Here is a 432572-nt window from a genome sequence, read left to right as displayed (position 1 = left end):
TCCTCATTAGTAGGTGTTTGTGAGGGTACAGAGGATGTCATGGAGAGATATGGGATGCTTCCCTAAGTCTTTCATAAACTTTCTCCATTCACCCCTAGGACAATGCCACACTCCTAGCTAGCTAACCATTTGCAGCAACAGGGGAGAATGAAGGCAAACCAAAACATAGAGGTAGGTCTAGATTGTACCTGAGGACGTCTGTCTCCTTTCTTAGAAAAGGCTGCAGCTCTCTAACATCCTAGAGACTTGTGCACCCACCTCATTCATAGTTTAATATTTAAAAGCGATCCAAAGTGGAAAGAGATTGTAACAGGGTTCTAAACACCTATTGTACTTGTTTCTAAATGGCAATACTAAGTGTGGGTATAATCTTTTGGGGGAGATGGAGGCTTACTGGATTTGGAGAGTTTTTGCTCTTCCTTAGAAGATTTCCTTGCTAGATTAGTAGTGGTAGTCACAAAGTGGATAGGGTAATTAGCAAATATAGAACCCAATTCAAAGTCTGACCCCAACCAAAGATATGGACAGCAAAGTTCCTACACACACACACACACACACACACACACACACACACATACCTACGCACAATAATCCTTTTAGGCAAACTAGCCTTAATCTGACCTTGCAGGGCCAGTGCCCATCAAACCACAAGACAGAGCTAAAGAAGCCAGAACTCCCTCTGGCACTCCTGTGTCCAGAGGTAGGTTCGTATCCAATTTTGACCCATAAAGCCCAATATTTGAGCTTTCATTGAGATTTGAAAAGTGTGTTGCCATTCACTCATTCTTTCATTCAACCAACACTTGAGAATTTACCATGTCCTTGCCCTAGACAGGAATGCGGATATGAACAAAACCAAGTCCCTGCTCTCATAGAGCTTAGATATCTGTATCTTTGTAAATCACTTTAAATCAATCCATGGAGAAAGGATAGAATATGAATACGCTATCACAACCAAACCCAAGAAATAAAATATTTGATGAAGCCTCTGTGCATATTCTTGCTTCCTCTTTCCCAAGTCACATGTGCCTCTGCCCTCTGTCTTTCCCACATAACCCAGGCTTAAAAGCCAATGTCTTCAGCATAAAGGAGTTTCATTCTCATAGTATTTATGAATGATTTTTATTTCATATTTCATAGTATTTATAAATGATTTTTATTTCATATTATAAATATGAATATTTATAAACATTTCTCATAGTATTTATAAACTAAAGCAACCTTTGGGGCTAAAGTCCTCTACCCAAAACAAACTTTTGTGCAAATGGGCTGAGCCAGAGACATCAGGGATGACAACAGGGAAAGGAAGCATGGAGCTCGGAAGAGTGGGGGAAAATGGCTGCCATGTCTTGGATGACTCTTCCAAATGGAGGGCAGAATTCTCATCCCTGGACTGGCCCAACAGGCAAGGAACTGTAGTCTTCTGAGAGAAGGAAGAAGGGAAAGTCCTGGTAAGATTCAGTGGCAAGGAAATTTATTGTTTGAAAGCCACCGATGCCTCTATTTTGTATTTTTTTTTCCCTCAAGGAACTCAACCTTGAAGTTCATCCATAGATCAGCAAAAACTACTGAGTATCTACTTTGCAACATGAACTATTCTGAGCACTAGGAATATACATCAGGGAACAAAATGGGCAAAAATCCCTGCTATCCCCGGGGCTTACATTCTAGGAAGAGGACGGAAAACAAAAACAGCACAGAGCTTAGAAGGGTAGAGAAATGGTTGTCTATCAGCAAATGATACGTACTACAAGTAATATAATATATACTTCATATATTATATATAAATATAAAAAGAGGCCAGGGGGAAAGAAAGCTATGTGGGGTGTGCATCATTAAAATTATGATCAGTCAAGTGGAACTAGGTTAGAAATCATGAAAATAATTTTACAACACCCAATGGCTTGGAAGGTAGGTATTATGCTTTTAAATAAATCTAAGGTCCAAAAAGAAATGGTGGTGGAAACAAGAAAATATTTTGAAGTGTTCCATGTGCTGGGTGTCCCTAGCCCCATTTTGACACCCCACCCCCACCCCGCTCTGTTCTCAGCATTGTAGCGGTCCGAGGTTCTTCTGGGCAGCATTTGCCTTCGCTGGTGGAGCAACTTTTAGGGTCATTAGGCTGCAGCCACTCTGTTCTACTTCCCACCTTTGACCCTGCCCTGTGTCCTGCACACCCCATTTTCTTCCCATCCTTGGCTCTGTCCTGCACCCAGGGCACTGTCTTATCTTCCCATCCTTGGCCCTGCTCAGCACCCAGCACTCCTCTCCCTACCCATCCACACCTCCCCTCCCCCTATGTTTTTCTAACCCACACGTCCAAGTTCCATCTCATCCCTGAAAACAACCTCCTTTTGGCCAGACTTTGGACCCAGAGCTGCACATACCTACAGCACAGCCTACATCTGAGACAGCAGACTTAACACCAAGACTCATCTATTCCCTGGATGTGAAGGCAGGCCAGGAACACACTCCAGGCGGGGGAACTTTGGGCCATATGGACTCTGTGCCATGGGAAGGAGTATAGGCGTAAGTGGGTCACAGCACGGCCCAGGAAAGGGCTCCTCTTGTCTCTGCATAAGGAAGAGACCCAGGGTGCACAATCTTGAGCTAATACTGTTACTGTTACTGTAGTGTCGCCACCACCACCAATCATCACCATCAAGAGATACAACGTCTGCCAGTGTACCTAGGCAGCCTTTGATTATTTCCCTGTCACCGAAGTGGTACTCCTTAAACCACAAAAACCAAATACCTACCCCATGCCATATTTTCGTAGTGTTTTGCCTTTGAACAAACATTGTTAATGACATACTCTTGAACTGGTTTATTTTTATTTTATTTAATTGATCCCATAGCCTAATTAATTATGGACTATGCTTTGTCACCTATTACCTCTTAAAACAAGGTAACTTTTCCACTGTAAACAAGGGAAAAAGAAAGAAACAAACAATTGCTAAGATTAAGAAATAATCCCCAGGGGCACCTGGTGGCTTAGCAGGTTAAACCCTCTGCCTTCAGTTCAGGTCATGATCCCAGGGTCCTGGGATCAAGCCCCATATCGGGCTCTCTGCTCAGTGGGGAGCCTGCTTCCCTCTCTCTCTCTCTGCCTGCCTCTCTGTCTACTTGTGATCTCTCTCTCTCTGTCAAATAAATAAATTAAAAAAAAAAGAAAGAAAGAAAGAAAGAATCCCCAATCTACTGGCATTGTGTGTGAAGCAAGTGGTGTTTGAGGGTTACTGAAAGACTTAACCAAAGCAAGTAGGAATTACCCTGAGGCTCACTGCTTTTGAAGAAAAATGTATATGGAATGAAAAGGAAAAGGCCCCCACTTACTCTCCACACCCATTTCTGTTCCCATGGGAGACCACTATCCAACATTTTGTGTCCTTCCCAAAAGTTTTCTCTGCTTATACAGACACATTCATACTCTATGAAGATTCCCTTTTTACAGGCAAGGAGAGTACCACAACTTGGATTATATTAATCTGCAATTTGCTTTTTTGCCCTTAATAATACATCATGGGCATCTTTTCAGGTGAGGACATAGAGAGAACAACCACATTTTCCTTACTAGATGCTTAGTATTAATGGATATCCCCATTTATGATCACTGAAATCATTTCTATTATTTGTATTTCTATAAATAGTACTACAATGTGTGTGTGTGTATGTATGTGTATATATTCATACGTATTTCTGAATTTGTAGAAGAGAGCCCAAGAAATGGAGCTGGTATAGGTCATACAGTACACAACTATCTTCCCAAAGTGCTGGGATCTTTTATATAACCACCAACAGCATGCCTTTTCTCCCTCACTTACATCAGTTAAACATATATCAGTTGCATCTTTTGAATTTTTGTCAATCCAATAGGTAAAAAACTTTATTAATTTGCATTTCTTCAATTATTAGTTCAATTAGTATACATTTATATGTCCCTTATAATTCATTCCTCAGTGAAATGCTTGTGTAAATCCTTTGCTCATTTTTATTGTTTCTTTTCTTTTTCTTATTGATTTTTAAGAACTCATTTATTTTAGGGTTCTTAATCTTCGTCCAGAATACTTGTGATAAATATTGTCTCCCACTCGTTACTGATGTTTGCACTTGTTTTTATTTTTTTTAATTATTTATTTATTTATTTATTTTGCTGGAAAGGTTTTTAATTTTTGACTCAGAACTGTCCCTTATTTCTGTATGGTTTCTGGGTCTCCCATCTTACTTAGGAAGTTCTGTCTTACCTCTTGAATATATTCTACTTTTTTTTTTTTCTTTTCGATGTATACCTGTCTTCTTTTAATTCTACAAATAATATAGAAATTCATACTCAAATAATTCAAATAACACAGATGAATAAACAGTAAAAGTTATTTTCTCTCTTGAGGCACCTGGGCGGCCCAGTCAGTTAAGCATCTGACTCTTGGTTCCAGCTCAGGTCATGATTTCAGAGTGGTGAGACTGAGGCCCCACACCTGGCTCCATGCTCAGCAGGGAGTCTGCTCGGGATTCTCCTCCTCTGCCCCTCCCCCACACTTGCTCTATGTCTCCCTCCCTCTCTCTGTCTCAAATAAAATAAATAAAACTTAAAAAAAATTTTTTTTAAGATTATTTATTTATTTATTTGGTAGAAGAGACACAATGAGAAAGGGAACACAAGCAGGTGGAGTGGGAGAGGGAGACGCAGGCTTCCCGCTGAGCAGAGAGCCGGATATGGGGCTCCATCCCAGGACCTTGGGATCATGACCTGAGTTGAAGGCAGGCATCTATTGACTGAGCCACCCAGGCACCCCCAATAAACCTTTAAAAAAAAAAAAAAGTTGTTTTCATTCTTTACTCTTGCTACTCTCACTTATTTCCCTGGAAGTCACCACCATTGACTTAAAAGACATCTTTGCTTTGTCACATTGATTGCTATTTCATCTCATTTCTAAATGGGCTCAAGACTGTTTCCAAGGATATAAACAACACAGAATAAATTTATTCTAAGTTTCCCGGGAACTAACATTATAAAATGGAAAACATCCAGGTTTCTGAGATAAAAATAAGCCACGTGCTCATGAAAAGCACAATTTCTGATCCTGAGATCTGAGAACATTGTCTTACTGGGAGATGCTGGTAATACAATAAGCGAGATCCCCACCATCACACTCCGTGCTTTCAGTCAGCTTTCTTTACCACAGCATTCGAGGTCAATGGCTTCATGCCATCTGATCAATTTAAGATAAGCCAATCTCAAGCCCTACAGGTTAGCACCTCTCTGATAGAGTAAATTGTGGATGAAAGGATTTATGACACGATCTCAATTTCTTGAAGACAGTGATCAGAGAAGGGAACAAAAAGTAAAAACACTGCAAATCTTCGCGTTTCATAAAAAGTGAGCCAATGTCTGTTTTTATTGTAATTTTGATATTGAGACAACCTTGTGAGAACAATTACGAATTGCTGTGTAGTAAGTAAAGCCAGGCGAATCTACGGAGGATGCGGAGCAATGGGCTAAGAAGCCTCAACGAGGAGGAAGGAGGGCCCCTTCTGGCTCAGGGGCGCCAGGCAGGGGTGCAGGGGATTGGAAAGAGGACAACAGGGAAGCCATGACTCAGGCGAGATGCATATGTTGTCCAGGGCAAGAAGCTGAGAACATTCAGGAATGAGGTAGAGAGTATAGGGGGCTGGCTAATGCCCAAGGGCTCGTGTAAGGGTTTCAGGACTTCGGCGAGGCATCGTTGCCACGGACAGAACGAGGAAGCTGTGATACCTGTGTGGAGATTAGGAGGGCTGGAGAGGAGGAGTGACTTGGTGTCTGGGGGCTTCGAAGAGTGAACAGAGCTAAAGGCATAATGAGGTGAGTCCTGATAGATTCAAGAGAGACTGGTGCAGAGGCTGCCAGTGGTTTTATTATTAGCAGTTAAATCATCTCCTTTTAGTTTGTTAGTTTTCTTCATGTGTTTTGGGATTTTGTTGGCGGCTTTTGTTTTCCTTTCTTTGCTTTTGTTGTGGGGGGTGTGTGTGTTGGCGGGCTGAAGGGTTTGCTTTGTCCTTTCTTCCCAAGCTCACTCCCCGCCGACCCTTCCGGCCCTTTCTGCCCTTTCCCTGTTGCCCGCGTGCAGGCTGCTGCGGTGGGCCACGTTAGCCCCTGGTGTTTCCCGGATCCTCCTTCAACAGAGACGAAGGGACAGTGAAGTGGCACCAGACAGTTTGCAGTTGGTTCTGTACTTGCTGCTCTATGCCGTATCCCGCCCGTGTGAATGGGCACCTTCATTCCAGTTGCAGCCCCATGCGGACTCCGGCTCTGTTAGACTTGTTTCACACTACGGGGACGCCCCCTCTCTGCCCCAGGCCTCTCCTCTCCCAGCCGGGAAGACGAATGCTGCAAGGCACCCTGGGAAATGTAGTTCCGGCGCTACCACACACCTTTCTCCGACTGCAACAAATTTCAGCCGGATCAAAGATGTAAAGGTAAGAAGAGAATCTAATTTTTAAAAAATAATCAGAGCTGGGGAACGTTTTTAGAAGAAGATTGTTTTGTAAATCAAAAGATAAATGATGGAAACGTCTAGGTAGCTCAGTTGGTTAAGCGTCTGACTCTTGGTTTGGGCTCAGATCATGGTCTTAGGGTGCTGAGATAGAGTCCGTCTGCTCGAGGAGCCTGCTTAAGAGTCTCTCCTCTCCCTCTGCCCCTTCATCCCTCTTTAAAAATAAAGAAAAAAGATAAATGATCATATAGTGAATTAAGAGCTCTTACAAATCAGTTTTTTATTAAGATATAATTGATACGTAACATGATATTAGTTTCAGGTGTACAACATAATGATTCACATTATGTTGCAGAATTTGTGTATGTGTGTGTGTTTGTGTATGTTGCAGAATGACCACAAAAAGTCTAGTTAGCATCTATCACCCTGCATAGTTACAAATGTATTTTTCTTGTGATGAGAACTTTAAAGATCCACTCTCTCAGCAACTTTTAAATACACAATATACTATTATTATCATAGTCGGCATGCTCTACATGATCTCCCCAGGACTTATTTCTGTTTATAACTGAAATTTTTCCCCTCTCGACCCTTTCACCAATTTTACCCACCCCCTCCTCCTGTTTTCTGTATGAGTTTGGTTGTTTTGCTTCCTTAAATTTCATATGTAAGTGAGATCGTACAGTATTTACCCTTGTCTGACTTATTTCACTTAGTATAATGCCCTTGAATGAGCAAATGGCAAGATTTCCTTCTTTTTTTTTTATTTCCTTCTTTTTTAAGGCAGAATAATATTTTGCTGTACACATATGCCACATTTTCTTTATCCACTCATCCATTGATAGACACTTCACTTACTTCCATATCTTGGCTATTGTAAAGCTTCAATTAACATGATGGAGGCAGGTATAGTTTCAAGTTAGTTTTTTCATTTTCTTACAAATTATTTTTTAAGTAACCAACACCCAATCCAAAAATCAACAAATACAGGCAGTTCACAGGAAAAAACCCACAAATATATATTTTTAATATGTAAAGAATCTAAAAACATCTCTTTGAAAGAGAAGCAAATTAAAGCTATGTTAAATATTATTTTCACTTGTCTGTCTCCCAAGATAGGCTCTCAGCTACTCTATCTTTGCATGGTGCTGACCTACCACAAATGTAGATGGGTCACATAAATGCTTAACATATATTTGGTGGGTTTCCTATCCCTCTGCATTTAAACATGCTGTTCCTTCCTCAAAGAATGTTCTTTGACCATTTGTCATATAGATTTACATCTAACTCCAGCTCATCCAACAAAACTCAGCTCATCTCACCTTCTCCAGGAAGCCTTCCTTAGTTTACCATCATGACCATCCCAGTCCTATTAATCTCTCTTCTGGCTTACTGTGTAATTTTTTTTTTAATTTGATCATATCCTTGTCTCATTGATTTCAGTCATTGATTTACTTGTTCCTTTTCCCAACTACTCTGCGAGAGCGCCAACTCTAATTTGATTTTGCGTTCCCAAGGCCTAGCTCATTGGAAGCACTCAAAGATTCTTTGTTGGACGTATGAATGAAGAACTTGTTACTTTCCTAGATTATACATAGCTGGTTTAGCGATGCTAGGTTATGTGCTAAGTACTCTCCACTGGGAGGCAGTGTTGTGCAGTGAAAAGCTCTTAGCTTTACAAGCCAGAAAACCCGGGTTCCCACACCGTTCTGCCCCCTTCTACCTGCCTTTCCCTGGGCCCTGCACAATCTTAAGTCACTGGCAAGACGGGAAGAATGAGCAGAAGAATATTTTCCTTACAGAATTATTGTGCAGAATGTAGATAATTTAGATAGATCACTTAGGTCAAGTATCCGGCATATTATAGATGCATTTCTCATAAGCTAGCTCTTGATTACTTGCTTATATAATAGTCAGCACAATTGCAGGGGAAGGCCTAGATCCAAGAAGTGTTCTTCACAGTCGTGCTGCAAATGGTCCTCACTCTCGAAGCTAGCAGCCTACTTCTCACCCCGTCAGAGGGCTCAGGCTTAGAAGCCCAGGGCACAGAGGATTTGGGGGCTCCGTAGGACTAGGAGTTCCACTGGGGCTTAAGCAAGTCAAGGGCTTGAGGGACTATTATTGCCAGGCCCTGGTTCAGCTGCATGTGCATTAAATAGATTTTTGTGCACTGGCCTGGGAAACAAGCCACCATCTATAATTCTGTTTCTATGGGGAAAGGCTTTCTGTGTTCCAAACAACCAACTTACTAATGAACTCCTGGAACACAACCTATTTGTCGACGGGGACCGGCTGACTGGGTTTACATGGCTGAGCCAGCCGCCCGAGCGACTGCACAGTGTTGATCTAATTATAAGGAATTCTCTACGGTGACTAATCTAGCTGTGGTCGCCACAATTGAAGAGGAATTTTGAAAAATTGGAGAGTGTTCCACAAAGAACCACAAAGATGATTAAAGGACTGAAGGAAAATCTAGTCTGGTCTCTACAGTTTTAAGAGGACTGCAGAAACTACTCATGTAATAATCCCTCTCAAATGAAAAAACTATTGGATTCTATACTGTGTCAAGTGCATTGGTCGTTTGCTAATTGACAATGAATTCATTCATACAGAAGGGAACCGGTGTTTGTTGAACCCTCTCGGGGTATCAGACACTTCACGGGCCTTTCATATACAGTATTTGAATTTGTTCTCATCACTTACCCTGTCAGAGAGACACCATTATGTCTATTTCACAGATGAGGAAACTGATTTTCAGGGAGATTTCCTTTGTCAAAAACCTGAGAGCTAATAATGCAGAACATAGATTCAAATCCAGATTAATTTCAAAGCCCTTCTAATCAATGTTCTGCCCTCTAGCCAGAATGACCTTTCTGAAGTATAAACTCGATGATGTCCTTTTCCTGCTTCAAACAGCTCTGTGCCCCCACTCTGCTCCCAGGATGAAACTCAAGCCTCTTTACGCAGCCAATGGGACCCCAAGAGTCTAGCCTCCTGCACCCTACCCTCATCTCCTGCCATCACCCGTTCCCCTCGGGCTGTGTCCAAATATCTTCCCATTTGTCTATTTCTTCCTCTGCTTCCAGCCTCCTAGCCTTCACACACACGGTTCTCTCTGCTTTCCTGCTTTTCCTCTTCTGTTGATCAACTTTCTTCTCTTCTGTGGATCTCCACTTGTACATACCTTCTTTTGGAGGCCTTCTGCATGCCTCCAAGTACAGACTAATCGGTCCTTCCCCACCATCTCCCAGTGTATCACATTTCCCATTACCATAGCATTATCACACCAGATTGTAACCGTGTGTTAATTTAGCCTTAAACATGCCCCCCACCTCCACCACCCCACACACCCCTCAATAATGATTTGTTCAACGAATGTTGAATGACCATATCACAGGTTATTTTTACAATAGTCAAAGTATTGATATCTACAAAACATTTACCTTTTTTTTTTTTAAGAGGATTTGAGGTTATTCTGATCATAATATGGCTCTTCCTTGTTTTCTGGTCTGTTTTCTTGAGAGGAAGGAAAGAAATACAGCTGCCAGTAGGATGCTGGGTGTTGCGTAAAATGTTCGCATGCCCATGGGAGTGTGTCCCCGGTGCACATTATCCATCATCTGGGTTGTGGCGGAAAAGAGATTGAGAACCTTCCAACCTTTTCTAGCTTCAGGAAGGACCCACTGAATCCATTACATTCGAAAGAACATTGATCCTTGTAACTTCCTCCAGAGAGAAATCTCCAACCCTATCTGATGTCAGGCAACCCTTGGGGGAGGGAATTCTTCCTTTTGTTTAACTCTAATAAGTCCGTTTGTGTGTGTGCTCTTGGCAACAGAGTAAAAGCAGCCATCCCCCTCCATGCAGTGGTTCCTCTGAAGTTCATGTCCATTGTTGATGCTTCTTAAGTCATCCCAAAGCATTTCCTCTCTAGGCTGCATCATCCCAGGTCCTCTAGCCCTTCTTGGCTGGTCACTGAATGACAATTTGGCTTTTGCTGTGAACTCTCTTCAGGTTCTCTCAATCCCATCGAGCTACGGAGACCAGAGCCAGCCCCAGTTCTCCGTTACAGCTCAGATCAGTGCAGAGCCATGTAGCAATTACCTCATGATACAGACATGCTTTTCATTTGCCACAGTTCTCTGCTTGCATTTTTTTTAATCATCAGAACTGCAGGGTTGTGACAATTCCTCCCGGTCAACAGGCCATCCACTAAAGCTATACTTTCAATTTTCCAGCCAACTGCTTTTGAGTGGCTGGCACCTTGCCTTTGAATATGTTCACTTTTCAGATCCAAGTGCATAACCCTGAATTTCTCTCTGCTGAACTCCATCCGGCCTGTGTCCCATTATTCCGGCTGACCAGCATTGCCTTCTCTGACTACTCTAGCCTGCAGAAATCTTTTCCTTTTGTGGCACCTCTGGGTTTGAGTTATCAGCTGCTTACTTCCTGTGGGTATTTCCTCTAGATCAGTGCATTAGTCAGATTAAGCTAAATTGTGCTGTTGTAAACCGATCACCCCCGAAATCTCAGTGGCTTAAAACAATGGTTTGGGCTTTTCTTTTCTTATTTGTGCTTCATCGCCCACCCTGACCAGCAGTGGGGCTCTGATCATCATGGCCATTCCGCGGTCCAGATTCACAGAAGTTCTACCATCTTGGGACACCATCACCTCAGTGTGAACTTTTGGGGTTTGCTGGGAGCAGGGGCACAAAGCGTGGGGGTCAGAAAGTTTCACATGTTTCCTCTGTCTAGAGGGGATACACATTCCTTATGCTACAGTCTCTTTGGTTAAAGCAAGTCACATGATTGTGACTGATTCCAAGGGGATGCATGTTCCAAAGGAGAGAAGAACTGAAGAGAAATCTTGGTATTCATTAGTATGGTCTCCCACAACCCATGAGATTCTAAGTTTCCTAAACACGGTGATTTGTTTTGTTTTGTTGTTGTTTCTATATCATCCATAAATTCTTGAAAGAAGACTTGTGGATCCTGGGCCCATTTTTCTCCTACTGAGCATCTCTTAAAATATAGAGGCATTTTTCTTTTTTTTTTTTTTTAAAGATTTTGTTTATTTATTTGACAGAGAGAAATCACAAGTAGATGGAGAGGCAGGCAGAGAGAGAGAGAGGGAAGCAGGCTCCCTGCTGAGCAGAGAGCCCGACGCAGGACTCGATCCCAGGACCCTGAGATCATGACCTGAGCCGAAGGCAGCAGCTTAACCCACTGAGCCACCCAGGTGCCCTAGAGGCATTTTTCTAATCCATGAGCCAGATTATATAGGAAGATGTTAGGTTAAAGACCAGATTCCACAAAAAGCCGCTAGCAGCTTTTTAAGATTGAGCCCCTAACATCCACTTTTCCTCTACTGATAAGTGTGCTCTGCAAGATAGGATTGTTAGGAAACCAGTGGCATGAACTTGTGAGAGATCTCTCTCTCCATCTAGCAGATCCACTGCTTGGACAGATATGCCCTTGTAACTGACATGCAGGTTGCAAATGCAAGAGGAAGAGCTGACCATCCCCAGGGGGGGTTATTTTATTATTATTAATTTTTAAAGGTTTTATTTATTTATTTGACACACAGAGAGAGAGAGAGAGAGCACACAAACAGGGGGAGCAGCAGACAGAGGGAGAAGCAGACTCCCCTCTGAGCAAGGAGTCCAACATGGGGTTCAATCCCAGGACCCTGGGATCATGACCTCGGCTAAAGGCAGACACATAACCAACTGAACCACCAACTGATGCCCCATCCCCAGTGTTTTAAAATTTAAATAAGACAAAGGGATCTGGTAGAGACCTTGAGCACCACAGAAGATAAAGGATAGTGGATTACAAAGCAGAGCCTCAATCAGCCTCAAGGAAATCTATGATCTTGGGAAAGTCATCCCACACCAGGAGACCTTGTCTCCTGCTCTGTCTTGGAATAGGGTGGGACTTGACCTACGCTTCTTAGCTCTAGCTGCTGATCAGAATCCCCTGCGAAACTTTTTAAAAACAGAACCTCAGACTCTCACCTAGACCTTATAAATCATCTAGCTGAAGGAGCTAGAATATTCAGAGTTGAGGAGATCATCTCTAATGATATCTTTAAATGTGGACCACCCCACAACTCCAACCTCGTTCTTCTCTCAAACTTCTCTCACTCTGGTGCCATCCATTTTCCCAGGACTCTGTGTCTTCAGTTCAAACCTGAGAAGCACAAAATCAAATTCGTCATTTTCTTCAGGCCCTAAACCACTCTGTAAATATCCAGATTTCCGGTCGATGAACGGTACAACCATCCATCCAATTAATCAAGCCAGGGAAAACTGGATTCATTTTAGATTCCTCCATCTCCCCACCCAGTTAATCCTTCAGTCCCGAATATCTCTCTCCTTTATGCGCAGAGTCACACCGCCCCAGCTCAGGCCATCATCCACTGCCTGGTTTATTACACTAGTGTCTTTCTACCTTTCCCTGACTTGGATCTCCCTGATTCCTCCTCCTCCCCCAACCAGATCCCTTGATTTCAGAGTGACCATTTCTAACATAAAGAATCTGTTAAAACGTCTTCATTGATTTTCCCTCTGCCGCTAGTTTAAACTCTAAATACCCCTGCATGGCATTCAAGCTCCTTCAAGCTGGTCTCCTGGCATTTCAGGGCCATTGACTGTGGCTTCCTGGTTCGCAGTATACCCTACAGCAACATTGGCCACCAGCGGTTCCTGAATTTGGTTCTCTCCAACAGAAATCCTCTTCCTACACCTGCTTTCTGGATATGACCTGCCCACCGCTAGCTGTGGGAAGATTTCACAGTCTGCTCCCGGAAAACTGACCAACCTCTCCTATGCATCCACTGAACTCTGCTCACACTTCCATTATAGAATTGGATTGGATTATAATGGCTTCTCTGCACATCCCCGACCTCCTAACCGGCCCCAGATAGAAGCTACTAAGGGCCTGGAACACTGCCTGACAAAAAAACCACAAACATATGACGAATATATGAATGAATGAGTGAATGAATTACCCTGTCAGTTCTAAACGTCCTGTAAATCTATGTATGCTTCAGTGCAAAATATGAAGTAGAAGATCCAATTCCATGGTGAAATGAACACCTGGGCAATGATTTGCAGCAAGGTGGGTATGAACAGAGGTCTGAGCAGAAGAGAAGGAGGGCGCCTGGGTGGCTCAGTGGGTTAAGCCGCTGCCTTCAGCTCAGGTCATAATCTCAGGGTCCTGGGATCGAGTCCTGCATCGGGCTTTCTGCTCAGCAGGGAGCCTGCTTCCTCCTCTTTCTCTCTCTGCCTGCCTCTCTGCCTACTTGTGATGTCTCTCTGTCAAATAAATTAAAAAAAAAAAAAAAAGAAGAGAAGGAAATAGGGAGTGAGCGGCCCAGAGCAGGGAAAGGAAGACTGAGAAAGTCATGGGGTTGCAGCCCAGGAAAATAACATCTTGACCCCACCTCTGCTCACTGTGATCCTTAATGCTGAAGTTGTGTGGGGAGACTGAACTAAGTGAAGTGGCTAGAAAATTAAGATCTACTTGATTGAAAGTCAATGAATAGTATGATTTCACAGAATAATGGTCTGAGTTCTTAAAGCAAATTATTTTCACTTCCAGCCACTTTTCTCTGACCTTCTCCTCAAGGATTGACATGTGCTAAGCCTTAAAAAAAAAAAAAAAAAAAGCAGAACTATCCTTAGAAAAACTAAAAAATGCACAACTCTCAAAGTCAAGAAACCTTCCAATTGGTGTTTCCTTGGAGGAAGCTTCATTGATGGGCCCCTTAATGCTCTTGCAAGGACCAGGACTCAAATATGTGACTTCTGTGGCCCAAGCCATCATCACCATAAGAAATGTCTCTCTTTTAATATGTTTCTTGTTTAAACAAACCTTAGAGGACTGTTTGGTGCCAGATTCTTAGAACTGGCCGTACAATGAATTTTTTTTCTTGAATGTTTATGCTGCCCAGCCTGTAGAATTTAACTTAACAAAGAAGGTTTAGTGTAAGGTGGCCATGTGGATGAATAGTTTTTTGTGTGCTTGCTAAAAATGGGGGCTCCAAAGAACAAATCGAAAACCCATTAGGAATAATTCTGCTTTACCCAGTGATGGGCAGAAATCATGCAGGGAAAGGGAGGAAATTATAAAAGACGTTATTCTAAGGAAGCAACAGAGTCAAATGTCATCAAAGAACTGGGAAACCAAAACCAGACCAGCCAACAGCCAACAGCTCAGCTATAGGAACGAGACGCCACAACCAGCCCTCTGTCTCTCCTTCTGTGTTTCTGTCTCTCCCATACACACACACACACACACACACTTCACAAATGGAATTCGCTTCATCAGAACTGTGTCAGGGCAGAGAACTTCTTTTGGCTTGATACTTAAACTTGGCGATAATTGCTGGTATGAAATTCTCAGGCAGCAAAGAACAGCAAGCAGTGTTACTATGATCCGCCATGTCCTAAGTGTTTCACTCTAAAAAGCAGCAGGAAAGATGCTAACATGGGCTATGTGGTGGTTTTAGGCCATCTCTCCTTTGGACAACCACCACCGCCACCACCACCACTGCCGCCACTTTTGCTCTATATCCACCACAGCACAGATCCACAACCAAGAAGAAGAAACCCCAAAGCCAAATAACAAGATCATGGAAATTCTTTCTGCCCATGAACCTCAGTCTGCAGCCTCTGCTAGTGGAAGGGACTGGGCAACAGGAGGAAAAATCTCCTCTGACCTCAACCTTTTTCACTCTGGTTCCTCACAGACTTTGGATGAGGTATGGAGTCCTGTCCTGGGTGTGGCCCCAGACACAGAGCAGTCCCCTAATCGGGACAGTGGAATATGTGGATTCAGTAGTAGTTGATGCTCCTGCATTCCCTTACTTTACTATGAACTTGCAACTTTTTTCAAGGTTGCTTATTATGCTAAAATATAGGTTCTTTGGAAAGGTTGACGATTACTCTGTGAACTTCAGTTAGGCCAGTAACAGCAGAATTGTATCTGACTTGTCTGAAGTACATCCTTCTAAGGAGATGCTCATGTTCTACCAGCCAATGCCTCTTCCCAACAGAGCTGTCCTTTGTCATCCACACTGTCACCCCCATCTTCTCTCTATCACTCAGCCTCACACCCACCCTGGTAATCTATTCTGGCTGCCATAACAAGATACCATACCTTGGGAGGGGCGGGGCTATAAACAACAGATACTGATTTCTCACAGTTCTGGAGGCTGGGAAGTCCAAGATCAAAGTGCTGGCAAGGGACCTCCCAAGGTATGTTCTGAGGCCTCCCCTCTTGGACTTTGTGTGGTTGTCTTCCCCCTGTGAGCTCACACAACCTCTTCTTTGTACTCAAGTTGGGTGTGTGTTAGATGGGAGTTGTGGGAAAGAGAATGAGAATACGAAAAAGAAAGCAGAAACTCTCTAGGGTTTCCTCCTCCATTTATAAGGACCTGGATCAGGGCCTGAACTTTAGGACTTTAATTACCTCCAGAAAAGCCCTGTGTCCAAATAAGTCATCTTTAGGAGTTAGAGCTTCAAAATATGAATCTGAAGAAGACACAGTTCAGTCTATAGCATCACCCTGACTTCCTCCCTCCCACCTTGCTTCCTACTTACCTTTGGCTCTAGCAACTTAGTGGTGGTAACAGGAGGAGATATGAGAGGAAATGATATGAGATATGAGAGGAAAAGAACTAGGGAAGTGGTTTCTGCTATCTCTACAGCACAGAAAGGCATGTAGAAGCAGGAAATGGATTAACTAAAGTGAATGGTACCACCATTTGTTTAATTTTGCAGGCTTAAAACCCAAGACTGGAGCTTTAACTCTGGACCCCTATGGTATCAGTTAGCTATTGCTGAGTGACAGACAGCTCCCAATTTAAATATTTAAAACAGCATTCATTTATTATCACTCACATATCTAGAGCTTACTTGGATTTTGCCTAGACCAGGCTGGGCTCATTGGGCCACTCCTTCTAGCTTGTAGCCTCCAGGATGCTCTGCTTCTTGATGTAGATCTGGGGGGTGGAGCTACTCCACATTGTCTCTCATCTTTCTCAGACAAGTAGGCCCATGTGGGTATGTTCCTTTTATGATGGTGGCTGAGACTCAGAAGCAAAGCAGAAACATACAATGTCGCTTAAATCCCAGACTTGGAACAGCACACTGGCATTTCTGTTTATGTCATTGGCTAAAGCAGGCCACATACTCAAGTCCAAAGTCAACAGTGTAGATGCAGGAAGGGGTGAAAGATTCAATATACCACAGCTTCCTCTTCTTTACTTCTCATAGCTGACCCTTTACATGGGTTTGCTATCCCCTTCATCTCCTGAATAGGTCTACTTCTTACCCTCTCTTCCATCTCCATCCCGGTCGAGCTGTCATGTTCTACCTGTACTCAGCAATAGCCTCCTAACTGGCTACTGAGTAACCAATCTTGGACCTAACCCCCAAAATTATTTTTTTCAAATTTGCCAATCTGCTCATTTCACTTCCTATGACTCCTCTTGGTTCTAAAGATTTCTTATATCAGCTAAGGCCTAATGTAATCTGACAGCCATCAACTTTTCCACCTCACCTCAGAACCCACTTCCTCTCATTCTCCATGTTTCAGCTCAGTGCCTTTCTTCTAGCTCTTTGTTAAGTGCCAGGCTTTCTGTTTCTGTAACTTCTGTAACTTCCGGGCCTTTCGAATGCTGTTTCTGTGCCTTGAACCCTAGTCTCTACCCCTGCCCTCTTAATTCTTCTTTTTTTTTTTTTTTTTAAGATTTTATTTATTTATTTGACAGAGAGAGAGAGCAATCACAAGCAGGCAGAGAGGCAGACAGAGGGTGAGAGGGAAGCAGGCTCCCTGCTGAACAGAGAACCTGATGAGGGGCTTGATCCTAGGACCCTGAGAGCATGACCTGAGCCTAAGGCAGAGGCTTTAACCCCACTGAGCCACCCAGGCGCCCCTGCCCTCTTAATTCTGATTTATCCTTCAGATCGCAACTTGAACATCCCTTCTTCAAGAAGGACTTCCTCAATACCTTTGACCACATCAACGTATTATTTTAGAAAGTCTCATATCATCATGAACCTTTACTTCACATCACTTTTTACATTTTGTCATGATGCATTTCTTTGTGAGATCATTTAATTTATGTCTCATCTCCCCAACCACCAGGGGTACTCCATGAACCTAGACACCATTTCTATTTTTGGTAATCATTATATCTCCGTGCCTAATATGGTGCTTGGTATATGGGGAGAACGCAAGGCATTCATGCTAAATGAATGAATGAACAAACTGGTCCAAACAATCAAAGAAACAAAACTCTTTTCAGGGTGCCTAGGTGGCTCAGTTCATTAAGCATCTGATGCTTGATTTTGGCACAGGTCATGATCTCAGGGTCGTGAGCTTGAGCCCTGCATTGGGTTCTGCACTGGGTATGCAGCTGCTTAAGATTCTTTCTCTCCGGGGCGCCTGGGTGGCTCAGTGGGTTAAAGCCTCTGCCTTCAGCTCAGGTCATGATCCCAGGGTCCTGGGATCGAGCCCCGCATCAGGCTCTCTGCTTGGTGGGGAGCCTGCTTCCTCCTCTCTCTCTCTGCCTACTCGTGATTTGTCTGTCAAACAAATAAAACAACGGTCATTTAAAAAAAAAAAAAAAAAGAAGAATCTTTCTTTCCCTCTGCCCTTGCCTGCCCTCTAACCACCCCCCCCAAAAAACCCCAAAACAAACCTAACTCTTTTCATTTTCTTTCTCAAGAACCTGAGAACACTCATATACTTTTTATTAAGATTTAACACAGACCTAGTTCAGAGAAAAATGTAATCCAGGACAAATTACAATTTCACAGAACATTCAAGAAATTTTTAGCCACAGCCTCTTTCTCTCTGTATCCCTTCCTATACTTAATCCAGGTTTAGTCTGACAGAAAACAAAATATCCCAACATCTAGGGACCCTTTTCTATGCTTCACTTCATGTGTGTGTCTATGACTGCCGAGTAGACCTATCATAGAGCATGAATTCCTCTAAAAACAAAACAAAACAATGATTGATTACGTGTTAAAGGAAGACAGTATTATTCATACTTTTTTGTTGAAAATTACCTTTACTATTCTCAATTCCAACCAACAATTCTGTATTATTAGCATGATGGTAGACTGTTTCATTGAGAGCTGCTGTTAGTGGTCTCCCTTTAACCATGCTCTTTGCAATGTGACTTTGTGGTTCACCAAGAGATGGAGTCTGTTTTCCCACCCCTTGAATCTGGGCTGGCCTTCTTACTTACTTTGGCTAATAGAATGCAATGGAAATGATATTGAGTCAGTTATGATGAACACGTGTCTCAAGAAACCTTGCATGCTTCTGTTCTTGGACTTCTACTATTCCATAAAAATGAGCCCAGGATAACCTGTTGGAGGATGAGAGGCCATGTGGAGCAATGTCAAGTTGTCACAACCAAGGCATTTCTTGACCCGCCCCCTGCCAACCTCCAAGCAGAGAACAGCCAAGATTGCCTTGGATCACAGAACTCTGCTCAGCCAACTTACAGATTCCCAAGTTAGATAAGTGCTTCTTGTTTTAATTTGGCATGGTTTTTATGTGGCAATAACTAACTGAGACAGTGTTTAAAGCAATATAACTAGGTTTCTGAGAGAAATTACTACTACCTCACACTTTCTGCTCCTGCTTCCAAATCATAGACTATTCAGAAGGACATATCTGGGTTTAAATCTTCTCTAAAGCATTTATTAACCAGATGGCTTTGGGTAAGTTAATTAAATAGTTCTAAGCTTCACATTCCTTACTTATAAAATAGAGTTAATAATATTGTGGCAGAGAAGGGATCTATTATCCTTTAATATCTTCTGTTCCTTGCTCTGAGTTTCAGGTCCCCAAATTTTTAGCTGGGCACATAGCTCCTCTCTAGGTGATTTTATGTGACTAAGTTCTGGCCAATGAGCTCTAAATGAAATATGATGTAGTAGAAATCTTCCTAAGGAAGCTGGTACAGTTACTTTGCCCCCTTTTCCTTCATCTTTTTCTCTCTGATGACATCATAACTACGAGCCGATGATAAGGGAGAAAGCTATAGTCCCAGAGGACTTTGTAAAGCAGAACTGTGAAACCAACACTTCAGTGCCTACCTCTGTATTTTTATGCAAGAGAAACAAAATTCTCCCTTGTTTAAGACATTGCCATTTCAGGGGCACCTGGGTGGCTCCGTCGTTAGCATCAGCCTTCACTTCAGGTCATGATCCCAGTGTCCTGGGACCAAGTCCCACATCAGGCTCCCTGTTCAGCAGGAAGCCTGCTTCTCCCTCTCCCACTCTCTCGCTGTGTCTCTCTCTCTGTCAAATAAATAAATAAAATCTTAAAAAAAAAAAAAAAAAAGACATTGCCATGTTAGGAGGCACCTGGCTGGCTCAGTCCATGGAGCATGTAACTCTTGATCGATCTTAGGGTTATGGGTTTGAGCCCCATGTTGGGTGGAGAGATTACTTAAAAACAAAAATTTTTTAAAGATTTTATTTATTTATTTGACAGAGATCACACGTAGGCAGAGAGGCAGGCAGAGAGAGAGAGGAGGAAGCAGGCTCCCTGCCGAGCATAGAGCCCCAATGTGGGGTTTGATCCCAGAATCCTGAGATCATGACCTGAGCCAAAGGCAGACGCTTAACCCACTGAACCACCCAGGTGCTCCCTGCTTTGTCATAGTTTTAACTCACTAATGTAGTAAGCCTAACAGAGATGGCAAAACAGAAAAGGGTTTCAAGCAGGCTCTATATAGTTCTCTTTTCCTTATAAACATTCCAGAAGTCTATTAAAATGCAATCTTCATATGAACTTGAAAAACAATGTTATACATAAAATATTATATTCACTAAGATAATATAGCTTATTACTAAATTATACATCAGCTTTAAAATACTAAACAACTTTATTTTAGATATTGGAAGAAAAAATACTTTTTAGAAAACTATTACCATTGTAACTCTGCCATTAGCTCCTTTGGTATTCCCTACTGTGAAGATCATTATTTTGAGACTTGGAAAGTCAGCAAAAAGGCATGCAGAACCTCCCCCAGCACTGAATCAATTTTTTAAGACAAATTTTCTTCAGAAATATGGTGAAACACAGAGAAGTCATTCATAATGAGTTCCTCAAGCAAAAATTCTTTTTAATTATTCTGACATTGGAAAAAGAACTCACAGAGAAATACTGTTCATAGTGGATTCCATATAGCATTTGATAGTTATGTGTCATTACCAAAGTAACTAACAGGTCCCTATTTAACTGGAATGGGGCTTATCCCATTAAGGTGCCTTTTTAAATTAATCAATTACAGAAGCCTATTGTGAAGACTTTTAAGTAGGTAAGATTCCCTCTGGAAATTGATAGAGATTTTTGAAATGCCTATTAAGGAAAGTTGGCTAGAAAATTGCACAAAAGCCTAAACTAATTAGACAGTAAAGTCAAGAAATGGTTTCAAGGTATAAGTAGACTTGAGATGTCTTAAGAAAGGATGACAGTCTGACTAGTGAGAAATAAGAGTACATGAGGAACATAAGTTAAGGCAGGAAGTAGGGTAGCCTGTGGACAAGTTGCCTCTCAGTAGTGGCCAGTGGGATATTAGCTGGAAATAGTAGAACCTAAGACTGGGAATGCAGACTGTGACATTGTGGACAGCATGGTACCAGATGTTGTATCTAGAATAGCAATTCACTCATAATTGGTAATCATTAAAGTGTTTTTAACAGAACGATAAAAAGATATCAATGCTGAGTTCACTGGGTGAATTCTACCAAATATTTATGGAAAAGCTAATCCAATTATTTATAAATTCATCTAAAAATTTGTGAGTGAAAGTGTACTTCCCAACTCATTCTATGAGATCATTATAGAGGTATTACTTACTTTAATACCAAAACCAGGAAAAGGCATCACAAGAAAAGAAAATTATAGACCGATATCCCTTGTGATTATAAATGCAAAAATCTTTAAGAGAACACGAGGAAATCAAATCTAGCATCCTATAAAAGGATTATCTTCCATGACCAAAAGGGATTTATCCCAGGAATGCAAGGTTAGTCGAACACTAAAAAAAAAAAAAAAAAAATCAAGTGATGTTGCCATAACGATAGAATAGCAAACAGTAACAATAGCCACATACTTTTTTTTTTTTTTTAAAGATTTCTTTTCTTTACTTGACAGACAGAGATCACAAGTAGACAGAGAAGCAGGCAGAGAGAGAGAGGAAGGGAAGCAGGCTTCCTGCTGAACAAAGAGCCTGATGTGGGGCTTGATTCCAGGACCCTGAGATCATGATCTGAGCCAAAGACAGAGGCTTTAACCCGCTGAGCCATCCAGGCGCCCCAATAGCCACATATCTTAATAAATGCAAAATAAGTATTTGAAAAAACAAACCCTCACGATAAGAAAAAAAAAATCCACAAACTAGGAAGAGCAGCTAATTTCTTCAACCTGATAAAAGCCATTTAGAAAAACCCATGGCTAGGGGTGCCTGGGTGGCTCAGTGGGTTAAGCCTCTGCCTTCAGCTCAGGTCATGATCCCAGGGTCCTGGGATCGAGCCCCACATCGGGCTCTCTGCTCAGCGGGGAGCCTGCTTCCTCCCCTCTCTCTGTCTGCCTCTCTGCCTACTCGTAATCTCTCTCCTTCTGTCAAATAAATAAATAAATAAAATCTTTAAAAAAAAAAAAAAAAGAAAGAAAAACCCATGGCTAACATCATGGTTACTGGTAAAAGACTGGATGCTTTCCCCCTAAGATCAGGGAGAAAGTGAGGCTCTCACCAGTTCTATTCAGCATTGTAACTGAAGTTCTAGCCAGGGCATTTAAGCAAGAAAAAGAAATAAAAGGCATGCCAGGTGAAAAATAAGTAAAACTATTTGCAAGTGACATGATCTTGTATGCTGAAATATTAAGGAATACACACAGACATATCCCATTAAAACTAAAAAATTCAGCAAGATTGTAGGATATAGGATCAATATGCAAAATCAATTTTATTTTTATACAATGAGAAATCCAAATATGAAATTTAAAAAAGCATTCTACTTAAGAAAGCATCAAAAGGAATTAAACACTTAGGAATAAATTTAACAAAAGAAGTGTAAAATGTATACTCTGAATACTGCAAAAATTGTGGCAAGAGGTTAAGAATGATCTAAGTAAATGGAAAGCCATCTCATGTTCATCAATTAGAAGACAATATTGCGAAGACAGTAATATTTACCAAATTAACCTACAAATTTAATGCTATAGTTACCAGAACCCCAGCTGTCATTTTTGTAGAAATTAACAAACTGATCCTAAAATTCATATGAAAACTCAAAGGACTTAGAATAGCCAAAACAATCTTGAAAAAGAAGAACAAAGTTGAAGGGCTCACATTTTTCAATTTTAAAACTTAATTTTTTAAATTAAGACTGTGTTGTTGTGGCATAATAATGCACACACACACACACGTGCACACACATAAAGTAAAATTGAGGATCCAACAAAAATCCTCACATTTATGGTCAATTGCTTTTTAAGAAGGTTATCAGAACAATTCAATAGATAGTCTTTTCAACAAATAGTACTGGGACAACTGGATATCTACATGCGAAAGAATGAAGTTGGACCCCTTCTTTATACCATATATAAAAACTAACTAAACATGGATTAAAGACATCAATGTAAGAGCTAAAAGATAAGCTCTTAGAAGGAAACAAAGGCTAAATCTTATCTTGGCTTTGGCAGTGGTTCCTTAGATATGACACCAAAAGCACAATCAATCAAAGGAAAAAAAAATAGGTAAATTGGACTTGCTCAGAATTAAAAACTTTTATTCATTAAAGTACACCATCAGGAAATTGAATAGACAAAGCACAGAATAGCAGAAAGTATATGCAGATCATATATGTGATAAGAGACTTGTATATAAAATACATAATATTCTAGTCAATAGCAACAAATAATCCAATTTAAAAAATAGGCAAAGGATACGAATAGACATCTCTCCAAAGAAAATATACAGATGGCTGATAAGCACATGAAAAAATGCTCAGCATCATTAGTCCTAAGGGAAATGCAAATCAAAACCACGAGGGCTCTTTACACACACTAGTTTGGCTAGGATAGAAAACACAGGTAATAATAAATGTTGACAACAATGTGCAGAAATTGGTGTCCCCTTATACTGCTGGAAGGAAGTAAGATAGTACAGCCTTTTTGAAAAACAGTGTGGCAGTTCCTCAGAAAATTAAGCATAGTTACCCTACATTCTAGCAATTCCTCTCCTAAGTATACCCAAGAAAAATGAAAATATGTGCCCACACAAAAACTTGTAAATGAATGGGCATACAGTTAATATCCATAATGGTCAAAAGGTGGAAGCAATCCAAATGTTCGCCACCTGATCAGTGGATAAACAGAATGTGGTATGTCTACATTCTACACCATGGATGGACCTCAGAACAATATGGTAAGGGACAGAAGCCAGTCACAAAAGACCACAGTGTCTGACTCCATTTATATGAAAAGCCCAGACTCGGGAACTCTATAGAGACAGAAAGCAGATGAGTGATTTCTAGTGCTGGATGAAGAGATGAGAGGATTGGGTGGTGAGATTGAAGGGGCACGGCTTCTCTTCGGGATGATAAAAATGGTCTAAAATTGATTGTGGTGATGACTGCACAACTCTGTGGGCATACTAAAAAAACCACTAAATTGTTTTTAAAAAAAACAGCTCTGTGGGGACGCCTGGGTGGCTCAGTCGGTTAAGCGGCTGCCTTCGGCTCAGGTCATGATCCCGGCGTCCTGGGATCGAGTCTCACATCGGGCTCCTTGCTCGGCGGGGAGCCTGCTTCTCCCTCTGCCTCTGCCTGCCACTCTGTCTGCCTGTGCTTGCTCTCGCTTCTCTCTCTATGACAAATAAATAAAATAAAATCTTTTAAAAAAACACACAGGGCGCCTGGGTGGCTCAGTGGGTTAAGCCGCTGCCTTCGGCTCAGGTCATGATCTCAGGGTCCTGGGATCGAGTCCCACGTCGGGCTCTCTGCTCAGCGGGGAGCCTGCTTCCTCCTCTCTCTCTGCCTGCCTGCCTCTCTGCCTACTTGTGATCTCTCTCTGTCAAATAAATAAATAAAATCTTAAACACACACACACACACACACACACACACACGCACACAAAACAGCTCTGTGTTTGAGGGAGATCACTCTGATGCGAGGGGAGAGAAACAGAGCCCACTCTTGTAAGCTAGACCCTAGAAGACTGCTCATCTTCAGGCCTTCTCTCTCTTCACTCTCCATGCCATCCCCTTAAAACATAATTACAATACACTTAGTCTCAAATCTATGCTTGATAAATTGATGAATATGCTAGAGGGCGAGGCTTAGGAAAAGGAGATTATAAAAGGAGCTAAACTCTAAATGATAAAAGTGATCACTATTATTTAAGTCACCAAGGGAAAAGACCCATTTCTCAATGGTTTCCTTAAAGATGAAGAATTTTTTTTTTTGTTTTAAGATTTTTTTTTTTTTTTTTAATTTGACAGAGAGAGAGAGGGATGACAAGTAGGCAGAGAGGCAGGCAGAGAGACAGAGGGGAAAGCAGGCTCCCTGCTTCCGAGCAGAGAGCCCCATGCGGGACTCGATCCCAGGACCCTGAGATCATGACCTGATCTGAAGGCAGAGGCTTAACCCACTGAGCCACTCAGGCGTCCCTGCAGCAATGTTTTTAAAGATAAATTAAATGCATGAATTTTAAGAATAAAAATAGACTTTATGATAAGTGTTATATAAACATGGCCAAGAAAAACATTGTGAAATGAGAAAATGACACATAATCTTAAATTGGAGATGGAGAAAAAATTAAGAATGAAGAGGAAGGAGTATTCAACCATTTAACAAGGTAGCAGGCCTCTGAGTTACCTCATGAGTTTCTTCCATCCTTTTTAAAGAAAACAATTAGAAAGAAAAATAAACAATAGGTTGTAAAGTTATATAAAGGAGTAAGAATACTACACTTTAAGAATCCAAATGAGAGGGGCACCTGGGTGGCTCAGTGGGTTAAGCCTCTGCTTTCTGCTCAGGTCATGATCTCAGGGTCCTGGGATCGAGCCCTGCATCGGGCTCTCCACTCAGCAGGGAGCCTGCTTCCCCCTCTCTCTCTGCCTGTCTCTCTGCCTACGTGTGATCTTTCTCTGTCAAATAAATAAATAAAATCTTTAAAAAAAAAAAAGAATCCAAATGAGATAAAAACCAATTAATGTAATCCATCACACCAACAGTTTAAAGAAGGAAATTCATATAATCATTATCTATAGATGCAGAAAAAGCATTTGCCCAGGTCCAATACCCATTCATGACAGAAGCTCTCTCAGCAAACTAGAAATAGAGGGAAATTTCCTCAGCTTGGGAAAGAATAAAAAAGGAAATTATACAACCCAGAAACCAAAGACTTTTATGGATGCAGAGAGAAAAAAAGAAGTTGTTTCTCATGCAAAAATTTACCAAGGTAAAAAGTGCAATAGAGGTAAAAGAGATTAAGTACATGAATGAAGAAGCAAAAACAAACAAAAAAAAATAAAATAAAAAGGAAAATAAAGAAAAACAAGAATAAGAATCTGTCTTCAATATCCAAAATAAAAAACAACAGTCATCAGAAACACCACCCTGGGACAGGCATGGTCTCCCCACAGCCAGTTCCAGCCAGAAAGATCTGGTTTCTCACATCTAGAGAGCTCCTGTTCTTTGTTCTAGGGAGTAATTAGGAAATTGGGAAGAAATAAGCCCAAGATTCGGGGATTACTAACGGCCATCTCACAGGAATGATGATTAAAATATTGTGATGAAGAATCAAGGACTTTTAGCCCCTCTGACTGCTGATTACAAAGTGATTAGTAGGGATTACTGTGAGATTAACAATGTTTGCAAGGAAGATGATTTGATTCATTCCAGGCGTTAGGGACAGAGGTGACAGATGGTTTAGTTACACCAAGAGAAACTGTAAAACACACAGTAAAAGGCAGTTGGAGTCTTATTCTCTTTTATTTGAAGAAGAAAAAATAGCTCTTGATGGGTGAGGACATGTTGTTTAAAGTTATATAAGGCTTACATCATACCTTTCCAATTTGTCAGGAGTGCAAAAACGATGCGATTAGTTTCTGTCTGGGAGGAATGGAGAGATCCAGATAATGACAACATTAAGGCAAGGGTGCCTGTTTTGTCCTTTCTGTATTAATTAAAAGTCTTTGACGAGATTTATGATGTGAGCTAACTTGCTTGATTTACTATTTAGACAGGTGTGGAAGGAAATAGAGTAGTTTAGAGGTTTAAACTAGTACTTGCATATGCAGATGACATGTTAACGATTTTATCAACGGATGAGTCCATAAAAACCATCCCTTGAATTTTTGAAACATATGTCTAAAGCAGCTGGTTCTAAAATAAGGTTAAGAGCAACTATTTGCTTGATAGGGCTGACAAATAGGAACAGGTGATTGTCTTGGAAGAGGCTGCTGTTTAAAAATGAACCAATTGGGAGTTGAGGAGCACTTGGGGAGAGTCAAAACAATGAAAAATCAAACAGCAAATAGATGTAGCAGATAAGTTAGTATCTCTCTAGCAGAGTTGGAAGTTATTTTATTGTACTGAATGTGTTGTTAATCAAAAAAAATTTCTCATTGCCCTGAGCCATATGGAAGTGATTTGCCATGTTTTTCTTGCTGTCCATTTGCAATGTTATGTTTGAGCGAGCTGGCAAAGTGCCTTTTAAAAAAATACTATCCTTACAAAGGTACCTTAATGAGCTGATTGAAGACAAGATTCTTTGCCCAGCAACCATGAGTGAAGCGGTTGTCTTAACTTGAAGGAGAGTCTGTATAAAAAAAGAACTTGACCATGTTTATTTAAAAAAAAAAAAAAAAAAAAAGACAAATAAATAAATAAATAAATAAATAAAATGGGGGGGAAAAAAAGAACTTGACCAAAAAATTCTTTCCCAAATAATTCTGTTATTTTGAGACGTACTTAGGAAACATGTACACTAAATATACTGACTATTTAGAATTATCTCTACAAGAGCCTTTCCAGTTTGTGCAGTTGGTAAGCATTATTTTATAACCTTTTGGAAACCTTTAATATGATGAAGGGACTTACTGATGGTCACTGAATCTTCTCTTGTGGCAAAATAAGTGGATGGAGTCACCGGGTGTAATTTTAAATGTAAGAGCTGAGAAGGTTTTCATTGAGAAGTGACAGAGCTCTGGCTTTGTCTCAGGGAACAGTGTTCCAGAGGAGGAGGATGGCTAGTGAAAAGGTCCCAAGGCAAAGGGAATGTCTGGCACATTCTAGAAAGAGAAAAGAGTCAGGGAAGCTGGCCAGAAGCAAGCAAGAGAATTAGAGAAGGAGGAGATGCAGTTAGAGAGAGAGAGATTCTGGATCATACTGTGCCTTAAAGAGTAGGTTTTTCGAGTTTTGCTAGAACAAACCCATTTCTGTACTTCGGAGAGCACATGTACAGAAAAGATTTGGGCAATACATATCTACTTGTTTAAAAATGTCCATATCCCAGGGTGCCTGGGTGGCTCAGTGGGTTAAGCCGCTGCCTTCGGCTCAGGTCATGATCTCAGGGTCCTGGGATCGAGTCCCGCATTGGGCTCTCTGCTTGGCAGGAAGCCTGCTTCCCTCTCTCTCTCTCTGCCTGTCTCTCCGTCTACTTGTGATTTCTCTCTGTCAAATAAATAAATAAAATCTTTAAAAAAAAAAATGTCCATATCCCAGGTCTCAGAGTCCTTGGAGCGAATTGCCTTTGGACAACTTCAGATTTGGTCAATAAACAATCCAGATTCTTCTTACAAGCAGAGATAGCCAGAAGCAAAATACTTTTAGCCACGGGTTGGAATTTCTCTGGGGAGAAATCAAAGTTTTTGGCTTTTTGAAAATTGCAAATTGCCAGGGACCTGAGGCAAAAGAGTTTAGAGCTTGCTTTCATCAATACCTGTGATACAATTACATACCTTCCTACCCACCCCCCCCCCTTTCTTATCAGAAGTCTCCTGTTAACAAAAAGGGCACAAGTAGAAGCCCAAATTCTTTGAAGTAGACACTTGCCTTATCAGGAACACATCTGTGATGTCAGCTTCTCGAAGACGTAAAAACCCAACCTACCACGTTGGAGGCCAAATAGAATTTCTCCAAGTCTCATTTACCTTTCTGTGTCATCCAGCTGTTGTAAAGAATATGACTGTCCATTAACCACTCATCTGTGATGACACAAACCAAGAACAAAAGATATCTACCATTGTATTCTGCATTTTGAAGACAGCGTGGCCTCATGAATATGTGTTTTTCAAACTGGGCTCACCTAACATCCTAAAGTCCGTGTCATCCAAAGAGTAAGCATTTCATTGCCTTCTCAGAGACCCTGATTTGTAGAAAACATTATGTATTGATGTATATTAAATGTGGCATAAACACTCTAAGAAATTCACGTTGTATGCCAAACTTGGAGTCAAAGCACTCAGAGGGGAAAAGACTTTACCACATATGATCAACCTTGAAAACAAGGACGGGAATCACTCTTGGTTCTGTATCTGCTTCAGGACAGAAGTAAACCATCCCAGGGCGCCTGGGTGGCTCAATGGGTTTAAGCCTCTGCCTTTGGCTCATGTTGTGGTCTTGGGGTCCTGGGATCAAGTCCCGCATTTGGCTCTCTCTTGGCGGAGAGCCTGCTTCCTTCTCTCTCTCTGCCTGCCTCTCTGACTACTTGTGATCTCTATCAGATAAATGGATAAAATCTTAAAAAAAAAAAAAAAAAGTAAACCATCCCTGTGTAAAGGATTTTTTGCACAGCCCATATGCCATTCCCACACCTCATTTTGAAATAAAAAATGACATGTGAATTATCTGTCTTCCAACTACCGTATTTCATTGATTTAAAATCATATATTTTCCCATTTTCTCTCTCTGAAGTTGGAACATAGCTCACAGTTGGTGGCATCTTACAATTATAATTGTCAGCGTTTTAAATTTTTTAGTGGTACATAAAATAATAATGCATCTTACAATTATTCGTGCCTTAGAATCAATCAAGTATGGTACATATAAATAGAATTATTCCCTCAAAAGCCAGATAATTCTTCATGAAGCAGTTATTTAAATATTTCTTGTGACAGAAACTTTATAGATCAAAAAGGATTTAAAGATGTACCAGCCACATTTGACATGTGAATCTTGTTTGAATCCTGATTTGAACAAATGACTCTAAAGGACATTTTGGGAGCAATCAGAAAAATTTAAATACTAATTGCGTATTAGATGATACTAGGAAATTACGGTTAACTTTTTCCAAGTCTCATAATGAGCTTGTGACTTGAGAAAAAGTTTCCTTATCTTTTAGAGAAATGTAGTGAAATGTTGTAGATGAAATCATTTAATGTCTGGGATTTACTTTAAAATAATCCAAGGAAGGGGTGGGGAGAGTCCAGGGTAGGGAAAAAAGAGCGACCATATAGTGATCCTTGCTAATGTGGGGTGACGGGGGCTGTACATTCTTCGCTCTACTGCTGTATGTTTGAACCTTTTCACAATGAAAAATTTAAAAAATCATGTCCTAACTTTGTAAGAAAGCTAATGTATTGATGTACGTTCAGTGTGGTGGAAACACTCAAAGAAATTCAGGCTCTATACCAAAGAATCACTTAAGTGACTAGGCTTTAATTTATTAATATTTCCATAAAGACACCATTCTTTACTTTGAAAAGAATTCCAGTTCCCTTCAGTGATCCTCCAAATCTACATGAAAATAAATTTCCTAGACATATAGGCGGCTCAGTAGGTTAAGCGCCTCCTTTTGGCTCAGGTCCTGATCCCAGGGTCCTAGGATCGAGTCCTGCAGCCGACTCCCTGCTCAGCGAGAGGCCTGCTTCTCCCTCTGCCCCTCACCCTGTTTGTGTTCTTTCTCTCAAATAAAGGGAAAAAGTCTTTTAAAAAAAATGAAAGAGAGAAAGAAAATAAATTTCCTCCTCAAAATATGTTTACAACTTAGATAACATGTATGTATTGACTGCTCCCATATTCCACAAATATTTGGAAGTATTTAAAATTTTAAAACCCGAACATATACAACTTTCTTTCTAGAAAGTACACATTCTGGAAGAGAAATGCTCATGAAACAGGGGCCGCGCTGCATGGCTGGAGACTCGGCAGGCAGAGGCAGGCCCCAGGCGGTGGGAATTCTAGTCCCACCACGGACAAGCCGTGAGATCTGGAGCAAATTGATCCAATCCTCCCGGGTTCAGTTTCATCTCCTACTGAATTGGGATAATATTAGCGGCTCTACCTGTGGCACAGAGTGGAGCGTCACATCAATAGCAAATATAACAGCCCCTTAAATGGTTAAAAAAAATTTTTTTTAAGTGTGCTCTTTGCAGCAAGGGTTCAAAAAAATGTACCATCAGATTAGAATCTGTGTCAACACAGCAGTTGGGAGGGAAAAAAAAAAAAAATCAGTCATCTCACCGATTGTTTTGCCATGTGACACCAAACTACCAGTTTGGCTGAGTTTCTCACTGACGTGTTCAAACAGTACGGATGTCGCGGTCAGTCCTGGGCCACACTCGAAATCAGGTGCTGGGCTGCCCCTACCCCCCCACCCTCCCACCCCTCAGCTTCATGCTGTGCTGCTCTGCAAGGCTCCAGCTGGCTCTGTGCTAACAAGGGGAAAGGAAGGGATTGGGGTAGCAGGTGGGTAGACAGGTTGAGCACAAAGCCGGTCGGGATTCACAGAACCCCGTTTGAGACCCTAAGAGACAAGCAGCGTGAACTTGTACCAATAGCAAGCAAAGGAAGCTCCTCCCTTGCCTGGGTCCTACGCATGTGTTAGTGTAGTTCCAGATAGTTTTAAAAGTTGGCGACTCTCTAAAATATATAGCCTCGAAGCCTCTTGTCTTTGTTCTGTGTTTCTTTCATCCCTATTGGCAATGCATTGAGTCCATTCTTGGCAGGAAGGCATCCCTGGTGTGTACTGGGGAAAACTGTCCAAGGAGCCGAAACTCTGCTTTTTCAGAATTTCAGCTCCACACATATAAAGTGAGATGGTTGGAACCGAAAGATATGGGAAAATCGAGCCAAATAATTTTTTAATCCCTCAAAGAGGATAATAATACCTTTCATTTATTAAAATGCTTATATCATTTTTTAAGACAACATGAGAGAGTGCAGGAGGGGTAGGGGGAAGGGAGAGGGAGAACCTTAAGCAGACTCCAGGTCCAGTAAAGGGGCCCACATGAGGTACGATCTCATGCCCCTGAGATCATGACGTGAGCTGAAAGCTAGACTCCCTCACTTAACCAACTGAGCCAGCCACCCAGGTGCCCCATAAAATGCTGACATCATTTCTTTGTGAAACTTCCACTGTTTCAGAAACAAATCTTGGTTCTCTTTTCCAGTATATTTTGCCAAGTGAGGTTCAACTAAAAAATAACTGTTCTTATAATTCTTTATGCTCAAAAATATTTCTGACATGCATTTTGATTCATTTAGTAAATTCAGATATAACACTAGCAGATTAAACCTGACAGAATATTGAAACTAACATATATCAAATCCAAGTAAAATTTATTCTAGGAATGAGGGGTGGTTTGAGATTGATAAGTGTATTAATATAATTCAGCATCAGGAAGGCTAAAGAGAAAGAAGATATGAATAAATTGATTGGTAAAAAGATATTTTATGAAATTCATACATTTAAAAATTCTTACTTCTAAACTAGCACACAAGGGAATCTTTAGTAATATGGTAAAAAAAATTATCTTAAGTCAGTAGCCAACCACACACTTAATGGAATTCACAAAAACTTTCTATGTGGTCCATAGTCCTTGAAACTTCTAAAACTATCAACAAATTTTGCATGTATGTGCATTTTTCTAGACTTAGCTATTATCACATTCTCAGAGGGATAGGGACAGAGCATACCAAAAATGCTCTAGAGGTATTACTATCGTTATCAGGAACAAGAAAAGAATTCTTGCTATCACCACTATTATTTAATAATATTTTGGAATTTCTAGCTAATGCCATATGAAAAGAAACAGAACCAAGAGACATGCATAACCATTAGGGATGAGAAAGTTTAGGTTATCATTAGTTGAGGATAATATTGTATTAAGTTCTTCTTGTTGCAAACCTTGGAAGCATGCTCAGCTTGAATTAGTTGTATCAATTGACTATGAAAATACACCAGAAGTCAAGAGGAAAGGAATCAGCCACACGGAGTGGGACTTTGCTTAGGACAAAGGAATAGGGCTAATTGTCTGATGGCAGGTGTCCCTAGTTCTTTACTCCTGTAGTACCCCCTGAGGATGATTGATCTCTTATTTCTGCTGGAAATCACTCGACAGGATCTACAGGTCCCTCCTTTGTAAACAAACTTGCTCTTCCCAAGTTCCTGCCTATCAGGCCAAACAGAAGTGTCTAAAAGCCCTGATCTAGGCCAATGCTTTTTTTCGTATGAGGGTAAGTTGAAGGAGCCATCCTCATCCTCATTGGTGTTCAAGGATACCCACACGGGTGTTCAGGATCCATAAAGCTGAAATTTCTGGAATGTGATGTAATACTGAATGCAGCTATCTATGAACCAGACCTACGTGTATTCATTCTCGGTCAATACCTCATTGGGAAAAACCAGGCCGGCCATTGGCTCTGATCTAGGGAGGGAGAGTGGTTAAATTAGATGAAGTCAAACTGTACGTTCAGACAGCTTCCTTGTGAAACTGATTTGGCCCAGAGGCTCGCATAAGCCTGGTCTCATACATATCAAATAATCATTATGATGAGGATAACAACAGCTATTATCAGGAATGGGAAATAACACAGTGGTTAACAATATGACCTCTGGAGCCAGACGGTCAGGATTTGAATCCCAGCTTCATTATTTACCAGCCGTTTAATATTGGGCAAGATATATAGCCTCTCTGTGCCTCAGTTTTGTGTATAAAATGAGGGTGATAGAGTTGTATTGAGGACTCAAAGAGTTATGACCTATAAAGCACTTAGATTATTCAGTTAATGCCATATAAATGTTTGTTAAATAAATACCTCCTAATGTTTATTGAGGACTTATGATGTGCCTGACACCATGCTAAGTATTTTACATGCATTTTTTCCCACTTAAACCCCATAACAGGGGCACCTGGGTAGCTCAGTTGGTTAAGCGTCTGCCTTCTGCTTTGGTCATGATCCCAGAGTCCCAGGACAGAGCCCCACACTGGGCTCCGTGCTCAGGAGGGAGTCTGCTTCTCCCTGTCTTGCTACCCTTGCTCATGCTCTCTCACTCTCTCTCTCAAATAAATAGAGAAAATCTTTAAAAAACAAAGCAAAACAAACCTATAACAACACTATGAAGATGACACTAATAGTATAACAAGATGCTTAAAAGAGACTCTTTCCAGTCCTGCATTCCAGCTGAGAAAAAATATTAGCAAGAATGCCCATATTCAAGAGTGAGATGCTAACCGGCTTCCACAGGACATGCAAAGAAGCAGCTAAGAACCATTTTGACCCTACAGTAACAGAGGCAAGGAGGGGGAAGACATCTTTGGAAAAGGACACTGTAAATGGGAAGAGAATAGGAGTATTTTCCTGACCCCAAATGGGAAGAGAATAGGAGTATTTTCCTGAGAAGGGCATTAAGGAGAGCTTGCGCAGTGTCTCTTGGAGTTTGGGGTCAAAGGGGTATGGCACCATTTCTGAAAAATCTAAAGGGCTGGGACTGTCTTTTTTTTTTAAGATTTTATTTATTTAGGGCGCCTGGGTGGCTCAGTGGGTTAAGCCTCTGCCTTTGGCTCAGGTCATGATCTCAGGGTCCACATCGGGCTCTCTGCTCAGCAGGGATCTGTTTCCCCCTCTCTCTCTGCCTGCCTCTCTGCCTACTTGTGATCTCTCTGTCAAATAAATACATAAAATCTTTTTTTAAATTTTTAAAGATTATTTATTTATTTATTTATTTGACACCCAGAGAGAGAGACAGCAAAAGAGAGAACACAAGCAGGGGGAGTAGAGAGGGAAAAGCAGACTTCCCACCAAGCAGGGAGGCTGATGTGAGGCTCAATCCCAAGACCCTGGGATAGGGCCTGAGCCGAAGGCAGACGCTTGATGCCTGAGCCACCCAGGCATCCCAGGCTGGGACTTTGAACGTGTGGGTAGAGCAAAGAGAGTTAGCTTCATTAGGAGCAAGCTGACATGCCAGGGATGGCAGATGAGAGGTATGTGATTTCCATGGATAAGATGATCAAATAGGAGAGGCAGGCATGGGAGTCATTTTAGAAAGGCCTGCACCAGGGACACTGGACTATAAGCAGAAAGTGGGAGGTCATCAGGGCCTACAATGACCAGTCCCAAGAGAGACCTTGCCCAGACTGGTGTCAGGGGCACTGCTAGTATGTTCCCAAACAGGGTCTCCAAGAAACCTGCAGCAACATTCCATGAGAGAAATAGTCATATTAAGCATCTGTTATCTCCAGAGAACTCTTAAAACCGGTGATAGTCAAGGAAGATCACAGAGGGCTCAGCTCCTCTGGTGGTAAGGGTGGGATAGGGAGGTGGGGAGTCAGGGTGCAGAGGTGGGCAAGCCTAGGTTGGAAAGAGAGAGAAAACCAGTCAAAGCCCACCCAACACTTATCCCTTTGTGGACTCACCTAATGAATGAGGACGGACATCAGGGAAAGGGGAAATGAATTTCAAGTGTAGATTTTTGCACAGAACTGGACATTGCAATTGCTAAAATGTGACTGTTCTGTGACTATATGTGACAGAGAACTTTATTGTGCCCAAGAGTGACTGGAGGTATCCTAGGACCTACTTTAGATTTCATCCAAGGGACAGGGAAATATTAGCCATCCAGAGTGGGTTTGAGTGGGCAGTAGGGGAAAGAAAGTTATATCCTTTTTTTTAAAGTTTAAATTCAATTTAATTAACATAGAGTGTATTATTAGTTTCAGAGGTACAATTTAGCGGTTCATTAGTTGCGTACAACATCCAGTGCCCATTACCTCAGGTGTTCTCTTTAAAGCCCATCACCCAGTGACCCCACCTCTCCCTCAATAATGTTATTTTCTGTTTGCCCCCTATGGAATCCTGCTCTTTAAACAAAATGGTGACAGTAATAATGATAATAACAATGAACAACCCTACCATTCATTGAGGACTTACTATATGGCAGTTCGTGTTTAAAGTACATGAAATGTCCTTGCTCATTTAATCCTCACAACAACCCGAGGAGGTAAACCTAAGGGTTTTGTAAAACCCACTTTACAAAAAGGGAAACTGAAGCTTAGGGAAACCAAGTAGCTGCCTGTGGTAGCACAGCCAGTAAATGACCCATCTGGAACCCGTGAGATGTCAGCACACAAATATGAACGCCGGCAAATCATCCCTCTCCCCGCCATAAGCAATTTAGAAGTCCTGGAGCAAGTCAGGAACTCCCTCCTGTGAACGAGAGAATGGTTGCAGAGGGCACGGACTCACTCCAGCATCTCCAGGATCATCCATGCAGATTTTTATGGGTTCCACTAGTGTCCTGATCTCCAGAGCCCTCTCTGAACTCGTGTGGCTAGTGGGAAACATTCCTGGGTAGGTCTCTTTAAGGGAAGACAAGGAAGAAGATTCATGACATACATTTGTGGTTTTATAGCAATAAATAGTTACCTTCCTTAAAGGTAACCCCTTTTGTTAAGAGTGCCTTGCATTTTTTTTTTTTTTTTTTAAATGAACTCAAGTCTGGGACTTGCCTGAGGGCCCAGGACTCCTTGCTCTGTTGAGTTTGAATTGGGTACAGGATCCTGTTGGTCAGGTCTGGATTTTTAACTCTGATACAATCAAACAGTCCTTTGCATTACCTGACAACTTTGTTCCTGTGTCCCCATAAATGGTAAGCGTGGGGTATTAGGCCTCTTACCTGGCAGCTTGCTATCCAGGCTTGGAGGTTTCAGCTGTCTGAATGACCTTCCATGTGGCTTTTAACTCGACCCTACTGTTTCGGCTCGCCTCATGCCTGCTATAATCAGCAAGCTGACTTTGGTTTCAAGCTCTTGAGGTGAACTGTGAGATGAGAAAGATAAACTGGGTGTTAAGAGTTAAGGTAATGCTCAGAGTTTGAAAGATGATCAAAACTAGCTGAGCATTCAATGGCTTAAGTTTAGGAATTCTCAAACTAGTATAAATGTCCAAAAAGGTTCTCACTGTGAAAATGGTTGTGTCCTGGGGCATCAGGGTGGCTCAATCCATTAAGCATTTGCCTTTCGCTCAGGTCATGATCCCACAGTCTTGGGATCCAGCCCTGCCCAGCTCCCTGCACGGTGGGGAGCCTGCTTCTCCCTCTTCCTCTGCCCTCCACCCCTGCCCGTGTGCTCTCTCTCTCTTTCTCTGTCAAATAAATAAATAAAATCTTTAAAAGAAAATAGTTGTATCCTAACACCCTGTACCTTTGTTACTACACTAAAGGATTAGAAATAAACCACATTTATAGTTAGAAGGAGATATTGATAAATACACAAAATAAAACAGTAAACGAAAAGCATATATTAAAACATTATGAGCAGTTTGCTACTGGTAGATGAAGGCATGAAGATAAATGGAAAAGAATTAAGACTCCTGAAATAGTTCTAAATGTGAACGTTTAGTATAAGACAAAGGTGATAAATCTATCTGGAGAGGAAAGAAATGTTGTTGGGACACTTGGCTGGCCATATGGAAAAAAATAAAGCTTGGATTCCCACCGCAACCCATATTCAATAATAAAATCCAGATAGCCCAAAGATTTAAAGATGAATAGTAGAACCGTAATAATACCAGAAGAAAACATAAAATAATTTTTTTCATTTTAACCTCAAAGTAAGGGAAGACTTCCAAAGCATAAGACAAAAGTCATAGAGGGGCGCCTGGTGGCTCAGTCAGTTGAGCTTCTGACTCTTGATTTTGGCTCATGTCTCGATTACAGAGTCATGAGATTGAGCCCTGCATTGGGCTCCACAATCAGCATGGAATTGGCCTGAGCCTCTCTCTCTCCCTCTGCCCCTCCCCCTGCTCTCTTGTGCTCTCTAAAAATAAGTAAGTAAATAAATAAAATTTTAAAAATACAGAAGTCATAGAGAAAATGAATACAATTGACTGCCTATATTAACTATTCCTATGTGAAAAGTTACCATAGAGAAAGTTGAAAAGCAAAAACAAACTCAGAAAAAAATATTTGCAGCAGACATGATCAAATAAAAGGTAAATTTCTGAGAGTCCTTAGAGAGGAAAGAGAAAGAGACCAAGACAGGAAAATAATGGAAGAAAGGGAAAAGGAAGAAGAGGGAAGAAGAAGAAACAGACTTGCCAAGACATGAAAAAGTTGTTTGCAGACATATATGTTTGTTTAATCATAGGAAAATATATTCATATTCAATTGCAATTGAAGGCATGCAAAATTTAAAAACAATATTCTTAATGTACAGAAAGTCTTATATTATCTAGCTGAGATCTCGGGAAACGATCACTTTTTACAGTGTGAGAAGATAAATTGGTATAGCCTGTATAGGAAATAATTTGTTAGTATTGAAGACAAAGGGGTTGCTCAATCAGTTAAGTGCCTTGACTCTGGCTCAGGTCATGATCTCAGGGTTCTGGGATCAAGCCTTGCGTCAGGCTCCAAAGTCAGTGGAGAGTCTGCTTGTTCCTCTGCTCCTCCCCACTCGTGCTCTCTCTCTCTCTCAAATAAATAAATACAAATCGTAAAAAAAAAAAGTTTAAATGCTAATATCTTTGACCCAGCAGCTTGGTTTCTAAGAATTTATGTTAAGAGTCACAAAGACTTAAAAAAAAAGTCACAAAGACTATATGAATATGGATGTTCATTACAGTATTTTTAACAACAGAACACTAGAAACAACTTACATGTTTATCATTAGGTGCTAATTAAATAGATCATGGTACATTCATTCAATGGAATACTATACAACTATTTAAAAAAACAAATTACAGTGTTATGGACTGATATAGAATAGTCTCCATAATATACTGTTAAGAAAAAAATTGCAATCTATAGGAAAACGTGTAGAATATGCTCTAATTTGATATCATTAAAAAGAGAGGGCCATTCCTTCATATATGTGTAGGTATGTGCATATGTGGTTGTTTAGGAAAACTCTTAATATCATTTTGGAAGTAAAAATGGAAGAAACCATCTAAAGAGAAAATAAAAACCCACTTCGATTATTTTTATAGTGGCAGCAGAATCAATCTGATCAATTACACATGATTAAGGACGTCCTTGACTCATTACTCCTAACCCAGCTCTCATCCTAAAGGTTTCATTTTTTTTAGATAATGAGTTTCAAGTATAAACATGCCTCTTCCAATTTCCTGTTTTCTTCCCAAAAAGATAAAATAAAGAATGTTCAGTTTTTTACATAGTACCTTCCAGTGCATCATGGTTTACGACTTAAGTTTGCTCCAGCACTTAAAAGCAGAGAGGCAGGATGGAATCTTCCCAGCAAGTAAACAAAAAATATCCCAGCATCCTCTGGGTTACCTTCACTTTTGACAGTTTCCTGTCTGGGGCAGAGGAAGATGATCAAAGATGGGTCACCTCTCCAGGACCTTGTGCCAGCAGGCCAGGAAGAGGCATCAGGAAACCAGAGTCCCCAACTTTCTTTCTGGGAGCTGTGGTGGCCTTGAAGACTGAAACACCCTAAATTACATTTGTTGCAAAGAAGGCTTAAGTGAATAAATGTATTTAGAAGTTAGCCTAGGCTCTCACTTCCCTGAGTAAGTGATGCCCATGTCAGATTTGAGCCCTTTTCCTGGATTATGTCTCAGACACTGTTATGACTGGCAAATGGAAATGAGAGTAAACCCAGCCTCTAGACATGTTAATTTGATAGTTTCGTCACAATACATTTAGCAGCAATCAAAATAAAAGGAAAATATTTAAGTTGGTTCTCTATCAACCTTAATTTTTCCATTTGCAGCTTAGTAGCTTATTAAACTTTAAAAATACTTGATGAAATTACTTCAGTCTGAGGCAGTGGTTCTTAGTTGGGGTGTGGGGATATTGACGCCCAGGAGACTTTTGACAAAGGCCAGACACCATTTTTGGTTGTCATAACCGGAGGGCTGCTCCTGGCATCTAGGAGGTAGAGACAAGGGATGTTGCTAGACATTTGACCATACACAGCACAACTCCCCGCAGCAGAGTAATCCAGGGTAAAACGTCTGTAGGAGACAAGATGGGAGACCTTGGTCTCTTGTTGCCAGTATAGCAGGGGAAGTGCCCCCGTTTGCACTCGAGTTCATGACAAAAATCTAGCCTCTATTTGTTGTACAATCACCAGCTTGTTGTGAATATAATGCAGTTCTAAAAACTATCAGCTAGCTTGTAAAGTACATATTCTTTAAAAAAAATTTTTTTTTTATAAACATATATTTTTATTATTATCCCCAGGGGTACAGGTCTGTGAATCGCCAGGTTTACACACTTCGCAGCACTCACCAAAGCACATACCCTCCCCAATGTCCATAATCCCACTCCCTTCTCCCAACACCCCTCCCCATAAAGTACATATTCTTAGTATTTCCTCCTCTCTATCTCTTCATCTCTCCTTTCTCTCTCCCACTTTCAGGTTGAGTTACATATTCTTCGGGGCTCTTCCCCAAATACTCCATACCTCTGCTACCTTCTTCATAAGAGCAAGGGCTCTGTGTGCTCTGCCCCGTCCACGCTGGGCGACCACTCTCCGGGGAAGGTGTTAGTTTCCCTTCTCCCCTCGCCCAACTTCAGAGTGCACCTGCGCTTAGACTGCACCTTCCCTATCACACCAGCCTGTGATCTCTGATTGTCACGTCGGCCTCCCCTCCTCTGGTGGGGTCTTTTTCATTTCCCTATCTCCAGAGCATCTCAGACCAAGCTTCACTAAGATAAATGACTGATGGATGAACGCATAGATAAATGGTTATATAGATATGTCCTGTTAAATTTGAAATCCTGTCACATTTATCATACCCACGTAGAGATTCTCCACCAGGTAAAGCAGACAATCTATTTCAGTTTTTTTGTATGCCAAAAAAAGGATTGAAAAATATTATAGTATCCAGAGGCTTCTATGAAAATATTCAGCTAAAAATGTAGGTTTTCATCTTGAGTCCATGTCTCAGTGTCTTAATTCAATTCCCAGTGAACTAAGAAAAGCAACATTATTCCAAAAGTATTCTATTGGAAACATTTCCTAGGAACAGTTTATTTGGTTGATCTTTCAAATACTTTGTCACATGTAATGATATCTGAAGTAAGTGTTAAAATGGCTTTACAGTTTCTGTGCAGGATGATCTGTTGTCTGGTATAATCTGTCTGTAGTGTTTTCACAGGGATGTGTAACCCTATTGTGTCTGTACAGAGAGAGCTACATAACCACATTTGGCTTGGGCTTTTAAAATGGACTTTGCCCTTTCCCTTCACCCCACCACCACGGAGTAGCTCTTTGGCACGTGGAAAAGATATCCAAGTGTGTAAGAACGTAGTGGGTTATCTGGGTGGCTTGGTCATTAAGCATCTGTCTTTGGCTTGGGTCATGATTCCGGGGTCCTGGTATCCAGCCCCACATCAGGCTCCCTGCTCAGTGGAAAGCCTGCTTCTCCTCTCTCCCACTCCCCCTGCTTGTGTTCCTTCTCTCATTCTGTATCTCACTGTTAAATAAATAAAGTCTTTTAAAAAAAAAAGAAGAGAAAATAGCAGGTGGCTCGTCCTTTCTTACTCAGAGCATAAGGTATACAGAGGATTTTGTTTCTGTTTTTTCCCGTTGTTTGTTTCTTTGAATTATGAATGTATATTTATTTATTCATCCATACTGTAAAAGTGCAAATACATCACAATGGTTCCATTAAAACAACAACAACAACAACAACTTTCCAACTCCTCATTCTCCACTGCCAATTCCTCCCCTCTTAGGTAAACATGTTTTTATTAGTATTTTAATTTGGGTGTGGATCATCAATACAGGTGCAAACATCAAAAACTATGAAAAAGTGGAACCTCCCGCCCATTTCCCTTTACTCCAAAGCAGGTGACTACTGCCATTAGTTTTGTTTGCCCTTCCAGAATGAATACAGAGTTTTATAACATTGAGAAAAGAACACTTCCATCAGAGTTCACACTCTAAGCTAACTATTTCTGACATATAATTCACTAGACAATATATTAACATTTGTGGTCGTTCCCCCCATACCCTCTTTTCGAGGTGTCTTTAGAACAAGAGAAAGAAAAGGCACACAGGATATCCTCATGAAAATCTGAGTCAACTACATAAATTTGTTTTTCTCAGAAGAAGGTAGCTCATTGTTTAGATTTGCTGACTTATTAGAGAGGTAGAAGAGGAATCTTGCAAAACCTGGAAAACATTTTTCTAAGGTAGAGGTAGGAAAATGCCTCACATTCTAGATCTGGCCCCTGGTTGTACTGAGCAAAAGTCATATATTGGCTTCAGATCCTACATTGCTTATAAATCCGAACCACAAACATCTCCGTGTGATGCAATTGTCCCAGGCAAAGGCCAGTGGTTTTCCAGGAAATGTCCTCAGTATTGTATGTGATCAGGAAATGTGCTCTCAGCGTTTTCCTAAAATGAAATCGCACTATTTCTCCATGTGAGAAATGCACTTGCCGGGGTGGACATTTCAGTCACCCCATAAAATGTGCACTTCCAAATCTAGAGGGCCGTTTAAATTATGGGTCAGAGTATGGGTCCGAGGCTTAACATAACAGGCAACTTCCATTTTCAGGCTTGCTTGTTCTTATTATCTTACTTTGCCTCCATTTTTCCTCCATATTTGTGTAGAAAGGAAAAATAAATTGTCAAATAAATACAACACTCAAGCAAACAATAAGTATACGATATGAACTGTACAGATCTTTCTCAAAACAATACCTTCTATTTAATAGTGACCTGAAAACTCTCAAAATCTCAGACTGCTCTAAAGGCTTCCAAAAGACATTTTCTTCCTATTTTAAATCTCATTAACTTGCTATTTTATCCTCACACTGCCCATACACTGAAAGTAGAGAGAACAGAGCATTATTACCTGTCTATGCATGAGAAAGCTGAGGTCACAGAAATAGCCTGATTGCTCGGGGACACACACACACAAATCAGAGATAAAAATCTAGAAGAGATTTCTGGGCTCCCTTATCATCACTGGCTCTGCCGAGAATACCGTGTTTGCCACATTCTTTCCTTTGCCTTTAACTAAGCAGCTCCCCTGCCGGCAACATCACACTGTTCATTTTGTCAATTGGAAACCAATGAGCAGCGAGGATGAGCGCCTCCCCGCGTGACCTGGAACCAAATACAGGAGCTAAAAATAGCAGGTGCAATTGCCAGGCCCTAATCCCTCACTCAGCTCCTTTAACCTCACGTTTGGGGTCCCAATATTAGAAGATATTAGAAGTCCGCGGGTCTCCTGGAATGACGGCTTCTCTCCTGCCATGGAGCTTATTGCTTCCACTATCCAAGCCAGGGCCCTGGCTTTGCCTTTGACCAAGGGCAGGAGGGAGGGATCCTGGGGCTCCAACTTTGGAATATGCAAAATGCAGAATTATAGGACAATTCAGGACAAGATAGCGTTTGTCTGGAAAAAAACAAATAGGCCAGGAAAGAACAGTTTGAAGGCCTTGGAAAACTGTCTCAATTTCCAGCTTTCTTTGCTCATGTACATATCCCCCTAAAATTGGGCACTTTCACAGAGTAACTGTGTGTCACTACGTGTCTGCGTAAGGAGGTTACGTTGAATTAGTTCCCCTGGAAATTGACCCCCCTCAGACATCCTGAAGCTGAAAATCCATTAAAGTCAGATTGAGAGAACATCATAGTCATCTCAAGAACATTTCCATGAAAGAACAGTTCCCTTGAGCCGTGAATTTTTCATTTTATCTGTTTTTAACTTTAAGGCCCGGTTAGCCTCCAGTGGCCTCCACAAGTTGCTCACCGTGATTTTCCCAGACAGGAGAAGTTCTCTAATTGAGAAGGGATAGAAAGGAAAAAAGTTGGAAAGAGTGAGAAAATAAGATTGTACAATTAATTAGAATGAAAACGGATGCCAATTTCTACACAAATGAGTGGACTAGCACACAGAACAAGCACTACATTTTTTGGCTATAGTAAACTCTTTTTATTATAGAAGTAAGTTTTTCTCATTATAGGAAAATTAGAAATTGCCTGTGAACAAAAAAGAAAAATCCACAATCACATCACCAGAAATTACTATATAATTTATTGAATTTCTATCATGTTTTCTTTCAGCTCTTTTTCCTTAAATACGTGTATCTATGCATATTCATGCAAAACAGACATGATACACATCATTTGGTAAACTACTTATACCGCTTAACTATATAGCATAAATATATTTTATGGGAATAAATATTTACCTACATAATTAATTTTAATGGCTCTGCAACATTTAATTGTATGAATGTACCTAAGTTTATTTAAAAACATTATTACTGGTACCAATTTTTCAATATGACCAACAATTCTAGAATAAGCAGCCTTATACAAATGTCCTCACATACCTGTTTAATTATTCCCTTATAAAAATTCCTGGAAGCAGAATTTCTGGGTCAAAGAAATGCACATTTTTGGACTATTGACTCATTCAGACCATTTAAAAATAGCAAGCAAAGAAGGCCAGAATACTCTCTTTTAAAAGCAACCTGAGCAACAGAACATTATATTAGAGGAATAAATGAAAAACTGTATCAGAAAATAGAAAGTATTTTTTTAAATAATTAATAGCTGGCAACTTTTGCAACTCTAATTTTAGCTCTAAATCTTGGTGGTTCTTGTGTGAGAAGAGAAAGGAAATGCAGACGGGATGAAGGGATAGACAACAAAAATCGATATTAAAGAAATCAAGGGAAAGAGAAAGGGGGATACAGAGAGAGAAACCCTACCATTTGCTTTAGTCCTTCTATCCACTCCACACCATTCCCCCTTTGGCAAAAAGTCTGATATCTCTAAATGAACTCAGCCCTTAGTGTCTGGACCCAAAACTAATGAACAAACACATACCCACCCACCAACATTCCCAGCAAAGGACACAGGTTAGGCAACTCCAACTATCTCCCAGTGACATCAGGATAGGGACCTTTTTTACTTAGTCTCAAAATTTTTAGCATAATTTTATTGGTTGACCTTTCTACTTCACTTTCTTTTCTTTTCTTTTCTTTCTTTTTTTTTTTTTAAGATTTATTTATTTGAGAGAGAGAGAGATTGCATGCACTAGGGGGGAGCGGCAGAGGAAGAGAATCTTCTAGCAGACTCCCTGCTAGGCTCAGAGCCTGCAGAGGGACTCAGTCTCACAATCCTGAGATCATGACCTCAGCGGAAACCAAGAGTCAGATGCTTAACCGACTGAGTCACCCAGGCACCCTGCTAATTTCACTTTCAAAGATGTAGGAGAAACGAAAATATTTTCTAAAGTTTCTTAGAATTATCAGAAGTAGTGTCAAAACTGTGATAAATTATGATTATTTTTAAAAGAAGTAATTGCTTAGAATTCTAAGAAATGGAGAGCTGCAGAAAAGCTCCAGCAAATGAGTCCAAAATGTCGTTTGAATACTCCAGAAGAATAAATACCTTTCATAATGGTCTTTAAGTTTGGCTAACTTTTGAATAATCAGTTCCCTATTATGTCCTCCTTAGTGCTTTTTGCCACAGGTAGAAAAATTAAATACAGGGTCAAACAGCTTAGCTGTTTTCTACCTTAAATATGATACCTGTGGCACATTGACATTCATTGGACAAATATGTACTTGGAATCTTTAACTTACATTCATCACAATACTATAAGAAAAAATAAACTGGATCATGGGAGAGAGCAACTTTTGATGAAGGGTTAGGAAGCAGCACTGGGCACAGCTGGTGAGAAAGAAGCCAGCCAGCAAGGAAGAACATTCCAGGCAAAGGACACAGGTTAGGCAACCCAGACAACAATATCAAGGTGGGTATGGCTCATTTGCAAACATGGATGCTAGAAATAAGAAGAAATGATCTCTACTCAAAGTGGAGCCATATTTAGCACTTGTCTTAGTCCTTTCAGTCTGCTATAGCATAATACCATAAGCTAGGTGGCTAATAAGCAACTAAAATTTATGTCTCAAGTTCTGAAGTCTGGGAAGTCCAAGATCAAGGCAACAGTGGATTTGGTGTCTAAGACAAGCCAACTCCTTGGTTCATAAATGGTCGTCTTCTCACTGAATCTTCACATAACAGCAGGAGTGAGGGAGTTCTCTCAGATGCTAGATCTCAACGTACACATTCAGGGCCATGGGGGCAGGGTGTGGGTTGTGGTCAGAAACATTCACTCTATAGCAAGGTCTTTATAATTGTAGACAAGCAGGCATAAACAAACCTCTGACCAAGTAAAAACTATTTGATTAGTTTTTCTCTGTTTTTAACATATCACACTCAAATTAGCACTCAATCCATTAACAGCTATTATTTTCTTGTCATAATGGAGTAAACAATAGCTTGTTCCCTGAACAAGCTTAAATCTGCTTGAAAAAAGAAAATGAATACCAGAAGAATCAAAATGCATTGAAATGTTGAATGTAAGGCATTAGTGGAAAGTTCAGTGGGAGTTCATAGATCATTTCAGAGAAAAGGGAGTGGTTTAAAGTTGGAGGTGGGACTTCGTCCGTTTCATCAGCAAAGAGTTGCAACATACTTATACTTAGGTTAGATCCGGGGGAAGACATAGACCCTGGACAACTAAAATACACTGTTGTCCTTGAATGGCTCATTGTCTAATGGAGAGAGCCTGCAAATGAAAGAAATAATTACAAAATTAATATCATAATATAGATATGTATAAATTGTAAAGGGTACAGAAGGTCTTTATGGGAGCAAAGAGGAAGACTGACCCCACATCAGAGGAAATGAGAAGAAATGACATCACGCTAAGGCTTACAGAATGACTCAGGTCCTGGGGCTGGGGGGATGGGCAAAATGGGTGAAGGGGAGTGGGAGGTACAGGCTTCCAGTTGTGGAGTAAATAAGTCACAGGCACAGTGTAGGGAATATTGTCAATAGTACTGTGAGCGTCATACGGTGATGGATGACCTGGATGGCTCAGTCAGAAGAGCATTTGACTCTTGATCTCAGGGCTGAGTGTAGAGATTACTTAAATAAGTAAATAAATCTTAAAATATGTATATATAAGGTCTAGACTTGCTGAATCACTATGTTATGCACCTGAAACTAATGTAACATTGTGTGTCAACTATACTTTCAAAAGAAAAAAAAAAGTATAATCACCCCTTCCCTCCAAAAAAGAATGAATCAGGTCCTATTTAGAGTTCTAAATGCTGATATTTAAAGTGGACCCTTTAGGAGCACATGGCTGGTTCATTCGGTAGAGCATGCAAGCCTTCCTCTTGAGCCCCATGTTTGGTATAGAGATCAATTAAAAATAAACTCCTAGGGACACCTGAGTGGCTCAGTTGGTTAAGCATCTCCCTAGGCTCAGGTCGTGATCCCAGAGTCCTGGGATGGAGCCCCTCATCAGGCTCCCTGATCAGCGGGGAGTCTGCTTCTCCCTCTCCCTCAGCCCCTCCATCCCACTCGTGCTCTCTATCACTGTCTCCCTCTGGCAAATAAATAAATAAAAATCTTTTTAAAAATTAAAAATAATAAAACCCTAAATAAATAAATAAAAATAAAGTGAACCATTCAAATCACCCATAAGGCACTATCTACATATATATATATTATATAGATATCTAGTGTCTAGTCAGCCCAACACAGCCAGATTTGCCTCCACTTCAGGAACAGATTGTTAGTTCTTCTTTGAGTACCAGATGAAGAGTTGGCTTGTGTTTATTGGCTCTGTTGTATGAAAAACACTTATCTTTAAACACTGGGATTACACCCTCTGTGGTGAGATACTCACACTAACATATGAGCGGCACAGGGGATCGGAGCAGACTGAAGAAACAGTAGACTCAAGCCTCCCATCTCATGCTCATTCAGAAGCATAAAGTCATCCAGGAGAATGAGCTGGTATCATTGTTCCATTTCTCCGTATCTCCTTGTAGAGCATACAGTCGAATTCTTAAAAATTAAACTCCTCTCTTATGTAGCTCCTCACCTTGTGAAATAAAGGGAGAAGGGTGCTGTAGGCAGGGGGACAAGATGGGGAAAGCCAGGCAACAGGAGAGGATCTTGGCCTGCTCAGAGAAAACTAAGCCATCCAGGATGGCTAATCACTGGGAAGGGCGCAAAGAGTTTGGCAAACGATGGTTGGATGCTCATCATATCATAGAAGACTTTGGATTTGATGGTGTAGGCAATGAGGAGCCATCCGATATTTTTAAATCAGGAGGTGAGGAGATGGGCTTTATTTTTGGAAAGCCCATTTTCATAGCCTGTTGAGGATGAGGTCAGCACATTTTTTCTGTAAAGGGTCAGATCATAAGTATTTTAGGCTTTGTAGGTCATCCGTTATACATCACGTGTCTTGATCACAAGGACTTCTATCTGCCTTGTAGCACGAAAGCAGTCATAGACAGTTGTAAACGAATGGGGATGGTTGTATTCCAGTGAAATTTTATTGTCAAAAACAAGGTGTGGGCCAGATTTGGCCTGAGAAGTCAAGTGCGTTGACCCCTGGATTAGAAGATGGTGAGGTTACAAGTAGAGAGAGAATAAGTAAACTAAGTGATAGTCTGGGTCAGTGGGTTTCAAAGTGAGGTCCCCGACCAACAGCATCAACATCACCTGGGAACTCTGGGTGGGGGCGTCCCAGCGACCTGGGTTGGAACAAGCCTTCCTGGTGATTCCAACGCTTGCTAATGTCTGAAAACCACTGATCAAGGACAGATGGCAGAGAAAGCATTTCCACATTCAGGAGGAGGCAGTCAGAAAGAATAGGACGGGACAGATTTAAGATGTTCTAGCAAGATCAGATCTCACCTTCTAACATACTGAGGTATAGGAGACAGAAATTTGGTGGTTATGTGGTTGAAAGGTAGGGGAGATGGAAAACGGTAGTTAAATTCCCTTCATTGGTTCTGATCGCTTCTTGATCTCAGTATCTAGAAACAACACCAGGCGTAAAGTTCTCATAAAGTAACTTTTGAACGGATCCATGAGTGCTTATTTCAGGGTTTGCAGTTTAGGTGACTGAATGGATGAGAAATGGCATTCACGGGATGAGAACACCTTTTATTATCTTCGAACAGTTAGGAGGAAAGAGGACAAAGGGACATTTAGGAGTGCCAGCTTTGCCCATGACGTGCCAGCTCTTTTGTTACTATATTATCTCATTTGTTCTTCCAAACAGTATTTAAACAGCTACTATCATCACCATTTCCCAAATGAAAACAATTGAGGTTCTGACACATCAATAACGTGGTGCGCGTCTAGCACGGACAGTGAGTCGTAACAAAACCCAGGCTCATGCCGCCTTGCAAAACAGAGTTCTGTTTTGAATTCTGGCCAGACTTTACAGAATAGGAAACTCTAACGAGAAAACACCATGGAACTTTACTGCTTACCCAGCAGTTTCATTGATTACTTCTCTTGAAGGAAATCTCTTTGTGTGGCAGGAAAAAAACATAAAGTTGTAGGTTCGAGCCTTGTCACACTCCTGCTGGCCCGGAGGTAGCCATGTGCTCATCCAAAAAGTGGAGGTAATGACTCTAATTAATTGGGCTGCTCTGCAAGTCAAATGAGGTATGTGAAACACCTGGTATGAGATGAGAGCCCAATAAGCGGTGGATATTATTATTTTATAATCCTTAATACAGTTCAATGTCAAAGCTCTCTGTAATGAGGATGAGGGGCTACTCTGCCCACCTCCCCCTCCAAGAAGTCACCTGAGAGAGGTCCTCTCAGTTCAAATCTCACAAGTACCTCTTCATGGGTTCCACTGTTTTGCTAAAAGAACTTATCTCCTTGTTCAAGGTGTGTTGACATTTGAACAGGTTTTGAATTTGGTGAGACGCATTCCATTTAAAGGCGGGCTTTAGCTCGCCATCGTTGCTCTTGGTGGCCCCAGTGGTGGTCCACTGCCAGGTCTTAACGCTCCTTTCATACCGGTATTCATTCTTTGGATGCTTTTGTTTACTTCCTTTTCAAATCTGCAGCTTCTCCATGATTTTCCTGTGTCCATTCCCCAACTGGTCAAGTCAAACAAAGGCTGGGTTTGGGGATGGGAGGGAGAGAGAATCGTCCTTGAAAGACATACTTCCTTGTTTCGAAGGAATTCACTCACTGAGATGAAGAGAAAAAAGATACAGTGTGAAGAGAGCTGGATTTGTTAAAGAAGCAAAACTCATCACCAATTTTTGCTTCATTTATTCTTTTTTTTTTTTTTTTAGTACTTAGAAGAACCTAATGGAGAGGGTGGCTATCCTCCTTTACAAAACCTGAGAAAGTCACTTCTACCTCCTGAAAGACAAGTTCTGAACAACACTAATGCCTTTATCCCAGAGAAGTTGATTTGTGACGATGTGCTTACCAGCTCTGAGAAGAGAACCTTCCTGCTTTCGACTGTGTTTTAGGTGATTTTAGAAAACAAGACTACCACTTTGCAACGCGCTAGGTAAACAGCAGTTTCCATTTCAAGGGGAAATCATACTTGACCATCCTGCCTCCTTGATTCCACTAGATAAGGAAACAAGCAGAGATAAACACAGCTTGGTCGAGTTGGTTGTGCACCAAGGGAAAGAATAACTGGGCCTTTTAAGATAAATGGAACTGACAAAGAGTGCGTTCTGTGAAAAATAAACACACCTATAGGAAAGTTATTTTCAACACTGATATCCACAAATGGTAGTTGAATAACTTTGATGCGAGGGTCTTTTTCTCAAGATTTAAAATAAAATCTTTCCCCTGCCCCCCCACCATTTAACTAAGCTTTTAGTCATCTGATAAAAATCATGTTGTCAGAAATGACAGAACTAATTTGTGACTTTTTCCCAAATCAATTTTGATGTAATACAAGATTAAATGAATAGTTTCCCTTTTCTTCCCCCTCCATGAATTAGAACAAATTGTACTGTTCACTGTGTCCTGTCACACAGACTGGCTTGACAGAAACCTCAGGATTTTATTGCAAGATTTGGAGAATAGTTATTAGAGATCCATTTTCCCTCAACATTTATTGGATTCACAAAATATAACCGAAGATTTCTCATTGTGGGATGAACACATCTAACGTAATGACGTTTGGGATGACTGTAAGTCCTAGTCTAGATCTCTCAGACCTTCTCAGAGTCCTCCCATTTTTGTTTTGAATTTATTAACCGGGATGATAAGAACCAACGTCTCCCCACTGGTGTCCCTTCCACTTAGTGGTAAATTGGAGAGGGGGAAATCACACAAGCTATGCTTCTGGGCTTTTCTACTCACAGCAATTCACACGTACAGCCCTCTGCCAATGACACCCGTGTTTTAACTTCTGACACTCACACAGGCAGTTTCTCACATGAACATATGTTGTTCTCCCCTTTCGAGGAAATGAATCCCAACCTCTTGCACACTAGCAGGCCATGATTAGTTCTAATTCCAAGGTTTTATGACAGGAAAATTGACTGTAAGAAAACGAGGGAAACTGACCAAGAGAACACGGAGTTCGTTTTTCTGTCTTCCAAAATGGCGTCAGATCACTGCCCCAAACTCTCCTTCAATATGCTTGTCAAAGTGTCCTCAAGGAAATCATTTCGAAATCCATAAAACTAATAAACCTGCTCCTTAGAGTTGTTTTGCTTTGGTACAATATTTGGCAGGAAAATGTGGTCAAAGAGAGTGCATCATATTAAATGGATTTTATGTTTATTGACTCCTTGTAACTCCACTTAATTGATTTATGTGTGCTTTAGAAAGCTTTATGCTCTGAAACATAAAATATATCATTTATAGTTTATTAAGTCCTGCATTTGGTAAAAGTTGGCTTAAGGCCCGACCTAGGTCAGGAACTTTACCCTTTGCTTACAGCACTGTTTCTATGAGAAAATAATATTTGATGCACTTTATTCCCACCTATAGTAAGTTTCCTGGTAATATAATCCACACATACAGGCTGCTGGTACTCCCCAAGTGCTACCCACTGTCATATTCCCACTGTGTTTGAAGGAGATTTTTCTGTGTTCTTTTGTGACTGTGAGTTGAAATAACAAATGAGAGAAAATAGTAAAAAATAAAGTGTGACTTAGGACCTAAGGTTTTATTCTACTGGTTTTTAGAACTGGGAAGAGTGGCCTAAGACCAAATGGAAAGACTAATATAGTAGCACTAGGATTTTGAAAACTATCTTATGATAACTATAGCTGTATCTACATAGTATATACATTAAAATAGTAAAGTAATAATAATATGATTGCTACATGGGTGGAGTGGATAGGTGCCAATATTAAGAACTCAATTCTGGGGGCGCCTGGGTGGCTCAGTGGGTTAAAGCCTCTGCCTTTGGCTCAGGTCATGATCTCAGGGTCCTGGGATCGAGTCCCTCATTGGGCTCTCTGCTTGGCAGGGAGCCTGCTTCCTCCTCTCTCTCTGCCTGCTTCTCTCTTGTGATCTCTGTCTGTCAAATAAATAAATAAAATTTTAAAAAAAAGAAGAAGAAGAAGAACTCGATTCTGGTCTTATGTCGCCAAGGTGCCACATAAAGGGAGACCTGTGAGTTCTGGACCCATTGTCCTAGCCCATTCCTGCTACCTCATTCTATCCTTCTGACTGCCAGTTTTCTCTTCTCAGCATTCCCTCTAGAATAAGCTTAGTGGGTGTTTTTAACTCCTGCTTCCCCAAAACCACCAGGGCAATCTACTGAATTCACCCCCATTTGGTAAGAAGGAACCAACATATACGTAATATGAGAACTAAAAATCAGCACTTTGCTCTGAAGATACAGGGAAACCTGAAAGCAGAGGTGGTGCACTATATAGGAATTTCTTTGAATTGTCATAGCCAGTATCATTTACTTCTCTTTTGAAATATGTCATGGGTGGTAACTATGACATGTTATGTTTTGTTTGTATTCTAAGCACTAACCAACATTCAGTTAATAGCATCAGCGGAAGAGACCAGTGCCTGCGAGTGAGGTAAAATGGCGGTTGATGGAAACAGCACTGAGATTTGGCTTTGAAATGTGCTTCTGTTCAGACACACTTACATCTGGGCAGATCTGACTTCAAAATGCAAACAAAAACAAATGGAGGCACGAGTCAAGAGAGTCTTGCCTCCTTATCCCAATGTCTAGTCCCCAGCCCTCTGCCTTCGCATACAGCCTGGCAGACTGCTCATGTTCCCCACAGATTAACTCACCAGCCAGAACCTCTGCCTTCCCATCTTTCTTGACTTGGGGACCTTGTTTTGTTTGTTTGTTTTGTTTTGTTTTGTTTGTTTGCTTGTTTGGGATTGGGTCAAAGTGTTTCCTTTGCTCACTGGTAAATTTGATGTAAAAAAATCATTGCAAATGTGGAAAACTAAAAAGTCAGGGGCGCCTGGGTGGCTCAGTGGGTTAAAGCCTCTGCTTTCAGCTCAGGTCATGATCCCAGGATCCTGGGATCGAGCCCCACATTGGGCTCTCTGCTCAGCAGGGAGCCTGCTTCCTCCTCTCTCTCTGCCTGCCTCTCTGCCTACTTGTGATCTCTGTCTGTCAAATAAATAAATAAAAATCTTTAGAAAACTAAAAAGTCAAAGTCAGTAATTATTGGGAACAGTGGAAGTGCTCTTTAAATTAAAAGTGAGATTTGCTGCAGGTGATCACCCTGGACGGATAGTCGGTGGCACCTTTCATGCACCTTGCAGGTTTTTCCACAGGAGGGTTAATGGTCCACTTTGTGGATTACCGTACAGTGTCTTCCTTCTTCAACCTAGCCTCTCTCACATGCTTTCTTTAGGGCAGCTCCCAGTGTTATGATGGAGCCAGAGAGACCAGTGGTCTTCAGTTTCCGGGAGTCGTGTACCATAGGAGCTATGGAAGTTTGGGTACTTGATTAACCTTCGTGAGCCTCACACCTCTTTGAGTGAGAGAGTTACCAATTCTGTGTGCATTACCAATTCTCTGATGCACCTCCTTCTATCATTCTGCATTGATTTACAGAGCGACATAATATTCTGATTATTTTCTTTAGCACTAAGTTTTGTCTTTTTAAGAGCAAATAGTATTATTCTTTTGGATTTGGGGAGTGGAGAAAAATTTTTTGACTCAGCATAGGTATTTCCTCCATTTTGAGTGTGAGCCACCCTTCTTGCTTAATTGTGTATAAGTTTGAACCACTTTCTTGAGTAGCTTCCTGATATAGACGACTTAAGTAATAATATCTTGTTGTAAACCTGAGGGATGCATTTATCTGGGAAGGTACTTAGATTGGAAAACATTTTGATTGTGTTAGCCAAATTGATGCTGAGTCATTGCCAGTTGAGTGAATTTATTGTGCCTGTGGTAGTGGTCCTCATCCTTGAAGCTTAGGTCCTGTGTCCCCTTCCCTATGAAGCTTTCCATGATAGCCTGATGGGAAGCTCTCTCTTTTTTCTCTGATGTCCCATTCTGTTTTACTTACATATTCTTATATTAGTACCAAATTCAACTTTTTTTAATGTTAATTTTTTAACCTTCCTACTCAATTTCAAAATCTTTGGGAGCATGAAATACATCTTACATTAATATAAACAATGATTCAGTGAGGAAGTCAGACAAAGCTTTCTATCAACTGTAGCCTTCTCTCTGGAACCTCCTCTGAAAGGTCGAGTCCAGTCCAAGCCTGCCCAGCCCTCAATTCCTATCATCTCTATTCCAACCAAGCAGTTTGCCTTTAACTATATTCTTCCACATTAGTCTCTAATTATTTTATACTTTTAAAGCCACAAATAGATTATAAACTTCTTGAAAGTGGGGACTGTCAATGAAATAAATAAGAATAAGTGAGGGTGCCTGGCTGGCTCAGTTAGCAGAGCGTGTGACTCTTGGTCTTGGGTTGTGAGTTCAAGCCCACGTTGATGGTAGGGTTGACTCAGTAATAATGATGATAAAGAATATCTGTGAAAGCTCCAAAAGAGTGTGATTCAAACGAAAGGGCTGTTGTGTTTTTGCTTTTTCATAGTGCTCACTGAAAAATCTGACACTTGGAAAGAATTCAACATGTACTTGTTATGGGACTAACCACAAGTATTCATACAAGGGGAAGTTTCTGTTCAGGTAGCTGGGACTTTCAGATCAACTCTTGTCTTTTTTATTTTTAATAATATGAGAAAATAATGTTCTTAACAACATAGGAAACGACCAGTGCATGGGAATATTCAATGATTTGTGAGGTGAGTCAAGATGAGAAAGAAAACTGACCCTAACAACACACAGAGTGAGTGTGTATGTCCCATTCCCCACATGGCCTGGGAGGACGGCACATCTAACCCCAATCCCGCTGTAAGCCAACAGGACCCAAGTCTGGGTTGCTGTCAGAAATTATCCCCAGAGCTGAAAACACAAATCAGGTAATTGGTCAACTCACAATGATCTGACTCAACTATCTCCACATACTTTCTAGACTTCTTCAGGTTGACTGTCCAGGAAACGTTTTTTGCTGATAATCATGCCTCAAGAAACATGATAATTTTACAAACTCAGAGCTGGGTCATAGAATGATATAAATCTAGAGAACCAGCATCCAAAGTCAACCTAAGTCATTTCTTCAGTGGAAAGATATTTACTAAGTGTGTACTAAGTAAGAGACCAACTTGGGTGCCACGGTATGTCAATGCATAAGACAAACCAAATTTCATCTCTCAGGAAGATGATATGCTGGTACCTGAGAGAAATAACAAAGCATAAACTGAAGTAGAGCTAATATAAATTCAGATAGTGAAGAGCACCATGGAGAAAGGTAAAACATGTTAAGGGTTTTGAGAATGACAAGGGGCCGGCAATCTAATTTTTTTTTTTAAGATTTTATTTATTTATTTGACAGACAGAGATCACAAGTAGGCAGAGAGGCAGGCAGAGAGAGAGAGGAGGAAGCAGGCTCCCCACTGAGCAGAGAGCCCGATGCAGGGCTCAATCCCAGGACCTTGGGATCATTACCTGAGCCGAAGGCAGGGGCTTTAACCCCTGAGAACCCAGGCTCCCCCAGCAACCTAATTTAGAGAACACAGCACTCGAAGGTCTCTGTGGGGGCAACATGCTTCTACAAGGCAAGACACTTCCACATGGACAATGCAGTGAGCCCAGAAGCCCCGGGACACGAGCTGCCTTCATGTACGCAAGGAACAGTAAGAGGCCTGTGTAACTAGAGACAGGAAGAGTGAGAAGCGAGATCTAGATAATGCAAGGGCTTATACGTCAGCTTGTATTTGGAAAATTTTGGAAAGTTTTGAAGGCTTTGAAGCAGAAAATTAACATGATCCAGACTACAGTTTTAAAAGATCATTCTGGCATTGGTGGAGGGAAGAGATTCTATGGGACACAATACTGGAAAGATGGAAACCAGGCCACAGACTATAGCTATAGTCCTAGCTAGTGATGACAAGAGCCTAGGTCAAGGTGGAAGTCCTAGACATGGGGAGAAGTGGTTAGATTCAGAATATATTTTGAAGGTAGTGTCACAGGACTTGCTAATGGGTTGGATGGGGGATGTGAGAGAAACAGAGGAGTCTGACCTTTCTCATCAATGGTAGATATCAGAAAATAGTCACTATTTTCTTTCAGCTGCATAGGAATATGTGTGTCCAGATACACACCTACACCGATAATAAGAAATAAGAGTTGAAGTCTGTCAAACAACTACTTCACCTTAAAGCATCCAATTAGCGACTGGGTTTAATCATCAATTGCCAAGTAAATGCTTGAACTGAAACTCCAGTTTCTTTCAATGATTTTTGTATGTATGGCCACATGTGTATCTCTGCTTATTTATATATGCAGCCTATAAAGCCGGGTAGAAATCTACATCTGAAGGACGCTAGATCAGAACTCTAAGGGTATTGTTTTCACAGCCCAGCACCATAGTACTTTGGATGAAAAGAAGACAACCATCTAGAGATTCTCAGGTCTCTAGCTAAGTAACTATAAATTCTCATTTTTATCCAAAGATTTGCTGTCATATGAAACATAGCAATCATGTGAAGATATCATCCCAGAATAGCAGTGGCATATCACCTCATTAGCGACTGCTTTACTTAGACCTGTTCAGATCCCAGGAAAGCACCCAGAATACAAAATCAGAAGTAAATTGCAATTGGGCAAAAACACCAAGTCTATGATATTCAATACATCTGAAGAAAATATTCATGATAGCAAAACATACATAGACCCAGATACCAAAACTGAAAATGAGGCAATTACCCTCCTTGCAAGAAACAAAGAGTCAGTCCTCAAATGTGGGGTGGTTTAAGTTTTTGTTTTTAATAAAAAACGGGGGGCAGGGAGGCACCTGGCTGGCTCAGTGGGTTAAGTAAGCATCTGGCTCTTGATTTCGGCTCAGGTCATGATCTCATGGGGTCTTGAGATCAAGCCCTGCATCAGTCTCGGTGCTCAGTGGCAAGTATGCTTGAGATCCTCTCTCTGTCTCTCTCTTGCAAATAAATTAAATAAACCTTTAAAAAAATAATAAAAAACAAGATGCCTGGCTGGCTCAGTCAGATTCTTGGTCTTGGGGTTGTGAGTTTAAGCCACACGTGGGGTATAGAGATTACTTAAAAAAATAAAAAACCTAACCACCTGGTTTGTCGGTGCAATTCCTTCAGATAAATCAAGTTACTCAACAGTAGTAACACTTAATATTTATGATGTCAAAGAACCTTCACAAATTATTTCACAAAACATCCTAGCATGGGAATGTCTCATATTTTTATGGATGAAAGATGAAGAACGTGAGGCAAAGGCCCAGCTAATGGTTTGCCTATGGCTATTGAGCAAGTTGGCAGGAGGGCCAGGAGGAGAACATAGAGGACAAGCTGTGTGGCTGAGAGGCAAGATATGAACTTAGTTCCCATTACTAATTGACTCACGCATTGAATTATTCAGTACATAGCTCTTTTTGGCATAACTTGGATAGATTCTCTTTTTACCCCATTTCAGCAACTAGAAGTAGAAATGTTTTTACATTAATAGACAAGTAGTAGACATAATCATAATAATGCTAACAAAGAGAAAACCAGATAAGACAGAAATGAAAGACAACTACACTCGAAAATGTCAAGGAGTAGAAAAATACATTAAGGTTATAGTATCAAAGATAATTATAAATATGTTTTCAACTACATAATTTGACGTGACACAATTGTGGATAACACTGAACTTTGCTGAACGTTTATAAATGATGCCTTCGGGAATCAAGAAAGGGCAAATGTGTGAAAATGTAGAATACAGAACTAGAAGGAGAACTATGACCCAAGGAACAAGATAATTAGGAAATCATAAATCTCTCTTCTAGGAAAAAAATTCTCATGTATTTTAAGCCAATATCAGAGATATTGGCATGTTCACGTGACTTTTAAATATTCAGAGCAATCTGTTAATAAAATCAGCAGCCAGAATGAACTTTCTTAATTAGAGCAAAAAGATGAGACACACCCCCAAGTAGGGAACAAATCCTCAAGACCAAGACCGGGATGAAGCAACACAACTTTACCCTGAGTTCTTAGGGTGAACAAATAGTCAAATCGGCTGAGAAATGACTAAAAATGTAGTTAGCAGATTTTTACCAAAATAGATGCATGGTCCCTAAAATGTGTATATTCTTCAGGCTGCTGATGTGTTATGAAACCACAAAAAAGTTACCCATGCACACACGAGCTAAACTTGGAAAGCCTTTTGACCTAACACGTGTAATAAGTACTCTTTTCTGCCAAAAGGTCCAGTCAGTTCAGAGAGAGTTTGCCTCCAGAATGCCAGACATCTGTGCAAAAGCTGCAAATTTTGGTCAAGGATTTTAATGTTTCGTCGATATGATGCCAAACATCTGGGTATTTGAAAATATCTAGATAATTGACAGACTTTTGACTTTTCATCCAGATGTTTGGCGTCAGAATTAAATACCAACTTATTAGTTAAGTTTGTTTGTGAGGTGAAAGATCTCTCAGTAGCTCCTTAATAGAAAAAAAGGGAGACTTAAAGCCATGTATACAATGGGATCCCAGGCTTGAAAACAAAGGAATTCAGAGGGGAACATACTGAAACATTTAGAGCGAGTATTCCGTCTCTGGATGGCAGGATCATTGCCCATCTTGGTTTTACTTATAGTTTCTAAAAACGTTTTCTAATGTGCTTCGGTAAAACAGGCATGGCTCTTATAACCAGAGAACGTTTTAGTGGTGCGATTAGGCAGGATCAGTTAATTTGGAAACTAAGAAAGTTTAATTTATTGCTTGGCACAATGTATGTACAATTATAGCTATGAAGCTACCTCCTAGCAGGTTATGTTGGTTTTAGAAAAGCAAGTCAAAAGTAAGATAACAAAGGTTTGAAAGCTCTGGGAATCTGATAACTACTAGGCACACATGGCTGGAAATAGCAGACCTGACTGGATTTTTTTTCCCCCTGATTGATTCAACTAGAACTATTTTCTTTTCTTTTCTTTTTTTAAGATTTTATCTATTTGAAAGAGAGAGAGAGCAAGCACATGCTGGAGGGAGGAGCAGAGGGAGAGGGAGAAATAGGCTCCTGGCTGAGCAGGAAGCCCCAACACAGGGTTCGTGATCATGAGCTGAGGATCATGACCTGAGCCAAAGGCAGATGCTTACCCGACTGAGCCACAGGGGGCCCTTGACTGGAACTTTTGGTTCCACCTACATCCCAGTCTATGTCTGCCCACACATCCACAAACAAGCTCATATCACCTGAGCCATTCCCAGCAATATCCAGGCTTTGGCCAGAGCACTGAGAAGCCTGATCCCAGCCACGCCTACTCTTGAAGCCACCACTTCCATTGCCTTTCTACCTTCTGTCCCAGGCCCCTTCACTAGGGTTGACAAATTAAATTTAGCTCTTATTCATTTTCATGCTGTTGAAAAGTTCCTCCAAGTTTTGACAGGTAGAAGGTTAGTGTCCTCAGTATATCTAGTCCAGATCCCTTGTTGTATAGTTGGAGAAACTGAAGCCCAGGGAGCTTAGATGCCAGGCCTATGATGGTACATTCAAATCTGAAAAAAAAAAAAACAGGGTCTATTTCCAGTAAGGGCCTTTCTCGCTGCATGGCGCTACAGTGGCTGTTCTAATCCCTAAATTTTTTCATCTATAAAATAGACAAAATATTTGTATCCAAAATGCTTTGGGATATTTGAGATTGAAACTAAATATAAATATGGCACCTTTCTTACATATTTTGTGAAGTCTGCTATTCAGTAATGCTTACAAAAATTAGATATAATCTAGATAGATGCTCCCCATCCTAAAAAAAAAAAAAAAAAAGATACTCCCAAAGCATCAAAATCTTAATTGCTCTGAAGTTTTTGAGAAAGCCAATTATTATTGACGTGATCTAAACAGTTCCACATTAAATAAAGACCAAATGGTAAAGTTTCCCAGAAAGTTTTGAAATGGAAAATTTGAGATCCCTTTTTAAAAGCAATGAAAAGAAGGGGAGTCTGTTGGGTGCAGGGAAAAAACTCCCTTGTTTTTCAGCCTTTGTAGAGAGCAAAGCAATCATCATTCATGGATGAAGCCCAGACACTCTTCAGTTGTTGTTAATCCAAGAAGTTGTTCAAAAAACAACGCTTAAAGTAAAAAAGCAAAAACCGTACTCTTTATTTTAAAGTCCTTCCCATAGGAGGAAAACAAATAGAACTAACCTGAAAAAAAAAAACAAAACACCAGGTAAACAGATCTGAACTAAAATGGTTCCCTCTTTCTGAGCAAATTTAAAGCTATACAACTTAAGAAATATTACTTGGGAAAGTTTCTGTCCCTCCTGTTCCCTGTCCAACAGGAGAGAAGAAAGAATTAAAATAATCATTTCTAGACAGAGAGCCCTGCAGTTACAGGCAACCTACTTCACTTGGTTCTTCAGAGCCAGACCCAAGAAACACTTCCATGTTGTAAAGATCACAAAACACACATGCTTGGTGTGTTCTGGAAACACCCTTAACTGGAACACTTCCAGGTTTAAAAAAAAAAAATTTATTTATTTCCTCAAGACATGTAAAATATGAAGAAAAGCAAGAAGTGAATCTTTAAATACTTTGTCTCTTGTGTGCTTTTAAGCTTTATTTTCATGAACCAGGGCTTAGGGGCCATAAAGTTACTAGTATGCAGGCTCATTATTGCTCATATATATGTGGTATTTATGTTTTCAAAGTATTTCACCATCATTAACTTCATGTCAGCTAAGCAGGATATTGGCCTTGATGGAAAAACGATCTAATCCAGTATGGAAAATTCTGTTCCTAAAAAACCACACCTGAAACAGGAAAACTTCTCATTTTTTTGGTGCCAGAACATTCTCAGCATGGACATCTCATCAAGTATGTCCCTAAATCTTTGCAAAGTGAGGTTGGTCAGGGAATTTTGTTTCATGGAATGTTTTTGTTGTTATTGTTATTGGGGGTGGGGAGTGTTTGTTATTGGCAGAGATGGTGACATTTTTGGTAAATTTTGTTTTGTCATGGATTGGTTTGGTTTTTCAGAAGGGAAAGAAAAAAGCATGCTTCACTGAAGTCATTGTCAAGCTAAAAATTGGAGCCTGCTGAAATTCTGAGATAATTTAGCTGATGGTCTAGAACTACCTTTGAGATAGAACAAAAGGTTTTTAAGGGGGCGGGGGTGGGAGGATCAGGGACGCTAAGGACGCTTTCCCCAGAGAAAGGTCAAACAACCGAATAGTCCATTATAAGGAAAGTTTCCAGTCAAGTTTTGATGGAGGGAACAGCTCTGTTCTTTGCACAATTGCTAGTTTTGCAACCTGTCACTCACTCTCTTCTCAAGAACAGTTCAGAGCTGCTGAGCTGTCATGAACATGACTTGATTCCCATGAATTGACTGTGTTCCAAAACCTCATTATTGGAAAACTTTTCCATTTGATGCTAAATATAGGGTATTATATAAACACGAAGTATTATAGGTCAAATCCTGCTACCACAAATGCTAAGAGGCTATCCAATTTGGAGTGAGGAAGGAAAATTGTATTAGCATTTTACAGTACACATCAAATCTGATCACAATTGTATGAAACAAAACTATTTCAAACCCTAGTCAATGGGCAACATATTTCAATTGTCAGTGTAAAATCCTTAAGATTTCTTCAAAATGAAAATTACTTTCATTTTTTAAAGATTTTATTTATTTGAGAGTCAGAGAGGACACAAGCAGGGGGAGGGGGCACAGGGAGAGGGAGAAACAGACTCTTCGCTGAGCAGGGAGCCTGACGAGGGGCTTGATCCCAGGACTCCAGAATCATGACCTAAGCTGAAGGCAAATGCTTAACCAACCGAGCCAACCGGACACCCTGAGAGTTTCTTTAAACAAAACACAAACGATTCTCAATCTTTTTTATCCCGTGGTGATCTCATCCTCCTAAACTCATAGTACTTATTTCTAAGCCACTCATTTAGAATTTCATCATCTATTACTTGATGACATGCTCATGTGTTATTTAAAGCATAACATTATTTAGCATTTTCTGTGTGTTTCATTTGTCTCTTCAACTTGATTGTAATGTATTGGACGACAAATACCCAGGTTTATGCCTGTCTGCTCTTCATATGACTAAGTCTAGAGAAAGTCCTTGATGAAAGTCCGGGGAGAAGAGACTATAAGGAAGAGGCAAGACCATGGTATGGCCAACTGAGGCAGAGGAGAGGCCCAACTGAGAGGGTTTCTTGGAGATTCCAGACATTTTATTTAATGAGGAAACCTCTCATACAACACCTGAGTTAAAATAAGGACAGTAGATTCCATACAGCTTTCTACTTACAGACAGTTCAGACTTATAAACTCGTAGTTCTCAAAAGCATTTCCCAGAAATGGGAATGTGAGTTCATCTCTTCAGCTCTAGAAGCAGGTTAACACCCATTCTATCAGTCCTCTCTGTGCAGAATGAGTTAGTTTCAGCTCCATGGCCCATGTGTAGACGGAGGCATCTCCTGTCCCGGATGTCCCTGCAAGGGCAGCATGTAAGACCATCCTTGCCGCATGCCTGCCGCTGACTCTGGCCCTGAGCTCATCAGAACGTGCCCTAAGACACAGGCTGTTAGTAAGGGCTGGATACAAAAGTTTCAACAGCAGCACTTGGGCTCTGCTTGGCCTTGAAAGTCCCAAGTGCCTAGCACTCTGCTGAATTAACCCGAGGCTAATAAGCCTCTGGTTTTGCCCCTCTATCTGAAAATTCTAGGTTAAAAGCCTCTTAGGTAGGTGACCTTCTGTACTAAAGAGTATTAACCCTTCCCCTTTAAGAGAATCTTTAAAATTTCAGTCTGACCTTGATCCTGAATAATAACAGGTTGAAAATACAAAAACCAAACCTTTGTACCTGTAACACAGACTATCTCCGAGAGAGTTGGATCTAGGAAAAAGACCTTCCTTCTAGTCTTCAGCTCCCAGGTCCCTGCAATCTTCGTAATCTTTATTTTGTTCCATTTACTCCCCAGTAATTGCCCTACGAATAGGGTGATCGTCTAATTGTCTAAACCAGGACACTTGGGATTTTGTTTTATTACAGATTTTTTTGTGTGTGATTTCTAAAATTGAGATTTAATTCACATAACATGAAATTCGCTATTTTAAACTGTACAATTCAGTGGTTCTTGATATCTTCGGAGTTCTGCAACCATCACCTCCATCTTGTCCTGGCATGTTTTCATCTTCCCTAAAGAGCACCCCGTACACAGTCAGTAGTCCCTCTGCATTCCTCTCGCCTCCAAACCTGAGCACCCCCTCCTCTACTTTTGGTCTCTATGGATTTGCCTGTTCCGGACATTTCATCTAAATAGAATCACCTGATCTTTGACCTTTTGACTTCAGTCACTTCACTTAATATTTTCAAGGTTCATCCGTGTGAGAGCATGCCTCGGTACTTCCTTTCTTTCCGTGACAGAATACTATTCCATCGTACGGCTGTACCACATTTGTCTATCCATTCATTAGATGATGGGCATTTGGTGTGGCCCTATCTTTCAATTATAATGAATTAAAACAGCTACAAACATCCACTTACAAGTTTTTTTGTGGGTATCTGTTTATATTTCTCTTGATTATATAACCAGGATAGGACTTTCTGGTCCTGGCTCTTATGAGAATTTATATGCAAGTTTTGGAGGAACCAGAACCCTGTTTTCCACAGCGACAGCACCATTTTACATTCCACAAGCAATTTATGAGGGTACCAATTTCTCCATATCCTCATCACACTTATTATTTTTCCTTTTTTTTTGGATAATAGCCTTCCTTGTGGATGGGACATGATATCTCATTGTTGGTTTTTTAATTTATATTTCCCTAATGATGAGTTGCGTTGAGCAAATTTTCATGTGCTAATTGGTTATTTGGGGATCCTCTTTGAAGAAAAGTCTAGTCGAGTCTTTTGCCCATGTTTAAACTGTGTTATTTGTCTTTTTGTGTTGAGTTGTAAGAGTTTTTTATGTATTGCAGATACTAGACCCTTACCTGGCAAATAACTTACAAATATTTTCTTCAAGATACATTTATAAATGAAGGGAGAGAGCTCTTAGTACTTCTTCAGATAATACAGGCATATTCTGACCCTGTTCCAGGCACAGCAGGATATATGATCAAGCCGCCTGTTGAGGATCTTGACCCCACAGGTTGAAGAATAAATGTGATGTTAATTTTAATGAGACAACTTATCTATCCAAATAATCAAATAAAATTAATTAAACTACATACCCTCCCTGCACTACCTATAGTGCTAGATACTGTAGAAAGGAATCTGGAGAAATATTTAAAAATTCATCAGTCTTGTAAGGTCGAGGTGAGAGCATAGAAGAAATGTATGCATAAACAAATAACTAATAAAGTAAGGGAAATTAGTATTTAGGTACTAAGAGAACTTCCAGCCGTGAAGGATGGGGAGCACTGAGATCCAGACAAAGAGCATTTTTAAAAGGAATTACTAAGGGAACATAGATATGTATAAGATATGTGCTAGAGGGTCAAAATGCATAGGGCAACCTCGTATGCTCCTATGGTAAGAGAAAGAATTAAAAAAAGGGTACGTGTGGGCATCTGGGTGGTTCATCGGTTAAGCGTCTCCCTTTGGCTCAGGTCATGAGCGATCGAGTTCCAGGTTGGGCTCCCTGCTCAGCAGGGAGTCTGCTTCTCCCTCTCCCTCTGCTGCTCTTTCTCCCTGTCAAATAAATAAAATCTGAAGGAAAGAAAGAAAGAAAGAAAGAAAGAAAGAAAGAAAGAAAGAAAGAAAGAAAGAGAAATGAAGAAAGAGGGGCGCCTGGGTGGCTCAGTGGGTTAAGCCGCTGCCTTCGGCTCAGGTCATGATCCCAGAGTCCTGGGATCGAGTCCCACATCGGGCTCTCTGCTCAGCAGGGAGCCTGCTTCCCTCTCTCTCTCTCTCTGCCAGCCTCTCTACCTACCTGTGATCTCTCTCTGTCAAATAAATAAAATCTTAAAAAAAAAAAAAAAAAAGAAATGAAGAAAGAAAGAAAAGAAAATAGTGTGTGTTTCATGTGGTGGTTCTGTTCTCCCTTTTCCAGCTTCTTACATTATCACCCCATACACAACAAGGTCTCCAAAAATGATAAACATATATATTATTCTACAGTCCTACTTACGATTCTATTAAAAGGCGATTCTTGAAGAAATATAACAGCTGTTCAAAGTACATTGACGTGTTGTTGCTACCCATTGCATTTCATACTGCTCCCACTGGACATTAGCCCTGGCTTTGTACTCGTGTAATAGCACTTAAAGCTCTCATTGCTGCATGTGAACATAGCCACCTTCTGGTAAGGCCGGAAACTCTCTGAGGACAGGCGCTTTCGTATTCTCGTGTCTGCTCTGGTGCCAGCGTCTTCCATCCACCCATCCACATCTCCCTTCCACGCTGCTCCCCTCAGCTCTGGCCTCCTGGTGGCTTCCTGTCGGGTAGAGTCTGCTGAGTTAGTCCCTGGGGAGCCCTGGATGGAGACTGGAGGGAGAAAGGAGCATGAGATCAGGATACCTGGGCCCCTCTCCCTCCTCACCCCTGCTCCTTTCTGTGAGGTCCTCTGCTCCTTGCAACTCTCTGGCGGGGCTCCTTCACCCGCCTTTCACCTTGTCCCTTCAATACCTGGGGGTAGTAACTGTTGTGCTGATGTTGGCCTTAGGTCCCTGCACAGTCCCTCTCCACCCAAACCTTTGCAATTAAGTAAGCCCTCTCGTAAATAAATACCTTCAGATTATCCTCATTTAAATGCGCCATCTGGGGACACCTGGGTGGCTCAGTTGGTTGGACGACTGCCTTCGGCTCAGGTCATGATCCCGGAGTCCCGGGATCGAGTCCCGCATCGGGCTCCCAGCTCCGTGGGGAGTCTGCTTCTCCCTCTGACCTTCTCCTTGCTCATGCTCTCTCCCACTGTCTCTCTCTCAAATAAATAAATAAAATCTTTAAAAAAAAAATAATAAAAAAAAATAAAATAAATGCGCCATCTGTTTCATCTTAGGACCCTAACCGATATAGTCCCTCATAGTATCCCATATTTTACAAGGTGCTTAGCAAATATTTGTTAAATAATTAATAAGTGAAAAAAATTAATAAATAAATAAATAGGGAATATGTGCTTCCATTTCAACTTGTTTCCCCTGACAATTACTCAGGTAGTGGTGAGATTTTTTTTGTTTTTTTAGATTTTTTTTTTTTTAATTTATTTGAGAGAGAGTGAGAGAGTGAGCATGAGTGGGGGTGGGGGGTTGGAGGAAGAAGCAGATTCCTTGCTTACCAGGGCCCCCAAAATGAGGCTGGATCCCAGGACCCCGGGATCATGACCTGAGCTGAAGGCAGGCTCCCAACCCACTGAGCCACCCAGGGGCCCTTGGAGGTGAGGTTTTTGATAATGGCCATGGTCTTGATAAATTCTCAGTTTGCACTCAATATATAAATTGATTTTGGGGGGAAATCTATTTTTTATTTTAAAATGTCGAGTAACATAGCTCATTGTATGATAAATCTGCTTTATTGTATCACCACAGTAATTAAGTATATTGTTTTCTGTATGGCCGGCAAAAGCACGGAAAGGTAGAAACAAGGGATATTCTTATTTTATTATTTTTTCTAAATTATACAATGTAAGTGGTGTGTGTGTGTGTGTGTGTGTGACACTGTGAGTTTAATATCGAAGGAAAAGAGAAAAGGGTAGTTTTTATCTCATTTCAAAAACTTCCTATACTTTTTCTTGCAATTTCTTTCTTCTTCATTATTCCAATTTCTGTCTTTGACAGTTGTTACACTGACAGCTTTAATCACAGGGCAAAACAAACAAACAAATAAACAAAAAAGGTGAGTGTAGTACAATAAATTTTAGCTTTAGTCTTCTTACCTCTTTCAGTTTTGCCTTCACATTGTTCACTCTGATTTTCTCGTTTTGATTGTTTATGGGGTGTGTGTGTGAGTGTGTGTGTGTGTGTGTGTGTGTGTTCAGCATAGACATGCTAAAGAAGGAGGAATTTTCGACTTCCAAACATACTTATCTAAAAACATTTTTTTTTAAGACATATATATTTGAAGGGGAAGGGGCAGGGGGAGAGAGAGAGAGATTGAATCTCAAACAGACTCTGCACTAAGGGCAGAGCCCTACACGGGGCTCCATCAATGACCCCAAGTTCATCACCCGAACCAAAACCAAGAGTCCAATGCTCAACCGACTGAGCCACCCCGGTGGCCCAAAAGACATTCTTTTCAGACTACCAGCTTTCTCACAGAAGCAAAAACTCCATAGCTACCTTCCCTACACAGACCAATAAAACTTGTTTTGCTTTCATAAATGAGCCCCTCTGTCCTCTCATTTTCTTGAGGGCAAGGAGAAAGAGCTGTAGCATTAGCTTTCATTTTATCCCTTTGTAGCAGAGTTTCTACAAATGTGAAGAAAAAATGTCTATCAGAAATAACACATATGCCTGTGCAGATTCTTTTTAACCAAGTGATGTGATTAGAATGAGAATAAGAAAGATTATCGAAATCAGTAATACTGAATTAATACACCAAACATGGTGACCGTTTCTGCAAGCGGTGAGAAGAAAAATGACAGTGAGAATACAGAGTCGCTCTCAACTTGGGATTAGAAGATTAAAAACTTCAGCCTCAAAGAAAACATTTGTGCAACATCTTTTTGGTGGATTCCAAGTGAGTCACACCATAAATCTCTTGGATAGTTATCTGACTGGGCACAATGGGTGTGGCCACCATTATTTGACTGGACACGATCCCTACTGCTTTCTAAATTAAGAGCTTGGTACATGACCTTTTGGAAAAGTTTCTCTCAAATTATTGCCTAGGCTTGTCATGGCTTGTCCCAAAGCAGTCAAACCACTGTCTTCAATGTGTTTTTTTTTTTGCTCCAATCCAACTGTTCTGAGCCTGAGCCTCAACTAATCTAGTTGAGATCATGAGGAGAAATGGCAGTTTGAATACCTTTAACCAGAACATCCTGTTTTGATGACAATATGTTTGTTAGATTGTTTACTTCAAATAAATATGCCATTTTTAGTTATATATTTTTTCAAAAAATAATTCTCAGGGATGTTTGTGTGGCTCAGTGGGTTAAGCATCTGCCTTGCCCTCAGGTCACGATCCCAGGGTCCTGGGATGGAGGCCCACATCAGGCTCCTTGGTCAGCGGAGAGCCTGCTTCTCCCTCTTCCTGCTGCTCCCCCTGCTTGTGCTTTTAATCACTCTCTGTGACAAATAAATAAATGAAATCTTCAAAAAATAATAATAATTCTCAAAGATGGCTAAAGAGAAGTTCAATCAGAATTATGGTTGTATTAATTTTCTTGTGGAGCCTATAAACCAGACATGAATTGCCATCACTATAGTGTGTTCGAACGTCCAATATGGCCCTGGTTTCAAGCCAGTTAAGCTGAATTTTTGATTGGGCCAATTCACTGGCATAAAATTTCAGGAAGCTCAGCAGTCTTAGAGTTATATTCAGTTGGCAGAACAATAACGAATGTTCCATTGCATTTTAGGCATAATTTAGGGTGTACATCAAACCTTGAAGATCCCAGAGGGGCAGAGGTTATATTAAATGGCATATTTTTTCATCCTTTTATTTCTTTTTACCCTGTCTCAAAAAGCTTGCAGAAAAAAAGAATCATTTCTTTCAGAAAAATCCATTTCAAGGGACTTTCCCTTCAGATGGAAAAACCAAGTGAATTAGAGGAACAAGTTCAGTTCATTAGAACACTCCCAGGGACCCTCTAGGGAAAGACAGGGAGGAAAATAAAAACAAAACAAAACAAAATAAAACCAAACAAAAAATGGAGATGTACCGTATGTTTAGGGAAACAGACAAACAAGCAAAGCAAACCTCATCCCAAATCATTCTGTAATGATGACCCAGGAGTGAGAGCAATGATATTTTTTTTTTTTGAGAGCAATGACATTTATAGTCCAGAGCTATACCAAAACTTCCCTACCGTGAAAATTGTCACCTTAAGGAAAATACCCAATGGTGAGAGCGGGAAGTTCTGCGTGTCCCTCTCGACCAAGAATCTATGAAGTTGTTGTAATCCTACACTCTTCCACAGCCCTCCAGAAGGCACCTCGGGGGTTAATGTCAGTGTGACAACGCTATCTGTGGAACAAATCAAATGTTAGGCACCCAGCCCTGAAGCAGGTAAAGGGGTTTGTTGGCGGTTCGATTGGGGTCCACAACTGCTTCTCTCAGTTCTACCAAGTGCCCTGTCCTCGGGTGGAAGTGCTGCTTTAGGACTGAGGAGCAGAAATAGCCATGTGGAGGGGTGGAGACCGCTTGCTCTGAAGGGCTTTTTGTCTGGCGATTCTGTGACTAAAGATAATATTTGTTTATCATGTATGTTTAACTTGTGTCTTGTAATCCAGAGCACTGGGAAAAAAAAATGTGGAATTACAAGTAAGTTAGTGAACAAACCCATACTATAGGGTATAATTTCTAGGCATGGGAAGGGCAGGAAGAACAAAATCAGCAGTTAGAACAGAATGTATTTTTTCTGCGCTCTCTCCAGCCCTTCCAGTAGGATAATTTTACAATTCAAGTGCTGATTGCGCAGCAGCATTTGATAGAAAGTTATGTTGCATTACTCGTGAAAGCAACTCGACTTGCAATCCTTTCTGACTTAGCACTCTCAATTCTTGCACAGTGAAGTGACTTTTAAAATAATAAAGTAGAACACAAAGTCTTCCAGAGGCGCTCAGAGGACGGAAAGCCTAAGGCTGCAGAAAACGGAGGATTTAAGACTTTCAAAATCATCCAGGGGGCGCCTACGTGGCTCAGTGGGTTAAAGCCTCTGCCTTCGGCTCAGGTCGTGATCCGAGGGTCCTGGAATCGAACCCCGCATCGGGCTCTCTGCTCAGCAGGAGCCTGTTTCCTCCTCTCTCTGCCTGCTTCTCTGCCTACTTGTGATCTCCGTCTGTCAAATAAATAAATAAAATCTTAAAAAAAAAAAAAATCATCCAGTCACCCAAACCTGAGTGAAGCAGCTCTGTGAAGACACCAGGTATTATTAGAGAGCCTTGGACAGCCGGGGTGTGTGTGTGTGTGTGTGTGTGTGTGTGTGTGTGTGTGTGGCATCTAAGGGCAACGCATGTAAGCTCTTTCAGGAGACAAGGCCCAGGCACATTCCAGAAGGAGAAACTATGTTCTGTCACTGCGGAGTACTCTCAGGGAGATCAGCTCCTCCTTTCTCTCTCTCTCTCTCTTGCTCTCGCTCTCGCTCGCTCTCTCTCTCTCTCTCTCTCTCGTTCCAGGCTCGGCTCAATACTATTGAAGTAAAGCCAACAGCAAGTTAGCAAACCAGCAGGGGAGCAAATTGATTATACAGTTAACTGTGGAAAAACTGAAATTCTTTATTAAGGGAAAATGAAATACAGTTAATTTATGCTTCAACAGAGGCTCTCCCCACGTGGCATTTACTCCACTGGCTCTTTGACTTCACTGCGGAGCTGTCATGCGGCCAAAAAATGACAGAAGCTTTACTGATTTAAAAATAAGGCAGGTTTTGAGCTACCCCCCTCCCTTGCATGATGATTTTTCCAGCTACAATTACTGTAACTCACTCATTATAGAGGATAACATAGCAGGCAAACAGGCAAGAAAAAAAAGTGTGGTAAAACAGTTGGCAGGATGTAAATTGAAAGCCTTTGCCATATAATTTTAAACAGTATTTATAGAGCGCCCATAATACGGCATTCAACGTCTCACACAAAATCTCTTAAGTAGTAGAAACATTTACTGAAGTTGTTAGCAAAACTAGTGGACACTAAGAAGTGAACGAAATTAATACAACTCGAAACCACAAATTTGAAAAGGTAGACTATGGAGATGAGGTCCACCAGGTGGGCGTGATTTTGAATGGGAAAGCCGAATGCGGAGGTTTCCTTTCAGAGACAAAAATAGCACTAATGATTTACACACATAGGGAAAGCTGTTTCAAGATCTGCATTATATATTTTGTCTTGTGAATTCCTAAACCAGCTCCAGGTTCAGAGAAATTGCTGTGTTTTTAAAAACTCTTTTATTTTGAGATCACTGGAGAGTCTCAGATCGCGATGAGAAATAATACAGAGTCTGCGTACCCATTGCCCAATTTTACTCCCGGGCAACTTCTTGCGTAATTATGGTACAACCTCACAACCAGGAAATTAACACTGATCCAAGCCAGCAGCCGTATTCAGTTTCACATGTGCTCGTGTGTGTGTGGGTGTGTATGCTCAGTTCTGTGCTATTTTGTCACATTAAGATCAGCGTGTTCACTACCATGATCAACATATATATTATTATTTTAACAGTAAAAATATTGTACTGTACATCTGAAGAACAACTTGCTTGACTGTTTACTAATAATTCAATATCTGCCCTTGGTTCAAATATTTATTAGCACCCATTACAGTGTTAACACTGTGCCAGACCCTCTGCCAGACAGAAGAACAGGGCAGAGCTATCCCACAAGTACAGTGAGTTGGGATAATTGCTCAGCATGGCTAAAAATTCTGCATAGTATAAAGACCCTCTGGGGCCAGGGTAGACTAACCCCCTTTCCCCAGTCTTGGGCTATAAGATGCACTTTTGTAACATCTTCTCTTCCTGTCAACTTCAGGCTACTCAGAGGACATATGTTGAGCCTTGTATCCCTTTAGAGGAGTTCATTCATTCATTCAAAACACCTATTAAACACCTACTATATACTAGGGCTTGTATTATGCCTTGGAAATCCATGGATGACTAGAACACTGGCTCTGTCCTTAGGGACTCAAAGCCCAGTGAGGGAATATGAGATTGATTCTGCCTTCAAAGAATATGCATTTTAGTTACATACTGGACACTGAATGATGCAAGCAACACAATAGGGACATGGATGGTAAGAATCACTCGCACATGGGGGAGACTTTAAAGAGACCTAGGCCCAAGCTGAACTTGGAGTGATGAGGATTTGCCTAACAGAGGGCTAGAGGGAAAGGCTCATTTGCAAGGGCAAAAACAAAAGCAAAATATCTCATTTTAAATTTAGGAAGCAAGGGATACCCATCTGGCTCAGCTGGTAGACTCTGCAACTCTTGATCTTGGGGTTGTGAGTTCAAGCCCCATGCTGGGTATAGGTTTCCTTAAAAAAAAGAAAGAAAGAAAGAAAGAAAGAAAGAAAGAAAGAAAGAAAGAAAGAAAGAAAGAAAAGAAAAGAAATGCAAAACTTAAGAAGCAGGAAAAATATTTTTATCAACTGGAACAGGAGTTTGTGTAGGGAATTAGTGAGTGGTGACACCAGATCGTGCCTTTGATCAGATGCTGTGACCTTCAATGTCAGGCCTACAACTGGCCTTTAGAGTTTGGGTAATTAAAAGACAAGGGAGCCTTTTGAATATGAGAATATGAATATGAGATTGAATATGAAATTGAATATAATAAAAACTTTGCTTCAGATTAATTGGTGTGGCAATGTGAAGTTTATGTTAAAGATAAGAGAGGAAGTGGTCCATATATACACTGGAGTATTACTCAGCCATCAGAAAGGATGAATACCCACCATTTGCATTGACATGGATGGAACTGGAGGGGATTCTGCTAAGCGAAGTAAGTCAAGCAGAGAAAGACAATTAAAATATATGGTTTCACTCATATATGGAACATAGGGAATAGAGTAGAGGACCATAGGGGAAGGGAGGGAAAACTGAATGGGAAGAAATCAGAGAGGGAGACAAAGCATAAGAGACTCTGGACTCTGACTGAGGGTTAAAGAAGGGAGGGAGGTGGGGACATGGGGTAACTGGGTGATGGGTATTAAGGAGGACATGTGTTGGGATGAGTACTGGGTGCTGTATGAAAATAATGAATCATTGAACACTACAACAAAAACTTGTGCTGTACTAACTGATGCTACCTAACTGAACATAGTTTTTTAAAAAGAGATAAGAAAGTAAACCAGAATTTTAGAAACTTAAGTTTTTAAAAATTTAGCCTTGTCCATAAAAGAATAACTGTTTGGTGGGAAAAAAAAGAGCTTTTAGGACCCTTACAGCAGATTTACCTCATCATCCTTCCTACAACATAGAAATGCAATTGAATAAATGATCAAGTTTATGCCTGAAGAAGTAACCCATTCACAAAACCATAATCTTGTAGGCTAAGAGCTAAATCAGTGGAAAGGTAGGGAAACCAGCAAAGGGATGAATTACCAAGAGTTCAGTTAATTGAGTAGGGATATCTTGAAGGTGTTCAGACTTGACCTAAACATTAAAAGAAGAACGTACAGATACAAAAATGGGGAGGTCAGGTGTTTGGCCCTCCAGGCAGGAGGAACTATAAACCAAAAGTACAGAGTAGACATGCGTAGGATAGATTCAAGGAACTATGAACAGAGCAATTTGCCTGAGGCAGAGTGTTCATGTCCTTGAAGAAGTTACAAAAATATATACAAGAAGTACAGAAAATCACTGCTGTCTAAAGATAGTGATTCCTTTAGATTACAGAATAAAGAGAATGTATTATGCCTATTATTATAATTCATTTCTATGTCTTTTTAAAATTTGACATTTACTATGTTTTTGCAAGTCAGAGGAATTTTTAAGCTTTTTTGTAGAATGGGTCACATAGGGTGCTCAGTCAGAAATGCCCCTTCTTAGCCAATAACACTTTTTATTTGGGGGCACTTTGAGGTAATAAAATGTGGTCCATTGGAATCCTGTCTCTGGTCACCCTACCATCTTTGTAACACTGTGCTGGGCATACCAGTGGCTCTGAAGAGGTCTGAGGAGAGCCATTCCTCCTGTGGGACAGATTGGAATTACTCTCCAGCAGATGGACTAGATAGAGCAATTATCAAATGCTTCAGGGGAAATGAAAATGTGGTCAGGAACACCACATGCTAGGACCCTTTGTGCAAAACAAAAGTCAGTAGCTGTTGGCAAAGTTATTACAAGAAAATAAATACGGCTTCGAGGAGAAACTTGACCCTATATTTCACCATTATGCATGTGTTATTTAAGTCAACAAAATTTTCTAACCCAAGGTATTTCCCTTTTTGTGCAAATTAAGCCAATTTCAAAATTAAGTTTTCAAATTAATTATAAGGTAAGGAAACCAAGCACTTAAAAACTATGTGGAAGGTTAACATACAAGATTAATGACTATTTCCATTTCCACTGAGATTAGAACAAAGGTTTCAAGTGTGTTGTTTGAGAGATTCATGTACATAAACATCCAAGGGAAGGCTAAGGTACCTAAGAAAGTTGGTAAATGTTCAGCCCTAGAAACAGACAACCGTCCACTTAGAATGGCCTGAATGAACTGTACTGAGGGTGTAAACTACCCAAGTGACCTTCAACACTAATGGGAATATTGATTACCTGGGGATCCTGTTAAATTTGTGCATCTGAGAAAGGGTCTGAGATGTTGCATGCCTGACAGGCTTCCAAAAGAGATGCTGCTGCTAGTTTGGAGACGGCAAGGAGCTACACAACTAAACAGTCTTCCATAGCTTGTCCAGGCTTTTGAGTCTTTGGCAAGATTGCTGTCTTGAAAGAAAAAAAAAGGGGAGATTGCTGTCTGTCTTAATTCCACAGAGCATGTGGGGACCCCCTGGGGCACCTGGTGTAGGTGGAGCCAGGGCAGGAGAATAACACAGCATAGGGTAGGCACTGGGAGCAGTAACCCTGACAACCAAATTATAGCATCAGCATCAACAGTCGACTCACACTGGACCCAGGAGGCTGTACCTTGGAGCAGGCCAGGAGGAGTCTCCAAATGGAGTGATGCCTTCAGTTAAGCTGGGCAAGGAATCTGGATGGAAGCCCTTCCTCTGAGCTCCAGATTTTTCTGCAAGCTCCCCTATTATTATGCTTACAGTATTGTATTGACATTATCTGCTTGTTGAGTCTTCCCTGTCCCGTTAGGACACTTCTTGAGGCAGAGCCATGCCTTCCATTCACAGCTCATAGAACTTTGCTCCGTAAATATTTGTTGAATCGTTGCATGAATGATGAGGTACCACATCTCTTATTTGTGCTGTTTCCTCTCCTGGAATGCCTTTCCCATCTGTCTGACTGATGAGATCCAAATTTCTTGTAAGACTCAGTTCAAGGGCCACCTCTTCCCTGAAGTTTCCCCTGATCCTCCTTTCCACTGGCTGGGTAGTACGGTCCCCTGTTCTTCTGGGATGTCCCCGCTACACCTGGTGCATGTCGCCATTACTTCATCATATGTCCATGAGCCCTTCAAGGGCAGGCGCTGTACTTAATTTCATTTTGACTCGCTGTCACTTAGCACAGTGCCATATAGGACTAAGTATAGCAAGAGCCATGCAACATTAGGAATTCAAACCACGGTAAAAGCAAAAGCAGTATTTTATATTGAATTAGTCCCTTTCATCAGAGGATATTAAAGGATATTAAATTATTTAACAAGTAACGCTTGTTAAACTTTGTTAACAAGGTAACTATTACACTACCTATATTACAGAAAGGTACCCTTGGAAAAGGAGGATAAGCCTTTAGAAGACGATTTAGGCGGGAGCCCAAATTTCTGGATGGAAATAGGGCAACATAGTAAGCTATTTAAAATTGAGGGCCCACATAATGCCCTCTATTCAGATCTGAAACATCTCAGTGACCGCATTTCCAACCCCTCACCCCAGTGTTTGGTGTCACATAGACTTAGTTCAAAGTGGAGACTTGAACCAAATTCAAATACTGGAGAAAAATCTAAACCTGGAAGAAACCCTTTGTCTTAGCTTCTGAGAGCCAGTGTTACTTACTCCTACATCAGGATCCTTATTGTAATGGATTTTTTTTTAAACAAATGTAACTTCATGGCAATAAGTCCTCAATATAAAACTCCCCAATCAGGCCAAGTCAATCTCTTTAAAATTTTCCCAACAGTCACAATTTATAAAACATGTAAGCCAAACCCAATAAATCAAGTAAATAGCATTGCATAATGGAGGCTTAAATATAGAACAAGACAAGCCAGAAAGGTTCAATTAAGTAAATGCTGTACATATGTCTAGCTTTGGTGAGGTCAGTATAATATATTGGGTTATTTTAGTATAAAGCCAAATAAAATAAGATAATTTAATGATTAAATAAAAGAGAGGAAGAAAAAAGAATAAAATGAATACTTTAGGAAAATAAAGTGGGCAAAAATTTTTTTGAACAAACTAGAGTTTTGAATTACAATATAGTCTTAACAGAAGCCCTTGAATAAGCAAATAGTCGGGAAAACTGGGAAACTTTCTCTCTCCCTATCTCTCTTTTCTTTTTCTTTCTTTCTCTCTTTCTTTTTTTTTAAGTAGGCTCCATGCCCAGTGTGGAGCCCAGTGAAGGGCCAGAACTCACAATACTGAGATCAAAACCTGAGCTGAGATCAAGAGTCAGATGCTTAACAAACTCAGCCACCCAGGTGCCCCGAAATTCTCTTAACAATACAAAAACAGAGTGAAATTCTCTGAACAAATAGAAAGTCATATCGTAATTGTGATCTGTAAGTCCCGAATTACTTCCAGATAATTAATACATAGCAAAAGCAAACTGTATGCACGTAAGGTAAAGTTACCATAGTGATATTAGTCTACCAAAAGAGTGTATAACTCTAAATCGTTTGGGTAGAAAATGAAAAAAAAAATACATCTAATTACCCAGATATTTTGTCTACACAGTTGCAAAACTGTAATATTCCAAATTATCTGGGGGATTTAATGAACTTATATTTTTCCTATGACTGTTCCATTCTAGACAACCTTTTCCATGTCTTTGCAGTAGAAAGTATATCATATCATTTAGGAACAAGTTAACTCATGAAACTGTAACTGTCACATGTATGCACAATACGATATCCATGAGCACATATCTATAATGATTATGCTGTTGAAAATTTAATCATTATTACCTTTTCTCTTCTAATATTATTTGCTGCACATTCATTTATTTTGTTCTTCACTATTGCTCTCTAGCAGCAAAAAAACAAACACCCTAACTGGCCTCAAATGTTTAAGAAATACGTATTAGAGAAAATTTTTAGTAAAAAAACTATTCACAAATATATTGTGCTTTTTTGTGCATTGAGAAAATACAGCCATTATTTAATTTTATCCCCCAAAAAACAAACAAACAAACAAACAACCTTCTGTACAACCTGCTCATCCTCGTGGTCTCAGAGCATAACATGGAGGATTACTGGGGTGCCTGGCTGGCATCACTCAGTAGAACTTGAGACTCTTGATCTCGAGGGTTAGAAATTCTAGACCTATGTTGGGTGGAGAGATCACTTAAAAAAAATAAAATTTTTAAAAAAGTAAATAACATTGAGGATTCCTTTTTCAGTCAAACCAGATTTTTCACCGGTTTCCAAACACCTTGTGCTTTTTCATCTGTTTTCCTTGTCTTGTATTAATTTATTTATTCATTTAACAACTTTAATCACCTGATAGCTACTGGACACCATGCTTGATGCAGGTAATAAAAGATATAACGCACACACACAGTTGGTGCCTTCATGGAGCTCATGATCCTCTGGGGCAGACAGATGTTTGCCAGGCCATTCTATGAACGACCTTTGAATTCTGTGAAGCTACAGAGCTTCTGTGGGAGAATGTGAAGGAGGTCAGGGAAGGCTTCCCTGAGATTGTGGTACTTGAGCTGGTGTCAGAAGGATAAGTAGGAGTCAACTAGGTGAACAGATGGTGGAAATGGTGTTCTAGGCCGAAGGAATGACTTACATAGAGATCATAGGGCAGGAGAGAGGGTATTTGGAATGGAGACTAGCCAGCATGTCTGACTAGACCAGAAAGAAGATAAGATTGCATTCAAGTGAGGCTCTGGAGACAAGGTAGAAGCCAGACTGTGTCCCTTGCAAGGGCCTTGCAAACCAAGTGAATATATTTCATCATATGCTAAAATGTTCCTCCCTACCCTACATTTTGAATATCTTCAAAATCCTACCTGGCCTTTCTCAAATGCTACGTCCTCCCAATGCTTTCCCCAATGTTGTTCCCTTCCTCTGTGCTCCAAAGCACTCTGATAAAACCTGTGTGGTCTCCTTGATCACTTTCTACCTGGTACTATGCTTACTCTGACACATACCCTTCTTCCTCGGGTGCCGCACAGTCTCAGGGATGGGAGCTTATTCACCTCTGTATTCCTCGCATACATAACAAGGGCTCAATCAATGTTCTGAATGGACTGGAGTCCATCCATACTTCTGGTTCTGATTCACGCAGTGTGTGCCCCTGCTTCATCACTATCAAAAGTGCAAGTAGTTCTAGGCTATGCTGAAAGGGTTTGAGAAGCTATCAGAAACTGGAGACATCACGTGTCTGGAGATACGACTCAGAGATGTGGGGCTCATGAAACAACTCGCAGCTCGGTGTCTACCTTCTCCCTTGTGTGGGGCTTAGCCTTTACCGCGTTGTGAAATTTTCTGGGAATGCTATGTGATCCCGAAGACAGGTGACCTCTAAAGGCCGGTGCTCACTTTATCCATGACCAGCTTCCACATACATAAGAAACAATGGCTACATAACATTAAACGTTTCTAGAAGAGTTGTAAATAATCAGTGTCCAAGCACTGGGCTAGAAGAGAAAAACAACAAGAGGCATGGAAATAAAATCGTTGTCTCTGAAGACTGGTACTTAGTTTTTGAGAAAAGAATGACTGCTTTTCTTCCTTTTATTTTTTTTTTTTAAGATTTTACTTTATTTATTTGACAGAGGTCACAAGTAGGCGGAGAGGCAGGCAGAGAGAAAGGAGGAAGCAGGTTCCCCGCTGAGCAGAGAGTCCAATGTGGGGCTCGATCCCAGGATCCTGGGATCATAACCTGAGCCAAAGACCACTGAGCCACCCAGGTGCCCCTTCTTCCTTTTAAAGTATGGCTTTATTAAACACCGTTCAAGGAAACGGTATGAATTGAAGTCGTCCTTATATGCCAAAGGAGGAAAAACTATCATGCATGCTATTAACGACAGAGTAGTCTCTGAATTATAAGCAGCACAACGTTTTTCGTTTTTTTTTTTAAGATTTTATTTATTTATTTGACAGACAGAGATCACTAAGCAGGCAGAGTGGCAGGCAGAGAGAGAGGGAAGCAGGCTCCCCGCTGAGCAGAGAGCCCGATGCGGGGCTCAATCCCATGACCCTGGGATTATGACCTGAGCTGTAGCCAGAGGCTTTAATCCACTGAGCCACCCAGGCGCCCCAAGCAGCACAACTTTTAAACGCAAAATGACCATTGACAAGAACCAATATAGCAAGATAAAATGAAAATAGACCAAGAAGACCGAAGAATGAGAGGAAGATGTAAATGAAGTAGAACAGACTAATAACCCAATGTTTCCATGCGAGACTTGCTAGGTCCTTCACTCGTACGATTGTGTCCTCACAGCACTCCTGTGTGGCCGGGTACTATTGTTATCTCCATCTCATAGGGAGAAAACTCAGGTACAGATGTGAAATAGTTTGCACAACATCACACAACACAGAAGTAGTATACCCAGGATTTGGGGCTTGGTAGTGTGGCTCTCCGGGGTTGCATTCTCAATAGGGGCAAAAAATTAGGTTTTTTGGGGTTGTTTTTTTTTTTTTTTTTAGATTTTATTTATTTATTTGACAGAGAGAGAGAGAGCACAAGTAGACAGAGAGGCAGGGGCAGAGGGAGAAGAAGGCTCTCCAATGAGCAGGGAGCCCCACATGGGGCTCTGTCCCAGGACCCTGAGATCATGACCCGAGTCAAAGGCAGACGCTTAACCAACTGAGCCACCCAGATGCCCCCAAAAATTAGTTCTTGGGGTTGGAGAAGTGAGACAGTCTTAGGTATTCCCATAGTCTGTGGTCTTCTGAGGCACCACGGTACATAAACAGACATATGGTAAGTCCATGGTAGTAGCATTTCATGGGACAGGTCGGGGAGTTGGGTAGGAGAAAGAGGTCTAAAAAGTCTCCTTGTGGGGGAGCAATAATAAAAATAAGGTTGAGGGGCGCCTGGGTGGCTCAAGTGGTTTAAAGCCTCTGCCTTCGTCTCAGGTCATGATCCCAGGGTCCTAGGATCGAGCCCCTCATCGGGCTCTCTGCTCAGTGGGGAGCCTACTTCCCCCCCCTCTGCCTGCCTTTCTGCCTACTTGTGATCTCTATCTGTCAAATTAATAAATAAAAATCTTTTTAAAAGTATAAATAAATAAATAAATAAATAAAACAAGGTTGAGAGACACTACTCTCGAGTTTGTGCTGTCAACTCCCATTTTACAATGCCTCTCAATCTTCATGTTATGTTTTTTTCTTCTCTCCGAGAACAAATTGACGGCGTAACACATTTCATTAATAATGAGGATTCATGGGCTGCATAACAATGTGGATTCACAATCTGCTAAAATGTGGCAGTTCTGAAATAGCTACTTCAGCTCTCACCAATTAATCCATTATGCATTTCTTAGCTAAAATGGAATTTACCGTATACACATTACTTCTGTTGGTATCTGTCTTAGTTATAGAACTCTAGGTTCCTATGACCGAAGAAAATTCTAGGGAAGTGTATGGAGTGGGTGCAGCTTATCCTGACCCTTTCCCTGTTACCTTGCAACTCATCATTCCCCCTCTTAGCTCCCTCTCTTTTCATCTCCCCCGCTGGTTCATTTATTCATTAGCCCCATAAACATTTATTGAGTACCCTGCACAATTTCATCCACGCCTATGATTTTAATGACAACATATATGCTAATGGGTCTCATTTATTTAATGAATCTGAAGCCTCAAATCCTAGCAAAGATTTCTCCCCTGAAGTTCCAAAGGACCAGACTGCTCAATGGACATTTTGTCTTCGAATCTCCCAAAACACTCCAAACCCAGCATATCCAAAAGGTAGTCATCTCTTCCATGTGTGCTTCTCCTCTTGGTGTCTGTTTTTGAGGGGTAACAGTTGTAGCCACCCCATCACCCAAGCCAGAAACCAGCCAACCGGTTATCACCTTCAGCCAGTGACCAAGACTTGACCATTATGCTTCTTTAGCATTTCTCAGATCTTCCTCTCTAGTCAGACTACTGTTCCTAAATTTGGAGTCTTATTGCCTCTGCCTGGAAAACTGCTCCCAGCTTTGAAGCTCTTTAGTAACTACCCATTGCTTAAGGGATATAGACCCTCTATGATCTGGCCTCTGCCTACTTGTTTGTATTGTGTGCATTTTGCACACCATCCCATTGCCACTCAAACCCTGAGCTTTGGAAACAGGTAACTTCTTTTAAGCATTGCTACTTTGAAAATGTTTAAATCCAGAAGCCCCGAATTCCACCAAAGTTACCTTTGATAGACAGATCAGAAAACATGGGGGAAAAAAGAAAAGAAAACATGGTCTTTTATTTGTTTTGCTTAAACATGGATTTCTATCTAAAGTGTACCCTTCTCTCTTGGGGTGCCTGGGTGGCTTAGTTGTTAAGCATCTGCCTTCAGCTCAGGACATGATCCCAGAGTTCTAGGATTGAGCCCTGCGTTGGGCTTCCTGCTCAACAGAAAGCCTGCTTCTCCCTCTCCCACTCCTCCTGCTTGTGTTCCCTCTCTCGCTGTGTCTCTCTGTGTCAAATAAATAAATATAATCTTTAAAAAATAAATAAATAAAGTGTACTTCTCTCTTTTTAAAGTGTGCTCTTCTTGAAAGCAAGGACATTAGACTAAACATATTTCTATCACTCCTGCAGTGTCCTGCGTACAGTAGATGCTCAATAAATATATTTTAACAATGTCACTATTGACTATTATTTTACAGACTTGCATGTTCTTTCTCTTGGAAATAAAATTAGGTTATGAGACCACAGTATTTCTTATTCATATAATTTGATGGGAGGAAAGACAAAATAAACTATAAATTCAATTTACAGACTTACTTATTGAGGAAATTGAGATATTACTAAGTAAAATATAGATATCCAGTCCAGCTCTTTCAAAAGACAAATACGTAAAAATATAGCTACTGCTAAAATCAGTTTGTGACATGCTTTCTCAATTTACTTAATGTAATTATAGCTTATAATCAATATATAAACAACAGAATTCCCAAGCAACACACAGATCTCTAAAAGAAATTGATTAGAATAAACTGTTTTTGCTAAAAACTTGGGACTTCAACCAAAACATATATTTTAATTTTAGAAGGAAAAAAAGTTCATTGAATCATAGGTACCCAGTAGCTACAAGCATATTTACCAAATCTAAATTCATTGCAGGAGATATAATGTGAAATTATCATTAAAAAGAATTTACGTTATAATTTAAGTTCTTGAGAGTCCAATATTTCTTTTGTTTTGTGAGTGAATCTCAGGATTTTCCAGTTCAAGAGCCCAGGGTTCTGGCCTAGCACTAGTGTGGAATGAAGACTCTATCTTATAAAATCCTGTAGAGCAAATACATCCTATCTGTGCTCTCTCTCATTCTCCCTCTCTCTTTTTTTAAAATCCAAGTCCCGTACTTCCCATTGGACTACATCCACAGAGATATTTCATTTGCGAAGCAAAACTATCCACTTTGATCTCAACAGTCAAGAAAATTCTTAGAAAATTTGAAACTGGTAATAAAATTGGACTTGCAGAATTCTTTCAGTCATCAGTATTAACAAGTAATGTAAATACAGTATCTGCACAGGACTTAGCCATATACCCATCCATACTTAGGTTTATTATCAACCACTAGTTTGTGTTTAATTCACCCCCAATTTCATAGGTTCACCTCAAGGGCACAATCCCCTTTGCCATTTACTATTTCGTCTGAACATACCTTTACTTCTAGCCTGGTGCTATGTTCAGAGTGCTCAAAAATTGTGTTTCCATGTGTGCATAAATCTGGGAATACCTCCATATCTTTAAATCAGAAATAATATGAATAAAAACATTTCAGTACATTGTAAAATCAGGCTGGTTACTATCTTTCAAAACTCTGTAAACAGTGGTTGGAACAAATAGACTGTTTGGAACATATTTTAATTAAAATTCACACGCAAAGCCATGCATAAATATATATTGGACCATGGATTTACATAGATTTATTGGTATTAAAATTATCTAAGCATTTTCAAGGATTGGAAGACATAGAGTCCAAGGAACTAATACTTCATTCATCATGAAAGACTAATTTGCTTAATGAGAGTGTGGAATAGGCACTCACCATGTGAAAACATTTTACTGTAACCACCTCTCACAAATACTGTACTTCAGTTCTTGCTCTGTGGCGGAAAAGCTGCAATAAGCAAACACAAACACCTTTGTGGTAATCAATAAGTAACATTAGTGCTACATATATTGCTACTCCCAGTAAGTTGGGTCTGTTTTGGTCTTATGTTCCAGTGTACAGCATTCTCATTTGGTGATGTCAAGAGAATAAAAAATGTGCTATTTATGAAATGAAGAACTGAGTTTGCTTTAAATATTGTTCTTACAAAAACACTCTCAAAACGTGGAAGCGTGCCTTCAAGTTTAACAGAATAATGTATATTGGAAAGGGATAGAAGCAAATTATTTATTAGACATATACTATAAAAATATTTATTTCATTAAAGACAAAAAAACCCCAAATATGTAATTCCACAAAACCACTGAAATTGAACTGCTTTAGCTTTTAAAGTTCTTAACCAGTCTTTACTTATATGCCAACCTAATTTTTCCATATGGTAATGATAGTTTAGAATGAACTATTTTGGTAAGCTAGAGTTTAGGTAGTGTTTTTGGTTTTGTTTTCTTTTTTTAAGATTTTATTTGTTTGACAGAGAGAGATCACAAGTAGGCAGAGCAGCAGGCAGAGAGAGAGGGGGAAGCAGGCTCCCCGCTGAGCAAAGCCCAATGTGGGGCTTGATCCCAAGACCCTGGGATCATGAGCTCAGTCCAAGGCAGAGGCTTTAACCCACTGAGCCACCCAGGCTCCCCAAGTTTAGGTAGTGTTTTAATGTCATTTGCAACAATGCACTTTATTATTGACCCAGAACTCCAACATACAGCTGCTTTTTTTTTTTTTTTTAAGATTCATATAGTTTATTTGAACAGCTATTATTTTTGGCCAGGTTCTGAAAATCCATTTATTAATTAGAAATAAGCTTACAGATGAGACAGGGAAAAAAAAAAACCCCTATTTATTAAAATCAACACACCTCCTCTTTTACTTCATTTCCTGGATTCTTGACTCTTTAATCCAATTAGCAGTAGGCTGTGGAATATGAAAGAGAATCTGCACAATCATTACTCAGTTAAGGGTGCTTTCTAATGACCTGGGTGTCACCCTTTCGCTCTAGCGGTGTTACTTTTTCTTCCAGTTAGGAAACAAAGCAAATCTTTTCTTTTTCTTAATTGTGTGAAAAGAATGATTTTCATTTAGTTATAGATTATCAAAAGTAGTGCTATACTAATGAGCCCTTGATGACAGCAGACGGACAGATCAGTTGTTGCCCTAAGGAAAGAGGGTGGCTAGGACGTAGCTGGGGGAGGAAGGAGCCACCCACCAAGGGCACAAGGAAGCTTGGGGAGGTGATGGATGCGTTCACTGTCTTTATCAATCTGGTTGTTTCAGGGATATGTACATATGTCAGAGCTTAACCAACTGTTTCTTTTTTTTTTTTTTTAAGATTTTTAAAATTTATTTGACAGAGAGAGACAACGAGAGAGGGAACACACGCAGGGGAGAGGGAGAACAGGCTTCCTGCTGAGCAGGGAGCCCAACGAGGGACTCTATCCCAGGAGGCTGGGATCATGACCTGAGCCGAAGGCAGCTGCTTAACTAACTGAGCCACCCAGGTGTCCCCCCCAACTGTACCTTTAAACATGATTTCTTATATGCCAATTATCCCTTAATAAAGCTGTTAAAAAAAAAAAAGTAGTTCTGTTATAAAAGTAAAGGTAATTATTAAAGTAAAAGTAATTATCAAGTGACTGATTTATACCATGTTCCTCAAGGGGTAAGAGGTTTTTCCCTCTACCTCATCTTATTTGTGATGTAAATTAGAATATTTAGGAAAGCTTACCTAAGGCGAGCATAACTTTGTATTTATCCTTCTGCTTGTTTTCTATTATGGTTCATAGTGGCAACATCATTAAAAAATGCCAAAGCAAAGGATTCTTAACCCAGAAATTTAGAAATGTACTAAAGTCCTCCATTGTTTTGAGTTCACAAATCATCTTTTGCTGATGTCTTTATGATCTTGGTCTTTGAGCCTTTTTGTTCTTCAGTTTGGTGATTAAAATTTAAAACCTCACATTTATTATTTTTTATACTCCCCACTTAAGATTAATTATGATTGTTTCATATTTCCATTATACATATTTAATAAGTTTAAGTCTTTCCCTGGATGAGAAGAGAGTGAGATGTCAAACAAGATTCTTCAGGATGACTTTACAACTGTCACAACTCTGGGAGAAATTGCCCCTCATTATGTATCAAGTGACTTTAGTCTAGAAAGGAGCATAAATTTGAAAATGAAAAAGGAAGAAAGAAAAGATGAAAGAGAGGGAAGAAAGGGAGTACTAAGAAAGATGGCTAATTTAAGCAGAATTGTAACACATGTACGGCACTCCTTTCTTCTAAGGACATATTCAAGTAGTTCTGCTGAATTGAAAGGCTTGTCACCTTCTGGGACAGCATCCCCCCCGGGGTGTGTGGGGCAGAGAGATAGCCTTCACTTGGGAGGAACAATCCAAGACAATGGTGCTCAGGCTCGTACCCCAACCACCACACACATATTTTTATCAGGCTTCAAATAATTTGAAAAATTAAGCCTATTATAGCATTGCAACCAAACATCTTAAAATTGTGCACTGATAATTCCTTAAGGTAAACTGACGCATATGGTACTCGGCCAGACACAGCCAAACATGCTTTAGCACAGGGCAGCAAAATTGCAAACTGGAATTTTGAAGTTTTAAGATTTTGAAATGCAGAGAATCCAAACAAATATTGACATCAACCACAATAAATTTTCTTCTTTTTTTTTTATTCTTCTTATATGAAACTGAAAATTGCAACGAAACACAGTTAGTAGTTTCCCACAGTAAGTGACTAAGTTATAGTGAAATCTTTATTCTAGGCCTTTTTTTTTTCTTAGCAAATTAGTTCAGCATGGCACAGGCTGGATTCCACACCGAGGGCATATTGCTTGCTGAGCAATTTGCCCTGCAGAGTAGTTGCTATGCTGCCTTGCTTCAGGCAAAATACTAAACTAAATTTCTGTCTCCCATGATCATTGACAGTAGAACAGCTGGGAATTAAAGATTTTGAGATACATGATAATTCTTTCCTTACAAAATAATTTTTATATATAAAGCAACAAAAGTATTTTTAAAAAGATTTATTTATTTCCTCTAGAGAGGAAATGAGCATGGGGGGTGGGGTAGGGTTTAGGGAAAAGGAGAAACTTAACCTGACTGCGCTGAGCTCAGAGCCTGAGATGGGGCTCCATCTCACAACCCTGAGATCAGGGCCCGAACATCATGACTCTGAGATCAGGACTTGAGCTGAAACCAAGAGTGGTGTTGTAAGGGACTGCACCACCCCAGCACCCTAACAGAAAAAGTATTCTTTTTTTTTTTTTTAAGATTTTATTTATTTATTTGACAGACAGAGATTACAAGTAGAAAGAGAGGCAGGCAGAGAGGAGGAAGCAGACTCCCTGCTGAGCAGAGAGCCCGATGCAGGGCTCTATCCCAGGACACTGGGATCATGACCTGAGCCAAAGGCAGAGGCTTTAACCCACTGAGCCACCCAGGCTCCCCTCAGCAAAAGTATTCTTGAGAAAACTTCAGAGGGAAAAATATATTATCAACTCTATATGAGAACTATCTCACTACTTTCCCATATTTTTATGTCACTTAACCTGCTATTAAGATATATTTTATTTAAAATATTGGGCACCTGAATGGCTCAGTCAGTTAAGTGTCTGCCTTTGGCTCAGGTCATGATCTCAGGGCCCTGGGATGGAGCCCCATATGGGGCTCCCTGCTCAGTGGTGAGTCTGCTACTCCCTCTCCCTCTGGCCCTCCCCCTGCTCATGTACTCTCTCTCTCCTTCTCTCAAATAAATAATAACAATCTTAAAAAATAAAAATACAAGTAATTTTAGGCTTTCCATTTACACTAAAAAAAGGCTTCATACACACAGGTTTCTGCAAATTGGCGCTTGTGGCATGTTTATGGTTTTGTCTATACCTAACTAAAATACCTCACTTAGCAAGCTGGAGAAGCTACAGTGCCTGATTGGAACCTGCCTGGTGTAACTTCCTACAGCATAAATGTAAACCAATGGTTTGGCATCATTTTGAAAGAGATTCACATGTGTGTCATGAAATTTGGGGTCACAGGCGGCTCTCATAGCATCTTCCTCCTACAACTGACTTTTGCTACAAATAGTTTGCTCCAGTAAGTTGAGAGAAATAGAACAGGGGCCTAGAACTCAGGGAAGCTATAGCTGTTTGTGCAAATTGTGGGAAATAATAACTCAACTTCTTCTTTTTTTTTTTTTTAAAGATTGATTTACTTATTTAAAAGAGAGCGAGAGCAAGAAAGAATGAGAGGGAGAGAGAGAGAAAGAGTGCATGTGAGCCTGAAGGGGGAGGAGCAGAGGGAGAGAATCTCCAAGCAGACTCCCTGCTGAGTGTAGAGCCCATCATGGGGCTCTATCACATGACCCATGAGATCATGACCTGAGTCAAAAGCAAGAGTTGGACACCCAACTGACTGAGCCACCCAGGCGCTCCACTACTCAACCTCTTATAACATTAAGACAGTTTACAAGGGCTTCAGAATATTCAAACAGTAGGTTATTGAACTATTTGCTTGTTGTTTAGTGCTAAAATATTTACATGACATGACACTATTTTGCTGACTAAGTATCTATACAAAAAGAAAATTAATCTGAGAAAAAATCAACTGCTTTTAAACAGAGATGTAAGATTAATAAATGAAAAGAAGTATTGTCCTTCATATATTTGATTTTAGTAAAGCATTCATATGAACACATCACTACTTACGTTCAGATACAATTCTGCACCTGATGATATTTTAATCTTCCTTTTTGAAGTAAAAGTGATATATTTAAAGATTCCTATCTCTTAGGTTAATTTTCATTATATTTCTAGTTTTACAAGTTTCTCTGTTTTAATAAAATGTTCTCCATTTTTCTGCCTGAAAACTAAGGGTATTTATTACTTTCAAGGGCACCTTTAAAAATATTAACATTGGGTCTACCATCCAATAATATGTCTGTAAACCCTAATTCTCAGCTGAGAAAACAAAGGTATCACATTAAATTGAGAATTTACTATTTAACCCAGTAGCCAATAACAATACTCAAGTAACTAGAATATATGACACACTTTCTATAAGTAACACTTTCTTCAGTGGTTTAAAAACCAAGTCAGAATTCTGTGGTGTTTCCTTCTTATCCCCATATTTAATCATCATTCATTCCAGCCATTGTTACTCAGGTTACAACTACATGCCAGGCACAACGCTAGGCACAAAAACGAAATGACAAGTGGCAAAACACATAGACCTGGACTCGGTTCTCTAGGAACTTGCATCAAGTAATATTGAATGGGTAGATAAAAGAGCTGCACACCAAAGCTTTGTAGTCAAGGGCATGCCCGGTATTAGAGAGTTTGCCGTGCATACCATTAACCTGAAGCAAGACCGTATTTTCTGCTAATTTGTTTTATTAACATACAATATATTATTTGTTTCAAGGGTACAGCTCTGTGATTCATCAGTCTTACACAATTCACAGTGCTCCCCATAGCACATACCCTCCCCAATGTCCATCACCCAGCCAGCCCATCCCTCCCACACCCCTCCTCTTTTAATCAGTTCTTAGTTTATTTGCTAGTGCCTATAACTTAGTCAATTTAAACTGATTTATTCAGTACAATTTCATGTAACCATATGAATGCCTTACAGAAGTCAAACTTATGACATGTAATAACTTCATCTATTAATCTTATAGTTCTGCTTAAAAAATGGCTCATTTTTTAAAAGATTTTATTTATTTATTTATTTGACAGAGAGAGACACAGTGAGAAAGGGAACACAAGCAGTGGAAGTGGGAGAGGGAGAAGCAGGCTACCTACCCAGCAGAGAGCCCAATGCAGGGCTCAATCCCAGGACCCTGGGATCATGACCTGAGCTGAAGGCAGATGCTTAGCGACTGAGCCACCTGGGCGCCTCCCATTTTTTTTTCTTAGATTTTTCTTAGCATGAATATTTTTATTGATCATCAAGGTAGTGTCATGTCATTTATATATTTTGCTTGCTCGGACATGTGTTCAGGACTTTTAATAGCATGTTAGTTCAGCTTATCAGTCGTAATGGATGAGAATCACTAGTCTGTTTCCCAAACCTGTTATTTCCCAGTAGGAAGTATGAGGTCATCTGTCTTCTTGACCCAGAAGGCACAAATTATCCAACTACAGAGAAAAGAGTTTTTGCTGTGTATCTGGTATCTAATTTTTTTTATCCACCCAGATTTAGTCCATGAAAATATACCTGATAGAGCTGACATATATGGAGACAGTGGTCCAAATAATTCTGGAAAGTCTAGCTTCATTTACATTCCCATCTCTGATTGTGCCTTATACATGATGCTAGGAAGACCAGACAAGTAGTGGATTTAGGATAAGACAGGCTGGAGAGCAGGCAGTCCTTAGAGAAATGTTCTCCACCAGAATCATGCACAGGGTTCCTAGCATGGAAGGCTCTACCAGGCCAGCTGGCTTTGGCAAAAGAGGCTACCCTCAAGGGCAGTGCAACCTGGGGGAGGGTGTGGGGTTTCATTCATCATCTTTTGCTACCCTCCACTTCTTTTTCATTGTTTTCTGAATTAAAGATACCACCTACTTGCTAAAAATCAGCTCCTGGGGGCATAAGCGAGGAAGACAGGTCAGGGCTTGACTTGAAGTTCAGGCAGCAGGAGGGGGAAAGTGAGGGTCTGATGTAGGTGAAGGAAAGAGACAGGTAATAGGGAAAATTGATTGCAGGCTCCACTGGCAAAGAAGGATGGTTGGAATTGAGGTAGTAAAAGAGTAAGAAAGCTGACAAATGGGGGTGGTGGCATGGGGTCCAGAGGGAAGCCGGTTTAAAGTTTAAGGCTACAATATGGCCACAGGAGGGAGTGGCTGACATAGTGCTGGGCAGTCTTTAAAGAGGAACAGCAAGGTGGAAATCAGCAAGATCTATCATCCTTAGTGCAAGGATGCCTTCCCGGAAATGAGAGTGCTAACTGAACAAGTTCTATGGAGGGAATTCATTATTGCCTAGCCTCCAGGAGATGCATTTCTGACATCACTTATCTGTCATCAACATAGGTTAATGTACAAAGAAGGATTTATTGGCTAAGATCTCTATTTTATCTACATCTTCTAGAATTTTCTTATTGGATCAAGTGGAACATGACCCCCATCGTCATTCACTCACCTAGAGCTGCAGACCACAACAACCTTACATTTGAACTCCCTGTCCATTTAGGGGTGAGGCTGGGGGTAAACTATGGTTCATGAGGGTTGTTTTTTTTTTTTTTTTAACTGCCTATGAGCTAGAAATGGTTTGTACATTTTTAATTTTTACTATTTTTTTTTAAGATTTTATTTATTTACTTGAGAGGGAGAGAGAGATAGAGCCTGAGCCCGGGAATGGGCAGAGAGGGAGAAGCAGGCTTCCCACTGAGCAGGGAACTTGATGTGGGGCTTGATCCCAAGACCCTGGGATCATGACCTGAGCCAAAAGCAGATACTTAAATGACTGAACCACACAGATGCCCAATGTACATTTTTAAATAGATGGAAAAAGTCAAAAGAAGAATAATATTTTGTGAGAAGTGGACATTGCATGAAATTCAAATTTCTGTGTCTCTAAATAAAGTTTTATTGGAACACAGCCACACCCATTTCTCAGTTACTGTGGTGGCTGCTCCCCTACTCCAAGGGCAGTGCTGAGTAGTTGAGACAGAGGGTGCACCTTCTGCCAAGGCTGGAGTGTTTACTATCTGGCCCTTTACAGATGAAGTTTACTGACTCCTGCAGGAAGCATTAAAATAATCCTTAATTTATTTATCCTTTGGAAAACAAAAGATTTGCTAGGCACCAAAGGACCCTCATCAGAAAGCAAGATGTTGGGCGCCTGGGTGGCTCAGTGGGTTAAGCCTCTGCCTTCAGCTCGGGTCTTGATCTCAGGGTCCTGAGATGGAGCCCTGCATTGGGCTCTCAGCTTGGCGGGGAGCCTGCCTCCTCCTCTCTCTCTGCCTGCCTCTCTGCCTACTTGTGATCTCTGTCTGTCAAATAAATAAAATATTTAAAAAAAAAAAAAAGAAAAAAGAAAGGAAGATGTTGATCATGGGAGAGACCACTGCCCTCCTAAGAAAAGAGATTGGCCAGAGGGATTCAGGCTGAGGGAAGGATAAGAGTGCCATGTGCTCCCTCTTCTGCTGCTGTGGGACCAAAGTGTGCTGAACAGGATGGCCTGCGACAGATCTCGGGGAGATCAGACCCCACTTAAACCTTTGTACTCCACATCATTAGGCAGTGTACCAGTTCTTTTGAGTCTCAGCTTATTATTCCGTGAAGTGGGATAGAATCATTACCTTACTGGGTGGATGACCTGTGATAACCTTTACACAGAGAGACCTTCAGTGAATGTTAGTTTCTTTCTTCCCTCCTTAGCCGTGGGATCTTAAAGAATGAAGTACAGCTTACGTCACCAAGAGACCGTTTAACACACTGCAGTAATAAGAGGAAAAAAATTATTTTCATCTTATAATCTTCACACTTCAGAGGATTCAATTAGAATCTATAAAGAAATCTCAGCCTTTACATGGAATCAAGCAAGGAAGAATGAAAGGAGTATGGTGGCAAAAACACACTGTGCTATACCATGACTATCCCAAATTAGGAGCTGGTTAAGACATTAGAGTATAGCCAGGTGACTGACTATTGCATAGCTATTAAGAGAAAAATAACTGTTTTTAAGGATACATGTAAAATGTAAAAAGATATAATACTCAGTGAACAAAGCAGAATATGAATTTTAAATAGAATATAAGCTCAAGTGTATTTAAAGGGAAACACACAAAAAGAAGAGTAAGGGATAAAGAGCCCATGAACTGTTTTTAAAAAATGGTTTAATTGAGGTGTCATTCATGTCCCAGGACATAAACTTTTAAGACAAAATAGGAGATTTTTAAAAGATTTGGACTTGGGGTACTTCAGGCTACTTCCACACGGAGCCTGTGGGGTGCATGTTCAGCCTGTTAGAGAAGCTTTGTGGGAAGCACCCATGTAGTTCCAGGTTTCAAGTCCTTCATTTTGGGACGCCTGGGTGGCTCAGCTGGTTAAGTCCTTCATTTTGTGGCCGAGGACGCTGAGCCCCAGAGAAGTGAAGAAACCAGCCTAAAAAAATGCCATGCACCTGGGTGGCTCAGTTGGTTGGCGGCTGCCTTTGGCTCAGATGATGATCCTGGAGTCCCAGGATCGAGTCTTGCATTGGGCTCCCTGATCCGAAAGAGTGTGTGTGTGGGGGGATTGGGGCGGGGCGGGGGGGAATAGTCAGGGACTGGGGTGGGGGCGGGGAATAGTCTGCGTCTTCCTCTGCTATTCCCCCCTCCCCCCCTTCTCTCTCTCTCGTGCGGTCTCTCTCTCTCTTTCTGAAATAAATGGATAAAATCTTAAAAAAAAAAAAAGTGCTTGGGGCGCCTGGGTGGCTCAGTGGGTTAAGCCTCTGCCTTCGTCTTGGGTCATGATGTCAGGGTCCTGGGATCGAGCCCCGCATCAGGCTCTCTGCTCAGTGGGGAGCCTGCTTCCCTCGCCTTCTCTGTCTGCCTCTCTCTGCCTACTTCTGATCTCTGTCTGTCAAATAAATAAATAAAATGTTTAAAAAAAAATGCTTAAAAAAAGTACCCCAAGTCGTGATCCCAGTATCCTGGGATCGAGCCCCGCATCGGACTCTCTGCTCGGTAAGGAGCCTGCTTCCTCCTCTCTCCCTGCCTGCCTCTCTGCCTACTTGTGATCTCTGTCTGTCAAATAAAAAAATAAAATCTTTAAAAAAAAAAAAGTACCCCAGACTAGAAGCAAAGCAGGAGCTAGAACTTTAGGCTTCAAGTCCGATACAACTGAAACATCCCAATCGTTTAAATCCTTTCTTGTTCTCACCCATACCCACATAGAGCTTTTATGGCAGTTCAATTACAGTATAGACGCCTGTCTAGGGACCACTAATTCTTTAAAACAGTTTTCCTTTGGTCAAGTTTCTCTGTGTCAACTTTTATTCACTTTATGCGTTTCTCTTAGTCTGTATACCCAATACATGTGCTATGTTTGCGAGCCTGTGGAATATTTTTGTAAAAAGCCCAAGAAACTCAAAGGGCCCTTTTATTAGCATTTGTTGGAATCTCTGACCTCATTTTTAAATTTAAATTTTAAATTCTTTCCTCTTCAAAGTTTGCCTTTTCAGAAAGTACTTAGAATCTTTCCTTTTAATTTTTCAAGACAATAGTTACTTTTAAAAATATGTATTTCCCTCCCCAGCCCTACTGAAGGAAGAGCGGGGCTTCTCTCAAACTTACAACCCCTTCTCCCCCAGTAGAGGATTCTCTACCTAGAATTTAAATAAAAACATGAAACATTAAAAAAAAAAAAAAAAGAAAAGAAAAGAAAAGAAAAGAAAGAGGGGGTGTCTGGGTGGCTCAGTGGCTTAAGTCTCTGCCTTCCACCCAGGTCATGATTCCAGGGTCCTGGGATCGAGCCCCCTATCGGGCTCCTGGCTCAGTGGGGAGTCTGCTTCTCTCTCTCCCTCTGCCTGCCACTCCCCCCTGTTTGTGCTTTCTCTTTCTCTCTCTCTCTCACAAATAAATAAACAAAATCTTAAAATAAAATAGAATAGAGTAATTAGAAATTATAGGAAAGTGGGATGTAGATAAACACCATAGTTATATCAATAGCAAATGGGGTTTGAAATTGAGGTCAAATTTGAGGGTGCCTTGAGATAACAAAAACTGGTTAAATATCAGTATAAATGATAGGAAAAAACCTCATTTTGATAGGTGATACTTAAATTATTCGGAATTATAAGAAAAGATAGTTGCAGAGTTAGATTAAAAGTAAATAAGCAAGAAAAATACAAGAGAAAAAGGGCCAATAGGACAGACTAAGAATAGAATAGAAATCATCTGTAAGGAAGAAAAAAACAAAATACGAGAGTATCTCATGAAGAAAGCATAATCATTCCAAAATAGAATTAAAATATAGTCAAGAACATCACAGTGCTATATTAAGGGGAAGAAAAAAATGACAAGTTTTAAAGAAAACAGATTGTATATAATAGCACAGTGGTTAAAAACAGATGTTATTACAGAAAAATCATTTACTATTTATTTAAAACATGCTATAGAAAATATACCATTTTAGTTCATTTAAAAAACATTATTTTAGGGGCACCTGGGTGGCTTAGATGGTTAAACAACTGCCTTCAGCTCAGATCATGACCTTCAGCTTGGGTTGGTCTCCCAGCTCAGCAGGGAGTCTATTTCTCCCTCTCCCTCTGCCTCTCCCCTTGGCATATGTTCTGTCTCTGTCTGTCTGTCTGTCTGTCTCTCAAATGAATAAATAAAATCTTAAAACAACAACAACAGAACATCATTTCAGGGGCACCAGTGTGGCTCAGTTTTTTGGGTGTCTTACTCTTGGCTTTAGCTAAGGCCATGATCTCAGGGTGGTGAGACAGAACCCTGAGCCACATGTGGAGCTCCATGCTCAGTATGGAGTCTGCTGGAGATTCTCTCTCTCCCTCTGCCTCTACCCCTATCCCCCATTGGGCTCTCTAAAATAAATAAATAAATAAATAAATAAAATCTTTTAAAAATACCATTATTGTCTGAGTGAGCAGACTGAAAATAGAAATTTCTTAAAGGGGTGCCTGACTAGCTCAGTCAGAAGAGCATGTGACATGGAGAGAACCTAGATGTCCAACAGATGAATGGATAAAGAAGATGTGGTATATATATACAATGGAGTACTATGCAGCCATCAAAAGAAATTAAATCTTGCCATTTGCGACAATGAGGATGGAACTAGAGGGTATCATGCTTAGTGAAATAAGTCAATTGGAGAAAGGCAACTATCATATGATCTCCCTGATATGAGGAAGTAGAGATGCAACGTGGGGGGTTTGGAGGATAGGAAAAGAATAAATGAAACAAGATGGGATCGGGAGGGAGACAAACCATAAGAGACTCTTAATGTCACAAAACAAACTGAGGTTGGACGGGGGAGTTGGGTAGGGAGAGGGTGGTGGGGTTATGGACATCGGGAGAGTATGTGCTATGGTGAGTGCTGTGAAGTGTGTAAACCTGGCGATTCATAGGCCTGTGCCCCTGGGGCTAATAATACATGATATGTTCATAAAAAATTTTTTTTTAATTATTAAAAAAAAAAGAAGAGCATGTGACTCGATCTCTTGGGGTCAGTGAGTTCAAGCTTCACACAGTGTATAGAGATTACTAAAATAAATAAAGCTTAAAGAAAAAACTTCTTAAAGAATTGCAAAAATGTTCGTACTTAAAATTTAACATATGAACAACCTAGTAAAAGTCAAGAGTCAGCAATGAAATCAAACCCAATGCACCAGAATTTGCTCAGTAAGGAATCTGGGTGTCTTGCTCTTTCTGAAATCCTCCAAAATTCCTAAAAAATTCTACAAAAATCTTACAAATTTCAACTATAAAAAAAAATCCTGAAATTATGCCTGAGGGCTCTAAAACTTTTCAGCATGGCACTGATAACCGATTATGGACACTGATGGACAGTATACTGAGTATAATACCCACTTTAGTGCTACAGATATACCACATTGCTGATAGTATGTTTATAACTAACAGTAATATATGAATAAGACTTTTTTGCATTTACAGCAAGTTTATTAAACTGCTATATTGCTAACAAAGTACTAGATTTTTGGTCACAAAAGAAAGTTGAGGTAGGCTGTTGTAACAACTGTTTCAGTGCTGGGTATATTTACAAAATATTATAAAGAGATAGTTCTCCTTGGCAAAGTAGTCCATGATGGTAGTTTTGGCAGAAGCTCTGTATGTAGGGAAGTTCCTCCATATCCAGAGTGTCTAGTCCATTAAGAACAAATGCTTCCCCTTCCATTATGGAAATGGTCAAATGTAATTAGCCTACCACCAGTTATCTGATTAATCAACCTGGAGAAGAGTGCCATAGAGGGGACTCAGTATTGGTCTGCAGTGCTGGCAGATTGGGAACTCAGTTGGGGCCATAGTCAGGTCGGCCTTGGTGAATTAAAGTCTATGTTGGCAAGATGGCCACATTGTTCATGAACCCACTGCGTGATGACAAAAGTCACTGGGGTGGGAGGTGGACTAGTAGCCACAGAATGGGTCACCCTATCCACTGTTATGGTATTCCACATAACATTGCTTCTGATCAAGAAACTCACTTCACGGTAAAAATTTTTAGCCTTACTATGTTCTTGCCATCTTGAAGCAGTTTGTTTGATAGTGGAATAGTGGAATGACTTTTTGAAGACCCAGTTATAGGGCTGCTGAAAGGTTCTCCAGGAGTCTGTTTATATTCTAAATTGGCAGCCAAAATACTGTGCTCTTTCTCCCACAATCAGGATTGATGGGTCTAAGAATCAAGAGATGAAAATTGGAATGGCAGCATTTAATACTAACCCAGTGATTGAGCAGCAAAACTTTTGCTTCCTGTTCATATGCCCTTATGCTCTGTTGGTCTAGAGGTCTTAATTCCAGGGGCACCTGGGGGCCTCAGTCGGTTGAGAGTCTGCCTTCTGCTCAGATCATGATCTCAGGGTCCTGAGATCAAGTATCTTATCGACTCCTTGTCCAAAGGGGATCCTGCTTCTCCTTCGCCTGCTTGTGTGCTCACTCTCTCCCTCTCTCTCTCAAACGTAAATAAATAAAATCATAAAAAAAAAAAGAGAGAGAGAGATCTTAGCTCCAAAGGGAGAACTGCTTCCATCAGAAGACACAGCAATGATTACAGTAACTGGAAGTTAAGACTGCCACCTGTCAACTTTGGTCTTCTCTTTCCTCTGAATTAACTGACAATGAAGGGAGTTGCTGTGCTGGCTAACTCATTGATCCTGATTGCCAAGGGCAAATTGGGTGGTTTACCACACAATGAAAGTAAGGAAGAGTATATCTGAAATTCAGGAGGTCCCTTAGGGCTTCACTTAGCACTACATCCTGGATTAAAGTCAATGGAAAACTACAATGATCTAATTCTGGCAGGACTGTTAATGGCCCAGATTCTTCATGAATGAAGGTTTTGGATGCCCTACTGGGTAAAGAACTATAACCAACCAAGGTGCTTGCTGAGGGCAAAAATATATGGAATGGGCAGGAGAGAAAGGTAGTTATCACTTATGACCACGTGACCAGCTACAGAATGAAGACCATAATCATTACAAATATTTCTTCCTTATTTTGTTATGAATATGCTTGTGTGTACGTGTGTATGTGTGCATGTATCTAAATATTTGTTTTCCTCCATCTCTATTCCCTTATCATATAAGATGTATATGATTTTTATCATAGTATTTAAGGATTTTTAACTTTACATTGTAGTATTTGTTACTAGATATAAGGGAAAGAGTGAACATGATCCAAGGACTTTGAACCTCTTCTAGGGAAAGAGTCAGCATATTTCAGTTGTAACAGGGATAGTTGTATCATGTTAGGTGGACATATGACTTTGTTATTGTCTTTATTTGGAAATTAAGTATGGTTTAAGGAGATGTGTACAAAAATTAAGTTGATAAGCAGTAGACTGTGATGATTAATTTTATGTGTCAGCTTGTCAAGGCCGTGGTGCCCAGTTGTTTGGTCAAACATCAGCCTAGATGTTGCTGTGAAAGTATTTTTTTAGAAGTGATTTAACTTTTACTTCAATGACTTTTAAGTCATTAAAAAAAAAAAGCAGATTACTCTCCATAATATGCATGCTCCACATCCAATCAGTTGAAGGCATTAGAAGACTGAGGTGTGGGGTGCCTGGGTGGCTCAGTGAGTTAAGCCTCTGCTTCGGCTCAGGTCATGATCTCAGGGTCCTGGGATCAAGCCTCGCATCAGGCTCTCTGCTCAGCAGGGAGCATGCTTCTTCCTCTCTTTCTCTCTGCCTGCCTCTCTGTGTACTTGTGATCTCTCTCTCTGTAAAATAAATAAATAAAATCTGGGGAAGAAAAAAAAAAAGAAAGAAAGAAAAGAAAAAAAAGAAGAAGACTGAGGTTTTCCACAAAGGAAGGAATTCTGTCTTTAGACTGCCTTCAGACTGCAATATCAACTCCTCCAGGATTTTCCAGCCTGCTGGTCCAACCTGCAGATTTTGGATTTGCTACCTCCCATAAATGAATGAGCCAATTCCTTCAAATAAATACCTCTAACGTCTCTCTCAGTCTCTCTCTCTCTCTTTCACTTCTCTCTCTCTCGCTCTCTAGATATGTAGATATTTCCATCTTACGGATTGCAATCATAGGTAATACTATAAAGAAAAAATACATTATGGATATCTATGAAGATGGGATTTAAAATGCCACCCAATTATTACAGAGTGAAACCTCTATTGTATTTCATAAAATTTTGTCCTTTGTTATAATGCTGCCATAAAATGACACTGAGTACTTTTAATTAAGATGATAAATCAAAATTATTTGTTGATAAAATAAACTTTGGTCTCAAAATTATAATTTGCAAAAAGTTACGGAGGTAGTGGTAGGATGGTCCTTGTCTCCTAACCAGTGTTCAGCAAAGTCAGGGCCATGTGCATTGTAGAGACACTAGTCTTCTGGTTCTGATCACCCAACACTTCTACCCAATACAGCTTCATTATAATAAGGAAATATTTTAACCTTGATTGCTAGAACAAATTCCCCTAATTTATGTTCAGCAACCCTTTGTTCACTGATTTCACTGAATTTTACAAAACATAAATATTTATCATAGTCTAATGGTTTTCTTGGCCACATTTAATCATTCATTCAACAAATATTTAAGTGCCTAGAATTTACATCCTCTGTAAAATTAAGATAGGGGTGTTTGCCTGTTTTGTTCAGTGCCATGTCTCCAAAGCTGAGAATAATGGTCTTGCACAGAATAGGAACTCAATAAATTTGTGTTGGATTCATAAATGGAAAGAAGCATATGCAACACCATTGGTAATAATTTGTGCATTATCTCCTACACTTCGTGTCCAAAGTTGTGAATATATGTGTCTTAGTTGTGAATATAGCAAGTTCTTAAATAACTATTAGCTGTGGCAAAAAAGCTTTTAGAGAAAACAGTGTTTTTGTGAGAGGGTTGAAGTCTTCCATGAAAAGGACAGGCAATCCTCAATGGACTTATTTCAGAAGTCTCCTTGTTCATTGGTTGGTTGTGAGATGGACTATGTTTTCCTCTAGCAACAAGGTTTTGCAAGGGGCTTGGATTCTCAGAGCTGCCTTCCTAAAACCTGTGACACCCCATGCAGTACTGCAGGGGTAATAGTGTGGAACCCTAATGGCGCATGAGCCTGGGGGAAATCAGAGCTTTGGCTGCTGCACTTGCATAGGAGTCTGCTAAGCATCTCTAGAGTAAGAAGGTGAATCTCTGAAATGGGAGTACACTTCTGTGAGTACTCAAACTCACCTGGGCCTGGCAATTCATCTTGGGGATGGCAACAGGGATTTGGAGCAAGGGGGGCAATCCGCTCTGGAGCAGAGTAGGTCTCAGATACGAAGAAATTGCGAGATTGTGAATGAAACCACTATTAAGAGGCGGAAAGAAACCACTGAGTGTGGGGCGCCTGGGTGGCTCAGTGGTTTAAGCCTTTGCCTCAGGTCGTGATCCCACCCTGGGATCGAGCCCCGCATCGGGCTCTCCGCTCAGCGGGGAGTCGGCTTCCCCCCTCTCTCTGCATGCCTCTCCACCTACTTGTGATCTCTCGCTGTCTATCAAATAAATAAATAAAAATCTTAAAAAATAAAAGAAAAGAAACCACTGAGTGGCCTATCAAAGGAACAGGGAAGAAGGAACAAGAGTGGGGAGAAGTCCAGGCAGAGGCAGAAAGAGAAGGAAGTTCCAGTCAAACCAGAGCCTTGCCAATCTTAGGTGGTTGGTTGGCCATGTATGAAATCAGGGGACTGAATTTACTAGAAAGTATTGAGCTTATTAGAAAATAATGGTTGTTTTTAAAACTTGGTCTAAAAGAAAAGCAAGATCTAAATATTAGCTTTTGTTATTTTGTGACAAAAGAATGTGCTTAAGTAAAATATTTATCAAAGGGGGAATTTTTATTTTTATTTTTATTTATTTTATTTTTTTAAAGATTTATTTATTTATTTATTTGACAGAGAGAGAGAGATCACAAGTAGGCATAGAGGCAGGCAGAGAGAGAGAGAGGAGGAAGCAGGCTCCCTGCCGAGCAGAGAGCCCGATGCGGGACTCGATCCGAGGACCCTGAGATCATGACCTGAGCCGAAGGCAGAGGCTTTAACCCACTGAGCCACCCAGGCGCCCCAAAGGGGTAATTTTTAAAACTTGTCTTTATTAAATACTGAATATACACAGAATATTTTTAACATGTGTGACAGATATTAAAAACAATAAATATATACATACCTACCACTCAGTTTAAAAGTCAGACATTCATCATCTCACAGGGCTTAGGATGGGGCAAGAGAACATTTGCAATCTTTCGGATAGTAGTGTGTTCAGAACCTTATAATCATCTTGGGGAAAAACTAAGAACAAAACAAGCCAAGAGCCTAGTCGCTTAATCAAGGATGTCAAAAACTGACATTCATAAATAATAGACTAATTAAAATATAACAGTCATTGACCCTGTAAATGTTTTGAATAAAAACAGAGTTTTATATTTTAAAGCCCAAGAAATATTGCTAGAAGGAGTCGTCTGTGGTAAGTAGGACTATTTGTCAAGTGGTCCATGTTTACAAAGGCCTATTTCAAAAGAAGCAAGAAGATGGCTCTTTTACTAAGAAAAAAGAGCCATTATTCAGATGTGCTCTTTTTTCTCGAAGACATTTTTTTGTCCTGGCTCTATAACTGAACACTAACATTCCCCCTCCAGACCTTTTGTAAGAATCTCACATTTTAACCAAAGGAGTCTTTTTTTCCTTTGAGTGTGCTTTTAGTTCCCTGATATAGTATTCTTGAACTGCGCAAGATCTTAAAAACGTTATGACTCGGGTAAGAAATAGAGTCCTAGACGCATTTAGTACCATGTCCAGACTATTTTCATGAAGAAGTTCTGGAGATGGGTAGTGGTGTGATTGCACAACAATGTGCATGTACCTAATGCCACTGAATTGTACACTTAAAAACGGTTAATTTGGGCGCGCCTGGGTGGCTCAATGGGTTAAGCCTCTGCCTTCTGCTCAGGTCATGATCTCAGAGTCCTGGGATGAGCCCTGCATCCGGCTCTCTCCTCAGCAGGGGGCCTGCTTCTCCCCCACCCACCTACCCACTGCCTGCCTGTCTACTTGTGATCGCTCTCTCTGTGTCTAATAAATAAATAAAATCCTAAAAAAAAACTTCTATTAAAAAAATGGTTAAATTGGCAATTTTTATGTTCTAGATATTTCACCATAATAAAAAGATGGCACCAATCAACCAACAAGAGGTGCAGGTCCAACTGGTTATGGGTTCAGATGCTAGTCTAGAACATGCTTCTCTTTTCCATGATCCTCATCAGTCTACCTGCATGGTCAGGTGAATTAAGGTCAACATGGTCAGTGAATTAAGGTCAACATCTGGTAGATCCACACACCAGCTCTTACTCACCCGAGCACACGAGTTGTGATTCTCATATTGCTCTTAATTTATTAGATTCTATTTTTAGTAGCTAACTTTACTTTGGAGTTATTCCAGATAAACATAAGAGGGAGGAAAATTATAGGAAAAATGTCAGTACTTCATAAATTGATTATATTTGTATGTATGTTGCTTTAATTTATTCTTTGTTTTTTTTTTTTTTTCTTTACCTTTTGTACTTACCCCAAACCAAATAAGCTTTATTGGCTCCTGTATCTACTTACATTATGTAAAGTAGTATTTTAGGAAGTCTCTGTGCTAAAACCTGTGAAGGATATTTAGAAATCTAAAAATGTGATCCCTGCCATCAAGGAGCGTGCAGTCTAGTTAGGGAGACATCAGTAAGTGCACCAATAATACTTGTAAAATTGAAGTGTAATATACATAGGTATATGTATGCCCATATCTTTTTTTTTTTTTTAAAGATTTTATTTATTTATTTGACAGAGAGAGAGAGAGAGATCACAAGTAGGCAGAGAGGCAGGCAGAGAGAGAGGGGGAAGCAGGCTCCCCGCTGAGCAGAAAGCCCGATTCGGGGCCTGATCCCAGGACCCAGAGACCATGACCTGAGCCAAAGGCAGCAGCTTAACCCACTGAGCCACCCAGGTGCCCCCACATGCCCATATCTTGAATGAGTTGTACATAAAATATTTCATGAAAGAACATACTTGTGTCATCTCCACTCAGATTAGAAGTAGGATATTCTCAGCATCCCCAAATCTCCTGCATGTGCTTTCCTAGGTGACACCTACCCCTCCACCCCCAAGAAGGTAGTGATAACTGCCTTGGTGTTTGCCACTATAGGTTAGTTTTGTCTGTCTTTGATCTTTTTGTAAATAACATCATACAGGGATGTTCTTTCATAGCAGATACATTTCACTCAAGATTATTTTTGTATATGATACACCTATGTCATTGTTCATTTTCATTTCAATATAGTATTCCACTGAGCAAAAACACTATAATTTTCTCATTCTTTTGTTGAGGAACTCAATTGGATATATAATTAGGAGTGGAATTACTGGGTCATAAAGCAGACATGCTCAGCATTAATGGACATTGCCAAACAACTTTTCAATTTACATTTCAAGTTGCATTTTCTAATTGTTTTTAATATATAGGAATACAATTAAATTTTATATATTGACCTTCCATTCCAGAGATATTAAATTTAATTCTAATGGTTTGTTGATTCTTTTTTATTTTCTACATAAACGTTCAAGCGATTTGCAAATAATGACAGTTTTACTTCTTCCTTAACAATAGTTATACTTTTTTCTTTCTTTATCACATTGGCTAGAACAACATGTAAAATATTGAGTATAGTAATAGTGGACATTCTCTCCCCAGTTCTCTTTCCCAATCTGAAGGAGAGGCTGTAGATGTTTCACCATTGAGTTTGACACGTCATTGGCTTTTTATACATGTACTTCATTATACTGGGGAAATTCTCTTATTCCATTTCTTTAGATGCCAGTGGTATTTTGTTTAGGCATAATTTACAGACTGCTAAATGAACAAATTGTAACCATACAACTCAGTATGGTTTGTCAGTAGTTTTTGACAAACCATTGTTAAAATGTAACCATCACCCTGATCAATATTCCCTTAGGTAAGTAAATACTTAGGAGAGAGTTGTTGGGTCATATGGTTAAGTGTATGCTAACTTTAAAAGGAAGTGCCACACTGTTCGTATAGTCCTGCCAAACTACAGAAAGTCTGAAAGAGAGTTCCAATTGTCCCACATTCTTAACAATATTAGAAATTGTTGTACTTTATAATTTTAGTCATTCTAGGGAGTAAGTGGTATCTCTTGTTGTTTTAATTTTAGTTCCCTGATGACTAAGGACTTTGAGCATCTTTTCATATGTTTATTGACCATTCACATGCTTTTGTAAAGTGCCTTTTCAGGGCTTTGCTCCATTTGTTACTGGAGTGTTTATTATTAATTCAGAGGTGTTCTTTACTTATTTTGGATACAGTTATTTTGCCTGATAGGTGTGTTGCAAATATGTTCTCCTAATCTGTGGACTGCTTTTTCTCTTCCTAGTGGCATTTTTGATAAGAAGTTTATAATTTTAATGAGCCTGTATTATGTTCTAGGAATTGTTATAGGTACTGAGGAAATAAAGGTGAAAACGATGTGTGTTCTAAGATAGTAAAGATATTCAGTTAAGTAGAATAAAATCTGAGCACAGCCTGTTAGCCATGCTGCAAAATCAGCTCCATGATCTTGCATAAATTAATTTCCCTGAATCTCAATTTTTCTCACATGTAAAACAGGGATAATAATATATATAATGCCTACTTTGACTAGAAATAGGGGTGCTTGGTTGGCTCAATCGGTAAAGCATCTGCCTTTGGCTCAGGTCATGATCCAAGGGTACTGGGATCCAGCCCACATTGGGCTCCCTGCTCAGCAGGGAGTCTACTTCTCCCTCTGCCCCACCCTCTGTACTTCCCTCTGCCCCTCCTCCTGCTTGTGCTCTTCTCAAATAAATAAAATCTTTAGAAAAAAGGAAAAAATGTATGTAATATGCTTGACCTATATTAGACACATTTATAGTAGCTATAATATTTAAAGGATTTGGAAAGAGCTAATAATAAGAATGAAATAGTTGGGTAAATAGTTGTTTTGTTTAATAATCATATTGTTAAATGTTTTAACCGATTCGCCCTCTGATAACTTTTTTTTTTTTAAAGATTTTATTTATTTATTTGACAGAGAGAGAGATCACAAGTAGGCAGAGAAGAAGGCAAAGAGAGAGGGGGAAGCAGGCTCCCTGCTGAGCAGAGAGCCTGATGTGGGACTTGATTCCTGAGATCAAGACCTGAGTGGAAGGCAGAGGCTTAACCCACTGAGCCACCCAGGCGCCCTAGCTGATAACTTTTTTTTTAAATAAAAAAAAACCCTTTTAAAAATAAAATTTTAGGGGCGCCTGGGTGGCTCAGTGGGTTAAGCTGCTGCCTTCGGCTCTGGTCATGATCTCAGGGTCCTGGAATCGAGTCCCGCATCGGGCTCTCTGCTCAGCAGGGAGCCTGCTTCCTCCTCTCTCTCTCTGCTTGCCTCTCTGCCTACTTGTAATCTCTCTGTCAAATAAATAAATAAAATCTTTAAAATAAATAAATAAACAAAATTTTAAATAAAATGAACTATAGATTTTTGCTTTTGCAATTTGAGAGTGCACCAAAACAGAGGTAAGTGTGCTATGCATGGATTTAGTCAACAAAATATTCCTTTATGTCTTTATAAAGAGCTTCATAGTTAAAGTACGATTAATTCACATCATTTTGAGTCTTGCAACAATAGTACAGATAAGAAACAGATATTTAGTGACTTGTCTAAGGTCATACAGTAAGTAGCAAAGTGCAATTTATATGTTTATTTGCCTATCTTCTATATATTTACCATACCGTGTTCCTTTTCATTATATCATGATGCATAATTGTAGTAGTAATAATATAAAAATGGTGTTGAACTTTCTATTTTTATGTAGTTTAACTATGAAGACAGTGAGTAGCTTGAAATTGAATGGGGAAGAAAGGCAGTCAAAATAGAAATTTCTTGCCCTGGAGCCCCTGAGTGGTTCAGTCAGTTAAGTAGTTCCGTCAGTTTAAGTGTCTGCCTTCGACTCAGGTCATAATCTCTGGGGCCTGGTATTGAGCCCCACTTTGCGGTCTCTGCTCTGCTGGGGAACTTGCTTCTCCCTCTCACTCTCCCTCTGTGCTCTTTCTCTCTCTCAAATAAATAAATAAAATATTTAAAAAAACAAATTTTCTTGCCGTATACCCAATAGTATTCGCATTCTCATTTTCTTAGGTATATTGTTAAATATATAAATTATCGTTTTTCTTTGCTATTTTATATTGCATTTATAATTTGGCTGACTTTTTTTTTTTTTTTTTTGGTTTGTCTGCTTGCCTCATCCATCCATGGTCTCTCAAGTTTCTGCTTCTACTAAATTTCAATAATTTCCTTCCCCTTTATGATTTCTACCCACAATTTTTTCCCTTATTGGGTTGTCCTCTATTGGTAATATGCCTAGTTCCTATATCTTTTTTTTCCTTTACATCACTAAGTCAATTTCTTTATTTGCTGCCTTTTCTTCCTTTCCATGTTACATTATCACAGTGATAATTCACTAATAGCTCATTTTTGTAACAATTATTCTGGCTATTCAGTGATAATTCACTAAAGGCTGATTTTTATAATAATTAATTATTCTGAGGTCTCACAGAAATCTAGTTCTATCAAAATACTGAGAACATTTTTTTTTTTTAAAGATTTTATTTATTTATTTGACAGACAGAGATCACAAGTAGGCAGAGAGGCAGGCAGAGAGAGAGGGAAGCAGGCTTCCTGCGGAGCAGGGAGCCTGATGCGGGGCTCTATCCCAGGACCCTGAGATCATGACCCGAGCCGAAGGCAGCAGCCCAAACCACTGAGCCACCCAGGCGCCCCCGAGAACATTTTTTATAAACAGATATTAAGAACAAAGTATTGGAGGGCGAGATGGGGAAGGGGACATGGAGATTGAATGAGATACTATACTACTGTTTATGTTTTACAGATTCAGTTAAACAAACAAACAAAAAAAGCATATGAGACCTTGTTAGGAGTATAATACAAACTAGAACAAGACATGGTTGAGAGCCCTGAGTAGCTTACAATGTAGTGAAAGAGGGAGGCTAATATATACACAGCTCCAGTACAACACAGTGTTATTGGAACAGCAGCATGAAGTGCCAAAGGAGCCCTGAGAACGGAGAGCAGAAGTTACAGGATTCCTCCAGGTTCCAGGCAATTGAGTAGCAGCTGAACATGGAACTTACTATGCTATGCTGTCAGATGTGTTTGTTTTATTTTGGTAGAAACAGTCGTGTATCTTGAGCACATAGTAAGTTTTATTGAGAAATATGGAAATGCAATGGGGAGTCATTTATTTGCACAGATATCATTGGTGGTTTTTGACAGTGTGAAATATACTGTTGCAGAGGACTGATGGACTCAGGACTTCTGCCAAAAAGAAAGCAAGAAAGAGAATCTGTTAACAACTCAGTGTTAGGGGTGAGGACAGGAAAGAAAATCTGAGTCCAGCAATGTGACAGACCTCAGGTGACTACTTCCTCATTGTAGGAATACTACGGACTAGTATTTGGTGAAAGAAGACAGTCCTTTAAAACCCTCCATTTCCTGTTTCTTCTCCCAGGTTTCTGCAGAGCTATGGGTTTTCAGGGAACATAATTGTTTGGCAGGTAATTAAAATAATCTTTTAAAATTTACTAAATTAGGGGCGCCTGGGTGGCTCAGTAGGTTAAAGCCTCTGCCTTCGGCTCAGGTCATGATCCCGGTGTCCTGGGATCGAGCCCCACATTGGGCTGTCTGCTCCGCAGAGGGCCTGCTTCCTCCTCTCTCTCTCTCTGCCTGCCTCTCTGCCTACTTGTGATCTCTGTCTGTCAAATAAATAAATAAAAATCTTAAAAAAAAATTACTAAATTAATACACAGTCAATGCAAACATTTTAAACACTAAAGTGTACAAAATAAAAGTGGAAGTACCCCATTACACACCCACTTATTATACTCCCCAGTGCTAACAATTTGTTGTAATAGCCTTCCATTTTCCATCTATAGTTAACACACACACACACACACACACACACACACACACACCCTACACACATTTTCTTTCCCAAAATAAAATTGGTGGTATTCCCACCAATTTGAGGTTGAAGATATTAAAAGTGTGGGCTTTGGAGCCCGCCAGGACTGGGCTCAAATCCTCTCCAGCTTCCTGGCTGTTTCTACAGGCAGAACTTATTTAAGTTCACATTTTTTTGTGAAAGGTAAAAACGGTAATTACCTTGTAAGTCTTGAGGATCAAAATCAATAGCGTATACAAATTGCTCAGGATAGTGCAAGGCACATAGTAAGTGTTCAATAAACACTATAATTATTGTCTATAGCCAAGTGACCTTTCTCATAAGACTAGAAGGAAATATGTTATGCAAATGTCGTTCATTTTTTCCAACTATATTTAAGTGGGGGAAGAGCCTGCTTTCCCAAAGCATGAAACTGATCTCAGTAATAGTCAAGTGAGAATTCTCCTCGAATTTTTGGTGCAACTTTCCTGCACATCCTCCACCCCAACATCACTTTCTGACGTCTAGGAAGTGGATTTTCCAATAAAAAACTTTTGTGATTCATGTCGGGACGAGAATGCTCAGCCATGTTAGGTTTTACACACTGTGGGCACTTTTGCTTTATCAGGCGACTGCTGGGTGGCACCCCTTGCAGCTAGCCTCCCGCAGCCGCGCCCCCTCCATCCCTCCTGGAGTTAGGGCTGCAACAGGAGAAGCCTATACTCGTACGAGCGGAAGGAGACCTGATGGACGAGGGGCACCTCTAGAACGCAGCTGGAGACGCGGGGTGTGTGAGGTGCGCCCTAGGGGTGCAGGCTGCTGGCGGAGGGGCCCGGTCCGAGCGCCGGCGGGAGGCTCTTCCCCGGGCGAATCTGGCACTTGGCTTTCACGGATCTTCGTCCGGGGCATCTTCCCCGCCGTCCGCAGCCCCAGGAACCCACTGCCTTCACTCTGCAGCCCCGGCCAGTCCCATCCTCTCGCTTTCTTTTTTGGCACTGCCCTTTGCCCTCCCCATGGAGTCATCTGTTTACTCTCCCTTCACTTGCCGTCACCCATAGGTCACCCTCCCTTTGCCAAAGTCACCCATTTTGTCCCCTTTCCCTTCTCCCCCCTACTCTTCACCTCTCCCCGGGTCGCCTTCTCGGAGAACGCTGCCGACGGAGATGCTGCGGACCCCGCGGCCAGGGTCTGCTCCCCGGAGAACCCTCCGTCCACCTTTGCCCCCTCCCCGGGGGCGCGGGAGGCAAGTTTCCGCCCCGTCCTTTCCCCAGTGACAGGACTTGGCGGCGGCCACGGCCAGGGAGGCGGAGGGAGGGACGGCCTGGCTCCCGAGCCCCCTCCCCTGCTCGCGAGCTCGCGCGGTCTGTGTCTCTCTCCGCAAGTGCGGAGACGCGGAGGAGGAGGAGGAGGAGGGAGTTGGGGGAGGATCTCCATTGAAATAAACAACCAGGCAGCAGTTATTAACACGGGAACATGGCGGCCGCAGCCTCAGCCACAGCTTCGGCGGCGAAGGTCAGCGCCGACGGCAGCCGGCACCTGACGGCGTGACCGACCCGAGCCGGTAACCGCGCCTTCCCTGGGGGCCGCGAGGGCGGGCGGGAGGCGGGCGGCGGGCGGGGGGCGCCGCGTCCCCACCCCCGGCCGCGACTGCCCTTCCTGCGCCGAGCCCGGCGGAGCCGTGCGCCGCGGAGAGGGCTGTTTTTGTGTGCGGGGAGCGCTGCCGGAGTGCGCGGAAAACGGGAGTTGCATCCCGGAGGCGCCGCGAAGCTGGGGAGTTGGGGCTTGGGGGGTGGGGAGGGCGGGAAGCGGCGGGGAGACGCGGAGTCCCTGGGAGAGAAAGGAGGCGCTCCAGCGCTTTGCGAGAGCTCTGGAGACGAGTCCCGGAGCGCGAGGCGGGCGGAGGCTGCAGCCCGCGGCGCCGGCGAGAGGTGAGAGCCGAGGCGCGGCGGGGAGGCCGGGGGCGCGGGCGCGGCCCCCGCCTGAGGAGCAAGGCGCCCGCCAGCCTGCCCGGTGCGGGGTCGGCGAGCAGCGAGGCTCCTGTCCCCTCGGGGGCAGAGAGGCTGAGACGGGAAGGTGAATCCTGAGAAGGTGCATTCTTTAATGGAAACGCGGAGCGACTGCAGCGGAGGGTGGGAGTCGAGCGAGGGGAGGCAGGACTCGGGAAGTGCTCGGGGGTGTGTGAAGGTGAAGCGCGATGTCAGGGGCGGCGGGCGGGCTGAGACGCCGGGAGGAGGGGATCGGCGGCCCGGGCCCGTGTCAGCGCCGGGGGCGGGGGGCGAGGGGCGCCGCGCGCCGCGGGCGGACGGGAAAGAGCTGCGGCGGGCGGGGCGGGCGGCGCGCTCCGGCCGAGCAGGCCGGGCGGCGGTGGGGGCGGGGAGCCGGGGGGCCGGACCGCGGCGGCGCGGAGCTGGGCTCGCCCCTGACTTAACTTTCTGGGTGCGGGCATGTGTGCAGGAGGCGCGCTGGGGCCGGGGCTGGGGGCGGGAGGCGGTCCGGGAGGTTCCGGGTTGGCTCGCCAGCGCCCCCTTTTCTCTCCCCCTTCTCCCCGCCCCTGAAGGGACAGGCCCTCAGGGCCCCAGGCGGGAAGCGGGAGGGGCCCTCCCGGCTGACTCGCGACGGTCACGCCCCGGGCCCGGGGACACTTCTCCCTCGGGCCTCTGGGGGCTGCTGAGAGAGGGGGCCGGGGTCGTCGCGGCGTGCTGGACCTCCCCGTCCCCCGCCCCTCCGGGGAGTCCCGGAGGCGCCTCTTCCGAGATCGGGGGTGGGTCGGTCCCTGGTTAGATGGTTCCTCCCTTTTCCCCCTCCCTCTGGTGGTTTCCGGGGCCTGCGGGACCGAGGGGGCGGGAATCGGGGACCCGAGCCCCTTGCACCGGCCCAGAACTGGACCGGGCCTTACGCCTTCTGGATCTGTCACTGGTAGGGGAAACTTTCCCAAACCGGGGACCAAACCTGAACACCTCCTCTGCCACCTCGTCCTCTAATCCCACTCCCACTCCACCTCCTCCAACGCCTTCCCCTCCCACCGACCCGAATCTCGCTGCGTGTGACTGATGGGGCATTGATCCAATCGAAGGCGGGGAGCTGACCTGCCGGGTGTCGGTAAGCCAATCGTAGGGACCGGAGGAAGGAAGGGGGCGGGGTTGCTTCCCGACCAGTTAGAGAAGAGTTGCACGCGGGGCGGGGGAGTCATGGAGACGCTGAGCTAGCCACTCTTGTCCATCCCTAGTCACCCGTTCCTTGGTCTGTGCGGTAGTGTCACTTAGAGGGTCTCTGACCCGGGGGGGCACGTAGTTTACGCGAGATACTGTATTTTTCTTGGTACCACTAGAGATGTCGTCTTAGGCACGACGAAGTCTAAAGCCACTTACTATGTGGCAGTAACTCTCCGAGGCCCGTTTCTAAAATGGCATATATATTGTAGTGATCGTGTTCTGGACCTCAGCGGCGGGTTTACGTGCAGAGGATCATCGGAGTTAGCAGTTTACACCTACCTCAGTTTCACTTAGCTCCTCCAGGTTGGGAACAGTGAAATTTGCAAGGGTGCTCTGAAAATGAAGGCATCGGGATAGCCTTACGTCAATTGATTATTGGGAGTGTAAAGCATCATTGTTTGTCATGGCTTCACTGGTTCCTTGTTTAGTTAGACCGCCAGCTCCCAAAGTGCGCTTGGAAGTTCGGCATTTGGGATGACATTAAAAAAAAAAAAAGTTGTCGTTTATGGTATGCGTTTTGTTTGTTTTGTTTTTTATTTTTCCTGAGTAAACAAAGTGAAGTTAGGAACCAAAGCATCAGTGTTTGAAACATAAAGCGTTAGTATTTAAGAAGCAAAGCTAGTCAAAGCATATTTGTCTACAGAAAAAAGTCTAAAGTGTAGTTTGCTGGATTCCTCCCACACAAAAGATTCTTAAAAAAAATAAATTAGTTTTGTTCTTAAACACTGCTGAATTGTACAGTGTGTGTGTACTTTTCTGTTTTTTGCAGGGTTAGGAGACATTTTTGGTTGTTTTATGCTGGTTGTTGGGTTCAGTCCAGTGACTTTATTAACTCCTGACTTTTAAGAATAGGGAGGATAGGTCTTTGGTTCTCAATAAAAAGCACAGGTTGCTCTTTAGGAATAAGCTGTCTTTAAAAAAGGCAGCAGCTGCTACAGTGCTTTTTTATGTGTGTGTATGTGTGCTCCTCTTCTTTGTTGGTGAGGTTTAGTGTACACTGACAGCAGCAAGGATCCTTTTCCCAACTGGAATTTGTAAAATCTTTGGGAGTTCAAAGAATGAATCATGTTAAACAGAATGAATTCATTCATTTCGTGTTAAGTATCCCTTGAATTGAACTGATCTTGAGAGGTTTTTTTTTTTTGGTGTGTGTGGGTAATCTTATGTGCGTGGTATTTATCATATCTACAGCTTTCTCAAGATTTTATTAATATTTGGTTACTATAAGAAAGAATTGAGGAACTGTAGTTTTAGGAAACAGTATTTACCGCACTCTATAAATGTGTTCTGTTGCAATACACCATTCTCAAATTTATAATGTGAATTCTTAATTCAGTATAATTTTGAGTGTTTACATAGACAAAAATTAAATTGCATTTTGCTGTAGCCCTTTGGGTGTTATTTTAGTGTTAAAATAACAAAAACTGTGGGGATATAACATTCAGCTGCCTGAAGTGGGGAATATCATAACATTCAAAATTTGACAACATTGAAAATCCCCCATCATTAGTTAATTTAGTTACTGATGGTCACTCTGACATGTGCCCTTCTCTCTTTTTTGTGTGTATAAGAGCAACACATTATTTTACTTTATTTTCTACAATAGTCCTTGAAAATGTTCTCAGATTCTTGGTGGCAGAGAGTAGCAAGTCCTCTAAAGCCTGGTTACAGGGAAAGAAAAAAAAAACAAAAACCCTCTCAAGCATATGGAGACATCTAGAAAAAGATGTGCATCGTCAGCTGTGATTCCATTGTGTGCTCTCAGTCTAGATCTGAGCCTTCTTCCTCCTGGGGATTTCGGTCTTAATAGAGGAGTTCTTTGATTTTTAGATGTCAGGTTACAGAAACAGGGTAGAAAAAAGCTCACCAATTATGAATTTTAATGTTTTTTAGATAGTTTGGCTCTGATTTTAACCTTTTATTGGCTAAATATAATTTATATGACTTTCATTCACCGTTAGAGGAACATTTCACTGGAAATGTAAAATGTAAGGGGACTTCGGCTGTGGTATGAGTGCATAAAGGGGTAATGCTCCTTGGTTGGCTTTATCTATAGCTATATCTTATTAAAGTTTTCTAAGCCTCACAATTGAGGACCTGTGGGCAATGCTTTCATTACACATCCTATATTTAAGGATTCAGTACCTTAGCTGTTTCAAATCACATCAGGTTTAAATGTGACCCTTAAGTTGACAGCTGAATTTCTTAGAAAAAAAAATGTTTGTGTTGTATTGGTTTTAAAAGTGATTCTTTTAAGCAGTTGTAGGATATTAGGTAGCAAAAAAGAAGTCTCTTTAAACAATTTTTCTAGACGTTCAGTTTTCTGAAATGCACAGTGTGTTCTTATTTGATGTTTTGATCACTATTATGTCATGGTTGAAATTATATTTAAAAGCCTAATTAATGCTTAGCTATTTTTATGACAGAGCTGCTGTTTAAGAAATTACTGGCTTTTCAGTATTCTGTGTTTATAGTTTTGTTGGGATTTTTGTTATTACATGCTCTCAATTTTAAGAGAATAGGAGGGGGAAAGAAAGTAAGTTATTGCTTTTAAGGTGTTGGTCTTTTACTGCAGTAAATCTTAAAATTGGTGGAAATTAGTATCTTTTCCCCTAATGAAATAATCATACTCTATTTACATACCAGTGATGAAAGGCAAAGGAAAAGAGAACAAAACCTTCAGTTTCTTATACTTTCATACCTGAAGCTCATTTTACCTCTATGACTTGCTTTCTAAACAACAAAAAAAATATTCTTAGCATTTATGTGTTTGTTTCCTTTTTTGTTTAAAGAGTTGTAGAAGGGTTTATGAATTGCAAACTGTAGAAGGAATGTTATGTCATGTTACTCCTTAGAGTCTATTAAAAGTAATGTCTGGAAAAGCTATAAAATACAGTTTTAGGTCATAGACCCTCAATTCAGACAGCATAAAGAAACTTTATGGATTCTAGGTACCTTATGGATTCTAGGTACTAATTTCTAAATAGAGGTGAGATTGTGACTTCTGTGAATATTTTAGAAACTGGTTTAGTTCTTCTAGCTGTTGTAAAACTGAGGCAAAACTGGTTATGAATAGGACTGGAAATCTTAAAGATAAACTTGTGTTTGATAGTAATTGAAATGAAAGAGCTAGATAGTCCGTAGGTAGATCACAATGCTCTTGGCGTTTAGGGCAAAGATTTTATGTCTGCCCTATGAAATGTTCATCAGTAACCACATTTCTGGCTTCTAGTGGCTATGATGACATAATGCAATTGTGGAAAAATTGATTCCAGGACAATTTTCAGTTGGTTCCCTAGTTGGAAATTTCTAGAGGAGAATTAAATAAGCAGGGAATCTACGAGGCTGTTTTATTTAGCTGCTTTTGAGGGTTAAGATGAGAATCTTTAAGAAAGAGAGGAGAACTGCTTATAGGTAGAAGTTATTGGCAACTTGTTAAAGGTTCTGAAAGAAAAAACAGTTTTTAATTTTACGTATCAGTTGATAAATACCTGGTAGGTTAAATCTGGTAGAATTTATGCCTCATAGGCAGCTAATTATGAACTGTTAAGGGTTCCCGATGAGTAACTTAAATCCCGCATTGGGCCTTTTAGATCTTGTCTTTGCATTCTTGCCTCATTTAACCATTGTTTCATTCATTTGTTCATTATTTATTTGATGAGTATCCCAGCATTTGGCGGTTTACATTGATAGCCGAAACCACCTATTACAAATCCTGTGACTTAAGAGGGAACACAGAGTGGGTGATTTTTTTCACAGTGGGGAGCACAGAGAAGTTGGAAAGATACATGTTCACCTTAATTTTCAATTTGCTTGGATACTAATGATCTGTTTTTTTGGTGTGTGTAATTTTAATTATATATTATCAAAAAAGTTTGATTTGGGTTTGAGCTTTACCCCCCTGAAAATAGGATTGTTTATAGTAAGTTGTTAAATGTCTCCTTAGCTGAGTAGCTTACAATCAAATAATTTTCCTTTAATGGAGGTATGAATATTATAATTAGTGTTGTTTTATACTGTTTGGAGTCATGTCGTGTGTGGTCAGCATGCCAGTCTTTAGTTGGTGGAAGGTATTAGGGCAATTAGTCAGGGACCTCCCAGTTCTGTGGAGAGAGTGTGCCTTGTTGCTCTAAAGCTACATATTCTGGGCCTTCACACCCTCAGTTTCTAAAGGATGGAAAACTCCCATGTGCAGCCTTACACAGGTGTTCTTCTGTGATTATGAGTTTTCTAGATTTAACTCATTCTTGCTCTTGACAGAAATGTCTGTAGTGGGAGAGTAACGACAATGCAATGTAAATGATAATAGCAGCTCTCCTTGAGAGCCAACAACCTGTTAGGGGCTTTTTGAGGCGTGTTTCATTCTTTCTTTTTTTGCCACAGCCCTGTAAAATAGAGGTTACCTCATTTTTCAGAAGATGAAGCTTAAGGGAGATTAAGTCCTTGTGCCTATGAGCAAAACTTCCGGGGGGTGGGGGGCGGATTACCCTTGACCAGCAAGGGCAAGGAAACAAATCATAAGGATGAGAGGGAATGGTGAGTGCGAGAATGTCTTCCTTTTAGGAATCTGATAAAGAACACGTTTGCAGGCCTTTTTATAAGGCCGTCAGTGGAGGCGTTTAGTCCATGAAAGGGATGGATAGATTTGAGTGGTTCCAGTCCTGCAGATCATGCCAGCAGGTGTCCAGCAAAGCCTTGCATCCAGGCAGGCCTGTATCTGGCCAGGTGTCACTTAAGATCTACAGACAGTTTCTGGCTTTTTAGTCACTAGCCCAGTGTTTTACGACTCTTAAATTGCAGGATTCTTGTTTTTTAATTTTCAAAAAATAAGAACTGTAATAGATGGAGTAAAAACAGGTAACGTTTATTGAGTGTTTACTAAAAACCCAAGCAGGGTTCGAATGCCTTTACTGTATACTGTGCGTGTTTCTCCCTGTAACACAGTGAGGTGGGAGCGCTTATTAGCATTCCTATTACCTGGTTCATGAAGTGAAGGCACAGAACTGTCAAGTATCTTGCCTAGGGTCACACAGCCAGACTACTGGAGAAGAATTTGAACCCAAGCAAACAACTGCCCCTCAGCTCTGTCCCCTTAATGGGTGTTCTGTTAGCTGGTGGGCTACACTTCTTTCAGCATAATGTGGTGGTGTCTTTTGGGTACTTTGTAGAGGTGACACATATGAGTAATTCTACCCTAGGGAAGTGGAAGGGGGTACGAGTATATTTTGAGAAAGTCCATCCAGGTTGCCTATTTCTCACCATAAAAAAAGCTAGGAAGGGGCGCCTGGGTGGCTCAGTGGGTTAAAGTCTCTGCCTTCGGCTCGGGTCATTGTCCCAGGGTCCTGGGATCGAGCCCCACATCGGGCTCTCTGCTTAGCGGGGAGCTTGCTTCCTCCTGTCTCTCTCTCTCTCTCTCTCTCTGCCTATCTGTGATCTCTATCTGTCAAACAAATAAATAAAAAAGAAAAAAAAAAAGCTAGGAAAATAAGCTCAAGAAAACTTGGGTGTGGGGACTAGGAAGAAAATAGAGTGAGAGCACTCTGTGCAGTATAGGTTTTAGAAAGGACAAAACACTGATACAGATATTTGGCTTCTTATATCTTTACAATATATTTAATTCTAGTATCTTTAACTGTTAGGTGGTGATTGTGTGATGCATGTTTTACAGATTTTGTGCAATCTCTGTGGCGTGGATGACTTGGTGTTGAGGTACTGGAGTCTTAAAAGAAGGCTGATAATGTATGCAGTCATCTGACTTGTGCTCTGCTATTTGTGGAATTCTTCTGCCTGCTCAATTGTTTGCAAGGAGTGAGGAGAGCTTTCAGGGAACTCTTTCACCTGTGCACGTGTGGGGAGCTGCACACACTGCTTCCAGCTCCCGGGGACTGAAGACCTGTTGTCATAGGTGAAAATATAATGCCTGGTATTCTCTGTTACTCATTTAATGTGTCTATGTGAAATGTGATCCCACATATTCCAAGGCTCAGCTTACGGAGTGTGAGTGAGCTCTGGAAGTTCCTGTTGTTGCTGACTGACCGTCTAAATGATGATTGTCTTTTCTAGCAGATTATTTCTGCTTATGAAATCAGCTTATTTACTTTTTTTTTTAAAGATTTTATTTATTTATTTGACAGACAGAGATTACAAGTAGGCTGAGAGGCAGGCAGAGAGAGAGAAGGAGGAAGCAGGCTCCCTGCCAAGCAGAGAGCCTGACGCGGGGCTCGATCCCAGGACCCTAGGATCACGACCTGAGCCGAAGTCAGAGGCTTTAACCCACTGAGCCACCCAGGTGCCCCTGAAATCAGCTTATTAATCAGACATGAAGTGACTTCCTTGCCTTTGGTGGTACAGTTGCATTTGTGAGAATATTTAATATTAACTTATCTTAGAATTTCTAATTCTATTGTTAATGTGCTTACTGGTGAAAAGCTTTCACTTATTGTCAAAATGGAGTTGCATATCGTAGAGGAACTTAGGTTGTTACTTGAGTCATTTCTAGAGTAAAACTAAAGGGGAAATTTAGATTGCTACATGGATAACAAACTTTCAGGGGCATCTGGCTGGCTTAGTCGCTAGAGCATGTGACTCGATCTTGGGGTCATGAGTTCGAGCCCCATGTTGGGTATAGAGATTACTTAAGACAAACTAAAAATATGTTTTTTAATGTGCCTGTATGTATTTTAAAACTAGAATTATTCATAAGTGTGTTTATTAGGTAATCACCTCTGGTTATTGTTGGAGCATAGGTGAATTCTTTCACATACATTTTTAGATTCCTTAATAAGGAATATGGAAATCTCTTGCTGAAATCTGAACGTCCGGAGTATGAATTTCTGTGAACATTGATAGCGTTTCCTGAAATTACAGAAGGTGGTTTTCTAGTTACGGAGACTGGCAGTAGGGGCTTGTGGGTGTTTGAGGGGATTGTGCTGTTCTGTCCCTGTCACCTTGTGCCTGCAGCCTTTGGTGGGGATCTCATTGGGTGTGCTGTGCACCCAGACTCAGCTTCTGTGCTGCCCAGTCCTTTGAAGTGAGGATGGGCAGTAAATAGCGGTACAGCTTTGGACTGCTTCACTTTGGGTATAAATCCTTGTAGACTTTTCTCCTCTGCCTCCTTTTCTCCTTCTTCCTTGGCTTTCTCAATTTTTTTTTTCTAAAGGATGGAAGATGGCTGGTAGTGAAGGGAACACAGTCAAGATTCTGGAGGAAGTCTGTTACTATCATTAGGTATTTCATGTATGATCATGATCTATGGTTTCCCTCTTTACCAAACACACTAGCTTTGCTAACAGCACTTAGGGAAGAAGCTAGCTATTTGTTAAGTAAGCCATTAGGTTGAAAACAGATCACTTAACAGGCGCAGTGCAGTAATTGGCTGATTTGTTGTTAGAAGTTAGTCGGTTGCTGGACAACATTGTGGTCCAGCAGACTGGGGGGTTGAGCTTCTGTTGTCCAATAGGACTGAGTATTACAGTCCCTAGTTTTTATGCATTTTATTTCTTGCCTGTTTAAGGATATTGTTACAAACTTTGTAGTGTTAGATGTCTTAAAACTGTTCATTAGATTCAAGTGGTCCAAATGATATAAGTTGGAAATAGACAATTTAAGATGGATGGAAATTGTAACCAGATACCTAAAGCTTTAGGCATACCTGCCTCTTTGGAGTTTCTGGTAGTGTATTGTATTTTCAATTTCTGGAATTCTGTTTTGAGGTTTATATGTAGTGTTCTTGTTGCTTTTTTAAGTAGTAATATCTTGATTCCTCAAGACTCCTCTGTAAAAGTGTGATGTAAAAAATTTATTCCATTTAAAATGTTATTTTAATATATTATAGTATGATTAGAATCTTTTCTAAATAAACACATGGTAAGTATAAATAGTGTAACCTAGTGAAGGAAGTGGAAGTCATGTAAAGCTCTTTGATTTTTGCTGTGCTACTTTTTATTTTAAGCAGGAGGTGTGTACAGTTAATTAAGGATTTTAATAAATGAAAAATTTTAAGCAGTTACACCAAAAAATGATGTGATATTCACTGTGAACTGAACATACTGACAGTGACATTTGATAGTGACAAAAGTCAACATTATGCCTGGATGTTGAAGGACATTAGAAAATAAAATTGGAGCATTACCCTTTTCTGGTTAAAGGATGCTCACATAACAGCATTCTTGTAATCATTGGTGATCTCATTGTAGTAGTAAATATTTTCACTTTGAGAAAAGGCATTAAGGAGAAAAGAGAGGAGATAAAGGGAACCCCAGATTTTCGACTCAAGGCGAGCAAAGCCTTGGGCAGGAAGGACCTGGGTCCGGATACCTCTGGCCTGGCCTTGCTTCCCTGTGGTAGGGCCAGTGAGCTGGGCCTCCTGTGGAGGTCAGAAGTCTCACTAGTAGAGCCCCCCTCCCCTTCCCACTATCACTGGGAGCAGCAGCTGACCCTGTAGTGAGGGGGGGGGGGGCGGAGGAAGAGCTTGTGGTAGACAGAGTGTGGGGTGAGTCCCAGGGAATTGAGGCCCCAGATGCTCACCTGCAGAATTGTTGTTTGCATCTGGGTTTCCCACCAAGAGTTGTCTGGCTCTGACATTATAATGTCTTCTGATCTGGATCCATAATTTGGGCAGTGCTGATGGCCTTTTCCCTTCAGGTACCACTGAGCCCCACAGCCCTTCTACCCCTGTGAGGTGAGAGCAGATAAAGACAGGGTAAGGCAAGGGAAGACCTTCAAGGACTTGTGATTTTCAGACTGAGCACCTTGCCTTTACCTGGCTTGGCCTCAGAGGAGTGAGGGAAGCCAGCATCTTCCCCACCAAAGGGATTGAGTTTTTCTGGCTATGGGTGCCCTTTTCCATTCCGTTCTTGAGAAATTTCCCATTGAGATTGAGGTGCCTCCGACAGGCTCATTGTAGTTTTTCTGAACCTGCATCAGTTGTTCAGAGTTGTTGACAGAGTTGTTCAGAGAGTTGTTGACAATCTTGGAGAAAGAGATCAACTGTATATGGGGGGTGAGAGGAGGAAGGAGACACATTCAGAAAGAAACTGGAGAGGCCTAGAGCGGAGTTGCTATGTTGAATCAAGGCTAAAAAGGTTAGCACCATGCAGATGGAAAATAGCAATGCAATAGAGTAGCCTGACTGAAATCTATAAATTAGTGAAGGTATATAGAAATAAAACCCAGGCTAGCAGATACATGCCCTTGCGGCTTTAAGGACCTGCTACTAGTTTATCAACTTAATCATACTGAGTAGTTAACTTACAGTACTTGTTATTTCAAGTGGAATAGGCCTTTTATACAAACTTTTTTTTGAAAGTTGAGTTAGATAAATCGTGGATTAGTTTCTAATAGCAGTGAAACAAATTCGATTTTTTTTTTTTTTTTTTAAATTTTGTTTGACAGAGAGCACAAGTAGCCAGAGCTGCAGGCAGAGGGAGAGGGAGAAGCAGATTCCCCGCTGATCAGGGACTCAATCCCAGGACCCCTGGGATCATGACCTGAGCTGAAGGCAGATGCTTAACCGACTGAGCCATCCAGGCGCCCCATCAGATTAGAATTTTTTATATAAATTCTTTGGAGTTTAATATCAAGGAGGAAAAACTAAACTAAAATGCTTTGAATAATCAAGCATTAAAATTTGCTGGTCTTTTTTGTTCAGTAAAGATGCTTAAAATGACAGTATGCATTGGCTTATCTGAATGAAGGGAAATTGTACTTGTTTTCTTATGGGTTTGCTAAAAATTGAGTAGTAAGGGGGTGCCTGGGTGGCTCAGTCAGTTAAATATGAGTCTTTGGCTCAGGTCATGATCCTGGAGTCCTGGGATCGAGCCCTGCATTGGGCTTGCTGCTAGGTGGGAAGCCTGCTTCTCCCTTTCCCACTTCCCCTGCTTGTGTTCCTTCTCTCGCTGTGTTTCTTTCTGTCAAGTAAATAAATAAAATCTTCTAAAAAAATAAACAACAAAATAAAATACATTAAAAAAATAAAAATTGATTAGTATGGGTAGAGTGTATATGTGTATATTTTTTATTTATTCATTCATTCTTTGTCCCGCTCCTTCAAAATAGTATTATAGGCAGCTTAAAGTCTTTCATTAAAAAAAAAAAAAAAAAAAAAAAAAAAGGCCTTCATTTTTAAACTGTATTTCGACTGATTTAACAAATTCTTCTTTGGCACTGTAAGTCATTAATAGACTGATCTTCCCCAAATATCCCTTTTATAATAATACAAGTCCCCACTCATCACAGAATAACATTCCCAAACACTTACTAGATAGGTCTATCACAAACCCATTTTTTTTTCCCGATTTCTACTCTTACTTGAGCCTTTGTACCCGATAGTCTGTTCTTCCTGGCCTTTGACCATATGAGTTCATGCTCTTTGATTTGCCTCAAGAAAACTAATGAGTTATTCTAAAATTTAGGAAACAACCCTTTGATATAAAACTCAATTTATTGGGAGTTTATATTACTGAACTTAGTTAATAGCAAAGTATATGATCAAAACAAGAAGAGTATACATAGAGTCCAACAGTATTCGGAGGTTATTAGTAAAGATGCTTATTACATTGGATACAGATTTTACAAAAAAATACAGAAGTCCACTTACCTTCAAAACAGAAGCAATAAAGACTTAAATTTTGGGCTTTCTTGCTTTCGTAAAACTGAACATTTTTCACACTGAGACTTACTCTCTTTTCCCCTGCAGAATATTTTGACACTATGGTGAGAAGAGGGATTAATAATCTCAGTTTATAGTGGAAAGAGGAGAAAAAAGGTAAAGAAAACCTTGGGGAAATTCAGTAGTTCTGGAAAGGTAATAAAACAAAACCAAACACACAGAAAAGTATACCATGGTTGGCACTTAAATACTTCCGTTGAAGAAGTGATAAAAAAGAGAATGGAAGCATCACTTGAAGGGCTGATGTCTCAATAGGTAAATAATGAAATTCTACAACTATCCAAAGAGCAAAGCCCTCACAGTCTGCACATTAGTACATACTTGTGACAACACCTATAAAGATATTCTCAACCTTCTTCCCAAATCTCTACTTAAACAATAATTTTCTGTTTTGTGGGATCATTTTATTTGCAGAGCAATTCAGAAAGCTATCTGTCTGTCTGTCTGTCTGTCAATCAGATATTTACATTCTGTCACCAGCCAATTAAAGTAGTAGAAACAGTATACAGCTCAGGTGGAAAAGCTGGGTGGTACTTTGGGGTCTGCAGTGTTGTATATAGATCTCTTTGTCTTAGCTCCTGTGATGCTGCGATAATGTGGTAGAACAGTGGCCAAATAAGAACTATTTCAGTGCTGTGTATGCTTCTTTCTCCCTCTTCCTGTGTGTGTGTTATATATGTATTTGTGTGTGTGCGTGTGTATGTATGTGCGTGCATTGGAGGAACTGTTTGAAAGTAAGTTACAAATGACCCTTTATCCATAAAGCACATTGTCTTAAAATAAAGGCATCATTTTATAGAACTGCATATAATATGAATGTGACTGTTAAGTCCAAGAAAACTGATGTCAAGTATCAGCTGTCTAATGAGTTTTCCCAGTTGTCCCCAAACTGTTAGGGTTTTAGGTTTCAAACCAGGAGCTAATCAGGTTCCCCCTTTGCATTTGGTTCTGTAGTCTCTTTTAATATGAAATGTTGCCCCTAGTTTTTGTTTGTTTGCTTTCTGTTTTTTAGGCTATTTCCTAGATTTTTTTTTTATTAAAAAAAGTTTTTAAAACATTTTTAATTAAAAAATTGAATTGTGGCAAAATACTTATACAGTTTATACCTTCTTTTTTAAATGTGTAGTTAAGTGCGTTAAGTGCATTCACGTTGTTGTGCAGCCAGACTTTTCTGTGTTAAATGTCAGGTTCTCTAGGGGCGCCTGGCTGGCTCTTTGGCTCAGTCTGAAGAGTGTGTGACTCTTGATCTCAGGGTTGTGAGTTTGAGCCCCATGTTGGGTGAGAAATCACTTACATAAACAAACAAACAAATATATAAACAATAAAAATACCTCAGTTTCTCCAGAAGTGTTAGGAAAATTAAATTGTTAGGGTGCCTGGCAGAGCCTGCGACTGAAGCCTGATCTCAAGGTTTAAGTTCTAACCACACCCATGTTGGGTGTAGAGTTTACTTAAAAAAAAAAAAAAAGTAATAAAATATATTAATTTGAAAACTATATATATATTAATTTGATGAGGGCTGAAGAGTAGCATAAGCTTTGAGAGCTTTATTGCTTGAGATTGTGGCATCTCAGGACATTTTGTGGGCATGCCCTCTGAGGCACCACATGTCTGGGCCTAGACATGGGTTCTAGGAGTGCCTCCCACGGAGATCCACGTCTGGCCGGGGGTGGGGGGGGTGGGGGGGGTGGGGGGGATGCAAACAGAGCTGGTGCAACCTCTGAGAATCTAAGAGAACGCTAGGAGTTGTTTTCCTCCTGGGAAGTAGTAGATTTCTCTTTTAGGCACAGGATGGGAGTGGAAAACTGAATTTTCTAGCACACTTGGCTAAATAGAAAGCTTTTATTCAGACACTTCTTGGAGTAACACCGTAGAGACAGAAATTTGCTGGGAGTTTAAGGAGTTTGGCAACTTGAGTTTCTTGAAAACGTGACTATTCCATAACTTGGAATTTGAAGGTTTCTGTTTCCTTTTTTCCCTTTTTTTTTGGTGCAGTGTCTTTATTTGTTCTCCCTTCTGACTTTTCCTGTCTGCCCCTGTGATTTCTACCTTTAGTTTCTATTTAATGTCCTATTCTCTTTTCTGCTTCAGAACCTTGTTGAAGTAGAGGACAGCCCTCCTGTCTTCCCTTGTGAATCAACAGTGGATATTTGGGATTCATTCTCAATTTAAGAAATAGAGTCTAAAAGTAAAAATCATTCACAGGTGTGCAGATCATACCAGCGAGTTACCTGGTTAATCTCACCAACCCAAGCCTGTAGAGAAGTAGTAGTTATTCTTAATGTAGATCTGGAAGCCTCAGTGGAAAAGTTGTGAGTGGGAAGAACACTAGCACTCAAAGAAAACAAGAAATAACACAAGAATTTAAGTAACTCCAGAATAGCTCTCAACTTGAAACTTTCAGGCTCCAGGAAAAAAACCCCCAAAAACCAAGGTTCTCTTCTCTTAAAGTTAATACTCTTGGAGGTGGAGCATCCTTAGGCTCTTGGCCATGAATGTTGCACTTGACAGAGCACAAGGTGGGGTAGGGGCAGGCAGAGGGAGAGGGAAAAGCAGGATGCTGTGGAGCAGGGAGCACAGTGTGGGGCTCGATCCCAAGACCCTGGGATCATGATCCCAGCAAAGGCAGATGCTTAACCGACTGAGCCACCCAGACATCCATTGTACTGTACTGCACATTTCTTAGAGGTAGCATCGCCCCCCTCCTTGCTGCATCAAAAAATGAAACAAAATATACTGCTCAGGAATAATGAGAATATTATTGAATTAATATTTATACTGGGAAATCATATACTTAAGAGATACATAAGCAAAATGAAGGATGGAAGGAAAATGGGATTGTACATAGGCCTTTTTATTTAACAGATCTGGGCAGACTGATTGATTTTACAGAAAGTGTGTCCACGTGCGCACAAGGCGTGGGAGGGGCAGGGAGAGGGAGAATGAGAATGAGAACCTCTTAAGCAGACTCTGAGCTGAGCACAGAGCCCTAAGCCCAGCTTGATCTCACCACCTAAGACCATGACCCCAGCCAAAACAAAGAGTCAGATAACTGACTGAGCCACCCAGGTGTCCCCAAATCCGGGCAATTTTAAAGTGCATAGAATTTAAAACAAGTAATTCAGAAATCCCATTTTCTGATTTTTTTTTTTTTTTTTGCAAAAATTTCCTGAAATGTCTTCCAGACATACTAAGAGGTAGTCTCTTTGTTCCTGTCATTTTATATATATTTTGCTGCTTCTAAAAAAATGTTGGCATATTAGAGAGGGCTGGACAAAAGTTGCAGCTGCATTTCTGAGTGGCTCTGTGCTGCGTTCCAAACAGATAGGTAGCAGGTAGCAGCGTGGGTCAGCAGGGAGAGAAGTCCTTCAGGAAATGTAACTGAAGCAGCAACATTATGGACAGATGGGGGAGGGTCACAGAACTAATAGAAAGTGCTATTATTGTGAAACAGTGGCTACACAAAACCTTCAGAACATTAGAGGTTTGTGTATCTAATTTTTCTGATTTCGTTTCTTTATTCCTTTGAGCACTTGTCATTTAGGAGAAAATACTTTTAAAGATTTTGTAAATTTATTTTTTAATTTAATTTAATTTTTTAAAGATTTTATTTATTTATTTGACAGAGAGAGATCACAAGTAGGCAGAGAGTCAGGCAGAGAGAGAGAGGAGGAAGCAGGCTCCCTGCCGAGCAGAGAGCCTGATGTGGGACTCGATCCCAGGACCCTGAGATCATGACCTGAGCCAAAGGCAGTGGCTTAACCCACTGAGCCACCCAGGCGCCCCTAAACATTTTTTTTTTAAAGTAATGCTTGCACCCAGTGTGGGACTTAAACTCAACAACCCCAAGATCACCAGTCTTCTATTCCACTGACTGAGCCAGCCAGACACCCTTAGAGGAAAATACTTTTCAAATGTGAAATATTTTCCTATTTTCTAAACTGATTTGAAATGTACCAACATTCACTTAGGCCTGTGCTCTCTGCTAAGGCACAGATCTGTTTGTCTCTCCACCATGTAACTGTAAACCGTAGATTCCATGCAACAGAATTCTAGGTAACTCCTGGACTTGCCCTTTTCTGTCTTTGTTCACTGGGTGTTGTGTGTGTGTGTGTGTGTTTGTAGTAGTAGTAGTAGTAGTATTTTAAAGACAGTGCCTTTTGTCTTTTCTGGTTTTCTGCATTGTATCTGCTCTGGGTTTAGAAACCAAAAGAAACCAGATAACCAGATTTGTTAATTCAGCAAAAATTTAATGAACACTTCCTATATACTGGACAGTGGGAACCCAAAAATTTAAAAAAGAAATGTCCCCTATCCTTGCAGATCTCACAGGGAAGGAAGGAGTCATGTGGGCAAGTAATGACAACATATGCATTAGAATAGGAAATTGTATTAGAGGGCTGGTCAGATATTTTATGGGGGCAAATGGTTCATTCTGTGAGGCAAAAAGCTTTACAGCCACTTGAGTATTTGATTTGTGCCTAAAGGGCTGATTGAGATTTCATCAGAGAAGAGAAAAGGCATTCAAAAGAGACAGATGCATAGGATGAAGATAGAAAATATTATAGTATGTTTCTATTTTATTTTTTATTTATTTTTAAAGATTTTATTTATTTATTTGATAGAGCATGCATGAGCTGGGGGAGGGGCAGAGGGAAAGGGAGAAGCAGACTCCCCACTGTGCAGGGTGTCTGATGTGGACTTGATCCCAGGACCCTGAGATTGTGACCTAAGCCAAAGGCAGGCACTTCTGACTGAGCTACCTAGGCGCCCCTCTATTTTATTTTTCATATGCACTTTTAATAAGATTTGCATGAGAATCTAAGAGACTCTTATCTGTAAAACCAGTGATCTTGGGACACCTGGGTGGCTCAGTCGGTTAAAGCTTCCCACTCTTGGTTTCTGCTTGCGTCATGTTCTTGGATTCACGGAACTGAGCCTTGCATCTGGCTCTGCACTGAGTTTGCTTGCCCCTCTCCTTTTGCTCCTTCCCCTGCTTGTGCACTCTGTCAAATTAAAAACAAAACAAAACTAGTGATATTTAGAGTGCAAAATTTGGGGTATTTATTTTGAATGTTTAGAAAGGAGTCTTTCCTTCCTTGTCTCCTTTTAAATTCCTGCTTGTGTTCTGCATTAGGGAGTTCTGTTTACTGTTGCTGTACAGTGTATGTTCCATGCTTGGTGGCATTATGCCACAAATGTTGTGGGCCAGGGTTGAGCCCTGATGGACATAGCTTCTCTGCTCCGTGATGTCTGGCATTCAGCTAGGATGAAGTCTCAAAGCCAGGGCTTGGCAGTGGAATCAAGTGAAGGCTTGTCCGCTTAACATGTCTGGTGTTTTTGATGTAGGTTGTTCGCCAGGCCCTCAGCTGAGTTCCCTCAAATAACTTTGTATGGCCTCTTTACCTAGTGGCTCAGGCTTCCTCACAGCATGACAACAGGGTGCAAGATGTCATAGTTCCAAGGAAGTGATCACCTTTAATGACTTAACTCATAAGTCACATAGGGCTACCTTTGTCTTCTCCAGATCCAGATTCAGAGCACTTGCTTGGGACCATGGCTCCCAGCTCTCCTTGGCAGGAATGTTGAAAGTTGAATTAGAAGAAGAGTATGTGGGATACGAGTTTGTGGTCATCTTGGGGAACCATCATCTGTTAACAGGCTAAGTTGGGGAAAGTTGCAAGTGTTACTGCCCTTTAAAAGAAGAGAAGAGAGGAAGGATTCGTTGTTTCTGGGATGTCCAAAGTGTTTCCATATGAGAAGTAATGAGCAGCTGTTCTCTAGTCCTAGGAAAGACAGTGTTCTTAAAGTATATCTAATGGGATTTTAGTTAGATGTTTAGAAGAACTTTCTGATAAAAAATGATGCACTTTTTTTTTTTAACTGGAGGAAATTTTTGTGATTTAAAAGTAAATTTAGTGGGACGCCTGGGTGGCTCAGTTGGTTGGACGACTGCCTTCGGCTCAGGTCATGATCCTGGAGTCCCGGGATCGAGTCCCGCATCGGACTCCCAGCTCCATGGGGAGTCTGCTTCTCTTTCTGACCTTCTCCTCGTTCATGCTCTCTCTCACTGTCTCTCTCTCAAGTAAATAAATAAAATCTTTAAAAAAAAAATAAAAGTAAATTTAGTACTGATTAAGTATATATTGCCTATGGGTGGATGTGTCGCCTTGAGCAAGTGATTTAATGTTCGAGTCCAATTTCCATTTTTGTTAAATGGGGATAATGACTGCTTGCCTCAGAGAGTGCTTGAGGATCAAATAGGTTTTATTATTAATGAAGCCAGAATGAATTAGATGATTTTAAAGAAATTTTTTGGTAACAGATTCTCTGTTTATCAGGGATTATTAACAGGAAGATTATAGGGCGTTAGTGAATCTTTCTGAAATTGTTCTTTTAAAGATTTATTTATTTATTTTAGAGAGAGGCCATGCACGCTAGAGCACAAGGTGGGGGGTGGCTGGAGGGGGGCAGAGGGAGAGAATCTCAGGCCTGAGATGAGCTAAGCCCAGAGCCTGACACTGGGCTCAGGCTCACGATGATGAGATCACAACCTGAGCCAAAGGAACCAGGAGTTGGACACCTAACCGACTGTGCCACCCAGGTGCCCCGGAAATTTTTCTTTAAAATCTAGAATTATTTTTTTTTCAGTACAGAAAAATGTGGCCCATTCTTTTTCTTTCCTATTTACTATGTAGAGCTCTCAAATGATAATGGCATGTATTTTTGGACTGTTTGTTTTAGCAGGAACATTTCTAGCCCTGAAGGCCACTCATGATATGAGTAATAATTAACATAGTCCCCCCTGAAAGCACCAGGAGGGTGCTGCTTCAGCAGATCGTTTTATAGAGTAAGGCAGCTTTTTGTTCAAAGGATGCTTTTTTCTTGTGCTGGGAGCATGGATGATAAGAGTTTTTATTCTGAGTCTCTAGTCCAAATTTTAGAATGCATAAATGATCTGCTTTGCTTGTCTAAACGGAAACTCCAGTGTCTCATCGAGTTTTAAAAAAGTGTGGGAGGGGTGGGGAGGGGGTGTCTCCGCTTTTTTAGAGACTCTTCAGATACTGTGGGGAGTCGGGCTTGAGAGTCCTCTGGTGGAGGTCCTCAGCCAGGGTTAGGTGTATGGGATTCTTCTTTCTACTAAGAATCCCAGCAGCCTGAGATGAACTACAGGGTTAGGGACCCTCAGTGTGCAGATTCCCACGCAAGACTATCTGTTGTGCGTCTTAGTGTACTATTGGAGCTCACAATTCCATAGTAAGACATTTCTCAGTAGAAGAAAGATCAGAAAACCATACAATGAAAAACAAAACAGAATAAAACCATACATTGAAGTAATTGACATTTTACATACATCAAGCACAGACTCGTCTGTGGGAAAGGCTTTTCACTTTTAAGGATAGAATGAAAGTAAAATCTTTCAAGATCTTGTCATTGGTTTTTCTTCTTAGTCACTCATGACATGATGTCACTTCAGGACAGAAAGATTATAAAATCTTTCTTAGAGAATTTACTAAAATCTTGAATGTTCGGGGCACCTGGGTGGCTCAGTGGATTAAGCCTCTGCCTTTGATCTCAGGGTCCTGGGATGGAGCCCCACATCACATCACACTGGCCCTCTGCTCAGCAGGGAGTCTGCTCTCCTACCACCCCCCCCAACCTACTTGTGATCTCTGTCAAATAAATAAAATCTTTTTTTTTTTTTTAAAGATTTTATTTATTTGACAGAGAGAGATCACAAGTAGATGGAGAGGCAGGCAGAGAGAGAGAGGGAGAGAGGGAAGCAGGCTCCCGGCCCAGCAGAGAGCCCGACGCGGAACTCGATCCCAGGACCCTGAGACCACGACCCAAGCCGAAGGCAGCGGCCTTAACCCACTGAGCCACCCAGGCACCCAAATAAATAAAATCTTAAAAAACTTGAATGTTCTGTTGGCAGATGTTAATACTACATTTCAACAAACCTTGGAGTTCTTTACATGCAGGAGTTTTTGGTTTTGAGTTTTGGTTGTAGTTCTTGGTTTTATTTTATTTTTTTTTTTAATTCTGTGATGTCAGTATGGAGTAACATTTAGGAGCCACATTGCTTGGGATGTGGGTCTGACTCCATTACTTGGGCAGGTATGACCTTGTGCCCCAGTTTCCTTAAATGTGCACTCTTGTTGTTATTATTTGTATCTCCTTCAGTGGTCTGAGTTTGAGACACAATTGATGTTCAATAGATCTTCCTTAGTTTTTTTGTGATTGCAATTCAGAGTAGACCATTTTAAATGCAAATTGAGGGGGATTCAAGGAGCTGTTTAGGAAGCTAATCCTGAAGACTAGAACTGCCTTTGTGTTCAAGATTATTTGTGGTCAAGTTTTTAAAAAATCACCTTTCTTTATCAATTAATGTGTGTTCCAGAAATGCAAGGGTTATGCAGTACTCTATATTATATGTAGAGTCTATAAGGATACATTATAAACTATTTTGTAATTATCAACTGTTTGAAGTAAATGTGCTTCCACTCTGATTATAGAATGATTATTACTATAGTCACATTAGCATTTTTGCACCTAGTAGGTCTAATTCAGTGGCTCTCAACAAGTGGGAGTGGGGAAGGAGGACAAAGATTATTTGATGTATTATTTGGCCTGTCAACATCCATATCCTTTTTTTTTTTTTTTTTAAGATTTTATTTGTTTATTTGACAGGCAGAGATCATAAGTAGTCAGAGAGGCAGGCAGAGAGAGAGAGGGAAGCAGGCTTCCTGCTGAGCAGAGAGCCCGATGCGGGGCTCGATCCCAGGACCCTGAGATCATGACCTGAGCCGAAGGCAGAGGCTTAACCCACTGAGCCACCCAGGTGCCCCCATCCATATCCTTTTTATGTCCATGTTGTTCCATGGTAGTTAAAGGCAAAAATGATAGTGCTATTTTGTGCAAAAGATGGAGAGGAGAGTGGTTAAATCAATACAGTTAAAGCTTTTTATGTTTTGGAAAAATTGGAGACATTATTTTTTTAAAAGATATATTTGGGAGAGCAAGCACGAGTTGGTGGGGGGAATGGCGGTGGGGGTGGGTTGTGGTGGGAAGCTGAGCTTGAGTGTGGAGCCCAGTATGGGGCTTAATTCCAGGATCCTGAGATTATGACCTGAAACAAAGTCAGATGCTTAACCTACTAAGCCACCCGGGTGCCCATTGGGGGGCTGCTTGGAGGTGGTAGAATGTTTCATTGATCATATTAAAGCTTTCATAAAAAGTGCATAAAATTTGCCTTTAATTAACCTGGGAGATTGAATGCTTATTTAACATACTGGTGGACAGTGGTATTCTCTACAGGAGATAAAATGAAGATTTCTCAAAGAAATGTCTAATGGGATGTCAACGTTGGAGTCATTTGACTATTGAGAAAGAAGCAGGTTTGCTGCTGAGTGCGCCCGATGCGGGGCTCTGTCTCACGACTCTGAGATCATGACATGAGCTGAAATCACGGGGAGAGATGAGATGGTTATAGTTACCAGTGAAGTACATTTAGAATGTTGGCTTATGAAGGTCAGAGGAATAAATGCATTTTCTTATTAGTAGAGTAGGAACAGAACACTTCTGAATAACATAAAGAAAATTTCTAGGTTGATTATAGTCCACATCTATATATAGAATGTAATCATTTAAAAATATTTTACTTAAAGGATTCCCAATTCAAATATGAATTATAAATCGTAGTAACACTGTTATACTTTAAACTGTTACCTACTACTTCACTTCTAGTCAGTCTTCTTTTTTAATTTTTAAATTTTTTTAAATTTTTTATAAACATGTAATGTATTTTTATTTCCAGGGATATTTTTATCTGCCAGGTTTATACACTTCACAGCACTCACCATAGCACATACCCTCCCCAGTGTCCATAACCTCACCTCCCTCTCCCAGACCCCCTCCCCCCAGCAACCCTCAGTTTGTTTTGTGAGATTAAGAGTCACTTATGGTTTGTCTCCTTCCCAGTCCCAACTTGTTTCATTCATTCTTCTCCTACACCCTCAACCCCCCATGTTGCATCTCCACTTCCTCATATCAGGGAGATCATATGATAGTTGTCTTTCTCCGATTGACTTATTTTGCTAAGCATGATACCCTCTAGTTCCATCCACGTCATCGCAAGTGGCAAGATTTCATTTCTTTTGATGGTTGCATAGTATTCCATTGTGTATATATACCACACCTTCTTTATCCATTCATCTGTTGATGGACATCTAGGTTATTTCCATAGTTTGGCTATTGTAGACATTGCTGCTATAAACATTTGGGTGCACGTGCCCCTTTGGATCACTACGTTTGTATCTTTAGGGTAAATAACTAGTAGTGCAATTGCTGGGTCGTAGGGTAGTTCTATTTTCAACATTTTGAGGAACCTCCATGCTGTTTTCCAGAGTGGTTGCACCAGCTTGCATTCCCACCAACAATGTAGGAGGGTTCCCCTTTCTCCGCATCCTCGCCAGCATCTGTCATTTCCTGACTTGTTAATTTTAGCCATTCTGACTGGTGTGAGGTGATATCTCATTGTGGTTTTGATTTGTATTTTCCTGATGCCGAGTGATGTGGAGCACTTTTTCATGTGTCCGTTGGCCATCTGGATGTCTTCTTTGCAGAAATGTCTGTTCATGTCTTCTGCCCATTTCTTGATTGGATTATTTGTTCTTTGGGTGTTGAGTTTGCTAAGTTCTTTATAGATTCTGGACACTAGTCCTTTATCTGAAATGTCGTTTGCAAATATCTTCTCCCATTCTGTCAGTTGTCTTTTGGTTTTGTTAACTGTTTCCTTTGCTGTGCAGAAGCTTTTGATCTTGATGAAATCCCAATAGTTCATTTTTGTCCTTGCTTCCCTTGCCTTTGGCGATGTTCCTAGGAAGATGTTGCTGCGGCTGAGGTCAAAGAGGTTGCTGCCTGTGTTCTCCTCAAGGATTTTGATGGATTCCTTTCTCACATTGAGGTCCTTTATCCATTTTGAGTCTATTTTCGTGTGTGGTATAAGGAAATGGTCTAGTTTGATTTTTCTGCATGTGGCTGTCCAATTTCCCCGACACCATGTATTGAAGAGGCTGTCTTTTTTCCATTGGACGTTCTTCCCTGCTTTGTCGAAGATTAGTTGACCATAGAGTTGAGGGTCTATTTCTGGGCTCTCTATTCTGTTCCATTGATCTATATGTCTGTTTTTGTGCCAGTACCGTGCTGTCTTGATGATGGCAGCTTTGTAATAGAGCTCGAAGTCCGGAATTGTGATGCCACCAACTTTGGCTTTCTTTTTCAATATTCCTTTGGCTATTTGAGGTCTTTTCCGGTTCCATACAAATTTTAGGATTGTTTGTTCCATTTCTTGGAAAAAAATGGATGGGATTTTGGTAGGGATTGCATTAAATGTGTAGATTGCTTTAGGTAGCATAGACATTTTCACAATATTTGTTCTTCCAATCCAGGAGCATGGAACATTTTTCCATTTCTTTGTGTCTTCCTCAGTTTCTTTCATGAATACTTTATAGTTCTCTGAGTATAGATTGTTTGCCTCTTTGGTAAGGTTTATTCCTCAGTATCTTATGGTTTGGGTGCAATTATAAATGGGACTGACTCCTTAATTTCTCTTTTTTCTGTCTTGTTGTTGGTGTAAGGAAATGCAACTGATTCCTCTGCATTGATTTTATATCCTGACACTTTACTGAATTTTTGTACAAGTTCTAGCAGTTTTGGAGTGGAGTCTTTTGGGTTTTCCACATGTAATATCATATCATCTGTGAAGAGTGATAGTTTGACTTCTTCTTTGCTGATTTGGTTGCATTTAATTTCTTTTTGTTGTCTGATTGCTGAGGCTAGGACTTTTAGTACTATGTTGAATAGCAGTGGTGATAATGGACATCCCTGCTGTGTTCCTGATATTAGTAGAAAAGCTCTCAGTTTTTCTCCATTGAGAATGATATTTGCGGTGGGTTTTTCATAGATGGCTTTGATATTATTGAGGTATGTGCCCTCTATCCCTACACTTTGAAGAGTTTTGATGAGGAAGGGATGCTGTACTTTGTCAAATGCTTTTTCAGCATCTATTGAGAGTATCATATGGTTCTTGTTCTTTCTTTTATTAATGTGTTGTATCACATTGATTGATTTGCAGATGTTGAACCAACCTTGCAGCCCTGGGATAAATCCCACTTGGTCGTGGTGAATAATCTTTTTAATGTACTGTTGAATCCTATTGGCTAGTATTTTGGTGAGAATTTTCTCATTTGTGTTCATCAGGGATATTGGTCTGTAGCTCCCTTTTTTGATGGGATCCTTGCCTGGTTTTGGAATCAAAGTGATGCTGGCCTCATAAAATGAGTTTGGAAGTTTTCCTTTCATTTCTATTTTTTGTAACAGTTTCAGGAGAATAGGAATTAGTTCTTCTTTAAACGTTTGGTAGAAATCCCCCGGGAAGCCTTCTGGTCCTGGGCTTTGGTTTGTTTGGAGATTTTTGATGACTCTTTCAATCTCCTTACTGGTTATGGGTCTGTTCAGGTTTTCTATTTCTTCCTGGTTCAGTTGTGGTAGTTTATATGTCTCTAGAAATGCATCCATTTCTTCCAGATTATCAAATTTGTTTTCGTAGAGTTGTTCAGAGTATGTTCTAATAATTGTCTGTATTTCTTTGGTGTTAGTTGTGATCTCTCCTCTTTCATTCATGATTTTATTTATTTTGGTCCTTTCTCTTTTCTTTTTGATAAGTCTGGCCAGGGGTTTATTAATCTTATTAATTCTTTCAAAGAACCAGCTCCTAGTTTTGTTGATTTGTTCTATTGTTTTTTTGGTTTCTATTTCATTGCTTTCTGCTCTGATCTTTATTATTTCTCTTCTCCTGCTCGGTTTAGGGTTTCTTTCTTTCTTTTTTTTTTTTTTTAAAGATTTTATTTATTTATTTGACAGACAGAGATCACAAGTAGGCAGAGAGGCAGGCAGAGAGAGAGAGAGAGAGAGAGAGGAGGAAACAGGCTCCCTGCAGAGCAGAGAGCCTGATGTGGGGCTCGATCCCAGGACCCTGGGATCATGACCTGAGCTGAAGGCAGAGGCTTTAACCCACTGAACCATCCAGGCGCCCCCCGGTTTAGGGTTTCTTTGTTGTTCTTTCTCCAGCTCCTTTTGGTGTAGGGTTAGGTTGTGTACTTGAGACCTTTCTTGTTTCTTGAGAAAGGCTTGTACCGCTATATATTTTCCTCTCAGGACTGCCTTTGCTGTGTTCCACAGATTTTGAACCATTGTGTTTTCATTATCATTTGTTTCCATGAATTTTCTCAATTCTTCTTTAATTTCCTGGTTGACCCATTCATTCTTTAGAAGGATGCTGTTTAGTCTCCATGTATTTGGGTTCTTTCCAAGTTTCTTCTTGTGATTGAGTTCTAGCTTCAGAGCATTGTGGTCTGAAAATATGTAGGGAATGATCTCAATCTTTTGATACTGGTTGAGACCTGATTTAGGACCCAGGATGTGATCTATTCTGGAGAATGTTCCATGTGCTCCAGAGAAGAATGTGTATTCTGTTGCTTTGGGATGAAATGTTCTGAATATATCTGTGATGTCCATCTGGTCCAGTGTGTCATTTCAGGCCTTTTTATCCTTGTTGATCTTTTGCTTGGATGATCTGTCCATTTCAGTGAGGGGAATGTTAAAGTCTCCTACTATTATCGTATTATTGTTGATGTGTTTCTTTGATTTTGTTATTAATTGGTTTATATAGTTGGCTGCTCCCATGTTAGGGGCATAGATATTTAAAATTGTTAGATCTTCTTGTTGGAGAGATCCTTTGAGTATGATATAGTGTCCTTCCTCATCTCTTATTATAGTCTTTGGCTTAAAATCTAATTGATCTGATATAAGGATCGCCACCCCTTCTTTCTTCTGATGTCCATTCGCATGGTAAATTGTTTTCCATCCCCTCACTTTAAATCTGGAGGTGTCTTCGGGTCTGAAATGAGTTTCTTGTAGGCAACATATAGGTGGGTTTTGTTTTTTTAATCCATTCTGATATCCTGTGTCTTTTGATTGGGGCATTTAGCCCATTAACATTCAGGGTAACTATTGAGAGAGATGAATTTAGTGCCATTGTATTGCCTGTAAGGTGACTGTTACTGTATATTGTCTCTGTTCCTTTTTGATCTACTACTTTTAGGCTCTCTATTTGCTTAGAGGACCCCTTTCAGTATTTCCTGTAGAGCTGGTTTGGTATTTGCAAATTCTTTCAGTTTTTGTTTGTCCTGGAAGCTTTTTATCTCTCCTTCTATTTTCAATGATAGCCTAGCTGGATATAGTATTCTTGGCTGCATGTTTTTCTCATTTAGTGCTCTGAATATATCATGCCAGTTCTTTCTGGCCTGCCAGGTCTCTGTGGATAAGTCTGCTGCCAATCTAACATTTTTACCATTGTATATTACAGACTTCTTGCCCCAGGCTGCTTTCAGCATTTTCTCTTTGTCGCTAAGACTTGTAAATTTTACTATTAGGTGATGGGGTGTAGACCTATTCTTGTTGATTTTGAGGGGGATTCTCTGAGCCTCCTGGATTTTATGCTTGTTCCCTTTGCCATATTAGGGAAATTCTCTCCAATAATTCTCTCCAGTATACCTTCTGCTTCCCTCACTCTCTCTTCTTCTTCTGGAATCCCAATTATTTTAATGTTGTTTCGTCTTATGGTGTCACTTATCTCTCGAATTCGCCCCTCGTGGTCCAGTAGCTGTTTGTCCCTCTTTTGCTCAGCTTCTTTATTCTCTGTCATTTGGTCTTCTGTATCACTAATTCTTTCTTCTGCTTCATTTATCCTAGCAGTGAGAGCCTCCGTTTTTGATTGCACCTCATTAATAGCTTTTTTGATTTCAACTTGGTTAGATTTTAGTTCTTTTATTTCTCCAGAAAGGGCTTTTACCTCTCCGGAGAGGGTTTCTCTAATATCTTCCATGCCTTTTTCGAGCCTGGCTAGAACCTTGAGAATTGTCATTCTGAACTCTAGATCTGACATATTTCCAATGTCTGTATTGATTAGGTCCCTAGCCTTTGGAACTGCCTCTTTTTTTTTTTTTTTTTTTTTTTTTTGTGGTGAATTTTTCCGCCTTGTCATTTTGTCCAGATAAGAGTATATGAAGGAGCAAGTAAAATACTAAAAGGATGGCAAAGACCCCAGGAAAATACGCTTTAACCAAATCAAAAGAGACCCCAAATTATTGGGGGGGAGAAAGGGGATAAAAAGAGGTTCAGGAAAAAAAAAAAGAGACAAAAAAAGAAAACGAATAAAGAAAAAATATAAAAAAGAAAAAAATATATATATTAGAGAGACTAGTTAAAAAACGTTAAAAAAGAAAAGGGTAAAAGTTAAAAAAATTTAGCAGAGGAAGGAAAAAAAATTGAAAAAGTAAATTAAATTAACTGCAAGACTAATGAATCATGGTGAGAAAGCCATGAGTTCAGTACTTTGCTTTCTCCTCCTCTGGAATTCCGCTGCTCTCTTTGGTATTGAACCTGCACTGCTTGGTAGGTGTACTTGGTCTTGGCTGGATTTCTTGTTGATCTTCTGGGGGAGGGGCCTGGTGTAGTGATTCTCAAGTGTCTTTGCCCCAGGCGGAATTGCACCGCCCTTACCAGGGGCAGGGCTGAGTAATCCGCTCGGGTTTGCTTTCGGGAGCTTTTGTTCCCTGAACCCTTTTCGTAGACTTCTGGACGGGAATGAAAATGGCGGCCTCCCAGTCTCTGGCCCAGAGGAGCCGATAGCTTGGGGCCCCACTTCTCAGTGCGCCCTCAGAGAATAGCGCCCAATAACTCCCTTCTCCCTGGCCTCCAGCCGTGCTCTGAGCTCACCCAGGCTGCGACCAGTTCAAGGTAACCCCGAGCTGAGAGCTCACTCCGTGGCTCTGTCTCTGTAGCCGGCTTCCCCGTTCTAATACCTGCAAGCTCTGCGACACTTTGACACTCCCGATCCTCTTGTGACCCTGCGGGACCTGGGGCCACGCTGACCCCACGTGGGCTTCACCCTGGTTTAGCCTCTGGAGTGATGTCCCTCAGCGGAACAGACTTTTAAAAGTCCCAATTTTGTGCTCCATTGCTCAGCTGCTTGCCAGAAGCCGGCCCCTCCCCCAGTGTTCTGTCTTCCCGTGCTTTGGATTCACTTCTCCACCAGTCCCACCTTTCAGAAAGTGGTTAATTTTCTGTTTCTAGAATTGCTGTTCTTCTTCTCTTAGATCTCCCCTTGGATTTGTAGGTGTTTGCAATGTTTAGATAAGCTATCTAGCTGATCTCCTGCCACCTGATGTAGCCTCAGCCTGCTACTTCTCCGCCATCTTGACTTCTCCAGTCTTCTTTTTTAAATTAATTTTTACATCATGTTAAGTTAGCCCCTGTGTAGTACATCATTATTTTTTGGTGTAGTGTCCAGTAATTTATTAGTTGTGTATAACACCCAGGGCTCCTCACAGCGCAGGCCCTTCTTAGTACCAATCACCCTGTACCTCTCCCCACACTAGTTTCGAACCACGTGTAATGAGTAATGACAGATTAAGGGAGTAAAACAGAAGGAGATGATGATTCCAGGTCTGTCTCCTCCTTGCTGAGAGTTTTTCGTTTAGGTCTGATTGTTGCACATTCACATGGGAAGTAGCATAACCTCTTTCACTTCCTAGCCCACCCCCCCCCCCCAGTCATTTTTAGGTAGTCTGGTGGCTCTGCAGGGCTTTTCTGGAACACACTAGCATCCAAAGGAACTCCGTTAGGCTCTGGGTGCTTTATTTCATTTCACATTTACCTTTCAGAGAGACGCCACTGAATTGGATATGAAAATTCACCGTCTTCTACCGTTTTCCTTAGTTTTTCATATTTGTTTTTAATCTTGAAATAGGAACATTTATTAGTAAGTCAAATGAGCTATTCAGTCAGAGCTGTGGAAACTGTGGGGTACCATCTGTGTAGTTTGTGATGTGCCATATCAACTCATTTGAGCTTTTAGCAGGAAAAGTGATATAAAATTGCAAAGTATTATTATTAACACAGTTGATTCTATAGTGGATCAGGGTGAAAAAATAAATCTCTGGGGGACAAACTGCTTTTCTGTATTAGTTGTGTTAACCCTTCTGGAGTGTGTGATATCACTGAGTAATTTACCAGTTGGTAGGTACCAATTTGCTATCTTGGTATGTTGCAAAGGAAACGTATCCATGTTTAACTTAGATCAGAATAATTTTTACAGAGAAACTGTCATTTTCATTTACAGTAGATATGTGCTAACTTCCCTCCCTGGTTGTTCTTCTGGAATTCCTGAGCAACAATATCTGATAGCTACATTTTGTATTCTAGGTATTGTTGGTGGGCTTGGAGAACAAATATTTAAGCTCTCCTGACAAGGAATATTAGTGTTTCCTGGTCTTATGTGACTTGATCACAGACCTTTTTATTCTTTTCTTCCTTGTTGAAACAAAGCAAAATATGTATTTAATTTTTTTCAGTAATATTGAGATGTAACTGACATATAATCTTGTTTTAGTTTAAAGTGTACAATATAGTGATTTCTGTCTTAAGAGCTTATGATTAAGCTGCAAAATGATTATCACCGTAAGTTAACTTGGCATCACGTAGTTACAGATGTTTTTCTTGCCATGAGAGCTTTTAAGATTACCCTCTTTTATCAGCTGTCAAATTTGCAATAAAGTATTGTTAATTTTAGTCACTGTACCGTATACATTACATCCCCAGAAATTATTTGCCTTAGAATTGGAATTTTTTACCTTTTGACCACCTTTATCCCTACCTCCCTTCCCCTACTTCTGGAAACCACCATTCTGTTTTTCTTTTCTATGATTTCGGGCTTTTTGAGGTTCTACATATAAGTGAAATCATGCAGTATTTGTCTTCCTCTGACTTCACTTAGTGCAATGTCTTCAAGATCCATCCATGTGATTGTAAATGGTAGATTTCCTTCCTCCTGACTTTCACCAGACCACATCTATGGCTATTGATAGCTTATCTCATGTTCAACGTTTTTTTCCTGTATATATGTGGGTTTTGTATCTTTTTTAGAAAAATAGTTCATTATTTATTTTAGAGAGAAAGTACATGGGTGAGTGGAGGGGCAAAGGAGGAGGGAGAGGGAGACTCTCAGGTAGACTCCTCGCTGAGCATAGAGCCTGCTACAGGTCTCCATCTCAAGACCCTGTGATCATGACCTGAGCCTGAAGCCTAACCAACTGGGCCACTGTGGGCACCCCTAGGTTTTGTATCTTTAATGAAATTATGATCTCCTACAGCCACAACTTGGGATAATGTTAAGTGAAAGGAATTTGGATTGGGGTGTTATAGGATCAGGTCTGGCTCCTTTACCCATGAGTTGAAGGCATAGGTGGATTCTTAACTTATAAAAATATTTTTATATAACTCATGTAACCTCAGGATTGCGTGAAGAGTAAATGAGAAAATACAGAAAAAGTGCTTTATAATGTGTCATTACAAATGCTATTTGTTATAGTTATGGGCATATTTAAATATTGCCATAAGATCTTAAACTATATGATACCTGGACTAGCTGTTGAATCTAAATGAGAGCTTCACAGATTACTGGGAAATGTCAAATAAAATGTGTTATTTTAAAAATCATCTAGAGGTGCCTGGGTGGCTCAGTTGGTTAGGTGTCCTACTCTTGATTTTGACTCGGATCATGGTCTCAGGGTCATGAGATGGATCCTCTTCTTGGGCTCTGTGCTGGGCTTGGAGCCTGATGGGATTCTCTCTGTCCCTCTGTACCCTCCTCTCTCCTCTTTAAAAAAAAAAAAAAATTGTATAGTTTTGATCCCTGTACCATATACTTCATTATCTCAGCTTCAATTTTGCATTTTTAAAAAAGACTTTACTTATCCATTTGAGAGAGTGTGAGAGAGAGCATGAGAGGAGAGAAGGTTAGAGGGAGAAGGAGACTCCGTGTAGAGCTGGGAGCCCGATGCAGGACTTGATCCTGGGACTCTGGGATCATGACTTGAGCCAAAGGCAGTCACTTAACCAACTGAGCCACCCAGGTGCCCTTCAGTTTTGCATTTCTGTCATCACCTCTATAACCTTGAATCATGTAAGGAATATTATTTACATTTGGTAATTGTATGGTGTTGCATTAACAACCCCATTTCACCTACTAGGCTGGAAAAGAAAATATGGAAGTACTTTTACATGGTTAGTGTTACTGTCTATAGCATTAAATTGTACCTTTGTAGGGCTTTGTATAACAGCTTTTATCACAGAGTCCTAGTGTATTTTCAGTGAGATAGGTTAGCATTACTACCTTCAGTTTAACAAAGAAAACAGGCAGTCTGAAACAATGGTGAAACTTGATATTTGTAATTGAATTGAGTTAAGATTAGGATTTAGGGTCCCATGGAGTGTTAAATAAAATTCATTGAAGTACTCTCTTGTTTTTTGTTCTTTCTGTGCAGCTTCCTGAAATTCCTGAAATTAATATTTTTGGTATTGGCTAAAAGTCTTTCACAGTTAAAAAAAAAAAGTTAGTATAGGAAAGTTTAAACCTACATAAAAGTAGACAGAAATAATACAAAGAAATTTGATGGAATTTCATACTTTACCGACCCACCCAACCCTCCAACTACTTTGAAGGAAATCTCAGATAAATCATTTCATCTTTTTAGCCAGTTTTATAAAGAGCTGAATTCATAGGTTGTACATAAATTAACAGATACTGGCTGAAGGAACAAAATCTTGGGCTGTCCAGTCTTTTAAAAATTTTGCCTCATGGTGGAGTAATTGTAGAATATTGCTGTTAGACTTAGAAAGTGAGCCCCTTGCTCCTAAAGGAATCTCAGTAGTGGACATTAGACTAAGAAATTTTAAGCTCTGAAGGGCAGGGATCTTGTCCTCTTTGCTGAGCACAGTGACTGGCACCTTGTAGAGTGAATGAAAAAAAAATAGTTTGAAAAGCACTTCTTGGCAAATGAGTCTTAGGTGTGTTCAGTGTTATTTGGAATTTAAAGTGGGGAAGGAGGGGAAATTGGGAGGGCAGAGAATGAATTAGAATTTGCTTTGCAGAAGAGAGAGGATTGATTTTGTCCAAACCTGATTCCTGAAACTTAGTAGGATTTCATTTTAAGAAGTTATATTCATGTGACTACTAAATGAAACAGAATAAGTTAATTTGAAAGCTTGTGCATATAATCAGTCTTCAGTGTGCAGATGATTTGTGGCATTACTGTTCCTTTCATTTTTTTCCCCCTCACAGTAATAACCTGCATGACACTTGTTTTCCTATCTTATTTATAGAAGGCATAAAAACTTTATGTTAAGTACTCATGTTTGCATATTCAAAGCATTTAGAACTATTCTGACTGCGTTTTGAGCCCTGGTGAGTTATTTATAAACTTTGTAATCATTGACATCTTTATATCATTTGATACAAAACTCACTGTGAGAAAATAGCATTTCGGTCTATAACTAGCAGTTGGTCATCTTATTCAAGCTTTCATTGATATGCAAGCTAATAAGTAAATCATTATAAGGAGATAGAGTAAAAAGTTGAGTTGCTCAGAGTTATATATAGAGGATACAGACCAGTCAGTTTGGTTGCTAATTTTAATATCTAACATTAAGATTTTTAGTTGCTAAAAGGAAGATATTTTCTCTTGGGGATATGCTATGTATAACCAATAAATGCAGTTCATTTTTCCCAGCAACTGTACCCAGTAAACTAAAATTATGGCAGAAACAGATAAAGTGACAGTGATAACATGAACTACTGATAAGAGGAGGATGGGCAGTCTGATGACTTCATCACACAATAATGCATTTGTCTAGACCCATTTAGAGAAAAGGATACTTCTGTTCAGCAGCTGTACCAGTTGAGAGAAGCACTTGATAAATCTTAGAGAATGTTGAGTCTCCCTTCTGTCATATGCTATACCTTTTTCTTTTCTTTTTCTTTTTTTTTTTTTTTAAGATTTTATGTATTTATTTGAAAGAGAGAGGGCGTGTGTGCATGAGTTGGGGGAAGGAGCTGAGGGAGAGGGACAAGCACACTCCCTGCTGAGCAGGGAGCCCTAGCAGCGCTCAGTTCTAGGACACGGAGATCTTGACCTGAGCCGAAGGCTCCACTGAGCCATTCAGGTGCCCCCATACCTTTTAAATAAGCATTTCCTTCCTTCCTTCTTCTTCTTCTTCTTCTTTTTTTTTTTTTTTAATATTTTATTTATTTGTTTGACAAGGATCACAAGTAGGCAGAGAGGCAGGCAGAGAGGAAAGGAAGCAGGCTCCCTGCTGAGCAGAGAGCCCTGATGCAGGGCTCCATGAGGGGCTTCATCCTAGAACTCCGGGATCATGACCTGAGCCGAAGGCAGAGGCTTTAACCCACTGAGCCACCCAGGTGCCCCTAAATAAGCATTTCTGAAACAAGATTTCTCTTATACTCATCAAAGTAAGTATTGCAGTGGAGGATGATAGAAGATTTCCTGATAGGAGACAAAGATAATACTTGGAGTTTTTATAAGTCTTTTAGGAACCTGGAAACTGTTCCTAAAACTATTTTTGATAACTTAGGCTTACATGGTGTTACATGTTAGCTTAAATTAGGAGGGAATACCATATAATATTATTTTCTAAAATACTTCTTGAGGCATCAAGCAATTTATCAGGAGATACTCTCTCCCACATTTCCTACCAGTATCCTGTAATTGCTGGTCCTTACGAGATGAAGATGGCTCACAGAGTGGTTATGAGCACACCAAGGAGACAGAACTGCCGGAGCTGGAAACCCTGTTCTGCCACTGGCATTGTGGGGATCATGATAGTGGTGTCTGCAATTTGGTTCTTTTGCTGGGAAGATGAAAGGAGGCACTGACAACAGGGCTTGAGATGTAGTCAGAGTGCTGTAAATGACTGTTAATATTACAGTGAGCATTGATGGGCTGCTTTAGCAAAGTTGAAAGAATAATAGTTTTGTAATTTTGTGTTCCAGTTTTTAGCATAGCAGCTAAAAGAGCTGGGACTTTGGAACTGACATAATGTGCATTCTCATTGCTATTTACTAATTGTTGAACCTTAATTTCTTCAGTTTTGAAGTCATAATATCTCATGGGATTATGGTAAGAAGTCAGTGAAGTTGTTTTTTGAGTTGCCAGATCCCTTTGAGATTCTGTTGAAAGCCGTGAACCGTTTCCCTTGAAAAAATGGACCTCGTTCACTTCACAGACCACCGCCCCCATTTCATTTCACGTACTACTTCAGCCATCTGTGTAGAGACATGTATGGATCTGCATATAATGGGGGTGGGTACCTGTTCAGAAGTATTGGTGTTCTCATTACTACACATGGTTCTGTTTCCTTCAGCCTAGAGCCAGGTTTCCCTGTCAAGCTTTAAACATTTTAACATATTTTATATAGTTTATAAAATCATTAAAATGATATTTTAAAATGTTTCATAATCACAAAAGTCTGTTTGAAAGTCTGCATATTTAATCATTGCTAAATAATTATTTGGATCGTCTTTAGAATCAACTTGTGGCTATTTTAGTCAAGACCGTGGATAGACACAGGGTGTAAGCACTATCTCTGTTAAGACTGTGTTACTGAGGGACGCCTGGGTGGCTCAGTTGGTTAAGCAGCTGCCTTTGGCTCAGGTCATGATCCCAGCGTCCTGGGATCGAGTCCCACATTGGGCTCCTTGCTCAGCGGGGAGCCTGCTTCTCCCTCTGCCTCTGCCTGCCATTCTGTCTGCCTGTGCTCGCTCTCTCCCCCTCTCTCTCTCTGATAAATAAATAAAATCTTAAAAAAAAAAAAAAAGACTGTGTTACTGACCCAAATCTTCCAGGAAACAGATAACCAGAGGGAATCCATTTAACATGATCTCTTGTGGTTCTAACTTGGGGGGAAATTTTTATGCCCAACTATGGCATTTTGAAACCCAAACTAAGATTTGGGCACTGATAACTAGGCCAATATGAGCCTATGAAAATCAGAGGCAGACTTATCATTGTTAGTTTAAAGATTGGCGGACTATCAGACTTGTCATTTCCTTGGAAAACAAGAATTAAAATTCTCTGCTTTTTTTTTTCGCATTTAATTTAGATTTATAAGCTCCAGTGGTAGCAGCTGTCTCGTTTTAGATTTTGTGCAAGAACTGTCACATTTTTGGTGCTCAATTAATGTGTTTTTACTTTCTATCTAAATTAATGATTCTGCCCATGAACTAATTTGCATATTTCCATTTGCAGTATTGCAGAAATGGGAAACATTCTTTTCAATTCAGTGCCTGGAATTCTAGACTAAAAATTCCAGTTCATCAGGCAATAGCACAAAAAACAGTTTTATTTGAAAATACAAGATAAAGCTTTTTTTTTTTTGAGCTTTTCAACCTGTTTTGCTTCAAAAGATAGTATAAAATTGCCAAACTGATTAAAGATATAGGAGATATTAAAAGATTTAATCATTTGTAATGGATACTTTGGCTACTACTAATAAATGTAACACACTAAGTATTACATTTTTACATTTTTATACCGAATCAGATTCACCATATGGCACTGTTTCTTTTTAAGATATTTCAAAGAAATATCAGTGTGTTGGGATTGTAGATTTCTAATTGATGGGAAATAAGATTTTCTTTGAAAGGTTGGGCTTACATTTTTTAAAAAAGTTTCCATGTCATCAGGACTTTAGGAATACATGTTACCTACTATGTAAGAACTACAGAAGTGCTCAATCATTTTTTGGTTATGTTTTAGTATGAATTTTGAGTCATTAGGGAGCTTGGTTGATTAATAGGTCTTAAAAATAAATACATAAAGCACTTTTTTCCCCCCTTTGGTTGATCATAGTCTTGGCGTATAGAAAAAAACATTGTATAAGCGCATTTACTGCAGAAAAGGCCATCATCATCATTTGTGGAAAATCAATATATGTTTTTCAAAATTTAGATTGATGCTCCTATGCCATCAGTGTTAGTTAAAGCTTAGGGGGTGCTTCAGGGGTCAAGAGCAGGCCAGCTGAGTTCTTACATCATCAGTGACTATGAGATTGACTTTCTGGGGCAACTCTTTCCAAGCATGGGCCCCAGAGTTCCCCTGACTGAAGATTAAAGATACACCTGAATAAGATTTTGACAGGGAATGGTATTAAGTGCTGCATTTATTTGTAACACTGCCACCTTGGGCTAAGACAAGTAAATTTTGCCTTGGTCTATGAACATTGACTTTCATTGGTCCTTTTTTTTTTTTTTAATAGAAGTTTAGTGTAAAGTAAACCATCCAACCACAGACCTTTAAAATTTTGTTGCAGTTGTACTCGTTTAATAAGCTAACAACTCAGAGATGTTAAGTCTTCTCATGTTCTACTCTCGTTCTTCTCTAATAGGGTTTTTCAAACTGTAGGTTATTCCCCATTAGTGGTTGATCATTTTTGAGAATTATGACCAGCTTAAAAACAAAGCTAGAGAATGTAATAGAAAAATTTCAGAGTATATCACACGAAGTATGGGCAGAGTATAACTGTAGATAGGTATGCACTGTGTATCCAGGCTCCTGTGTGGTATGTGTGTTGTGTATGTACGGGTCACTGTGTAAAACTACTTTCACTGCGAGTTCTGCTCAGAAAATCTGGAAAGATGTGATAATATCAGTTATTCTCCCTGAAGGAGACCAACTAATGGCTTATTTAAATTTTGAGGGTGCTTATCCCTAAAATAGGAAGTGATAGTGTACCTTCTGGTGAGGTATTGTAGAATTGTCGCTGCATTCTGTATTTGGAAATACTTACTCTACTCCTGCTTCACTACTGTGACGTTATGGAATAATAGCTCTCAGAAAACGTGCCTGTGGACTGAGGTATTTCATTACTAAAATTGGATGGAAGGGTGTTTTTCTAAAGTTAATGGATAGAATTTTCTCAGCAGAAATTTTCCTTTTCCGGGTTTTCTGACTCCTGAGCAAGTTTGAGACTGTGCTAGGTGTTTAAGAATCCCTAACAGGTTACCCTTGACTTCCTGATCAGTCCCTAAGTCTGAATCAGTATCATAAAACATGGGCAGAGTACCAGTAGCAATGGCACATTCACCTGGGATGTTGTTCATATTTAATAATACTATCACAAACAAATCAAATTACAGCCCTTTATCTTATAAATTTCATTATTTTTGCCTTCAGTGGTAATTTCTAGCTGTTTTAGGGGGTTATTGAAGCAGGGTATTCTAGTTGCTTTTGATTCCCTGCAACACAGGATGAATCCTTTTTGGATTTTCTGAAGCAGCTATCTAACCTGATGCCATAGGCAAATTCCTAGCCAAAAAAGCCTTTTCTTTAACTTAAAATTCAGATGATACAGAGTTGGGTAGCCTGCCTTTAGGACGATCTTTTCAACAGTGCTTCGTTTCAGCCAATATATATGTTTTATCTTTATTGATGATTATTTTAATTTTCTTTTTTTAAAACGATTTTATTTATTTATTTGTCAGAGAGCGAGAGAATGTATGCACATGCGCAAGCGGGAGCCACTGGCAGAGGGAGAAGCAGGCTCCCCTCTGAGCAAGGAGCCTGATGAGGGACTCGATTCCAAGACCCTGGGATCATGAGCTGAGCTGAAGGCAGATGCTTAACCGACTGAGCCACCCAGGCACCCCTATTTTGATTTTTCTTAAATTATGGAAAATATGGTCATTGTAACAATCAAACATTAGAGAAGTATGTAAGATAACAAGTGAGAGTCTTTCATTTTTCTCCCAACAGTCCTCTTGCCTGAGAAGAGTTAGTAATATATACTCATTTCATACCTTTCTTATTTTTTTGCATTTACAGATATTTCAGATTAAGAATGAAAAAATAAAATCACCAAGTATCACTTCTTAATTTTTCCTACTTGTTACTGTATAGACTTTATTAACTATATATAATTTTTCCTTATAAAGTTGTCCATTTTGGAAAATAAAGGTCAGCAAAAAGAAAGATCATCTTTATTTATTTATTTTTTTTTAAAAGATTTTATTTATTTATTTGACAGAGAGATCACAAGTAGGCAGAGAGGCAGGCAGAGAGAGAGGAAGAAGCAGGCTCCCCGCTGAGCAGAGAGCCCGATGTGGGGCTCGATCCCAGGACCCTGGGATCATGACCTGAGCCGAAGGCAGCGGCTTTAACCCACTGAGCCACCCAGGCGCCCCAAGAAAGATCATCTTTAAAAAAAAAAAAAGAAAGATCATCTTTTTGCAGTTTCACTCTTTAGAGAGAATTCTTTCACATATTGTTGTAGATGCTTTCAGTTTCTTTTACAGATGTACTTTTATGTATAGATTTGATTGAAACTAAATGGGATTATGTTTTTAATGTTTGCCAGGCTGCTTTTTTCCACTCAGTAGAGTGAAAAATGATATGAGTTGACAAGCTTGTGCTAAAATTCATATGGAAATGCATAGACCTAGCATAATCAAAATTTTTTTTTTTTTATTTATTTTTTTTTTTTAAAGATTTTATTTATTTATTTGACAGAGAGAGATCACAAGTAGGCAGAGAGACAGGCAGAGAGAGAGGAAGGGAAGCAGGCCCCCTGCTGAGCAGAGAGCCCGATGTGGGACTCGATCCCAGGACGCTGAGATCATGACCTGGGCCGAAGGCAGCGGCTTAACCCATTGAGCCACCCAGGCGCCCCGAGCATAATCAAAATTTAATTTGAAAATGAAGAGCAACCTTGAAGATCTTACACTATCTAACTTCAGGGCTTACTATAAAGGTTAAAGAATCAAGACAGTTGTATTAGCATAATAACAGTCATATAGATCATCGGAACAGAATAGAACTTACATATATATACGTACATATACGGTAGTTGCTTTTTTGATCAACAAATGGTGTTAAAACAATGGGGAATTAGTATAGGAAAGAAAATGAACCTGTCCTTGACCTTTTTCTCATAAAATACATAAAATTTCACTTGAAATGGCTCATAGTCCTAAATATAAAAGCTTTGCAAGAAAATACAAGACGAAGTCATACCAACCTTGGGATAGGCAAATATTCTTAGAAGACAAAAAGCACAAAAAATTGTGCAAAAATTCTTAGAAGACAAAAAGAAAAAAAATTGTTAAATTGGACTTCATCAAAATCTAAGCCATCTGCTCTTCTAAAGAAACTGTTAAGAAAATGAAAAGGCAAAAAAAAAAAAAAAAAAAAAAGGCAAGCCACAGACAGAAAATACAATATTAAAGACTTGTATTTAGAATATGTAAAGAGCTCAAGGTATTTATTATTTTTTTTAAAGATAGTAATTTTATGGGAGTTAGTTATACAGTTACATAGTATAAAAAGTCAGAAGATTACATGGGAAGAACTCAGGTTATAACCTAATATTAAGAAATCAAGCAAATTTTTTAGATGTTTGAAGGCTTTAGACTGATACTGCATAAAAAAAGATGCACATGGTCAATAAGCACATGAAAAGATGCTCAATATCAGAAACCATCAGGGAGATGCAAATTAAAACCACAATAAAATAGAACAGCCTAGGGGCGCCTGGGTGGCTCAGTGGGTTAAAGCCTCTGCCTTCGGCTCAGGTCATGATCTCAGAGTCGTGGGATCAAGCTCTCTGCTCAGTGGGGAGCCTGTTTCTCTCTCTCTCTCTCTCTCTCTCTCAAGAAAAAAAAAAAAAAAAAAAAAGCAGCCTAAATTAAGAAAAACTAATACGGTGTTAGGGAGAATGTGAAGCAAACTGTAACTTAATCCTGGCTGGTGGGACTGTCAACTGTACTTACTCATAGAAAAAGTTGAGCTGTTTCTTAGAAACTTCCTAGTGAAGTTTAACATACATTTACCATGTCACTCTCTGTTTATCTAAGAGGACTGTAAATAAGCACATGTCTGCAAAAAGACTTCTACCTAGGCTTTATTTGTAACAGCATCCTACTGGGAAAAAGCCAAATGTCCATCAACAGGGTAAATGGTTGAGTAAATTCTAATATTCTTACAATGGGATACTCTTGAGCAATAAAAAGGACAAACTAATGAATAACTAACAGTCATGTAGATGGATCTCAAAACTGTTAAGCTGAATAAAAGACATGTACTGTGTGTTCCATTTATATGAAGCTTTAGAACAGGCAAAACTAAGCTGTAGTGATAGAAATCAGACTAGTGGTTGACTGAGGTGGGGCTGGGATTGATATTAAATGAAGGAATGTTCTGGAATGATAGAAACATTCCATATATTAATTGCAGTAGTATACATTGTTACATGTCTGTTAAATGTTATCAGACTGTACACATTTGTTTTATACACATTTGTACATATGTTTCCTAAGGTCTAAACTTTGGTATAGATGTGCTTTCAGATGCTTTTTTTTTAAATGGTGGAAGGTAGTGCCTTTGAGAAGAGCATGAATTCTCCAATTCTGCTCCCCTCACCCCGCCCCACCACACAAATTTAGGATAGGCTAAATCATAAAATAATTTAAAATGGGCATTTGTGGCATTTCTGAGAGAATTTCAGGGAGGGGGATTCCTACTTAGGAGTTGTTCCTCTGCCCTTAGGACCAGAGTTCTATATAACCTCTAACCTTAAGCACTCCTGAACACATGTTAAAATATTAAATTCTAATTTCTGTATTAATTTTTTCCCCTTCTTTTCCAGTAACTGAGAGAATCTTAGTAGTGATTTTTGTATGGGGTGGATGACCTTCGAGCTCTTTGAGTTTTAGAACAGAATCTGGTTTCCAGAAATACTCTTTTAAATTCTCCTTGGAATTTTTTTTTTGGTCTGTAGGGTTTCAAAATGAATGTACCTTTCTGTCGTATTTTTTTTCTTGTTTTATTTTCCTTCTCTGTTAACTCAGTAGTCTGGCTGACTGATTTTTTTCATTTTTCTTTGGTTTAATGGATTCCAGTTAATACAATTTTAGCCTATAAAAATTTTTTCCCAGATACCTTAAAAAATTATGTGCATTACAGTATGCATTTGTGAAAATTTACTATTTTTTATTTTAATGTGTTTTATTTGTTAATTTAACATTAAAGAAGTCTGTTACCTCATAATGAATTTTTAAAAACCTGAACAGTTTTGGGAATAACTCTCTTAAGAGAGATTCTGTTATACTGGCCTGAAGTGATAGGGAATTTCCTTTTCAGGGTTTTGAGGAAACTGATGCAGTGAATGTATTTTAAAAGCCTCAGCAGTTCTTGTGTCCTCTTGGGACTGATGTGTTTCCCCAAGTGTAGTATATTTGTGTTTATATGGTTTAAAAAAACACACAGCAGAAATACCTACTTTACAGATTTATACTCATGGGATCAAAGTTTTCATTGATAGCATTGATAATAAAATGAATATACTTTTATCAGAATATCAGGACTATCTGTAAATCACTTACTACTTTTTAGTGTCTTTGTAAATGAAGTTCCTTGTTCATTTTTGTCCACAAAATCAAGCTATATATTTTAAATGAGAACTCCTAAACATTTGGTGACTCTTTTATTTTATTTATTTTTTCAAGATTTTATTTTTAGGGGCATCTGGGTGACTCAGTGGGTTAAGCCTCTGCCTTTGGCTCAGGTCATGATCTCAGGGTGCTGGGATCGAGCCCCTCATTGGGTTCTCTGCTCGGTGGGGAGCCCGCTTCCCCCTCTCTCTGCCTGTTGCTCTGCCTACTTGTGATCTGTCAAATAAGTAAATAAAATCCTAAAAAAATTTTTTATTTTAAAATAATCTCTACACTCAGCATGGGGCTCAAACCCACAACCCCAAAATCAAGAGTCTGGGACTCCACCCACTGAGCCAGCCAGGTGCCCTTGGTCACTCTCTTTCAAGTATTTAAGAATCCTAGATTGTTCTGTGCAAACCTTCCCTTTATTTTATGTATTTTTTACTGTGATAAAAAACACATATAAGATTTACCATCTTAACCAGCTCAGTGGGGAGCCTGCTTCTCCTCTCCCTCTGCTGTTCCCCCTTCACGCGCGATCTCTCGCAAATACATGAATAAAATCTTCTAAAAAAATTTAAATCCCTAGTCTAGAATTTAAAAAAAGTTGACCCTATACCGTTTATTCCTGGTCAGCTTTCTGCAGTCTTAGGACTATTATCTTGTATTTTCTTACCCTCATGAGCTTCTTTTTTTTTTTTTTTAAAGATTTTATTTATTTATTTGACAGGGAAAGAGAGAGAGAGATCACAAGTAGGCAGAGAGGCAGGGAAGCAGGCTCCCTGCTGAGCAGAGAGCACCAGGTGGGGCTCGATCCCAGGACCCTGAGATCATGACCTGAGCGGAAGGCAGAGGCTTTAACCCCCTGAGCCACCCAGGCGCCCCACCCTAATGAGCTTCTTATTGTAGCTTCTGTTCCTTTAGGGTACTTTCCCTGCTTTATCATTCTCATTTTTTCTTTTTTCTTTTCTTTTCTTTTTTTTTTTTTTTTTTGGCCTCTACAGTAGTATTTTTTTGAAAACGAAGAATAAGCCACACAAGTGGAGGAAGCAGATGTGCTTCACCTTAAATCCATTATTTTTCCTGTAAAACTTAAGTTTTTTTTTTCCCCATAAGAGTTGATCTTTATGCATACAAAACACATTCTCTCAAGATGTGCCCAGATGAAGTCACCATGGCTGAGAACCACAGTTATAATTAAATGATGGCATTTGGAAGATCATGGGCTAGGTATGACTTAGTGTGCCAGTTCTCCTACTGCCCGTTATTCTTTTAGCTGCCACAAATCTCTTGTGGAAATGATATAAACTGTCACGTATCACAAAAAAATAAGTTTCTTTTGAAGTGGAATATGTACTTATGGGAGGACAATAATTTTGTATTTCATAACTGCTATTATTTAAAATATAATTTCCTTGATTGGGAGATAATTTCTAGAGAGTTTGATGAGCGGAAACCTGAACTTTTCTGACATAATATCCTTCACTTGTCTGTCTGCTTTTTGTAGCTCTTACCTTTTCCTTGTGTGTGCATGTTTTAAAATATTTCGTTTAGGGGTGCCTGGGTGGTTCAGTGGGTTAAAGCCTCTGCCTTCCTCTCAGGTCATGATCCCAGGGTCCTGAGATCGAGCCCTGCACTGGGCTCTCTGCTCGGCGGGGAGCCTACTCCCCCCGCCTGCCTCTCTGTCTACTTGTGATCTCTGTCAAATAAATAAATGAAATCTTTAAAAAAAATTTTTGTTTATAATCTTGAAAAAAAGATGAATGAAACACTATTCTGCCTTACCACTTTGTAACTTCTTGTTTTACTTTTTAGGCAAACGTGGAAGGTATAATGGGCTGCAGGACAGAAAGGACCTACTATGTGTTTAGAATATTATTCAAGTTGGCTTGTTTAAGCTTCACAGTATTCCTAGGAGGTATGTCCTAGCAGCTGCTGGCCATCCCCCGCCTCCTACATGTATACTCTGCATGTGGAATGGTTGGTACTGTCTCAGACTCATCACTGGCAAAAGCAGAATTTAAATTGAAGGTTGATGATCAAGATTGTGTGCCTTCTACTCTTTTTTGCTGCCTCATATTGCTAGGGAGCAAGCATTGAAACTCGTGGATTAATTGGGTCCATGCTACTCAACATTATGTATTTACCAATCAAAAAATAAATTCCAATTTATCACATCTCTCTGATCTGTTATAATGGAAGTAATTTTAGTACCATGTTTATAAGCCAGTTTTTATAGCGCTAGCTAAGAATCACAAACTTGAATAAGATACAAAATCCCAATTTAATAAAGCAGATTACTCGGGCTGATACTCACTTTACATTGATGTATCCCAATTTTTTTTTTAAAGAATCAGTTGTACTAATGACATCCTTAAGTGGACAGTTTTCAAAGTACGTTTAAGCTGTTTGAGTTACAAAAATCGAATTTGTGTGGAAACTTTCAGAATACATCCTGTGTGAAGTGAACTGTGGATAAAAAATTACAAAGCATTTAAAATGTCTTCGAAATGTATTTTTTAGGCATAATGTTAAATATAGAGAAATTAGTAAATGTATAATGAAATAGTTAACAGAACAGACATGGAAAGTGTAAAGAACGTCATAAACTTTTTTGGGGGGACTAACGTCCTTTTTTATAGAGGATTTTACTATGTCAGCTCTACGCCCACTGTGGGGCTTGAACTCACAGTGAGATCAAGAGTTTCACGCTCTGCGGACTGAGCCAGTCAGGCACCGCCTGGCATTTTTGGAATGTTTAATTCTGTTTACTATTTTAGTTTAGTAGCCATGACATCAAAGATGCTAATTTTATGATGAACTTTCAGAGTACATAACAAACTAGACTTTCCTACCAGGAATGAGAAAGTAAATTGCTCAGTTTCAGGAGGGTTAAGTTGGATTGACTGACTAATAAATGAGATCTTCTAGTGCCCAAATGGTACCCTGTGGCCTAAGAGAATCAACAAAGCTTTGGAGCAGTATGTGGTTCCTCTTGAGAAAGGCTTAAAACCAATAATAACAGTTGTCTTAATTTTTCTAAACGTAGATTTTTACATAAGTGCAGCTTGTCCTGTGACACTTTAGAAATACAGTGCAGGGTTTTAATAAAATAAACCATCTCAACTATATTTAGTTTATTTTCTAAGAGAAATGAAGAGTTAATAAATTTCACTGATACAGTTAACCAGTTACTTTAGCCTCTAGCCTCTACTTTAGCCTCTAGAGGCCTCTAGCCTCTAGTAGATTTTTTTTTTTACTAAATAAATAAATATTTAACCTAAATAATGGCAGTATTTCCCTGCCTTAATTGATTATGTACTGTTTTACCTTTTTAGTTTTTCTTTCTTTTTTTTTTTTTAAGATTGTATTTATTTGAGAGAGAGCATGGGGGTGAGGTGCGGTGGGGTGGGGGTGAGGGGGTGGGTGGGGCAGAGGCAGAGGGAGAAGCAGACTCCACTTTTGAGCAGAGAGCCCAACACAGGGCTCGATCGCAGGACACTGAGATCATGATCTGAGTTGACGGCAGATGCTTAATTGACTGAGCCACCCAGCCACTCTACCTTTTTGGTTTTCCATCTAATCTACCCTCAATTCCCTTTGAGATTAAGCTTTCTAAAACTTTTCCTTTCATTTCTCCCTTAACTTTTCAGTGTCTTGTAATGGCTGATTGATTGGTTGAAGTACCAGCCCAGTGTGTTCTGTAGCCTCATGCCATGAACTCAGTCCTTGAACTTCGGCTGCTATTAACTGATCCTTGCTTGTGGCATTCTTAGTCTCTCTGCCCATCCAAATCCTGTGCGTGCTTTACAGCTTAGAAGATTAAAAGCTTCATTTAACTTTCCAGACCAAGCGAGCACACTTTTTTTTTTTTTTTTAAAGGCAGTTCCAATCTTTTTTTTTTTTTTTTTAAGATTTTATTTATTTATTTGACAGACAGAGATCACAAATAGGCAGAGGCAGACAGAGAGACAGAGGGGGAAGCAGGCTCTTCGAGGAGCAGAGAGCCCGATGTGGGCCTCGATCCCAGGACTCTGGGATCATGACCCGAGCGGAAGGCAGAGGCTTTAACCCACTGAGCCACCCAGGCGCGCGCGAGCACACTTTTGTTTCACATTTGATGAGAATGTTGCTGCTATTTCTATGCCTTCCGTTTGGTATGTAAGCTATCCTTCCTTACTGTAATTGTCTTATAACGTTATTAAACTCTTACATTGTTTGTCTCACTTCCTGGTCGTCATTTTGAAATCTTCCTGAGGGCAGTGTCCTGTGCTTTCTAGTTCTGAATTTATATTGAGTTCATTTCTGTAGCATCTACTTCAGTATTGTGCACATAAAGAACTATGCGAAACACATAGAATTTATAAAATTATAGATTTTTAGAGCTACAAATATTGGTCAAATGTTGTTATTTATAGTTGAGAGTCCTGAGTCATATAAATGTTGATTTGGGGGCATAGCATCTTCTTAAAAACATGGTATGGCTTGGGCACGTTTTATTATCTGTGTTATTTTTATTTCAGCAGTGTCTTCATAATTGTTTTTCACTTCCGTTGCTTTTTATAAGTAGCTTTTAAGAAATCCTAAACATTTAGATATGTGATTATTTTACAGAGAGATTTAGATATGTGATTATTTTACAGAGAGACTTTTCAAACATTTTGAATAGTACTACTTAATACATGGAAACTGATTATCAAACATTTAAATTGAAAATGTTTGTACCTGCGAACTGGTTTTTACTAAAAGCTGGAGTACTGTGATTATTGGTTCCTCTGTGCAGTAACTCCAAAATGTATGTTATACTCGCAGCAGTCCTATTTTATATATGTTATTGGTGTAACTATGACTCTGTTGGTAGTCTTTTCACTCTGTCTGGAAATGTAGTCCACCTCCTGAGGAAGAAAGGGCAAAAATAGTAGCATTTAATTCCATTATTCCCACAGAGCTTCAGAAATTGGCACAAAAGTTTTCATGTTAATCTCACAAAGCTGTTATTTTGAATTTATTTTATTTCAAAACAATATTCAGTGTCTTTTAATGAAATACAGGAGCTGAAACAAGGTCAGTGTTGTAGAAGGGAGAAATAAGAATGGTTTGGGGTTTGTATGAAAGGAATAGCAATGGTTGAAGGGAAAACTGGGCTACTAGTAGCTTGCATTTATTTCTAAAAAAGAGTCTTCCCAAGGAGTTGGTATGGTGTAAAGGTTCTACATTAAGTCAGACATGATTGGGTTGCTGTTACTTTCCTTTAGGACAACTATAGAAGGTTTCTGCTGTGCCGTATCAGTTATGGGCTGTTGTACGTAGATTTGGAGTATACTGGTTACTGTTACTCTGCATCATCTTTTGCCTTTGGGAAGTTTTAACACATTAAGGGAGTAAAGAATAATCATCTCAGGGTACTCTGGGTGGTTCAGTCAGTTAAGTGTCTGACTCTTTATCTTGGCTTAGGTCTTGATCTTGGGGTCCCAAGTTCAAGCCCCACATTGAGCTCCACTCTGGGTATGGAGCCTACTTAAAAACAAACAAATAAACAACAAAAAGCCCAGTATATCATTTCATAGTTACATGGGGTTGACTAGTATTTGACTAGTATTCTACCAGAATGTGTGAATTATAGCCATGGAATTCGCCTGGAATCCCATCTTTTCTAAAACCAAAATTCTAGGTAAGAACAGCAAGCATTTAATAAGTATACCAAGCTTGCAGGTAACTTTTTTCTTTCTTTTTTCAACCAATGGCTGTTTAATTTTACAGAGTGGTTTTTCTGGCTTATTTTCTGGATGTTATTTACAGGCATGTACTCATGCAGGCAGTGGAAATACAACTCTGAATTTTGAGTACTTAGGGAAAAAGCCAATGTGATAGAGAATTAAAGTCTCTTCAATAGAAAAAGCTCATTTGTAAATTTTAGGTTGACAGCTATCATTTTTTTTTAAAAAAAGATTTTATTTATTTATTTGACAGAGGGGGATCACAAGTAGGCAGAGAGGCAGGCAGAGAGAGGGGAAAGCAGGCTCCCTGCTGGGATGAGAGCCTGATGCAGGGTTCCATTCCAGGGTTCTGGGATCATGACCTGAGCTGAAGGCAGAGGCTTAACCCACTGAGCCACCCAGGCGCCCCGACAGCTATAATTTTTAAACACACATGTATATGCATATACCTACACACATGTATTTTTTTCTCACCAAAGTCTTTGATTATTGGACTCAACATTTTAGTCTTGAGCCTTTTCTTACTAAGTTGGACTAAGGCCATATTAGAGACAGTTCACCTGGAAACATTTAATATCCTTAATATTATTTGTTCTTTTTCATATTTTTTTATTATTATAATAAATAATATTTTTTATTTTCATAATTTGTGTTAGAAAATATGCAGATCCTGCTGTGGAAGCTCTGTGAACCCACACTCTAAATGTTTCCCCCATCCTTTGCACCGTTGAGTACCGTATTCTTTGGACCAGCTTATGTCCTCTCATACTTCCCTTTTTGGATACCCCCTCTTCTCCCTAAAATGTGGTCACAAGAGCATTGTGTTATGAGGGCTGTCCCCCAGGTTTGGAATCTGCTTAAATTCAACACGCAGGCCCTAAGCGAGTCTTGTGGCCTTGGAGGCAGGGTAGTGAAGAGAGTGCTCTGCTGGTAGGGAGGCATGTGGCTCGTGGCTTTAGTGGCTTTAGTGGCCATTGTTTAAAGCTCTTTTCCCTGACCAGGTGCAGACTTGGGTAATTCCATTCAGTGTTTGCTCGTTTCATTATTTCCTCCTGCCCCTTTCCTTCATTCTTTCATTAAAATGCACGGTGAATAAGGGCCCTTTCAGCTATTGATTTTCCTGGGGGGTATCTTTCTACACATTTTAATTTATCCTCTTCTTTTATTGTCATGTATTTGCCCATTTTACTCCTGGCTTTTTCCCCCTTATCATTTAAAAAAAAAAAAAAATTAGCCTGAGAGAGTTCCCCGAGGTGTGGGGGATGGAGAGGGGGAGAGGTGGAGGGAGGAAGAGGATCTCAAGCAGATTCCCGGCTGAGCTTGGAGCCTGGTGGTGGTGGAGGGCTCCATCCCGCGACCCAGAGATCATGACCTGAGCTGAAATCGAGAATCGAGTGGTAAACCAACTGAGCCACCTAGAGCCCCTCTCCTTACCAGTCTGAAAGACAAAATTAGGCAACTGTTTTCTCTTTTGTCACCACACTCCAGTGTGGAATGCTTGAAAGGCATTTTTTTTTTTTTTAAAGATTTTATTTATTCATTTGACACAGAGAGATCACAAGTAGGCAGAGAGGCAGGCAGATAGAGAGAGAGGAGGAAGCAGGCTCCCCGCGGAGCAGAGAACCCGATGCGGGACTCGATCCCAGGACCCTGAGATCATGACCCGAGCCGAAGGCAGCGGCTTAACCCACTGAGCCACCCAGGCGCCCTTGAAAGGCATTTTAAAGACATTTATGTTTGTATTTGGAAAAGGGCACTATGAGGGAGGACACCTGGGTGGCTCAGGCCATTAAATGTCTGCCTTTAGCTCAGGTCATGATCCCAGGGTCCAGTCCCACATCAGGCTCCTTGCTCCCCTGAGAGCCTGCTTCTCCCTCTACCTGCCACTCCCCCTGCTTGTGTGCACTCTCTCTTTCTCTCTCTGGCAAATAAATAAAATCTTAAAAAAAAAAAAAAAAAGTAAAGGGCACCATGGGAAAATAGGAGTTTTGATTGTTAACATTCTAAAAGTCCGTAAGATGAGGGTGTTTTTCTCTGAAAGAATACCATATGCCCCCCCCCCCAAAAGTATGCTATATAATCTGGTCCTGAATTAGATGATTTAGAAACTATATAAATGCTCAGAAAAGGAAAAAATAAAATTGGCTATATGTAGTGATTCCTTGTTTTCAGCTAGGACAGGATTTTATTCTTTGGGATTATTCCTTACAGCTTATTTTATAAAGTCCTCTGCGGTGTGAGTTGGTGTTCTGTAAGCATTCATTGGGTTGAAGTGAATATATTTTTCTGTTCCAATTGTCTGTCTGTACTAGATAACTATTTACCTCCAATGAGATAAATTACATTAAAATGGGAAATAAATAGAAAAATGTTAGGCCAGAGTAAGGTATTGCTAAATAACCACATCATTTAGCCATTGTACCGAAATGCTCCTAGATGTGCAGCAAACACTTGCCACTGCATCAGAGCACACAAACAGAGATGATCATTCCTACCGCAGAATTCCTGTGCTGATATGTACAGACTACAAAAACAAAACAAACCAGAAACAAACCCCAAATTCCACTTACTTTATAGACCCTTTTGGCAGTTACTGAGTATTGCTTCGCTCCTTAAGTTCATTGGTATAAAATTGTTTTTAAAGTATTGTTGAGCAATAAAATAGTAGTGGTCAAAAGAACTTAGGCTGTGGCATCAGGCAAATGGGGTATCAAGCTCTTCCATTTATGGCCCTGTGACAGTAATCATCTGTGGGATTAGCATCCTGGCTTGAACACCTTCGTGTTCATTGTTTATAGCTCAGGAAGAGTATAATTAAATAACAACTATTATTGGCATTTTTACACTGCACTCGTTTTGGGCTTCCGTGTGTATTACCTGATTTAGTTCTCCAGGGTCCTTTGACTCTGTTTTTTGCTGTTTCCCAGTTTGCCCCATTTTCTCTCCAAAAAAATTAGTTTCCTTAAAAAGTCAGAATTGCTGTTATCTTCAACTTAAAGTTGATTAAACGTTTCCCCATGTATTTTATGTTTTTAGCTTTTACTGTTTCTTCTTACCCTTCCCTCCTCTTTCTGCAGTACTGTATTGGAGGACTGAGTTTTTTTTTTTTTTTTTTGAAGATTTTATTTATTTATTTGACAGACAGAGATCACAAGTAGGCAGAGAGGCAGGCCGAGAGAGAGAGAGAGAGAGAGAGAGAGAAGCAGGCTCCCTGCTGAGCAGAGAGCCCGATGTGGGACTCTATCCCAGGACGCTGAGATCATGACCTGAGCCGAAGGCGTTGGCCTAACCCACTGAGTCACCCAGGCGCCCAGGAGAAACATAGTTTTATAACAAGATAAAGAATGGTTTTTTTCCCCCAGTACACTCCTGGTGATGGTCAGCACTCTCTTGACTTTACATTGAGCATTTTTTAAACTTAAAAATTATTTAAGAGTCAGTGTAATTCATTTTAAAAATGTATAATTCTGTGTATTTTGACAAATACATACAATCAAATGTATATAAATATATAGTCATGTAACCATATATGTAGAATAGTTACCCCAAATCTTTACTGTGCTTTTTTTTTAGTTTATTTATTGTTTTAGTATTCTCTATACCCATAGTAGGGCTTGAACTCACAACTCTGCAATTAAGAGTTGCCTGACTGAGCCAGCCAGGTATCCTACTGAGCTTTATTTCAATCTATCCCAACCATCATCCGTTAGTCCCTTACAAGCAGTGATCTGTTTCTGTACTTTTGCCTTTTTTAGAACGATATATAAATGGAATCATACAGCCTCACAGGTTTGGCTACTATGTGTATCAGTACTTCATTCCTTTTATTGCTGATAATATTCCTTAGTATGACTGTACCACAGTTTATCCATTCATCACTTAAAGGATGTTTGGGTTGTTTCCAGGTTCCAGCTATTATGAATAAAGCTGCTATAAACTTTTGCCTACAGATTGTGTGAACATAAAATTTCACTTCTCATAGATAAATATCCAGGAGTGGGGTAAGTTTAAACATGTTTACTTACAGACTTCATAAGAAACTGCCAAATAATTTTCTTTTTTAGGATTTTATTTATTTATTTTTAAAGATTTTGTTTATTTATTTGACAGAGAGTGCGCAAGAGAGGGAGCACAAGCAGGGGGAGTGGAAGAGGGAGAGGCAGGCTCCCCGCTGAGCAGGGAGTCTAATGTGGGGCTGGATCCCGGGATCCTGGGATCATGACCTGAGCCAAAGACAGACGTTTAACAACTGAGCCACCCAGGTGCCGCAAGATTTTATTTATTTATTTGACAGAGAGAGAGGGCCAGACAGCACAAGTGGAGGCAGAGTGGGGGGAGAAACAGAGGGAGAAGCATGGTCTCTGCTGAGCAGAGAGCCTGATACGGGGGCTCAGTCCCAGGACCCTGGGATCATGACCTGAGCTGAAGGTGGACAGTTAACTGACTGAGCCACCCAGACAAAAAATTTTCGTAAGTAGCTGTACCATTTTACATTCCCACCAGCAATGAAAGAGAATTCTGGTTGCTTTGTATCCTTATTAGTACTTCTTTTTTTTTTTTTTTTTTTTTTTTTTTAAGATTTTATTTATTTATTTGACAGACAGAGATCACAAGTAGGCAGAGAGGCAGGCAGAGAGAGAGAGAGAGAGAGAGGGGAGCAGGGAGCCCGATGCGGGGCTCGATCCCAGGACCCTGAGATCATGACCCGAGCCGAAGGCAGCAGCCCAAACCACTGAGCCACCCAGGCGCCCCTTTATTAGTACTTCTTACTGTAAAGTTTTTCCTTCTTGGAACCCTTCTAATGGTTGTGTAGTAGTGTATCTGGTTGCAGTCTGAGTTTGAATTTTCCTGATGACTAATGATGTTGAGCATGTTTTTGTGAATTTATTTACCATTTATATATATTCTTTGGTGAAGAGCCTGTTAAAGTCTTTTGCCCATTAAAAAAAAAATTGATTTGGGTGCCTGGATGTTTCAGTGGGTTAAGCCTCTGCCTTCGGCTCAGGTCATAATCTCAGGGTCCTGGGATCAAGCCCCGCATTGGGCTTTCTACTCAGCGGGGAGCCTGCGCCCCCCCCCCCCCCCGCCTGCCTCTCTGCCTACTTGTGATCTCTCTCTCTCTGTCAAATAAATAAATAAAATCTTTTAAATAAATTGGCCTTTTTTCTTACTGAGTTTTGAGAGTTTTTTATACATTCTGGTCAGAAATCTTTTATTAGGTTATGTTGATGTGTAAATATTTGTAAGTATTTTCATCCAGGGGTTGCCTTTTTTTTCATTTAGAATTTTTTTTGATGGATTATTCTGAGCATTGATTTTTTATACTATATAAACAAAAGCTTTTAACAAGAGCATCTAAGTATGCCTCTGTTCATTAATGTAGAGGTATGGTTTTGATTATCCTATTTTATTTTCCTTCTTTGACTTTGCCTTTGTTCCCTTCATTCCCCTCTCCCCATACACACACACACCCATATTTTATTTGTGAATTAGGTCTTTTAGGACAATACAGTAAATATCAATGCTCCAAAAAAATCAATCTTGTCACACTTATGTTTAATGGACTTTGAAACAATGCAGCTGTATAAGGGAAATGAATTCTGTTCTCTGTAAAAGGATTGCTTGTTTTAACAGCTATTGAAGATGGAAGCATTTATGCCACAGTCATATAGCTTGTCAAAACTGGATGTGTTCCTGTGTTTAAAATATTTGGGATTTTCCAAAAGTTGCCATTTCCTCTTGATCCTTTCTAAGGAGGGCTTGGTTTCTGATTACAGTTAACCCCTACTTCACTGTTCAGTTGCCTTTGAATAGCTTCAAGTATTTAGTTCATTTAGGAAAATGACTGAACTTCTTAAGTATTAGCATTCCATCTGCAAATGGTGGACATTTAGAAATGTTTTTATATATAATTGGATTATTCTGGATTTCTATAATAATGGAACAGGTTGGTTCTAAGGTCTGTAAAAATAGATTTTCAGGGAAACCTGAAGACAACAGCATATTCTATTCTTTTTGAATCAGTAGTAGGAGATAATATATGTCAAACGGTCCTCATTTTTCCTCATTAAAGAGCTAGAATTTATATATAAGAATCTAAAATGAATTAGAATTTCATAATCATAATTCTTTTCTACTCAGTCATTTCCGTTTACTAAGGTTTTCATTTTAAATACATGGTCTATAGAGACATAGTTTTGTTATGAAGAAGCTATTGTTAAAAGCTGATAAGATATAAGAATCAGGGTCATTTTACTTAACAATGCAAAGTTATTAGCAAGGGTGGCTTTGGGCATAGACTTAATTTTGTTTCTAAAATATTTTTAATTTGGCTTTTGTTAAAAAAGTAGTTTTTGCTATTTAAGTGATGTGTTTAGCTGAAGCTATATTAGAATTATTTTAAAAATAACATTTTTAATAGCAGAGGATTTCAGTCCTCTAATCATGGGGAAATGAATGGTTTTGTGTTAACCTTGGCTTTTAAACAGGTGTGTTGCAAGAAACCCTTTTGGTGGGATGAAATAACCATGAACATAAAATCTTCCAGTGACCTCTTTTAAAGGCTCATGTACTGTAATTAACTACCCTTTAAATATAAGGGTTCTGTTTGTACTGCTAATTAAATTCATAGTTAAGACTTGTAGGGCAGCATTTAATTTATGTGTTGTTTTGTCTTGGGACTTCAGTAATTTGAAAGGTGATATGAAGGTATAAATAGTGAATTTGCATCAAAATGTACCAAAGATACATGCTAAATTCTCAGATCATAACCTTTATAAAAACAAAACATAAGGGTGAGAGACAACTCAAAATTTTTTATTTCCATAGCTATTTACTTTTTTTTACTTTAGGCTCTATGATTTACCCATTGATACTGACTTGACTTCGGAATATAGTATGTACAAAAAATGTACTAAAATTTGCTTGGTTGTATCAGGTAGATTATTGAGTATATGATGTTGATATACTACAAATAAGGAATACATTACTAAATTTGTTTGGTTAATGCAGAGTAGGGATACCTTCAGCATACATGTCTTATACTAAAGTTTTTGTGTTCATTTCTCTCTCCTAAAAGACTCCAGTAAAATAAAGATGAGTTTAGGAAGAGAAACAGGCCTAACAAGAATGGAACTGGGAGGGAGAAGACTGTACAGTTACGCAAAATGAAGTGATCCACACAGAAAGGAATAGGGTAGGGTGTATGTATTTGAAATGCAGATAAAATGTAAAATGATAATCACAGTGTTGATTAGAAGAAAAGCATTTAGTACATTAACAGTGTTGTATAACTACCACCTATGCATAATTCTATGTGTAATCTACACCTATGTGTAATGTAAAATTCTAGAATTTGTCAAATGTAAAATTTGTAAAATCTAAATTTTGTAAAATCTAATATTTTTAAAATATAAAATTCTAAAATGTAAAATTCTAAAATTTGTAAAATGTAAAATTTGTAAAATGTAAAATTCTAAAGGATTTTTCTTACCCCAAAAGGAAACCCTGTGTTCATTAAACAGTTACTTCCCATTTCCTGTTCCCACAGCCCCTGCAAACCCCAGTTTGTGTTCTGTCTCTGTGAATTTACTTCTTATGGATATTTCATTGTAAAAGGAATCTTGCAGTATGTGACCGTTTTGTGTCTGGTTTCTTTTACTTATTTAGCAAAGTGTTTTCAAGGTTCTTCCACATTGTAGTGTGTATCAGTACTTTATTCCTTTTTATAACTAAATGATATTACATTAGATGAATATACCACAGTTCGCTTATCCAGTCTTCCATTAATGGAAATTTGGGCTGCTTCCATCTTTTGTGTGTTTTGAATTGTACTGCTTTGAACATATGTGTGCATCTACTTGCTCGAGTACCTATTTTTACTTCTTTTAGATATATACCTAGGAGTGGGATTATGAAGTCATATGGTAATTCTGTGTTTAATTTTTTGAAGGAAGTATCACACTCTTTTCCATAGCAGCTGCATCATTTTACATTCCCACTGGCAATGTACAAGGTTTCCTATTTCTCTGTAATCTCACTAACAGTTATTATTTTCTGTTTTTTAAAAAAATTATTATTATAGCCAACTTGGTGGGTATAAATGGCACCTCATTGCGGTTTTGAAATGCCCAGTGATATTGAATGGCTTTTCATGGGCTTCTTGGCCATTCATGTGGCTTCTTTGAAGAAAATATCTCTTCAAGTCCTTTGTTCATTTTTTAAATTGTGTTGTCTTCTTGTTGCTGAGCTATAATAGTTCTTTATGTTTGGGATACTAGACCCTTAGCAAATATGTGATTTGCAAATATTTTTCTCTAATTCTCTAGGTTGTCTTTTCATTTTCTTGGTAATATCCTTTGATGCACAACTGTTTTTAATTTTGATGAAGTCCAGTTTAACTGTTTTGTTGTTGTTGCTTTTGGTGCCAAATCCAAGGTTGTGAAGATTTACCACTATGTTTTCTTCTAAGAGTTTTATGGTTTTGATTCTTAGGTTTTGGTTGTTGATCCATTTTGAGTTAATTTTTCTTAAAGATTTATTTATTAGAGAGAGAGGATTTGGGGGGTAGGGCAGAAAGAGAGAAGACTCCCACTGTCTATGGGGCCCGACGAGGCACTCTATCCCATGACTCATGTGATCATGACCTGAGAGGAAACCAAGAGTCAGAGGCTTTTAAATGACTAAATCATCCAGGTGCCCCTTGAGTTAATTTTTGTGTATTTTATGTGACATGGGTATTCAGCTTCATTGTTTTTTGTGTGGATATCTTAATTGTCCCAGCACTATTGGTTGGATAGACCATTCTTTCTTTTGAAATTGGGAAGTGTGAGTCCTTAAACTTTGTTCATTTCCGGTATTGTTTTGGTTATTTGGAGCCCCTTGGAATTTCTTTTTTTTTTTTTTTTCCCTAAAGATTTTATTTATTTATTTGAGAGACAGAGATTACAAGTAGGCAGAGAGGCAGTCAGAGAGAGGAGAAAGCAGGCTCCCTGCTAAGCAGAGAGCTGGATGCGGGGCTCGATCCCAGGACCCTGGGATCATGACCTGAGCTGAAGGTAGAGGCTTTAACCCACTGAGCCACCCAGGCGCCCCAGCCCCTTGGAATTTCATATGAATTTGAGAATTGGTTTTCCAGTGTCAGAAAGAGCTATTGGAATTTGGTAAGTGTTGCATTGAATCATTCAATTACTTTGGGTAATATTGCCATTTTAATAATAGTAAGCCCCCAAGGTGTGAACATGAAATGTTTTTCCATTTATTTAGGTCTTCTTTAATTTCTTTTTTTTTAAGTTTTTATTTTAATTTCAATAAGTTAACATAGAATGTTATAATAGTTTCACATGTACAGTTTAGTGATTCACCAATTCCATATATCTAATTTTTTTAGGCAGTGTTTTGTACTTTTCATTGTATCAGTGTTTCATCTAACCTGCTAAATTTATTCCTATGTATTTTATTTTGGATGCTATTATAAGTGGAGTCATTTTCTTAATTTCCATTTTATTTTATTTTATTTCACTTGTTCTATTTTAAGTAGGCTCCATGTCCATCATTGAGTTCAATGCACGTCATGGACTCATGACTCTAAAATCAAGACCTGAGCTGATACCCAAGAGTCAGGTGCTTAACTGACTGAGCCACCCAGGCGCCCCTTCTTAATTTCTTTTATAGATTGTTTATTGCTGATATATAGAAACACAGCTGTTTTCTGTTTGTATGTTGATCTTGGACTGTGGCAGAAAATATACTTAAAATAAATTTTGAGGGGTGCCTGGCTGGCTCAGAAAATACACTTAAAATAAAATTTGAGGGGTGCCTGGCTGATCTTGGGGTCATGAGTTTAAGCCCCACATTGGGTAATTGGTGTGTGTGTGTATAGATATGTAAATAAGTAACTTAAAAATCCAAAGAGATTGCTAAAAATAAATTTAAAAAATAAAATAACTTTTAAAAATCCAAAGATTTAATATAAATTTTGAAGGATAGAATTTGGTAGCCAAAACAATGTGGGAGAAGTATATTTCAAGCACAGAGAACTCCTTGAACAAAGATTATTAAACTACATTTGCATTGGGATAGTGGGGAAAACAAAGAACTATACTGGGAGGAAAAAGCACACATAGTAACTCTAATAGAAAACAGATTTTGAGACAGTATAGGGAGAGGGCAAAGAAAAAAATGAATCTATATCTAATGATGTTTTCTGTTTCGTGAAAACAACAGGCCAAACATTTGATGGCTAAATGAAGTAATGAAGGTGAAAAGACATTAAAATCTAGCAAGGCATTATGGAAATGTAAGGTGAAGTGATTTCTCCTGTGCCCTTCAGTTTCCATATCAATTTGTGTAATAATCAACTAATAGGGAAACTAATTTGTTTTTAGGGAGTTTGGCTGGTTTTAAAGAGTTAATCAGCAGGAAATTGTGACCTACTTGCTTTTGGGAACAGAGCTGTTTACTTATAATTATTACACACTCCTTTAGTATTGAAATATATAGTATATGAAACTTTCCAGCCTTTATTCTTACCCCTTTCACGTTTTAAATCATTGGGACAGTAGTTTCTTTAACAGAATTTTCTATAATTCAATTTCTTAGGCGTACAACAACTAGTGCTGTATTACTGTCCCTGTGTTGCTGTAAGAATGATAAGTTTAATGTTTCTGTTTTGTGCTAGAGGGACATTAATTGGGAGGGAAAAAAGAAATCGACTTTTATAAACAGAGACAAGGGCTATAAAATCTCTTCATAGTCTTCTGAAATTTAAAAAAAAAAAAACTGGTAAATACTATTATTGTAATTGTGTGCTTGGTCAGAGAAGTGGGAAAATACTTTGCTCTTGTGTGGAAATAGTTTCATTTGAATATAGCATTCCTCTGCTTCTGTCGAAGTGGAGATAACCATTTAATCCCATTCGGAATCACAAAAGAGGTCAGCACACTTTGAAAAACTTCATATTATTAGATTAACTTTTGTATGATAAGTAAGTAGGACAGAAACAGGAAAAATAATTACTTAAAGTGGGGGTGGCAAATTTAAGTTCCCATTCTGTCTTTCACTGTTCATTGTATCCTTAACAGATACTACTAATAAACCATAGCTTTTCTGTTGAATTTGTTCTGGCCTTATAAATTTTCTCAATCTACGGGCAGTATGTAGGAGTTAGCATGTGACAGGAAACCTGTTTCTGTCCTCTGCTGAATGTAAGTTTCACAAGGGTAATTTTCTCCTTCATTTTATTCATTCCTTTATCCCCAGTACCTAGAATAGTGTTTGACACAAAGTAGAGACTCAGTAAATGTCAAAACAAATAAATGAAGAGATGAGTATCTGTTTCAGAAAGTGTTTGTGAGATAGGCAGGCTTGGAGACTTGAACTTTGATTCCTTTGTTTAAGCATCAGAATCTGTTCCCCTTTAGGTGGATGTTTGTGTGATTTTATTAGCTTAGGTCAGCACAGTCTTTATTCTGGTTTTGAATATTCTTGCATGTTTTTCATACTGAGCATGGCTGATCTGGCCGTGTGCCACACATATGGTTGACATCTTAGAGTAACAGAGATAGAAGTACATTTGATAGCTTGATCAGTATTCATTTCCCAATATATAATAGCTTAATTTTGTTGAATTTGCATTTAAAATATTATAGACAGTGTGCTAATTACTGCAATGTCAATGTGGATTAGACAGCTGACAAAGCAAACAGTCGAGGACCAACATCTGTGCCAAAACACCTTTAATTAAAGTAGGCTTTGATCGGCCTAATTTTTTCCATAAATAAATTCATTATATTGGAACTGTTCAAATCTCTGAGAATAATACGCCAACAACTTTTTTTTCCCCCCAAAATCTGTACTACACGAAAGAATAAATGTCTTTTTCCATTCTTGCTTAAGTAAAGTGCTGTTATTTTTTAAGATAGCTGTTAGGCAAACATATTTTTCATAAAATCCCCTATGTGAAGTAGATGCTTGTTTTAATTTTTATTAATATTAAACTTCTAATATTAGGTACCTAAGATATTTTAATATTTTTCTAGTAGATGCCATTGTCGAGTGATTTTGTCCTTGGGAAATTAGAGACATATTGTTACTTTTCATAAAAGATGGAGGGCAGGTGTCCTTGGTCTCTGAACTGTTGGATTAGGGTTGTGTGACAGTTTTTAATGTATTTTCAGACTGCTGTAAAGTACAGTTATTCTATGCTAATTTTGGAGAAAACGATTGTTACCACCTTCAAAGGACAGGGATGCACAGATCATCTCTGAATTTTCTGCTAGAATTACCTTTGGGAGCATCTGCATGAGAAAGCACAAGCTTCTAAGTGTTTTGTAGTTGAATATAAATGTTGTTCTTTCCAGTCTTAGAACTTAAACTAAAGCTGCATCAAAAAACATGAAAATAAACAGTTGTAAAGTGCAGTAAGATTTATGATTTAGTATTTGAAAATAGAACATGGTTATATGGTGATGACTTTTAAAAATAACTTTAAGATCATTTCTTATACAAAACAATGCCCTGACAATCTAAGATGAAAATGACGTATGTTTTCATATTGTTTATGACGCATTGCAGTGCGTTTAAAATAACAGCTGAAACCTTTGTCATACCCTTGGGAGAGGTAGATTGTGCAAAAAAAAGAGAGCAATTCCTTTTTTCAGAGAAGAAATGGGTTTTCTTTTGACGGTTACGGCAACATGATGGAATCCAGGGCTAAGGTCTTGGCAGGCATTATGTGCAATTAAGGAGATTAAATATGAAACTGACTTTCAAGTAGTTCTGTGGCTAAATTATATTTACCATACTTAACAGTTTATAAGGGTCAGTTTATTTGTAAAACATATTTAAAGACTTTATTGAGAAGTTAAAATGTAAACACAGAAATCCCTTAGAGGACAGTGCAAACAGTTACGTAATCAAGTATACTTGAAGTTGTGTAGGTCAAAGCATAATTACCTTAGAATTTTTTTTTTTAAACCTTAGAATTTTAGATAGGTAGATAGCATTGTTGGCTTGGGGTAGTGGGTTTTTTGGGGGAGGGAATCTAAGATTTTATTTATTTATTTGTTTGACTGAGAGAGCACAAGCCGGGGACTGGGAGAGGGAGAAGCAGGCTTCCCGGCTGAGCAGGGAGGGCCTGATGCAGGACTTGATCCCAGGACCAGGGATCATGACGTGAGCCAGTGGAGATGTTCAACTGACTGAGCTACCCAGGCACCTGGTGGTAGTGATTTTTGTAAGGTATGGACAAAGTGTAGCATGGTGGAAACAGACCACACTGATAGATAAAGCAACCAAGTTCTAGTCCAAGTTCTGGGCCATTAAGGACATTTTTGACTTGAGTCAAATTATTTAATTCTCTTTAATCCTTTTTTTAAATTCATTTTCGAAATGTGTGTATGATCATTTCTAAATGATGTTTTAATTTTCTTATTTCTAAACTCTTTTCATCTATTATGCTAAAAAAGATTTACCAGATGGAAAACAAAATTTTTTTTTTTAAAGGTTTTATTTATTTATTTGACAGAGAGAAATCACAAGTAGATGGAGAGGCAGGCAGAGAGAGAGGAAGCAGGCTCCCCACTGAGCAGAGAGCCAGATGCAGGGCTTGATCCCAGGACCCTGTGATCATGACCTGAGCCGAAGGCAGAGGCTTTAACCCACTGAGCCACCCAGGTGCCCCTGCTGCAGTTAATTTTTAAAAAAATATTCTCAAAGTAAAATTTTAGTTTGTGTTAGTAGTTTGGATAAAACCTAGTATTTTCAAATTAGGAAAAATTAGAAGCTCTCAAAAATAGTATAACATTAAATATAAAAACATTAAAATGTAGCGTGGTTTGAATGATCTGTTACAATACTACTAAGCATAGCAGCAAAATTAGCCCTTATGGGTTTTTTTTTTACTATAAAAGCTTTATTTATTACTATAAAAGCAGATTGAATTAGAAGCAGAAATGGGGCTTTCTTCTGGTCAGTCTTATTATACAGGAGAGTGTTTTGCAAATTGTGGCACATGACCTGTAAGTAGGTTGTAAAATTAATTTAGTGGGTCATGGCTAGCATTATGAAAAATATGATGTAGAGGTGCCTGGTGGTTCAGTTGGTTGGGCGGCCGACTCTTGACTTTTGGCTCCTATCATGATCTCTGGATTGTGGGATCCAGCCCTGCCTCGGGCTCCATGCTGAGCATGGGTCCTGCTTGGGATTCCTTCTCTCCCTCTCTCTCTCCCCTCTATTCACGCTCTTTCTCTAGGAAAAAAAAAGGAAAAATATGATATAGATGACAGTATATTACATGTAGTGATAGTAAACACTTTTTCATGCAACTTTGATTTCAGTTATTGTGTATGTTGGTAAAATGTATTTCTTCACTGACCTCCATCTTTAGTATGAGCACTTAGCACAGCACATAGTTTAATCAGGGTAAAAGGCAGTTAGTAAATGCTCAGCTGCACAAAATTTAATTTAGTAAATCTCTATGGGAGAGACCCCAAAATACATTCAGTAAAGTTTTCTAATACAAAATGGCATTAAGAAGATTGCTCTAGCGATGCCTGGGAGGCTCAGTTGGTTAAGCAGCTGCCTTCGGCTCAGGTCATGATCCCAGCGTCCTGGGATCGAGTCCCACAAGGGGCTCCTTGCTCTTCAGGGAGCCTGCTTCTCCTTCTGACTCTGCCTGCCACTCTGTCTGCCTGTGCTTGCTCTCTCTCTCTCTCTGACAAATAAATAAATAAACTCTTAAAAAAAAAAAAAGTTTTAAGAAGATTGCTCGAAGTTTTATGCTGTGTTGGGATGGTTTTGTTACATGCCAGTGGCCTTCCTGGTTATAGGGACTATGTCTCATTGAGTTCTGTGTCACTGTGCATGATGGGAAGGGACTGATTTTTAGAGTCAGAGATCTGGGTTCTAGTTTTGAGTCCTAACACATACAAACTTTGGAACATTTGGCAACTTTTTCTAGTACTCTTGAGCTTCCACTTCTTTATTTAAAAAGGAAAATAATAGTACTTCATGATTAAGAGAGATACCACTTGTAAAGACCAAGTATTTTGCCTGGACATAATAGGTGCTTAATAAACATTTTATTAAGTTAATTTAAAGGCTATAAAAATAATAGAATATTAGCGTTTATTTTAAAACACTGTTTTGAGTATCCTGGAAGAAGTTTGGAGTGTAAATTTAATTGGATCACATCCATGGGTAGAAATTCCCCATGACCTTTTGCAAAATAAAAAGAACCCATAATTATAGAAGATAGCGTTTTTTTTTTAAAAAAAAATCAAACATTTCGCAATTGAGAAAGTGTAATATGCAAGTTGTAAATTAGAAGTCAAGCAGGCCAAAATCAAATCAAAGAGTTACTTGTTAAGATTAAAATGAATTCAAGTAAACTCTCCTCAAGTCAAAAAGCCCAGGTAAAGAGTCATTAGTAATCCTTGGAACTGTTGATGTTCATGTGTAAATTATATACGCAGGGATGAAAAATAGGGGTATGTTTAGATGGAATCTTGATCTAAAATGTTGTTTAAAATTAGAAGCAGACAGGACTGTTGAAAGAATAGAATATTCTTGGCTTAATTAGCAAACAGATTCAGTCAATCACTTCATAAAGTGGTTCACTCTGTAGTTTTGAGAAAATTAATGGCTGGAGATAATGGAACTGTTGGCTGGATTTATGTAATATAAAGATAGGTTATCTATATAAATCCCATTATAAGAAAGTTTGTTGAGAAGTCACAGAAAATCGTGTGTCAACTAGTCTTGCTATGTGTTTTTTTTGAGATTTTATTTTTAAGTAATCTCTACACCCAGTGTGGGGCTTGAACTTACAACCCTGAGATCAGGGGTTGCATGCTCTACCAACTGAGCCGGCCAGATGCCTCAGTATTGCTGTACTTTAATATTTAGATATTGGAACAATAATTATTGAATCTGGTTTTACAAAAGAAAAGTCTCCTTCATTGGCAAACTGGAGTTATTTTAGAGGATTATTGGAGTATGTTGATGAGAGAGAAACAGTGAAGATTATTTATGTAAGCTTTATACAACCTTCCAAAGTTCAGATCCAAAAGGAATAAAAAAATTTTGTGTTACTGTAGAATGGAGGAAATACATTTATTCATGGAGCCACATTGGCTTAAAACTGGAAATAAATATTGGTTGTGAACTGTCATTTCTCTAGAGGAAAAAGTGTGTGTGGGTGTGTGTGTGCACGTGTGTTTGTGGGTCCCCAAGAAATTGGTACTAAGAATAATCTCATTCCGTATTTTTGTAAATGCTGTAAAGAAGGGTGTATACAGTCAACATTTAGTTCCTTTGGGTAGTGAATGCTGCAGGGAAAAAACCTTTAACTGCTGGTAATGTGTGAGGGAAAAAAAACTGAGTGAACTAGTGTGGTATAGTTTTCAGTGGTTTATTTAGGAAAAATCATATGAATTGTATTTATTAACTGAGGAGTCCTGAATTCAGTTGTAATCAGGATAAGAATCAAGAAGCTGTTGTAGATGGCTCTCTATAGCTACTGTGCTACGATCAGTAAGATGCTAGGCATTCTTTGGAAGAGTATGAGAACAGCATGTTATCTTGCCTTTGTACAAAACTATGCTTTAGACACATAAAAAAGAGAAGTGCTATATGTTCTTCTGTTAGATGAAAATAATGAACTAACTGGACACATGGCAGTGAACTACAAATACTTCTTAGAGCTGTTAATACCGAGAGGAGGACATAATTGAGGTTATTGAAATATGATCTTCGATAAATTTTTCAAAGTCTATCACACTAGAATTGACGGTGGGTTAAAAGTGCTTCTAGGAGTTTTATTATAAGAGTTAAGTTTTAGGATAAATTAAAGAGCTCTCCTATATGTTCAAGAGTAAACTTGTGGAAATTAGTACCGCCAGATAGGATATAGATTGAAAAAAAATTCATGAAAATTAGATTCACAGATGATCCTGCATAACAGAATATTAAAGAAAACTGGAGATAACCTAAAATGATGTTTTTTTCCATTTGGAAAATGACATGAAGGTTTTCCTCAGTGTCAGACAGAATTCAGAATTTGGTGGAATGCTGACCTGACTGCACATGCAGTCCCTTTTCATTTGAAAGCTTGGGGAGCAGAGTTGTGATGACTGGAGACCACCCAGGGTGTGTAGCGCCTCTTGGTGCCCTTGAGGCATCAAGGAAGTCCCCTTCTGTATTTAGTTTACTAATAGGTTTTTTTTTTTCCTTTCCAATTTGTATCTAACGATATGGTTGTATAGTTTGCTTATTTTGTCTGTTACGTAGGTGCTCTCAGGTAAAAATTTATTTTTCATGATTATCACAGGGTTCTAATTTATTTATTTATTTATTTTTTAAAGATTTTATTTATTTATTTGACAGAGAGAGAGAGAGATCTCTGGCAGGCAGAGAGGCAGGCAGAGAGAGAGAGAAGGAAGCAGGCTCCTGGCCGAGCAGAGAGCCCGATTTGGGGCTCGATCCCAGGACCCTGCGATCATGACCTGAGCCGAAGGCAGCGGCTCAACCCACTGAGCCACCCAGGCGCCCCAGTTCTAATTTATTCTTTTTTTTTTTTTTTTTAAAGATTTTATTTATTTATTCGACAGAGAGAGAGATCACAAGTAGGCAGAGAGAGAGAGGAGGAAGCAGGCTCCCTGCTGAGCAGAGAGCCCGATGTGGGACTCGATCCCAGGACCCTGAGATCATGACCTGAGCCGAAGGCAGCGGCTTAACCCACTGAGCCACCCAGGCGCCCCAGTTCTAATTTATTCTTGAGGAAACTTTTGATAATGTATATTTTTCTGGAATATTATGGATTCTATATTTTTTCAAATATTGACATAAAGTTGTTCATAGTATTCTTCTATGGGTATTAAAAGTCTCTGTTGGGGGTGCCTGGGTGGCTCAGTCAGTCGAGCACCTGCCTTTGGTTCAGGTCATGATTTCAGGGTCCTGGGAACCAGCCCCACATCAGGCTCCTTACTCAGCGGGGTGCCTGCTTCTCTTCTCTGCGCCCCCCCCCCCCCCCCACCCACCAGCTTGTGCTCTCTGGCTCTCTTTGTCAAATAAATAAAATCTTTTTAAAAAAAGGTCTCTGTTAGTAGCTATAATTATGTCTTCGTAAGTTCTTTTTGCCACCCCGTTTCTTTTTTCACTTATTTTTTTGACATCAGATTTATAAAGCAGGAACTTTACTATTTATTCATCATTTTACCCTAATATAATGCCCTCATATAACAGGCCCCCAGTTAACTTCTGTTGAACTGAGCTGAGCCTGACTTTAGTTCTTCTGTCTCCGGCCAGTAGTGTTTGTACATTGCTCATTTTTCTTTCCCATTTGCCTCCATCCCCGAAGGCAGGCGTTTTCAAACATTTTTTTCCCTCTCTTCTGTGCCAGTGTATTCTTTTTATTGGTGATCTTATCCTATCCAAGCTATTGCCATCGCCTTTATTTGGATTCCTCCCGAATTTATAACCCCAACCTGACCTCTCCTCTAAGCTCCAACTGCTTGCTTGACGTTTCTGTCTGCTCCACCTTCCGTGTAGCCCAACCAGAGTGAGACTCTTTCCTTCCCTCCACCCAAACCAGTTCTGCCTCCAGATTTCCTGTTTTCTGTTAATTGACGCTGCCACTCTCCCAGGAGCAAAACATCAGTCATTGCCTCTCCTCTCTTACCTTCTACGTGTCCTCCCCTGCCAGGTTCTCTGCAGCCCACCTTCACCGGGTCTCCATACGTAGGCATCCCGTTTGTCCCCTCTGTCCCCACGTGCATGCAGACCCTCCGTACTTTGCGACCCGGCTGTTGCAGCACCTCCTGCCTTTTTGGCCGAGCCTGTTCATCTTCTGGACTGAAGGACGATTTACCTTGCTACAGCACCATCATCAGCGCACATACTAGCCTCACTCAAGTTGCACAGCTCTCCCGCAGCCTTCTCCGATAGGTCCGACCCCCTGAGCTTTCCAGGTCTTCAGCAGTCATGCCCACTTCCCTGTTGGTGTGTCTCTCCCTTACTGCCCTGACCGTGCTTGTGTTCCAGCGTGAGCGTTTATCTCTGTTGCTTTCTTGTGTTGTCCAGCTGCCAACTCTTCAAGGAATACCCTTTCCTTCCCCCTGTCTGTTGAAAGGAAGCTTGTCAAGGGTAATCTCTTATATTCTTGGCTGCCTTTGGGAACCTGCAGAACATTTCTTGTTTTTTTGTTTGTTTGTTTGTTTTTTCCCTAGGGCACTTCCCTTGCTTTGTGATAGAGCCATTTGTGTACTTACTTCATACACTAGATCATAAACTCCTAGTGGGGAGGAATTGTTTCTTAGCTTTTTCTTTTTTTGTTGCCTCAGCAGGTTGTTGGCAGGAAATCTGATTGAAAAAAACTTCAAGGAAATTTCATACACTCTCTTCCTTAAGTCTTCCTAAAACATTTACCGTAATGTGAATTCACACTGTAGAAGAGCCATAAACTTGGCCTTTCTAGAGACTTAGCTGCAGGTGTACCCATCCTTCTCCTGGGGGACTGGTGTTACCTTTCTCACAGGTGCAGTCTTTATGTAAAGCTTCTGCTTGGAGGGAGTCTAGAGACATCACAACAGAAGATGAATTTCTGCTGTGGCGGGCCTCAGTTGTATTTGTGTTGTCTCTCTCTTTTTTTGTGTGGGTGGATGGGGCGTATTTCGTTTAAATGAAGGATTTCAAGAACTCATGATGGATATTTTAAAGTTTAAGGTGAGTTAATGTATGTGAAATGTGGATCCATAAGTGTAAGAGGTAAATCTCACTTTTGTCTCTTAATCTGTAGAATGAACATGATTAAAAATGAGAGATTAAATTTTATTTACAGTAAAGAAAGAAATTTTAGGCCAGTCTGTCAGTATGTTTTACATGGATCGTATTGGCAAATATTAAAATTATGCTTTGGAATTATGATTTGAAAAACCCTGATGAACCTGTCCATTAGCTTGTCAACAAATTAAACTTTTGAAATTCCATCATGATAAAAGATTGGGGAATGTTTGGGAATATGGTGAACAGATATACATAAGAATTGTATTAAGCATTAGTTTGCTACCATTTATGAAAGTTAGGTTTCTATTCTGCCCGACAGCTTTGAGTACAGAGATGGATGTGCTAACCCAGCCTTTGTTCTATGGCTTCCACTTCTCCCTCCCTCCTTGCCTGCCTTCCACAAGTGTTTTCTGAGTTCTTAGCATGATTAAGGTACTGGGCTAGAAATCAGCAATGCGGTGGTGAATAATGCAGATCCCGAAACTGCCTGCCGGGAGCTTCTAGGCCTGTGGGCCCCTTGGTTATAGATGCATAGGATAAAGTTCCTGATTTTGTAAGAGAAAATGATTTCTTACTGTTTATATTTTTATTTTATTTTTTAAATTTATTTATTTATTAGAAAGCACAAGCAGGGTGAGTGTCAGGGAGAGGGAGAAGCAGGCTCCCTGCTGAGCAGGGAGCCCAATGCTGGGCTCGATCCCAGGACCCAGAGATCATGATCTGAGCCAAAAGCAGACGCTTAACTGACTGAGCCTCCCAGGTGCCCAGTGTTCATCTTTTTAAAGGAGAGGCAGGTAGCTCAAGTTCAGCTTGATAGTCATTTCACCAGTACCAGAATTTTAAGGTTTAGAAGTATAAAAATACTGTTCTCAGGACAGGCACAGACTTTTTAATCTGAATCTTAGTATACTGATCTCTGTGAATAGGGATGTTACCAGGAGTTATTTGGCTTATCTCTGTAAATAGGGATGTTACGAGAAGTAATTAATGTTTAGCAAGCACTTTGATATTTACGCCCAGTGGCTGTAAACAGTTATTAAAAAGTCATTTTACAGGTCAGAATGGCAGGTGCAGTGGTGGGGCCACAGTGAGGGCCAGAAAAGCAGGGTCTTTACAGCTTTGAAGGAGACACATGTGAAAATGTTCTATTCCCGAGTAAACGTTTTACTATTAAACATTTTCAGTTAGGATTTCATCTGTACAGTACAGGATTTCTGTACGCTTCCCGGTGTCTGAAGAAACCATGTCAAGCTCTGTTTATGAACACACATAACTTGATTATTTCTTGATTAGAGTGGTGTATGTACAGTACCCCAGATTCTAACTCTTCATAGTGAGGGTAACTCCCTTAAAAGTGTCATTTCATGGGAAAACAGCAAGCACTGTATTCTTTGTATTTGGGCATGAGCAGTGGCAGGTGGGAGTTGCGGTTTGGTGTGGGGAGAAGATGGTGGACATGGAGCCTTGGTCCTAACCGCCTGCTCGCCGCCTCTTTGCTTCTGCTGGCTGGTCTGTGACCTTGAAGTTGTTTATTGCTGTCTCCTTTGACACTTAGGCAAAGCACCTGTATTCTTTTGTCTCAGACACTTAAAAAATTTTGAGAGTTTTAGAGTAGAACTTCTTCAGATCCTGGTGAATAATAATCATAATCATAAATCTGTGATTTGGAGAGCAGTCGCAGAAAATAGTAGGCAAAATAAGTTGGCGTTTATCATAGATTATTTGCGAGAGGGATTCAATACTTGCGTTACATTTAGAAGTTTACAGCTCCAACAAATCTAAATTATGAGTGATTCGTCATTTGAATAGGATTTTACAAGTTACTTGGACTGGGTGCAAGCATTATATGTATTTCTATAAGTAAAGGTTTAGTTGCTTTCAAACTGCTGCTAATTGTTTCTGTAAGCTCACTGGGTTCTGTGGTGCTTCCTTCACCCCCAAGTGAGGAGAGAAGATAGTGTTTGTGGGGGCAGTGGTTGAGTGCATGTGCTGTTAATCCTGTGGGAAAAAATTACACTAAGTATACTTCTTTAAAAAATGCTTTGAAATTTTATCTGGCTGAAAAATTACTGGAGACAACTCCTGAGCAGAGAAAAAAATTTATAAACCATGCATGGCACGTTTACAAATTCTTTGAAAAAACTTGTCTCTGAAGGTCTTTGGAGTGATTATTTATCCCTCTATTCCCATATGTCACACATTGCCTTTTTACCCCTGGGGAGTAACCATATTGCATTATTTGTGATCCTTTGGAGTTGTATGAAATGATAATTTAACTTCTCAGATGTGGTTAATCTACAGGCCCCGCTTCCTAACCATTAGCATACATGGCATGACAGGCTTAAATGTTTCCAGGTGTGATTAAAGAACTTGGACGGTAAATTACTCCTCGATTATCTTGGCCACTGTAATTTACTACAAAACTGCAGCTTTGGCATCAGCAGTCGAAAAGAGTATGTTAACAGTAACTCCACTTTGAGACACATTTTACATTAAATAAATTAACTGTCTTCTTGAGACAGTTAAGTGTTTCTTTTTTATACTATTCAGAATCATATTTTGTCTTTTAGATGGCTAAAGTTTTGCTAATAGGCAGCTCTGGATTTACATAATTGAATTGTTTTGTAAGACCTAGGCTAGTTTGGGAGTTCTCTCCCCACTGCTGTCGGAAGCTCCGCTCCCCTCGGCCCCGCTGTTTATCTCTGCCCTGGTCCACAGAGAAGCCGTCATCTTTCCTCCACTCCACAGCTTGTCCTACTTCAGGGAATGGAGTCTCGTTTTCCTCCAAAAAAAAAAAAAAGGCTCACCATTAATCAATGCATAAGAGAGCCCATTTAACACTCTGTTGTGTTGTTAGCAATAAAAAATCCTTGGAGATCTAGAGGATGTGTTGTTAATGGAGACATACGAGAGGCTGTGTTCTGTTTTGTAGCTGGCCAGAGGCAGAGTGAAAGTTGGGGCAAAGGTAGCAGGTGGGATGAGATGAGAGAGAGGCAGCAGGCTGGCCAGGGTGCTGGAAAGCATCCTCAGCTGAGCTCTGCTGGCACACACTGTTCTTACCATGGTCGTCTCTTCAGCTTAGCACCTGCCCTCAAATCTCCAGTCCCTGTCCTGGTCTTCAGCCCTCTTTAAACCGTCCCACCTTTTCCTGCCCATTACCTGTCCTGGAACATTTCCTGCATCCCAGGGCGCCTCCCCTCTGGCCCCACTCTGTGGGAGAGAGACACAGTGTTCTCTCACTCCCCAGCCGAGGGGAGGCAGGCACGTCCTCTATCCCACTGCTGGAGGGGAGGGAGATGCCCAAAACCCCTTGGAGTTTTCTTGCTGAAATGTTTTTACTCATGCTGTTAGCTTTTACAGAACTGTAAGCATTCTCAAGTGCTATATGAATAGAATATATGTATTAAAAAGGCTTTTGTTGCTGGTCTGAGGCAGTGTGATAACCATTTATATAACATTATCATTTTGAGAGTGTCCCAGGTTCCAAACAATTAACCTAAACCGGGTTTTTGAAACATATTTTTCTAGGAAGACCATTTTATCTAGTGGAATGGAACTCAAGTTCAGTATCTTTTTTCACTTTTCTTAACCTGGATTTATTTATTTATTTTATAAGTGAACTATACTCCCGACTTGGGGCTCAAACTCGCAACCTTGAGATTACTGACTGAACCAGCCAGGTGCCTCTTCTTAACCCTCTATTGTAATGAAAGCTTCATGTAAGACTCGGATTCTTAGTGAAAGAAGATAGGGATTTTCTTTCCTCGTAATTTTGCATTGGTTGCCTGGTTTTTTTTTTTTTTTTTCCTTTTTCAAAGATTTTATTTATTTGTTTGTTTGTTTTTTAAAGATTTTTATTTATTTGACAGATCACAAGTAGGCAGAGAGGCAGGCAGAGAGAGAGAGAAAGAGGGAAGCAGGCTCTCCACTGAGCAGAGAGCCCGATGCGGGGCTGGATCCCAGGACCCTGGACTCATGACCTGAGCCGAAGGCAGAGGCTTTAACCCACTGAGCCACCCAGATGCCCCAAGATTTTATTTATTTATTTGTCAAAGAGAGAGCGAGTGAGAGAAAGAACACAAGCAGGAGCAGCAGAGGGAGAGGGAGAAGCAGGATGCCTACTGATCGGGGAGCGTGATGGGGAACTTGATCCCAGGACCCTGGAATCATGACCTGAGCTGAAAGCAGATGCTTATCCAACTGAGCTACCCAGGGGTCCCGGTTTTAACATGCCAATGTAAATCGTTACCGATTACTTGGGTTTGGGGATCATCTTTGAAGTATTCATGGTATGGAAAGATTCATCCACTATTTTAGTTATTTTTGACATTCTAGTAAGGGTGTTAACATATGGCAGAATGAAACTTAATGGACCAGAAGGGGCATGAGGGCCTAAGTAGAAATTTTGCACTGATTTTATTCACAAAAACATAAATTTTAAAGGAATATTTGATCAGAGGCATTGAATAAACTTTAATCCTCCTAGTGACTCTGTCCCTTGAAAATTGTTTACTAACCTGTGGGGTTATAACTAGAGGCATTTGCTAATGTATTTGCAGTGACTGTTGAAATAATTCAAATTTATTGACCATAGGAGGATATTAAATATTTATCTTTTCTACTTAGTGCCTGTAGTGAAATAGAATATAAGTTAATGGTTAATGGCTTATAGGCTGTTATTTCTGAAATAGTACTTTCATGTACTTTATCCAGTGGTGTTACTCATATTTTATTAGTGTTAAAAAGCATATTTGGAATCAACCATACATAAATTTTCCTGCTTAGCAAAACAATATTCCAGAAGAGATTTTTAACTATGTACGGGTGTGTGTGTGTGTGTTTAACTGCAGAGGGAGAAAAGTATGTAAGTTGTGGGCTAAGGAGATTATCTATCTTTTTCTTTAAACAAACAAATAAACAAAGGGGCACCTGCGTGGCTCACTTGGTTAAGCATCTGTCCAACTCTTAATTTTGGCTCAGGTATGATCTCAGGGTTGTGAGATCGAGTGCAGCCTGCTTAAACTCTCTCTGCTTCTTTATCTGCCCCTCCCCCCTCTAAAAACGCAAAAATAAAAAGCCCAAATGGAATGGAATAATGATGTATTAATGTTATATACGGTGTGTTGTGGCACATATGTGATACCTAGTACAATCTAGAATTATAAGGTTGGTAGTAATTCAGCATATGAGAATCTGGCAATCTCATTAGATTAGTATTAAGATAACCAAACCAAAAAATGAGTTTGTAGATGTAGAATCAGAGGAAAAAAGCTTACTTATTTAGGTTTCCCTCAAAGTAATGATAATATCATATCAAACTAAAATATGAAATTTTATTTGAATTGGTATGAATGTTAAGAAGGACACAAAGCAGTATTTGTAAGTTTTAAACTTTAAGGAAAATAATTTATAGAATTATTTTGAATTTCCTGAAACCTAGATGTTCAGAATTGACTTACAAAAGATAGTAAGAGAAGTTTTGGTTTTTCTACAGCCCTGAGAGACTGTTTGAGGGTTTTTGTTTTGTTTTGCTTTCTATTACATTAATTTTCAAGATCCCAAAGTTGACAGCATTAATGTGGTTAAGTTTTTTTAAAAAAATTAGATATTTTAAATTTTGTCTATTATTGTTTTTTAAAGATTTTATTTATTTATTAGAGAGCGCGCGCGCATGCGCGAGTGAGCGCATGTGCGCACAGGTAGGCAGAGCAGCAGGCAGAGGAAGAGGGAAAGTCAGCGTAAGACTCTCCTATGAGCAGGGAGCCGGATGTGGGATGGACTTGATTCCAGGACCCTGGGATCATCACGTGAGCCGAAGGCAGCCGCTTAACTGAGCCAGCAAGGTGCCCCTGGATATTTTGTATTTTAAAACTACAAGGCACTTAATTTAAATGTCATTTGTTTGTCAAAACAAATTACTTAGATAACTACTTCTGTATGTGATACTGTTTCAGTGATATTGTATCATGTTAGGTTTATTACTGAAATCTATAGTAGTTGAGATAAGAACAGACTTTAAAAATACTAGGGTCATTCAAATCTTAGTGTCATTCCAAAAAAATCTTTAATTTCTTTAAGAGAAAAGAATCCTAGGAGTTTTTTTTTTTTTTTTTAAATTAACATATAATGTATTATTTGCCCCAGGGATAACACATTTGTGAATCGTCGTCAGGCTTACATACTACACAGCACTCACCATAGCACATATCCTCCCCAGGGTCCATAACCCAGCCACCCTCTTCATATCCTAGGAGCTTTTTTATTGGAAGTTACTGACCTAGAAAAAAGAGATTTGTACAGAATTAATTTTTTTTGTATAACTAAAATGTAACATTTGTCCAAAATACATTGAGGAGACAACATGGTATTGAACATGTATTATTAAATGAGTATTTGAGTATTTGAGTATTGGAAAATTTGGCCTCAGGTCCTTTCTGTATGTATCTGCCAGAGTTGTGAAAAGTCACGTAGCTTATTTCTCCTGCTCTGTTTTGCCAGAAGCTGGAATTGACTAATTAGAAAAATATAAACAAATATGAAGATATCAAGTAATATTTTAAGTACTAAATAGACATTGATGAGTAATATCTGTTTTCTTTGTTTAAAGAATATTCATTTGTAATTAACAGATCAATGAAGGTACTTTTTTTCTGGGCATGCATCATCATAGTACAGTTTTACTGACTTTTTTGTTACAAATAATTTAATTTGTGGCTATGCCCATGTATATTGAGGGATGTACACATTTAAAAATTGAAGTACCAGGACTTCATTGTGTCTTTGCAGTATGACTTGTTTTCACAGACCATGAACTGCCTGTTTATTTTACAAATACTTGTATCTGTAGTGCTCACCTTGGGACAAGCATTGCTCTAGGTGCTTCATTACTATTAACTCATTTACTTGGAACTTGAGAGCAACACTGTGAGGAGGGTATGGTTATTACTTCTGTTCTGCAGATGGCACACAGAGATTAGGTAACTTGCCTAAAGTCCCATAACTAGTTTATAGAGGGCCACTGTTTGAATCTCAGTGCTGCTTCCAGAGTGGTGCTCTGCTGCCTTATTCAGAAAGATCTTTCTTGGAAGGCTGAGTTCAGATTCTTTCCTATTGTCAGGCCCCTTCCTTCCATGCTTTTGCTGACCAGACAGGGGATCCTGGGAGGGATTTGTTGGCAGGAGTTCTTACCATCTTGCTCTTCTAGATATTTGCGAGGCAGGAAGTGTGACAGCTTCTCAGTGTGAGTGACCTGGATCCAGCTTTGGGTACAGTCATTCACAAATCCTCATTTTACAGCAGAAAGTTTCCTGGATCAAGAACGAATTCTACCCTCTTATCCTGGAAATTAAGGGCTAAGAATGTGAGCTATGTTCGAGTTCATGGGTGGAGCTAGCAATATGGACGAAGAGGAAAGAAGACAGTATTATGCCTAATGGAAAATATGAGCCTTGTATATAATAACACAAGTGCCAGCGTTAAAGGGGCTGCTTTTGTCCAGGAAGGCTTTTCTAATACGTTCCAGGAGCCATAGCAAGAGCTCATTTGTTTGAGTATAACTAGCGATTCTTCTCAGCAATGGAGGAGACGCTGTGTATGTGTGTACACATGTACACAGCTGTCATTCTTTTTTTTTTTTTTAAAGATTTTTTCTTTATTTATCTGACAGAGATCACAAGTAGGCAGAGAGGCAGGCAGAGAGAGAGGAGGAAGCAGGCTCCCTGCAGAGCAGAAAGCCTGATGTGGGGCTCGATCCCAGGACCCTGGGATCATGACCTGAGCCGAAGGCAGAGGCTTAACCCACTGAGCCACCCAGGTGCCCCCACAGCTGTCATTCTTTAAGTTGTCAATATTGGGTCTATACCATGTATTAAAAAATATTCATGTATTTACGTTAGCCGGTAAGCACTAATTTGTTTTGTAAGCAGCTCTTGGTCCTTGACATCTTTAGGTGTCTAAACCCATCTCCACCAGTATTGGGAGGGGCACTTGTCTTTCAGTTTCACCTGCTTTGTAAGATAATTGTCTTTGCCTTTGACGTAACTTTGTCCTCTCTCCCTGCAGCAACCCCCACCAAGAGTGATTTTGAGTTATCTTAAAACAAACCCTGAGTCGTACACAGCAGCATTATTCATGATTATTCATAATCGCCAAAAGGTGGAAGCGACTCAGTGACAGATGAAGAAATAAATGCAGTGTGGTATATGTGCACGATGGGATATTATTTAGCCTTAAAAAGGAAGGACATTCTGACAACATGGATGAACCTTGAAGATAGTATGCTCAGTGAAATAAGTCAGTCATAGAAAGACAAATACTGAATGAATCCATTCATGTGAGGTTTCTAGAGTGGTTAAATTCATAGAGACAGGAAATAAAATGGTGCTTGCCAGAGGCAGGAGGGAGTTGAGGGGTGGGGAAAAGGGAGTTATTATTTAATGGGTGTAGAATTTGAATTTCTCAAGGCAAAAAGATTTCTGGAGACTGGTCGGACAATAATGTGAATGCACATTCACATTCAGTACTATTGAACTACACCTGTAAAATGGTCATGATGATGTTTTATGCTTTGTATGTTTTACCAAAATTAAACAACAACAAGCCTTTCCAGTCTAGTGTAAAAATCTGTTCAGGTGTTTTAGTGTAGTGTTTTAATTGACAGACACTTATTAGTAGCAGTTGGCTCCAAGCTGGTCACAGGCAAGTGGCTGCTTTCTAGAGAACAGACATTGTGGTATAAGTGTGAGTGTGTTTTTATCATTCCAGAAAAAGCTTATTGTGGAAGTTGAAGAAAAGGGTAAGCAAGTGGCGGGGGGCAGTGTGAGCAGAGCTGGAACGTGTTAGGGTGGCTGAGAAAATGATCTTGGTTTATGTCGGAAGAGCAGAATGACTATATTCGGGCAAGGGCGTTAGCAGATTAAATCCAGATTTGTCATTTTGACTATTTTATCTCTCACCATATCTACCAGGTAGAGTATTTGATGACTTCTCCCAAGGATCCATTTATATATCCAATATAAATATAAAATGGAATATATATCCAGTATATTTCATTTATTGGTATTTAAGATAACTGGTATTTCAAGAACGGTTCTGTGCCATGAGTTATTAGGATTGAAGGAAAGATCAGGTCAGAATCCCCTGCCTGTAAGAGCTGTATGCTCTAAAAGAGAAGATAAGATGTGTGGACCAATAGAACTAAAATACAAGATAGTATCTGATAAGCAGTATAAAGAGAGTTTTGTGGAAGCACAGACTAGAGAGATCTGATTCTCAGAGGTGAGGTCAAGGAAGGATGAAGTAGGAGCAGAACCTTGAAAGCTGAGAAGGATGTTAATAGGTAGAGAGAAGGGGGTATGGATCCAAGGTGAGTGCTAGATCCAGAGAAGGCCAGGGTGATCCCTGCTAGGAAGGGCCAGAAGCTCAGTGTCCTATGGAGAACAGGATGCTTGTCAGTTGTAATAGAAGAAGTCAAGAAAGACAGTTTGGTGCCAGATCATGGAGTATTTTGACTGTCATCTTAAGGAGTTGGAACTTAATTTCATAAACAGTGTTGAGCTCTTGAGAGTTTTTTTTTTAAAGATTCTATTTATTTATTTGACAGAGAGACAGAGATCACAAGTAGGCAGAGAGGCAGGCAGAGAGAGGGGGGGAAGCAGGCTTCCTGCTGAACTGAGAGCCCAACTCGGGGTTCCATCCCAGGACCCTGAGATCATGACCTGAGCCGAAAGCAGAGGTTTAACTCACAGAGCCACCCAGGTGCCCCATCTTGAGAGTTTTTAATGTGGGAATGACATGTGTTGACACCATCAGAGGTCAAGCTGACAAATACAGTGTTAGGAAGCAGGAGGACTGACTTGGTCCTATTTGTGATTGTTTCATTAGGGAGGCTGATTTGGTTCTCTGGTGTCCATCCCAAGTAGGAATTAGATTGGATAAATAAATTGGGAGGGATACAGATTAGACCTTATAATTTAGAGAGAGGTGTTAAGAATTGTTTCGGATCACAACATAGAGATAAAAGCTATTTTAAAGATCGTTGGGAAGAGATTGTATAGATGAGAGAGATCAGTGAAAAAAGTTATTGAACAGTGAAATTATGAAGACCTGGACTAGGGCAGTAGCAGTAACAAAAGAGGAAAGGATTGATATGAAACAGGGAAAATGGTGAAAGGATGGAAGAAGTTAAATTCACAATTAATGAGCATATTTTCTGTGCGTAGCATTTGTTGCATGACAGTATAACTGACCAGTATTACCCACTCTTAGAAAATAGATATACTGTATTGGTCAGATGAGGGGCCCTAGGTAAAGAATTTTGGTTTGAGTCAGCTGGTGGAGGGCCCTGGGTGGCTTTTCTGACTGCTGAATTGACAAGTGCACATCATGGTCACCATCAGTGTACTGGGTTTGTTGACTGGGTCCACATGGGCATCCACACCAGTCGTTCTCAAACCTCCATGCCTTGGCACCCTGGTAAACAGCAGACCCTTCAGGAACCCTGTGAAATTTTGAAATTTTGGGTAAAGTTTTTGCATATGGTTGTTTACATTGTCTGGCAGCAAGTGAAAAAGAATCTAACTGACCAGATGATTCATTGTGATGCTGGAGAAGGGAAATGAATGCTGTTACTGAGCAAGAAGCTTAACCTCTCGGCCGGCCGTGCTGAGGACAGAGTAGTGTTTACAGTTCCCTGTTGCTCCGGGAAGGGTTCAGGAGATCCTACTAGGCCCCGAGCAGTGCAGAGCTGAAGGGGATCTGGGGTGATCTTACAGCCCCGGCACCCCGAGATACGTGTCCTTGTAATAGCAAACACTGCTGATTATTCTTGATTTTGTGCAGTTTGGTTCTGGGTCTTAGTTTCTTCCAGTCAGCTAACAACAACAAAAAAAAGTCCAGTCTTTGAACATGCCCTGCAAGCGGTCGGAGAAGACCAGTCCTGCCAGCTCTTTGACAAAGGCTATAGCCAAATATTGAGTTGGATAGAGATAGAAAATGGAATTTGGAGTATGAAATCTTAGGTTCAAATCTTGGCTTTGCCCATAGCAACAAGACTGGAGGGAGATTATTTAAACTCAATTTTACTCTGTTTCTTCGTTAAATGAAGCTAATATTTACCTTTCAATTCTGCTCAGTTGAGCTGAGATAGTTAGTAACTGTAAAATGTAGGCACTGTACTCTGTGAATAAAAATAATTTATTCCCTGTCTCCAACGGGATGATTACAGTGCTTTTTACTCTGTATTAAGCAACCATGTCCAGTTCTGTAAAGCATGAGTTTCCCTGAACAGCGGACTCCTGGAGTTTGATCTTTAACGATTAGCACCAAAACAAGCCTTGGTCAGGAGTGAGTTTTTTTTAAATGGGAAAAAATTAATTTGACATAAGCATCAATATTTGTTGTAAAATCTATTTAAATTGCAGTATATCTTGTATACCTTAACGTGTATTCTTTTCACCACCTGCTCCCCAAACACCAGCAACAACAATAAAACCTAACAACTAAAATAGTCAGAGGGGATTTTGGCAGAATTTTCTGTTAACTTCCACAGAAAAAGACTCATTTTAATACCTAGAACGAGGAATAAGTTGGGAAAAAGTTTTAGTCAGACCAGCATTCTTGAAATAGACTCAGAATCATATTGTAATATATTGTGGAGCATGTTCAAGGGTAGGTGGTTTTCTTTTAATTTATTGAGCATAGTTTTAAACCTGTAAGTTTTAAACCTTAGAAATCAAGCCATTTTAATTCACAGTAGGCTAAACTTGGCTCAGATACTCTCTGCTGAAACACGAGTGTAGTTGTGTTTTTTAACTGAAAAAGTTGACTAGCTTTTTTTTTAATTCCTAGAGATTTAAAAAAAATGGGAGTATTTACTTTGTCCAGTTTTAGCTACAAGCAATTCTGTTGGCTTCATCCCCAGCCCCTTATGAATTGCAGTTACTGTTTACTATATACTTGAGTTTTTAGTAAAATAGTTGATTTGCAGGTCTTAAGATGGCTTCCCTTATAGGGAGTACTTTTCATAAGTATTGTTTTTTTGAAACCTCAGTAAAAGAGTTCATGTAACTGGGAAGATAAAAGTAAAGCCTGTTGACCTTAAAGGGACTTTACAGTCTAACGTTTTCGAGCATCTCTATTCATGTCATGATGGAAGTCATAACTTATTGTTTAAAACTGTAATTTGTCTGTGTGTGAAAATGCATTTTTTCATACTGCCTTTCCTGGGACTATAACATCGTAATGATTTTGTTAACAATATATTTGATTGCTGCCTCACTGAATGAGATTTTGCTTTAGAAAATTTAAATGTAAGCACTTAAAGATAAAGCTTAAATGAAAATTAAAGCCTAGCTTAAAATGAATTTGGATAAGGTCTGATTTTTACTTTGGTTTCTCTGTTGGTATGCCATTGAATGCCAGAAAGAAAAAAATGTAGATATAAAAACAACATCAAAGTGTTTTGCTTTTTATAAGTCGACACAAATTAATACACAGCAGTAGTTTCAGACGTTTTAGCTTACGGTAGGAATATCTCAGTTACTTTGACCTACACATTATCATAGTGAACTGAAAAGAATTGTGAAAAGGAAAATATCTGTATACAATTTATATAGTTGTGGAGGTTTTAAAAGTAGTTTAAAATTTGTAGTAGCATTTTATATTTTGGCAAGGTAGAATTTTGAGTTAGAATAAATTCAAAGACCTGTAGAAGCTATAGTAAAAATTCACAGATTGAAATGACCGTGATTACTTCTGTGCTATACTCTATCCTGTTGGGTTATTTTAAGCTTTTTACTTTAGCATTGTGGCATCGCACTGGTCAGTAAAAGATTCTATTTTGGTTTGTTTAGTAACAAAACTTTATGCTGTTGTTTCTATACGCAGAATAGTTTGTAAGTGATAATAATGTTCCTTTTGACCATTTTTGTAAGAAAAAATCCAGGAGTTACTATGTTAAAAATGTAATATTTTGCGAAAGTTGTAATTGAAGTATGGAGTTTGCTTTTTATAATTAAATGCCCTCATGAACAATTTGGAATGAACTATTTCTCTCCTTGTTAGAACTCTCTTCTATGCTGACTCTTCTGAAGTGAATGAGAGCACGAGAGGCTTTAAAGTAAATTAACTTATTGGAAGTTTTTGTTTAAGAGAGAAGAAATGGCTGTATTAATTTCTTATCTATTTGCTTTGTATAACTCCCTTTTTCAGATGACTGAATAACCAACTTTAGATGTTAGAACTGCTTTATTTTATCTAACCACTTCAACTAGAAGTGTTTCCAGGTGTATTATATACATTCATAATCTTTAAGATTACATAAATACAATTTTTTTCCTTGGGACTGCATGTGAATTTTTGTTGTGTTCAACCTTCTGTTTTTATGCTGTATAACATTGGACTAGTACAGGTTTTCATTCAATGTGTCTCATTTTTTCTTCCGTAAGTGTCAGCTGGTGCTTTCTACTATTGACATTCATAAATCCTTTCACCATGTTCCTCCTTTGATGCAAATAAGAAACGAGATAATAACAGTTACGTTTTTTTCAGTGTTTTATAAAGTTAATATTAACCCTTTATCAAAGATATTGTGCCCATCCTAGAGAGGAAATATGTTAGATTTGGAGAGTTAAAAACTCACTGAGGGTTAGGAAGCCAGTAAGTGGCAAGACATACTATGACTCAGATGAGTTTTTACATATGTCTAAATATACATACATCTTTGTAAATCCTACCCAGATCAATACATAGAATCTTTCCAGAGCCCCATCTCCTTATTGTCCCTTCAGAGATAACTACTTTTCCGATCTTGATCCCCATAGATGGATCTCTGTCCCCTCTTAATTAGTTTTACCTGTTCTTGAACTTTATAACTGACTCCTGTAAATGTAGTTTTTGGTATTAGGCTGCTTCTTCTTCTTCTTCTTTTTTTTTTTTTTTAAAGATTTTATTTATTTATTTGACAGATAGAGATCACAAGTAGGCAGAGAGGCAAGCAGAAAGAGAGGAAGGGAAGCAGGCACCCTGCTGAGCAGAGAGCCCGATGGGGGGCTCCATCCCAGGACCCTGGGATCATGACCTGAGCCGAAGGCAGCGGCTTTAACCCACTGAGCCACCCAGGTGCCACGGTATTAGTCTTCTTTTGCCCAGTATTGCATCTGTGAGATTCATCCATGTTGTAGCGTTTGTGTTGGATTCTTTTTTCATTGCAGCTTAATGTTCCGTTAGGCAAAGATATTAAAATTCATGTATTCATCTTATTGATGAACATCTGGGTCATTTCCATTTTTTTGGCTATTATAAATTTGCTCTACACATTCTTGTCTGTTTTTAGGTGGGTTTTTGTTTGTTTGTTTGTTTTAAAGATTTTGTTTGAGAGTGAGAGAGCATACAAGCAAACCCAAGTGGGAGAAAGGGCAGATGGAGAGGGAGGAGTTAGGTTCCCAGTGGAACAGAGAGCCCGGGACCCTGAGATCATGACCTGAGCTGAAGTTAGACATTTAACCGACCAAGCCACCCTGGTGCTCCTGTGGTTTTAGTTTTATCTATGTTTTGTGCATTCACTTCTTTTAGGAAGAAAGTATGGTCACCTTTCGTAGGTACTGCCAATCAGTTTTTTTAAGCATTTGTACAGGTTTACCCTCCTACCAGCAATGTATAGGGGTTCTAGTTGCTTACCATATGTTGGTATTCTCAGTCTTACTAATTTTTTCCCTTTTTAATTTTACTTACTCTGGCAGGGTATCTAGTTTTATATCAGGGAGGTGCAAACTGAAAGTTATTTTTTTTTTAATTTTTTATTTTTTTATTAACATGTAATGTATTATTAGACCCAGGGGTACAAGTCTAAGAATCATCAGGCTTACACACTTAACAGCACTCACCATAGCACATACCTTCCCCAATGCCCATAACCCAACCACCCTCTCCCTACCCCCCTCCCCACCACAACCCTCTGTTTTGTAAGATTGAGTCTCTTATGGTTTGTCTCCCTTCTGATCCCATCTTGTTTCCTTTATTCCTTTCTTTTCCCCAAACCCCCCACGTTGCCTCTCAACTTCCTCATATCAGGGAGATCATATGATAATTGTCTCTGATTGACTTATGAAAGTTATATTGTAGAATGAAAAAATATTGAATGTAAATGTACATGCTTGTTCATATATAGATATTAATTGAATACTAATTAATTGAATATAATTGAATAGGTTTCTTTCCTAATCCTTGTCTTTATAAGCGAGCCTTGATTGCTTGTTTAATCACTGAAGTTAATAAAATTTTTCCTACAATAAGGACAAGTGCAATATTCTAGAAACTACTTGTTTCATTCAGAATTTTATTTAAGGGAATTTTCAAAGGAATTTAAGATGGTAAAGATCTTTATTCACAAATTTACAAATTATAGAAGAACTCAGTAATGACCTTTCTCACTGAAAAATCAAGGTCTTTTTTACCTCAAAATACAGCAGTGACATATGATCTCTAGGACTTGATCTAGGATTTTATTCATCGGTTGGTTTTCATGATCTTAATGTAAGTTATTCTACTAAAAATGACTTGACTTGATCAGTTCTTGTTTTTCCAAGTTTGTGCAAGTTCCACGTGTTTGGCTTTCCTGTATGAGTCTCAGGTACGCTGATTAGTCAGGCGGTCTCATCTGAAACTAATGTATAATAGTGCTGAGTTGTAGAACTTGCCATACCAGTTTCATAGTGTTTGTGTTTTGCTCAAGTAGATGAAAGGTTTATTTAAGTGTGGCCACACTGGTACTGCATTCCTGGTGATCTTGGTAAGTTAATGACAATCTTTGTCATAGAAATCAGGAAATGCGGGTTGAGCCTTCTGGGATGCATGTCGTTGGTTCATTAAAATGCAGGCTCCCAAAGGACTGAGAATTATTGGAAGCACTTGGTAGGTAATGCAGCTTTAAAAACCTATCTGTCTATCTGTCTGTCTTCATTCTGTTTTTTCACCTCTTTGAATACATCAGTGTTTAATCATATTATCTAATGTATGAATGCTTTCTCTAATGAGACTAAACAGGACTTTGGAAATCCACGTAGGTTTCCTTCCACAGTTTAGTAAGTTTGTTTTAGCTGGGATGTTTTGGTCCCTCGTGAACTCATACTGTCAGATTGTACTGCTGCTTTGTTGAACTGGTTGGCTTTTAACTGAATTAACTCTACTAGCCAGTGTGATTGGTCCACTGTTTTTTGGTTATTATTATTATAGAGAGTGGGTTGAAGAATTGTTTAGAATACTTATCTTTGAAATATAATCAGTTAAAGCAGGTTGGTACTTAGAAAGGTTTGAGGTATCCTTTGGACAGTATTTGAATGGATTGTAATGATTATGGATTTTATAAGAATTTTAGGATAAATGTAGGTGTACATCTATGAGGACAGGAGGCATACTGCAGTATTTCAGACACAGTGAACTTATTTTAGGTATATTCCTTACATAATACCATTATTCCAAATGTAAACGAATAGATGGCATGATTGTTGTTGATTTGAAGACTGGTCATATGTGCTTGGGTTGTAAGGAAAAAGATGACATGAAGCAGAATGTGTTAACCTCTCTGGGTGAACTTTAAGAATGTATTTAATTTTGTAATCGAGATTGAAAATTTTGAGGTTGGGCAAGGAAAGCTAAAGCAAAGGTATGGGATAGGACTGAGTGAGTTACTGATTGTCCTGTTGAGAGTGCCGTCTCTAGAGAAACCCAGTAAATAAGTTATTTATTAGAACCTCAGTGAGGTAGCTGAGGCCTTTTTTTTTTAATTTTTTTTTTTTTTAAAGATTTTATTTATTTATTTGACAGAGAGAGATCACAAGTAGGCAGAGAGGCAGGCAGAGAGAGAGAGGAGGAAGCAGGCTCCTGCTGAGGAGAAAGCCTGATGCGGGACTCGATCCCAGGACCCCGAGACCATGCCTGAGCCGAAGGCAGCGGCTTAACCCACTGAGCCACCCAGGCGCCCGGCCTTTTATTTTTTAAAGACCATTTCTGACTTTTGTAAATCAGTGTTGAGTTTATAGACTACCACCAAGAAATTTACTTGAAATTTTAAAATCACTGAAAGTTAAATTTCTTACCACCTCTCCTCTTCTACTGTTTACCCATCTAGAAGATCATGACGATTGGGAAAACAGCTTAGAGCTACCAGTGTGTCTAGGAGTGAGTTTACACGAGGGCACTTCACTAGCTTTGGGGCTTAACTCTTCAACGTTGGATATGTTTGGATATGGCCAGTAGTCTTCCTGATTCATCATATATAAGTAACATTAAATTAAAACTAAAAACTTGCTATCACTTTTCCTTGTGTGAACCTTCCATATTACAGATAATTTTTCAAAAGATGTGTCCTTCAATTACTTTAAGTTCTATGTATAATTGCAAGGATTACAACACTGTGCTTCTGTGTGCTCTATCTCTTCTTGTGTCTCTCTTTCTCACTCTCTCTGTATTTGAAGAACAGAAGGGTCAGTTTTCTGTGACTTTATATTAGTTTTATTGCTGTCACCATTTTGAACTAGTAACAGTGAAATACCTATATCCTTTTATGTGTTTGTGAGAAAACATACATAATAAGGGTAAGAGCATGTGTGCTTTCTGCATATATGTATGACTGCTGTGTATCGGGTAGGAACTTAATAAAGGTAAGAAGGTATGTAATTTATGTGCATACACACACACACACACACAGACTCAGCAGTTTGTGTTATAAGTACTATGCAACTTTGAAAATAGTAGTACATTGAAGTACATCATATAGGTACTAAGGGAAAATTGAGACAAATATTATTAAAAACAGTTGGAGTTTCTATGGAAAGCAAGACAAGCTAAATTTTTGGCGTGTCTTGCCAGTTAGTTATGGAAGAGGTAAAGAGTTGTGCATGCTGGTTTGCTGGTGGCTCCATTTGAGTTGTCTCTGTCACTAGTATGGTAGATATGTCTTGGGGAGAAGAGTCTGCTGCTTAGAATGTTGGTGGTAATGGCTTCCATTTATGAGGTGATGAGGTAGAGGTGACTAAGCTTTGGTCAGAAAGACCAGACTGCTGGACCAAGTTAATGGACCACCCACAGCAAAGATTGTGGGGCAAAGCTAAATTTCATTTTAGCATCTGTGAAAATTAGATTAGGTTCTTAAATTAAAAAATACAAGTGAAAACTATAGTAAGATGCCATTATCTACCTATCAAATTAGTAAAATGAATGAACGAACGAGTCTGCCCTTTGTTAACTAGGTTGCAGTTAAAGAACATATTCATGAACTACTAGTTTGTGGTGTAAATTGTATTTTCTGAAAATCACTTTGGCTTCAGAGGTCAGGAGCCTTGCCTTACAATCAGTCAGTCATATCCTTTGACCTAGGAATGCCACTCCTAATACTCTGTTTCAAGGAAGTAGTCGTATATCTAGATGAAGATTTATGTACAAAGATTTCCACCTTGCTATTTCTGTAAACAGTGAAACAGTACTGTTATATAGGGATGAACTGGTTCAAGTAAATGCTGATATATTCTTATGAAAGCAGCAGCAATAATAGTAAGGTAAAATAACATAGTAGTAAATGGTTATATAGACTTAAATCTAATCATGTAATAAAGATATGCATAGAAAAACACTGAAACAAATACACTAAATGGAAATAGAGCTGAACTATATTAACAAAAGGTGTTTTGGGGTGGAGGGATTGTAGTGAACATATTTTTCTCTCTCCTACTTTTCTCTGTTTTTCAAAATGAACATTTGTTTATTTTATAATCCTAAAAAGGAAAACTAAAAAGAACAGAGTAAATAATAATGTAATTAAAGGGAGAAAGGTAGAACTGACTTGACCTGAGGAACTGCTCCAGATCTGAGGCCAAGTTCCAGGGATGGCAAAATCTCCTTGGAATGACTAGAAAAGGGTATTAATTTTCTTTTAGAGATTGTTGGTTTGTGGAGTACATTCTGTAAGAGTAAGGACAATTTTAATACAACTTTTTTATACCCTCTGGCACCTGGTGCATGATAAATTTATAGGGAATAAAGGAATGAATTTTGTTCTAGATTTTGGACACAAATTGAGAAGATAAACGTCAGCATATCTTTTTGAAGTTAGATGCCATATATATTGAAAGGATGCGGATGATAGAGAAATTTGAAAATAATCACCAGCTTATTTGGTATATTTTGTCCTAAGAATGTGTATATCAGACATTTGAATGTCAGTCTTGAGAAATGGACTGCTCTATATTTAAGACAGATCGGGAGAGAGAGAAAAAAAAAGTAGTTGCAGAGCTCATTAGGATGTGTGGGACCAGTTGAAGGTCTGGGCCCAAGGAAGTGAGACCCTGAATACTCAGGGATGTTTGTTCATCCCTTCTGAGGATCAGGATTGCGTGGAAATACTTAACTTGCCATGTAATACTTGAACAGTTGTGTGTGTGTGTGTGTGTGTGTGTGTGTGTGTGTGTGTGTGTGTGTTTATGTTATTCTTTAAATTTTGGCCCTTTTTTGGATTTTATTTTTTCCTAGAAAATCTGGAAGTTACACTCATAGGCTCACACCAGATGACAGAAAGATTAAAGATAATTTGGTAGGCAGTATTTACCGAGTGAAAGAACGTACCTCTATAATTAGTAATTGGATTTACCCATTGTTTTATAGAAACTTGGTCTTAGTGATAAATTCAGTATCCTCAGGAAATTATTTCCCCCACCCCAGCTTGAATAAATAGCAAAGGAGTTAATGTACTCAATACTCATTTAAGATACTGTATTAAAATTTCAGGTTAGGCTGTTACCACTCTAAAATCAATAACTTTTAAAAGTTTGCTAAATGTTACTCTTTTCCTACCGCAGGAAAAGATTGTTTGCTTTTCACTGTGAAAATTACTTACGTTTCATCCTGCATTGATGTGCTTTCTTACTGTTGCTACATTCAGTGTCCAAATTGTAATTTATATTTATAACTGCTTCTCATCTATTAGTCATCCGTGATATTCTCTCCTGTTTTTAAAACATTAAAAAAAAAACTGACTCAAAGGAGCTTTTCTAGTGAACATTAGTTGTCCACCAACCACTCTGCATAACCATCTTCAGCCAACTGTTATACTAAAAATATTATGCTTTCCTGCATTTTTCTTTAATTCCTCGTTTATTTCCTATAGATGGTAAACTCTTTGAGGGTAGGGATTAGGTTGATCATTGATGTGTATGCCAAGTTTCCAGTACTAGGTTGTGTACACAGTAGACTCAATAAATATTCACTGACTAGCTGTTGAAAAATTTGATGAGCCTCCCAAAGTGTTTAACATAGTTTGAGTAGTTTATGAATTAGTTAAATCTGACTCAGTAATTGGCCATCCTTGGGTTTTAAGTAGTGATGGAATAGTGGCTTGCCTCTCACTAATGTCAAGAAAGTACCTAGTAGGGATGCCTGGGTGGCTCTGTTGGTTAAGCAGCTGCCTTCGGCTCAGGTCATGATCCCAGCATGCTGGGATCGAGTCCCACATCAGGCTCCTTGCTCGGCAGAGAGCCTGCTTCTCCCTCTGCCTCTGCCTGCCATTCTGTCTGCCTGTGCTCGCTCTCTCCCCCTCTCTCTCTCTGATAAATAAATAAAATCTTTAAAAAAAAAAAAGAAAGTACCTAGTAGAAGAGTCTTATGACAAAGCCTAATGACAGAGATGCTATGTGGCTTTGTACCACCTAGAAATACAAGGGTAAAAGCACTTTTAAAACAGATTCTTTGAGGGGCGCCTGGGTGGCTCAGTGGGTTAAAGCCTCTGCCTTCGACTCAGGTCATGATCCCAGGGTCCTGGGATCGAGCCCCACATCGGGCTCTCTGCTCAGCAGGGAGCCTGCTTCCTCCTCTCTCTCAGCCTGCCTCTCTGCCTACTTGTGATCTCTCTCTGTCAAATAAATAAAATTCTTTAAAAAAAAAAAAGTATCATAAATAAATAAATAAATAAATAAATAAAACAGATTCTTTGAAATCTTCCTGAAAGTCCTGAGCACTTCACTTTTGTAGCTATTTGGCTAGTTGGTTGATCTCTGCAACTTGAGTAAAGATCATAGTTATTGCTGTAATTACTAGGCACCAGCTGTGGGCCAGAGCCTTTCATACGTGGTTTTCACGTATGGAAGGCTCTTCTATTTTCTACTTCTCTTCTGTTTTCTTATACACTCAAAAACTCAACATGGTCCATATTATTCACATTTTACAGTTGGGTAAACTAAGGGGAAGAGAGGTTTTAAATTAGCTTGTTCAGGATTATACGTAATCGTAAATGGCTGTAGTCAGTATTTGAACATTGGTTTATTGGGGTCCAAAACTTATATAAATTAAATTATGTCTTAAAACCTCTCAGAGATGAGGATACTAAAGGGAAAAGCATGGATATAATAATGGAGCTAGCGACTAACATTTTGAATAATACTAGTAAATTTCCTATTGCTCTGATAGTATTGCCTGTAATCATAAATAGTTGGTGTCTTGCTTACTGAGGCCTGTGGTTTTCTGTACTTGGAATCATACTGCTTTCTAAGTGAAAAGGAAGCTCATAATTTTTTCTTTAAAGATTTATTTGTTTATTTTAGAGAGAGATCACGGGCCTGGGCAGAGGGAGAGGGAGAGAGAGTCTTAAGCAGTCTCAGTGCTAAGTGTGGAGCTGGACACAGGACTTAATCTCACCAGCCCAACCAAGATCAGCACCTGAGCCGAAACCAAGAGGCATATGCTTAACAGACTGCGCCACCCGGATGCCCCAGGAAGTTCATAACACTTATCTATGCCATTTGTGTTGTAATAATCACTACTGTTTATCTTAAATATCAAATCTTCATGATAGGAATGAACTCATATTAATAGTCTTGATTAAGATCTAGAGGCACAATAACATTGTTGAAGAAAGCAGATTTCAGTAAGAACCATTCCAAAAATATTGTGGTATGGGTTATCAGTGTATATTTGATGGAAAACATGATGATTTTCTTAGTGCTATATTTAGGTGATGTGATGAAGTAAGTAACTTATTGGCAGTTTATAGATAGGTTTATCTGCTTTGTCATTCTGCCTTCCTGTCAAAACTTTATTTTATAACTTAGAGGAAAGCATTATCTAGGAAGCCAATTTATGAGGTACACTCTAGCTTAAAAAAGAAATGGCATTCCTAGTACAATAGTAAGCTGTTTTACTTCCTTCCTGTTTGGTGAAGAATGTCCTAGTATCACTGCTTCCTCTGTGAGGAAGAAAATGGATGTCGCACAGCCAGCTCTTCAGGTAAACCAACTCAGATCTCTTTTGAGTGAGTAATTTCTTGAATGTTCGGAGAAGAAAACCAGAGTGCTGTTTTAGAGAGTTCTGTAGGGATTGAGATAAAGTGTTTGGGATTTGTGTGTGAAGGTGTCTAGCTTCTTGGAGTCGGTTGAGATAGTTTCATAGGCCATGCTCCCCAGGCTTGGTGAAGATGTGGTGTCTTTAAAACAGTGCAGTAAACAACCCTTGAGCCCTTGTAAACAGAGTTCAGGCTCCAAGTCTAGAGACTTTCTCTTCAACTTCAAGAGGAAACTAGACTCTTAATGGTTACACAAACATAGTTTACCAAGAGCAGGTTTCACGTGAAGCATACCTGTGTATTACTTCCCCACATGATGCCACTTCCGCCCTCTGTCATGCGTCGGGTGGGTATCTTTTTCTCCGTAGAAAGCATGCACGTACTTTTCAATACTTCAGACAGTTCACGATTAACTAAAAAGGCCCATTTCGAAGCAGTGTTTCTTTAGGCTTTTTCCGTGAAAGTTATAATCATCTATTTAGCTGAATTTCTGGCTGCCTTGATATTATAGCCCAGCAGGGCGGTGTTTCATCAGAATCAGATGAAGGCTTAGCTCAGTCCTGGGACCTACTGATTTCTTTTACTATCTTGGTTCCTATCTGGAAAGCTTTCAAGACCGCCAGCTGTGTGGCCTGTTTGAAAGCAGGAGGCTTGTGGCAGGAATGTGGGTTTGCCCTATTAGTGTTGCAAAATCACTTCTTATGTAGAGAGTCTTGCTTTTCTCTTGCCTCCTATAGTCTGGTTTTAGATTATTTTTCTTGTGGTTTTGGTTTGTGAGTGTGTTCTCACGGCTTTCATTTCCTTTATTCCTTTCCCTTCCTTCACAACAGACAATGAGAAGGGAATAACTTTGAGGTATTTTTGTATTTGTTTACATTGCCAAGTTATATAGGCAACTTCCCTTTTATCTTACAGAAAATAAACCCGGGATGATTAAAAATACTTGAAATCATCAGTTTTAACTTATGTTCTCAACAGTTCTTTCATTGTTTGGTCTAAATATAACTATTGGTAATACGGTTATATTTTGAAGGTGTGGACATTAAAGAATTTACCCACAATGGCACCATCCTTACACAACCACTTAGTATTTTAGTGTATTTTCTTTTAGGTCTCTACGAGATCATTCTGTTTGTTTTGTTTAAGTGCTTTTACTGGGGATGAAATTCATACATTGGAATTTTACCTAATTTTCTCAACCCTTTCTTTTCCTTGGAGGTGTTCAGTACCCAAAGGAATAGCCAAAATAAAAGAAGAAGAAATCACAGATGGAAGAACTTTCACATTAACAGCAAGTTGGATGATCAGTCCTTTATAATCAGGGTCAAGTGTCTTCCCTGATTTCTTTCTTTCTTTTTTTTTAGAAAAAGATTTATTTATTTATTTATTTGACAGAGAGAGAGAGAGAGATCACAAGTAGGCATAGAGGCAGGCAGAGAGAGAGAGAGGAGGAAGCAGGCTCCCTGCTGAGCAGAGAGCCCGATGCGGGACTCGATCCCAGGACCCTGAGATCATGACCTGAGCCGAAGGCAGCGGCTTAACCCACTGAGCCACCCAGGCGCCCCTCTTCCCTGATTTCTACTAGAAGTTATGATCAGGGAGTGATAACAAAGCACAGTGCATTATCTTCTTTAGCACTCCACACTTACCTACCAGTATTTTACTGAACATGTTGGAGTTTAGGCATTCAACTAAAAGGCTCTGGTGTGTAGGAGTGAGTAGTGTCAGTCCGCATGGGTTTATCATTTCTGCACTCATTTTGGTTAAAAGGAACGGTAACCTGAAGGCTGTGTCCTCTGGAGAGCATTGATTACTGACCCAGAGTTTTGTTTCTGTAATCTGTCTGAAGAGAGCTCATCAATGAGAAATGGTTCAATTCTCCGAGTTAGAAGACATATTATTGAAAATACAGTTGAGAAAGGCAGCAGTCTTCTTCACACACACAAATACAATTTTTATATTCTAAAAAAAAAGCTAACCTACTGATGAAAAATTTCAGGGTGCTTGAGTGTTAATCTTTTCCATTAGGCTTATTTTTTTAAGTTCTGTTTTACTCTTGGGAAATACATACAGCTTGCTTACATATTCAGAGAGCATTTCAAGGCCCTCACTTCCCAGTGTTATACTTGAAAATGAACTAGGGTGAATAAATGGTCCATTTTAGCAGCCTGCAGAGTGCAGATTTCTTCACTTATTTCCCTTATAGAAGCTAATTATGTCATGGAGTTTGGGTAGTTTCATTTTTTTGATGTGACCTTCCAAAAAAAATGCTGTTAGTTCTTATTTCTCTTTTCTTTGGGTGGGGGTGGATCATACGTTATATTTTATTTTTACAGCCTGCTTTTTACATCTGCCAATACACTGTAACCATCTTTCTGGGTCAATAAATGTTTATTCCTCTAGTTATTCTTTTCTTTAAAATTGTGTTTTAATGTTTATTATTTAATGTTAATAATCATAATAGCTGAACACATTTTTACTTTTCTATTTTATAAGTGAGTCTTGGTTTTTAGACTTGTTTATCTTCCCTAATCGGACACTTGGAGTCTAAACTCATTTGCACAAAGGTGGCTTTTACTCCACAGCTGAAAATAGGATAACTATAGGTTGGTGATGCATACTATACTTCGACAGATTTTGTGAGTCTTCTTGTGGTATTCTGTGCTTTATTTTAAAATATGACTTGTTCATGTATTTGTGGACAAGGAAGTGGCTTTTGAAATTTAGTCAGTATCTGAGAATTACCTTCCACATTCTAAAATGGATTTGAGAGAGAAGTGGGTAGGGGTGTGTGTGGGGGGACACTCGTGTAAACATTTAAGGATTAGGAAGAACAGAAATATCAGAATTTTTTAGGCAACACTGCTTCTATGCCTAAAAAAGATTTTTTTGATGTAACTTTAAAAATGAATACATAACTTATTCTGCTGTAGTTTCTTTCATTTTTAAACATATTTAATTTGTGAATTACATAAGCATTAAATTTCATATATATGAGGGGAAGAGTGAGGTTTGAGACTAGAAGCCACAATCTCTTATTTTCTCAAAATAGCTCTCTTCACTCTGCCATGTTACCGCTATTACCAGTGACAAGTCATACCTCTTTGCCTGAAGTGGTGAGTTCTACCACTTTTAAAATACCATTACTAAAAACAGCTCAAGTTCCTAAGCTGCCTTATATTTCCAAAAGCATTTGAAAGTATTTTTGGACCTGCTAAACATCATTAGATGGAAGTAAGAAGAAAGTGTATTTAGTTAATTTGTATTAGAGAATTCATAGTTGTCTGGAGGAAGAGTTATAAATGTCTCATTCCTTTGGGACTTAAATAAATTCATCAAGTGTTACAAAATCAGGAGTACAAGATACATTCAGATTAGCTAATTAGCCTTTGCCTCCGAGTTTGCTATTTTATAAATAGGGCAAAAAACCCACACTTACAATAGTTACTTCCATGTTAACTGTTAGGTTAACTGGGGCCCAGTGATTAAGTAATTTGACTCACCCTTTACTTGCAAATGTTTGCTCTCGATTTTAGACATGAATCCTTATAATATTTTAAGATTGGTTCAATTGCTGTAATGAATATTTTCGCCTAATTACATGTCTTTGCTAATACCTTTTCGAAGTGTATGCTTCTATCTGAATTGTGGTCTCTGCTAAAGTCCTTCAGTGTCAGTTTTGGGTAATTGTTGAGTATGACTGCTGAGGGTAATGTTTTCAGGTGATGTCATTTGTATCACCAAGAGCACACTTTATGATTTTGAGAAGGTTTTTGCAGTAGTTTCTCTACTCTAAGTTGCTGTTTATTGTGAAGTACAGTATTGGATTAGCAGCTTTCCAGGAAAAATAAAGAGAAACACTGTCACATTAAATGTACACTTTTAAGATACTTCACCTTTTCAGGAAATATATATATGCTGGGGAAGTAAGAGAAAACTATAGTTTTGTTTATTGTTTATTGTTTTTTGTTTTTTGCTTAGCAAATGATTTTCTTTTTTAAAAAATGTACAGAAATAGGGACGCCTGGGTGGCTCAGTGGGTTAAGCCGCTGCCTTCGGCTCAGGTCATGATCCCAGCGTCCTGGGATCGAGTCCCACATCGGGCTCCTTGCTTGGCAGGGAGCCTGCCTCTCCCTCTGCCTCTGTCTGCCATTCTGTCTGCCTGTGCTCGCTCTCTCTCCCTCTCTCTGACAAATAAATAAATAAAATATTTAAAAAAAAAAAAAATGTACAGAAATATTTTCAAAGATGGGTTCATTGGAATAAAAGTGCTTTAGAGTGTGAGTTGGTATTTTTTTAAAAGATTTTATTTATTTGACAGAGAGAGAGAGAGATCACAAGTAGGCAGAGAGGCAGGCAGAGAGAGAGGAGGGGTAAGCAGGCTCCCCGCCGAGCAGACAGCCCGATTCAGGGCTCCATCCCAGGACCCTGAGATCATGACCTGAGCCAAAGGCCAAGGCTTAACCCACTGAGCCACCCAGGCGCCCTGAGTTGGTATTTTTTAAAATGTTTGAAATGTATATTGATCAACACATTTGCAAAATAGTACATGAAACCGAAAAGCTTATGTACATTATTAATTTACATATATTTTCAAATTTATTTTACCACTAGCCCTTTTGGTCAAGGGATGTACATCAATTTAGGGAACCTTGATATATGGCAGAATTTTTATGACACATTTAAGCCTATGGCATTTTTTAAAAAATAATTTTGAGGCATAAAGGCCCCAAATTGTGTTATCTTAGGGGATTTAAGATCTAGGATATTAAGATTTAAAGAAACAATGTAGCCACTCAAAAATAGCACCATATTTTTTCTTTCTTACCGGTATATAATTTATTTTGTAGTTTAAAAGTTGCTTGCACTGGAAGTTTAAGCAAAGCCAGGAGTCAGAAGATCAGATATCTAGGCTTTTCTGGAGGGGTTGCTGAGTGACTTTAATCAAATCACATAATCCCAGCGAACCTCCTTTTTGACATTTGCCTAGTACATATAATTATTACATACTCAAAGTCCACCTCAGAGAATTGTTGTAAAGATAAAATAAGAGAAAAATAATCTCTAAGTGTTTGAAACTTGTTAAGTTTAATGTAAAATTAGGGAAATGGTTATGCCTTAATATTAAGCAAATAAAAGATGCAGGTGTCTTCAAACCCTATTTATTTTGACTAATGGCCCTTTATTTGAGGACAACAATATTATTTATTTATTTTTTTAAAAGATTTATTTATTTCTTTGACAGAGAGAGAGAAAAAGAGAGAGCAAGCGAGCACAAGCAGGGGAAGTGGCAGGCAGAGGGAGAAGGATAAGCAGGCTCTCTGCAGAGGTGGGGAAGCTGGATGTGGGATTCGATCCCCGGACCCTGTGATCTGAGCCAAAGGCGTCGCTTAACGGAGCCACCCAGGCGCCCCGAAGACAGTAGAATTTTTTAGAGCTAAAGTGGGATTTGGAGATAATTGTGCCACTCTTGTTTTTTTTACTGAGAAATTGAAGCCAAGAGATAGTAAGTGATTGGCCTTGAGTCTTGTAGGGAAGTCTAGGAGGACGGCCAGGTCTCCTGACGCAAGTTCTTATTCCATGCTAGCCTCCCAAGCAGTCTAGAAGAGGGAAACAATGAGCTACCTGTTGAGTCAGATATTCTTGAGTATCTTCCTCCCAGATAATTGTTACTTTTTATAATGAGATGTTAGTATTATCATTTTTAAAGTCCTAATTCTCATTCACTGCTCTGTTTTGACTTTATAGTATATTTTGGCTAAAATATTAAGGAATTGCTTTTTAGCAGTAGATTTTTTTTTCTTTTGTGTCATGTTTTAAAAAAGGAAATTTTGACAAATTCCTGTGTAACGTGCTAAAACTGAAATTATGAGAGAAGAGATAAACACGGGCCATTTATAATTTATTATTTGTCACACCTTTACTATTTTGACGTTTAGAGCACATAGAATTTATTAACAGACCCTCTCCACCATACCTCTTTCAGTGTTTTGAAGAGAAAATGAGAAGGTATGTTTCTTTGTGACCACTTTTGAAAATATTATCCTTTTTTTCTTTGCCTCAAATATTTACTGAGACAGAAAATAGCTTTGCTTATTTTTATTGGGCACACTTAAAAAATAACTGGGTATTGAATAAATGTGTTATCAGTCAATACATATTTGCCGAGTACCCTCTACAGAGGTGGTTTGTTAGGTGCCGATGATTTTAAGGCTTGCTATGGTCTTTGGGCCAAGAGGCCATGAACATATTTATTTACTGTTGCATTCTTTTACAACATGAGATCAAACATTTTTCTGTATTTAAAAATACCTAGTTTAAAAAAAAAACTTTTAAAATAATTTTCTCTGTGTTCTTTTTGACCTCGTGTGAAATTTGAATAAAGAAATACTGTAAATAGAAAAAGTGTGAATAATTTTAGAACCCTCAGAATAATATGAAAGGTTAAATTGTCTATGCTTTAATAAAAGAAGCAGTTAAAATTATTTTAGTCACTGGAATAGTAAGTTTGTTTGTTTAAACTGTAGCACACCTAGACAGAAATAAATCTTGTTAAAACAACAACTTACTGCTGACCTGCTTGCTTTGCCCATTCTGGGTCCCCGAATCTTGACTGCAGTAAGATAGAAAAAGTCTCCTCGGCACATTTGTTAATAATAGCTCTAAAAGGTTCTTTAACCTGATACTTTATGAAGGAAAAATAAAAAGGATTAGCTACGCATGCCTTGAATTTATAGTCTGAAATGAGAATCCAAACATTTTATTGTATACTATAGTTACCTAAGGCATGCTTAGATACTGCAAACTGCAAGTGACCTTTTGTGGGATTTTGATTCAATCTTCACTTCCATCTCATAGAGGAACCCCAAGTCACTCTTATGAGGTTGGTTTGCATGGCGGTTTGATCTGAATTGTTGATTATGTTATTTTTGTGGAAAACATTAAAAAGGTATACAAGAAGACACTGTTATACATAATACTTTCTAGTCTGTAAGTTCCTTGAAGTCAGAACTTTTTTTTTTTAAACATCTGCAGAGCCTGTGTATATCCCTATTGATAGGTCCTGGTATTTTAAATATTTGTTGGATAAGTGAATAAATGGATTTATATTATTTTATGTACCATAATCCTCTTTTGTATCTGATACCATTCTGGTTTCTAGCTAGTCTAACTGAGACATTTCCTTTTTTGCTTTAACGTCTTTATTACTATTTATGAAAAGCTGTTAGTTTTTATTCTAGTTATCTGTTGCTTAAACTATTATGTCTCCTAATTCTGGGGTTAGGAATTTGGACAGGGCCTGGCAGGGATGGCTTGTTTCTGTTCCATGATATGTGGAATCTCAGCTGATAAGACCAGGAACTGTTAGGAGCTGGGACGGCTGGGGGACTGGCTGAGCATATCTTTTTCTTATGGCCTCTTCACATGACTAGGTTGGGCTTCCTCATAGTATGGAGGTTTCAAGGTAATCAGACATATGTGGCAGCTCAGACTCTGAGATAAAGGGCTCCAAAGTCCTAGGCTGCAGGTTCAAAGCTCTGAAGTTCCAGAATATCACTTCTGCCATAGTGTGTTGGTCAGGCCAGTCACTATGGCAACCCCAGTGTCAGGAGGAGGACAGTTACTCTTCACTTCTCAGTGGGAGGAGTGGCAAAGAGTTTATTGCTGTCATGAGTCTTCCAGTTTCTAGTCTTTATGTATTACTTGCCATTGTTACTATTAACCTTATTAGGTTGTGTTTTTATTATAGGATGTTCAGCAAAACGTCTGCTGTTAAGTACTTAGGGACCTGATGGTAGCTCCTTTCTCCCAGTCTCCACACTGTGTGCCTGGAGTGCTCTTTGTCTTAGACCTGTGCTAGGGAGGAGTGTTAAAAATTTCTTTGGGTAGAAGCAAGAACTTTTTGGTTGGGAGTTCATGCTCAAAATGAATTTTACCCATGATGCCAGAAGGGATTACCTATATTTGTATTTCTGTGTGCGTGTGTGCATGTGAGCTTGTGCACACGTGTGTGTAGAAATACACCATTTCATACTAGATGGCAGTGGTACTTAGAGATCTTGATCTATGTGTTATTAAAAATTTCCCCCTAGGGCACCTGGGTGACTCAGTGGGTTAAAAGCCTCTGCCTTTGGCTCAGGTCATGATCTCAGGGTCTTAGGATCAAGCCCCTTATCGGGCTCTCTGCTCAGCAGGGAGTCTGCTTCCCTCTCTCTCTCTGCCTGCCCTTCTGCCTACTTGTGATCCCTCTCTCTCTCTCTCTCTCTCTGTCAAATAAATAAATAAATAAATAAATCTCCCTCCAAATCTAGGGAACTGATGACAGAATTGCCAAATTTTGAATTTTGTCAAGTTATTACATGAAAAAAAATGACAAGGAGCTACAACCACCATTTCAGAAAAAAAGAAGGAAAATTTAACCCCACAATATAATAAGCTCACAATCTAATAATAAAGGAGAATGCTAAAATTTAATAAAATTTACCTCTATAGAAAATAAACCTCTGCATTTTTTCCCCTCATTTAGGTTTAAACCTGGAAAAGCTTTGTTCTTGAGCTGTACACAGACATTTTAGGAACCACTCTGGTAGGGCCTTATTTTGATCTGTCAGCAGAATTAAAAAAAAAAAAAAAAAAAGTTGTACCTGAAGGATTTTTCAAAGTCTACATTTCATAGCCATATTTATTATGTAAACCATGGGGGAATTAACTGACGTAATGGTCCTCCTGAGAAACATCCATTTTAGTCTATGTTACTCGATTCCTTTTCAGTGCAGAAAGGTGTTAGTTTCATTAGGACCTATAAAACAAAATAAGATTTAAATTACCAGCGCCAGGCAGTGTTGTCTGGTTGTAACAGAGTTGCTGTTTGCAATCCGCTGAGCTCAGGTTCCATCCAGTTCAGCATATCCTATTATTCGTGTGAAGATACTTTCCTTAAACTAACAGGAAGCTTTGTTTCTCAAGACTCGGTATGAAAGACATTGAAATAATGCTAGTCTTAGTCTTACTCCACCTGTTAAGCATAAATGCGAGTACCGAAATGAAATGACAGAAAGTCATCAGTGATAATAATGGTTATCCATATGATTTAGCATATCTATATAAGTAATTTTAGATTGTCATTGGAACAAAAATATGATACTAGAAAATTTTGTGGACATTTGTTTATGCTCTTGGACTTTGAGGCTCCCAGATGGAGGAAAAATTCAGCCACCACGGGTTGTTTTCTTAGCTCTTCCACGTTAGATTTTAGAATTGCTTTCTTTTTTTTTTTTAAAATTCAATTCTTTGTGTGGGATAAAGTTCTCTTCTTGTCACAGCTCTTGAAAATTTTTCTTCACACCTGTCTTTTAGCCTGCAGTAGTAGTAGTTTCTTCTGTTTTCTTTGCTTATATAGGCATAACAGGCCGATAATTGAATAATCTTGTTAGTGACGCATTTTGGGGCAACTCAGTGGGTCGTACTGAGTGAATTTGTTGGGTGACTGATGCTTGTGGCTATTTTTGTAATAGCTGGATGTTAGAAAGCATCTCCTTGACACCAAATTGTTTTTTCTGTGTGGGGAGGAAGGTGGTGGGTAGGGCCAGAAGTGCAGAGGAGTGGAACCCGGGAGAAGAAACTGAGATGGAAACAACAGAGGAGAGTGGAGGGCTTGAATTCAGAAGAACAGAGATCCCACTACTAGTTCTTCCTCTTGGTTAACTTCAGCAAATCACTTAAGTTCTCTGACTTAGTTTCCTCACCTGCAAAATGGAATTGATAGATGCCATGTGAATGAAACCTGTTTGTGGGAAATAGTAAAAATAATGCTGCTAACAATTGTATCACAGCAGCTGATATCTGATACTTAACAAAAAGTAGTTCTCCTCCTTACCCTGTATATTTTGTATTGTTAGATTTTTTTTAAAAAGATTTTACTTATTTATTTGTTAGAGAGAGTGTGCACAAGCAGGCAGAGTGGCAGGCAGAGACAGCGAGAGAAGCAGGCTCCCTGCTGAGCAAGGAACCTGATGTGGGACTTGATCCCAGGACCCTAGGATCATGACCTGAGCTGAAGGCAGCAACTTAACCCACTGAGCCACTCAGGGGTCCCTGTTAGATGTTTTCTTACATGTTCTAGATTCACAACTAAGTTACCTGTCATACATTTTAGTCTATGTAATGCCCTTCTGTGATGTGAAGGTTGACACATAAATTTGATGATGATTTCTATAGTAGTTAAGATATGATGGGAAAACCAGTGTCTTTAAGGTAGTGTTTGTTTTGGGGTTCATAACTAACTGCTTTAGTAAGATGATGGGGTGAGGTACTGTTGTTGTCAGGTACTAGTGAAGTACTAATCTCTTTGAACTTTAGTTTCCCTCTTTAAAACGAGTAGTTAAAACAAGTTATTTTCAAGTTTCTTCCAGAGCTAAATTTTTATTCAGAATGGTGCTCATGCCACAGGATTCCCATTTTCTCCAATATTCTTCACTGTTTTTGTCAGAACCTAGATATGCAGCAAAATGAAAAACTGCATTTTACATTTTTTAACAGAATAGGAAACTATATAGACCCAGACAATAAAGCAAATTTCTGATGAAATATCTTTTTTGGTAATAATTCTTCTGAGTGACAGTTGGATCCATGGGTTGACTCAGTGAGATCATACAGACAGACAATAAACATTTGACTAGGTACTAACTGTCCTCCAGGGATAAGCTCTCCATTTTCCAACATAGTAAGTTGCATAGCTTTTTTCTTAGGAATCTGGTACTCATTTTTGGAATACCATATCCTTGCTGGAACTCTGTAAAATATTGCTACATTTAACTATCTTATATAAATTTATAATTTTACTTTTAAAAACTTACCTGTGACATAAGATCACAACCATGAACATGTATTATACATATGTGTAAACTGTTTTCAGCTTTTGAAAAGTACCATTTAGGGCTTGCTAGCTACTTTCCCCTCTGCTTTTATTTATTTTTTTTAAAGATTGGTGCTGCCTAGCAGGCGATCAGAGTGGTACAAACTTAATGCCGGGAGCCAGGTGGTCATGGGCTTGACACCAGCTCCATCACATGTCCTATAACTTTAGAGAAACTGTGTTACCTTTTCCTGATTATAAAATAGGTGTGACAGAACATCTTTTTAAGAAGACTCCTATCCTCCTTCTTACTCTGTGTGTGTGTGTGTGTATGTATGTAGGGGGAACTAATGAATATTGCTTTTATTGTGTTGAAATGATGATTAGCTTAATATGGTCATATGCTTTTGAAAGGCGTGCCCCCTCCCCCCCCGCCCCGCCCCTTTTAGGAGATGGGAACTGACTTTGACAATAATTTGGGGAAAGAGGCCTGTCCTGAGAGAGAAAAACAGAAACTCAGAGCGGGGACAGAAAGTTTGTGCTGGTCCTTGTGAGGCTGGTTTTTGAAATTACTGCTAGTGCTGGGGGTGAAGATGGTGTCCCTGCCCTGTGTAGGCAGATTGTGTAGTTTGTGTTGCTTTTGGTACAGTTACTTACCTCTTGTTGCTCCATGGTACTGAGGTACTGAAGTAAGTTTTACACAGGCTTGTGTGCATTGTCCTCAGGGGTATTAGGGAAGGGTTGTAGGCTTATTTTGTATCAGTCAGAGTGGTCATTGCAGCATTAATTAGGGAGGAAAACCTCAGGAGAAGGTAAGTTTATGAGAAGAGTTCACAGTCCTATTTTATTTTCTCTCCCTAAGTGGATTTCTTTCCTCTACTGTTGATATTTGCAGGATATACATTTTATTAGGGAAGGTAGACATTTTGTCTCAGACTGGTTTGTTGCGAAAAATAAACTGATAATATATGGAAATCCTCTACTATTCTGGTATATACAGTAAGCTTCAGGAGCTATTCTCATTTTAAGGAGAATGAAAGGAAACATCCCGGGCAAAGATTATCTGCATTATTTGGAGAAAAACAGTTAAAATTCTACTCGTTGCATGTTGGGGCCTTTTATTTTGGGAAGACTGGTTGTCAGATTGGCATGCTGTAGTCTTGGTTGGGAGTCATCTCTGAGCCTTTTATCTTTGTTTAAGAAAGATTAATTTCTGCTCAGTAACTTGTTTTTTCTATTCTTTCCCATAATTCCATTGAAGACTGTATTGTTGTGTGAATTTTGGGCCTAAGCTCCCTAATTAGAGCACCAGGACTTCTGTAGGAGCGTTGTTTAAAAATCACTAATCTAGCAGCAGGTTGTTTCCTTAACCAAAGGCGGGGGACGAAACCTTAGCCTTGCCCTCAAGAAGCCCACAGTCTAGAGGGGAAGATTAATTTTGCAGGATATACATGAGGTATATAATGATAGTAATCATATTACCTCAGCATGAGGTAATAATGATAGTAATCATTTGCACATGCTGTGCCAAAATCCTTGTATCCTATTCATTTGTCAATACTCTCAGTTTCTTCAGTCTGCTTTGTATCTTTGTCATTCCAGTGAAACTGTCTTAGGAAGGTCATCAGCACGTTCAGCTTGCCAGAGCAAGTAGAAACCATGGAATTCTGAGTAGCATGGAGAACTCTCTTCTTGGAACTGTCTCCTCTTGGACTCTGTAGGACCTGTCTTTGCTGGTCTTCTTTCTGCCTCTGTCTTCTCCCTAAGTAATGTTAATCATTTCTTTGGATGTAAATGCGATATTTATGGTAGTGACTCCACAATTTTTTTTTTTTTTTACCCGTGCGCCCCCAGTGACTCCAAATTAGTATCTTTAGTTCTCTTCCAGATGTGAGCCTTGTTCATTCAGCTACATGTATGACATTAATTTTTCCTGTAAGTCTGTCTCTGGACAAGAATACTATTCTTTGAAGAGTTACTGTTGTATGATAGTTGCTCTATTTTCTTTGGTTCGGACCATTGTGAGAGACAAAAAAGAAAGGAATGATCATATGAGATTTATGAATTTGATAGGTAGGCTGTTTTTCACTATATCATATACATCAATTATATATGTGCACCTGCCTGTAGCTTAGGAATTGTTTATTATTATTTATTTATTTAAATTTTGCTTAGGGATTTTTAAACTGATGATATATCCTTTCCTATATATTTGTTTCGAACTTTTTTTTACATTTAGTGTAGAAGTTATTCATTTATAAATCTAAGTCTCTACTTGTTTTAACTTAAAATTAACTGAACTGAAAGCATTTTATTAAACTGAATTAAAGTAACAAAAGAATATCTTAAGATGGGGCTTCAGTAATTTAGGCACGAGTTCTCAAAAACAGAAGATTTCTCTAAGCAAAACCTCAAGTTTAAGAACCTTAAGTTAGATGTATAATAGGCAGAATGAGTAGTTGGAAAGAATAATTACAAGGTCAATTAATGTTAATACAAAAGTTATGAACTAAATGTCGTTTTAAGGCAGTCTTTAGATGACACTGTTGAGCCTCTTAAAAGACTTTGGAAAATGAGAATTATTTGTTAAAGAGTTTAATTAGTTAAGAGTCATTGTCTGCAGAGTAGGTAGAGACTTTTAAACAAAGAAAACATAAGCTGTCTGAAGTATATATAGAAGTTAATCAGTTACCTTATAAATTATTCTTGAGTAGTCTAGGTGTTATTTTTAGCATCAGCTTAATAATTGGGAAAGAATTATACCTTATATAGTCCACATTCTTTATACATTATTTATATTATTAAGACTTTGCAACACATCAAATTTGGGATCTTAATATTATAATATTTTGTAATTAATAAGAATATTTACATATTTAATATTATATTGCTTAATATTTAATATAATATTTTATTAAAATTTGTGGAAGCCATACTTTAGGTTACCTTTTCATATTATATAAAATGTATGTAATATAGATAAAATAAAAATACAGTGTCTTGTTTAATAATCTGAAATAGTTCTCATAATTAAGTCTTGAAAGCATGACTTTCCTCTTGATGTATTACAGTTTGAAACATGCCGAGTTAAAGACATGTTCTCTGGGGCCTCTGCGTGGCTCAGTTGGTTAAGCATCTGCCTTCAGCTCAGGTGATGATCTCAGGGTTCTGAGATCAAGTCCCCTGACAGGGTTTCCTGCTCAGCGGGCAGTCTGCTTCTCCTTCTGTCTCCCCCTCCCCTTGCTTGTGCTTGCTCTCTCATGCTCTGTCTCTCTCTCTGATGAATAAATAAATAATTTTTTAAAAAAAGGCATGTCTGTTAAGTTATTTGAGAGTTTTTATGTTTTTAAGCCAAAAGAAAACAAATTATCGTACTACCACTGCATTAGTCCTGTGACCTTGGACAGAGTGCTTCACTTGTCAGTTACATTTCCGTTATCTACAAAATGGAGGTGAGTGTAGCAATACCTGCCTCTTAGAGATGTCAGGAGGATGAAAGTGGGTAACTTATATAAAGCCCTCTGCCAGAAGCATTTAAGAAATAGCAGTGATTGACGATGATGATGGCGGTGGTGCTGGTACACAGAACAGCAGTCTGTGGCCCATCTCTCATTCTGGTCGCACGACATGCTCTTTTAGCTGGTATCGCAGATGTCACTTCATTTTCTTCCTAGCTTGCTTTGCTTCCTCTGGCTCTGTTCCTAACTCTTCATGTAAATAGATAGATCGAGAGAGAGAGAGAGAGAGAGAATGGAGGCTATCTTCTCCTAACCCCCTGCTACCTTTTGAAAAATCATCAGTCTGTAGGTTTAATGCTGTCAGCAGTCTTTTTCCATGCGATGTGTGCTCAGTCCTGGTTTTTTTGCCTCAAAGTCATGATGTGCTATTCGTGTAGCCAAGTTGATGCTCTCCTTGTCAGATGTTTGCACCATTTGCTACTAAAATTGCCTTTTTCGGGGTGCCTGAGTGGCTCAGTCTGCCTTGGGCTCAGGTCATGATCTCAGGGTCCTGGGATCGAGCCCCACATTGGGTTCTCTGCTCAGCAGGGAGCTTGCTTCCCTCTTCCCCTCTGCCTGCCTCTCTGTCTACTTGTGAGCCCACTCTCTTTGTCAAACAAATAAAATCTTAAAAAAAAAAACCCCATACAACTGCCTTTGTCCCTTACATCCCTTTAGTGACACAGTAATCATTACTATCACCTAAGAAGAAAGGGCAGGTACATAGTGGTTTTTAAAAATCATTTATAGTTTTTTTAGCATTGAAAAAATTAAGGTATAAATTGCATAGCATGAAATGCACCCATTTTAAGGGTATTATAGGATGAGTTTTAGTGAACGTACGCAGGTATGTGTGCCTTGTGTTTCCTACACATCTTTCTTTAGAATCACCCACAATCTAGTTTTAGAACCAGTCTGTCAGCCCGAAAGTTCCCTTGTATCCATTTTCAGGCGCTCCCCACTTCTGTTCCTTAACTCAGGACGGCACTAACCTGTTTTTCCCTCTGTAGTGTTACTTTTTCTAGAAATTTCAAATTAATGGAATTACATAACATGTTATCTTTGGCTTCTTTGATTTGGCACGTGTTTTTAAGGTTCATGTTGCTGCATTCACGAGTCATTCACTCCTTGTTGTCGAGTGGTATTCCAATGCATGGTGTCCTGCATTCTAGAAAATCCATCCTTCAAAGATAAACAGTTGGGTTGTTTGCACTTTCCAGCTGTTCTAAACATAACTGCTAGGATCATCCTTGCACAACTGCTTGTATGGTCATCTGTCCCCAAGAGAAGTGAAAACACACATTGGTATGAAATTGTTGGGTTATAGGATGAGAAACTTCCAAACCATTTTTCATTTTATCAGGTTTTTTCTTTTATGGTCTTCATTTTTATTTTATGCATTTAAAATATACATGCATTTATGTGGTATAATAGCTAAAAATTTTTTCCTAATCTAAAATGATTTTCTCTAAGATCGTCTTCTACAGGTATTATAGTTTAGTTCTTACTTTTAGGTCTATGTTCCTATCCATTTTGAGTTAAGTTTTGTACATGGTACAAGGTAAAGGTCAAGGTTCTTTTTCCCTCTCTATGTGTATAACAGTTTTGGGCATCATTTGTTGAAAAGACTGACTTTTTCTCATTAAATTACTTTGGACCTTGTTGAATATAAATTGATATAAATGTGTGGGACTGTTCCTGGACTGTGTTCTCTTCTGTTGTTTAGCCTTATGCTAATACCCCACTGTTTTGATTGAACTTTATAGTAATATTTGAAATTAGGTAGTTTTTTTTTTTTCCCCAACTGTTGATGTCATTTTAAGGTAGCCCTGGTTCAGAAATTTCCCAGCAGTCTCTCTGGAGGGTTATCAGCAGATAAGGCCATTAGGACGTTCCAAGGAAAAGTGGTTACTGAGGGTAGGACAGGCCTGAAGCTTCTACTTTTTCATCATTTCGTTGGGTTACTTGTCAGAGCTAGCATAATTTAGCAGGATCATATACTTGGTAGGATAAATGTAATGCCTACTGTATACCGGGTGCTTTATGTAATCATCTCATTTAATACTGCTGCAAACAGGACATTATTATCCTCATTTTATATTTGAGTTCACAGTAATACTTCCTACGTCACATACCTAAGCTGCCGCTAATGATAGAATAATATTAACAGCAGCAGTATTTATATGATAAAGCCAGGTTTCGAAACTGGTCTGTCTGTCTGATGATGCTTAACCATACGAGATTCTTTCCACCGTTTCATGCTGTCTTCTTTTTCTTTTCTCTTCTTCTTCTTCTTTTTTTTAATATTTAATTACTTATTTTAGAGAGAGAGTTTGGGGGCAGGGGGACCAGAAGGAGAGAGTCTCAAGCTGATGCCATGCTGACGGTTGAGCAATCTCACCACCCTCAGATCTTGACCTCAATTGAAAACCGAGAATCGGAGGCTTAAGGGACCGAGCCACCCAGGCACCCCTCCATGCTGCCTTTTAACGGTGACCCTTTGCTTTGTGGAGAGGCAGTTTGTCTTTTTAAGCTCCTACCGTGGAAATAGCAATGGTAGTAAGAAAGAAGAAGGTGACCTGTATCCCTCCACCCTTTCTTGTAAGCTTCCTGCCTCCCTTGTGTCTGCCAGGATCAGGAAAGACTTCTTCCCCTCTCCCTTCCTTGAAATGCATTTCTGAAGGAACTTGGTGAAAAGCTGTCAAGAGTAGAGCGATGTGGCTTTCTGGCAGAATTGTTACTGCCCGCACTACTGGCTTAAATGACTGAGATTTTCCCTTAGTAATTTCTAAGACATTTTGTGATTCTGTGTTTTTAAGTATTTTATTAATACTTCTTATTTAGAATGTTACACTAAGATATTTTGTACTGTGGAAATGATCCACACCTTTATGTGTCCTATGTCTTTTATCAGCATGGGTATGTTGGCACCTTCTCATACTCTCTTAGCACATGAGTGAAAACTTACTGAAAATTGTAGATCAAGCAGTAATAGTTTAATAACATCACTCCTACTAAAAGTCACAACTTTTGGCTGTTGATTGTTGCGTAGTGTGATGTCCTTGAGCGAATTAGTTGTTGGTATAGAATTAGTTGTTAAGTAGGCCAGCATAATGAATACATTTAGCCTAGCAGAGCCAGAAAGAATTGATGACTCCTATTACATAACAGTTTATTGCACACTGCTCACTGACTGCCACTTGAGGAGAATCCATTCGTTTTACTTACTGTGATAACTTCTTATTTGCATACAGATTTTCTTTTTGTTTTTCATGAATCATCTTTAACACCCTAGCAGCATTTCATTACATTGGATGATCTCCAGATCTCCAGCCTGATCAGGTCCTGGTAAAACTCAAAATGGACTTTTTTCTCTTTTCTTCCCCTTTAGACCTCTTTAGATTTAAAATAGTAAACATTAATACACAGAAAACAACATAAGCATGTACTTGTTTGTATACCTTACTGTGCATCTTGGAAACAAACTTCTTTAGTGCAGTGGAAGTGGTTCTTGTGTGGATCAGAAAAAATGCTGCAGGTTCCTTTGGAGTTACAAAGTCTTTGTTCTCAAAGATACATGCAGAAGAGCAGGTGCCTTCATGATTGAAATGCTTATTTCTTCCTTACCTACATTTGCTCTTGTAAAATGTTAAGATTGTCATATATGTACATATAATTCATATATGTGACTTATATGGCATATTTATATGTCACATATATTTATGGCATTTTTGCATCATTTTATTCAAGTTTTTTCTTTTTAAAAAAAAATTTTTTTTTTTTTTAAATTTGTCAGAGAGAGAGAGGGAGAGAGAGCGAGCACAAGCAGACAGAATGGCAGACAGAGGCAGAGGGAGAAGCAGGCTCACTGCTGAGCAAGGAGCCCAATGTGGGACTCAATCCCAGGGCGCTGGGATCATGACCTGAGCCGAAGACAGCCGCTTAACCGACTGAGCCACCCAGGCTTCCCTCAAGTTTTTTCTTGAGATAAATTATTCCATCACTTTTGAACTTCTTTATATAATTAGGACTTAGATTTTTATTTCGACAGTTTCGAGCCTTTTGATTCCTTACAGTAAACTATGAATCAACAAATTCAGATTGCAAATGTGAGTTTTATTTATTTGTTTACTTAGCCAACATTTACCATGCACTGTGTTATTATGCGCTGGATGCTGGGCTGGTCCAGAGGGGGGCGGTCTCAACATAGGGATCTCCGGTCTCTGCTTCTCAGCTTCCAGTGCTCCTGATGAGACCTAAGCAGATACAAGGAAATGTAGTAAGAATTATGGTGGGAACTCAAAATGTAGACTAGACACCTCATAATTCACAATGAAATGAGGCTTTACATATTTTACTTTTTTTTTTTAACAAAATAGAAGTAATGAGCAAGTCTACTTCTTGATTTATCATGCAATTTAATGGCGAGATGTTATTAATGAGTTACTTTTATATTGGTTGTAAAAATCACATCCACCCTAATGAGTCCGAGAGGATTCTGGGTCTTTTTATTCACGTTTGCTTGTTTGTTTGCATTGCAGATTTCTCTTGGATTTGGCTACAGATTTATAGATCTTCTGCACTGTGTACAGGCACAGGTGAGTCAAAGTTCAGTCATTCTGTTGGAATATTTTGATTTTTAAGTAAACTCAAATATTTAAAAAGTATAGTTTAGCAAAATAAATTGTAAACAAAGCAAATATAAATAAGAAACAAAACGTACATTTCTCAGCATTTCTGTTGTCTTATAAAAATTCTGTGGGAATATGTTTAGAAATGAACTTGAAGGTCAGGTGATCTTACCATTTATCAGTGTTTACTGTGTATATTTGGGAAGAGTTTACACATACCCATTGGATGAGGTGATAGAGAATGTCCCAGCCTGGCAAAATGTTTACATTTTGCATTTGTATATAAATTTCTTTTTGTATATAAATAAAAGAATAGCTACTGTTGATTGTGGCAGCAAATGGAGCTAAATGTTTTAAATTTAATGAGCAGGCTTTTCTTGTCCAACTAGTCTGAAATAGCTTGTCAGTCACTTCTTAACACACAGTCCTGATAGATTTTTATCATGATATTTATTATCACCTGATATACTCTTATTTTTTTATAGTCTTCCCTATGAAAATATAAGCTACATGAAAATTGAGACTATTTTTGTCTTGGTGAAAAAAATGGTATCCCTGACTTGTAGAATAGCACCTGGTATATGGGAAAGACTGAATGAATGTTTGCTTAATTATTGGGTAGTAAATACTAAGAATTTATTTATATTCAGAGTCATTGAACTCTGCTTCTATAAATAAAAGCTAGAAATAGTTTTTATACTGTTTTTAAATATGAAATTAATTTGTATCAGATAAAGTATATGGGTCTTAAATGTTCTGAAAAATTACCGGTGTTGCATATTTTCTGTCCTAAAGTATGCTTAATCAGGATAGAATTCAGAGGATAATGCCTCCAATTCTCTATTTATTTTGTCACTACCCTAGAAGGTTCTTTCAAGTTACGGTCAAACCTGAAGCAGGTCTGAGAACTTCTTACTTACTTCCTTACTGGATTATGCTACCATATCGGATAGGTTTTGTGGTATCTTGGTAGGGTAAGGGAATTGAAAATCTAAAAACCAGATAATTTAAAAATTTCCTACTACCTGTCATTGGAGACAAAGTTTAACTTCCTTACTTAGTTTTCGGTTTCTAGATTGGGGAGATTTTGGGGAGATTTTTTTGGTCATTTTTCCACCGTCTATATTGATGTTTGAATTCATTATCCTAGAGCTATAGGAGGGATGCTTGGCTGACTCAGTTGGTAAAGCATACTGCTCTTACTCTCTTGACCTTGGTGGTGAGTTCCAGCCCCACACTGATCATTGAGCTTACATACATACATACATACATACATACATACATACAGCTATAGGAATATGCAGACCACCTATTGCCTTGTGTCCTTGACAGTTTTCTTTAGGTGTTCCAAGTTACTGGTTGCTATTATTGGTTTCTTGGTTTGTTTTGTATGTTTTGTTTTTTGATCTTTCTTCAGGCTTTGGTCTCTTCTGCCACCATGATTTTCATATATAGAAAGAATTATTAAGTCTGATCTTTAGGGTTTTTTCTTTTATTTGTTATTCACATTTAATTTTATAACTGCAACTTGCAGAGATTCCCTTGATAATAGTAATAACAGCAGCTATTACTTATTGCTCTCTTACTGTGTGCCAGGGATTATGTAAGTGCTTTTGAGTTATCTTTAGAATAAACAGATAAGGAAATTGAAGCTTAGAGAGGTTAAGTGACTTTTCCAAGGTCATATCAAGTAAGTGGCAATTTGCCACTCCAAAGACCTTGATTTTAACCACCAAGCTCTATTTTATGTCTAAATGGCCCTGAATACAAGCATATTTGTGGCAGTAAGTATAATATAGAAAAATCATATTGATACGTGAGGACTTCAAAATTAATTTAAAAGTCAAACATTATTTTGCTTCTATTTCATTAGCAGGTCCTAACTTTTAACCTTTATTTCAAACTGTGAAACATGACAACTCATTAGCAATTTAATGACTACCTAAACAGTTCTACTAAGTTGGAACTAAAGTTCCATCCTGGCACTTTCATTTCATGCTCACTTTTGGGGACGGGGAAGAAGCACATGGGGGAAAGCTATTTGGTTTCGTTTTTCCATTATAAATGTGGTATGCGATGAATCAGCATTCTTTATCCCTTGAAATATTAGAAATTATAGTTTACAGATGGCATTTATAGTTTGGTAGATGAATCATTTTTCTTAGAACAGGTTGTATGAAATGTAGTGACTATAGAATTACTTAGAATCCTTATCTTGAAAGGTAAAATAATTTATATCTGGTAAAATATTTTTAATTATTTAAGAAATGAAGTGGCATGGTTTTGAGAGCAGAGTTGGTTCAAACAGAACTTCAAATAGAACTTTATTTAGTTTAGTTTCAGGGCTGAGAAGGACATTATATAAAAATATTTTGAGTCTTACATGTATAATATTGTGGACAAAATGTTCTTGAAGACAGTGTTGTTGAATACATCATAAAAATTTTGATTTGAGAACAAGATTGATTATATTTCCTCACACTTTTCAACAGGTTTGTGTCTATGAGTACAAATATAAATTTCAGATTTGAGTGTATGGAGAGGGAATTCTGTAGTTTGAATTAAAAAGTCAAAATTTATTTAACAGACCAAACTGTGCTTTTTAATCTATATCTACATCAGTATTTCCATTCCACTTTCACATTTTAAGCATTTTTAAAGTTAGCCAGTAAAATATTCTTAGAATTGATAGTCAAAACAGGAGCAAACATTAGATAAATCTGTTTGACAATATAGCCTTGAAATGTAATTTTCTCTTCACTATGGAAAATTGAACTCAGTGTGGAATCATATGTACTTTGTATTTATTTTTAAGTCTGTTTTCTGTATGCCAGAAGATTTGGGATGGGAGAACATGGTAGGGGAGGAGTGGGCGAAGAATTGTTTACACCCACTAGTTAGAGCCAAACTCTTCAACACTAATAGATGGAGAGGGAAGTTGTCCAAAGTACAATAAAGTGTGATACACTTCTTGTAATACTAATATACTTTATTGCGTACTAAATACTAAAAATCTTATTAAGCATTTCAAGACACAAAAGAAATTATGTCCATGTTACCTATGACATAGTTGAAAATACATTTCAAGTGAGTATTTGTTGGGTTTTGAATTCCCTCTTCATTCATAGATGTGAGATGAATGATTGACTGCCTGATTTAACTAAGAGATGTCTAAAAGTCCCCTGAACACAGGGTGGCTTGATTTGAATAGGAGATCTGAGCCATTGAAAATCAGTATTAATATATACAAACATTGAAAGCATTTAAATATATATATATGTTGCTTTAGGCCAAATCTGTGGACATTTAATTGTATTGCTACTTGGTGGTGTTTGAAATGTCAGCATGGTAGGCACTGTGATCTGGAAAGTAACAAATATTTTGACAGCTGGCAAAATGCCCTCAGTCATTTAACTATGGGAGCTGGAATCCTAACCCTAGCCTCCCTGGGTAGACTCTTCTGGTTTCGGGGAGCAGAGCGGACTGCTGAACTCAGGCCTACTGGTAGGTGGAAATTGCCTTGCAGTGGGTATTACTGACACAGAGCCATCAGTTGGAAACTGTTTGGATGACAGGCCAGTTTTGAAAGCATTTTTACTATTCCACTTTCCTCCTTTTTTATATACACACTAGTGTAAACAGACTGGCCTACTTTTCCCCACGAAGCTAAATTCATTCAGCACTCTTAACTTTCCTTTCTTGCTCCCCTCTTTCCTTTTACGTTTGGGCCATGACTCCTTTCCTTCTGATTCTCCTTCCTTTTGGAAATATTTATTAATTATTTATATTGTGCTATACTATGCTAAGTCCCGTGGAAACTAGCACTTTCAATACCCCAGATTATTCAACTGGAAAAGGAATATTGCTACAGGCTTAACTCCATATTTCCTTGCTCAGTGTTTTCACATTGAATTTTGGCTTTCTGATTTTTCTTTTAAGGAAAAAACCTGAGCATTGATTTGTGAATGTCTTTTCTTACTAAAAGTCTTAATCTGCCCACGGTAGTAGAGGTTGTAGCACCAGCAATGACAACAAAAAGCTGTCTGTCGTAAGTAAATGTTTCATTTGTATGGAGTTCACAAGGCTTTCAAAGTGGACTCTGGGAAAGGTACACACCTCCTGAGGTAAGTGTGCTGTGCTTCAGATTGAGATAATCACAGAGTCTAAGGAATCTGTTTAGAACCATATCCTTGCTATTTCCATAGGTACAGACAAGCGGAGTGTTGTTGTTAAGTGTAGAGTGTTGTTGAAAAACATACCAGAAATACAGGGGAGCCTGATTTTTCTGATTGACTTAAATTTTGGAATAGCAAAATTTAGAATTGCAGACAGCAATTTAAAAACATGGTTTTGGGGACTCCTGGGTGACTCAGTCGGTTAAGCATCTGCCTTCGGCTCAGGTGGTGATCCCAGGGTCCTGGGATCAAGTCCTGCTTCCAGCTCCCTCAGTGGGGAGCCTGCTTCTCCTTCTGCCTGCCACTCCCTCTGCTTGTGCTCTGACAAAAAAATAAATAAAATCTTTAAAAAATAATAAAAACATGTTTTTAAATAAAATTCATAAGGCTGTTTCTTAGATTATAAGAAAGTTGAGTTTCAGTTTAGAGCCATTTTACTGTGAGATCACTTAATTTTCTTTTCTTTAATTTTTTTATAAAGATAGATTTATTTATTTATTTATTTATTTATTTATTTATTTATTTGAGAGCGAGGGAGAGAACAGGGAGCCTGAGGCAGGACTTCCTACTGCTGCGACTCTGGGATCCTGACCTGAGTCCCTGAGCTGGAGGCAGATGCTTAACTGACTGAGCCACCCAGGCGCCCGAGAATACTTTTTTTAATTGGAAGTTCCTAAGTGTGACTCCTGTTGCCGTAACTGGAGTTTTTGGGAAATCATTAAAATTAAAAGCATCACCAGTCTATATGTGTATAAATCCTTTGAGTTAACATGTCTTAGGCGAGGTAGCACCAGAGTGGGAATTGTTTGAGAAGGTTAGAGTGGACTCTGATTTCGCAGCTGTGGTTTTCTGTATTGCACTATGGGTGGATGTGTGTGGAAATGGGGAGAAGTGGTTTATAGATGGTTATCAGAGTGTGCTTTGTTCTTGTCGTGATGGCCTTTAGATTTCAGTTCAAACCTGTATACTGTTACTTATCTGGATACTAGAGTCATTAGCTTTAAGGACAAGGTCCATAGTAAGCAAAATTTCACATAAGTGAGACCACAGTAACTTCAGGAATACGTGGTGTTTGATTTTGGGATAGTAGGATTTTTAGCTAAGCCGTTCACTCTCACTTTGGAAGGAAAGTGACACATGTTATTTAGAAGATAACACATGTTATTTTCTGGATAGGTGTTGAATTTGAGTCAGTTGACCTTGCCAGAATCTCCTTAAAGATAAAATAGCAAATATGTCAGGCCGCTTCCACTAAACACGTCATAGTTTACTTTCGAAGCTCAGATCATTTATGTTATTCTCCATTGTTTACCATATCTAGATGTAAAGGATAAATTAAACATTTATTTATGAAATTATCCATATCCATATAATTAAATAGGTTTTTTTTTTTTCTTTTCTTTTTTTCTGTGATTCTTTGGCCTTAGGATATAGATGTTTCCATTGAGACTTCCATGGCTAGCTTAAGACTCAGATAAACTGGAGGAATCCAGAGAAGTTAACAGCAAATTTTACAAATTGTGATTTTTACCCTGCTTCCATGCATTAGGTTGTCTAAGCATTATTTGCTACCTCATGAATGATTCATGGGTATCTACAGTCAACGGAAATATATTTTTTGTCCTAGTTACACCCTGCCTTCCCATCCAAAAAGAACAAAAGGAGAATAAGATGTATTTAGCACTTAATAATGGCTTAAGGGTAATTTAACCATATACTGTAAATGTATGTAGTTTACTTTTGAAGAATTTCTTAAATATATGTCTGCATGCAAGGTTGATTTTTGTGGTATCCTAGCCTATAGGATTGTTTGACTTCACTGCTTTTTTTTTTCTTTCTGAAGTATTTAAAGATACTGAATTGGTTTTGAATTGATTAATTTGAGGACTTTCTTTTAACAGTTTTGACTTTTGGTGCTAGTTAGATATATTTTATAATCAAAATCATACACTTGACATTTTGTGGCCTTGACCTAAAGGTCTGGAAATTTGCCACCTCTTAGTGTCAGCGAGTTGGAGCACAGTTTTGCTACACTTGAGAAGTGAAAAGGACAGAAAAGGCAGAAGTGTCATAGGCCAGGGTGAATTTCAGTGGAAAGATGAACGGGGAAGTTTAGACCTACCAGTGCCTTATATGAATACCGAGACTTCTAAGTCTTGATTTTAAACTATAAAATAATATTTTCAAAAGGAACAACTGTGTCATAATTATTGAATTGGTGACTTCAATTAGTGTAACAAGAGTAGGGGTGAAAGGGAGACCGGTGATCTCTCAATTTCTTTCAGTTCTTTGTCACTCAAAGAGTGATTTGATCTAGGGACACTTGGGTGACTCAGTTGGTTAAGTGTCTGCCTTCGGCTCAGATTATGATCCCAGTGTCCTGGGACCGAGTCCCATATCAAGCTCTCTGCTCAGTGGGGGACTTCCTTCTTCATCTACCTTCTTATCCCTTTTCTTGTGTTCTCCCTTTCTGGCAAATACAAAAAAAAAAAAGTGATTTGATCTAGATTTCTAATTCTTTCTTTTATTAAATGGCAGTTTTATTAGAGTCCAGAAAATAAACTTTTGTTTCATAGATTATAAGACAAAGTGTGAAAATAGAAGATAGTTTTGAACTGACATGTTTTGAACTGTATTGTGGTTACTCATGCTATTGTATTTGAATAGACTAGAAATGTAAAATTCCTTTGACTTAAACATCTTTTAGACAAATTAGGCTTGTTTCATGAGCATTATTTATATACTAAATAGACTTTGTTTTATTAACCTTGTGGAATCTAGAGTTTATCTTTTTTTTGCAACTAGATGCTTTGGAACATGTAAGATTTTTCCCTAATGTAGATATTAGGTGTTTAATGTTGCTGCTGCTTCGAAATACACAAATTTTTCCATAAAATCTTTATTGTCTTACATGTAAGTTATTACTTCTTTGAACTTGTCCACTGATTTATTTATATGATATGTCATGGTCAGTTCACACTTTCTCTTTAAAGTATCTTTTGAAAATATAAAAGAGCCTTTTGTAAAATACTTCTGTTATCTTGTGAATGTATTTTTATTTTAACATACCCAAAATGCCAGTGCATTATTGCATAATGTGCACTCACCCTATTTATCTATTTCCCATCTTATTTTTTTCCCCTCCTTATTTTTAAGAGGAAAGCTGTCCGCTGTGCTGGCCACAGGCCCCACAAACATGCTGCCATGGTGGCTGTCCTCAAGTCCCTGAGCCCCTGTCCTGCAAGTCTACACGTGCCACACTAGGAGCTATACACTTACCTCTTGAGCCTTTGTGATTATTTTAGGGATAGCAAATAAGAGGCATTTAGTTATTACTTGTTTATTCCAGTACATTTGGTATCTTTGGCTTATTGTGATACTTCTGCTTCTGCTTCAGTGTTTCATTTAATTAAGTCATTATTTTTACTGAGGTCTCTGTTGATGAAGGGTCCTATTTCCTACTAAATTACAAGGGCTGGTTATGAAAATAATATATCTGATCATTGTTTACATAGCACGTTGAGGTTTCATGAGGTAGTTAAAGTTTTCACAGTGATTTGAAGCAGAGATAAATATAGGTTACCTTGAGGGATAGAGAGAAAAGGAAAAACAAACATTTACTATTCCTTTTGGCAAGACGTGGTTCTTGGCCTTGGCATGCGTTGTATCAACTTAAACCCGGGATAAATTCCTTGTGTCAGAATGTGAAGCATGTCCTGAGTGTCTCTAAATTCTCTGATTTGAAGTTGAAACAAAACCACTTTTTATTTTCAAAGTATTCAAATTTTATTTCTTACGCCATAATGTATATAGTGAAACAGAACCAGGTCTTTCAACTCATCTGCTTTTAATTGAATCTTGTAACAGTTGCAAAGACGTTTTGTGCCGCCTTCTAAACAAGTTAAGTAGGAAAAATTATTCTGATCTCAAAAATGGGAAGTTTTGATTAACTGATCCCATCAAGTACTGCAACATGAGCTTTGTCAGAGGAAAACGCTCAAAAGTTGTAAATTAAAGATGTGAAGAAAATTGAGTTAGAAGTATCCTGCTTTATTTTTTCTCATTAGGTAGAACAACATGTCAGTTGATATTTTTTCATTGTCTTATTCACAGAACATTCTTCACATTACAGTTGTCTGTATACATGTAATTTCTGTGTCAGTTGTATTATGTATATATAAATTTGTCTTATTTAAAATAATAGCACTATAGGGGTGCCTGGCTGGCTCAGTTGGTGAAGTACATGATTCTTGGTCTCAGGGGTATGAGTTTGAATCCCATATTGGATGTGGAGATCACTGAACAATAAAATCTTTAAAATAAATAAATTAATTGAATAAATATCATTATATTACCAAATAGTAATAACTATGATGTAACCCCAGCTGGGACATGAGCATAAATTAAGAGGTATATGTTTAAGTCATCTGTTTAATTAAATGTAGTTTGCTTATATTTGAGTACATTTCTTAGTTATGGAACAATCATCAGTGTGGTTTCAATGTAGAGACACAGATCTGGAAACAAGTATTATCAACACAGATCCTGTTTCAACCATAGTATGGGTGGAATGGAAAGTCCTTGGAAGTGAAAGATGATTTATTATTGCTAGCATGCATATTGGGCTTATCATGTGCCAGGTGGTGCTCTGAGTTCTTCTCATAATAATCCACATAATCCTCAAAAGCAATTTATTAAGTAGCTGCTGTTACATTATCATTTTAGGTAGGGGGAACCGAAGGCACTGAGAGGTCCAGTTGACTTGCCCAGTGATGCTCACCTGCTTTTATTAGCTCATTAGAAGCAAAATTGGGACTCAAACCTAAGGTGTCATTGGTGATGTTTTTGTTTTGTTTTATTTTGTTACCGAAAATTGAGTGTATTTGGGAATAGCAGAGGAATTGCAGTTTGGGAAACACTTGTTGTAACAAGCTACTTGTAGTCCTTTGAGGGTTTTAGGTGGGGTGTACTTATATGCAAATGGGGGAAAGTCCAGCCAGAATGCAAAGAGGGGAAAGTCCCTCCAGACCCCAAGAAGTAAGTTTGTTGGCTTGAAAATTGGGAGTCATTCTTGGGACGATGTTCATTGGTTAGGAGATAGGTCTCAGTCTTCTCTAAATCAGACATTTAGTGGAAATCGGTCCCTTGATTCTTAAGTTCCATTCTTCTGAGGGCATATGCACAGGGCTTTCCATTTCATATCCTCAAGTTCCATTTTAAAGCTTTTCTTTATGGGATGCCTACATTGGCTCAGTTGGTTAAGCATCTGCCTTCAGCTCAGGCCTCCTTGCTCACTGGGGAGTCTGCTTCTCCCACTCCCTGATTGTGCACACTCTCTCGCTGGTAAATAAATAAATTAAATTAAAGATTTGTATTTATTAGAGAGAGCATAAGCACGAGCTCAGGGTAGGGTTGCGGGGGGAAAGAGAGAATCCCAAGCAGTTGCTGCTCTGAGTGTAAGGCCCAGATATGGGGCCCGATCTCACAACCTTGAGATCATGACCTGAGCTGAAAGCAAGAGTCGGACATTTAACCAACCGAGCCACCTGGGTGGCCCCTCAAGTTCCATTTTAGACGGAAATTTTTCTCTTTTGATCATGCTCTTTCACAGAAAGCATTGCTGATCAACCACGTTGTTGAGGCATTGTTTTCCTTCTCTCTCTTTCTCTCTCTTCGATTAAAGACATAATTAGATGGAGTACATTTCCCTTGGGGCTAAGGAGGACCATCATCCGGTGTCTTGGGCCACAGAGGAGAGAAATGGCAAGTGATTGTATTGGACTCTTTAAGCAACAAAAGAATAAGAAATGGAGAATCTTAGTCATGCTTCTCTAGGATGGTTAGCTCAGTGTCTGGTCAGTTGAGCTTTAGGATAAACATAAACACAGTACTTTTAATACAGTGAATATTGATAGTGCTTTGCCTATGAAAGTTTGTTCTCTTAAAAAGTAAAGAACGGGGCACCTGAGTGGCTCAGTGGGTTAAAGCCTCTGCCTTCGGCTCAGGTCATGATCCCAAGGTCCTGGGATCGAGCCCCACATTGGGCTCTCTGCTCAGCGGGGAGCCTGCTTCCCTTCCCCCCAACTTGCCTCTCTGCCTACTTGTGATCTCTCTCTGTGAAATAAATAAATAAAATCTTAAAAAAAAAAAAAGTAAAGAACAACAACGAAAAAGATAAGGAATTTCAAAAATAAAGTTTCAAACCAACCAAGTATGGGTAAAGGTGTCACCAAGGCTTAGCATTGTGTTTACTGTCCCCTCCCTTCCAGTAAGGTCTGTAGGTCCATATTCTTGTGGCAACTAATGACATTGAAAGTCCATAAAGTTGCTAAATTGTGTATCAGAAATGATTATTTGACATTAATTAATAGAGGAAAATGCAGGTCACAGAAATGATACTAAGCTGTTCCTTGGCTTCAAATGAAGTTACATAGATAATTCAAGCAGTACGATTTGTGTTTAGACACAAATCGATAATCGATTTAATATGGGTACTTTTGCTTGAAGGATGCGAAAAGGGGCCAGCCCAGTTTTTTGTTGTTGTTGTTCTTTTCTTTAAAACTTTAGAACTTTTCCTCAATTAAAAAAAATATTAAAAAGGGGCACCTAAGTGGCTCAGTGGACTAGGAGGCTGCCTTCAGCTCAGGTCATGATCCCAGGATCCTGGGATCGAGTCCCACACTGGGCTCCTTGCTCGGTGGGGAGCCTGCTTCTCCTTCTCCCTATGCTTTCCGCTCCCCCTGCTTGTGCGCTCTCTCTCTCTGACAAATAAGTAAAATCTTTAAAAATGTATATATTAAAAAGGAATTTCCTGGGTTTCCCATAATAAGCTTATTTAGGACTGTTTCACACAAAGCGAAGGAAATTTTCAATTCCAAAGCAAATTTATATTTCTTAGGGTGACTAGAGAACCCTTTCAGTTACTTTTTAAAAGTTTAATTTATATTCAGGTACAGTTTCTATTTCGTGTTGACTCTTAATTTTCAGGTAATCGTGATATAACCTGACATATTTACATTTTACCAAATGTAAAAAAAAATGTAGGCCACCTATTTTCTCAGATTTCCTCCAGGTTTTTTTGCATTGGGAAATTATACCTGCTCTGTAGGATTAGTGTATAGTGTTTTTAGTTGCTTATAAGTTTTGTGATACAATCATATTTACCGTGAATACAAAAGGGTTTTAATTACTTAAACCACCTCAAATGTACTTTATTCACAGCTGCCATTTGCCTTTTTCTCTTTTCTCTTAAAGCTGTTTTTAAGCATATACATGATGAAGTTATAATTTAATAAATACTGTCAACTATGCTTTTAATGTTTTGATAGTTCATGCTACCTCTTAAATCAGTGGTTAAATTTAGCTCTAAAAATTTTGCTTTTGAGTCTTTATACTGTAACTCATGGTTTAGTCTCTGAGTCTTTTAAAAACTTTGATATACCCTCTAATAACAGCTTGACCACATACTTTCAAAAGAAAATGTGGAAATAATATTTTTATATCAGAATATAAGCATGTTTTAAGCAAGAAGCATTTCTTGCCTACCTACATACTGCTAGTACCTAATGTATATTTTATTTCATTGTATTCTTAATATCAGCTTGGGAGAGAGAAATTATCCCCATTTTATAGATGAGAATATGGAGTTTCAGAGAGATGAGTCAAGCTCAGATAGTGAGGTGTAGGTAGAGCTAGAATTTGAACCTGGAACTATATATTTCCCAAATCTAATCTCTCTCTAGAATAATTTAGAGCTGCTTCTAGTGGGTACCGATGGAACTTTTATGATTAGTTGCAAGCCCTGACTTGTTTTTCATTCCCCAAATTTAGTCTATATTCATTTATGGAAGAGTTAAGCATCAGACTCTTGATTTTTGGCTCAGGTCATACTCTCAGGGTTGTGAGATCAGGCATGCAGCCTGTTCAGGATTCTCTCTCTCTCACCCTTAGCCCCTCCCCATCTCCCTTTCAAGAAAGAAAGAAACATACACAATGGGGAACGCACACAAAAAAGTACAAGACATCATTAGTCATCATAAAAACAAATTAAAACCAAAACAAAATATGCTAGACATGCAGTAAAACATACAGTGTTAATAAGGTCAGGAAGAAACCAGAACCCTCATATGACATCCCTTGTTGGTGGGAAAGCACAGTGGTACGGCCATTTTGGGGAATGGATTGGAAGTTTCTCATCCTATAACCCAACAATTTCACACCAACATTTGTTTTCACTTCTCTTGGGGACAGATGACCATACAAGCAGTTGTGCAAGGATGATCCTAGCAGTTATGTTTAGAACAGCTGGAAAGTGCAAACAACCCAACTGTTTATCTTTGGAGGATGGATTTTCTAGAATGCAGGACACCATGCATTGGAATACCACTTGACAACAAGGAGTGAATGACTCGTGAATGCAGCAACATGAACCTTAAAAACACGTGCCAAATCAAAGAAGCCAAAGATAACATGTTATGTAATTCCATTAATTTGAAATTTCTAGAAAAAGTAACACTACAGAGGGAAAAACAGGTTAGTGCCGTCCTGAGTTAAGGAACAGAAGTGGGGAGCGCCTGAAAATGGATACAAGGGAACTTTCGGGCTGACAGACTGGTTCTAAAACTAGATTGTGGGTGATTCTAAAGAAAGATGTGTAGGAAACACAAGGCACACATACCTGCGTACGTTCACTAAAACTCATCCTATAATACCCTTAAAATGGGTGCATTTCATGCTATGCAATTTATACCCCAACTCTGCAACTCTCTGATGTCTTCTAGATCATTACAGCTGGAGTAGAAATAAATAAAACATAGAAGTATGGTTATTTTTGTTGATGGGCCTCCAGTGTCACAAAATGCCCATTTCTTGAACATTCTTGTCAGTAGTGGTTTTATTGTATTGTCTCCCCATTTCACAGGTAAGAAAACTTGAAATTCTAAAGCTGAGTGTTTTTTCAAAACTAATACCGCAACTATTACACATATTGAAAACTCCTGCCATGTTCCAACCATTTAGTCCTGGGCTTTGGCAACGTAATGCTGCATGGTGTTAAAACAAGGCACTGTGAGCAGAAGGCTACATTTCTCTTAGAGGTCTCTGATTCTGTTCAGTGTTGTTACTTTTGCTGTTCCCATCCGACAAAACCCCATGGGACGATGGGTTTCCAATAGAGGCATTTCTGAGAATGCTCTTTGCCACTTGCAGTTAATTTACCTTTCCCCCCAATCTCCTAGGGACCACAAACATGATGTTTTCTGTGTTACCAGCAGCTTATGGTCCCTGAATGGAGGACGGATTTAAGTTTCCACAGCTACAGAAATGTCTTTCATATCTGGAATTTCCAATAATCTATTCATTCCTAAATTTTAAAAGTGAGTCCTGATCGCTTTTTTTTTTTTTTAAAGATTTTATTTATTTACTTGACAGAGATCACAGGTAGGCAGAGGGGCAGGCAGGGGGAGAGAGAGGAGGAAGCAGGCTCCCCGCTGAGCAGAGAGCCCAATGTGGGGTTCGATCCCAGGACCCTGGGATCATGACCTGAGCCGAAGGCAGAGGCTTTAACCCACTGAGTCACCCAGGTGCCCCGTGAGTCCTGATGCTTAATTAGCACCTTCTTTAGATGCTTCCATAGCCAGGATGACTGATACACGTGCCACTCCTCCCCTCTCTTCCTTCCCCTTGCAGCTATCTGTAAGTGATGTGGTACTCTTTACACCCATCCGACACTGGATTCTCATCCTTGCTATTATATATGGTATGGGAAGCCACCTACAGTGTTATACCATTCCATTCTTCAGGAGTCTGGTAGACTAGGGTACATGCCAGCCCTCAAACCCAATTCTGATTTTTCTTTGTCATATTGTTCGTTCTGCTATATTCTACCAGTCACTGGGGACAAAGATAATGTCTTTATTTCAATACCGTCCCTCTATGCCCAAGAAAAGAAATTTAGCCTAAATAAACACCCAATTTTGTAATATTTCATGAACACTCTATTCAGAAAAAGTGGCTTCACCCTTCTTACTTCACTCATAGGGAAGTAGCTGGTGTACTGAGTATAAAATTTAGTATTCCTATATCTTGCATGAAATTGGAGAGAATTTTACATAACCAAACCTGATCCTTCAGTGTTATCCAGTTAGATTCCATAGGAAACAGGTGAGTCGTGTAGGTTAAAACAAAAAATACTAAAAATTAAAGTGAGTAACGTGAATTCCCACAGAATCATGGTCTTTTCTTAATAGAGTTAATTCTCGTGCTGGCTTTTATCATTCTGAAAGCTTCAGATGTCCTAGGATTTTGCCTTGGCTTTGCAACCTACTTGCATTGTTCCACTCACCAAAGGAAGTAGTAGGAGTCCAGCTCTGGTACTAGAAGTCATGCTTTCCACTAAGATACCCATAAGAATAGGGCATATTCTTTGGGCTCTAAACCATATAAATGTGCAAAATGACAGATGATGGAAAGGTAGGTACAATCTTATTTTGATGCCCAATTATGGGCTAATACGGATAAGTGATTCCTGATGTGTGGTCCTGGATCCTTGACTGTCCCAAAGAAACCCAGCTCAAACAGAATAAGCAAATTTGGAATTTATTAGTGGGAAGTCCAAGGCTACAACTAGCTCTGGGTACATGTGGATAGGAGGACGTAAATGATCTCATCAGGATCTTTTCTCTTTCTTTCGTCTGTACTTTTTTTCTGTGTCAGTTAGGAATTCGGTGATAGCAAAGGTCAGCAGCAGCCCCAGCTTACATCATTTTAACAGCCAATATTCCCCTTTAACGAGAGCGGGGTTTTTCCCTAATAACGCCAACAAAAATCTCAGGAACAGCTCATTGGCCCAGGTCACACTACCTGCCCATTTCAGAACCAATCATGACAAGGAACTAAGCATAGCATTTTGGTCAGTCCCTGATCACACTAGGGGTTCTGAGAAAGGATGGATCTGGGTCCCAACAGGAACCCATATGACCTGACAGTGAAGGGCTGCTTGCCTCGCTTGGAGAGCAGTAGCCAAGATTAAGGTTTGTGTTTTGGGGTTGTTGTTGTTTGTTTGTTTTTTCATATTTTTTTTTCTAAGTCCAGAATTTATTTTTTTTATTTAAAGATTTTATTTATTTATTTATTTGACAGACAGAGATCACAAGCAGGCAGAGAGGCAGACAGAGAGAGAGGAGGAAGCAGGCCCCTCACTGAGCAGAGAGCCTGATGCAGGGCTTGATCCCAGGACCCTGGGATCATGACCCGAGCCGAAGGCAGAGGCTTTAACCCACTGAGCCACCCAGGCGCCCCCCAAGTCCAGAATTTAGAAAAGTCTTATCTACTCGCAGGAATTAGGTATGCTAATACATAGTATGTCTTTCATCAAAGTCACAAATATGTGTTGAGAATCCATTCTATGCCATTCCTTGTTTTAGATCCACTAGCTAGAAGAAAAGACAAATTTTGCTCCCTTGAAGCTTATATTAGCATGGAGATGTTGCCATTTAAAAAGGTACAGTGTAAACGGTTCTGGCTAAGGGAAGCACCCACACGGGGTAGGTGGGGGCATTTCCAGGCAAAGAGGGCAACATGGAAAAGGTCCAGTGGTGAGAAGGTCATTAACTGAAGTAGTTCCTATACCTGCAGCAAATAGGGCCCAGATGATATAAGAGTCTTTTACTTGCGAGGGCGTTTTTACTTTAATCTTGAGTGCCATGGGGTCTAGTGAAGGATTTAGTGCAGGGAAGTGAAATGATGACAGGTTGTGTTGAAGATGCATCCCTTGTGCTGGGGCGAATGGACTGGAGGAGAACAAGACAGGAGCACATTTAGGCTATTGAAGTAGTCCAGGTAAGGTGATGGAGATTAAGGAGACTTGAGGAATACGAGAGCAAGTTGGAAGGAAGGCAGTAATTAAATGTTCAGGGAGGGAGGAATCATTGTAGGTCCTACAAAAAACCTGGGTTTTATCTACTTTGGATATCCAGTCTCTCCCCTATGGTCTATATCATCCCATTAGCAAAAAATAATTAGTAGATTTTCTGTATTGACAAAAATATGAATAGGGGAATGTTTGCAGCAGCATTATTTATAGTGGCCCCCAAATAATTCAAATGTCTGTTGGCTAATGAACAGGTAAAAAAAAGTGTTGTGTATGTGCACTTCAGAATATAATTTGGCAATAAAAAGAAATGAAGTAGGGATACAGTGCTACAAAATATTACGAACATGAACAAAATATTTTGTGAAAAAAGCTAGTATTAATAGGCCAAGTATTATATGCTTCTGTTTACATGAAATTTCCAGAATAGACAAGTCTATATAGATACAAAGTAGATTAGTAATTGCCAAGGGAAACGAGCTGGTGGGGGGGGGGGGGGTTGGAAATGAGAGAGACTGTTAATGGATACGTAGTTTCTGTTTAGAGTTTGAAAATATTCTAAAATTGATGGTGGTGTTGATTGAACAACTCTGTGAAACCACTGAACTGTACATGCCAAATGGGTGAATTGTCTGCTGGAAAAAACATGAATAGGGGGGTAAAGTCACCCTTATCTAGAAATCAACAAACCAGCTGGTAAAACCAGGCATATAGAATACATCAAGAAATGACAAGAAATAGCCAAAAAATTGAAAAAAAAACTCAAATGTCTAACAATAAGAGAATGGGTAAGTTAAGATATATATTCATTAAAAAGGAAATAATGAAAATCCTGACTATATATCTACATTTAAAAAATTAATAATTTACAGATGTGTCCTAAAGTAAACAATTTCTCTCCTAACTCTGAGTTTAAGAGGAAAGAAAAGATTATTACTTGAAACAACAGAAGAGGCAGGATAATTACAACAACATTAATAATGTAGGGCAAAAATGCAGCACGATAGAAAGCATGGCATAATCATGGGAGGTGAGATAACACCAATAAATCCACCAGGTTTCAGAAGGAAATTAGACATTGAGCATCACCAAACATGTATGATTTCTGTCATTTATACTTTATTGCAAAAACATTTTGCAAACCACTTTGGCCCTTTGATCGCATTTTTAAAAAAATTGAGGTATAATTGATACATAACGTTAGTTTTGGACATACAACATGGTGATTCAGTATTTGCATATATTGCGAAATGATAGCCGTGAGAAGCCTAGATAACACCCATCACTGTTCATTGTTAGAAATTTTTTTTCATCTCTTAGGATGATGTCTCATTTTATTTCTATAGGATCGCTAAACCAATCAGGGAAAAAATAACAAATATTTTTATCTTAATAAGGAAACCAAGGAAATGAGAAGTTCTAGAGAGTGCCCATGGTTGGGATTGGGGAATAATGGGTAAGATAGAAAGTGGAGAAACCTTCCAGGGGTCTGCCTAGAGAGAATCTTAAAAAAATTTTTAAGACAAATTTCGACTTCAATATATCGGTATTTTATCATCATTTTTTGTTATTGATTGTACAATTATTTTACTTGTAAAATGAGACAACAAAAATATAAGGTAGAATAGAATGTTGGTGGCTAAAAAGAATTAAAAATTATCAAAGATTTTAGAATGTCGTGTATTTGTAGATGATGTCTGTGTATTTTAGGGTCCATGTATCCAAATTTTAGAGGATTGTTTTAAGACTAGTAGCTGTACTTTTATTTAAAATTTGGCATTCAGAAATCCTTGCTGCGGCATTTTTTAATTTGCTTTTTAAGTTTCCTCAATTTGCTATCCTTGAATCTTGTCCCCCTCCTAAGAGTAAGTCCCTCATCTTAGAGGCTAGAGGATTTATTTGTCTTCCCTGAGAATTTCCTCTCCTTACCTTTTTAATTGCAGTGCTGTTATGGGTCCTGTCCCAAATTTCTTTCTTAATTTTTCTCTCTTTTCATTTAATTTTGCATATCCATTTCACATTAGGGATGTGTCTCTTTTTATCTTAGGAAGAAATTGGTATTCTCTGAGTGAGTAAAATTCTCCTACTTAAATTAATGGCAAACATTGAAGTATGTTTCTGATAATTAGAGAGTCATTAATAGAGGAACAATTCTAGATCTTTTTAAAAGTCTTTTCAGTCAGTATTTTACATTATACCTAAATTGACAAAAAAGCTCTTTGCAAAGTTTAGTGTGATTTTGAGAGCAGAATGAACTTACTTTTTGGCCACTATATTTCTGCTATACCACCAGCTGTATAGCCTTTATAATTTTGAAAAGTGTTCTTATTTAAACATAGGAACTGACATCTATCTAGTAACACATTTTGTTTTTTGTGGTTTTTTTTTTTTTGCAGTTGTTTTCATTTGAGTGCATGTAGTCTGCTGTTGCCACATCTGTCCCATCCTAGTTCCCTGAAAGAATTGCCAATTAGAGTTTAGTTCTCTGTGTTAATATTCTAATTAATCAGGGAAGGAATTTGCTTTTAAGTCTATGTGAAAGTCCTTGCTAATTGGAAACATTAATTCAAAATTTATTTCATATTTTCTCTACTGAACTTCTTCGTTTAGCTGGGCTTTGGGGGTTTTGTTTTAAAATTAGAGTAGTATCACACTGATTCAACTTGTCTTAATATTATCACGTTCCTCCACATAAATAGTTTAAGCAGCATTTAATCATTTTTACTGCCAGATTATTTGGTTTAAAAGAAGGCTTCAGAAGTGTTCTTCTAAATACTAATTTCTCCTGTCCATTGAAAATAAATTTCACAACGCAGAGTACTAACCACTATACGATCACGGCAAAAATAAATTTCAGATTTACATGATTTACATAGTGTCTTTTAGGCGTACAGTTCTTTTATAAGCTAAACTGGAACAAGTAATACTTTCTTATTTCTTTTTAAGGACTATATTCTACCCTTAGATACTTTCCCATTACTCCTACTGAACTTACGGTGATGATTTCAGCTTAATAGAAATTTCTTGTGAATTAAAGTTAGAGTTTGGCAGGTGAAGTTTGATAACTGTAAATGAAGTAAATAAAACTGAAAATGAGAATTTTAGAAAATGGCATTTGTGCCTTTTAAAAATTTTGGATTGATCACTGACTTAAAATCATCAGCACTATAGGCCAATCTCCTGACTGGGTAAAGTGTCCTTTTTAGTAGATTGTGGATTGTCTTTTTATATGCAGACAGAAATTTTAATAGATTTAAGTGTATTATAAATCTGTTTGGTTGAACTCACTATCAGCTCTTCAGTGCTGAACCCCGGTGGTGGAAGTAGTACATCAGCGTTTCTTTCTGTTGTACATAGTGGAGCTGGAATGAGTGGGGTTAGTGAGCATATTGAAAAATAGGATTTTTAGTAGCAATGCACCTGAGGTTCTGAGTATGAATACTCTTTGGTTCACCTTCTGTATAGATTCGGGGTCACAAGCTTTCAGTTTCTTTTTTTTTTTTTTTTTTAAAGATTTTATTTATTCATTTTGACACAGAGAGATCACAAGTAAGCAGAGAGGCAGGCAGAGAGAGAGAGAGGAGGAAGCAGGCTCCCTGCGGAGCAGAGAATCCGATGCGGGACTCGATCCCAGGACCCTGAGATCATGACCTGAGCCGAAGGCAGCGGCTTAACCCACTGAGCCACCCAGGCGCCCAAGCTTTCAGTTTCTTAAACGAGTCTTAAAATGAGAATAATTAGTAGCATTCTGAAAGGAGAGTCTTTGGGAAAATTATTTTGGGGAAAATTCAACCCTTTTGCCAAATGTGGAAATAAACAGCATTTGTTTAATCAGTAAAGACTATCTGTAATATGAATGTGAAATAGATTTGGGGATAGAGCTTTGTGTTCTGTGAATTTACATTTGGGTAGTATCAAAATTGTTCTGAGAATTGTTCAAAGATGACATAAATCAGAGGATTTTGTGATTGGAAATAAGTACTGTAAACTTTTGACCCTATCTCAAAAAAAAAAAAAACCACACACACCCCGAGCTAGAGTTGTGTTAAAGCGCCTACAGATGGCAAGGTTTAGCATATAGTCAACTCTTACCCTTCACAGCAATTATGATCAGGTTACACTCTAGACACTTAGGAAACTTCAGTGTTTTAATGGGGTAAAGTTGGATCTCTGAATTGCCTTTAGGGTGCTTGTATATATTAGAGAATCATCAGGAACATTTAGCCTAAAAAATTCAGTGTTTAGCCAAGTTTTTATTGTTGCTTTCCTTCAGTGTTTCCTTGACATACTTTTTTTTGGCATGAATTGTAAGTTAAAGCCATTTAGACTGGGATTTCTGAGATCTTTGCTGACTGCCTTAGGCTACTTTTATCATTTAAAAAATTGGAGGTATATTTTCATAACATAAATAGGTACTGATTAACGTTTTTGTTCACTGCAGTAATCTTAGAAGATTTACAAACATAGACATTAAAAGCAGTTCACAAGTACTTTTCTTAAATATAAAATATCAAGGATAAACTCATTTTTCTAATAAAATGCATAAGTAGCTATATATATTATATAGGGTGTTTGTAATTAATGCATTTCACTGATAATATTTCTCCTGGCTTTAAGTGACTTAAAAAACGGGGCGATGTTGAAAGGATCATTTTCTTCATTGGAAATACTTAACTCTGTTTAATATTATTAAATATGTCTTCATAGATTGAACTATAAAAGGGTTATTATTTTATATCTAAAAGAGGATTTCTACTTAGGAAATTTGAGACTTCTTTTTTTTTTTTTTAACATCAAACTGTTTGTTATTTCTGACATGGTGTCCCTTTGTAAGATAGTGTCTGATAAAGAACTATCATGATTTCTGCTGATGACCTCAACCACTATAACCACTAGTTTTTTCTTTCCCTTGTGTTCCCTCTTCTCTTATATACCCCCTTGATCGCCTCATCTGGGTTGATTTGTAATCTGACTCTCACGACAGATGTTAGAAGGTGGAGTAATCTCTGCTTTTAGACCAATCATTTAAGAGGCCGTTGTATTAAACCTGTGGTCAGAAGAAAATTTCTTTATCCTTTCAAAATTACTGCCATCAAAGGAAAAGTACATGATAACATAAAAAATAACAGAGCAAAATGAAGGGAGGAGTAGGGGAGACAAGAAGTCAGACAGACACAACTAAGGATGTTTTAGAGGCGGGGGTAGGGTTTTCGTGTTGAAACTTGTGCTTTGCTTTGACTGAATCTGGCTTAATTTCTGTAAACATCCCTCCTTCTGGGATGAATCAATGCATTTCAGCCATGTCTGTACCTGCAGCAGAATACTGATGATGAAAGTTTATAGGCGGTTTAAAGATGAGGGGAGAAAAGTGAAAAGGCTTGAAGTTTCAGAGATCCCACAAGATTCTGCCAAATCTGAGCACATGCTGAAATACCAAAAAAAAAAACAAAACAAAACGAAAAAGTATGTACTTTCAAACACAGTCTGTTAAGTATTTAGAGGTAAATTTCCCAAAGTTGGACCTCAGTTGCCTCAAAATACATACTTACAATAATTTCTTTTGGTAATTGTACCTATGTGCAGAGTCCCTAGAGTTTTTTGAGATCTTTATCCAATTTACTAGAATCTCTATAAAATGTTTTTCTGTGGAAAGTATTTTCCATGTTGAGTAAAAGGGCTTAAATAGGAATGCCCCTCACTGGGTAGTGTGATGGAGGAGTGAGGGAAAGAGCGGGTGGTTGGATGCCCCCTGTTTATGAGCACATGAGTTGTGAGGGGATGCATGGGTACCCCAGAGCAGAAGCAAAGCATCATTTGCTCCAGTTGGCTGTGATGTCTGTGTCCATCCCAGTGACGAGGACCTGGCCATCCTGGACTATTGCTCACTCTCTGTCCAAAGCTTGGTGGAACAGAACTTCCACATGATTCTGGTTTTACTTACTGACGTTGAGAGCGTGAACATACAAGCTCTGGAAAGCGTTCGGTCACTGTAGTTTCCACACAGTCATGTCCAGTGGGAGCATCTTTTAGTAATTTACAACTTTAGAAGTGGAGTATTTGTTCCCTTAGAAATCTTACTTTATTAAAGCATTTAATTTAAGAAAAGAGGAAGAGCTTTTCAGTTTTCCCATCAGAGAACACAAAAGAAAGCGCATAATGACTGCTCAGTATACAGTCCTCACAGAGGTGGAACAGTTTAAATTTACAACTTAGGTACCAGTTACAGGCTCATGTAGTCGGTTGAAACATGTAAAAAATTAGTATTAATAAGCTCAGCCTCCTTGACAGCACTCTGGTGCTTGCTTTGCTCCCATTTTTTTGAGTTGATTATTTTCTGTTAACTAAAAAAAGCCTCCAAATCTGTCAGTTACTGTACTGCATCTTGTTTACAGTCAGGATGAGAAATGAATGTTTAGTTGAAAGATGGCAAAGAGAGGGCTCCTTGCTTGCTTTAAGAAAATGCTTAAAAGGGGCGCTTGGGTGGATGGGTCGTTAATCGTCTGACTTCAGCTCAGGTCATGATCCTACGGTCCTGGGATCCGGCCCCACATTGGGCACCCTGCCTAGCAGGAAGCATGCTTCTCCCTCTCCCGCTCCCCCCTGCTTGTGTTCCCTCTCTCGCTGTGTCTCTCTCTGTCAAATAAATAAATAAAAATCCTTTAAAAAAAAGAAAGAAAGAAAGAAAAAATGTTTAAAAAAAGAAAAGGCATATGCCTTCATTGACTTTTTTAATGGGCCATGATATATTTCATATATCTTTCCTTATACTACATATTACAAACAAATCATTAACAAAATTAGCATTCCAAAGTGTTTTCATAGATTTTTGGTTGCTAATTTAAACTACTTTGAAAAGTCCTACAAAACAGTACTTCCAAATTAATACGGAGTAGGTAATTCATTATAGTTGTCTGTTTCTTAATATTTAAACTAATTGCTCGTATGTGTGTGTTCAAAATAAATGAATTCAAGCATGATTTCATACAGCATTCTTTTTTATTAACTATGTGAGCACATTTATTTATTTAAACAAACAATATTAATATCTGTTGATTAGGCAGATTTCAGAATAGGTACCTTGTGCACCAGAAAAGCAAATGCAAGTTCCTTCAATGAAAGCAACTCCAAATATCTAATTTTAATATTGTTGTTATTAAAAGGGGTAGGGGAGCCAGGGTGGCAAGAAAGACCTAAAGTGGTGGTAAGATATGATTTCTGTTAGTAAGAATCATCTGTTCTTTGGTAGTAAGTGATTTGCATGTCATTTGCTTATACTGTAATCATCTTTGTTTCTTAGCATCTTTGTTATAGAGCTAGAAGAGGCCCAGGAATCATGTAAGTCTTTAAAAATTAAGGCCTAAAGTTAATAAATGATTTTCTGGCTGTTGCATAGATACTAATGCGCTGTGCTGGGACAAGAATCCAGGTTCTCACCTTCCCAGTTCATTGGCTCTTGTTATCAAATCATATCGCTTCCCCTAATTGTTTTTGTAAATGAAACATTTGCACTGGTTGCTGTTAGTCAATCAAAATGTAGTGTGTGTTGATCCTGGCAGAATCCGTTAATTGGGATTTCAGTGAGTATGTGTATGTTTCCTTTTAAAACCTACCTGATAAGGCACCCTTAAGGCTATTAGATTTAAAATTAAAGTTGACATAGAACCATCTATGAAACTTCTTATTGTGGGTGAATTTAGATTGACTTGTTTTAAATCAGAATGTAAATGTGTGTGTTTTGTATGTTGATAAGTGTTAATTGGTTTCTGTGTTCCTAGTGAAAAATTAGAAATACTCCTATGAAAATTAGCATTGAAGTTGAAACCACAGCTTTACTGTTTCTCTGTTTTTGCATTCATTAGTTCGACGCTGCAGTGGTTGTTTTTGGCGATCTAAACATTAGAATGATGCTGGTGTTTGTACTGTAGAAAGTGATCAGGACACACATGAATGTAGATCGATTACTTTCTCTTGGGGCAGGTGTGCTTATGTGTTAAGGTGAGAATCGGTGGTGTGATTGCAGTTGTTTTAAGAAAGTCCTGTCTGCTTTTGCTGTACAATATGAGTTCAACCTGGAATATTATGGTGCTACTAATAATCATGTTTTCAAAGCCTGAAATGATTAGGAAAACTACTTTTGTAATGCTGTTAGGTGCCAGTGGTAGGATTCAATTTATACAATTGATTTTTTTTTAAATAATATTTGTTCAAGAAAAATTCCTGGGAGTAAATACATTCCAATCTTAAATAGTATCTTCAGACAGTAGAAACACGGCTGGTTTTCTCCTTTCTTTACTTGTCCCTGTTTTCCACATTCTTTCCTAAGTGAACATTTTTCCTTATAAAAATTATAAGCTGGAATTCCTTATTGATAAGCTAGTAGATAGCTAATAATGTATTTATAATTTTTTAAACCTATAAGGGCCTAATTTACCCAAAAGATACCTGTTTAAGCACTGAATCTATATTTAACAGCTCATTCCTCCAGTAACTTTTAACTTTCTGTCAAAAGTACAGAATTTATATCAGGTGCTGTTCTGTTTTACTTGTACTAATTTAATATTGCACTTTTATGAGATTTTTGTGGTGGGTGGTGGGGGTTGCTCTTTCAGAGGAGAAGAACCTGAGGCATGGAGAAGTCAATGATTTTTCTAAGACAACACATAAAAACCAGTGCAGCCAGGATTTGAACTAGTCTATCATGAGAGTCAATAATTTTAAAATTATGTAGTGGTTGCCTAAATTTTTGCATTGTGAATAGAAACTGTGACCTAAGAAAAAAAGATATAGGGGAAAAAAAAAAGTCAAACTATGTCCAATGTTAGATTTTGCCTACACACTGAAAAATAAATGTAGAAATTTCTGTCTGTTGCCATAGCATGTAAAAATGGCCAGATTGAGTATCATTAAATACAGAGGGTATATTATAGGCTAGATGGTCTGCTGGAAATTAGTTTTCAGGGATGGATCTCCGTGTGCTTCCCAAGTCACTGAAATGAGGGGACAGTGAGAGAACTGTGGCACTGCTGAATGGGAGAGTTGGGCCTGGTACAGTAAGACGTGAGGACAGGTAGCAAATAATGGTTTAATGAATGAGTTCCAGTTGAAGGTCACAACTGGTCACAGACGCCAAATTGTAGAAATTGATTTCAAGAACAGCTGCTGCTTACAAGGGCAACTTAACGTAGCAGTACGGATTTATAACAAAGGTTAATAATTCTGAAAAAACAGAGCCAATCCTTAGTGAATTCCCTTGTATGCTACTTAAAATAGGAAGTCAGATATTAAAGTAATTTTACGTAAAGGAAGTAAAATTTTATTGAGATCATATTTATTCTAATGGGCAATTTTGTAACTTCTTTATTCTCTTTCAAACACCAGTTTCCTTGGTGTTTTAGCAGGGCCTGCCTACCTACTACCTGTAGTTTATGTGATAAATAGAATGATAAAGACCTCTTAAATAATTTTAGGGCCGCAAGAGTTTACTATTTAATATACAGTTAAGATACTTTAATTGGCCATTTTTGTTGGTCCTCTCTTCTTTCATGTATTAGCCAAAGATGTCATTTTTATCACCTAGCAGAAAGAGAATGGATCTTTATAAGCTCTCCTTTTAGGAAGTGGGGATATTGGCATCTATTGAAACAACCTAGTCAATATCTGTAGGACTAGTGAATTGAGTGGTAGATATTCTCCTAGCATAGTAATATAGGTCTTTTCCTAATTTACTCATTTTTCATTGTCCTCTCAGATAGGTGTGAATGTTTTCATTTTACGGAGATTAATGGCAGAATTAAGTGGCCAGAGAGTACATAGTGGAGCCCAAGTTTGAACACAGACCTTCTGACTCCAAGTCCATTGATCGTATTGTATATATATGTACATCACAAGAATATGTAAAAATTCAAAGCTCCAAGTATAAGCATTAGTTATTTTTTATTAAAAAATTAGACAATATAACCATAACATTTCAGTTTTGTTTAACCAGAGAATATTTACTGAACCCTTTCCACCACAAAGTACTATGTAAGTTGCTCTGTGAGATAAAAATGATCTCTTGGGCTCTTGGGTGGCTTGGTCAGTCATGATCTCTGGGTCCGTGGATCCAGCCGTACTTGAGGCTCTCTTCTCCCTCTCCCACTGCCCCTCTCCCCGCTCATGCTCACTCTTTTTCTCTCTCTCAAGAATAAATAGATAAAACCCTAAAAAAAACCCCTCTTGCCTTTAAGAAGCTTACAGGTGTGTGATGTTGACACATTAACCAAAAGATGCATACACATTAACAAAAAGACCAGGGCAGGTTTTTTTGGTTTTTGTTTGTGTTTTTTATTTTGATGATTAGAGATGATTTACTGTATTTTATTTTTAATTTTTAAAATTGTATCAGGTTTTTCAATTTTAATTCCAGTAAATATACACTGTTAATTTCAGGTGTACAGTATTGAGCAATTCTGTGCATTACTCAGTGCTCATTGTGGTAAGTGTATTCTTAATTCCCTTCATGTATTTCACCCATCCGTCCACCTATCTCCCCTCTGGTAACCATCAGTTTTTTTCTCCACAGTTAAGAGTCTTTCTCACTTTCTCTCTCTTTCTGGTTTTTTTTTTTTTTTTTCTCCTCTTTGTTCATTTGTGTTTTTTTCCTTAAATTCCACATATGAGTTATATGGTAATTTGTCTTCCTTGGACTGGCTTAATTTCACTTAGCATTATACTCTCTAGCTCCATCCATGTTGTTGCAAATGTCAAGATTTCATTCTTTTTAAATTTTTTTTAAGATTTTATTTATTCATCTGACAGAGAGAGAGAGAGAGAGCCCAAGCAGGCAGAGTGGCAGGCAGAGGGAGAGGAGAAGCAGGCTCCCCACCGAGGGAGGAGCCCAATGCAGGACTCGATCCCAGAACCCTGAGAGCATAACCTGAGCCAAAGGCAGCCACTTAACTGACTGAGCTACCCAGGCATCCCAAGATTTCATTCTTTTTGTGGCTGAATAGTAGTCCATTGTGTGTATATACCACATCTTCTTTATCCTTTCATCTATTGGTGGACACTTGGGCTGATTCTGTGATTTAGCTGTTGGAAATAATGCTGTTTGACAGACAGAGATCACAAGTAGGCAGAGAGGCAGGCAGAGAGAGAGGAGGAAGCAGGCTCTCCGCTGAGCGGAGAGTCCGACGCGGGGCTCGATCCCAGGACCCTGGGATCATGACCTGAGCCGAAGGCAGAGGCTTTAACCCACTGAGCCACCCAGGCGCCCCACCAAGGCATTTTTAAATTCATGCGTAGGATACATAGGTATTCTATGAGTGACCAACCCCAGAACTATGTCTCCTGCCACGTGTGTACATCCAGTAAATACTTAAATGAATGAATGAGTGAGTCCACATTAGAGTCAGTTGGTTAGAGATGAATTTATGGTGGGAGAGAAGACTTGGGGCAAAGCCTTAAGAGACAGGTAAGATTTGGATACCTGAAAAGGGGTGGTGTTGAAGTGACAAGAGACACAGCTTGAACAAAGAGGAAGAGAAGGGAATGAGCAAAGCCTCTGCAGGGCTTTGAATAGAACATTGGCCAGGGAGCGAGCCCTTTGTACAGAGAGAAGTAAGTAAGTAGAAGATACCAGTAGACATACAGTTTAGAGCCAGGTTTTGAGGCCTATAAACGCTGGGTTAAAGTGTTTTCCTTTTATTCTCTAGGCAGTAGCTGCCCTCAAAGATTAAAAGTTTGGGATCTGATGAGTGATATTACCAAAATGGCATTTTATGTTGAGTGCTTTGCTTTTGGTATAGGGTGAATTTGAAGGGCGGAAATGGAGGGGAGGAGAAGAGTGAGGGACAGTGTTGGTTTAGAACAGTGGGCACAGCATTCCGGCTGGACTTAGGGTCCTGACCGCAAGAAGGCAGCTTGTCAGAGCCTGGCTACTGATTGTGTTAGGAAAGAGAAATTCAGTGTAAAAAAATAGAATTACACATAGAATAATAGTTTCAAAGTGCTCTGAGAACCAGATGTGTTCTCAGAAGTTCTGTGATCAGAGCCAAGAGATGGCATTCTTTTTATCTGGATTTTAAATGTTTGTTCTTCTTTAGCAACTTAAAAATATAATACTTTTTTGATACCCCTCCCCTATTTTGGGGGATTATTTATAGCTTCCTCTTCTTTTCTCACAGGTAACTGCTATCCTGAATTTGTTGTTTGTTCTACCCATTGCTTCTATTTTTGTTTTTTTACTTTTACTCTGTGTGTTTATAATATTTGGTATTATTTTCTGTGTTTCATTTTTTTCCCTCTTTTTTTTTTTTTTTAAAGATTTACCTATTTATTTGAGAGAGAGAGAGTGCTAACACTGGGGGAGGGGCAGAGAGAGCGAAAGAGAGAGAATTTCGAACAGACTGCCCACCGAGCGTGAGCCTGACCCGGGCTCAGTCTCACAACCCTGAGATCACGACCTGAGCGAAAATCAAGTCAGATGCTTTACCAACTGATCCACCCAAGCACCCCTGTTTTCTGTGTTTTAAAACTTAAACAGTACCACACTGTCTATATTGTTATGCAACTTGCCTTTTTTGTATACCATTATAGTTTTTTTGAGCAAATAATCTGTGTATTTTACAGGTCAGGCACATGTACAGTATTCCATTATATGAACATTTTGCTATTTGTCTGTTTTTCTCTTTATGAATATTTGTTTCTAATTTTTTGCAATTACAAGCATTGCAGGAGCAAATATTTTTGTACCTGTCACCTTGTGTACATAGGCGAGTTTGTCGGGGGTGTTACCTAGCAGAGTGATCGATTGCTGGACTTTAGGATATGTGATAAGATTTAATATTTGAGGGCACCCGGGTGGCTCAGTCGTTAAGCGTCTGCCTTCAGCTCGGGTCATGATCCCAGGATCACGGAAATGAGCCCCACATCAGGCTCCCTGCTCAGCAGGAAGCCTGCTTCTCCCTCTCCCACTCCTCCTGCTTGTGTTCCCTCTCTCGCTGTGTCTCTCTCTGTCAAATAAATAAATAAAATAAAATAAGGATTTAATATTTGACAGTGTCAAGGATGTGAAATGGTATTTTCAGTTTAGTTTAAAATGCATTCTCTGATTGCCATTGAGGTTACACATTGGGCATTTGGGTTCTTTCCTCTGAATTGCCTATTAATATAGTTTGCCCACTTTTAATTGGGTTGTATTTTTCATACTGATTTATAGTTACTGATATTCCAGATACTTCAGGTTGGCATTTAACCTTTGGTTAACTCTCTACCTCCTGTTCCTTTCGTAATCTGATAAGACTATATATCAACTTTGGGGGCGCCTGGGTGGCTCAGTAGGTTATAGCCTCTGCCTTCGGCCCCGGTCATGATCCCAGGGTCCTGAGATCGAGCTCCACATTGGGCTCTCTGCTCAGCAAGGAGTCTGATTCCTCCTCTCTCTTTCTCTGCCTGCCTCTCAGCCTACTTGTGATCTCTCTCTGTCAAATAAATAAATAAAATCTTAAAAAAATAAAAGACTATGTATCAACTTTGATTTTAGGCAACGTCGTGTATGTAATAATGACACCTGATTGGTAAACCGCATCTTGACTAGGCTACATGGAATATAAATACCTGATGGGGGGAGCCCTAGCATTGAGCTTCCCGGGTGTGTGACTCTTACCAATGAGTAGTTGCCTTATGAGGACCTTGGGAGCTTTGCCTATAAACTTGGTAAAAGAGATACTGGCTTCTTTGGAGCAGAAACATCTCAAAGGGATACCTCCTGCATGTAGCCAGCATGGACCTGAGCTAAATGGATGCGCAGTCCGGCGGAGTTCCGCAGCAGAGTGGGGCCTAATGCTTCCCTACCAGTAAGCTGTGTCCTGCCTCGATTCTTCTCAGGAGACTGGGGCCAGGTGTTGCTTAGGATAATTGTGTGAGCCTGAATGCGTAGCTGAATCTAAGAAACCCCTTTGAGGAGTGTTGCAGCTATGTTCGCACTTAAAATTATTTGAAAGAGAGTTAAAGCATTAGCTTCTTACATATTATACACCAATGAAATAGCTTTGTCTTAATTTTCTTAGAAACCATCTTAAAATATAGCCTCCACATCTGGATTATGCAATCCTAAGCCTAAGTAATAGACTCTGTTAAGGGAAGTGGGAGGTATCATAATTTCTTTCCATATCGCTCTGCTGCCTGAGTTTCCATTGTCCAAAATGGAGAGGGGTCAGCTAACGAGGCTGTGCTCTGATCATCTTTTTATTGCTTTTGATTTTTAGAAGAGATAGACTTAAACCAGTGGGCACAACTGATGGTTCACAGACCCCCTCTGGAATATATACTTCTTCAGCATGTGGTCAGATCTCTCCAAATTCTTAGCTCAACCCATCAATGTGATTTTTCTTTTTTATGGGAGCATACTTGTCCAATATAATGTGGTCATTTAATAGGAAAATAGTATTTGACATGTGAAAAACATTTCACATACATTTAGTGACCTATTTGAGATAAGGAAGCATACTGTGTCCTATTTAAAGGTATAAACACATTTTCTGATTCAGTTAGAAGAGTTGTTAAATTTGATTTCTGTGATGACATACGTATCTTTGTATTATTTTTAAGAAATTATTTCAGTAAGTTTCAGACTTTTAGCTAAACTTTGATAGACCCATGTATAGTTGACAGCCCTAATTCAACAATATGCATTTGACTAACTCTTGATTTTTGGAACAAAAGGAAAATGGTAAAACTTTCTCTTAGATGGTGCCATAAAAGGTAAGAGGCTTAGAGGTGCATGGCTGGCTCGTTGGAAGAGCTTAGGACTCTTGATCTCAGGGTTGTACGTTTGAGCCCCACATTGGGTGTAGAGATTGCTGAAAATAAATATACATAAATAAACTTACAAAAAATAAGAGGCTTAAACATGGCTTTTTCTTTATTCTAAAAATGATCATAACCATAGACGTGAGAGTGATGACTTTGCTTGCTTAGTACTTCTTGTCCTTAAAGATAAAAGAGTTACAGTCTTTTTTGGATCAAGGTTGAAGTTAAGACTGCTTTCTCAGGCCTTCTTCCTTCCTCCTACATTTATCACCAGCTGACTTTTAGCCAGATAGCACTTGCCTCCCTGGCCTCTTGTGCTCCCTCCCTTTTCCCCACACTTGTATACGGGCGTACCTTGTTCTGTTGTGCTTCACTTTATTGAATTTTTACAAATTGAAGGTCTGTGGCATCAATCTCTGAATCAGGCAAGTTGATCAGCTCCATTCTTCCAACAGCATTTGCGTACTTTGTGTCTCGGGGTCACATTTTGGTAATTCTCACAATACTTCGAACTTTTTCATTATTGTTGTATTTGTCCCGGTCATCTGTGATCTTTGATAGTACTGTTACTATTTTGGGGTGCTGTGAACTGTGCCCCTAAAAGGGGGCAACTTTTTTTTTTTTTAAGTTTTTATTTGAATTCTAGTGAGTGGCCACAGTGTAATCTTAGTTTCAGGTGTACAGTACTCCACACTTTCTGTACATCGCCTGGTGCTCACCACAAGTGCACTCCTTATGCCCAGCTTCTGTTTTAATCTCTTCTGGTAATCATCAGTGTGTTCTCTGTAGTTAAGAGTCTGTTTCTTGGTTTGCCTCTCTTTTTTTCCCCTTCAGTGGTTTGTTTAGTTTCTCAAATTCTACATATGGATGAAATCATATGGTACTTGTCTTTCTCTGACTGGCTTCTTTTGCTTAGCATTATACTCTTTAGTTCTACCCATGTCATTGCAAATGGCAAGGTTTCATTCCTTTATTGGCTGAGTAATATTCCATTTGTGTGTGTGCACATATACATATCACACTTCTTTATCCATTCATCAGTTGAAGGACACTTGGGCTGCTTCCATAATTGGGCTGATGCAGATAATGCTGTTAGAAATATCGGAGCATGTGTCACTTTGAATTATTTTTGTATCCTTCAGGTAAATCCCTAGTAATGCAATTGCTGGATCAGAAGATTGGTTTTTTTTTTGTTTTTTTGTTTGTTTGTTTGTTTAAAGATTTTATTTGTTTATTTGTCAGAGAGAGAGTGAGCACAAGTGGGGGGAGAAGCAGGCTCCCCACCAAGCAAGGAGCCCAATACAGGACTCGATTCCAGGACCCTGGGATCATGACCCAAGCTGAAGGCAGAGGCCCCAACCCACTGAGCCACCCAGGCGCCCTTCTGCCCATTTTTTAAATTGAACTATTCTTTTCTTGGGTGTTGTGTTGTATAGGTTCTTTTTTTTTTTTTTAGTTAGAGAAAGAGGGAGCGTGAACAGGGGGAGCAGCAGGCAGAGGGAGAAACAGATTCCCCACTGAGCAAGGAGCCCGATGCACGGGGCGCGCCTGAGTGGGTTAAAGCCTCTGCCTTCAGCTCAGGTCATGGTCTCAGGGTCCTGGGATCGAGCCCCTCATCGGGCTCTCTGCATAGCGGGGAGCCTGCTTCGTCCTCTCTCTCTGCCTACTTGTGATCTCTCTCTCTTTGTTGAATAAATAGGTAAAATCTTTAAAAAAAAAAAAGGAGCCTGATGCAGGACTCAATCCCAGGACCCAGGATCACAACCCAACCCAAAGGCAGGCGATCAACTGACCAAGCCACCAAGGGATCCCTATAGATTCTTTATACATTTGGCTACTAACCCTTTACTGGATATGTCATTTGCAAATATAAGATGGCAAACCTAATGGATAAATGGACTCATCATTTGGTCCCTTACCTCTATCTCTCCCTTTGCTCCGACCTCCCTATTTCCTGAGACACCAATACTGAATTTAGGCCAGTTAATAACCCTACAATGGCCTCTGATTGTTCAAGTGAAAAGAATTCCTTGTCTCTCACTTGAAATCAAAAGCTAGAAATGAGGAAGGTAAGTGAGGAAAGCTGAGACAGGCTGTAAACTACATGTGCCAACACAGCATCCATTCTACAGCCCATCGATCAAGGAGTGATTTTGACTTTACAGTCTTATTATGTAAGAAGTACATTTCATAAAGTTTAGCTGCCATAGATCAAGAGCCCTCTGATGGATCTGGACAAAGTAGACTAAAAACCTTGTGGAAAGGATTCGCTGTTCTAGGTGCCCTTGAGAACATTTGTGATTCATGGGGAGAGGTCAGAATATCAGCATTAATAGGAATGTGGAAGCAGTTGATTCCAACTCTCATGGATGACTTTGAGGGGTTCAGGACTTCAGTGGAGGAACTAAACTGCAGGTGTAGTAGAAATAGCAAGAACTTGAGGTGCCTGGGTGGCTGAGTTGTTAAGCATCTGCCTTCGGCTCAGGTCATGATCCCAGCGTCCTGGGCTCGAGCCCCTCATCGGGCTCCCTGCTCAGTGGAAGCCTGCTTCTCCCTCTCTCACTCCCCCTCTGTGTTCCTGCTCTTGCTCTCTCTCTCTCTTTTTTTTAAAAAAGAAAAGAAATAGCAAGAACTAGAATAAAAAGTGGAACCTGAAGATATGATTGAATTGCTACAATTTTATGATAAATCTTGAGCAGATGAGGACTGACTGCTTATCGATGAGCAAAGAAAGCAGTTTCTTGAGATGGAGTTCACTCCTAGTGAAGATGCTGTGACAGTTGTTGAAATGACAACAAAGAATCGCTTCTCGGCCTTTTGGCTAAGATCAAGTGAAATGACAACAAAGAATTTAGAATATTACATAAGCTTTGTTGATAAAGCAGTGGTAGGGTTTGAGAGAATTGACCCTAATTTTGAAATAAGTTCCATGGGTCAGATGCTGTCAAATAGCATTGCATGCTAGAAAGAAATCATTGGCAAAAGGAGGTCAATCAAGGCAGGAAACTTAATTGTTATCTTTTTTTTAAGAAATTGCTGTAACCAGTCCAGGCTTCAACAACCACCACCCCGATATATCAGCAGCCATTGGCATCAAGGCAAGACCCTCCACCAGCAAAAACATGACTACTCACTGAAAATTCAGACACTGCTTAGCACTTTTTTTAGCAATTAGTGTCTTTATATTTTTTTAGACATAATGCTATTGCACACTTAATAGATTATAGTATAGTGTAAACATAACTTTCGTCTATATGCTCTGAAAAACATTCATTTGATTCACTTTATTGCGGTAATGGTTTTATTGTGGTGGTCTGGAATCGAACCTGCAATATCTCATTACATCTCTAGCCTATTGCGAGACCATGGTTTGCCTGAGGATGGGCAGTGGTGCCCATGTACGCCTCCCACAGTGATCCCAGCCATGCCTTTGTGTGGGTTATGATTCTAAGAAATGCAGTAAGGGTAACTATCGTTTCCTTTTTCCATGCCTGGAACCAGTTGTCATTACCGTGCCTCTCCCCACTTCTCCATGTAAAAGTACTTTAATGTGTATAGATTAGATTTGAGTAATCCAGATGGTTACTCCCATTTGACAAGAGGAGTAGGCGTATTAATTACTGTGTGTATGTGCTTGGTCATTAAATTTACATGAAAGTTAATACAATATTAAGGCATGGTTGAAGAACCACATGTTAATATATATACGTAAACACATATATGGTAATACAGTATCTATTACTGTAGTAGTTAAAGAACCAAGTCAGATTCTGGGTGTGAATCCAAACTTTGACAAATGGGGATAATATAAATATCTGCTTCATAGGGTTGTTATTAAATGAGATAATGTGTGTAAAGTGCTTAACACTAGGCTTAGCACTTGGTTAGCACTCAATAAACATTAGCAGTTCTTAAAATTACTTTAAATTGAAGCTTTGATATTTTAAAAGGTATTAAAGTATGAGGTCCTTGCTAATTTCTTTGCTACAAGTATTTTTATAATGCCTGCTATAAGTACTGAGGGTTTTTTGATTTAGCTTTAGAAGTTTTACTAAACTAAGATTCAAGTTTTACTGCAGTGTTTTGCTATCGTAGTGACTGTTTGCCATATCCTGACCTTTTCCTTTCAACTAGAGCAGGCAGATGATTTTGTCATTTCTTCATCTTTTCTCTTAAAGCATATTGTCATATCATGAAGGGATGGGGTTAGCTTTGAATAGTCCCCTTTTATACAATACGCTGTTTTATCTTTATCATGACCCATCCTAGGAATCCAGACAGTGTGACTTTTCCCAATAAAGTGGCTGTTTTGTTCACTTACCAGTTCATGCTTCAGTAATTACAGTGATTCTTCTCTTTTTTGGTAAGCTCTTTGTAAATATTTTTTTAGTTAATTTTTTTTTAATCTGGGAACTTAAAAGTTCTGTTATTTAAGGAATAGGTTTCTTATCAAAATGAGTGATATTGGTTATGCTTTTAAGGAAAACAAATTGATAGCCTTTAGCATCTTAGAAGTGTGAGATAGATATTAATGTACTGTTCACTAATTTTTTAAGTTTACTGTTTATTTTTATTTTTTGTTTTTAAAGATTTTAAGTAATTTCTACACGTTCTACAAGTTTAAGAATGGGGCTTGAACTCAACCCTAAGATCAAGAGTCACATGCTTCCCCCCACCCCAGCAAAAAAGGGGTGAAGCACCTGGGTGGCTCAATCGGTTAAGGGTCAGACTCTTGATTTGGCTTAGGTCATGATCTCATGAGATTGAGCCCTGTGCCAGGCTCCATGCTGGGTGTGGAGCCTCCTTAAGATTCTCTCTCTCTCCTTCTCCCTATGCCACCCCCCCATGTCCCTCCCCAGCTTGCATGTGCTTGCTTGCTCGCTCTCTCTCAAAAAAAAAAAAAAAAAGTTATATGCTTTACCAAATGAACAAGCCCCTCTGTCCACCCTCCCACCCCCACCCCCACTTGTAATATGCTTGCTCACTCTCTCAAAAAGAAAAAAGAATCACGTGCTTTACCTACTGAACCAGCCAGGCATCCCAAGTTTACTGTTTAGTTGTGGTTATGATACTTAACACTTGAAGTTGAAGATTTAACAATATTTTTTTAAAGATTTTATTTATTTGTTTGTTTTTTTGTTTATTTATTTTGAGAGAGAGCATGAGCCATGGAGAACAGCAAAAAGAAAGGGAGAAGCAGGCTCCCCACTCAGCAGGGAGCCCAGTGTGGGGCTCCATCCCAGGACCCTGGGATCATGACCTGAGCTGAAGGCAGACACTTAACCAACTAAGCCACCCAGGCTCCTTGAAGTTGAACACTTAAACTATTGACTTGTTCTTCATTGTTCTTTTTAAAGCAAATGATTAGGTGTAATGCCTAGGTCACCACCAAGAATAAATAGGCTGCTAATCCTCATTAAACCCTACCCCGTTGAAACAGAATTAAAACTCATTTGAAAGTAGTAGGGTGCAGAAATAATATATTTGAAATGTTAAGATTTATTTCCACTCTCTGAGCATGTAGCCATATACTTACAATAGCTAAGCTACTGGAGTGACTGCCTCTCATTTTATTTTAGATAACTTTGTTACAGAGGACCGTGTTCTATTTCTTAGAGATATTGAATATGGAGGGAAGAGTTCCAGTAGTTGTTTTCTGTCAGATTTTCTTCACACTTTGTATTTGCCTTATCCTTCTGACTAATAAGTCTTGTGTTTCACACCTGAGTCAGGGACTCAGTGCAGTGAATTTGTTCTTTATTTAGTCCATTTAATTTCTCATTTATATATGGCACAGTGCATATCAGCCATTAGACTTTGACATGGGACATCTCCCCTCAATTACAAAACACAGAAATACATAGGAAATGTTAATAGAAGGATTGAGGATTTTGGGAAGTTTGTCTTATTCTTATTCATTGCTTTGACATATTCTTCTTTTTATTTTTTCCTTAAGATTTTATATATTTGACAGAGAGTCACAGCAAGAGACAGAACACAAGCAGTGCAAGTGGGAGAGGGAGAAGGAGAGGTAGAAATCAGGCTTCCCGCCAAGCAGGGGGCCCGAGGCAGGGCCCAATCCCAGGACCCTGGGATCATGACCTGAGCCGAAGGCAGATGCTTAACAACTCAGCCACCCAGGCACCCCTACTTTGACGCATTCTTTAGATTCTAAAATTCGGGCACCATTGTCTAAGATTTTAAATTCTAATCCTAGTTTTATATTTAAATCACAGTAAACTTTTATACACCTAATAGCTATATAATAATAATTTTTTCATCTGAAAATTTACAAATAATAGTAATTTCTTCCACATGTGTTTTAGTAATAGTTTTTCATTATGAAACCCCATAAAAGTCTCTGGAAACGATATTAAAATATAACAAAATTATTATGGTTGCCATCCAGTATAGCAATTTATATTACATACCAAGATATCTTAATCAGTGCTGTAGAGAATACAAAGATGAGTAATACACAGACTGTGACATCAGAGGGCTTATAATCATAGGGTTGGACCACTTTCAAGTTTATAATTTACTTAGGGTATGATAAGTATGTGGACTATAATAACCATGATACACCAAGAATACAGTAGTGTTTTACATTTGTGGCCTCAGGTTCTGATACATTGCTTGGCACATATTAAGTGATTAACAAATATTTATAGCATTACTGAAATTTGATATCAGATTAGTTTGATGGTTTCCGGGCATTGGGAAAGGGTAAAGGGCTCTTTTTTTTTTTTTTTTTTTAAAGTAGGCTCCTCACCCTATGTGGAGCTTGAACTCACAACCCCAAAATCAAGATTCGCATACTCTACTGACTGAGCCAGCCAGCCACCCTGGGAAAGGTCTCCCTCAAGTGAAGGGGCTTAGGGACAACTTCCTGAGGAGGAGGCCATTGAGAGGATAAACATTGGAGGGTCTGTAGACATCTACATTGGCATTAATGGCAGGAGAGGTCAGTAGAAGGGCGTGAATGTGGTGGCCACAGGGAAGTGTCAGGCCACGTCTGAGAATACTGTACTCTGGTTTGGCTGGAACTGAAACTGTGGAGCTAGGAGGCTGTTTGGTGGACAACAATGGCCAGCCTCCTGTTTGATTTCACAGAGAGTAAAAGTAAGAGGAAAGGAGAGAGACCTGACGTTTATTGAGTCCTACCATGTGCTAAGAAGTATGGTAGTCGATTACTGTAATTATCACACTTAATCCTCAGTACTCTGTGGTAATTTCCATCCTGTGTTCAGCCTGAAAGAACCGTGGTGGTAGAATTTGATACTGGCCCTAAGGGTAAGTTGAGAGAGGGAGAATCCTGAAACAGGGAGAAGTTCCTGGAGAAGCCTGCTAAGAGAGAAGGAAATCCTGGTAGTCGCAGAGAGATTGGACGGAAGCTGGTGCAGTGAAGACAAGCTGCAAAAGTAGAATCTAAAGATCCTGAACTGGGTTTGAAGATGGAGAGAGAAGAGTTAGAAAAGCTTACAACAACAGAGTCTTTGAGGCAGCAGGTGAGGGAGGAGGGGCTTCCTCGGAAAGGGGAGGAGCTCAATTATGCCGACGGAGGCCTGTGAGCGGCTGGAAGCTGGGCCCTGGGGCGGAGGTGGTATCATGGGGCGGCACCCCCCCCCCCCGCCCCCCGTCCTGTCTACATATGAGACCGCTGAAACTGCCTGTGCAGATATTAGCTGCGAGGAGGGGCTATGTGGGGAAGAGAAGCGGGGAGGTTACTCAAGTAGTGCTGGGCGGGCTTGCTTTCTCCCTCTCTCTCTTTCTCCCCTCCCCTCTCTTCCTCCTTCTTCTTTCCCTCCCTCTCTCCCTCCTCCCTTTCTTCCTCCTTCTTTTTCTTGCCTCTTTTTTTTTCTTCTTTTTTTCTTTTTGGCTTGGTGGCAGAGAAGTGGGCCTAGCACAGGTGAGGCAGATAGGATGAGAAGTCTAACAGTGCGGTGTCATTGAAGCCAAGTGTTGAAAAACATGTTCTGATAGAGGCCAGGTTGTACAGGGCTTGAAGGAAGTGGCAAGAAAATAGGGCTTTTTAGGTTCTCCGGAAGGCCAGTGATTCTGCGCGTATCTGGGTGGGGGAGGGCGCTGTCGGGGCGGTTGCAGGGATTGGAGGTATGCCACGTGTCTGAAGGTCTGGCAAGGAGCGGGACAGTCCCTGGCTGCCCTCTGTGAACATGTCGCCCATTGCCCCACACATAGGAAGGACCTCAGTGAATGGTTGATGATTACATGTTGGGAAACTGTAGTGATTTGTGTAACACTTCTTTGTCCCCCTTTATACCCTGAGTTTACTGAATGGAGCCGAGTCACCTGCACAACCCCTACAGTGCTGTACATATGGCCGCCGAGGTATAAACATTTCTTTATACCAGCCTCCTGAGGGGAAGAACTCGGGCTTTGGACTCAACTGATAAGACTTAGAATTTTTCTTCTTACTAATCTGACTCTAACCAAACTATCCAGCCTTTTTCTAAGCCTCATTTTTCTCTGCTGTAAAATGGGGGTAAGTGAGCACCTCTGTTATAGGGCTGTTGAGAGGATTAAAGATACAGTGCAGTCCTAGTGGCTGGCGTGTGTGGTTGGCCCCCAGTAAGTAACTGGTGTTTGGCAATCTTCCTATTGTGTAACCTTGAATAAGTTACTTAACCTCACTGACCCTCGGTGTTTTTGTCTCTGAAAGGGGAAGATTAAACCCATCTCATGTGGTATTTGAAGGAACCAGTGAGACGCCACATGCAAAGCCCTTAGCTGGCACAGTGCCCGAGTACTTGGCAATCACGGAGCATGTGTGCCTTTCTGCTTTTTGTGTATAAATACAGTGGCTAAGAGCACAGACTGCAGAACCAGACTGCGCAGATGCAGCTTCTGGCCCTTTTACTTACTAGCTGTACTTGACCTCCCTGTGCCTCAGTTTCCTGTAAATTGGGAGAAATCATAGTCCCAGCCCCATAGGACTGTGGTGAGGAAAACGGATATGAGTGTCAATAAAAAAAAACTTAGGCCCGTGCCTGGCACATGGTCAGCGCTAGATGTGCCTGATTTCTAAAAACGTGTCTTTAGTGCTTTCTTTCCCTCTCTTTAGTCTATTAAGTAGTTTTAACCTGATGCCATCTAAGTAGGATGTCTTGCTTATAAAGAATGGGGTCCCTTTATGATGAAATTGGCCATGTTTGTGGGGTGGGGGAGAATATCACAAAACATTAAAAACAATAAAACTGCCTCTTCGTGGTTGGGCCTAACTGGATAACATGGCTGTGGTTTAGAATCTTCCAAATACAACGAAAAGGCTACACTTTGGCTCCCATTCTGGTCAAGGTCCACTCCGGAGCACTGGCTCAGATCTTATCTTTGAAAAACTTTTTTGTCACTTGCAAATTTGCCTCCATTTCTCTGCACCCCCCACTTCTGCCAGCTGGTTTCCAGGAACAGTGGGGAATGCAGTTTGAATAGAACCCAGGAGGAAGCAGCAAAATTGGAAGGACAGGTGGTGAGTAGTTGGCCAATCTGGAAACCTTTCCTCTCCTGCTGGGGAAGATTTTCTTTTACTAGCAAGGCATTTTTCTAACAAAATTCCAGGAACATATACCAAATTGTGCCCCTCGCTTTTTCAGTCCTGTCAAGGATAAAAGCTCTATTTTCAAAGAACTACAGAGTTTATTATGTCACTGAGGGCGTGGCCGGGTCTTTACTGGTGTCTGAAACAGGCTTCATAGAAGAGGTGGCTGCGTCAAACCAACAGATTCTGCTCCTTTTCCTGTGGCAAGCTACTGTTGCAAAATCTGTTGTGCTGTGTTGTGTTGATATCCTCTCTCCCCTAGGAGAGACTCTTGACTGCATCTCCTCGGTGATTCTTGGCTGCCCCAGATCCCTCTTCCATTCCCACCCTGGTGTTGGGATGGCAAGCAGACTTCATCTCTGGTGCCAGCTCCTATTGATTATAGTGATTGCCTGGAGTGCTGTGTTGAGAAGAATTGAGAGGCCACATACAGACTCAGAAGTGATTAATTAGCAGTGTCTGCTGTACCTCGGGAGAAGGGGTGACTAAGTGTGCGCTGTGCGTTTGCCAGACTTTGTGCATTCCGTGATAGGGTTTAGTCTTGAGAGTCTCATTTTTGTGCTTCAGCATTTTTGTCGTCATATTCGTATAGATCAGTTACTTTATTCTACAGTAAAGTGCAAATAAGTAGAAGTAATAGAATCGTGTATTAGCTGAGATTGTGTAGAGTTACCTCTGTGAGCTTTCTCGTTGCTTTAATTAAGGAGGATCTTAGATACCTAACTTACTCTTCATTTTCTCACTAACGAAATGAGTAAATTGTTCTCTGACCTTTTTGTTGAGGTTCTCTTGCTTAGTTAACACATGGTTTTATCTTTATTTTGTAAGGCAGAAAATACTCCAAAATTTTGGTGGTAATTCTACTTATTGGACTAATAGTAAATGAACATGAATCACTTTGAAACCTTGGGCACACAGCAGGCAGCTAGACCAGACTTGGGGCTTATAATCATTTCTTTAAAAAGGAGATAGAATGTTATTGAATATACTGCAAGGGAGCAGCAGGCAGGGCAGCAAAAGAGAGACTGTCTGCCGGGGGTTATAATCATCATAGAACAGACCAGACATGGTCATTCGTAAAGGCATAGTCACGTGTGTGTGTTGTCCTTTGGCTTCCCTCCTTAGAGGCCAGGGATAATTTTGGTCTAACCACTGAGGTCTAAAGGTATTACTTCTTATTGTTTTCTTTTCTGTGAGTCAGGGTTAATCTTTTATTTTTTGGCAGCTGACAGAGAATATGCTTTCATTGAGGCAATAATGATACTATTGAAAATGTAAGCAAAATTCCAAATATGAGGACATTTTTTACATTCTCTAACTCAAGGATAGATATAGTAGACTCCTTAGAATAAATTGTGGGTAAAATATACATAACAAAATTACCGTTTTGACCATTTTAAGTGTGTCGTTGTGTGGCATTAAGCACGTTCACATTGTTGTATAACCATCAGCAATATCTGTCTCCAGAACTTGTCTTACTTAGTTGAAAGTCTGCACCCGCGAAACACTGTCTTCCCATTCCTTCTCCCCTCCTTTCTCTGGCAAACACTGGTCTCCTCTATGTGAACTTGACCATTCTGGGAAGCTCATTTAGAGATTCTAACCTCTAGTTACTTATTTCACTTAGCATGTCCTCAGGGTTCATCCATCTTGTAGCATGTGTCCACATTCCCTCCCTTTTTATAGCTGAATAGTATTTCATTGTATGTATGTATCACGATGCATTTATTTATCCATTTATCTGTCGGTGGACACTTGCTAGTTTCCACCTTGAAGCAATTGTGAATAATGCTGCTATGAACATAGGTGTATCAATATTTGTTCAAGTCCCTGCTTTCAGTTTTTTGGGGTACATACCCAGAAGAGTCATTTGGTCATTTTATTTTCAATTCTTTTGAGGAATCACCATCCAGTTTTCCGTAGTGGCTGTGTCACTTTATAGGCCAACAACAACGCACAAGCATTCCAGTTTCTCCACATCTTTGCCAATACTTGTTTTTTAGTTAGCTAGTATGTGTGTGTGTTTTTAAAGTAGGCTCCATGCCCAGTGTGGAGCCCAGTATGGGGCTTGAACTCATGACCCTGAGATCAAAACCTGGGCTGACATCAAGAGTTGGATGCTTACCTGACTGAGCCACCCAGGTGCCCCTCTAGTTTTCTGATAATAGCCATCCTAGTAGATGTGACATGGTACCTTGTGGCTTTGATTTTTCGTTTCCCTAATAATTATTGAGGTTGAACATCCTTTTATGTGCTTATTGGCCCTTTGTATATCTTCTTTGGAGAAGTGCATGTTCAAATGCTTTCCCCATTTTTAAAAATCGAACTGTTTATGTTGTATATTGGATATTGATCTCATATCACATATATGATTTGCAAATATTTTCTCTCAGTCCATAGATTGCCTTTTTATTCTGTTGGTAATATCTTTTGATGCACAGAAGTTTTTAATTTTGAAGTCTGACTTAACTATTTTTTTATTTTTTTAAAGATTTTATTTATTTATTTGACAAAGCAAGATTATAGGCCAGCAGGCACTGAGCTACCCAGGCACCCCAACTTTTTCTTTCTTTCTTTCCTTTTTTTGGGGGGGGGTTACATGTGCTTTTGGTGTTATATCTGAAAAATCTGTTGGATTATGAAACCTACTATCATGACATTTCCCCCTATGTTTTCTTATAAGACTTTTATAGTTTTAGCTCTTCTGTTAAGGTCTCTGACCTACTCTTGAGTTAGTTTTGTATATGTAAGCCAAGAGTCTAATTTTTTTTTTTTTTGATCTGAATATCTGATTTTCCCAGCACCATTTGTTGAAAAGACAAATATAAGGACCCCATTGAATCGTCTTGGCACCTTTGTCAAAAACCATTTGACCATATATGTGAGGGTTAATTTTGGGGCTGTGCTAGACTTTCAAGGGTTAGATAACTTAGCTTACATCTAATCTCATCATTTCTCACTGATATTATTGGTACAGTTTCCTAACTGTTCTCCCTAACTAGTATCATTTCTTGAAGTCCATACCACTGGTAAACTTTGTTTCTCTTTTTTCTTTTCTCTTTCTCATTCTCATTTAGTTTCATCTTTTAAAAGATTTTATTTATTTGAGAGAAAGAGAGAGACCACAAGCGGTGGCGGGGGGGCAGGGACAAGCTGACTCCCCACTGAGAGGGGAGCCTAAGATCATGACTTGAGCCAAAGTTAGACATTCAACTCACTGAGCCACCCAGACACCCCTAAACTTCCTTTAAAAAAAAAAAATCATGTTATTCAGCTGCTCAGTTGGGTTTCCTATTCCCTGCAGGATGAATTTCAGCCTCCTTAGCTCTGCAGATAAAGCTTATCCTCGCCTTGTTCATGCCCACCTTTCCCCCATTTTTCCCCACCACTTTTTTTAAAAAAGATTTTATCTATTTATTTGAGAGAGAGAGAGAATGAGAGAGAACATGAGAGGGGAGGTCAGAGGAGAAGCAGACTCTCCATGGAGTTGAAAGCCTGATTCGGGACTTGATCCTGGGACTCTGGGATCATGACCTGAGCCAAAGGCATTCACTTAGCCAACTAAGCCACCCAGGCACCCCCACCACCTTTTTTTAGGGACCCTCATGGAGATTTCCTTAAAGCCCTAGGAAGAGACTTGCTTTTATTCGCTCCTGCTTGTGCACTTACTTCTCCACTTCCTCATACTCTTGATACAGTCCTACTTGTGTCCTGCTGCCCTTTGAAATATTTCTTGGTTGGGCCTTCCTTTCCAAAGTTAGGCATTCTCTCTCCTTGGTCCTATAACAGCCCAGACCTTGAAATGGCATTTTTTATCATATTTTATAAATTTTGCTGACATTTCTCTTTGCCCTCCTTGATTATAGGTCTCATGAGGTCAGGAACTTTGTCCTGTTCATTTTTGTATGCCTAGCACCTGACTTAGTGCCTTACATGACACTGGCAATTGATAAATATTGGTTGGATGAAATGAATTAATCTAAAGCTTTAAAGAGAGGAAGACAGCAGGTCAGGTATCAAAAATGTTTTCCTTTCTTAGAAACTATTGCTGTGGCCTGTGGGCTCCAAGGAAAGAGTTCTTTTTTCCCCTTAAGATATTTTCCCTCTTTCTCTGTACTTGTGACTATGATTGCAATCATTATTACCCTCTTCCAGACAAGGAAACATAATCTTAATGATATTTTGAGAGGAAGGAGAGAATAGGAGAAGACAGAAAAAGAAAGAGCTCCAGTGAGGGGAAGGTGAAAGAAATCATCCACCTCAAAAGCATTCACAAGTGGCACTTGAAGTTGAGTTGGGATTGACTCGAGGTTCTGAGATACAGTGATCTGCTGTGAGGGATGCAGTCTTATAGACCAACATAAAGCACATGTCCCTTAGCACCTTTTGTCACAAGGGCCTCTTGTGCCTGTGAAATTTGGAATAGGTGAATAATTAATTATTTGCCTCAAATTTGGCATCTCCTACACAAAGAGAAACTTTTTGTCTTACTTTGATGTTTCTGCTTCTGTAGCCAAGTTTGTGAATAAATGAAAATTTCTGGTCAGATCTTAGTTAAAACAGGTTGACACAAAAGTCTTACTATCATCTACCTGCGTAGCACTCCTTTATGATACAGTGAGAATAGTGAGCCACATTCTTCAGTCCTCTGTGTGTGTGTGACTGACATGTTCTTTTGGCTTTATTTGGGAGAAGTTAATGAATAGAGGATCCAGAGAATAGCAGAGCCAGAAAAACAAATCTGGTTAATTCACAAGAGTTAAGGATGACAAGAAGGTTTGTGAGGCCAGGAGACTTCACACTCAAGGACGTGTTATTGCTCTTCTGTGTTATCCCTGCAATCGCAGTCCTCTCTAATGTTTTGAAGGAGCAATATGGTCAAGGCTCCACCCTTGGTTACTTTTTGGACCCTCAGCAACAGTGCGGGACGTTTTCTCCCTCAACATGTCAATGATTCTGAAGTTAAATGTTTAAAAAAGAAGGGGCGCTTGGGTGGCTCAGTGGGTTAAAGCCTCTGCCTTCGGCTCAGGTCATGATCTCAGGGTCCTGGGATCGAGCCCTGCATTGGGCTCTCTCCTCAGCAGGGAGCCTGTATCCTCCGCTCTCTCTCTGCCTGCCTCTCTGCCTACTTAGGATCTCTGTCTGTCAAATAAATAAAGATCTTTTAAAAAGTATATACTGGAGACTACGGAGTTACCCCAGTTTGGGAATTGGAAATGGATGGCTTCCAGAGTCCCGGGACAGGGTGGCCCTCACATTCATTTTGGTTCCGAGATTTTACAATTCTAAATGGTCCTTGATCCTGTCAGAACATTTTAGGGAATAATGTCTATCTTAGAGGGATGGATTCTACCAGTGAATTCAGTTCTTGAGATATATAATCTGCTTCCTGAGCCTTAAGCATTTTTGGAAGCTTGAGGTATAAAATGTATAAACCCTGATAGGCTCCTATGGTTCTCGTTAATTCTAGTTAACAGACCACCTCAGCATTTTAATTATAATCTCGTGGTGGTACTCCAGTGACTTCAAAGAATAACCACACCTTTTAAAGGCAACTTACTTTCAATGGTTCATATGTGCTAATTGGGAAGAATCTGATTCAGTACTTGAAGCCTCTGAAATCCTTGGATGAGGTACAAATGCTGAGATGGGAGTATAGTATGCTATTTGTATATTATTTCATTTCATGAAGTGGTAACTTGGCAGAGTCATATTTAGAAGTGATTGCGCTCTACCGTCCTCCTCAGCTCTCTTTTGTGTGAGTATAATGCAGTAGTATCATAGGCATTTATGCACTCCTGTTTGCATAAGCCTTTTATTGGAAATAACCCAACAAAATAGCACTCACTGCTCGCTTAGCACAGTTGGGCCTTCTCGAAGGCTCATTTTCCTCCATATCAAAAGAATGAAATCTTTGGTTAGTGATGGTAGGATAACATCCATGGTCAGGATATTCACAGATAGGCCTTTTCCTTTATCATGGACTCAGCTCTTGAGGAAGGAAGTCAGGAGTCTGGTGACCTAATTCTGTGGACTGTATGTCTAATGAAAACAGCCAGTTCAAATGGACATTACTTAACTTTTCCTCATCATGGTAAAAATATATTTAACAGATACATGACTCCAGGATATTTTATCAGGTTTTAGAAATCTGATCTATGTAATTACAGTGTTAATGGGTTTATAAATTAATATCCTAGATGACTTAGTTTGTTTACACTCGGCAATTTGGTAAGTGTGACATCTTCAGAGTGTATCTCATTTTTAAAATATGAATAAATAAAATATATGATAATAGCATATACCACAACATCTTTGTTGATTAAAGATTTGCCATTTTCTGGCTCGATTTATTTATTTGTATTTTGGAAATATAGAATAGGGTTATAAGCCCCCACGTACCCTTTACCCAGCTTTAGAAGCTGCCAGCTTTTTAAAACTGATCATTTAAGTAATGCCATTATTTTAAAATTATGAAAATCACCTGTGGTCCCATCCATCTAACACAACTCTTAACATTATATATTCTTTTCCTCTTTCCTCAAAGTTATAATTGATATGGCTTCCCTCTTCTTTTTGTGGAACATAATCAAACTAAGAGCTGGTAATAGCTGCCATTGATTGATGTCCTCCTCTGCCAGGTGCTGGGCTAGTTGCTTTCGATATAATTCCTAGAATCTGCACAATAACAATGGAGTATAGGCACAGCACTGCTGCTCCCTGTAGCCACCCCCCACCCCTGCCCACCATTTACGCATCTGAACCTGACTCAGGTTAGGTAACTTGCTTAGGGGTCATACAGGTGGTATATGGATTCACACTAAAGTATCACTCCCAAGGTCGCACTCCTGCCTTTCTATAAAGGGGCCTCTTCAAAAGTATTTATTTCATATTGCTACATAATTGCCTTTAGAAGTCAAAGAAATGTCAGGACGCAAATTGGACGAGTAAGCTCCAGAAGCAGTGCTAGGAGAGTTGGTGCTAGGAACTTTAAGAGCAGTAACTGTATGAGCAACACGAGGCGTGATCCCTGCCCTTCAGTCTCTGTGCCGCAGTGTGGCTGGACCTCTGCTAACGCAGAATATAAAACAAGACTGACTGTGGTATTATTAGCTGTAAATGTTCTAAAAGCTCCACAGAGAAGGAGATGGTTGAGGATTGTGCCCCATCTGTAGAGAAGGCTGCTAACAGATTTAGGATTTCAGCTAAAATTAAAAAGACTGACAACGCCAAATGCTGGTGAGGATGTGGGGCACCCAGAGCCCTCGTGCGTGCGTGTGCGCGTGCTGGCTGGTGGAAATGTGAGGTGGTAAGAAGGTACATATCTGTGGGCCTGCGATTCCACTTCTAGGTGTTTACCTGCAAGAAATATAAGTGTATGACTTGCAAAAGACTTGTATGTATGTACTGGTAGCAGCTTGTATATAGTAAATCTGTGTTAGTTTACCTTTGCTGTGTAACAGATGACCACAGACAAACTACACCCACATTATTAGCTCACCGTTCTGTGTAGATCAGAGATTCAGGGACGCCCGCGTGGCTCCGTCAGTTAAGCATCTGACTCTTCTTTTCAGCTCAGGTCATGATCTCGGAGTCTTGGGATCAAGCCCTTGTCGGGCTCCTTGCTCAGTTGGGAGGCTGCTGGAGATGCTCTTCACCCCTGCCTTCCCCTCTTTTGCTACCCACCCCCATAAATAAATCATAAATCTTAAAAAGGAAAAAAAAAAAGAAATTCAGCATGGTATGGCTGGATTCTATGCTCAGGGTTACCATAAGGCTGAAATGAAGGTGTCAGCAAGAACGAGTTCTCATCTGGAGGCACTGAGAGGTAACACCCACTTCCAGCTCATTCTTATTGGCAAAATTCAGTATCTTGCAGCTGTAGGACTTCAGGTCCTGCTTGCTTGCTAGGTGTTTGCCTTGTGCCACTGTCAGCTCTTAGAGGTCCCCTGCAGTACTTGACTAGTGGTCCCCTCCATCCTCATGATAGCAATGGTACTTCAAAACTTTATGCTGAAAGAAGCATAAAGAGTACTTATTGTATGATTCCATTGAAGTTCTAGAAGAAGCAAAACTAATCTGTAATAATAGAATAAATTTGGCAGTTGGTGGTGGGGTTAAGGAGAGAGAGATTGCCTGAGAATGAGCACTGGAGAACTATTCAGTCACAAAAGTATTCTACATCTTGATAGGAGTGTGGGCTACATAGGTGCTTTCATTTTTCAGAACTCTTCTTTTTTTTTAAAGATTTTATTTATTTATTTGACAGACAGAGATCACAAGTAGGCAGAGAGGCAGTCAGAGAGAGGGGGAGGCAGGCTCCTTGCTGAGCAGAGCCGGATGCAGGGCTCGATCCCAGGACCCTGGAATCATGACCTGAGCCGAAGGCAGAGGCTTTAACCCACTGAGCCACCCAGGCGCCCCTCATTTTTCAGAACTCTTGAACTTTACTCTTAAGATCTGTTTATTGGACTGAATGTAAATTTCACCTCATTTTAATAAAAAGTGAAGCATTACTCTACGGAATCCTTGTTTTACCTCTCACCAGTCTTTTGGTTTAAGAATGAACCACACTGACATATATAACAACCATCAGAAAACATGAAAGCTAGAAACAACTTTGCAAATTATCTAGTCTAATTCCCTTTTAAACACTACTGTCTTGGTGACGAAAAAAGTTTAAAGTTGCTAATGATAAAATCTGCTGCAGCCACCTTCTGTACTCAGGAGGGGAGCTAGAAAATTTTACCTATTTGTGCTTGCCAGCAGAAAATATGACAGAAGGACAGATTTGCTAACAGCAATACATCTTGAAGTGTAAGCGCAGAATCTGGATCAAGACATTTTACTTCGATGTGTTTGGCAGGAGACATTTTCTTACTGCTGTTGATTTGATCGGGGAATTCATAGCATTTTGCTGTTGCCTGTGATTTGGCTGAGAAATCATTTGTAAAAACTCCATTGTAGCTAATCAAGGACACATGGTGTTTGTTTTAGAGTATCTGTGACCTCAACCTACCTCTGTAGAAGTGATTTCTGTGATAACCAAAGATTTGATAATATGAGCGGGAAAAGGACATATGTAGGTAGTTGAATATCACTAAACTGCCCCTTGTAGCTCCTGTGCTATTCTTTAAAAAAAAGTTTGCTCTCATTATCTACTAGGAGAATAATTTCCTATGATACATCAATTTCCTGTGATTCCCTGACTATTGACTTTAGATTTTAAGTACATACTGAAAATATTTGGATATCTATTAAAATCATTACAACTCTAAAAGGTTTTATTTTTTTAACAATTACTTTCGTTATCTTAATAATTCTGAATTGTGCTTTGGCTTTTTTTGTGATACATGTGCCAGCATTTAAACTTTTTTAAATTTGGGGCGCCTGGGTGGCTCAGTGGGTTGAAGCCTCTGCCTTCGGCTCAGGTCATGATCCCAGGGTCCTGGGATCGAGCCCCATATCAGGCTCTCTGCTCAGCAGGGAGCCTGCTTCCTCCTTTCTCCCTCTCTCTGCCTGTCTCTCTGCCTACTTGTGATCTCTGTCCGTCAAATAAATAAAATCTTTAAAAAAAATTTTTTTAAATTTATTTTCTTAGAAACATTTTATTTTCTAATTGAATTTCTTCACAGAGGTCTTCAGGAAGCCTATATTCCTTGACACCTCTGTAGTCATTTTAGGGCCTGTTAGTTATTAGGGCAGCCTTCCAGAGTGGTGGTGGTTCTGGTTAGTGATGTGGAGAGGATTAGTAAACACCCACTCTGTCTTACCCAAATTGTTGATATAGTGTGGAGTGGGTAATCAGAGTAAACTAAGAGTCTTGGAATTAGAATTGTTCAGTTCTTTTGAGTTCTGAGAAATTAAGAGTTTTTTCTATAGGTCACTTTTTTTTTTTTAAGATTTTATTTATTTGACAGAGAGGAGGAAGCAAACTCCCTGCTGAGCAGAGAGCCCGATGCGGGGCTCGATCCCAGGACCCTGAGATCATGACCTGAGCCGAAGGCAGAGGCTTAACCCACTGAGCCACCCAGGCGCCCCTGTATAAGTCACTTTTATATGATAATCCCTCTATATAGTTGTGTCTGTAACAGTTCTTGGTTTTTCTGTATTAAAAAACAGAATTTTGGCGTGGTTTACTTATAGTTCATGTAAAATGATTTTGTGAGATGAAAGGTCTTTGTTTTGATTTCCAGCTATTAAAATAATTATTCTATAAAATATCTGTACACAAAAAGACAAGTCCTGTATGATTAACATTTATATGAGGTGTCTAAAGTAGCTAAATTCATCGATACAAAAAAGAGATGCCGGTTGTCAGGAGCTGGGGAGAAGGATTTATGGGGAGTTGTTTAATGAGTATTAAGGTTTCAGTGTTGCAAGGTGAAAAAGTTTGGGAGATCTGCAAAATAGGGAATAAACTTGTCATTGAACTGTATACTGTAAGATGGTAACTTTTATGTGTATTTTATCATAGTTAAAAGTTAAAAAAATTAGGATATCTGCTTTTCATGCTACATTTACAAGTGAGCACTGAGTAGTGTGTAGAATTATTGAATCCATATGTTACGGACCCAAATATAAAATTATATGTTAATTTTAACATATAATGTAATATAAAATTTTATGTTAATTATAGTTCAATTTTTAAAAATCTCTGTTTTCCATTTTTGAGATGAGAAAACCAAGGCAATAATTATAACGAAGGAATATAAAATGTAGCTTAATATATTGATTTCAGTGTAACAGATTCTTTTAGCCTCATCGTGTACGTCTGTCTTCCAGTGTGCGTTGTGCTTCAGTATGCTTTTCTCCTGGGGCAGCTCCTTACCCCATCTCTTTCTGACTTCTCAACACATTCTTACACTTAAACTCCTTCCCCAAATTACTTGCTTGGTCGATTTGAAAAGTTTTTAGTAAGAAGAAGATCATAACTGAAAATGATGTAAGTTTGTAATGTAATCTACGGTCTCTTTGTCTAGTATTTTAACCTTTTACTAGAGACCTGTGAGAACCGTTCTGGGACAAGGACTCTGTGTGTCAGGCATTGTGCTAGTGCTTCTACATGATGTGTTTTGCGAGTCGATGGTTTATCAGAAATTAATCAAACTGGCCAGACTGAACGGAACTTTTGATTATTATTTTGGAAGATGGCTTTGGCCATGGGAACATTTTTCTTCTTGGGACAACTTATAAGTTACTTAATGAGGATTTATTCCTAACAAGAGTACCTTTTGGTGTTTAAAAGTGTGCTTAACATGTGTTTTACTAAAATAGGGAACCCATTTCCAATATGTGGATAGCTGTAATGTCTCCAAAGTTTTTGTTATGCCAGATCTATGAGATTTAGATCAGTGGGGGCCGGGCTCCAGAGAATGAATGAGAGAGCACGCCTTTTCTTCTAACTATAGCATTTATATCACTGCTCATAGGGGACTGTTGATGGGCAGCACGCTGCATCGTACTGAATGGAAGGCCATGCATCAGTGTTTGTTCTTAGCAGTTATTTTTAGCAGCAGAGTTAGAAATTGGGAGCATTTTCATTTTAGGGTATACTTTTTTATTTATTATGGTAATTCCAAGAAGAGTAAATAATTTTAGACATGTGTATTGAATGCATGTGGGCATTATGCCCGTGTGTGTGTGTGTGTGTGTGTGTGAGAGAGAGAGAGAGAGAGAGAGAGAGAAGAAGAAGAAAAAGACATTCTCTTAATAACAGGAGGGGTAGAGGCTTAGTCTATTATCATAAAGCTCTGCTAATGTAGCTCCTGAGTCATGTGACTGCAGAAAAGGCTATTATCTCAATGAAAAGGAAACCGGTTTTTAGAGCAAGCAATAGAATAGAAGCAGGAAGAATTTTCGAGTGTTCCACCATGCTGGATTGTCAAAGGGGGATCTGTCTGATCAGCAGCTAAAAAAGGATTTGTGAGGCTAGTTTGTCAGCTATCGTTAGAAACAAATGATAGAGGAGATAAGCGGCAGGGGGCTCAGCATGTGCTTAGGTCACATCAAGGCATAATGTTGGTCTGGTTTAATAGAGGAGATTTATCTCAGAGGCAATAAATGTATTGCTAATTGTGGGGTTTGGGGGGGTTTGTGCTTTTTCGAAGAGTGATGTTTGGTATTTTTATTTACATCACTGTTGAAGAGGAAGACAAGCTGCTGAGCCCCGGTTTGAACTGCAGAGGCTGTGGACAGTTACAAGGTGTGTTTCCCAAGTGCTCTGACTTAATATTTGGTAATGTTCTTGGAATTCTGTGTGCTGGCGGATTGGAGGTGCGTGCTGTCCAACAGAGGACCGAGCCTGACAGCTGGGAAGTGACAATGTTCTCAGGAACAGATAGATTCAGTGCCGTCCAGACTGATTCCTTCGTGGTCCTTATTTCTTTTGTTTATTTCATGATTAAAGGTTTCTTACAGTGACTTTATGTGGCCAGATACAATCTCATGCTTGTTTTAGAAAATATTTTGATAAGCATTTTAAGAAGAATTCGATCCAAATCTTAATCACTAAGGAATAAATAGAAGCTTTATATTTGTATCTCTGTGGGTTTTTTTTTTTTTCCTTTTTCATTATCCTTTTGTAATTCAAGCTTAAGAGAGCTTTACAGTGAATTTGAATTTACTTAATTTTTGGTTAGTTAATAAAGCTTTCTTTTTTGGCTGAGGCCTTGAATGAATGATTTTTTAAAAAATTATATATAGTACCTAACTTTCTCTGATTTCTTATATCCTTATGCTATCACATGCAGAAAGCTAAAAACATAGTTAATCTTGAGACCGCTTGTCCACATTTTTCTCATGCTAATGCTATTAATTCTCTTAGCAGTCTGTACTTTGTTCTTAACCTTGTAAGGTGTAGTAATTAAAAATCTGAGACTGGGGAAAGATAATCGTAAGCTTTATCTGAAAAGGGTTAACTGTTAATGTTGTATACCCAAGGAATGAATTCACTAATACGTTTTTTATTTAACCTCTAGAGCAGATATGCCCCACTTAGGAAGAATGTTTCCAAATCACGTATTTTGAAACTAAACTGTTTTGTACATACCTTTTTTTTTTTTTTAATATACCTTCTTTTTGAAATTGACATTGGAGAAGGTAAATCTGTCAGGCTATGATGCACTATATAGACAGAATACAAAGAATTAAATTATTTTATCTTTTGCAGTAAAAGATGGTGAGAACTGCTCAAACGATTTTTAATTACAAGTGCAGGAGATTCTCTCTTTTTTTTTTTAAGATTTTATTTATTTGATAGAGAGAGACAGTGACAGAGATAGCAAGAAAGAGAGCATACAGGCAAGGAGAGCAGCAGGCAGAGGAAGGGGAGAAGCAGGCTCCCGGCTGAGTTTGGAGCCCAATGCGGGACTCGATTGGAGGACCCTGGGATCATGACCTGAGCTGAAGGCACATGCTTACATGACTGAGCCACCCAGGCACCCCCAGGAGATTCTTTAACTGTTTATATCTACAAACCATTTATCTTAGCATGATAGAGTTTAACCATTCATATTATTGAGATTTTCTTTTTAAAAAGACACTGGCACTTTTGTCAATCTACTTAAAAAGACAGCGTGGTTCAAATAAACAGTTAATTAACTGTGATTGTGATTATTCTAGAATTTTTTTTGAATCATAGGACTCTCCCGCATTCTTGTAAACAGGCTGTAAGACAGAGTTACATACTGGTTTAAGCCCAAGACTCACTAGCATCATATGTTAAAATTTTTGAATAATAAAATTTGTGTAGCTAGACTGATTGGGTTTTCCTTGTTTTTACTTTTAAGTTTTATTTTGTTGCCTTACCTGACTTTAAATCGATGCAAGGATTCTGGAAAAATTCAAGATGTTTTTACTGAGTACCTGCTGTTATTACAAGATACTCTTGGAAACACTATGAGAAAACGAAGGCAAATAAGATATTTAAACTAACAAGATAACATATCTGGCACTGGAACCCAGTCTCAATAAATGTAATTATCCTGGATCAGGAATTTTTTGTAAAACTTGTTTGTCTAATCAGAGAATACATTCCTGATAACTCTGCAACTTTTTCCACAAGCAGACTTAAATGGTAGTTATAACTGGTCTCCATTTGGGCCAATTCGTATGTCCTTTGTACTTAACGACAGAAATACGTTCATTTTTTGCAGTCTCATAAAACTAGAATAGTTTTTGTTTCTGATCGTGTTGCTTTTCTCCTAGGATGTCAAATACCAGTCCTTTACAATTTTAAATTACTTTTATAAAAGGGCAAATGATACATTGTGTTATCTACAAATATCTTTACTTTTGGAGGCTGGGGAGTAAGAACCCCAATCTTATTATTAGGGTTAAAAGACAGAAGTTTTGACGTCAGGGTAGTGTCTAAACAGGCCAGATGACTAGACTTGCAAATCCTGCTACACTTAAGAATTCCAACCACAATAATTAACCACAAATATTATAATCAGGTCTGATCTTGTCAGGCTGAAGGGGTTTGCTTCTTGGAACGATTTTTAATTTATAGGAAAGGTAAGGTAAGAAAATACCAAATTAAAGGCGATCTTAGTATTCAGTGTTGTAAAACTCCCATCAAATATGTTTATAAGAGATTTTAGGGTTGGTTTGTTTGTTTGTTTTTAGTCAAAGTTTGGGTAGATTTTGGCAAGATGAAGGTGTTGGGCAATATTTTAGACAGTTTAATTCTTTGAAAGCGAAGCGGATATAAAAGTGATGAAGTAAGAAGTCTGTGCAATAGCCTACAAATTGTTCCAAGGTACCTTTTACAGGGTTTACTCTAAAACTAATCACTCATGAATGCTGAGAGAAGCTTAGAGTCCGTTGCCTTGCACATGTCTCCTACAGGTGTCGCTGTTCTTAACATTAAAGAGAGAAGACTTGGCATTTCTGGTGTGTTGTTAACAGGTGTAGCAGTGACTCTTCTCACCAAGCTTACGGTTAACACGCAGAGTACAGCTTGTAATATGATGATCACTAACATAGGATAGTATAGACCTACATTAGCTTTAAATGTAAAGATAACTTAGTTATTACTGTTTATCTATTTTTAAAGATTTTGTGAGAAACACCAGATGCTGTAGTTGACATTGAATGAATTGTTCTTTAAAAACCAGCTGAGTTGAGGGGCGCCTGGGTGGCTCAGTGGGTTGAAGCCTCTGCCTTCAGCTTGAGTCATGATCCCAGGGTCCTGGAATTGAGCCCCACATTGGGCTCTCTGCTCAGCAGGGAGCCTGCTTCCCTTCCTCTCTCTCTGCCTGCCTCTCTGCTTACTTGTGATCTCTGTCTGTTAAGTAAATTAATTTAAAAAAAAAAAACAGCTGAGTTGAGAAATACTTTGAAGTAGAAGCTAGACATTTGGTTCCATCATTTTAGATAGCAAATCAAATTATAATAATAAATTAATTGGCTAGAATAAAGGGTTGTAAAAGCACTCTCTGAGATTTATATTTAAAATTCATGTTTTGTGTCTAAATCCTTAGATTCAAGTCAAAATAAATGATAAATATTATGCAGAAACTTTCTTGGATAACAAGAACTTCAGAAGCTTTTGTTTTTTTTTTAAATTGGCCGTTCCAAGTTTTTGCTTTCCTGCTTGAGAACTTTAAGTGAGAAAATACCCAATTTCAAATGTTAGTTTTATGTATGTTTATTAAAGATAATATTATGTGGGCTTTTATCTTTCCCATCTGTGATGAGGAATATGACAGTAGCAAAACAATTAATGGTGATTTTGTTAATCATGAACTTAACTTTCATTGGAGCTTGTTATGTGCCAGGCATAGTTCTAAGGACCTCACATTTATTCATTTCGTCTTTTTAAAAAAATTAACATATAATGTATTATTTACTCCAGGGGTACAGGTCTGTGATTCATCGGTCTCCCACAATTCACAGCGTTCACCATAGCACATGCCCTCCCCAGTGTCCATCACCCAGCCACGCCACCCCTCCCACCCCTCCCACCCCTCTCCCCTTCAACAACCCTCTCAGTTTGTTTCCTGAGATTCAGAGTCTCTTATGGTTTGTCTTCCTCTCTGGTTTGGTCTTATTTCATTTTTCCCTCCCTTCCCCTATGATCCTCTGTCTTGGTTCTCAAATTCCTCAAATCAGTGAGATCATATGATACCTGTCCCTCTCTGATTGACTTACTTTGCTGAGCATAATACCCTCTAGTTCCATCCATCATTTAGTCTTTATAGCAACACTGTGCTATTCCTGTACCTGTTTCACAGTTGAAGAAACAGAGACACAGAGAGGTAAAGTAGCTTGTCCAATCTCGCACAGCTTAATAAGTAGTAGAGTTGGATTCAAACAGGTAGTTTGCCTTCAGAATCTGTGGTCTAAATTACTATATAGCTGGGTTCAAGTGGTGTTGCTGGTTTATTCTGGAATGAGAACAGGATGAACAGAGGGACAGGAGAGAACTGTGTTAAGACTGAAATGATTTTGTTTCTCTGTGTTTGTACTTTGATGAGTTTTACTTCTGTTCCATTTAAAATATGTGAGATTAAAACATCATTCAAATGGTGTTTGGTTTGCACTGAAAAGAAACACATTCATGAAAAGTAACTCAGCTAAGGCAGAAATGTGCTTTCGAGGAAGGTGGTATGAGGGAGAGCATCAATACGGGCTAGCAGAGATTAGTGCAAGAAATGGACTGTGTATTACCATGAGATTAGCGTGGCAAGGAGAGGTTCTGAGTTGTGGGATCTGAAAGATATGTATTATGTATTTTCTTACTTAGCTACTTTCCCTTTTTTTTGGCAAGTGGGGCCCTTTACTTACCACATTGCTGTGATGGAGCACACAGGTATTAAAACCACAGAGAATCTGAATTCAAACACTGAGAACAAACACCTCTAGAGTATAACCCATTGCCTTGAGATGTGTTGTAAGTCATTTCATAGCGACACAAGATTCTTAGAGAGGAGTTCCCATCTGGATAGTCTTTCAGAAGGGGATCTCTATGGTTCGTCAAACTTTAACAGCTAAGAGGCATATTTATTCCTAGGTGGTGTCACTTGTTCTCGTCAGTATTCATGGTAGGAAAGGCTGGACCTTACTAAATCCTTGTAGATTGGATTTGAGTGGGAGTGAGTGGGAGAGTAAAGTATGGATATAGCTTTATCATTTATTTGTCTTTGGTCTTCCTTGATGTACCCTCCATTTTATTTCTAAAATGCAAAAGTAGCCAGTTTTATTCTTGAACTTAAATCCTCCTGCTCATTTCTTTAACTCTTTAGTGTAGGATTTTGTTAGGGTCTTCACTAGTACAGGAGAAGAGTAACCGACTGTCCCTGGGGGTACAGAGAGGAAAGGATTGATCAGGGGATACTTAGTGGAGACGCTGAAGATTGAGCTGCTTCTTAGATGATCACCAGGCCCTAGTGGATTTACAGGGCACTCTGGGCCTCTGCTGGCCATCACAGGAGCCACTAGCCACAAGTGGCTTTTGATCATTTGAAATGTGGCTAGTGTTTTGACCACAGAATGCACTCGGATTTTGAAGACACTGCCCCAAAAAAGAATGTAAAATAGCTCAGTAATTTTTACAGTATTGATTGCATGTTGAAAAGATACTATTTTGAATACGATGTTAAAATATATTACTAAATTTAACTGCAGATGTTTCTTTTGACTTGCAGTGTGGCTACTAGACAATTGGTGGCTCAGGGTGTCTTCTGTCCTCTGTTTTGCTTTGAGCCAGGAGGACAGCATGTGTAAAGGGAGGTGGCATGAGGTAGCAGTCTTTCTCATAGTTGATACATCTGTGCCAGACATAAGGGATACGCTAATGAGCAGGAAGGTATAGACCCTTCGCAAGCCCACTGTCTTCTAATCTGTAACCAGATTAGAAGTAACCAGCAATTCGAAGTCCACATTCCTTGGCAGGGAATAGAAGGCCTCTATGATCTGTCTCTACCCTCTAGATTCATGGCCGCCGCCGCCCCCACCCCCCGCCCCGAACACTGGCACCTGCAGACACTGTCCCATGTTCTACATTTAATGAAAACTACAGCTGATTCTCATTATTCACGGGGGTTACGTTCTATAAAGTCCTGGAAAACAGTGAATTAGTGAATGCGGAGCCATTGCTTCTCGGGAAAATAGAGTTAGGTTTCTCGATGTCTCTGGTCATGACAGTTTAGTTATTTGATTAATACATACTTTTATTTTAAGTGTGTTTCTGTTAAATACACCTTCTTTAACATAGATTAACATTGAACATTTCACCAACAGCATTCTAAATTGGGCCTGAATGCAGCTTATCTAACACTCGTATTTTCCCCATAAGGCGCATCACAGACTCTTGTGCTTGAGAACATTAGACCTCACTTTACTATGTGCGGAGGCCATTTGAGACAGGGAAGTCACCAGTAAAGAGCACAAAAATGAGAAAAATGTGGCCCTGAGAATACGGCAGAAGGAATACTCCTTTTACAGTGTAAGAATTGAAACAGGGAGGCAGTGTCACTTTGTTCAAATAGGAGGTGCTATTTGTGGAGTACTTACAAGGAGCCAAGTAGTTCAGATAATAATGACTGTTAATAAAAGCGGCTGGCTCTCTTTCAGGAGGCAATTTCTGTGCATTAGTCTGTGTACTTACATAGTTGATCTCATTCAGTTTTCATACAAACTTTAGGAAGTGGTTATTATTTCTGAATTTTACTGACGTGGAAACTGAGGCTCGGAGAGGTTAAGCACCTGTCCCAATGTGTTGCACAGTGATTGAACTATGAAAGCCAGAGATGAGCCAGGCTCTGTCTGCCTTGGGGGCTGAGGAAGGGGGGGGATGAAGTTCAATACAACTGTCATGCTCAGTAGGGCTTTTGTCTTCGGTGGGAGGGATGGAGTTCTGAATTCAAACACTGGAGGAACGGAGCCTGTGATACCATTTACTGTGAAGAAAGGCTGAGAACCGCCACGTATTTGTTGACTGTGGTGGCAAAGGTGCTCTCCGTCTGCTTCAGCTGCTTCTGTTTCACCAACTAATCAGACATTTCAAACTCAATGCATATCTTTTTTCTGCTTTGTAACTTTGGCTCATTCGTTGCTCCATATGCCTTTATTATCTTGTGGTTTCCTTCTTTGTGTCTTTTCAACTTCTCTGCCCACGAACAGCTCTCCTGTATTCCACAGGCTGAGAATCTGTTAGACTTGAGCGATCACCCTTATCTTTGCCTGGAAGGAACTTGGGTGCCAGGTCACTCCAGTAGACCACTGGGCATGCTGTAGATGGGACACCTGGGTCGAGTGCCTCATGATACTGGAATTGTGTCTTCTGTGGAAGGAGCTGGATAAAAGCTGCCTTGGAAGAGTCCCCTGAGGGTCTTTAGAAAGGGGTGTGGACATGCTTGTTAGGTCCAGAGCGGAGCACAGTCGAGTCTGGTGCTCTGTGACATATACAGAGACTATCTACAGGACTCTGTTTCTTGTGTTTCTTTACATTGGAAATTAGAAGGCTGATTTCGGTTCCCTGACTTTTCTTCTTGGTTGTTTGTAGAGTGTAGTCATTCATGTAGATGAAGCTGGTCAGTATGTTTATTATCAGAGTTACTCATTGTCGAGTTACACACAGCTACCTCTGCCAGGGTAGAAATAGAATTCCTACAGTGACTTACTCCAGAGGCCCCTTCTGACTTCTCTGATCAGATCTTTCGTCACCTCCAGATTCTTTCAACTCCCAGGTAACCTTAAGACAGTTGGAATTAGATTCTGGAACATAATTTTCTAATGTACTTGGTTGGATATGTTATCAGGGTACCTAGGATTAAGTAGGAAGACAGACAAGATAACAGATGTAAACAGAAAGTTGTTTCTTGTATAAGGGTCATTGTGAGCACAACATGCCAAAGTGAGAGAAATTGACCCAATTATTGCCAGACACAAAAAGCAGATTTTCACTGGAGTAGAAGGAGTGGGCTCTGGGTATAGAGATAAATTGGGGCAAAGTTGAGTTTATGGGGTCCTGGCATAATCCTAAATGTCAAACCACCTAAGTTCAGCAGTACTTTGTGGTTCAGGCAAGTGATGCACTGTGTTCACTGTAGTTACATTTGGTACGTGAAGGTTGTGGGTTTAGTCTGCGGGCTGGAAATGAACAGAATCGCAGAGGGGCATATCACCATGACATGAGAACTCAAAAGGAAATTCAGGGAAGAGAAAAGTTTGTGTTTCTTTGGTGATACCAAGAGGAGAGAACAAACCTCATTCGTTCCTAGCATAGTATTATACAGTCTTCAGCTTTTGGGTCCTCTGTTTGTTGGTCAGTTCACATTGGAAGATCAGTAATTAACAACGTGTGCCAGTGCCAACCACATGTGGCAGTTCTGGTGCAAACTATCTGTCCCTTTCATGATGTTACAGTTGAAGATCCCCATGGATAGACATTCCACAAACTTTAAGGGTGATGTGTTCATCTTTTTTCTAGCAATATTTAACCTAGATCATTTTCTTGTACCATCACCTGACAGCTCTCCTGCTATATATTTTGAGATAGTCGTTTAATGGCTTTTTTTTTTTTTAAAGATTTTATTTATTTATTTGACAAATCACAAGTAGGCAGAGAGGCAGTCAAAGAGAGGAGGAAGCAGCTCCCGGCCAAGCAGAGAGCCCAATTCAGGGCTCAACCCCAGGACCCTGGGATCATGACCTGAGCCGAAGGCAGAGGCTTTAACCCACTGAGCCACCCAGGCGCCCCCGTTTAATGGCTTTTAATTAGAGAACATGAATAAGTGTGGAAAGAGCATGGACTTGGTTTGAAACCTAGCGATTTAACATATAAGCTTTGAGACTTTGGACAAGTCATTTGACTTCCTTGAATTTGGTTTTTCTCTGTAAAACAGGGGGTGATATCTGTTTTGTAAAACCCTGTGAATTAAATTAAATGATGCAGTGCCTAATACAATGTCTAACACTTAATAATTACCAAACACCTAAAACACCTTTTCTCTATGACATATCCCTTCAGCATACTTGGTGTGTTTTCTTATGCATGTTTCATTTCCCCAGTAGTTTAACGTGTACACACACACACACACAAACACACACCCACTTATTTAAATAAGTTCTTAGTGTCTGTTCACTGACTAAATTCCCTATGAACCTGTTATTTCTAACTTCTAGAGCAACATAGAATCTCATGCTTCTAAGTGAATTGCAGATTTTAAATTTTGCCTTTATTCTTGCAATCTAAGAGCACATTTGCTATTTTATTTCTAGGATCAAATCATTTGGTTGATTCACATTAAACTAGCAATTAATAAAAATCTCCTGCTTATCCTCACTGAACTGATCATCATCATGGTTTCCCCTGTTTAGAACTTCAAACAGTTGATTCTTCCCCCCGCCCTGTCTCATTGCAAGATTCTCCCCTTCTTTTTGTGGGTAGTTACCATGCTGTTTATGAAGACTATGTAATAACCTGCTTAAGCTTTCTTAAATTTTAAAAGGTACAGAACTGTATACTAAGATTATATCTTAATAACCATGGTGAAAAACACTGAAACCAAGTATCTGTTAGAGGACATGAGACATACACAGGTACGAAGACCTGCTTCTCCGTTAGCTAAAGAGGCAGCGTACTTCAGGTAGGCTCTAGAGTCAGCAGCTCAGATTTTGGTCCCCATTTCACTCACCTCTTGGCTGTATTTGACTTTGAATGTGTTTTTTTATTTTTCTGGGCTTCAGAGAATGGTAATAATAATGACTTCCTAGGGTTTTTGTGAGGATCAAATAAAATAATACCGGTAATAGTGCAGGTATAACATAGCAAATGTTCAGTGAGGTTACCTTTGTTGGCAAAATAACTTTATACTTAATAGCAGTTTGTAAAACAATTTATCCAGTGAACTTTAAGGGCTTCTATGTCAGGCATTCTGATAAGAGATAAAGGATAGGATAAAGAGATCCTAGGATAAAGAGATGAAGCATACTTAGTCTCTGCCCCTCAGGGAGCTTTAAATTGGGGAGTGAAAAAGACATAAATAATTACACTATACATGGTTAATGGTAGAGTTATATATAGGCTCTTAAAAGATAGAAGAAGTGAATTTAATCTTGGGGAGAGGGCCATGTGGGCTGGGTTCTAAAAGATGAGAGGTAATCAGCCCAAAGGGGAAAGATGCATGCATGGTCTGTTCTATGTACGAGAAGCACAGGGAAGAGATGACAAGTACGTAGTGATGTAGTAGGTGAGGAACCCTAGACAGTTTACATTACTGGGTCAAACAGAATATGATGGGAGAGGAGCCTGGAGAAATAGGCAAGGGCTAGATCCCAAGACATGTGACATCTGAGGCAGCACAGACTTCCTCTTGGAAGGAAGAGAGTCTACTGAAGGTTTTGAGAAGGGCAATAATCTGGAGGTAAGGAAACTGAAGTGGGATAATCCAGGTAAAAAGCGGTGACGAGCTGAACTCGAAGCTGTAATGATTATCATAGTGACAAGAGGGGAGACTGTTTATGAGGCGAAGTCACATTGTTGATGATTTGATGAGAAGAATGCAGAAGCCTAAAGATGATTTTCAGGGCACAGTCGCTCTTCCAGGTGAGGCAGTTTTGCGGTGCAGAGAAGGAACGGATGGACTTAATTTGGTGAGTTGGATTTTGAGGTGGAACCTTTGAGAGGTCGAGGCTGGAAAGAAAGATCTGGAAAACCATGGAAATAGGTGATACCACTGTGGGGAGTATTAAGCTGAAGTCCTTAGCCCAATTTGGACATTTGAATTACCTGGAGAGTTTTTAAGCAAAATACTCATGGTCAGACCACACGTTCAAAGATTTAATGGGTCTGGAGTGGTGTCCTGGTCATCTTGTTTTATGTCCTATTTGTTTTGTTTTGTCTATATGTGTTTTTTAAATTGATGTAAAATATGCATAACTTAAAATTAATCGTTTTAACTATTTATAAGTACACAGTTTAATAACATTAAGTATGTTCACAGTGTTGTTCATTTACAGAACTTTTTAATCATCCCAAACAGAAACTCTGTACCTATTAAACAATAACTTTTCATTCCTCCCTTTTCCCCAGCCACTGGTAGCTTCTGTTCTACCTTCTGTCTCTGAATTGATTATTCTAGGTGCCTCATAAAAGTGAAATCATAGTATGTGGCCATTTGTGTCAGACTTTTTTTACTTAGTGTAATGTTTTCAAGGTTCATCTGTGTTATGGCATGTGCCAGTATTTTATTCCTTTCTAAGACTAAATAATATTCCATTGTATGTATGCATTTTGTTTATTCATCTGTTGATGAACATTTGGGTTATTTCCATCTTTTCACTGCAGTGAATAATGCTGCCAATACTATGAATATATATGTATCTGTTTAAGTCCCTGCTTTTAATTCTTTGCAGTATTTAACCCAGAAGTGGAATTTAACCCAGAAGCTAGTATTTAACCCAGAAGCTAGATCCTGTGGTAATGTTGTATTTTTTAAAAGCTCCCCAAGTGATCTTTAAATATGTGGTTATGGTTGAGAACCTATGATACAGAGCAAGGGTACTTAATCTGGAAGACCCATAAAATGGTCTTCGTGGGTTAGTGACTTCTTAGGAGAATTGTGTGCTTTGTTTTGTATATCTGTGGTTTCATGTTTTGGCTTTGATCCCATTCTCAGAAGAGTTCATGACTCCAAAGTGGTACTAGGAATCACTGTAGAACCTAATTTTAAAATAGACCAAGATTGGAGTAGACGTTTCTCCAAAGAAGATACAGAGTGGCCTTAAAGTAAGCACATGAAAATCTGCTAAACATCATTAGTCATTAGGGAAAAGAAGGTGAAACCCAACAATGAGGTACTATTTCATATGAAATAGGATGGTGATAATTTTTTAAAAAGGAAAATATTAAGTGTGGACGAGGATATGGAGAAACTGGAACCTTTGAACATGGCAAATGGAAAACTAAAATGATGTATCCACTTTGGAAAGCAGTTGGGCAGTTCCTCAAAAAATTAAACATAGAGTTACCATATTACTCACCACTTTGATTCCTAGGTATTTATCCAAACGAACTGAAAGCTTATGTCTCTGCAAAAGCTTGCATGCAAACGTCCATAGCAGCATTATTTCTAATCCAAAAAGTAGAAGCCCAAATGTCCGTCAGTGACGAGTGGATCAATAAAAAGTGGCATATTCATCCGCTGTAATGTTTGGCCATACAGAGGAGTAAAGTACTGATAATGTGCTGCAATATTGCAGAAACTTGAAGATACACAGAAGGCCCCATATTATGTGAGCCCATTTATATGAAATGTCCAAATTAGACCAAATCCACAGAGACAGAGAATGGAGATCAGTGCTAAGGCATGAGTGAGAAGGGAATAAATAGTAATTGCATAATGGGTATGGGGTTTCCTTTTGGGGTGATGAAATTTTACAGAATTAGATGTGATCGTTGCAAAGTTATGTGATTAGACAAAATCATGAAATCTACATGTTTTTAAAAGGGTGAATTTTGACAGGATGGGGTGCCTGGGTGGCTCAGTGGGGTTGAGCCTCTGCCTTCGGCTCAGGTCATGATCTCAGGGTCCTGAGATTGAGCCCTGCATCGGGCTCTCTACTCAGCAGGAAGCCTACGTCCCCCTTTCTCTATACCTGCCTCTCTGCCTACTTGTGATCTCTCTCTCTCTGTGTCAAATAAGTAAATAAAATCTTTTTAAAAAAATGAATCTTGGGGGTGCCTGGCTGGCTCAATCAGTAGAGCATGCCTCTTTCTATCTCTGGATCATGAGTTCAAGCCCTACATTGGATGTAGAGATTACGTAAATAAAAAAGCTTAAAAAAATAAAAGGGTGAATCTTATGGCTTGTGAATTATACCTCAATAGAGCTGTTGAAAATAATTTTTAAAGGAGCACCTGGGTGGCTCAGTCGATTAAGCGCCTAGTTCTTGATCTCAGCTCAGGTCTTAATCTTAGGGTTTTGAGTTCAAGCCCTGCATCGGGCTCCCCACTGGGCATGGAGCCTACTTAAAAATAAATGAATGAATCATCAATCAATCAGTCTTTGAAGAAGAAGAAGGAGGAGGAGGAGGAGGAAACAGCCAATGGGAGAATTGGCTGAGATGGAGGTCTGGATACCTGCAAAGGGGACGATCCACAAAAGAGATGGGAAGAGGATAGTGAAGCCATGTAGGAGGAGGACCTATGAACAGTTCTTTGCTGTGGAAGCCTTGAAATAGATTGAGGAGGGCTCCTGGGGGGATGTCACCCCGACAGGCAAACCCAGCAGAAAGGCGAAGATCACACACGGTGTTCCAAGGAGTCCTGCAGGTTTGGCAAGTGAATGTTGTGGAAGGCTAGGGATGCCATATTCGGTGGAGTGGCAGGGAAAGAAATGTAATTGTTTTGGATCCTGAAGTGAGTGGAAGGGAATTGGAATAAACCACAGGCCCAGATTCCCTTATTTTGAATCTCAAAATTGAACAAACTCTGAAAATGGAAAGGTTTTTATAACTCATTTGGCAGTAAAACCTGACCTGAATGGATGTGAAATGATTTGTAATCTTCATTTGTCCCAGTTGGTGTGAATATTCATACATTTCACTGCAGAAATAATATTGAATTCGATTACAGAATGTTTCCACAGGCCCCTGTGGGGATGTTGTGATAGATGGTGTATGCCCCGTGTTCTCTTCCTAAGATTAACATGTATCTGTCTATCTGGGTTCTAAATTCTTTGGCCCTCAAGTGTTTTGGATAAGGGACCACAGACCTATAGTCATTGGGCAGGTCTGGTTATGAAGGAACAATGTGAGATTGAACAGTTGCTAAAGAAGGATTCAGGCTTAGGTACATGGGGGTTTTTTAGGATGGCAATGACCTGAGTGTGCTTATAGGTTCAAGTAGAGAGGAGGAGGGAGAAATTTTGGCAAAAAGAGGCTTGGTAGCAAAGTCTCGGAGAAGATGCGGAGGGAAGCAGGAGATGGGGTTGGAATGTGGGTGTTTACAAGAGGAGGGATCACACATCCTCTGCGACACCAGGAATGATGTTGACGATAGTGGTGGATATCTTTGTGAGAAGGAGGAAGGGAAGTTGAGTAAAGTCAAATTGAACAGCTATTTGCTGAAGTGGTAAAAGCTGGAAATAATTGTTGGCATAAATAGAAGGAGCTGACTTGAGAACAAATAAAAGAGTTGGCAGGCAGGACTACGGGTCCAAGTCAAGTTTAGAAAGCCTTAAAATGTCTGTGGGGCTATTCTGCCCCTCAGCTGTATGATTTTCTGTGTCATTGCCACTTCCATGAGTAGAGAAATCTTGGGATTAAGTTTTGAAGAGTAAATCTTGGGAGAGGAGATGTGTGAAAGGGAACTGAGGGTGCCCGGGGGCTGGTGGTAGCTGCAGCTAGGTAGGGAGGGAAATGGGGTAAGGGCAAGGCCAAGGGACTAGGGTTCCTTGTCCATGGAAGACCAGTGATTGAAGAGGAAGACAGTAAGAAACCTAGTGTGCTGGGAGATGGTGGGAGAAAGTGGCATTCAAGTTGCAACAATTCTGGGTGGTAACAAGACTCAGGGTGTGATCGTAGGAGGCAGTGGCTAAAGTGAAATGGAGGTGAACTTGTTGGAGCTAAGACAGACGAGGACCTCTGAGAATGCATATCAGCTCATCCACACAGACTTTGAAATCACCCAGGATGATGACTTATTTGGGCTGAAGAGGAAGAACTAATTACAGCTCAAGCTTTTCAGTAAATGTGGAGGATTGAGAGGCATGTTGGTAAATCTCCGACTTGAATACAGATGGCGGGTGTTTTATAACATGGGTTTCAAAGAACCAGATCTTTATGCAAGGTAACCCTTGTACTAGAGCCGTGACCTAATAGCTGCTCTGAGGAGTGTATTGCGAGTATGACCCCACCTTCTCCCCCAAGTATGTGTGTAATGGGGGAATGGGCAGCTTCTGGAATGGACTACAGGGGAGGCCCAGCAGGGGTGCCAAAGTAGCTCCATACTCTGTAATCGGGTCAAGGGTGTAGGGGAATTTGTTAGCAAGAGTAAAGGCTTCAGAAGGCACAGGGAGAGATGTAGGGTGGAGTAGAATTGTTACAGGTTTTATTAGGGAAGAAACACAGGTTAGATTAAGAATAATGGGTGTTGACCAGATGTGAGAGTAGTTTCATCTTTGCTCATATTCAAATACCAAATACACTAGAATAGAAAGATTGTGAGGGGTTTTCCTTTTTCTGTTTAAAAATTTTTTATTTTATTTTATGTACTTGTTTTTGTATGTATTCCCATTATTTTAATACAAAGGTGACATAGTGTCACCATACTGGTTTGGACTTTTTATTCTGGACTGCTAATACTCAGATTTTCCTAAATGTCATCTTGTTATCACACATGACAGCTGTATTTTGTGTCATCTGCCTATCTGATGAATAGATAGTTGGGGGTTTTTTTTGTTTTTTTTTTTTTGTTTTTTTGAGTCACTGATTAAAAAAAATAAACCAGACTAGACTGGAGAACTTCTCTTTGTTTATATAACCAGTTAATTAATGCCAAGAATGTTATTCCACAACCTGGACTGATTCTTCATTGTCATCCAGCCCCGTAGTTCTAAGTCTGCTTTCCTTTCCAGATAGTGCTGGGCAGGCTTTGGCTGATCACCTGGGGTCCTTCTGCAAGGGATTCTGGTGTCATTGGTCTGGCGTGGGGACAGGAAATCCATACATTTAAAAGCTCTGTGGGTGATTCATTAGCAGCCAACCTTGAGAACCACCAGTGGAACCCGTATTTTTCTTTCATCTCCACAGTGACACTATGTCAGATGCGTAGGGGACTGGTACATACTGTCCCTGTGCTGTATCCCTGACTCAGCATTCTTTTATCAAAATAGAAATGAAGTTCTTGTAAACATTTTAAAGGTATTCAATTCCTAGTAATCAGTTTAAATTATAATGTCATGCCATAATCTTCAAATTAGAGTGTGTTAAAAAAATCATAATACCTATTATTATTGTCTATTTTGCTGAAATGGGAACTCTCATACCCTGCTGAGGTGATTGTAAGTTAATAACAGCTTTTTTGGAAAACAACTTGATAATACCCATAAATAGACATAAATACAGTCACACCCTTTGATCTAGCAATCACATTTCTGCGACTGTTGTATTGAGACTATTGATTATTGTTTTTTTAATTTTTAATTTTTATTTTTTTAAGATTTTATTTATTTGAGAGAGAGAACATGAGCGGAGGGGAGCTGCAGAGGGAGAGGGAGAAAGAGACTCCCCACTGAGCAGGGAGCCAGATGTGAGACTAGATCCCAGGACCCTGAGATTACGACCTGAGCCGAAGGCAGACAGTTAATGACTGAGCCACCCAGGCGCCTCAGAGACTATCGATTATTGTTAATAATCAGAAATATGGAACAGTATTTATATAAAAGGTTTTTATTACAGTGTTATTTATAATAGTAAAAAATGGAAGCAATCTTAGTAATTAACTATAAAAAATGATTAAATACATTATGGTGGGCACCTGGATGGCTAGTCATGACCTTTGGCTCAGGTCATGATCCCAGGGTCGTGGGATCGAGCCCCATGTTGTTGGGCTCCCTGTTCACTGGGGAGTCAGCTTCTCCCTCTCCCTCTGCCTGCCACTCCCCTTGCTCGTGCTCTCTTCACTCTCTGTCAAATAAATAAAATCTTTAAAAATAAATATGGTATCTTCATATGATGGAATAGCTTAGATCCACTAAAAAAACTGTTTATGAAGACATTTAATATCATGGAAAATTTTTAGTGTGTAACATTAAGAAAACAAAGCATGTGTAAAATTGTATATATATAGTTTGTGCTTAATTGTATATATATATATACAATACATCTTAAAATACTAAGCAGAAATGTTTTTAAGTTAATGGTGATTCTCTGGGTCATGGAACTATATGCAATTATATGTGTTAGCATTTTGTATTTTCTAAATTTTCTATACTAAGCACATAACACTTTTATTACGCAAAACTAATAAAACTTTTATAAAAGTAAAATTCTTGGGCACCTGGGTGGCTCAGTTGGTTAAGCGACTGCCTTTTCAGGTTGTGATCCTGGAATCCTGGGATCAGGTCCTGCATCGGGCTCCCTGCTGGGTGGGGAGTCTTCCTTCTCCCTCTGACCCTCGCCCCTCTCATGCTCTTTCTCTCTCACTCTCTCTCTCTCAGTAAATAAATGAAATCTTTAAAAAAAAATAAAATTAAAAAATAAAATTCTTAGTTTTTTTTCTTTTTTCTTTTTATTTTAAGATTATTTATGTATTTATTTGACAGAGAGAGAGAGAGATAAGCAGAGAGTACAAGCAGGGGGAGCAGCTGGCAGAGGGAGAGAGGGAGAACTAAGACCCTGGGATCCCAGGTCCCAGGATCCTGGGATCATGACCTGAGCTGAAAGCAGACGTTTAACCAATCGAGCCAACCAGGCGCCCTAAAATTCTTACTTTAATCTCTTTAGCAAAATTCATTTGGGATGAATTGTTGGAGAAGTCATTCTTGCTTATAATAATCACCAGTGTGTTTTCTAAATATTTGCAGACCGCCCCTCTATCTATTCAACAAATTAGTCGGGTTATCACCATTAAGCTTAAAAGCCGTGGTGCTTGTTGTTACTGTTGTTCTTTATATATGTTTTGAATAACAGCATTACTGAGATTTCCTGCACAGAACATATAGCTGACCCTTCGTAGTGTACAATTCAGTGGTTTTTAGTTGATTCACAAATTGCATAACCACCACCATCTAGATTGAGAACATTTTCATTAACCTGGAAAGAAACCCTGTACTAATTAGGAGTCACCCCCATTTCCCTTTCCCCTTAACCCCTGGCAACCACTAATCTGCTTTCTGTTTCTATGGATTTACTAATTCTGAAGCGTTCATATAAATGCAGTTGTACACTGTGTGGCCTGCAGCAGTATCCTATTCGCAAGTCTTCAGCCCCTCCCCCCTCCACTGCCAGAAATACCATTTAGGCTCCCACCATGCCAGTCTTTCTAGCATTGCTGTGACTTTACCATCTCTGGCTCAGAACTTTTCGTTGTGCCCATAGTTTATGAAATCAGCAGGAACTACTACTCATTCTAGCATTTGAGGTTTTTTGTCCTCCGACTCTACAAAGTAGGCACTTACTAAATATCTGGTGAATAAATGAATCCAATGAATAAAATGTACTCTGCCTTATCTGACCCTTTCCTTCTCCCTCAGGGAAGAAGATAATTACTCTGAGTTAGTCGGATTTCAGGTCACTGATGGGGCAAGAAACCCTCTCTCTGAAGTTTAGGGCAGTGGTAAACTTTAGCAAGCATCCAACGACTGTCAGCGGCGCTTGGTGGAGGGCTGGCTGCCCCCTCCCCAGACCACCCCCAGAGGTCCTCATCCCTCCGGCTGGGTTATTGCAGCGTTGGTGATCTAGTGGTGAGCATAGCTGCCTTCCCTCGGGCTGGGCTAGAGCCAGACTGTGCATTTGTGACTGTTCTTGGGCGGCACTTTCAGACCACAGTTCCAGGGCCTGATAGCCGACCGGGAGGGAGAGAGGGTGGGTGAGGACACAAAGATCGGGGCTCCCCAGTGGCCTAGTGCTGTGTGTTACAAACAACTCTGGCCCAGCCTTGTTCTCCATTAGCTGTAGCAGGCGCTCTGCTCCTATCTCCTGCCCCAGCTCCCCACCCCAGCTTCACTTTGGAAAATTGTGCCCACTCTTCCAAACCCAGCTCAGGTGTTCATAAAACCTTCACCATGGCTCCCCACAACAAGAAGCAATTTTCTCCTTAGTAGAACTTTGTATTTCTCATATATACTGGATTCTGATAATTCCATTCTTGTTTCTTTCTGCTAAATCCTTGATTTCTTGAGACTAAGTTGAGTTTCTTACTCAGTAATTGTACTGCCGTGTCCGTAGAACACAGTAATTTGCCCTTAGCATCTTACTCAGTAATTATCAGTACAGTTGAACATCAGAAGGAAAGAAATGCAAATAGATTTTTAAATTAAAACCCTATAATTTAGGTTATATTTTTAATACCAAAAAGAGAACTACCTGTATTAATTAGAAACTTAATCTCATATGAAACTTATTTCTTCAGGACCAAATGTGTTTTTGTCCTAAGTAACAGTCATCGCTCTAGGTTTTGAAACATTGGCCTAAAACAAAACACCAAACTAAAGAAATCATATGCCTGTGTTATGTAGACACACGTGGTATGTCGTGATAGCACTGAGAGCCAGCTGAATTTTCTCCATGTCGTCGAGCCCAACTGCTGCCATGGTTTGGGTTTCAGCATGAATTCTTAACCCTTTTTTGGTTTTGGACCACATAAAAGGAATATGATATAGTTAGCTGTCTCTGAGGTGTCAAGTAATTATCTTAATTTCTTGTGTCATTTCAAGTTTATTGCTTGCCTGTTACGTTTAAATAAGATGCAGCTGTCTTACAAATCTTTATCCACAGGTGTAGGTTCTATAAAACAGTTATTTGCACATTGTAGGACTAATGAAAAAAAAAAAAGGTGGAGAACACTACATTCTCTAATAGGAGTTGGTTTTAATCTTTCCAGTGTCTATTCTAGACTATTTATTTAGTCCTTTAAGTGATTATTATTTGAAACACACTTTAAGCTAATTTGGGTCTGAATTCTATAAACTACCCAGTAGGTAATTAGGAGCTACCATTCTTGAGTCCAATTATATTTATAGTTCTACAGAACACCTTAACTCTCCATCTGAAGTTATTAAAGGGAGAAAACCCTCCATTTACAACTCTCCAGGACAACTCTGTCCTCTTCAAAAGTCCTCAAAACCTGAGGGCTCCCTGGCCTCAGATCCTGGGGTCAGAGAATTGAACTCTATTGTACATAGTCAAAATAATAACAATATGATTGTATTTCTGAAAGCTGTTTGTGTATCCCAAGTTTGAAACTTGAACCAAAACATACATCTCCTGTCAACTACTATAGTAAGGTCAGTTTCAGCAATTACTGAGATCCAACATTTGAGAGAGGAAAAAAAAATAGTGTTTTGGTTCATATTTTTAGATGCCAACTTTATTTAAAAAATGTTTTCAGAATAATGATTCTTATAAATAACTTTCTACATTCTAGTAATTCTCAGTAAATCATTCTGTGGGTATGTTATTTGCAGGTAAAAATGCTTAATTTGGTTTATTTTTATAAAACCAAATTGGATGGGGGGGTGGGGCTGTCAATCTGGAGCTGCCCTTTTCTATTTTTAATGGCAACCGCTGCCTCACAGCAAGTAGTGTTCAGAGTTATTGTAACGATGCGACTGAAAGAAAGTTTATAGAAATTGGTACGGTGAGAAAATGATTCAGACGGCCTCCCATCAAACCAAGTTTTTCCTCCTTGCTCATTTTCCACTTTTGTGGAAGAGTGGTAGAGAACAGAGAAAATAGAACAGAAAAAAAAAATACTTCAGAGAGACTTCTCACACAGGTTTTACACTAGTGAGGAAACATTTTTTAAACTGCCAAAGGGGCTTGTCGCCCTGTGCTAGTTTTTCCTCTAAGCACAAGCATTGAATTTGGTTCCTAATACTTTATCCCTGGGATGTTCTGACGAATTTTGCCCGTGTTTTGTTTTCCTGTTTGATTAGAGATAAAGAACTCCCAAGAAAGTCTGAGTTAAAATGAGTGAGAATGAGAAAAGGCAGGAAAGAATGAGTATCCTAGGTCTCATCTGTGGCACCCAGAGACTGCGGTGGGAGGTAGCTAGTGGGAGGTAGCCGGCTGAGCTTGCTGCCGGGAGAGTGCCCTGGACCCTCTCCAGAGGGAAGCGACTAATGATGCAAGAGAGAGAAGTGGTTTTAGTTTTATGCACCTTGAGCTGGGGGAAAAGTAGAAGGGAGTCTTTCATTTTTCCTGCTGGAATCCAGGAAGCCTTCATAAAGAGGATGGTTTTTCAGCTGAGCTTAAGGGATAGGATTTTCCTGAGGAAGAAGAGCAATTTAGTAACCTTTGCTGGAAGGCTCTTATGATGTGGGTATTTTTCTTGCTCTTAGAGCATCACATCAGTAGGAGAGAGAATATGAGAAAATATGAGAAAGTTCCTGAAGTTAAGGAGAAAAAGTGATAAGTCCAAAAGGACCAAGAGCTTCCATCTTTCTTACATAGAAATAAATTTGGAGAAGCATAAGTTGGTTGTAAGATCATTTTAGTAGTCTGGAAACTGTTGTGGGATATCTTTTATCAAAGGAAGTAATTTATACTTCAGATTTCATTTAAATGAAGGTCAGTTTCTTACTTCATTGATTTGGGGCAGCCTTTGTCTTTCTTTTACTATAAGGGAGGCTTGCTTCAGTTTATGCAATATTCTTTCCAAAAATATGCATGTAAAGAACTTGTGCATTTGTAATCCGCATTCCAGAGAACTGATTATGTAAAAAATCTCTTTCTGGCTTGTCCCCCCAGCCCCCCACCAGCAGTACAGCCGAGTTTCTCTTTCCTCCTGTTCCCTTCTTCCTCCCTTCCTTCTGCTCCTCCCCTTACCCCTTTCCCTTTTCCCCTTTCCCTTCTCCCTCCCTGTTCAAAGTCTTCCCTTCTTTCTCCCTTACCTTCCTCCTTCCTTCCTCACCTCCCCTCTCCCTTCTTCCCTTTTATCTTCTTTCCTCCTTTTTTTTTTTTTAACTCATAGAATTCTGATGTGTTAATGAAAGGAAATTTGGAGAAGAGAAAATTACAGCCAAAGTACCCATCAAAACAATTTAACTGCTAATATTATGATGAATTTTCTTCTAGTTTTTTTCTATAAATTAATCATCTTCTCCATCTTGTCTCACCATCAGCTTAAATTATTTCATAAACATTGACATGCTATCAAATTCAACTTACAATAGCTTACATTGATTAAGCCCTTGCTAGGCGCGCGAGTCACTGTTGTATGCCTTTTAACAGCTCTTGCTCTCAACAAACTTAAAAAGATGGGTATTGGGGCGCCTGGGTGGCTCAGTCGGTTAAGCGTCTGCCTTCAGCTCAGGTCATGATCCTGTGTGCTGGGATAGAGATCCCATGTGCTGGGATAGAGTTCCATATCGGGCTCCCTGCTCAACGGGAAGTCTGCTTCTCCCTCTGCCTGCTGCTCTCCTGCTTATGCTCTCTCTCTGACAAATAAATAAATAAAACCTTTTTTTTTTTTTTTTAAGATTTTATTTATTTATTTGACAGAGATCACAAATAGGCAGAGAGGCAGGCAGACGCTGAGCAGAGAGCCCGACGCGGGGCTCGATCCCAGGACCCTGGGATCATGACCAGAGCCAAAAGCAGAGGCTTTAAGTCACTGAGCCACCCAGGTGCCCCATAAATAAAATCTTTAAAAAATAAATTTCACAAGAAAGTAGTACTTACCCTTTTAAAAAAAAAAGATGGCTTTTATTCTTTTTCTTAAGGAGATGAAGATATTAAAGTTCAAAGAGCTTAACTAATACATAATATTCCCGGGATTCCAAACCAGAGTGAACAGCAGAGGATGTGCTCTGAGCCACTGTATATTGCACAGCTTTTCATGGTTGCGTAATAAATTGTGTTATGAATCTTAGAGGTCTGTCAGAAAAGTCTTTGCCCAGAGTCACTCTGTCAAAAGAGAACTTTCCTGACCACCCATTTAAAAGTCTACACTGTGCTCTACACTAACCCTACCTTACTTTTCTTTAAAGTGCTAGTCAGTATCAGATAAAGTAAATGTCTATTTGTTCTACTATTTCTTCCCTCCCCACTTTTTTTTTTTAAGATTTTATATGTTTATTTGACAGATAGAAATCACAAGTAGGCAGAGAGGCAGGCAGAGAGAGAGGAGAAAGCAGGCTCCCTGCTGAGCAGAGAGCCGGATGTGGGGCTCAATCCCAGGACCCTGGAATCATAACCTGAGCCAAAGGCAAAAGCTTTAACCCACCCAGGTGCCCCGCCTTTCCACTGTCTTATTAGAACGTAAGAAGGTAATGAACTGGTCTGTCTTGTTCATTGTGGTAGACCCCAATATGTAGAACCATGGCAGGGCACCCTTCAGTAATACGTGTTGAATGACTGAATGACCTCACCGTTGCGTTACCTTCGCATGAATTCTGAGTTTCTTAATCAGCCTCCGTTGGGACTGATGGGCTACAACAGTCACATGCTCTGTGCTCCCCTTTGTACATCCGCCCTGAGAGCCTGCAGCACTCCATACCCAGCAGTGCCTGCAGCACTCCATACCCAGCAGTGCACTGCAACCCAGCGGGCTTCTTATGTAGAGTGGCTTGTGCCACTGCTTGTTACATCATTTAATCAACTATTATGTAACTTAGTATGAGTTTGAAAAGACACACATGCTTCTATAAAAACGAGGATGGATGCTTTGAAAAACTCTAATGGACAAAAATTACTGTCAAGTAAGTATACGCAACGCAACTGTAAAGGTAGAAAAAATAAGAAAAATATACCTCATAAGCACTGTTAAGAAATCAGATTCTCTACAATTTCTAGCTGTGTTTTAGATAAAGAATGAGTAGACAGTGCCTTACTAATATCAGTTCGAAACTCCAGTGGAGAGGGGTAGTCTGGTGTTTATGTTTAAAGCCAAAACAAAATGATTAAAGATAGAAGGTGTCATTTTTATCATTGCTCTTGATACGTGACTTTTAAAATCAACCAATTACTACTTCAGTTCTTTAGGAAAAGAAGGTTTTTACTGTTTGGAATGAAACTCAGCCTTCTTAGTGTGCCCCAGAAAATTTCTAACTGGTTTTGTTATTTCAATAACTTCATAATAAATTCAGTAATAACAATACTAGTTCATTTCCCTTCAGAGAGTAATTGCTTGTGAGCTGAGGCATGATTTCCTCTCTGCACCAGAATGTGAGCTTCAGGAGGACAGGGACTTTGTTTTTTTTCATGGCCCTGTTTCCAATGCCTACAGTGGTACCTGGGGCATTAATAAGGTACTGAGTGGATAGACAGATGATTCCAAAGTATGTATGTTCTTTGTAGAAAAAAATGTTTTGCATTTTGCAATAATACCGTTAGATTTTTAGCAAGAACAAAAGTACTTTCAAATTATGTATTCACTGGTGATCAAATTAAAATATACTGCTTTCTATAATATATATTAGTTTCTCTCTTTAGTGAAAGTATCAAAATACAGGAACCTCAGCACTCACATTGCAGTGGTTAAGAAATGAGGAAGTGTTTGGATTCACTTATAAGCTCTAAAACTTCCTAACTGTGGCCTTCGTCAAGTTGCTTTATCTGTATCTCCATTTCCTCATCTGTAAAATGGGGCTAAACCTAGGTGGTTACGGGCACTGAAGTATTCATAAATGTGAAGTCCATAGTGAGCACCTGCCAAGCTAGGAAGTACTCAGTGAATGATAGTTATTACAATTATACCTGAGTTTGATTCCTGACCTGTCATTTATTATCTGTATCACTTGGGCAAATGAGTCATGAAAACAGGTCAGAGAGTTTAGGTGATCTGCAAGGTGAGAGAGAGAGTGTGTGTGGACACATGTATAAAAACATAAAAGTGGGGATTTTTTAGCAAGAAGATGTGTGCCAAGTGCTCAACCTCATAGTAAGTGTTTCCTGAATGTTAGTGAGCACACACACAAACTGCAACATGCTATACTATGAGAGGACTTTCATTTATTTATTTTAAGAATGTTTTACAACTGGAATAATAAAAGTACTCTTTATATAGAAACAGATGATCTTGCCCTTGCCATTTCTGTAAGTTTTTCTTGTAAATTGAGACCTTTTTTTTTAATCTCAGAATTTTAAAGACAGTTTCCAAATAAAGACAGATAAATGAATTTTAATCTGGACAAGTTAGGAAACTCCAACACAAGCCCTGCATTGTAGTTGTTGGTTTGATGACTTTTTTCCAGAATGCTCAGCCTCAAGGAAAAGCTGGGGGCTTCAGATGTTGACTGGGGGCTGAGTACACAGCGCTTGAAGGGGAGGGCCATGCCTGCATTGTGCGAGGGACCCAGCTCCTTCCTGAGTCTTCTCGTGGAGTCTTCTCTTCCGAGGCCTCACTGAACCTCGCCTTGCTATTCCTGGCCATATTAGCGCCAGCTGACGTCGCTGGGGATAGAGGCAGCCCAGCGACCAGCTATATTAAGGAACTTAGCCTATGAGAATTCAGAAAGTAGAAACCATCTTCTGCCACTGATGTCATACTAGACATTTTTCCCCCTGTTGGTAATGATAGTTTAGAATGGCTCTCTGCGGTTCACATATTCTGCACGGGATTTTGCTCAGCTCGGGCTCCAAGAGAGGAGTTTGCCTGCTCTAGGAGCTGTGTGGATGATGGAAATGTTACAGCAAAATATCTGTGTACCCGGTGAACGTGAACGTCACTGTGCCTTTGATTGTTGCAGCATGTGTTACAGAGCTGTGGCTGCCCGTTTGCAGCCTAATGTGTTTATTCCAGTCTTCCCAATGGCATCTTGAAGTGTCTTTCAGCTAAAAAATTCATGAGTATTATTGGCTTTCAGTCAGAAAATGGAATATGTCTTCTAGTTACTGTCTGATATACCACTTTAAGGCCATTATACAAAAGTAAATCTAAGAGCATATTGAAAAGGAAGGACTTTTTTTAGCTTAAACATTTGTGTATACACTGTACTACTTTGGCGTGGAATAAGAAACAGCATGAGACAAGGTAGGTGCTGAAGCCATTTTACTTGGGGAATAGCTGGACAGAGTTGCAGGCCATGTTATTTTCCTTAGTCCCGTCTCCAGCTGGAAACTGCTGGTATTTTATTATTGAAAAATTATGTCCTAATAATAGTACTTTGCATTTGGCTTACTGCAGTTAATAAAAAAAAAAAAAAGTCAGGCATATAGTAAATTGCTTAGAACTAGTGAAGTTAAACAGAGAATTTGCTTCCAAGTAAGATGCCTTCTATTCTGTATTTATATGAAGTGAGTTTCCTACAACTTCACAATAATCGCATTGTTGTCACTATATGAATTAATGTGCAGTTTTACGAGTTTGACTCTCTAGCTGCATGCTGTAATATGTGAGGTAGATTAATGTTCTATGTAAAGCATGAAGCAATATCGTGTTTTGTAAAGATGAAGTTAAAAGTGTTCTTATGATCTAGTTAAAAAGGGTTCTGACACTGAGAAAAATAATACACCCTTTGACGAGCTACAGTTTGTTTTTGAAATACTATATAGTATCTTCTGTCACTGTGTTCAGTGCATTAATTGTTTTGCCAGTGAAAAGAAAAAGTCTGATTTTTCTGTGTGCTCTCATCCCTGCCATTAGTAAATCTACACAGTTAGATTTATATTTGCATGTGTAATGGTCCTTTGTTTGCTTATTTATATGAAGCAACAGTATATCCTTGCGTAATCTGTATCTTTACTGCAGAGAATATTTATTTAATTCTTGCCAAGAGTTGGGGTCTTGCCAGAACAATGTTTGCTTTGGATGATTTTGTCCACTTGACACTTTTGCAAAGAGGTCTTTCCCCTCCTCCGTCAACTCCGTGTTTTTAATCTCTATCAGTTTACTGACTTATTACAAGGTCTGGCCATTCTCTGCTTTCTGCCTTTCTCAGGCATCTGCATCCAGAAGCACATTTGGCATAGTTGAGCACTAGATAATGTTTTCTCTTTGACTTATCAGAGACTGGCGCAGAAATTGTTCTTTCTAAAGTAAAAGGGACCCCTCCCGGAACACAGTATACTTTAAGGGAAAAAAATGTTTCGAGTTTAGAATGAGCAAATGTTTTCACTTGTGATAAAGAAATAGTGAATGCATCTTTCACTGCTGAGATGGGCTTCTGAAAAGATTATCCTTTCCTAATTTAATAGAATAGAAATCAAAGGGGGGGGTAAGTGAAGTTTCAGGTATAGTGGCAGCATTGAGTATTTCTTAGTCTTACAAAGAGTATGAAGAATCAGACTGCGGAATACACAACAATGTCATGTAGCTCTTGTAAAGAGAATTCAGAAAGAACCCGGAAGGCCTTGGAAGCTGTTGGAGCCTTTCTGGTCTAGTATCAAGAGCTAGATGATTTATCAGGCATCGCCTCCCCTTTTAGGCGTTAATGAGAGAAGTTGTTTCAACAACTCTTGGTATGTCATTTCATTATAAATTTCATCTCAAAGTAAGGAATTTCAGAGGGTCTAACTTTTAAAAAATATTTCTTGGAACCAGCAATAGAGAGATCTGATGTTGATCACTTAGTATATTTGGATTTCAGCAACAGTGTTATCCTTACTTATTCTTTAACTGAGTTTGTTCCACATATAATAAATCTGACAGTTTTACAGGCCTTGTTTGGAAGATGGCCAGTACTGATAAAAGATAAAATGCACATTATCGTTCGCATGAAGTCTGGATGATTAACTAGCTTTAATGATATGAGGCGGTATTGTGAGCTGCAGCTTTGTTACCTGATAAGTTATATTGATGAATTTCATGAGTGAAGAGTGCAGTTTTGATTGTGTTAAGGCTTTAACATTGTGTTTTGCTTTCTGTCCTCATGCTGAGGATATAGCCGGCCTTGTTCACCCCTCCCAGAATATCGTTACTTAAAAAAACAAACAAATGAAAAAAAAAACAACAAAAAACAAAGCAGGTCTTGATTCTGGTGACTGTAACACTTTACCATCTAGTTTATACGAGTTGGTATCAGAGGATGTCAGGGAGGAGGGACTGTCACAGTGAGTGCGGGATTATTTGTTGTAGCTAACAAGAACGGACAAATTGAAACTCCTTTTCCAGACTTGTCCTTTCACAACCCCCCACATCTGGTAGAGACTGGCTTGTTCTCAATGACTGTAATTACCATCAGATACGACCCAAGAGTTGGCTTGTGTCATTTTCAGTTGTTGTGATTTACATTGAACCGATTCAGAACTGAGAGTGAAATGCTCAAGAATTTTAATTTCATGGGAATGTTGAAAACGTGCGGAAACTTTAAGAAACTATTAATCTAGCCCGCTTACAAAATAAAATAGGATTTCTAAACCTTCACTGCAGCCCTTCACTATTTCTCTCTCTTACCCTTCTGTTGGGAATTGATTTTTGACTTTGGTCTACAAAAATGCCTTAAAACTCATCAATCCAGGGATCCCTGGGGTGGCTCAGTCAGTTAAGTGACTTCTGCTCAGGTTATGATCCTGGGGTCCTGGGATCGAGTGTCAAGCTCCTTGTTCTGCAGAGAGCCTGCTTCTCCCTCTGCCTGCTGCTCCCCCTGCCTGTGCTGGTTTGGGTGCCCCCCCCCCATAGATAGATGGATAGATAGATAAATAAATAAATAATTTAAATAAATAAATAAATAAGACTCATCTATCCATAGAGTTTATTTTAGTTGATTTGTCTATGCCTGAGTGCACACTAGGGGTCATAAATCTGTGTATTGAAGCTGTCGTTCTTTCTCTTGTAGCTGTGTCGCTTGAGTGGGGAAAAAAATTCACTCACCTAGCCCCAGTGCAGGTTCCCATGTGAAATCCTGGTGCTTGCTGTCAGCAGAGCCTCACCTAAGGCATGAAGAGTATCAGTCAGAGTCCTCTAGATTAGAGCACCACACTTCTCTTTGAGCACCTCGTTAATGAGGCTCACTGTTATTTATTTGGTTCATCCACTAAGGACCAGAGCATAAATCCACACGTCTGCTCCAGGATTTCATCTGCTTCCAGCCCTGTGGCAGGCAAAAAGGAGGAGCCCAGGACCTGCTGCTTGCCGGCTCTCAGCACCTCCGCCACCCTCCTCCCTTCTAGGCTTCAGCCCTAAATTTGCTCTCTCACTTGCTCTCTTTCTCCCTTTCTTTTTCTCTCTCTCCCTCCCTCCCTCTGTTCCTTCTTTCCTTCCTTTTCTTTCTTTCTTTCTTGTCTTTCCTTTCTTCCTAGTTCTTCCTTCCTTTCCTTCCTTCCATCCTTCCTTCCTTTTCTCTTTCCTGCCTTCCTCTTTTTTTTTTTTTTTCCCCGCACCTGAGAGGCTCATCTTTTTTCCCCTGGTTGATGAGCAGATTTTCAGAGGGAACATCCCCAGCCTGATACCTCGGCTGGCAGAGTGCATCCACCTGCCTCTAATTGCTGCGGACCCCGTTTTTTTTCTTTGGTGGTTTACAGGTTGGTTGGTGGTGTGCACTGGGTATACGTAGCCTCAGGAAGATACATAGGGGGTAGACATCAAAAAATAAGTAAGCATGTTCATAAAACTTTTTTTTTTTTTTGAGGAAATGTGTTTAAGGTACCATCACATAATAAAAGAGAAAATTTAGCCCATAATAACTTACTTAAAGAGGAAATTAATCATCTTTTTTATTTTTATTTATTTGACAGAGAGAGATCACAAGTGGGCAGAGAGGCAGGCAGAGAGAGAGAGAGAGAGGAGGAAGCAGGCTCCCTGCTGAGCAGAGAGCCCGATGCGGGACTCGATCCCAGGACCCTGAGATCATGACCTGAGCCGAAGGCAGCGGCTTAACCCACTGAGCCACCCAGGCGCCCAGAAATTAATCGTCTTTTAAAGTTGCAAGTGGAGTGGTTTGTGAGCCAGTGTTGAGTAGACTCAAGTAAAATATAAACGGTCTGCTCAAATGGTTTTCTATACTTAGACCAGAAATTGTTAGCACCTTGCTCTACTCCTTGTCTCCTTCTAGCCCCTCAGTTGAAATATATCAGATCTGTCCCTCCGTGCAACGTTACAATTACTAGGATATATATTTTGGGAAATTTAAGATAGATGATGGCTGAAGCTAATGTTAAATCCCAAAACTAAGTACAGACTTTAAGTAAGATAATCTTTTGAAAAGTTTTCCTGATCATTCTGATGGTACTCTATTTTTAAATATATATGGTGATACTTCGTTGGGGGGCAAAAAGCCATTTTAATCAACAGACTTAATACATACAGCTGCTATAGAGGGCATTTTGTTATATATTTTATATTTTGATGATAAAAATTTACTTGAATTTTTATGATTTATAGAACACTCCTTTCACAGTGAAAATCCTGGAGGTCACTTGTTAAAAGCTTACTTAGATTGGATGGGTAATGTTTTCTCTTACATGCTCATAAGTGAAACCATGAGAATTGTGGTTCCAAGAGAAATAGAGAAAAGGAATGTTCATGAGTATCATCCAAGAAGGGTTTTGGTGTTGAGGTTATTGCTTCACCCGTTGTCCTTTTATACCTCCTGCAATGCCCTGGCTCCCTTCCTCACCATCAGAACGCCTAGGCCTTCCTCAAGGCCAGTTCAATACCTCCCTAGCCCAGCCAGCAGTGTTTTTCTTTCTTGGACCTTAAAGAACATGGGGGTGTGCGCCTGTTACAGAATACTTTTACCAAGTTTACTTATTGCCATTTTTCCCATATACAGATGTATTTCTTCTCTTTCCTTGTTTTCTTCTGGAGAACAACATTCCTCCGCATGCTTCGAGCCTGACACTTACTGGCTGTCAGGCAGTCTTTGAATGAATGAGTGAATGAATGGGTGAATGAGTGACATTGACAATGACAGTGACACTGAGATGGGCGGAAAGAGTCAAGCATGGAGACACACACAGTTCGTATCTTGCAGCTCCTCCCTCTTGACCTTTGCTTATGTGATTACTGGGAGAATGGCCTCTTTGATGAGGAGACCCTCGCCATAACATCTTCGTTAGAAGTAGGAGTATGTAACCCTGTGTACAAATAACCCCAGCTCTGCCATTTGCTAAGCTGCTCAACTGCCCTGGGCTGGAGATGCTAATGATTATCCCCATTTAACAGAAAAGGTCATTAAGCCATAAGAGGTAACTTCTTAAGGTCCCACAGCTAACCAAGTGGTAGAGCTGGGACACGGATTACGTGGCTACAGCTGCTCTGCCCAGTTGCCCCTCATAGTCTGTTTTGATGATTAAATTGTGTCCAGCAATTGCTGGATGCATAGTAAATGCTAAATGAATAACTTAGTACAGATTATACTTATTATCAGCCCCAAACTGTGCCCACAGTACAGGACCTTGGGACTTGGCTACATTGCTCCCAAGGCAGGAAGCTCAGGCGTTAGCTTTCAGATTGTCCCCTCCTGTGTGACCTGGTGAATATAGTGTGCAGTTGGTGCAGCCTCCCTCACCGATACAGTGTTTCTTCATCCTGCTTCCACGTGACTCTCAAGAAAATTCATTCCTCAGCCCCCTTGGATCAGAGCTGTGACCAGAAGGAGTGCTTGTAGGGAGACTGAGCGTTGCAGATTTTGCAGAGGGAAGGCTGGGCAGTTTGATGGGTATGTGTCAGTGCTACAGTGACTGGTCTTGGGTGCTGCTTTCTTAGCCCACCTTCCTCTTTGTCCTTTCTTCCTGAACCTGTTACTCTCTGGCCTTTTTCTGAAGTTCTTGACCTGTTCTACTGTCTTGCCCTTCCAACCGGTTTCTCCAGTCTAGAAAGGATGAAAAGCCACTATAGAAAGCAAAAGGAGGGCGAAGGTGACTTTAGACCTGGGGAGACAGAAGGAAGGGGGAAGCTGCAGAGAACGGGAACTCTAAGAAAGACGTTTAAATGCTGACGTCATCTTTTTAGGCTGCATTTTTTTTTCTTTTGCTAAGTAGTTATTAAGCACCGTGTGCTGAAGCGACTACAAGATTCCCCCAGTGTCTTTGTTAGTTCTTTCGTTTAGTTCTCGTAGAATTTAAACCTCTGTCACCCTGATCTTTGTGTATTTAAATATTATTTTGATTATATTAATGATGACCGATGTGAACACAACTGATTCTCTTACGTTATGTCCTTTTATATTCTTACTGGAAGGAACCCAGCAAGCAGGAGCCAGTAATTGTCCTTCTTCATTAGGGTCAGTAGTGTTCCCTGATTTTTTTTTTTTTTTTTTTTTTTTTTAAGGATATTTTAAGACCTTTGGTGATAGCAGCTAGAATTAGCCAAGGGAGGGTATCAGGAGCAGCAGGATGTGAGAGAGGAAACCACGGAGGGGAGGTGTGCTCAGGAAGGCGAGCTGGAGCTGCCGGGGAGAGAGGGTACCGAGGGCAGAGCAGGGAGGCAGCTGCTGCAGGGGTGGAGGGAACGGGAGACTCCACCAGGAGCCACGACCTCCTCTCTTTGGGGAGCATTCCTTCTGGAAGCCTCGTGTGGGGCCAGGGTCCATTTTACCTGGGTGGATTTGGAAACATTGAGCTTAGTGGTGGGGCACTGCCTCTTCCCAGGGCTGGCTGTCGTGGGTGAGCTATTGCAGCACACACTTCACATTGGTCAACACCAAACAGAGACTGGGAGGAGCCCCTTACAACACCTGTAGTTTCCCCGTGGTGCAAGATCACTCCTGAAACCGAAGGCTGGCTGCAGAAACCTGGGGCCAGCAGGTTGTAGTTCATGGTGCTGCTGAAATACATCATCTGCTTAAAGAGTCTGGGCCCAGTGAGGTAGGCTTGTTGGCTTCTGAAGTGTGAACCTTGATGAACACTTAATTTTTAAACAAGGTAAAAAAAAAAATAGAGCCCCTTCTTTAGGAGTTACACGTGCATATTAATCCAAACAATGTGTTAGTAACTGTGGTCAAATTTCTGATTGAAATTGAAGTTCTTTTATTGGTGGTAAATTGATCAGCCACTTTATCATCAGCTCTGTTCTCTCTCTCTTCCCCCCCTCCCCATTTCTTGTTTTAGTTGCTGATATGTGTTCAAGATGAGTGGGATTGGAGAAAACACCTCTGACCCATCCAGGGCAGAGACAAGAAAGCGCAAGGAATGTCCTGACCAGCTCGGACCCAGGTTAGAACTTGCAGAGAAACGGAATCAATATTCCCCATGAAAGTCACATGCGTGCAGCATTGACTTGACACCCCCTTTCCACCCTACCCGCCGGTCAAACTACTGTGTTTGGTTTTTCTCCTTAACGGTTAAACCTTGAATATGTATTATTTGGCTTACATTTTGGTTATGCTGATGGGTTGCAGATTTTACTATTCTTTACAAGAAGACGAAAGCTTCATGCTGCTTCTGATGTCACCTCTGTACTTGACTGTTAAAGCAGGCTTATTATATGATTTTGAGCCTTCCACATTTTTTCTGTTAGATCACAAGACATGATAAAGATAAGAAGATCCCATAGCAGAAGTTGCTGTTAATTTTACACTGTTTTATTTTTATTTATTTTTTTGAGTTGGTGACAAAGATTGTGGGTCTTCAGTGAGTAAAACAAGTAATTTAAAGCAAGTCCCATGTCATATATTATAGATGGAAGTGTGAGTTGCTCTGATCTCCATGCAGGGTAATTTAGCATGGTCTAGTAAAATTATAAATGTATATCCTCTTTGAACTGCAATCCACTTCTAGGAATTTCCCAGAGTATGCTTTCACACTGGCAAAATGATAGACACTGAAGTTACTTATTACAGCATTGTTTAAGAATTGCAGAAGATTAGGGAGAACTTAAGTGTCTGTAGGGAACTATTTAAACAGGTATGATACCTCCATAATCTGGAATGCAATACAGCAATGAAAAAGAGTGAAGATGCTTAATGGATTGATATAAAAAGAATCTCTTAAGAACATTGTTACAGAGAAAAATAAGTTGTGAAGCATGAGTATTGAGTACTACCCTTTGTATAAACCACCCCTTCGTATAAACCATTTTTTTTAGGATAATGAAGAAACACTTAAGAGTTGTTAACCCATTTTGGGGGATCAGAACTAGTCTAATAGGGAACAAAGGTAGAGTAGAGACTTTAATCTTTTGGTTACTTAAATCATGTAAATGATGTAAAAAGTTCACTAGGGGCACCTGGGTGGCTCAGTGGGTTAAAGCCTCTGCCTTCGGCTCAGGTCGTGATCTCAGGGTCCTGGGATTGAGCCCCGCATCGGGCTTTCTGCTTAGCGGGGAGCCTGCTTCCTCCTCTCTCTCTCTCTCTATGCCCACCTCTCTGCCTATTTGTGATCTCTGTCAAATAAATAAATAAAATCTTTTAAAAATAAATAAATAAATAAATAAAATAAAAAGTTCAGTAAAAGCAGCAACTTCTCTTACATAGCCAAAAGATCAGCTGGAGAAGAACAGGGCAGAGGACTAGGAAAAGTCATTAAGACAGGAAGAGAGGGAGAAAGAGCAAAAATATTTTATGTTCCCTTTTCCCCTTTTCCTGCCAAACAGAACAAGTCTATTAAATTGCTGCTGAGCACATCCCAGCCCCCAACCCTCGGGTGCAGTATGTGGCCTCTACCTCCTGGCAGTCCACAGCCATCTGTCTGGCAAACTGCCTTTAATGCCCAGAAGTCCACTCAAGGAGGCAGTTTGATAAAATGAAGACCATTTTGACGGAGGCAGTTCTCCTGTGTCTCGCTGCCCTGGCACCCTGGTGCCCTGGTGCGGGGTGGGGAGCCTCCAGACCCCCTCCCCAAGCGCTCTCAGGTCTTTGTACCACAGTTCCCCTTTCTCACCTATTTGTCATGTGTTCATCCATCTTATGGGGAGAGGGAGCTGAAGAGAAGTTGAGGGGGGCTAAGGGGTCCAGGGGGGAACTTGTCTCCTCCAGGTATCCCAGCCACTCCCTGCCATTCCCTGTACCTAGTGAAGTAGAAGCTAGGAATAAAAATGAGATGTCAAAAAAACAAATTCTGGGCCCGTCTCTACCAGTAACTCACTGGGTAATCTTGGACAAGTTGTGTAACCACTGTGAAATGGAGAAATTGTCTTCTATCTCAGCTTTATTAGTTGGTGAAAATAAAGCTGATACTTGGAGGCAAGTATTACAGACTACAAATTCTTATCAATTGATATTATATATATATTAAAAATACAGAAAGCTGCTACACGAAACAACTTACATTTTTTTTTTTAAGATTTTATTTATTTATTTGACAGAGATCACAGGTAGGCAGAGAGGCAGGCGGAGAGAGAGAGGAGGAAGCAGGCTCTCTGCTGAGCAAAGAGCCCAATGCGGGACTTGATCCCAGGACCCTGAGATCATGACCTGAGCCGAAGGCAGCGGCTTAACCCACTGAGCCACCCAGGCACCCCCAACTTACATTTCTTATTTATTGTATAGTTTGAATGGCATTTAGTGGGCCCTCTACTAAAAAACAAAAAAACGAGCTGTATGCTGTTATTATCAAAGGGAACTTGCTATTTTGTCAAACTGAAATGAGAAGATCTTGCCAATTTTTATTTTTCCCTCCTTTGCATTAATTTTTTTTTAAGATTTTATTTATTTATTTGACAGAGAGAGATCACAAGTAGACAGGCAGAGAGAGAGAGAGAGAGAGAGAGAGAGGAAAGCAGGCTCCCCGCCGAGCAGAGAGCCCGATGCGGAACTTATCCCAGGACCCTGAGATCATGACCTGAGCCGAAGGCAGCGGCTTAACAGACTGAGCAACCCAGGCGCCCCCCTTGCATTAATTTTTTAATACTTTAGTTGAACTTGGACCATTTGTATATATTTTGTACGTCATTCAACTTGGATAGTTAACAAATACCCTAGGTCAGTTTCACATTTTGTTTCTGACTGTACTGTAGTTTTTTGCATTATCTAAAAATAATTGTTTGGTTTGATAACCAACATCCTAAAGAATTCTATGAAATTATGGAGATTTACCAAAAATCCCCACAGTGTATTTATTCCCATTATAACGAGGTTAGGTTCCTTTTCTTCTTTTACTAACCCTAGTAAATTTTTAAAAATTTTATAACATAATCTGCCTTACTTTTCTAAAACTTTTCCTTTGTGTATTCAACAATAAATTTGATGTCTGCCTCTGCCAAGTGTTGTATTAAGCACAGTGATGAGCAAATCATCCTGAGCTTTGTCACTGTGAAGCTTACTGTCCAGTGGAAGACATGATATATACATAGAGCAAACAGTCACACAAGTAAATCTATGATCATGTACTGGGATGAGTTTGATTTCAGAAAAAACACGTGCAACACTTAAGGCAAGTTGAGGGTTTTTTTTCCCTCTGCAAAGTACTTCCATGTTTAGGTTACTAGTAACTTTTGTTTGCTACCTTTATATTAGAACTTGTTTAACATGCTTATGTTTTTGTTTTTGTTTTTTTTTAATAGTCCCAAGAGGAGCACTGAGAAACGTAATCGTGAACAGGAAAATAAATACATCGAAGAACTTGCAGAGCTCATTTTTGCAAATTTTAATGATATAGACAACTTTAACTTCAAACCTGACAAATGTGCAATCTTAAAAGAAACTGTGAAGCAAATTCGTCAGATCAAAGAACAAGGTAAGAAGCCTGAATTAATCTTTTGGAGAGTTTATCCGGGTTCTGTTTTTTCATATGTGAGAAGTCCCTTCAGAGTCCCTTTAATCCATTTCTTATGTTTAAATTATTGATGAGGAAATGATGTCACAGCGCAGATGAATGCAAGTATCACTTGCAGGGGTTTATAAATAGGCTTTATATAAAATTCAGCAATTCCCTAAAGACAGAGGAGACTGAGGTGAGGCAGGGTGATGTAACTTTTCATCTAGTAAAACTCAATTAGGTGCCCACTGATTCTCCTCCCCTACCTTGGAATTTTCATTGCCTGCACAGCAAGGGTCTGTCATAATTTGCAAGTGAGGAGCCAACTAAGGATGGAAACCAGAAGTAAGGAAGTAAGCCACCTCCTGTCTCAGCTAGTCAGCATATTTGATTAAGTCTCAGCCTCAACTGGCCATGCCGCTAGATTAGAATTTCATATCCTGAATGACAAGAGATTTGAAAGGCTCAAGCCTCTAGTCAAAATTCTTTTGTGAGTTGAAACACAGAACATGACAGCTTTCTTCCTGGAGTTTTGTTTTGTTTTGTTTTTTTGTTTTTTTTGTTTTTTTTTTCTGAGATAATTTTCTGCCTCTCTTCTTTGAAGAAAAAAAAATTTAAGAAAATAATATTTTAAAGAACATTGGACTTAGTGGTGCCAAAAAAAAAAAAATCAGTATCAGACAAGTACGAACAGTGTTCTGGGTGCTTAGGGCCAATGTATGCTCTTAAAGTATTCACACACTGCTTTCCTTCGGGGCGAGGGAGATTGTGATCTCTTGTAATCTGCTTTTGAATGTATCCTCTCAGTTCATTTTTTTTTTTATCTACCTTTTATGTGATATTCAAAAGAGGCAGATTTTAGAAAAATAATGTCTTTGTGTAGGTATATGACCTTCCCATCTGTTATCAAATCTTAGCTGCCTATTTACATATCATCATAATAGCGTTTTTCATTTTCATACATTTACTATTAAGCTAAGTTTTACATAAAACAGTGTTACAAATGTAGTTCTGCCTTCTAGGAACTTAAAAATACATGCCTAAGGTACACAACACAGTTTCTAATACAAGCCCACTCTGAAAATCAGTCTTTATTTCCTGGTTTCGCCACCAAAGTTCTATTACTCGGCAGTCACCATTCCATGAGTTTCTGCTCTCAGTGCCTGCCTCGGTCTCCCTTCATCTCTTTCTTCTTCCCTCTTTTCCCTTTGAGATCCACCAGTTACCAAAAACTCAGTTTAATCTCCATTTTATATCTTCTCCATTTTGGGGGCAGACTAGCAAAGGATAGAATAATATTCTTACAGCTCTTAGGAGAAATAATTGGTTAAAGTTTCATAGTACTTGGAAATTGCTGTTTCTCTCATTGCTGAGATTATGGTGGAGAAGCAAGCTGCTTGCTTCAGGCTTCTAGAGATTTTGAATGATACAATTTTGTGAACATTGCATGTTAGGCAGTGCTTTTGCACTTTAAAACAGTTATGTATTTTTTTACTATCGAGGTCTTGCACAAGGTTTTAAAAGTTTTGCAAAACCTTGGTAATTCCCCCTTGCAACCATAAAACACGTTAAGATGTGCCACGCTGGGACTCTGCCATACTTTTACTGTAGGTTTAATCATCAGGCTGCATACCACAACCACCCAAGAAGCAGCAGCAATAAACATCCTGTCATGTCTTATTCTTATAATGTTCCTATTAATTTGCAGAGTAATGGGTTTTGAAAGGGGAAGCAGAAATTAAAAACCAAATGAAAAACACAGATGCACTTTCATGTTCTAATCTAATATTTTAAAAGTATTTTTTGTGTAACAAATTGTTTTTTTAAAAACAGCAGGACTTCAGAATCAAATCAGACAGAAGCTAGCTATGAATCCTGGGTCTGCCACTTACAAGCTCTTTGAACCTGGGCAAATTATTTTCTCTCTCTCAAACTCCCATTTCCTCATACAGAATTTAGCAGTCATAATATTGAGGTTGTGCGGTTGTTGAAATTATGAGCTATGTAAATGTACTCAGCCAATACATGTCAGCGTGAAGGTTTGGTAGGTATTCAGTAAATATCTTTTCTTTCCTTTTTTTTTTTTTTTTAAAGATTTTATTTATTCATTTGACAGAGAGAGATCACAAGTAGGCAGAGAGGCAGGCAGAGAGAGAGGAAGGGAAGCAGGCTCCCTGCTGAGCAGAGAGCCCGATGCGGGACTTGACCTCAGGACCCTGAGATCACGACCTGAGCAGAAGGCAGCGGCTTTAACCCACTGAGCCACCCAGGTGCCCCATATTCAGTAAATATCTTTTTCACACTAAGCAGAAAGTAGCCTTCTTTCCCTTACCTATGCTAGGGTCTTCAGCGAGCTCTTACTTCAGACGGAGAATGGGAGATAAAAACCGTGGGAAAGTGGGTTATGAATATCCTTTCCTGTAGCGTCGTTGGAAGAAGGTACGGTTCTGAGGCCAGAGAATTCTGCTTAGCCTTTGCAGACCCTTCCGCTGCCAGCTGAAGTTCAAGAGCAGCACAGAAGTCAGACCCAACCCCTTCTCTCTCGTTCTTCTTGCCCAACAGATCCCCCCTTTCGATCGGTATAAATTAAGTCCAGCCATCATCTTTCCAGTGTTTCCAAACTTCATTTTTTCAGTCGCAGGTCTCAGATTGAGTAAAACCTAATTGTGCTAGAGCAGTTCAGCTGGATTGCTTGTGGATACCCACTAAAGAATCCACCTGGGGTGGGGGGCGGGGGTGGAATCCACCTCAGGAAAGCCGGGCTCGTATTGAAGGCGCCAGCCCGTGTCAGAATCTCAGGGAGCTGAGCCAGGCATGCGGGGCTTTTCCTCAGTCATCAGCTGCCCCTTGAGTTCCCATCCACTTTGTAAATAGAGAGGAGAAAGGGTATTTTAAAGTGACCGAAATGATGGGACTTTGGTGGGAGAATTGCCAGCTGTTGAAGTCCGTCAGCCTTCTCCTGTGTAAGCGCATTATGAGACCCATGCCTGACAGACCCCAGCCCCCCAACAGCACGTGCACTGTGTGGACCCCGCGGCAGCGGAGCAGATACACATCCTGTGGACCCAGGCCCTTATACCAGGTTTGTGATATGGAGGTGTTGATGTTTTGTCCCATTTGAGACGATGCTGATAATGTTTAAAACTTCTGGCTCCTATAACTTAACGATAATTGTTCATGAATAGTGAATAACCTTTTTTCGTAATTGGGGAGGCTAATATTGCTTCTGTTCCACAGAAGAGGAATAACTAGTATGAAAAATACAGATGATTTAATTTGGAATTACTAGTCCAACTTCACACTCCTTAGCTGGAAACTTCCATAAAAATTTCTGTGGAAAATACCTAGTAATTCCTGTGCTCTTAAAAAATAAAATTGATATTCACAGACCTGGACCCCTGGGGATAAAAATATATGTTTATAAAAAATAAAAAAATTAATTAAAAATAAATAAATAAATAAATAAATAAATAAAAATAATAAAATTGAGGAGTGCCTGGGTGGCTCAGGTGGTTAAGCCTCTGCCTTCCACTCAGGTCATGATACAGGGTTCTGTGATAGAGTCCGGCATGCGAATCCCTGCTTAGTGGGGAGTCTGCTTCTCCCCCTATCCTTCCCCTAACCCCTGCTTGTGATCCCTCGCTCTCAAATAAATAAAACCTTAAAAAAAAAAAAAAAGAAAGAGAAGAAAAGTAACAGGCTACCTAAAAGACCATTCTGGTTTCTCATTGTGATTACTCTAATGACACAGTTTTGATTTCAGTGCCATTTTGAGAACATTGGGATCCCAGATTGCTTTGTACTTATGAATTTCCCCTAATATAGAAAATAACATTAAAAAAAGTATTTTAAAAGGTGAGGTCCTGTGGTATGCTGGAATCACTCATATCAACCAATGAAAGCCAGTTTTTCAGTTTCAAGAATTTTTAAAGCCAAATGATGAGCACAGCCATTGTTGAAAATTATACAGACTTAAAAAAATTACATAGACTTACAATTAAATTATATTTTAAAAAGCCAAGGAAGACTTAAATTTATCATTTTCTAATTCTTCTACTGCATTTTGCTGTTATCTGTGCACTAGAGGCTCATGGCAACTTGAATCACCTACATGATAGAAATACTATGAAGTGGTGGCCACTCTGCATCTCTTCCTAAGTCCACCTTCAATAATGTCACTGTGGCTGATTGCAAATACAACAGTCTTGACACCCTGGAAATCAAGGCTTGATTTATTGTTTCTTGGCTGTCATTTTAGACTTAAAAAGTAAGGGAGATTTGGGGGGGGGGAAATTATGGAGAAAATGTTAATTACCTTCTGACATTTTTTTAATTAACATTAAGTAGCCGTTATGTGCATATACAAAAGATAATATCCAGTTCAGCAAAAAAAAAAGTCACTTGCAATTGACAATTGCATTTCTGCACACAGCATCTTCATACATTTTCATTATTTCATTTTTGTCTTGTTAACTTAAATGAAAATTTTAACCAATATTCATATTGGAACTGTTTTTTATCCGTGGTAATCAAAGATTGGTTGCAACCCAAGAATTTGGCAAAAATTCATGTAAGCATTCTGTAAGAATCAGTTGGCTATGTAGAATTGACAGTAAAGGAGTATTGTATTATCATTATACATTATATGCTGTACATCCTTTATATAAGTAAAATTTGTAGTAAATATCATGATGCTTACTATTTTTCCCCCAGAGAGCTGGGTTTTTAAGTATTTCCCAGTATACCACTTGTAGCCATGGAGGTGGGAAGGTTGGATTATAAATGTAGGTGAATCAGATTCATAAACTAATGAGATTATTTAAGAATTCAAGAAAATAGTAATGGAAACAATTTAATCTTAGCCTATAAAAGTTCATATGGAGCCTATTAAAAATGTGTTTTTCTTCCCTATTCTTTTTTTCCCATCTTAAATGCATGAAGTTCTTCCAGTGGAAATTGTCATTCAAGCTGAAGCCTGAGCTTGAGCTAATAGCTGTCATGAAGCAAAGTAAGCAGAAGGGCTCTGATTATCAGATGTCTTTCAGGGATCAGATTTCTATAAATCAGGCTTTTGGGGAGATGCTCCTAGGCCTTGGTTAGGTAGCATGTGATGAAACCTTAGGGTGTTGATGGCAGAGGCAGGTTAGGAAACTCCGCCTCTCTTGGGCATGCACTTGTAGATAATAATCCGTGTAATAATCTCTTTAAGATCATAAGCTTTATGATCTAAAATGAACACAGTCTCTCTTCTCCCCAGTTGTATGACCACATGCAAGTTTCTTAACATCTTTGGGTTTTAACTTCCTAATCTGTAAAAAGAGGGTAAGTTCTTGTGAAGCATATGCTCAATAATGTTTATTTAGGACTTAATCTAGTCCTTGGCACATACTTACTAAACAGTAGTTATTACTCTTATTATTGCTTCTGACATCTGTACTTGGAATCATCATCCAAGAAGATCTAGGTTTCCTCCCTGAGGACTTCAGGACTGGGGACTCACTACTGAAACTAGATTTTGGATTCTTCGTTACAATTTTAAGCCTTAATGTTCTCATAGTGTTGATTCTTTTTACTTTTCATGTAGAAGTAAGTAAATAAAAGCTATCCAATTACGCAGTCAGACAAAAAATACACATAACAGATATGTTGGTGTGACTACATCTGGATCCCTCCCTCTGACTCTGTTGCTCCTGCTGGACCTTTCTGGTACCTGCTTGTCCCTGTTACCCAAGTGGCTTTTCAAGAATCTTGCTTTAAGGAGAACTAAAGAGGGCAAAGTCTTGACAGTTTTTATTTCATCTGTATTTACTTCAATGCAGGAATGAATCTGACTGGCCTTAGTTTTCTCTTGAAGACCTGAAACTGTTACATGTTTCCATACATCCAGTAATAAATCAGACTTTATTTCATTGATAATATAGTCAATGATTGGCATTATGTTCTTGGCATTGCAATTTTTAATAAAGATACTTTTCTAATGATGTATAAATTCACTTTCATAGTTTTATGTGAATTAATGGCTCATATTATTAATGAAATCCTTCAAATTAGTGAGCAGGGGTAGAATGCCTGCTGTCATTTCTTCTTAGGATCCCCCCCCCCACTTTTTCCTAAGTATATGGAAGGGGTTATTTTGTTTATTTAACAGCTTTCAAATGGGGAGGATTTAAGTAATTTAACATACCCTAATGCTTTAGGATTTCAGCAGTTTATGACATGAGCTGTGATTTCAAGACTTAAACTAGCTTCCATACTCTACAGAATGTAGACAACCTTTCTCTTCTTGATCATCTACTGGTATGGAAAGAAGTTAATTCTGAGGGGTGCCTGGGTGGCTTAGTCCGATAAACGTCTGCCTTTGGCTCAGGTCATGATCCCAGGACCACTTGGGATTGAGCCCCGCATCGGGCTCCTTGCTCTTCAGGGAGTCTGCTTCTCCCTCAGCCCCTCCTCCACTCGTTCTCTCAGTCTCTCCCAAATAAATAATCTTTTTTTTTTTTTTTAAAGGAAAGTAATTCTGACACTGCACTGCGTGTGTTGATTTCATTCAAAAGCAAGCATCATTTGGTAAATGTTTTATTGAGTAAATCCTATATGCAAGACATACTGTTCTTCACTAGGTGGGAATCCAACAATCAGTCAGTAACGTGATTGTTTTCCTTGGAACTTTCACTCATTTGGAGGGACATTGGCTTGTAGACAGCTAACTGGGAAACTATAGAGGACAGTGGAAATAAGAATGATGACAAATGCTGGTGAAAATTGATTGATTGAGGGGAGGGAGCAGGGTGGAGACAGGTGGAGAGGGAGGGAGAAAGAGAGAGAATATCAGGCTCTCTCCACGCTGAATGCAGGGTCTGACGCAGAGCTCAGTCTCATAACCATGAGATTATGACCTGATGCAAAATCAAAAGTTGGACCTTCAATCGTCTGAGCCACCCAGGTGCCCCTTTATTTTATTATTTTTAAGTTTCAGTTGTAGTATAGTCAACATACAATATCATATTAGTTTCAGGTGTACAGTGTCACGATTTGACGTTATGTATATCACAGATTGCCTCACCATGATAAGTGTAGTTATCATCTTTTACCGTGGAAAGTAAATGCAGTATTATTGACCATATTCTCTATACTATACTTTTTCATTCCTGTGACTTATTTTATAACTGGAAGTTTGTACCTCTTAATCCCCTTCATCTGCTTCTCCCATCCCCTGTCTCACTTCTCCCCTCTAGTAACCACCAGTTTGTTCTGACTATGTAGAATTGACAGTAAAGAGTATTGTATTATCAGGTGTTTTTACAAGTGTTTCTGGTTTTTTGTTTGTTTTGTTTCTTAGATTGCATATCTATGTGAAATCATATAGTGTTTGTCTTTCTCTGTCTGACTTCTTTCACTTAGCATAGTACTCTCTAGATCTGTCCATATTGTTTCAGATGCATAATTTCATTCTTTATTATGGCTGAGTGATACCTGTACATGGTATAAACACACACCCCACATCCTTTTTGTCCATTCATCTATCATTGGGACAGTTGGGTTGCTTTTGTATCTTGGCTGTTATAAATGACGTTGCAGTAAACAGGGGTGCATACAGCTTTTTGAATTAGTGTTTTTATTATTTGGGGGTAAATGTCCAGCAGTAGAATTACTGGATCATGTGATACTTCTATTTTTCATTTTTTGAAGTACCTCCATACTGTTTCCCTCAATGATTTTACCAATTTACATTACCACCGACAGTGGAAGACTTTTCTCCACATCCTCACCAGCACTTGTTATTTCTTGTCTTTTTGATACTAGTCATCCTGACTGGTGTGAGGTGCTGTTTCACTGTTGTTTTGATTTGCATTTATTTGCCGGATGGTTAGTGATGTTAGGCATCTGTTGTTGTTGTTGAACATCTGTTCATGTGCCTCTCAGCCATCTGTATGTCTTCTTGGGAAAAACATCTATTCAGGTCCTCTGCCCATTTTTTAATTGGATTTTTGGGTTTTGGTGTAAAGTTGTATGAGTTCTTTATATATTTTGGATACCAACCTCTTGTTACAATATATCATTTACAAATATCTTCTATCTTCTCCCACCATGAATATTTCCACTGTTCTGATTTTGTAATAATCACAGTAGGCTAACCATTTGCTATAATAAGACCATGAGTGTGTTCCCAGACTTTGTTCTTTCCCTAGGTCTGGTTTTATCAGTGCTGGTGATAAACCAAGTCTGATTTTTTTTTCCCCCGATGTCTGATTTACATGATGTATCGTATGTAGGAAATGTCTATGACTGTAGGATTATAATCATCCTTGAGAAATGACAACAAAACAAGTGTAATAACTTTTGAAGATAACCATTGCTAATTTGATGATTTACCAGTTGCCATTAAATGAACTGTAAAACTAAAAACAAAAACAAATACCTTCTCCTATTCAGTAGGTTGCTTTTTTCATTTTGTTGTTGGGTTCTTTCCCTATGCAAAAACTTTTTAGTTTGATGTAGCCCCACCTGTTTATTTCTTGCTTTTGTTGCAGTTGCCTGAAGAGAAAAATCTAAAAATGTGTATTAATAAGACCAGTGTCCAACGGTTTACTGGTTGTGTGTTCTTTCAGGATTTTTATGGTTTCCGGTCTTAAAATTAGGTCTTTAATTCATTTCGAGTTAATTTTTGTATATGGTATAAGCAAGTGGTCCAGTTTCTTCTCTTGCTAGTTGTTCTCTTCTCTTGTTAGTTGTTCAGTTTTCCCCAACACCATTTATTGAAGAGACTGTCTTTTCCCATTAGATATTCCTGCCTCCTTTGTCATAGATTAATTGACCGTAAAAACATGGACTCTCTATTCTGTTACACTGATGTCTTTGTTTTTGTGCCAGTGCCATACTGTTTTGATTACTATAGCTCAGTAGAATAGTTTGAAATCTGTGGTGGCACTACCTCCAGCTTGTTCCTTCTCAAGATTGCTTTGGCTGTTGAGGGTCCTTTATGCTTCCATGCAAATTTTTTATTTGCTCCAGTTCTGTGAGAAATATTGTTTGTATTTTGGTAGGGATTGCATTGAATCTGTAGACGACTTTCACTACTATGGACATTTTCATATTAATTCTTTTAGTCCATGAGCGTCTTTCCATTCATTTGTGTTATCTTCAGTTTCTTTCATCAATATCTTACAGTTTTCAGAGTATAGGTTTTCACCTCCTTAGTTAAATTTATTCCTACTTTGGTTTTTGGGGGGGGGTATGGGGTTTTTTGGGGGGGGGTTAATACAGTTGTAAATGGGAAGTTGTTTCAACTTACCTTTCTGCTGGTTCATTATTACTGTATAGAAATGCAACAGAATTTTGTAACTTGCCACCTAACTGAATTCATTTTTTAGTTCTGGTGGGTTTTTTGTGGAGTCTTTGAGTTGTTTTTGTTTTTGTTTTTTAATTTTTAAATGAAGATTTTATTTATTTATGTGAGGGAGAGCAGGGGGAGGAGCAGAGGGAGAGGGACAAGCAAGCTCCGCATTGAGCATGGAGCCCGTTGTGGGGCTCAGTCTCATGACCCTATGATCAGGACCTGAGCCAAAATCAAGAGTTAAGACACTCAACCAACTGAGGCACTCAGGTGACCCTAGGAAGTAATTAATTTCTTCCTTTCTACCTTCCTTTCTCTTTCTCCCTTCCCTTCCCTTTCCTTCTCCCTTTTTTCCCCCTTCCCTTCCCTTTCCCTCTGAGAGAGAGTGAGTGGGGGGGGTAGTGGTCAGAGGGAGAAGGAGACTCCCCACTGAGCAGGTAGCCTGAGGGCTCTGTCCCAGGACCCCAAATGCAGTCACCCAGGCACCCCCTAGGTGTCTATATATAATATCGTGTCATCTACAAATAGTGACAGTTTTACTTCTTTCTTACCAATTTGGATGTTGTTTTTTTCTCTGCCTGCTGTGACAAGGATTTCCAGTACCACATTGAATAAAAGTGGGCATCTTTGTTTTGTTCCTGGTATTAGAGGAAAAGTTGTCAGCTCTTCACCATTGAATACAAGGCTGGCTGTGGGTTTGTCATGTCATGTGTGACCTTTATTATTTTGAGGTATGTTCCCTCTATACGCACTTCACTGAGATTTATCATCAGGGGATGTCTAATTTTGTCAATGCTTTTTTTGCATTTATTGACATCATATGATTTCTACCCCTTATTTTGTTATTGCGCTGTATCACATTGGTTGATTTGCAGATCCTGAACCCTTCTTGTATCCCTGGAATAAATCCCACTTAATTGTGGTGAATGATCCTTTTAGTGTATTGTTGAATTTGGCTTGTTGATATTTTGTTGAGGATCTTTACATCAGTGTTAATCAGTGTTTCGTTTTAGTGTCAAGGCAATGCCTGCCTCATAGAATGAATTTGGAAAAATTCAATTTCAATTTTTTTGGAATAGTTTGAGATGAATAGCTTTATTCATTCATCTCAATAAGCTTCCTTATCAGCTGCATAAGGAAGAATGCAGCTGATATTCTTCCTTAAATGTTTGGTTGGATTCACCTGGGAAGTCATCTGATCCTGGACTCTTGTTTATTTGGATTTTTTTTTAGTTATTGATTCAATTTTATTACTAGTAATTGGTCTTTTCGGATTTTCTGTTTCTTTCTGATTCAGCTTTAGAAGATTGTGTATTTCTAGAAATGGTTCCATATCTTCTAGGCAGTCTAATTTGTGGGAATATAAACTTCTGTATCAGTCTTTTATAATCTTTTGTGTTTCTCTGCTGTCAGAGGTGACTTATTCTTTTTCGTTTCTGATTTTATTTGAACCCTCTTCCCCCACCCCTCACCCCTTTTTTATGAGTGTGGCTAAAGGTTGTTACTAATTTTTATCTTTTCAATGAAGCATCTCTTAATTTCATTGCTCTTTTCTATTCTTCTAGTCTCTATTTAACTCACTTCCACTTTGAACTTTGAACTTAACAAATTTCTACTTTGTTCTTCTTTTTCTAGTTCCTTTAGGTGTAAGGTTGAAGTATTTACTTGAGATTTTTCTCATTTCTTGAGGTTGGGCTGTATCTCTTAGAACTGCTCTTGCTGCATCCCAAGGTTTTTGAACCATTTTGTTTTCATTTTCCTTGCTCTCAAGGTACTTTTTTTTTTCCTCTTTGATTTCTTTGTTGACCCATTTTTTTGTTTAGTAGAATGTTTAGTCTCCACATACTTGCTTTCTTTTTTCTTGTTTCCCCTCCAGTTTTCTTCTTGTAACTGATTTCTAGTTTCTCACCACTATTAGAAAAGATGCTTGATATGACTACAGTCTCCTTAAATTTTTTGACACTTGTTTTGTGACCTAACCCAATTTGTCCCAGAGAATGTTCCGTGTGTACCTGAAAATAATGTATCTTGTGCTGTTTTGGGATGGAGTGTTCTGTGTGTATATATATCTGTCAAGACCATCTGGTCTGAAGTGTCATCCAGAACCACAGTTAACCTGTTGATTTTCTGTCTGGATGATCCATCATTGATGTACCCCTACTCTGATTGTACTCCTGTCAATTTCTTCCTCTCTGCCTGTTAATATTTGTTTTATATTTTTAGGTGTTCCTATGTTGGGTATACAGATACTTAGAATATCTTGTTGAATTGATCATGCCCTTCTTTGTCTCTTGCTACAGTCCTGTTTTAAAGTCTGTTTTGTCTGATATAAATATTGCTACCTCAATTTTTTCTTTTTTGCTTCCATTTGCGTGGGATATCTTTTTCTGTCCTTTCGCTTTCAGTCTACATGTGTCTTTAGGTGTGAAGTGAGTCTCTTGTAGGCAACATAGAGATGGATTTTATTTTTTAATCCACTTAGTCACTCTAGGTCTTTTTGATTGGAGCATTTAGTCCATTTAAAGTGATTATTGGGGCACCTGGGTGGCTCAGTGGGTTAAAGCCTCTGCCTTCGGCTCAGGTCATGATCTCAGGGTCCTGGGATTGAGTCCCGCATCGGGCTCTCTGCTTGGCAGGGAATCTGCTTCCCTTCCTCTCTCTCTGCCTGCCTCTCTGCCTACCTGTGATCTCTGCCTGTCAAATAAATAAATAAAATCTTTAAAAAAAAAAAAAGTGATTATTGATAGGTATGCGCTTATTGCCATCATATGAATTGTTTCTTTGTTGTTTTTGTAGTTCTTCTTTGTTCCTTTCTTCTTCTAGAAAAGTGAGGTTATAGTAGGTGACATAGTTACGGTTGAGCAAAGAGGCCATCCAAACAGGAAGCAGAGGAACCTGAGCAAAGACACAGGAGGTCTCAAAGCGTATACTGGGTGTGAAGTCAGACTATTAAGCTACAGGATAGGATATTTTGGAGCATTTGGTTGATTTTGAGGCTGAAAAGGGCAGGTGAGAGCGAGGTGGGACAGTAGGTAAAGTACTGAAGCAATATTAAAATTTGGAAAAGGAGACAGAAAATGAGACTCTTAGCAGTCTTTATTAGAGTTGACTTAAAGTTGTCCACCATGGTCTCTAGATTCTAGAAATACTAGAAATGGGAAATTTATTTTTAAGATTTTATTTATTTATTTGAAAGAGAGAGAGAATGAGATAGAGCATGAGTGGAGAAAGGTCAGCGGGAGAAGCAGACTCCCTGCCAAGTAGGGAGCCCAATGTGGGACTCGATTCCGGGACTCCAGGATGATGACCCTAGCCGAAGGCAGTTGCTTAACCAACTGAGCCACCCAGGTGCCCCGGGAAACTTTTTTTTAATACTATTGACTTCAGGGGGTTGGGGCAGGGGGAAGGTACATAACCAATAAAACAGCAGTAACAAGAAAAATCTAAGTTAAAACATGCTAGAGAACTATAAAATACCTTAGTCATCTTTAATAAATATTTTATACGTAACGTCTTAGTCATTTATATAACTTGTTGAGGGAAGTAGTAGAAAAGAAGTGAAGTAGTAGGAAAGAAGTGAAGAGGGAAGGACAGAATGGAAAGGTTGTAAGGGAGACCCACAAAGACAGACCAACAAAGACAAAGAAGAGCAACATACTAAGGAGCATACGTGTTCACATTTAAACAAAAAGATAGGGGCGCCTGGGTGGCTCAGTGGGTTAAAGCCTCTGCCTTCAGCTCAGGTCATGTTCTCAGGGTCCTGGGATTGAGCCCCGCGTCGGGCTCTCTGCTCAGCAGGAAGCCTGCTTCCCCCTCTCTCTGCCTGCCTCTCTGCCTACTTGTGATATCTCTGTCAAATAAAAAAATAAAATATTTTAAACAAAAAGATAAATTTTTTGATAAAAAATTTTATTTTGTAGTCTCTTATGACAGTCACTAATGACTTAAAACATTGTCTTTTTTTTTTTTAAGATTTTATTTATTTATTTGACAGAGATCACAAGTAGGCAGAGAGGCAGGCAGACAGAGAGGAGGAAGCAGCCTCCCCACGGAGCAGAGAGCCTGACGTGGGGCTCAATCCCAGGACCCTGGGATCATGACCTGAGCCGAAGGCAGAGGCTTTAACCCACTGAGCCACCCAGGCGCCCCAAGCATTGTCTTTTTTTTATAGATTTATTTATTTGAGAGAGAGAGAGTGCATGCTCATGTAAAGGGAAGGGCAGAGGGAGACTGCCCTGAGCAGTCTCAGACTCCCAGACTCTCAGACTCTCCCAGTCTCAGACTCTCAGACTCTGCTGAGCACGGAGCCTAGTGCAAGGCTTGACCCCAGAACCCTGAGCTCATCACCTGAGTAGAAATTGAGTCGGACACTTAACTGACTGAGCTATCCAGGTGCCTCAAGCATAGTCTTAATTGACAACTGTGAGCCCTTAGATAAGAGCCAGTGGCCTTAGCTCCCTAGCTCCCTCACCTTCTGCGTAAATCCCACCCCAATCCTTAGTGAAGAGCGCCCACACTCGTGTCCGGGTTGCTCAGCCTTCCCCTGTCCTTGTCAGCAGGAGCTGATTCAGTGTCTCTCCATGCCTGCCTCTCTGCTGGGACTCAGAAACAGTCCCATCTGTCAGTGCGCACAGGGGAGCAGTACTGGGCCATTCCCACACAGCAGTCCACGAGGAGTGCTCCCTAAAACCCCTGGAGGGGCCAGGTTGGTACTCTGCCTCAACTTCAGGGACTGCCGATAAGCCTTGTGACGGAGTCCAGGAGAACAGCCTTCACCACAGCATACAGGTCCCTCCGTGATCTGCTTCCAGTCCCATCATATTCTCCTTGCTCCAAGCCACCAACTCCATGAACTCTTCTCTCCTCCCGCACACCTGGCACTGACACAGGCCTATACACACATGCACAGCGTCTTGCCTCTGTGTCTTCTGCCTGGAATGCTTCTCTCCTCTTAGCTCCTCTTAACTGGTTGACTGCCGCCCTCCTAGTAGTCCAGGAGGGTGGAGTGTTACAGTTGCTTGAGGTTTGTAAGACACGGTGAAAGGCTGGCTGGTGGAACATCCAGTGGCAGGGCGTCTTCACCACTACCCCACATCTGGCCTGTTTAGCCCACTACTGTGTTCTTATGTCCCATAGCCTCAGTTGTGTGCACCCTCAGGCTACTACCCTAGACCACTTACTGTTGCTAACCTATATTTATGGGGTTTTGCTTTTGCATCATTATTCATACCCTTCCCTCCCTATCTGGAATGCCTCCTTATCCTGTTTCTGTCTATATCCACTAGAGTCTTAGTGTTCATTCTTCAAGGTTCATCTCAAATACTGCTGTCTGAACAAAGAACTTCTGTATCCCAATCCATATAGACTGGTCTCTTGTGAATCTCTATATCATTTTTTTCTTCTGATTAGTTTTTATGCAGGTTTTCCTTTTTCCTTCCCAACTGAATGACAAATTCCTTGATGTCAGAGATCATATCTACTTACCACTCACACCTGTGGCATTTCTGAGCACAGTGTTCTTAGTCATAAAATAAACGCCTTAAAATTTTGTGATGCTAGCTTTTTATCTAGCATTGTATAATGGCTTTATATTGGGGGAAGATAGCACCCCAAATTTAAGAACTCGACATTTTTGTTCTAATAATTGAGTAAGTATATTCTGACTCTTGTGTTTTGTTTTGTTTTGTTTTTTTTAAGATTTTATTTATTTATTTATCAGAGAGAGAGAGGGGGAGAGAGCAAGCACAGGCAGACAGAATGGCAGGCAGAGGCAGAGGGAGAAGCAGGCTCCCTGCTGAGCAAGGAGCCCGATGTGGGACTCGATCCCAGGACGCTGGGATCATGACCTGAGCCGAAGGCAGCTTCTTAACCAACTGAGCCACCCAGGCGTCCCTATTCTGACTCTTGTATGATGATGTTAAATTACAACCTTTTTTCGACAGTATTTATAGTATTTTAGTTTGTGTCCTGAAAGTATGTTTGTGTCTCCTCAAGTGAGTTTGGTAAACTTTTAACTTTCTTAGGTTCTAATAAGTTTAGTTCTTGAGACTGTCTTAAAATAAGGATGACAGATGTGCACAACTTGTCAACTAGAATATATTTTGAAAAGCAGGGTAGGGAAGTATTTTATAGTTTTTGTAATTTTATTATGATCTTCAATTAATTTGGGATATTTTCCCTTATTTTAAATAGACATATTGTGTTACACTAGAATATGTAGCAAATAGAAAGCACGCTCATATTTAGTGCTATGTGATACTGGATGTATTGGTTTTGAAAGAACCCATATCTCAGATCTTGTCAGATACATTTAAATTTCCATGAGCTACAGTTACCTCTGATTAATTCTTCTTCGTTTGAAGAATGATATAATTTTTGAGAAATGAATTAAATATTTGGGATGTAATAGGGAGAAAGGAACAAGAGTTTCCAGTTGCATTATAGTTTTTGCTTATTATATAAGTGTGTCTGTATATGTAATTTATTCACTACTGATGGTTAAAAATAATTATCAGATTTATAGTAACTAACATTGGAATAAATAAAAGATGTAGAACATGAATACCAGTATTTGATTGTTAATTGTTGTTACTCTCTGGTTGGTTTAGGCATTCTACTTACTCTTGTTTTCTTTTTTGTTTTTGTTTTTTTTAAACCAAATGAGTAAGAGCAAGTCTATTTTCCCAACTTGTTGTACTAGTAGAATGAGGAAGAGGGAAATGGAACTGTTTTTGTGTACTTTAGGTTAAGTTAACTTTCGGGCTATAAATGGATTATACAGTATACAGTATACAGTACACCGTATACAGTAATAAATTATTGGACATGAAACTATTGTAATTGGTCTTTCTAAGGAGACTTTTTTCTGGGTTGATGAGGGTTTGGGTTTTTTTTTGTTTGTTTGGTTTTGGTTTTGGTTTTGTGTGTGTGGGTGCTTAAAAAAAAAAACACAACATAGGGCGCCTAGGTGCCTCAGAGGGTTAAGCCTCTGCCTTCAGCTCAGGTCATGATCGCAGGGTCTTGGGATTGAGGCCCACATTGGGCTCTCTGCTCAGCAGGGAGCCTGCTTCCTCCTCTCTCTCTGCCTGCCTCTCTGCCTACTTGTGATCTCTGTCTATCAAATAAATTAATTAAATCTTTAAAAAAAAACACACACACAACATAAATTTGCCTTCTTAGCCATCGTTAAGTATACATTATTGTATTGTTAGTTATACAAGAGGCCCCTAGAGCTTTTTCCTACTGCATGGTGGAAACTCTGTGCCCACTGAATAACTTGCCATTTCTCCCAACCCCTGGCAACCACCATCTACTTTCTGTTTCTATGACTTGGCTATTTTAAATGCCTCCCATAAGTGGAATCAGTTTGTATCTTTGTGATTGACTTCTTTAACTTAGCATAATTGGACTCAAAGTTCATCCTTGTGTAGGTCAGGATTTTTTTTTTTTTTCTTTTTAAAGGCTAATTAATATTCGATTACACCAAATTTTCTTTATCCATTCATCCATCAGTGAACATTAAAGTTGTTTTCACATCTTGTTATTGTGAACAGTGCCACAGTGGATGTGTGTATGCAAATATCTCTTCAAAACTTTGTTTTCAATGCTTTTGGATAAATATCCAGAAGTGGCATTGCTGTGTCATATGGTAGTTCTGTTTATAATTGTTTGAGGAACTTCCGTACTCCATCATATGCTTTGCATAGCGTTTGCACCATTTTGCAATCCCACTGACAATGCACAAGGGTTCTGATTTTTCCATATCCTTGTCAACACTTGTTATTTTCTGGTTTCTTTGATAGTGGCCATCCTAAGGTGTGTGGGAACAATACCTCATTGTGGTTTTCACTTACATTTTCCTGATGATTAATGATGTTGAATATCTTTTCCAAGGAACTACTTTGAAAAGAATAAGAAGCTAATACTGTATTGGAGCACTGACTGCCCCCTGTGGTCAGATATCTTAGTATCACATATTGCCGAACAGTTGAGGGCACCGAACAGGACCTTAAGCTGAGAAGATGAGGAGGAGGTTCTGAGGTGCAGGAAGACTCCTGGAGGCAAAACATAAAATTTACCATTTCTAAGTCGAGTAGGAAAATTAAGATTTCTCTTTTAGACCCTCTGCCTCATTTCAGTCATTTCTCATGTTCCCCTAAAGGATGTTTCTCTCCCTGAAGCCTTTTACTACATTAGCCTTCTTTAGGTAGGTTACAGGGAAAGAAGGAGTACAATCTTCCTAGATCATACGGTGTATAGATAGTTCGGGGGTGGGCAAATAGAGGCACTCCTCTACGTCACTTCCCAGTTCCCTTATTATTGTTGTTCAGTCTAAGATACTTTACTTCATTTCTACTTAGAGAATGTTCACTTATCGCTAATTACTGGGTCATTTACCTGTGGTCCTAAGCGCAGTAGTCCGTTTTTGTTATTGTTGTTGTTGTTTTTTAAATCTTCTCTTATCTTTTCTGTTACCCCTGATGTTTTAAAGGTAATAATTCTAGAAAAACAATGATCGTGTTCTTCATCTCAGTTTTGTTGGTAAGAAATGAAGACCTTTACAAGTTTATGCTTTGCTATCAGCACAAAGTCGAGTAAAAATTGGCCCCCTGCAGATTTAGACCTTAGAATTGTTAGTCCAGTTGTTACTCTAGACTCTGTGGTCTTATCAGCATATCTTAGATCTCAAATCCTGTTTTGTTTTCTAAGACTGCAACAGTGAAGGATAATTCACAGAATATAAGCATTGCAGATCTGCTTATAATACTTAGTAACTAAAGATTGGAGGGGTACCTGGGTGCCTCAGTCAGTTCAGTGACTGTCTCTTGATCTCAGCTTAGGTCTTGATTTCAGGATTGTGAATTCAAGCCACACATTGCTTGGGGGGGAGTGGTGGGGAGTGGATACCAATTAACTTTAACCTGAGAATTTATTTTAATTTTACCTTTTTTTTTTTAAATAAAATATATATAACATAAAATTTACCATTTTTAAGTGTTGGGTGACATTAAGTATACCTTCACATTGTTGTGCAACTATCACCAGTATCCATTTCCAGAACTTTGTCATCATCCCAAACAGAAATTCTCTGTTAGATAGTACTTACTGCTCCTCCCAGCAGCCCCAGAGACCAGGAACCACTCTTCTGCTGCCTGTCTGTGAATTAGGCTATTCTAGGTACCTATTATACATGGAATCAGAGAGTGTTTATTTTTTTGTGATTGGCTTAATTTCACTTAGCATCATGTTCTCAAGGTTCATCCATGTTCATATGTATATATAAGCATTTCCTTCCTTCTTAACACTGAACAGTATTCCATTGCGTACACACACACACACACACACACACCATATTTTATTTATCCGTTTATCCATTGATGGACATCTGGGTTCTTTCTACCTCTTCACTGTTGTAAATTGTCGTTACAAACATTGGTGTACAAATATCTGTTTAAATCCCTGCTTTTATCTGAGGGGAATATATATCCAGAAGTAGTTTTGCTGGATCATGCAGTATCTATATTTAACTTTTTGAGGAATCACTATACTGTTTTCTGCAGTGGCTGTAATTTGACTTTTTAAAATCAGTTTTTAAAATATTTTGCTGAAGTTTAGGGGCGCCTGGGTGGCTCAGTGGTTTAAGCCTCTGCCTTCAGCTCAGGTTATGATCTCAGGGTCCTGGGATTGAGCCCCACATCGGGCTCTCTGCTCAGCGGGGAGCCTGCTTCCCCCGCCCCCCGCCTGCCTCTCTGCCTACTTGTGATCTCTCTCTATCAAATAAATAAATAAAAATCTTAAAAAAAAAATTTTTTTTTTTGCTGTTTAGATTGAAAATTTACCAAGAGTCAAAGTACCCCATTCTCTTACTTAGAAATCTTAAAGTATTTTTTTGTCTCCTAAGTGGACTCTTCATACCTCCTCCTTTTCCTTTTCTGTTTATCAGAGGACAGTCCAAAGGCCAGTGATGGTTGTCATTACCACCATAGTCATAAGGTAGAACCGTGAAATGAAAGTTACGCTCCCAGCTCCCAGTTGTGAAACTTGGTTAGAGTGGGTCATGGTGAGTCAAGAAAAACAACAACAACAACAAAAACACGACAATTTTGTGAGTCAGAAAATACCTTGTGAGGCCTTCTTTTTTACTGAGCCCTAGATGCAGCAACATGTTAGGTGACATGGTTGCTGCCATCATGGAACTTGGAATGTAGTAATAGGAAGGCTGGGCCATGGATATAAGTATGTAGCAGTGCTAAATGTATCTCCACTGTAAGGCCGGTGTGCCCTGGGAAGTATATATTCTTGCCTGGGGTTCATGGAAGGTCCTCAGTGACATTTCAACTAGAGATAAGACGATAAGCCAGGGCCCATAACACTGAGTTCTTAAAATGTTTAATGTACATACTAACAGTGGTAAGTGCATACAGTTTATAGACAAATGCTTATTTTGTATACATTGTACGTGCCTATCAAAAATACTGATAGAATGAGTTATCAAATAAGTTTTTTCCTAGAGAATCCTTGCCTAGTTGGCTTTCAATGGATACAATTAGCCTTAGCTAACGGAGGAGTGAATAGAGAGACCTCAGGATGTGTCCTGGGGCTCCAGTGCCTTTTGATGACGGTTTCCTTCTCCGCACCACATTGTTCCATCCTTCTTCATCCCTTATTGCCATACAAATGAAGTAAGTAAGTTACACAACTCCCATTGACTGTGTGATCACTAAAATCTAGCCTGTTGGCCTGCCACATCTCATCAAGCAGTGCTCCTGGGAAGACCAGCAGTGACTTCCTGTTCACCACATCGAGGGCCTCCTCCTCCTCCCTGCGCTGCTTAGCTTCTCTATGGCTCTGTGTCTGTTAACCATCCTTCCTCAAAGCACTTCTACTTTGGGTGCATACTCTGTCCATACCCGGTCACTGGCTTCTCTTCCTTTTCTAACCCTGGGCCGCCTTTTGTTCCCAACTAAAATCCCTTCCTTATTCAGTTTTAGCTCCTTACAACTTTGTTTGCTACCAACATTCATTTCCTAAAAATACATAGATATGTAATCGCTGTTCTCAGAACTTTGTGTGTCCCCTATAGAGATGAAAGTAAATTGTCCTCACCTGGCATTTAAGGTACCATCTGTCCAAACATTCTTCTAGGCAGAGCCCTAAGACTTAGTTACTCTTTAATCTGTAGCTACACAGCTTGTGAGCCATTGTTAGATAAAATATTTCATTTTGGCTTGTCGTATGATAGTTCAAGCTTTAAAAAAATAAACAAACAAACAAAAACAAAAACTCCCTACTACCATTTAAACTCTTTAATGGAAGAACCATTACTTACTCATTTTTATGTCCTTTCCCTAATGCCTTGCACATGAGAGATACTTAATAAGTGTTTATGTAAATAATGGACAAAATTAGGGTGTAGAGGAAATGTGAAAGCAGCTAGAAATTCACTGTTTTCTTCAGCTACTTCAAGAAGGTGTGACTAGAATGATGGGGGCTGATAAATGACTGAAGGCATTTAAGGACCATCATTAACAACTGTGTGAGTTTGAAATCCCAGCACATAAAATAAATTTCAATGGCGTAGTCTGGAAATGACCAGGGCCCATATCATAATTATTTTGGAATATGATGATTTCTCATTAATTCGTACTTGTATTCAAGATGCATTTACCACATGCCTTCTGTGTGCCACATCCTGTGCTTCAGAGATACAAAAAGAAGTCAAACACTGCCCCTACCATTCAGGGGCTCATTAATAAAGAAGTCATTAAAGCCTTTTGAGAACAGCTTATGCTCAGCGTACGTACATCCTTCTCCCTGACTTGAGAACGCACCCAAGAGGGAGACCTGTGGTTGTTCAGCTTGGCCTGTGCCTACATTTATTAATAAGTGACTAAGCCAGTATTTGCATCTAAGAAAAAGAAGAAATACAGCAGGAAGTGCTGTGACAGATAGATGGGTGTAGATCTATAACTAAATCAGGTAAGAACTAAAAGGCAGACTGTGATAACAGAAGAGGTAGGAAATACAACCTTTTGACCTAGAAGAATATACTGAAGTTTACTGTGTGGGTAATGCTGAGATAAAATCTCATGTCACGGATCGGGATTCCTTATACCCAAGGCTGCTGGGTTTTGTTTTTGTTTTTGTTTTTTCCCTGTAGCAATATTTTTTAAATGCCATATAAATATATCTATGCATCCTGTTTTCAGCTACCTTCTCATCCCTTCTGGAAGCCTCCTATGTTCTGTACGGTGTCATTGGGTTATTGCTCACAGCCAGACTCACACTCTTTCAGGGAGACTTGAGACGATTGTCCATGTTTGTAGATAAGGAAACTGACCCACAGAAACAATAGTCAGGTTGAGGTCTTAACTCTAGTACATGACAAGTAAGAATTCCATCCATGGTCTGTTGGTGATTCCAAAGCCTGTGATCTTTCTACTGTGTTCCATTATGTGCCTCTGACAGTGGTGGTCATGTCTTCAACTTTGCCTTTGTTTATTATGAAAGAAAATGTTGATCTACAGAGAAATTCCAAAAGTAACATACTCAAAACCAAAAGAAAGATTTACAATAGTTACTGCTGTGTCATTAGGGGTAGTTTTAACACATCATAGAAGAGATTTTGAGGATTTGGGGTTAGATGTGATTTCATTAAATATCTTAAATCCGTGGAGACTGCAGTTAAGGGCTGTGAAGCCTTGTAGCTTGAGCCTTGAGAGCAGATGGCTCTTGAAGGTTCTAACGCCTCTAACCCAGTTCCTGTGTGCTCACACCTCTGCGGTTCTAATTAGGCTTCTTTGATTACTGATGAGTATCTCCCAGTATTGTCTTCATTGTCTTTTTCTAGTTATCTCAGTACCAAAGAATGGAAAGGGAAAGAGGCTAAGGTGTTGTTGATTTTCTATGAGAAGTTCTTGGAGAAATACGAATTTTCTCATAGAATTTTCTTTGAGAAAATTCATATTTCTCCAAGAGCCAGATATTGACATGAAAAATAAGGGAACTAAGTTAGGAATTTGCCTTGTATACTTTCAGAAGCAGAATCACCACCAAGCTAATGAAAGTTAAGATGCAAGCCCTCTTACTTGTGCTGGCCCCTGCGAGCACTGGGACTTGGAGCACGTGTGGAGACAGGGAAACCACACTTCAACTGGGAAGCACTTCTTCATAAGCATTTCAGATAATTACCTAAAGAGATCTCAGAGGAAGAAATTGAATTTTTTTTTAAAGCCCTGGTGTTTTTTTGCTACTGTTTCTTTTCTAAATATAAGAATGAGAATTACACTTAATTTTGTGTTCTTGGAGTGAGTCCCCTCACACCGTACAAGCTTCAGTCCTACAAAACATCAATCCATCCCTATGAACTAGCAAATATATACTAGGTGAAAAGCAAAAGGGCCCGCCTCTGCAGGGGAAAGGAGAGCTGACACATCCACAGCGCTCACGTTGGGCCACGCACCGCAGTTCACGTTCATTGTCTCATCTCTCCCATGCAGCACCCCTGGAGGGCAGCTCCAGTTACCAGCTCCGTTTTGCAGGCGAGCAACCTAGGGTGTCAGTTGCTGGTCTAGAGTCACACAGTGAGAAGCTGGTGGAACTGGAATGCAAATCCAGATCCCTGCCTTGCTCCAAGTAAACTGGAAGGATAAACACACATGACACCCAGCTGTTTACTCTTGCTTTTGTCTGCCGTTTGGAGGAAGTTGTTATGAGTGAGTTGGGTAAGCATGGTATTGGCTGGATTTCAGAAGATCTACTGGTGCCGGTTTAGTTACTGGGAAGAATATTTTTTGCAGATCCTTATTTCAGAAGATGTACGCTTTTAAGGCAGCTCAGCTTTTCCTGTCAGGAAAAAAAGGATGATAAAAGATCCCAAGAAAATAGAGGGTTGCTATCCAGGCCAGAAAAAGACTTCTTGGTATTTAGCCAGAAAATTGGATACCAAGCTTGTTTTAGAACATTCATTTTGTACCCTGATGTGAACAGATGAGGAATTGTTCTGTCAGCGTGTACGTCTCATCATTTTATCTGTCCATCTTTTCGTGCAGTGTAACCTCTAGGTAAACAACATTTCTGGCCTGGTTTAGGTGTTCTCTCCCATTTCAGGAAACATAGGGGGAGCAAAACAGACTTTACCCTAAAATTTTAATCACTGTGAGCACCCCGATATTCGTTACCTTATTGACCAGGAGGAAAGGAAAGGAACGGAATTTGAGATCCCTGTTTCACACAAGTGTACTTCGCTATATACAAGACTACGTCATGTGTGTTTTAACTTGGGTGCTGAAAAGGAAGTGTGTAAAATGTGGACTTCCATCTGTAAAATGGATTCATTAGATTTCAGATATTGAAACTGAAAATTTTAGATATCCATAGCTAAAGGGTAATTTTGCCTTATGTTTCTCATTTCTGTCATTTTGAACAGAAGAAAGCCCCAGTTCAGTATGTCACAGACCAAAACTTCATTGATTTTACCCAGGAGAGAAAAATTGTTCATTGAAATGGACTTGGATTCTGCTCTTATAGTGTTAGAACCTGGATCACCTATAATAGATTTAGAGTCCTTTTGGACCCATCAATTTTAGAAATAAGACATTTTGTCTTGTAGAAGAAAAGAAAAGCGAAATAAATAATGCCAGTACTTGGCTTGGTGCTGTTTCCCATATGTTCATTACTGAGATGCCTTTTCACTCTCGTTTAGGCCAGATAGTGGACATTATAGAATTCCCGAGCTATTTTGGGGAGTCTGTGTCTTCCATTTCTTTAGACCTTAACTGCTTGAAGAATTCATTTTTTTTTTTTACTTACATGCTTCTTTTTAAAATTTTATTAGTTTAGTTTAGCTTAGTTTCATCACGTACTCTTTAATTCCCCATTACCTATTTCACCCCCACCCCAGCTTCCCCTCAGTAACCATCAGGTGGTTCTCTGTGTTTAAGAGTCTGTTTCTTGGTTTGCCTCTTTTTTTCACCTTTGCTCATTTATTTTGCTTCTGAAATTCCACATATGAGTGAAATCATATGGTATTTGTGTCACTGACTGCTTTATTTCACTTAGCATCATACCCTCTAGTTCTGTTCATATTGTTGCAAACAGCAAGATTTTATCCTTTATTCTTTTTCATGGCTAATATTGGATCAGATAGATAGATAGATATCTCACATCTTCTTTATCCATTCATCAACCAGTGGACACTTGGGCTGTTTCCAAAATTTGGCCATTGGAGATAATGCTGCTATAGACCTAGGAGTGCATGTGTCCCTCTGAATTAGTATTTTTTAATTCTTTGGGCAAATACCTAGTAGCATGATTGCTATATCATAGGGTAGTTCTGTTTTTACCTTTTTGAGGAACCTCCATACTGTTTTCCACAGTGGCTGTACCTGTTTGCATTCCCACCAACAGTGCAAGAAGGTTCCCATTTCTCCACATCCTCACCAACCTGTGTTGTTCTTGTGTTGTTCATTTTAGCCATTCTGACAGGTATGAAGTAGTATTTCATTGGCTTTGATTTGCATTTCCCTGATGATAAATGATGTTGAACAACTTCTCATGTATCTGTTGGCCATCTGGATGTCTTCTTTGGAGAAATGTCCACTCATGTCTTCCGCCCATTTTTTATTAGATTATTTGTTTTTGGGTATTGAGTTAAATCAGTTCTTTTTATATTTTGCATACCAACCCTTTATCAGCTCTGTCATTTGCAAATATTTTCTCCCATTCAGTAGGTTACCTTTTAGTTTCGTTGATTGTTTCCTTCACTCTGCAGAAGCTTTTTATTTTAATGAAGTCCCAGTAGTTTATTTTGCTTTTAGTTCCCTTGTCAGGAGGAATATCTAGAAAAATGTTGGCGATAGCCAATGTCAGAGAGATTACTGCCTGGGCTGTCTTCTAGGACTTTTATGGTATCAGTCCTCACATTTAGGTCTTTAACCTGTTGTGAGTTTATTTTTGTGTATAGTATAAGAAAGTAGTCCAGTGTCATTCTTTTGCATGTGACTGTCCAGTTTTCCCAACTCTATTTGTTGAAAAGATCTACTGCCATGCTTTCCTACGAAGTACAGAGTCTTGGGATGCCTGGGTGGCTCAGTCAGTTAACTGTCTGACTCCTAATTTCGGCCCAGGTCATGATCTCAGGGTCATGAGATTGAGCCCTGCATCAGGCTCCTTGCTGGGCATGGAATCTGCTTAAGATTCTTTCTCTCCCTCCCCTCCCCCTTCCCTGCTCGCTGCTCTCTTTCTCTAGAAAGAAAGAAAGGAAAGAAAAGAAAAGAAAAGACAAAAAAGAAACATAGTCTTCAACTTTAAAAACCATTTTTCCCCTAAGTTTTATACGTTAGTTGTTTGGAATGGAGGATATTTTCCATCAAAACAGTGCAATTTCGGTGATTAGATTCCTGGACCAGTTCCATAAAGCCTATTGTAACCAATAATGCTTCTAATTACAGTAGTTCTTAATATGTGAGGTATGTACAGCCGTGTTGCCAATATATAGAGATGTTGTAGAGATAAATAAGATACAAATTCTTCTGGAAGCCTTACTAAATTTATTGTAACTTTTCTTTCTATTATATATCATTTCAAATATAGATAACTAAGGGGTTTCATGCATATTACTGATATTTAAAAGAGCCCTCCTACTCCAGAAGGTGGGAACCACTGACCTGATGTTTATTACAAGGTAACAGGTAATCAGTCAGTCACATCCTTACATTTCCTAGGAAGATCTCTCCTGGATTTTCAGAACGTGGTGCATTTCCAAACCTGGAGCATGGTTTCTTCCTCCTTCCATTCTGCCCTTGTAGGCTGTCTGGAATCCTTTCAGTACTGAGGTGAATTTACATTATCTAAATGACCAGGTGGACATTGGAGTTTTTGATCCCCACTTACTGGCTTTGAAGCAATAGCAGTTTTGTCTTTGATATCCATCTTCTCAATACAGTAGTTACTCAGAACTTCAAGAATATACTTACTGCCTGTCCTTTGCCTATAGAACATACTAAAGCTATTTTCATATTTAAAACACACACACACGTGAATTAAGATAACAATTTAATTTTGCCCAAATTGACCTTCAGGGAGGGGAAAATGGTCCTCATTACCCTGAAGGAGTAGAGATCCAATGTCAGGAGCTGTAAAGATCTGCCATATTAAATATTCTCATGTGAAGTCGTAGCTGCTGCGTTTCTCAATTTTCTATCAGGTCTGTGCCTTGGCTTCCTTACCACAATGTCCTCCCAGAGTAAACCTTGTCTTTCAGAAACATCTCACCCCTCCCTAGTTTTTCTCTTTCATAAAATAGTCACTTGGAATATTTTTCTCCTCCCACCTTTGACTTCCTTATAGGAAGTTGATTGTGATAATTCCCCTATATCCCTTCTGTATACTAATATTAGGAGCCCTATGTTCTTACCACGCACCATATGAAATCTTCCACCTTTGGAACTGCGGTTTTAAAATCAAGCTCCTGATTTTCTTATGGAGTGAAAGAAAAGATCTAGACCCTTGTGTGTTTTAGCTCCACTCCTGACTCAGTGACTCATCCTTTTCTTAGAAAGGACATATACACAATCCATCTTTTAGGCACATTTATGGTGAAGTGATTACAGGCTTTTCTCTTTAAAGTTCACCAGTGAGGGGTGCCTGGGTGGCTCAGTGGGTTAAGGCCTCTGCCTTTGGCTCGGGTCATGATCCCAGGTCCTGGGATCGAGCCCCGCATCAGGCTCTCTGCTCAGCAGGGAGCCTGCATCCTCCTCTCTCTCTGCCTGCCTCTCTGCCTACTTGTGATCTCTGTCAAATAAATTTAAAAAAAAATTCTTTAAAAAAAATAAAGTTCACCAATGGATTTAACTTTGGAAAAAATTGACAGATTATTTTTATGCCTGTGGATGCCTGAATTTTTGAGACCTATAAGTCTAATTTCCTTGGCAATTGGGTTTATTCTGAGAGGATAATACAAAAGATCATTAACCTTCACATTTTTATTTTCCAAAATTCTTTTGAGCTGCTACACTTCAGAGAACTAATTAGGCCCTGTTAGCATCCTGAGGTGTATGCATTGTTCCTGGTGTGTTGATGGAAGTTTATTTTGAGTTAAGTAATCAGCTCTTGCCATGTTCAGTCTCTGATGAAAGCATTCTTAGTGAAATCTTAGATAATTAAGAGTCTCTCTTCATTCAGCATCTGGATCAATGCAGTTTCCTGAACTTAGCTGAGTCTTCCAGCTAAATAAATTAAAAAACCTAATGCTTACAAATTTATAAATTTCATTTTTCTTTTATTGCATAAATCCACAACACTTTACAAAGAAAATGTACCAACTCCGTTTGGGGACTTGGCTTAATCATTGTAGTGTACCTTAAACACAGAGGAGGAGGATAAGCCTTGTCTTTTTTATCTTTGCATCCTCACCATCTAATACCATGCTTATGTTTCTTTTAAAAACAAAACTACCATGGTGCCTGGGTGGCTCAGTTGGTTAAGTGTCTAACTCTTGATTTCGGTTCAGATTGAGATTTCAGGGTCATGAGATTGAGGCCCAAGTTGGGCTTCATGCTCAGTGGGAAGTTTGCTTGAGATTCTCTCTCCCTCTCTCTCTCAGATAAATAAATAAATAAATAAATAAATAAAACAAAACATGAAATACTACCTTTCTGAAAACAAATAAAAAATAGAAAGTGAAATCACTTAGTTCTCTCTGTGTGCTCAGAGTTGATTCTATACAGACTGATTTTCGTATTAAGTGAAAGAAAACCAGACCACTTGAGGGATTCATTCCATTGCCTTCTTCAGAGGGGGGATCAGTTCCACTCATGCTTATTGAGTGTATCTATGTGGGTCAGAGATTGCAGTTGAAGATGGGGATGCAAAAGTGAAAAATAAAATTTCTTGCTGAAGGACTCAACAGTGTGAGGGGGTCCAGATCAAATCAGATGATTTCCATATGATGCAGTAAGTTATATTATGGCAGTGTTGTGGAGGAACAGAGGGTAAACAGGGAAAAAAGATCTTCTGAGATTCCAGGAAGATGGCCTGAAGGAAATGATCACAGGTACCAAAAGGGCCCCACTCACAATCCAAGAAAGGTAGTGGCACCAAAGAACCTGGTGATGCTGGCTCGGCCTGGGCCTGATCTTTTGTGGACACCCTAATTAAAGCAGACTTGCCGCTTGGGCTTGGCCAGAGAACAAGAAACAAGTATTTGCCATCTAGGAGATGTGCTATGGGGAGGGGGGGAAGCAGCATTGTCTTAATGTTTTTTTTTTAATTAAAAAAAGTTTTTTTTCTTAATTTACACTTGGTAAAATACTCAGGTTTTATCCCAATGAGAGTTAAAATTTATATTTTAAGTGTTACTGATAACTAAAGAAATTACTACTGTTAATACTGACTTTGATTTTCACAAACTTATTGGGAGAAAAACTATAGAAATGATACTAAATTTAGTTCATTAATAGCAGTGTCTCAAGATAACGTCAGTAAAATATACTCTTCCAAGTTTCTGATTCAGTTTCTGTTTTACCACAACAGAATGTAATTTCCTTTTAGTAGAAACATGTCTAGTTCTCTTTTTTCATTTTGACTTTGCCTTATGAAGTGTGTCCATTCTGCTTTTTAAAGATGAATGATTGCACATTTTCCTTTGTTATACAATTATTTATGTTAAATTATTTAAAGTCATTTTTATTTGTAATTTGTGGACAAGTTTATTGGATTCTTGCTTTGTGAGACTGCTTGTAATTATAAATGCAGAATATTACTGCTTAGCGCCTTTCTTCTGTGGAGCTTAGAGTGCTTCTCATGCATTATCTTATTAAGCTTCATAACATCCCTGGGAGGCAGGGGCATTTTGCAAGCGATTATAGATTGCTTTGCTGAATCAGCACAGCCTTACAGCATTATGATAAGCTTGGAAAAGATTGAGGTCGTGTACTGACTTGCTCTCAGGAAACCCTATATGCAGCCAAATATTTTCCTTGGCAATACAGAGCTGACAACTGCTACCATTCTAGTCTCTGGGAAACCCAATGTCCATTGATAAAATAAAAAATAAACTATATTTTCAAGAAGCAAATCTAAGACTGTAGACTTGGGAGGCAGCTAAATTACTTAGCAAGAATATAGCATCATCTTCCTGGCCAGGCTCTACGTCTACAGGGGAGCGACTACCTCTGCTCTTGCCGTGGCTCTCAAACCTGGACCTGCCCACTTGTCTGTCATCTTCCGCCGCTTCATCTGCTCCATGATAAGCCATCACCTGGCAGGCAGGATTTCCAAAAACGGGTTTCTGGAATTCAACCTGCCCATCTGTGTTGAAGCTAAACCTGGTCCAAAATGCCATTGGGTAGAACTTTTCTGAAGAGTTGATGACAACATCATTCTAAACCATCTAGCATGTGGAAGCTTAAGGCAGATCATTGAAATTGAAAATAGGAAGAATAAGTTTGCTGAAGATTTTATGTCATTATTTGAAGAGTTTAAGAATGGTGGGGAAACTTATCTCATGGCTAATGTATGTAAAACAAAGTTGTACTCTTAAGCTAATTTAAACTAGTTAACTTGATAGGAAGTAACTTAATCACTATTATGTCTTTTTTCAGACATAATTAGTTAATTTTTATATATTCTATGGTCTACATGGAGGATCAAAATTAACCCCCTGAGGATTTTTCTTTTTGACTTATCCATTGAGTAGCCTTGTACTCATTTGTAAGTCTCTCAGTTGTGGCTTCAACTTTTCCATAACTTCTATTGGAGAACAAAATCGTCAGACTTCAAATAAGATAATTTCTTACAAGTGGATTTGACTGCTTAAATAGTCTTTGTATCTGAGAGAGCACTTAACAGATACAAAATCTAAGAGAATTATGGAATTGCTGAGGAGGTATCCTATTTTCCCCCTTAACTTAAAAATTTTGCTGGAGAAATAAAACAGACAAAAAATTTGCTGGAGAGTATAGGACTATACATGAAGAAAGGAAAGGATTTCTCTTTAGAAATGGATACCAAGTTTAGGGGTCTTTGTAATGTCAGCCTTTTTTAATTTCGCTTTAACTTCCTCATACTAATTGTGATCACTCTTGTCCCTACTTTCGCTGGGCTTTGATACACACAGCTGTCAACAGTTTCTAAGGGCCTCGTGTTGGCTCCTACTGCTCCTACTCCTAGTGTCTGAGTGAAGCTGATTCCGGTTTTCTTTTTAATTGCCTACTGCTTTAGTTGTGGAAGGTTAGTTGATGATTCACTGCCACTCCCATACAGTATTTAAAGGGTCACTTTAAAGATGTGTTTAGGGGCGCCTGGGTGGCTCAGTGGTTTGGGCTGCTGCCTTCGGCTCGGGTCATGATCTCAGGGTCCTGGGATCGAGCCCCGCATCGGGCTCTCTGCTCCGCAGGAAGCTTGCTTCCCTCTCTCTCTCTCTCTCTCTCTGCCTGCCTCTCTGCCTACTTGTGATCTCTGTCTGTCAAATAAATAAATAAAATCTTAAAAAAAAAAAAAAAAATAAAATAAAATTTAAAGATGTGTTTAAATCTCCTCCCATTGTCATTATGAAACGAGGTATTGGATGGATATTTGACAGGAACTCTTTTTCTAGAATGTCTTTTGAACTTAGGATACTGATAATGAAACCTCATTATTTTAGGAATTAGGAAGATCTACTTTGGAATTATTTCCTAAATGCTTCCCAGTCCTTTTTTTACCCCCTTTCCGCCTAATCTGTTAATCTAAATACAGTGATCCTTCTCCACAATCAGACGAAGTTCGGATGTGTGTATTGAAAATGTACAAATACAAATCTGGTTTCTCTCTGTTGGGTAGGTAGCAACCTCTGTTTGGCCTTCAAAACAAGTCAGACCCTTTATTTTACCAGGCTTTTACCAAATTTCACATTTGGTCCAGACAGTTTTAAATGCCATTCTAAGGTGACAGCTGTAGCCTGTGTGAGGGCCCTCATGACCTTAGCACTAAGGATGAGTCATTCCTAACGGCTCTGCCCCTCTCTCGGCCCTCTTGACATGGTCAGCACTGATGGCCGCGCCACCTCACTGTGTAGCCCAAGTCCATCAGACCAGGACCGGTTCAAGATTCATTGTGAGGAGAGGGATACTCATACTTTTGTATGTAAAAATATGAGTTCCAACCAAAAGCATTTCAAGCATTTGAATACAATAGATTAATGTTCTGTTTCTGTATGAGATAAAAATGATTCTTTGTGTCATTTCTTCCACAAAAGTCCTGTTCTGGAGAACATAGATCTCCTGACAGTTAAGTTCTTCTTAGACCCACAACTGCACACTTTTCACTTTTACTCCTTCCTTTCTGCCTGATGCCCTGAAGAATAAACTTGGTTACTTTCCCGAGCTGGCTTTCTCTGAAATGAGTATGTAAAATTTTTACAGGTTTTTCTATTTGTGTTGTACTTTTTTTAATTGTTAGGTAGCTTCACTTCCATGCATAGCTCCTAATAAGTTAAAAAAAGAAGAAGAAGATCTTTTTGAACCAGGGAGAGCATAAGCAAACACAGAGAACTATTATTGAAACAACCAGTGATGATGGTTTCAGGTTCATGAGAAATGGTAAACTTGGCCTGTGTTGATTGTTCAAAAGCCTAAAATGCTTGAGACGAGACCTACTTTCTTTTTTCTTTACGTATAATGTAGTATTTGCTTCAGGGGTACAGGTCTGTGAATCATCAGCCTTACACAATTCACGGCACTCCCCATAGCACATACCCTCCCCAGTGTCCATCATCCAGCCACCCTTTCCCTCCCCCTCCACCCCCCAGCAACCCTCTGTTTGTTTCCTGAGATTAAGAGTCTCTTACGGTTTGTCTCCCTCCCTGCTCCATCTTGTTTCATTTTTTCCCTCCCATAGTCTCTTCTCTTCTTCCTTAAACATTCACATAGGAATTACCTTGTGTTTATTTATGGAGAGTTGAGCTGGAAGGAACCTTGTTTTTAGCTACTAGAGATTTTCACCCACAGGAGAGTTTGGTGGTCACAGATGGTAGAATTTTCTGGAGCCCACCTCTAGAGTTGGGCCCTTGGGGGCCTCCTGGGAGTGGGCACTGTGTATGCTGGTCCTCTCTGGGCCCTGTCCACAGGGAGCTCTTGCCGTGGACCCTGTGTTCACCTTACAGTTCTCGTGAATCCTCAGGGCTTGATCCCTTGATAGCGTGCCCTCCCCTCAGCTCCATCTCCCCCCTGCCTCCTGTGGTCGGCCAGAGCCACAGTGCTACATATATTTATGCGGAGTTCTTGCATTGTTATCAGTGCTTTGCTTTCTCTACTAGGATGAGATGATTTAGCATAATTTAATGTTTTAGGTCTCTAAATTGGATGATTCTATGTTCTATTATCAGCTTCTTGCATTAGGTGTGCCTTAAATTGGGAACACCTGTTTTAAAAAAAAAAAAAAAAAAAGGCAAGCTCATGAGGCCCTCCCGTGATTGCTCAAGCAGAGACTGCAAGTGAGGGGATAAATGGTAGTAGGCAAAATGAAACCAGGAATTTCAGCTTCCCTATGGTATTGTTAGAATCACAGTCGGTGGGGGGAAAAGAGAGAAATATCTCTACAACTAGCTGTCACAGTCTCTCTAGGAGGCCCAGGCATCAGGTCCTGCGTCTGTAGAGAAAAACTGGAAGGAACAAATAGCCAGATGGGAGAAAAACATACAAAGAGAAAAGCTAGCAGGTCTTATGCGGAGAACATAAAATGAATCCAAGAACAGGATGCATGTCAGTGAAAGGGAGGTGGGGCACACAGAGGACGTCTGGGCGGGGAAGAGTGACAAATGAAGGTCAGGTCCTGGGATGCCTTTTAGTCCCTGAAGATCCACCACTGAGGTGAAGCAGAGGCTTGAGACTGAAGCCCTGTGAGCAGTGGGAAGGCAGGTAGGATTCATGGCAGGGTCAGCAGCAAGGGATCATGGGAAGCAGGAACCAACCCTCCTTTTCCTTCATCCCCGCCCTCTCCCTTCCTTCCCTGTGCTTCTGTTGGACACCATTATGGCCATAAATGTTATGTTAGCCCACTTAGTGAACAAATTTGATGAGAAGAGAACCTTATCAGCCTCTCCAGGAATTTCAGTCCTTCCTCTTTCTAGATGGCCCTCCTGCCTCAGGTGGTGACCTCCCCCTCCAGTGCTCCATGCAATATGTACACTCCATGATACCCACCACAGGCTCACCCAACCTCCCACCATCCTCCCCTCCAAAACCCTTAGTTTGTTTCTCAGAGTCCACAGTCCCTCATGGTTTGTCTCCCCCTCCAATTTCCCCTAACTCACTTCCCTCTCCCTCTCCCCGTGTCCTCCATGTTATTCCTTATGCTCCACAAATAAGCGAAACCATATAATTGAGTCTCTCTGCTTGACTAATTTCACTCAGCATAATCTCTTCCAGTCCCGTCCATGTTGATATAAATTTGGGTATCCATCCTTTCTGATGGACACGTAATACTCCATTGTATGTATATGGACCATGTCTTCTTTATCTGTTCATCCATTGAAGGGCATCTTGGTTCTTTCCACAGTTTGGTGACTGTGGCCATTGCTGCTATAAACATTGGGGCACAGATGGCCCTTCTTTTCACTACATCTGTATCTTTGGGGTAAATACCAATAGTGCAATAAATACTTGAATAAATGGTGCTGGGAAAATTGGACAGTTATGTGTAGAAGAATGAAACTCGACCATTCTCTTACACCATACACAAAGATAAACTCGAACTGGATAAAAGACCTCAATGTGAGGCAGGAATCTGTCAAAATCCTAGAGGAGAACATAGGCAGTAACCTCTTCGACATCGGCCACACCAACTTCTTTCAAGATATGTCTCCCAAGGCAAAGGAAACAAAAGCGAAAATGAACTTTCGGGACTTCATCAAGATCAAAACCTTCTGCACAGCAAAGGAAACAGTCAACAAAACAAACAGGCAACCCACGGAATGGGAGAAGATACTCGCAAGTGATAGTACAGACAAAGGGCTGCTGTCCAAGATCTATAAAGAACTCCTCAAACTCAACACACACAAAATGGATAATCATGTCAAAAAATGGGCAGAAGACATAAACAGATACTTCTCCAAAGAAGACATACAAATGGCTAACAGATTCATGAAAATATGTTCATCATCATTAGCCATCAGGGAGATTCAAGTCAAAACCACATTGATATACCACCTTACACCAGTTAGGATGGCCAAAATTAACAAGACAGTAAACAACAAGTGTTGGAGAGGATGTGGAGAAAGGGGAATCCTCTTACACTGTTGATGGGAATGCAAGTTGGTGCAGCCACTTAGGAAAACAGTGTGGAGATTCCTTAAGACATTAAACATAGGGCTTCCCTATGACCCTGCAATTGCACTACTGGGTATTTACCCCAAAAATCAGAGTCTTGAAAGAAATCTCCATTATGTCAGATGTACAGTAAGAATCTTCAGGACAGATCTCTCTAAAGAGACATTTGTTATTTTTAGATCCTGGCTATACTGAATTTCAGTTACAGCTGTAGAACTGTCCAGTATTAACACCCATGTTACTGAGCACCCACTAGATGCCAGGCAGTGAACACAAAGACTTTTCTTGTAGCCAAGGGGCCACCAGTGCCATGAAAGGGACAGAGCAGTAAACAAATCAAGCATTTCAAAGCACTAGGTCATTGAATGTGGATTTTTAGGGGAATGGGCACAGGGCATTGCAGAAACACAGGGGATGGCCCTCACTTGACTGTAATGAGCTTCTGGAACAGTGATGGGGTCTTAGAATGGTTGAAAGGACATCTGTGCAAATGGAACAGTCTGAGAAAATGCTTGAAATCTGGAAACAGTATGATGCATTTGGAGTGATAAATAATTGCTAGAGTGTAAGGTAGGAATATTGGGAGATGATGTCAGTATCTATGCCAATAAACAGAATAGTGATTTGGAAGAGAAAATAGTTAAACTTCTTAGACCAAAATCTTTCCATATTTTAACCTCTTTATCAGAAACTTTATTAAGTGCTCCTATAATGTAATTTTGTTGGCCTTGCTTGAGTTAATGTGTATATCTGAAAGAAATAAAACATTTGTATAGTTTGGTCTTTGGGGAATGCTGCTTTTGGTATTCTGACTTAGTTCCGAGGTTGCACACAGCACAGGTATATTTAGACTGTGTAAAAGAAAGACATTTTGAACAAATTGTCATATACTCACATATCTTAACTGCTAGAGACTGTCCACGGTCTTTTTTTTTTTTTTAAGATTTTATTTATTTATTTGACAGAGACACAGTGAGAGAGAGAGAGAGCACAAGCAGGGGGAGTGGGAGAGGGAGAAGCAGGCTTCCCACACAGCAGGGAGCCTGATGCGGGGCTTGATTGAAGGAGCCTGGGACCACAACCTGAGCCCAAGGCAGATGCTTAACCACTGAGCCACCCAGGCGCCCTGTCCATGGTCTGTTTTACCTCACAGAGCATTCCATGTTGATAAGCTATAGGTGAAGTGGGGACTAAATAGAATTCTATACTAGGGATGGCAGATTCAATGATAAAGAACGTTCTTCAGAACAAAAGTCTTGTCTTTTTATTAGTTAATACCTAGAGACTAGGCTGGTTACTGTCTTCTCTTGATAAGCGTAGTACATTAATTTTAAAAGTAGGACCTTTATATTCCAAACTTGTGGCATGATTGTCACTTCTATTTAAGTAGCCGTGCCCGTACCATTGGTGAAGACAAACCCAAGCATGTCGCCTTCTCTGCCACAGAACCGGAAGGGGTGGGGGGAATGGGGGGTGGCCCGGTAGAGTTAGCCTTGAGATCGGCTCATGTTGCTGTTTCTTCACACCGAAGAGAAACCATGGTATGTTAGCAAGAATCTCAATGTCAGAAAGAGGGAGGCGACTCGGGGCTGAGGTCCCTCCCACTCCTAAAGAAAGTGCAGCTGCGCGGTTTTAATATGCACGGCAGGAGCTCTCAGCAGCTCGATGATATATAGTGCATTAATGTTGAAAAGATAAACACATTTGGAGAGCGCAGGAAGGGCCTTGTGTTTTTATGTTAGCAGAATGCTTCCTAATGAATAAGAATGTGCTGCTGGCTTCACAGAGCCATATGGCAGCTTTTCTAATTTTAGTTGGTGCAGATGCATAATTCTCTGGTTTTACCTTCTAGAACCTTTGAGATGCTCCATAACTTTCCCCATAATATTTAATCTCCAGCGCTGGGCCAGAAATTGCCTGTCATTGTCTCAGTGACTTGGCTGCACGTGTGCCTCGCTGTGCCGGGTTTGATGGTTGCTTCACCTGAAGTCGTCCAGCTCCTAAATGCAAGAAAAGATGAAAATTGTGGATCTATTCCCACTAGAGTCTTAAAATTTGTTGTGGAGGTGATTAGACTTGTGTTTGACGTCAGTCTGCTGAAAAATTGATAGTTTCTGGGTGAGTGATTTTACTCATTTTGAAGCAGTGGAATTAATTATAAAATCCGCATAAAGTATCAGGTTCTCGTCTAGTCAAAGATTCTAATACTTTAAATAACACTGCTTCGGTAAAAGCGACTATCCTCATGCTTGACCCAACATCCAAGTAACTTTTATTTTTTTTTATTTATTATTTTTTTTTTTGAAAGCATTTTTTTTTTTTTAAGATTTTATTTATTTATTTGACAGAGAGAAATCACAAGTGGGCAGAGAGGCAGAGAGAGAGAGAGGAGGAAGCAGGCTCCCTGCTGAGCAGAGAGAGCCCGATGCGGGACTCGATCCCAGGACCCCGAGATCATGACCTGAGCCGAAGGCAGCGGCTTAACCCACTGAGCCACCCAGGCGCCCCTCCAAGTAACTTTTAAACTGCTGCTTGGCTTCACATGTCAGAGGCATCGGAACCTGGGCAGAGCTGACATTTTTCTACATACATGTAAAGACCCTGTGATTACCTTTTTGCTGATGTATTTTTACAGAGTGAATAATTGATATTTGTTTGAATTCTGACTTCTTAAAGATAGACTAATTTCCACAAGTTTTCCAGTCTCTTCAGATGGTTAAAAAAACCATGAAGAAGAGTATAAACCTCTTCCCTAACGGCCACATCATCCTGTCCTCTTAGGGTTCTAAGACTTCATCAGTGGTGGTTGCCACCGCTGCTGCTGGGCTTACAGCAATTATGTGGCTGTCCCTTGAGCCAAGACTGCCATCCCTGCGAGGAGATAGCACTCTGTTCTGCTGATGGTTTCTGGGAAGAATCTTGGAATGTATGTTCTTGGTTCAGTTGCCTAATAAACAAATAGACAAAACTCGTGATGTTACCAAAAATCAGTAAGTGATGTTTTAAAAGAACATGTAAGGATCTTTTTTAAAAATTACCATCCCCTAATTTAAAAATAGCTAATTGTAGTTTGTTGTTGTTTTGTTGTTTTTTTTTTTTTTTTGAGATAAATACATGTTTTGCTAGGATCACAGCTTCTGATTTGTTGCTATTCTCACCAGAAACTTAAATTTTACTTTCAAATTTGTGTCTGTAGATGCCAGTGATAAAGAGCAACTTAATCCAGCTGCTTCAAAAAATATCTGTATTTTAAAATCACTTACCTTTCTGGAGATCAAATGCTTCCCTAGTCACTTTTCCTTTTGTTCTAAGAGACAACATGAACAATAATTACTTGTAAAGAAAAGCATATGGAATATAATATTAATGATTTTCCCTCGGTTTGTGGTATGACTCATCCTAACGCAGTCCCTGAAGAGATGGGGTTTTGTTCTTTGCTTTGAAACTGGAAATCTAATTAATTGGTATTGGATTTCTGGAGTGCAGGCAAATGGAGGAAGGAACTGGACGGGATTGCTCCCGAAGCAGCCACCCGGGCGGGAAGGGACACTCAGAGAAAGATTACAGAGGCATCCTCGGACAGTCTCTCATCAGGGTTTTGCATTTGTAAAACTGTGCTATTAAAAAGATCATAGCTGTTTTATGGCATTTTTATCTTTGGGGGGAATGAGGAAGAAAGGAAGAACGTTATTATTTTTATTGTTACTCTCTTAGGCCATATTCTTTATCTAAAAAGAATAACTTTAATGCTGAAAGTGCAGCAGAAAGAAAGAGAAGTCAAGGCATGAAGGAGAAATCTTTCTGTAGGCTCTGAAAATTAAATTTTATCATCCCTTTTTCCGATTTAAGAGTTCCATCTATAATAATGAGATTTCATAAGGTTTGACCATATGAAACTCCGGGACATCCTTCTACTCTCGAGTTTACTGAAGGATATTTTTGTAACAGAATGTATTTTTATGGCTAATGGATGCAAAATATAGAAAAGTAAATATAATTTGTGACCACTGGGAAAACTGTCTAAAAATATTAAATAGTGTGTTTTGGTATAGTAATGCTGTACTTATGGAGGTATAAATGTATCTAAGGATTTAAGCTTATTTATATCTGGCCCTTAAAAATAGCATACTAATTACTGAAAGGTTCCATCAGGATACCAGTATATGTCCAGTTATCATAATAATGTATCTCTCACTAGAGTCCTTTCCTTCACCTCGTATTTAATTTCAAGGTTCAGCTGAACGTTTGAACAGAACTAGTAATTACCTCATGAAAAGGACCCAAAAACAAAAATTCATGGCCAGTTTAATTTAGATTTCACTTACCTTGGTAAAGCCATACTTCTGCATGTTTTCTATCATTTTGTATTATTGATTTTATTCTCTTTAATATTGAGAAATGATGAAAGCACAAATTCAATGCAGAATTGAATACTAGATGACAGATTAGTTGGAAATGCATACAATGCAAACATTTAGTGAGGACAGGAGTGAAAAGCCCCACATTCTTTACCCTTTGTCTCTATTTCATATTTACTCTCTGAATAGTGAAAATTTCCCATTCCCTTACTTACACGAATGTATCGTGTAAATATTGCAACATTCTCTTACAAATAATCAGTAGACTCATTTAGAGTTTTTTTTTCAAAGCGTATGTTCTATTAATAGAATTTTCAAGTTGATCTTGTGAAATTTGTGTTGTTTTCATTTTTAGTCAGGGATTCCTCGAATTCCAGCTTAGACAAACTTTTTGCCAACGTTCCTTAGCTTAGCATTGGTTTTCAGAGGCCAGGCTGACATTTTCTCGGAGCCAGATGCCACATGTCCATTCCCACCGGTTTCCTTCTTAGGCTCTTAGTTCTGCCATCCACTTGCTTATCCTGCCGAGTCCAACCCAGATACAACGTACGTGAAGTATTTTCAGCTACGTCCAGCGATTTTTATCTCTTCTTTGAACTTTAAGTTAGTTCCTTGCAATTATCCCTGCCTTACTCTCATTTAGTTCAATTGTAATTGTTTTACCCTCCCAGCTAGATTTAATCTCTCAGCTGACAAGGAGTCGTCACTCCACTCGCACCACATGCACAGCGAGGCAGGGAACGCAGAGACAGAGAGACTGCTGAACAGATCCCATTGTTATTGCATGATTTCCTCATGGCGGACACTCAGGCTCTGGGACTTCCTGGTAGCGGCTTTCCTTCTTTGAAAGATTTATCAGTTGAATGTGATAAAGAGAAAAAAATGGCATGTCTTACCATCACCAGTAATTTTTCAAGAGGATCATTGTTTTTATCCAAACACATGTTTTGTCAGATCTGAATTCTCTCCTTTAAATTTTAGGCTCTTATCTTAAATTTCATCTGATCTGTAGATTTTAGGCTCTTATCTTGAATTTAATCTGATCTTTAGATTTCTAGAATAAAAGGCAGTGCACTTATGATCCTCATTCTACATATTTTCTGCTAAGAGTTCAAAATTCAGTGTCTGAGCATGTTGCTAGGATAGTTAGGACACCCCAGCAGGGGAGTTTCTCAGTGTTTAGGAAAACCTGCATGATTGGGTTTTCTTACATTGTTTTTTAAATTCCACAAAATATTCAAGGATGAATTGAGGAAAATTGGGTCTTCAGAATGACAAGCAGATCCTCAAAATGTGTAAACATCTCACAAGGTATATCTGCTGTCTTTAAAAGGCTTGGAAACAGATTATCACAGATACTGGTTTTTTTGTTTTTCTTTTTTTAATTTATTTTGCTCAAAAAATTGCATTATCATAGACCCCACAGGAAACAAGAATTTCTTACTGTTGTGAATGCAGAGTCTCATATGTCAAGTAGCCTGCTGTTTCCTAGCAGTCAGCAGTTGAGGCGGAATTGCCCTGTGATCAGTAAGTAGCTTGTGCTTCACGTCTCACTTTCCCCCAACATAAATCTGAATTCATCAGTCCATTCTTTAAAAAGAACAAAACTGCCAGCTTCAACAGTGGAAGGATGAGAGAATTGGAGACCTGAGAGAACACCCAATGCCCTGAAACTTACTGAGTAAGGCAGGGCAAGACGATTTGTTTTATTTCCTCAGGAAACCCTTTCCCTGTATTTCTGACCCTGCCTATCTGTCCCATTCCTCCCCCTGCACCCTTAGGAGGCTGTTTTGCCTAAAGGGAGGAACTGTATTCCTTTTTCCACCCACTCCCACCTCCAGTGGCCTCTTCCATATCTGGGAATACATGCCCGACGTGCATCTGGTCTGTTAGCCTCCAAATCCTTAGTGAAAACCTGCTCTGAAACAGGGATGGTGCCTGTTGCGGCTGCAGACACATTGCCCCCTTCCTGAAACTTACCTTCCGAGGGGGATCGAGTACTATTTCCTGGACTGTGATTATTCCAGGTAGTGGGGAGGACTGCATACCTTCCTAGGAAGAGGTACCAGAATGTCATGCAAAGAAAGCCTTTCTATTCCTCAGACTCTGATAGCTGCTCTCTGGGGAGGCTGTCTTCTCATGTACACCATTCCGGTCTAAGAATCCTGGCTGCTGCCACCGGAGGCTCCTGATGGGAGCACAGCACTCCTGCCAACAGCGAGGAAGCGGAGCAAAGGCTGCGATTGCCTCTTTCTGTGGGCTCTCGGCACATCGCGCTCACAGTGCCGCAACACGAAAGACAAAAATGAATTAGGATACAGGAAGACCACATAAATATATAATATCCATTTTATGAGTTTTAAGATTTAATATTAATGAAACTCAGGATCCTTAGGCCCGAAGCCTGCTGGGACCTCCACAGTACCCAGCTGCTAAATTAGATGAACTTGCAGTTGATCAGGTCGGTTCTGTCCCTGGACTGGTGGGTAGGAAAGGGAGTGGAAACCGAAGAGAAATCTGTAGCCTTACAGAGTGAACCAGCATAGGGTAGGAAAAAAGAAAGGTATATGCTCCAGTTTGCATGTACGTGGAGAATATTTGGCAATGAAAAAGATTCTAGGAAAATGGGGACGGCCTTGGGGGAGGGAGGTCATATGCAGTAATTGTCTGGAAAGCCTGAGGTGTTTCCTGCCCCAATGACGCTGAGGAATTGGGCTGAGACCAAGCCTGCAGAAAGAGCCAGGAGGTAAGGTACCCAGCCATCAGGAGCTAGGGAAGGCAGCAAGAAGAGAACTAAATGAAGACTGACAGATCCTCACGTACTTACTGAGTTGTAAAGGCTACCAGAAAAGTCATCTCTCTCTCTCTCTCTCTGTTAAAGATTTATTTATTTGTTTTAGGGGTGGGGAGGGGGAGAGAGAGAGAGAAAATCTCAAGCAGACTTTGCGCTGAGCAAGTATCCCAGTGTGGGGCTCCATCTCACAACCCTGAGATCACAGCCTGAGCTGACATCAAGAGTCAGAGGCCCGAGCGACTGAGCCACCCAGGCGCCTCAAGTCCTGTGTCTCTTAATGGGATGCCACAATTACTCAGATCTAAGGAGGTGAACCAAGAATACAGTAATTGGAAAAGCAGATACAGTCTCCTTGTGATAAGCTCTGCGAAGAAGTTACTACATTTGGAACTCTACTACCTAAGGAAGAACTAACACACACAGATAGGCTAGTAGTAAGTTACGTTTGTAAACTACTTTATAGTTTCTAGGGCGTATTTTACCTGTCATCCAGTTTTCTCCTGTCACAGCACATCATGTACAGAAGGCAGGTCCTCTACGGCCTTAAAAAGTTGGAATGACTTCCTCTGGCTCGTCCTTCTAAATGGCTGAACTTAACCTTGAGCTCACACTGGTCATCTTCCCTTTCTCACTGAATGTACACGTGGCAGTGGCAAGATTTGGAGGAACTGCATAATTCCTAATTATGTTCTAGGTTCTCGGGGACAAGTGAAGTTTTCCAGATCTTCAGAATACTCTGTAAAATCTTTTTTACCAAAAAAAAAAAAAAAAAAAAAAGGAGGAGGAGGACCATGAAAGCAGGTTGATCCTGAGTACTAAATTGATTTACAGCTCTCTTTATTTGCATTTAATTACAATGCTGACATGCAGTGTAAACAAGGATATAATTTATTCAGGTACAAATAATCGACACATTGTTTTTGTGTTGTTTTCTCGCAAGTTGATGCTATGTATCTGTGAAGCTTTAAACTTTTTTTGATGTTCTTAAAATAATGAGTTTGCATATATGTCGATAACTGTGCACCTGTTTGTTCTCTGAGAATTATCCATGATGGGGCACTGTCCCAGGCCCTCCCCCAGGCCCAAATGCTGCCTCTCACGTTGTAACGCTGGAGCCCATATTGTGTGTCTCTGTACTAGACAAAAGGGCAGCCACTGAACCCCTCCCAGTGCCTGAAAGGGTGCCTCTTCTCTCTTCCATTCATCGGTGAGCACCTTCCACGGGATTGGGACCCCTCTTTCAGGATACTCCTGTGTGAGCGCGGCAGGAGGTGGAGCAGTACAGGCATCCAGACGTGAGCGCATGTCAGGTGGGGGCAGCCGTAGCAGGAGTGACTTCCCCTTCCTTCCTTCTTGAAATACCTGCAAATGCACCTCTGGTTATGCTCCTGAATCCTGAACAACAGACCTCTCGTTATCCTAGTTTGCGAAGTCCCTGGAGCAGGGACTAATTGTGCCGTAGCGTGTAACAGTTTTGTAGTTGAGGGAAAAAATGCTTGTCGGGGACTAGCACGAAACCACTAAACTCATTTTACCAACTGCCTGGGAGGGTCTCTGAGCCCCACGTTCTGGAGGTGAAAAGGTGGTGTGTTCCTGCTTCCAGCAGCATCTCCCATTCGGCAGCGGTGTAGACGGACTTGAACTCTTCCAGCGCCCCGGCTGATTCCACTGGAGATCTTACAGATCATTACAGTGACGATGTTTCTGTGTCATTCTGTCCTTGAAGAAGCACAGCCATTTAATTCACACTTCTGTTTATTGCAGAAAAAGCAGCAGCCGCCAACGTAGACGAAGTGCAGAAATCAGACGTGTCATCAACCGGGCAGGGAGTCATCGACAAGGATGCGCTGGGGCCTATGATGCTTGAGGTAGCGTACCCTCGTTCAGGCTCTGCCCCTACCCTGCCGTTGGTCATCACGTTACTATGTTCCCTTCTCAGGTGGATATAATTTCAGGACAATCTGCACTTAGTTTTCACTCGTAAAGCTTGAAGTGCTGCTGACTTCTGGAGCTTACTGGTACATACGTACCTGACTCCAGATTTCAGCCTATATACATTTCCCAGTAATAACAGAGCATTGCCTGAGCTAGATTATAAATGGACAAAGGAAGCATTTGTTTTGGAAAATCATGCTCACAAGTCCTATTAAATTCAGCAATAGAATTTTCATTTGAAATATTCCCCCAGTTCTTAGATTTTACATATGCCATGTATGGCTGTCCATACAGGCAGTTAAAATTCGAGGACCAGATGGAGGCTTATGTTTTTTATTTATGCTGCTTCAAACTAGTTTATCTCGTAAAGATGAAAACGGCAGTAATAGGCAGAGCTGTTCAGGTAAGCATCACAAGTGTAGTGGTTGGTCTTAACTCCCTGTTCTTTATTAACTTTCAGAAGTTTTATGACCAGACTCCTGTCTAGGATTTGTGAAGTCTCGTTTTCCTCTTTTATTAGCTAGTACAGTATTAAACACCAAGTGCTTTGCTGTACCTATTCCGAAATTAAAATTCAAGATGTAGGCTACGGGAAGATGAGGGGAAAAAATGTCGGTGAATATATAACAAGAAGCAGAGGAGCCCCGAGACATAAATTATGTCAGATCTCAGGATAATTTACTCTGCCGATGATATGATGAGATTGAAAATTACCGCATGGCCGGAAGCTGGGCGGCATCGTCACGTAGAATCACTTACCTCGTGGCAATAGCTGCCCGTATAGGAGAAAGTAGGATTTTTAAAGCAAAAATTACCAATAATTGCCACCTTTCTTTCAGTTGGTACATGTGATGATCTTTATTTTTAGAGAATATCATTCTGTGAAAATTTATCCTACTTTTGGAAGGTGGGGTGGGGGGACACAGAAAAAATAAAAAATCGTCTGACCGAGTCTTTGTATTTAGAAATGACAAGATTATTGACCCTGGCCCTGCTAGCCAAAGGACTTTAAATGACCCTGTGTTGTCCCTTGCTTATTCCTCTCGAGTCACTAGCTTGACAGTATCCAAGTACAGTTTTCAGGGAAAAAGCAAAAACACACTTAACCTGATTTTCCAGAGTCAACAAGGAAAGCCAGAGTGCTACTTCCTGCTTGGTTCTAAGAAGCAGATCAGAGAACTCTAACCAGGTGGACTATTTAGAATTAAATGAAAATAGAGAGGTTTCTGTGAAAAAATTTTTAATTATAAACAAAACTGATTTAGAAATTATGGTAATCTAAATTATTAACTTATTAGGAAATTCCCAGATGTCTGCATTGGTTCCCTATATGGGGAAGGATTACAGTAGGGTGGAAACTCCTGAAAAGATTATTGAGACTTCTAAAAAGGCATGTTTGGAGTAACCACAAGACTATGATTCAGGCCCTCTGAGAGCAAGTTTATTGATTATAGAAATCAGACTGCTGGGTATCAGTGGGCCTTCTCTCACAAAATCAGACCAGCATTTTTACTGTTTAAAAATAGTCTTCTGGGGCGCCTGGGTGGCTCAACTGGGTTAAAGCCTCTGCCTTCAGCTCAGATCATGATCCCAAGGTCCTGGGATCGAGCCCCGCATCGGGCTCTCTGCTCAGCAGGGAGCCTGTTTTCCCCTCTCTTTCTGCCTGCCTCTGCCTACTTGTGATCTCTGTCTGTCAAATAAATAAATTTTTTAAAAAATAGTCTTCTGAGAATTCAGTGGCAAGGACTTCTGTGGCAGGACTTCGGTGCTGAATAGGTTAGAGGATTAATGCTCAAATCTAGTGACTTAAGGTTTGAAGTCTTTATCCCTGTTTACATGGAATAATTTAAACAGGGAAAACTTGTTCTCGCTGAGCTGTTCCTAGGCATAGATGCACACTCATGCTTACATCATAGCATAGTGGTTGCTAGGCAACAAAACCAAATGTCAGTTTTTTTCATCAGAGCATATCACAGTGTGCTTTAAAAAACACAGTCTTATAAGATGAAACACTTTCATCTTTCAGTCATAGTATGCTATAAATCAGTCTTTTTGTCATGGTGCAAAGCAGTGGGGAGCTCTCTGCATTTTCAAAAGGGAGCTATAGGTAATATAATTATGAAAATCCCTGCGAATGTATATCCGAAGCAGTTAGTTTAGAAAGACACGTGGCACATAACTCATCAACTGACTTCCTTCCTTTCCCCCTTCGCAGACATACACCCGCATGCGCTTACTCACACGAGGCTTTCAAGGGTTGCTGCCAACCTGTTGTGGAAGGCCATTTGCATACAGTCTTGCTTTGCCCTGCACATCGTTCACACCATTGGTAAAACCTGACAGAATATTTCAGAAAGACTTAAAATTGAATGGTGTTACTTTTTTTTTTTTTTTTTAAAGAGCTATTCACTGGTGCCTTATGGTCATTTCTAATTTGAGAGAGCACTTAGTTTTGTGATGAAAATAGAATTAAAGATGGAATATATTCAAAGAAAGCTCACAAAATAGGAGCCTGTTAAGTAATAACTTAAGGAAAAAGCAAACTAGGATAAAAGTAAATACTTCGTGCCCCAGCCATACACATTGTCATGTCAATATGTACACGTAACATTCATGTTAAAAACAATAGTAAATACATAGCACAGGGAAGCTGTGTGACACAAGCTGAGGTGTGCCTGATCAGTATCAAGCCTTCTGTAGTCTTTTTTTTTTTTTTAAGATTTTATTTATTTATTTGACAGAGAGAGCGAGATCACAAGTAGGCAGAGCAGCAGGCAGAGAGGCGGGGGAAGCAGGCTCCCTGCTGAGCAGAGAGCCCGATGTGGGGCTCCATCCCAGGGCCCTGAGATCATGACCTGAGCCGAAGGCAGAGGCTTAACCCACGGAGCCACCCAGGTGCCCCAGGCTTCTGTAGTCTTGATCACTCACCTAATCTGTAAAACAGGGCTCTGACAAGCACAGACCCAAAAGGAAAAGGAGGAGTCACAAAGAGAAACTCACTAAACTCTCAACTTCCATATCACCAAGGTGAACATGATAGGAAAAGATTTGGGGCAAACACTGAAGTAGAACTCTGCTGCAGAGTAATCGCAAGCCAGAGCTTTTGAGTCCACCTGGATTCAGATTCCAGCTCTGCCACTGACTGAGTCAGAAAAGCTTATATAAACCACTGCCCCTCTTAGAGCCTCAGTTTCTTCCTCCTCTGCTAATTGAAGAAGGTAGCACATTCCTTCCAGAGTTGTAAATATTCAGATGACCCGATGTGTTTGGGCACAGTAAACATGCTCGGTAGTTACTCTCATTCTCTTTATTTCCTGAAATGATCCTAGAGTCTTTCTGTCCTGCCCTAATCTAGATTGGAATGACAGCAAGGAGGAATGGGGTCAAGCCACACGGCAGGAAAATGTTAATGTTATCTAGGTGGTTAGGGACCTGCATCTCCATGACTAGGGAACAAGTCATAGAGAAGGGCACAGTTCGTTAAGTTTCCAGTTGTCACTGTCAAAAACCAAAACCTCAAGTCCCCTTCCAGTCTTCAGACTCTACGGCTGAGGCCTCAGCGTGTGGTCCCCGTTGCCATTATCAGAGAGATACTTACTTCCCAGACCCTTCCCCTAAACAATAAAGGATTGATGTTTGAGGACACCTGCAGTTCTTTTCATTTAAACCCTGGCAGCTTTAAAGATAGCAAAGTTTGGGGTTTCTTAATCCTTAAACTGAAGGAAAATTATTGATGACCCTTTCCTCCCATTGTGTCACATGAGAAACGGGTAGAACATAATCGCTTTGTACTGGGTTGGTCACGTAAGCGTTGTCCTTGGCCAGGTGGAGTCCATCAGTATAATTTGGAAAATACAGATAAATGCCTGCACTTACATGGCAGTAGTTATCTCCTGATAACATAACAGAGTTAATATTTGTCATTTAGTTTGCGAGAAGAATCCCTGATCTAGGCTCTCTCCCACTTACTAAGACAGAACAATTTCACCACGCGAAAATGTATTCATTGTTCCCCAAAACTAGGAGAGGGGCAAGAGAGAGAGAAATCTCTTTTTTGTCCATGTGTGAATTCCACCCTTTCCCTTAAGGGGATCATCCCTTCTTAACAGCTGGATATGATTTTTCTCTTGTGTCCTTTCTAACATGGTTTGTGCCTTTTCCCTTAGGCCCTTGATGGGTTCTTCTTTGTAGTGAACCTGGAAGGCAACGTTGTATTTGTTTCAGAGAACGTGACACAATACCTAAGGTATAACCAAGAAGAGCTGATGAACAAAAGTGTATATAGCATCCTGCATGTTGGGGACCACACTGAATTTGTCAAAAACCTGCTGCCAAAGTCTATAGGTAAATGCTTATCTGCTGCTCCCTCCTCCCCCATGGTTGGAGGGGGTCACATAGAACTGGGTGGTATGTCAGTTGGGGATAAGGGTAACTGGGTAGTTCTTCAGAGAGGCTTGTATTAACTATTTAAGCTTCAAAGTCATGGAGAAGAGGACATCTGCAGATAGTGATCTTGAAGGAAAGATTGTTTTGATCCTCTATTTAAAGTATATGAAAATAGTTCAGATGGAAGGGACTCCTGTGGCAACTGTTTTCATGGGGTTTGTTTCATTGTTTTTTAAGGGGGTGCCACACTGCCCCCCCACTCTGGGCAGGGCCAGCCGCCTCTGATTGGGCTTGTGCTCCTTGGTTCTAAGAAGTAGAAGGTCATGAGAAGTTTGAGATTGGACTTGAGAAAAACAAAATTTTGAGTGCTGCTAATGAAGAGAGTCTGTGTGTGGGTGCCTCCAGTATCCTGAGGCCATGACATTAAGGAATAAGTGGCACATAGAGGGTCAGATGCTGTCGGGCCGGTAGCCCTGAGCGGGCTCTTCCATATTCCAGATGCTTTGGTGGCTCTGCCTCCTTACCCACTCTCCCTGGTCCACAGTGCCGAATTCCTGTCTCTCTAAAGATGCTCTCCAAGGGTGTCTAGGAGTCTCGAGGGCCACGGTTTCAAGTGGGTGGTTCGCAGCGCGGGCCCACCTTCCTTGCTGCTCCAGAGTATTGCCGTTCCCACTTACTAACTGGTTCTTTTTTTAATATTCTCACTTCGACTGATGATGCTAAGAACATCTTCACAGATAAAAGGAAGTGCATATTTTAGTACAGAATAAGGTCAAGTCCTGAGTTAGCAAGTATTTCTGTTCTTTTTTTTCAAATGGTTTCTATTAGCCGGTCTTATTGTTACCGCAGTAAATAGGAGAAGGCCCTTTTTGAATTCCATGAGGGCTAGCTTTTCCTTGGCAGGATAACCCTTTGTTCAAAGTGACTGCAACAGTAAGACAAAACATATGAATATTCATGTGAGATTCTTTTATTATATTCTGTAGTAAATGAACAAGAAAATGGGATTTCTTCAGGTAACTAATATTTCAGATCTCTTCAGTAATTTGATGACTTCCTCAAAGGACCTGTACTTATTAATTCACTATTACTAATTCACTTGTCTAAAGAGCTCTTTTCCTGACTTTATACTGTACTTCTTTTATATTTTAAAAATTACTTATTAACCTGAGTTAATAAGAACTCTTTTTTTCTTTCTTCTTTGATTTTTCTCTTTGTAGTATCCATTATGTAAATAAGCTTTTAAGAATACCGATGGCGGAAGAAACTTCCCAAATGTCTGCATAACGTATAAAGCTAGCTATGGTTCCTCCTGTGATTCCAAAACAGTTTCTTGGAGTTAACTTGATATTTCCTTTGTTCTTTCCAGGGTGTGTTTTCTTTTTTATTCCTTTGCAGCCCAGTGGCTATGGGCTTAGCATCGCATTCACCAGAGCACCTAGATATCCTTTTAAGTATTTTCTCACGAGTGAGCTTTGAGAGTGTGTTTGCTTATCTTAACCACTGGCCCTTATTTTTCGATCCCCTCTTTCATTGTCCTACTGATTGTAATATTTTTTAGATAAAACATAAAGAACAGTAAAGAAAAGGATACCAAACTGAGTATTAGGATTGGTTCTGATTCCAGCTCTAATTTTATTTCTCTTGATTGCTTTAACCCAATTCCCCAAAAAAGTGTCTTTCCTCTGTGTCGTTCTCTCTTGAATTAATACGTTTCTAAGGATTCACACTAAAGTAGAAGACATGTGACGTAGCCTTTCCCTTGGTAAAAAATAAATGATATTAGCAGGGCCTCTGCAGGGAGTTTTCAGTCGACTTGAGGAAATGTGCTTGAAACAAAATAGAGTCATTCAGCAACAGCTGACTTACACAATACATACCAAAATTTCTGTAAAATTCTACGGAAGAAAGGTCTGGGAGAGGCGGAGATAATGAGATCTCGGCCTCAGAGCCAAGTACTCTGGGCTGGGAGAAATAGTGGCAGATAAGGTGGCAGGAGCACCGGTGTCCCTGTGGGACCAGGTGTGGAGGCTGGTGGGGGAGGTCTGTGCTGGCCAGCATGGGGGATCTGGTCAGACGGGTAAGATGGGGCTGCTTAGTGAGATTTAGTCCATCAGTTCCAGTGGCCTTCTTATCCCTGACTATATCAAGTCTGCATCCTCTTAAAGAGCTTGATGCGTGCGGCACTTGATGCCAGTTCCAGATTTTTGAGCAGGGATAACATATCTAAAGGGCGTAAAATATCTAAAGTACAAGTAGGTTGAACCAGATTTCCAAGACAACAGAGTAAGGAAAATCCAAAAATGAAGAGCAGTGTCCTAATAATAGTTATCCAAGGCCTGACCTTGAAGGAAGGAGTCAGGGTGAAGAGTAAGAGGGTTAAAAGTTATTTTGGAAATCCCAAGCATTTTTCCCAGCTTGTTTAACATCAGCATCGTTTCGATAATTTGGCAGCAGCAAGCCTGGTGTTGGTTTGTAATTGTCGGATTGCTTTTACCTCCCTCAGTGAATGGGGGATCCTGGTCTGGCGAACTTCCTAGGCGGAACAGCCATACCTTCAATTGTCGGATGCTGGTAAAACCTCTACCTGATTCGGAAGAGGAAGGTCACGATAACCAGGAAGCACACCAGAAATATGAAACTATGCAGTGCTTTGCTGTCTCTCAACCAAAGTCCATCAAAGAAGAAGGAGAAGGTAGGACAAAATCTGCAGGCTGTCTTACATGTCTGTGTGTTTATCCCTGTGCTGCTTTTTTCATACTTAATTATCTAAAATGAGTGGCCACACAAAGAAGAATTTAGAAATGGTTTCTCCATTCTCTTTAACCTGCTTAATTCTTGTGATAAATTCGTCTTTTTTAAAGATTTTTATGTATTTGTCAGAGAGAGTGCACGCAAGCACAGGCAAGGGGGCAGGGGCAGGCAAAAATAAAAAGCAGACTCCCCGCTGAGCTGGGAGCCTGACATGGGAGTTGATCCCAGGACCATGGGGTCATGACCTGAGCTGAAGGCAGACGCCCAACTGACTGAGCCACCCAAGTATCCCTTAAGTTCGATTTTCTAAGTCTTTAGAACAGTACTATTCAGAATGTTCTGCATTCATGGCAGTATTGTGTATCTTCTGTGCCCAGTGCAGGCCCCACTAGCTACACGTGCCTACTGAGCACTTGCAATTTCAATAATGCCACTGGGGGACTGAATTTTGTATTTTATTAAATTTACATTTACCTAGCCACTAGTGGCAGCCCTACTAGAGAAGCTCTGGTAATAGTTAAGCTTCCCGGGGATCCGAGGCTCTTCTGGATTGTCTACTGCAAGCAGCGAGCCACAGACCTAGAAAAATGCACAAGTACAAACAGTATTTTTCATATACTTTCTGGGGGTTCATGGATTCCATACAATTAATCCATGGATGCAGGGTCCAGAATGCAGTGTACTAGAATGATCCATAAGAGAGGATAGAGATGGGAGTGACTGAGGGAGAGGATTTCAAGCTCTCAAGTTCTTAGTCTCTTCCCCTTAAAGGACGTGGCTATAGCATCCACCCGGATGCCCTCCAAGCAAGCCATACTATGCCGCTGAGTGTCCCTCTCTCCTCTGAGGCTTTGAAAGAGAGAAGGTGCGGAGGGGCACTCGGGGGTGAAAACCTAACGGGCTTTATCATCAGACACGCCTGCTCCTCATTCAGCCGCTTCCCAACTCTGGCTTTGAGCCAGTCTTTTGACCTCTTTTGAGCATCAGTTTGCTCTCTTCTCTCATCAAATGAGGTCAACAATGCCAGTATCAGAGTAAGGATTAAATGAATACGCCTGAACCATGATCAGCATTAAATAGTCCAGAACGTCCCCAACTTCCGATGGTTTGACTTAACTGTTCTTTGACATTAGGACTGTGCAAAAGCCATACACAGTCAGTAGAAACTATACTTCAAATTTTTTAATTCAACTCTTTGCCTGGGCTAGCGATATGCCTACAGTCCTCTCTCAGGATGCTGGGCAACGACAGCGAGCCACAGCAGAAGTCACACTTCCGAGGGTTATGCACCCATTGTGTCATTCGCCTTCAGTGTACTATCTGGTAAATTACATGAGTGGTCAGCACTTCATGAAAACACAGGCTTTGTGTGAGATGATGTTGCCCAACTGTAGACTAGTGTGTCTGAGCACATTTAAGATGGCCGTGGCAAAGTTACTATGTTTGGTAGGTTAGATGTAGTAAATGCATTTTCACCTTACAGTATTTTCATCTGAAAATAGGTTTGTCAAGGGGGGCACGTGGGTGGCTCATCCAGGTGAACGTCTGAACGTCTTGGTTTCAGCTCAGGTTGTGATCTTCAGGGTCTTGGGCTCAAGCCCCACGTCAGGCTCCACACTCAGCAGCGAGTCTGCTTGTCTCTTCCTCCCTCTGCCCCGTCCCTACTTTTGCACTCTTGCTCTCTTTCTCTCTCTCTCGCTCGCTCTCTCAAATAAGTAAATCTTTAAAAAGAATAATAAAAATAGGTTTATCAGGATGTACCCCATTGTAAGTTGAGGAAGATCTGTAGTTCATTCTTTTTTTTTAAGAATGTGAAAGTAATTTGTAATTTAAATTTTATTGAAAAGTAATGGAGCTCTCATAGATGACATAATTTTTTCAAAATTAAGTTTTTACGTAAGTATGCAATGTTGAGGGATATTTTTTTCTTTTTATGCAACATAATAAGTGCTGCCAATTCACCCATCTAGGATGCCATTCCAAAGTGGAAAAAAAAGATATAGCTGATCTAATTTGTGGTTTTGTGCTGTATATTTAAACATTTTTGTACATTTAAAGTCTGGTTCTCAGTGTTAACACAGTATGGCTGAGGAGGATTTCCGAGCCATAATGTGCTTGGGTTCGAATCCTGGCTTCACCAGCTTTGTACGGTGTTGGGCAACTTACTGAAACTCTGTGCTGTGGTTTCCTCCTGTGTTAAATGGGGAGAACGCCAGTACCCGCCTCATAGAGCTGGCACAAGGACGAAACAAACCGGGAGCCTCTAAAGCAGCTAAAAAAGATGTCTGTCTTGTAGTGTATGCTCAGATATTTAGCTTTTTATTATGTTGAGGACGAGGATTACATTTATATTTGGGATACCCACTATTCCTGGGTATATATATATATTTTTTTAAGATTTTTATTTATTTATTTGACAGGCAGAGATCACAAGCAGGCAGACAGGCAGGCAGAGAGAGAAGGAGGGGAAGCAGGCTCTGTGCTGAGCAGAGAGCCCGATGCAGGGCTCGATCTCAGGACCCTGGGATCATGACCTGAGCCGAAGGCAGAGGCTTTAACCCACTGAGCCACCCAGGCACCCTTCCTGGGTATATTTAAAGAACTCCTTCCCCAGATTTCAAGACGAGCAATCATAAATCAAGGACATAAGATATGAAGACTTTTTTGACCTTTTTTTCCAGCATTTTGAAATTGAAAGAGCTACACAGTGTGCCCTGCATGTTACAAAGATAAATAAAACATTACCCTGTTCTCTAGAAGTGAACACAGATGAATAAAACAATGTCAGTGGGTAAGGAATGAAGGCTCAGCATGGCTTTATGAGAAGCCAGCCAGGGCCGAGATTTGACCAGTAACGCAGCCGCTCTGGCGCATGCTGCACTTTCCAGGATTTGTTCTCCAAGTCACCTCCAGCCTTGGAGGTTCTTGGTTTGAAAGCGCATATTGCCATTCTGGGGGCAGCCGCTTCGTTGGGTAGAGGGGACGTCTAGTGTTCCGGTAGCGTAGTGAACCAAAAACTCAAAAAACAAATGCTTGACAGAGCAGAGTATGGGATTTGAGTTTTCATCATCTGTGTATTGATGTTGAAATGAGCTGCTTGTCGAGGTCCACCACGCTCCCCTGCTGTCCCTGGGAAGGTGGTTGCAGATCATTGGAGCCCTTGTGGTGGGTGGACTTCGGCCACATGTGTCCCTGGCTTCAGTGGTCTCCCCCGACCTCCCCCAGCTCTTCGTGCACAGCACGCCCTTGTCCGTCCCCCAGCTCTTCCCACTCAGGCAGGGAGAGGGCGAAGCCGGGGGTGGGGGGGGGGGTGCAGGGTGCACAGTATTCTGTCGTCCCTCCCGCACTGATTGGCAAGGTCGCATTGTCTTAAATACACTTGAGTTTGTGTGACTCGCTGGAAAGGCCTAATGTGGTAACTATGAATGTATGTGATTGAAGATTTGCAGTCCTGCTTGATTTGTGTGGCAAGAAGAGTTCCTATGAAGGAGAGACCAGTTCTTCCCTCATCAGAAAGTTTTACTACTCGCCAAGATCTCCAAGGTACATTTTCTCTCCAAAGCAATCATTTGAGAATATCGACCTATTCGTAAGGCAGGGGCTCTGTTCAGGAGATAACAAAGAAGCTGGGGATGGTGATGGGCGCCTGGGCAGAAGCCTCAAGACGCCGCAGGAAGGAGAGGGAGGGACGCTTCTTTTCACTGTCCGCCCTTTCGGTCCATGTACTTGTGCTGCCTATTCTAAAGAAGGATATTTTTCTCTTGTAAAATGCTAATCACTTCCAGACACATAGATGAGTGTGTAGGTGTAATGCTTGCTGTCGTTTCATAGGCAAGATCACTTCACTGGACACAAGCACCATGAGGGCAGCCATGAAACCAGGCTGGGAGGACCTGGTGAGAAGGTGCATTCAGAAGTTCCACGCGCAGCACGAAGGGGAGGCTGTGTCCTATGCTAAGAGGCATCATCATGAAGGTAAGCGTCCCCATGTGCCACTCCTCTTGGAGTTGACATTGCTGCATGACTGCTTCCTGCGGGAGCTTTCTCTGAAACCGTGAGCCTGAAGTTCACCTCAGGAAACTTGGATCTGTTGACTTTTTATGTTTAGATGTGGTTGCATCGTCTAGCCATCTAAATGTCGCCATCTAAAGGAAAATTTAAGAGGCGCCTGGGTGGCTCAGAGGGTTAAGCCCCTGCCTTCGGTTCAGGTCCTGGTCTCAGGGTCCTGGGATTGAGCCCCACATCAGGCTCTCTGCTCAGTGGGAGCTTGCTTCCCCCTGTCTCTGTGTTTGCCTCGCTGTCTACTTGTGATCTCTCTCTCTGTGTCAAATAAATAAATAAAATCTTAAAAAAAAAAAAAAAAGGAAAATTTAATAGAACCTGTAAGACAGAAGAATGAGATAAATCAGAGATCATTTCATAAAAACAGAAGAAAGGGAAGGAAAGAGATCATTTTTTCTGATCCCAAGGCTTCTGTATATAAATATGACTATGTAATAAGGGGCCAGTTAATATCAAAAGAAATCTCTGAATCAAGGAAAATCTGGAAATAAGAATGAAGTGAAATTTGCAAGAGCAGCTGAATTCCTAGTAGAGGGGACAGTGAGATCCTGGGCTCTTCTTCCAGATGATGACCCCTGAAGATGTTTCTAGAAGGCCCAAAAAATGAAGTCACTTGTCTTGAGGTCACAGGTCAGCTAGACTGACGGTTAATTAGCAAGATGGCTAGAACTAAACCCAGGATTTCGAAGTCCTACGCCAGTAACAATAGCAGCCCTCCTGGGCACGTGGTCTTTGTGCAGTTATCTTCCTTCCTTACACTGTCTTGTGGACCCTCAGCACAGCTGTGCGGTAGGTGTTAGGACTCAAGCTGGAGACCTAGAAGCAGGTGAAATGACTGGCTTGTCAGCACTGGAGCCTAACTTGCCATCCCTCTGCTGTGCAGTCCCTCTGCTCTGCTGCTCCTGGAGCTCTTCGTGCTCAATCACATTTCCTCAAGTGCCTTCTGGTTTCTTGTTCTATCTGTGAGAACGAAGAAAAACTGCCTTTGCCTGGCACTTATTCAGAACTAAGTGGGGGAAGGAGACACTTCTCCTGATCTTTCGGTCCTCTCGTGCACACTGCATGTCCTGGCAGGGGGCACCTGGGTAGGAGGCCTGGATTACCAGGGAGGGGCTGTGAGGCCTGGGACCAGTGGGGCCCAGCAGAGTGTGCCTGGTAACTCGGTTTGGCAGATTGTTACATTTGGCAGAAAAAAAGTCCTAACACCCCAATTGAAGACAGAGTTTTAGGTTGTCCTCTTCCATTTAATGTGCCTCTTTGACCTTAGCATTTTACCAGTAGTGTTCATATGCTTACACTCTGTGCTTTAAGGTCACTTACAGAAAAGTACAAATCATAGTAGATGACCTCTCTCCCCATCCCCTTATTTTTGTCTCATCTCATTCCTCTTTTTCATCTTATTTATCCTTCTTAGAAGTAAGTACATAATCCAGCAATTTGTGCCTTTCAGCATCTTTCTCTAAGTTGGAAGGAATGAGGAAGTAAAGATTCAGAAATCAGTATTTAACCTACTATTTCACTAGATCTGGTTTAAAATTTAAAAAATAGTAACAATGGGGGTGCCTGGGCAGCTCAGTTAGTTAAGCCTCTGACTCTTGTTTTTGGCTCAGGTCATGATCTCCAGAGTGATGAGATTGAGCCCCGAGCTCAGCTCCGTGCTCTGCTGGACGTGAAGCCTGCTTGAGATTCTCCCTCCCTCTCTTTCTTGCTCGTGCACGCTCGCTCTCTCACTCCCTCAAATAAATCTTTCCAAAAAAATAGTAACAACAGGGGGCACCTAGGCATCTCAGTTGATGAAGCATCTGACTCCAAGGTCCTAATCTAAGGTTTGTGAGATCAAGGCCCAAGCTCAGCAAGGAGTCACTTCTCCCTCTCCCTCCCTTTCCCACCACTTGTGCCCTCTGTCTCACTCAAATAAATAAATAAAAATTCTTTTAAAAATAATAAAATAAAAAACAGTAAGAATAAGAAATATGGGTAAGAAATCACCATGAACAAACACATTCAGTGTCCTTGAGCCCTGAGTAGCAGTGTCCTACACTCAACTCTGTGGTCTTCCAATTCCTTACGGAAGGGTTTGCAGAAATGTACCAGGCACTGTGGTAGGCTTAAATAGGCGGGACCCACTGAAGGGAAACTACAAAACATATGAAATACCCTGCATCCAAACGTATGAAGTAGGTAAGTTCGAAGGTAATCAATCACATTGAGTAAAAATCTACAAGTTTGTGTTTTAATGGAAGAGCTTCCAAAGTGAATTCAGGTGCATGCTTAACTATGTCTAATTAAGTAGAGATGTTTGGTGTAGACCAGATGGAAATAGAAAATCTTAAGGGATCACAGATGAAATTCCAAATATGTAAGTTTTTCAAAATAGGAATCCTATTATAAATATTGTATTTATTCTGCCTTATAGGAACCTACTCACTGCAAAAAGCAAAATACACATACGCACAGTAATTCATTTCCAGGTCCGCCACTCCTGAGTAATTTCATGCAACACTTGATGGCAGAAATACCTAAGCACTGAATGTAACTGAAACTGCGGAGGGGGTTTCATTAGGGAAATTGCTCAAAGTGAACTTTTACCAAGAAAAACCCAAATCCATACTGTGTGTCAGCGACTCCCTCCCTCACTCCCTTGTGGCAATTTTGTAAAGTTCATGAATGTGCTCGATCTGGCTATTCGTGGTGCTAGCTCTTCAACTTACAGAATTTGTATAGAGGATTATGTGATAAAAACATGGTAGTTTTCTTAAAATTGTTTAAACGGGTTACCAGATTATGTGTCTACTTTTTTTCTGAATCGAGATTTTTTTTTTTAAAGATTTTATTTATTTATTTGACAGAGATCACAAGTAGATGGAGAGGCAGGAAGAGAGAGAGAGAGAGAGAGAGAGGGAAGCAGGCTCCCTGCTGAGCAGAGAGCCCAGTGCGGGACTCGATCCCAGGACCCTGAGATCATGACCTGAGCCGAAGGCAGCGGTTTAACCCACTGAGCCACCCAGGCGCCCCCTTTTTTTTTTTTTAAGTTCTTTTTTAATAGGCAGTATTTAGTTGTTTTAAAAGATAAATCTGAGGGGCGCCTGGGTGGCTCAGTGGGTTAAAGCCTCTGCCTTCGGCTCAGGTCGTGGTCCCAGGGTCCTGGGATTGAGCCCCACATCAGGCTCTCTGCTCAGCAGGGAGCCTGCTTCCTGCCCCCTCTCTCTCTCTCTCTGCCTGCCTCTCCACCTACTTGTGATCTCTGCCTGTTAAATGAATAAATAAAATCTTTAAAAAAAAAAAAAAAAAGATAAATCTGAAATTTTATTTTAAGAGACATTATTTTAACCTAGTTGATTTGTTGTATTTTCTTCTCTTGCCTTGAAAATGGAAACACCAGATTCTTTATTCAGAAATTAAACTAATTGTACTTTTATTATTTCAGTTTTCTATTTAGCCTTTTTCTCTTCTGAAGACTTTTCTGTTTATCTCTTACTTCCTGAGGTCCTGTCCACAGAAATAATACTCCTTACACACTGAGAAACAGAATGGGGGTAGTATTATGAGATGATGAAAAGTAATAACTTGAAGATGAATATTCAGAGAATATAATGTCATAAATTTTACTGTAATATTTTTATTAGTGTTTTTTTAAGGTTTTATTTATTTATTTATTTAAGATTTTATTTATTTATTTGACAGACAGAGATCCCAAGTAGGCAGAGAGGCAGGCAGACACAGAGGAGGAAGCAGGCTCCCCGCTAAGTAGAGAGCCCGATGTGGGGCTCGATCCCAGGACACTGGGATCATGACCTGAGCCAAAGGCAGAGGCTTTAACCCACTGAGCCACCCAGGCACCCCTATTTTTATTAGTTTAAAAAGAAATTAAAGGCAAATTGTAATCTTTAAAGATATTATGTTTATGCATTGTATTGTTTTTTGGTATTTTAAAACATTCTGGTATTTTTAAACATACCATTGCAAAGCTAGTTTTAAGCCAATAAATGGTTTGCACTCTTTTTTACCATGGTACTTAAGATTTATTTATTTATTAATTTATTTGACAGAGAGAGATCACAAGTAGGCAGAGAGGCAGGCAGAGAGAGAGGAAGGGAAGCAGACCCCCTGCTGAGCAGAGAGCCCAATGTAGGACTCGATCCCAGGACCCTGAGATCGTGACCTAAGCCAAAGGCAGAGGCTTAATCCACTGAGCCACGCAGGCACCCAGTACTTAAGATTTTAAAAAGAAGATAGTTCAAGGGTCCAAGCCATATTTTAAAAAAAAAAAAAAATGTGCATTGAATTTATTAGTATTTTGAGTAAAAAAATAAATGTGCTTTTAAAATGTTAAAATGTTTCAGTATCATGAAATAGTATTTCCAACTCTTGTTAACATGCTAGTAGGAAAATATGAAAATGAAATTTATTACTATTAGTGTGTCTTCTCCCGCCCCTTACTCTCTGTTTGTTTGTTTGTTTTTGTAAACATGAATTCTGTTTCCTTGCTTGCCCACAGTGCTGAGACAAGGATTGGCGTTCAGTCAAATCTACCGTTTTTCCTTGTCCGATGGCACTCTTGTTGCTGCACAAACGAAGAGCAAACTCATCCGTTCTCAGACTACTAATGAACCTCAGCTTGTAATATCATTACATATGCTTCACAGGTAATCCTTGTTCTAAGAAATCACTCTTTCCCTTCCCCAAATCAAGAGGAAATGTTTCCAAAGCAACAGATACCCCTAGAGCTTTTCAGCCTTGTTAGATATGTCTGTTCATCGGCCACACGCAGGTACAATATAAAATTAAGTTGCTATTAACTTCTGACTAAGAGACAACTTAGGATACCGGCAAAGGAGGGCTATCTCTTGAATTTGCGCCTTAATACTAGTGAATTTTAAAACCCCGCTGGAAGAACACAGGCTTCCGCTCACGGGGCTCCGACAGGAAGGCCTCCCCTAACAGGGAAGGGAAGTTAGGCCATCCCTCCAATGGGGACACGTGCAGTGAAGTAGGAAAGCCGCTAGCAGGACTTCTGCTCCTGTGCGTGGAAATCTGAGACTTCCAAGTATATCTACTTAGAGGACTTGTTTTGGGGCTTTTTCCCCCCTCAGGTTTAAGTTAACTTCTTGCCATTAGTCTTTCAATTGAAAGGTAATAAACATTTCCATTAAAAAATGACAGTACAGAAAATTGAATGTTGATTTTAAAATAAATGTCATAAACTACATTGTTTTAGAGCACAAATGTAGGGAAATGATTACATTTTGCCTTACATAAATATTTATGTATGTACGGTATAAAACTTTATGAGGTACTACCAGAAGATACATAAAGTTGCTCTGGTGAAAGAGTCCCCTTTTATTACACTTCTCGATTGTATCCTTTCTTATTTGGGAATTTAAAAAATCAGGCAGCCCTGTTTGCCAACTGTTAATAAATCTGACCTCAAACTGAAACAATTTGAAAGTGATTACAGATGTGCCAGATTTCACCCCCCTAAGTGAAAGCTGATGTTTGATGATTTGTGAAACCTGTTTTGTTTGGATTTGTGAACACATGTGGTAACTCACAAGTGACTGCCAAGGCTGTAAATTAAAGCTCATAGGGCTTGGAAAATCATCTAGCCCAGAAAGGTTGCCTTGAGTCACCAGTAAGGGAGTGGATTGGAGTTGTCTGGGCGTTGGGGGTAAGATCACAGAGCACAGTCACTCTAAAGTTTGGCCCTACATTGTCTGTGCTAGAGTCTCTTGCTTTGACCAACAAGGGGCTCTGTTGGACAAGGTGATCTAATTCACAATACTTTGAATAACTTCACTGGCTCTAGTACTTGCGGAGTTCCTACTAGTTGAGGCGGGCTCCCCCAACCCCACCCACCAGTTTTGAAGTTTGCTATCCATCTTGAGCCAAGTAGTATACCTCAGAGCTCTCTGGGCTTACAAATGTGTCTACTGTTAGGAATTGTGATTTGACAGATAACTGAAGACAGCTCTGCTTATTAGGGTCCTTCCTTGAAGATGGGACAAGCTCTCAGTTATCCATGTATATATAATATATAATACCATGTAATGAGAAAGATATTATGTAATTGGAACCCCTCTCATGTCTTGTCTGGTAACTACGATTTCAATCCAGTAGTAGTCACATTTAAAGACACCTCCTCTATAAAACCGCAGACATCTTAATGAGTTGACTGCAAAACATCCCTCTTGGTCCAGAATTATGCATGCTCAGTCTTGTCCATAATTGCAGATTGTTTCATCCAAGTATTATCTGTCCTGTAAATGTAGTCTGTTCTTTTAAAGAAAAGAGGCCATCTCATTTTTTAAAAAATTAATAACAACTTGCTAAATGCGTTTCCTTTTATATTTCTCTCCTCATCTTACAGAGAGCAGAATGTGTGTGTAATGAATCCGGATCTGACTGGACAAGCGATGGGGAAGCCATTGAATCCACTTAGCTCTAGCAGCCCTGCCCATCAGGCCATGTGCAGTGGGAACCCAGGTCAGGACATGACCCTCGGTAGCAATATAAATTTTCCCATCAATGGCCCAAAGGAACAAATGGGCATGCCCATGGGCAGGTTTGGCGGTTCCGGGGGAATGAACCATGTGTCAAGCATGCAAGCAACCACTCCTCAGGGTAGTAACTATGCACTCAAAATGAACAGTCCCTCACAGAGCAGCCCTGGCATGAATCCAGGACAGCCCAACTCCATGCTTTCGCCACGGCATCGCATGAGCCCCGGAGTGGCTGGCAGCCCTCGAATCCCACCCAGTCAGTTTTCCCCTGCAGGAAGCTTGCATTCCCCTGTGGGAGTTTGCAGCAGCACAGGAAATAGCCATAGCTACACCAACAGCTCCCTCAACGCACTTCAGGCCCTCAGCGAGGGGCACGGGGTCTCACTGGGGTCGTCGCTGGCTTCACCAGACCTAAAAATGGGCAATTTGCAAAACTCCCCCGTTAATATGAATCCTCCCCCACTCAGCAAGATGGGAAGCTTAGACTCCAAAGACTGTTTTGGACTTTATGGGGAGCCCTCTGAAGGTACACCTGGTCAAGCAGAGAGCAGCTGCCATCCCGGAGAGCAGAAGGAGACCAGCGATTCCAGCATGCCCCAGGCCGTGAGCGGTGAGAGAGCCGATGGACAGACTCGGCTGCATGACAGCAAGGGACAGACCAAACTCCTCCAGCTGCTGACCACCAAATCTGACCAGATGGAGCCTTCGCCCTTATCCAGCTCCCTGTCGGACACAAACAAGGACTCCACGGCGAGCCTGCCTGGCTCTGGCTCGACACACGGAACCTCGCTCAAGGAGAAGCATAAGATTTTGCACAGACTCTTGCAGGACAGCAGCTCCCCCGTGGACTTGGCCAAGCTAACAGCAGAAGCCACGGGCAAAGAGCTGAGCCAGGAGGCCAACAGCACAGCTCCCGGCTCAGAAGTGACTGTTAAACAAGAGCCCGTGAGCCCCAAGAAGAAAGAGAATGCACTACTTCGCTACCTGCTAGACAAAGATGATACTAAAGATATTGGTTTACCAGAAATAACCCCCAAACTTGAGCGACTGGACAGTAAGACAGACCCTGCCAGCAACACAAAATTAATAGCTATGAAAACTGAGAAGGAGGAGATGAGCTTTGAGCCCAGTGAGCAGGTAAGTTGGGTCCTGTGTTCTCTCAGGTGTGCCAGTCCATACCCAACAAGGATTTTCACGGGGAGGCCACAGGTGATGGGACAGAAATAAGCCTCCTCCTTTGCTGTTCCTACGTGGAGACAGTTTATTCTCATTGAAGCTCCCTGTCCAAGATACTCCTGTCTACCAATGAGTGACATCGCCATCAACCAGGGGTAGGCTGACTGACCTTTTTTTTTTCTCTTGTGAAAGGCCAGTGGTAAATATTTTAGGCTCTGTGGACTGTCCAGTCTCTGCCGCCGTGGTACGAAAAACAGCCATAGATACTATGCGAACAAATGAGAGCTAATAAAACTTTACTGACAGACACTGATCTTTGGATTTGATACAGTGTTCATGGGTCACAAAATGCTCTTCTTTTGATTTTTTTTTTTATTATTAAAAAAATGAAAATCCATTCTTAGCTCAGGGCATAGGAAAACAGGCAGTGAGCAGGATTTAGCCCACAGAGCAGCTGTAGTTTGCTGCCCCTGTTAATAGAAGATGCCTGAATCAGAGATAATCACATCCTTGAAACTGGCTCTGTCAGGACAGACTTCATTGAATTATTTCCCATTTACCTTTCTCTCTCTTTAAGATCAGAGTTTGGTTTTCAAACCTAATGAGTATCATCGCACCCTTCTTTCTTGTCAGCTGAACCTTCTGGTTAATGTTAAAGAATTCTTTTCTTTGCCTTTTTTTTTTTTTTTTTTTTTTAAGAGTTCTTTCTGATGTAGTGGTTTGGCATAAGATGTTTCCTGGGGACTCAGTGTCGGGCTGGGTTAATGATCCAAGACTTCACCCTGCATCACCAGCTCGCTTTCTAATCCCTGGGAACAGCCTTGGACTTCAAATCTTTTAAGTCCTGATTGGTTAACAAGTGAAGAAGCCACATCGGCCTTTCTGCTTGAAATGGTTCGCTAATTTGTCTGGCAATTCGTTTTGCAAGTGGAGAGTTGTATGTGTCACTGTCTTGGGAGACTAGGTGTGGATGGGGAGAGAAGAGGGCAGACTCCCTCGCTACGGTCTTGAACTCTGCTGAGTCAGCGGAGGCTGGCCTGGGGGCAGAGCTAGGATTGGAAGCCGGAATCAGGAAGGCTGAGGCCAAACACCCCCGCCCCTAGAGCTGGGCTCCCTCCACCAGGGTTCTTAGTACTTAGCTTCCTTCATTTCTTTCACTTTGATGTCTTGGCAGCTGCTACATTCCTGTAAGACAGACATGATTTTTTAAACCTACGTGCCCTTCACCAGAGAAACATCCTAATTCTATAATCATCTTTGATCATTAACCCTGGAACGCAGACGTTAGTGGAGGGTTTGACAATACAGCTGTCCTTTAATGCCGTGAAATCGGTTAAGTGGGGGAAACTCAAGAGTTTCTTTCAGCAGAAAGTTAAGAGCAATACCTTGGAGTAAGTGTAGGGTGAAGCTGTATTGATGACTGTCAGTGTTGAGGTTTACTAGGTTAGAATATACAGAGTGGGTGGCAGGCACAGATACTGTCCCCCAGATTTCCCTAACACATGCTAGAGGGCAAGAGGGTGACTCATGAGGGCCACCTTAGCTCACTGGCTAAGTGGCTGGCCCCTCCCTCCATACACAGAATTTATTTCATTCCCAGGCCTGAGGCCCGAGGGACTTAGAGGGTCAGGGAAGGGGGACACTGTTTGGCATGTCTATATTTAGTATGTGATGACGCTAACTTCAGACAAGAAACTGACACACACAGAAAAAGAATTTTTTTTTAAGACTTTGAGTCACTTGCCGTTTCTGATTGTTGTTTAGGAGAAACATTTTTCTAATCAAAATCATCTTACCTAGGGAACATGAGCACAAATCTGTTATTTTGGATGGACCAAACAGCAGTGTACACACATACACATACAATTTTTTTTCTTAATGAAACCCAGTCCCTGGTCTCACCCTCCATTCACTCCCATTTAAAAATAAAACTCCACCAAAAAATACTGCTTCAGAGCAAATTTAACATTGAAAACATTGCAACTTGAAAAGAAAAGTTACCACAGGAAGTATGCATTACCTAAATTTAGATCAAAGTCAGAATGACTTACTTTAAGGAAAAAACAGTGATTCTTTCACCTCCTGCTCTCCTTCTCTATTCCCAAAACAGATTAATTGTATCTCCTTTTAACTGCTGTACCAGTTTGTTGAAGTTTTTCTTTCATTTCAGGGGAATGCGGGTTTTTTATTTAATGAGATAAACTGTTAGGGAGCCTGAATTATACACTCAACTGTCGTGTTATTTTGACTCAGAAAAGAGCCATTAACCGAGTGTGTGTTTAAGCTACCTATAACTTATTAAGGACAGGAAGTACTTCGATGGGGCTGTTATACCTAAAATAGTGTTCCTTACTGGGTAGAGTATTTAAACAACATTTGTTTCTACGGTGTTTCGTCACTAACAGGAAGCAGTGACTGAAATATTTCCAATATGTTTACCGACTTTCAAGTTACATACTTACTTACCCAGCGGAGCATGTTGATAGTCTTAGGTTCTCTCTAATGCTACTGGGCCAGTTCTAATGAAGGCCTAGAAATCTTCTAAAAGGAACATATTGTTATTTCGCTCCACTAGAAAGGCAAACCATATTTTAAATGGGCAGTGTCCTGAAAATTTCCCTCCAAATGGGGTATATTTATATTACCGTCTTTTAAAACTTTCACCATTTTTTAAAAACAATTTTATGTTAGGCCAGTGTGGTAAAATTACACTTCTTATTTAAATTTTTGAAAAGATGTTTTATAACTTATTAAAATACTTATGTTATTAAAATGCATGTGCTCTTTATATTTCCTTCAGAGAACAAGTTGATTTGACACATGAAAAATTCATAAAACCAGAAAAATGAAAAATTAAAGAAATCAAGTCCAATTTTCATTTTGTAGAACTTTTATAAAAATCTTTCTGACTCATTTTTTGCCTGAAATAGTTTAAACTAACTATTCAAATTGATGTGGCTAATTTGAGCATTCGAATAGATGCCTAAGCAAAACTTTGAAGAATCTTGGCAAAGCATTTTAAAGGAAAGCATTAATCTTTTTGTCTTGTGAAGAAAATGCCTAACAAAGTAGGCATGGACTAGAAGAACTTTCAGTGAGAATTAAAGCTTAAAAGAATGGGGGGGGGGGGCAGCTGGAATATTTGATCAGAAACTTAATGTGATCACATCTATCCCTTCTAAAACTTACATGACTACAGAAGAAAATTCCATAATTGTCAGATTTTATTGCCAAACAGGCAAAGGGGTTATAATAGACATTCTGAATTTTACGTCCTTGATGAAGAACATTTAAAGTATACTTAAGACAATCTGATGAATGTTAAATGTGTACTCCAGAAATTAACAAGAAATAAACACAAGCAAAACAATATTATCTCTAGTGGGGAAAATTACATAATGTATTCTTCTGATGGAGAGCTGAGAGAATTCAAATAATGCCTATAGTTATGGGGATCCAAAGAATCAATTTCTTTTGAATAAGAAAACAAGAAGTGCCCACATGGCTTTCTTAAGACAAAAAAGTGTTCAGTTACTTGTCGGAACTAGACTGATCCCCCAGTTGAATCTGGTCAGCAATTAAAATGGCAGAGATTAAAATTTGGAAATCGGTTTTTAATACATGCTTTTTTATAATACATGCTTTTTAAAAATAAAAATCAACCAAGGAAAATATTGGATTTTAAATTTTCTAATTATTTGAAGTTGAAAAACCAATAAATTGATTTAAACCATCCAAATAATTTATTAGATTTTGTTTTTTGAGAGAGGGAGAGAGCACAAGCTGGGGGTGGGGGACAGAAGAAGAGGGGGACAGACTCCCCACTGAGCAGGGAGCCAGACGTGGGACTTGATCCCAAGACCCCAAGATCAGGGCCTGAGCTGAAGGCAGAGGTTTAACCAACTGGGCCACCCAGGCACCCAAGCCATCCAAATATATTTTAACATTTTATATGTATAATATTTAGACTTCTTTTCAGTTGATTATATTAAACACAAGAGTAGATTACAAAGGAAGAATCATGAATCTTGTTGATAGAACTCTTTGAAACTATGATGATAGTTATCTTTCTGTTTGATGGACGTGGTTTAAAGTATAATTTTATTTGCATGATAAGAGTCAAGGTAAAAAGGAAAGATAGGAGTCTAGACAGAGGCTGTTGTTAATCTACATTGTAAAAACTTTCTTCTACACATAAATGGGATTGGGGGCAAGTATAAGAGCATCTACTGAGGATAATAATACTCTTTATATTTATTATTGTTTATATGAACCTTTTTATTTTGGCTGTTTCTCATCCAAGGCAATCTGCAAAGCTTTTTCAAGAAGCAGCTTATTACTTACTCACCCCCTCCTTCCTCCTCCTTCACCCCCAACTCCCTCCACCCCTCTGCCACACACACAGTGAGCTTCCTCAAGGGCCACTTTTTTAAATGCTCTAGACAAGGCAGCAGCATAGTAGGGAAACTTGGTTTCATAGGAGAGCAATAAATTTCAGTTTATTAGAACTTCTTTCTTATGTCTATAGCTATTTAATGATACAATTACAAGGGTATTTATTACACATTCTTAGGAAGTATTTTTTCTGAGAAAATAATGGCAATTATAGGAATTTCTATGAGAAATTTAGTTGATCCTGGAAAATTTTCTTAAATCACAGGATAATATGGTTAAAGGAATTCATTTAATTGACTGAGTGTCCATGATTATGTTCCAGGAACTGTTCTTGGAGGACAATAAATGTTCATGCTGATGTTTATACCTTTTGTATTCAGTAAAACATGATAAAGATAGATTTGCAGTGGAGTCACTTTATTTGTACATTTAACTTGCACAAAATCCTGTATACACATTCAGAAGAAAGGAAGGGGGCAGCAACGAAGTGGTTAAGTAATGTGAGCAGTTCTGCCCACCATTATACCCCATCAGTACGTACCGTAGCAGAGTGATCATGAGGTGGGTGACAAGAGTTTACTGGGTGTGGGTTCTCCTGTGGCTCTAACAGCGTGAACATGTAGCTATGTGTTTTTAAAAGCAGCACAGCCTCTACACGCTACACGCTACACACTAAACTGTTTAGGACTCAGCTGAAAAAACAGCTTTGTGTTTCCACTCTGGAGAAGAAACTGACTGTGTTGTCCTCAGAGGGGACACAGGTGTACAGTGAGGTGTCTCCCCCAGGATCATTTTATCTCTGTCTGTCTATACTTTAGGATGCTGACTTCAGAGCCCAGCCCTTACCTAAGAGGTATCGTTCCCATATTTGATGCCTCCATCTTTTGTCGGAAATGGGTGGCTAAACTAAACTGGAAAATGGTCTTGTGATTGCCCCAGCAACACACTGGGAATTTCCTCAAAAGTGGATCTTTAGGGGCACCTGGGTGGCTCAGTGGGTTAAAGCCTCTGCCTTCGGCTCAGGTCATGATCCCAGGGTCCTGGGATCGAGCCCCACATCGGGCTCTCTGCTCGGTGGGGAGCCTGCTTCCTCCTCTCTCTCTGCCTGCCTCTCTGCCTACTTGTGATCTCTGTCTGTCAAATAAATAAATAAATAATCTTAAAAAAAAAAGTGGATCTTTAGGTTATTACTAAGCTAGTTGACTCTGAAGAAGGAATCAAGTAAAATATCACTTCAGTTTCTCTTTCCTAACTTGAAAAACATGGCCAGTAAGACTTCTCATACAGGTATTACATGTGCCATAAATTTCAGAAAACCTGGGTAAATTCAACCTTTGCATGGGGAATAGGAATTATATATAGAACAAAACTGTGGGGCATTTTGCTTCAAGCAGACCTCCTCTCAGGTGTAAACAGTTCTATCTGAATGCCCTGGGTGGACAAAATAGTCACGGTCAAGGATTCAGAGTCCATCCAGTGACTTTGGGGGAATTACCTAACTTCTGTGTTTCCACCTACACATCCAAGAGATCAGCACTTTCTTCATTAGAAACGACTTCTAGGGGCGCCTGGGTGGCTCAGTGGGTTAAGCTGCTGCCTTCGGCTCGGGTCATGATCTCAGAGTCCTGGGATCGAGCCCCACGTCGGGCTCTCTGCTCAGCGGGGAGCCTGCTTCCTCCTCTCTCTCTGCCTGCCTCTCTGCCTACTTGTGATCTCTGTCTGTCAAATAAATAAATAAAAATCTTTAAAAAAAAAAAAAAGAAAGAAAGAAACGACTTCTAGGGACGCCTGGGTGGCTCAGTTGGTTAAGCAGCTGCCTTCGGCTCAGGTCATGATCCCAGCGTCCTGGGATCGAGTCCCACATCGGGCTCCTTGCTCAGCAGGGAGCCTGCTTCTCCCTCTGCCTCTGCCTGCCATTCTGTCTGCCTGTGCTTGCTCTCTCCCCCTCTCTCTCTCTGATAAATAAATAAAATCTTTAAAAAAAAAAAGAAAAGAAAGAAACGACTTCTAACATTTAACGTCTTCCTTTTTTTGTATGGTTGGCACTGCCTAATAGGTTCTACTTAAAATAATATAAAATAAGTTGAGCCTTCTGGAGGAAAAGTAGTAGGTATGAGATAGTGGTAATACGTACCTTATTATTTTGATGTTGGTCATTGAAATGAAATGACTTCTGTAGAAGGAAAAGCCCTAGGAAACCCTGTTCTGCCTTCTGTGAAGTCAGGTTAATAGATGCCGTGTATGGGGACACCATGTTTGTATCCTGCTTCCCTATATTTTGTTGCCTAAGCTGGTGACGGACTGAGAGAGCTAGTGGCGTTTGAAACTGAAAGTGCGAGCAGGAAAAAAAAAAACACCAAATTGAAAAGGCAGCGCGTAACTATTCATGGTGACTTTGAGCTGATTTTTCGCTTATTTTGCATTTTACCATGCCCCCTTAAAAAAAAAAATCCTAGAAGGGAATGACCACCTAGAAAATACTGATGTAGTGTGCATTTAGATAATTTTTTTTAACGAGTTTTTCATTGTTGTTATTTTTTAGAGTTAACCATAAAACCTAGACCTGGACTCTTAAGTCTAGTATACTCAGAGTTAATCAGAAACATACATATACTCATGACTGATTATTATTATAATCATTTATTATTATAACTGATAAATTATTAAATTATTTATTAGCATACAATATTATTATTATTATTATTATTAGCATACAATAAAGGGAAATTTATACATTGCCCATGAAGCACAGCACTGGAAGGGAGCTTTCTAATTCAGTCACGACTCTTCTAGATGAGGAAATAGAGGACTAAGAGATTAAGTTATTTGGCCTTTGTTAGTTATATTTTAAAAGATGATCAAGCCCCTCATTAGGCCAGAGGTCCTCACAGGTGTCTGCATCCTTTGCATGGCCGTGGTGGTGCCTTGGTGGTGCCTCGGTGGTGCCAGCTGGGTCTGTAATTGCAGTTGGGGCTGGGATGCCCACTCGCAGGGCGGGACGGGATAAACTCTTCTGTTTGTTAACTGCAGCCTGGCAGTGAGCTGGACAACTTGGAGGAGATTTTGGATGATTTGCAGAATAGTCAATTACCACAGCTTTTCCCAGACACGAGGCCAGGCGCCCCTGCTGGATCAGTTGACAAGCAAGCCATCATCAATGACCTCATGCAACTCACAGCCGAAAACAGTCCTGTCGCACCTGTTGGAGCCCAGAAAACAGCATTGCGAATTTCACAGAGCAGTGAGTATGCGATATTGGTGGTTATGCCAAGAAATTCCCATATAATCACCATTAGAAACAGTGATTATTAAAATCTGATACAAACAGCTTAGTCACTTCAAGGTTTCTGTGATCCAATAGCACCATCTACTGTCCAGGTTGTTGAAAACTCCTTTCAAAATGGTCTCCAGTGAACAGGGCTTTCCAACATTCTCGTGCAGTTCATTTCATCAGCACCAGAGTGAGACTGACCTACATAGATAAAGTTCTTTGGATGGTTGTCGTGTTTCCCTTTATTTTTGCTACTGCTTTCAGAAATGGAGTTTAAAATAGACTTTATGTGTTTTAGTATATAACTGGATACTTTAAATACAGAAAATAAGGTTAGGCTGACTTTTTAGGAATAAAATGCTATTAAAAATTCTTAATATTTAATCTTAATAAACGGGCTGTACACATTAAAAATACCTTATCTCGTCTCTTAGAAATAATCTTAGAAATGTCAGTTTGAATGGAATTTTATCATACATGTTTTCTAAGTGCACATTAACGAATTTGATATAAAGCTTAAAGACCTTAGACTATTCAGAAAATACATTTTTTCTTCATTTATTCTTTTTATTTTAGATTTTTGTAAGTTTAAGATGAATTCTTTGTCCACCAGAATCACTTAGTTTACAAGCTCAATAATTACCTGAAGTTGTCCAACAGTTGTGAATGGAAGAAAATATCTTTCCTGTGCAAAGAGACGTAACTTATACAAACATAAATGACGTCCTTAGTGTGAATTTGGTAGACAGAATGATTTTTCCCTCATTGAGTACAGTCTGATTGAGTGCTCAGCCTTTGTTCTCAAACCAGAAATGGCAACCATCAACCTATTCACAAAACATCTTTAGTCACTAGGTCTTTTCTCAGGTAATTTTTAATGATTCTGAAACGGGTAAAACAAAATAGTTGGTGTTTGTTATCAGCTCTCAAACCTTTGTATTTCTTGAGGAATGGAAGGTACTTCTGGACCATGGGCGCTCACAGCCAAAATGCTGGGGAGTGAGTAAGAAGCACACTAGAGAGCTTACGCTCATTAATCAGAGGCATTAATGAAGGGCGGCGTGGGAACTCACGCTTTCTCCTCTGTGTGTACCTGCTGATGGTAATCAGATTATTGAGTGCTAACCAGAGAGCTAAACCTGAGGGAGTCATGATTAAGCGTAGACTATTTCCATTCCGAGCCCTGATTCTTCTAAATATTTTATTTCTGTTACTAATTGTTAAGAACTTATTTATTCTAAATGTTCTGTTTCATACTATGTTTATGTAAGTCAGTAAAAATAAAATACTTGATATTATTTAACAAAGTAGCTCTATAAACTGTTATTTATAGTATCTGTATACTTTTAAAATTTAATCATGTTCTTATCAAATTATTGGTTGTCTCTCTGACAGTACAATGCAGTGCACACCTCACAGTGGATTCTTGTCAGCCACCCATAGGAATCCTTTCAAATCTAAATGTGTTCGGAATTTAAAGAAGCTGTATTTAGAAGATTAAACAGGGCCCTAAAGCTTTAATACTGACTTCAGGGGGCAGAGTTCACACTTAAAAGATTTTAACTTCCAAGGCAAATAGATGCTTTTAACCTAATTCTACTCCCAGGAAAGTCCAGTTAAGAAATGATACGTCCAAGCCCCCCGTGTCTGGGTTTGGCGTTCTCCACAGGAGCGGTTCCTAGCTTCCTCGCTATGACAGAGCCATGCACCTAAATTTGGATGGATAGTGGCACAAACGGACAGGGCCATCTGAGCGTTTTACCTAGCAAATATGACTACGTGTTAGAGATTAGTGTTGGGGAAGAAAAGACATGCAGGTTTTTTCCTCTCTTTCTGTAAGATTGTTAAGAGTCAAATAAGAGAATTGTTGATTTGATTACGAGTCCACATTTTGGTGTTGCATATGGTTTTGGTGTCTGTGAGTTCTTCTCTTTAAAAGGCAGTTAGTCCCTGATGGGCATATCTTCGATACGTTACAGACAGCATTTTCCCTGAAGACTGCTTCTGTTGCTGTTCTTTTCCATTATCCTATATTAACCTTCAATTTTCATTTGTTTTCTCCTTAGCTTTTAATAACCCACGACCAGGGCAACTGGGCAGGTTATTGCCAAACCAGAATTTACCACTTGACATCACATTGCAAAGCCCAACTGGTGCTGGACCTTTCCCACCAATCAGAAACAGTAGTCCCTACTCAGTGATACCTCAGCCAGGAATGATGGGTAATCAAGGGATGATAGGAAACCAAGGAAATTTAGGGAACAGTAGCACAGGTAAGGGCTCAAATGCACTGTTACTTTCTTGGTGGGTTATTTCACTTAATGATGCATTCATCCACATCAAACTCGTAGGATTTTTCAAATGATTTTTTTATGTTAGAAACTAATACTAGAAGGTAAGAAAGTTCTACAGACTTTCACTGGGAGTGTGGTATGGAAGCATTGGAAAGCATTCCAGTAAACTGACCATTTTATACTGTGATCATTACTGTGACGAGGTTTCTAACCATTAATCCTATAGCCTAGGCTGATGTCTTCTATTCCAGTTTACTGTTCTAGATATTATAGTGTTTGTGTAAAATAATTTGGTGGTTGCTGGCAGCTCATGTAATCTGCTGATAATCTTTAAAACTTCCTATCAATTGATGATTTGTTTTTGGAGAATTTCAGAATGAAAGTTTAAAATGCAGCCAACTTTTCATACTTACAAATGATATATTTCTTCAGAAAAATATTAATTAAAAATAAAGAACTTTACGTGGTAATATGCTCGGTCTATGAGTACCAGGTCCAGGGCTCCCCTTTTGAAGACGGTTGACTTTGCCTGTGATCTGGTTTGGACCTAGGCTTGCTATAACTTCAGGTGTCTGCCATGTTGCCCCTGCACAGTTGCTAAGTGGTAGTCAGTATCCTCACTGCTACCACGTTCCCCAACTTCCATCTAATGAAGACTCGAAATCATCTCAGCAGCAATGATTGCTATTCCCACCATGTCCTGTCCCCCCTATCTGTTTATCACAGACCTAGTAGCAGAATGCCAAGTTTCCTAATGAAGAACTCACAATTCATAGCCTTCTTCTTTGGCAAAATGAAGTACTCGGGAAAAAGGCATTGAAGGAAATAGATATTATAAAAAGAATTTGTATTCTTTTTTTTTTTCTTTTAGCTTAGTTGTGTAATCTCTGTATACACATTGCCATTTTAGACAGCTAACTGAAAATGAGAGTTCAGTTTAAGGGGAAAACTTGGATTTATTTATTTTCAGGTATTGATGCAGTTCTTGGGGAAATGTGTACCGTGCTATATTAAAATCGTTGATTCCTTCAACAAATATTTATTGGACGCCTACCATACGTGCCAGGCACTGACTATTCTGCTACATTATATATCCACAGAAATAAGGGCCGTAATAATTTTATAATTAAAGATAAAGTGTTGATTGATATAAACAAAATACTGCTTGGGACTCCTGGGTGGCTCAGTCGGTTAAGCGGCTGCCTTTGGCTCTGGTCATGATCTAGGGTCCTGGGGTTGAGCCCCACATCGGGCTCCTTGCTCAGTCGGGAGCCTGCTTCTCCCTCTCCCTCTTTTTGCTGTTCCTCCTGTTCGTGCTCTCTCTCTTTCTCTCTCTCTCTCAGATAAATAGAAATAAAATGAAATGAAATGAAAAAAAAATTTTTTTTAAATCTTTAAAAAAATACTGCTCTCTGCAACAGTCTATAACACCAGAGGAACCAGTGACTTATTAAAAGTGCCTCCTTAGGGACACCTGGGTGGCTCAGTGGGTTAAAGCCTCTGCCTTCGGCTCAGCCCAGGGTCCTGGGATCGAGCCCCCTATCGGGCTCTCTGCTCGGCAGGGAGCTCTCTCTGTCTGCCTCTCTGCCTACTTGTGATCTCTGTCTATTAAATAAAATTTTTTTTAAATTTAATTTTAAAAAAAAAGTGCCTCCTTATTAGAACACAAGAATCTCTGAGTTCTTGGAGGAATTCAGGTATACACCTGTTTTGAAATTTGGGCTGCCTGGAGATCACTGATGTCTAGACTCTGAAGATCATATAATGCCTGTGATTTGTTTCAGAAAAGAAAAAGCCCGAAAGAGACTGAGTCCCCAGTTATTATAATTGCGGGAATATTGTTGAATTGCAGGTCATTTTTCCTTCTGCTTTCTGGACTTGCTATAATCTTGTTACATTATTTAGAGACCAGATTTTCTGAAAAATACAATACCTGTTCTCCCATAATACACTGTGTGGTTCAAATTTAATCTTCAAATAGTTTTAAAAATATATGGTACTATAATATTGTTCTAACTTTTTCAGTCAGATTAATTACCCTTTATTCTTGATTATCCTAATGTAGCACATTCTCATTTCACCGGTGAAAAGCAACCCACAATACATGTTCTCTCCGTTTCTTAAATACACCCCACTTTTAGTTATCGTAATTCAAGTAAATGAAAGCAAGCCATCTATTTGAAAGCAGAAGTTTTGGTTTTTGGGTTTTTTTTTTTTTTTAAGATTTTATTTACTCACTAGAGCATGAGCGGTAGCGGTGGTGGGGAGAGGCAGAGGCAGAACAGACTCCCGGCTGAGCGGAGCCCAACACAGGGCTTGATCCCAGGGCCCCAAGATCATGACCTGAGCCAGAGGGAGATGTTCAATCGACTGAGCCACCGAAGCGCCCCATCATGAAAGCAAGACTTTTATAGACCCATCATTAAACATTTCAAAATGCTGGGTTCTCACTTGGAGTTTTTCCCCTTTAGCCAATATTTGGCCACTGTCAGCGGGGCCAGGCCAGAGAGAGTGAACAATCGCTCCTGCCTCGAGTATTGTGCTCTTACTGTTATGTGTGGCCCAGTAGCAGATAATATCTCAAGTATAAGAAGATTTTTACCAGTCTTCCCTAAGCCATTCTAGACCTATGTGATCAGGAATGGGGTGGTCCAGGTATTCTAAAGTTCCCTAGAAGTGGGAGTTCCCTTGCGTTGGATATAAAAAACTGTGGTAGAAAGGTCCTGTAATTTCTTCATGTTTTAGAGGCTACCATGGTCAGTTTCGAAGCTTAACAAATGATAGTACTCTGAAAGGGATCTGAGGATTTAAAGATGTGACATCAGCTTTATGGGCTGTTCTGGGATTTGGATTTATAACCAGAGTATTGATGACCAGCTTAAACCTTGTTTCTCTTCGCCCTCACCTCCCTTTTGGAAAGTAAAGCATTGACGTGTAGATCAGCTAATGTGATTCACTTCCTGAGGAAGGAAGTTGGGGTTATCCACACACCACAGCACCTGTTTCTAAGTACATATGGGAACAATTTTAACAGCTTTTCCGAACCATGAAGAGTGGCAAGTCTGTGCTTTGAAAACTGTAGAAATTGCCAACTCTTGTTTCTTCGCCAAGGGTCTGCGTCTGTCCCAACGAGGGCGTTACCTGTTGGGCTAACTGTGTATTACAGAATGACTGTCTTATACAGAGTAAGAGCATCTGGTGTTCCTCCGTGCTGCCTCTGCTTTCAGTTACTCCATGTCTGTTCCCTTTGGCTTGCCTGCAGGAATGGTGGGTAGCAATCCTCCCCGACCCGCTATGCCGTCTGGGGAATGGGCGCCACAGAGTTCTGCGGTGAGAGTCACCTGTGCTGCTACCACCAGTGCCATGAACCGGCCAATCCAAGGAGGGATGATTCGGAACCCAACAGCCAGCCTCCCCATGAGACCCAACAGCCAGCCTGGCCCAAGACAGATGCTTCAGTCTCAGGTCATGAATATAGGTAAGGTAGTTCTAGTGCTTTTTTTTTTTGTTTTTTGTTTTTTTTTTAAGATTTTATCAGAGAGGACACACACAAGCTGGAGGCAGGGGGACGGAGGGAGAAGGAGAAGCAGGCCCCCCCGCTGCGCAGAGAGCCTGCCATGGGGCTCAATCCCAGGACCCAAGATTATGACTTGAGCCGAAGGCAGACGCTGAACTGACTGAGCCACCCCTATAGTGCTTTTTACTTTTAATCACCATGCTTTCTGAGAAGAGAGTAACAGCTCCAAAAGTTTTTTCAAAGATATGCTCTTCATTTGCAGTTTAGATGATTCCCCTCATGGCAAGCTGTCATAAGGGAGATTTTGCTAGAACTCTGTATAGAATCATAGACTCTGAAAAGCTTTCTAGTTACATTAAGAATCAACTATATTTGTGGTGTTTTATTTTTATTAAGTTATCTCATTTCGACCTTGGGGGGAAGTGAATTGGAGTGTCACACTGTGAATGTTATACATATGCTATTTTTAAAAAGTATTTTAATGTTACAGCAGTGGTTCCTAACTGGGTGATCATCAGAATCATCTCAGGACATTAAGATGCAGATTCTTGGGGCCACCATCCTAGACTATTAAACCAGACTTTCCAGGGTCTTCTAGACAAGGTCTTCTAGAACATCTGTAGGGTCTTCTAGAACATCTCATAAAGTGTGAGGATAGCTAAAATTCTATTTTGATACAGTTCACATGTTATTAAAATTAATGGTTTGATACATTATACAGCACCATTTGTACGAAGTGCCCAGAATAGACAAATCTCTAGAGAGAGAAAGTAGTAGGGAAGTGATTGCCTAGGGCTTGGGGTATGGGGGACATGGGGAGTGACTCCTAATGGTCATAGGGCTTCTTTTGGGGGGAATAAAAATGTTTTAAGCCCCATTGTCGTAGTGGTTGTACAACTCTGCAAATACACCGAAACCCACTGAGTCATATACTTTAAACGGGTGAATTATGTGGCACGTCAATCATACCTCAATAAAACTGTTATCTTACCTGAAAAAAATGTTAATGGTCTGTACAACTCATACTTGGGATTGTTTTCTTAATCATTGACATAATAACCTTTTCTAAATCTTGCACATTAGCATAATTCAGATAAGTTAATGTTTATGTCCTTTGTCATATACTTAGGTATGGTACAATGAGTAAGAGCTAAATCATTAACGGAAAGCTACCAGGATTGTTTTGACAAGACAACGCAGAATTCTCATCCTACCTCTGGTCTGCGCTTTCCTACCTAGTTGTGTAATTTGCTCAGCACATTTTGGCATGTTTCTGAGAGGGGACATTCAGATAGCCTTTCTGCAGAGAATGTACTTTGAATTAATGAGTGGTTTCCAAACATAATTCATATAATTTGAGGCTTCTATGGAACAGTGCTAAAAATGACCAGATTTTTTTTTTTTTTTTAAGATTTTATTTATTTATTTGACAGAGAGAAATCACAAGTAGTCAGAGAGGCAGGCATAGAGAGAGAGAGAGGGAAGCAGGCTCCCTGCTGAGCAGAGAGCCCGATGCGGGACTCGATCCCAGGACCCTGAGATCATGACCTGAGCCGAAGGCAGCGGCTTAACCCACTGAGCCACCCAGGCGCCCAAAAATGACCAGATTTTCATCCAGAATTAAGCTGGGAAATATTTTAATATATTGATTTATTCATTTAAATGTCATAATTAAGGGCACCTAGCTGGCTCAGTCGGTAGAGCATGTGACTTGTGAGCTCAAGATCGTGGGTCTGAGCCCCATGTTGGGTATGGAGGTTGCCTGAAATACAAAAGAAAAGAATAAATAACTATCATAATTAATAAATCCCTTATATCCAGAACTTTAATTTATTCTCTGTGTTTCTTCGCTGGAGGGCACCTCACCTGGCCTTTGAGCTGTGTATTGTGTTGCTAAATTTCTCTGATTTTTTAACAAATTCAAAAAAGCCCTAAACTCAACAGAAAATTATCTATTGTAATGAAAGACAGGTCTGCAGATGGTGGTAACAAAAAAAATCACTGAAAAGCTCATGTCACCCATTAGCTTTAAACCTCAAAAGAACTTCTAAGAGAGAGCACATCTGAGTTGTCTGGGCCTGCTTTCTGTTCCACCCTCTCTCTTCAGGAAGAGCTAACTGAATGACAGTTAATATAAAAGCTCAGTTCCATAATAATCCTGAGACCCTCCTGGCCGTCTTCACTCTTGCCTCTCACAAGCATACAGTCGAGTTCTGGAATTTACATGCTGTGCGCTACTGCCGTAGGAGGAATGTGGGAGCACGTAGTAGTCTCTGTCTGGCTCTCCTCTATCAAGCCAGACATTAAAGTGATTTTCCAAAGTCTGAAACAATGCCAGTAATAGGGTTTTTTCCATTTCTTGTTTAAAAAACTTGTTCAGGGGCGCTGGGATGGTTCAGTCGGTTAAGCGACTGCCTTCTGCTCAGGTCATGATCCCAGGGTCCTGGGATCAAGCTCTGAGTTGGGCTCCCTGCTAGGTGGGAAGCCTGCTTCTCCCTCTCCTTCTGCCCCTCCCCCTGCTTTGCTTTCTTGTTCTCTGTCAGATAGGTAAATAAAATCTTTAAAAAACAAACCAAAAAAGCTTGTTTATGTTAACATATAGTGGATTTATTGTAAATATTTTATTTTATTTATTTTTTAAGATTGATTGATTGATTTGACAGAGAGAGAGAGAGGGAAGCAGGCTCCCTGTTGAGCGGAGAGCCTGATGTGGGACTCGATCCCGGGACCCTGAGATCATGACCTGAGCCCAAGGCAGTGGCTTAACCCACTAAGCCACCCAGGCGCCCTTACAATTATTTTAAGTGAGTGAGTAATTGTTTTCTTCTATTTTCCAATGTTAATTCCCCATACAGTAAGTATCAATACAATATAACCCACATCAACAAAACTACAGGGTCAGGGTGCCGGGGCGCCTGGATGGTTCATCGGTTAAGCCTCTGACTCTTGATTTCAGCTCAGGTCATGAGATCAAGCCCCCCACTCCCCCCACCTCACTCCCAAAGGGCTCTGTACTCAGTAGGGCGTCTGCTTGAGATTCTTTCCCTCTCCCTCGGCCCCTTCACCGTACCCATTTGCTCTCGCTCGCTCTCTCAAAAAAGAAAAAAAAAGAGAGAGACTATAAAAACTTTAGAGCTGGCATTCTAGATATTGCCTAGGTGGGTGATAGGCCTTGATATTTATTGCCTTTGTTTCTGTTTCAGACCAAAAATTCAGTCTTCTTATTTTCACCTAATGATCACTGCATCTGTCTTTTTCACTTTACGTAAATCAGGTACTTCACTTTATATTACGTGGCAGAAATAGGCACTTCCCTGATGACAAGTTGTGAAGTTTTTGGATTTTTGTCTTCTGTCTTTTCAGGGCCATCTGAATTAGAGATGAACATGGGGGGACCTCAGTACAGCCAACAACAAGCTCCTCCAAATCAGACTGCCCCGTGGCCCGAAAGCATCCTGCCTATAGACCAGGCATCCTTTGCCAGCCAAAACAGGTAAGTCCTGAGCACCCAGGAAATCCAAGAGAATCGTGGTTCATGGTGAGTTCTGGAAGTTACTTTAGACCTCTGCCGGAAGTTATTCTTTTTCTTCTAAACGGTCGGTCCTGGCCAGTTTTCATGTATTCAGACCAGATCATCAGTTATTGGACAGGGGGTATAGAGAAGGAGAAATCCAAAAATCAGGGAGACCTAGGGCATGTCTTTAAAAAGTTATGATTTAATTGGAAAATAAGATGTACATTAATAACTGCAGTAGAAAGTAGTAGGTACTGTAAATGCCATAAGAGGAATAAATTGGGAAGGAGCATCCAACGAGTGGTTGGAGAAGGCTTCACAATCTGGAAGGAAAGATGTGCTTCAGGAGGCAGGTGGCAGGAAGCCAGTCCAGCAGGTCAAAGCAGCACAGGCAGAGCCTGGAGGCTGCAGAAACAGCTCGTGTTTAGGGTAACTGAAAATTATCTAGTTTTCTGTCAACATATATTTTACCACTTAATATAGTAAAGGCAGTACGAGAAGACTTGGCAAGAAGAGGGATTAGTAATAGGTCTTAAATCCCAAACTCTGAAGAATTCAGACTTTTTCGTTAAGCCACTGAAAAAGTTTTTTGAGAAAGGAAGTGGTAAGTGATCATGTTTGATTGAAATTTTTTTGGTTTGTATTATCAGTCTAATAATTTTTTTGTGGGTGATCTTTTCTGTCTAGTTGCTTTTGAAATACTCTTGGTATTTTCTGTGTTGTACCTTTACTACAGCATGTCTCAGTGTGGATTGATTTATACTGCTTGGTACTTGGTGTATGCTGTACTCTTTTTAGTCTGTAGATTCATGGTTTTCATCAGTCCTGGAAGATTTATAGCCATTATCTCTTTATATTCTACCCCCCCTCTATTTTCTCTCTTTTGTCCTTTCGGGATTCTGGTTAGACCTATGTTACACCTTCTCTGCTGACACGGGATTTTTAAAAGTTCTGCCCTCCAGGAGCACATGAGTGGCTCAGCCAGATAAGCATCCAACTCTTAATTTCAGCTCATATCATGATCCCAGGGTTGTGAGATCAAGCCCCGAGTTGGGCTCGGCACTGGGCATGGAGCCTGCTTCAGACTTTTTTTCCCTCTCCTCTGCCCCCCCCCCAAACTCTGCTTTCTTAATCTGTGTGTTTTCCATCTCGTCTCAGTACTGCGTCAGGATGATTTTTTACCCAGTTCTTTAGTTATCTCTTCAGCTATGTTTGGTCCAGGCATGTTTTTCATTTCTATAAGTTGTATTTGCCTGGTCTGCTTTTCACAGCCTCATTGTTTGCTTATTTTTGTGGTTCCGTCCTTATATCTTTAAGCATTACGTTCATCATTATTTTTCTGAATTTCTTTAATTCCAATATCTGGATTTCTTAGAGGTCTAAAATCCAATGTTGACTCTTCACTTATGAGGGCCTATTTCCCTGAGTATTTTGGTAATCTTGCATTGGAAGTTCGTAAGTGTCTCTTGGCCAGTGAAACATCTAAGGTTGAAATTGTGGACACTTTACTTAAAAGTGAATTTGTAGTGCTCTCTGCCAGGGGTGGGGGTCTGCTCCAGCTCCCTTAGTTCAGTCCAGCAGCCTCAAGTTAACTCTTTTATTTCACTTTGGCCCAAAACCCTAACTCTCTTACTGCTTTGTGGATAAAACACACCTATCACCAGTGGCTCAGGATGCTCAAGTTTTAGCTCACAGGTGGTCTTTTGTTTGTGCTTGGCTTTTTGAGAGTTCCACTATTCCCTGCAAACCAACATCACAATTATGTTCTGTGCATAATCTCGTTGTTTTTAGTGGTGCACTGAAAGCACATGGTGCTCAGGTGACCTTGAGCCCTAGGTGATGGTACCACTGGGCTGGTTGGTGGGTGGCAAGAGTCCCTATGTGGAAAGATAGAAGCCTAAGCCAGAAGGCACTGTGGGAGCTTAAAGGATGCACCCACAGTGTTTTCCAAAAAGCAAACTTGTTAGAAAACTTAAGCTGTAGCAACTTGAAATATGAACTTGAGGTTCATGTACAAGGAGTTGGGAGTTGAAGGCTCAATGAGGACCCTACTGTAGACTGAGCATTTTGTCCCTTGGGGATTATTCTAGTCTAAAATAATGGAATATTCTTATCAAATGCACAGATGATGAAAGGCAACAGGGTTTCTGAAATGTCATAAAGTAGAGTACATTCCCAGAGTTTCTTATTGTTTTTTGTTTTGTTGATGTTGTTGTTGTTTGTCGGGTTTTTGTTTTGTTTTGTTTTGTTTTGTTTTAATACATGTTTTAGGGCACCTCAGTGGCTCAGTCAGTTAAGTGTCTTCCTGTGGCTCAGGTCATGCATGATTCCAGGGTCCTGGGATTGAGTCCCACATTGGGCTTCTTGCTCAGCAGGGAGTCCGCTTCTCCCTCCCTCTCTGGCCCTCTCCCTGTTCATGTTCTCTCTCAAATAAATGAATAAATAAATCTTTTTTAAAAATAACAGGTTTGGGGGCACCTGGGTGGCTCAGTGGGTTAGGCCTCTGCCTTCGGCTCAGGTCATGGTCTTGGGGTCCTGGGATTGAGCCAATCGGGCTCTCTGCTCAGCGGGGAGCCTGCTTTCTCCTCTCCCTCTCTGACTGACTGCCTACTTGTGATCTCTCTGTTAAATAAATAGATGAAATATTTAAAAAAATAAAAAATAACAGATTTCAGGGGCACCTGGGTGGCTCAGTTGGTTGAGCATCTGACTCTTGGTTTCAACTCAGGTCATGATCTAGACGCTGTCTAGGTTTTAACTGTATTTGTAATTGCCCAAATGCAGGGTAATAGGTAGGCATTTTTAAAGTTGGGATTGGAAGTCTGTATTGGTGTTTTTCCCCATAAGCCAGTCATATTATGATGTCTCTAGGAAGTGACAGATGTGTGGTATGCCCAAGTTTATCAGATCAAGCCACAATGCACTGTACTTAGTTCTGAGTATAAGGTATGATATCCTGGCTTGATCAGGAGCCTTTTATTTTCGTCAGCTGGAAATTTATTGAACCTATGCAGTTTCCAGTACTGGGGTAACAAGGAGATTTAAGATCTCTTCCCTGGGTATAGTCCAAAGCTGATGTTTTTAACATAAATAACAATGTCAGTTTTAAGTGGAAAAGAGAGGGGGAAGCCTGGAATGACACGTTGTGGCCTTGTAGTGGTTTAGAAGGCATCTTCTGGAAAAAGATCAATTGCCCAGGTTGGCTGGGGCTGACAGGGAAGTTGTGGACATTGAGTTTTGGAACGATCCAGCTTTACCAAAGTGTATGTGTACTTAAATTCCACCACAACCACCTGTCTGGGGACATAGATATTTTCCGGGAGAGCTGAAATAAGAATTTTGAATCAGCTCAGTAAAAATCGTTTTGGGAAAAGGAACCTGACAACTTTGTATAAGGAGAACTGAAGAGAGGCTGACTCGACAAGGGCCTTGACCAGAGTAGGAAGGCCTGGAAGTACTGTTTGACTTTCAGTCAGCATCATGCACTGGTTTGATGTTTTTTTAATTAAGAAAAGCATGGGACAAAAATGGGTTATTTTATTATGCTGGAAATTCTTTTAAATGCAAATAAGCATTTGCATTAGGTTTTTTTTCTCCTTTCTGCCTTTGGATGTATCTTTCCTGGGGTGGCTTTGTCTTGCAAAGGGCGACTGTACCTCCCTTCCCTGCTGACACTGGGTTTCCTCTGTTCCAAAACTGGAGACTCTGGGTTGATGCGAACCCTCAGCCTTCCCAGACATAAGAGAGTAGATCTCAGGGGCACCTGGGTGGCTCAGTTGGTTAAGTGACGGCCTTTGGCTCCGGTCATGATCCCAGAGTCAGCAGGGAGCCTGCTTCTCCCTCTCCCACTCTTCCAGCTGATGCACATGTTCTCTCTGTCAAATAAGTCAATCTTTTAAAAAAGAGAGTAAATTTCACCTTAGCCTGCCATTGGTGAAGGGGTATGCTTGTGTGGGAAGAAACAGAAGTTGAAACAGAAGTTGAATAAAGCTAGACCAAGAAAATCTTTTAATGCCTCATGTAACTAGCATCTTTGGGGAGTGAGGTCCCAGGTATAAGCGATTTGGTAAACAGACAACATCCATTCTTGGCTGACTTGTACTCTTTTTTCATGAAACTTAACCACATCCGAATGTTGGTCACTCCTCTGGGGAAGTTCCTCCTCTTTTTGCTTCTGTCACATGTGGTGTTTCTCTTCCATGTTGCCACTTTTCTACATCTGCTTCTTCCTCCTCCCACTCGGTAAGTGTGGCAGCAGAATGATCCGCTCACCCTTAATGTTTCAAAACTAAATTCTGGAAGAGTGCGGATGCTGGAGAAGCAGGAAGGGCAGGAGGAACCACTTTCACTAATGATGTCTTACTGAGAAGCCAGGCAGTGAAGGGGGAAGAGGCAGGTGGAGAAAAGGCCCCAGAACTGCATGCAGAGCACGAGCCTCCAAGAGTGGCAGTTGCCTTTAGCAACGGGAGCCCTTTGAATGGACCCGGTTGGCTGCATCACACACCACTTGGCGTGTGGTGGTGGCTACATAGCCAGGTTGCGGTGGCTCAGAGGTGGTGGGAATGTGGGCTTGGAGGCAGTGACAGCAGGTGAGCAGTGTCATCGAGGGTGTGGTTAAAATTGGGCGATTTTCTTTGCAAGTTACTAGGGATAAATGGAGGGTATAAATTGTTTTTTAATGCACTGTATTATAACTGTTTTGAAATTAATTGTTGGCTTTAATAGCATTTCAGGACTCTCAGCCAGAGTGGCATGTTAAGCTGTCTTTAGAAAACATGGCCTATGAAAGGGGGTCAGAGAACTTCATCCTTTGACAGATCTATTCTCAGTGACTTAAAAATGAAGCTGCTTACTCATAAACTTTTCTTTTCTCCAGAACATTATATGGTAACTCTAAGAGTACAGATTAGACTCTTTTGGCAAAATACAAGTATCATTTTCCCTTCTGATATTAAACTAACTCAGAAGTTCTTTTTAAACACCCCCCACAACTTGTCTCAATTGATTTAAGTTATAAGAGTTTCATATTCCATAGAGTTTGGGAATTTAGTGTTATGGTTATACCACCGATGACCTTATATAATAAATATAACGTGTACATTTGTGATCTACTGTTCTTGAGTCTCTAACTCAGGCCAAGAGCCACACTTCCTGAGGGCTTTAAGAAATGTTCACAAGGCCTGCTTATGCATGACTAAGAAGCTTCCTATTAGTCCAGCCAGTGTTAGTCTAGCGACAGCTGAATTCAAAAACATTAATGTACCTTTTATGCTTCTAGGTCTCTAGTCTCTCCCAGGTGGGTCATCAGAGCCTCATATGAAATAAGGCTGCTCCGTCAATTTTGTGTTTCCTACTAACGTTCAGAAAAATCCTTTGATTACTTCAGGGCAGAGTAAATACACACACGCCTGAGACTTCCGCGTACATGTGTGGTGATACAGGGATTGGGCAGGCCCTAAACCCACGCGTGCCTGTGCTGGTGTCCCTGCACCACGGCGTCTGCTCCTGTGATCCCCGACTCATGGCTGAACGTCCCTCAGCCTCTGCATCACCTGCTTTCCTTGTGTATCTCTTATTTTTAGAAGTAATTTTCTTATTACAAGATGATTACACAGTTACTTATTGAGCTTTACAAGCCTTAAAGTGGGGGCAATAACCACAGAAATCATACATCCCATGCCTCGAGTTGGGTCTGGCCTGTGTTAGGCACTGAACAAAAGTGTGTCTGTCACTGTGACTTGTCATTTTGTTCTATGTCTGGCTGGTATGGTATTTTATTACAAAGACCCTGGAAGCCAACTGGTTGACTTTTGTCAACTTTTAAGAGAAAGCAAATGTTTTCTAATCTGCTAGCTTCTCCACGGGCCCAAAGTGAAGTCTGTCTCCTTACAGGCAGCAGTTCGGCAGCTCTCCAGATGACTTGCTGTGTCCGCATCCTGCGGCAGAATCTCCGAGTGATGAAGGGGCTCTCCTGGACCAGCTCTATCTGGCCCTGCGGAACTTCGATGGCCTTGAGGAGATTGACAGAGCACTCGGGATACCAGAACTGGTCAGCCAGGTACGTGCCACAGGGCACTGGTGGGGGCCCAGCACTCTCGTGGGCACAGGATTGTCCATTTTCTTCTGTTTATGATCTGCAGTCTGCTTTTTAGAGTGCTGCTTTACCTCCTAACAAACTAACTCTGTTTTCTTTCTTGCCCTCCTTGTTACAGTCACATAAACTTTTGCCCAAGGATGGAAACACTGAAAATGTGCTTCACATATTATTTGGGTTATTGAGCTGAAAGTCAGAAAGTCAGGGCCGACTCACCTAATGACAGGGAGAGACCGACGAGGAGCAGAGAACAGGGAAGTCGGGAATGGAGCATGGCTGCCCCAATGACCTAGAACCCTTTCTTCTAAAAAACCAGTCCGTATCCATGATCATCTCATTCAGTCTTTACATTTGTGGGCTGGTGATAGGAAGCTCTTGTGCTAAACGAATACTTTGCACGTAAGTTAGCAGAAGTCATTTTAGAAGTAGCTGCAGTTCATTAGTCATTTTTACCTTTGTGTGGGTTGAGCCCACAGTAATTTGGGGGATATTTAAGCATAAATGGGAATATAAGGGAGTTAACCAGTCTTAATGTGCTTATTTAGCTTTCCTCCTCCCGACAATTAGTTGGTTCAAGTAATTCTCTGCTTTAAAGAGTACTTTATAGCAATAATACAGTAAACCTCACTCAGTCTCATGCAATAGCACCGTATTTTCTGTATCTGGCTACTCGGCTAATGGTGCGCAAAGCAGACCTCCTGATTCACTTTGTAAAGCGTATCAACAGCCACAGATTTAAAAAAACGATCGCAGTCTCGGTACCGTCTTTTTTTTTTTTTCAGCACAAATCATCTTTATTTCTTACTGTTGAAAAGAACCTTCCTGTGTCCACCCTCCTTCTCGGGCACGTGGCGTGTCAGGAGGGTCTGTGTGAAGGCAACGCGGAGCCAACAGAGGCTTCTCCGAAGCACAGAAACAGTATTGTCATCATGCCCGCCGTGCAGCAGACGGGAGGGTGGGGGTGAAGACTTGTCAATTCATATCGAGAAGAGCAGAATGGAAAGAAATGACTGGAGAGGTTACATAATATAACCTGAAGTAAATCGAGAAAGGAACATGGAATTTAAGTATTTCCTGTGTGGCCGGCTGGCTCTGCTTTAGTGGTAGTTAGAAGTCAGCCTCGTCGGTATTGTTATCCTCAGGTTTGCTCCAAGTGACATTTAAAAATACGGCTGTTGGGATTGCTGGGCCACCTGTAGCATTGTTTTTGTCAAAGCTAGTGTCATTTCATCATTAATATTTTTAGTCTCCTTTCTTTATCTCTGTCTTCTATTTTGTCTCATCACATCTGTCGCGAATATAGTAATATCATATTAAACTGAATTACAGAAACATACAGTGGAGTCAGGAAATGGAGAGTACAAATGGATTTATTTGTACACATCAGAGTTGTGTGTTTTCTTTAAAAAGGGAAATTATTGGAGCACCTGAGTGGCTTAGTGGGTCAAGCGTCTGCCTTTGCTCAGGTCATGATCCTGGAGTCCCTGGCTCGAGCCCCTCATTGGGCTCCCTGCTCAGTGGGAGAGTCTGCTTCTCCCTCTCCTTTTCCTTCTGCTTGTTTTCTCCCTCTCTCTGTCAAATAAATAACAAATTTTTTAAAATCTTTAAAAATGGAAATTATATAATTAAATTTCTTCTTGGGGCACCTGGGTGGCCCAGCCATTAGGCGTCTGCCTCTGGCTCAGGTCATGATCCCATGATCTTGGAATCGAGCCCCACATTGTGTGCCTTGCTTGGTGGGAAGCCTGCTTCTCTCTCTCCCACTCCCCCTGCTTGTGTTCCCGCTCTCGCTGTGACTCTCTGTCAAATAAATAAATCTTTTTTTTTTTAATTAAATTTCTTCTCTGTTAAAGATGGGCAAATATTTAAAGTTCTGAGATAGTTTTGTAGGTGTGGTTAGAGCAGTAATTCAATAATGAATGGTTTCCCCGGGGTAGGTTCCATCCACATTTTTTCAGGGGAAGGCAGCGGCCCCAGGCTCCTCCTGCTCTACCTTGGATAGACTGGTCTGAGTGAGGCCTAGGACATGACTAAGCTGAAGAAAACTCAAAGAGATACCTTTCCTTCCCTCCTTATATCTGGAGGTTTGGAGCAATCCCCCCAGAAGTAGAAGGAAGGGAACTCCGGGTGCTCCTTCATGCCCTAGACACAGACACTGAGACGCTCCTCCTGGCATTAGTTCTGGATTTTCTATACCTGTCTCATTCTGATCCAGATAAGGCAACCGTAAGAAGTCAAGAACAACAAACACATCAGATATGTCTAGGAGGTAGTAAGATGGGGGCCAACTGTAGAGAATTGTCGGCCATAGAAGGCAGTTACACCAGGGCAGTGTATCATGCTGGCGAGGAGGTCAGACGCTGGCTCACAACCGGAGGGGGACCCACTGCTTACCTAGCCAGAGGGGCCTGCTGCAGCTTGCCTCTCGGCTGCAGGTCTCAGTGTTTGATAGCTGCAAAATAGGAATAATGGTGATGAGCACCCCAACACAACAGATCGCAGCTAGGCTCCAGGGTGGTTGTCTGACTAAAATGATTGATGCAGGTATGAAAAATGAGCGAGAACATGTAACACTTCTAGGGGAAATGCACATTTTAAAGTCCAGGTCAGTCTCTGACTGGCAAAGTGAGGAGGAAGAGTTGCGTAGTCGAGGCCTCGTTCTCGCTTCCTTTGGAAGAAGCATCGCTTGGAGTCCGGGCCAGCACCGCTTCTGTCCTCACACACAGGGGTGTGTTGAAAAAAGATACTCTTTAGGAGGAAACCAGGTACCTTGAGTCGTAAGTGAGGATAGAAAGCTTCAGCTATGTGACAGTGAGAGAAACTCAGCTCATGTTGACTCTGCTGTTTCCAGTGGTTTTCCTTACTTGACTGGGTCATGTCTGGGCTTTCTCTGCAGAGCCAGGCAGTCGATCCAGAGCAGTTCCCAAGTCAGGACTCGAACATCATGCTGGAGCAGAAGGCCGCCGTTTTCCCGCAGCAGTACGCGTCTCAGGCACAGATGGCCCAGGGGAGCTATCCTGCCATGCAAGACCCAAGCTTTCACAGCATGGGCCAGCGGCCGAGCTACGCCACACTCCGCATGCAGCCCAGACCAGGCCTCAGGCCCACCGGCCTGGTGCAGAACCAGCCAAACCAGCTGAGACTCCAGCTGCAACACCGTCTCCAGGCCCAGCAGGTCCGCTCTTGTGGGTGCCTGGGAAGGTGGCGGCTGGGGGGCAGTTAGGCATGAGAGGGCATAACCATCCTGTGTCCTTGGGAAGTGCTGGAAGCCCTTCCAGGATGATCCTACATCTCCCGCTCTTGCCTGCTTTGCCGGTTTCTCTTTGTCTCCTCAGCTAACTCCACTTCAGCCCGGAGTAGCTGTCCATCTGTTTCAGTGTTTCCCAGCCCTGTTATTTATTAACAGTGGAGCCTTGAGCTCTCCGAGCCTCCATTTTCCTGTCTGTAAAATGGGGTTGTTGTGTAGCGTTGCGCAATGAGTACGTGAGTAAAAGGACCTCACGTGGTTTCTAACCCAGTGTGAGCCCGCAGGACAACGGTAGCTCCAGTCCAGAGTCCTGCCCCGTGACAGAAATAGTCACTCTTAGCTGAATGGGGACAGAGCAGTTCTGCCTTATGGAACACCTAGATAGCTCAAGCACAGGCGTTCTCATTGAAATAAGCCTAGACAGATTTCCAGCAACAGTCCAAAATACCTTCTCTGTTTAAGCAATGTAAAACCTTACTGATAATTAGCTTTCTGAGGGCATGCCACCGTAAACTATGTGGTTTCAGTATCTAATGGCATTCAGGGGTTACATTGGGGAGGGTGATCTCTTAAGAAAAGTGATTTAAAATATATGCTGTTTTAAAAATGTATTGATTCTTCTGTGTGCATGCATTTAGAATCGCCAGCCGCTTATGAATCAAATCAGCAATGTTTCCAACGTGAACTTGACTCTGAGGCCTGGAGTACCAACACAGGTAAGAAGCCAACCAGCCGTCAGCTTTCACGGCATCTGTTGATTTTCTGTCATTTCTTCCTCCTTGATATTTGGTGCAGAGTCACTCAGAAGCCATCTGACCCAGATCAGTGCCATGGATCTGTTGTGTCATTCACACGTCCGTCTTGCCTGCCCCCCCCTTTTTTTTAAAGATTTTTATTTATTTGTCAGAGACAGAGGGAGAGAGTGAGCGAGCACAGGCAGACGGAGAGGCAGGCAGAGGCAGAGGGAGAAGCAGGCTCCCTGCTGAGCAAGGAGCCCGATGTGGGACTCGATCCCAGGACCCTGGGATCATGACCTGAGCCAAAGGCAGCTGCTTAACCAACTGAGCCACCCAGGCGTCCCCTGCCCCCCCCCTTTTTTTTTTTTTTTTAAGATTTTATTTATTTGTCAGAGAGAGAGAGAGAGAGAGCAAGAGCGAGCACAGGCAGAGTGGCAGGCAGAGTCAGAGGGAGAAGCAGGCTCCCTGCGGAGCAAGGAGCCCGATGTGGGACTCGATCCCAGGACGCTGGGATCAGGACCTGAGCCAAAGGCAGCTGCTTAACCAACTGAGCCACCCAGGCGTCCCCCCTGCCCCCTTTTTTAAAAAAAAGATTTATTTATTTCAGAAAGATAGAGCAAGCTAGCATGCATGCTTAGGAGAGGAGCAGAGGGAGAGAGAAACTCAAAGCAGACTCTGAGCTGAGCTCAGAGTCCAACACAGGGCTCAACCTCATGACCCTGAGATCATGACCCGAGCCAAAACTAAGAGTCAGGTGCTTAACCAGCCGTGCTATCCAGGCACCGCAGCCTGTCACTTTTGTAGTTCCCTCCTAAACACTGCCATTTTCACTGCCAAGTACAGTCGATTCTCAGTATTTACTTTGGTTGTGTTCCATAAAGTGAACGCAAACACTGAATTAGCGAACTGGAGAAAGAGAGCGTTCGGTTCCCGCCAGCCTGTGTGATGACATCGCCCTCAGTCCGTCAGTACAGAACCCTGTTTCTCATGTGTGTTTGGGTTTGAAGGCACTTTATGTGATACGTACTGTTGATGCGCTACCTTGAACTCAGAGACAGTGGCGCTATGACTCTTGCCTGATCAGCGAAGCTCATCTAACCCGTGTTTTCCCCAGAAGGCACGTCACCGCCTTTCGCTGTTAGAAATGCGAGGCAGCATGGGGCGCCTGGTTGGCTCATTGGGTTAAGCCTCTGCCTTCGGTTCAGGTCATGATCTCAGGATCCTGGGATCGAGCCCCGCATCGGGCTCTCTGCTCAGCGGGGAGCCTGCTTCCCTTCCTTTCTCTCTGCCTGCCTCCCTGACTGCTTGTGATCTCTGTCAAATAAATAAAATCTTTAAAAAAAAAAAGTGAGGCAGCATTTTAGCACTCCTCTTAACAGCAGGATCACCGGGGAAAAGCGCAACAGAGTGAAAAACGTGGATCTGAGGAGTCCACGAAAAGGGCACTTCTTTCCAGTGTGAGGCTGAGACAAGAAGGCAGTGTTGCCTAGTTTCAGCCTCTGGTGGGAACAATACGCACCTCGGACATGCCAGGTTCTTTGCCTCTCTGCACATGTCCCTAAATGACGGCAGTGCTGTGAATACTGAGTTGGGGGTTACAAATAAATTTTAGCAAGTAGGTAAGTTCACCGGTATGGAATCCATGAGTAATGAAGATTGATTGTGCATCACTAGGACCCATTAATGGCCTTCTTGCTCTTGCTGGCAGCAAGCACTGGCACCCCTTCCCTGCATCCATCCCTCCTTTCCTCCTCATCGTTCTGCCCTGGACTGTTTTGTATGTCCCTGTTAACCCCCTCTCCCTACACTCCCCACTTTCTTCCTGCCTCCATTCAACCTTTTCCAAAGTGTCTCAAGCCACGTTTTGGCACAGGTGGTTTGGTTTCCTGTTAGACCTGAATGTCCCTTGAATGAGACCCAGGTTGCCACTTGAAGGTGTCTAGGACATTCGTCTTACAGATAGCACTGGTGTTGAGTCCTTCCCGTTAACCGTGCCTCTCGCGGTGAGTTCCTGGCTACTTGAACTAACAGTGAACGTACCCTTCTAAGTCATTGCAGGGTTTCAGAAAAATCATCATCTCTATAGACTTTAGAAGCTCATATCCTCACCCACCAACTGTTCACCTCTAAAATGTTCTTTCCTGTTATTTTATTTTCCAAATGATTTTGTCCTATTTCTAATATATAGTTTGTTTTTCAACCTGTGTCTCCCCCCAATGTTTCCCTCTGTGTACTCCCCACCTCGCCCCTATTTTAGGCACCGATTAACGCACAGATGCTGGCCCAAAGACAGAGGGAAATCCTGAACCAGCATCTTCGACAGAGACAGATGCATCAGCAACAGCAAGTTCAGCAGCGAACGTTGATGATGAGAGGACAAGGGTTGAATATGACCTCAAGCATGGTGGCTCCTGGTGGCTTACCAGCAACTCTGAGCAACCCCCGGATGCCCCAGGCAAACGCACAGCAGTTTCCGTTCCCTCCGAACTACGGTACTGGGCTTCCGTCCCCGCCATCTTTCACCAGTCCTTTCTCCCCAGTGTCCCCCAGTCTTGGGTCTCAGCTCTGCCCTCACAGCTGTTTGCTTGGCTCCCAGAGGAGTCTGGCTAGCCAGGGAGTGATAGGCAACCCGGGAGGACAGCTGGGGCTGGTCAGGAGCCCCAGGTCCAGCACAGTACCTCCCGTCTCTCAGCTCAGGTACCGCCTTTTCTCTGAGTGCAGATCTTACTTTAAAAGTGACCGAAGTAAGTGTGTGTGTGTACAGTCCCTCGGTTGTGTGAGTGTGTGTGTGAACACACGTGTTTCTGTCAGCGTTTGGACACATGGGGGCATAGCCATGTGTTTATGTTTGAAAACCTCTGAGTCTGACTCAAATCAACAGATACGTACAAAATGTTGAAAGACCTATATAAATACAACTATTAGACATTCTGTAATTTTTTAAAAAATGATGAAGCTTTAATGAATCGATAATTTGTGAGAAGTGTTACCTAGAAACCCCAGTGGAAGGCCTTTAGGTTTTCTTCGTGTTGATTTGTTGTTTAATGTCAGTCTTAAGAGACAGACGTCTCATATCATAAACATTAATATTTGTGTGCATGTCATGTTTAATGAAAGGTTAAATTATTGATAAAAGTAAGTGCTTATGTTGTTCCTATTCTGAATGATTTTACCTATCTTTTGCCAGAGTTATCTATAAATATCAAGTCTGTGTGGTGCTTACATTCATGTCTCCTGTTTCTTTAAAGAAACAGTTACTGGGCAGCTTTTTCAGTGTAATCATAAACTTCTCTTTCACAGCTAATCTAAGTATCAATTAAATCTGCACGTTGCACACATCTAGGCAGAAACACGCTTCCCTTACTGTCCTTGAAATTTCCTGAGTTGCTGCCTTTGTTTTGAAGCTCCGTTCCTCTGTGTCCTTTTTGATGACTTCGAAAAGTCTTCTGAAAGTTCTTTCGCTCCTTGTAGCGTAAATGCCATTTGCTTCTACACTGAACAAGAAGCTTACACAGAATTTGTCTGATTCTTGCTCATCTTAGATAGCACTGAAGAACCATAGAGCCCTTTCTAAAGACAAAACAGGCTAATCGTGATGCAGTTACTTTTAAAAATGCATTGATTTCATCACAGAATGACTTGATTCAATAAAAAATTATTCAGGTGTTAACTTTTTATATACAGCTGAACTTTAATCTTAACCTAAATTTTATAAACAATCCAGTTATACTGATACATAAAAATGTAAAGACTATTTCAGGTAAAAGAGAAATATACCTGTTTGACTCATTCTTGATTTGGAGAGGGATAAGGGGACAGAACAATATATTCTCCATCTCTAGTCATGGTGGTTAACATGGTTCTTAGGCACCCTTGTGACCACTGTAGAGAAGTAAGATATGGAAATTTCTTGCTTCATGAATTAAATCCCATTTTGGAGTCTCTTTAAGGTGTATATAATTAACCAGCACATGATCAGGTATTTGAAAGTAATTTTCTATGTGTATGTTAATTTGAACGTTCTCTTTTTTTCTCCCTAGTCTCTACCATAACACTAACAATCTCTTTCCAATTTCTGTTTTGTTTTTGAAGGAATAAGTCAGCAGCCTGATCCAGGCTTTACCGGGGCAACGACGCCCCAGAGCCCTCTGATGTCGCCCAGAATGGCGCATACCCAGAGCCCCATGATGCAGCAGTCTCAAGCCAATCCAGCCTACCAGGCCTCCTCTGACATGAACGGGTGGGCACAGGGGAATATGGCCGGAAACAGGTATGCCATGTTTATGTGGCATTTTGATATAAATGATCACCAGGGAATCTTTCTGTAGACCACCTGTCTCTTTTCTGTATTTTTTTTTTTTTTAAACTAAGTAAGCTCTATGCCCAAGAGGGGCTTAAACTCGCAACCCTGAGATCAAGAGTCACTTGTTCTAATGACTAAGCCAGCCAGGTGCCCATCTTTTCTGTTTTTTTCTTAACTTTTTGCTCAAGCAAACAATGTCAAATAAACTATTAAGGAAGTTTACTTTTCCTAGGGCAGAAGTTATCAGAACTTAGAAAAGCTTACCATATCTTTTCCTTAGGAATGAAAGGAACTCCCCTCAGAAGGTATCACTCCACCAGTTTAAGCAAGAAACTACTCTGGATGGCAGTGCCTTAGAAGCCATCCTTTATCGGTACATGCAATAAAAGCAACCAGATAAAAAGCTTGTTACGTGCAGACGTGAAAGTGGAAACTAGATCTCTAGACCTTCCCAGTGAGGTTAGGAAAAGGAGAGGAGCGTGGTCACCCCTGCAGCTTCCTTGAGCACTTCCCCTTACCATTTCGGACTCGACCCCTGCTGGCTGGCCCACCCTGGATTCTTTCTGCTTAGATTTACTTATTCTGAAGTAACTGAACTGCCTGAGAAACCAGCGGGCAGAACTGCCTGCCTGTTTGCCCTACAACTCTTGACATTTTCATCTTTTCCTTGGGTTCTAGCATGTTTTCACAACAGTCCCCACCACACTTTGGGCAACAAGCAAACACCAGCATGTACAATAACAATATGAACATCAATGTATCCATGGCGACCAACACAGGTGGGATGAGCAACATGAACCAGATGACAGGACAGATCAGCATGACCTCAGTGACCTCCGTGCCTACGTCAGGGCTGTCCTCCATGGGTCCCGAGCAGGTGAGCACCCTGAGAAGCAGCCCACTGTCTACTGATCAAAACTTTTTGCCTATTTCTGCACTCAGTGTATCTTGCCACATACTTAACATCTACCATCAACTCCCACTTTTATTTTGATGAGTGTTTCCTCACCTTACTTTCACCTGTGTTAGTGCCATTAACAGAAATACTTGTTAATGACGAAATAAACATGAAAGGATTCTTGACGGCTCAAGGATATTTGAAAGTATTTCTTAACTTTGTCACTTAAATTATTTGAGGAACTTAGCAGTATCTAAAGTGAATCTCTAAAAATGGAATGGTAAATGTGTTTCCTAAATGGCTTTATTTTGGATTTATAGCTAAAGAACTGATTTTCTTCTAAATGAAAAATCAGATGAATCGCAAAGGCCGAACTTACTGCCTGCCATCCCGTTAGCTTTATTCCCCACTCCATCCCCCGCCCGGTCCCCACCCAGTTAGCTTTAAATGACACCGGTCATCCAAAAACTGTTCTAATCATCATCTTGAGGATGTGAGTGCCATAATTTTCTGGCCAATACTTTTAAAAGGCTTCTGCTTGAGACTGTAATTCTGACTAAGGCTGTAGTGATTCTACTATCCCTAAGAGCACACCAACTTCACTTGGTGGCAAAGAGACTCAGCACACTGTTACCTCAGTCAGCCGGGGATTCAGAATCTGAGGCAGCTGAGCCTCAGGTAAAAATATCAGTTGGTAATTTTTAAATCGTATTTACAGAAGACTTCTTTCTAAAGGGCACAAAATGGCTTGGCATTCTACTACCTCAGTAGTTCATGCAAAGTAGAGATGTGGCAAGGACCCTGAGTGTTACTTCATGTATGGAGAAATCGAGGCATGGAGGGTTTAAATGACTTAGTAAGTCACTGACAGAACTGGATATTTCAGTTAGATGAGAATTGTGAGAATGGTGAAAGATTCAGAGTTTGATTAGGTCTATTTAATCTGATGTTGGTAAACCACAATTTGTGTGAAAATTTTACTAAATTTTACAGCACCTCAGCGTTTTATTCTATAAGAAGATGTTAATAAAAATGCAGAGTAGTGCATGAGAAAATTCAAAGCCCTTTGCAATTGAAGAAAGCTCTGTGTGTGTAATAATTTGCACTTCTTGTAGTTGAATTGATGGTGGCTAAATGCTTACTTGGGTAAATTAAAGAGACATAATTAAAGATAGACTCTTAATCGTTTCAGTGGAGAAAACATGGTGTTGATTTTGTATTTTCTACAAAAAGAAACCAGTAGTGGTTCCTGATTCTCTTTCTAGGGAAACTATAAAGCCAGGGCCACTGACATAGTCTAGTCTAGCATGGGTCCTACTCAGCCTATCTGGAAGTAAACTGGTGCATTTTTAATAACCCAGATCACTTCTGTATAGAAACTTTTGCATAGATTTAAACCTTTTGAGTATCAGAATTAATTTGAGAAGCCAAAAAAATACAACTCTAGCGTGTTTCTTCAGACAAAATCAGTCCTATACAGTATTAGTATTTGTACCTTTACTAATTGTATGAATGCTAATGAATAGTTCACTTGGTTGTAGAAGATTCCCCAAATTCAGCACTGTTGGGTACTCAGACTTGCTCTTGCTCAATTAACTAACTTAAATAGCAGAGATACTAGGAGCTTCTCAGATGACTTTAAAGTCCCATATACGAGTCATTAGTATCATTACAACCAGCCAAAAAGGTGAACATATTAAGGCATGAAAATGTTTCTATTATTATTGTCTCTGTCAAATTTCTACACAGAAGGAAAATTTTAATTTTGAAGGCAGTTAGTGTGACTTTTATTTTCTTGTTCCTCCATACTCCACTGCCCGCCCCCCAAATCTATACATGGGAGAGTGGATACAGGGATGGAGCTGTTTTTATAGAGTCCTCTTTCTCCATAATTCTGTTCCTAAAAACCAAGACAAGGAGGATTGATGGTTGGTTTTGGACGTGCCACTGAAGCTGTCTTGTGCCCTCAGGTTAATGATCCTGCTCTGAGGGGAGGCAACCTTTTCCCAAACCAGCTGCCTGGAATGGATATGATTAAGCAGGAGGGAGACGCATCACGGGTAAGAAATAGCACAGGGTGAATAGGGTAGTAAAGTGAACGTGGGTATTTTATAGACCAAAACTGGCAGATACATTGTCAGCAAGTAGACTGAAGATAGTTATAACACTTGTGATTTTGAAAAATACCTTGTAATTTTATGTGGCATACAGTGGTTTTCTATGAATAATTATTTCTTTAAATTCATTTTAATTGAGCTAATGGTGGTGTTATGAATTAAGAACACTAATTTTGCTCTGAAATGATATTATGATAGCCAAAAAAGCAGCAATGAATCAGTCACGTTTGAGCAAACTTTTATTTTTACTTTTTCTGAATCATGATGTTAGATCTTCAGGAGGATGAAGAGGAGCTAATTGTTCTCTATCCCTTAATTAAGTGTATGTTTATTCTTCTTAAGGGTTTTCTCTGTATTTCATTTTGTTTGGGCAACAGTCATGTATATTATTTGTCTATTATCTTCAACACTTGTTCTAAAGAGAAAGATATTACCGTGTTCAATCAAATCTTTAAAAAGAATAATTGGTACTTAGAACCCAACTGAATTGTGTGCATAGCAACAGATCTGTTACAGGAAGGCTCTGGAAGCAGTTTAGCATGTAGATAAGGGCTCACAGGGGCCCTCTGAAGCTAAGGGATATACTCCTTAGCAGTAGATAACTTTTTTTAACTTAAAAATTCTCTCTCAGTGGAGAAAATGTAGGATCAATGTTCAGTTTCCTACAAAAGAAGTGGATCTTGGGTGGTTTTGTTAATACCCAAGTTTAAAAAGTAATAGATCCATGGGGCGCCTGGGTGTTCCAGTCATTAGGCATCTGCCTTCAGCTTTGGTCATGATCCCAGAGTCCTTGGATAGAGCCCCGCATCGGGCTCTCTCCTCAGCAGGGAGCCTGCTTCCTCCTCTCTCTCTGCCTGCCTTTCTGCCTACTTGTGATCTCTGTCTGTCAAATAAATAAATAAATTAAATAAAAAGTAAAATTAATAGATCCAGGGTGCCTGGGTAGCTCAGTCAGTTAAGCATCTGACTCTTGACTTTGGCTCAGGTCATGCTCCTAGGGTCATGGGATCGAGCCCTGAATGGGCTCCCTGCTCAGCAGGGAGTCTGCTTCTCCCTCTGACATCCCTTTCCTACCCCCACTCATGCGTGCACACATGCGCACTCTGTCTCGCAAATAAATAAAATACTAAAAAAAAACCAGAACCATAGTCGGGGCGCCTGGGTGGCTCAGTGGGTTAGAGCCTCTGCTTTCGGCTCAGGTCATGATCCCAGGGTCCCGGGATGGAGCCCTGCATCGGGCTTTCTGCTCAGCAGGGAGTCTACTTCCTCCTCTCTCTCTCTCTCTGCCTGTCTCTCTGCCTATTTGTGATCTCTGTCTGTCAAATCAATAAATAAAATCTTAAAAAAAAAAAAATAGAACCATAGTCATGCATTGCAGAGAGGCCCATGGGTGGGGAGTTCTATAGATGTTTTCTCTAAGTACCCAGATACACAGCTCATCTAAATGGTCAATGTTGCTATAGTGAATCATATAGAAAATAGAATATATTTCATATTGGCCCTGCGTTTAAACTCTAAATGTGCCATTTATTGGAGTTTGAAGCCCCTTACTGGGCTGCCATCTTCTTGCGGCCAGTCCTGCCTCCCCCACCCCACTCCCTACCCCACTGCACTTTGACAGAGAGTGGCCACATAACCCACTGATGCCTTGTGTGCAGAAAGTAGATGCTTAAAACCTAGGATGGCACTTCCCAGAGGAACAATGACATTAGTATAATTAGGCGTCCACTGAAGAATAGCCCATTTTAACCCAGAAGTGCCAGGGAGCTTAACCTCTGGGCACATGGAAGCTCTGTGGGAGGAAGCAAGCATTTGGGGCCAGGATCACATTTTCCTCCCTGAACCCACAGCCACAGGAGGAGACCTCCCTCCGGCCACCTTCAAGTGTGACTGTGTGCCAGCCTAGGCCAGCACCCCCACAAAGCAGGCACTCGTAATCTTTTTTGTTTGTTTGTTTGTTTAAGATCTTATTTATTTGTCAGAGCACAAGGAGGGGGAGCGGCGGGCAGAGGGAGAAGTAGACTCCCCGCTGAGCAGGGCCACCTCCCCCCACTCGGAGCTTGATCCCAGTACCCTGGGATCATGACCTGTGCCAAGGGCAGATTCTTAACCAACTGAGCCCACCCAGGCATCTTCATAATCTTTCCAGAAACAACCAACAGGTATTGAGCATTTACCACAAGCATGATTGTTTGCCAAAGGCTTGGTTTAAACTAGATCACTTAAACCACATCACAACTGTATGGTAGAACTACTCTTTTGAGGGTTTCATGACTCGCCTGAGGTTCTGTCACACCAAGAAGGGAACCCAGGCAGGCTGACCCCAAAGGGTGCATTCCCAGTCCCTGCACTCTACCTCCCACTTCCCAAAGGGGACACAGAGCTCCCGTGATACCTTTCTAAAGGTTTTATGCAAGTAACATTGGAGAAGGCCCCCCGCCAAAAAATTGGTTGCTTTTCCTTTCTCTCATTTTATAGATCCTAAAGGGAAAAGAAACCTTCCCACATTCTGTAGGACAGGCAGACAGTGAAGATTCAGCTCCATGTTGAAAAGAGCCCTCAGTGTCAGGCACTAGGAAACTTCATCTTAGGAGGGAAAAGCCTCTGACATGAAGAAAGGGAACATACCATTCGGTCTCTAGCATACAGGGACATTCAGGGCCCATCAGAGATTTAGCCCTTCCCCACGCTCATCGATGAGGAGACGGAGTCTCAGAATTAGGGAATTTGGCCAACTCCACACAGCAAGTGTGGGGGGTATCCCACCTGGAAGTGAGGGGGACCATTCCAAGAAGCAGAATGCAGCAGGGACTTCTCAAGCTGGATCGACTAATCCACAGAGGGGGCCTGGGCACAGTGGAGAGGCAGAGGTGCAGGGAAGGTGGGCCAGTGGGCCCAGGGTATTTACCTGCATGCGCATCTAGGCACCCAAAGGGTGCCCGCTAAAACTGAGATGGAATGATCAGCACCACAAAAAGCAGCTTTCAATAAATACAGGATGTTCTGCCCATCCCAAGTACCCGCCAGGATGCAGGGTAAGGAGGCTCTGCCTGTTGTCATCTAGCCTGGACCATTCGTGCCACTCCCACTTTCCCTGTTTTTCCCAGTCCCTCTCTTGAATCTTGCTCACCCATCTGTACTTCGTACGTGTGAATGTTAAGGCCAGAGAACGGTCTGTCAGATGCTCTTGTTTCCTCCAGGGGTAATATGTACAGTGTATCCCTTCTAATCCATGAGTGATGACTGGCCATTAACCCGTCCTTGTCACCGTAATACTGATGTGTGCACAGAGGGTGAGCCAGTCATCTGCAGCCTCTTGTGTTTCTGGAATAACTTTGATGCTGTTGTCAATTAAGGAACTGTTTCCAGAATTTTTATCCGTAACCTGGTTCTATTTGTTGAGCTGGAAAGCACTGTGATTCATTGTTAATTGAATCTATGTTCCACTTTTCTTGAAATGGAGATTAAAACTGTACCTCGCTTAAAGCAGAGCGATTTACCAAAACACCATTTAGAGAAGGGCGGTTATTTCCTATCACCAACGATTCTTCCTTTACAAGGACTTAGAGTATGCCTCTGCAGTTTACGTATACTTAAACAGGCCAAAATTGAGTTTATTGCTCAGCTGCAGGGCTCTTGTATAAAGCGCGGCTGTAATTACTTGTACTGGCTCGTGTTACGGAAAGCGATCACTAACGAGGACCCGCTCTGAGGTGGTGATGATGGTGATAGTGGCGAGAACACCAACCGAGCACTTTCCCTGTTGCGAGAAGTACTTAATCACTCCACGTACATCATTTGGTTTAATCTTCATGACAGCCCTAGGAAGTAGGAGGGACAGAAAGATTTAGTGACACCCCCCCCCCCAAAGTGACACAGCCAGATGCCAAGCCAAGCAGCATCCCTCTAGAGATGCATGTCCCACTCCATGTTCTCTTTCATGACACCGATCCTGCCTGCTGGCTGCTTACTGGTGTCCATTCGTGTGAGAGAACACTGCCGCCTTCAAGTGGCTAAGGACAGGGATACTTCTCAATAGAATTTGTTCTTCCAGACTAACTGGAAAATTTACTTTTTTCCTATTTCAGTCAGAGCCATGGAGTATTTCTATATAAAATCACGTAAGTGACACAAATTGGGAATAAAGGTAGATATCAACTGTCTGTTATAGAGAGAAGGACGTTCACTGTTCTTCACGAGGAGCTGTAGCCAGAGCAGGTCTCGTGCACATGGGTTAAGCTTGGGGGAGCTACGCAGCCGGGCGGGGGCGGGGGGTAGCCCCCCTGTGACCGTGAGACTGCACAATCTGGCAGCAGTCTGCCCAGATCTCTCTTTCCAAGGGACTAGGTGAAACTTCCTCTCCAATCTGACTTAAACTAGACCATCTCTAGTGGCCCTGATGTGCTGTGTCTAAAGATCTAAACCCCAGAAGCAGCTGTTACTCGTGCCCACAGCAACCAACCAGTGTTTCCTCTCGCGGAACTCGGACCATGCTATTTCTATGTCCGCCTGGCCCACTCAGTGTTCTGATAGCAGGGACCGGAAGTGTATTGTTACGGTGATATCCCCAGCACCTGGCACAGAGTATTTCCTACATGGATAAAATATCTCGGGGGGAAACATAGTCAATAGCCAAAGAAAATCACTGACAGATAGACTTGGCGCCAACCAAGCAGACAACCTCCACTGGGGTCTTGCTCACTCCAGCCCTCCGTGTTCAGTCATTCAGACTGTCACTGCATAGCAGCCAAAAACTAGCACGAATGCCCCGAGAGCCAAACCCTGCTTATTCAGTTTGCTGAAGCCAGGATAACACCCGCAGAACCCAGGGCGTTTCTCCACAAGGGAGAGCCGAGATAGACATTTTGCTGAAAGTGGATTTGTACCAGATGATTCTGAGGAAGGAGTAAGCAAGTGGTGGCCATTTCTGAACTATGCTGTCACAAAGCAAGGGCAGTTCAGCAACGAGGTATCTTAGTAATCTCGTTGGAGAAGGTGGGAGAGATTGAACTGGTCTGGGATATTGCTGGGAAGAGAGCAGCAGTCATTCAGGAGAGACGGGTAATCCACTGCAGTCTCTCCGTCTTCAAAAGGGTAGGTAGGATTCGCTGCCTTTAGAAATAATGTGTCCGGTTAGGACCAGTGCCTTCTGCTTGTCTGCATTAGAATCAAGTGTAATTCAGCCAGATGCCGCCTTCGGGATGGGCAGTATTTAAAATGACCAAGTACCTGGGGCTAATAATACATTATATATTAATAAAAAGTTTAAAAAAATAAAATGGCCAGGTATTCTGATGATCTCACGATGAGTATTATAATCAACGGTGTTTTATAACAACTTCAGAAGTACTTGACACTTCTCTCTGTTTTCCTGCAGAAATACTGCTGACACTGAAGATAGCTGGTTGCTTCTCTCTTCAGCTGACTGGGCTCACTTGCTCAAAACACTTACCAGCCTGGAGAGCTGTGTCTATTTGTTTTGACCCAATCGACCTGCCAGCCAGTTCTGCCAGAGCCAGGTCAGCAGATGGGCCTGGGCCCCGGCTCCCAGGGTGGAGTCCACTTGGCTGTTGCAGGAGGAGCTGCCTCTTCTCTTGACAGTCTGAAGCTCACGTCCAGACAGTTGCTCAGTCTGTTCACTGCATTCACCTTAGTGCAACTTAGATCTCTCCTGCAAAGTAAATGTTGACAGGCAAATTTCATACCCGTGTCAGATTGAATGTATTTAAATGTATGTATTTAAGGAAAACAACCATGCTCTTGTTCTGTTCCTGTTTGGTTCCAGACACTGGTTTCTTGCTTTGTTTTCCCTGGCTTATCAGTCTAGTGCAAAAGATTAAGATTTCATCTCGGGGAAAGAAAAGAATTACCCAAACAAACAAACAAAAAAATCAAACTAAAGGTGTTCTAAACTATAGCCTGCATTTGGGATAAAAGCAGAGCAGACACCATGGACAGCACTGTATGTACAGACACCCAAGGAGTGAAGACCGATAAAATCATAGTTGTATCTTTGTAGAAGTTCTAGAGACCATGTTGGGAAGAGTTTCCAGTTACGAACAGATGAAAGGGAGCCTGTGAGAGGGCTGTTAATAAGATCAAGTGCTTTTTCCTTTTTTTTTTTTTTTTTTTCTTTGTCAGAATCAAGCTAGTTCATCTAAATTGTGAATTGAGAAGAAACGTTCATTTCCAAACTAAGCTCCCTTTAGGCTGCTCAGACAGCTTTGACCGTACCTCTTCACCTCTTCTTCCCCTGTGTGATCCTGCTTCTCCCTCCCCTCTCAGCCTTCCCCACCTCTCTCCTACATTCACTCATCTTGCTAGAAAAAAACTAAAAAGCAACAGAAACCAGGTAAGCCCTTTATTTCCTTAAATGTTTTGCCAGCCACTTAACGATTGCTAACTATTAACTTTTAGAAAAATGCATTTACTGGCAAGGAGAGGAGCAAAGTTAGGACTTGATACCAATCAAACTAAGGATACCTGCTTTGGAAGCATGTTTATTCTGTTCCCCAGCAACACTGGCCTACAAAAACGGGCAAAAATAACAGTGTGTTTAAAATTGACAGCAGATATCACAACAGATTGAACCTCCGCCATGTGTTTTTTATTTTGTTTTTTAGCAGTGCTGACTAAGCCGAAGTTTTGTAAGGTACATAAAATCCAATTTATATGTAAACAAGCAATAATTTAAGTTGAGAACTTAAGTGTTTTAATTGTATAATTTTTGTGAGGTATACATATTGTGGAATTGACTCAAAATTGAGGTACTTCAGTATTAAATTAGATATCTTCATAGCAATGTCTCCTAAAGGTGTTTTGTAAAGGATATCGATGCCTTGATTAGACCTAATTTGTAGACTTAAGACTTTTTATTTTCTAAACCTCGTGATTCTGCTCATAAATCATTTATCTAATCTATATGATATGCAGCCGCTGTAGGAACCAATTCTTGATTTTTATATGTTTATATTCTTTCTTAATGAACCTTAGAAAGACTACATGTTACTAAGCAGGCCACTTTTATGGTTGTTTTTCTTGCCCACTCTGGTAGGGGAATAATCTTTTATTAATGGGCGTCAGTTTCAGACAGCCGCAATACCGAGAAACTGATGGCCTTTTTTGAGCTATTTCTCCCCAACCCCTAATTCACATACTTTCTTACCTAAATTTCAGAATGATGTCTTTTTGATGTCTAAAAAGCAAAGCATTTTATATCTCATTAGCCAGGCTTTTTAGGAACAGAGAGGTTTTTCCTTGAAATTTGATTGTTTGTTTATTTGTGGCAGGGTGGAAAATGTACCAACGACCCCTATTTCTCTCTCTCTCTCTCTCTACGGGCAAGTAAGGGCATATACAAAGAGATCTAGCCCAAAGATAAATGGTTAAGTAGACAGTCTGAAAGTGTTGCTCCATACTAAAGAAATGTTCTGGAAATTTGCATTTCGATACCTTGTTCCACTTGAGAGGGGTCTCACTACAGGGAGGTGGCCAAGGAACAGCACTTCTCGACGGCCACCAGCTCACGTGGCCCCTCGAGAGGCTCTGCTCGCCTCCACCAAACCACTGGGTTGCCCAGCAGAGATGGAAAAAAATGAGCAGATGTTGGCCCGGAACTCCGTGACCTCATCGGTGTGATGAGGCTCACATGACACAGTTTACTGTGACCGGTTTTAAGTTGATTTTTAGAGATATGTGAATCAGAACGACTTCAGCTTCACACGGCACAAACGAGAAATGGAGTTTAAACTGGCTTTGTTTTGTTTTCAGTCCCTTTTCACCAGAACACTGTCCCCCAAAATATCTGTGTATCTTGTATCGTTGACCCATCTGCCCACTGTCTTAATGTCCATCCCAATTCAGACAAATCTGCAAACCTGTGATACTGGTAATCTAGAGTAATTCATGATCATTACTGTTTTGAAGGAAAAGAGATGATAAATTCTCCTGTGGCTCAGACCAGGTAGTGGATTTTGCTTTACATCTAATTAAGAAAAGTCAGTGAAGGAATCCTCTGATCATATTGATCACTATAGAAGCAAAAGCCAAAATCAGTCCCCTTCATTATCAGTATTTCTCATGCTGTAAACAATAAATTTGTTAGACTGAGTACTTGGTTTTGTTTAATAGAACAAAATAATCAGTGTTTTACTTATATTACTAAATGTGAAAAACACATAATGTGAAAAGTATACATACATTAACTTGGTTGTAAAACTCATTTAAGTGTTCATGTAATGTGCTAAGTTTAACAAGTGAAGTGAGCTGTTTTACTACAATGAATTCGTTTGACTCAAAGACTAAAAATGCCCCTCCCACGTGTATCTCTTATGGCCTGTAATAACCGAAAGCAATGTTTTTGCAGTTTATATAATGCAATTTTTAATCTGTGTTTAAAAATGGAGTTCATATGGGCTTAACACATGAAATGGGTGGCACAGATCCACTTGCAGAACCCAAAGATACACAATCAATTTTGAAATGCAACTTAAGCCATTAATTGTTGGTGTGAATTTAAAATTTTCTAGTATTTGTATGGTAGTATGCTGCCTAAGAGCAAAGCATTCTCTGCACAAAAGAAAATTACTGTAGTGGCTTCGATTTTAATTAGAATTTTCTCCCTGGTGTTTCTTTATAGACTAAAACAAAATCTTTTAAGTTTCTTACTACAGGTAAAAGCTATGTGCAAGAACCTCAAAATGCTAAAATCTAGCATAATGCCTTAGATCTGTTTTTAAGTCTTGTATATTCCTACATAGCTGTCCAATGTATTATATTTGTATAGTGAATTGTGTACAATTTTTGAATAAGTGCATCATCACTTAACCTTTATGTTGTTGAATAGTGATGATGATACATTTCTTCAAACATTTAACTGTCATTTTTGTTCCTTTGTCATTTGTGGGTTTTATTTGTACAGTTCCTCATGAAGTTGCATCTGAGATGTGTGTATATGAAAAGATTATACAAGGGTAAAATTAAGCAATATATTAACTATGGTTCTTCAGGAGAAAGCTTACAGTGTTTCAGGTTGTGATTTATTTTCAAAATGGAGTTGACTCTGAACATCACTTTGTTCACCTGCATTGATGTTTGTATTTCTAGTGTGAGCAGTTTATGCAAAGGTAGATATATTCAGAGAAATTTTAAATACATTTATGCAAGTTAATATTGCTTTGCTGATGCTATTTGCTTATTTGATGTTAAATAATGCTATTGTAAATAAAGAATTCTGTTGTTATTGCATCATTTAATAAATTTTAATGCCTTCGGGTTTTACATGGCTTGGGCGATTTTAATGTGTTTATATTGTATTTTCATTCATAACTGCATTTAAATTTAAAATACCTGACCTGTAGTTTAATCATTTCTCACATTCAGACAGTAGTTGATGCTATTCCTGGCACTTGAACGTCTGATTCCCCTGCTGACCCATCTCACAGATTTTTCTTAACTTTTTTTTTTTAAGATATTTATTTATTTACTTGACAGACAGAGATCACAAGTATGCAGAGAGGCAAGCAGAGAGAGAGGAGGAAGCAGGCTCCCCGCTGAGCAGAGAGCCCGACGTGGGGCTTGATCCCAGGACCCTGGGATCATGACCCAAGCCGAAGGCAGAGGCTTTAACCCACTGAGCCACCCAGGCCCCCTGTGATGGTTTTAATCGATTGGTTTGTTAATAGTTGATAAATAATACAAGCACAGTTCCTAAAACCCAAGGCATAAACTACAGGAAATACTAGTAAATATAATCTGGAACTGTGTTCTTAAAAGATAAAAAACCAACATGAGTGAATAGAAAACTCATCAATGCTGGGGCACCTGCTGGCTCTGTCAGGAGAGCAGGTGACTTATTTTTTTCCTGAGATTTATTTATTTGAGAGAAAGAGAGTACAAGTTGGGGGAGGGGGAGACGGGCAGAAGGACATCGAGAAGCAGACACTCCCCACACACACTGAGGGACTCGATCCCAGGACCCTGAGATCATAACCTGAGCCGAAGGCAGAGGCTTAACTGACTGAGCCACCCAAGCGCCCTGAGCATATGACTCTTGATCTCCAGGTTTTGAGTTCAAGCCCAACACTGGGTGTAAAAATTACTCCAAAAATAAAATCTTTGGAAAAAAAAAATAAAACTCTCAAACCTGTTAACTATACTAAATTAAAGGAAGGAAAAAACTTGATTAATTTCAGTAGATACCTTTTAGTAAATTTGCATAGCATAAATTTCAGCCCCCTTTCATGAGAAAACCTCTAGGAAAAGTAAATGTCCTAAAGTTATTAAAGGTTATCTGATGAATTTCCCACTGACACATCTTACTTAATGGTCAAATTAGAAAAATTTAAAAATAGACTTAATATTTTACCATTAAGTTGGAACAAAACAAGGAACCCTCATTACCAGTGCTGAGAATTGAGGTGTAACTACTGGAGTAGACAAGGAAAACATTTTTGACAATCTGACCGTCTCTCCTGAAAACCCAAATGAATCAACCGGCTTTTCGAATGAATAAAAAATCTCGGTCAGATGGCTAGAATATACAAAAATCGATACCTTCTGTCCACACTAAAAATCAATTTTTTCAAATCTCCATTTATAGAAACAATAATACAATGCTTATAAAATAAGATTACAGCTAAAACAAAGTGTGAAAATCCTTTGTGAAGAAAACTATAAACTCTTATTTAAAAGACACAGAAGGGAGAAAAAAAAAAGATCTAGGAAAGTAGACCTGTAAAAATCGAGACATCTTGAACCCAGGGAAAAAAAGGCCCAATATTTAAAAACAATCAGTTCCCCCAAATCATTACAAATCCCAAATAAAATCTAAGAAATAAAAATGCTTTGGGGAGATAAGACCTACAATCATTGAAACTTTGAATAAGAAAAACAATGTGGGGCTTTTGTTGATTAGTATTGTAAAATACTTATATCAAAATGGATAAATACATAAGAACAGGACCCAGAAATAGATTAATTATACATATATGATGGCATTTTTAGTCAAATTAGTAGGAATGCACTCATAAAACTGATTTTGAAACAACTGGCCACTTTTTTTTTTTTAAGATATTTATTTGTTTGTTTGTTTGTTTGTTTATTTATTTATTTGACAGAGATCACAAGTAGGCAGAGAGAGAGGAAGGGAAGCAGGCTCCCCGCTGAGTGGAGAGCCCAACGTGGGGCTCGATCCCAGGACCTAAGACCATGACCCAAGCCGAAGGCAGAGCCTTAACCCACTGAGCCACCCAGGCGCCCCCTGAAGGCATTCTTTAAAGGACAAAAGGTGGGCTACCTGGCTCAGTTGAATGTCTGCCTTCAGCTCAGGTCATGCTCCCAGGGTCCTGGGATGAAGCCCCATGTCCAGCTCCTTACTCATGAGGGAGCTTGCTTCTTCACCCCCCCTGCTGGTGCATGGTAGGTACGCACGCTCTCCCTCTCTATTAATAATTAATTAATTAATTAAAATCCTTAAAAAAAATAAAAAAGTTACTAAGTTTATAAAACTTTAATATTCTACCAACAAAGTTAAACTGAAGAAAGAGCAAACAATGCAACAAAGTGATAATAAAAACAATAAATGAAAAGAATTAGGAAATGAGCACGGAATAGGAACAGATAATTAATGAAAGTGAAACCAGCTCTGGTGTCCAGAGGACAGCAAGAAGGCCACTGGGGCTGGAGAAGAGAACTAACCAATGGGGTGAGCAGGAGGATATAAGGCCTGATTTTCAGGCCTTACAGCCAGGAGCCAGAACATATAAGGTCCTATAAGGCCTAGGCAAGGAATTTGGATTTTACTCTAAGTGCAACGGGAAACCACTGGAGAGTTTTCAGCAAGGGAGTAACATGATCTATCTATGTTTTCAATACACTGGCTACTGTGTGAAGAACAGCCTATAGGAAACCAGTTAATAGGCTATCGAAGAGACCAATTAAAAATGGAGGATGGGGGGGCGCCTGGGTGGCTCAGTGGGTTAAAGCCTCTGCCTTCGGCTCCGGTCATGATCTCAGGGTCCTGGGATCAAGCCCCGCGTCGGGCTCTCTGCTCAGCGGGGAGCCTGCTTCCTTCTCTCTCTCTGCCTGCTTGTGATCTCTGTCAAATAAATAAATAAAATTAAAAAAAAAAAATGGAGGATGGAGGGGCGCCTGGGTGGCTCAGTGTGTTAAAGCCTCGCCTTCAGCTCGGGTCATGATCCCAGGGTCCTGGGATCAAGCCCTACATTGGACTCTCTGCTCAGCGGGGAGCCTGCTTCCCTTCCTTTCTCTCTGCCTGCCTCTCTGCCTACTTGCGATCTCTGTCAAATAAATAAATAAAGTCTTTAAAAAAAAAAAAAAATGAAGGATGGAGGACTTCAGGTCCATCTAAAAAAAAATCCCACTAAGAAGGAAAAAAAAAGAGAGGAAAGCAAACCCTAAGATATTCTTTTTAAAGATAGAGAACAAACTAAGGGTTGATGGAGGGATGTGATACGTAAATGGGTGATGGATATTAAGGAGGGCACTTGTTGTGATGAACACTAGGAATTGGATATGTGATAAACTATTAAATTCTATTCCTGAAACTAATACTACACTATGTATTTGGAATTTAAATAAAAATCTGAAAGAAAAAAAATTAAAAATCCCACTAAAACAATAGAGACCATTCAAAGGCATAAACCCACAAGGACAGGGATGATAGGAGCCAAAAACAACAGCAGGAAGGGTTTATAAGCTGAATGCTAAGCTAGCCATGAGTGATGCCAGAAAGCAAGCAAAGTTTCACCACAGAACTTTTTTTTTTTGGAGATTTTATTTATTTGACAGAGACACAGCGAAAGATGAAGTATAAGCAAGGGGAACTGGGAGAGGGAGAAGCAGGCTTCCTGCCACTGAGCAGGAAGCCCAGTTCAGGGCTCAATCCCAGGACCCCAGGATCATGACCTGAGCTGAAGGCAGATGCTTAATGACTGAGCCACCCAGGTGCCCTCATCACAGAACTTCTTAGAGGCTCAGGAATTCGATGCTTCTGGTTGTGGTTGTGAGAAGCCTGGCCAAAAAGCTGGTGGATGTGCTTCTCTCCTCCAAGCAGACAATCTCCCCAACCTGGACAGAATGAAGTTAATATTGTACAGAAAATTTAACAGAAGGGTTGGGCAGGGGGTACATACTGAGAAAAGTATTAAGTGTGATCTGCAGTCAGAACCCCTTTGGGAGCACCTGGCTAGCTTAATCAGTTAAACATCTGATTTCAGTTCAGGTCATGATCCAGGATCCTGGGATCAATGCCCCCCCCAAGAGCCTACATAACCTCACACAGACCCTCATAGCCCCTCATAGCCCCACGTAGCCGCACACAGCCCCAAATAGCCAGGCCTCAGGGAGTCTGCTTCTCCCTCTCCTTTTGCCTCTCCCCCCACTTGTGCACTTGCACTCTAATAAATAAAAATCCCTTAAAAAGGAAAAAAAAGGGGGGGGGCAAGATGGCAAAAGAGTAGACCTAAATTTCGTCAGGTCCTAGGAATTCAGCTAGATAGTTATCAAACCATTCTGAACGCCTACAAACTTAACAGGAGATCAAAGAGAAGAAGAGCAACAATTATAGGAACAGAAAAGCGACCACTTTCTGTAAGGTAGGAAGTGTGGAGTAGTGAATCCAAGGCGATATACAGGAAAGTAGACCGCAGGGAGAGGGGCCAGCTCCCGGCAAGCAGTAGAGCAGCGGAGCACAAAATTGGAACTTTTAGAAGTCTGCTCCACTGAGGGACTTTGTTCCAGAGGCTAAGCAAGGGGTGAAGCCCTCACAGGGACAGTGTGGTCTCAGGACCCACGGGGTCACAAAAAGACCAAGGGTGTCTGAGTGTGGCAGAGCTCCTAGGTATCAAAGCAGGGAAGCCGGCTGCAGAGACAAAGCCGAGGCATGGACTCTCAGCTCAGGGTTGCCATAAACTGTGATTCCTGGCATAGTTGGGCCACTGCTCCTCGAGCAGAAACCCAACAAGTGGCAGATCTGGGGAGACCCCCTCCTTCCTCCTCCAGGAGGAGCAGCACAGGAGCACACGGAAGGAATCTGCTGGGTTTGGAGACTCCAAGGGGCCCTGCGCCAGAGACAGAAATGTTCGGTCACAGGTTGGGTGAGCTAGGAGCATGGCCGGAGACCAGGGAGATGGGAGGGATTAACTGCTTTTCTCTGACAGTGCACTGAGGAGTGGGGCCCCAAGCTCTCAGCTCCGCTGGGCCGGAGATTGGGAGGCCGCCATTTTCATTCCCGTCCTCCAAAAGCTCTATGGAAAGTGTTCAGGGGACAAAACTCCCGAGAGCGAACCCGAGCAGATTACTTAGGCTGGCAAGGGCAGTGCAATTCCACCTCGGGCAAAGACACTTGAGAACCACTACAACAGGCCCCTCACCCAGAAGATCAGCAAGAACATCCAGCCAAGACCAAGTTCACCGATTAATGAGAACTGTGGAACTCCAGAGCTAGGGGAATGCAACGCATAGATTTCATGGCTTTTTTCCCATGATTCTTCAGTTTTTCAAAAATTTTTTAATTTTATTTTTTTTCTTATTCCATTTTTTACACTTTTCCTCTTTCCTATTTTAACCTTTCTAAACTAGTTTATCAATACCTTTTTAAAAATATTTTTAAATTTTCATTGTTATATTCTATCCCTTCATAGTATTTAACTTTATTTTTTGTATACATGTTAGTTTTTTTTTTCTTTAAAATTCTGGGATACAGTTTCTTCTAACAGATCAAATATACCCTAAATCTAGCATATGGCTTTGTTCTAGTCTCCAGCCTGATCACGTTCTCTCCTTTTTCTTTTTTCATCCTTTTTACTTTTTTCAACCAACTTATCAATTCCTTTTTTAGAATCTTTTTTATTTTTTTTATTTTTTTTTTTAAAGATTTTATTTATTTATTTGACAGACAGAGATCACAAGTAGGCAGAGAGGCAGGCAGAGAGAGAGAGAGAGGGAAGCAGGCTTCCCACGGAGCAGGGAGCCCGATGCGGGGCTCGATCCCAGGACCCCGAGATCATGACCCGAGCCGAAGGCAGCAGCCCAAACCACTGAGCCACCCAGGCACCCCTAGAATCTTTTTTAATTTTCATCTTTACATTCATACTCCATCCCTTCATTGTGTTTACCTTTATTTTTGTATACATATAAAAGTTTTTCTTTCTTTAAAATTTGGGGAGGCAGTTTCTTCTAACAGACGAAAACACACCAAAAATCAAGTGTGTGGCTCTGTTCTAATCATATATGTGTATATATATACATATTTTTTTTTCCTCTCTCTTTTCTTTCTCCTTTCTCCCTGCCCCCCCACCCCGGGTTTCGGGTCTCTTCTGATTTGGTTAGCGTGTATTTTTCTGCTGTTGTTGCTACACTTTTAGTATTTTGTTCTCTCATTCATCTATTCTTATCTGGATAATATAATGAAGCAGAAAAACTCACCTCAAAAAAAAGAACAAGAGGTGGTAGCAATGGCTAGGGACCTAATCAATACGGACATTGGTAAGATGTCAGAACAAGAGTTCAGAATGACAATTATCAAGATGCTAGCTGGGCTTGAAAAAAGCAGAGAAGATAGTAGAGAATCCCTTTCTGGAGAAATAAAAGAACTAAAATCTAACAAAATTGAAATTTTAAAAAAGGTGTTAATGAGGTACAATCAAAAACAGAGGCTCTTACTGCTAGGATAAATGAGGCAGAAAAGAGAATTAGTGATATATGATCTATAGTGATATAGACCAAATGATGGAGAATAAAGAAGCTGAGAAAGAGAGAGATAAACAACTATTGGATCAAGAGAGGAAAATTCAAGAGATAAGTGATATGATAAAATAAAACAATATTAGATTAATTGGGATACCAGAAGAAGAAAGAAAGAAGAGGGCAAAAGGTATATTGGGGCAAATTATAACAGATAATTTCCCTAATTTGGTGAAAGGAACAAGCATCAAAATCCAGGAGGCACAGAGAAACCCCTCAAAATCAATAAAAATAGGCCAACAGCCCCGTCATCTAATAGTAAAACTTACAAGTCTCAGTGACAAAGAGAAAATCCTGAAAGCTTCTCAGGACAATAGGTATGTAACATACAACAGTAGAAATATTAGATTGGTAGCAGACCTGACAGGCCAGAACAGACTGGCATGATATATTCAGAGCACTAAATGAGAAAAAATATGCAGCCAAGAATACTATATCCAGCTAGGCTGTCACTGAAAATAGAAGGAGAGATAAAAAGATTCCAAGACAGGGGCACCTGGGTGGTTCAGTGGGTTAAAGCCTCTGCCCTCAGCTCAGGTCATGATCCCAGGCTCTTGGGATCGAGCCCTACATCAGGTTCTCTGCTCAGCAGGGAGCCTGCTTCCTCCTCTCTCTCTCTGCCTGCTTCCTCTGCCTACTTGTGATTTCTGTCTGTCAAATAAATAAATAAAATATTTAAAAAAAAAAAAAACTCCAGGACAAACAAAAACTAAAAGAATTTGCAAACACCAAACCAGCCCCGCAGGAAATATTGAAAGAGGCCCTGTAAACAAAGAGAGAGCCTGAACGTAACAGACCAGAAAGGAACAGAGATAATATACAATAACAGTTACCTTACAGACAATACAATAGCACTAAATTCATATCTTTCAATAGTTACCCTAAATGTAAACAGGCTAAATGCCCCAATCAAAAGACACAGGGTATGAGAATGGATAAAAAAACAATATGACACCATCAAAAAAACAAATTGACACCATCAATATGCTGTCTGCAAGAAACTCATTTCAGGGACGCCTGGGTGGCTCAGTTGGTTAAGCGGCTGCCTTCGGCTCAGGTTATGATCCCAGCGTCCTGGGATCGAGTCCCGCATCGGGCTCCTTGCTTGGCGGGGAGCCTGCTTCTCCCTCTGCCTCTGCCTGTGCTTGCTCTCGCTTCTCTCTCTATGACAAATAAATAAATAAAATCTTTAAAAAAAAAAGAAACTCATTTCAGACCCAAAGACACCTCCAGATTTAAAGTGAAGGGATGAAAAACAATTTACCATGCTAATGGACATCAAAGGAAAGCTAGGGAGGCAATCCTTATATCAGATAAATAAGATTCTAAGCTAAAGACTATAATAAGAGATGAGGAAGGACATTATATCACACTTAAAGGGTCTATCCAACAAGAAGAAACAATTTTAAATATCTATACCTCTAAGATGGGATCAGCCAATTATATAAAATAATTGATAACAAAATCAAAGAAACACATCAACAATAATACAATAATAGTAGGGGACTTTAACATGCCCCCACTGAAATGGACAGATCCTCTAAGCAAAAGATCAACAAGGAAATAAAGGCTTTAAATGAGACACTGAACCAGATGAACATCACAGATATATTTAGAACATTCCATCCCAAAGGAACAGAATAAACATTCTTCTCTAGTGGACATGGTACATTCTCCAGAAGAGATCACATCCTGGGTCACAAATAGTCTCAACCAAAAGATTGGGATTATTTCCTGCATATTTTCAGACCACCATGCTTTGAAACTAGAACTCAATCACAAGGGGAAAATTGGAAAGAACTCAAGTACAGGGAGGCTAAAGAGCATCCTACTACAGAATGAGTGGATTAACCAGGAAATTAAAAAATGATCTTAAAAACTCACGGAAACAGGGGCGCCTGGGTGGCTCAGTGGGTTAAGCCGCTGCCTTCAGCCCAGGTCATGATCTCAGGGTCCTGGGATCGAGTCCCGCATCGGGCTCTCTGCTCAGCAGGGAGCCTGCTTCCTCCTCTCTCTCTGCCTGCCTCTCTGCCTACTTGTGATCTCTATCTGTCAAATAAATAAATAAAATCTTTAAAAAAAAAAAAAAAACTCATGGAAACAAATGAAAATTAAAACATAACAGCTCAAAATCTTTAGGATGCAGCAAAGGCAGTCCTAAGAGGAAAGTATACAGCAATACAAGCCTTTCTCAAGAAACAAGAAAGGTTTCAAGTACACAACCTAACCCTACACCTAAAGGAACTGGAGAAAAAACAGCAAAGAAAGCCTAAACCCAGCAGGAAAAGAAAAATTTAATAAAAGATCAGAGCAGAAATCGTTGAAATAGAAACCAAAAGAACAGAACAAATCAATGAAACTAGGAGGTGGTTCTTTGAAAGAATAAGATTGATAAACCCCTGGCCAGACTTATCAAAAAGAAAAGAGAAAGGACGCAAATAATTAAAATAATGAATAAAAGAGGAAAGATCACAATCAAAACCAAAGAAATATGAAAAATTATAAAAACATATTATGAACAACTATGCGCCAGCAAATTTGACAATCTGGAAGAAATGGATGCATTCCTAGAGACATATAAACTACCAAAACTGAACCAGGAAGAAATAGAAAACCTGAACAGACCCATAACCAGTAAGAGTATTGAAGCAGTCATCAAAAATCTCCCAACAAACAAGAGCCCAGGGCCAGATGACTTCCCAGGGGAATTCTACCAAACATTTACAGAGACTTAATACCTATTCTCCTGAAACTATTCCAAAAAATAAAAATGGAAGGAAAATTTCCAAACTCATTTTATGATGCCAGCATTACCTTGATCCCAAAAACACACAAAGGCCCCATCAAAAAGGAAAATCACAGACCGATATCCCTGATGAACACAGATGCAAAAATTCTCACCAAAATACTAGCCAACAGGATCCAACAGTACATTAAAAGAATTATTCACCATGACCAAGTGGGATTTATTCCTGGGCTGCAAGGTTGGTTCAACATCCACAAATCAATGTGATATAATACATTAAAAAAGAAAGAACAAGAAACATATGATACTCTCAATAGATGCTGAAAAAGCATTTGACAAAGTACAGTATCCTTTCATGATCAAAATTCTTCACCATGTAGGGATAGAGGGTACAAACCTCAATAGCATCAAAACTATCTATGAAAAACCCACAAGTATCATTCAAGTGAGTATCATTCTCAATGGGGAGAAAAAACTGAGAGCTTTTCCCCTAAGGTCAAGAATATGGCAGGGCTGTCCACTATCACCACTGCTATTCACCATAGTACTAGAAGTCCTAGCCTCATCAATCAGACAACAAAAAGAAATAAAAGGCATCCGAATTGGCAAAGAAGAAGTCAAACTCTTGTTCTTTGCAGATGACACGGTGCTTTATGTGGAAAACCCAAAAGACTTCACTCCAAAACTGCTAGAAGTCATACAGAATTTCAGTAATGTGTCAAGATATAAAGTCAATGCACATAAATTTGTTGCATTTCTATACACCAAGGGCAAGACAGAAGAAAGAGAAATTATGGGAGTCAATCCCATTTATAATTGCACCCAAAACTGTAAGATGCCTAGGAATAAACCTAACCAAAGAGGCAAAGAATCTGTACTCAGAAAATTATAGTACTCACAAAAGAAATTGAGGAAGACACAAAGAAATTTAAAAAGGTCCCATGCTCATGGACTGGAAGGACAAATACTGTGAAAATACCTATGCTACCTAAAGCAATTTACACATTTAATGCTATCCCTATCAAAATAACATCAATTTTTTTTCAAAGAAATGGAAAAGATAATCCTAAAATTTATATGGAACCAAAAAAGACTCCTGAATAGCCAGAGGAATGTTGAAAAAGAAAACCAAAGTAGGCAGCCTCACAATTCCAGACTTCAAGCTCTTTTATAAAACTATAATCATCAAGACAGTATGGTACTGGCACAAAAACAGACACAAAGATCAATGGAAAAGAATAGAGAGTCCAGAAATGGTCCCTCAACTCTATGGTCAACTAATCTTTGACAAAGCTGGAAAGAATATCCAATGGAAAAAAAACAAATCTCTTCAACAAATGGTGCTGGGAAAATTGGACAGCCACATGCAGAGAATGAAACTGGACATTTCCTTACAGCACACACAAAAATAGACTCAATGTTGATGAAAGACCTCAATGTGAGAAAGGAATCTATCAAAATCTTTGAGGAAAACACAGGCAGCAACCTCTTCGACCTCAGCCGCAGCAACTTCTTCCTAGAAACATCACCAAAGGCAAGGAAAACAAGGGAAAAAATGAATTACTGGGACTTCATCAAGATCAAAATCCTTTGCAAAGCAAAGGAAACAGTCAACAATACCAAAAGTCAACCAACAGAATGGGAAAAGATATTTGCAAATGACATATCAGACAAAGGGCTAGTATCTAAAAATCTATAAAGAACTTATCAAACTGAACACCCAAAGAACAAATAATCCAATCAAGAAATGGACAGACGACACGAACAGACATTTTGACAAAGACATCCAAATGCCCAACAGACACATGAAAAAGTGCTCAACATCACTCAGCATCAGGGAAATACAAATCAAAACTACAGTGAGATACCACCTCACACCTCTCAGAATGGCTAAAATTAACAAGTCAGGAATCGACAGGTGCTGTGAGGATGCAGAGAAAGGGGAACCCTCCTACACTGTTGGTGGGAATGCGAACTGGTGCAGCCACTCTGGAAAACAGTATGGGGGTTCCTCTAAAAGTTGAAAATAGAGCTACCTAGGACACAACAATCACACTACTGGGTATTTACCCTAAAGATACAAATGTAGTGATCCGAAGGGGCATGTACACCCGAATGTTCATAGCAGCAATGTCCATAATAGCCAAACTATGGAAAGAGCCTAGATGTCCATCAACAGAGAATGGATAAAGAAGATGTGGTACACACACACACACACACACACACACACACAATGGAATACTATGCAGCCATCAAAAAATGAAATCCTGCCATTTGCAGCAATGTGGATGGAACTAGAGGGTATTATGCTAAGCCAAATAAGTCAATCAGAGAAAGACAATTACCATATGATCTCTCTGATATGAGGAATTTGAAAGGCAAGGTGGGGAGTCATGGGGGATAGGAAGGGAAAAAATGAAACAAGATGGGATGAGGAGGGAGACAAACCATAAGAAATTCTTAATCTCAGGCCAGGAGCCACTCCAGGAAATCTGCACCGGCCAGTCCTGGGGCCCTGAGCTGCACGGGAGTTTGAGGAAGGTAATGCTATCTGAGTGGATGGGGGCTCTGAACTGGCACCATTGTGGGTCCAAGCAGCCTGGGGCTGAGGAAGCTTTGCTGCTGGCACTGGAACAGTGCCTTGGACCTTCTGGTTTCTGAGGAAAAGGAATGTTTAAATTGAGGTGTGCTATGTTGCCTGAAAACCCACCATCAGATTCTGGCTGATTTTAACACTAGTGCTTGTTACAGGGGCAAGCAATTAGAACCTATTTGTCTTAGTGTCGATAATCGCTGTTCCTCTTCTCTCAGCATCTAGTCATCCATAGCTCCCCCCCCCTTTTTTTTAATTGGAATTTTGGACTACTTTGGATTATATCACTAAAGAGCTATGGTTAGAGGCACCTGGGTGGCTCAGTCAGTTAAGCATCTGTCTTCAGGTCAGGTCATGATCCAGGAGTCCCGGGATCAATTCCGGCTTCGGGGCTCCCTGCTCAGCAGACAGACTGCTTCTCCCTCTACCCCTCTCCCCTGCTTGGCAAGCAAACACATGCTCTCTCTCTCTTGCTCTCTCTCTCAAATAAATAAATAAAATCTTAAAAAAAAAATATAGTGGATACAAAATTCCCATTCACAATACCAGTATAAATTATAAAGTTCCTAAGGATAACCTAATTTACAAATGTATAGAAGTTCATTTTACTAAGGAACATAGAAGAAGATTTAGCAGAAGGACATGAAAATGTCAATTTTTCACAGCTAATTTATAAGTTTAATTTCAACTCATGTTTCAATGGGATTTTTTAATTTGCCAAAATAATCTAAATTTTATCCACAAGAAAAAACAGGTATAAAAGGCAAATTGCTGGAAACCACACTTCAATATAAATAAGTAAATATTTGACATTAAAAGTCTGGAAAAAAAATAGCCCAGAATAGTAGTTTCTCCATTGAGAGAAATAGAGATGATATTTTTTTTTTCCTTCACTATAGGTTTACTGTATTCTCCACATGTCCAAAAATAAATTAATTGCATTTATAAGAAAAAAGGATCAGAAAGAGGGTGTTATTTTTAATTCACCTAAGACACCCTTTTTTAACATGTTTCCTTGTAGTCATCATATGCATTTTATTTTATTTAAAATAAATCATGGATCATGACCTGAGCCGAAGACAGAGGCTTTAACCCACTGAGCCACCCAAGCACCCATCACATATGCATTTTAAAAACAACCTACAGTCTACAGTACATCAAACTTGTGTATCCCACTTTTCTTATCTGAAGTAAGAATTTTCTAATGTCAGTAAAAGATGGCTTATACAAGTTTAATAGCCTACATAATATCCCATTGACTTTAGTCATTTCTAACTTTTCAATAATATGAACAGTACCAAAGTAGTTTTGTGCTGACAAATGTCTGTATTTCAAGTTATCTGCCATAGCAAAGATTTTCTGAAAGCATGCACCATAATTTATTCTGTCACCAACAGTATAAAAATATTTGTACCACTATAAACTAGCATGATTTTTCTTTCTCTCTCCTACTGTGAGAGATGTTTAAAAAGCACTGATAGGGGCACCTGGGTGGCTCAGTGTAAAACTCTGCCTTTGGGTCGGGTCATGGTCTCAGGGACCTGGGATCGAGCCCCACATTGGGATCTCTGCTAGGTGGGGAACCTGCTTCTCTTCTCTCTCTCTCTCTCTGCCTGCCTCTCTGCCTACTTGTGGTATCTGCCTGTCAAATTAAAAAAAAAAAATCTTTAAAAAGAGCCGATTATAGATAACTTTTTTCTTCAACTCTTTTTTAACCTTTGTAAATATCCTAGCATGACTGACCATGAACTATTTTTATTATCAGAAATGCACACGCACAAGCCCTGTGCACAAAAGGCATGATGATTCCCCCACTGGGGGGCCCCAAACCCTAAGCTAACGCCGCGGCAATGCCTACCAGAAGGGGGAGTAGCGAGCGTATTTGCAGCTTCTCAAGAGCTCGCTCAGGATCATAGAACCCAGATCATCCGGAAGCTTTGCTTTTCAAAATTTGATTCCTTATTTTTGGTCCCAAAAGCTGGCCATTTCTCTCCTACTGAACTGTCTCCCCGCCGTTTCAAAGACACAGCCCTGCACCCAGCCTCAGGCTAAGACACTCTCCTGCGAGTGGTTTCTCCAGCAGAGAGGGAAGCTCTCCTAACAGACCTTGTTTAGTCTGAATAACCCAAGGAGGGTTACAAATAAAACACAGATCACGGAAAATGATCGTACCTACAAAGTGAGTGCTTTCTCTGAATCGTCCCTTTCTAAACCACCCTAGAGAAGATTTATTTCACTTCAGTGTGGGTACATTTCTATTTCTGACGTGTACGCAGTAACAGCAGCTAACACCAGGAGGGTCAGGAGACAGGGGAGACCCAGGCCATCCGTCCTGCACCCCCACCTAGAAGTCCTCATGAAACAAGCATGTGAGTGACAAGTAGACAAAGGAGAAATGTGGGGTGTCCCTCATTACACTGCACTCCATCCAGGACCACGGAAGCCCTGGGGGCAGCTCGGAGGGGCAGACAGCGCCATTCAAGAAATGAAGACCAATCCTGCTGAATCTATTTACTCTCTTAGAATGAAACAAAGCTCCAATCACTGGGTAACATCCTTGCAGTCTAGATGAGGACCCCTGAATTCTTCAACCCCCTTGGAGTTCTCTCACGCCCAGTGCCCACCAGCACAGACTCCCCTTAACGTTCTGTTGGATTGTCAGAATCTGTGATGCTAAACAGCAAATTAGCCTGTTTACCCTCCTTCGCGGCTGCTTTGATTTTCCAGAAGCCCCTGAGACTCAAAATTAGTGGCCAAAATATCCAGCCAGGTTAGCCCAGCTCTAGTGTCGGGCTCCGACACAAAGCACATGACTCTGGGTTCTGGCTCCTGCACATGGAAGGGCACTGGGTGTCCACGCAGGATCTGCAGGGTAGTGTGAGTGCCAAATTACACATGTGTTCACCAGCAGACTGTTAGGCAAACATGTTCACTTACAGTGTGGGCATTCTGTGTGTGTCGGTGCCATGAAGCTCTCCTCTATTTCTACTCCTGACAGACAGGTGTATAAGGGCTCCTCTTAAGAAACTGGCACACTGTGGTCACAACAGTGAAAAGCACATTTCTGTCCCACTGGGTAGATTGGCTTTGAGCATGTAACTAAGGAAAAGACAGAGCAGGAGCATTTTGGCTGAGAGGAGGAAAGGGGAAAGAGCCAGGCGGGGATGGGGGAGGGCGCGTAGGGGGGTGTTCAGAGGAAAATGGAAGGGAAGAAAATGATGAGCAGCCAGTGTAATTCATTCCTTTGCTGAGTCACAAAATAAATACTGATTTATTAAGTCACTAAGAATGTGCTTACAGTCTACCCAGAAGATAGAGACATAAGCAAGCAGAATTAAAGTTACTGTAACCTCAAGTGAAGTCAGTTTAAAATATTATAGCGTTTGGGGTGCCTCGGTGGCCCATACCTTTGGGCATCCCACTCTAGGTTTCAGCTCAGGTCATGATCTTAAGATCGAGCCCCTGACCAGGGCCTGTACTCAGTGTGGAGTCTGCTTGAGATTCTCTCTCTCCTTCTGACCTTGCTCTGCTCCACCCCCCTCTCAAATAAATAAATAAATCCTCAAATAAATAAAATATTAAAGGGAACTGGAGTGTCTACTTTGCACTGGAAGGTTTCCTGGAAATGGTAGCATTTAAGGTTTCCCAAGGGCAGGATTGAGACTCAGAGAGTTAAGAGAGATCTATTCCAGGTAAGGAATGAAGTGCTACCAGTCTCCTCACTGGTAGGGAAGCCCTCTGGGACCACGTTTGGAGAGAAACCATAGGGTTTTCCCAATGCACAGATACCCTGCTAAGACCAAAGGCTGCTGCCCAGGCTCCTCCAACAGATGAGAAGACACAGAAGCAATGGGCCCACTGGCACTTGGGCCCTTCATTCCAGCGAAGGTGATACCCTTCTCAGCTGAACTAACCCCCAGCACTCATGAGACAGCACAGTTAAAGTAATAGGAGGACAGAATGGAAGGGAGGAGGAGTTCAGCACTTACTTGATGTAAAAATAATAGTGAACTATTAGAATCAAAAGGCGTTTCACATTTAAGTTCCCCCAGCACCGCTATTTTATGATTTTTTAAGATTTTATTTATTTATTTGACAGAGATCACAAGTAGACAGAGAGGCCGGTGTGGGGCAGGGTGAGGAAGGCTCCCTGCTGAGCAGAGCGCCTAATGCAGGGCTCGATTCCAGGACCCTGGGATCATGACCTGAACCAAAAGCAGAGGCTTTAACCCATTGAGCCACCCAGGCACCCCAGCACCACTATTTCAAAAACAAGGAAAATCCAGCTAGATTTGCAGCAAGAAAAGGCCTGGATTTGTTTCCCTATTGGACTTTATGACCTATATCCTCTTGGCCCCAAATTCAGCCCACTGGAGTGCTCACGAAAATGAAGCTGAGCCCTTTGGATAGCTGGCACTGAAGCTTTGTCAGAAAAGGGCGCTGCAAAGGCAGTATAGGAGGAAGGAACTTTGCTGGATCTTGGAGGGGTATTCCCCCCACAAACCGCCCCACCCCTTGCACCATGATGGTGGCTTCTTCAGCAGCCCCCTCAGGTGCTTTTGTAGCGGAGTGTCTACAGTGAGACATCTCCCTATGAACAATTTCCCCCAGCACACTAGAGGGCTCATTTCCAGCAAATTCCACTAGAGAGGCACCATGGCAACTTGTCCGGCATTCAGGGGCCACTTCCACAAGGTCTACATCTCAGCTTATAGGGTGCGGGGTGGCTAACAGATGTAGTATTATATATTATATTTACTGTTATATATCTGCTACTCCTATGTTCTCTATAGTTCTCTTTGCTTCTTATTCACCATTCCCTCATCACTGCAATCTTATGCTACAGATAATAACTTTTTTTAACTTTTTTCTTTAAAGCTCTATACCCAATGTGGGACTTGAACTCACAACCCTGAGCTTAAGAGTCACATGTTTTATTGACTGAGCCAGCCAGGTGTCCCTAATATCCTTTATATTAAGCTTTTCCCTCTTCTCTTTCCTGATTGGTCGCAGACTAACAGAATGTTCAACAAAGATAACTTCCTATTGGGGCTGTACTGGTACAGGGAGAATCCTACTCTTCAAGGTAAAAATTTTATACATAGGAGTAATCTGTTGTCTATGTTACAAATTACTGAAACTCCAAAAAGTAGTGAAAACCAGAAAAATGGGCGCCTGGGTGCCTCAGTTGTTAAGCACCTGCCTTCAGGTCGGGTCATCACCCAGGGTTCTGGGATTGAGCCCCGCATGAAGCTCCCTGCTTCGCGGGGTCCGAGTTCCCAGTCATCCTCCCCTCTCCATTATCACTGTTTTTGCTTCTTTTTTCTTTTATTATTAAAGATTTGTATTTATTTGACAGAGAAATCACAAACAGGCAGCGAGGCAGGCAGAGAGAGAGAAGAGGAAGCAGGCTCCCTGCTGAGCAGAGAGCCCGATATGGGGCTTGATCCCAGGACCCTGAGATCATGACCTGAGCCGAAGGCAGAGGCTTAACCCACTGAGCCATCCAGGCACCCCTAAAAGATATTTTTAAAAAGAGGAGAACACAGGCATTAAGGAGAACAGGTGACAAAACAAGAAGAAAACGAGATGAAATTCATCCATCATGAAAAGACATTTGCTTCTCCTTATATACTATTAAGAAAGGTTGCAAAATTTAAAAATGGCATTGTAAAAAATTCAGTTAAGACTGCTATTGCTGTGAGTAATAAACCACATTTGGGGGCTGCCTCTCCGCCAGTGACAAGCTGGCTCGCGCGGGGGCGTGCTGGGCATGGGCTGCGCCCTGCCCGCCCTCTCGCCACCAGCCTTCTCCTGGCTGACCCCTGCCATGCCCCCCAACTCTGAGCAGAGCCATTCACGTCCAGCCCAACCTAGAAAGGGCCTTGGGGCCGTGCCTGCCGCCTCCGTAGGCCCATACCACGCCGCACCTGTACGCGGTGGCCCCCATGGTCCCCTTGGCTCCTACCTCTAACACCTCCCGTGGCCTGAACCTCAGCTGGAGCCTAAGCGACACCGACGTCGAGGTTAGGGACGTGGCCACCGCGCGTGTGAAGGCGGACGCCGCCCTCAGGGCCCTCCTCCCGCCTCCGCCAGGCAGCCTTCCGGGAGGCGGCCCGAGCTCTCAGGAAGTCCCGCCTCCTGGCGTTGACTACCTACGCGGCAGCCAAGGCCGGACCCTATCAGAACCTCGCAGGCAGCTGTCCCTCCTCCTGGGCCGGCAGGGCCTGCGGGCTTGGCCCTCGAAGCCAGTGGTGGGCAAACTCAGAGGCTGAAGCCCACCTCCTGAGCTGATCTGGGCGGGTATCCTGCTAGAGAGGGGTGGGGAGGCACCCAGTGGGGGAGGGGGGCAGGGAATGGGAGGCGCACAGGGCAAAGTTGGAGTTGCAGGGAGGGGCCTGCATGGTTGGGGAGTAGGGGCTGCTGCACATTCGGCCTCAAAAAAAGAGCGATTTTGGTGCCAAAAAAAAAAAAAAAAAAAATCTCTGGGCACCTGGGTGGTTCAGTGGGTTAAGCCACTGCCTTCCGCTCAGGTCATGATCTCGAGTTTCTGGGATCGAGTCCCGCATCGGGTTCTCTGCTCAGCAGGGAGCCTGCTTCCTCCTCTCTCTCTCTGCCTGCCTTTCTGCCTACTTGTGATCTCTCTGTCAAATAAATAAATAACATATTAAAAAAAAAAAATCTCTGATCCAGGATTCTGGTGTCTTCCGCCAGCCATCATGAAACTGTGGTAGACTATCTTGGTAACTTTGAATAAGGTGAAATCTCAGGATTTTCACAGGTTTTTTTGTTTTGTTTTGTTTTTTAAGATTTCATTTATTTAGTTGACAAACAGTGAGAGAGGGAACACAACCAGTGGGAGTGGGAGAGAGACAGGGAGAGGGAGAAGCAAGTTTCCGGCAGAGCCGGGTGCCCTCCTTCATCCCAGGACCCCAAGACCATGACTCCAGCCAAAGGCAGTCGCCCAACGACTGAGCCACCCAGGTGCCCCGAACTTTCATAGGTTTTGTTTTGTTTTGTTTTTTAAAGATTTCATATATTTGACACAGAGAGAGAGATCACAAGTAGGCAGAGTGGCAGGCAGAGGGGGAAGGGGAAGCTGGCTCCCTACTGAGCAGAGAGCCCCATACGGGCCTCAATCCCAGGACCCTGGGATCATGACCTAAGCAGAAGGCAAAGGCTTATTAACCCACTGAGCCACTCAGGCACCCCATCTTTAACAGTTCTTGACAGTGGGTTGGTAGGACCTTATCTTGTTATTTTTATTTTATTTTTTTAATTTTTTAAAAGATTTTATTTATTTGCCAGAGAGAGCCAGAGAGGAAACACAAGCAGGGGGAGTGGGAGGAGAAGCAGGCTTCCCACAGAGCAGGGAGCCCAATGCAGGGTTGGATTCCAGACCCCGGGATCATGACCTGAGCCAAAGGCAGACGCCCAACGACTGAGCCACCCAGGCAGCCCTCAAAAGCATTTTAGAAAGCATTTTTAGCTGGTCCATCTGAGTGGCTCATCTGGTTGGGCATCTGCTTTGGCCTCAGGTCATAATCCCAGAGTCCTGGGATCCAATCCCCCATTAGGCTCCCAGCTCAGCTGGGAGTCTGCCTCTCCCTCTGCCTGCCATTCCCCCTTTTATGCTCGCTCGCTCTCTCTGCCTTAAAATCTTAAATCTTATATAAAAAGAAAGAAAGAAAAGAAAAGAAAAAACAGAAAGCAGTATAGCTATGAATCTTTTTTCTACTTATGGTTTTGACTGCTATAATTGTGAACATCATATGTGTAAGACAGAACCAAGCAACAACCCTATCAGTTCCTCAGTTACAATCATGGCAATGTTCTGTGCTTTGAGTACCACTTCTTTCTTCAACCAGAACTTCTGTCAACTATTGCCTTGAGAAATTAGCCAGAGTCATTTCACTTCTGATACCCTATCCTAGAAACTTCCTCACCCAAGCTGTAAGAATAAAATCTGTATACTAATTTACCATAACAAGAAGCATTTCAACACTGTATGCGGGATGTTCTCACAAGCTGCTTTGTTGAAGGAGGCTTTCCACAATTTGGAAGTCCGACAGGGACTCAGAAGTGATCTCATGCGAGGTACCAGGACCCGAGTGCCAGGCATCTTGCATCTCTTCCATTTGAGGTTTCTTTTTTTTTTAAGATTTATTTATTTATTTGACAGACAGAGATCACAAGTAGGCAGAGAGGCAG

General features: G+C 40.1%; 2 protein-coding genes and 1 non-coding gene across 11 annotated transcripts; all 3 read left to right on the top strand.

Moving 5' to 3' along the window:
- Positions 1-108845: 108845 nt before the first annotated feature.
- NCOA2 (nuclear receptor coactivator 2) lies at positions 108846-412515 on the top strand. Of its 9 annotated transcripts, none has more exons than XM_032316133.1 (23): positions 108846-109155; positions 217596-217652; positions 302680-302784; positions 306071-306243; positions 349822-349925; positions 354159-354336; positions 356885-357073; positions 360574-360675; positions 360964-361107; positions 365693-365840; positions 367562-368831; positions 376296-376506; positions 378603-378809; positions 382093-382308; positions 385711-385840; positions 391754-391919; positions 394852-395130; positions 395841-395918; positions 398197-398431; positions 400032-400209; positions 400921-401119; positions 403111-403200; positions 408635-412515. In XM_032316133.1, exons 3-23 carry the CDS (start codon positions 302699-302701, stop codon positions 408644-408646), a joined length of 4395 nt encoding a protein of 1464 aa, XP_032172024.1. In that variant the 5' UTR covers positions 108846-109155; positions 217596-217652; positions 302680-302698; the 3' UTR covers positions 408647-412515. The 9 variants fall into 9 exon arrangements, with proteins under 9 accessions (XP_032172024.1, XP_032172032.1, XP_032172031.1 ...); XM_032316134.1 differs by lacking the exon at positions 108846-109155 and adding an exon at positions 109240-109522; XM_032316135.1 differs by lacking the exon at positions 108846-109155 and adding an exon at positions 192191-192290.
- Positions 109529-116969, top strand: LOC116575051 (translation initiation factor IF-2-like). The gene is made up of 2 exons (XM_032316144.1): positions 109529-110693; positions 116475-116969. Exon 1 carries the CDS (start codon positions 109695-109697, stop codon positions 110373-110375), a length of 681 nt encoding a protein of 226 aa, XP_032172035.1. The 5' UTR covers positions 109529-109694; the 3' UTR covers positions 110376-110693; positions 116475-116969.
- On the top strand, positions 314351-314482 carry LOC116575606. Its single transcript, XR_004279865.1, has one exon. It is a non-coding gene; the product is annotated as a small nucleolar RNA SNORA72 (small nucleolar RNA).
- Positions 412516-432572: the final 20057 nt, after the last annotated feature.

This window comes from Mustela erminea, chromosome 16 (genome assembly GCF_009829155.1).
Source record: "Mustela erminea isolate mMusErm1 chromosome 16, mMusErm1.Pri, whole genome shotgun sequence".
Lineage (NCBI taxonomy): Eukaryota > Metazoa > Chordata > Mammalia > Carnivora > Mustelidae > Mustela > Mustela erminea.
Note: the sequence above shows the minus strand (reverse complement) of the source record. Positions and strands in the feature narration are given on the sequence as shown.

Bases quoted from the DNA above. Each gene is read 5' to 3' on its own strand.
- LOC116575051 (XM_032316144.1), top strand. From the start codon at position 109,695: ATGGAAACGCGGAGCGACTGCAGCGGAGGGTGGGAGTCGAGCGAGGGG.
- NCOA2 (XM_032316133.1), top strand. From the start codon at position 302,699: ATGAGTGGGATTGGAGAAAACACCTCTGACCCATCCAGGGCAGAGACA. The intron at 365,841-367,561 runs GTAATCCTTGTT...CTCATCTTACAG, and splicing joins TCATTACATATGCTTCACAG to AGAGCAGAATGTGTGTGTAA. The intron at 400,210-400,920 runs GTATGCCATGTT...CTTGGGTTCTAG, and splicing joins GGGAATATGGCCGGAAACAG to CATGTTTTCACAACAGTCCC.